The 452,500-nt window shown below is 44.2% G+C and overlaps 11 protein-coding genes and 1 long non-coding RNA gene across 41 annotated transcripts in view; 5 read left to right on the top strand and 7 right to left on the bottom strand.

The window, feature by feature from the left end:
• The window catches only part of scaper (S-phase cyclin A-associated protein in the ER), an 88,974-nt gene extending 70,138 nt beyond the window's left edge, over positions 1 to 18,836 (top strand). Inside the window, exons 24-29 of the mRNA XM_064313786.1 lie at positions 1,524 to 1,679; positions 4,855 to 5,092; positions 7,048 to 7,197; positions 14,606 to 14,797; positions 17,397 to 17,448; positions 17,977 to 18,836. Of these exons, the coding sequence (XP_064169856.1) occupies positions 1,524 to 1,679; positions 4,855 to 5,092; positions 7,048 to 7,197; positions 14,606 to 14,797; positions 17,397 to 17,448; positions 17,977 to 18,080 (892 nt within the window). The 3' untranslated portion in view covers positions 18,081 to 18,836. The remainder of the gene's footprint in view (positions 1 to 1,523; positions 1,680 to 4,854; positions 5,093 to 7,047; positions 7,198 to 14,605; positions 14,798 to 17,396; positions 17,449 to 17,976) is intronic.
• A 5,540-nt stretch (positions 18,837 to 24,376) lies between these two features.
• Positions 24,377 to 30,785, bottom strand: isl2a (ISL LIM homeobox 2a). 5 transcript variants are annotated; one of them, XM_064313203.1, is made up of 6 exons: positions 30,625 to 30,785; positions 29,840 to 30,029; positions 29,057 to 29,319; positions 27,069 to 27,367; positions 25,973 to 26,140; positions 24,377 to 25,116 (listed from the first exon to the last, which is right to left on the bottom strand). In XM_064313203.1, the coding sequence occupies exons 1-6, from the start codon at positions 30,680 to 30,682 to the stop codon at positions 25,000 to 25,002; spliced, it is 1,095 nt and encodes a 364-aa protein (XP_064169273.1). In that variant the 5' UTR covers positions 30,683 to 30,785; the 3' UTR covers positions 24,377 to 24,999. The 5 variants fall into 5 exon arrangements, with proteins under 5 accessions (XP_064169273.1, XP_064169275.1, XP_064169274.1 ...); XM_064313205.1 differs by having other exon boundaries at positions 27,081 to 27,367; XM_064313204.1 differs by having other exon boundaries at positions 27,069 to 27,364.
• A 3,677-nt stretch (positions 30,786 to 34,462) lies between these two features.
• On the top strand, positions 34,463 to 50,526 carry etfa (electron transfer flavoprotein subunit alpha). The gene is made up of 12 exons (XM_064312465.1): positions 34,463 to 34,623; positions 35,540 to 35,689; positions 35,900 to 35,981; positions 36,143 to 36,225; positions 38,726 to 38,825; positions 39,526 to 39,636; positions 39,991 to 40,092; positions 40,286 to 40,354; positions 40,581 to 40,663; positions 46,465 to 46,530; positions 48,167 to 48,247; positions 50,216 to 50,526. Exons 1-12 carry the CDS (start codon positions 34,585 to 34,587, stop codon positions 50,249 to 50,251), a joined length of 1,002 nt encoding a protein of 333 aa, XP_064168535.1. The 5' UTR covers positions 34,463 to 34,584; the 3' UTR covers positions 50,252 to 50,526.
• Positions 50,527 to 70,318: 19,792 nt separating this feature from the next.
• LOC135242070 (transmembrane protein 266-like) lies at positions 70,319 to 133,665 on the bottom strand. Of its 2 annotated transcripts, none has more exons than XM_064312968.1 (11): positions 132,821 to 133,665; positions 129,767 to 129,921; positions 110,073 to 110,261; positions 89,530 to 89,684; positions 86,686 to 86,759; positions 84,502 to 84,558; positions 83,788 to 83,926; positions 78,649 to 78,764; positions 75,850 to 76,042; positions 72,450 to 72,512; positions 70,319 to 71,882 (listed from the first exon to the last, which is right to left on the bottom strand). In XM_064312968.1, exons 2-11 carry the CDS (start codon positions 129,778 to 129,780, stop codon positions 71,236 to 71,238), a joined length of 1,647 nt encoding a protein of 548 aa, XP_064169038.1. In that variant the 5' UTR covers positions 129,781 to 129,921; positions 132,821 to 133,665; the 3' UTR covers positions 70,319 to 71,235. The 2 variants fall into 2 exon arrangements, with proteins under 2 accessions (XP_064169038.1, XP_064169039.1); XM_064312969.1 differs by lacking the exon at positions 132,821 to 133,665 and adding an exon at positions 132,117 to 132,586.
• A 5,768-nt stretch (positions 133,666 to 139,433) lies between these two features.
• Positions 139,434 to 143,752, top strand: LOC135242310 (pro-neuregulin-4, membrane-bound isoform-like). 2 transcript variants are annotated; one of them, XM_064313325.1, is made up of 5 exons: positions 139,434 to 139,792; positions 140,534 to 140,614; positions 141,207 to 141,300; positions 141,816 to 141,968; positions 142,631 to 143,752. In XM_064313325.1, the coding sequence occupies exons 2-5, from the start codon at positions 140,605 to 140,607 to the stop codon at positions 142,698 to 142,700; spliced, it is 327 nt and encodes a 108-aa protein (XP_064169395.1). In that variant the 5' UTR covers positions 139,434 to 139,792; positions 140,534 to 140,604; the 3' UTR covers positions 142,701 to 143,752. The 2 variants fall into 2 exon arrangements, with proteins under 2 accessions (XP_064169395.1, XP_064169394.1); XM_064313324.1 differs by having other exon boundaries at positions 139,436 to 139,792; positions 140,547 to 140,614.
• A 2,449-nt stretch (positions 143,753 to 146,201) lies between these two features.
• fbxo22 (F-box protein 22) lies at positions 146,202 to 155,348 on the bottom strand. Of its 2 annotated transcripts, XM_064312191.1 has the most exons (8): positions 155,161 to 155,348; positions 153,538 to 153,670; positions 153,228 to 153,315; positions 152,937 to 152,957; positions 152,666 to 152,761; positions 149,674 to 149,826; positions 149,000 to 149,165; positions 146,202 to 148,603 (listed from the first exon to the last, which is right to left on the bottom strand). In XM_064312191.1, the coding sequence occupies exons 1-8, from the start codon at positions 155,289 to 155,291 to the stop codon at positions 148,210 to 148,212; spliced, it is 1,182 nt and encodes a 393-aa protein (XP_064168261.1). In that variant the 5' UTR covers positions 155,292 to 155,348; the 3' UTR covers positions 146,202 to 148,209. The 2 variants fall into 2 exon arrangements, with proteins under 2 accessions (XP_064168261.1, XP_064168263.1); XM_064312193.1 differs by lacking the exon at positions 152,937 to 152,957.
• A 215-nt stretch (positions 155,349 to 155,563) lies between these two features.
• On the bottom strand, positions 155,564 to 159,814 carry lactb (lactamase, beta). Of its 2 annotated transcripts, none has more exons than XM_064312189.1 (6): positions 159,215 to 159,814; positions 158,046 to 158,112; positions 157,761 to 157,951; positions 156,960 to 157,272; positions 156,617 to 156,782; positions 155,564 to 156,351 (listed from the first exon to the last, which is right to left on the bottom strand). In XM_064312189.1, the coding sequence occupies exons 1-6, from the start codon at positions 159,590 to 159,592 to the stop codon at positions 155,829 to 155,831; spliced, it is 1,638 nt and encodes a 545-aa protein (XP_064168259.1). In that variant the 5' UTR covers positions 159,593 to 159,814; the 3' UTR covers positions 155,564 to 155,828. The 2 variants fall into 2 exon arrangements, with proteins under 2 accessions (XP_064168259.1, XP_064168260.1); XM_064312190.1 differs by having other exon boundaries at positions 155,567 to 156,351; positions 159,221 to 159,809.
• A 5,195-nt stretch (positions 159,815 to 165,009) lies between these two features.
• On the bottom strand, positions 165,010 to 183,025 carry tpm1 (tropomyosin 1 (alpha)). Of its 22 annotated transcripts, none has more exons than XM_064313610.1 (10): positions 182,784 to 183,023; positions 182,114 to 182,239; positions 181,828 to 181,953; positions 176,984 to 177,117; positions 175,103 to 175,220; positions 174,288 to 174,358; positions 172,811 to 172,886; positions 171,876 to 171,938; positions 171,702 to 171,771; positions 165,010 to 166,199 (listed from the first exon to the last, which is right to left on the bottom strand). In XM_064313610.1, exons 1-10 carry the CDS (start codon positions 182,895 to 182,897, stop codon positions 166,117 to 166,119), a joined length of 981 nt encoding a protein of 326 aa, XP_064169680.1. In that variant the 5' UTR covers positions 182,898 to 183,023; the 3' UTR covers positions 165,010 to 166,116. The 22 variants fall into 22 exon arrangements, with proteins under 22 accessions (XP_064169680.1, XP_064169663.1, XP_064169665.1 ...); XM_064313611.1 differs by lacking the exons at positions 165,010 to 166,199; positions 172,811 to 172,886 and adding exons at positions 169,381 to 170,684; positions 173,772 to 173,847 and having other exon boundaries at positions 182,784 to 183,025; XM_064313612.1 differs by lacking the exon at positions 165,010 to 166,199 and adding an exon at positions 169,381 to 170,684 and having other exon boundaries at positions 182,784 to 183,025.
• Positions 183,026 to 185,691: 2,666 nt separating this feature from the next.
• LOC135242515 (uncharacterized) lies at positions 185,692 to 193,337 on the bottom strand. The gene is made up of 3 exons (XR_010326372.1): positions 192,240 to 193,337; positions 191,777 to 191,863; positions 185,692 to 191,485 (listed from the first exon to the last, which is right to left on the bottom strand). It is a non-coding gene; the product is annotated as an uncharacterized LOC135242515 (long non-coding RNA).
• Positions 193,338 to 206,528: 13,191 nt separating this feature from the next.
• On the bottom strand, positions 206,529 to 333,658 carry LOC135242735 (talin-2-like). The gene is given in 58 exon segments (XM_064313963.1): positions 206,529 to 211,130; positions 211,663 to 211,788; positions 212,181 to 212,363; positions 212,702 to 212,764; positions 213,102 to 213,227; positions 217,191 to 217,315; positions 219,611 to 219,716; positions 219,864 to 219,971; positions 220,512 to 220,697; positions 221,322 to 221,438; positions 223,850 to 223,975; positions 224,507 to 224,690; positions 225,134 to 225,300; positions 226,515 to 226,661; positions 228,017 to 228,136; positions 228,959 to 229,060; positions 230,422 to 230,568; positions 230,841 to 231,011; positions 231,264 to 231,365; positions 231,932 to 232,064; positions 232,234 to 232,415; positions 233,741 to 233,881; positions 234,056 to 234,217; positions 234,488 to 234,631; positions 234,920 to 235,042; positions 235,149 to 235,238; positions 236,383 to 236,476; positions 236,890 to 237,029; positions 238,401 to 238,598; positions 239,175 to 239,294; positions 240,456 to 240,664; positions 243,018 to 243,120; positions 244,502 to 244,630; positions 244,959 to 245,093; positions 245,272 to 245,385; positions 245,892 to 246,005; positions 247,716 to 247,844; positions 250,290 to 250,456; positions 254,157 to 254,451; positions 254,823 to 254,990; positions 255,107 to 255,205; positions 256,151 to 256,359; positions 257,266 to 257,374; positions 257,940 to 258,053; positions 258,648 to 258,828; positions 260,524 to 260,600; positions 261,072 to 261,173; positions 263,498 to 263,653; positions 265,159 to 265,263; positions 266,434 to 266,497; positions 266,998 to 267,125; positions 269,306 to 269,448; positions 271,278 to 271,430; positions 272,257 to 272,386; positions 272,914 to 273,011; positions 274,504 to 274,656; positions 299,330 to 299,376; positions 333,516 to 333,658. Coding segments are annotated over 56 exon segments (7,629 nt in total). The 5' UTR covers positions 274,640 to 274,656; positions 299,330 to 299,376; positions 333,516 to 333,658; the 3' UTR covers positions 206,529 to 211,001.
• Positions 333,659 to 338,586: 4,928 nt separating this feature from the next.
• Positions 338,587 to 340,397, top strand: LOC135242322 (C2 calcium-dependent domain-containing protein 4C-like). The gene is made up of 2 exons (XM_064313351.1): positions 338,587 to 338,720; positions 338,934 to 340,397. The coding sequence occupies exon 2, from the start codon at positions 338,955 to 338,957 to the stop codon at positions 340,284 to 340,286; it is 1,332 nt and encodes a 443-aa protein (XP_064169421.1). The 5' UTR covers positions 338,587 to 338,720; positions 338,934 to 338,954; the 3' UTR covers positions 340,287 to 340,397.
• Positions 340,398 to 446,243: 105,846 nt separating this feature from the next.
• LOC135241632 (nuclear receptor ROR-alpha A-like) overlaps positions 446,244 to 452,500 on the top strand; it is a 245,464-nt gene continuing 239,207 nt past the window's right edge. The window contains exon 1 of the mRNA XM_064312176.1: positions 446,244 to 446,557. Within this exon, the coding sequence (XP_064168246.1) occupies positions 446,404 to 446,557 (154 nt within the window). The 5' untranslated portion in view covers positions 446,244 to 446,403. The remainder of the gene's footprint in view (positions 446,558 to 452,500) is intronic.

Here is a 452,500-nt window from a genome sequence, read left to right as displayed (position 1 = left end):
AGTTCATCTACGGCATCGTTTCTGCTTGAATGTAGCTGCCTCTGCCTCTGCCTTCTGCTTTAAAGGGGCAGGTCACCCAAAAATAAAATAAAGATATAATTCCACTTACCAGGAGCACTGTCTGTCCATCCAGATAGTTTTTCTGGGATTTAATGTTTTCTGGTTGCCCTCTGCCTTCACCCTGATACAACGGACTTCAACGGGGCCAGTGTTTGTGGTGCTCGACCTGGCAATAATTTACTTACGAAATACTCACAAGAAGTCTCTTTGACGCCCCATTGATTTCCACTATATCAGGGTGAGATGCAGTGGATATCTAGTAAAGTAGCAAAAACTCAGAAGAGATAAATAGTGCTCCAGGTAAGTGGAAATATTGCTTTGTTTTATTTTTGAGTGAACTGCCCCTTTAACAGCCATTAAGAGCTTTTTCTGTTTGTTTTTTTAAGTCAGATCAGAGCTTAGAAAATCATTTTCATAAGTACTTTATTCTCGGTCCTGTGAGTCACCTGATCTTCCTTACCTCGTTAACAGTGAGTGCGTTAAGGAGTTCTGGCGGCGGCGGTGTGTTGGGGTGCGCGCGTGCGGTACGGGAGGGTCTGACGCAAAGGGCGCTGGAGCACTTACAGCCGCCATTCAGACGGACGCTGCGCCTGAGAGCGCGTAAGAACAGCGCGCTGCTGAAAGGCCCTTTCAGCTCCCGCCCGGCCGCAGAAGAGGATGAAGTCATAACAAGGGCGGCTTTGGTTCAAGTGACAGGTCACCTATTGAGACGCGGAGAGGGGGAGAGGAAGGGTAATTACCAGAGCTTCCTCAGAGTGACAGGCGCAACAAGAAAAGAGGGAGGGGGAGGGGCGGGGGCGTGGAGGAGGGAGGGGAGGGGGTCAGGATTTGGAGGCGGGGAGGGCACGCGGTCAGAGTCGGAGTCGGCGGCGGCGGGTTTGGGGCTCTGGGAGGTCCGGCGGCCCCAGACACCTCTGCGGCGGCTCCGTGGGCCCCGCGGGGGCCTGTGGGGCGGGGCCACCTGAGGGCGGGGCCACCTGCGCAGGTGAAAGAGCGGGATACGCAGGCTCGGTGCCGGCCTTGCCCCGGGAGACACGGCAGACAGCCTAATGGGCCAATTACGGGTGATTTGTTACCAAGTGGGCGGGGACGGACCTGTCAGTCTTGAAGAGATTAACCATGTTAGGAGATGTCACGGTGGTGGGCTCCGATGCTGTCTCTGAATGGGTGCAGGTGTAGTGGAGATGACCTGGATGACCTTTCTGGCTCTCATAGTCCACAGACGTCTTTTTTGTCTTTTTGTCAGTTGTGTTTACAGTCTGGTTTTTGTCCCTGAAACCTTTCCAACTGTTCAGATCATGTCTTCCCAAATGCACCATTTCCTGCAGAACCGTTAAGCATGGGGATTCAGAATCTTTCAAAAAATTGCAACTGAGATGTCTGTTCGATGAATCTGTTTTATGTTTCCTTGAAGATGCTACGAATTCTCCCTGAAGCTCCTCTTCCCTGTCTCTGTCCGACAGCTACGTGGTGAACATGGGTTTGATTGACAAGCTGTACAGCTGCTTCCTGTCGGTCCAAGGCCCGGTGGACGAGAGCCCCAAGATGGCCGCCTTCCTCCAGCAGGCCACCGCCCTGCTGCACAGCATGTGCCGGCTGTATTTCGCCGTGACGGGCAGGTGAGTGGCATCCGCTAGCTCCGCCCCTGCCTCCACCCCTGCCCCTAGCTGCGTACTCAACCAATCACATTCAGTCAAAGCACACAGTCATTTCCCTGAGCCAGTCGCCATAGACTCAAAGTTCATGTACATCTGCCATCCTACCTTTGCCATCCTACCTTTGCCATCCTACCTTTGCCTTCCTACCGCTGCGTTTATGTTTTCCGGAGAAAAGAAAGGTATGTGGCATGGTATGGCGCTACAGTGCCGAATGTCGCGTTCCAATTCCAAACAATTGGAACTCATAAAAGTTGCCTCTTAACAAAATGGCTGCCAGCTACAGACTTCTGCTCTGGCCTGCGCTTTCACGTCAGTCTGAGGGACGTGCCCTGCGCCGCCACACGCGCGTCACTGAGTATCTGTGAGAAAACGCAGCGCTGTCTGCGGCTCGCTCGCTCTCCCGAGGTCAGGGCGGCAGGGCCAGGGGCACCCGCCCGTTCTGTCCCCCGCTTTTAGGGAAGTTGGGCGTTAACGTGTCGCCAGGCTTTTTCCGGTTCCTCTGTCCTGCCAAAGAATTTCCCTCTCCCAACTGTACCAGGGGCCAGAACTGAAGACGGGCACCAGAGGGCTCTGTCTGCAGGTCAAGAAAAGTTTCATAATTCTGCCACAAATCATAAACTGTTTTAGATGTGATGCCGTTTCCCCTGCCTGGCATTTGAGCTCTGGACACGGGGGCGCACGACTGATTGGCGTCCTTGTGAAGAGTGAGACTATTTAAATCTTATTATCTTTGATTTAAATAAACTTGTGGAGAGTGAGGTCATTTAAATCTTATTACTTATAACTTTGACATTTAAAATGCCTGCAGAATATTGCAGACTCTGTTTAAGTTGGGGGAGGGCTGGGCACACCTCTCGGTGAACAACGCTGGACTGTAAGCTTGGAGCGGATGAGTCCACTCTCCTTATTTTGGAATTTGGTGTTTTTGCTCAGTTTTACAGTGCGGCTGGTCACTCTGTGAATGAACCTCATGACCTGTCTTTCTGAGTTCTGTGTCCTTTGGACACCCTGCTTTTTGCGATGATGTAGTTGTCATGGCGGAGAGTACAGCCAGGAGCGTGATTAACAGTTACTGTAAATTGCATTATATCATATCACTGGTATTAGCAGATGCTTTCACCCAGAGCAACTTATTATGCAAACAGAAGTCTGAAGAATTGGAGTTGGGCAGTCACAGCTTTGCTTTCCTGTTGGGAAAGAATGCAGGGGGAAGACTCCTCTCCCTCCCCATCGAGCCTGTGAGCACGATGGGGAAAATGAAATCAAAGGGTGTTGTTAGGTCTCAGATTGGCTGAGTCTTTTTTAGTGGCAGTAGAGCAGATGAGACTCCATTACAGAGCTGTACTGGCAGGTGCCCTTATTGAGTTAATGGAGGACGGCCATTCACTGCAGGCCCAGGGCAGCCAGACCTGAGGGACTCCACTCTGGAAGAAGGCCTAGTGAGGCAGCACAGCAGCACGGACCTTTCGTCCGCCTCTGTTAGAAAATAAGCGAAAGGGTAGAGTAGAAGGCTCCAGGCTTTGTTTGCCTCCATGCCGTGTGCAGCGGGCATCCCATGATCCTCCTGCCTGGTTCTCGTCGAAAGGCTGTGCCAAACTGCCGGAGGCCCCCACATGGACCCTCGTACCAAGACGCGCTCATCTCCAGTCACGTGTCCAGCCGTGTGGCATCGGCCGCCCCCCCGTCGCCTCCGGGGGTCTTAATGGGAGCCGGCTCGTTTGGGCCGCCAGAACGCCGCGTGAGAAACGCATTGATTTCGGGGAGGGGACGGTGGGGTGAGGGGGCCGTTTCCGTCCGGTGTGATTTACCCTGCCCGAGGCCGGGAGACATCCAAACCCCCTCACGACGGGCCCGTCCCGGAGCCTCTGGCTTTTCTGGGGGGGCGGGCGGCATGACTGGCACAATCTCACGCACAATCAAAGCCTCCTCTTGTGAGAGGTTTTTGGCACACGCCTTCCTACCTGTTCCTGGCATCCGGCGGTGAAAGGGATACCTCCGCGTGGCCTCGCCCATAGGCTCTTGGACACGGTGGTAGAAGGAGACCTTTCAGTTTTACAATGAAGGTGTTTACTAAAGCTTTAAAAAGCCTGAGTTGCCGTATCAGGTGTTTCAGTAGCTTACTCCAGACAGAGAGCGATTCAGTAATTAGCTAGAGTAATTGTGTTTGTTCGGATCTCCCACTTTTTACACAACACATCAGGGAATAAAAGCATCTTAGCATCTAGCATCTGGCCTGGCTTGTTGAACCTGGTCTGCGCTAATGTTCTCTCCCAGAATGCCGAGGGTCTTTGCGCCGAGCTTCCGGCTGATTTGACCTGGACCTGTGAAACTGCGGGGGAGGTTTTGGCCCTTTGTGCTTTCCCTGGTCGTACGGCCGGAGCGCTCTTTGCGTGACCCTGGTTCGCTTCATCAGCCCGTGAGCGTATCGCGGTCCTGCCTGCCGTCAGAACCGTACCCTGGCCCCCGTCCACACGCGCGGCGGGCGTCTGGGGCGCGATGTCACCCGTTCTCCTGATCCGCCCCCGCTGTGCTGTTTTAAGTCCCGGGACGGGGACCCTAATGGAGCGCGCGGGGACGCGGAGCGCCTCTCCAGCGGCGAGCTGGCTCTGTGGCGGACGCGGCGCTGCTGGCTGTCAGGACGAGTCGTGGCCCCGCTCTGCTAGTCCTGCCCTGCTCCCGTTTCAGCTTTAGAACTGATGGGGGGTCAGGGGGCAGGGGGCGGGGGCAGGGGCGGGGGCAGGGGGAGGGGGAGGACACTGTTTCTAAACCTTGGGAAAGTGCACCTTGCGTTGGGCCCGGAGGGGCGGAGGCCGGCTCAGTCGGTGTTCATTACACAGCTCTGTCATTTTTAAAGGATCCAGCGTGTTTTATGCCTTGTAGTGATTGAGTTTTCACACCCTCCCCCTGATTTGAAGTGAAAAATGACCCTTCCCCTTTTTTCGCTTGGCAGCTGTGAAGTCCTTTGGACTGACAGCCTATTTTACCCCTCGGCATTTCCCCCCCCCTCTCCCACTACTAACGCTCTGCTTCAGAAGTCACGGCCTGCAAGCTGAAAAGAGGGACGTTTCGCTGCGTTTTCTGTGGCATAAAATACGGAAACCGTCGCCTGACGCCGCCATTGTGTGCCTCTCCCCAGAGCTCCCAGCGTCTTCGACAACAAGCGGCAGGATCCCACGGGGCTGACGGCCCTCCTGCGGTCCACCGACCTGGTGGGCGTGCTGCACACGCTCTACTGCATCCTCCTGCACGGCTCCGCCCCCGAGCCCGCCTCCGCCGGGCCCCAGGAGGGCTACCCGCCCGCCGTCATCCAGGTGGCCCTGCAGGGCGTGCGCTTCCTCAACAGCTTCGCCCTGCTGGACCTGACGGCCTTCCAGGTACGGCGCGGCGCGCGGGTTATTTACGCTCCTCGCTGTGCTGGGGGGGGGGGCGTACGCGGCTTTCAGCTTCACAAACTGTGCTGTTATACCGCTGGATTTTTACTGAACCGATTCAGGCTGAATGTCTTGTAGGCGGGGTGGCGGTGCACCAGCTGGGAATTCAGTTCAGTTCAGTTTTATTTTGTGTAAAACTTCATACAGAGACTGTCCCAAGGTTATTCTGCCTTCGGGTTATTTTAATAATGTTAAATAGTATTAAATGTTAGGTGCTGCTTTGCCTCTGAGACTGTTAGCTATGGTCTCGTAGCGTGCGGGGATCGTGCAGGTCGGGGCAGGTTTCTGTACTGCCATCACAGTGTTATGTAGCGCACTTCCTCCAGCCTGACATTCCCTACTGGGAGGAGCGTAAAACGCTCTGTTCTGTGGGCAACCTCTGACCGTCTCAGTAACAGGGGTCCCCCCCCCCTCCCCCCGAAACCACAACACCACACTCAAACGACCCCTTCGCAAAGTGGTTAAGGGGGGTGCAGCAGCTCCACAGCTGCCATTAGGAAAGGACATTTCCTGCGGGGAAGAAAGCTGACCCCGCTACGCTAACGCGCGCGCCCTCTGACCCGCGGTGATCCGTTACGGTGGGACGGAGCGGGGAGGGGTCACCGCGCGAGAGGACGCGTCCGATTAGCGGAGGAGCCGCGGTCGCCGTCGCGGGCCTCGGAGAGGAAGAGGAGGGCAACCGGCCCTAAATCAGCAACCGGCAAAGCAGCCCGCAAGGGAGCGTTCCTCAGCATAACTCACTGTTTAATGTGCTGCACTGATCGCAGCGGGACCCCTCTCTCTCTCTCTCTCTGGCTCTGTGTCTCTCTCTCCTCGCTCTCTCTCTCTCTCTCTCTCTCTCTCTCTCTCTCCCCACTCTCTCTCTCTCTCCCCTCTCTCTCTCTCTCTCTCTCTCTATTCAAAACAGCTGGTGGTCAAAGTTGTTTGGTGCAGGAATTTTTACGAACGTTCTAAATGACGGGTGTTTTTTCTGTAATGGCCTCCTGGTTCGCATTACCGTGCTCCGCTTTCTTCCCTGGCTTGCCGTCGAACATCGCTCGTTACTCCAGGGGCCGAGACGTCCTGCCCGCGGAACAAAACCAAAATTAGGCCACATTTAAAAGCCGGAGAGGGGTGGGCATTGCAGAGAGTATTTTCCTGAGGAGTCTGCCTGTTCTTCAGGTGGGCCCAAATGCACAGGCGGTGTGTGATGTCGTATGGGGCTGGTACGTTCAGCTCTGCTGCAGAGGCCTGTCTCCCTCACTGTGAACAGTAACGTGGGCACAAAACTCTAGGCTCGGATCAAACTGTGTCTTTAAACAGTTCCCCAGGAGTTGTGTTTTCGAGGCATCAAAACTGACAAATGAGAATGGGCCTGGCCTATTAGAGGAGGGCCTTGTCCCGAACTTGGTGGTTGGATACATACAGATCAGAGAACTCTACATGTAGATGGGATGTACAGCAGGATTTGGGATCCTTAGGTAGACCCCCCCGAACCTCTTATGTTCCCCTGGTCTATAATGTTTTGTCATGCTGCCCAGTTAATAAATGCTGTCTGTATGTAGCCCAGATAGAAGCTTTTTTGCAGTGGATAGAGGGGGTTGGTTCTTCTGGCAGTCATGGTGGACCCTGCAGCTCTTTGTCTGTGGTACTGACTATGCAGTTCACCAGCAGTGCCCTGCTTAACCCTCCCTACTGACCACTCTGGTTTATCCTGAACTGTTAAAGATTTATTTAAGCTGGTGTTTTGTTATTTTCTTTTGTTATGTCTTTCTTTACTTGGATGCCAAAACAATCGGTTATCACCCCACAGAAGAGGTGAACAGTGGGTGAACGTATAGACGTTTGTTTGGGTTGTTTGGGTTGTGCCGGTGGCGACGGCGTCTGCCCCGGGGCTGACCCGTCTCTGTGGTGTCCAGTCGGTCCTAGGTGCGGAGGGTCTCTCCCTGGCCTTCCGGCACATCGTGGGCTCCCTGCTGTGGTACTGCTCCCAGCGTCCCAGCGAGGACCTGCTGCACGAGGTCATCGTCTGCGTGGGGTACTTCACCGTCAACCACCCCGACAACCAGGTAACCGCCACCGTCCGCATCCGGTGCCCCGCCTTTTAAAACACATGTTTCAGCCCGTGAGGTTAAAAACAGAGGTATGTAGAATTCAAGAGAGTCAAAAGACTTTTACTCATTTATAAATTACCAGCGCTCTGTTTTTCTATATGGCATAGGCATATGATTCAGAATTGTTTGTGTGCTGTCATTATATAATGCCATTTCACATTTTAAATGGTTTGGTAAAATGTTTGTCTTTTTACAAATCTTCACGTTAATATATTCAGCGTGGATCTTTTATAAATGTAATTGTGGTGCAGTGTCTTAACCTGCAATCTAGTAGGTCAAGGGTCCCTAAACTGGAATTCGGGGACCCCTGGGGGGCCTCATTCTTCCTCTTTATGCAATATTTTGTTTACGTTTCTGTATTTCCTATCTCTGACAATATCTGGCATATTTTAGACTTCCTGATACAATCATGAACAGAGAACTAAAGAATGTTTGTTGATGAGAACCAGTCGTATAGTCTGTCAGTGTACCTACTGTCCAGAGATCATTATAAATGACATTTTTTTCATATTTTTTTATTACATATTTGAGAATATATTCAAATACTGATTTTAAAAAAATACTCCCACTTTTTAGAAGGCTGTTGACTGTGACCTGTTACTAGCAGTGACAGTGATTTATCCGTTTGTCTAACTGTTACACTGTCCTTTGCCAGTGGAGTGCTGGATGTCCGTGCTGCTGTTCCTGCTCGTTGGGCAGTGTCTTTTTCTTTCGAGCGCTTAAACAAAAGCCAGGACGGGAGCGCCTGGTGAATATTTCAGACGGCTTGGCAGGGTTAAACGGCGGGCCCTCTGCGATGGCGGCCTTGGCACCGCCGCCCCGCGCGCCACGGTTGGCCGTGCTTCGGTTAAGGGAAGCCGCTCCCCGCAGTGCCAGCGCCCCAGCGCCCAGGGAAATCTGCGCTGAGAGCGAAAACGCCCTCCAGAGATTCGCTGGCCTCGCGTACGGGCGGATTACAGATCCTAATTCATTGCTTTCTTTTTAAACGCGGTCTTAATTTAAGGACCTGTTCCTTTTTTTCGGTTCACCCCCCCCTCCCCGCTGCCGCTGTCCAATTTAATTATTCTGATGTGTGTAATTAGCATGTGCTGGCCGTTGTGGGGTTCATTTGCATATTATATTGGATAATTGAATGAGGGCTGATGATTGGATTAGGAAGGGAGGGGGAGGCCGGAGGTTGACAGATGATTCAGCTTTGTTCTCGCGCGGTAAAGTTAGCTGGAACGACCGAGCTGGGAGCCGGGAGCCGGGAGCCGGGAGCCGGCTCGTGCATATTCATTCAGTCCCGCGCCGCCACTTTGCTAATTTAAAAAGCGCGTTGCGGCTGAGCTTCACACTGGTGCCTGAGCTTCAGCTTCAGAGCGAGCCGCGGCGCTGCTGCTTCAGCCGGCCCTGTCCGAGCTGCGAGCTCCTCTCAGCAGAGACGACCCAGACGGGCTGGCAGGTGAGAGAAACAGACGGAGAACACGCCGGAAGATAAGAAATGGCGCGCTTCCCACAATTCCTGAAGGGTCGTCTCTCGCCAGCGCGCGAGTTGACGAGGGGAGGCTTGAGAAGCAGGCGAGGAGGTTCCAAATGCAGGTTTTTTGGGCGAGTTTCTGGACCTTCTCGGAAACGCCCGCGAGACCGGCCGTGTCCTCCAAGACAAAAATGTACACAAAGCAGAAGTCCTTTAATCCGCTGGATTGCCGGAGTGAAGAAAGCTGTTTGGAGCATCGCGTCCATCCTGTCTGGTTTGTGGCCGCGTGCGTTTCAGAGCAAGAGCTCCGCTTTTCACTTCCTGCATTAACGCTGCAGTCAGCCATTATTATTAAAAGAAAAACAGTATGGTGTCGGGAACATTGTGACATTTATTAAATTCATCATTTAAAGTTGAGGAAAACGCTCATGTGTTTAGACTGAATAACAGCACTCTGGAGCTCTTCGTTTCAGTTAATGTGATGGCTGTTTATACAATGGCGAATAAAAAAATGTAACTAGTGACAACAATTGAATAAGTCATAAGAACATATTCAACTTTGAAAAGTCACTCATTTTTAATGATTAATCATTTTGTAGTAAGTTTTTTTTATTTTTAATCTTACATTTTCCTTTAGCCACTAGAACACGATCCTGAGCAGTGTTGAGTTTCTGGAATTCAATTTTTTCACCGCCCCCCCCTCCCCCCCCCATCCCCTTCCCGTATGGGCTTTAAGGAGGATAAATGTTTAGAGGGGGATATTCGGAACAGCTTTGGCGTTTCACATGCTAATGTAAGCAGCGGTGGCGGAGGAAGGCATGTCTGACCCGGGGCCAGGCCCGTGACACGGGCGCTGATCCAGGGCCGGCGGCCCCGCTCTGTTTATGTGTGTGCGCAGAAATAACGCAGAGCATTAAAGAACGGGCCGGGGCTTTGAAGCCCGGCCACCATCCGGAATGATCTACGCCCCGCGCTCCCGCCTCCCGGGGTATGAATAATTCACCCCCGCAGCACAAAGCCCCTCGCAGAGGGTCGCTTACGCACGCCGTTCCTCCCCAAAAAAAAAACACAAAAAAAAACGGCCCAGCTCACCTGCATGTGGTAATCCACCGTCTGGATGTCCAGGGGAAGAAATAAGGAGAAGTAATAGTAATTCTCAGACTAAATATTATTGCTACTACACTTTTGCTAATGAGTGAGTCATTGTCGGCTGGTGAATTTCCCCGCTTTATAAAAATTTACTTTTTTAATGAATCTGCTGAAATGAATCAGTCATCACGTTTCTTACCGCGCGCAGACGCCTGGCTCTGCTGGGTTTTTTTAAAGGAAGGCAGCTGACTGAGCTGGACTGAATGAGATCTGCTGAGTGAAGGCCTCACGCTTGTGATAGCTCCTCAGTGGAAACGGCAGCACTTCATGACAGGCCTGGCTCCTTTTCAAGCCTGCTCCTGATCCTTTGGACTATTATAACTGTTACAGACAGCGCGTACACGTGAAAACACACATGCAGACTTGCATAGATACACACTCACAAACACACACACACACACGCACATATGCACACACACACAGACGGCAGCCTCTGTGTGACACAGAATGGCCTGCCAGGTGCCGCGCTGGACCCCCCCCAACCCGCCCCCTCGCACCTCACACCTCACACCACCTTCCTAACACTAATCTCAGCTGCCCCCTCCGTGTCTCAGAAAGGGCGTGTCCACCCTGCAGCGCTAGCCCAGCGACGGGGCTTCTAAACCCTGTCAAACTGACGGAGAGCGCCTCCTTTAGCAGTCCCGCTCCGCCCGGATCCTGGAGCCCTCAGCGCCCGCCTGCCGAGCGTGGGCCGGCACGGTTCAGCTCCTCGCTACTCTCACCCCGCGGCGGGGAGCGGGTCTCTTCAGCGCGCCAACAATGCGGTGTGAGGAGCCGCCGTGGCTGTCGAGCAGCGGCAAGGGTATGCGGGCGACTGCAGGCGCTCTCCCGTGTCTGATTTATTGGCTCGCTGATTGGCGGGCCCTGGGTTTGGGGGGAACGGGTGCTTTAAATGCCCTCTGTTTGCCGCCCGTAAGGCATTCAGTACGGAAGGGGATAATAGCTCGGTTAGCATTTTTTGGCGCGGGGTAATGGCGGCTTTCCGGAATATTCCCGACAGATTATCTGCGATCGGATCGGAGACGGCGATGGCCCGAGGCCCGAGGTAAATCAGGAGGTCCGCGGCGGGCTGGCAGGCGCCGCGCTCGCGTCCTTTTGAGCCGGCTGATTTACTCCTTCGCCCTTTGTCAAGGAAGCCTTTTTCAAATTATCCCCCTTTTCTGTTCCAGCGAAATGTTTGGGCGATTGTGCAAGCTGCCGTCGGGTTGTCTGCCGAGGGCGGGGCTAGGAGCCGGGGGGGTGGGGGTGGGGGGGAATCCGGTGACCTTTCCCGTGGGTGGCACAGGCTGTTAAGATGAGCCCTTTCGGCAGTGAGGGCCCTCGTCATCCCCGGGTCGGCCTCTGATGTGGCTTCCCCTCTCTTATCAGTAACTCGACCGGTCCTACTTTATGGTAATACAAATGTTTAGAGAAGAGGGAGGCTGGATCTGTTTTGTATTTCCAGCCCGGGGACGGGCTCTAAAATTTGTGGCTCCGTTTGAAGGGCGACGCGCCCACGTCCCGTGAGCAGGGGCGCGGAGGGCGTCTAGACACGCGGGGTAACTGGAACAGGGCTCGTAACTGTTTGAAGATTTGTTTTATTTAACTATTTTATTTTCTTCGTAAAGGTTGATTTATTTTTTGTTGCTCTTCCTCCTGACCTGGGGCTGGTGGGAGAGTTCAGCTTGTGGACACAGGTCTGCCGTATCGGTGCATGTCCAAGTCCAAGCCTAAACCCCTAAGGTCTCACAGAAACTTGCACTCTGTTCAGCAGGTCATAGGTTCAAATCCCATATCTCTAAAGCTGTAAATTAGCCTGGATAAGGGCATCTGTTTTTAAAATGAGTAAAGGAATGTAACGTCTTCTGTTTCACACAATGGGCTTGCTGCTCTCTGCTCTTCATTGCCTTTTTCAATTATGATTATAAAGTATGTTATAGTTTTTATTTTACATAGGCTATTTCTACTTGATAGTCATTTGTACTCACGGCGCACACTGACATGTGTGCACACACACATTCACTCACACACACACACACACACCCGTGAGCACACACACACACACACAGACACACAGATACACAGATTTATGTCTCGAGCCTTTTCATCCCCTTGTGTTAGCGTCGCGGTTCACCGGTAGAACTCAGCAGTCCCGCGGAAGGCCGTCGGCCGGCCCGTTTTTAACGGGGTTTCACCTGGCCCAGTTTGCGTCTCACATCGCTGAGTTTACGCGCCCTCCTGTTCCCGCGGAGAGCCGCTCGGCGGCGGTCAGCGCGGGGGCGGGCCGGGACCAGCAGCCGGGCGAGACGGCCAGGACGCGGGAGCTGATTCGCGGGCTCAGACGGCCCCGCCGCTGGCTTTATTACCCCAGGGCCCGAGCAGATACCCCTGTTTACGAGGCGAGGCTCTGAGCGCTGCACATCCCCGCTCGGAAGGGCCGAGCGCAGAAGAGTTCTTTCCCTGTGACCCGTAGCGTTTGAAGGCGGCGTTTCTTCCCCCGTAGCTGCCAGACCTCCTTGTTTTACGGCCCCCCGGCCGAGCGCACTTGAGGACGGACGATGTTTGGAAGTTTTTGAAAGGTGGAGAGTTATGAAATTGCCGTGTGATTGTGGGACGAAACCACCCCCCCCCCCCACGCACAACGCACACATCCGCCGTCCTAAGTCTCGCTACTTCTGAGTGCTTACCTTTATCGAACCTTTTCCCAGAACCCCCCACCCCAGACCCCCTCCACACAGGGAGGCCATATTTCACCTTATTACGGATTAGAATGTTTGACGTTCAGCTGGAAGATGAATTTTCTTTGGAGGCCTATTTCGCGAATTTATGAAATGCCCATGCCAGCCTCGCCCAGATTGATCCAGAATGCCCTGGAGACATTGCACCAATTGAAATCTTCCTCCTTAAGCACATCTTTAACCCTCCTCTGCCTCAGTGCTGTAAGCAACAAACAACTGACCTCAACCTTTTCCTTTTTTTTGAGAACAACTAGATCCCGGGATTAGTTATGTGAGACAAGGAATTTGGTGCAATGGTGGACGCAGTACACTTCCCCCATGAATACATCATTAATTGAGATTAGTGAGAAGTGTGATTTTTCATGTTTTTTTTTTTTTTTTTTTGGAATGTACGGTCAAAGTTCTTTGAATGTTGCGGTTAAGCTTAGCGTGCTAACTGCAAACGGGCGTAAATAATGGGCTTGATGGCAGGGGGATCGGCCGGTGCGTGCGTTCCCCCCCCCACCGCCCCGAAGAGGAGGAAGAAGTGAGTCGAGAAGAGGAAGAGAAACAGAGACTGATCGGTGGTAAACATCTTAAAAAGCAGCCTTAATTTGATACGGCGTCGTCTGAGATGCCTTTGAACGCTGCTGTAGAACTCCGGGCCAGAGAGGCCTCACCTTGAAACCATACAAAGAAAGAAGGAAAAAAAGCCCATGAATTATAGGTTTGTTTATCGTGCTCTTAAAACCCTAAAGTGCATTATTAAACAGAGAATGCCCTGGAAGAGTATTGTTAAAAGTGTTTTTAAAATCTTGTAAATCCTGGGTAATTTATGTCATTGTGGTCGCTGAGCCTCTCCCTGCCGTTCTGGTTCTGGTTTGGAGGCCTGAGCTCAGTACCTGTGAAAGCCGTGTGTGTGTGTGTATGTGTGTCTGTGTGTGTGTGTGTGTTTTTCTCCTCGCTATGATTTACTGTCCTGACCCCCCGGGGACTTTCCCGGCCCCTCCCAGGCCGGCCCTGACCTGCCCCGGGCTCCGATGAGAGAGAGGAAAAGCCAACGGCGGGGCAAACGTCAGTCATCCTGTCTCTGCCCCCCCCCCCCACTTCTGCCTCTCCCCTTTAATCAGACTAGGCCGGGAGTGATCTGATTTTAATATTGGGTAGCTGGATATGATGGCATGGTTGAAAGGCCTGGGCAGGTGGAGATGGGGGGGGGGGGTGGGGGGGGTCGTCTGTGTGAGGATTCCATTAACAGTATTGCCTCATCTCATAGAGTGACCGTCAGACAATCCAAGCAGCACCCAGCCACCAGCCCTCTCACTCTTCCTCTCTGTCTCACTCTCACTCTCTCTCACTCTTCCTCACTCTCTCTCACTCTTTCTCTCTCCCCCTCACTCTTTCTCACTCTTCCTCTCTCTCACTCACACTCTATCTCACTCTTTCTCTCCTCCTATTTTTTCTTTCCAAATGACTGTGCTGCCTTAATTGGATACTGTCAGATATACAGTGTAAACATTTTTAGTTTGAATTTTTTTTTTACTTCAGTTACTTCTGTCTTAGTTATTTCTGCTATTGTTTTCCTTTTCAGAGGTAATTGAGTGGTGTGTGTTGGTGTGGACGGTTTGATAAAATGAGGAAATAAAGGAATCAAAGAGCGTTAAGCTGTGTGTAAACTCAGCCCGACCGTGTCAGTGGAGCGCGAGCAGCCGAGGATGAGGGCTTTACTGAGACATCGTCAACCTCCGATCCCAACACCGCTCCTGTCAGCCTCACTCTTTCCGGGCGCTCACCACCATTCCTTTTATTGAATTTCACAATTTGCTAATAGGAGCTCCAGCCTGTAGTTACGGGGAACTGAAGGGGGGTTAAAAAAGCACAGTTGAGCAGTAATTGCGTTTTATGGCGTGTAATTGTCAGGTGGGCGGGTGTGACCTCTGTTTCTCCTCTGAGCGGCGTGTCTGTGTGTTGTTTTTGCGGTGGGGTTTACGCGGGGCGGGAGCGCGGGGGCGGTGTGATTCACGGGGAGCCGGCTGAGCGCGCTCGCTGTGTGTTCCAGGTGATGGTGCAGTCTGGCCGCCAGCCCAGCGTGCTGCAGAAGCTGTGTCAGCTGCCGTTCCAGTACTTCAGCCACCCGCGGCTCATCCGCGTGCTCTTCCCCACGCTCATCTGCGCCTGCCACAGCAACCCCCAGAACAAGGTCATCCTGCAGCAGGAGATGAGCTGCGTGCTGCTGGCCACCTTCATACAGGTACGGTCCGCCTGCGTGCAGATACAGTGCACCTTCACACAGGTACGGTCCGCCTGCGTGCAGATACAGTGCACCTTCATACAGGTACAGTACACCTGCATGCAGATACAGTGCACCTTCACACAGGTACGGTCCGCCTGCATGCAGATACAGTGCACCTTCACACAGGTACGGTCCGCCTGCGTGCAGATACAGTGCACCTTCATACAGGTACAGTACACCTGCATGCAGATACAGTGCACCTTCATACAGGTACGGTCCGCCTGCGTGCAGATACAGTGCACCTTCATACAGGTACAGTACACCTGCGTGCAGATACAGTGCACCTTCATACAGGTACGGTCCGCCTGCGTGCAGATACAGTGCACCTTCACACAGGTACGGTCCGCCTGCGTGCAGATACAGTGCACCTTCATACAGGTACAGTACACCTGCGTGCAGATACAGTGCACCTTCATACAGGTACAGTACACCTGCGTGCAGATACAGTGCACCTTCATACAGGTACGGTCCGCCTGCGTGCAGATACAGTGCACCTTCATACAGGTACGGTCCGCCTGCGTGCAGATACAGTGCACCTTCATACAGGTACGGTCCGCCTGCGTGCAGATACAGTGCACCTTCATACAGGCACGGTCCGCCTGCATGCTGATACAGTGCACCTTCATACAGGTATGGTCCACCTGCGTGCTGGTACAGTGCACCTTCATACAGGTACGGTCCGCCTGCGTGCAGATACAGTGCACCTTCACACAGGTACGGTTTACCTACACAAAAATACAGTGCAGCTTCATAAAGGTATGATCAACCTTCATACATGTAAGGTTTGCCTACACAGTAGTATGAAGCACCTTCATGTAATTGCCATCCACCCTCACCACTACAGTGTGCAGGTAGGTAGCCTATATACCTTTGGATCTCTTTCATACAAGTACAGTTTACCTTCACAGGTATGGTCCATCTTTATACAGGTATGGTTTGCCATCACAGGTACCCTTCACCTTTACATATATATGATCTACATTTATACAGGTATGGTTTGCCATCACAGGTACCCTTCACCTTTACATATATATGATCTACATTTATACAGGTATGGTCCACCATCAAACAGGTAAAGTCTATTTTTAAATACAGTCCACGTACAGTATGTACACAGGTATGATCCACCTACATATATTATTGTATGATATGCCTACTGTGCACCTTCAAACAAGTGCAGTCCACACACCTGAACCTACCGCTCCTCATTCTGCCCCTCAATAACCCTGCTACACCTGTCCAAAGGCTGAGTGAAATCTTCATGTCCAGGTCTTTAGGGAGTGAAGACAGATTTGCACTTTGTATCTGTATCAGTAAATGCAGAAGGGAACGAGGTGCGGCCGTGCCACGAGAATATCTTCTGCTCAGGATTTTAAAAATTTTTTATCATTTTGTGTTCACTCCCGTTTCCCCGGGTTGGAAGGGTGGGCATTATGGATGGCTGTCTCGGACATTTCTACTAAATTTACCTGCCACTGCTTGAGCCTCCAGTAAACAGGTTTCCTCCTTCATCTTCCCTGACTGTCTCTCCTCTCGCCTGCCCTGCTACCTAGTATTTATCTTGAGATTAGTTTAACTATAAAATGGAGGGACGGTTGTCGTTTCCTTCAAACAGTGGGAAGACGTATGGTTTTCTGCTGTTTCTCTTTGCCCGATCATTTATCCGAGACCGAGTCGGGAAACAAAAGGCCTTTCTGTTGGCATCGTGCGCGTTCCGTCAGAACAAGACATCGTCGCCGGGCGTCCTTCTCTCTAAAATAACATCTAAGCAAAAAAAAGTTAGCAGAGGAGTGAAAATTGTTTCTCGCCAACCGCGGTTTAAGGAAGCTGGTTTGGCCCGTGCTCAGTCTTGAATAAGGAGTGCTCTTTGTGTCGGTTTCATGTGACAGCAGCCTGCATATCAATTAAACCCAACCTCTCCACCGCGCCTTAAGGGCTATTGACGCAGGCCTATCTTTAATCTGTGTAATTTTATATTAGCTGTGATTAAATTGTTGCCTTTACCAAACAAAGGTAAATCTGTTGCAGTGTGCCGGTTTTGAAGTGCTTAAAAGGAACGTCCGAAACAAGCCATAGGTCGAATTTGACATGGGGACCGCAAGCGCGGCAAACAAACTCGGTAGTAAAGTCTTATGTGGAGGTACTGTGCGCAAATCTGTTTGGAAGAGCCAGAAGTAAGACGGTTTCAAAAAGGGAAGGGAAAAGTCGCTCCACATCGGATGCCAGTTGTGTTCCCTGACAATTTGTTGAACACAGTTGGCAACCTCAGTGGGATGCGATCATGTAATTAGAGCACCTGATGGAGACGGTGAATGGTGTGCTGTTTCTCCGTCTAGGCAAATTTGGCGAATTTGGTTAACGGAGGGCATTTCAGCTGGTTGTACGGGGAATCAAAACGCGTACACAATGCAGAACTCCTTCTATTTAACTGAATGGGCCTAGCAGAATGCTAACAGATAGCATTTTGATCTGCACAAATGTTCATCATTTCCCAGTGCAGTGATTATGCCACGAGAAGTAATTTTACTTTATTTTTCCCCCCTTTTTTATCCTGTAGGACTTTGCTCAAAGTTCCAGCCAGACAGACAGCAAGACGTCCTCACAAGCAGGTGAGCATGAGCTCCAGCAGTGTTTCTCCATGAGTCTAACTCTCAAAACTCCCTTTCTTTTACTTCCCTGCGTTTCACAAGATTCAGTTCAAGTGACATGAAAACGATTGGCAATGAGGATGTTAAAATGAGGCCGACTTCCTTTCTTTTATCGTCAACCGGTTTTTCTGTTTTCCCCAGTTTGGAATGTCCCTGGTAATGATAGGTCTGTATCCGCTGCGTCCTGTACGTTCAACCAGTCGTTGCTTCCATTCAGTTCTGCTGTTCAGCAGCCGAGCTGTGCTCTGACTGTGCTGGGGGACTGTGCATCTGACACAGCCGGTAAACGGCAGGGGCGCAGTTGACCAGAGGAGTCGCTGTGCCACGAGGCGGGAATTCCCCGCTGAACTACAGGCCCTTCGTCCAATCGTGGCAGTGCACCGTCCTGAGAAACGATGTGGGCATTTCAGTCCATCTCCACTGTATTCTGTTGGTTCTTTTTTTGTCTTATCCCTCCCTGTCTTTCTCGTTTGGTTTTCTCTCCTGCAGAAAAAGTCCCGCTGTCTCTGGACTACCTCGAGCTGTCAAACCGTTTCCCCAGAGAGCAGTGGGACGCAGCCCTGCAGTTTTTCCTCAAGAAGCAGGCCGATTGATCCGGCTGCAGCTGCCTCACCTCTCTCACAACTGTATTATAGCGAGAGCAAATACACAAGCTCACTGCGAAACACAACAGTACGAATGACTCTTCACGTTCTGCCTGCGTCGCTAAGGCAATAGTTGGGTTTGGTGGCCCAATTTTGTTTATTACAACTGTAGTTTTTTGGTTTTTGTTTTTGTTTTTTTGTTAATGGCATTCCCCTAGCCGTTTGGTAAGGAATGTATCAGACATACAATACATTTTCCCCATTGTTGATCAGGCTGATTGAAGTTATTTGTGATTATTGAGTGTATGGATAAAGGGCTTTGAAGATGCTGATAAAAGAATGCAATTTGAAAGACTCAAAGGAAATTAGAAAAGCACTCTTAAATCAGCCAGAATGACGAGCAACTTAATGAATGCGTAATGGTTCTTGTTTATATGTTTGTTTTGTTAACCAGGGCCGTTGTGATAAGCCTGGAGGCGTTGCCTAGTTTACGGTTTTTTTTCTTTTCTTTTTTCTAACGTTGTTTTTGTACTGTTTGTCATATCTACGACCTGTGTGCGTCTGTCCTGTACATGTATTATTTTTCCGCAAGTACGAGCCATCTTGAGTTTTGTCTGACGTATATATGCTGTATATTTTCCTCTTTTTTTCCTTTCGAAAATGCCTCGTTTCAGGCCTGTTTTGTGAAGCACTGTAAGAGAACCTATAATTTATTTAATAATTTACCTATGTAACACATGTAATAAAATTATTTATTACCGCTCACGGTTGTTTTCCTTTTTAATTCAGTTGGATGGGAAGATAATATATTTAGAGAATTTAGAGATTTTCTTCACGGAAAAAGAAAGCAATTAAATTTAAGTATTCAACAAAAGAACTACAGACAGGAGGAGGCATTAAAGATCATAGCCTCTTCTCATTGTGTTTAAGATTTTGGAGGCTGGAAACCATGGCAACTCCAGAAGTGTCTTAAGGAGTCCAAAAACATCAGGATCCTCTGGGCTTCACGAGACAAATGCACTGTTTTTGCTCAGTCTTCACCTCCAGGACCCCCCAAAGCATGCACCTCAGTCACTGTACTGCTCTTTCCATGAACGTGTGAACAAACTGAAAATCAGGAACTAAGACATTTCTCATGACCTGCGCGGTTTAGACTACATTATCACCCACGCATTTAGCAGATCCATTTTTTAAGATAGTTTGTTCCTCAGTTTTCGGCTAATTTCAAGCAAGCATTGTATAATTTAACTGTTATACACATGTTGTTCTGTTCGGATTAAAGTAGACTCCTAGCACTCAAAATAATTTGTAGCCTATGGGAAGTTTGAGGTCAGAACAGGACCCGTGAGGTCAGCACAGGAAATGCATTTATTGTGGGTTAAGCCTTTTATTATTTTAATAGTGAAATTCCGAAGTGCCTCTTGTGGGCAGTACTCCATTATTCTATTTTCATTCTGCCTCGCGGGGCAGGTCGCGCTACGGTACTCTTTAGAGGCGTGGATTAGCATTGTTTATTTTTGTTCTCCTTAACGACAAGCAGAGATACTCCAAATTGATATGGATGAAAAAACAGATAAGTTTGACATTATCTGATATTAGTCAAATCCTGGGAAACCTCAGTCCGCTTGTTATTTAATTAGTGCATAGTAAATATGTATAGATTATTGCGACATTCAAATAAACTAATCGCATGTTTTCACTTTAATGCGAGTTGTTCTATAGGAAGGAATGTTATCTGAATTTAAAAAATGGATGTCCTAAGCGTTTCCGGCCCTGGGTGATTACAAATTACCGTAAAATTGGCGATGTTCGATTAGATTTATATTTTATGGGCGAGACCTAATGAAGTGTAAATATGGACGTGACATTGCCGCACCAAAATTAATTCGTTTGAATACTGCCTTAAATTAAAACGGGTTCAGAAATGTTGTGATTGTCATGAGCCACGCAATAGGCTAGGCTACATAGAAATCGTTTTGTGTCCTCTGTAAAGTGTTTTTTTTGTGTGACAGTATCTCTGTAAGAAGCGCTATACAAATAAAATTGCATTGAAAGTAAATTCCACTGCAAAATGCACAAATTGTTGGCTAAACTATTTTTTTCAATAACGATGAATAGCCTACATTGAATCGTTTATTTTGAGAAGAAAATCATTTCTATGTGCTAAACGGGTCTCGGGAGAAGGGTTAGCCTACTGAATGGCCACATTTTTACAACTTCATTGTTTTTAATTACTATTCTAAACGCGCGGTTTAAATAATTTTTTAAGACTAATGTTAGAAACTTTTTCATTTGTGTAGGCCTATCCCTTTCTGCTTTCTTTATGTGTCTTTCATAACCCTTGTTAAAATGTTGACTTTCTATTGCTGAATGATTATGGTACAAAATAAATACAACAACAGTAGCCTACAGGCTACAGCCTGCATGTTTGTCTCTTTAGAAAATACGACACGATTTTTGAATGTATACTTTGACTTAAGGTTTGCTGTGAGGATGACTGTTTTTGTTTTGGAAACAAATATTGGAAAGTTCCAGGCGTTTATTGTATAGACCGACTACAGTTTTGATAAAAATGAAATAAAATTAAATTAAATTAAATAGGCTGCATATTCAAATAGCCCATAGCCTAATATGCAGAAAAGCGGTTTAATGCGATTATTTAAAAAACACTAATGGTGTCAGAATGAACAATTGCTATTGTGTTCAGCTAAGGACATTTCTCACCTCATTTGCGCCAAACCGGAATAAGTACAGTTTTATTAATCAGTCCCGATGTGAGCGTTTTACTGATGACAGCTACACTTTCGCGACATTAGGAATTATGATTTTCACATTCAATAGGCTATATTAGTCAACGAAATTCGAAACTTAATATCATATTTTTCTGTATTCGTTGTTTGGCTCTTTTTTGGCTAGACGAAAAAGCATAAAACTATTTCCAGTTCGAAATAGAGTGTATTTATTAGTCGCTATAAAGGTAACGCATCATAATGTAACACGGTCAATAACTTTTTGTAGCCTACATTGCTGCTGCAGTAGGCCTACCCATTTCAGGTGTGTACACGCGCAATTCAGCCCTCTACCGCGTGCCAAAATAACGGAGCAATTCGATAATATTTCTAAAACACTGTTTTTGAGCGAGGTGAGTAAAAATATGTTCCGGAAGTTATTTCCGATCGACGGTAGTGTTTGTATTTACAATAAATCAAATCAAATTTGGAGATTTGAGACGCTGGATGGTTTTGAAAACCATCTACACGTATTGTCCTCTTGGGGAGACCAGGCATGTAGAACGTTGTTCAATATTTGCTAAAGAAATGAATTGCACTCGTCAACGACAAGACTTCTGAAGTTAGTTCAGTGTGCAATGTTCAATGTGTTCCGGTAATTTGCTGGCTGCGTTGACATAGCCATAGCATCATTTTTGTGGATGCTCCAAGTGATTAATGGAAAAGAAGCAGTCACTTGGTCACAGGCAATTATAATAAGCACTCACCAGATTGGTTTGTACGGTAGGCTATTTGCTTTGTAAAAGCTTACCTGGGTGTCAAGAAAGAAAAAAAAGTAGCTTTCCTCATCGATTTGGACGTTACCGCAACGGTAAATTACAAAGTTGTTTGTCCGTCAGTATTTTGCAGTCTTTTTCATAAATAAAGCACCATGTTTCCTAATCTTAGGATGTGACGTTTCACGTTACCATTGGAAATAATTCCCTGATTAGCATTAGTATGTGTAAAAAAAACCTCCATACGGGCATTATAGGGCGTTTTCATTTACTCTTACAATCATTCCGCCCCTCTGTTACAATTATACAGACTCGGTCGTATGTAACTTGTACTTGTAATTTGCTTGCTTGTACTTTGGTTTCAATTGTATTCGACTGGATTAAGTAATGAACGTAATTGAAACGAGTAATGACTACTGACATGTCAGAACTGTTTGAAGTAAAATTTCATAGTGATAGGCTAAATATTTTAAATGAGCAAAATCCTCTACTACTATTACTACTAGGCTACTACTAATACTACTACTACTACTACTACCAATAATAATAATAATAATGTATTTGTATCAATACATATTTATTTGCTGTACATTAATGGAAACATGTAAGAAAAATGGATACGTTGTCGTTTATAATTTCCTGCTTTGTTTGACACCCTTTCTGTAGCCGAACTAAAATATGCGACATAACAAATGCGCATATTTCTGTTAGTTCGCTTTTTTGCCTGCAGTTAGGCTAGTGCAGTGAATGAAAATAAATATACAGGATATCACTACTGATAGTGAATGGCTGCATTTGTACGAATGGAAGAATGAATGCATTCCTTCACGAGTTTGACAACAGCCAAATAGCCAAATAGCCTATAATGTAAATTAGACAGGTGCGTGGTTCATGATATTGATCTTCTCAGCTGTAACCCCGGGCCACCTAACTTGAGTAATTACGTGCCCTTAGTTGTTTTTCTTGAAGTTTTAATCCTTTCTTATCTTTCTTATTGTTTCCTTCACTGGGCATTCCATAAATACCCCCAAATCGACCATTATTCACACACATTTGCAATTAAAATAAACGATTAGTAAAAAATAAAGATGGACGGGTTCTTGCAGTGTTAATGGAAAATGCATGGCACATACAGAAAAAATGTATTTGTGTTTTTTTTTTACATTCGCCTTGATTTTTAGAATTGAAAAAAATGAACTTAGTGTGAGCCTTGAAGAGAACCAATAATTTGCGCGCGAGATTATTGTTAAGTAATAGACTCTGAAATGATGAACGGTCTCTTTGGTTATTTATATAATCTGCTAATTCTGCTTGCTATAGCCTATATATCAATCTACATAGCCATCAGTATGATTGACAGCCACTAACAGCGATTATTTGGCTTTACACAGGCCTGTGGGAAAAGGGAATCCTTTCATTGTTAAGTGAAACCCTGCCTTCGGTTTCCATCAGTGCCCTGGAGCGCTTGTCCAGTTTTCAGGTAGGCTAACTTATTTCCTGCTATCAAGAACCCCCATCCTGGGAGACAAATTGTCGAGGTCTGAATTCCGAAACGTCTCTCCAACTAGGCCGAGACTGGGCGCGTTGTGTCCAGCGGCGATTCCCAGTCTGGAACGAAAATAAACCCTGGACACACCAGAGTGACTCTGCAAGCCGGGGTTCCCCTTCCACGCCTCCTCCTGTGAACCAAAGAGGTGGGTTTGTTGTGGCTTCAGTCAATGTATCGTTTGCAGGTGATGCCAAGGACAGATAAGCAGTCGCCGATCCTTGCCCTGCGTCTAGACTTGTGACATAACAAGTGAAACTGGACTGATCACATCGCAAATCCACCCAAGCTGCAAGATGACCAAGCCAGTAACCTCCTCCCCCTTTCTCCGCAGCCTGTGGCCATTCTTAAAACATTCGCCAGTATGTAAAGGGTTAGTCATATTCAAACGGACGCTGACAAGTCTAATTTTGTTACGGCTTCAAGCGCTTGGCCTAATTGAAAACAGTCTCAAACAGCGAACACGCATGTAATTTTAATTAAAGGGATTACTAATATTGCCTTTGCTGCCAACATTTACCCTACCGTTTTCGCGGTCACGTTTAAACTGTATTGTTATATTAATCAAAGTTTTTGTTTGTTTGTTTGTTTTAACATAATTAGGCCACAATAAATTGAGTTTTCTGTCATTAATTTAATGATAAATTGTGGAATACTCTCATAATAGATCATATGCGACAATTCATAGGCCAACACAATTTCCCATAAATCATCGTTTAATTTAGTTACTGTCATTTCCTCTCTTCATGATTCTCTCTGCAGTTAAAATTAATTGACCTTTAGCTTTGAAATTAGTCATATTTAATTTGATATTAATGGGGATTATTCTGACTGGAGGGAGGCTTGGGGTCCTCTATTTTATTAAGTGCAAAGTAATTAACGAAAATATATGCTGCGAATGGAAATATAAAGTATTTACATCAGGGACTACTGAGTCTGGTCTTCAGCAAGATTGAAATTAGTCGAAAATGATACAGTAGGCTAATGAGCTAGAAGAAGGACTGATAGGCTTTGTTGTCAAATGGATTTGACTTTCGGGTTGCTTAATAAGTTCTGGGCATGGTGTCAAAATGAATGAACTTGGAAGTCTGGTATCCATCTCTCAACAAAGTGCACGGAGATCAACTAATAAAGCTGAGACTACGTCCAAACAATCTTGCGTGATATCTGGCACTGATTCAGAGTGATCATGAAATGTGTACATACTTTGCGCGCTGAGCTTTACAGCGTATACAAAGTTTCTCAGGCATGAAATCAGCATTTAACATCGGTTTATTAAGATCAATTATTAATCCCTGTATGAACTGTTGTTCTGACAATAAATAACAATAACTTACGTCCGTTCGAGAGGCTCAAACAATTTGTCCTCCGTCCATTACGATAAAATATTTTACAACAAGAGTCTGTTTTATATAATCTTCTGAAATCATGCGCATTAAGACAAACACGGGGGTCTCTGGACTCAATAACAAAATATGAAAAAATCACGTTGAAGAAAGACACAATGATCACCATTAATGAAAAAAATGCTCATAACGCTGAACACAGAAGAGTCTATTGCTCCTAATCAATTTCGGGAAGGTTTGTTTGTATATCCATTGCAAGTTCTTCTTTCTTGTTGGATTCACGCGGTGACGTCACTGTAGTGGCACTTTCTGGTCGCACAGGGTACTGTCGAAAGCCGAGATGCTTGGAAAATTATTTAGACAGCATCTTAGTGTGCGTCTTTCGATGGCGTTGTTCACACACTCTGCAGCTTCTCGAATTCTCTTTGAAAGAAATTCTTCCTTGGACGCTGTGTTAAGCTTGTCTGGTCTGTTCTCATGCAGGGTGTCGGGAGCATGCTTGTCCAGTGGACCATCGGTAATTGGCCTGTCTCACGTCTCGACGGGGCTCGGTACCATGCTGTTAGGAGTGTCAGGGAGCTGCGAGGATAGAGAAGTCACGTCGCTGCCAGAAGAATTACCCAGGGAGCCAGATTCCGAAAAAGATACCTAAGAGAAAATGTAGTGTCATTCCGTTTGAAAATAACCACAAACCGTAAAAATGAATTAAAACAGGCATAATTTTAGAGACGCGTTTAATCGACAGGCTGTGGACCCAGGTAAAATGAGTTGACGTATCGTTGTGTATGGAGTAGGCAATGGCGAGTGCCAGTGATTGGGCCTACAAGCATTTAATCAAATTCGGTGGGTGTATTCAAATATATGGTAAATTAGCCCGCGTAAAAGATCAATGTGTTGTGTTGAAGGGGGTTGAATGAACTACTCAACCTGCAAAGTGACTGCCATTCAAGTGTTAGCTGCTGCAACATCTACACAGTGGCAGAATTGTGTCGTAGCATGTGTGTCCAGTGACATTCAATAGGCTAAAAGTGTATTGAGTCAAGGGGGGGGGGGGGGGGGTACTGACTAGAGGCTGGAGGTCATGAGAGACCACAGTCCCATTAAGGATGGGAAGGATGCTCTTGAAAGATGGATTTTTACAGCACATATATTTTGATGGATAGCAAAAATATACACACTTTCCATTACGATAGTGGTTTACTTCTGAAATTCTAGGTTAATACTCTTTTGACCTGACAAAATGTAAAAAATTTAAACATTTTCATTTATGTCAATTATTTTAAGCTGAAGGAAGATGTGATTATACACGGCATACTTATATTTGTGTGCAAATGTGTGTGTGTGTGCGTGCATGTGTGTGTGTGTGTGTACGTGTGTGTGTGCATGTGGGTGAGAGAGGACAGAGAAAGACAGACAGCATGTGCGGTGTGAGGGGAGGGTGTGTGTGTGCGTGCGTGTTTGTGTGTGTGGAGAGGGGATGTGTGTGTATGATCTTTCCCCTTACCAACTGCTGAAAGGCTGGTTGTTCCAGGTCGCTCTGCAAGGCAAACTCGCTCAGTGCTTTCCAAGGTGGCTGATAGGTTTGCACCTCCACTGGGTTACCCTGCACTGCACTGTCGTGTCTGATAGGGCTGCCTGCTACAAGAGGTGTGCCTGTGAGTCCTTGTAGATTCTGAATGGGAAAAAAATAAGTCAGACCACTGAAGTGAAAACAACTGGAATTTTTATATTTAAAACTGTGAAAAAGATATGCAGGCAACTGCCCTGGATGTACAAATGTACAAATTTAGTTCACATTTCAAAGAAGTACCAATACAAATCTACACACTCACACACACACGCACACAAAATGTGTGCACACACACACTCACACAAAATGCATACACACACACACACACACACACACAGACTCACACTCACACACACACATACACCTTTCCTCCTGAACATGTTATGAGTTTTTTACAATATGCTCTGCCCCCCCCCACACACACACACAAAAAGATATATAGGCCTATATTTAAATAAATACTGATGTCTGATCCATTGCTTAGCCACAACATGCATTACGTATTATTGCATTGAAAATGTATTCCAGAGTGATTTATCAGATTATTCTGTCTATTTTGACCATACTAAAAGACTGAAATCTAAATCAAGAAAATCCCTTTACGTCTCATCGCCTACTTTGAAGGAGCGAATCAAACAACCACAAAGCTGGCCCCGCTTAATTTCAATAAACGTAAATGTAGCTAACGTTTATTAAAAATAAAAAAGTTAAGCATAAATGCTTTGCGGCATTTCTGAATCTCCCCCCAACTAATATAACGAAAGAGAATCCATACATATTGCATTGTTTAGGCTTAAAACAACCATCTATGCGCATTTATACCATATATATATATATATATATATATATTCATATATATATATATATATATATATTCATATTCATGTAACATTGCAGTTGTTTATTTCAATGTTTCATACACATTCAAATGAGGCCATTTAAAGCATAATAAAGTAATAAACATAATAAAGTAATAAAAAAAGTATTAAACGCGCTATATTCTCCTGAATAAAAGCGCGATACAACTTACAAAAATGCTTACAGTTTTATCACTGTGTTGCTGTTGCTGAAGTTGCTTAATGAGGATAGACTTCTTCTTGTCTTTACACCGTTTGTTTTGGAACCAAACTCGTATGACCCTCGGACTCAAACCGGTCATTTCAACTAGCTGTTCCTTCATTAGAGCATCCGGCCGTGGATTGGCGTTGTAGCAAGTCCGTAGGGTGTGGAGTTGTTTCTCATTCAGCACCGTTCGCACGCGAGTGGTCTTCTCAGATTGCTTGTGGACGTGGTTTCGATGCGGTGGCTGTCTGACTGTTACTGGATCTGCTGGAGATATAATATATCGATTTAACCTCTTGAACAGTTTTTCTCCAAATTGAAATTAAGTGCTCAACGTTAATATGAGAACATTCGTAATATTAGTTTTAAATAGCTTAGTGTTATTACAGTTTCAGCTCAATTTCAAACCACACACCACAACTGCAACTTATCACACAATGTAAATAATTGTTTAATTTGCTAAAAATAATTACCATACGTTTAGTCGTTACCGACAGTGTTGGTAATAACCTACTCCAGAAAAAAACTTAAATAATGAAATACATTAATCAATAACGGCTCCGATCAGATGAAATCGTCAATACTTAGAACAACTTATAATACTCATTATTAAACGCTGACAACAGTTGTAAACAGCCCGAGAAACTGTGTATTTTACACAGTGACCCATTAGTACAGACTAAGTCCTGCCGGCCCATACACGTATATAACACACTGGCCTATAAAGTTATGAGCGTGTGTTTTCGAAAACAACAACAACAACAATAATAATAATACGTCGGCTATTATTATTGTTATTATTATTATTATTATTATTATTATTATTATTATTATTATTATAGCCTAGAATACTAGAATATCGCATTACATTGACTTCAATTTTAAATTAATCGTTTAGGAACCACAATAAATAAACATATGAGTCGGGTTTTCAGATATTCAGCAAAAATAGTAATTATGATTTTCCAAAAAATAACAGCAAAAAAAAAAAAAAAGAAAAGAAAAAAAAGGTTCTACCATGGAACACATTCGCTTTCTTCTCCTTAGATGAAACTCTTCGTACAATTATGTTTTTAATAGAAGCCCCAGGACCATTACTTCAAGTTGTAGAGGGTTAAGGGTGTGTGTGTGTGTGTGTGTGTGTGTGTGTGTAATACGTTTCCCAAACTGTAGGCCTATCATTAACATGCGTTAATGATAATCTCAATTGAAAAGTCCGACATAAAACGTCGGTGCTGCCTTACTGCGAAACAAGCAACAGGGTCCTCTAAATTAGCTGGATTTTCCTTACAACGGAATGGGCTCTGGGACAAGTGAGACGTTCTAACCATGCAGTTATTTAAATAGCCATCCGCTACCACAGTAAACAATGCAGGGTATGTCTAAACAATTCTAATTCCCTTCAGGTAAGTCTCAAATTGTGTCCGGGTCGCAAAGGGATTGGAACTCGGGAGCGATATAAACTATAATCCGTTGTACTTTGTGTCTACATTATTTAAAGCTAGGTCCTGTCTCGATTTCATCAAACATTCAGGCCTACACAGTATACTGAATATTTACTTAAGTATTCGGTAACCCTTAATTGCAGGGGCAGACTATCCAGATAAAGTTATTAAGTTAAAGTTATCCAGTTATAAAAAAATGAAAGAAATCGCGTCCTTAAACTAGGCATACATTTAGAACACCGTGTGAGCGGTATACACTTTTATACACTGTCGTTTTTAAAATTAAAACAGACACGAAAAAGCCTGACATGGCATTCCTTAACACCAGCATGCTTTACCCGTAAATACTCTTAAAACAATTATATAAGTTGTTTCTTTGATATTATTATATTATTTTATGTATTTTGCTCCGAGTGTTAACTCCGTTGCCAGCAGTTGTCTAATGAACTGTAACTTCAGGAATAATAATAATAATAATAATAATAATAATAATAATAGAGGTTTGACTGACCTGCCATGTGAAGGGGCCTGCTAGAGTGAATATGTCCGGGGCTTAACGGACTGCCCGCGGAACCTCGCTCCATTAGTAAGCTGTGGTCGGCCCGACAGAGCAGCTCCTCCTCGCGCAGCGAGAACTCGTCGCCGGGCAGCAGCTGCCTGCTGCACACCGAGCACCTGAAGCACTCGATATGGTACACGTTGTCTCGAGCCCTCATCACCAGGTCGCTGCTGCTGAAGCCGAGGTTACATTTTGCACATTTTATCCCAAACAACCTATGAAGGAGACATATACGTGCGTTTTAGAATGTATTTTCAACAAAATGACACATATACTGACAAGCATGAAAACTAATGTGTGTTAACGTTTTCTTCATGCGTCAACTACCCTACATACATTTGTGTGTATTCAGCATGTTCTTAAAAGGGAATTTGTCAAAATACAAATTATAGAAAACTGATAAAAGATTGCAACGCTGGATGAAGCCAGTTTAATGCAATTTTAAACAAACACTAACATTTTCATTTCTGTCTCAAATATCAATAGGCTATTGCACACGCATTTTACTTTGCAGGCATAATTTCACAAGATCGTTTCAAATCGTATCGTATCAAAATCATACCGAAATACTTTCCCACCCGCTATTATTTAACTTAGTGTATAAGTAGTATTTTACACGGGCTGATACAACACAGTTTTTTTCATAATTCTTTTGCTTTTCATATCTACAGGCCTTTTTTGGCATGCAAAGCAGCAATTCTTTAAAATGGAGAAACGGAGATTAAAGACTCCTACCTTACATAATCTCTTTTGCAATATGTCTTGCCTTCCCGGACGAAGCAAGTGCACGTTTCATCCAGGTACTGACTGCATTCGGCACATTTTAGGCAGGCTGCGTGCCACTCCAAATCAGGGGAAACTCTTAGTATGTACTGGTCATGAATCTGACTTCCACAGCCTACACACATAGCGATTCCAGACTTCTCTGTGAGAAAATCAATCACATATAACTAACTGTAACTGTATATCAAAATCATCCAAATCCACTATATTATTGGACATGGTCACAGTTACTAGCAAAGTGGTATTTGCATTTATATTATAGGGATACAACACGTGTTCGAGTATGGATGTTACGCTATCACTTTATTCACAGAAAAATAACGTTTAATTTTACACGCTAGTTGTCTTAACTGCTCTAGTGCGAGGAGCCTACTAAGGTTTCTGTAAATTACAGGGTGAGGTGTTCATTATTTTGCCTGCTTTGGAAATTGTCAGTAATAGCGTTAATTACTGTCTGAGTTCTTATTTGCTTGCCTTGCATACAATAGCCTAAATGAACATATCGAATGTTTTTCAAATTCAGCAGTTCGCGCTGTTGACCGTAAGACGGGAAATGAATAGAAACTTAAAATAAAACATAAATAAAGATATACTTTTAGACATATAGGCTACTTCAAATAACGTTTCATTTAAACCAGAAAACGCCGCTCACATGCAAAATGTAAACAATAGCAGGGAAACATTAAAGTGTTTTCCTTAAAAATAATGAATTCAGATAAACACATTATTCGACTTACTTTTGGAATGATCCCCCATATCACCCAAGAAAGAAGAATTGAAAATAATATCCACCATACAGGACGGATGACGGAGAGTGCGATTGATGCAGAAATTTAGTGAAGAGCTGCCTGTCCAGGCTGTCGCAGGCTAATAACTTCGCTGTTCTCAGGGTGGCGTAAGGGGAAGAGGGAGCGATGTCCCACACGCAGCGTGACGTCACATGCAAACTTGAACCCAGACACGTCAAAAGGGGGCAATGGGGGACCCGAGCGAAGGGATTGGTCAGAAGAGAACAATGGATCAAACACATTGGCTGCAACTTTTCAAAAGGCAGGGCATCCATACACAGTGTAAGCCTCCTTCCTTTTAATCAATCACAATAAATATTTTGATAGGCAAAATGAAGAACTGCCACATAACTTCATTAAAACAGATAGGCGGAAAAACAACCCTACGGCGTTTTGAAACAGAAACACTCAGGATTAATGGCTGTTTTGTCATTGTTTCGTTTTTTTTTAATTTTGGAGAATATTTTTTTAAACGTAGGCTAATTGGCTATTTTAGGTTTATGATGTCAATGTCGTGGTTTCAACTGAAAATGTCCTCACTAGTGTTAGGCTATATGAGATTTGAGCATGCACTTTACGGTTCTGTAGGCCGGTTCACATAATACTGAATGCTTCAATAAGGCCCCTTATATCTTTTTTCAAATTTTACTCTAAGCAATTAGCCCAGCTGACAAAAATCATTGTAATGTCCCATATCAAAATGCCCATTTAGATTTTTTGCACGGTTGTGTTCGAAATGAGAGCCCTCTACTGGAAGTAAGGTGTAAGTACAGTCAGGCGGGACATGACCCCTTCAATGACATCCGATGTTAACTGATTTGCTGTAACGTATCGAATAAATCTTATTAAGCGGATGAATAAAAAGTGAAAACAAAAATAAAAATATCGAAAGTAGCCTATATCCACGAAATGCATCATCCCAGCCCAGGTGTGCGCCCGCCGTTTATCATGAACTCGAATAGCCTAAATAATGGAGTGATCTCCGTTCAAAACGGTAATATAGCCTAATATCGTGTAAACTATGTTAAAAGTGGCCCATCATGTCCATATTCTAAACGTATAATTGGCATGATTAAGGTTATTCTCAAAAAGTAATTCACTAATACGAAAACTTATTTTACATAGGCTAACATAAACTAATTGTTTGGCCTTTGTATGCTTATAATGAATAGATAGTTGCTTTTGTTTGCATTTAAAATTAATATATTTAAACAACAATTTCAGCCAAAGAGCAACCAGAAATGACGGCAGAGGTTGTTATATCCCGTAATAATATCAAGGCTACACTGATACCGTGTCCTCTTCTTGTCACACGTCCACGAATTCAATGTCCTTTCGGTACACATATTGTGGCATATAACCCTCCTTCATATTGGTAAAGTGCACCTCCATACAGGTAGGCCTACCCTAGCTTACGATCCACCAGTTTGACAAATTGTAAAGATATTGGAATTTTTAAAAAAATGTAAAGAAATGTCAAACCAAAAATGTTGCAAGAATGAAATTACGCTCCCAGTATTCTGTTTCTTGGTATAATTGAAAGGCTGTCGGTTAATAGTCAGTTCTCAATCTAGCATAAGCTATGTGAATAGACTGAAATAATAGGCTAGTAGATTGGAATCGGAGAGAGCAGTGATGTAGGCTATATCCTCAATAAATATTTATTTTCAGCCATCGCCTATACATCGACGTTTAATCGTGCCTGTCTTCTGCATTTTGGTTCTAGACTATCTGCAGCTAAAAAGGTCTTCATGAGCAGATAGCCCAACAGGTCTGTGAAATGATGTGATACATTTTAGCTGGTTCGACCTTTTTACAGTTACAATTTCTGCTTTTCACTTAGGAAACAAAAGAAAAGTTGTATCGGCGAGTTTTGTTTTATTTAGGCTATTTATTTATCTAGGCTATTTATTTATTAGAACCACTCTTTCTTGTGATTAAGTGTAATAAACGCCTTATAGCTGTCTCGTCAGTTTATATATTTGGTTAAAGAATTTATAAGTTACAGTTTCTGTAGCAAATGTTGCTGGTCTCCTATAGGCCTACAAGACAGAATTTGGGGGCGACCCTTGTGTTAACGTAAACCTCTTGTCAAAGACTGACCTTGCGTCGAACCTCACCTCTGGCATTGACCTTCGCCCGAGACACAAATAATTTAAAGTTACAATTACAATTAGTGGGGGATGTCGTTTTCAAGCAATGGCATTTGGTCAATTCTCATAACAAAGTAATTGAAACCACTCTCTGAATCCTGCAATGCTAGATGAATAACTAATGCCTTATTTGATTTTATCACCAGTAACATCACCAGGATTACTGGTAAGCGTTGAGATACATTCACATATAAATTCTATTTTCTCTAGAAAAACTACAGGGAATTTTCTTGACCAAATAGTGATTTTGATTATGACAGTAGTGCGGATATAATTAAATAGCCTAGCACCACTAGCTAACCCGATGATCACTGGAGAATGTTAAACGCAGCCTAATTTACAACCCGAATACCAATTACGAATTTTTATGTATCAGGAATGCGCATAGGCTACGACCGACAAGAGTAGGCTGGTAGCACAACATAAGTGCAAAATAAATAAAATAAATAAAAATTCATTTATATCGGTTAAATCGTGTAGATACTGTAAATAAAACCGGGTTTAGGTTTGATGCCCCAGAGGATATTCTATTGAACAGCTTTGGTCCGGCATATCGTTCAGTGCTCAATAAAAAACAATTCCTCCTTTTAAAATTAATAGGCCTAAAACGTAGGCTATAGTGGATCAATTAAATCTAGTTTTTAAACTAGTACTACTATAGGCTATCATTTCTTATTTGAGCCAAGATCATATTAGGTTTAGGCTATATAAATAGCCTAGATAAATAAATAAATAAATAAATAAATAAATAAAACATCCGCACACAGGCATTTATTAGCCTATAGCCTATGCGTAGACCTACCCAAAAAGAACGAAAAACAGAAGTATTGTTAAAGATTTAAATTGGGTATGTAGGCTGTTTCATATCCAAATGCTCAGATTAGCATAGGCTACCTTGATTTACTGAATATTTTTAGTGAATGTAAGCCTATAGCCCGTTCCCATAGACTCGAAATTTCTGGCATGGCGCAAGTTTTCATTCGACTATCCGGCTTGAATTTTAATGGGCAAATGTAATGCAATATGCTGTGACGAGGGAAATTTCTTAGCAAGTAGGACTGAAATTGAACTTGGAATTCAAAACTAAAAGTTCAAGCAGAAGAATACACACAGCAGATTTTCAATGCAGAAAACTTGAATTTGTCTGGCGCTGACAAGATTTTATGAGTTAAGCGCCCTTCATCCAGTTTATGAATTTTCCATTAAGTTCGGGGCAATATGACAAATAGGCTAAGGAAAGAAATGAAACGATACAGCACTGTTACAGTATCCATGCGGACTTAGCCTATAACTCTAGTGGCAAAATATCCTAACGCAATCGGGTTACGCTTATTGAACAAATTTATGAAAATTATGCAAATTATTATGCAATATTATTAGGCCTACAAAAGGCTGATTTAGCCCCTCATTTATGTTCAAAAAGTAGCCCTATTATCTGTCTGTTATTGTTAGAATTTGACTGTTACCGCGTCTAGCATTAAAAAAATAAGTTAAATTATCTGTTGAAGCTATTTTCATTGAATGCATATATCCTCGTAGTCATGTTCTGTAGCTTATCGGTTTTCTGCAAATAATTTTAGGCTATAAAAAATCAAGTTCGTTTTTAACTGAACGGAAGTGTCTGTAGTTCAGTGCCACATGAGTCAGTCTCGCGAGAGGACTGGTTATCGTTGTACATTCCTCCATCTTTGTTCGCTCTGACGTCAAGAAAAACACGAATGCTCTGTCTGCTGGTAGTTTAGGCGTTCTGTGAACCATGTATAAGGCGATTAACAAAACAAACCTGAGACAACTGGTGAGTTATCTGGAGCTTAAGTAACTTTGGAATGCATGTACTGTAATATATAATAACGATGCATGCGAAAAAAACGTTGCAAGATGCTTACGGAATAAAAATCACAATAACCTAGATAGCTAACGTTTGCTAGCCTTAGTAGGCGAGAGGTCAGGGGAGGACAGGTGAGCGACGCTCAATAGAATGCCGTTTCAGACAATTTGTAAGACTTTTATCAAGTGATCAGCTTATCGTAGCTGGATGGCATGACACTTACCACTCGAGTAAATCAACTTACTGGCAAGCACAGTGCTAACTAGTTATATTTATTTGGCTTGCGAACGTTACCCAATTTTACTGTTAGGTAGCTTGTGAACTTGAATTAATTTATGCTACCTAGCTAGAAAATGGCTGCGCATGTAACTAACCAGCTAGATTCGATTGTCGCTAGCTAGTAATAGTAGATTGACCTGTGTATACCTTGCTGACTAGTAACTGTCCAACATGGATATTATGAACCCTCGTAAACAGTTAGGTGCAAAACCTTAAATGACCCCATCTGCTGTAGCTAATGAAAGTTCACTTGTGTACTTGAAAGCTTCAGCTATAATTTCATCTGTCTTTGTCCGAGCAGTTCATCAACGAAGTGTTAACAGCCAAATGTTACGAAAGAGAAAGTCCCGTGAAACAGGTAGCCGTGTTGTCATGATTATTTTGTAGGATCAAACTGAAATCTGCATGAACTCTGCTGTCCTGCGTCTAGAACCCTGCATGACGAATGACTTGGTCTGAATGAATTTATCATAATCGCGTCTGTTTAGGAAGCATAATGTTCATGTCAGTTAATGTTGTATTGAACGGAACGTTTTTATAAATATTGTATCACTCTTTAAAATGGTCCAAATTGCCATTTTGTTTCTGTTTTCCCTCTCTGTAGTCTAGTCTCCTCCACAGATTTCAGAGTACCTTGGTCGTAGCCGAACACAATAATGATAAGCTGTCGCCAATTACACTTAACGCCATTACTGCTGCCAGCCGAGTGGGTGGGGAGGTGTCCTGTCTGGTCGCAGGAACCAGCTGTGCAAAGGTGGGCTTCTTTCATCGGATGCTGTGTCACCGCGATTTAACTAGTAATGATGCATAGGCGTTACAGAATTCAAATGAATAGCGCTATAATTCTGGATATTTGTAATATGGCCCAACACAAACCAAACACAGTCACACGCAAGCACACACACACACACTCACACACATTCACGCACACACGTTATGCATACAGTTGTTCTTCCTTTGACAGGTGGCAGAAGAGCTCAGCAAAGTTAAGGGAGTCCAAAAAGTTCTGCTGGCAGAGCATGATGCATACAAAGGATCCCTGCCAGGTGACTGGATGCATTTGTATCTTTTTAACTGATGACTGACATTTGTGGCTTTCATTCTCCAACTATAATTTCAGTTAGGATTTTCTTGCAGATGATTTATTTGGGTGCAAGGGTTTGTCCATCTTAAAGCTCAGTGCAGGTTGTGCATGTTTCTCAAACAGAGGAGTTGACTCCCTTGATCCTGGCAACCCAGCAGCAGTTCAGCTTCACACACATCTGTGCTGGAGCTTCGGCATTTGGCAAGGTAAGACCAAGTGTGCTTTGTACATTACTTTTTTATTGTTTGTTTAATGATTATTAATGTCTGATTATTATTTGTTTAATTAACTCACTTGGAGTCTGAGGCTGTCTGTTGGGCTGCTCAGAATGGTGATTAATGTTCACAGTCTGAGTAGCTGGCTATCTAGGATAGCAAGCTATTGTTATCTGGCAACTCAGTCAGTTTGTCATCCTACCAAAGCCTTCTACCAATTTTTCAAAAACCAAGTTAGATAGCTTGCTCGCTAGCTGTTTTAATGTCCTCTGTATGATGTTGTACCGTAGCATCCTTTTTGAACATTGGTGACATTGTTTCGCTTGTCACCCTGTATTTCATAGTGTTGAATTCATACTGCATAGTGTTAGCCAGTTAACTTGGTTAGTTATTCCATCTGAGCATTGATCTGTTCTCCTTTGCACAGCTATGTACTTTCATATTTTATCCTTTAGTCATGGCTACACAGTTGCTTATGCAACAATCCATGATGCCCTTACAGCCACTATAGTATGGTTAGTACTGGTAAAGTGACAAGCAGGCAAATTAACATATTTGTGTGATGAGCCAGTGTTCCATCATTGCTGATGGGTGATTTTTTATTTTATTTTTTGCTTTTAGGATTAAAAAAACCCCAAAAACATTAAAAATCACCAAGGAAAAAATAAGTGCTTAATATAGCTAGTATTTTTAAAAATCCTTTATATTTACAATATAACTATTTTAAAATGTTGATATAGATGGTGGTTGTGTAGAGTTTTTAATCGATTATGTTTGAACTGTAACTCAAGAAGAATTCCACAATACAAAAACCCTGGTTGGTACGTGCGATCCCACAGTCTTAATTGTCTTCAGGGCTGCGCTTATGTGAATGGGTGCCAGTGCTACATTGGGATTGAAGGCCATAGATCTTCATGCTTTATTCACGGCTGAGACAGGTAGGCCTATCGGGTTCCCCGATTGGCTCTATTCAGTCCTGCACATATCCCATCCTCTGACCTCTGTCAGAGGTGTCGATGAGCGTGCTGATCGAACCACCAGCCACGACCGTGTACTTCCCCCTTTTGTCCGTTTTCTGCTTCTTACCCATATGCCCCTTCTTCTGAGACGAAGAGACCCTGCCTGAACAGCGGGGATGACCTTTCCCCCAGATTCTGTTTACTAATCCGTTTCAGCGTTCCCATATTGTTAAAGGTATGCTGTTTGTATCCGACGGTAGGGTTCATGTCTCGGCCTGTATAGGGGTTTGAGTTAAAGGGGCATTGTGATGCAGGGTTGTACTTTAATTTTAGTTTCTGGTTGCCTCGTTGGTTCTGTCTGAAAATGAAATGGGTGCCATTTATTTGTTGCGCATGTAACCAGTCCTGTTTAAGTTCTGATGAAACTCTGAAACAGATGGAGCCCACACTGGTGCCCAGGAACATGTCAATTTTAAGCTTGCAAGGTTTGAGGTCAAGGCCATAGGAAACAGCGGCTCCTGATACGTTTTCCAGTGTTTAGTTTCAGTCTTGATGTATTAATATTTTCTTAAATTTCGCAGTGTCAGTTCCTATTCTGCACTTTTCATGCAGGGTGGAAAATGCCCATACCCCCCAGGACTGCTTGAGATAGTGTGTTTCCAGTGTGGTGGAGCTTCGTGATTCACATTGCTTCTTACAATTACACTTGCATGAGTGGAGTGTCTGCCATAAGTGTAGTGCTATCCTCAATTACAAGTTTTGTAATCTGTCATTCTGCAATAGAACTGTCAGCTTACAGATCTAATGGTATTTAAATTGAATTACAATGCATTAAACAATATCTTATGTATTATAACCTGACTGGTATTGACCGAAGCAGGATGTTAGTCTCGGTTTCCCCGAATGGCTAAATGCATAGCACACAATGTGTCGTAATTTGGTGGATTCAGTTTCTTTTTCTTTTTTGTAAATAGTACACTTTGGGTATCACTTTTCAGTGGATACTTTTTAATTAGCAACTCCTCATTTATTTTCATACTGAAGTTCGTCCAGAGTTTAAGGCTCTTTGCACTATGGTTTTGAATAAAATCAGGGAGCCCTCCAGTTTCCTAGTATATGTTTATGATCTCTATGGTGTGTATTGTCTTTTGTAATGCTTTCTATCACTCAAACAAAAGGACTTAACCTGTTTTAGCATATAAAACACAGACGGTGTTTGAATCGCCGTAGCCTTTATAAATTCATCTTGTGAAAGCCAAACACTTCTTCTTTCTCACTTGTGATTTTTCAAATTCATTTTTAATACATGTTGAATACATTTGGAAGCATTTACACAGCATTGTGGAGTTATGAGAAGGTTTCGTTTGCAACACAAATGTTTGAGAAGAGCACAAGCTTGTTTATGATTGGCTGAGATACTGTCAGACAGTGCGATTATCACACTCGCTTACAGTGACAATTGGGAAATCCATGTCAAGGGGGTAAACCGGACACTTTTTACAAATGGTAAAAGCGTAATTTTTTTCCTTCAGAATCTCCTACCCAGAGTTGCTGCCAAGCTGGATGTTGCTCCGATCTCAGACATCATTGAGATCAAATCACCAGACACGTTTGTCAGAACCATCTATGCAGGTGAGTTACCCCTTAGCTTGTCATCGTCAAATTAGAAATGTACAACCAGTTGACACATTTCCATAATATTTTAGTTTTCCACCTGTCAGGGTGTTGTTGACCTTATTGTAATATGTAGTGTAGCAGGCCCTAATTTAGATACCTGGCACTACCCTCCTTTTTCTTGGTCCCTTGCTCCCAAAGAAGCCTAACTTGGTTCTGGAAGCCTCCCAGTAGAATCTCTTGCGCCTGGCTTGATCCAATCATGCTCGTAAAATCACAAAATGTAAACTGCTCCAAATGAAATTAGCCATTTAATCTTTGGCAAGGGGTCAGGTCGTCGCTAGGGGGGATGGAATTAAGCTGAGCCTCAGTGCTGAAACCTTCAAATTGGAACAGCCAGTAAAAATACTGTTCTAGAGTGGAATGACTTGGACCTATTGTCCCTGGTCAGTCCCTGTTGTGTGGTCTTGGTGCTGTGGCCTTGGAGTTTTCAGCTTGTTTCCTTCCACGACTGTTGTAGCACAGTTAGGCTGCAAACAGATCTAGGTTTAGATCGGCATGCTGTGAAAGCTCTCTAGCGATGCAAGCGCCTGAGGAGCTCCCACAATGCACTCTGCTTTCCATGTGTCTTAACCTGTGCCTTGGAGGAGGACGGCGGGGAGAGGCGAAACCGCGCTCCCCGGTTTGACCACGCTCCGCACGCGCTCTGCTTTCACAGGGAACGCGCTCAGCACAATCAAGTGCAGCGAGGCCGTGAAGGTGTTCACGGTCAGGGGGACGTCCTTCGAGGCGGCGGCGGTGGAAGGAGGCAGCGCCGTGACTGAGTCAGGTACCGCTGTGCGCCCGACCCCCCCCCCCCTCCTTCCTGGGGGACAACATCTGGCGGGGGACACCGCCGTTCATTTTTATTGAATGTCTGTTTCTGACAATCTGGGCCACATAGCGTAGTGAAAGTCACCTGCGAAATATGACTACATTTCCCAAAAACATTTACTTTGCATTTATTCTTCCTGCGTGCTCAAAGCCTTCTGGTCCTATTTGAACTTGGCGGACACGAGAAGCAGATTGTATAGCGTAGAGTGTCAAGGGCTGCAACGTGCTGTAAATTAGCATGTGTTCCAGATAACGGCTTTTGAGAGATCTGAGCGTCTCGTTCAGTCCTTAAAGTTTTACGTCGTTCCAGTCTCCCCCGGCCCTCCCGTGGGTGTGTCCGAGTGGTTGGAACAGAACCTGACCAAGAATGACCGTCCTGAGCTCACCAGCGCCAAAGTGGTAGTGTCTGGAGGTAAGCGGCTTCCAAAACCTGCCTCGATTCATTCTGTGAGGGAACCCTCACCCCGATGGCATCAGGCTCAGTAAATCACACTTTTTTTGCTTTTTGAAACCATGTCTGTCAGTGTTAATGGCTGGGTGTGCACTGCACAGCCTGTGCTCTGTTCATGCGCTGTCATCACATATGGGTTCGTTCCTCCAATCAGGCAGGGGGTTGAAAAGTGGCGAGAACTTTAAGCTGCTCTACGACCTGGCTGACCAGCTGAACGCCGCAGGTAAAACAGTCATGCCAGGATTCATTCATTTGCGATGTGTTTCTGTGTATGACTGAGTGAGCTTGTGCGTGCGTGCGTACGTACGTGTGTGTGTCAGTGAATGAAAACAAACTTTTAAAGATTTTATTGTGCTTTTATTAGATGTACTGTGTACGGATTCTGATATGTGTGGTGTGGAAACACGGCTATATTTATTAATAAGTTGCGCTGTATGTTGTGAATGCAGTTGGGGCATCCAGAGCAGCCGTCGATGCAGGCTATGTCCCGAATGACATGCAGGTCGGACAGACCGGCAAGATTGTGGCTCCGGTAAGCAACAAACACACACCATTCACTCCAGTGAAATCCTTTATTAATGTAATATTAATATGGTATTAATTAATATTAATATGAATATGCTCATTTCCTCAGTCAGGGCTGTGTGCACCGCGGAGCCAGGAAGTGATGTATTTTACGATAGAAACCGTCAAGATAGCCATTAACATTTTGCTATTCAGGAACATGAATTCTAATGCCGGTAAAAGTTAATAGCAATTGGGCTATAACGATATTGGAAAGGAAGCATAAAGTCATTGCCATGTTTAAATCCGTTTCATTGCGGTTTAAATCACTGAACAAACTACTGTTTAAGTGTCATTGATAAAGGACATATGTGGTTCTTTGTTTCATGGAATGAAACAAGAGAATCACTGTTGGTATACAAAGGAATTGATTTGATGTCTTGTAGAAACAAACATTTAGGAGTTAATGGAAGAATCCTACATAGCGACAAATGGGAAATGATGTCTTCTCATACCAGGAATTGAAACACTACACACACACAGTGCTCTACATGCCAATACTCGAATGCATTTATTGGATATTTACAGGCTCTCTGACTGTGGAGTTGTTCATCTTGATGTTGTGCGGGTATAAATTTTAGAGGCAGTACAATGATTTTTCTGACCATCTTTGATGCGCACTCCATGTGTGATCTGGCTCAAGGTAAATTGCCGCTCTTGGCTTTGAACATTTCATGTGCATTGCATGTGCGGGTGTGTGCGTGTGCGTGCACGTCTCTGCGTGTTTGTCTCAGCATCAATGTGTGTTTGTCTGTATGGATCTGTGTGTTCTAGCCAGTCACACTCACTCAGCCCAACACCTCACGTGGGCCCCACTCATTGGGGATGTTGGTGTGAATTGTTTGGTAAACAGACGGGTTTCCCGTCAGCGATAAACATGCATTTGAGTCTGGCTTCCCCACACGTGACAGAATGAAAAATATCACGCGGAATGCTGTTCAGCATCAGTTGCACCGGCAGTGTTTCAGACGTCCGGCATCGTTTCACGTTTTCAAATCAAATAATCTTAAAGAGGTTAATTTTCCATTATCCTCTTCGGCTGGGACGTCCCAGCTGTCATTACCCACACATTAGGGCCGTTTAGCCTCCTCGAGTGTAGTTAGCGGCTGATCCGAGGTCCTTAATGATTTACCGGATCCATTAGCCAAAAGACCTAAAGTACCGCGAGCCCTCTCGGCGCTGCAAACCAGGAACTTCCGCCGATATCGAGTTTTAAATGTTTTATGTTCTATCTGGGCTGATGATCCGAGCTGTTGATTATCCGAAGGCTGCTGTTCAGTGATTTAACGGGAGATGTTGATTATCTGAAGGCATCTGCGTAGCGCGATTCACCGGGAGGCACTAATTCAGAATTTTGGCAAAACCGGCACTGTGAGCCCTCCTCCAGCACTACGGAGGCCCGCCGACAGTAATGCGCGCGGCCCCTGAAAGTAGAACCGTGTTGCAGATGTATAATTGATAATTCCTCAGAGTTAATGCGGCATTCGTGCAATAATTAATATCAATTTTTGATTAGCGCCCGCGGGCTGTTTCTGCATTGTTTGCCGTGGAAGGCGGACCCGTCGTCCCATCATAAGTGTAGCTGTCTGTCGCCTGCTTTATCTTACAAATGAAGAGCTTGCATCCTTTCCCTGCCTAATCCTCATCAGCGCGCGGCGACGTTATTCTAATTTATTAGAGCCCATTACAAGAATCTGCGTGTCAGGGCTAATGGGGAGAGCGACGCCTCAGCTTGTCCCATTCAGACACACGGCGATGCGCTTAGAGGGAACCAGCGCGCTGGGGCAACCTCATTCATTACGTTCAAAATTAATTCCGTCCATTTCAACTTCGTCTTAGTTCAGAATAACTGTTCCAAATGTCTTTAAAAGTGTACAAAGGAGACATGAGGGTAGTAAGTTTGTTGATTTTGGAGTTTGGTGTCACTGATTGAATAAAAATATAATTTGTGTTAGCCTCCTTTATGGGGGATATTAGAGTTTATTTGTCTCATTTTGGATTGTTTCTTTTAGTTTTAGTTTGTTTTTTGGTTGCTCATGATAATTATAAATGCATGAATTCTCAGAATCGCATTAAGTGCTGTGGGGAAAGATGTGAAAGCATTATAGTTCGCTTTTCCTTCCTGAAACACATGAAATGAGGAAATAAATTAACCCAGTAATGCAAGACATCAGACTCTGTGGCTCGGTGGACATTTTATTGATGTTAAGTTGTAGTAGAACTTTATTATATTGGAATGGGGAGGGAAGAGCGTGGAGAATGTTGGGATACCACAAAGTACAATGCCCAACACATTTTATCATTGCATCATACAGTGTCCTCATATTGCCCAAACACACATGATAATCCCACAATAACCATACCTCTCATGTCTCTCATAAAGCGCTGTCTTCTATAAAACCACAGTGATTGGTTGTTGGCAGCTCTCGCTGAGTGGCTGATAAGGTTTTGCTGTGGAAGAGTGTTTGTCTGTATGGTAAAGAGTGTAAAGTGCGTGTGGGATTGATGGGGTCTGAGGAGACCTTACGGACGCTGAACCCAGGGCGCCCTGTTTGTTTATCCTCCGCGTGACCTCGAAGCGGGGGTGGGGTGGGACGGGGGGGTGGGACAGCGCCCGCCGCCCCGTCGCGTGTAGCGCACTTGTGTTCTCACACCTGGGCCGGGGGCGCGGCCTCACTTTTGGGCGTCCTCGGCACCAGGACAGCAGGTGCGCCTGGCTGACCCAGCGCCTCTCGACAGCTGCCACAGCTGGCTGGGGCCCAGAACCACCTGACCCAGCGTGGCCCGCGGGGGCCCAGAACCACCTGACCCAGCGTGGCCCGCGGGGGCCCAGAACCACCTGACCCAGCGTGGCCCGCGGGGGCCCAGAACCACCTGACCCAGCGTGGCCCGCGGGGGCCCAGAACCACCTGACCCAGCGTGGCCCGCGGGGCCCAGAACCACCTGACCCAGCGTGGCCCGCGGGGCCTGAACCACCTGACCCAGCTGGCCCGCGGGGCCCGGAGACACCTGACCCAGCTGGCCCGCGGGGCCTGGAGACACCTGACCCAGCGTGGCCCGCGGGGCCGGAGACACCTGACCCAGCGTGGCCCGCGGGGCCCGGAGACACCTGACCCACGTGGCCCGCAGGGGCCCAGAACACCTGACCCAGCGTGGCCTGCGGGGCCCAGAACCACCTGACCCAGCGTGGCCCGCGGGGGCCCAGAACCACCTGACCCAGCGTGGCCCGCGGGGGCCCAGAACCACCTGACCCAGCGTGGCCCGCGGGGGCCTGGAGACACCTGACCCAGCCTGGCCCGCGGGGGCCCGGAGACACCTGACCCAGCGTGGCCCGCGGGGGCCTGGAGACACCTGACCCAGCGTGGCCCGCAGGGGCCCGGAGACACCTGACCCAACGTGGCCCGCGGGGGCCCGGATACACCTGACCCAGCGTGGCCCGCAGGGGCCCGGAGACACCTGACCCAACGTGGCCCGCGGGGGCCCGGATACACCTGACCCAGCGTGGCCCGCGGGGGCCCGGAGACACCTGACCCAGCGTGGCCGGCCGACCTTCTGTCTGTTCTGCCCTAAATCACGTGCACACTTTAATCTGAAGAAAAATAATACACATTACACAATTTATTAGTATAATAATAATAATAGTAATAATACTGATAACAAAACAAGCTTTCCAGAAGTCAGGAGTGGAGAACTTTAGAGCGTTTTATGTACGTGGCCAGGGATCAGGGGGATTGTGGGTAGGATTCCTCCCCCCCACCCTTTCGTGGCAGATTGACAGGGCACCGTTGCAGTTGCTGGTCCGGTGCTGTGGCCCGTTTAACTCCGGCAGAGCCGTGTTCACAAATTGATGCTGTGCTCCTCGGGGGACCGGCGCAGAGACATTAAATGGTACTGAAATATTCATACGAGTGCATTTAGCTGAGAGGAACTGATGTGGTGCGGAGCTCCCCGGGGGTGAGGGGGGGGAGGGGGCGAGGGGGGATGGGAGTGGCCCCGGGCCCCTGCTTCCTGCGCCAGACACCCCGAGCGCTCCTCATAAAGGTGATGGCCCTCCGAAAGCCCTGGCAGGGGAGGGGCAGGGTCGCCGCGCTCTGCCTGGCACCGGGGCATGGCGATGTGCCCCCTGCGGACGGGTCGAGTGCTGTGCCGAGCAGGTGGAATGTGGAGGTGCCTGGCATTTTTACATGCCATATGGCACTTCCACCAGTGCGAAGAGTCACGCTATTAACAGTTTCAATACAAATTAGTTCACTTGTAATGCCAGAATGGGTTGGTCCTGTAGAGTATACACACAAAAACTTTCCTGTGGACTTCTGAGACAGATTTTATTTTTAATTTGTGCGCATATGTTTGAAATAAGACTTTATTGACTCTTAATCAGCAGATCTTCCAATTGGAAATTGCTTGCACTTGCATGGTGTTTGGTGTTCACTTGTAGTTTGGGTCTTCAGGGTATTACAAGTGAGTGATTTTCGGCCTCCCTCTGAATTTTATCAATCTTGTGTATTGTATGTTGTGTGTGACAGATTGATATCCCGGCATCTTGCTAGAAGAAACGGTTAAGTGTAAACTTTGATTTTCCTGTGCCTTTGGTTTGTGATGTTAACGTTAATGCTATCAACATTGAGCTCCAACAGAAGATGTGTTTTTCATTCGTAGATAATGATTCAGCTAAATGACAGCTTGGCTGTAAAATTTTATGCAGGCTGGAGTATGAACTTAAGGAGTATTTTTTAATGGCAGCTCATGAAAAAAAGTTGAATTTACCTTCAGTGAATTTCTTAAAATCATATCAAGTTATTAGAATCGTAAAGAAGAAACCTCTTTATTATGATTTAATTGTACTTTAATTGGAAATGTACACATAATGTATAGCCAAACACGGATTATTTTTTTCTCTGTTTAGGACAAACTAGTTCATTACATGTTTTATGGTTGTCTTCCACTTAATGGAATTGTCCTCATCGATGCGGAATGTTTGTATCGAAGCGACTTTAAATATATTGGCTTGCTAGTTAGAGGACAACATAAAACCGACTTCCAGAAACAAGCATTTCAGCCTCTTCTATCTGTAGTTTCTTATTCCAAATGGGAATCAAACAGGAACGATACTTCCGAAACGTGCATATTCATTTTTTGGCACTTAGTGTTAAGGATGTTAGTCAGGCTTTACTGTAATTTAATGAATAAAAAAAAGGCTAATCTTCTTTGCCAGGCTCGTCTCTAGCTCCTCCCCCTGACTGGCTAATTGCTCTTGCCGTAGAGGGGCCCTGGGCGTTCATAATTACCTCTCGGTTAATGCTGTGGTCGACACGGCCCTGAAGCCATGTCAGATTAGGCTACGCTTGGCAGGCGAATGTGTGTTGAAGGAAGTGATTAAGCTGGAAATGTTCATGTTACAAAGTGGCTGTATATCAAAATATATCCAAGCATTATAATTCTTTTGAGCAGGGCATTGCTCTTTTATGAATTTAATCTGTATACTGTTCACTGCCCTGGTCTTATGAAATACAGGTGTCTTTTATATACAGCCTGTCCTAATGGTATTGTAATAAAGCCTAAAAATGCATACATTTCTGTTTAACAGGAATTGGTTGGTGTATTCTTCCAATTTAAAATAAATAATTGTTGTTCCTGGGCTTGATGCACTGCAAGATGTTTTATCCCTGCATAAATCCTTGCACATACCAGTTAGATTTTGTTTATTAGTATGTACAGTGAATGAGTATTAATTTGTCGGTCATATGTATGTCTTTCATTTATTTTCAGGAGTTGTACATTGCAATTGGCATATCTGGTGCCATTCAACATCTGGCTGGGATGAAGGACAGTAAGGTATGCTTAATGCACGTTCTAACTTTCTCCTGTTATTAACTGTATTCTACAAAATGTACTAGACCATGTTTCACCCCAAAATGTTAGCTGACACAATTTAAGTAGTTGCTCTTATCTCTTTTAATTTGTTTTCTTGTATTGGATAGTATTAAGGACTTATGTCATAAGTTCTTTCCGAAGCAAACTCAAACTTACGATGAGGTTGTTGTATGAAGTGTTCATTGACTGGAAGCAGTCTGGTGCATCTGCTAATTCTCCAGTCATAGGCATTCATTCACAAGCAGCAGCATTCATGTGCGAATGCAAACCGGAGCCATTTGCGTCACAGATTCTTGCAGTCAGCGTTACTCTTGGGCCGTCCAACCCAGCTGCGCCCAGGATAACCATCTCAACCTGCATGAATAAAACAAAACAATTAAGTTTTGTTGTACAAACACCAACACGTTCGCCTGTATGTGGGACAGAGCCGTCTGGTGAGGTCCAGAAGTAAAGCTGGTGCAAAGAATTGAAAAGCCATGCAGACAATAGAGGAGAACCCACCGATCCAGTCGTAAAAGGATGAAAATAATTTGTTGGGCTCTTGGAAGTTGTTGCTATATTTAAAAAAGGCAAAAACCAATTAGGGATGCTCTTAATAATGTGGCCAAGAAATTATTTGAAAATTCTTGTTTCACAAGAGCATCAGTCTGGGATTGAAAAAGTAAATAAATAAATGAATCTGGAGAATCAAGGTGCGTCTGAGAGCCGGAATGGTGGCACTGGCTTGATTGTTCCCCTACTCGCCTTATCACTGGACTGACCCACTTTTATTACAAGTAATGGAGTATAAAGTAACACTCTGTCCCCAGAAGAGTACTGTTTTATGTAAATGTGAAAAAAGAAAACACTTTTGTCGCCATGGCAACAGTCTCCTGAGTGGATTCTGTCTACCATGTGAGCAGATCTGTTTCTGGATTCTGTGCACTTAAGAAGTGTGTTTTTAAAGGGAACCGTGGAAGCTTTTTAAAGAACGATGTATAATTTATTTGGAATTTCGCCTTGCTTCAAAGAGCCTGGAAAGTCTGTTCTGGTTGGGATTCCGTCTGAATATTGAGCACGTGCCCTACTGTTCTTTGTAATCACACTTAGTCATGTTTTTGATGTCAATGGCACGTATTGTATGTGCAAAGAAAATCCACCATTCACATTGCAAAAGTATGCTTAAACATTTTTTCTGACACATTTGTAATCTGCCTCTATCCAGAAAGTCACTTAGCCATTTATTCTGACTGTTTTCACATCTTCACAGCACTACTATGTTCGCCACAATCTGGCTAGCAGAAGTAGTCATTTGTTGGTGTTTTTTCCTAATTAATGAACATGATTAGATCATACTTTTTTGTGCTTCATTGCAACAGATATCGTCATTGTGCTGTCTGCTATCTCTGTACTCACTTTCTTTTTTAAAAATCAGTTGATGATGGAAAAAATCTTTAAAGTGATTGTGTAACAAAAATTAATATTTATTTAAGAATCACATTCACCTTTTGTTGTTACTGTTCCTGTCTGGTTTAGACTGTCAGTTCTATTTATTTGTGGTGCTGGAGAGGACCGTCATTGCACATCTTGACAACCCTTGTGTGATCTTTATTAACAGACAATTGTGGCCATTAACAAGGACCCGGAAGCTCCCATTTTCCAAGTGGCTGACTATGGTTTGGTTGCTGATCTCTTCAAGGTGAGATGCTGTGTGTTCTACAGGGCAGGTGACAGTGTGTTTTATTTTATCATATACTTTGAGTTTATTGTGGTGTATTATATAATGCAGTGTAAATTAATCCAATGACATTAAAGGAATAACACTGGTAACTTTTATTTTTTTGTATCATCAACATAATTCAATGAAATTGCCAAAAGCGAGAGTTTTTTTTTCCAACTCAGCCATTTTAAAAAAAAATACATTTTCCTACCCAATTTAGCATTCAACCAGTGAAGCCATTAATTTCATTTGTGTCCTGAAGTCATTAAATAAAGCTCAGAAAGACATTTTCAGAAAATGCAACCCATTATCACAAAAAACAGGGCCAGTGTAGTTTTTTTTAACCACATTCACTTCAAAACAGCAGATTGTTAATTTTGATGGGGACTGTTTTCAGTATTTTGGTGCCAAAGTACTTTCCACATATCAATAAAGCAATGGGCCCTTTATAAAGCTGTTTCAGTAAAAAGTAGGCCAGGATGTTCTTAATGGTGAATTATCCTGACCCGAAGCTACAGTATGTCTCTGACTTGTTTTAATGCTTTTTTTGGTCAAAAATGGCATTCTGTGACTTCTGGTATATATCTATCATAACACGTGTAATTGAGGTCCGTATGGTAAATTTTATTGGTGTAGTCCAATAAAATAGCAGGATGATATGACAGAATGCGTTGCAAATTGATTGTGCTCATGATTTCTTAAGAGGAAGTCTCGAGATTGTCAGCCGGGTCATGGAATGTTAATGCCTCTGAAGCAGTTCCCTTTTAGCCGTTATTAATTAATGGCTTTAATTATTAAGCGACGGGACTAATGGTCAGAGCTAATACGCCCCGGTATGTACTTCCTGGTCTGATATTCCTCCTCCCACAGGAGTCCCGGTGCTGTGCAGGTTTCTGGAATGTCTGCTGTAGTCCCCGGCTCTCAGAAGCACACACTAAGATACGAAAGGCACATTAAAAGTCATCCGCAGTAATATTTTATTAAATCTGGATTCATATAAATGATTAAGTTTTCTCCATTAAGGGCTTCCCTCGAGTCTCAAATCATTGTAATATGCAGCTTAGATTTATGATCTCCTCCGCGATGATACCGAGTGTGTGCGTTTGCGTGCGCTGCTGGCGCGGGCTGAACTGCGTGATGTGAGGGTTTTCTCTTCAGCTGCAAGACTTAAAGGCACTGTCTCCATTATTAAAGCCATCTGTTCGAGGACGGAAGTGGCTCAAGACAAAAATAAAAACAAATACCTTGACAAATAGCTCTTTCTTTTTCTTAAAATAATATCTGATATTAATTTTCTTGTCTCTCAGAAGGCGATATGCACTGTATTTGGAGCAGAGATACAGGCAGGCATCCTGGCCCCAAAGTCACTGAAATCCCAAAGAAAGATTCGCCTTAATTTTCTCCCACTAGCACTGTACTTGTGATTAATGTCATTAACTGGCCAAGGCCAGGTTTGGGGGTTTGCCTGCTTGTGGAGGAGACTAACAGCCTTTCTTAGTGACCTGTGGGCTGGCAGTGGCGTCACTGCCACCTGGAAGAAGGAACAGCCGAGGCAACTTCCAGCGTTCATTAGCAGTCCCAGAGTGGAGGCTGGTGTTTCTCCCAGTAAACGTGGACAATAATCCCGAGACAAAAGCCACAATCAGAGGCAGCCGCATGTACACCAGTTCCCCTGATTTCAATTTGTACAACACATTGTTCCACCTAACTGAAAATGTAGATTTTAGTGTGCATAAATGTGTTCATACAGCTCAGATTCTTTTGACCTGGCATTTGGACATGTGCTCTTCTGTTTGCAACTCCAGGTTTCTATGGCAGTGCTCCATCCTGTTACCCTCTATCCTGTAGAACCTACTGACTTGGATTGAAGTCCAAACCTGACCAGTTACTTTTTTGCCCTCTAACAACATGGCAAATTCATTTTTTTGTCTTGTGCTCTTCTTCCAGGTTGTTCCTGAAATGACTGAGGCTTTAAAGAAGTGATCAACACCTTCTGGCTCTTTGGTGTTAACCACTCAGAACCACAACTGCAATTAGCCTGCATTTAGTCCTGCATTAAAACATCTGCCTAAAGGTGCTAGTCGCTATTTTAGGCGTTCACGTGTGATTCATGCTCCAAATGACTATTAAAGTCAGGTGACTTTGTGCTTCCTTCTAATTTGCGGTGGGCTTTCCCAGTAAAATGTTTCCAACTGGTATATTTTAGTATGTAACAAAGTATTGTGCAATAAAGTTTAATTCTTTAATTTTGTGAATAATTGACTGCTTTGGAGTCTCCCTCTATTCCCTGTCATAAGGCGTGTGATCTCACTTTGTGTGTTGCATTGGATGAAAGCGTCTGCCAAATAAAATGTAATGTAATCTCAAGCCACTGGACACTGGAAATCACCAACAGTGTTTCACCGCTGCCAGAAATGTGTGCTCTGATTGGATGGTGGTGTAAGGGGCAGTGGGATTCCAGAATTGCATAAGTAAGCTTTTAGCTACCATTATGCCTTCTGAAATATTGCATTATTTCTCCAAAGGTTTTCTGCACTGCTGACAAGATTGATGGATTTTTCAGTAAAAAAGAAATTTTTTAAACTAAGTTTTTAAAATTTTTTTATTTTTGTTTACTGCATTACGAATCCAAGCCCTGCAGCTGCTGGGACATTGTTTTATTTTCTTTGCTTTGTCCTAATCGTTTTTCTGTAACCCTGGAGACTTGCCTTAACTTGGTAAGGCTTTTCTGGATGAATTAGCTCTTGTTTCAGATAAAATATAGTTGGTCAAGTGGTAGCACCTACACATGCACGCAGGTACAAACGCACTTTCTCAGGTTGGACTCAGGTCGGACAGTGAATATGTGGCTATTTCTCAAGATGACAAGTTAAAAGATCTTTCAGTGGTGCCCAAAAACACCACAAGAAACTACCTGAAGAAGCTAACTCTAAAATACCAAAACAACGTCATTACTCAGACCAGTAAGAGGCATCAAAACTTTCACATCTACTGATGATACGTAGCAACTTCAAGCATCCCGACAGTCAGGCTGTCTTCAGAGTTTCCTATACATCTCGTCTCTTTCCGTAATACACTGAGGCAGGAAATTAAGGAGATTAAGACAAGCTCAATTAATGATCTTTCTGAACTTCTGTATTTAAAGCACCACTTACTTCTGTAGTTTCCCTGATGTTGCCGCGGCATTTAAGTTCAATTCCTATGGCCATGGCTTCTGTGGAGAGCATTTATGAGAAAGGAAACTAATCAACAACTACCTTGGAAGCAAGACAAGACTCTCAGTTGTCAGGAAAACTTTCGGGCCTGCAACCTGGACCTGCAAGCAGTGGTTAAAATATTTGCACAAAGAAATGCAAGGTGAGGCAGCTGCTAGTAGCCTATAGACAATTAACAGGACAGGAGGACAAGAGTACAGAAATTGCTCAAGTGGCAGTAGGCTGATGTAATATGATTTATTTACCTTGATTGCATTGCTTTGCAGCCCTTTTGTGTAGGCTAACAGCCAGACAAAAACCCGCTTTCTTTAGTAAACCTCTACGATAGTCTTATGTATTTTGTACGTTTACACTGAAACACTTTTCATCATCCATCTCCTCAGATTTTGATTCATGTATTTTGTGGTGGTTGTGACACAAAGACTATTTCCTATCATCACCAAATTTTTTAAAATTGTCATGTTTTTCACTTTTAGGACATGGGACTATACTGCCCTACAAAGCCTAACTGCAGTAACTACGCAAAGGGTAAAACTGAGAAAAATGGCTTTAAAGTATTTTAACTGGCCAGCCAAATGTGTTATAGGTATATCAGTGATATTGCACTAATTGTACATGTATTCATGAGGTAAATTTTATGCCCAAAAACCATGATGGCTGATTTGACCTTTAACCCCAAAAATGTAGTTACTGCACTTTGCCTTTGCATTGCCTTAAATGGTTCTAAGAGCAATGCAAAAGCAAAGTGCAGTAACTACAATGTTCTCAGCTTTTATATTGTGTTGTCAGTGAACAAAAACTATTTTGACACTGATTTTGTTATAATTGTATTTAACAGTAGGCTATTTAACAACTCTACTTATGGATTTGTGCATGTTTAATTAAGTCTGGACAAATTGAGAATTTTAGACGTTTAGTCTTAATATCATTTCATTTCACTTTTTTACTTATTCACCTATCTAGATAATTATTTTCCTATCAATTAAACTTTGCATCATCATCTTCAATTTCATCATCGTTGTCATCACCACCACTGTTGTTGCCTTGATGACAATCACATTAATAATTTTCATTATCCTTGTCTTTACTATTTAACACAATGAATAAATACAAGGCTACACTGAATCACAGTACAATGTGTTCATTATATTACATGTTTTAAACAGCGGCGTGTTTTGGTGGACCGCAAAACTTTCCTTTAAACTAATTGATCTCAAACTGTTTTAATTAATTTTCAGTGATTAACAAGCATGCAAACGATCTGACTAATCAATTGGAAAGTGACAGACAGCTTCTTCGCATTGTGTTAGGGAGATTAAATGATAAATGCGATTTAGAAAAATCCGTTTTAATCACTAAGCAGTGGCAGAAACTTCCCTGATTTTCCTTGAGTATCAATACAATTAATCCACAAAATAGGCTACTCAATACTATCATATATAGCCAGCTCTCCCCAAATAGGCAGTTTTAGCGAGTAGCCTAGGCCTTATAGCCTACATTTATTTTCATTTGCAGTACGAAATTGTGCACATTTTTAATCTATATTATTTGCGGATACATGCGCTTCTTTCTCCGCACTCGTATTCCTACAATGCGTAGGCTAGATTGTAAACAATCTTTAAGTGCATGACATGGCATCGGCGATGATGTGAAGTTACAGATGATAATGTTACAGCTACAGGGAGCAGGAAAGATAACGCTAGCTAACTAAACATCGCCTGTCAGTCAGCATATATAGCGAGGCTGACAGGTGTTTTATAATGTGATTGCTAGTTTCTCAACGCTTAATGTCATCGTTACTTAGCGTACTTGGGTATTTTCTTTTCAACACCAGTTCCACTATCCTCTTTCCCCTGGATAGTGCCATCTTAAACAGCTTTGTTGTGTGAGGTTAGATGGGTGAAATCGGCTGGTGGTAGAATCCCAAAGCAGTCGCGTGAGGTAACTTAGATGGGTAATCGTAAAATCGGCCGGTAGAATCCCAAAGCAGACCGCAGTAACTTCACTTACTGCGGTCTGCCATGGTTTGAGTCGGGTTTTGTAGTTACTGCAATTTTTATACCGTTTTTCTCTAAAACTTTGTCACAAGATAAAACAGATATCAAGAAGTTCATTTTTAGTTATAACTCAATTTCGACCAAAATGTAGTTACTGCGGTTAGCCTTTGGACGGCAGTATAGGCTTATGTCCAAAATGTGAAAATAATGCAAAAAAAGTAAAAATGCAATTAATTGATTTGGATCAATAGGAAATCATCTTTATTGAACAACCCCGGTGAAATAAATGAGTAACAATATGTTTGAAGACTTTTTTGGAAGAAATATATGTCCGTGGAAAATCAGAAAAATACATAAGGCTATAGGCTTATGTCCAAAATGTGAAAATAATGCTAAATCTTTAAAAATGCAATTCATTAATTCCAATGCATGGGAAATCACCTTTATTGAACAACCACAGTGAAATAAATGAGCAACAATGTGTTTGAAGACTTTTTTGGAAGAAATATATGTCAGTGGAAAATCAGAAAAATACATAAGGCTATAGGCTTATGTCCAAAATGTGAAAATAATGCAATAAATTAAAAAATGCAATTAATTGATTTGGATCAATGGAAAATCATCTTTATTGAACAACCACGGTGAAATAAATGAGCAACAATGTGTTTGAAGACTTTTTTGGAAGAAATATATGTCAGTGGAAAATCAGAAAAATACATAAGGCTATAGGCTTATGTCCAAAATGTGAAAATAATGCTAAATTTTTAAAAATGCAATTCATTAATTCCAATGCATGGGAAATCACCTTTATTGAGCAACCACAATGAAATAAATGAGCAACAATGTGTTTGAAGACTTTTCTGGATAAAAATCTGTGTCAGTGGAAAATTAGAAAAATACATAAGGCTATAGGCTTATGTCCAAAATGTGAAAATAATGCAAAAAAAGTAAAAATGCAATTAATTGATTTGGATCAATAGGAAATCATCTTTATTGAACAACCCCGGTGAAATAAATGAGCAACAATGTGTTTGAAGACTTTTTTGGAAGAAATATATGTCAGTGGAAAATCAGAAAAATACATAAGGCTATAGGCTTATGTCCAAAATGTGAAAATAATGCAACAAATGTAAAAATGCAATTAATTGATTTGGATCAATAGGAAATCATCTTTATTGAACAACCCCGGTGAAATAAATGAGTAACAATATGTTTGAAGACTTTTTTGGAAGAAATATATGTCCGTGGAAAATCAGAAAAATACATAAGGCTATAGGCTTATGTCCAAAATGTGAAAATAATGCTAAATCTTTAAAAATGCAATTCATTAATTCCAATGCATGGGAAATCACCTTTATTGAACAACCACAGTGAAATAAATGAGCAACAATGTGTTTGAAGACTTTTTTGGAAGAAATATATGTCAGTGGAAAATCAGAAAAACACATAAGGCTATAGGCTTATGTCCAAAATGTGAAAATAATGCAAAAAATGTAAAAATGCAATTAATTGATTTGGATCAATAGGAAATCATCTTTATTGAACAACCCCGGTGAAATAAATGAGTAACATTGTGTTTGAAGACTTTTTTGGAAGAAATATATGTCAGTGGAAAACCAGAAAAACACATAAGGCTATAGGCTTATGTCCAAAATGTGAAAATAATGCAACAAATGTAAAAATGCAATTAATTGATTTGGATCAATAGGAAATCATCTTTATTGAACAACCCCGGTGAAATAAATGAGTAACAATATGTTTGAAGACTTTTTTGGAAGAAATATATGTCAGTGGAAAATCAGAAAAATACATAAGGCTATAGGCTTATGTCCAAAATGTGAAAATAATGCTAAATTTTTAAAAATGCAATTCATTAATTCCAATTCATGGGAAATCACCTTTATTGAACAACCACAATGAAATAAATGAGCAACAATGTGTTTGAAGACTTTTCTGGATAAAAATCTGTGTCAGTGGAAAATCAGAAAAATACATAAGGCTATAGGCTTATGTCCAAAATGTGAAAATAATACAATAAATTAAAAAATGCAATTAATTGATTTGGATCAATGGAAAATCATCTTTATTGAACAACCACAGTGAAATAAATGAGCAACAATGTGTTTGAAGACTTTTTTGGAAGAAATATATGTCAGTGGAAAATCAGAAAAATACATAAGGCTATAGGCTTATGTCCAAAATGTGAAAATAATGCTAAATCTTTAAAAATGCAATTCATTAATTCCAATGCATGGGAAATCATCTTTATTGAACAACCCCGGTGAAATAAATGAGCAACAATGTGTTTGAAGATGTTTGAAGACTTTTTTGGAAGAAATATATGTCAGTGGAAAATCAGAAAAATACATAAGGCTATAGGCTTATGTCCAAAATGTGAAAATAATGCAATAAATTAAAAAATGCAATTAATTGATTTGGATCAATGGAAAATCATCTTTATTGAACAACCACGGTGAAATAAATGAGCAACAATGTGTTTGAAGACTTTTTTGGAAGAAATATGTCAGTGGAAAATCAGAAAAATACATAAGGCTATAGGCTTATGTCCAAAATGTGAAAATAATGCAATAAATTAAAAAATGCAATTAATTGATTCCAACGCATGAGAAATCACCTTTATTGAACAACCCCGGTGAAATAAATGAGCAACAATGTGTTTGAAGACTTTTCTGGAGAAAAATCAGTGTCAGTGGAAAATTAGAAAAATACATATGGCTATAGGCTTATGTCCAATATGTGAAAATAATGCTAAATTTTAAAAATGCAATTCATTAATTCCAATGCATGGGAAATCATCTTTATTGAACAACCCCGGTGAAATAAATGAGCAACAATGTGTTTGAAGACTTTTTGGAAGAAATATATGTCAGTGGAAAATCAGAAAAATACATAAGGCTATAGGCTTATGTCCAAAATGTGAAAATAATGCAATAAATGTAAAAATGCAATTAATTGATTTGGATCAATAGGAAATCATCTTTATTGAACAACCCCGGTGAAATAAATGAGCAACAATGTGTTTGAAGACTTTTTTGGAAGAAATATATGTCAGTGGAAAATCAGAAAAATACATAAGGCTATAGGCTTATGTCCAAAATGTGAAAATAATGCTAAATTTTTAAAAATGCAATTCATTAATTCCAATGCATGGGAAATCATCTTTATTGAACAACCCCGGTGAAATAAATGAGCAACAATGTGTTTGAAGACTTTTTTGGAAGAAATATATGTCAGTGGAAAATCAGAAAAATACATAAGGCTATAGGCTTATGTCCAAAATGTGAAAATAATGCAATAAATTAAAAAATGCAATTAATTGATTTGGATCAATGGAAAATCATCTTTATTGAACAACCACGGTGAAATAAATGAGCAACAATGTGTTTGAAGACTTTTTTGGAAGAAATATATGTCAGTGGAAAATCAGAAAAATACATAAGGCTATAGGCTTATGTCCAAAATGTGAAAATAATGCAATAAATTAAAAAATGCAATTAATTGATTCCAACGCATGAGAAATCACCTTTATTGAACAACCCCGGTGAAATAAATGAGCAACAATGTGTTTGAAGACTTTTCTGGAGAAAAATCAGTGTCAGTGGAAAATTAGAAAAATACATATGGCTATAGGCTTATGTCCAATATGTGAAAATAATGCTAAATTTTTAAAAATGCAATTCATTAATTCCAATGCATGGGAAATCATCTTTATTGAACAACCCCGGTGAAATAAATGAGCAACAATGTGTTTGAAGACTTTTTTGGAAGAAATATATGTCAGTGGAAAATCAGAAAAATACATAAGGCTATAGGCTTATGTCCAAAATGTGAAAATAATGCAAAAAATGTAAAAATGCAATTAATTGATTTGGATCAATAGGAAATCATCTTTATTGAACAACCCCGGTGAAATAAATGAGTAACAATGTGTTTGAAGACTTTTTTGGAAGAAATATATGTCAGTGGAAAATCAGAAATCAGTGGAAAATCAGAAAAATACATAAGGCTATAGGCTTATGTCCAAAATGTGAAAATAATGCAATAAATGTAAAAATGCAATTAATTGATTTGGATCAATAGGAAATCATCTTTATTGAACAACCCCGGTGAAATAAATGAGCAACAATGTGTTTGAAGACTTTTTTGGAAGAAATATGTCAGTGGAAAATCAGAAAAATACATAAGGCTATAGGCTTATGTCCAAAATGTGAAAATAATGCAATAAATTAAAAAATGCAATTAATTGATTCCAACGCATGAGAAATCACCTTTATTGAACAACCACAGTGAAATAAATGAGCAACAATGTGTTTGAAGACTTTTTTGGAAGAAATATATGTCAGTGGAAAATCAGAAAAATACATAAGGCAATAGGCTTATGTCCAAAATGTGAAAATAATGCTAAATTTTTAAAAATGCAATTCATTAATTCCAATGCATGGGAAATCATCTTTATTGAACAACCCCGGTGAAATAAATGAGCAACAATGTGTTTGAAGACTTTTTTGGAAGAAATATATGTCAGTGGAAAATCAGAAAAATACGTAAGGCTATAGGCTTATGTCCAAAATGTGAAAATAATGCAAAAAATGTAAAAATGCAATTAATTGATTTGGATCAATAGGAAATCATCTTTATTGAACAACCCCGGTGAAATAAATGAGTAACATTGTGTTTGAAGACTTTTTTGGAAGAAATATATGTCAGTGGAAAATCAGAAAAATACATAAGGCTATAGGCTTATGTCCAAAATGTGAAAATAATGCTAAATTTTTATAAATGCAATTCATTAATTCCAATGCATGGGAAATCACCTTTATTGAACAACCACAGTGAAATAAATGAGCAACAATGTGTTTGAAGACTTTTCTGGAGAAAAATCAGTGTCAGTGGAAAATTAGAAAAATACATAAGGCTATAGGCTTATGTCCAAAATGTGAAAATAATGCAAAAAAAGTAAAAATGCAATTAATTGATTTGGATCAATAGGAAATCATCTTTATTGAACAACCCCGGTGAAATAAATGAGCAACAATGTGTTTGAAGACTTACATATTTTTAAATTTCCCACTGAAACATGATTTCTTCGTAAATTTCTACAAGAACATTTTTATTAATTTATGTCATTCTGGTTGATAAATTAACAGTATTTTCCATCCATCTAAATCAAAAATAATGTTTTCCACTTCTAGGCGAAAAGACTATAGTCTTACGTATTCTGTCATTTTTTATTCTGTCAAGTTTTTCATACCAAATTCCTTCAAAAATCATTTCTAATTCTTTATTTTCCTGGGGTTGTGACATAAACAAAATCAAAAAGGGACATTTAAAAATGTTTTTATCATATGTTTCACTTTTAGGACATAAGACTATAGTTTCACATATTTTGTAATTTTCTACTGAAAGACTTTTTAAAAAAATCATCCATTCCTCAAACACATTTCAATTAATTTATTTTGCGGTGGTTGTGACACAAACAAGATTTCCTATCAATTTCAGGGAAAAAATAACTTTTCCACTGAAAGACATTTTTAATCACAAATTAAGAATTATCCCCTTTTTTCCTATTTTTGTACCTGAGGCTATAGTCTTATATATTTTGCTTGCTTTCCACTAAAACAGATTTTTCATTGTAAAATGACTTCAAATGCATTTTCTTGAATTTATTTTACCTTGTTCAATAGACATGATTTCACACCCATCTCAATGAAAAAATGATAGATTTTTGGTTTTTTGTCATCTATTGGACATAATATATTCTGTGGCCGGATGAAGAGCAAGGCACAGGTATGCAGGGGTTGCGGAATAAAAACACAAACTAAAACAAACATGGCTGAACACAGGAAGTGTTTATTACTGGGGGAAAGGGAACTCCAAGGGGTGGAAGGCACATTGGATCTGGATCCACAGAAAGTGGAAAAGAAAACACAAAAAATCCCAACCCAAAAAATAAGGCCTAACTGTTTTAGAGTCTACCGTCACTTCTGCTCTGCACTCTTGTTAAAGTGGCTAGCTAAGCTGGCTACCACTCTTTGAACAAAAGCTGGATAAACTAGCCCAAAATCATAGTCCAGTTCCAGTGCAGGGGTTCAGGCTCAGTTCTGTTAGTTCAGCAAATAATAAAGTGCATTCCACAAATTAACAATCCCTGTAGTCATGCCCGAATCAGCTGACTTGCCTACTACTGAGTATACAAGTTGTACACAACATACTGCATACTCAATAGTCCATTGCTTCAGTCAGGGCCTTTCTCACCCTTCACGCTTCCCCCGGTACTTAAAATGAGAGAAGGGCTGGTGTGACTTTTATTGCCTGGTGATTACCAATCTGCATTCTTCCTGTTGGGTGGTGTGCAATGCTTCCAGTTGACCAGGGGATGGAGCCAGCGAGCAGAAACATCCCAGCCCACAAACACCAGTGCCCTCCTCCTGCCACAAGCCTCATGGATTTATATCTTTTTCCAGTGCAACAAACTTTTCACAGTAAATGTCTTCATAGGCATTTTTCATTCATTAATTTCACCTTGGCTGTTGCATAAACATGCATTCCTCATTTTTCCTTGAAAGTGGAGTGGAGTTGCATTTATACACTGTTCCAAGGTCAGTTTGTCAATGGATGTAATGATACTCTTTCTTAAATCTGTGGTATCTACTTCAGACAAACATTACTTTACTGTAGAGCCACTGTTCATAATACATTCCCAGTAGTAATTGTTTCTTTACCAGCCATAAATCGGTGTCTACATGGTAACTGTAATGTAGTTGTTTCCTACTCTTTCCAGTTATCTTTATCATATCCTATAAGGGGTGGCATGCTGTAGTAATGTGTGACTTTCACTGTGACATTCTTTTGATTCACTTCAGATTGTTCTGTGTGCAATTAGGCCTATACTCACACATAGGCTGGCTTTTGCTCAATCTATGCAAAGAGGAAGACAGAATCTTGCAATTGATCTAAAAGTATGTAGTATCTACTTTAAAAATGGCCTCCAGCACTGTTAAACTGTTACTGTTTTTCAATCTAGTGGTATGCCACCTAACATGATATTATCATTGTATTTACTGTGCTAGATAAAGGAAATAGTGCCATAAATGAATCCTGATTTGATATCCATTCAGATGCCAGGTACATTCAGGTCACCCACCATTTAACTTTGTCAGTACCCTTTCCTTTGAAAGTAGTGTGACACCTGCTTTGTCATACTTTTACCACATACTTTTTCTGTAGTTGTATGTATCACGAAGCAAGGATGTGATGTGATTTCTGTTGCCAGGAAGATATTTTCTGAGGAACTATTTGCCTATTATTAAACCTAAGCAAAGCATTAAACCTAAACAAAGAATCTCTGCTGCATAACATGCTAATACCTGAAGTTAGGGATTATGGGATACTTTCAGAGTAATGTCTGGCATGTACATACAGCAAGCAGGGCAGTAAAATGAATTCCAAGGGAATGTCCTTGATCCCTTTAGAGAATCTACGGAAGGGAATAATGGTGTGTACTGAGACAAATCAGCCCTTAGACAGAACGATGTTCTGGAATGAGGAATTACCATACACGTACCTTTCACATTTAAAAATTGTACAGAGGATGTTACTTCAGATTACAGTAAGCGGAAACTAACAGTAGTAGCTGTGGTTACAAGCAGTAATTGTGAAAAATATTTTTATTATTTGGTAACTACTTGCATATTTTCACAATATTAACAGCAATGTACTTGGCTTTTGTGTTCTTGAGGAAGCCAAAACTATATGGGAAGTGATTAACAAATAACAACTGTAGATTGTTCCATGGTACTTACCTCTGAAATCAAAATAGTTACTAAATACTTAACAAAAAGCACCTGTTATTTTCCCAGTAAATTCAAGATAATTATTGGCTGCAAATAAATAAATGGATAATCAATAAAACTATATTTACTTTTATGTTTTTTTTTTCTTGAAAAGTAGATTCATGATATGTGACTTTAAACCGTTTTCCTTGTACATATTTAATTGTATCGGTTCAGAAAGACTAAAGTTAAGCTATGTCTTCGCATCCTGTGTATTAGTATATAGTGTTAGGGTTAAGGCAGGATTGAGGTCATGCTTATGAGCTAGAGTTATGTTTTTGTATTTGGATACTGGATATTTTTCACTTTTAGGAGGTAACACTAAATCCTTACATATTTTGATGTTTTGTACGAGTACACTTCATAAATGACATCAAACACAATTCACTGAAAAAGTTGATTTCATATTGGACATTCACATTAGGTATTTTTATGCCTTAGTTAGGGACCGAGGTAAAAGTACAATCATAAACAGGAACCTGTATGTTTCTTTAATTTTAATAAATTGGCAATCGATTACTTGTGAAAACCAAAGGGTGCGGAAAAAGGCCAGGCATTAATAAAATAATCTGCAATTGGATTGAGGTGTTTTTGTCAAATATTTATCTAAGTAGAATTAAATGTATTTTGCATTTTTAAATGTTGGTTTTCACAAGAAATAGATTGCCAATTTATTCAAATTCAAGAAATCAATTAAAAATGCATTTAATTATGCTTTGATCAATAATTTTGCCAATATTTGACAAAAACATCTCAAACCAATTGCAGATTATTCTATTAATGCCTGGCCTTCTTCCACAACCATTGCCTTTCACAAGTGCATGATTGCAAATGTATTAAAATTCAAGAAACCCATTATTAAAATTCAAGAATTCTATTAAAATACATTTAATTCTGCTTAGTTCAATAACTTTACCAATAGTTGTTACAAAAACACCTCCAACTAATTGCAGATTATTCTACTAATGCCTGGCCATCTTCCACAAGCATTTGTTTTCACAAGTAATAAATTGAAAATGTATTAAAATTCAAGAAATCAACTAAAAATACATTTAATTGTGCTTTCATCAATAACTTTACCAATATTTGACAAAAACACCACAAACTGATTTCAGATTATTCTATTAATGCCTGGCCTCCTTCCAAAACCTTTGGTTTTTACAAGTAATAGATTGCCAATGTATTCAAATTCAAGAAATCAATTAGAAATGCATTTAATTATGCTTTGATCAATAATTTTGCCAATATTTGACCAAAACACCTCAAACCGATTTCAGATTATTCTATTAAAGCCTGGCCTCCTTCCAAAACCTTTGGTTTTGACAAGTGATTGATTGCAAATGTATTAAAATTCAAGAAATAAATTAAAATACATTTAATAATGCTTTGATCAATAATTTTGCCAATATTTGAAAAAAACATCTCAAACCAATTGAAAATCATTCTATTAATGCCTGGCCTTCTTCCACAACCATTGGCTTTCACAAGTAATAGATTGCCAATGTATTAAAATTCAAGAAATCAACTAAAAATACATTTAATTCTGCTTAGATCAATAACTTTACCAATATTTTTTACAAAAACACCTCCAACTAATTGAAGATTATTCTACTAATGCCTGGCCGTCTTCCACAACCATTGGTTTTCACAAGTAATAAATTGCCAATGTATTAAAATTCAAGAAATCAACTAAAAATACATTTAATTGTGCTTTGATCAATAACTTTACCAATATTTGACAAAAACACCTCCAACTTATTGCAGATTATTCTACTAATGCCTGGCCTTCTTCCACAACCATTGGCTTTCACAAGTACATGATTGCAAATTTATTAAAATTCAAAACCCATTATTAAAATTCAAGAAATAAACTAAAAATACATTTAATTGTGCTTTGATCAATAACTACACCAATATTTGACAAAAACACCTCAAACCGATTTCAGATTATTCTATTAATGCCTGGCCTCCTTCCAAAACCTTTGGTTTTGACAAGTGATTGATTGCAAATGTATTAAAATTCAAGAAATCAATTAAAAATACATTTAATTCTGCTTAGATCAATAACTTTACCAATATTTTTACAAAAACACCTCCAACTAATTGCAGATTATTCTATTAATACCTGGCCTTCTTCCACAACCATTGGTTTTCACAAGTAATAGATTGCCAATGTATTAAAATTCAAGAAATCAACTAAAAATACATTTAATTCTGCTTAGATCAATAACTTTACCAATATTTTTTACAAAAACACCTCCAACTAATTGCAGATTATTCTACTAATGCCTGGCCTTCTTCCACAACCATTGGCTTTCACAAGTACATGATTGCAAATTTATTAAAATTCAAAACCCATTATTAAAATTCAAGAAATCAACTAAAAATACATTTAATTGTGCTTTGATCAATAACTTTACCAATATTTGACAAAAACACCTCAAACCGATTTCAGATTATTCTATTAATGCCTGGCGTCCTTCGAAAACCTTTGGTTTTCACAAGTGATTGATTGCAAATGTATTAAAATTCAAGAAATCAATTAAAAATACATTTAATTCTGCTTAGATCAATAACTTTACCAATATTTTTACAAAAACACCTCCAACTAATTGCAGATTATTCTATTAATACCTGGCCTTCTTCCACAACCATTGGTTTTCACAAGTAATAGATTGCCAATGTATTAAAATTCAAGAAATCAACTAAAAATACATTTAATTCTGCTTAGATCAATAACATTACCAATATTTTTTACAAAAACACCTCCAACTAATTGCAGATTATTCTACTAATGCCTGGCCTTCTTCCACAACCATTGGCTTTCACAAGTACATGATTGCAAATTTATTAAAATTCAAAACCCATTATTAAAATTCAAGAAATCAACTAAAAATACATTTAATTGTGCTTTGATCAATAACTTTACCAATATTTGACAAAAACACCTCAAACCGATTTCAGATTATTCTATTAATACCTGGCCTTCTTCCACAACCATTGGTTTGACAAGTACTGATTGCAAATTATTAAAATTCAAACAAGTAAATTTAAATATAAAAATACATTTAATTGTGCTTTGATCAATAACTTTACCAATATTTGACAAAAACACCTCAAACCGATTTCAGATTATTCTATTAATACCTGGCCTTCTTCCACAACCATTGGTTTTCACAAGTAATAGATTGCCAATGTATTAAAATTCAAGAAATCAACTAAAAATACATTTAATTCTGCTTAGATCAATAACATTACCAATATTTTTTACAAAAACACCTCCAACTAATTGCAGATTATTCTACTAATGCCTGGTCGTCTTCCACAACCATTGATTTTCACAAGTAATAAATTGCCAATGTATTAAAATTCAAGAAATCAACTAAAAATACATTTAATTGTGCTTTCATCAATAACTTTACCAATATTTGACAAAAACACCTCAAACCGATTTCAGATTATTCTATTAATGCCTGGCCTCCTTCCAAAACCCTTGGTTTTGACAAGTGATTGATTGCAAATGTATTAAAATTCAAGAAATCAATTAAAAATACATTTAATTCTGCTTAGATCAATAACTTTACCAATATTTTTACAAAAACACCTCAACTAATTGCAGATTATTCTATAATACCTGGCCTTCTTCCACAACCATTGGCTTTTCACAAGTACATGATTGCCAATTATTAAAATTCAAGAACAAATTCAAACTTAAAAATACATTTAATTCTGCTTGATCAATTTTACCAATATTTGACAAAAACACCTCAAACTAATTGCAGATTATTCTACTAATGCCTGGCCTTCTTCCACAACCATTGGCTTTCACAAGTACATGATTGCAAATTTATTAAAATTCAAGAAACCCATTATTAAAATTCAAGAATTCAATTAAAATACATTTAATTGTGCTTTGATCAATAACTTTACCAATATTTGACAAAAACACCTCCAACTAATTGCAGATTATTCTACTAATGCCTGGCCTTCTTCCACAACCATTGGCTTTCACAAGTACATGATTGCAAATTTATTAAAATTCAAAACCCATTATTAAAATTCAAGAAATCAACTAAAAATACATTTAATTGTGCTTTGATCAATAATTTTGCCAATATTTGACAAAAATATCTCAAACCAATTGCAGATTATTCTATTAATGTCTGGCCTTCTTCCACAACCATTGGCTTTCACAAGTACGTGCTTGCAAATTTATTAAAATTTAAGAAACCCATTATTAAAATTCAAGAATTCAATTAAAATACATTTAATTCTGCTTAGTTCAATAACTTTACCAATAGTTTTTACAAAAACACCTCCCACTAATTGCAGATTATTCTAATAATGCCTGGCCGTCTTCCACAACCATTAGTTTTCACAAGTAATAAATTGAAAATGTATTAAAATTCAAGAAATCAACTAAAAATACATTTAATTGTGCTTTCATTAATAACTTTACCAATATTTGACAAAAACACCTCAAACTGATTTCAGATTATTCTATTAATGCCTGGCCTCCTTCCAAAACCTTTGGTTTTTACAAGTAATAGATTGCCAATGTATTCAAATTCAAGAAATCAATTAGAAATGCATTTAATTATGCTTTGATCAATAATTTTGCCAATATTTGACCAAAACACCTCAAACCGATTTCAGATTATTCTATTAATGCCTGGCCTCCTTCCAAAACCTTTGGTTTTGACAAGTGATTGATTGCAAATGTATTAAAATTCAAGAAATAAATTAAAATACATTTAATTATGCTTTGATCAATAATTTTGCCAATATTTGTTAAAAACATCTCAAACCAATTGCAGATCATTCTATTAATGCCTGGCCTTCTTCCACAACCATTGGCTTTCACAAGTAATAGATTGCCAATGTATTAAAATTCAAGAAATCAACTAAAAATACATTTAATTCTGCTTAGATCAATAACTTTACCAATATTTGACAAAAACACCTCCAACTAATTGCAGATTATTCTACTAATGCCTGGCCTTCTTCCACAACCATTGGCTTTCACAAGTACATGATTGCAAATTTATTAAAATTCAAGAAACCCATTATTAAAATTCAAGAATTCAATTAAAATACATTTAATTGTGCTTTGATCAATAACTTTACCAATATTTGACAAAAACACCTCCAACTAATTGCAGATTATTCTACTAATGCCTGGCCTTCTTCCACAACCATTGGCTTTCACAAGTACATGATTGCAAATTTATTAAAATTCAAAACCCATTATTAAAATTCAAGAAATCAACTAAAAATACATTTAATTGTGCTTTGATCAATAATTTTGCCAATATTTGACAAAAATATCTCAAACCAATTGCAGATTATTCTATTAATGTCTGGCCTTCTTCCACAACCATTGGCTTTCACAAGTACGTGCTTGCAAATTTATTAAAATTTAAGAAACCCATTATTAAAATTCAAGAATTCAATTAAAATACATTTAATTCTGCTTAGTTCAATAACTTTACCAATAGTTTTTACAAAAACACCTCCCACTAATTGCAGATTATTCTAATAATGCCTGGCCGTCTTCCACAACCATTAGTTTTCACAAGTAATAAATTGCCAATGTATTAAAATTCAAGAAATCAACTAAAAATACATTTAATTGTGCTTTGATCAATAACTTTACCAATATTTGACAAAAACACCTCAAACCGATTTCAGATTATTCTATTAATGCCTGGCCTCCTTCCAAAACCTTTGGTTTTGACAAGTGATTGATTGCAAATGTATTAAAATTCAAGAAATCAATTAAAAATACATTTAATTCTGCTTAGATCAATAACTTTACCAATATTTTTACAAAAACACCTCAAACTAATTGCAGATTATTCTATTAATGCCTGGCCTTCTTCCACAACCATTGGCTTTCACAAGTAATAAATTGCCAATGTATTAAAATTCAAGAAATCAATTAAAAATACATTTAATTCTGCTTAGATCAATAACTTTACCAATATGTTTTACAAAAACACCTCAAACTAATTGCAGATTATTCTACTAATGCCTGGCCTTCTTCCATAACCTTTACTTTTCACAAGTAATTGATTGCAAATGTATTAAAATTCAAGAATCCAATTAAAAATACATTTAATTCTGCTTAGATGAATAACTTTGCTAATATTTAGACAAACAACTAACGCCAATAGCAGATTATTCTATTAATGCCTGGCCTTCTTCCATAACCTTTGGTTTTCATAAGTATTTGATTGCAAATTTATTAAAATTCAAGAATCCAATTAAAAATACATTTAATTTTGCTTAGATCAATAACTTTAGCAACATTTGACTAAAACACCTGAAACAAATTGCAGATTATTCTATTAATTCCCGACCTTCTTCCACAACCTTTGGTTGTCACCAGTAATAAATTGCCAATTTATTAAAATTAAAAAAACATACAGGTTCCCGATTATGATTGTAATTTTACCTCGGTCCCTAACTAAGGCACAAAATGTCGAATGTGAATATCTGTTGAATGTTCAATATGAAACCAACTTTACCTCGGTACACATTTCCTTGTATGCATTTCATTGTATTGATTAAATTTAGACAAATTTAGACTAAAAATTCTGCATGGATCCATGATCAACGATCCCCCAATATGATCACTATACCCATAAACACTATAGAATACGACACAGGTATTTTTATCCTAAGAAAGTGAGGGTACACAATACTTAAAACAGGGGCGCCAGTAGTTTCTGACACCTGTCTGTTGATAAATCTTAATGTGCTATTTCATTTGTATGGAAATTTTCATTAATGGCCAAAATCCATCAACTATTATGGCCGCTTTCTAAAACGCAAGAGACCGTGCGAATGCAAAATTATTCGCATTATTTCAAAGTTCATATATTAATTTCTTTTACACGTTTTCATAATATTAAACTAATTATTTTTTAATTTTATATTTTAATTTTAATACTGAAGCTGTGGTATTGCAGCAGCCTATTCTAGATGCTACATTTCTTCGCTTCCAGATAATTCATTGAGGCTTTGGCCTGAACTATTTCGGCGTGGCTTATTCGGTGTGAAAAACTAAGAATACATAATTGATGTATTGTTGCCCTACAGTATTTAAAACAGAAAACACTAAATTATGTAGGGTGGTTTTACAGTTTATAATTATGATCGGCCTCTCAGCGGTAGGCTATCTGACCTTCTGCGACGCAACACCGGAAAAGTGCTCCCATAACAATTTTTTAAAAGAACATCTTTTGTCCGCAATTGAACAAATAACTATATTCCCCGCGAAAAAAGGTTCCAGTGAGATGTTTATTTCCTCTATACAGAGTAAATTGCTTTGTCGTGCAAAATGTTATTGGCTTCCAAAATAATTTATTTGCCATTCGTTTGATATTTTAAACTATAATTTTTAATTAGGCCTATACAGATACAACCAAGTCACTTTCTGAACTTCATAGAACTTCAAGTGAAATCCCTTACTTGTGATTTTTTGTTTCTCCGTCAACTCGAAGTAGGCTATCGCCGACAGACATTACTGAGAGATTCTCCAGACTTGGTGAGCCCTTTCTGTATCATTCGGGTCGCAGAATTATTGCTGAGGGTTGGACTTTAATTATTCTCATCTTGTTCCTCTGTTCGTAGCTGAAGAAGAAAAGCTGAGCATAATTCAAGTTCATGTAATATCATTTTTCAGCCTCGTCACAAACTTGTGCCTGTTCTAACTACCGTCCAAATAACCATTTATTCACATATCATAGGGTGCTCATTCATTCTAATTACACAGCAGTTCAAATTAAATAAGCATGAACTGCGGGAATTTGTTATGCATATTTCTTTATGAAATACTTATGAAGAATTCATTACCAATTATCATTACCAATTCACAATTTAAAATGGAAATAATTGTTGTAAACATTCAATTAGCATAGAATTGTTAGCTTATCTTTTTAATTAAAGATATCTTCAAATGGCTAATTGCCGTTTATTATCCTCGCGAAGAAACGTTCACAATGATTCACTCAGTGAGTTCTGGTAGTGACAGTTCTTGTGATGTTCGTGGTTCTAAATAATTAACATGTTTTACAGCGATATGCAAATAAGGAGAAAATCGGTTAATGCAATATGGCTGTTGGTCCGTATAGAAATTCTAGTTGACACTAAGCAATGAACTCCTGGAACCCATTTCGAATTGTCAAAACATGTTTGGGTCCAACCTCAAAAGAGCATCGTCCCAATTTTATCAATCTAATGCAGTTAGCTCATGCTTACAAGGATATACTGAAAGAAGTACACGTAGCCTACATTTAAACTGGGAGGCATCAATTCTCCAACTGTGCATAGAAATGCATGTTTACTATTCATTGTAAAAGAGGCCCTGGTATTTTTCATTCAACAAAGTGTTCCGCAAATGTTAACCACTCACTGAGAGCTTTCATAAGTGTGAGAGAACTGCTGTTGGGAATAACTTTGTAATAACATTAACACACGCACACGTACGCATGCGCGCGCTGCCCCGCCTTGTGGAAGTTGGCATTAATAAATGGAAATATACCTGACAATAAATAATATATTGAGGGCTTACAGTAATGGCTTAATGAAAAATCGATACAATCTCATTCCATTTTAACGAGAAAGACGTGTCTGCATGATAGCCTATCAATATTGTTTCATATTGTTTCTTTACTTGTTGTTCATTTCCATAACCGCTAATATAGAGCACTTAATACACATTATTCGCTTCCCTTTCAGCCTCTGAAATTATGTCCCTGATTACATATTTTCAATTTGTAGATCCAACATGGGTCAGTTTATAATATAGCTATCTATTCCGACTGTATTATACAAAAAATGTGATTACCTATATCTCGTTCTTACCTTGAAATTGCCTACATTTGCTGATGGGCACAAGTGCACATGTAGTAATTTGCGTGGCATTTCAACGGCACTCTTGGTAAGTAATGGTTATCAACAAGGCAAATACAATTTCCATCGTTTTAGAAACTTGGCTTTTAATTGAATGACACCTGCAGTCTGAAATGAATTTCCTTCAGTATTTGTTTATAAAATATCTGTAAACATTAAAGTGCACAGGGTTAGTTTGCCATATTTGGAAAGCAGATCATTTTTAAAGGTTCATGCCGCAAGCATTCCATTCTAGAGCATTCTAGTCCCTCTCAGCTCTGCAGTCAGGTGTTCTTTCAATAACTTCCTTCCTTCCTTCAGTCATCCTCTCCTCCAATTTAAAAAATGCTGGAGCTGGTGCAGTTTAACCTTTTTAAATTTGAATACAAATGTCATCATCTGTAGAAAGATAAAAGGTAAGAAATTTGCTCCAATCAAATGTACCCTGCAGTAGCTGGATCAGAGAAGACTGTATATATTGTTACAGTATTCCATTAAAAGAAAAGACAAAAAACAAATCCCCCAAAACTGTCCTGCAATTATGCCACCCCCCCCCCCCCCTTAACCTTCTCCTATTAAACCGTTGGCACCCATTTGTTTGGCCTCATCTAAAGCACTGTTCCACATTAGCTAGTTCTGTAAGAACTTCAGTGTGTTCCCTTGCTGGTTTCATATACACAGGGGCCTTTTCCATTCTCCACGATGGGACGCATTAAAAACACTAATTCCTGATGATTATCCAGCGCCGGCTCAAACATCCTCCCCACTGCCACCCTTTCCTCCCTGGTACAGTTGTGCGATTTTTGGGCAGGAGTGTCCTTCACTGGTGCCTCAGAGGAGCAAGAGAAGGGGGAGCATCAGCAGTTCTCACAGAAGAGTAGCCTACCCAAAGCCGTGGTGCTCACTTCTTCTTTCTGTACTTATTTCAGAGGCATGAGCAAATCATCTGTAGCATCTGCGCAGGAGAGGAGGAGGAAGGGAACGGGAGCGCCTCCCCCTGGTCACTATGTGTCAGGCAGGTGGCCCAGGGGGGAGTCGGCGGGGCCCAGCAGCCGGTACTTCTCCCCCAGCGGGGGCTCGCTGGCCTGCAGGTGGATGAGGGGCTTGGTCTGGAGCACGGCCAGGCCGTCCTGGTTCTTGCGGTTGTAGATGTTGAGCCGGTGCTCCATCTCGGGGCTGGTCTCGGCCGAGCCGGCCGGGCTGGGCAGCTTCAGGTTGACGGGGTCCAGGCCCTTCTGGGCCAGGCAGGAGTCCCCCGACAGGGAGGAGAGCAGCTCCTGCACCACGGCGGTGGGGTCGCGCGGGCCCCGCCCGGGCCCCGGGGAGACCACGGCGCTGCGGTAGGGCGGGGGCCGGCACTGGGGGCCGGAGCAGAGGGAGGAGGGCTCGCGGGCGGTGGTGGTGCTGCTGCTGCAGTCGGTGGTGGAGCCCAGGGTGTGGCTGCTCAGGCTCTGGCCGCGGGTGGAGAAGCTGGGCGTGGAGCGCGAGGCGCTGAAGGAGGTGTCGCTCACCGAGCTGCCCGTGCGCTCCAGGCCGCCGGGCGTGTCCGCGCTCCGCAGGACCGAGGACGGCTGGCTGGGGTTGTCCGGGAGGTGCACGTCGATGGCCGCCGTGGTGATGACACGCGCCCCCATGTCCGGGACCCCCACATCTACAAAAGCACCATAAGCATCCTCATCAGTACTTACCCAGCTATTAGAGCTGGAGTTAAGAGCTTTCAGTGTGCCAACATTTCAGCCCAGAGGATCTTAGTAAGGTCACTCACATCAGAAAAATTATGACATGAAAACATTTGTTTTGGAGTATTATTGGATTGTGAGTGCAGTTCCTTGAACAGGAAGTCATACTTCTTGTTCAACACTTAAAAGAGGTTATGTATGTATATGTACTCATAACAATCCAGTCTGATTCCCATTCCCCTCTGCCACATCTCATATGCTATATTTCCCTTCAAAAAATCCCTCAACCATCCCTTCCACATGTTAATTCTAGTGACAAAGGATTAATTCCTACAGTGTGCTATGACCCAATCATTGCACTCTCATTAATTACCACTTGAATATTTGGTGATTTGCAAATCAAGGCATTTTATGCACTAATCATAAGTGGCTCTGGATAAAAGGGTCAGTTAAATGCCTAAAATGTAAACGTGAATGTAAATACATTATTATTCGGGCCGTTCAGTGCCATTCAGTCTGGAAAGCAGCTGTGCTCTTACCACTGCTGGGCTCGCTGTAATACTGGCTGATGTAGTTGTTCATGTCGTCACACACAACCGGGCCTGAAACGAGAGGTTGGGCCCAGAGGTCATAAAAGATGACCTTTGTTCCAGAATGCGAGAACACACAGCTCTGGAAAAAAAATCCCGAAAGGAAGCATCATGGTTTCTCCACCAAATATTGACAGTTGAATCCTTCATAAGCAAAGACATCGTTATTTTTATTATATCTTTATGGTTATAAATTTGTTTAGCTGGCATTATTACACAACAACACTGTATAACAACAATGTGTAACCATCAGCATTTACCACAACACACCCTTACACTCCCTACATATTTAGTTAGCGGTCCATGACGAGTCTCCACAGAGAAATGACCCTTTATAAAGTTAGAAGTGAGTCCCAGGGTCTAAAAGTTGTACAGCAGCACTCAGAGATGCAGCGCATTGGCTTTATGGGAAGACTCCACAGGTGAGTGTGTGGGCCTGAGACAGGGCCTATAAAATCAGCTCAGCGCGGTGCAGAGTGGTCAGGAGCGCTAAAACCTGCACGGATGGGAGGCCGGGCCGTGTTGGGAGGGGCTCTGGCTGTCCCGGGCTTGGCTAGCAGGGGGCTGAATAGGGGGGCTCTGGCTGTCCCGGGCTTGGCTAGCAGGGGGCTGAATAGGGGGGCTCTGGCTGTCCCGGGCTTGGCTAGCAGGGGGCTGAATAGGGGGGCGGTGGCGGCTCGATTCGCCCGAAGCGAGCGGTACGCCGCGTACCTTACGCCGGAGAGTAAAAAGCACCGAGCGCCTCGTCCTCCTCCCGCGAGACAGGCCGCAGACTCCGACGGGTAATCTCATTTAGATTCGGGCCTGAAATATTCATTGGGTCCCGCCCCAGGAGAGGAGACATTGCACTCACTAAAACACCACTAGGACAATCACTCTGCCATTAATAACACATGAGCTGAGAAAAAGGGGAAAAAACACACAGGCGTGCTTAAAAGGCCCTTTGATGGGCTGCTGTTCATCCTCCAGTACACTCAGATACTGTGTATTCTGGGCTGTTTGAAAGGCTCTATGCACATTTTTTGTAGTGAAACAGTACTGTGTACAGTATGTTCCATTTAGCAGGAGATGCAAAACTTTTTTTTGCACTTTGTAACATGTTGTTACAGCTTGAATCTTCTTAAAAGTTTAGATATTACGAAAAAAAAATCCTCCAAAGGCAAGTAACTGTGTCCAAAGCACAGGGATGAGGAAAAACTGCTCTAGAAGCCCTCAGTGAAGACTGATCTTGGTGCTCTGGATGTGGGTTGAGTTTAAATACTCATACGCTGAGTAAAAGACAACTTCAAACACAATGCAAACAAGAAGAGGCTTTTTTTTCTCCATCTGTGGATTTGTGCTTCTGTTAATGAGCGACAGAGACACACCCTCTCCTGCCCACCATCTTGGAATGCCGTAGGTAATCCCGGAGTAATCCTTCCTCAGAATGAACAGAAAGCCGGAGCAGTTTCAGTATTACTGCACGTGCTTACTCAAGGAATTCGGTGGGGAGGAGAGGTGAGTGAGGGGGTGGGGAAGGGGGGGTTGCTCCCATTGCAGTTATCCCAACCGCAAATCTGCCGACTAACCGGTCCCTTGTGTTCTGTTTACAAAATAATTGGGAAAATGGTTTTTTGTCCTTTGGACAAAAACAGTCCCAAAACACGAGTGGGCCCCTCTTCTGGTCTTTTCCATGCTCCCCGACACGGAAAGTGACTTAAGGGGCGTCTTTAAAAGGAATGACCACTGCCCCTGACTGCACTGCCTCAGGCTGGGGAGAGAGAGAGAGAGACAGAGCCATCAGCCGACCACCCAAACCCCAAAGCCGTGTCTGCCCGGAGGCTTGCCCGCACTCGTAAGTGCTCTTTTGCCGAGCCACATCTCAGGAAGAGCCACACTCGTTCCTGCGGGCCAGATTTACCCACAATCCCCCTGGGTGATCTGTGCGACGGTGGCTGCTGCGCTCGTGGCTGCTTTCAGGTGAAAGGGAACAGATGTTTGCCGAAAAGCGCTCTCTCAGCAGAACAAGCCTCTCCCACAATGCACCTAGTGCCCAGTACCTGTGTTCCTCTTCATTCAGGAGGTCTTTAAAAGCTTTTTCAGGCTCCACTGATCCCAGATTGCCTGCGTTTTGTGTGCTAAGGCCTGGGGTTCAGGGCCAAGCCTCAGACCTGCCCAGGGCTACGCAGCGTGATTAGCAGAACACCGCTCTGGCATTTTGGTGACCTGCTGTCACGGTTGTCCTTTTTTGTCCTCTATAATTGCCGACATATCTCTCAGTCAAAACTTATTCCGCAGAAAGGCAGCCAATGGGAGTACTTCCGTATTTTTCACTTGTGAGAATTGGTAGGCAACTGACATCACTTCATGTCTATACAGGAAATAGCTTAAAATAAATTGAGGATGAAATCAATGAGGTATTATTTACTGACTGCATTCTGATTCGAAGGTAGCTGCCTACTTCTTCCTTCCGAGACATAATTGTTAAATATCTCTCACAAATTGAAGAGCCTATGAAGCCAGTGTCTACATTATGTTGGTAAGGCCTCTGCTATTACTTAATAGTCCGATTCTGTGTATATACTGTATACTGGACTAACGGCCTGGTTTGATCAGAAGTTAGACCAAATGCCCACCTGCACCAAACAGAAGTCAAACTACCTAACAAGTTGCTAAATAAGTAGTGGCTAACAAATTAACTTTTGCTATGCAGCAAACTAACAAAAGAAAATCTCTGCAACAGTTTCCCTGACATTTTATGAATTATAATTTAACATTTAATTTAAAAAGGTGACAAACTCTTCCTTTGTGTTTCACTGTTCATCTACCATAATTTTAAATGGAATGTAATATTTTTGGCGGTTGCAAGAATTGCCCTCAAAATTAAGGGAATGTGATGCTGCTTCAAAAGCATCCAAATTAACGCGCATTAGTGAGCAGCGTTCTACGAATCGGAACAGCAATTATGAATGGGAACCGTTAAGCGCAAGTTCTGCTTCCTGCATTAAAAAGCTACCTCATAACCCTGCATTTCGCTGAAATGGACCGCAATCTCCGGTCACTCAAGTCCACTCAGGCAGAGTGCAGCTCCCTTCCTGGACGTGCTGGGGTATTCATTATCCTCGGATCTTTCACACCGGCTGTGAAAGATGGAGATGGTCAGGAACTGATTGCAGACGGGAAGTCGGCCTGGAGTGAGTGATAAATATTTCAGCTGTGGCAGCACCTCTCAAACTTGCGGCCACTTTCTCGCAACCCATGGCTACGCGGCTCCGCGCAGGACATCAGCAGACACCAGAGGAGATTGGGGGGTAGGGGGCCTGGGCCTGCGTCAGGGTAACGCGCAGGAAGGAGGGGGTTTCGGGGGTACCTGCGGGGGGCGCGGGGTCCCGGATCCGACCGTGGCCCTCGTCGTCCGACTCCCCGGGGCCCAGGCCGTCCACCACGCGGAAGCTGCTGCTCTGCTTGTCCCACACGCGGTGGATCTGCATGGCCGCCTCCCGCTCTGCCACCAGGTCCAGGTCCTGCTGGGCCAGGTGAGCCCGCAGCTGCCGGATCTCAAACTGTCCCGCAGACAGGGGGGCCACAGAGGGAAGACACACAGGCACAGGGATGGAGACAAAGAGAAGGAGTGTGAAAGAGAGGAAAAAGTAGAGGGGGATCAGTCAGGAGGGGAATTCAGAAACACACACACACAATACATACATGCGCAGGTGCACACACACGTAGGGGGCAGTCAGAAGGGATTAAGAGTCATACACAGACGTGCACATACAAAAGAACTTGCATGCAAGCCCACACACGCATGCACACACACCAACACCTAACGCAACACACAAACAATGCCTCTGGAAAATTCCGCCCCACAGCAGCCTCTGTAAACCTCAACCGATTCCTCTCACTGCACCCCCTCTCACTGCACCCCCTTCAGAATCATACCCGTCATTCTGCCCCATCAATCCTGTAACTGTTACCAAAAGGCAGCGGATATGGACGGGCTCCCGGGGCAGGCAGCAGCTGAGCGCGTGCGGTCATTGCGCTCAGTATAAAGAGCAGCATCTGGGTCAGCGGGGGGCGAAACCCACCATCGCGTGCGCTTATTGCTTCGCCTCGTATTGATTTCAGGGGTCTTAAGTGTTGGGGACAAATGCGACGGTGAAACTCGGCAGGCTGGAAAAGCTCAGGTCATGTACAGTGTAAATGTCAGGACACAAGCATGCACTGTTTTGTTCTGGGGTAAATTGAAGTGAACGGAACCCTGGGTAATTTTTATCCTCGGATGGGAAAAAAAATTTATGCTGTTTATGCTGATAGTTACTTTCATGAGTCAGTAATGAAAGTGATTCTGAATGTGATCAAATTCAAAGATAAAGCATAAATCCATTATATTAAGACCAAAATTTGAATTGAGTGATTTATTTGAGGTAGAAATTCTTCAAAATTCAAAAGTGAAGTCTACAAAGAGGTTAAAATAAGTTTGAATGAGAAGATATTACAACATATCTGTTATTGATCATTTGCCCTGCAACTAGTTTCATGAACAACTACACAGTTTTAATATTGTGGAATTCTTCCTGAGGTACATTTTTGAAATACATTGGCATGGCTCAACACATTTATGTGGCATTTTACTGCCCTCTGCTGGCAGAAACTGAGATTACAAAAAACCATAATTTAAATCTAATGAGATTTGCTTTGCAAATGTAACAGCCATTATTATGGGTCATTGGAGGCACAGTAGGGAATTATCATTATTGTGACACAAATTACATTTAGCAATCCGGCAGATGTAGAAGTGATGATAATAGTTTTGAAATGTAATCCTGAAGAAGGTGTTTTAGGAATTACAGTTAAACCCAAGCCATGGGAACAAACCTTACACCAGCCACATACAGTGAGCGTGATAATATTTTGGACAAAGCGATATTTTTTATTAATTTGGCTCTGTACTCTACAATTTTAGATTTGTGATTTGTTTTATTTAAGGGTTTTTTTTTTGGTTTCATCATTCCCATTTCAGGGAATGATAATGCTTGGGACACATGGCTTCACAGGTGTTTCTGATTAGTCAGCTTTGTTCAGTTGCTTCCTTAGTGCAGGTATAAGAGAGCTTTCAGTATACAGTTATGATTCTAGCATTTCTATTGCCTTTGAAATTGTTACTGGTTTTTGTAAGCATGAAAACCAGAGTTGTGCCAATGAAAGTCAAGGAAGTGATTATGAGGCTGAGAAATAAGAACAGAGACAAAAGAACAGACAGAGACATAGGCCAAACTTTAGACAAACAAAACCAAACCAAAACCAACTGTTTGGAACATCATTAAAAAGAAAGTGATCCCTGGCGAGAAATCACAAAAAGCCTCAACATCATGGCGCTCACTGTACCAAGATGTTTGTCAAGTGATGTCTTTTGCTGCCCAGTTAAACCTGCTCTTTGTGATTGGCAGACTCCTCAGGTAACACAACAGGCTGAGCAGAACCCTGTGTGGACCATGACCTCAGTAGTGCAGAGGGAGAAACCATATGTACACCTATTTGGGTTCTCTTTATATTAAAGATATACCATTGGAAAATAGTTAATAAATACATCACAATCTTTGTTTTATTACAAAAACATTAAAGCATGAAATGATATCAGCAATGATGCAAGAATAAACAGTAGGAGGCAGCAGTGCACAGTGGGAAGCTAACACCCCAGTACTGAAACTCTCCCTTGCCTAGGGCACGCTGACAGCAGGTGTACATTGCCCTGCGGGGCTGCCTGCCACAGCTGACCCTGGCACAAAAATATTCTTAAAAATTAACAGTTAGCCAATTGTGAATAGGCATATTTATTAAGAAAAACTTTTCCATCGATCATCCTGTTTTGAAATGGCACCACCAAGTGGCGGATCCGCTGAGGTGCAGTTACACCTGCAAGCTCAGGCAAACGGCAACGACAAATTTCTGAGCAGCTTTGAAGCTCTGACTGAACTGCTTGTGTGAGAGTGGGAACCTAGAGAATCTCTCTGTAGAGCAGGGGCCCCAGCAGTGGCCCCTGTGCCCTCCGAGATCGCTGAGGGTCCCCTGTCCCGGGGGTCATTCGGGGAGGGGGATTTGGGTAAGATGACAGAGCGACGCTGGCGGGCGGCGACCGGCGGTGGACATTGCCATGGCGATGGGGACTCACCGCCTGCTCCTGACAGATCTGGGTGAGTCGGTCCAGCTGGTCCTCTCTCACTGCCTTGGCCTTCTCATACTGCTGGATCTCCAGCTCCATCTCCACCTTCACCTGCAGGATGTAGGCTGGGTGGAGAACACTAGTGTCAGTACATTCAAAAGCAGTGGCTTCCAAACTGTTGTCACGACAACCATCCAAGGATCCACAGTCAAAAAATACTTTAAGAACTTGTTTATTAGCCATACTAAACTATATATTTTGGATTGTCAGATTTTACACATCTTCGGTAATAATGTTCTCACTGTCATTATTAAATATTAAAATATTTTATTTGAACTAAATGACCTCAGAGATCTATGATATAAGGACACCATGTTTCTTCCATGTATTAGAGTATGCAATTATCACCGTATTACATGTGGAGCATTTCGCCTTTATAACCGTAATAATGTCAAGTGAATAAAATGAAAATTATAACTCCCAAGTACAATGTAACACTGGACACTACACTTATGAAGGAAACACTCAGCACTGCTGTATAGCACAAGGTCAGAGCTTATGGAACTGTTGCCATAAGGCATACAACCAGGAATCTTAAATTACCAAGGTCATGAGACTTAAACCCTTGGAAGGTTCAGGGTATGGATCCTGAAATATTCCTCCTTTGAAATTCCATTACTTAAAAATCCAGTCCTAACCCTTGCCCTTACCCTTTCTCCTTAACATAACCCTAAACGTGCCTCAATACTAACACTGACCATTTTCCCATCCTTAGCCCTAATCCCTAAATTCTAACCATAATGATGAGCATGAGAGGTATATCAAAGGCATGATTCTTCTGTTAAAATAATAAACAATATAAACAATATAAATATCCTCAATTCAACAAAAGAAATACCAGGGAATCTGCTTGAAGTCATTTAAAAACAAACTTATTTCATAAACAAAATTATGTCCACTTCCAAAACAGAACTGTGTTCTGACATGAACACATGCTGCACACGACAGAAAATGCATTCATTTTCAGATTTCTGCCTGCCCCACAAATGCACGTTTTCTGCCAGTGTATAACTTTCATAACCCTAACACTAATTTGAGCCCTAAACCATAATTGAAACCATAGGTACTTTTGAAAACACCTGATTACTCATTTTAAATTGATGAAAAACAAAGTCAAGATCATGAATTCAATAATACAAATGCAAAATAATATATCTGAGGTCAATAAAAAAAAAAATGTTTTCCCTGAAAAAATATACAAAGATTTGACATATTTTTATGGTCATAGGTACCCATGCTACAAGAGAAAATGTTTGGCTGGTCCAAAATCAAAAATGAACCCATGTCCTAACCTTCCTTTAAGCTGCTGAACACAGCCGTAAACTTGCCTCAACCCTCAGACTTACCGTGTTCCTAACCTTAACTCTAACCCTAACCCTAGTTTGGGCCCTTAACCCTAATTGGCCTGGAGGTTGTCTCAAATATGGTTATAAAATAACATAATATAAATAACACAAAAAATATGATTTTTAAAAAAAATTGATGAAAACAGACTAAATATCAAGTCAGCAAAAGAAATACAAGGATATCTGGGTGTAGAAGTTTCTCAAATTGTTTCTCTGGAAAAAAAAATCATAAAGCTTTTGTGTTTAGTGCCAATAATCTTAGAATATGGTCAGAAAATTTTAACTAGATTTTTTCAATAGTTTAGATAAATAATACCCTTATGTTAAGATTTTTTCAATACACTTTTTAATCTAGTTTGCTTTTCTTAATTAATGTGATTTAATTACTAAGTGATGTTTGCAAAATCTAGATAGATAAATCTGCATTCAAAAATAGAACTAAAATAATTGAACGTTAATTGAGGTTCTTGTTTCAAGATAAAAATGTAAAGTTGTAATTTTTTATAAGATGATTTTATTAAATTGAACAATTGAAATTTAAAAAAATTACCCAATTGTATGTGCAGAATATAGAATTAATCTGAATTAATTCTTATTCAATATATTCCAGAAATATTTTGTATTTATTTCCGTATTGTGTAATATAACATAATTGTTTTAGTTCTTTTTCTAATTTCTGAGTATATCCAGGTTTGTACATGTCACATGATCTTGATTGTCAATGTCTCATAGGTGAATTCAGTTTTAGTAATATACACGTATGTGCAACCTATTGTTTCATTAAAGCCCTGATGGACCATGCACTGAGAGAAGTTCAGTACCTGTCTTTAAAAATGAACACTGAAGACACGACCTTGGCGTCCTCGATGGCGGTTATGGCCACGGCTGTGATTCATTCTTAAGACTGTAACCCCCTCCCTGCTCAGAGGCTGGTATATATTCAGAACACTTCAGTCAGGATTGCTTTGATCTGACTTCATTGTGTAAGTAAGTTATGAGGACATTAAACTCTGAGAGATAAAGGCCCTGGAGTCTCAAAATGGCTCCACGCCGGTTAGCTCTTGTGATCTGGCCAAGCCCCAGCCCAAGCGCTGCCGCACTTCCTCTTTTAGACGCGGCGTGTGACCTCTGTGCGTAAGCAACGGGCTCTGGCCCCTCTCTGTGTCTGCACCACAATTGGAAACCTGTCCCCATTTAGTCAAATTCTCCAGATCTATCTAAGACGTACGAGTCACGCAGGTGGGTTGGGGGGGTGTCACTCTTGTCTGAAATAAGGAAGTTGGCCACAGATGTGTTGTTCCTACAGAAGTGCTGTCGGACCTTGGAGCCTCTGTTCACGGCCACTATTAATAGAGCTGAGGATGGAAGGAAAGAAGGTTCAATGTTTTCCCTCACCACCGGGGGCAGAGTGAAGGACTGTCTAATGCCTTGTCTGCATAATCGCAAGTGTGACACAGAGGACCAGTGTTGCCGTGAGTACTGTTCTCTTCTGATTGGGTGTGCAGGGGTGTGAAAAGTGTGACAGGTGCTGGCAAACACATTTAAATATATCAGTCACACCATTGCCGAGCCAGACTCCAAGAGGCGACACCTGCCCCCCCCCCCCACCCTAGGGGGCTCTAAATCCTAAAGACACACTGTTACTCATGCCTCCAAGAACACTGCAGTACAATATCAGACTCATATGAGGCCTGCAGACATTGCAACATTTAGACTTTTGGCACATGCAAGAAAAAAAGTCCAGAATGACTATTTTGCTTTTCCAGAGATGTGTTCTGTTCTACACTATTGCATTTAATTATTATTTCTTCTGTTTTTAAACAAATAAGTAAAATTAATTTAAAGTATTACATAATAATGGCTGAATGCCATTTTGTATGCTGGAAGAAAATGATTAGACATGCATTTAAAAAAAATTATTATTGCATTTTCTCAATTATTTTTGTCTTTTTTTACTTTCAGTAAACAAAATATTACTGTGTTCTATTTCTCAATCGGAGTAAACAAACTCTAATATTAATAGTTAATGTAGTTTCACCATTGATCCTACAGAAGGAAAGAATTTGAGAGGAGTGGCAGAGAGGGTGTGTGTCTGTGTACGTGAGTGAGAGAGAGAGTGTGTGTGCATGTATGCGTGTACGTGTGTGTGTACGTGAGAGAGCAAGAGAGAGTGTGTGCGTGTGTGTCTACATACATGCATTCTCGTGCTTGTGTGGGTGGTCGGGTGAAGTTGTCAGCAGAAAGGACACAGATCTGATAGACAGATGCTCGTTTCCTTTTGCAGTGTGGCTAATTGACTTTGTTCCAGTGCTGTGATTGCATTGGATTGTTTTTGCCATTCTTGCTGAGTGTGTTGAATCAGCACATTCAGCTATTCGGATACATTGCAACAAGGTAAAAACAAAAGCAGAGAAATTGGAACACTTGTAGCTTTCGCTATTGTCTTTGGTTTGTCAATGTCTTTCACTGGTCACGTAACCTAGAGCAGGGGTTCCCAAACTGCAGACTGCAGACACGGGGGTCCCTTAAAGGAGTCCCAGGGAATCCTTAGCAAAATGGGAGACATATTCACCCATTAGGAATATCAAAAAATATATATTTTATATATAAATATTAAATGAACCTGGTATGTAAAGCCCATAAGGGTATATATACATTCAGTATAATGCTCAAGTGAGTCAAAAGCTTCAGCAAGCTTCAAGTCTGTCAGGGCGAAAGCACAAGCCAGTGTAGAGCATCAGCCAGTGTAAAGGTTGCATTTGAAGTGTCCATTTGTGTAATGGTGCCTACAGGGTTAACGTTTCACCTCTGGGTTTACCATACAGGCCTCACACAGGCCAACAAAACTCTGTGTGGAGTGACAGCTCGAGTGATTTAGGATGACGCCCCTTTAATGAAGGACACAAACTTCATTCACCACAGATATTAGCCACACTCACTGGTTTGGAGTGAGGGTCAAAGATCAATATCATTTTTAGAAGAAATGAATGCTGGCAATTCACCAGCTATTCACATGATCAATAAATATATGGTTACGAATTGTAAGTAGACATATAATAACGGGGAGAGTTATTATGTTGTCAATGCTAGATTGATTTTTCCAATACAGTAATTCTAAGGTTAAGTTTTTTTTTTTAAGTTCAAAGCTGGCAGCATCCGCATAATCACTCAAGTTAAAGTACAACATTATAGAGGGTAAATTAAGTGTTCTACAAAGTCCAGCGGCAGTGTAGCCAACCCTCAGATGACCTGCCAAATATGGGTTAACCTGATTTCACTCAGGAAACAGGGAAAGTTTCTTAAGCTAAAATGTGAATGTGGTGTAAGACAAAAATGAAGCAAAGGGTGGAATAAAAAATCACTGGCCAAAACCCTCTATTCCACAGATGACTCCCCCCTGGGGAAACTGAAGCCCAATCTTATGCCTTCAGCATCCTCTCTTGGTTCTTATGAAGTTTGTTTAATTAGTTTATTATAAATAAAAGCATGGGACCAAGGACCATACTTGTGGTGAAAGATATTCTATTCATGAATATTATACACTGTGCATGCCTCTTCATAAATATTACTATGATTAAGCACCAGAAACTCCTGTTATGGGATTTAACCTGAAAAATATGGAGGCAGAGACTATGGAAGGAATGCAGGAGCTGACCAATCTGGTTACTGTAGGGAATCTGTGGTCTCACAAAGATGATGTCACAAGGGCCCCAGCTGGGCTGGAACAGAGGCGCGTGCTCACCATCTATTATCCTCTTGACCCTCCAGATGCGCAGGGTGATGATGAGGCTGATGGCATCCCAAGGGCTGCTGGGTCCATTGGCAACTGTGGAGGCCACCATTGGGGCCAGAGAGAGGATGATGACCGCACCGTCAAACACCTGCCGGGGTCACATGACACAGCGCGCGCGGTAAACGTCAGTCAGGAGGAAACAACGGCATCTGTATGCGTGTTCGGAGCTGTTTTTCAGAGAGAAAAATCATGCGTTCAAACCCTGTCAATTTAGCACTGCTTTAGCCATTAAACTGTGGTCTCCATTTTGTTCCTTCGGATGAATGCTACTTGTGAAAGCTCCCTGTTCTGCTTCTTTCTCCTGTAAGACCGCAAATGGAGGAAGACGGGAAGAGATGCTGCTCTGACGGCACAAAGCAGCCTCAGTGGATGTAAATGTCCTGCTTTCACACCTTTAAGGAGATACCATTTTGTAATTAGGGTACTCTGGCTACCTCAGAGAAAACAGGAGAAGGAGTCTATTTAAAGCAGTGAGCACGCTGCCCACAAATCTCCAGAAATGAACCGTTAGCGTCGAGCTCTGGCCCGCTGATCGAAGAGTGACATCAGCAGCAGCAGACCGGTCCAGCTCGGCGCGGCAGTGAAACCTGCCCCCCTTTCCGCTCTCAGCACTTCTCAACACAGACGTCAGACCCAGTACAGACAGACCCCCGGGGTGCTTACCTCTACTTTATTTTCAATGTAGTCCCAGATCCCCAAGACTACAATCCTGAAGACAGTCTGAGAGTGGGAAAGAAAGAAAGAAAGAAAGAAAGAAAGAGGGAGAGTGAGGGAGAGAGAGATAGCAAGAAGAGGTAATACAGACTCAAGGGAAATTAATTCTTTATCAGCAAATTTGAAGAATTCTGTTCCTTAGGTTCAGCTTTCTAAAGACAGATGAACATTTTCTTTAATGTAAGATTGCAGTAAGCATTTTTTAAATGCACAGTGGCTACAGTAGCAGTGATAGAGATACAGCAATATCCATTTCACCTTCTAACCTCGGTGGGCTCTAATGCAATAATTCAGGTGGGCATTTTTCCTCCATCTGGCTGAATGAGAGATCCCATACAAAAAAAAAAAAAATTTCAAATAAAATTTGAATGAAATTTGACCATAAACCTGGAAGTTTTTTTGTGAAGGAACAATGAGAAATCAACATGTGGTTCATAACACTGACTACACAGATCATGGAAACAACATTGCGGTCTTTTACAGAAACTGGAATGACTGATTTGATTTAGGCATATTCAATATCTATTATTTTATAGCACAGATTTTAAGTGATATTAACAAAATTCTTGGGGGCATTTGAAAGTGGATCAAAGTGAACTGGAATTTCTGGTCAGTCCCAGTCATCTTTTGCTAAAAACATCTTTTAAGTATGACAGTCTTGTTGTGCCATCCAGGTACTTGGAGAACAAAATTTAAAATATAAAACATTCCTGCACACTGTCTCTGGAGATGTCTGATTTTTAGTCAACTGAAAGAATGCCAAAATTAAGTCACATATTCATATTTACTATAACATCAGATAATACACAATGAAAAAGTAACTAACACAGAATATTGTACATTTCTCTTAATAACACTGTGAATGATTAAAAGGATTAAAATTCTTGAGTGTAAAATGACTTATGGATGCCCTGTAGGCTCATTTGGATGGAGTGAGCACACATATCTTTTTAATGTATTTCAATAAAATCACTCAGTTTGACACAAGGTGTGTGACTGTAATGTAAAAGTGAATGATGGCCACTCTAGCTTTCATCGAGATGAAGTAAACATGTGTAACTCATTAAAGATTTTCATTAAAATCATTCAGTGCAGCACAAGTCTACATTTTCCAATGTTTTATTCCAAAAAGTTGGGGGAGGACCCTATAAAAATAAAGGTTGGCAAAGATCTGAAACGTATGCTGTAGAGTAGAACAAAAATTCAGCTTGTATGTAGAACCTGAAGTAAGCCTAAACACAGTAGTTAACTATTTTCTCATTGCAGTAAAACTGGAGTCGTTGCATGGCTTGGGACCTTTCTTTCATGTTTTCAGTTCTCTTTCAAAATTACATTTTTTTTGCAGTGAATAATTCCTGCTTATGGGCAGGATCTGAAACATGGGGATGTGGCAACTCAAAGGATAAATTGACTGGGGGCGGAGCTCAGTCTGGTGTTTAGACAGATGATTGCATAGCCCTGTATTCGTTAAGTGGAACCTGCCAGTTCAGCCTATTCCAGTAGCTTTGTTCCTCAGAAGCAGCAGGCTGCTGGTGTTCACAGGCACAAGCAGTAAAAACCTGAGGACTGCAGGACTGGGGCAACTCACAGGTGTATTTAGATTAAGGGACGACATGGAAAACCCACCCAATACCCTCCACCACCTGACGCCCCCACATGCAGTGCCAGTGAAGCGGGGCACCTGCCCGCCTCACATTGTTGTGAATGGACCCAGTTAGACCCAGTTGGACCCAGTTAGACCCAGTTGGACCCAGTTAGACCCAGTTAGACCCAGTTGGACCCAGTTGGACCCAGTTAGACCCAGTTGGACCCAGTTAGACCCAGTTAGACCCAGTTGGACCCAGTTGGACCCAGTTAGACCCAGTTAGACCCAGTTGGACCCAGTTGGACCCAGTTAGACCCAGTTAGACCCAGTTGGACCCAGTTGGACCCAGTTAGACCCAGTTAGACCCAGTTGGACCCAGTTGGACCCAGTTGGACCCAGTTAGACCCATTCGGTTTCTTCATTGGCGCGGCTTCAGTTATCGCCCACGTTCCCGTCACTTTAAATAAAGCCCCGCCCACACAGCTCCGATTGGCCCCACGAGCTTAATTAGGCCGGAGTGCCTGAGGCAGGGCCTGTCGTCCGCTCACCTCTGAGAAGAACACGGAGAGGATGACGAGGCTGATCCAGTGGATGATGCTGGCAAACTGGAAAGCACTGGAAACTGCGAGTGAAAGAGAAGAGGTCAAAGGTGAGAATGGAAAAAGAAGTCAGGGTTAAACTTTGGAGCCAGCGGAAAACCTCCCGCCTCGACCAATCGTCTCGGCACGAACCTGGAGGACGTGTGATGTCTCTATTCCATCACATGACTGCCAACAACACCCTCCACAAAATGTGTCGTTACTTGTGGGGAAAGCTCAGGTTGCAGAATGCAGTTGATTTTCCCAGGAGAAGTACGTTCAGCGAAACAATTCTAGTGTTAAAGGAACACTTGTCTGGGAGACGTGTTCAGGTGAGAAATGTGCAAAAGCAGAAAGAAACACCTAGCAAAACCCCCACATTCTCACTGGGCCTGTACAGTGGCAGAAAAAAAAAATAATACCGCAACCGAATATTGCAACAAAACTGCAACTAAAAACCCACAGGCAAATAATAAATACTACAGACAAATGATAAGCAAGTTATATCGTCTGCTGATAATGGATAAGGTAGGCATAGAGGTCAGAAATGACACAGAAGAGCCGCAGACCAAGGCAGTGGGGCACTCAGCAGGATGGAGTGAGGATTTGCAGATGAAGTAGGAAACTAATTAAACAGAAATAACTGCATAATGCAATAATGCATAAGATCGGTTTGGAGAAAGGGACAGAGACAGTATCACGGGTACAGGTTAAGACCTTGAACTGAAGGCAGGGATTTGGGCCAATCACACGGAATTAGCCGTCTGCGCCATCATGAGCCGCCCGCGGCTGCCCCAAGCCTCCATCAATTTCAGGTTGTGATCAGCCCGGGAGCCAGAGGCATTTGCATTTATACAGGCCCTCACGTTCCCCCCTCGTGCACACGGCCCCCCCTCCCCCCACGCTGCTCGCGGTCAATACGGCCACCTATTTATCAGCCTGGTCCAGGGCCGCGCCCGGCCCATTGGCCGATTGGTCTCCCGCAGTGTTCTCCGCGAGTCTCCCTCCCGGCCTATCGGTCTTCTGCGCTCCATTCAGCGCTCTGTCAATCAGTTCATTTGTCCCCCCTGTCTCTCCCCCTTCCCCCCACCCCGCCCCCCTCGTCTATTAATCTCCAGCCTGTCTGCTTCTCGCCGTTCGTTCATCCACTAATCCTTCCTCCCTCCATTTGTCTTGGTTTCCCTCGCCTCGGTCACCACTCCATCTCGTGGTGCCGGCGAAGGCGGGAATGAAACGGCGATATATCGGAGTGACTTGTGGCCCTCAACCCCCTGCAACAAGCCTGAGGAATCGCTAAGGCCATAAGTCTCCACATACGACCCCCACCCCCCGCACGCGCTCGCCTGCTTCCTCTGTAATCGATGGGGTACCTCCCGACCCTGCCACATGCGAAAGGACGGTTCGGCTCCGCACTTCACACCTGGGGGGGGGGCTCATTCGTCCTGCAACAACCACAGTATCCCACTGACAAATACCTGTGAAAATTCACAGCTTTCCCCCCCACCCGTCTCACAAGGACACAAGCCTGGCTCCCTTCTCCTGAGCTACGCACAGACCCTTCACTTCACAGATCTGCGAATGGCAGCAGTTAGTTGTCCAGGGCTGTGTGCACAGCATTCACTACACCTAGCACCTATTAACACGGCCAGCTAGCTGCAGAGGGGAACGTGTGCTAAGCACCTTTGCACAAGCTGCAAATGCACCGTCCCATCTGGGAACTAAAATCACAACCTTCTGAATACGCTTTATATCCAGTTTACAACATCACCCTGTCAGCAGTTGGCTGTTTTTGCAAAAATAAATAAATAATTAAATAAACAAATAAAAGAAAGCATGTGGCTTTTATTTTGGGATTTTTAAGCAGAAGATAGATTGAAAAGCATTACACGCAGCCCACTGGCTTTGTTCTTTTAAAAACAGAAAATCCCTGATGTGCAGACGAAGATAAAATAAAATAAGAAAATAAAAAAGCTGAGGTTTGATCTGGATGTGCAGCGATCTGCCCCTTATGGTCTCCCCCAGGTGCAGTATTTTATCCTGTAATGAGAACGACCTTCACAGAAGCCACATGCTGCACAGAGCTAGCAAATACAAGCGGATCATGTTAGTGGCAAGGCCCCTTTGACCTTGACTCACCAAATTTGCTACACAGGTCCCCCTCTTCATAAGAAACAAATTTCCCTCAAGGGTGCAAACCATATTGGTTTTGTATTCACTTTGAATTTTCTGAAATATATACAATTATACGTACAAACTGGTTTGCATGATCTGTGGTTTACACTATCTTTAGATCAAGTGCCAAGTGCTATCATAAAGAAAGTTCATGCAAAAAACCATGGTATATGATGAACCAGCGAACCTCCAGTAGGCACGGCTTTGTTAAACTGCTTATGAATTCCATACAGTTTTACATAAAGTGATGCAACCTGTCAATCATGCAAAATGTCAATGTCAACTTTAATAATTTGATAATGAGCAATAAAAACTGATCCAGGATTACATTTATGGGCACTACATCGCCAATCAAATGTCTCCAGGAAGAAAACAGTAGAGTTCAAGGGTTAACATACTCACATTGTAGAAGCATTGTGTAAATGAGCTGGTAAGGGTGTATGTTTATACTCTGTGTATATGAGCAGGTCAGAGTTTATAGATGCATATTTTAGAAGCATAAATGAGCAGGTCAGGGTGTATGTATATTCTCAGTGTATGTGAGCAGGTCATTATAGACACACACTTTAGAAGCGTTGTGTAAATGAGCAGGATGGGGTATATTTTAAAAATTATGAGTAGGCCAGAGAATTATAGACTCACACTGTAGGAGCTTGGTGTCGATCAGAAGCTCCAGAGCCAGGAGCAGCACCACCAGCACAACACAGGCCACCAGGAAGCAGTTGAACCCCGCGCTGAGCAGGAAGACCTGCCACAGCGCCGCCCGCCGCCCACAGCACGGCTTCAGCCAGTTCGACCTGCAGGCACAGGGAGAAAAAACAAAATACAATTTAAAAACCAACTGCTGTCAAAGGTCAGAGGTCAAAGGTCAAAACAGCCTGGGTCCTTTTTCTAAAAAACCCTCATCAGGCATGAGATAAGAGGAAAAACTAAACCAGTATGATTGTGCTGAGCCATACAGTACTGACTCACTGACAAATGTAATACAGTTAAAAGAAAAAAAAAACCTTTTTTATTGAACAGTTCACTCAGCGTAAAAACTTAAATCACATCTATATGCTAAATATATTCTTGCAGTAATTCTTTCAGAGAATATAACACCAAACAGGGCCACAAAGGCTGTGATGTTCCTGAAACCAGCCAGCAGAGGGTACTATTAAATACAAAAACAAAAAGAATGTACTTTTTAAAAACCAGGCTACAAAAAGTTAATTGCAGACAGGCCTAGAGTGACCTTGGTTAGACGAAAATAGTTAAACACCTTAAACTTGCAAAGCCACTCTCTCGGTGAGAAGAACTGCTAGAACACTCCATGCAACACAGACATGTGCAGCAGCGGGAGAACAGCTCTTCCCTCTGGAAGGTTATTTATTGATATTACACCATCAATTTTTATCGACGTAGTCTGAGTAAAACCTACACTTCACAAACCTCTGAATTAATTTAAGGAGGAAAATTAATGTGGCCAAGAAAAGCAGTATTTCTCATTCCCTGTGATATACCACTCTCCTCCGGTCAATGAAATTCAGAAAGAGGCCTTAATGCTCTCCTCGCCATGGCCGTGCCCAGGGGTTTGTGGGAGCACTGTGGCCACTGAGTGGATGTACACCAGGACAGATGTGGATGCAGGTGGGGGAGGGCAGCCCCCCCAGAATCTTTGCTGCCCTACCCCCCTCCCCAAAGACAGCATAATCAATAGAACAGTCCATTTCAGAGCAAAAGGCAAAACTGAGCTAAAAAATGGATGTTGGATGATAATCAAACTGTGCCAAACCATAATATTCTCTGGCCCAAGCTTGCACCAATAAAAGAAGCAAGGCAGGTTAAGCTCCAAGCAATAAACCTGAACCCTGCACCGTGACATTAATTACAAACAATTATGTGGAATCCCCAGCCATTTCAATTATTTGCTTTGGCAGCTAATTAATAAAATTGCCATTGATGTCTGACACAATGTGAGGTCCTCTGTTAATTACTGCCGTCTGATTGGGTGGAAAGGGTAGCGGGGGAAGGGCTGAAACCTAACTAAAAATCACGGCCAATCATACCACTCCTTATTTATTACATTTCCCATCTTTCCAGCTTCGCAAAACTGCTGAAAAATGTCAGAATAGCAACCTCAACGTTTCTAAACTTTATGAAGCCTTCTTCATTTTTATTTAATCAAGGACGGCATTAAAATGCACATGGATCTACGATCAGACCATTCACCGCTACTGCACTGGCAACCCGCGCATAAACAAGCAGAACGAATATAAATCAAGGTAATTTAGCAAGACACGTCACTATGAGGTAATTAGGGCGGTTGTTGTCGACCATCTGTCCAGAGTCTTATAAGGAACGTGTGAAGGAATGATTGAATGTGCCAACCAAATGCATAATTAGCTGACGATTTACAAATTCCCCAAGCATTTAGCTAAGCATCTGGAGATCCTTTACTGAAAAAGGCCTGAAGCCAGTCCCAGCTGGTCAGTAGTACACTTCAGCAGTGCGCTGTAGTGTGTTTGGATCATCTGCCGTGTCACCCAGGAGCAACAATCAAACGCTGATTGAAAATTTACCAAACACTGATTGAACATTGATTATATTTCAGTTACGCCCTCTTATTCGCACCGCAGATTGGGTTGACTGGCATTACGGGACCTGCGTGCGTGTGCCAGGTGGAAAACCGTCTCCGTGCCCAAGACCCGCCGCTGCGGTCCAACGCTGTGGGCCACAGGTGGTGCCGGGCCAACGCCCACGTCCAACACAGAAACAGGAAATGAAGCTGGCCCTCTCCACCACACCACCTGACCCAGTCTCATCCAATCCCCTCCTTTCCATACGCTCCACCAATCTGTTGAGGCATTGCCACTGCTAAGTTATTTTTCACCAGTCTATTTTTCAGAAAAGTACATTTTTTGTGCATCATACTCCTAAGATAAACCCATCAATCTCAGCTGGTGTATCCAGTACAGACACTGGCTGGATCTCACAACTTTTTGTGTTTTGAACCTCAACCAAATTCTTTATTCTCCTCACCAAGAGCAGCATCACATATCACCTGGTCAACAACTGTGTTCGATAAAAAAAGTGCGGAGGTCACATCTCTTAAAACAGTACATAGGGGGGTTCAGAAGTAACGGTTGAATTGAGAGGCAGATGAGATGCACAGATATGCAGAAACAGATAGAAACAGACACAGATACGCACACACACGGACAGACAGACAGACAGACAGACACGACACACGAACGTGCGCACTCCCGCTATACTTCTGAAAAAAAAAAAGCCCCAGGCGATCCTAGCAAGGACGAAGCCAAGGGCCAGCAAACGCTGTCAGGATAATCAAATGACGGCATAATCACGCTGTTAGCAATCTTCTTCTTGGCTCACAGCGAGGCGGAGGGGGGTCTGTCGTCTCCAGATGGTGTCGATGCCGCGTTGATCACAACGCTGTGAGCGTGCTGGGTACGATGTCACCGCGGCGACGCGCGGAATTGAGGCTCCGGCTCCGCGGGACGGCCGACTTTGGAAACGTTTGTTTTTAACAGGTGCATGGCCAGCACAAAAACACTACTCAGCGCCATATATTCCATATTCCTCGCCAATTCCTACACCGCATAAACACAGTATGTTACACGCATATGTTAAATAAACAAAAAGAGGGGCGGGGGCGATTTGGGCTTCATCAAAATGTGACATCAAAAGAAATTGAAGCAAGGATGAGGACCCACTATATGCATTTTGTCAAAGTCTTCTCTAGTTCCCGCAAGGGTGTGTGACCAGTACTGAGACAATAATGCTACCAATGTTTCATTTGTGGCGGATCCTGCCGGAATAGGACCCGTGACCTCTGAATTTAGAGTGCCAGTTCCAGAAACTACCTGCATGGAATCCGGCAACTTTCAAAGAGTAAGGTCCAGATAGCGTTGCTCCCCGACCCCCCCCCCCCCCCCCATTCCGACACCACCGAATTTACAAAATAAACACTAATACAAGCATTTTATAGGCCTGGAAACAACAGTAAGGCCATCTGCGGGGAACAGGATGCACTCACACAGCGTTCAATGGCATCCACTGATTAATTCACAAACCAGTAAATTTAAATCTGTACGGTTTCCTTCAGGTTGCCAAAACACTGCACCAGACACGTTTTAACCAGCACATAAACATATTGGGTGAGTACAGAGTACTCTGAAACTGGATGGGTAACCAGCACATAAACATACTGGGTGAGTACTGAGTACTCTGAAACTGGATGGGAGAAATGCAAGCGAAAGAAACAATGATATTCCAGTAAGAGAGCCTCAAACAAGGGTACTTCGGTATTATAACACACTACTAAAACGGATCTTTTGGGATCAAATGTTACCACAGGGTATTACAACCACGAGTCCCGCAAGAATATGCTAATGAATTTAGAACAAATAACAGAAATGCTGTAAATATGGTTAGTATCTCAACAAGCCACATGACTGTTGTCTATACAAATACACAAGCAAGTTAAACACTCACTACAGAAATGGTGAAATTCTTCATAAAGGACTTCAAGGGAATTTCATGTGCAGACCCACCACAGTTCCTCTCCCACCATTGAGAAAGATTCCCACTTATTTAGGGTGCAGGGCATGCAGTAGCAGACACAATCATGGGGCTAGCAATGATGGAAATCACATCGGTGGAATAGCAGACAACGGCCACATATTCCAAATTCTCCTAACAGAAATGGAATAAACTACAATATATTGTAAATATTTGTATTTATGAGAAATATAGCAAACATATATCTCACAGCAAATTATTCAAAAAAGTAATATCTGAAATATCCATCCATTATCTATACGCACTTATCCTGGTCAGGGTTGCAAGGGGTGCTGGAGCCTGTCCCAGTGTGCTTTGGGCCAGAGGCAGCAATACACCCTGGACAGGTCATCAATCTATCACAGGGTACACACACACCATTCACTCACTATTCACTCAATCACTCATACCTACTGGAAATTCAGAGACTCCAATTAGCTTATCTGCATGTCTTTGGACTGTGGGAGGAAATGTTAGTAACATAGTCAATGTTAATATACTGCTGTATATTTTTTTTGTAAGTGCCCTTGTACGTGAAAGGGTAGAGAAGGGACTGACACTTTAACTGCAATGCAGTTTGCCCTCAACCTTGTACACTGAACTTAATCATGTTACTTTTTATAGCAAGTTATGCATTATAGGTTGGAAGTAGCTGAAATGAACAAAAAATGTGCAAACACAAAAAGAAACATCACCGTGTCCTTCACGCTTATGCACAGAGTGCACAGTGGGTGGGTCAATTCAGGCTCTATGTCTTTCAAACAGAGGAAAACTCTCCGAACAATACCTAAAAATCCTGTTTTCAAGAGCAGAGTAACAGCAACGTAGATACCTGGAGCAAACTCTCTGTGAACTATGTTTTCACTGCGTGATGTACTGCTGGCTTAAACAGCATGAGACCTGCACTCTTTACACTGGGCAAATAAGCATCTGATGTAAGCGTTGAAAACATGGCGCGTACTGGTCCTTTAGCTGCTTTAGCGCAATCTGCCGGTGCCCCTCTCAGTGAGGGGCGGACTGCTCTCGCTCTCACCCCCTCCTCTCGCTCTCGCCCTCTCCTAACGGGCCGTGAAGCACGCGGACGCTCGTCCCGTTTGTCTCTGTCGCCGCAGCGCTCAGCAGTCAGGACGGCTTCGCCGCGGCATCAATCTCCGGCGGGAGAAATATGGGGCTGCGGCAGCGCGGTGACAGGGACAGCCAACGAAACGCCGCGTTTGAGCCGAGCGCCCGCACACCTCCTTAAGGAGGCCTGAGCTCGGCGCAGGCGGGGACCCAGGTCAATACACTTTGCATGGAAGCCAGGGACCGTGAGCCAGTCAGAGAGAGTTAGAGAGAGAGAGGGAGAGAGAGAGAGAGAGGGAGGGGGAGTGAGGGGGGAGAGAGAGTGGGGGGGAGACGGAGAGGGGGAGAGAGAGAGGGGGGGAGAGAGGGAAAGAAAGAGAGAGTTAGAGAGAGAGAGAGAGAGAGAGAGAGAGGGAGGGGGAGAGAGGGAGAGGGGAAGTGAGGGAGACAGGGAGAGAGATAGAGAGAGAGGGAGAGGGAGAGAGAGGGGGGAGAGAGAGGGAGAGAGTGGGAGAGAGAGTTAGAGAGAGAGAGCGAGAGAGAGATAGAGAGAGAGAGAGAGAGTTAGAGAGCGAGACAGAGACAGAGATAGAGCGAGAAAGAAAAGCTGAGAAAGAGACAGAAAGAGTCAAGTACAAGTTGGCAGAGAATGAAAGAGGAAATGAGGTCACCTAAAGGCCAACTCAATTAGTCTGGGTTTACAAGGAGCAAGGATGCCACATGTGATTAATCAACTACCACCACACTCAGCATTTTATTCCCTAGTGGCTTCAGAACTCACTGTTAACCGCAGCAACAGGGACCAACACATATGAAGTTTTAACAAAAGTTAGAACAGTATTTATGCTTGCCAGACCCAAATTATTCACCTTAATGAACTGAATTATTATTGCATTCAAACTACAAATTGAAAATGTAATGGTTATAACAAACTGAATTTATGTATGCGGTTGACTCAGAGGTAGGGTAGGTTTAATTGACTACGAGGGTAATCTGTCAGGATAACCATTACAGAAATGTGTGCCTATCCTTTATGATCACGCTATTGATAACTGCTACCCACACCTTCACAAAGGCTGATCCAGCTGCAATCGTAAAATATAATTCATTCAATAAATCATCCAAGTCCTCCAATTAAAAAATACACTTCGTCTATTTCTTAATATGATATAATACATACCTTATTATAGAGATATTCTATTGCTCAAACAGGAAGAGTAAGTCTTCAAACAAGTTGGGACTGCCTCGATGTCTGCTGTCATAGAATGCAGACTTGATGAAATTGGACAAAACATTTTTAACCACATCATAAATTACACAAGCCAACAGAGGACTTATGACCAAGCAAAATCCATCATTTGAGTATATAATACGCTTTTCATTTCTAAGTGTATTGGAAAGCGATCATGTATTCTGCCATGGATACACTTAGTATCTTAAATTTCCCCAAATGCTATTCTCTGAACGATGGCCTGAAGTTCATCCAACAGTTATCATGTTTTCTTAAATTAGAGGTAAAAGCATTCAGGAAGTCAAGATGTATTTGAGAATGAACACCTGAGGAAATTGCTTTCGCAAGCGAATGTCAAATCAACGGCCCCTCAACAGGGAAATTTACAAACGCTCTTAACATCCAACCGAAGACTTACCCTGGGTTTCATTTTCAGAGCCACCTTCTGCACAGTCTTAAATGGACTCACTTGCAGAATGCAGAATAAGTATGACTGACATGCCCACAAGCTCTGAGGTGAAAACTGAAGGTGTGCGGTTTATAATTCACTTATGGACCCTAACCCTAACCCAACACGGCTGAGAAGAAAACAAAAAACAAGTGCAGAAAGACAACACATGAATGGATATGTACTTGTATGTGCACCCACACGCACACGCACACACACGGACGTGCACATGAAAGCATCTTTCAAAGTCACTTAAGTCTTTTTCTCTTGCCATCTTGATCCAAAATCGAGGTCAGCTGGGCCTGCTCATTATTTTTACACATAAATGGTAAATGGACTGCATTTATATAGCGCTTTTATCCAAAACACTTTACAATTGATGCCTCTCATTCACCCATTCGTACACACACACTCACACACCAACGGTGAAAGGCTCGTTGGGAGAAATTAGGGGTTCAGTGTCTTGCTGAGGGACACTCCCAGGGCGGGAGATCGAACCGGCAACCCTCCGACTGCCACAGGGTCTTACTTCCTGAGCTATGTCGCCCCATGCCACAGGTCATGATAGGAGGTTAATTGCTTAATTGTATCATTCAGGGTTTTCCTTTAATTTGTCAACCATCTGTAGATACATATCACACACACACACACACACACACAGATCACAGATCCATGTGCACACCCACATACTCACACGCACAGATCCATGCAGAGACAGACACAGTGACAGAAATAGCAGTGGGGGTGGGGGGGTGTGCCTCACGGCTGCAGGGGGGGCGGATCTGGCTGAGCAGCAGCCTGACAGAGACCGAACTGCAGAAGCGCACCTGACAGCAGCACAGAGCCGGAAGATTAAAGAGCGCGGCCGATCAATAACTACGAGCAGGAAGCACGGCGCCAAAAACGCCACTCAAACCACACCTACCCCCCTCAGCCCAGAGAGGACAGGAGAGGACAGGAGGAGAGGAGGGGAGGGGAACAGGGGAGGGGAGAGGGGAGGGGAACGGAGCTGGGGGAGGGGAGGGGAGGGGGCAGGAAGAGAGCGGGGGGGAGGGAAGGGGGCAGATGAGGGGATGGTAGAGGAGGAAAGGACAGGGGAAGAGAGGAAAGTGAAGGAAAGGAAAGAGGAGGAGGAAGAGAGGAGAGGATATTGTGCTTCAAACCCACACCATAGAGAACTGGGGTCAGGTTGATAAAGGGAAAGACATGAGCCAACCTTCATCACGTTTGCCATGAAGCACATCTGAACACGTCCCCCGGTTTCATTACATGACATTATAGGCATTTAGTAGACGCTCTTATCCAGAGCGACTTACACAACTTTTACACAGCATTTGTTGCATCCATTTATACAGCTGGATATACACTGAAGCAATGCAGGTTAAGTACCTTGCTCAAGGGTACAAAATCAGTTTCCTATCTAGGAATTGAACCACTGAGCTTTAGGTTACAAGACCAGCTCCGTACCCATTACACTACACTGCCGCCTCGTTGTCTCAGGTTTGAGCCCATCTGGAGCTCGCCAGCCACCAGGAGCCAGGAAACAGCGTTCAGGAGCAGCCCCAGCTCAGGGAAACAGCGTTCAGGAGCAGCCCCAGCTCAGGGAAACAGCGTTCAGGAGCAGCCCCAGCTCAGGGAAACAGCGTTCAGGAGCAGCCCCAGCTCAGGGAAACAGCGTTCAGGAGCAGCCCCAGCTCAGGGAAACAGCGTTCAGGAGCAGCCCCAGCTCAGGGAAGCACTGCAGTGGTTTTTAGGGAGACGGCTCACAGGGGGGAAGGGCTGACTCAATACCCAGCACTATGAAGTACAGCATTTAATCTTCACCTTCGCTGGGACAAAATGTATCAGATTTCAAAAAAAAAAAATTTTGACCGAGAGTAAAAACAATTCCTTCCCCTCGAAGCGATACGGTGGGAGAACAAGAAATAACAAATACGAAAGGAGAAAATAACAGGAATTTCGGTATGCCGCGCGGACCTCTTCGATAATTGATCCGGGCCCCTGACTGATGGCTCTATTACACCTTTACACCAGGCTGAGTCCGGCTTCTGAAGAAGAAGAAAAAAACCCAAGGAAATGCATTAGTAATCAGAGCCGTGTGGCAGAACCGCACCGTCGCTGTTGATTCAGAAAACGCGATCGGCACACGGGACTTCTGAAAAATGATTTTGGACGGCCCCCGTTAAGCTTCCCCTCGTTCCCCTCGGCCGCCGGTTCGATCCCGCCGCCCGTGCCGTAGTCACGAGCCTTCAGCGGCTCAATGAGGGGAACACTATACAGGGCCCTTGAACCACTTCAAAAACCTAGCTGATGTGCATGATACATTTGCAGGCCCCATAATAACCCCAGCATATGAAGCGCTACCGAGCCATTCCATTCCCCCTCTCTCCTAACTGACAGCTATCAGGCTCCCACAGCTTCATTCAGGACAACCTGAGGCTAATGCAAGCTATACTGATTTCATATGACATATCAAGAGTAACGTGACACTGAACTCGTTTCTAAACTGTGGTCTGGTGACTCCTGGGGGTGGGGGGTCCCATTGAACAGCCAGCAAAATGGATAAAAATGGGCTCTTATTCACTGGGGTGTTCCTTGCCTATAGACAAACACAGGGTCAGACTAAGGCTTGCATTAGCTCCATATTAAATTTAAATTCACAGCCTGTTCCCCATGTACCAAGCCCCCAGACTTGAAACTTTTAAAACCGTTTTCCCTCCTTACACTCACCACCCCTAGTGGTGAGACCTGGGTTACTGCGCAGGGTAACTGAATCCGATGGGAAGAATGAAAAGAATGCGCAGTTCCTTTCTGTCGGTTTCGCAGAAACCCGCCTCTCCCAGTTTGCCACCGTTGGTGAATGAGAATGATTAAATCAGACAAACATTAACCAACAGCCACCAGGCCGGTATTCACCACCCAGGTTTCAAACGCTGTGGTAGGCTCCTTATCATTCATAACCTGCGGCCAAACCACCACTCTCGCAGAGCAGAAGAGGGGGGACCTGTCTGAGCAGAAAATATATGCTAAACGCTACTGACACTGTCGGATCGCAGGTAATTAATTTTACATTTGGCCACCTGTGCTACATCATTAATCATACGGTGTCCTCTGGAACGACACACTCTGCATGGGGAGCAAAATCAGAACATGTATCAGCGAAGTGCACGCTCAAATTAAAACAGTCAAAATGACCTTAAGCATATTAAAGCTTTGGAAGGCCACTCTTTTCCTTTGCAATGTGAACTGTTTTGACTATAAAAGGTTTTTATAATAACACTCGCTCAAAGAGCAATTTGCCACATTGGGGTTCATTTTGTGTTCCCTGGCTTGAGAAAACCCCATTCTCTTGCTCATTTAGTGTGTAGTTTCTCATTGTAATCCTGTTACTGTTACCTGAATGAATATATTTAATGTCGCAGGCTGAGTATCTGTATGAACACATGGGTGGACATTTTGGCTCATATGACAACGCGGCCAGCAAATGAAGCTCTGTAAGGGTGCGGGATCTGGGGGCTGGGGGGGGGGCAGTCTCCAGGGCAGGACGTCGGAAGGTGAGGAAACCCAAGCAGGCAGTAACTCCGCCTCTACGGATACTCGTAAATTCAGCGTGATGCAGAAGAAAAAAAAAAACAGCAACCTTGAGCTGCCCTCATTTCCCCCCATGGAACCCACACAGGCAATATTCCACCATTAATCTCCCCCCTCCTCCTCCCGCCTCCCCCCGTCCCGCCCCGCCCCTGACAGTACCCCTGACTGCGCGCTTCGGTGAACTTGGGGGAACACAGCCCTTGTCAGCCGATCAGCTTGCGCAGATCATTAAGTGGAGATACGTTTCTCCTGGGCTAAATATGTACTGGGAGCTCCAGGGGATCCTCTGAGTGTGTGTGTGTGTGTGCGCGCGTGTGAGTGTGAGTGTGTGTGTGTGTGCGTGAGTGTGTGCGTGTGAGTGTGTGTGCGTGAGTGTGTGTGCGTGTGCGTGTGAGTGTGTGTGCGTGAGTGTGAATGTGAGTGTGCGTGTGTGTGCATGCGAGTGTGTGTGTGTGTGTGCAAGACAGAGAAAATGGAGTGAAAAGGTAGGAGAGAGACTGAGAGGGAGAAAAATAAAAATACTGAGGAGACAGATCATCCCCGTCACAGAGGGTTCAGCTTCGCACTTGGCAACCACAGCTCAATGGCAAACCATCATTATAAGCTGTCAGCATTGGGACATTTCACCCAGGGAAGGGTGGCATTTACTACAAAACCATTTGTTTCCAGAGACACGTCCTACAGCGAAGAAAAAAAACCCATAAATACAGAAGGTGTAGTAATTAATAAAGGACACATTTAAAAGAGCCAAAGGTTAGTTTTCAATTAGCATATAAAATTCAAGTATGAATGATTCAATGCCACTGAAAGCTAAAAGACAACTAAAATATAGTGATGGTATACATAAGTAAGAATTGTATCCGTAAAAATCACAGAAGAATTTAACATCATATAGAACAGAACTACCCTTCAGCATGTAAGCGGTCCTTTAAGAAAATCCTGTTCAGTTCCCATCTCACCAGACCCGGCTGTCAGCTCACTCTCCACATGCACCTTTCCCAGTAGTGCGGCGAAGAGTTCACTGCCAAAAAAGAAGTTTCAAATTCAAGTTGTTCTGTGCTGACAAAATTAGCTTTTAATTCGGGGGAAATGGAGACAGATCTTTCTCCATCTGTGGAGGATCTGACAGATCGGTCTCCCACTAACGGGCTTCTCCCCGGACAGTGGGGGTCTTTCCCCCACGTCTCAGCCGGCAAAGCAGTCTCACACTCTGCACGTCTGCGAATATTAACAAACCTTCACCTGCCCTTTTCTCCCAAGGTGGCCAAATCTCTACGGAAAGGAGTGAAGTGCGGGGCGCGTGCGGACCCACCTCAGGGATGTGTGTGCGTGTGTGTGTGTGTGTGTGTGCGTGTGTGTGTGTGTGAGTGTGTGTGTGTGTGTGTGTGTGTGTGTGTGTGGCACGTGCGCCGCGTGACTGGCGCCTGAGCGCCGCCCGTGCGCCGCGCGTCTCGGAGGGACGGCCAAGGGCAGCCTCGCCCTCGCGAGCGGCGCGGGAGAAGGGCTCCGCGTCCCGTTCGAGTGACAGAGCCTTAAATCTGCGCCCCTCATAAAAATCTCATTCCCAGCAAAGCCTGACTTTGGCGACCATCTCAACTGAAAGTATGCGCCATGTGCTAATTTCCTGGAGACTCAGGATTTTTTTTTCTCCCCCTGACAACCCTAACTTAGCCCGTCTGCGGTGTGAAACTCAAATCACAGCGCAGATATGATTCTCGGGTTGTTCTCGCAAGCGCAGCCGCGAGTGCCGGTGTTCGCAATAACTCAACTGCAAATAAAGGGAGGTGGACCTAATCTTGCCAGAAGAGAACCTGAAACCAAAATAAAGGGGACTTCATTCTAGAACAGAAACCCAACTATAATAAAGAGGAAGTAGACTTAATCAGTCCAGAAGAGAAGCCTAACCATAATTAAGAGGACGTAGACCTTATCTTTCCAGAAGAGGAGCCTCGCCATAATTAAGGAGAAGTAGGCCTCGTCTTTCCAGAAGAAATCTAATCATAATAAAGTGGAGATAAGCCTTATCATCTCAGAAGAGAAGCCTAATCTCACAATAAGAATCTGAGAAATGTTGCATTCTCTGTACACAGTAGTGGGGAAAAAAACCACAGAACAACATCTCATCAGATTTAGTCCAGACTTTGACCCCCCCCCCCCCATAGGCCCTCCTCTCACCCAGCAGATAACAAGCTACCCAGTGATTCCCAGGATGCCCCCAGACAACTTGTTCTGCTCTCTAATTAAATAAGGCGGAATGGCTGCTCGCGGTAGCGCGGTAGCCGCCCCGGGAGAGAGCGTAATTCCGCAAAGTGCTTTAAGGTTTGGCACTGCCCCGCTTTCCTCTCGGAATTAAATTAGGCTCATCTGAGAAGAACGGGCAGCCATCAACGCAATAATGGACCGCAGCGCGGGGAGCCAGACGGAGCGCTCTTTGTTGGGATGGCGGCGGCGGAGGGGACAGCGGCCGTTTCAGAGCGCACCCCGCTCGGTCCGAACGTCGGCTGCCAGACTGAGCAGGAGACCCCAACCCCTTCCTTTATTAACTTCCTTGAGAGGAAGGTCTTGTGTGTCTAAACCCCAAGACACAGTCATTATTTCACTCAAAATATCATTCTGGTGTATCACTATTACACGACAACCACTGCAGATATCAGCTTACATCTGAAAAGTGCACCGCTGAATCCCTCCGTCTCTTTGGCTTGGATTCAGTCGACATTAGTCAGTTACTTGATGAAAAATTAAAAGCAAAAACTATTATTGTTTCTTCAGAAACGGTTTGACCAGTTTGACCAGCAAAACAAACTAGCCATACTGAATTTGTGAAGAAAAGGTAAAGCATTAGCATTTGATTGCAAGTCAAAGTTGCTGTATACAGGCCTATATTAATGGACCAATAAGTAGCACTTGACTGACCTGGCTACTTGTTTAGAGGCAACTGTCTGGTTAGACTCAGAGAAAACACTCTCCTCCGACTTAAGCCACAGCTGGTCCCAGAGCTAAACATGAGCCCAAATGCAGGTCAGCAGAGCAAACAGCCCAAGACAACTCGGATGTCATTTGTTGTCTATGCCATGTTCGAAAGCTCACACCGGCCATTGCCAGGAGGAAATAGCTCAAAGAATCCGTTCCCATCAAAGTTACAGTATCACATAGTAAGCAGACTTCAAAAGGCAAAGTTACTCATATAAACGGGCCTGTAGATGGGAGAGGTGTGCCGATATTTGTGGCGTTCCCACCACACCATCTTTACAACCAGAAACTGACGGGTAAAAGCTTCAGTAGGGGGAAATAGGCAGAATAAACAATTTGAAGAATTAGGCAGTTGCAGAACCTGTAATGCCATGATGGTCTATAGGTATATTTACAGTATATACATTCAGTTAAATTCAGTTAAGGTTGATATTCAAATTGAATGATAAAGAGCACCACAGTTTGTTTGAATCTGGGTCCAGGTGTCTTTTTATTTCATTATTTCATATCTGCTGTGATATCCCACCCTTTGCTAAGTGTTACTTAAACACAAGATTTCACTCTGGCCTGACCGCATTTAACCACATTGAACACCGCACAGCACTTCAAACGCTAATGCACAGTTCAGAAAGAACAAAATAAAAAGCAACGTGGAGTTAATCTCCCAGGATCCTCTGCACCAATTGGCTCAAGCTCAGTCAAAGGAAAACACAGACATAAATGCTAGCCCTACATGCTACATTTACCCCAAAATTATTGGGGAAACTGGCACACATGGTTCTCTGCATTGAGACTATCTCCCCCAGCCAACACACACACACCACCTCCACCTCCACCTAGCTCCTCCCCCTCCTCCTCCTCCTCCTCCTCCTCCATCTTCAGTAGCTCTAGGAGAGTGACCCAGTTGAACCATCTGTCACTGTCAGCCATGCATCACCCAGCTTCCTCACGTCGGTCACTCGCGCACCGGAGCCATATGCCACCGCTTCTCGCTTCCTGGCAGATGCACGCGGATCTAAGGGGGGGTGACATCATCACGGGCCGAGCCAGCGCATCGGCGAAACGAGCAGAGCGGACCCCAGAGCCTGGACGCCTCTGAGCGCCTCCAGAGCGTGCGCGAGTGTGTGTACGTGTGCGGGGGGGTCAAAGAACCATCTGACGCCTTCTGCTAATTCACCCTAATGCCACGACTTTAACATCCCCAATCTGGCTATCTCTATATGAACAATCCGCCAACGACCTGAAACCCCCCTCCGGTGAGCCTCTCGCAAGCAGGCAAATGCCTCTCTGCCCCGAACGAGCAGGAAGGAAGCCATTATTTCAGCCCATTTGCATGTCACACTGTAATCGCTCACATCACTCAGCTGGCCTCTATACCGTAGACTAGACTACAGCCAGGGATGACATATACTTTCTCTTCTCCATACAGATTAAATGCATGCAGTAAGTCACCTGATGAGCATGTCATGTTGTGGTAGTGGTCTTAGGTTTGCTCATGTAGAGAGCAGAGAGGGTCAGAGAGGAGAGGATCAATACGCAGGATTGAGAGGATCAACGCCTCCATCTGCCCTCTCTGTGGAGGACTCTGCAGTCTACTCCAAGAAGAAAGTTGCTGATGTATGCAAGTCGAATGTCTCTGTTTCCCCATTTGCCTTCTTGAGCCCTCCCCTCCTCCCCTCTCCCCATGCCCTGTTTGTTCACCTTTCCCCCTGGTGAAGATGAAGATGTATCTAAACTTTTTCTCTCCCACCGTCTGACCACTTGTCCCCTGGACATGATCATCTCTCCTTCAGCCCATCACTCCTTACATCCTTACATTTATTTCCTCTCTGGTTAACTCCCCTCCACCCCCTGGCTGTTTAAGGTCATCCTTCAAGCAGGTTTGTGTCACCCCAGAACGAGCGACCAGTCTCTCTGCTTCCATTTCTGGCTAAGACACTGAAACACGGCATCTCCACTCCACTCCACTCTGCTTTCCTCACGCAGATCACCCTACTCGATTCCCACCAGTTCAGCTTCAGGGTTGCCCACTCAACAGAAACTTTCCTCCTCTCTGTCAGTGAGGTCCTCCTTTGCTTTAGTTCTGATTCTCCTTGAGCTCTTCATATGCAAACTAGAACGTTCCTTGCATATGTGTGGAGGGCATCGTGTAGGAAAGTGTGACGTCATGCCACTTGGTGTGATGTCACAGTAAGCCGGGGTAGGTGTGAACACGCCTGAATTACAGAGCGAAATGCAGTCGCACACACCGAGACCACTTTCACAGCCTTCAGTATTCCGGTGAGCGCTCTCATTTTGGCACTCTCCTCATGCGATTGAGAATGACTGAGACGGCAATAAAGGCAGATTATGGGATATCATTCTGTTTTACCTGCAATATGATGAGGCTAAAATCTCTGTCCATCTCAACCTCACTCTCTGGGTCTGAACCGCACAGTGAAAGAAGGCTCAGCTCACAGACTCGTCTCCCCTCCCCCCAACACTGACTGTGAGAGCCGCCATTTTCTGAAACCAACACATCGCCACGGCAGCAGGGCCACAAATAACACACTTGATTTGAAGCCTTTGTCGGCTTCTGTTCCACCGCAATGTTCAAAGCAATTTCTCATCCGGTGTCGCAGTAAACGCAGGCTTGTTTTATGTTCCCCTCGCAAAGACAACGGAAGCATTCTGAGAGAGGGAAACCAGAAAGTCGTGTATCTTTGATATTTATAGAAATAAATCATTTGGAGTGACACGGGCTGCTTTCAGAAGGAAACAACAGCTGCAAATAATGGGGGGAAAACTAAGTACTGTATCTAAGAAAATTTTATGGTTGTCGTTTCACATAAAAGACCCTGAGGAGGGAATATGAATCTGAGGGCATCTACTTGACGTCTTTGCTGGGCGTTTGATGAAGTATTTTTGGTATGTATTACATCAAATTCTATGAATTCCTGTTTTTATTTGTAAATTTATTGAATTTTAATGAGTTTCATTTAGTATTTGTTAATTAACTTTTTCTTTAGGAGAAATGGCATCAGTTGCACTCAGAGAGGGGGATAGCTTCTTCTTGTGGTCAGTTTTATTTGTGATAGATGCTGATTCCTGCTAACAGACAGTATAGGCCTGTCAGTTACAGATGCGCCCCCCCCGTATACTGCTGTATACACCAAAAGCAGTATACTCCCCACCGGAAATCATGACGCATTCCTCTATGACATAATCATTTGATGTCCCATTTAATCCCCTCAGGGAGTCCAATTTTGGCTTTGCTTCAGCACCTTCTGCAGAGACCACTGTTCTAACCAGTTGCTTAGATCTTCAAATAAGTAGGCAAGAGCAACATCGTCACAGCTGGGGAGAAGAGCAAATGCTTCACTGTTACTGATATGAAAGACATTAGACCTAACCAATATGTGTGTGTGAGTGTGTGTAGCGAGAGGAAAACGGCAACAAATGAAAAGGAAAGGTAGCACCACAGCTGAGAGAGAGAGAGAGAGAGGGAGAGAAAGAGAGAAAGAGCAAGAGAGAGAGAGATGGACAAGCTGCACTGAAAGTGCTGAAACAGACATGGTAATATGCTGGGGTAAAGAGGATTCTGGCACTGTAAGAAAGGACAAGCTTCTTCCCCATCACCCAACCTCACCCCTGCCCAACCTCCTCTTGCACCCTGCCTGCCAGGGGACCTCACAGCTTGTCTCTGCCTCACCCATACCCGGAATCGACCGGCAACAAATTAATGGAAAAAAAAACCATCCTGAAGTACATGCTGCGTTGGAACGCCCTACGGCTCATAAACTTCACTGGAGCAGAGTATAAAATTTAAAGCAGTAGGAACAAGGGGATTTTTTTATAAATTTTCCTTGCTGTTAATTCTCCCAAGTCTCCTGTACTTTGCTGCATGATTAAAAGATGCAAATTAGTAGATTTGACCTCCAAAGAGTTAGAAAGAGAAATTAAACACGGTTACAGTCAGCTTGGACCACAAAAGAGGCTCAAAAGTTGAAATGTTTTACCGTGCGATGGTAAGAGCTCTGTTTCGAGATGAGCAGCTATTGACCACTTAGAATAGCCTATGTTACAACGAGCTTGACATGACATAATATAGTCAAATAAGAAATATGACAAGATTTAAAGTAAAACAATTTAATCAAAAGTACTCCACCTCAGCATTAAACCTAAAACAGTATTGACCAATTGGCCTCAAATAACCTTGGTATCAGCGGTGCAAATCAAGCTACTACAACTGCTGGTAAAACTGAAGGTTACAGACATACGCAAAGTGGTTCGATTTGAAAGCATGCCAAGAATCTTCCCCCGTGGAGAGGTATCGTCTCGATAAAAAGCAAATGGGGATGTGGTAGGCTTAATCAAATCTGGAGGCGGGTTCGGCCTCATGCTACGGGAAAAAAGTTTTAGCATTAGCATTACAGCACTGCACTGACGTCCTCTATGGTAGGTCTCTCAAGTCGGAAAATGTCTCATCATCCTAAAATTAGAGCTTGATAAATGCAGGCATGGTACTAAACCATTCCTGGAATTCCGCAGGTGTGACGTGTTCACACGCTTGGCATTTACAGCAAGGTGTACTTCATCGCAAAATTCCACACCCATGCGGCTTTTCTTAGAGAAGCTGTCATGATTGGCATTTTCCAGATCTCCTGAGAACAAGGTTGGGCAATGAAGAGATCCAAATCTGAGCGCCGCGGTAAAACAAGCTCCGCCCACTCCGCGGAAGCGCCTAACCCTCCCAGGTAATGAACTTCTGACAAAACTGTCTTTGTGGAATGCTGCGGTTGCAGGAAGCGTTTATGTCAGTCGGTAGAATGTACTGCAAAAAAGGACATTCCCCCTCAGACAAAGGGACTAAGAGCAGTAGTTACTTCAATCAAGCAAGTCACTTTTTCAATAAAGAACAAAAGAAGAGAGTCAGAAGAAGAATCTGTCAGCAGGTCCAGTTCTCCAAGATCTTACTTAGAGAGCTACAGACTGCTCCCAATTCATAGCGCTGTTTAGCTTTGCAGGCTTGGAGAAACTTGAATAGGGGGCCGGATGAACGGGCACGTGATTCCACAGTCATCAAACAAGCAAGTCCCTGCAACTGTTCATTTACTTTGTAGCCCACGCCACACCCATCCCCAAACTGAGGTAGCCCTCGGCTTTCTGGATGAAGAACGCCGCCAGAGGACGCGAAGGTGGCGAAACGCGGCCTGATTCTTTCGTGACGAGCGGAAAGTTGGGACGGTTCGTCAGGTCGCGCAGTCAAGCTCGCGTTACTCACCCCCTTTCTTGGCGTGAAGGGCAGAGCACGAGTCACATTTTCCAGGAACGGATGCCTACGCCAGTACTGATGCTGGCGCCTCCCTCCCGGAGAGATGCATGGTGGGAATGCGGAGCCGCAGGGTGTGTTGGTAGAACAAGGCAATATGTCCTCAACAGACACTCTGGGTTGTGTCCAAAATGCACACCGTCTGCGCTCCAATTTCTATTTTTTTCTGCCGTCACACATTTGCGCAAATGCATGAAATGGGCACGAGACTGTCTAGGAATTCAGGCATGTCAAATTATACCTTTAAAATGACAAATTACCACCCTCTACCAATTAACCTCCAAAATGACCGACCGCTGTTTGAGAATGAAATGTGAACACACATAATTTAATATCGTGTCATGCACAATTATGGGCTGTTAACTACCATCGGAGAGTGTTGAGGCTGAAGTATTCTTTGTCAGGAAGCATTAAGGATAATGTCTAGCTCTATGTCAATTATGTTTGTGATGTAATTGTCCAACACAGAACAACAGCAACAAAAAAAATGAATAAATAAAATTTGCTGTAGCACAATTAATGATGAAGTGTAGTTTTGGCTTAATCTTCAGTTGCCACACTGAAAATATTGCCCATCGATCGATAATAACGTATAACCTTTTGAGGGTTTTACAGTTTTACACTTTAAATTTTATGGCATGAAATATAGAAACCATCAGTCTATATTTTAAAATACATAAACCATTAGGGTTGTTTTTGCAGACCCATTAATGCAGATTAATATGAAAGGGCTCCTGCAGATAAGGTTTATTTAAAAAATGAACATCTAAGTGTAATCTGTACCACTCCAGGTGTCTAAAGGACTAAGATTTCAAATAACCACAAGGACCAGGTCTGCTTATTATTTATTATGTTTAAAACCTTACGCCATATATAATGCAGCACTTTGAGTCAAAGAACATTTTGCCCTACAGACAAATTGCAAACCAGATGAATGATGTCAGTCATTTAAAAAACATCAATTCCCAGGGTGAAGCGGGGATGCGCCTGAGATCCCACTTATCAGCGGACAGCTGGGGCCCGCAGTCAACTCGCAGTCCTTTTCAGGACAAAAAAAAACCACCCCTGAAGTTTTAAAAACTGAAGCCACTGAGTCACAATACGTGTTCGGTACCACGCGCCATGACGCACATTCCCCAAAAACCTCTTAACCTCGGAAATCCTTAATCCGCCCAACGCTGAACAGGACGGATGGCGAACCACGGCCCCATTTACAGCGCCTCCAAATTCATTCGCCCTTCTGCCACAAGTCAACAATCATCCTCAGTCTGGTTTTTTTCCATCACTGTGTTCAATTAAATAAATTGGCGAGAAGAAAATGATGTAGGCCGGGCTGGGGACAGTGGGAGGAGTTTGGAGTGGGCAGGGGGGAGGTGGGGCATATTGGGTGGGCGGGATTGGACGCATAATTTCATTCTTTGGAAGGTGCCCTTAGCCAGAGAGACTTACTACCACATCGCAAGGCCATCATGCTCAGGCAGTGTACAAGCAGAGAGAACCAGAAAGTTCCAGCTGGGGCAACTGAGCAGCTCACTCCCCACAAGTGTGCACTGGGCCAGATTTGTGTTGAAGGGAATTGTAGTATCAAGTCTTATGACCCTAAGTACTTTATATGTGTTGGAAAACTACAAGTACATTTTTCATACAGAAACTAGATCACAAACTAGCACCATCACAGTGGCTGTGAATTGACAAAAGTTACCTGCCAGGGACAATTTTTTCCCCTGCATTTGGTAGGTTGGCGGGTGTTAATTTCAAGCCCTGATTGCTACCATTAGTTCCTCTCGACAACATCAAACGTCCCACCAGCTACCACACTCGGGTTTGTGTAAAACAGTCTGCAGGGTGAGAAACAGTCACCAGCTTGCAGTCAGGTGCATCAGGGGATCTCACAGGCATCACTGAGCGATCAGTGTAGGTGTCACAGCGGTAACACGAGAGGTGCAACTCCCGATTTAGAATTGGTGAGAAGAAGAAAGGGAGCGCGGAGAAGAGCGGCGGTCTCATACCCTTCTCTGGTGTCCTCCTCGTCCAGGTTGGACAGCAGCTGGGAGCCGGCCAGGGAGAGGTCCAGGGCGGCCAATGGCAGGTCCCTGTAAGTGAAGCCCACCAGCTGCACAGGAGCCACGCACTGGCTCTCCTCCTCCGCCTGCTGGGATATGATCTCCAGGTCCGACACCCCGGCCTGCTGGGCGGCTCTGCAGGGGGCGAGGGAGCGAGGACGGCCCAGTTAACGCAAGGCCCGCCACCAATCAAACATCATCATCACCATCATCATCAACATCATTATCATCATCATCATCATTATCATAATCAATATCATCATCATCAACACCATTATCATCATCATCATCATCGTACCAGCACCAAAGAACATCTGCACCACTGCCATCATCTTACTATCACTTTCAACAATCATCACTGTTTTTCACCACATAAAGTATGATAATCGTACAATGTCAATGGCAATAAGCAAACCGACACAGGCCACGCAAGATGATCATTTACATATTTCAACACCTTCCAAAAGTCCAGTTGACCAGCTGGAAAAACAAGACCCATTTGAAATGCCTGCATATATTATCCTCTGGTTTCTGTGGATACGTTTTTATGACATGTGAGATCCCTGTAATGATACATACACTTAACTAAATGCCAGTTCCATCTGGACCTCACTTCTGACTCTGATCTGCTTGAGCATTGAGCGCCCACCACTCTTATGCACTGATACGACAGAAAACAATACAAGCGAGGGATATTAAGGGAAGACGAGTTTCCTGCCAAGACAAAAGTGGTGACATATTCTGTGGATGTTCCCTCCTACATAAATACTAAAGGAAGCAGCTTTCATATGTATCGAATCTCACCTCCGTAATCACAGCATAAACACTGATATGTGATCATAACTGACAGATTGTTACAGGATGTTATGTCTTCATCAATATCATAAGTGGCATTACCACAGCACACCTGATCAGACTGCCAAGGGCAGGCTAGGTACAATGGCAATGGTGGCATAGCACAGCCTATGACAGCATTTCAGTTGGCATAAGTATGCTAATATAGTGTATACACTATATGATTATATGGTGGTTATGAAAGTAGCACGGAAAGGCTTTTTGTCACTTAAGTCTGGTCCTTAAACGAGAGTGTTGCTGCCCAACAAAATATTATTGCTTAATAGTATAATTAAGTCAATTTAATCTATAAGTACATATAAAAATAGCTATATGATATAAATTTGTCATTTTGATTTCAATTGCCGTGAGAAAACAAATTCCTGCACTGTCACTGTATGCACCATGTTTGAGAACATACAAGAGAAAGAGCTTTGAATTCAGGGCTGTTCTAGGCCTCCTTAGCCGACCAGAGGGAGCAGGCTGAGGAACCTCACTGGGCTTTCCCATCTCTGCCAGAGGGAAAACTGCACATGTATCCTTTAAACAGTATTCTGTGGTCCAATACAGTGAACGAAACAGAACTACTGTATTCAGCTGTTTAGAAAAGTAAACCAGGCTAATTGGTTAGAGAAAAAAAAAAACGAACAAAAAAAAAAACAACAGCATACACAGTGTGCATTTTTTTAGGCCATTTACCTGGCCTAAAAAAAATACACAAAGGTAAAATGCCCCAATTTCCAAAAGTTTACCTCTAATAGTTTTTCAATTTGTCATTTCACAGACCCGAAATTTGCCCACAAGGCTCAACGTCTGTAGTGCTTTTGCTCTTTGGCTGTCAGTCTGTCTGTCCATCTGTCAGTCAGTCTATAGAAGGACACGCTTGCAGACATCTGCACTTCTCTGTCCTCAGTAGGCCCCAGCTGCAGCTGAGACATCACATCACAATAGGCTGCGATGAGACAGGTGAAACCCAATCAGAGGGCATGCTGACGACAGCTGCCACCCTATTGGGTCCTGTGCCATGTGTTTTTGAAGCACTGCAGAGGGTGGTATCACAATCCCCTGATACAATTACCACAGTCCTGGTAAACCCCCCCGTCCCCCCCTCCAGCACAAATCCACAAATGTCCCTGCACCCTTTCCACCTCACATACAGGGATGTGCAGGGGGCGAAGACGCACAGACTGTTGAGAGGAAGAGAGGAGCGATGATGAAGATGAATGTGGCGTATCGTGCGGCTCTGTGCGAAAGAGCGGCGTGATGTTGCTGGATTAAATGCGCTCTGCGAGAGGGCTGGGTATCCATCTGAAAGGAAGAGGCACGATCTCTCTCCAGCTTTAAAAGCGATGGCGCCATTAACAAAACCTATAAACAGGCCTGTAGAGGAGCGGGGTTCCAGACTCATAAATCTCCCCTTAATGGAGATCAAGGGATGTAAACCTATAAATGCTCCTGTTATACGGACAGGGGTCCACGCTTACAAATGAATACTCTCACAAATACGCAGATTGCAATAGTGCGTGTGGCCCGGGGGCAGCGTGTCGTCACTCGACAAGAGGGCCGAGGGGGCCGTCACCCTGGGGCAAAGGGGAGAAGATTACCGGAGCAACGGTAACCAAGGTTACTCAGGCTGTCCGAACCCAGCGGCCTCACGGGGGGGGGGGCAGAGGGCACCAGGCAATGACTGCATGTGCTCCATGGCGACCCTGCCATCATCAATATTTATACCCCTTAAGCCCAAGCCCTTATGCTGGGAGGGCTTACGGAGCGTATAGTCTGTGTGCTACACATTAGGACAGCGGGATGCTCTACTGAAGCGTTTCAGATGAAGCTAACCTGGGAGCCAGATCACGTGCTACGTTAGCATAGTTAAGTAGCTTCTAGGCCTGGTATTGGCATTCTTTTCTTGTTAACAAGAAGTATGATAAAGCAGTCTTGCAAAAAATCAGAAAAAAACAGAGCTATGATATGATCCGTATGAGAGTGTCGACACAAGGCCCGGCTCCAGAACAAAATCACTGAGGGTGCATTAAAAATAGATGGGGGTGCATTCGTACCAGAGCCGGCTCGACCCAATTAGCGACATAAGCGGATGCTTAAGGCCCCGTGACCACCAGGGGGCCTCCTAATTATTAAAAAATACACATATTGTTTATAAGCATATACTTGCCAACCCTGGAATCTGAGAAATAGGGAGATTCTGTGAATAAAGAAAGAGGGTTTGGGGGTCCTCCCCCAGAAAAATCTGACTTTGTTTCCTGCTTTCTGGTGATTTCTTAAGTATGAAAGTAGCAAAATAATAAGTACAATACAACTGCATTTTTATGCGGCCTACTTTTCAATAAAAAAAGTTACAACAAAAATCCAATTTAAGAGTGTCCATTCAAGTTTTACAATCCATCTAAATATACCTCTGAAATACAGTCAAATAATCACAGTGTTGGGGAAGCTCGACACTGGAGGTACTACCAATATGAGAAAAGTAGTTAAACTAAAGGTTTTAAAATGTCGTTATGTTGAAGCTACATGATGATAAAACAAATTAGATCACCTATGGGAGACTCCAGATGCTGGCTAACACTACTGTTTTCATGCTCAGGCCCTCTTTAAATAGCATTAAAAATTAATGCATAAGTTAACAGTTCATTTAACTACATTGATAATAGAGGAGAAATGTTCAAGATGAGTTCTCATGAACTTAGCTACGTTGTTCAGTTTTAATAAATAATGACTTAACATTGGCTAACCAGACACATTTCTGACACTTGCTTGTTCATGATTTCATGATTTCCTTAGCATAATCTGCACTGATAATCACACTCCCCAAATGACAGTTTGTTTATAAAATACTACCAAAAGGTGTCTTGCATTACTAAATAACTGAAGGTTCAGTTTCGGAACTTCAGAGTCTGACTCCTTATCTATGACGTGATTTATTTTGAGGACCACTCAATACTGCTGAGGGGAAAAAAAGAGTTATTTTCATATTGCTATTATTATTGTTATTGTTATAGATATTATTATCATTATTATTATCAGGGCGAGTAGTTTATCTTTCTTGGACGAGTCTAATTTTAAGCTCACTAGTCTGTCAGGCGAGTGAGAATTCTTGAGCAGTGATTTAAGGGAGTCTATTGTGTAAAATGTAACATGACCAAAGATCAGATCATGTATAGATATAAGATATAAACATCATAATCAGTAATGATAAGTCTACCATAAAAAATAGGCTGGGGTTGGGTTAAGGTGGTTGAATGACACCTGCCTAAAAAAATTTCTAGTTGAGAATAATGGCAACATACCTTAAATGAGTAAACTTAAGGTACAAAATCCTTTCAGTTATGAAGAAGTATGAGTCTTTTCCCAGAACTACCTGGTCTCTCAATGACGATCACTACATTATTTTACCTAAACTGAACTGAGGGTGCGATGCATGCTTTTGCACTTGTAGAACCGGCTATGAATCAGCATAAGGCTCAGCTCTCCCTCAATGCAAAGCCACCCGGCATCATTAATGCAGCAACAAACCTGAAGGGCCAATTCCAGACATTTACAGTAAGTCACTACTATATCTCATGTTATGGTAGAGTCTAGAGTGTGGGCACCTGAATAATGCAAAGCACCTTCCCTCAAGGTAACAATGGGACCCATGTGGGACTTGAACCTACAACGTTCCACTGACAAAATGCCTTGCTGCCGTCCCATAATGACAAAATGTAAAGGTTGAGCCTCCAAGGTGAGGCACAGCCCACCCGGGAGAGCGCAACATTGCTAACCAAAGCACACACACACACCTCACAAACACAGGCGCACACACACACACACACACACACACGCACTCATACACGCGCACGCACACACATACACACGCATGCATACACTCGTTACCCTTACACAGAGGTCGCAGCAATGTATACAGACACACACACACACACAATAAATAAACATCAATACACTACTAATGAGAGAGGGTTAAAAAAGGCAAGTAATAAAAGCTAACGAAAAGGAAGAGCACAAAGGAACTCAGGGAGGTTGAGTGCAGTGCAGAACTGGGGCGGAGGAGGTAAAGCCAGCCCCTGTGGGTTGGGCTGCAGGACCCTTCCACTGACCCTGGGTCTGAAATGTTAATGCAGTCTGCACGCCACAGAAAAACTTCCCCGCTTTATATTTAGCTTGTGACTAATCCCTGCTTAACATGTTCACTGAAAAGGGTGTTTTATCTCTCTCCCTCCATCCCCCTACCCTTCAACATATCATATATTTATTAATTTTCTTCATGATATACAAAAGTTGAGAGGTTTTCAAGAGAGAAGAGTGCATGGTATTAATACAGTAAGCCCTTGCCCAATTCTCACACATACTTTTCTCCACCAATCAGCAATAGCCTCCGACACAAGCCAAAGCTAAGCACAAGGCAAAGGTGTGTTATGCTTTTTTTAAAAACCAATTTACTTCTCCATTTTCCCCTTCTTTCCTGGGGACCTCGAATCTGAAATGACCGTTTGGAGGAAACTGCAGAGGTAACTGTACAAGATGATGACAGGGACAGCTAGCCACGTGAAACCTTCCTTTCTCGCGTGTTCCCCCTATTATGCACTACCGCACAGGAGTATAAGGCACAATCAGCACCAGCTCAGCCAGGATTCAGCACCAGACCATGGGATACCATATAGCATCACTATATCCAGTGTTTCAGCAGGGTGAGCCTTCTGGCTGCCTCCTTGGTGTGTTATTCTGCCAATTGGAAAAAGAATAGACTGCTACCTCAAACACAGACACAGTCACACACAAAGTGCAATGCGGTTTCAGTGTTAACGATATGCCTGTACTATCTTCCCCACCCCCCTCCGACTCCTGATGTTATTTGCAGATTTGGCACCTTTCTCTGCTAATCAGCACGTGGCAGCTAATCAGTCATGGCAGAGGCAGGCTGTGTAGAGCATCTCAGAACAATCGTATGCAAAGCCGCAGATCGCTTGCGTTCGGGAGCACGGCTCACTAGCCGGCCGCCGCCGCGGCGCGAAAGGGGCCCGGCTCGTAGACGCCAGCCGACTAATTCCACAGGACAGCTCCGGAGCACCGCGCCGGCCGAAGGGCGCGAGACTGCAGCCAGAGCGGAGCGGAGGCATTGCGCTCGGGAAGGGGCTGAAGCCATTCATCCCCCACAACGGCGAAGCACATTAACACATAATGGGATTATGCGTTTCGCGCCGGACACGCAAAGGTCACCGCGGGGCTTAGGGCAGTCCGCCGGCCGCGGAGAAGGTCACGCCAGCGAGGGAAACCGGCACGGAGAGGAAGCGTCACAGCGGACGGGGAGCGAGCCCACCGCACGGCCCAAAGCCCCCCAAACGTCTGAGCCCTGCGTGCGCATTCACGCCCCGATGAGCGCCTCCTTCACCGGCTTCCAACGAGAACAGATATCCATGCAGGCTTTGCATTTAGAACGTCCCCATGGTTCAAACACACCCCCCACCCCCAGGCTCTGGTGACTTTAGGCCGATTAGCAAGAACCTGCGTTGAGGTTTTTGGATTCTGAAGGGTTCAGTGATAGTTGGGCTGTGTTGGTCGGCGTTAGCTTTATGTTGTTGCGTCCTCTGACTGTGCAAATCCTACTGACCTTGTCCAAACAAGATTCGATCACATGCCTAATTCCATGACACTCCGGAAAAATGATGCATATCATCATAAATTCTGCATTAGGCGATGCTAGCAACTCTAGTAGTCATAATAATGAAATATTGGTAGTGTAAAATCGATATTAGCAATGATTAAAAACATTGGTTACCCAGATAGAGAAATTTTCTAAACAAGAGCATATTTGGAAGATTTTATCGATGCACATGGAATGTCGCAATCGTTTTATAATAATTTAGTAATAAATTCTAAATTAAAGGCTACTTAAAAAAATAAAACTACGCATAATGGGCTCTTTGTATCAAGACATATGAATGTGTCCTCCCCGAAACGACAATATGCTTTGCCTATTTAAAGAAAGTAATTTCCTTTTCCAATATAATCATCCCCAAAGATTGCACCACTCAAAATAGCAGCCTCCCCAACCCCCTCTACCCAAGCCTGCGGTGCATTTTCACAGCAAGGTGATAAATCACCACAATCGAAATCAATAGAAATATACAAATAAATCTGACACCACAGAACACACTACAAGTCCATACAGGCAACAATCTCAAGAGCAGATTTGAGTGCGGCTTGGAAGATGGAAACATGAATTTAAATGCTGAAGTAAACAAAAAAATCCATGAATTAAAATACAATGGTATTAATGCATTGTGGGGGAAAAAGTAGAATTGATTCTATTAAAATATATTATTGCGTTGTAACATATTGAAATATAGCACCAATGGCTCAGAGAAACAGTTGCATTATATGTGTGAGATACACACACATACACACACAATACAGTACTATATGCAATATTCTTTATTGCGTCAATTTATCCACAGTTCCACAGTTCCATAGATTATTTGTTGACAGCATGTCAACAGATGTTACTGGTACAATCCATTAACACACATTAAAATGGAGTGAAATTAAAACCCAACCAAACACAGAATATGAAAAGCAATCTAATCTAGTGCTCAAAGTCAGCAAAGCAAAATCTGAACTACAGTTGCAAGGATCTCCCCTTGTTTTTAAATGTCAGCAGCCCTCTCTGTTAAATGCTGTTCCCAAGATGGAAATTACTGAATGCAATTAAGGGGATTTCTTTCTCTATGATTGACAAAACAAGAGGAAAGTAAAACCTTGGAATTCTCAGACAAATGCCACTGTTCAGCCCCCTCTGTGACACCGGAATGCGATTGGCTGACTGAGGGAACGTTTAAGCACGGCTGGCCTCGGCAGATTTCTCCCAGAGAGCCAGGACACGCCAAAGTGCCACTGTACCATCACACACTGACTCTCTGAATAAGGACCGGCTCACACACTGACTCTCTGAATAAGGACCGGCTCACACACTGACTCTCTGAATAAGGACCGGCTCACACACTGACTCTCTGAATAAGGACCGGCTCACACACTGACTCTCTGAATAAGGACCGGCTCACACACTGACTCTCTGAATAAGGACCGGCTCACACACTGACTCTCTGAATAAGGACCGGCTCACACACTGACTCTCTGAATAAGGACCGGCTCACACACTGACTCTCTGAATAAGGACCGGCTCACACACTGACTCTCTGAATAAGGACCGGCTCACACACTGACTCTCTGAATAAGGACCGGCTCACACACTGACTCTCTGAATAAGGACCGGCTCACACACTGACTCTCTGAATAAGGACCGGCTCACACACTGACTCTCTGAATAAGGACCGGCTCACACACTGACTCTCTGAATAAGGACCGGCTCACACACTGACTCTCTGAATAAGGACCGGCTCACACACTGACTCTCTGAATAAGGACGGCTCACACACGACTCTCTGAATAAGGACCGGCTCACACACTGACTCTCTGAATAAGGACCGGCTCACACACTGACTCTCTGAATAAGGACCGGTCACACACTGACTCTCTGAATAAGGACCGGCTCACACACTGACTCTCTGAATAAGGACCGGCTCACACACTGACTCTCTGAATAAGGACCGGCTCACACACTGACTCTCTGAATAAGGACCGGCTCACACACTGACTCTCTGAATAAGGACCGTGTCACACACTGACTCTCTGAATAAGGACCGGCTCACACACTGACTCTCTGAATAAGGACCGGCTCACACACTGACTCTCTGAATAAGGACCGGCTCACACACTGACTCTCTGAATAAGGACCGGCTCACACACTGACTCTCTGAATAAGGACCGGCTCACACACTGACTCTCTGAATAAGGACCGGCTCACACACTGACTCTCTGAATAAGGACCGGCTCACACACTGACTCTCTGAATAAGGACCGGCTCACACACTGACTCTCTGAATAAGGACCGGCTCACACACTGACTCTCTGAATAAGGACCGGCTCACACATGACCTCTCTATAGACTTGGCCAGAAGTAGATTTAATAAGACACAACACTACTCTCTGAACAGGAAAGGTAACAGGTGGGTAAAGTCCATGCCATTGAAAAGGACTTTGCTTACACATGACTTGCTAATACCGCTCTAGCTAGTACGTCTGAATGAGACCAGCTCACGTGATCTCTTGAATGACGGTCACACATTAATACATGAAGTACTACACATATCCTAATAAGAGGCTGACATCTTCTGACATAGGACGTACACACTGACTCTCTGAATAAGGACCGGCTCACACACTGACTCTGAATAAGGACCGGCTCACACACTGACTCTCTGAATAAGGACCGGCTCACACACTGACTCTCTGAATAAGGACCGGCTCACACACTGACTCTCTGAATAAGGAACGGCTCACACACCGACTCTCTGAATAAGGACCGGCTCACACACTGACTCTCTGAATAAGGACCGGCTCACACACTGACTCTCTGAATAAGGACCGGCTCACACACTGACTCTCTGAATAAGGACCGGCTCACACACTGACTCTCTGAATAAGGACCGGCTCACACACTGACTCTCTGAATAAGGACCGGCTCACACACTGACTCTCTGAATAAGGACCGGCTCACACACTGACTCTCTGAATAAGGACCGGCTCACACCAGGAGCCTCATCTTCAGATTGGCAGAATGTAGAATTTATCATAAGACACAACAGGGCTATGCTGTGAAGCAGTGCAGAGAGATAAGCAAGGTGGGTAAAGTGCTTATGCCATTGAAACAGGTACTTTGCTTACACTGATTGGCTATATACCCAGCTGTCTAGTAGTACGTAGAAATGACCAACTTCGTGAGTCCTCTTGGATGAGGTTATCCATTAAATACATGAATACTATGTACTATAATCCATAATAAAGAGGGATGAGCATCTTCTGCCAGCATGCAGGAATTTATCAGAACATGCTGATAATCTGCAATGTACAATTCTTCATCTCCCAGCAACTTCCGACCACAAATACTGCCAAGCTCAACAGAACATAAAACTGAATTAAATCTACGTGCGGTGAAAAAGCTGAACCTTGTGCACCTCGGAAAATTTTCACTTTACCCTTCGAATGCGTGAACTGTAACTCAACAGTTCTAAAACTGCTTTGAGACAAAATAAAGAAAGGGCTATTGGATTTACAAAGCCTGAAAGAACATTACTGATCTAGGAAGAGTGAGTGGGGAGGAGGGAGAGTAACTGTTTCAAAGCCAAGCATGAGAAAATGTTCCAATATCTCACTTGCCTGGAAAATCTGCCACCTCCTGTGAACTTTTACATAAACATTCACTTGAAATGATTTTTTTTCTTGAACAAATATTTTAAAGGCTCATAGATAATGATATTAACATTGACATGCTTGCTATTTATAATTTCTTATGAAGTAAGACTTTTGATGTGTAATATGTACTCACATTGCAATACTTATTACCATAGTTAAATTATTCTGTGGCAAGTTGGAACCTTAAGTCCAAAATGAAGTTATTAATGTCCTGTCATAACTGAAGAAAACACTGGCAGATGCTTTGACCTAGACATCAGAGTCATTGTCATTCCATGTGCTTACCAACACAGTTCTCTAGGCCAGCTGTCCCACCAAACACTCCAGTAAACACAGGCAGAGCCAACTGAATTACTTAATATACAGCAACTTAGAAGGTTGATAACATCAGGAAAGTGGGTCAGATTTGCCCATTTAATTTACTGAAAACCTGCCAAGGTTTTAGGGCCCAGATTGTTGACTTAAGAGCATTTGGAGCCCCGTGTAGCCGCAGAAAGGGGTCTGCATTTACATTTAGGAGGCTTTTATCCAGAGCAGCTTGGATAAGTTCATACATACAGATTTTGGCTGTAAACAGTGCTGATGCTAAGCTATGTTAAGTGGACAACTATCCACAGATAATTTCGCTGCCCCCTGGGAGTTTGCGGGGGAGTGTCATAGCTGTCATTTTGTTCCGGGAACTATTTTTAACTCCTCATCGTGTTTCCTTTTCTCTCGATGTGGAATCTCCGATTTGGAACTGAGAACTCCACCTTGCACAGAAAGGTCTGAGCTCTTCTGGGATTATGGGATAGTGCAGACGCACCTCCTAATCGCTCCACAGCACACCGGCTGAGCTGCGCAGTTTTTGTGCGGCGGGAGGAGTTCATATCGCGCCATCCGCATTATGCGCAGGCAGGCTGCAGACGGCAGCCGGTTAAGCAGAGGAGCTGCTGCGGTGCGATGAGACGAGGACAGTCCAGTAAAATGAATCCCTCCCTCCCTGGGGGACACTGCTGCTAATTCTTCACCGCCCTGCAGGGCTAGTGACCCCTGCCAATGCTAGCACAGTCCTGATTCGGTATCACACACCAGAATGCATTCACACCAATGGATACATATGATGGTTAAATATAAAAAAAAACATTTGTCTAAGGAGATAAAGGGAGAATTTCATAATGTGCAAACCATCTATTGTGGGAGGTACACCCAAACGAAATGGAACAGAACAGGAACTTTCCAACTTGCTTGCACACATAATAATTACTAATATATTAATAATGAGTTTATACAACCTGTTCATTTTCCTTATTCACTGTCCAGCCCTAATGTACACGGTGTCACGACTGCTGTTATATCAGGGCAGAGATGGGTACAATAGCCAGGCAACAGCAAACATGTTAAGATCTCCCCCGCTCACCCCATTTAATTAATCTTCCTTGTGCGTTTGCTATCAAATCCATTGTGCCTACACTAAAGAATATATCAAACATGGAGAGCGTCTTTCCAGTCTCATCAGACAGACCTTTGTGTCCTGGAGAGCAGTCTTTCATGTGCAAACACAAAATAAGTACATTTTACATTTCATTAACAAACCGCATCTGGCTACTAAGGGTCATGCCTCCCCTCCCCCACACCGGAGTGAGTATTAAATGTAGGCTTGCCTGGCATGACTTGAGATTGCAGACCGAGGCTGAGGAGGAAGGGGATTATGGGATGCAATCGTGGACCGGTGTTAGAGAGTCACTGACTATCATGGATGCAACCCATTTCTAAATTAAATTTTCCCCCTTTGTTTACCAGATGGTTGGCACCTCTCCAACAAATATTTATATCACATATGCCCAAAACCAGCCCTGTCCATATGTAAAAGGCTTGTATGAAAAACCACAAAGAAAACATTTCTGCATTTTCAATATTAAAAATTCATAAATGGATTATTGCAGGTGGGGCTGATTACCTGTTCTAAATTCCACATTCTTAACTTGAAATTCAGTCAGCATAATCAACATGCAAATTTTAAATTACACTGAAACTAAAATGTTGCATTTCATTTAGCATAGCCGTTTAAACCACATGAAAATTAGCCTTAATTTCATCCAAAGGAACCATAAATGGTGCTTATCTCCCCTAAAGCTAACAAACCATGTCACTCAAGATGGTTGTCACACAACATTCAAGGGCCACTACCGACAGATCCATTCGTGCTTTAAACCGCGTATTACTTTTGAGCAACACATGTGGTGTGTGTCGTGAATCGGTAAGCTTACATCACACAGCAAATGAAAACGGCAAGGAGAGTTTTCTGTGCAATAGCACAGATCATGAAAAGCCATTAAATAATATATGCCTCATGATAAAATTCTGAGCTCTTATGGATTACTTTTTCCACATCGTGCTGCGTTGCAGTTTACTGCTTTAAAGTTTCTGGGAAGCCTGCGGCTGCTTTCAGAGTATGATTAGTGCACTATTTAAATAATAATAATTCCTTAAAACTTTTTCATTCAGTGCGAATTTTATGAAAAAAATGCTACATTGCAAACTGTAACAACCTTTTCGGTCAACTTAGTTTTTTTGAAGGGTTAATTCCAATTCTGTGACACCTCTCTAAACCAGCTGATTCTAATTAGCATAACTCTTCAGCATGATAGGAGAACTAATTATTGTAATCAGCTGTTTTAGGGCATGTTGGTGGAGCAAATACATGGTCAGTCTTTTTACTCTTTGAAGCCGGGTTACCCACCTCTGCCTGGGGATGATACGCTCAGAACCCAACACCCTGTGTATCCTCACAAATCAAACCCTGCTAAGCAGTGGCTGCTGGTGCCCAACAAAGTCACTTTTATTTGTATAGCCGGGGGCTTCAGAGCAGGAACTGACCGCACACGTGCAGACCACACGGCGCAAATGGCATGGAGGAGTGACACGGATAGCTCACGAAAGGCCCAGGTCCCATACGTACGAAGCTGGAGTACGCACCGCTGTCCATAGCGGGCGAGGGCTAACAGTGGGCCCCGCTGAACATTCGCTGTCACACTTCTGTGCTTTAATGTTGCACTCTACCTTTTCAGAGGGGACAATGGATGGATGATGCCATTCCACTCATGGGAAACCCACCCTATCTTGCCTGATCTTGGAGGGGTGGATTAGATCCAGCTGCCAAGACGACAGGAGACCTTATTTGGCTACCGGCTCCTATCAGCTGTCGGACGGCAGTATTGAACAGGAAGAGAAAAGGCACCCATTACCATAAGATTACAAGTTTCACACCTCAAACTTCTGCTGCTGCATCCTTCAGAAGGAAACTTGATCCCCAAATTGCTTGAGGAAATATCCAGTTATATTAAGGGGTAATGCATTAAGCATTGCACGCTTCTAAATTTAGAGTGTCTGTAAAACAAATTCATTGTGCTAAGTTTTAACTTCATTGCCAGACAAGCAGGATGCAAAATGGTCATTCGCTCTTGACCAGCAGCATTGATTCGAAAGCCGCAAACAGCAAACCAGCCCCAGTATCCTTCATAGCGTTTACTTTAATGTGCTGAGGAAAGGTCATAACTTCCTAAGCGGACATCGCTTCAACACGGTGCTGCAAACAGTACAGAGATGTAACCGACACGATGCTGACAGCTACAGCGATGAGACTCAATACACAGGAAATTCTCCTCGACTGAGGAGAGAGATAATACTTAACACAGAACCAATAAAGAGAAAAATAAACTAAAAGACAGGGCATCTGACAGCACAGGAGAGGTTAGAGGAATGTTAGCTGACCCGTTTCAAATAAAGAACCTTTTCACAGGGATTTAGCCTGTAGCAGGGTAGCTTAAGCATGCGCACAAGTCTTTCCGTTTAGAGAAAGATACAAAACGGACGAACAATACTACTTCTGTCGACAGCCTGAAGACAACACAGACCTCTTTAACCTGTGTAATATGATGGAGCACTCAGGGATACTGCTGGCTGTCCATGTTTGTGTATTTCCCCCTCATGCTTGAAGCGTGTAAGTTGTCTCTATGGGGAAAAAGTGATTAGTGCAGCTGTGTATCAGAAGTGATGGGGAAACAGTAGAATCACCACTGAGGCTGATAAAGTATTTAAAAAACTTTATTTCCCCACACGATACCACCAATAGCTGGCTCACTGGCACAAAAAAACCCCCAAACAAACACGAATTCCACGTACCGATCGTTAAGGACCGTACGCACCCAACAGCACAAGACAGGGGCAAGCTGCAGCTCAAAGAGCCGTGGAGTCCACCGAAGGTTAAAAAAGTAAAAAGTAAAAAAACTGCACGTGAAATGGGTTAATGCAAAGCAGCGACTGCGCAGCTCAGCTGGCGGCTCGTGGGGTAATGATCGGGGTTAGGCAGCTGGCGGCTCGTGGGGTAATGATCGGGGTTAGGCAGCTGGCAGCTCGTGGGGTAATGATCGGGGTTAGGCAGCTGGGGGCTCGTGGGGTAATGATCGGGGTTAGGCAGCTGGTGGCTCGTGGGGTAATGATCGGGGTTAGGCAGCTGGTGGCTCGTGGGGTAATGATCGAGGTTAGGCAGCTGGTGGCTCGTGGGGTAATGATCGGGGTTAGGCAGCTGGTGGCTCGTGGGGTAATGATCGGGGTTAGGCAGCTGGGGGCTCGTGGGGTAATGATCGGGGTTAGGCAGCTGGGGGCTCGTGGGGTAATGATCGGGGTTAGGCAGCTGGTGGCTCGTGGGGTAATGATCGGGGTTAGGCAGCTGGTGGCTCGTGGGGTAATGATCGGGGTTAGGCAGCTGGTGGCTCGTGGGGTAATGATCGGGTTAGGCAGCTGGGGGCTCGTGGGGTAATGATCGGGGTTAGGCAGCTGGTGGCTCGTGGGGTAATGATCGGGGTTAGGCAGCTGGTGGCTCGTGGGGTAATGATCGGGGTTAGGCAGCTGGTGGCTCGTGGGGTAATGATTGGGGTTAGGCAGCTGGCAGCTCGTGGGGTAATGATCGGGTTAGGCAGCTGGTGGCTCGTGGGGTAATGATTGGGGTTAGGCAGCTGGGGCTCGTGGGTAATGATCGGGTTAGGCAGCTGGGGGCTCGTGGGGTAATGATCGGGGTTAGGCAGCTGGGGGCTCGTGGGGTAATGATCGGGGTTAGGCAGCTGGTGGCTCGTGGGGTAATGATCGGGGTTAGGCAGCTGGAGCTCGTGGGGTAATGATCGGGGTTAGGCAGCTGGGGGCTCGTGGGGTAATGATCGGGGTTAGGCAGCTGGTGGCTCGTGGGGTAATGATCGGGGTTAGGCAGCTGGCAGCTCGTGGGGTAATGAATGGGGTTAGGCAGCTGGTGGCTCGTGGGGTAATGATCGGGTTAGGCAGCTGGTGGCTCGTGGGGTAATGATCGGGGTTAGGCAGCTGTGGCTCGTGGGGTAATGATCGGGGTTAGGCAGCTGGTGGCTCGTGGGGTAATGATCGGCGGTAGGCAGCTGGGGGCTCGTGGGGTAATGATCGGGTTAGGCAGCTGGTGGCTCGTGGGGTAATGATCGGGTTAGGCGCTGGGGCTCGTGGGGTAATGATCGGGTTAGGCAGCTGGTGGCTCGTGGGGTAATGATCGGGGTTAGGCAGCTGGCAGCTCGTGGGGTAATGATTGGGGTTAGGCAGCTGGTGGCTCGTGGGGTAATGATCGGGGTTAGGCAGCTGGTGGCTCGTGGGGTAATGATCGGGGTTAGGCAGCTGGTGGCTCGTGGGGTAATGATCGGGGTTAGGCAGCTGGTGGCTCGTGGGGTAATGATCGGGGTTAGGCAGCTGGTGGCTCGTGGGGTAATGATCGGGGTTAGGCGGCTGGGCAGCTCTGTGGGTAATGATCGGGTTAGGCAGCTGGTGGCTCGTGGGGTAATGATCGGGGTTAGGCAGCTGGTGGCTCGTGGGGTAATGATCGGGGTTAGGCAGCTGGTCGGCCGTGGCGGAATGATCGGGTTAGCAGCTGGCAGCTCGTGGGTAATGATCGGGTTAGGCAGCTGGGGCTCGTGGGTAATGATCGGGTTAGCAGCTGGCAGCTCGTGGGTAATGATTGGGGTAGCAGCTGGTGGCTCGTGGGTAATGATCGGGTAGGCAGCTGTGGCTCGTGGGGTAAGATCGGTTAGGCAGCTGGTGGTCGTGGGGTAATGATCGGTAGCAGCTGGCAGCTCGTGGGGTAATGATCGGCGGTAGGCAGCTGGGGGCTCGTGGGTAATGATCGGGGTTAGGCAGCTGGTGGCTCGTGGGTGTAATGATCGGGGTTAGGCAGCTGGTGGCTCGTGGGGTAATGATCGGGGTTAGGCAGCTGGTGGCTCGTGGGTATGATCGGGGTAGGCAGCGGTGGCTCGTGGGTATGATGGGGTTAGGCAGCTGGTGGCTCGTGGGGTAATGATCGGGTTAGGCAGCTGGTGGCTCGTGGGGTAATGATCGGGGTTAGGCGGCTGGGGGCTCGTGGGTAATGATCGGGGTTAGGCAGCTGGTGGCTCGTGGGGTAATGATCGGGGTAGGCAGCTGGTGGCTCGTGGGGTAATGATCGGGGTTAGGCGGCTGGGGGCTCGTGGGGTAATGATCGGGGTTAGGCAGCTGGTGGCTCGTGGGGTAATGATCGGGGTTAGGCAGCTGGGGGCTCGGGGTAATGATCGGGGTTAGGCAGCTGGTGGCTCGTGGGGTAATGATTGGGGTTAGGCAGCTGGTGGCTCGTGGGGTAATGATCGGGGTTAGGCAGCTGGCAGCTCGTGGGGTAATGATCGGGGTTAGGCAGCTGGTGGCTCGTGGGGTAATGATCGGGTTAGGCGGCTGGGGGCTCGTGGGTAATGATCGGGGTTAGGCAGCTGGTGGCTCGTGGGGTAATGATCGGGGTTAGGCAGCTGGTGGCTCGTGGGGTAATGATCGGGGTTAGGCAGCTGGTGGCTCGTGGGGTAATGATCGGGGTTAGGCAGCTGGTGGCTCGTGGGGTAATGATCGGGGTTAGGCAGCTGGTGGCTCGTGGGGTAATGATCGGGGTTAGGCAGCTGGCGGACACGCTTCGGATGAGGGCCCACGCCGGGTCTGCTATCCCCTGAATTAGCGAAAGACTTTGCAGCAACGGAACAGTCCTGTGAATACAGCTCACAACTGGAAGGCAATAAAGGGTTAAGAACTGGGTAGAAGACTACGCTGTCCTCTAGTAAGTAGTGCATTGAGTACTGTAGAAATGACCATACTGGTAAAATACTGCTGTATAAATAAAATAATTTATTCCTGCAGCCACCTTGTCAGATCTGCCGTATGGAAGCCCAAAACAGTAAACCACAACAATTCACAGCTCTGTCAAACAGAGGGCACACTGTAATGAGTTATTCCTGTGCTTCCATTTGCCATTTCACACTTCTATTTCTGTACTGCCACAGTGCACGGTGTGTCTAGCTTCCTTATTCCTGACGTATTTACTGTGCCAAGACAAAGACCTGCTTCTCCAAGTATACCCATCGCGTTGTGCTTGCTCTTGTTTAAAGGCAACAAGAATAGTGTGTGCGTAGCTCGAACATGCTGCACATGGTTTAAGGAAGACTAACGTACTGGAATATGAAGGCACGTCTTCTACATTCATGGGCTTGATATCATTGCAATTTGAATAAGGTTACATGCATAACTTTTATAATTGATTTTCCAATACAAACAAAAAACAAACAAAAAAAACACTACTTGCCGGCCCTCTTTCATGGTGACTTGACATTTGAAAATATTTGAAATATTTTGATTGCACTGACACTTCACAGCTGCACCCACACACCTCCACACCTCATAATTCTCCACTCCATTCTGCACTATCAGTTTTTACAACTGAATGCATACTTCAGGTTAAGTATCTTGCTCAAAGGCAAAATGGCAGCGCCCCACCTTGGCACTGAATCAAAAGCATTTTTGGCCGTAAAATGACCCGCCTTTCTAGCCATTGCCACATACCGACAGCCCATGGTGCAGAATTTGAAAGAGTAAGCTGGTCTATGGTACCCAGACAAAATATTTAACATCTGGGACACCTTAAAATGACTGCCCTGTAGCTGAGAACATCATCTGAATAAAATGGTTAATGTTAGACACTTTTATACGACGGCCACAGGCTACAGTCTAGTGTAGGGGTCTGCAAGCCTGGTCATGGAGAGCCACAGAAGCTGGTTTTCTGCTTGCTACGCTGCACTTGAACAGTTAAAGCACTTCATTACACAGTTACCTCACCTCACCTGGTTACTTGGGTCTGAATTACAGTGAAACCAAGAAGCAGCAGAGCTTGTGGCTCTCCACGATGAACCATAGTCTTGTGGCTAGCACACAAAAACGTGGTGGTAACATGCCGCATGCTAGTTCATGGGAAACACATCTAAATCATAATGTCAGTATGTCATGGATCTGTGTAAGACATGTCATTATCTGGTACAATATATACGTGTAGCAATCGTGACTACAATGACAACATTACCACAGGTGTGCAAACCAGACAACATTTTCTGCAGGGGGGTGTATTTGTTTCCTTTTGGCTGAGGATCCCCTGGGACTCCTTTCAATTTGCAAACCCCATCCACTGGGTGATGTATAAGACTGCACTTATTTGAGCTCCTTATATTTATACTAGATCAACCTCTTAAAGTCAGGAGAGGAGAGGGTATTGGGATTTATTTGTGTCGCTGTGTTATTGGTATGTCTCTTTTCTATCTCCACATGTTTTCTCTAAGAAGTATATCAATAACAATAACAATTTTTTTTATCACAAATAAAGACTACACACTACTCCATTATTCATTTGTAGCCGAGCACTCGCTGAGAAGCATAAAAAAAGACTATTTTCATTAGTTAAAAAAATGTGGTACTTCAAACAAAGGAAGCAGGAGACTGCACCAAATCTGACCCCCTCCCCCTCCCCACCCCTTGTGTGGTTATCATAGTGCCGGGGCTGTCTGAGTCCCACCCGGGGGGTGGGGATGAGGGGGGGTTATTAATAAGAGGGTGACAAGTGGGACACGCTCCTGCATACTAAGAGGTGTGAGGAGGAGCTGCAGCCTGCCAATCATGAAACACTGCCCCAGGAGGACACAGGTACAGCTCACACATACGCAAGCACTCACACACATACACACATACACACACACACACACAAACACACACACCCACACACACAAGCAAGCTACAACATTTTGGTCGGAGTATTCTAGTAAAAGAAGGTACTGCCAACCAGTATCACAACAACATAACAAAATGCTTAGAAATGCTCTGGGCCCAAATGCAAGTGGTGTAACACTGAGTCCTGCCTCTCACACCCAGCCTATTTCTCTTCCTCCTCAAGTACTAATATAGATTTGGTTTGATCAAAAAACGTTGAGGTAAGTGAAATCTGCAGGAGAGGTGAGGACTGCTGCATTCCTAACGAACTGGCCCCTCCCCCCCAGGGGACCCCGCTGCATGCTGGGGGATCGCAGGAAAATGGCTGCTGTTCCGCGGCGGATGTAAGCAAGTGAGGGGGTCAGTGGGGGTCAGAGAGATGCTGCACTTACTGTGGGTTGGTCATGCTGAGAGATGTGGTTCTGGGGGTGGGGATGGGGGGGCCGGCGGGGGGGGGGAGGGGACTGGGCTTTCACTGGACGTCACCCTATTCTAACTCCTGCGTTCACCTTCACCGTACAGGAGAAATGCTTCACACATAACGGACCTGGAGAAAGAGAAAAGACAGCGAGAGAGGGAGAGGGGGGAACAGATATAGACAGAGAGAGACAGAGAGAGAGGAGATAAGAATTATGAGACACACATGGTTTATCAGTTGTTCCACCAAAAACACTGCTTGGTTCATTTTTCATGCTGCAACTAAAACACGGCATATTTAGATGAGTGGGAGGTTCAATGTGATGCTTTACATGGCTAAAACAGAACTGTGTAGGACTGACTTTCACACATCTATAAATGTCCACGTTCAAACAGTCCTGCATCACAATATTGGCATCACCTCCAATCTACATTGACTCAAGGGCCTAGAAGGTGGAATAGGCTACACACTAGATTGTATTGCCATCTCAGATGGAAATACAAATGAGATTGGAGAGCCCACAGTTAATTTCAATTTGACGGACAGTCCAGACACAAACTTTTTGTGTTTATATTCATTCACAATACAAATAAATCACCCCAGGCTGTCTTTTGAACTGTTTTAAGGTTTGGAGTCAAACGGGAAAAAAATCATTTAGAGATCATACAGTTTTGCATACGATGCGGGCGAGTGGACATCAGGGGAAGTGCTTGTTCTTAAGATTTTTAACACCGACGCACGACGCTTTGAAAGAAATCTTAAAGAAGCCTTCCATCCAGTGCATTCCTGTAACTTTGGGCAAATGTTATTCAAAACATACCGTTCCTATGGCTCGCTTTTCGTGGTCTGATTAAGTTGTCTACATCGATATAAACACACATCAATAACCCACACAAGCTGTAGCGATCATTTACCTCTCACCTCAATCATTTCAGCACTGAGCTCGCATGGTTTATTTGCCACAGTTTGTATAAACCGCTTTGCAAACAAATGCATGCGTAGAATGCTTCTGTCATAAAGGACGTTGTGCCGAGGAGCTTTTACAATCTGTTAAAGGCCGTAGCGAAATAAAGCACAGAATTGTAGCATGTAAAAAGATGAGGATGACTTTCACACAAGAACAGACGCATCCTGAATTACATTAAAGTAGCCTAATACATGATACATCAATAACATATTAACTCAAACTAGGTTTAAAATAGTGCCAGAGCCAGACACAAGCGGTTTGATCAGATCAGTTAGTGTAGTTCTGCATTGCTGAAGCGTTTGTGAATTAGACTGGGAGACCGCTAAACGACAATCTTATCTATAACTAATGTAATATTAAACCTTTTTTGCATGGTTAAGTGTGTAATTCAAATAAAACCCACCATGTAAGTACCTGACCATTCATTATATCCAACTGTATCAGTGTTAACAGTTTCCACGCGCCACATAAGAAAGCTAAATTTAGTGATCACAAAAATAGACCCGGAATATCTTGGTTATAGTCAAAAGGTGAATAGGCCTATACCCACGGTCGCCTATTTATTAAATGATCTAATTCTGCGTGCACAAACGCTGTCATGGTACAACATCAGTCAGAATAAAGTAAAATAACAATTAGTAGGTAGACTAAATATACGATCCATTCCGAAAGCTGGTAATTATAGAAAACGATTAAAAACATGGCTAAGAACAATTATGTTTAAAACGGCAGGTTCTTTATATGCCACACTTTTAGGCTTTTTGCTGCCACTGGGAGCCAGAGGCTAACATATCGAGGGGAAGCGCACAATGTAACGATTGTCAAGTGATATTGATAGTTATTTTCTCTGCGATGTATCGAAGAATTGCAAATAGGTCAATGAAACGTTTTCAACTTTTACAAAGAACATTCTATAGAAAATAAGTGACAATGAATGGTGTGTGTTAAATAGGAAATAGGCACAATAAGCATCCGAAGACGGTGGTGCGTGCTTCAAAAGTGGAAAGTTTACCATTACATTGGCAGTGGATAGTTTTAACCAGACAAAAAAGTCAGCATAAACTACATAGCCATTTAAATGCAAAAGCCACCACGGTCAGCCAACTGAAGGCAACGGATTAACATACTGGTTAATAAGCACATTGTCGTTTTTTGATCGTTTAGAACTTATTTAAAAGTAGCTAATGACAGTCCTTTTTGGTTAGGCTACGTTTCTATGAAATAACCTGAAAAGCAACTTGAACCAGTCCTCCCTACCCCGTTTCCACTTACTGTACAAATCACGTCCGCTGTTGCAGCGCCAACCCCGTTCAAACCCACATTAAGCCCACGAGGAATCAGAACAGAACAAACTCACCATTACACATGCCTTTCCTGCATGCCTCAGCGGGCTAGAATGTCAAGGATCAAAGCATAAATCAGATGTACTGGATTCTGAAGAAGCCTTGAACAAATCACTACAGACTACCAGGCAACCAATTCAAAGGCTTGCACGTCCTCATTTTCTTCCTCAGTGTTTTTTTTTCTTTTTACACAACTATGTCTGAGTCTCCTGGACATCGTTTAAGTTTTCCCCGTGTTCCCTAACAACTTGTTTTGTAGACTGTGTGTGTCGTTTGTTTTTTCTAGAATCGGTTCACGTCTACCCCTTTGAAGCCGTATTATTCCGTTCTCTTGCCTCGTTTTACCAGGCCTCCAAGCTCCGTCAGTAACCGTGCACATACTGACTCGAGGCATAACTCAGTTCAGTAATCAAGTAAAACCCGGCAGATTACAAAATGCAGACCAGGGGTTTTATCGCGGGACCTGCAATCCAGCGACAATGCACATGCAATTAACCATTTACTCCAGTACAGCCACCCAACCATTCATCTTTGAGCGATAATTCGATAATCAATTATAAAGCGGAGATTGGAATTTATTTATTTATGTTATTTATTTTTTTCTTTGGGGGGGGGGGTGAATATGTGGGGGGTTCCCCCATAATCCCATAAACTGGGGTTTTAGGGGAACCCCATAAACTACCTATACTAAATTATTCACTCGGAGCAGCAAACCTACCTTTGTTGATTTACATCGTTGACCGTTTAATCGTGCCTCCCTTGCCCCCGTGATGATGATAATGTCTCCCTGGTTGAGGATCAGTGTGAGTGAAGCTCCGGGTTCGCAGTGTGTAGGCTGCTATCCTTAGCGGTTTTGCATTGGACAAGCACCCCCGCTGCTTTTCAGAAGACAGGGCAAAGCGAAAAAACCCGATCCGAAACGCAAGCATCATCACTCACCAATATGCTATTAAGTGTTTCTCCGTCTAACCAAATAACTTGATAACACCATTCTTATACCTATATTGAAGAGGACGTTAAACGCACCGCTAACGTTCCAGATTACAGAGGGTTTCCCCCACGATCACAGCAGGGACTCCTAACACCGAATATAGGTCTCTTGGTGAGGAGCTGTCCAGGTGCTGAAAATGTTATTAACCACCGAGAGCGAGCAGCAAAGCAAAGCCGACTTTACAAACGAATCAAAATCCAATTCGACAAAACGCCATCGAAAACAACACATAGGTCTGCATGTACAGCACAAGCAACGATCAAATTTCTCGAATACAGCCACAGAGTAGCTACAGCCATTGCTGGAGTTCCGGCGCATAAACGCTTGCGTTTATCCTAATAAACTTGCAACCGTGCTGATACCTCACGGTGACCCCGAACGACAGTTTAGTTCCAGTCACCTCGTTTCTGTGAGCCTTACGTTTGGGTGGCTTCTCTGTGTCCAAACTAATTTTTTTCTTAGGGTTTAGCGATATAAAGATGTTAAGGGAATATATTTTTTGTCTTTGTAGCAATTGGCTTAACCGTTTGTCATTCAACCGGATTAGCCACTCGATGGTTAACGCACACATCAATCAATCTCAGAGCGTCTTCGCAGCCCCTTTCTAATTAAACAAGGCTGTCCATGGTCTGTTGAAGGGGTTGAGCTTTCCCAGTGTGTGACTACCATTGGGCTATTCTGCTGAAGAATACAGTCCATACAACATCATCATAGTAACCTATTCGAATATACATTGAAGCGGTGCAGTCGACAGTATCCTGTACTGTTTGACTGAAGGAGAAGCAGGCTACTGGTCATGAACTCGCAACGCTTCTGTATTTCGAATAATTTGGGGGAGCGAGATCTACCATTTCGGCGCGACTTGCTTCTACCATTTTCAGATGACTGTATTGTAGTATAATCTGGTCACGATTTATTACATACAGTCATTGCCATTAGCCTATCCGTCCAAGCTTTCCGACGGAATACAAAGGCGGCACTTGCGCGTTGAGCGATAGATTTTTTGAACATACAAGAAAACAGTCGACTAAGGAAGCATTATTTAAAAAAGAAAAATTCTCTAACAGGACCTTTAGCCAACGGACGATCCTATTTTCTTAACTGCATATATTATATGGGCTATTAAATAGGTGTATTTCCATATATTTGTTGGTCGCGATAGGAATTAGCCCAACACGCGTTTTTTTATGTGTACTTATCGTATAATTAATAACAACATGTAACTCCACGCGAAGCTGCATAGTAACTGTATGAATTCATCATAAATTCAAAAGGTAAATTGCCCATAGGTTTCCAAGGAACTGGCATTCTGATTGCCTCGCAAGACCGTGTGCTATATTGGGTCTTCGCTGGTTTTAGTCAACGTACACTGACATTTCCATTATATTTTCATTGGCAATAAAAATACATAAAGCATCACTGGTGTACAACATCGTACATTTAATTTGGAACAACGAATACCGAATTGCATTTAATCAAACACAAATTCAAAAAAAAAAAAAAATTCACACTACAGCTAAAATGAGCGACAACCTCTGGCTACCTTTGGAGTGGCAATAGTGAATTGGAGACTAACACGCCGCTGAAAGTAAATTGCTTTTTATATTGGTTCCTGGGAAGAGGGGTTTGATATTGCTAAGTTGAAAGAACGAGAACTCCAATAGTGTGTCCCGATATTCTGTTGGCGCCTGAGCTGAACTTCACTCTCATTACCGAGGAACAGACTTCCATCTAGTTCCTTTACACAGACAATCCGCCTCGCTTTCCTGTCCGCTGCTACTGTGCCCTGCATAACGTTTTTTCTTATTCTTGATTTGGCCCTGTACTACAGAATTTGAAGATTTGTAATCAAACAATTCATAAGTGGTTAAAGTGTAGATTCATGGTTTCACCATGTAGAGATTACTGCATTTTCTATGCGTAGTCCCCCATTCCAGGGCGTCATACCGTTTGGGATTATTAATTTAACGTAAATATAAGTAGTCATGTTCGGTACTTGGTCACATTCTTTGCGTGCAATGACCGCTGAAGTCTATGACTGTGTGAGTATCCTCACTGGTGATGCTCTGCCAAGCCCATTCAGCAGCTATTTTCAGCTCCTGCTTGTTTCAGGGCCTGGTTGCCTTACCTTCTCTCTTCAGCATATGGCATGCATGTTCAGTTAGATTCAGATCGGTTGACTGACTTAGCCAGTCAGAAATCTTCCAGTTTTAGCTTATAAAGACATCTTTCTTGCTTATCAGTATGTTTATGATCATGTCTGGGTATGTTTGGGTCTTGCTGTTGGATGAAGCAATGAAAATGATTTTCTATGCTTCTGTACACTTCAAAATTAATTTTGCTGCTATTATCTGTAGTTACATCATCAATAAAGACAAGTGAGCCAGTACTTGTGGCAGCCATATATGTCTAAACCATAATGCCCCCACCAACATGTTTCATAGATGTGGGGATGCTTGAGATCTTGGGATGTTCATTTGGGCTTATACACTTAGCTCTTGCATCGCTTGCATCATTCTACAAGTCAATCTTGATCTCATCTGTCCACAAGACCTTTTTCCAGAACTCTGCTGGGCTCTTTTAGGTATTTCTTAGCAAACTGTAACCTTTTAGATACTTAAAACTCCATCATACCTAAACTACGGACAGAAGTGAACACACCTGACTAATCAGAAATGCCTGTGAAGCCATTGGTCCCAAACATTATTGTGCCCTGAAATTGGGGCCTCCGTATTTAAAAAATGCAATAATTTCTGCACGGTGAAACCAAAATGTACAAACATACCCTTTAATAAAAACGATGTGAAAGGTTTATTCACAAATCTAAAATTGTGGATTACTGATCCAACTAAAAAAAATACACCTTTGTCCAACACATGGACACCGTATATCACACTATTGGCATTCTTCTTGAATCGCTACTGACTTAATTAGAAAATCTTGTAGAACAAAAATCGTATGTCTCAGCCTCATTCTGAATACAGGGACATTTTTAGAATTTCCCAATGTGCAATTGCTATTCTGTTAGCTTCTAGGTTAGCCATCTGAAAGTGATCCATATCTTTAAAGTGACTGTAAAGGGACTGTAATTAGTTAAAATAACCATTAATTACCACAGACGGATGTGTGCACTACACACCCACCAAATATATATTCATAGTAATGTCAATAACAATAAATATAATAATAACTATAAAAACACACAAATCAGACTTAAAATCTGTATTAAGTAAACCTCAGGATTGTATGGGCGAGATCAGGACCACCCCACCACCCCACCTGTCCCCTCAACTCTTCCCAAAATCTAAAACCCACAAGTAAGCAAAGACACGTGGCTACATCTATTTAACGAGAATGACAGAGAGCTTCACGGTTGCAAGTGCAATCAGGCGAATAAGGCTATATATAACGTTACCCTCAACCCCATCCGTTTGTGCTTCCAGGGAGGGCACATACACAGAGTAATGCTTGCAATGCAAACAGAGGATTGCTAAGGAAACAAAACAAAATAATAACAAAATTAAATCTATAGCTCTACAGATCTAGGGGTAATACAACTAGCCTAGCTAACCAGCCGGCTATGTAGCTTAGCACCCCCACAAAGGAAATGGAGAAGGTGGGAGAAAGAATGGGTTGGACAAGAAGGAGGCTGGGAGAGGGATAATGCTGGTAAAGGGATTAAGAGTGGAAAAATGGCAAAATAACTACAGCTAACTATTACAAATCTGTATTGATAATGCAAACGATTCTCTATGGCAAAGATTGTTTCACGCAAACTCAAAAAGGATGTTTTAGTGGGAAAAATCTTTTTATTTGCCTCAGACTATTGGAGGACATATGTAATGAGACCAAAACATTTACTGGCCATTACATCAGGTCCTTCATGTCATGCAGGACCTGGACCCAACAGCTCAGAGCCTGGTAATAAATTGAACTCCACCCATTTCATCCCCACATAGGAATAAATGGACATGCTAAGACTGATTTAAGTCAATATTGTAATGCAATTTATTTCTTATACTGTTGCTGATGCTTAATACATAATAACCTGATACAATGAAATCTGAAGCTATTCATGGATTTACCTTTACAACACCTTAGTAATTAATTTTTTTATGGTGAAAATGTGTTTATTTGTGCTAATACAATAATGTAGCAGTGTGGTCTAAAGGTAAGTGTGTCACACAAAAAGTTGTATCAGGACAAGTCTGCCACATAAAGCAGCCAAGATTACCTTGAGGAAAAAGCTGTTGGCCTATCCATTACCCAATTTAAGATGATGCTGCAATCAAAAAAAATGATGCAGATCTCTTTCATGCCTACTGAACTTGATATACTTAAAAATCATTCACAATTAATTAGACAGTACAGTTTAAATATTCTGGGAATGATCATAAGCTAAAGATTTTTAGTTCATTTACATAACTCATTACAGCAAAACGCTTTGATTCAAGCTGGAGCACCAAATATAATGTACATCATAGCTCGAGGTTTTAGCAATGCTGTTGCATCTTGGAGCAAGAAATGAGCCAGTAAACTCAATAAACATGCGTTTACAGAACACCTTAAAAATCTCAACAATATATGTGTGATATTACTGTAGCTATTAACATTAGAAATTCGCTTATGATAAAGTTTGTGTATTCTAATTAAATTAGAAGTTTTGACATCACCAATTCATCTTACAAAGCTAAAAATGTTAAAACTAAAAAAATCACAGTACAGATACAAGTTGGCATACACTATTTTTTGATGTTGCCAACAGAGAGCATTTTGCATTGGCTAATCTTCAAACTCGTAATTTTGCAAATTGATTTATTTAAAAAAAAAAAAAAAAAACTATTGATTGAGCTCAGCCACTTGTGTCAACAACCCTGGCAAAAATCCAAAGAAAAAGCAAATTAAATAGACAGACATCAGTAAAAAACTATAATGAGATAATGGTGTTTTATATGCTGCTTGGAACACTTTTCAAAGTTCTTCGGATAACTGCTTCAGCTGTGAGGCAGTAAAAAAATGTAAACAGTGTAAAAAAAAAATGTTCCCACGATGCCACTCATACCTTTGGCATCTGCTAATTCAATCTTTTCATTCCACAAATACTGCTCTGTCTGCACCTCCTCGAAAGTGGCCATTAACTTGTAGAGGACCTGTAGTATCTCTGCACAGTAACTGGCAGTAACAGAATGTTAGGCAATAGACAAACAGGAGAGACCTTTTATGGCACGACATATTCCCCACAATAAAAAAAACAGGAAGTGAAATTATGCGTGGGCTCGCTGGTTATAATAACATTAAAACAGTTCAATTTCTAGACTGGATTCCCACCTCTATAATTAGTGTATGTGTAAAGTCTGAGTAAAGCACCAAACTCTGGGTGTCCATTTTGAGATCATCTAAAGGGACACCCAAAATTATCATTACCAATATCTACCAAAAAAACCAACATGGTGTCACATGACTTGAACTGATAAAGCGAGCTGTACCCAACAGACTTCACATTTTCTGTTCTCTCCCCTTTTTTGGAATGTATAGTGAAGCTCAGACTGCAGTGTTCGGCGCAGCCGCTGCTGTCGAATCAGGAAAGGGCAGAGAACGACGTGCCCCCCAGTGAAGCATGCTAGCCACCGCTTCTCCTTACACTGTAGTTTGCAAGTCAGGCTCATGCGGACATGAGCAGGAGGAAGACTATTCACTGGCCTGATTGGCTAGCATGGACCGCCGATGCTCTCATATCCGCATTGCCCTGTAAGACTGCTGGCCACAGTCAGCCCTGGAACAGTTCGGATTTAATACCAAACCGTGGGGACCATCCATGCACTAAAACATTGTCTTAGGATGAGCTACCGAGTAGCCTCTACAATCAAGATTTTTACCGTAATGATTCCTGCCTAAAAAAAGATAGGACAGCTCTCATTATGTATATGAATTGTCAACCAGCACTTATGCAGAAGTATAAATGATATAAACCACTCTTTTCAAACCGTGTAGCACTGGGAAGGAAAGCTTGTAAACCTAGTTTGTTAAACAAGCAGAGTGCCCTGGCCAATTTTATTCCTCAATCTGGAACGTGAGCTTTGTAACTACAGTAATTTATTCCTGCATCAAGCAACTTGTTTGTATGCCAAGAATTAATTTCTTGTAGAAGCATGTTCCTGAAACTGTCTCATGTACACACCTGAATTTGGGACCTATACCAAGATGTTTCCAATACTTTTACTGTAGTCTCCAAAGCGCATAGGACAGCCCGTTCTAGAAATGTACTTCTGAGTTTATCTGCAAGCTCGTGACTAAAATCTGAAGCAGTACTTTATGCCATACAGCCCTTTAACTCTTCAAATTCTCCAGGCCCTCTGAAATTGACCACAGAAAAGAATTAAGCACAGAAAGGTGTCATTATCAGTCTCCTAATGAGTTTCAGTGGTAGCTCAGTGTTATAAATAACGCAGTGTGGTCGTGGGACGCCGCTCTTGGTTGAAGTTTCACTGCGTCACGCCTCATCGGTCTGCGAGAATGCAAAGTGAGAACCGTGCCACCTGACAATGTGGACAAACTGCAATCGTGACATTGCTGAGCTCACAGGGATGCACACACGCCTTTTTGACGCTAATATTCCCACCTGCACAGCTCAGTCTCATACAGAGCACTCCGACTGACAACTGCTAGCGACTTGCATCAACTCACTATTGGACCTTTGCGGTAAGTACACAGCCTTTCTCTAAAATATGCTCCTATTTTTACCTCTTAATTTTAAACTGGAACATAAAGTGTATACATATTATGGTGCTCCTTACGGTAGCTATAACTCTATTTTGTATTTTGATTCTAGATTATTTGAACAACTGTTGATATTCAGTCACATCACCATTACATACATTATACATTTTGGATTCTGTAGCGTAGTTGGCTAGAATTGTTATTACGGCATTTGGACATTAAAAATAATTTCGGGCATCTGACTTGTATACCTGCTCCAAAAAAAATCACTGAGGAAGAATTATGAGTTCAACCAATCTAATCTGTTTAAAATAAATGTGTGCAGCAGGAATTGCGCTTGGGAAAAAAAACTAAATCGACAATACATTACAGATGGCAGTTTGCGATGGTCACCACATACAGGCTACATTTGTTCCTTGTTTTAGCAGTGTGATACAGACTTGGAGCTGATGACCCATTTAGTTCCCTGGTTTGACAACAGGCACATAATAAAACTTGGAATATGTGTACCATTATACTATTTGTGATTTGTGCTGAATGGGATAGTATGACCCACACTAATGTGTAACGCCTGAAAGAAGAAGGAAATCAGTGCATGTGCTGTATTGTCACAATGTCAATAGTTTCTCTTCACGGAGAAAGGCTGCATTGTCTTCACTGTTTGAGGGGAATTTGGAACAGTCCCCCACAGCGTCAGATGTGGCAACTATTCATTTATTTCAGTTTCCTTCTTTAGGAAGAAACTGGAAGCAAGTTCTTAATTCCAGAATCAAGAGGGGTAAAAGCACATTGTCATGATGGCTGGTAAGGAAAGGCGGCCTGCTTTCTATCCTCCACTCCACACCTCCCTCTGACCTCTGATCTATCGTTCACACGTTAATACCTACATGCTGTGTGCCTGCAGACACACACTCCACACACACACCTATTCAGCACTCCACAAAGTGCCTGAAAAAAATTATAACTCTCAACTACTCCAAATAAACTACCTGTCCAATCGCAGCACAGAGCTGGGAAGCAGAATTTCGCTTTCATTCTGCCAAAAGGTTACACGCGGATACCTTACAATATCTGACAAGGCTTGAAAAATACATAAGCAAACGCACGTATATTCCTTAGAATAATTAAAGGCTTTCTAAATTTGTAATTTCATCATCTTTAGGGTAGTGATCAGTAAAATGTGTGTGTGGGTGTGAGAGTGGATTGGGAGGGGCCTGGCATTCAAAAACCATTTTGCGGGGGGGTAAATGGTGACGGAGGCATGATTCCTGCCTATTCTCGCTCCCATAAACTACATATGTACCGAAGGACTTATTTTCGTCTCAGGGAGCTAAAAGGCGATTGGTGTATGCAGGCGTGTTGCATGCTGGGTAATGAGAAGGGTTTTGTTTCACAGATCATGGAGAACCTTGCGTAGCCCTGGAAGCCTCCTACTGCCTGAACGGAGGAACCTGCTTCAGGATCCCCTCTGTGTCCACACCCAACTGTGTGTAAGTCCTGCACTGTGTACTGGGGGGGGGGGTGGAGGCGGTGGAGGCGGCCGGACGCGCCGGGACGCTGAGGGGAAAGACGGAATCAGAGCACCGCGTTTCTGTTTGTTTTAGGCCGGGACGTGGCCACGCGGTCGGCTGGCGCGTGCCAGTACGTGGCTGGGAAGACCTGGGGGTCAGACAAGCGGGTGGCAAGCCTCAGCCAACCACTAAGACCTTTTATCCTTATACAATTACGCAGGCGTTAACATTTTATCATCGTCAAATGTAAGCCAGTCACAATAAAACAATAATACAATTCATTTGTATGGGCATCAAAACAAAAATGGAACAGAAGAGGTAAGGCCAAACCTGCTGCCAGCCGGTTGCATGAAAATGACTCGGGATGTGTAATATGTGCCGTGTCACTATGCGTAAGCAAACACCGGCCGAGGGGCGTTTGTTACCTGCGTCTCTAAGCGAGGGACCAGTGACGGCAGGCTCACGGTACCTGGGCACCTGTCCTTCTCCTGCAGCTGCGCCGCCAACTTCAAGGGCAGCAGGTGCGACGAACTGCAGCTCCCCAGCAGCTCCCCGGACGCCCAGGGGGCGGGGCTCATCGCCGCCATCGTCATCGTGGCGCTCCTCATTCTGATGGTCCTCGCCGTCGTCATCTACTATACATGCAAGTGAGTAAATGTGAAACATTCTCCCCGTACGTCACAGGGGCAAACGCGGAAGTGAGCATCTGAAAGACATGCAGTCAGTTAAGGTCTGTTCTTCCACTGCCATCCTTTACGATGATTCACCTTCGAGGATTTCAATCATAGTCACAGTCTCTAAATGTTTAGATGCACTTCATTTTAGCAATATAACAGCTACCTTCTTTGACACGTCCTCCAAGGAACCTTTATGGAAAAGCTAAAGGCTCTTTCAGCAGGGAATTCACAACTCCCAGCATGCAACAGGCAATTAACACTCATCCCCCAAAAAAAAAAAAAAAAAAAAAAAAAACAGTGGCTAGGACATCAACATTTGTGCTGGATTTTGATGTACTGCTTGCTTTTAAACTTCTTCATAGACTTAGTCTGGCAAGTTAGTTTTAGTTATTTCTAAGATGCAGAATTGCATTTAATTGCTCAAATTTAAGGACAAATGTTGAAGGAGACCATAAATTTAAAAGTTATGTTACAGCTCCATAACACCGATGTCTGAACACTTCTCATCCCATATCCAAGCACATTGCGGTGAACCACAGCAGAACAGAAACAGGACGTTTTACAAAGATTAAAAAATAAAGTGCAAAAAGTGCAGTGACGTTGACTGCAGTCACTCTTCTATTCTTTTTCAGGAAGTGGAGACAAAAACCCAAGGAACCCCAGAACAGTCACCAGTACTGGAAAGTTGCACGCCGGGTATAAGGTTAGAATTTTAAGGGAGGGGGGATATCCTTTTTTGGGGACGCGCAGGCAGAACTGAGCCCCTTGTGTCAGTTCGGATGCTGCCAACGATGCGGCCATGAGGAACTGTCCCCTCTAAACTGAAAAGCATGACGCGGCAAGGAAATCCAACAGCCTTGCCCCATCTCCACCTCAGTGATCCACATACATCAGCTTCAGGCCTGACCACACCCAGCCTCAGGCCAGACCACCCCCCCAACCTCAGGCCAGACCACACCCAGGAACTCTGCTTCCAACAGCACCAGAGAAGAACCAACATGTCAGTCATTCCGGAGAGGCGGAGCCAAAAGAGTTTCATCTGGTACCCAAATTCCAAAGTCTGTGGAGTGAGCATACGGTCTTTCTGTGGTTCTGTGTAGGTCACCTTTTCTTGTTAAAATGTTTAATAGACCTGAGAGAGAAAAAACATTTCAAATAGCCTGTCATCTCGTGTACATAGAAATGTAATCATGGAATTTTTACCCACATGAAAATGTTGCAAATGCTCATGTTTGCCGTTAAATCAGATGTAAGATAAATGGTCCGGCAGGGTTGTTGGCGGATGTAGAATGTGGTTGCAGTGGAACCGTTCATCTTTCATGTCTGATGGAATGCAGGAAGCCGAATAACAGCACGTGTAAAGTGTAGATAAACATTTCCTCATATTTATAGTTCCTATCCCTAATGTGGACCTCGATGTACCTTTTTTCTTGAGAGTTAGACACAGAATGTACAGCCCTGTCCGTGACACGTCCCTTTCAGTCTTGAGTTGCCTTTCAATTGAGACACGGTAGAGGGACTATTAATAGAAATCAAAGAAAAAAATGTCTTTTCTTGGACACAGTTCAAATACTTTTCTGACACTTGAGATTATTAAATAAACACGGATTTCCTGCTTAGGGTGACCTTTGAAATCATTCCAGAGACGAGTCATGTTGATATTACGTAAAGACACACATGTAAGATTAAAAGGAAGCCACTGCAAAGAAAACACTTTTGTACAAAAGAAAATAAAAAAGGATGTGCATTTTAAAGGGGGTTTCACTCATGAAAGCGGGTTTTATCGAGTGCTTAATTAGACCAAGGGCAGAGCTGATCAGACAAAGCCCTGTTGTGCAAACACGCACATACCACAGCCACCTGCTGAAAGTGCAGTGGATGAGATCTGCCAGTGCAGGTCCCTGGGCCCGTACCTGGCAGTCAGGCTGAGCGCTGGAGAGGTTTCCCATGAAACTTCTGACACAAGAAGCCAAGCAGTGTGAGTATTTAGCAGGAACTCATGAAGGGACCAACTCACCCCACTACAGATAAACCAAGCCTTGCTTTTAACCTGCTCAAATTGCTTAAGACTTTCAGCACAAGCGCACAAACACAGTTTCAGTGCTCGGCGATAGCAGGCTTTCACCTCAGTTAACCCTCTTTTAAAGGACGGTTACACAGCACATGTTGATTTTATCACATAAAAAAAAAATGTGTTGCAACTGTGCCATCTTGCCGCAGTAAAATGTAATATCACACAATTAAAAGCCCAGATAAATTAATTACAAGGAAAAAAAAAGGGGGAGGGGGGCAGAGAGGGAGAGGCCCCTTTTTACATCTCCACTAGAGCACAAACGGGCTTGAGCTGGAGAGCAGGAGTGGCGGATTGATCGCGCTCTGCGGTGGCGGTTGCGGCAGATCGATGAGCTCGGCAGACCCGCGTCCTGGGGGACGCCGCCGCCCCTGGCTCCCGCCCCGGGAGACCCCGCGGCTGACTGGCCGCGACCGATCGATGAGGAGGTGACAGCCGCGCTTCGGCCCGACCGACGGGCCAGAAAGCTCCGGGGGGGGGGGAGCTGGCCCGCGGCGGAGGCGGCCGGATGTGCCGGGACGCTGAGGGGAAAGACGGAATCAGAGCACCGCGATTCTGTTTGTTTTAGGCCGGGGCGTGGCCACGCGTGCCAGTACGGGGCTGGGAAGACCTGGGGGTCAGACAAGCGGGTGGCAAACCTCAGCTAAAGTAGCGTAGTTATGCTAAAAAGGCAGAACAGACGCACCTCAGGCACTGTCCATGCCCTGCCGTGCGCTCCGCTGGGCAGCCGATCAGGAACCTACAGGAAGGCCGCATTACAAACTGACACACTACAGTCAGGAGCCTGCAGAGGCAGGCCTCGACAGCCCCGCCCTGCCAGGGCTCGGGCGGGTTTCAGCAGGCCAGCGTTCCCCAGGCCAGTGCGGCGCTGGCTCCTCCCAGTGACCCGCCACGCTCACACGGGCTACCGGCCGCCATTAGAGAGAAACCCACCGCTGCTCCGACCGCTGCTAGCAGCACCGCACCGGACTGCGAGCGTAAGCTAGCTTTTGGGGTGGCCCATGCACAGCACCGACTCGAAGCACAACTGGGGACCACAGAATGGAAGCCCACTGAGGTCTGCCAGGTGCAGAATAAAGTCGCCAACACCCTGCACAGCCCACTGTGGACATTGGAGAGCAGTAGGGTCTACACACTAAGCTAATTTCCTATAAGCGCTGCAGTTAGAGGAATTCCTCGTCCAACCATCCCACAGTTCTAAACGGTCCGGTCCACACGACGGGCCAATCGGACGGCGTTCCCACCCAACATTCCGTCAAGGGTTTGTTTATATTCTCCGGTCCCGTAGGGATCATACAGCTCAAGGACAACCGCATGACCTCTGACCCGTTTGGAGTTCACACCGCTCAACGACTCCGTTTCTCGACCACGCACCAGGGCTCGCCCGGGAGACCTGTTGCCATGGAGAAGTGCTGGTTTCCACACGACGGTGGAGGTTCCAGCTTCCGCGGCGAGTCTGTCTCTCTCAGAGCTCGTGCCCAAGGTCGACCGCGGGCTGCCTGCGCTCTACAGCCATGTCTGTCTACCAGAACGTGAAGGAAAAATGAAATTAAATACAAGCGATCCTGGGGATAACTAAAGACAAGAGAAAAGCGTACCTAGGGTCCAAGCGTCCGTGCTGGCAGAGAGGAAGCAGCGAATCAGTCCACTCCCTCCCGGATTCATCACTTCCTGTCCCGCTCCGCGCCCACGCCACACGTGAATTTGTACGAACCAATTCAGCTACGCTTTCATCTAGAACCACTTACTGCACAGTGAATTTGCATACGGTTTTACAAACGCTAATATGGATACAGAAGTTCAGAAGGGCCCAGTGGTGCAAATAAGCCAGATCTCACATTTGGATACACGTCAGGGGGCTGGGTAATGCCAGCTTCGTATGCGACGGGGTTTCTCCACGCCAAATTAAGACTCCGGTGACAAACTCGAGTCCCCTTTGCACACTTCAGAGCAGCCCGGGCTCAGAAACGAGAGGAGGAACGAGTGGTGAAATTTAATGCCCCGCGTCCAATGCACATTCAATCTACTGCAACAGCAAAACGCTCCATTACACTGACTTTAGGGTGAAAGGGACATTTTATAATGGAAAATTAACTGACAAAATAACAAACGATTCAGAATTTACAACGACACACTGCATGAAGCATTCCTGTTTATTAAAGCCAGACAGAGTGATAGGAGACAGTATCAGAGGAACTACAAATGGTTGTGTGTAAAAACAAGAGACGTACACTGAAAGTGGCTAGCTGACATTTATATGCGCTTTTTTGTATGCATTTAATTTGGAACACAGATCTGCAACCTCAGCTCTTAAATCTCCTCCTTGCTCCACAGTGAGGTTTGAGGTTTGTTTGCCATTATTAAAACACCACAGACTTCTGAGTAAAGTCACATGACCAAGGCATTCGTCTAAGGCTTATTCAATCTAACCGCAACGCGTCACATCCTTTCAGCACGCTTTCCACTACTTAAGCAACATCACAAGTATGATTCCTGCAAAAATGGCCAAAAATATGGAAAAGGAATAGAAACAACAGAAGCAAATCAACAGAGATTTTAAATTTCTGATTTATATTTGTTACTCATTAATAAGGCCAAAGCGCACTGCGGTTAGACTGAAGAACCCCACGGGCTGGTCGTACACCGCAAACTCCACTGCACAAAAGCAACTGTCACTGAGCAACAGCATGTTACTGATTACATGTTAGTCATTACCCATAAATCAGTTCAACTAGGTCACATGGTCAGCCGGTAGCTGCCCACTGAAATAACTCAAGGATCAGATCAACTACAGAAAGAGTTAGAGCTTGCACTGAATTAAAGCAGGAACATATAGACACAAACTGTCAAGGCACAATATCCAAATCCACAGACCAGCCATCGTGTCTGGCCCAGGTAAAACTCTCTGAGAAAGAGTCCGTTTATTGGGAAATTAACTCACTGAATCAGACTGCTTGTGCAAGCACACCAATGGGAAATGCACTTTTGATCAGGATGTTTGTTGAATAAAACATTTAGGCCAAATTAAATAAACACGTTCTTTTAGTCTTTAAAATTACACATAGTTAAATCCGGGTGAATAAATAAACCAGATGCCCAAAGCTAGCTATTATTTATAGCTATATTGTAACCGTGATACATTTAACTACCTTGACAGGTAATTACCACAGTACTTTGTGGCCTTAAATGGAAAATGTCAACCGAAGAACTCATTGTACAAATAAGAAGTCTAAATGGATTTAATCGTGTTACATATTGGAGAACCCAATGAACAAATGAACTAATATCAGCGACCAGAAAGAAGCATACAGATGAACCAAAACAAAGGAGAAAAATTTATGCTGATCTCATGATGATCTTACATTAGCAAGCAGCAACTGTAGGGTGTGTTGTGTACGTAAAACACCAATCACTATGCAATGCTTTAATCGTACAAATCAGTATGGTTGCAAGAAATCAAACTTACGTGCGAGTGTGTGTTTGAGTGTGTGTGTGTGTATCCGTGTACCGAATTGGGAGGAATTTATCTTCAAACCCTAAGTGGAAACTGAATTGAATGCTGCACGTTCAAACTAAAATGGTAAGAAGACTGACGCATTCCTTGGGAAACAGCGATGTGGCAATTGGTTTTCCAATAGCACAACAGCTGTAAATGTCTCTCATAAAAAAGCGCACAGTGCCCCAGCTGGCACAGTAACACTGGTATATTCGCACTCAGAACAGGTTGTTCTTTCTTCAGTTGGTCCTTTATGCCCACTTTCAAAACGGCGTTACAGCAATAATACAGCCATGAAAGAACTATGATTTAATGTTAGTCAAGAGCAACTTTTTCATTTTTTGCTCAAAAATCTAACGCCACCCTCCTCTGTCTTGATTTCGGGGCAATTTACAGTAATTTGAGGAGGGCAGAATGTTGGGGCGACAGTTTTGCATTGACTTTGTGAAAGCGAATCAAAACGCACCAAAGATCACAACCTCAGGGGCTGAGAGATTACTTCAATATGCGATCTCACAGACGAGAAAGAAAAGGAGTCTGGGTCGCGGCGATGCAGCTGAACCGCACGCTGACCGCAGAGAAACGGTCCCCCTCCGGAGCGACCCGGGAGCCTCCGCTGCGCTCAGCCGCAGGGTGGGGCGGGGTCACCCCAGGTGCACCAGGACCATGACGGTGGTGTAGGTGTGCTGCAGGCTGTCCGTGTCCGTGTCGGTCAGGGTGTAGCTGCCGGTGACGATGCGGTCGCAGCCGATCTCGCCGTTGCCGAAGAAGCCGAAGAGCGGCGTGTTGGGGAAGACCTTGCGGAAGGCGTCGGCCTCCACGTTGCGCTTGCCACCGTAGTAGTTGTGGCCGCGGCCCAGGCAGGCGAACATGAGGCCCAGCGTGTTCCGCTCGGGCAGGTTGGCCGCCTTCAGCCGCTGGACGGCCGCCTCGGCCGACTTCTCGCTCACCACGTCCTGCTCCAGCAGCACCGACGCCCCCTGCACCCGCGCCCCGCTCAGCGCCAGCCCCGCCATGCCGTACGAGCCCCGCCCGCAGCTGGCAGGGGCGAGAGAGAGAGAGAGCCGCCGCGTCACACACACACACACACCAGCGGTTATGAGGACGCGCACAACGTCCAACAGCACGTTCACACACACTGCTCCTGAGCCATGTGATGTACATTGTGGTTTCTCCACATGCAAGTATACTAGGGGTGCATCTAAGAAAAATGAATAAATAAAACTTTTTAAAACCCCAACTGTTCAGTTGACCACCCATGGTTCGGTTTGCTCGTGTTTGGTTCAGTTTCGTTTGCGCGATTCAAAGAACCTTCTGCGTCTAGCTACTTTTTCAAAATGGGTGCCGGGGAACAGGACTGGGAACTCCAAATGTATTCAGAACTTAAAAAGAAGAGGATGACGAGCGCTTCAAAAAGAAGAAGAGCGGACTCACCACTCCCGGGAGTGGGTGAAGACGCTCTCCACGTGCCCCCCCGCGATGAGGGCGTTGCTCTGCGCCAGTGGCTCCAGGACCTTGTTGAGGAAGCGCGCCGATCTGGACCTGAAGACCTCGTACTCGAAGAGGAGGACCACGCGCAGGTCCGGGTTACCCACAAGCCCTGAGGGGGGGAAAGGGCGTGTTCATTCAAACCCAAAAAATCACACAGCAGCTGAAGACGTTCAGAAGACATCCCTGACACGTTAGACACTGCCCCAAATGCCACAACATATCTGACCACCGTTTGCTGTGGGCACGCTTGGCGAAGAAGGGATAACAGCAATGTTTAGACTTGCTGGCACTTAACAGTTTGACATCAATAAGAACTGCAGCCCTGCTCGCTATAATACCCAACCTAATGTGAAGATAATCATTACGATTAAAGACATATTAGATGCAGCCATGGGCAACATACGGCAGGACTGTGTAGAGACACCTTGCAACCAGCAGGTGGTGCTGTGGGCCCCAGCAGACAAAATACTACAACAACACTACAGAAAAAGCCACCAAATAAATCCACACTCACTTTTCATTTGCATACGAAATATGGCAGAAATAATCATCCCTCTCACTGACTGTGCATTTGCTGGGTACCAGCCACAGGAGGCGCTGTGACACGGCGCACTCGCCTGCTTCCTCGAGCGCGGCCTGGGAGAGGCTCCGCTTGCAGAAGTGGAAGGGACGCACGGTGACGCCGTCCATGCTGGGGAACATGAGCGCGAAGCCGGCCTCCCCATCCTGGTGCTCCTGGGGGGCGCTGGGGCACGGTCCGTTGGGGGTCACTGAGGAAGGAAGAGGGGGGAGACGGGTCCTCGTTGACTGAGCTTCCTCAGGGGCCAATCCCACCCCAACCCACACCCTGCCCCTGCGTTGTGGTACACTACCAACTCAGAGGAGGAATAACACTGTTAACGCACAGCGGTTTGAGCTGGTCACCTGGTTTTATTAGAAGGTTAGTGTACAGAGGGGAATCTGCCTGTTGGCACTAGGCTAACCTGCTTGTGGTAAGACCTGCACTTGCGCAAGCATATTAAAAGTGTAATTTCTCAACTTGACCTGGGAACCTGACATTGTGTGATACTCAGGACTTACAATTTTACATCTTTAAAAAAACCTTTTAATAAATGGACTAAATGCTTAAATTTACTTATTGTAATCTAATAATGTATTCTTACGCAGTAAAAATGACCTGGCAAAGAAGGCTACACTGAAAAGTGAAAAAGTAATGAAAAAAGTTATTTTCAGTTTGGCAGCCATAATTAGTGTGAGTCTTTCAGAGATTATCTGCCTAAAACACAAGACGATCCACTTGGACAGAGCAGAGCGCAGTATGTTTCCTAATTACAGTGTTCCCCCATGAGAGAAAGAAACAGGCTTAGCCTGAACAGAAGTGCCTGCAATGCTCAGGTATTTCTGAGCTAGCTGTGCAATGCGAAGAAAGCGCCCCACACACTGAGGATTCTGGGATTCTGAGGACCTGGTAGTGGTGCTCTCTTTCCACACATCACATTACATTCATTTGGCAGACGCTTTTATCCAAGGCGACGTACAATAAGTGCACACCAAAGGTCATTGTAACTACAAAACACAGGTCCGATAAGGTACAATACTCATTTTGTAACAGGATCCTCTTCAGAACATTAATCAGCAATGCTAATTTTTTGGCTATACAACAGTGGGGGAAAATTTCATTCAGAAGCAAGAAGAAATGCTTGGGACAAAAAAAGACATTCAAGCATAAATTTTTACAATTCACAAAAAACGTTTCTCAATTCCACGAATATTCTAATTTTAAACTTAAATCCTGCCAAAACCAAAATGGCCACATAACACGACTGAACACCATGTACATCTGAAAATAGAAACGAGTTTATTTTTCCGACCATGCATACAAAGACGACTGTGCTTTTACACAGCAAGTCAAACATGTCTGTGCAGCCGCAGCTTCCTGCATCCTGGGCAGTGCGCTACAGCCCAGCTTCCTCTTAGTGCTCCCAGCTCTGACTGAATTCTGTTCAGCCGGATTCCCACACACCTCGACCGGCGAGGAAGCGGCTTCCGTTTAAAGATAAGGGGCGCGGTATCGGCGGGAGAGCGGCGCGTTCCGGCGGCCGCGTCCGTTATCGCCAAGGTGACCCGGTGACTGAAGCGAATTCGCTTCCCTCCATCTTTACCGGCGATCTCCCCCCCCCCCCCGGAAACCCAAAGGGCGTGCGGCGACCGCTCGTTAGCCGGCTCACGCCCCCCCCCCCCACCCCACATCTCCAGAAATCACGCTCGCTACCGAGCTGCTTCCTGAGCACGCTCCCCTCCTCCCCCTCACAGGCCTTAACACTGATGTTTAAGATTGTATCTTAACATCCAGAGCGGGGCTCCGTACCAGCTCTCACTAAATTACAGTTAAAGAGACCCAGTCTGCCCTGTCCTTGCCGGGAACTGCGTGGGGGAGGCGGCTGAGACGGCACATTCCTGCACGGGCCTTCCCCTCAGAGCAGAGGAGCAGCCACCTGCCCGTCAGCTCCAGGAAACATGTGACTGAGAAAGAAGAGAAGAGAGGGACGAGAGGAGAGAGCAGGGAAGAGTGAAGAGAGCGAGGGGGAAGAGATGATAAGAGGGGGGAGAGAGGTGAGAGGAGGGAGAGGGGAAAGGAGAGGAGGGAGAGAGGAGAGAGAGGGAGAAGAGAGAGAGAGAGAGGAGAGAGAGAGAGAGAGAGAGAGATAGAGAGAGAGAGAGAGAGAGAGAGAGAGAGAGAGAGGAGAGAGAGAGAGAGAGAGAGAGAGAGAGAGGAGAGAGAGAGAGAGAGAGAGAGAGAGAGAGAGAGAGAGAGAGAGAGAGATAGATCTCTGCCAACAGGCCAGTCACTGGGTACATATATCATACGGGGCGGTAAAAACATGCATCCTTTAAACAGGGCTGAAAGACAATCCATCTGAACGGCAGCCCAGCCTCGTCCCCCTCAGGCCCGGCGGGTGGGAGATTTATACCCGGGAGCCTGTGCAGGCAGGCAGGCAGGCAGGCAGGCAGCTCGCTCCTCCGCCACACAGCTAAGAGAGCTGCTAAAGATCTGAATGCCTGAGCTAAATGAGAACCGCGGGACGGCTGACGCGGTGTTCAGCAGCTCCAAACGTGCTGGTAAACTGCCAAAAACTGACACTGGCTCTCCGGCAATAAAAAAAAAGGACAAAATAAAAAGTATGCAAAATAATAATATACAGTATACGTTACTACAGTAGGTCATTTCAGCAATGCCAAAGAGAGGTACTTTCTGACCTCAGACAGATTAGCTTCCGGCAGATTATACAGACTGTAACTCTTCATTGAGTTAGCCTCTAATAAGTTACAGATCGGGGATTCTTTTCCATTGAGCGGGCTTATAATTACATTACTGATCAGTGAGATGTCTTCTAATTGGTTAGACATAGGTGACTATCCACTGAAACTGGTTCTGACAGAGCAAGTCACCCAGCTGAGACCTAAGACTCTATTGAGCTGCTTCCCAACGGCAGAGGCACACTAGCCTCTGTGAATTCACTTTATCATTTTCAGAATGTATCTTTACATGTAAATAAGCGGATATCTGACACAGGGGAGTTGCCAAAGAGGACAGAAGGGTAAACTTACACACAACTCCTGATGTTGCGATACCCAGAATCTCACAGTCCCTGGGGAACAGGGCATTCAGCTCCAACGCCAGTTCCGAGCTGTCCGTCTTCCTCACTGCAAGCGGGGTGGGGTGGGGTGGGGGTGGGTGGGTCGGGGGGGGACAGGGATGAACTTGTGTGGAGCAGGTTAAAGGTTGTGCTTTCCAACTACTGCACTTTTCCTCATATGCAGATCAATAGCAGGCTCGATTCATTTCAAATTAAATATTAAAAGTTATTTTAAATGTTACCTGTGGCCTCATGATTCCCACCTTCCAAATAAAAGATAAAAAAATAAAATGAAATATTAGAGACCACAGTTCCTTGCTGGGGGTGTGGTCTACCCACAGACTGGTCTATGGCAGAACCAGCCCCCTGTAAACAGCATCATTTTAAAAACTGTTCATTCAGACCCTAAACGACGTCATCACACACTCAACAGATGCTACTTTTCTACACCACCTTACACCACCTATGCACTGAAGACACAGTGGCCTGCTGACTCGATGGTGCAGTGTCTTAACTCAAAGCAAGGGGCATACCTTTTTTTTGCCTGTAGCAACAGTCCTGTCCGTTAATGGTCTCGCAGTCCGCCATTAACAAAACTGTCTGAGGCAGCAAGTACATGTTCTGTAGAGTTCAGGAAACACACAGGACACTTTTCAACATAAGAGAAGCAGCACACAATGGATACATATTTTGTGTATTGCATGCACGTTCTGCTTGAAAGTTAAGCCTCTCTCGAAAAACAGTCATGCCACTCTCAGCTGTGCATAGGTCCCCAAGTGCTCTGCCTTTATGTAAACAAAAAAACTTTCAAACCGGAGCCAAATGGGTCAGCTTCCAGCTTACCTCGAGCTCCTCCGCCAACTTCCTGTGCAAGACATGGCCTTTGTCGCTGCCGCACCCCGTGGCCGAAACCCAGGCAACCCGCTGCTGCGTCCTCAACACACGCCGGGCGCAGTTCCTCCACAGCCTGCAAACGCTGCCGCCGTATAACAGTACCGATCAGAACTGGCGGGAACCGTTCAATTTTACTCTATTAACCTATAAAACCGCCACTTCTGCTAATATCAGACCGATTTTACTGGTTTATGATACAAGTAAACACACCCCATCCCTTCTAAAAAAAGGCACACTTAAAAAAAGAAGAAATGCTGACAAATGGATTAAGCAGTGCAAGAGTAATGCGATTCATTAATGTATATAAAAAATAAATAACTATGTTTCACAAAGACAATGATGGCAAATGTAGTCCACGCCTGTATCGACCGGGTGTGCCAAATGTTTGCGCTACACAGAGAGCTACATAACCAATTAGCCATATCAATTTGGTTATGCCAACATTAACTCACACACCATGTCAAAATGTTGTTCAGTGATATGAAATTGTACAATAAGGAGATTGTGATTTCCATGCCTAGCAAGGGAGTCAGTTTGCAAACTTGGAAAAGGCTCGGCATTTTCAAATGATTGGCTTTTCATGAATTTACAATTGTAACTTTACGAAGGTGCACATTAACTTTTTTTTATTTTTAATCCAATGATCCAGTATCAAAAAAAGATGGACCATCAGCTTTCCAACACACCTCTGGAGCTGCAAACCATTCGCTCTGAAAAGCTGGATGCTGCAGGGATATCAAGGAAAGCTGTACCGGGACTGAACGGAGGCGGGGAAGCTATTGTAAATGACAGGCCACTGGCCAATAAATGAGTGTTATTTCACTGCTCGAACAGTGCATTGTAACTGCGACTTTACGATTGGTTTTAAAGCGGGGTGTGAATGTGAGGCGGGTACTCATTCACTGAGACCCGACACCGGCCCAGTCCCAAAAAGAAAAAAAAGAGAATGGTGGATTCTTGGAGTGGACAAACCAGGAAATTGGCAGTACTATGCCTATTTGCGTTGATCATTACTTTAATTTTGAAATAAATCCACACAATTTAAGTAGCCAGAAGCAGCATCCCTCGGCTTGAAAAGATGTAAACATCCATCGAGCTAACGGGCTAACATCTCAAACCACTGTCCATAACTTTAGCTATCTAGCAGTGCTATACACTGGTAAATGAAGCTAACCAACTAGCCAGAGCAGAACCTTACCGAATTAAGAAGACTACACACTAGCTACATTCTTACATAACTAACGTTTGTTATCGATGGCTACGTTAAGAAGATAACTATACTTTCAGTTTCAACTTTCAAGTTGGCCATCTAACAAGCAAATCTAAAATACAGGAAATTGGGTGTAGCGAGCGAGCAGTTCACAGAAATTAATCGACATTTATGATAACTACATACCAAACAATGAAACTGGACTTATCTGTAAATACAGTAAGAATCGCTAGTCAACCAGATACAGTTGGTTAAGAATAGGTCTAGCTACATCAAATCGCGTTAGCCAAGTTAGCTTGCTAGCACTGCAAGCAATCAATAGCCGCCAGTTAACTCGCTACTTAAAATTGCTAGCCACTTACCAAGCTGTGCGAAGCAATGACTTGGTTGGAACAAACGTCAAAATTCTCTCCACCACTTCAGCCACATTACTTAGAACGTAACCAGCCTGGCTTGCAGCAGCTGTGCATGGATTTTCATCATTTCCATCCATGTTTTCTTAAAAAAAGGACACCCAATGGTGGCTATTAAAAACTTTTAACCTTTGAACTCTATACTCTTGCAAAAAAAGGAAAATGTCTGTTATAAGACATTTGGCCACTGCCACCTAGTGGTATCATATTTAGTCCTCCAACGTCCCGCTTTCTCTAAATATGAGGCTAGTGTGGAAGTTAATCCTGCGTCAATTCTTCGCTTTGGGCCAATCATGTTAATTGAATCGTTACTTAAGAATGTTTATTCATTAGCTAGGAGTTTCGACCGTGAAGGCTTTTGAAATTATTATCAGGATTTTCATATGAATGCACAAAACCATAAATTACCTATAAACCCACACTCAAGTTTGGAATTTTTTTGTATTCATTTTTAATGCTACAAAATTTATTTTTAAAGCTGGCAATTGCCATAGTGGTATTAACAAATTAAACAGAGAAACACATAACAGGTTCAAAGGCAAGCACTCGCAAAAATCCATCCACACACGTACAAACACACGTACTCACACACACAAACACCATTTCGAACACTGTTCTCAGACCCCTCTAGCTTTGTCAAATTCCTGTGCAATCTTTAATGCAGTGCTGTTCAGTCCCACAGACTGCATGTTGGCGATGATGGTAACCACGACTCCCTTAGGCGGCACCGGCGAGTTCCCTCGTGGCTCCACTGGGTCACTTGGCAACACCAAAAGGACACTGCTTGCCCCTACAGCACCCCCCGTGTGTGAAACATAGTGCCTGCGACTCCTGCAATGCCCATAGTTCTGCTGTTTCTCCACCACCAGCCAGCCCATGCCATATAACCCGTCTTTATCCCATGATCCCTCAGTTTTGTCCACAGGGGCCCACACTGCTCTGGCAGTCTCTGGCTTGAGGAATCCTGGCAGGAGGCCCTTGACATTTTTCACATGAGCCACCTGGTAGCTGTAGAGCATGGCGTTTCCAAACAGCAGCAGGTCTCCCACAGTGGAGAGGAACCCGCCTCCCGCCCACTTATAGGAGTTGTCCACGTAGGGGCAATTCACCACACGGCCCTTTTTATTGAAACGGTAAAATCTGAAACATAAAACAGCATGCAATTTTTAAAAATGTAATTAATTTTTTAATTCTTAAATTTCATAAGTCACGCCAAAGTGAATGAAGTGTATCTTGATCAGCATCAAATTTGTAAGAAGAATCATTTAATTTAATTCACTTATCTTTCACCATTAAATCAAGTACAAAGTAGTTTCTGTAATCTGCCTGAACTGTCATACCTGACCCACAGTAACGTAGAAACAGATGTATTTGGGCCAGACACAGATTACTTATTTTACTGTACCTTGAGCGGTGATATATAATGGGGTCATTCTCATCTGGTACGGTGTTGAGCATGCCCAGTTCGCGGAACTCCTTCATCATGTGATCCAGGAAGCGCTGACCCACCACTCTCTCCACCACTGCACTGAGCAGGGTGTAGGCATGGGTGGAGTACAGGAAGGTGGTGCCTGCAGACACCAAAATACACCTACCATTTTTAAGGAACACAGTACTTATCTAATTTGGTCATAATACTGCCAGATTTGGGATAATGGATGCAGATTCTAATTTTTATTCAAGTAGTTGTAGGGATGTCTCTACTTCAGCTGTGTGAATCTTTCGTCACTGGCAGCTTAGAATCTTACCTGGTTTCAAAATAAGTGGGTCATCTTTAAACAAATCCAGGGCATGAATTACACTCTCAAAACTTTCCTTCAGGTAGTACTCTTCATGCTCAAACTCCTTCTTTTGCTTGGCCTCCGTACTCTTGGTGCCGCTGTCCTTGTTTTTAGGGGATTCTTTGTTTTCAACATTCTTCTCGTTCTCTTTGATTTTCCTCTCTGGTGGCTTCAAAAGTCTCTTTGCTTTTTCCTTATCCTCTATTACCTTCTTTGCATTCTTCTCGTAGTGACGAATCCCACTCAGATGGGATAGCAACATCCGTGGGGTTATCGTGACCTGAAAATTCACACCAAAAAAAAACCTATTGGCGCAGAGATATAAGTTATAACCATATAAAACATGGACATGTGGATTTTCAATATGGCTGAAATCTCTCACTTCAAAATACATTACATTACATTTATTTGGCAAGACGCTTTAATGCAAAGCGACGTGCAGTAAGTGCATTCCAAAGGTAATTGGAGCATCTACAAAACACAGGTCCGATAAGGTACAACAATGCTCATTTTGTACAGTTATTCATAGCCATGAACACAAGTCCGAGTCCAGTCCACAAAGTAAATATTACTCTGACCAAACCTATACCGAGTCAAACCAGGAGGAAATACCACCTCAGTTAGACATTATTTCAGTAACTTTCAAACCCTTGATTCTGTTTCTCTAATTTGAAAGTGTTTCAATGATTTTCATGGTGTATGGCAGCCCAGAAGCCAAACAACGTAAGAAACGACATTCTGGAAACATTTCATGTTACTGTGACTTACGGCTTCACCCTCAAACTGTTTCTCTGGGAATTCTGGGACATATTTCTGCACAGGGGCGTCGAGATCCAGCCGGCCCTCTGCCCAGAGCCTGGCCACCGCTACTGCCGTGAGGGGCTTGCTAATGCTAGCGATGCGCATCCGCGTCTGTGGGCCACAGGCCACTCTGTTCTCCAGGTCAGCGTAGCCCAGACCTTAAAGCATGCAAAGTGTCACATTAGTAAAATACCTCCCTACAGCCACACAAACAAATGCATATATACATACTACAGTTTATACAACACCAACCTTCAAGCCATATCGGAGTCCCATCCACAGACACCCCAACTACTATCCCCGGAGCTGCCACTTCATCCTTTTCCCACGAAAAGGAAGAGAGAGGACTGTAGCGTCAGACCAAATTTATAAAAAAATATGCACTACTCTTATGAACACCACATTATGGACAGAAAAAACATGTGATTGAGAGGTTTGTGAATAATTAAAAAAAAATAATAATAAAAAAAAAAAGTTATTTTGCTCCAAGGTAGGTGGTAGAACTGTTTAACATGTCCTGACTTGATGACTTAAATTTATCAGAAAATGTAAGTTTCAGGTACAATTCTGAGATTGGACATTCCACGTGAATTTGGGAGATAAAAGTCAGTTGAAATCTTACATTTAACTGAAATTTTCAGGTTTTGGATACAAAAGCATTTTAGAGCACTTTTGGTGACTCATTTAAGACACCAATTATGAACTGTTCATTGAACCAACAACATCTTCGTATTCTTATAATCCTTACAGGACAGGCTAATAATGATTCTGGATGTTATTTTCACTGAGCAATTTTTATATATTTAAAAAAAAAAGGTACCAGTTTTTATTCTGCTTGTTTTAAATATGTGGTTTTATAAAAATGTACTGCCTAAACACAAACATATATAGAGTGGGGTCCCTGGTGTTTTTTGAGTGGATTAACAAAGGCTATCTGAAGTGAAGTGAAAGTGAGCTTTCTCCATCCGGTTGGACTATCACCTTTCACGTATATAAAACAAACTCATACAAACAATACCAAGATATCAATGTACGATTAAAAATTACACGGGGTGGATGGAGGCACGCGTAGTGGCAAAACTATTTTTATCCAAATTTCATATATGAGTCAAATATCCTATCTGTATAAGGACATTTTAAGTTAACATCAAGGTAATTTTCGGTCCACATTCACACGGTATACAGAATGTACTTAATAGCAAGATCATTAATACAATTTTGATGGGCTATTGTAGCAAATTTCCGATATTACCAAATATATTCTGTGCCAGTGACACTGGTCAATTAAAATAATCTGAATGACATAATAAAATCTGTGTCAATTCAAAAGCTACATTTGCCTAGCTGATGGTCAAGATCACCCCCGTAATAACACCAATCGAAAATGATAACAATACGAAAGAAAAAACCTTTCTGAATACCTGTACCTTTATCCTCTGGAGTAGGTCTCTGCTTGTTTCTATGGCAGTGCTATAACTCGCAGATACTGAGCGATCGTTTTCTGTGTTGTTGCACTCACAACGTTCAGAAAAGTACACTCGGTCCTTTAACCCTAATGCCAACGCAAACCCAGCGCCAAGCCCTAAAAACCAAAACTTTGAACGCATTGAGTGGAAGAATGTAAAAATCCGTTGTCTCTGGGACGTGAAGATGGCTCGGTTCTGTTCGTAAACAAAGTGTTTACGGAGTGTACATTTATTATTAGTCCACAAGGAAGAGTAGGAACGCACTTTATGCGCGGAGGTGTCCTTACACCTAATGCTTAGAAGATCCGCTGAACGTGAAAGTAATCGTGACATTTTCGACTGTCAAAATATGACTAATTTTCAGAGAAGACTTAAAACAAGTTAACGGATCCTTCAGCTTTCCGTTGCACACCAGTTTCCCTGAAGCAATAACACAGGCTTCAATAATCAAACCAGATTCAGACATCACATGTAGAACGCTGAGTCCAAGAATCCTGATTGATGCAAAGAAGATACTTTTACACTCTTTCGAATGAAACTGTGAAACAAATTATGAGCCTATATTATATTGTAGCCTATATTAATTAAATTGCAAACTAACCACCTCCCATTGGTTTTTGTTACTCAAAAACTCAACCAAATCCAAGGTACTGTGACCCATATTATTATGTAACATATTTGCATGTAAAGGACCCACTACTCCATCTTGTGGACATAGCAATAAATTAAAGTCTAGAACACTAACATCCTATGATTGAAACAACACTTAAATTTTAGGGCATATGCAAGGATTTCTGTTAGCTCTGGTAAAGGATTTCTGTCAGAACTGGGCCCTGATAGTAAACTTAAAAAAAGACAAAAGTAATGATCTTTCAAAAAAAAAGCCAGATGTCAGGAAAACAGGTTCCAGTTTTTTTTCTAGACAACACCGCCTTCGAATGCACTCTGAATTACACCTATCTTGGTTTGATAATTACAGCATCAGGGAGCTTTAGCAAGGCAGTGATTGCATTAAAACAAAAAACGTGAATAGCACTCTATACTATAAAAAGAAAACTTCTAAAAATTGTTACACCAATTCAAATCTGGTTAAATTTTTTTAATGGTGTTTTCCAGGCCATTGCACTGTATGGAGTGAGGTATGGGGTCCACTCAGCCAGCAGAGCTATTCTAAAGGGGACAAGTCTTCAACAGATACCCCATTCCACAAATACAGAGGAAAATGCCAAATAATGTATGCAGGGCAGAATTAGTGCATTATCTTTTAATGATTCATATCCAAAAAAGAGAATTTAAATTCAGGATGCACTTCAATTCAAGCCCTCAGGACACATCACACTTGATGCAATGAAAGCTCATGAGCCCAGTCATAAAAAGAGTCCCCTTGGTCAACTGGAAATGAAACTGACTAAGTCACTAACCCAACTAACACAAAACACAGACCAGCTTCATACCAGCACTGCTTACCAACAACTCAGAGTAAACCATGAAACAGACTAAAATCTTTAATCTGGAATATTGGGATCGCATAACCAAAAATAAAGAGCAATAACATCCTTAAGCTGATGCAATGTCCTTCAGGCTGTTCCTGAGGGGCGGACAGAGGCTCCCCTAGTTTATGGGTTAGCAGCAGCATTCCTATCGTGAGCCAAAATTCCACACCCTGCCAGATTTTTGCTGCCCTCACATGCACGAATGCTCACTTGGTTACAACACAAATTCTTTCTTGGAACCTTCCCTTCACAACTGACAACCAATATCTTTAATTCAGAGTTGCACTTGCCTGTGTCATTGCCAAAAAAGCTATTCTTAATGTTACCTGGTCAATTGAAAAAATCATGATTGTAATCAGATGGTAAGCTGGGGCTTGGCTCTGATATTCAGACAGTGATTTCGATGTAACAATAATATAACAGTACCTTTCTTTTACACTAGATGGCAAAAAGGCACAAATAAGTAGAACAATCACTGTAGTGTTTTTTTTTTCTTTTCTTTTTTTTTCTGTGGGTCCTGTTCTCGTCTTGTTTCCTTCTAATTCTCAGGAGTTCTTGTGGTGTGTTAACCAAAGTTTTCCATTGGATAGCAATCCTTCCACTCCAACCAGCGACCTGCACGATGTATGTCAATCATTTCAGGACAGAGCTCACCACACATCAGCTCAGGTGGAGAGGGAAGGATTTATTTAGCCAATAAACCGCAGGAAGATTAGCTGTACAGGCAGGGAGAGCCAGATTGGGAAAATGTCCAGAACAATGGGGAATCCACCTGAGCTTTTACGGTAAGCAGAAGTGATCCTTAGTGACTGCACTCAATCAGGAGCTCAGTTTAGCTTTAGCTGTCAGGCCTGAGGTGGCACATACAGGAGGTATTCCTGTTAAAATATAATACAAATGTACGCTTCAATCCTATCCCGCTCCCTCCTACTAAAAATGAATGCCAGGATGTTACGTAATTAGCCTTTGTACATGTATCCCTGCAACTGCAGTGATCTGCAGTGTGGCTCTATTGCCAGTTTCTAAAGATTACTTCACAATGTGAAATAATAAGGCAGAATGATAACAGCATTGCCAAAAGGAAATTGTTACATCACAACAAGCGATATACACTGTGGCAAACCACGGACAAATACTACAAATACCTTTGACACTCTGGCTGATGAGAAATGCCAGCGTAAGACATTGATGTCTCATCAGTCACAGTTCAGTGCTTCCATTATACATCCAGACAATGGCAAATGTTTTCCCCCTTCTATAAAACACCAGAAGATCTGCAGGAAAACCAGGGCAAGGTCAAACAAAGACAGGTTCTGAGATTTTATCTATGTGCTGCTTTCCCCTAAAGTGTTGTGTTGTAACAGCTCAGGTGTGCATGTATGTAATGATTTAACAAACACATACAGATTAATGTAGCAACAGTAACAACTAAGTCCTCGATTCAATCAACATTTATCCTCAGCTATGGATTTGACACGAATGCGACTTTTCCTTTTCTCTTCACAGTTTATATCAAATGCTGATTTACCACTTGCTTTCATTTAAAACTCTTCCCATGCGCGATGGTCTCCTGAAAGGCTGCCAGGCAACAGGTGGCTCAAGCCCACACTTACACCAGACAGAGACGGGAGGTATGCTTCCTTGTTGACATGTTCACACGTTCGGCGTCAAGAGAGCAGTCAAAACACAGAAAAGAGTCTTCCGATTCCACAGCCATATTAACCCTGACCTGGCCTTGAGCTTTCACAAACAGAACTGTCAACACTGCTAATAAAGGGGACTTCAGGACTGGCTGGCTTGCTGTAATGTGAGTCAATGGGACCTTGTGTTAAACAACCCTGTGCTTGAGAATATGATTTCCATACAACTCAGTTTTATAAATGTAGACAATGTGGTTACATTGATGACACAAGGAAACAACTGTCTACTACATAACAGTCTTGGTTTATGTTGGGATGGCAGGTATGCCATCTGCCAAGTTACGGCTTGGCAGAGCATGCCCCATACCTATACAGCACCAACAGTTTGGCACTTCAGTTCTTTCCTACAGAAATAACCACAACGAATGTAGACTCTCAGCCCTTAAAAACATTAAGTTGTACCTACTGATATCATGTAAACACACAGAATTCACAAACGTCCACACGACAAAGCCCCAAATTTAGGTTATTTTGCATTTTTTCGCAAAATGTTTGTTTTCCTGCTGATTACATCATCACAAATGCTCCAGTATCACCCAAGCACAAAAACTTTAAATGAAGACATTCTGTTCAGATGGTAAGATGGAAAACATAGGGCCAAGTTACATGAAATCATTTAGGAAACATTGGGCTGCAGTCCTTTGGAATAGAGCTCATTTCATTTGTGTGAGCTAAGATAGGCAATATTGTTTATTGTAACTAGGCCTCATTTTGATATCAATAGTTTTAACAGCAGGCCTACATTTATTTAAGTTTTAATAAATGATTTCTAGACAGTACTTTTTGTGCATTTTTGTACACTGAAAACGTTTTTGTTGAGATGCCATTGTTTGCTGAATTCAATTTAAAATCATATAATTATATAAATGTTTGGATTACAATATCAATATTGAGTTGAACTTTACTGCAAGCGAAATCCTATTCTAATGCAAGTCATCTCCAAAAATAGGGTGCTCATGTAATTTCAGTTGAGGAATGTATTGACTAAAAACATCATGAGTATCTACAGAAACGAATAGAGCAGAATTTATCTACACATGTACCAACAGTGACTGCTGGTGGTAGTCTAAAGATTTGGCAAGCAGAAACCCAAACAGGCTGTTAAATCAAACATCACTAGCCACGGAAACTATTCTCCCTCAATTCACAAGGACAGTAACATTAGGAAGGGGAGCCTGCTGAGCTCCAAATCAACTAAAACTGACACTGGAAGCAATAACAGTGAATAATAGTGTATCTTCAGTGATGTAATGTTTAAACATGCCCAATAATAAATATTTCTGTCTAGTGGCAGATCATTTTTTATTTTTACCACGGATACAAAAACTGAAAATACCTAGATACGTGCTCATACCGTGAGTGCCAAGTAACATTTTTTTGTTGAAAAACTCTTGACAAAATTTTCTCAGAGCAGGGGAAAGCCAGGCCAGGGCCAGCACGAGCACACAGGAAATGTTATAACACTGCCCTGATGGAAAGAGATTACTCTCTGTCCCGCCGCGCACAGTGCACACAAAATTGCCTGCTTCCTGCCTTACAGAAAAAAACTTAGCGAAATATTTAAACGATATGAAAAGGGGTCAAAAGGTCAAGCAATGCACGACTCTTCTATTTCATTTCAATGAAACGCTTGAGTTGACACCATTTAGCCCAAGATCCATGTCCAGTGTTATATACATAAAAAACGGTAACAGGACAGAACAATCATGAGAGAACATTCCCAACATGTTTGTGGAATTGGGTTTTGTGCGCTGAACAAAAGCTTGACATTTGCAGGTAACCATGTAGAAATGAAATGACGTAAATAAGCCAAGAGACAACAAGGGTCTTGCTAAATCCGGCACATTTTTCTCCCAATACAAACCCAGTTGAAAATATGTATTTCTCAATTAAGCTGAAAACAAAAACTTATTTGCCAAATGATTAGCACCCCTAAGAGAGTATTTTGTGCAACCTCCCTTCACAAGGATAAAACTACAAAGTGGTCTTCTATGGTATTTTATGAGTTTGGCAAAATGGTTAACTGACCACAATATCACTATTCTACAATGGTCATCTCAGTCTCCAGACATAAACATGAATATAGAAAGCTTGCACTGAAGAGAGCAAGACGCACCAGACAACATGGACCTGAAGGATCTTGAAAAAGATTTTTTAAATCTCCTCAATATGTTCCCCAATCTCATAACATGCTACAGAACACTACCCAGTAGGATTATACTCACAAAGAGAGGGTGCAAGAAAGTTCTCAAATCAGAGGTGCCAATCATTATTACACCTGTCTTTTGGGATGTAAATTTACTTGTTTAAAAAGTGCAATTATATTGGTATAAAAGGGTAAATTCTTTCCTATATTTTTGAGCATAGAGAATAGCTCATTATCTGTTTATTTTCTACAAAGGAATATTTTTCCAAGATATAAATTAAGTGAAATACATGAAATTATCTCCTCGCAAAATAAGTAAAGAATGAGTTATGTAGGTTTAAACTGAAACAAAATGTGAAAGAACAAACCACAAATCAAGTAATGTTTTTTTTAGAAAATCGCAAAACTGCATGGTTTTATTTATATTTATTACCTTACATACTTTTCATATGGAGTATATTTAAAACATCTAAAAATTAAAAAATAAACGAGGCACTACTAAGTTTTTAGTCATAATTATAACAAAATGAAAAATATTGCGAACCACAGATTTAACAGGGCAAAAAAAGTTTGAACAAAATAAAATATAATTTGAAAGCTAATGTTGCCATACATTTTGTAATATGTTTCTGGTTTCAAAGTAAAATAAATATATGCTGGAGTGCAGACATATCCCTTTCTAACCACAACTAAATATTGACAAACATAAAACTAAAATATAAAATTAATAAATCGATTAAATTGTGAATATAGACTTCAAATTACCATTGGCCTATCTGTATGCAGTTCAAGATGCAATTCTCCGAAGCTTCATGTTCTTAACTTTGCTTGCCTTCACAGTAGCACCAGCATCACTTTTGAGGAGAGGAGGAGAAACAAAGGAGTTATTTTGTCCTAATCACGCACACACACTCAAAAGAAAACGTCAAAAACAAAGTACAAAACATAAATAAAAAAAGGTTGGCTTAAATAAACAAAACCTTGGCTTTAGTCAGGATTTCTAATTATGTGCATAATTTGAGGATTAGCCTACAATTAAGTGCAAAATCTGCCAATTTTGTTCTCCGAAGGTAAATTAATACAGACAATCTGCACAATGCATGACCAGAGTGAAACAGGGAGATTCCACAATCATTACCTCCAGAACGTTACACATCAAAAATTCTAATGTAACAAAATGGCACAAGTTATGCTCCACCTGATAAATTGTCAAAAAAAAAAAAAAAAAAACAACAAAAAAATGATTACAAAATGTTGACACATTAAAATGGCAAATCAGTCCAGATGAAAACTAGCATTTCGTGAATTCCTTTCCCTGGCTAAGAAAAGTACTTCAGGTTCGTTCCGTCGCTGAGCTCCGCAGAAAGCCGGACAGTGTGAATGCGAAGCTTCTGGTTTTTCATGTTCCGCTGGCAGGGTGGCGGGGGCTTAGGGGCGCGGGGCTTGGTAGGGGCTGGGGGGTCATGGCAAGCGTGGTACAACTCTCAAAAGGGAAAGGGGAGGGGGGTTCAGGTTTGTTCACATATTATTTAATTCCATTAGAGTCTGATCCAACATCTGGTGCATATCGAGGTTTTCTTCTTTAGCTTGTGCAAGTTTGTCTGTTAGAACACCAAAGAAGATGTTAAAAAAACAAATCATGGAACATTCCCTGGTAGAAAGAAATCAACAGCATGCAGAACAACAACAAAAAAACCAAACATTCAGGGCTTCAGATTAAGTCATTTTGCAAGTTTTGCTAGAACCATCGGTGGCGCGTGCACGTGCACACACACGCACATGTACGAGCACGCACACGCACGTGCACACACAGCAATCTTAACAATGACACAGCCAGTCTTGTCTACACAACCCGCATATTCAAACCTGCATGCAAACCGAACAGATCACAGTGAGAGGACATATTTATAATGGCAAGCGTTAGCCCTTACGCAGCCTTGGAGCAAAGCCACCCTCCCCACCTCTTGCACACCACACACAAGCCTAACAGCACAACGGCACATACATTCTGAGCATGCATTATACAACAGCACAGATATCTGTATGCAATACTATATACTACAAATAAACATTCTTAATACATCCTTATTATGCCTGTCCCTGGATTGACAATGTTATTTTGGTTCCCTCGGACATTGTTTTGTCCGAAACAGTAACCTGCATCCCCCCCCCCCCCCCCCTTGGGCACCGTTAAGCCATAATAAGGAAGTGTACATGTGTAACACGACAGATTATAAAATCCACACTATGACTAATCCTCATTCAAGGCCAGTCTTAGTTCATTAGAAAGAAGACGGTTTTTCTCAAGTTGCTGGTAGAGCCGGTCTGGACAGCCAGAAAGCAGGTTAAGGTAAGGGAGAGAGAGAGAGAGAGAGCAAGAGAGAGACAGAAAGAAAGGGAGAAGAGATCAGGGCAATGTTAGCACAGAAATGAAGACCAAGTCAAAAATGTCATGCGATAACGGGTTTGTGGCATATCTGATCATACTCTACCTTCTCTGTGAGAAATACAGTAGCATTAGATTGAGAGCATTTCTTAAATCCACCCAGAACAAACGTGGCCAGACACAAAACATCGCCTTTGTCTCTATACCCATACTAACATTGCAGGCCGACTGAACAGAGGCCAAGTCCTTTGGGAATTAGAACTACGGAGTAGAAATCGTGAAACTTCATGTGACAGGAAAGGTGCAAGTAGAAAAATGACCTTACAAATGCCTTCCTCTTATATCCATAGATCATTCCTAATCATTTACACATACAGTAGGAAGCAAGAGTTTTACTGCCATAACTATCAAATCCTCTCACGTGTAAAAGAAGGGTTCAGAGGCTCAGTCTAGGCATTGGCTTGTTTACCAAAATAAAAAGATTCAAATGTCTTTGAACCAAAAGTTTGGTTCCCTGATGTAATTTCAGTGCAGTAAGAGTAAACACTGGTCTTTACTCTCACTGCAGTGAGAGTAAAAACTGAAGAAACAGTGGGCATCGCAAAGTCTGTTAAAATAAGTACAAGGGAAAGGCAGTGACTCTTACTTTGTCTTACCAACAAGACAGCTAGTTCAGAAGATCTGCCATTTTGAAATCTCATTGTTTCAGACACTAGTATAGGCCGCCAAAGTAACGTGGGAAGGTAGTGCCATACTGCAAAAAAAAAGGCTTTAGCAAAGCAACTTGGGAGCTCCTACCATGAACCACAGTTCTATTTCCAAACAACAGCATAGCTGTGGTGGTCGTCTGGCTCAAACCGTGGCAAGGCCTTGTAAATACAGTAAACATCATCTGTCAACAGCCTGTCAGAAAAAAAATGAATTGCATTCCATGGCAGGTTAAGCAGAACACGATCTCTGGTTTCCCTTCCCTCAGTGTCTCCGGGTGATTGATGAGGGGGGTGCGGAGGGCGGCTTTTGAGCGATACTGTGAACAGCCCCACCTGCTGAAACAGTGGAAACCAGGGGAAGCTGTGGACACTAACCCCCCCGGGGCGCTAAACGCATTTTTAATTTGGCTGTCGTTCTAAAGATACTCTATTCTGACTTCAGCTCAATTGATAACTTTCATTCCCATGCAATAACCACATAAGTTCTTCTAGTGCTTTCTGCTTTTATGATGACTTGCTGGGCTGCCAAGCTTTTAAGACATTTGTATCTTTTCATTTTGGTAAACAAGCCAATTTGCGAATCCAACTGAGAAAGGCGGGGTCAGGGGATTTGTAGTTATTTAACTAGGCATACAGACAATGCTACTATGCAAAAAAGCAAAAACAAAAAAAGAAACCATGTTTTTAGTTGCCAGATTGCTAATCGACATTCATGGCCCTGAGGATTAAAAGTGTTATCTAAATTTAAAAATTTCATTTGAACCAAAAGTTGAAGGACAATTAGACCACAGCTATGGATTGTGAGGTATGTCTAGGGTCTTATGTGCTTACCATGTATGAACATGGAGGAAACTGAAAAATTAAATGCACAACCATTTAAGCCGTTCTAGATATTACTCAACCTACAAACCAGAAAAGTGGAAGGTACAGGAACCAACAAGACCAGGACTGGCTCAAAAGGCCAAGCACTGGAGCTTCAACTTCCATTCCTACACAACTTCCCCATTTCCTCATCCCTACAGCTTCTCCCAAAAAACAGTCATGTTTAGACACAGATAAAAACTTTGGAACTTGGGCAGATAAAAGAATTAAAATAGTAATTATGTACTAGATTTTCCTGGTTGGTTCCTAACTGTATTTTACTGAAAAATCTCCGTTTGGTTGTCTTTGTTTGAGTTGGTTATAAAGATATCTTCTTTTTTTTTTTTTTACGTTTCCAAAACTAAAATGTTTAAGTGCATAGACCAGGATGCAAGTACACATTCCACATAAACTTATTTATGCAGAATGCGCTGACAAAGCCTCCTCAGATTCAAACTCTCATCTCTGTGTCTCCGATTTTCCTATGCGACACGTAATGTGTACATTACAGTTCAAAACAGTTACATGAGTAAAACGTAATGTTAACTGTAAAATGTAATTAACTAAGTTCTGATGACATTTTCCTAAAACACAGCCAGGACCATCATCGCTGTACATAAAGCGGAAAGCGTTGAGCATCTGGGCGTGGCCCGCCTTCCTCTCCTGCACCTCCAGTGCAAACGTGAGAATCAAAAAGCAGCAGCAGAACAGCACACAGGCCCGGCAGCTAAAGCAACAAACGACGCCAGCGGCCACAACGCGTGACATCACGAGACTGGCGGAAACCTCGCCGGTTTGAAAATGAAAAGAACAGGAGCGGCTGAGTGGGGCTTCCAGATTTTATTTGAGCCACTCAGTAGTAAATTAAGAACATAGTAGGGGGGAGGGAAAGGGAAAGAGAGAGAGAGAGACCGATGCTGCGTAAAGCACACTCAAGAGAAGAAGCCACTCGGCTGATGGAAGGCGTCTGGCGGGATGGAGAGAACACAGTTTATCTGTGTGGGAGAAGAAAAGAAAAACAGCACAGCGTGAAGGAAGAGCAGAGTGATGGCATGACGCACAGCACAGCAAACGGGGGTGCAGGGGGGGCGGGGGGTTGGGGGTGTGCACTACAACTGCTACAACTGCACTGACCAACCAGGGGAGAGAGCTGGAGAGCAGAGAATCTGACACTGAAAACTCCCAGTGAGCCACGGGGTCTAGGCCTCCAACATACAACCTACCTGGTTAGCTCAACTAGCCCTATGTGCACCGAAACACTTTCACCCAGGACCTCCTCGGGTAAATCTTATCTCATGGAAATAGGGGGCCTTTGCCAAACATATACGCCGCTTCGGTTCCCCCTGGTCAGACTAAATAAGGGTCAAGATGAATGGGAAATCTTGTGCTTGAAAAGTTTTGTCAGGTTTTGCACTGTTGCTGAGGGTCTCCAGCTCCAATAAACTGTTAGTGGGAAAGATGGAAATCTGATAGAGCTGATATCACACAGCAATGAAAGGGACCAGGTAGAGGCACCCTGAAATGTGGTCAATGAAAAGCCTTTCCTTCCAGGCCGGCCTCAACCGCAGGCACGCCTAGAGGACTGTCTACATATTTTACAAACGAGTGTATGTGCAGCCTGGCAGATAACGAGCTGAAACACTTCTTTCAGTCCTTAAAAAAGTGACCAACTGGTCCTGTGCTGTCAAATCATCTGCACATATAGTTCATATAAAATATCATTTTCATACATTATAGATGATGGCAATAAAGACTGCAGCCAACTGTTTCAGTCTCGTCTGTTATAGAGGAGAGTCGCACTGATGGCTGAAACTATCATTTGAAAGGCAGTCCTTTAACACTAAAAATACTCTTGCTGTGAAGGTGAGAATTTCATACAGACCGTGGGGGTGACAAAAGCTGACTACAGACTAGGCCTCGGGTGCATAAATGCTACCACTGTTTCACAGAAGCAGCATGATTACTATAGATGAAAGGGGGAAGCACACAGGAAGTCAGTTAGGGGAGGGCACGTTACAGGCACGAGCAGGGGAATCGGGCGAGACATTACATAGAAGTCATGTCGTTGAGGGCATGGTCCAGCTCCTCACTGATGGCTTTGTACTTCAGTTTCTGTGCGTATAGCTCGTCTATCAGGCGGGGCAAGGGTGGGGGTAGAAGAGGGGGGGGCCAGAATGTTCAGGGAATTGTGGGTACGCAGGAACAATCCCAGAGGGTCCAGGCCATAAAGATACCCGGTAACAGAGCAGGAGCAGACAAACCAAGCCCAGAAATGGACAGAAACAGAGAGAGAAAGGAAGGAGTGAATGAAAAATAAAAGTTTTTGGCAGCAATGGAAGCTGTGGATGATGCAACATCTAATTCCTAAAGTGTACAGCAAACACAGCACAGCCTCCACACCGTCGACAGCTCCTTCCACAACCACCATATCCACCCCAATAGCATTATGGGAAATCCTGCAGTAATCTGAAACACCGTTACTGTAATCAACAGGGAAAAGTGCCACAGAGTGCACAATGAACACTAGATCAGTGCTAATATCACTCCTCAGTCCACTCAACACACAGATTATTTTCTCTCAGATGTAAAAAGTCTTTCGAAAGAAACAACAAACGTATTGTTCATCTAGGGGAGAAAAAGGTTTTTCTGTGAGGAAAAAAAAAAAAAAAATTGCACAACTTGACCTATGTATATATACATTACGTCAGCACACAAAAGTATTGCAGAAGGGGATATATAAATTACCAAGCAACAAAATTAAGAACTTTCTGCACAGGTAAGTCAAGTACCCACCACACAAAGCAATACTCTGACCCTAGCAATAGCACTGTAAAGGGTTCTCAAAATAAACAAGTTAAGATTTTAGCTGGGTGGTAGTTCAATATACCAGGTCTATCCTTTTGCAGTGCAAAAGCAATGGTCAAAGAAATAAAAGCAGACTGAAGAGAAAGGGGTTTAAAAGCAAAGAAGCAGAAAATAGCTTGAGCATTAAACCTAAGGGAAAGGATTTAATCAGGTTTTGTTGCTACTCGACCTGTCTTTAGGACATGTGACTACCCTGCCTGAGTGACAAACCTTAACCACCCTACATGGAGAAGCCCAGCTTAAAGTAAAGTGCATGGAAATGGGATCAAAATGACTCATACCTTCCAGGTCATCAATGGTCTTCTCGAGTTTGGCTACTGATCTCTCTGCGAACTCTGCCCGAGTCTCAGCCTGTGGTTAAGGGGAGAAATTAACAGACATCAAACGTCCAAATCGGACGAGAAAGCTAAGCAATGCTGTGGGCAAACTCCAATGGACGGGCAGAGGGGACTTGCCTCCTTCAGCTTATCAGTGAGGACTTTGATCTCCTCCTCGTACTTGTCCTCTTTCTGTGAGTACTGTGGACAGAGAGCGACATGTCAAGTTGCTATCGTGCACTTGACCAGAAATGTACATACCACAAAGCAACAGGGAACTCTCAAAATGGAGTCCATTGACCCCGCCCACCCAAGCACACACACATTCCATTTACTGAACAGATATGGAGATAGTGTTTCTTCTGTCCTCCATGCTTATGTGGCTAGGACGTTCCAGTCAGCAACAGGAGATTTTGGTGCAGTTTGAATTCCTGTGCTCATGTGGCTATGAACATTCCATCTCTAGGTCATGCCCCATCATGAATATTCATAATGAGTTATCATACTGGGGCCCCATCATAAATATTCATAATGAGCTTTCAAATGAGGACACTTGGTTCCAACAATGACAGGGAGAACCTACCACAATAAAGCTTACTGAGCTGAATATTTGTTTAGGTCAGTAAACAGAATAATCTGTTTAGAAGTCCACTTAAACACAAATAACATCATCCATGGGATCTGTTAAATTTGCTATGAGATACTAAAGGGAGAACCAAAGAACACTAATCTCACAATGGTCCAAGTAATATCAGAGACCTTTCATCACCAAAACCACATTATGTTCTGTCCCAGTTCTGCTCAGGGTTATTACAACAAGGATGGTGAAACTGACTTCTGGTAACACAATGCAAGGATCAGTCACAGTCTGCCTTGATCATATGTTAATAAATGTGGTCTGGCTGAACTGACTACTTCTGTTGGTGGACCTTTTATTTTCAATAATGCAGGGACATCCTTGGTAATACTTTAGTGTGAAATTAAGTGAGAACAACATGTTGTTTAGTGTCAGTTATCATTCTGGTCTGCCGCACATTTTCCACACTGGGACAAAGAACCGGTCAGGGACCTACCTTCTCAGCCTGCGCTTCCAGTGACTTCAGGTTGTTGGTCACAGTTTTCAACTCTTCCTCAAGTTCAGAACACTTACTGGTGTTTTACATGTGGGGTGTGGGGGAGGAGGAGATGGGAAAGGGGGGGGGGGTGTGGGGGAGGGGGCAGAGGCAGGTTTAGAAGGGAGGGAGGAAAGAAAGGTGTGGAAGAGCATAAAAGTTACAGAGTGGAGGGAAAGCGGGAGTTTTTGGATAGATGGGATATCAATGAAAAACAAAGGTCAGACAAGGACATCCACATATGAGGGGAAGGGGGGATAAAAAAAAATAATGATAAGCACAGGAACCAAAGGAGGGGGGCAGAAAGAGACCAAACGCAGCAGGAACATCCACAAGCCAGCCTCTCTGTTCAATTTTACTAAAAACCTGTTCCAGGTACTACAATATGCCCTGCACTGTAAAGGCACCATAGGCTGCTCTATGAACAATCATAAGTACTTTACTTGACTTTTTACCCAGTGTTTTTACATTAGACAGTTGTACATCATTATAGATCTGATTGCCTGAAAAAGCCAGTACTGATTTGAGAGTGAATTGCAGATAAATTGCTTACTCTGATGTGCCTGTACTAGGCTGACTTCCACATTCCTGGCACATCCAACAATAAACTTTCCCAAGGGCTTTATTTCCCTACATAGCCAGTCAAGGTGCCTTTAACTTTTGCGATGCTATTGCTGTGGTTAAGTGACGTGCATTGCAGAGAACTCCTGCTGGGTTAGAGTGACTTACAAGCAAAAAAAAAAGTAGATAATCTCGGAAGTGCGGGAGAAAATGGACAAAAACAGAGACAGAGGAGTGAGAAAGGTGGACAGCCAGTAACGTCCGAGCCAGGTGAGTGGGCCGGACCGGGGGGAGGGGAGGGGAGGGGTGGGCAGCCATTGGCTGGGGCAATACAGCCTCATAAAGTGTTAGGTCATAGTACCTTTGACTCTGCAGCGACTAGCGATTTTAAGCTTTGGTCCAAAATTCTTAGTTCCTCCTCTGCTCTTCGAGCTCGTCTGTTAGTGGTACGTGGCAAACGCAAGGCCATTGGAAAAATAAAACACAGGAGAACATGCAGTTTCAACACAGCCACACATGCAACGCAATGCAAGGCAAGGCAGACAGGAAGCTAATCACACTGACAAGATGCAGGCCTCACCATTCAATGCAACCGCAACACGCTCCGACCTTAACTTTGACTAACAAATCATTTAAGGGCATTACGTTGCACACAACACCGAGACTGCGGTTGAAATGACAAAGAAACGTTGTGCAAGGGTTGAAACAGGAAAAATGCTCAGGTAAATTTGTTCTTCAGCGTTAAGGTCCAAGCACATGGGGGTGTGGTTGAACAGAGGCGCACGAACGCGACGCCCCCGCGGGGGGGCCAAACGGAACATGCGCGTTAATGGCGGCCGTGCGGCGGTTTGCGGAGCGCGGGCGGTACAGGCCTCACCTCTCCGACAGCTCGGCGCGCTCCTCCGTGCGCTCGAGGTCGCCCTCGATGATCACCAGCTTACGTGCCACCTGCAGGGAGGGAAAGGGGGCGTGTCAGACATCACATGCAAGCTTCCTCAGTCAACGCCCACTTCTACGAACGCCTAGACCAGCTGCTTACAACCACTAAAATCTGAATGCATTGGCAGCGTAATCATGAAATACATACAACGATCTATAAAACCATGGAAAATTTTACATTAAAAAAAATTAAAATCCCTATATGGACTGCAGTGAAATTGTAAGCATAAGGTCATCTTGAGTAACTCAAGACATTCATATATAGAATGATGCACAAAATGAAAGCCATAGACGACCCCTGTCATACATGTCACGTTAATGAGGGATACCAGTGTGTCCAGCTCTTTTGGACTGAAGGATGGGAGGAAAGCCAGCAGTTCATACACCACCAGGCACAACCCTGAGCTCACAGAGCGCCAGGCTTACAAGCTGGAGCAGTGCATCACATGCACAGACCTAATGACCTCACATTACAACAGCGGATTTAACCAACCCCTCCCCCCCAATCCCTTTTCCTCATTTAAGCCCCGTGCAAATGTAACATACAGCACATACATGATGTGAAGCTTAACCTATAAATAGTGTGGGCATCGATAGTGCAATGCACAGTATCTACAGGAGACTCAAGGGAATCTAAACTGATTATAATTTGCGTGCTCATCTGTCATTCAAAACTGAACCGGTCCCTTGAGGAGGCCCAAACTCAGGAATGCGTCACGCTTGGCCGCGCCGGAGAGGCGAGAGATCACTGGCCTCCTCGTATTTGCGGTCGGCCTCCTCGGCGATGTGTTTGGCCTCCTTCAGCTGGATCTCCTGCAGCTCCATCCGCTCCTCGTCCTTGGCAGCCCGGTTCTCGATCACCTTCATGCCTCTGCCCCGGGGCGAGAGAGAGGGTCAGAACGTGAAAATACAGAGCTAGTCTGCCCCGGGGCGAGAGAGAGGGTCAGAACGTGAAAATACAGAGCTAGTCTGCCCCGGGGCGAGAGAGAGGGTCAGAACGTGAAAAATACAGAGCTAGAAGAGTACAGGAGTGCTCTATGTCCCCAAAGATGCATTCAAATATTTTTCAAAAGTTTTTTGCCCATTCTATTAAAATGTTCATAGTCTAATCTCAAATGCTTTGCCAATATAAGTGTAAACTTGTCATGCCAATAAAGCACTTCTGAACGTCAACTTGATGGCAGGAGACACACACACACACACACACACACACACACACACACACACACACACACACACACACACACACACACACACACACACACACACACACACACACACACACACACACACACACACACACACACACACACACACACACACACACACACACACACACACACACACACACACACACACACACACACACACACACACACACCCAGCCTGTGTTAACATTACAGGCTGCAACACAGAGGGTCCGTTTACGGAGGAAACAAAGGAATAAATCCTTATATCAAGTGAATCGCTGTTTGTTCAGTAACCATGCTTTTCTCCTAAAACAATCCCCATTTGTGTGTGCCCGCAAGCAGCTCCGCCAAAGGCATGATTTAAGGGTCTCTGCAAATGCCTAAAATTTTCATAACCGCATTGCAAATGGGGGCAACCTGACACATTTGATTTACTGTGCTTGGTGTGATAACAAATAAGCAACAGCGCATTCTTTCACACAGGCTCGTGTGAAACGTGGCCGCCGTGGCACCGCTGCTGCCATTCAGAACACAGCCGTTCGCCGAAGTGGCCATTCTCCAATCAGCAGGCTGACGGAGCTGCAGCCGGTCACTACAGAAGAGCCCGGCTCCAGGGCCCAATTCAGAGCAGTCAGGACAGGACTGACGAGGGAGACGAGACGAGTCCTGCAGCCTGGCGATCCCTGCATGTGTCTCCCACACACACAGACACAGACACACACAGACACAGACGCAAACACACAGACAGACAGACAGACAGACGCACACACAAACACAGATACAGACACACACAGACAGACAGAAAGACAGACGCACACACAGACACAGATACAGACACACACAGATACAGACACACACAAACACAGATACAGACACAGACGCAGACGCAAACACACCCACAGACAGACAGACAGACGCACACACACACACAGATACAGACACACACAGACACAGACGCAGACGCACACACAGACACAGACACACACAGACACAGACGCAGACGCACACACAGACACAGACACACACAGACACAGACGCAGACGCACAGACAGACAGACGCATACACAGACACAGACACAGACACAGACACAGACACAGACACAGACACAGACACAGACACACACACACACACACACACACACACACACACACACACACACACACACACACACACACACACACACACACACACAGATACAGACACACACAGACACAGACGCAGACGCAAACACACACACACACAGACAGACAGACGCATACACAGACGCACACACAAACACAGATACAGACACACACAGACAGACAGACAGACAGACGCATACACAGACGCACACACAGACACAGATACAGACACACACACACACAAACACAGATACAGACACACACACACACACACACACACACACACACACAAACACAGATACAGACACACACACAGACGCACCTCTCGCTCTCATCAGCAGCCTTCTCTGCCTCCTCGAGCTTCTGCAGAGCGGTGGACAGGCGCTCCTGGGCGCGGTCCAGCTCCTCCTCCACCAACTGGATTCTTCTGTTCAAGGAGGCGACATCACTCTCAGCCTGTAGGAGCGGAGATCAGCCCCGAGTCAGACTGCAGCACGTTCAATACAGAGGGAAACACACACATGCGCCCACACACACAACATATACACAAGAAAAGCACAGGAACCAAACGCACACAAGTGGCAGAAGAATTTTAAAAAAAATCAATGCACAAGACACACACACACGCATGCACAGATCACAGATTTAGGCACAAACACGAAAACGCATGCACGCACATGCGCACACGCGCACACACGCACACGCGCACACACAGAGTCAGCCCAGTTGCCCTGTCCAGCGTTAAGGCGGCCAGGTCACACCCTCTCTCCTGCTGTGTCGGGGCTGAGTGGAGCTGAACTGAAGGAAAACCTCCCACATGCCCCACATCAGCGTTCTTCCTTAAACACTGCAGCTAAAATTAGACATATAATGTCTGAACACAAGGCTAAAAGGAATCAGTTGACCGGAGTCACAAGAAGCCCAGTGTAAGCGCGGCTGTGGGTTAAAACACGCTAATGTCTGAGACGTGCAGCAGGGCGTGTGCTGCAGACAGCCCAGCCAGCCGTCGCCTCGGCAGAAAGCAGACGGCAGATTTCCCATGAGGCCTAGCAGACTCACGTCATACTTCTCCTAACAGCAGCACTGCTAACGGGTGGGAGGGCCGTGCTGAAGGACTTCTGTGACAGCATGTGGTGGCAAAGCAGACAGGAGTGCCAGGAAACAGGACTAAAAGGAGGGCCCAGTTAGCCATGAGCCAGTGTAGCCATAAGCATTGATCAAAATGAAACCTAAACTTGATCACAATTTTCTTATTGAGTAATGGATTCACTTGGAACTCAAAGGTAAGGCATGTCCTTCAAATGTTGCAGCAGTGCAAGGGTGATGGTCACATCTACACAATAATGAAACTCCAAATGTCTTTAAGTCAAGTGCAAATGTACACCTGTTTGTGCTTCTTCAAACACTTCAGGACTCCTGATACCATAGTCCGCAATAATCAAACTAAGAAAGAAAGGTTAGTTTGAGAAGCCACTCCCATAGCCACAGATCTAAAGCATACATGCCAACGTTTCCCTGGTGATAATAAATCCACGCTGGGCGCTTTAAGCACTCTCTTTTATCTGGAGCAGAAACAAGCACATTTTGAAACCATAACCTTTGACCTCATGTCAAAGAAATGAATTCCAAGGCCTTTTTCAGAAGTGGCACAGCTCAGCAGGCCACTCCTACTTCAGGATCTGGTGGGGCTGCACAGGGCCTAAGGTAGACAACATTTCCCACGTTTATTTGTCCCAACAGCTCCTTTCTAATACTACCCATTTGGGTGTTAGATCCCGAATACAAAACATGGCCTGCTTTGCATGTTCCCGTAGTCACTGCATCGGACCCAAATTACCTGCCTGGCAAGACGCTCGCCAAAGCAAACAGGAAGGACCACTGCTGTGCTGGACGTGTTCAATTCAAGCAAGGTGCGCAAACAGTGCGCTAAGCGGGCAAAGTCCGTTTTTAGCCGTCACTGCGGTTATTGGGAACCGCAAATAAGAATGTGAAACCACGTTTACAAATTTAACCTAATTCAACAATGCCGCTCTAAAACACAATATAGTTTCTTTTGCGCTAATTATCTACAAGCAATGTAATCATATTATTTGCATGTGAATTTATTGTGATCATAGGTAGAGGGACATAATAATGACAAAGGGTAAAGCTTGTACTTCCTGTTTGGGGAGCTGCAGCCGCTTAATCTGAGATGGCAGAATTATCCCGGCTATGAGATTTCACTTTTAAGGTTAAAAAAGAATGTATGCTACGGCTAAAGCATTTGAGGTAATTCGCATTTCAGGCAATATCTATATGCAGTTCTCTCCAACTCACTGATTGACCCTTAAGTGAACAAATTCCAGACCAGCCATTCATTGCCTTGCTTCAACGGAACAGGTGCAATGGGAGTGTTCAATTAACAGCACCTATTCTGTTAAGCGGTTGCAGAACTATCGATACGATAGGCTCCAAGCAAACACAGAAGTTTGAAAACAGTAAAGCCATACCTTCCCATTTTAAGAAATAACGACAAAATGTACGCGTGGAGAGTTGGTCGTCTCACACGCCATCACATAGCAATGTATAACCTCACTAATCCTAGCCTGTCATCGTGCACCCCCCTCCCCCCAGTGTGCCTGGAGTGAGTTTATTTATCGATAGTTGAAAACCCTTATCCTGCACTGAGCAGGCCTCCACAACTTGGTCTAATACAGCCGCTGCCAAACTGTAACATGGTAGCAAACATTTAACGACAACAAATAACTAGGCAATAACTAGGTTATTTAATAGCCTATCCACTGCAAGTGAGTGTATGACATTGTGAACAACACAACAGGGTGGCTACCTCCCAAGGTAATTCCGTTATTATAGCTGCATCACATTGATCATCATCCTCATTTTCCCGGCAAGAGTTGAATACTCAGTGCCTGTAACAAACGACTGCATTAAATGAGACCATGTTTGCGTCGGAGAAAAAAGATCGGTTCAAACAAATATACTTAAGCTTTGATGTCAAAATGATCATATTATTTAAAGGCTTACAGATTCTCTGGCTTTTCTCTCCAAACCCAGCTCTCTCTGTAGTCTTTCGGCTTTCTCTTCAGCACCGTCCGCCTGTTCTTGCAAGGACTTTATTTTCCGTTTTACCGCTTCCAGTGATGATCCAGCCATTATCGCTTTGTTCTATCTATTAATCGCTATGTACCTCTATGTAGGGTTTCCTCGAAATTTAAACCGAGCGCACTAACGCCCTGCGGATGCAAACATAAAAGCAGCAGCACTAGCGTTCTGTGCTAGCTTAGAGACGCACAGCAGCGTTTGCGATAAAACCCGGAAGTACCCCTGTTTTCATAACCCTGTCCAGCCTCAGCCAAGAACGGAATTACCATCGAAAGGGAATTTAAGCAATATTTTGAAACTTTAAGCATGAGGAAATGAATGGCAAGGAAAAACTATTTATCTACTCAAAGTGCGTATTATCATAACCATGGTCACGCCTAGCTATTAACATTCCAATGTCACGTTTCTGAGGTTTGTGCGTTGATATGGACCACCATCTGCTGGTAAAATTCGGACAATACACATCACTTGACCATAAACTAACATAGTGTCACTACGGCGCAAATGTATGTCTGTGTAATGATTAATGTTGAATGTATTGTTTGCTATAACCCCAGTCACAATAACAGCCATGCTATGTAAATAAGCAGGGATCAGTTTAACTCACGTAAATAAATAAATAAATAAATTTGAAAAAAGTACTGTTTTACCTTGAGCTAATGCCTAGGGCAGACTTGGCTGCAGTGCATCCTACTATGTCATGGACATACTGTACCCTACCGTATATAAATAGTCGGCATAGTTTTCCTTTTATGGGACTTGTTCTTCAAAAACGTGTTTCATTCTGCATGATTACACACAAAATATAATTTATCTTGAATTAGTTTGTGAATGTTTCTATACTGTCTCTCACACACCTAGAGACAGAGAGATAGAGTGAGAGAGAGAGAGAGAGAGAGAGAGAGAGAGAGATGCAGAAAGGACAGGAAAATCTGAAAACATTGAGTAGCTAGCTCATGAAGGAGAAAAAGTCACATGAATTAAGATCATGTGTGCAGCAGACCCAAACTGATATTGAGCCTATTTCCTTACCGGGTTGGTTTATGTAGTACAATATGAAAACACAGCTAAATGTTACAGTTTAAATTATCCATAATTACAGCTTCATTCCTAATGCCTGACAAACCTACTTGAAACTTATCTGAGGCACAGTCTCAACAATTAAACTCTAACTTTACCATATAAAGCACTGGACTATACATAACCACTGTTTCAACTCACTTCCTCTGTAGCTGGACACACATTCCAGGAAGTCTACTTTTCATTCTGTAATCTCTGTTTTGTGGGCATATCTTTTAAATTGGCCATATAGAATCATCAGAAGAAAGTACAGCATTGTATGAAAGTGGCTACAAAGTCTGGCACTATTGTGGCATAGTTATATATTACATATTTTACATAAATTGCTGATTGAAGTAGCTTACAGATAGTGGAGTAGGTGAAAGACTCAAGTATGGAAGTATAAAAAATTAATTTCCAGATTCATCATTCATTTTATTAGCATTGAGCAATGGTCATTATATGATGTACTTACCTTTGGAATAAATTTATGAAAACAAAATTCATACCCCTTTTGAGAAGAAACAACGCCCAACAAAGATCTATTGTTGACATATTAGACGTTTGTTATTTCAGGTCATAAAGGATTACCAGGAATGTAACCTATTTATGAACTGCTTATTTTTTAAGGACATTGATTATTACAAGAAGACAACAGTCAAGAAAAATGCAAATATGTAAAATGACAGTTATTATACATGCACCACGACCTGCTATTGAAAACGTGATTAGAAGATATTTACTATGTTAATTTGCTATAACTATCATAACTATCAAATATTTTAATTCAGGAAGGATGAAGATAAGGTATGGTACAGCCTTATTCTTAATCATAGCTATTCAATATAGGTCAGTTTATCTTCTGGAAGTGTAAATGTTGTAATTGGCACATTGCACTTAACCCACTGTCATTTCACATATTTACTCTCAGGCCACGGTAGCAAGGCTTTAGGTAAGCTGTGAATTGCAGAAAAGGTGCGGTTAGTGAGAGCACCTTTTACTCACATCTGTGGCTTTCTTCTCAGCCAGTTCCAGTTTCTCCTGTGCGTCCTTAAGGGCCTCGGAGTACTTGTCCAACTCATCCTCAGTGGACTTGAGTTTCTTCTGCAGAGCTACCAAATCATCCTCGAGCTGAGTTTTGTTTTTAGAGGATCGTTTTCATAGGGTGTGCAGCGGGAAATTTGATGCGTGAGCGCGCACGGGGAGCGCGGGGGCGCATACAGACAGAGAGAGGGAGAGAGACACAAGAGAGAAGTTAAGGATAGGGAGCTTCCCCAGGCAAGCGAAATACCTTTGAGGCGACCTCTTCGGCGTTGAGCAGCTTCTCTTCGGCGATTTGGAAATCTTCGAGCACTCTATCTCTTTCGTCTTCGGCAGCGCGCAATTTCTTTTCCATCTCACTTAATTCATCCTCTAACTACACATGCATATAAACGAGAGTTTGGTTTCAAAAATCATACGCGAATACATTTTAACGAGAAATAATTAACATGATGCAGTAATAAATATGATCAATTAAGTTCAACGGAATATATCATAATTAATATTATTGGATTATATGTGGTATAATCCCACAAACTACCGATGTATGCATTGCAATTAACACGACTCCCAAAAACTATACTTTGGCACATAAACAAATAGAAGAACGCGTGAACATTTCAATTGATTGTTTCAATCTTTCTGTGATAATTACGGGAGTATTCGAGCAATTTTAAATTATCTCCCAAACTCGATGGAAAGACTCAGAATGTTTCCATTTTGAGAAAAAAAAAAAAAAAAAACAAGAGAAGGATAATTTGGTGCGCTCCTTATTGTATGTTCATTTTGTGAAACCGGTTTTAATCCATTCCAAAGAGGTGATCCATCAAGTTTGGTTTTACAGGTTATTTCAAGCGCCGCGCAGAAGCGCGTAGTTTGAAATCGATACATTTTATTTCCAGAAGAAAAAAAATGCAGACCTGCTTGCCTCTGTCCTCAGCTGCCTTCTTGTCTGCCTCAGCCTGTTCGGCTCTGTCCAAGGCATTCTCCTTGTCAAGTTTTAGCATCTGCATCTTTTTCTTGATGGCATCCATGGCTGCTTATTTTTCTTTCAGCTGCACGAAGTGCGCCCCGAGAAATTTAATTAAAGAGACAAGTGTCAGTGGAAGCCTTACGTCTGCGCAGAACAGAACACCAAGCTGGAGTGTGAGCTCTTCCTGACTGTATCCCGTCAAATATGTACTCTCGCGGGGGGGGGGGGGAACGAAATTCTTTTGGACATCCAATACTTTTTTGGAAACGACTTTCACTTCGGTCCTTCCCCATGCTCTGTCATTCCCGTGGGCAAGAGAGGCGATTCGCTGTTCCCACACATATAATCGCCAAAATGACTATATAAGGGATCAGATGGGCTTAAAGACAGCCTTCACAAAGACGTGTGTTCCTTGCGCTGTTAAATCGGATCCATTGGAAGACACTTCGTCGGGGAGATACGAATAAATTAGTGGAGGACGCTGAAGTTTTCTGGATGGATTTAACAAACGGATTGCTTGTAATTAATTTACAGCACACAGCGCAATATTGGAGACATTGTGCACGCAGGCACAATATTGTATTTTAAAAGTTTTACAAAGATATTTTCACCGTGTTTGCAATCGCTAAAACTAAAACCGTAATTTGTTATACACTCACGCGTAAACCATACACGCACATGTACACATACGGGGACATTTCTAAGGTGTGCGTTATATACTTTGCAGGTAATTTCAACAGGGGATTTCAGGTTTAAACACCCTACAGACAGCGGAAGGAGTGCGATCCCGTTAGCGTCGGTGCTTGTGCGGTTTCCTATTGCAAAAAAAGCAAAGTGAATTAGAAGTGATGCAAAGAGGCATTAGTGTTCTAATCTCCGCGAAAGTTATAGCCCTCCAGAGTGCCGTTCTATCAGCTGTGGTCAAGGACATTGTCAGCGATGTAGGCCTGTTAGGGGAAAGGATCATGTCTGCAAAGCCCCCTCAGGCATTGTTGTAATCTGTGCAGCACACGACTGGGATGTGCTATCACACAGCTCGTCAGGTTTCTACTAAGTAGCTGCATTGCCCACCAGCGCTATCAGATTGGCCCCTGAGGGAGATGCGAGCTCTTCAGCATTTTAACAGCCCTTTCTCCTGGTCAGCCAAAAGACAACACAGGACAGCTGTCAGGAGTATACTCACCTCCCTCCTTCCCTTTCGGTGTTATCGTTTTTTAATTTTATGTTTTCATATTGAATTTCATGGTGCATTTTCAAAGAATCCATTTACGATAGAACTGAATGTGGAGATTTGCACAGTGACACAGTGTGTAAGTTTCAGTGTGCACATCTATGTGAAATTCAAATAATTGCGATGATGCAACTGCCAATAAAAAGTTTACTGTATAACATTTTACAGACTGTTGCCATGAATACCTGTCATAGCTATAAATGCATGTGCACTGTGCAATCAGTCTGCCGTTAAATGTAAAAAAAAATTCTATTAATTAATTCTCCATCATCATCTTGTTTTCCTTTCCCAGCATATTTGAAACCAACCAGAGAAATTTAACAGTGAGCTAAATATGAAGTATTTACAACATTGCAAGTCCAGGGTAGGAACTCACCGTCTGAGGCCTCCACTTGACTTATTTGTCCTTCCTGGTCTTTTAAAGTCCCTAGCAGGATGGTTTTAGGATTGTCTTACACTGGCGACACCTGCCTTAGTCTTTACAGTTCTTCTAGGGTGTCACACCAAACATTGCAAGCTGACGGCCATGAGGTCATTACACCATAATATTCACACTGTATCCCCGGTACATTTTGGACTCCTAAGGCTGCTTTCTTATTACAACCACAGATTTATTACCAAACCGTGACCCCAGAGTGGAGCTAGAGGTGCAAATGAGTAAAATATACATCTAATAGAAATATGAAGAAGGGGTTTCCCCCCTTTAAGTAAGAGTTAATAGAATAGCTTGTCTAGCCATGAACTACCAAAGACCTTTAGGGATTTCAAGCCCGGGGTTCATACTGCAGCCTACACTGCTGGATTATCTTTGGATAGTGGGTGAAATGGCAAGCCTATGTGGACCAAATTTCCTGTTCTCATCATAAAGCTTTGTTTTCTCATGGTCTAATATCAAAGTAATAAAACATTCACCTAATCTGGTATAAGCTACTTAGAGAAACCAGGAGCAAATGAATAGATAAACAAAAAAGATTGGTTTATTCTACACTGGGGACTTCTGCATTTTGATGCCTTGTGTAGTTTTCTTGCTTAGACGAGACAAATCCCATTTGAGATTTTCAGCAGAAGGACACTTTATTTTTTTTAAATGTATGCGGTCTGAAGGCCTGTTATGTTTTGGAGCGACAGGGTTTTTTGGTCAAATTATAATGTGTCGTGAAAATAATAACAACAGGATTTTCTGGTCAGGGTTTTTTACATATTAGTTTGACTGCACACATTTTTTAAAGTCAGGGCTCAAATAAATGTTAATCTTTCCAAGTAATTTTTTTTTCCTGCCAAGAATCTGTTACACTGCTTGATTTAATTTAAGCTGATTGAGAGAGGACAACTTTGTGTCACTGGGTCCAATAACATTAAGCTTTCAAGTAAGCCATCCTACTATTTTAGGCCATATTTTGTCACATAAGTGTATTCTTTGTGCAGATTTTTTATTTTAGAATAAATCCTCAACTACAGATAAACTACAGAAAAACATCAGTGTTCCTTGGGTGAAGGGTCCTGGTGGTTCCATGATGGTGTAGGGCCCATTTCACTTGAATGATTAGAGTGCACTCATACTCTTAGAAAGCAAGGTTAATAGCAATCACTACTTTATCATACAGAATGATCATCCTAACTCCATGTTAAAGCATTTCTTTCCTGCAGTGAGTGGTGTCTTCAAAGATGAGAAAGCCCCCATCCACTGAAGATGAGTAGTCTCCCAGTGGGTTGAGCCGCATGATGCTCACATTAGCCACATATCACAACGTTCTCAGTCACCAGACCTGGACAATCAAACATTTATGGAATTTTCTGGAATGATGCCTTAAACAGTGCTTTCAAGTTCACTCAACTAAATGTGAGTGGATGGACTTTCTCAAGAAAGAGTGGTGTTGAATTCCATCCACAGAACTCCAGACACTGGTAGATTCGATACCACAATGCATACAGGCCATACTGACCACACATGGAAGCCCAAGTTTCCACTACCCATAGGTTAACCTGATATTTAAAATGATGACAAGGCTAAAAAAAAAAATAAATAATAAAAAAAAAAACTTCCACACTGTGTAATACTTGAAAAAAAGTTTATTCAAATATAATGTTTTTGTCTCATACACATTTGTCATGCATGAAGACCTATATATCCCGCTTTCATGTCCAATGTTTTAAGTCTGACTGAAATTTTGTACCTGAATAAAAGTTTAGTTTAAGTTAAAGTATTACACAGTGTTCAGTAACCCTTTCAACTTTTCTAGTTTAGTTATTGTGTTTCCTCTGCACCCGTGACTTAGACGTCATTTCAAATGTGCTTGCATATTTTTTTCTATCAAAATGATAAATGAGGGAAGAACCACCACAAGTTAGGAACTTGTGGCAAAGTTGTATTTTCCAGTCCCCCATAAACTAAAATGCAGTCTGTCACTATACACCGACACCATGTTTGTATTGCCTTGGTAGAGGGAGAGTACTGTAATTTTCCTACAAAGCTCTTGGTATCCATGCAGTACCCATGAGCCTTTGTACTGTAATACGAACCAATCTTCACAGCCCCTGATTCCTTATATTCTAATTCTGGAGTGGCAAGATCTGTCTGTGGTGGTATGCCGGATTTGCAGTGGAATTCTGGGAATGAAAATAAGCTCCATTATGAGATATCGGTAAATGTTTTGATTGAACATACTGAAACAGTAAAAATAGCCATGGGCTTAACAAGCGCAGCTTTGAAGTGCACCAAAACCACAAGTGAGTTCCTTTTAAGTCTAGATGGCATCGCCATTTTGTTCTCACATATGTCACCTACTGGTCGTGCCAAGGTGTCGGTAACCAGTAGAGAAGCTAAGAAAATGCTTCATATTTTTGTATTTTCATCTAAATGAAGATGAAACAAATTAGTCATAGTTGCTTATTTGCTGGAGTTAAAATTATAGATCAAAATGAGCCATTTAATGTAGCAACAGCGGAAAGACTTATTTGTGCCATCAGTGAAAAACATTTGGACATTTTTATGGAATATTGGGGCATCCGAGAAATTCAAAACCTGAATGTTTTTGCTTTGAAATTCCCTCTTCCTCTTATTCAGTGTGATTAAGATTATTCACCATCTCGGACTTGACAGCTCTGTCATCTTTTTGAATGCAAAATGATATATGTTTGTATTCCTGCCACAGAAATTAAGTAAAGTATCTGTTCATCTCTGATCGTGTATAATTATGTGTTCGCTTGAAATCCAAGAATTCAAATTGCACTTGATAATTGGGTACTTTCATGCACCACCAAACTGTAGGAGAATTTGCGAGGCTGTTGCATCTGCTCTGAGGGAAATGAAGCTGTCTTTTGTGGCCTCAGCTCATTATTCATCCAGTACTTTGCAGCACAAATGCTAATCAGTTTGTTAAGGCCATGTGAAAATACTTTCACTTCAGTAGCAAACATGCTCACTGTACACAAATAAAAACAAGTCACCCTGCTTTCTGGTTTTGCTGCTTGCTCCACATTGAAAGTTCAGCAGTCGTGGACAAGAATAAAATGTGTACATCTTCATAAATGCCACTTTAGTATATAGGCACGAGCTCATAAGTCATATGGGGTCCTGTGTATACCTAAACACTCAAGTCATTTTCCAAATCTAATTCCTTTCAGCAGAAAAAAGTCTCACTGAAGACAATCCAAGCTGTCAAGTCTTGGAAATCTAAAAAATATATATATATTGCCTGGAAGGCAAATGCATTTAACAAATGGTTCCCAAGTCTTTTGTCCAAATAGAGCAAAGGGTGAGCTGCTGGCTCGTGTCAGTTGAAGACTTCCTGCCCTCCACGCGTAGTCATTCACAAATGAATCAACATGGCTCCACTTTATCTGTGGAAAAAGAACCATTGGCCTCTTGCTTGAGCACTGTTTTGTCTAGTTCTGGCATGGCGGGACTCGTACATGCTCAAATCATAACAGCGCAGCCCAGAAACCATGCATGTGAGACATCCAATCCGGGCGAGCCTGTTCGCCAGACGCTGGGAACGAGGTACCTGATGACCTGTGTATTTGTGATGTCAGAACCAAAGCCAATACAAGCTCAGTTGACAGTCTGATATTTTATTAGTCTCTCTTAGCCCTCAAAACTTTATGCAGTACTGTGAGGTTGGCTTTACAAGTCAATTTAGCAGGGAGAACAACCAAGTCTCTAAGTCGAGATAAAAACATAAAATGAGGGGTTGAAAATAAGATTTAAAAAGCATCGCTCTGCTCTATGGGAGCTGCCAGCAATGGGGAGGTGTCTGTACATGAGCCTCGCCTGTGGGTCTGCACCCCTGTGAATTCTGAGGATGGCAGAGAGTGTCTATCACCCCCCCTGATCTGGGGAGGCCAGAGCTTCCAGTGTTTAGGGCATGTCCAGAAAACCTCCGCAGCCACACCGAAGCTAAGGCCCTGTCCTTGAGTCTGTTTATTTGAGTCCCAAAGCTCCAGGGAGAACTGCTATGGGACATGTTTGAGAATGCTCCCAGCTCTGACTGAACTCACAAACAGTAAGTCACTGAGTAGCTACAGCCCAATTCTATCTAGTCCCATTTTTAAAATCCACTTTCTGATTTAAAAAAAATCTGTGAATGTACTCTCTCTCTCTCTCTCTCTCTCTATCTCTCTCTATCGCTCTCTCTCACACACTCACTCTCTTTCTCTCTATCTCTCTCTCTCACATACACTCACTCTCATTCTTTCTCTCTCACTCAGGAAGTGCATTCCAAACTCATATGGGTCATGCTGCCCTTTGCCTGTTCACAATTATATAAGTTTTTTTTTTCCTTAACTCTGCACCTCAGAAGTTTGTACTCTTACGAAAAGGGTAAACAAAAATGTTCAAGGACTATTTCCTTAAAAGATTTTTTCTGAAAGATTTTTTAAAACCATCAATCTAGTTTGGTTATTCCATTGTTTCCACATCAGTGAAGTTCACATTTGCAATAGTTGTCTCATTCATCATAACTGTAGCAATGCTGAACCCTCTTTCAGGAATGAGTGAACAGGAGATGCTCAGAACCACTGAACAGCACCTGTGTGATTCTGCTGAAGGATTCAAATCCTATAAACCAGGGTAGGGTGAGTCATCTGATTGCAGATGTTCAGCTGTCACTGTTACTGTTTCTGAACAGCTCACAGGGTTAAAAAAAAAGCCAATTAAAAACTTCTGTTGAATAGAGTTTTTTAAATCAATTTTGTTCTGATCAATCAAGATTCCATCTTTTAAATATTCAGAGGACACCAGGGGTTCACATACCCATCTGGCTCATTTCCTACTGACAGAAGAAAAATTAAGACAAGGCAGAAGCAAAAATGGACTTGTTCACATTACAAATATGCGTGGTGAGAAAGCAAGTGTGGTAAGAAAGCAAGCAAGCAACTATTGGGAAAGATTTAAATGGAATGGAGGGGCAGGGACAGTCTGTTTGAGAAGCACCCATGGTACAGTGTCAATCACCTCATTATAGAAGCACTTTGTATTTAGTATAAGCAGCGTGGCTTTTTGAAATTTATGCCAAATTAAATTAATAAAAGACAGCAGTCTAGAAATGGCAGAGTATGCCCTCATGATCGATGTGTCTCATCAATGCTTTAAGGATGTTTCACAGATATTGGTCCATCTTTTTCCATGATTTTCAGCGGTCAAATCAGAGTACAGTGCATTTACATGTCTAACACTGATGTAAAGAAACAAACTTGCATTTGCTCAACAGGCACAAGGAAAAAAAATATGACTCCGTTCTTATATTTAGACTTGGTGGCATTTGCTGACATGGGATGGGAGGACGGGAGATGACCGTGTGAATGTCACCCAGTCAACAGCTCTCATTATGAAAGGGTCACATTGACACCCAACGTCCTTGTCAGCGTTAATGACCATTTCACCTCACCCCTTCCTCCTCCCATGGCATGACCATGTTTTTGTGGTGACCCCCCCTCCCAATACCAGTGGAGAAGGTTGCCCAAGTGCCTGAGGTGAGGTGGGGATTTGAGGGGGTAGCTACGACCAGAGATGAAGGACCCTTGAACTATGATTTTTTTGGGCTTGCCTGCTTACTCTGGGCCATCCGTTAGCATGATGGAAGTGCACACCCGCATATTCCTGACCAGCGGCTACGCTCAACCTGTCATCGTGGCAACAACCACCCTTCTCAGCTCAACCTCACTGTCTGTCAAGAGCACAGAGAAAGGTCTCTGAATGTGTAGAGACTGGCTGTCTCCAGTGTGGTCTGGCCTATGTTCACTTGCTTGCTGTGCATGTGACAAGCTGGTTGAAACGTTTCGACGGGGGCAGAGTCCCACAGTAGGAGTTTTGGAGTGGATTTCCCTGCGTGGTTCCTGCCATTATATTTCAGGGATGTAAAAAAAAAAGAGAGGGTGCTGCTAGTTTCAGTGACCAACAGCTGCCCTCCACAGCACTCTGCACAAGGACTACACTTCATGTCCAGCTGGTGCAGGGTGACCTCAGGCACCTGATTGACCAGGCAGAGAAATGCCGATGGGTGGGTCTTGCACGATAAGATCGGGACAATCCCGTCCTCCCTGGACGATGGTATGGCCAGTTATGTGCCATCATCCAGGGGCGTGGCAGCCACAGTCACCACAGGTGCAGTTAGTATCACGTATTTCAGCAGGAAGAGTCACCGAATAGCCCCCGCACTGACACAGATTAATTTCTTTTCCCCATAAGTTTCTCCCTTCTCGTATTCCCCCAAGGGTGACTATGAACAGAACGAAACTGTACAAAACACAGATGACAGTTACCGGGTGTACCGAGAGCAGATTTTAAATAAGAACATGGTGTGGCTAACTCTCACATCTCCCTGTCAGCGGCCTGCTCATCCTTGGTATGTATATCAAGCGCTTCTCACACCGATGAAACACGAAGCTGGACATGTCTGAAACAGCTGCATGTAATCCCTGTTAGAGCTCTCCCCTTCATCAGGAGCTGTCTGGCAACGCTGCGCAAACGCAGTCAGATACAGAGGAATATTTCAGACCTTTAATTCTGCACAACCAGGGTACCCCTGAATTTCCCCCCGACCTCCTGTCCCGGCCAAAGCAGGGACCCAGAAGGAACACCGCTCCCCCCTTTCTATAACAGGTATATTCATAACAGATGTTTTTCTGTACCAACTACATCCCCACCTCCAAAACAACAGTTTTTGTTCTAGTCTTTCTGTCCGGATTGTACAGAGAAACGTGGACGGCAACGTGAAAGCTTTGAGGTGTGAAGGTTTGGTGGTGGAGGGAAGGGGGTGGGGGTGGTATACAGTGTGTTTAGATATGGTCCTGGGTCTGGGTTTACGGTGCCATGTAGATGTGTAACGGTAAATTCCGCTTGCTTCCTACATGTGGGCCTGTGATTGCCATTGAGCACCCCATATTGAGGGGAAAGAAACTTGGGGAGTGAAGTAGTAGAGCTAAAAAAAGAAAAAAGTGGTTTAGTAATCTGGTCAGATACAAGCTTCTATTCATAAGCAGAGCACTTAACCTCAATTACTTCAGTAAAAATTTATTGAAATTTATATTGTGTATGTATATATATGTATGTATGTATACATATATGCATATATATGTAGATATATACACACACACACATACAGGAAAACATACATACCCATACATATTATACACACATATAAACAGCAGATATTTTGATCGATACAGACATTGACAGATTAAAAATGGCTGCTGCCTCATTTGACCCTTACATGCTTTATATCTCTCTGCCAACTCTTGCCGTCGGACAGGAGCCCCTGTCAGGTCAGGAAAGGCCCTCCAACGCCAACACCGACAATCTGCCAAAAATCCAAACCGCAAATGTTAGTTTAGCAGGAAATAAATCTCAGTCAGTTCCAGAGCCTAATAAAAACAATTACAGAGATTACCCGTGAGCTGCAGAGACATTTTGGGTGACTAAGAGCTCACGGGTTGACCCCTTACAGAACTGACATACATACAAATATGTGGAAATAAAATAAATGACCAAGATATTACAAAATCTCAAAACAATTTGAGATATTGTAAAATTTCACAACACATAGCAAATAAATGACAAATTATCTCTTACAGCTGAATATATTTATCGTGATATTTATTGCATTATATTCAGTTATCATATGTTCTAACTTTTAGTAAGCAGGACTATAAAAAACAAATACAGCTCTGACTTACATGACCCTGTATGTTGTCCATGCATGAGAAATGCTCACATGCTGCCCTATAGACAGGCCTGAGAGGGCCTGGACAAAGTCTGCACCCCCAACCTGGCATTTACACAACTACTCCAAATGTGTGGCTCAGTTGATGCTGATTTGCTGAAGAATGTAATCAGTAATCGCCCCCGTCTGCAAGCATGAAGTGTAATATATCCAAGGTAGACAGGGACTGGGGGAGGGTGGCCTGTCCGTCCATGGCTCTGGAAGTGGGCCTGTGGGAAGTCCTCCAGAGATGTTTATTTGTTTTTTTTGTCCTGACACGCATCTGGAGATAGACTGGCCCAGGCTGAGCATGACGTGTATCTGATATGGTGCCGTTGCCATGGACACAGGGAGGGTTATTAATGAGGGGGAAGCTAAGCCCTTTTCCCCCCCTGAGTGCCAAGTTTTAACCCAAGTGTAAAAACAAACAAAAAAAAACACGGAATAGATTTTTAAAACTAGACTAGTTTGGAAAGATGTACGGAGGTCCGATCCCTTGCTTTTATTATGCTGAAAGTGTTCACGGTTCTGTGCTTCAGTTGGCAAAGCAAATTCCTTCCCTGCAATGTGAAGAGGTTTGCCATGTTGTTTGTGTGCATAGCCAGGGAAAATCTGAAGAAGAGGAGGCAATTTACCACACTTTTATGGTGGTTCGGTATTCTCTGCCTGAGATAAGAGATTCCTTAACAGCATCCGAGCCATTTCCTCTCCAGATGCATCTTGTTTAGCTGTTGAACAGCTCTGATAGGAGGAGCCATTACAGGCTGCTCCAAAGAGATACCATCACTCCCCCACAAGCAGCTTTGTGCTGTTTGATGCATTCAATCGAAGGTTAATGACTTCAGAATTTCATCCCAGCTAGCAAAAAAAAAGTTTCTGTAACTTTACACAATTTTTCAATGCCATTGTGTAAGGTTGGTGGTGATCAGCCACTTCCAAACGACAACTATCCAGCTACAGTATCTTGTTAATGGGTCTCGATAACACTTATTCATTTTTGCACTGCAGGAAAACATTTAAAAAACATTTTAAGAACGTGTTTGAGACCTGACAGGAAAAAAGTTTTTAAAAATGTATTCAGCTAGCTGTGATAGAATATACTTGAGCACGGTGCATAAACCCAAAAAAACAGCAAGCTGGCACCGCTGCTAGTGAGCTGGGCCGTCTCAACAGAACATTGCGGGTTCGCTTCCCAGACCGAGAGGTTAAACAGAACTGGCAAAGCGGCAGGCTTAACCCGAACACCTTCTGTAAATATCAGCAGTTTAAGAAGAATACGTGTCCCGAAAGAGTTATGCGAGTAGCCGCAGGATAAAGGTTAAGAACAGCGATACGTCAAACCTTCAAAGGGTTTTCTATTTGAGCCACCCCCCCCCACACCATGATTTCGACACTGGAAGAAAGAAGATAAGGACCGGTCCGCTCCTCTGAGGCGTGGAGGCTCACACGCGCCCAGTAAAATCCCAGGCATTTTCAGAACGGCCGCGGCCCCACAGCTGACCCGAACTCCGCTCGATTAGCGGGCGCGGCTCAACCCTCTGGACCGTGAAGGACACCGAGGAGACCCGGGCATGACTCCCTGCTGCCGGGGAGCACGTGATCCTCCTGCGCCCCAACAATGAGCCACTGACGGTCGTATCTCATATCTGCCAGCGGGGATGTTTCTTATGAGTCAGCAACCGCTCCCAGACTGAGGTGGGGGGCGGGGGGGGGGGGAGAGTCTCTTAAACTAAGGTGCCCTGTGTCTTTGGCACACTGCTACACTGCATTTGCCCTTGAAAACACCCCTGCTCTCTGCCAGAAAGATTCACTTAAATCTGCTTAAATCTTTACTAATGTAAGCAAAGAAGCACAGGAGGCATACACAATACAGACCACTGCATCTACCCGAGTCTTAGAATACTCTGGATTACCGACAATTATTCAGGTTATACACAAGTAACCAGAATTTCCTCAGTAATTGAACTGCAACTGTATATAAGTATATATATAATATATTGTAATAATAATAATCATCATCATTCCCACAATAACAGATTATGATTATGATAACAATTAATCAAATTATTATGGTTAGTTTATGTGATAAAGGCTTATTACCAGGGGCCAGATGTAACTTTGTTATGATTTGATTTACACGTGGGTCGAAGTTTTAATTTGTCCTTGGACATAACTCATTTGTTTAGGCTTAACTGCTGTGATTAGACTCATAAGAGAGATGCAGAGAGTCTATAAGAAGGGACAGTATGCCGACACTACAGACTTTGAAGATGATGTACAATAATTGAGGCTCTCCCCAAAACACACTGATCCACCGACATTAAAAGATTAGATAAACAGCTGCCTATTGGGTTTACTGTCACCCCCCCGAAAGTGCCTCGCTCTGTCCCAGGGGGGTGTCAACCCTGCAAATTTCACAATCGCATGGCAAGAGAAACTTCCCGACAACAGACGTGACTGCAGGGGCCTGAATCTGTGGGGAAGGGCTGTGGGAGCGGGTGTGGATGTGGGGGATGACGTCAGCAGGCCTGAGTGGACACACGCAGCCGGACTACATCGTCAGACAGATCCAAAGACAGCTGGTGGAATTTATTATTATTATTTTTTTAAAACCTAAGGCTCTATGTACACATTGTACGGCTGCGGATGTTCCGTATGTGGACTTGCGCGTTGACTGGGCTGCAACAACATTTGCCTGCGGGGCTCTGAATGTCAGGAGGTTGAAAATTTCCAAAACTCCATCTCCACATTTGCCCATATAAGGAGTCCCAGAGGAGGGGGAGGTGCAGGGAGGGAGACCTCGGGTCGTTTTGTGAGGGTCTGAGTCCCACAGAACATTTTTCCATTCAAAGATACTGTAAACCTCATTGGCAGTGTCCTCCCCATTGCCCTCTCCCAAAGTCTCCCCTGACAGGGTTGTGTTCAGTTCACCAAAGCAGAACCAGCTGGCACAAAGAGCCCCCCTAAAATGAACGAGAACCACGAGCAACTACAACAAGAGCTTTTTGGTAGAAAGGCACAGAGCATTCATCCTCATGGAACAGTTTCACAAGAAAGATTTTAATAAAAAATAAAGCATTAAAAAATGCTTGAGATTTTCAACATACACAAGTGCCACAGAAAAAGACTTCAGGGATTGACAGTCACCTAAAAAAACCCTCAAAAATAAAACAAAGCAATAGCAGATTGTTTGTATTTCAGTCCAACATTAATAGTCCAAAAACCTCAGTTATGGTCTCTTGCTTGAAAAAACAGTCCAATTTGACAAAAAAGAAGAAACCAGAAAATTAATAAAAGGAATTTCATACCAGAAAATGAATATCTAGAAGAATGCACATGGGTTGAAGATCCAAAACTGAACATAATGGCTTTCTGTGGTTATAAGGGAGTAAAGTTTAGGAGTCCGGGAACACATGGCTTTGTTCCAGTCCAGCACGGTTTTTGGATGACTGGCCCGAAGCCCACCCAGCCTTAGGCTCCTTTCTCAGAAGTGCCCTGAGCAAACCCTGCCACAGATGTGCGAGAGAGTTGGAGGACAAGAAAAAAAAAAGAGAAAATACTCAGGTGATCTTTAACCACCATGAATGACCATATATTGTTGTATATGCACTGGCATAGAGTGGTTTCTATCCATTATACCATGGCTGAAACTAAAATGCATGGGAAAAGTTTTAGTAAAATGGTATTTTAAAAACTTTAATCAAGAACAAAACTAAAATTATTATATACACATCTTAGTGAAATATAGTTCCTCTGGTAATAGAAAATGGATTCTACAGCTCTGGATTCTACAGAGCTGTCTATCACGATCAGCTGTTGAAAACATAAGAAAAGAGAAAAGACATTTAACAACGAAAGACGAAGTACACATTAACATCCTGGGAGAGACCACTCCCACCAGGATAGCAATTTCATCATAGGATATCATCATCATAGGAAAGGTGATGACTCAGAATAACTTTGTATCAATTTACAGTGGCCCATCCCTCTAAGGAAACAAGTGGACCAAAACCATGCCAGGAAAATGCCAGCACAACAGAGCTATCGGATCCCCTCACTGTCCGGGTCACACATTCAAGCCTGCATCATTGTCTCGGTGTACGCCACATGCACTCACCCAGTTGTCGAGAATATGGTGAAGGATGACTCATCGGACCATACCACTTTCTTCCACATCTCTGTAGACCAGTGCCTATGGTTTTTGCACTGAATTGTCAAATGTGCATTTGTCTTTGTAATGAGGGGTTTATGTACTGAAACCATACAATATCCCTCTCTATGGAATGCTCTTGCTGACACAGTCTGATCATGTCCTGTATCATGAAGTACATGCAGTATAATTGTATCATGCTGTACATCTACATTCGTTATTCATTCTCCACTCATTTATTCAGGTTTTTTCTTTAACTCGCCACTCATCTGTATATATATATAAACAAGCCCAGGGCCGCAGGAAGCATCAGCATTGGCAGTCTGAGGGATTATAACTGAGGCAAGGCCTACTCTCCATTCACAGTGAAATTGCATTTTGAGTTTCATTCTGTATTTTTTTTTTTTTTACAAATACAAGCAGAACAGCACCACATACTTAAAATGACTCATGGCCCTCATGTAAGTGAACAGCAAAGCAGCGATTTCTACCAGGGAAGATACAAAACCTTGATAGACATAAAGGTATTGGATAGCCCAGCATGGGAGGAAAGTTCTAAATTCTCTGGCCGTCACATTCAGGCGGTGGACGTGTTTTCCACATCGTGTCCCTGCCGTCTCCTCTCGTTTGAAGGCAAGAGAGGAGCTGAAGTCTGCAGCATTACATCACTGTTTCAGGCTCTTTTAGCCAGTCTAATCTAATTAACACTCTTGGAGACACTAAGTGTAGCAAGAAGTGCTAGAATCAGCTTTACTGTTAGCATAATAAATGATCCGGATAAATGTACTCACCTGACCTAGTAAACATGTGTAGTACCCCTCCCCCCTCCTCCCCTCCTCTCCTCCTCCCCTCCTTGTGGGTGAGTCCTGGTCTCGCTGCTCCTAATCACCCCAATCTCACTGCCATCCTGGGCCTCTGAGACTGGCCGAGAGTGACAGCTGCTGACGGAGCAGCTCGCGCACTCCTGCGCGGTCCCGCTAGCCGCTTTGAAACGCGATTCCCCTTCCATTCAGCGGCGGGAACGTCACTCAACGCCGGCGAAAGCTGAAAATATTCTGTCGTGTTTGTTCAGCTTTCTCGCGGTTTTGGGAGGGGATACTGCTGCTCTGAAGGGGGAAAATGTCTGCAAAAGACATTTAGAGAATTTTTGTGCATAAAATGTGGGTTTCTTTCTTAGTATAAAAAAAGACATTCTATACTGCAAGATAGATTTAGAGGGGAGTTCTCTTACAGAGTACTGATCTGCAGTGGTCCCTGGAATGCTTTGTGCAGACGACCATTACAGGGATAAGCATTGCATATCACATGAATCCCTAATCTCATCAAAGGATGCAGAACACCAACCAGGGCGGAGGGAGGGATCCGTTATTATTATTTATACCACACCAGCTGTGCAGGTGTACACTGACATCACCTGCTGTATAAAATAACCCCGCCCCTCAGATTTTGACCGTACATAGCTTAGCACTCTGCACTGACTCAGGACACCCATTTCTTGCTCTTTACTATATTTGACTTGGCTGAAAGTTCCCCTGGCTCATCTGAGAACAGCATCGAGAACTGTTTGGGCGCTTCCAAACTTGGGTTTAGGGACCCCTGGGACACTGTGAATAAGTCTCAGGCCAGGGTCTTCAACAAAAAAAAAAAAACAATATTTTCCCCATATAATATCTTGTTAATATTTTTGTATTTTATAAATAACTTATTATAGACTTCATTTTAAAACTAACCATGTCTGGTTTACAATGTGATATTGTGAAACATACTGTACTAAACTGCAATATGCCACATACAGGCTCATGATATAGATGATTTGGACATGCCACCATGTACCATTAAACAGTTGGTAAATTAAACAGACTTAAATAGTTCTTACATTCATCCTTTCCATGGGTTTGTCTCACTTTCGATACTTTACTGAGATGGGAGGCCCTGTGTGGAGCATTTAAAAAGCCTCATCTTTCAGCACAGTTGAGCAAAGGCCCAGAGAGAATGATACACCAGAGACGTCTCTCATCCAGGACATTCAGAGCATGGTGCATGCTAGCGGAATTTTACATTTTTTGTAACTCAAATAACGAACATTAATCTGATAATGACTTCTCTTCACACTTCAGCTGCAGAAACCTTGAAGTGGGAATTAACAATCAGCAAGTTTTGTACGGCACGGGTGGAGATTTGGGGTTGGCATGAGAAATACCGCCTGCACCCGGGCACTGCTTGAGTTTGGGTCTGCAAAACTGTCATGGAAAACTTACATTTGGGCAGAATTCTGCTGTAGTCCAACGAAGCTTAGTGGAAACATGCACACGCAGTGTCTGGACTCCTCCTCTGCCTCTTCTCAAACTGTAGTGATTGGCTCTGTGAATATAAATAGGGGTTTTCCGTTCACCACTGATGTGGCCAATCACACTCTGGGGAGGATTCTCCAGAGTGGGAACGTCTCCTGATACGTCAAAATAAAGGCAACATTTATTTTGAGACGGTGTCTCTCCCTGTGAAGGCCTGTCTTCGTGAAGGGGCTTAGGGGGATATACAGTAGTGTACAGCATGTCACTCTCACCCCGGAACACAGCACTTATCTCACTTGGAGAATTTACCCTAACCGACAGATGGGTGCTCCAAAATAGTAAAATCAGCATTTGATCTTTGTTCACCCTGTTTTCAGCTGGGTGTACAGGTTCTATGGTCTTCAGGCTAGACTACTGTCCCTGCCACCCAGGTGTATTAGGGCTTTAAAAGAAGATTTAAAAATAGGATCTTTGCTGTGTAAGAACCAGCTCTTATTGTGGTGGTGTGTCCTTCGAACCATGGTTGTGTCAGTCTCAGAGTCGTTGTTGGGCAACTCTCAAGCGAGGCTTTCAGTTGGCATTTCCCACCTCATTGCTCAAGAGTGATCCCTCTAGTATTTGTGTACACACCGTGCAAATTATTTGAAGTGTTCTTTAATGAAAGAACAGCACAACTTACCTGGTGCGGTGGAGTGGAATGCATTGAATAGCTTCAGGCATTTCAGAGAACCTGAACCTTGGCTTGTAAATTCTTTGATTGATACATTACACAAATGGGCAGGGTCTACAAGCACATTGGCTGTATTTCAAATGGTCCGCTAGTTCCCTATGTAGTGGACTAACTAATGTGTCAGCCAATTTATAACTCTAGCAGCACTCTAGTCAGTCCACAATATAGGGTACTACTGCACCATTTGAGACAATGTCATTTACAGAGTCACACTGAGGAAAGGAGCCTGTGGTGGACTGGTTTCCTCTCCAGGAACTGAGTCTACACCACAGAGATAAAGACAAGCTCCACCAGGGCTCAGACACACCCTCCATTCCTCAGGGACCCATCAAGGTTGCATCCAATGGCTTTGTCCACAAACATGTCGCCACATTTTAGGTGCCGTGTCTGTGTTTCTATTTTCCCTGCGCAGTTGCTCAAGCATCTGTAAAATGCAGGGACGTGACGCGGGAGCATGCTGGGAGAGTGGAGGGCAGGAAGCCACGCCCTTTGTCTTTCCACGAATGTGGGCACACCACAAAGCCACTCAGGCAAAAGGCGCACTGCATTCACAGATTTTGGACTGGCCACTAAAAGAAAATAATTATTAATTAAAATTAATGCTAATTTTCCAAAAAAAGCTAAAACTTTATAACCAACACCCAAGCTTTCGGTAAAAAAGATCTAAGACTCAAATAATGAAAACCATCCAAGCTATGACAGCGAAACACATCAGAACTGAGACCTCAGTTATCAACATAGGCAAACAGGTTTGGACTTTCTACTGTTTACCTTTGTAAAGCACTCATATCTATTGCACTGGAGGCGAGACCTTACACTCATCCATCAGTGACTGACCCGTGTGTATACATCCCTCTCAAAGCAGATACCTCTGTGTGTACACAAAAGACAGATCAGCCCTTCTCAGGCATCTTACATGTCGCAAACTCATTACAGCTGGTATGTTGCTGTATGTATGCAAACATTTAGGGTTTTTACTGCTTCTGATGAGCAGAAAACAAGAAAAAATAATAATGGGTGTACAATAAAAAAAAATGCAACAACAACCAATGATAGGGAGCTGGAAGACTGTTCTGGTCTGGGGTTGAGCAGACAGAAAAACTGGCAGACTCAATGTATTTGGTTTGGGTCTTTGTCCTACAGCTTGGAAGTGGTCAATCCCCCAACCAAAAGAACCCCAAAACATTGGAATGGATTAAATGGAGAGGGGGGGCACAGACACTGAAACAAACAAGAAGGAGAGGTCAGTGATTCAGTCATAGTTATGCGCTGACTGCTTCGTTCTTCCTGTTGAACTTAAACTTGTAAACCCTGAACTTAAGGTTGAAAACTTGGTTTTTGGCTGCGGGTGATATTTCTACTTTGTCGCTGTGGCATCTGAAAGAAGGAGACATTTTATACTCAACATTTTACAGGAGGGAAAAAAAGGAACACAGGTTGATCTTGGCAAACTTGTGGAGAAAACATTTCCTGAGCGCATTCAGACGAAGATACGCCTCTCCTGGAAGCACATATGCAAAAGATTTCAAGTGTTCTTGGGGTTTTAAAAATTTTTTTTTCTGTTTTTCCTTCCAAGGCTTTCAGAATGTGTCAGAGGTTTTCAGCATTAAATCTGTGATAAATGACTTTTGGAAGGCAGCTAAAATAAACCATTACACCTATTTTAATTTTTTACTGGACCTGCTCTGGTCCATGGCACTGCAGTGAGCAAAAACAAATAATAATAATAAAAAGCTATTTTAAAGTATTTTGTAATACATTTTTTTTAACTTAAAACAATATTAGTCTTTAATAGGTTTGACCTCTGTGCCAGAATTTGATGAAGTATCTTTCAGAACGTAATTTATTTGTTTTATTTGGCTTGTACCAGTAGAATAACATAATTCACACATTTTCTTCAAATTCACCTCTCTCACAAAATTCAGTCCTTATTTTTTGGATCTTATTGTCTCTTTATCTTTAGGCAGTAACCAAAATAATTACTTTCTGCAGGTGCTGGTTATACTGACAAAAAACAAAAATAAAAATAAAAAACAATTCCACCCAGGAAGACTTCCTTCCCCTCTCTCGCCTACATTTATTCACACCCTCTCTGCTTCCCCTTGAAATCTGTGATGGAACATCATTACCAAAGCATCGTGCAGTAAACTACTGTACAGAAAGAATTATACTTTTTCTAATGGTCTTTCTGAAGCCTGTATTTTAGAAACGCTATAAAAATTGTTTACATATACGCTCACGCTAACTCTCTCTCTCACACGGCCAGTCTTGCATGGCTGTTTCTAATCTGATTTACAGGCCAGTGAGAGGCAGTGTGAGACGCTTTCTGCTGAATGGTCTTGAATGGTTATTTCAGCTTATTTTAAAAAGCTAACCAACATTCTTGGCAGCCTCAGCAAAAGCCCAGAGATCATCTAAGTAATAAAACAGCTCCCTTCAAATATCTCAGTTTCCTCACATTAGAGATGGAGCAATTCAAGCCCTCACATTCAATTTTTCTTCTACACTAAGTGTCGAGCTTTCACAAGACCAACAAAGTCGATTTTCTAAAGTCAAATTAAATGATTGTCCCTTAGAAACAGTGTGGCCTAATTGGAAGTGTCGTGCTATGCTTTTATAAGAACATTCACCAGTTTATAGCGTCAGCTTCGTGTCATTCCAATTACTGAACTAACCAGGAGTCTAATGGCCAATGCATTATGATTGGGTTCATCCAAGGAAGCAGGAAGTAAAATGGCAGGAAGTGTAAATATAAATGAATACACTGCAAAGCCAATCATCATTCCACACTATATGACCAAAAGTATCTGGACACCCCTTGGTCTGAGGCTGTTTCTCATGCTTTAGGCTAGGTCCCTTAGTTCCAGTGTCTAGCGCATACAATCAAATTCTAGATGATTCTGTGCTTCTCCAACAGTTTGGGGAAGGCTCATTTCTGTTTCAGCATGACAATGCCCCCGGGTACACAGCGAGGTCCATGCAGAAACGGTTTTGACGAGAACGGTGTGGAAGCACATGACTGGCCTGCACAGAGCCCTGACCTCAACGCCATCCAACGTATTTTGAATCAATCTGGAAGTCAACTGTGGCCAGGCCTAATGGCCCAATCATTGCCCAGCCTAACTAATGCTCTTCTGGCTGAATGAAAGCAAATCCCTGCAGAACGCTCCAACATCTAGTAAAAAGCCTTCTCAGAAGGGTGGAGGTTGTTATAGCAGAAAAGGGTGGACTAAGTCCATATGAATGCACATAATTTTGGATGAGATGTTGAATTTCAAGTGTCTCATACGTTTGGCCATACAGTGTACATTCAGTACAAATTGGTGGACTTATACTTCAGGAATACTGGAATTGGTGGAGCTAGAATCATGTGAATCTGAACAAATCACTATACTCGCTATACTGTGGAATGTGAAAGCAGGGATTAGCAGCATGTGGTGCCCTCACTCTTCCCTTACAAACATTCAAGATCCTGTATGTAGGATAGGAAAGAAGTTATAAGACACAGTGGACATAAACTAATTTGGCATTATTTTATATAGATTAATACAGGAGCTTGCTTTTCTCCTACTTCACAGGGTGCCAAGCACTTACAGAAACCATATACTGTAGATGGTCAATGGACAAAGCAGACCTATGACAGACACTATTCCAAGGGCCTGCTCTCATGAACGAATAAAAGGTTTCACAGGTAGGGGAGCTGTCCAATCAGAGCCCTCGCCGTCCTGGGAGACAGGCATGCTGAGAATGCGTATACCTCTCCATTTAATCCACACAGCTGGATCAAGCACAGTGACCCAACCCCCCTCACAAGGCCACGACCCCTCCCAGCTCCAAACACATCAAACGCTGCCGCCGTCCCTCCTTAATAGCATCCATATGCCTCCATCCGGACGGCCGGCCCTCGCGTGCCGTCAGGAGCGAAGCTCTGGTAAAAACCGGGCCGAATTACACCCCGTGCCCAATTGCACGGCCGCCAATGTTCATGCTGTTGACACGAAACTAAAAGGGAGAGGGAGAGAAAAGGCCCCTCTCCTCTCAAACTATTCGGCAGCTTGACGCCCCCCTCCCACCGAACCCCCGGACCCCTTCACAGAACAAAGCGGTGTGTAATTGTCTCTCAGGGATTAGGCGCGGTGCAGCGCGGGCTCAGACTCCTGTAAAACACCGCGCTGCTCGTTTGACACATTGGGAGAGCCGGGCGTGTTTACGGTGATTACCCAGAGGCCTGAAAGAGAACACGGGCGTGCAGCGGCGCCCTTATTAGCGGCATAGCGCCCTGTGCACCGGATCACAGGGCACCGCCGTCCTCCAGGCGAGGCGCAGCCGGTCATACGCCACAGAGCGCTGGTCGCAAAGGCTCATGGGAAGCCAGTTCCACTAATCATGACCACCATCCTTTTCGAAAACACAGACACGATCTGGAAATTAAGAAAATTTAGAATAATAATAATAATAATCATTATTATTATAAATTGTATTTATATAATTCCTTTTCAGATCCCAAGGATACTTTCCAGATAAAAGTGAAACGTTCATTAAAACAGCACACAAACAGAGAAAAGCATGCACTTAGAGCAGACATCAACACACTGCAATAAAGCAGCTTATCCCTTCATTCCCAATCACAACAAAAACAGGAGTAAGCAGGGAGCAAAGCTGTCCTCCATGGTGAAAACCAGAAATGAAATTACAACGCTAACAGAATCTTGGCAGACTGGCACTGCGGAATCCACAAAAACCTCGAAGCAAGACTCCTCTCCCCTCCAGCCATGTCAGCCAATTCCCCCTGAACACTGAGAGGAGCAGAGCAGGAGCGTGACTGTATGCTAACACTGCTGCGGTTTGCTAATCAGAACCCGGCTGTTCTTTCAAATGAAATAAAGAAGTTTTTTAAGCATGCCGATCCTGGAACATATAATTCCACCTTAGAGTCTGGGCAAATACTTTTTTAAGTAAAAAAAAGACTTTCTGCTGTGCTGGGAGGTGATTGTACTTGTGAATCTTGCATTCAGTTTCACTTCTTGCACTCCTGCCAAGTCTCTCTATGTCCGCTAACTGGTGTTTCCTATCTCTGGTAAACATCATGTCAGAAGAGGTACATGCAGTACTTTGACCACCCACTAAGTAAAAATGAATGGAAACATGCATGAAATATTTTAAAACTTTATCCAGTTTCTTACAGGTGAAATAATACTCCGGAAGATTCTGTAATGGTGACTCCCTGTCTATCGTTGGCATGTTGTCTTTATAGTCTCCTGTCAGGACTATAGTCGAATGCTCACTTTTAGTTACCTGCAGGTACACAGAAGCTTTACAGTAACCCACACACATACTGTATTCAGTGATCTGTCACTGTTACAGTCTGCTGTCCAAGCACAAATTATAGGCTGGCCTCTCAGTAGCATCTGAAGACACTATGGGGAAGCTGAGCTCCACTCAAGACAGCAGAACTGGGTCCATCTGCAGAGAACCACCTAAGAGTGAGTACCTCTGTGCCAGTGATACCACACCACACAGTCCCTCCAAACCATTCAAATAGTAATCACCACAGCTCCATACCGAGAGCCCTCCATGTCACGTCTGAGAACAGCATACCGTCAAATTCCCTACATCTGGGAGATATTCCAGTCATGCTATTTTCACTGTCTACATCCATCTCCATATATGGTCAGAAAACCTCAAATTTGTAATGACTTGGCTAGCCGCTGCATATTTTTCAACACCGCAAACTGACCAAGCTTTGTCATGTTAAGAAACACAACAGTGACATCTGCTGGATGGAATGTCTCAAAAACCGAAAAATCCTGCAAATATTTGGAATTTTTGGAATCACAGACCGAAACAATCTGATTTTTGCAGCTATGTAAATATTGTGTAAGCCATGTATTTAAGTTTTAGAGAATCATTGCCCAGTGATCATGGTCAGTACATGAGTCACTCAGACAGTGGCATTCTGTGTGTTTTGAATGCCATGCTTTTCATAACCGTCCATTGGCATTGTGGTTATGATCTGGAGTACAGAAGGATGTGGGTTCTCTCCCCCTCTGCAATAAAACAAATGACATGTGGGTAATGACTCCAGAAGGACTGGCATCCTGTTTAGGTGGAGCAGTAAAACAGGCTCCAAAACTGGGGTCCTGGGACCCACACTTGTTCCCAAAGGAGTCACAGGACGACCCTCAGAAAATGTGAAAGTACTTTTCGGTTTAATATCGCCTATATTGTGATTTCACAGAAAAGAAGCATTGTTTGGTTTACAAATCCATGGTAAAATCTGATCATGATTTTTTTATAATTATATTTTACTTAATAGCTATATTTTATAGTTCCATGATACAATGACTTAACTATTTGGATATTCTTCCACATACAAATATGTTAATATAGCCACAGCATTGAGCCCTGTTGTGGATTTTGCAGTACTGCCAGGATTTTGATGAGCTTTAAAAAAAAAAAAAAAAAAAAACAATAATTGCAGCCCAGAATGACTGCATTTGAAGTGGCATTTAAAAAAGAAACTGTGATGCAGTGTTATTTTGTGGTAAAGTTGCACAAGTGACTGAAATTGCAAGATTGTTATTTTTTATAGCTGTTAAACATGCCATTAGTTCATTCAATCAAGTAAAACAAATCAGCTGGGTCATTTATCTTGAGTACAAACATCAATAGAACATACTTTACTTGCTTTCATCTTATCTTGTCCATGGTCAGCGAGAGAGAGCAGATTGCCTAATTCACATGGTCAGTACGGTGGTGAACCTTTCTCCAAGAAAGTGCATTTGTTGATGTATGATTTAATTGGACAACGTTCAACAATAATGACTCTGGATTAAATTTAGGAAAATGTTCAGGAAAATGCGAAAACTGATCTAAATGCACATTTCAAATTCAAATAAAAATGTATGTAATTCCCCACCAAAAAATCCTTACACCAGACTTTGGCTGTATTAAGTATAATAATTATAATTGGTGAAGCTTAAATTCCAATAGAAATGCAGTAGTCTTTGGAAAAGCACTGCTACAACAAAATAAATCCAACTTCAAAATTACCACCAGTGACATCTTCACAAAGGAGAACAAGACTCAGTGTAATTTGAAAGCCTTTATTTTCAGTGAATACAAAAAATATTTTTTTTGTGGCCAGATAAATAGTTTACATACAGATTATTTTTTATGTCTCCTCTCACTGTGGTTCTCTGACAACTACTTCATTCCTTCAATGGAACAGCAAACAACAACAGCTCCAATACAGGTACGAGTCTTATAGTTTTCCAGTAAAATACATCACGATAAGCTGTATCATTGAGATTTATATCTTCCTTACATTTATTATTAGAGTAAAAACAAACAAACAATATTCATAGTGGCAACAGAAAGACCGAGGAGAACAGGACATCAACTCTACAGTCTTGTTGAGACTTAAGCAAGACTGAAAAACACACCTGTCGGAGCTCAAAAGCATCTTAGCACGTGCTCTTGAAATGCGGTCCAGAGTCAATGTCTCACATATCTGCACATTATTAGACCAGCAGACAGTTCTGCAGTCCTCCAAGGCAATGCTGAATAAGCAGGGGATGAAGGCGCTGATATGGAAGAGTAGAGTGGGGGTGACAGGCTGACCCTGACCCATTTGGACAGGGTCAGACCAGGTCTGAGCAGAGTACTGAAGGGTAGCAGACCCCCTGGCCCCCATAACTGGGGCGGACAAGCTGCAGTTCTTACAAGTGAAAGACTTTGAGAGCAAACAGACTAAGGCACTAATACGCGACGCAGCCCGGACCAGAAACTCTCCAGGGACAAAGGGCGCACAGAAGAGATGTCATTTTGTAAAACGTTGCGCGCAGCGGTGCGTGACCCGGTGATTAAACGCGCCATACGGCAAGGTGTCGGGGTTTCTGGCTCTCGTAATTCAGCATCGGGCTGAGGCTGAAATATTGCAGGAGTCAGAGGAAACGTGGTCAGAATACAGAGTGCTTCAAAATGAGAAATGTCAGCGCTCCCTACAGCGTCTACAGCACTGCAAGAGTAAGAGGGGTTATTTATGTCACGTCCAAAATCGTCTGTACATCTGCATATTCGATGCAGCAAGGGTGTCATGTCATCTTCTCACACTTGGAATGGGGGAGTTCAATGGTGGGGGAGGGGGGGGGGTATTCACTGAGAACATCTATAAACAAACTTGTTCACAATGACCAGGCGAGGCCAGTTCTGTTTGTCAGGAGACCGTGACAGGGAATCAATTGGCTGAAGCGTGAAATACAACCAGAAACATGGTACCGTGAAGAAAAGTCTGTCTCAGCCCTCCCCCAAAAGTGAAGTGGAACTGCTTCAAGTCTCAAAATCAATTCACCTGCTCTGACAGAACTCCTGAGCCCAAAGCCGAGGCCAGAACCAGGCTAGAAATGCAAATGCAATGAAATTATTAAATAAAGCAAAAAAACTAAAAAGCCCTTAAAGTAGAAACCACTGGAGCCTTCATCTACGGGGGAAGTTGGCGAAAAGTCGGCCATCAGACAGTGCACGGGACTAGGAGTGAAGCGCCAAGCGTCTGCTAAATGACTAAACTAAACTGCATTCTTCACAACAGGATCTAAAAACACAGATGGGTCATCAGGACTGACATCACCTGGATGCCACCCCGATGCAGGCTCCATGTTCTAAAGCATTCTGGGCTGGTGATTCCATCGATGAAGGACCACTCACTAAATGCAGCTCACTTTAGGAACGTGTCTACTCTGGTTGCTGGTGCCTTGGAGCGCTTACACGCTCTGTAGCGAAAACAGCTTGCGTCCCGTAACCTGGGTGGTACAAAGTCAGGAAGCACATCTTCACATCGGCCACTTTTAAATGCTGCCTTGAAAAACACCTTGAACCACAACAGTGCTACATATTCAGCAGCCATCGCCCAAAGCATCTTGATTTCTCAGTGTAAGTGGAAATAAGACTCCCTGGTCCGGGTTCTCTGTGGCCTTCAATGGCAGGAGAGAAGCCTTACATCCAGAGCTGGAGTATCTGTATGCATCCAGGGCTGTCACTATTCATAATACCCTGTGTAACTGAATAAGCAGGGCAGAACAGAGGCACAGAGCAGGAGACCCAGAGGGCTAAATGATCCCATTTACATTTTCACATTTGAAAAATAATACATTATTGAGTAACCAATAAAATACACCATCTGGCTTGTTTCTACTGCAAAATAACATCTTATATAGATCCATAGTGAAGTGACATAACAAATTTAGACATGGTTCCATGTACTCATATGCTAAATCTGTATTGAGTAAGAGTTGTCAAATGCTACCTATTTTATTATTTTATGTGCCGGTTTTCATTTTAACGTTTTATTTAAATGCCTGGAGAACCAGCTACTGTAGAACATGGCTGGCTCCACATGTAGCAGAGATGTAGAAAAACACGAATCGGACTAGACTGTAGATACCACAGTACGTACTGTACAGCACAAATAGTTACAGCACTCTCAAGTGCAGTCTGTGCAGGCATACGCATTAAATACTTTCTTAAAATGTAGTGCTCCAACGGGCTATGTTTGAGAGATGGAGAAGAAACAATCCATTCTATTCTAGTAAAAGTAGATCACATTCACAGAACTTTCTTTACCTTAACCATAGATAATATGGGCACCCAAGCTTTTGGTGCTACCAATGGGAGTCACAGGTGTCCATGTTAACATGACCGACTAAATAAAGACATATCCCATGCAGTCCTGCATTCTGTGTTGTTACAGCAGGGACTCCCAAACTCTAGGCCTTGAAGTGTTAAAGTGAAGATAAATAACAGGCTATTTAAACAAATGCATTGACGTTCACACCAGTCAAAGCGAAACACCGCCCTTCTTCATGTCCTGCGTTACTTATAGCATGGACGAAAATCAGAACATCTCAGGTATAGTGTAAGTGCAGTTGTTCTGACATATGCTAACATTGTGATTCCATATTTTAATTTAGATAGAAGCAGATAAATGTTTAGGATAGAAGAAGTAAACGTATTCAAACACAAGGTGCATTGTGGGCTCAGAAAGCTGTTGAGCTTCTGCCTTATGGAGCTCTGTTGCAGTAGCTAAAAGGATGCTCTCCACACCATTGGAAGAATGGATTGAAAGGATTAAATCCAAAGAAAATAAAGACAAAAATAAATCATCCTTCACTGTCCAAATATCCCTGCCTTTCGGTACACCATACTCAAGATCAAGATCATAGGAACAGAACATTTTGGAGAGGGAGTAAGCAGTACAGGGCTTGAGGAACACCTCCAGTCTCCTATAGAGATTTGCTGTGGATTTACTGTGTGGGTTTTGCCTTCAAAAGGCTAAAATAACTATTTTCTTTTTCTTGAAAAGATATAAAACAACAGATTTTGCGTGTGTGTTTGCGCATACACATACTCTCTGTCGATCATGAAATTCCTTCCTGCCGGTAGAAAGAAACACTTTATCAGAGGCTTGAAACAATTGCTTTAAACAACCCCCTTCACAAAGACAATATGAACATTTGGAAGTGTTTATAATATTAGACTTACAGTCATTCCAATGATTAAAGTGAGTGTGATACATGGTGTGACTGGGTACCTGCTTCACACTTTCGCTGCTGCTTCTGACTCCTGAGCAAGCAGGAACAGAGCTCTTTTTCACAGGCTGTCTGAAGCTGACACCAGCCAGCTCTGTTGGCTCACACACTGAGTGAGCTAGCCTGTAAAATGGGCCTGTACACGTCACATAAAGACAGAGACAGTCAGAAATACACGCACGCACACGCACACACAATCAGTGCAGTATGGGATGGGTCAGATCGGGAAAGGCTGGTCCAGTTCAGGTTGGTGTGGGTTACATCAGGTTGGGTTGGGTCAATGGTTGTGTCAGTATTTGTAAGGTTGTGTTGGGTAGTGCTGAGTCAGGTAGGTTTGTCTTTGTCAGGTACAATTGATTGGATAGGGGCCATTCAGTCTAGGTCAGGCAAGGTTGGGTAGGTTCAGCTTGGTAAGGTTGGCTTGGGTTGTTTCAGGTTCAGTAAAGTTGGTTTGTATTGGTTCAGCTTGGTTAGGTTTACTTGTGTTGGTTCAGCAACGGTGAAGTTGATTTTGGTTGGTTGAGCTTAGCTAAGGTTGGCTTAGTTTGTTTGAGCTTAGGTAAGGTTGGCTTATGTTGGTTCAGCTTGTCTTAGGTTGGGTTGTATTGGTTTAGCTTGGGTCAGGTTTGGGCTGGTTTGGTTCAGCTTGGCTAAGGTTAGCTTGAATTGGTTCAGCTCATGTAAGGTTTGCTTGGGTTGGTTTAGCTTGGGTAGGTTTAAGTTGGGTTGGTTCAGCTTGGGTAAGGTTAGGTTGTGTTGGCTCAGCATGTGTAAGATTGGCTTGGGTTGGTTCAGCATGTGTAAGGTTGAGTTGCCTCAGCTCATGTAAGTTTAGGTTGGGATGGCTCAGTGTGTGTAAGGTTGAGTTGTGTTGGTTCAGCGTGTGTAAGATTAGGTTTGGTTGGTTCAGTGTGTGTAATGTTAGGTTGGGTTGGGTTGGCTCAGCTTGGGTAAGATTGGTTCAGTTGGAGTTTGAGGTTCAGTTCCCTTCCTCCCGCAGCTCTGTGGGCAGGAACTTGTATTGCTGCTGTCGAATCTGCGCCAGCTTCTTCCTGGCCTCCTCCAGCTCCCTCTCCTTCCTCAGCATCTCTTCCTGCGCTGCAATGATCTGGGCAAATGAGAGCGAAGGGACTGGGGTCAGCGAAACTCCACCCACGTCTCCGGGGTAGGAGTGTATAGTTGCATGTATAATGATTTCATAGACAAAATAGCTTGATATGTGGACGTATATCTTGACAAGGGATTCCTCTGTAGAGGCTTATAGTCAGAAATGTAGAGACACAGACAAACAGACCGGCAGTCATACAGTATCATTGCAATTTCTTGGATGCTGAGTCACCCTTTCAGGCGAACCTCAGAACCTGAGAACCGGAGAGTGCAGATTACCTTTCTATTACTCCTGAATGTGGACGTAGATGAAAAAAAGATATTAATTTCCAACGCTTGCAGAAAAGTTTTTAAACAGCTGAGAAGGCCTGATAAAACTGGGCTCTGGTCAGTCCATTGCCTCCTTTGAGTCTGAAGGTCTGCATGTGAACTGACAGCCATTTTTAAGCCTTCACTATGAAGGATTTGGAAACGTTGCTTTCCAGACCCCGGTGAGGGCCGTGACTGTCCGGCACTCCGCGGCCCAGCCTCACCTGAGCAATCCCTCCAACGAACTTGGTCTTGACCACCACGCTGTCATCGTCCACCTTCGCGAAGGCCGCCTTCTGCGCGGCTCGAACCAGGTTATCGGACGCCCTCTTCACCGCGTTCCCCGCAGCCTATGGGAGCAGAGCCTCCGTTAGAGCAGGGACCGCCCACGCCCCATTCGGCTGCATTCTCTCAAAGGCTCGACGCTGTACGCACACCTGATTCATCTGGTTGAAACCTAGCAACAGTGGTCTGGGCATGTTTACTTGAGGATATTACTTCTGACGGTTGCCGTTTTTGTTTTCATTGAATTAGTAACCTCTTAAAGGATTCAAAGCTAATTAAATATTTGTGTCCTGCTGGTTTTAATAACATTACCTAACGTTCCCCAATATCTGTGTTCTCCTTAAAGGGGAACCCTCAATCAGAACCCAAGTCAGAATTTATACTGAGGTGCATCTCATAAAGTGCATCTCATAAACAGGTGTTGACAGGCTGGTGAAAGCTGAGCCTGTGAGGTCACCTGCAGTCTCTTCATGGCTTCGGAGTCCTGGTCAGCTTTGACCTTGCAGGCCACCAGCAGCTGAGCGGTGGAGGCGGCCACCTGCTTAGCGGAGGAGATGAGCTTCTCCTCGCTGGCGTGGCCCTGGACCGAGGCGTTCGCCGCTTCACACAGGCTGCTGGTCGCCGCGGCCACCATGCGAGCCTTCAGGGAGGGAGGGGGGAGGGGGGGAGGGAGAAGGGGAGAGAGAGAGAGAGAGAAAGAGGGAGAGAGAGAGAGTAGTGCTGATGCCAGTAAATTCACTCACGGCTTCTTCATTTCCTGCAAGCCCACACCAGAATGCCATTCCTCAAATAGCCACACTTACATGGTGAGTGTGGGTGTGATTGTGTGTGTGTTTTGCATATCTGGCTTCTGTGTGTGTCTGTGTTTCTGTTTGTGTGCGTGTGTGTGTGTGTGTGTGTGTGTATGTGTATGTGCACGCAAGCGCATGTTTGTGTGTATATTTGTATGTGTGTTGACAGGTTGTGTGTATGACTCACAGCAGAGATGAGGCCTTGGGACCACTGGCCATCATCCACGGCATTAGCAGGGATAGACCCCACCTACAGGACAGAGGCAGGTATTACACACACAGAGTAATGTAATTACAAACAGGAATCTGAAACTGAAAATGACCAGCAGCTTGGGACTGAGCTTCAGAATTTCCATCTCACTGTCAGGATTCTATTCTTCTTCTTCAATAATACTGCCTCTGTGTGCGACTCCTCATCACAGTAAATATGGCCTCTGTCAGTCTTCTGCACAGTAATAACATTTCTTCAGGCATCTTCCTCAGCGCTATGATATTATCTTCAGTGTGCCTCTCTGACTCTTCCTGACAGTGGCAGTTTCTGTGAGCCACTCTCCCTCTCTGTCTCCTCTGTGCCCGTCAGTCCGTACCTTGCCCTGCGCCACCAGCTCCCTCTGTGCCGCCGAAGCCGACTTCACCAGGGCACTGGTCGCTGCGGCGATGGATTTGGCCGCCTCCAAGATCTGCTCCTCAAAGTCCAAGGTCTCGTCTGCTTGCTGAAAAGCAACAGAGTCAGCGAGAAAGGAGATATAACACTAACCCGCATCACCCTTCAAAACCAACACATGAGCATGAACACAAGAAACCATATTTAATGAAAGGGCAACAGCTAACGGCTAATGTGACAGACTGTAATGCCTGTGAGCGAGTAGAGGAGACGCTGTGGTATGTGTTATGGTACAGAGGTCCCCCCCCACACTGTCATTACTGTCATCAGACAGTTTCTACATTTACCAATACCGCAAATTCATGTCCATTCAATGTCCCGTTGCTCAAAATTAAAGGACCCTTCAAAACTACAATCAGGCCATGAGTGGTAATCTAAATGCCCATACCCATCTAAATACCACAAACAAAGAATACTGTCCAAGGATCAGCTTTTAATCACAATCTATTTTAACAGAGTATGGATTCTGATCCCAAATATGTTGTTTCAAAACGGCACAATTTGTATAAAACGTTGACCGTTAGCATTTTGGAATTATCGCTGAAATAACGTAAGCACTTTAAAGTACTTCTGACAGCTGTGATTTCAAGGACATTTCAGGTGACAGATATTCAAGGTATTTAAGGTAGTGAGGGAACCCTGCGCAGCTCGCTCTCTCTCTCTCTCTCTCTCTGAAGGCCGACCGCTGAGCCGAGAGACGCTCGCAATTTGCGGCCGGCGTCAAAGGAAACCCTTCCACGACGAAAACGTGGCACACCGACGCGGCAGCGAGACCTCACGCCCGTCACACAGCTCGAAGAGCGGCTCAGCCCACCGGGAGAGCGAAAGCAGACGGGCGCGCTCTGCTCCGAACCGAACGGAACGGGAACTCCACCGCGTGCTAATAAGCTACTCTCCACGGGAAAACAGGAACCAGCGCATGTGCACCGCCGCACAGATCAAACTCAGCGCCACTCAAGGCCATTTCAAACAAATAAATAAATATACCCGGGAAACAAAAGACTCTGTAAAGGAAAATGTTTGCATAACAGAAATTTAGAAGGTAAACTATGCCGGTATTTGCATTCGGTTTGAGTTTGCTTTGCATTTCTGTGGCACTGCTCAGACCAGCCCAGGGCAACAGACACAGACAGGCCTTTGATCGGAATCAAGTACAATAGGAACAAACTCCCACACTGGTATTTGTACACTGGACTTGTCAAATTAATAAATTGTTAAATAAACAGAATCAATTAATATATAGCATATAATATATGTAATTTCCACATTATATAATATATACTGCATGTCATTGCCACAGATTTTTTATCATGTTAAATGCAAAGCACAGATGTTTTATGTATAGAGCTCATCGGGGACAGCTCAAGGGGTAGCAAAGCTTTTGCATTGTTAACAAGTCAGTCTTCTTACAAGTGCATATTATAAAACATAGATGCGCACTGAGCAGTGAAGCTGACCAGATGAAAATATCCTTAGACGACACTTCACGAGTGATAGAATGCCCTCTCATGGCGATAGAATGGAACTGCATGCAAGCCCTCCTACACAATAAACACCACTCAAAACTGGTTTGCATTGTAGCCTTCAGCCAACAAAATATTTCATCCCAAAATGCCTTGGTTGATAGACTCCAATTATCCTGCCACACTGGAGCAGATTCAAGCAACTCAGTTGCAAAGTGACAATGCAAACAAAAATAAATGAAAACAAGACATCAGCTCCAACGCACACGAGCTCACACAGACACGCATACATGCAAGCAAACACACACGCATACACGCACACATGCACAAAGGCTCACACACAGACACACACAAAGGTCCCTCATCACAAAGTTCTCCAGCACACAACAGCACGCACATATCACATGAGTCTGGAGACAGAGCGGGACACTGTAGGAATATGTTTGATATATAGTTGGATTGAATAACAACCTAATATATCAAACATATCAGACAGAGCCCTGCAAAGAAGGCTTCCAGGTTTAAATCGGCTTAAGAGAACTGCGGTGAGCCATGCTGGGATGGACCAGGGATGTCTACCGGGTGTGTGTGTGTGTGTTTGTGTGACTGTGTGCTTGTGTGTGTATCTTATCATATGTGTAACTGTGATCACTTGTGTGTGTGTAAATGTGTGACTGTGTGTGCTTCTGTGTGTGTGTCAGTGTGTGCGTGTTTATGTTTTTGTGCGTGTGATGAGTGCGTGTGTGTGTGTCTGTGTGTGTTTGTGTGAGTGTGTGCATACGTGTGTGTCTGTGTGCATGTGTGTGTGTGTGTGTGTGGAGGTTACAGAGGGAGGGAGCAGGTGAAGGAAGAAGAGTGGAGAGGGGGAAAAAGACAGAGGCTGCTGTAACTGTGTGCTTTGTTTGACTGACAAAGACAAGACATCTGCAGGCTCTACCACAGGTTATAGCTCCACCGTAAAAAAACAGGCATTCAATCTGAACACACACACACATACAGTACACACACATACATACACATGAGCATACAGGTGCACAGGTACCCATGCATGCACGTGTATACACGCACATACCCAAACGCATGCACACGGTCTAGTCCAGCGGTTATAATGACAGAATTCCCTGTGCGGTGGACAGAGCCACTCCTTACAGGAGCGAGATTGGCAGGTCAGCTGAAGGTAGGGGTGGAGTCAAGGCACTGTACACCCAAAGAGATGAGCTGTACTGCAATCTGACAGGCCAATTCCACCCTTCAGAAACATGAGGACATCTCCGCAGTATTAAAAAAGACCTCTGCCAATGCTGGGGCCATGGAAACAGAGAAGTCCTGAGCCCCAAATGGAACACACACACACAAACAGCTGAAATGTAGCCACACAAACTTACAATATGCAATATGCAATCATACATACTCCGTAGCGCACATAATGTGTGAACATGGAAATACATGCTCACGTACACACATAAAACACCTATATTCAAACACACAGACACACATCTTCTAAATTGGAAAATAGAGCTGCTTTTTGGCAAAACCCTAATGTAAATAATTTTCATAGAAAATTAAATACAGTATTCCCATTTATACGCATCAGTACACTTTTTTGTCATGAGTTTCAGATAATTAACCTCCAAAATGAACCTTTTCCAAGATAAACCTCAAGGGTACCATGCAAATATAACCGGATCTCCCATAAACAAAATGGCCACAATAAATTCATGACATAATCACACAATAAAACCTACCAACATTAACAGTCCATGCACAGCACAGATGTGTCATGCACAATGGTTTCCTGGCTTGACTACTTAATCTCTACAAACAGGTGCAGAGATTTGTAGACTGACAGAATTATATATAAAAACAGCTTGACTAACATTATATCAGACATACAGATGGTCCAGGCCACCAACATTATGTACTGAGCCAGGAGCTTAGTATAAGTCACTGAAGTGCAGAATAAGTCGCTGTCCCTAAATATAGATCCCTGTTAAAATGAGTCACCAAAGCTTGCAATATGTCAATAAATCACAGAATAAATCACCCAAACAAAAAATAAGTTGTGCCCAGAATGAGCCAGTCAGACTCAAAATATGTAATTGAAGCTCTGATTAAGTTACTGAATCTTTGACAAGTCTCAGCTCAGATGCAGAATAAGTCAAGCAGTAAGTCAGGATAAGTGATGTTTCTGAGTATATATGACAGGTGGCAAATGTAAGATATCTTTGGGGAACACATTGGGTACTGAGCTGGAGCTAGGGAGACTCTAATTCCGTGTGTGGGGGTGTTCAGAGGATACTGGGGTCGGTTTGAAGGTAGCAGAAGGGAGCAGCTTTTGGAGGTAGAAAGGTAGTGAGGTACATTGTTAGGTTAGGTTTAGGGGATAGCAGGTCAGAGGTGAGGTTTAGGGGGTAGCAGGGTCATAGGTGTAGCTTTGTTTTGGTGGTGTAAGAGTGATAGCTGAAGGGTGCTTTTAGGTGTATAAAGGTTACGGGCATAGGGTGCTGGGTGCTTCTCGGGGGTACATAGGTGGAGGGCAGGCGTCGTACCTTGGGCTTTCCTCTTGGCTTGAGCTGTTCGAGTTTCTTGGCTGCGGCCTCAATGGATGCCGCCGCCCCCAGGAGCTCCGTCTCCGCAACCACAGTGGGGTCTTCTGGGTCCACCCACTCCGAGCCTGAAACGACCCCAACACACTGAGAACCTACAGCACACCTCAGCATGCTGCTTATTAACAGGCACAGCGAGTACCCACAATGCACCACAGAGTCCTGCTTACGGCAAGGTGTTTGTCACAGAAGTTGCAGGTGCCATGGATTAAGTGACTTTCCCCATTTTTGCCATTTCCAAATTTCCTTTAGTTTTAGTGCCCTCTGTGATTTTTTTGGCAGTTCTGGATGGTAACTGTCAACATTAGCGTAGCCAATCTGTCATTTCTTCTGCTTTTTTCAGTTCTCTGTGACTTAAATAAAGTTTGACTGCCCCACAACTTCAGCCAGTATTTTCAGTGAAAAGCACCCAGCCTTAATCATGCTTATTACAGTAGCAAGCACATTGAGTACCCAAAATCCACCACAGTATCATGCTTATCAGCAGACATAGTAAGCATCCACCATGCAAAATAGCATCATGCTTATTGACTCAGTGGTCGCGCTAGCCCAAGGAATTCTGTGTCTTAGGAATGTAGGACATTTAAAAATCTGCATTTTACACTAATTCACTTGCATTCTGATAAACATAACTATTTGCCTGTCGTTCATAATTAAATTGATGGAATAGTGTGGTTAGTGGAATGAAATAAGCTTAGGCAAATAATTCTTTAGCATTCTGATCAAAACAAATTTTTGCCACACAGGCTAATTATATTTTAGAAACCTAGGAGTGGTTTCGGTTTTACTTCACTCATGTTGAGCAAGCTAGGTAGTGTGACATCTTGTTTTTGACTTTTCATTCAAATTAAACGCTTTCTCTTTGACTTTTGCAATGCTACCAATGGCTATGTAAATATTATGGTCAATGAACAACACAAATGTCATACGCCAAAAGACAACTGGCTCAAAAAGAAAAAAACAGACGTAATTCTTTTGTTGTGGTCTTATAAAAGACAGTAATACCTGTGTTTATAGAATACAGTGTATTTTTTCATTCATTTTGGCTTTTTTCTGAGTAAAAAACACAGAATCCTGCATTAATATGACCACTGCTTATCAACAGACACGAGTACCCACAATGCATCACAATATTATGCTTATTAACAGGCACAATGAGCACACACAATGCACCAAATCATGCTTATTCAAATATTAAAAGGTACAAAGAGTACCTACAAAGCACCACAACCTCGTGCTTATTAACAGGCACAAAAAGGACCCACAATGCACCACAGCATAATGCTTATCCATAGGCACAACGTGTACCCACAGTAAGTGCACTAGAGCAAATTAAGATTATTAACAAGCAATTAGTACTTGAACCACCAAAGCATTAACAGCAGACAATTTATATAAATCACCCAGGAACCGTATTTGGCTATTTTGTACAATTAACAAGTACGCCATAAAGGTACAGTGTGCAGAAACACCACGCCTTCAGTGTGAGGGGTACACAGAGACCGGGCGCCCTTGTGGCCTCAGTGTTTTAGTAAGAGCGCATCCTGATGGCTCGCCTTCTCTTTATAGAGATTTAAAGTGCCTATAAAGTGTGTGCATTTGGAAGAGTCTGCAAAACAGATGGAGTGATATATATATATATATATATATATATATAGATATATATATATATATATATAATATTTTTTAAAACTGATTATAGGGAACTCTGGGGAAATGTACTCAAGCTCCCTCTCTGTTTTCCCTTTCTCCCTGTCTCTCTCGTTTATTCTTTCTCTCTCCTTGTCTCACTCTCTCTCTCTCGTCCTCGCTGTGTCTCCACTCTCACTACTTCCGTTTCCATGAAAGGTGGTCTGCATGATCCACACAATAAGTGTTCTACTTACCTCCATCTGAGGCAGGACAGGGAAGAAGGGAGGAGGGCGTTATAGGATTTAGCACCACAATTAAATTCCCATAGAGACCAATGACCTGCAGTCTCTACACATCTACACTGTATAACGCAGCATCATGTGCTCAACAGCAGATCCAATGGCTGAATCACTACTTTCTTACACTTATAGTCATACAGCATTATGGTGACATCACATGCAGTCTATTTGCAGAGTAATAAAATGTAGAAAGTATAGAAATCCTGCATGTTTCTGTAGATAGACATATAAAGGGGTTTTGAAAGAGGTTTCCATGGAATTGTGGTCCTATAAAAAAGTGAAAAGAACTACGAACCCGCATTGACCCTATTAAAGGAAACATGCTGTGTGTTCCCTGAAGTGGGCACAGACTGAACTCACAGAGAGTGATGTCACAGGAAGCTAAAATAAGCCCATCCTTGGGCAGAAGCGTGGAGCCCTGAGCGTCCTCACCTTTCATGGCCTCCGCCGTTTGGATGAGCTCGGTGACGGCGCTGGCCACGCGCTTAGAGAACGGCGGGAGCTGCTGCTTCTGCTCCGGCGTGGGCTTCTGCACAACCTGAGAGCGGAGGAGAGAGCGCACGTTAGCACGTTAGCACATGCATTAACACATATGCAAACACCTGCACATACCCACACACACACATGCACACACACAGAAAGGTACTGTTCTAAGGGGACACAGGTGAAGGTTTTCCAGTCTCACCTGCAGCACGTGCTCCAGCAGGCGCAGGTACCCTGCTGTACACTCACTCCCCAGGACCAGGGCTCTGTCCCGCACGTCCTCACTCACCTCCTGGTGGTACGCAGCTTGCTGGAGGACACACACACATCACAGCCTCTTAATGCAGAGCAGGACGAATGCACACACACACACACACACACACCCATGCACACACATTTGCAAACACAATCACTCTCTGGCTCACACACACACACACACACACACACTCACATGCACAACCAGGGGTAAACACACATGAGGCAAACGCACGTGTAAAAAAAAATCCAATATGCTGAACTCCTGAACTGTCTATTCACAGTTACTATATTACTGTTACAGATGTTATTATCAGTGTGTCGTTCGGGCACTCCGTAGAGATTATGTAAAACAAGTCCCTGGAGGGTTCTGCCGCAAATAGGAACAGTATTGCGGTGACACGTCTCCATGGCGATGGGAGATACAGATCATATTCTCTCTGACAGGACTGATCTGGCAAATTGAAATGTGAAAAATAAGAAGCAGGCTTTGCAAAAGGTTTCCGCCCCGAGCCTGCCGATGCTATGCGCTTCCGTAGCGGAGCGTGACCAAGTGACCCCCCGGCACAAGAGGGCCGTGGCGACGGGCCGGCACCTTGCACGCGGTCAGCATGTCGGAGATGGCCTTGCGGCTCAGGTTGGCCGTCGAGATCACGTCCTCCTGCTGGGCGGAGTTGCCCGCCGCCACGGCTTTGGCTGTCGCCGTGGTGATGCCCTTGGTCATGCGGATGAACTCTTCAGGGGTGGTGGACTTCTCCGGAACGTCCTTGGAGTGGAACAACTGCCCGGCAGAGAACCCAAAGGAACAAAGACAGGAGGCCATCTCTTAGATGAAAATTAACTAGCTAAAGCCTAGCCAATTAGCAATATGACCTACGGACACACAACGGTTTCTGTTTCACAGAAAAGTAGATAAGGCTCATGCAGTACATTTCCAAATTAGGTAGCTAGCACAGACAGCATTTAACAGCGCTTATTTAATGAAACAAGTGGAGAATGGTTTTACAAGCGCAGTGACTCCTGTTATCAAGTGCAGACCGTGTTTGTGTTATCGAACCCCTTTTAATTGTGCGCAGTACGCCAGCGATTCAGATCTTGTTATCATCCTGAGAGGACGCTGATAAGGATTAGAGCAATTTGCAATAAAAATAAACTAATGAAGATTTGTGCCATTCACTGTAACTACCACAGAGCATCTTATTAGGGCAGAGGAGAAAAACTAGAGGATCATGGGAAACTACGGGGGGGGGGGGGGGTACTGTGTGTTGTTAAGCCCAACCATGTTAATCATTTACACTTCTCCAACACCTGTCCCCACCCCCTCCCCTGTAACGCCCCACGCCCCTCCTCCTCCTCAAGCCCCACCCACATCCCTCCCCCTCTCGTCATGGCTACAGACAGCTACCGTTAGCTCCTGCTTGATGCACTCTATGGTGGCCTCCAGCGCCCTCGTCCCGCGAGTGGCCTCGTCCTCCACCGCCTTCACCGTCTTCAGGAGCGACGTCACGTTCGTCACCATCACCTGCGCCGAGGAGGAGGAGAGACGGCGTGAGGAAGAGGGCACTTTAAAAAACCGCCAGCGGAGCACAGAGACAGCTGCCACCAGAGGGCGCTGTCTGCGCCTACCAGCTGTAATGGGGAGAGCTCCAAGGCAAATACAGCCGCTGCCAGCAGAGCTAAGGGTGCAGATACAGAGGGGTCCCCGGTTCAGGCGGGGAGCCCGCCGCAGCGCTAGAGTACGGACGAGGGCCCTCGGGACTGAAAGCCGGGGAGCTGGCGAGCGCGGCGCTTTTGTGTGGCGCCTGAAGCGGCGGCCCGCTCCACAGGGCTGAAAGGCACTCAGCCAGGAGGCACTCGAGGGGCCGGGACGGGCTGGTGCCCACTCGGAGATGTGGAAACGAGGAGAGAGCACCAAGGACCCATCCAGGAAACCACAGCTCCTTCACGGGGCTCGAGAGCGTGAGAAAACAGGTTACATCACCCAGTCACGTGACCCGCCCTCAAGCTGCACCAAGGCACTGCTTAGTGTGGAAGGGACGGACGTGCGTGTCGAGCTGGGTTTTTATCCAGAAGGTTGCAGGTTCAATGCCCACGGGAAGGTATTTAACCTGAATTGCTTCTCTGTACATCCAGTATAATCAGATAAAATGCATCAAAGAAAGCTGTTTAAACCCCGGACATAACAGAATATAAATGTTATTTATACTCTGTTCTGGACATAACAGAATATAAATGCTTTCATAAAACCACTGACTAAAACATTATTGTTATCACTCATGTCTGAAATAAAAAAATCCCATATCCTGCTGTGACATTAAATATAGGGGAAGATGGTGGTGTCATAAAATTCTTCCAGGTCTACAGAGAGTAATATTGATTTGGGTACAGGATTTTTAAAAAGCTTATTTGCTGCCATTTTGATTTTAACCAGGCAGGTCAAAGAGTTCTTTTGCATTGATGACCTGGAAAATTAAAAGTGGGTTGGGAACACAAGGGATTATGCAGACAATCAGATTTTAGGGGGATGATTCGGTGATTGGAAAGTTTCGCTGACAGGGACACTAACATTAACACCTCGACTATACTGAAAAGTGCCATGGGACCTGTCATGGCCACAGTGAATCAGGGCCTCAGCTAAACATCTCATCTGAAACATGGCTCCATCTACAGTAATGTAGCTGGGCAATGGAATTCTATCTGGCCCAGCAAGAAGTGCGCCCCCTACTGGCTCAATGACACCTCTACCAGCAGCAACCTAGTATTCAACCTTGTATTGTCTCCCATCATAACCCATTCTAACCAAGTTCAAAGCTGCATAGCATTAGCAGTTCAACATGCAGAGGGAGGCAAACACCGGCAGTTTGCAGGTTCAGATGCTCTCAGGCGATATACTGCACCAAAACTGTATCAGAAAGTATATAGCTATGAGAATAAAAAGGTAAAAAAAGTATGTTTTTTAGATCAGCTCTAACAAATCGAGTTATTTTTCTGTTGGTCCCTCTGGGTATGGATGGCTGAATGGGTTTCTTATCTTTTCCTTTCCGGAGTTTAACTTTCTCTAAAAGGGATCTGATAACCAAAAAAAACTAATGGCTGAACACAGTGCACATCCGCCTGCCTTTGTGAAGGAAAACGGGGCACATTTATTCATCCATTAGCTTATCTGTTGGGAACAAGCAGGGAGAAACACTGACACGCTGTTAAAAACAGACTGTGATGCATCGCGCGTAGACCGCACGGCCCGGGACCGTTCGAAACGCTCGTGCCCAGAAGGGCTTTGTGTGCGGAATGGAGCCGGCGAGCGCAATCGGCTCTCTGCGCCGTCGAGCGCAGACGCGGCGCTCGGCTCTCCCAACGCCGCCGGCTCCGCTGCCGGGAGCCAATCAGGACGGACGACAGGACCACGGCCTTATAAGGAAAATGGGGCACACAAAAGTTACAGCAAACAGTGATATAAATATATTGGCCGGACTGTTTTTGAATGACCTCGTTTTTTCATTTTAACAGCGCTGTGACTATGCTGACGCCCAGAGTATGAGTACGGATGGAGCGGAAAAAGATGGAGGAGAGAGGGAACCCTAAATCAGCCCGATTGGTCCTGAGACCGGGGGCTTCAGACCGTTGCGGTCATGGAGCTACGGTCACGTCGCTGCGGTCACAGAGCGCTCGGGCTGCCATTCACCACTAACTCCGGTGGCTGCTGCAAGAGCGCAGTACCAAAGAGGCTGCAGTAGCGCCATCCTTACAGATATGACCCTGTCAGTACAGCAGTCATAACTGTGAGACAGCCACAGTGCCGTACCTTTCTCACGTCAGACAGCTACAGTATGGTTCTGAATGCATAGCCGCGAGACGGTTACCGTGCCGTACCCCACAGCGCTGTCTGGGACCCCTCCTGCCGTACCCCTCAGCGCTGTCTGGGACCCCCCCTACCTTGGCGGCGCTCTTCAGCTGGTACATGGACGGGTCGTCGGCCGGTTTTCCCGCTGCGCATTTGGTGGCCCCGATCAGCTCGGCCAGCGCCTTCGCCACGTCCTTCACCGCGTTTATCAGCACCACCTGGACACACAGAATAAAACACTCACATCAGCGCCTCAGAGCGCGTTCACTTAGCACACACTCTTATCCAGAGGCACTTACAGAAGTGGGGAGCATTAGTGCAGACGTGCGATATAACAGACACTGAAGGCCTTATTTATAATTAATAGGTGCGACTTTGGCCGAACAAACCAACACTTAGCGGCTGTAAACAAAAGAAAATACCGATACCACTGTAGTTAATCTATCTGTACATAGCTATACCGATAGAAATGCTATCACAGATTGAAAAGAGAAAAGACAGAGGTGAGCTAAAGATGGCTAGGAGAGCCATGGTACAGTCTGAAGAGGTGAGCCGGCATCAGAAGATGGACAGGGCCCGTGCCATGGAAAGATTTCTCCACCAGTGGGCCAGAGCAAACAAGAGATGTGATTGGGAAGGGCAGGCACGTGGGGCTGGGTTTGAAAAACAGTATGAATGACAGGGTGGATCCCAAAACCCGTTACGCCCCCTGTCCCAGTGCGGCTAGTCCTCCGAGCGAGCGCGCTCACCTGCGTCTCCGGGTCGTCGGACCCGATGCTGGCCGAGCCCAGCTTCACCACGTCGGTCAGCTGGGTGATGGTCTTGGCGGAGGACTGGGCTGCCTGGGCCAGCTTGTCCGGGCTGGAGGCCGCCCCCGCCACCAGCATCTTGGTGTCCTCCACCAAGGACTTGGCAGTCTTCAGGATGTTCTCCCTGTGGGAAAGGAGGCTCTGAATTCCCCAAAGAAAAACCATCCACAGGAAACGGCCGCATGAACCCAGACATGAACGCCTCCTCCACCTTTCATTCCAGCCACACTGCTACCCAAGCCAACCTGTGGCCAGCACAAATGCTAGAGCTAGGGGGAGATATTTTCATAACATTATTTATTTTATTGGGCATTATGAATGAGGCTAGACATTATGAATGAGGTAGTTGGAAATTATGTTGATGGACCAGCAGGGGCAGCCTTTTTTCTGTGCAAAAAAACTGTTGTGGTGATAGGGACACTGTGCTGTAGAAAATGCCTATCTTTCCCTCAAACTAATTTTTGTCACAATTCACTGTCAAATAATTCCTGCCATACCCTTCTGAGGTAAGTTGTGACATGGTGACCCCCTTCCCCGAACACACACTCAAACTCTCTGTCCTGTCACCTGTGGTCGGCGAAGGACTCGTTGTTCTCGGCGTTGAGTGTGCCAGCCGAGGCGAACATGATGGTGGTGTCCAGGTCTGCGATGATCCCGGTGACGGCGCCGGCGGCCGTGATGCAGGCCTGTGTCCCCTTGTTCCCTGCCTGCAGGGCCGACAGCACCATGGAGACCTGGGGGCGGGGTGCGGTGATGTCACAATGGAGCGCGCTTTTTGTAACTGCCGCTCTGTCATTTCCAAACGGGCCCCATTACTTTCCAGACCAGATTCATAGCCCACACTCTCCTCTTTAATCTAATAGCTCCATTTTGGAACAACCTGAATAAATTTCACTGCACTAGCAGTTATATTTAACAGACTGAAGCCATGAAAATACTTCAATAAACAAGAACAATAAACATTGAAAAAGTAACATGTACTGTCCAATATGATGTAAAAGTTCAAGTAGGTTCAGCTCACAGGTTATGTTGTATACTTTTAGTAGTTAACCCCTATTTTTTCCAGAATTTTGTGTCACCTAATGAGCCTTTCCACAGGTTCTATCCAAACTGCAGGGCACCCGCTGAGCTGTGTAATCACTGAATCTGTGCGGCTGGTGCAGGCAGCGCGAGATGAGCTGGAGTTAACCGGGCGACTGAACCGCTCCCTTACGGAGCGGCGCTAGAGCCAGTTAGCGGGACTCCTGTTCCAGGTCCACGCTGCCGTGGTCAGGGTTTAACACTCTAATCACTTTAGCTGGATGTGCCACCTGAGCAGCCCTAAGTGAGACAGTTAACCTTAACTGCATTCGGGCATATCTGCCTGCGTAAAAGGATAACACGCAATGCCACGCAAGTCCTCCAGGATGAGGGCTAAACAAACGTACAAAGAGCCGACATCTGCCATCTCTAAAAGCCCACGAGGGGCAAGGAGAAAAGCATTCAGCGGAGCTTCAGGGTTCAGCTCTCCTTACACGCCATCCTACAAATTATTCACGTCTGAAACAAGCCCCAAATCAAATCAAGCACCGGGCGCGACTGAGCGAGGGAAATGCTAATGGAGCCCACGGAGACCCGGAAAAGCGCTGAAAGCCGGCAGGCCACGGACGGCAGAAACCCGGAAGGTTCCGGCGCGCAAGCATCCTCAAAAACGAACACAAAAAAGCCATGAATAAACATACTTTTTACAGTAATTGCTCAAGTAATTGAAGTGGAGCACCGTTCAGCTTGCTGCCGGTTGTTCAGTACATCTTGTAGCTTCATCAGGCTGCGTATCCCAATTACACGTATCAGTTGAGACTCCAGTGGTAGGCATTTAGCTAATCTTAGAGAAAAATGACTTCTTTATTTTTTAACGCGTTTCGTCATCAGTCCTCCACTCTCCAAGGGGGCGCTCTGGCAGGCCTACCTTTTCGGTGACGGCGCGTGCGCACTCGATGAGCTCCCTCTTGGTGAAGCTGTCCGTGGGGGTCACCTGCAGGGCGCCCGCCTTCTGGACCAGGAAGATGCAGCCGTGGCCCAGCTCCTGGACCCGAGTCTTTATCTGGAACCCGATCTGCAAAATGGAGCCAGCGACCGGGGTCTGAGTCCATTCACCCAATCAGAATGTACTCCTCCACTCACCGTTCACCTTCACACACGTTCAGAATCTCTCTTCCCGACCTGCGACCAGCCCGCACCTGATTCACAAGCCCTCCACACCTCATCAACGGCACCTCATCAGCAGCAAGCAGCGTACTTCACGAAATGTATTTCCAGCATTTCATAAGAGGGGACTGACGCCACCACATCACGCATTTACATACAGAGGCATCGTGGGTGAGGTGTCTCTTCGCCGCGAACGCTACTATAGACAGTCTAGGTTTGGAATATGGAGTCGCTATGGTAACAGGGTCTTTAAAGCAGTCTTATGTAAAAGCCTTTTGCTAAAGGCTTGTGACTATCAGACAGCTTTCTCCACGCGCGCATTCGCCCCCCCTGCCACCCCCCACCCCCTCTTCACCTACAGCACAGACTGCGGGGGTGTTGGAACAGACTTGGGCACAATGTTCCGTCAAATACGCTTTTTTGCAGTTGCTCGCGGTGAGACAAACCTTCTTATTAACAAATCAGTAAGTGGCAGTTCCATGAAATGGAAGCGTATGGCACCCCCCTGGGTACTTGCATAAGGTATGTAGACCACAGCTGGGAGTGCATGAGCACAGAAGAGCTGCTCATTAAAGTGGAAATGGATGTGTCTTTTGGGGATTTTTTTTACTTTTATAAAGCCCACTGGAATTTCTGGCCATTTTATTTATTTATTTTTTACATTTAAGGCATTTAGCGGACGCACTTACACTTATCCAGAGCGACTAACACAGCTTACGATCTTTATATGCAATCCATTTACAGCTGGATACTTACTGAAGCAATTCAAGTTCAGAACTTTGCTCCAGAGTGCAAGAGCAGAGGAATCTCTCGCCATCTGGGAATCAAACCTGCAACCTTGGAGTTACAAGCCCAGTCCCATAACCACTATGCAGTACTGCCACTAATTACACTACGCTGCCAAGGCCATGCTGAATATTGGAGCATGTTAGCCACGTGGTGATGGTTCGTCACAGTCACCTAATATCAGTGAATGATTCTCAGTTCCTCTGGTCCCGCAAAAAAAAAAAAAAATTATCTCCCTTGCTGTACATGTGAAAAAAAGCATGTGAAAAAGTGTGAAAGGTATTCACATGCTGCATCTTCAAATCTGGCAATCTGTATTTAAACAGCTTTGTAATGTATCTACATTCCAATAAATAGAACAAACGTCTCCTGTACACCACTGCCCCTAGGAGTCTGCACAGGGGGTGTGCTTTTTACCCGTTAGCTAAATAAGACAGATTTCCTATAGCGAGGCCGAGCTGATGCGTTGACGCTCACCTCCTCTGGCTCTGCTGTGGCGGCCGCCAGTCGTCCCTGCAGGGCCAGCTGGCCGTAGTCTGCGGTCACCTGAGAGGCCAGGCCGCCCAGCTCCTCCGGGCTGGTCACGGACTTCGCCATCTAAGTCAAAAGCACAAAACATTACTGCGAAAGTTGGTTTACACAACTTTGCTAATAATAATATGATTGCACTCATTAATTCCATGTTAAATTTTTCAAACATTAATTTAGGACTTTTTAAATTAAACTTTTAATTGAAATTGTACTTGAAATGCAGGTATACAAACTAAACGAAGCTGTATATCTTCTATAGGCCCACAATGTAATTATCACAATACAGACATGTTTCCCTGTGCTAGAGTGTTAAATAATCAGTGCACTGCAGCCTGTAGTGGGGATTAGGTAAAGGTGTAGAATGCTAAACATTTTAGGTTGAGTGAGCTATGTGACCAGGTTGCTTCAGAAGGCCATGAGATTAAAATGTGGGAACCTTTGTTGTAAGCCACCACGAATAAAGACTATCACGGGTTGAAGTAGAACTTGGTACAAACGTGTCCTCAGTCCCCCCGCACTTACACTACATTTATTTAGCAGATCTTCTCTGAGAAAATACGTGCATTCACCTGATTTATATGAGTAATAGTGGCAGACCTGGCCAACATCATTTCCTGAGCAGCGAGCAGATATGTAACTCAATATCATTAGAGGTAAATAAAACCTGTAAATTACCCATGTGAAGCACAGAACCGAAACACAGTTCCTGAATGCACGCGCGCACGCTCTCAGTGATTGAGTCGAGCAGAAGGCTCTGTCTCCAGGGAGGAGCAGCAGAGAGGAGGCACCGTTTCCTCACAGATGACTTATTCCCCGTGCGCCTGAGACTAGCTCAGCTGTGTGTTTATGTGCTTCGCTTTCTCCTCGCCCCCCCCCCCCCCCCCTCACCATCTCCTGGGCGGTGACTGCGATGGCTTTGGAGTACTTCACCATCGTCGTCTGGTAGTCCACAAAGGAGCCCTCCGGCTCCGGGGGCGTGCCTTCGTCCAGCTGGGGAGGAGAGACGTTCAATCAATCGGCTAATTGACCAATCAATAAACCGGCCGCCCGACCAATCAATCTTTAATTTCTACAGTGCCGTTTCACAACCAGGTCGTCGCGCAACTGGAAATTCATTCCCCGACCCCACGAAAGGCAATCGAGGGGTAACGTGGAAAAAGAAGGGAAGCACAGCAGAAGAACAGCACATTCATAAACTAAATAACCGACCAAATTATGATTGAACATGTCTCTCAGCTACTCTCCCGGTGAAATGCATGCTGGTAAATATGTATCACTCAGTTAGAGCTGCACCATTGGCTTAATATGAACTAGCCTATGAGTAGCTATTAGCAGGAAGGAGGCTAAATTAGATGTGTGATGCATTATTGAGGTCTGATTTGTAGGGCGATTACTCAAATTAATGAAACTGAATTTTACTCTCCTCTTCACCTAATTTTCAAAATGAACATCAGTGAAGCATGCATCAGAAATTCTCTTAATGTAAATCAGATAACCGTGTTTTAAACACGGGACAAATGTCCTTCACTAATACAGGAAACGAACCAGTGGGAGCTGCTGAAGTCCTTTTACAAGCAATTAGTTATTTAATGACTTCTTTCATTTTTGAATATTTTGATTTGTGCCTGATGTACCTCAGAAGGGAGCTAAAGAGAAAATGTCTAAATTTGACAGAAATTAAGCGTTCAGGCTTGCGTGCGCTCGTTGAATTGGCTATTAATTTAGCCTCATTCAAAAACATGCTTTGCCAGTGTCCCTCTGCTTGACTGACCACTAACAGGAACTCCTCCTGGCGTGATGAGGCTTATCAAATGCATCAAATAGTCTTGGGTTCAACAATCTTACCAACAGCACAAAATCTAATTTGAAAACTACAATAGGGTACATCACAAGTATTGCAGTTCACAAATAGAGCAATCCAAAATTCCTCAGTATTCCTGAAAACAAATGCTGCCCCCCAGCAATGCAAACCACATTTCAGTAGAAAGAGGATTCTAACCCAGGACCAGTTTCATGATTAATATAAATCACACAGAGAAAGCTTTTCAAGATAATGACCAAAATTTGCCAATAACGTCTATTAAAACGCTGTAAAACACCTGAAAATACTATGCTATTTTTCAAGAATTTTGAAACCCTGATATAGATTTTTTTCCAAATGTGAGAATTTTCAGGGAACATGTAGTGCAGTACATCGGCCTGCACAGTACTCTGTCTGCACGCCGGCCAAGTGAGCCATGTTCATTCTTGAGGGCGCTACACACTGAAACTGGCTGTGTTCATCTTCTCTGCATCCCACCAGCTTTAGTGGGTCCAGATAGGCTCAGTGATTCTCAGGGCTGGATACATACCCTGCCCATGGCTTCTGCGATGGACTCCACCATCCCTCCCACCATGCCGCCCTCGCTGGCTGCCTCGTTCAGGGTTACCATGATGTCATCGACCGCCTCCCTCATCAGCTGGGCAGCCTCGGCGATGGCGTCATGGGTGTGGCACGCCTGGACGGGGAGAAGGGCGTCACTGAACACCTGCGCATCACTAAGACTTAATGGCAGTTACTGAACACCTGCACATGATTAAGACGTAATGTCTGTTGCTCCACATCTGCAGAAGACTGGGACTCAGTGTCTGTAACTCAACACTGAGACTGAATGTAGGTTACGCAATGCCTGCACATGATTGAGCGTTAGTTACTGAACACTGAGACTAATGTCAGTTGCAGACAGTAGTTTTTAAGATAAGGTAAGTAAGGTGAGGGTGGCAGCCGTACTTTTGGGTTACCCCCTCCTTCCTTGGCAGCGTACAGCATCTGAAGGGAGGACTCTGCCAGGGTCTTGGTCTGGTCCAACACGATCATCTGCTGCTGGTGGTCCAGGAGCTTAGAGGCCATGCCCACCGAGGCCACAACCAGGGGCTCAAAGTAACTGGCCAGCTGAGTCACCTGGGGCGCAATGACACCCGCCAATCAATCACCCGGCACACTGATATGTGCTGCAGCCGGACACCAGGCAGTGCTTAACATTTCACCCCAACCACAGTGTTACAAAATGGCTGCTGTGCATCAGCTGAGTGTTACATACAGACACACACAGTCACACAGACACACAGACACACAGACACACACACACACACACAGACACACAGACACATATACACCCTCTCACTCTATTTTAACGTAAAACACCGTGTTTACCTTGTGCCCCAGCTGGGCGGCCTCGCCCCTTGCGGCTGTCATGATGGGGTCAATGAGATGGCCGATCTCCTGCACTGCAGATGTCAGCTGGTCCTGCAAAGCCTTATGGGATAGCTTGGTGTTAAAGAAAGAGAACCCCCTTTCTGCAGCGCTACATATCGCCAGAGCAGATTAAAGGGAACGGAAGTTCCTATGACAGGAAATATGAAGGTGTTTACACTCCCGCCTTGGCTGGTGCCCGAGGAAGTGAGGCTTAGGGTGGGATGACTGACACGGCCATTATTTGGACGCTGGCGGAAACACGGAGCCTCTCTCCGGCATGCAGATGTTGTCTGGTTACGAATATTGAGCTGTCATGTTTTATACCGCTTAAGAAATGAACACCATGCACTCATGGCTCACAGACATGTCCGAGTGCCAACGGCTCCTCGATGATGAAGCTTATTGTGAAAGCTGCTTTTCACAGCAGCTGCTGGTTTGTGCGACAGAGAGAGAGAGAGAGGGAGCGAGAGAGAAAAACAGAGAAAGACAGAGAAAGAGAGAGAGAGAGAGAGAGAGAGAGAGAGAGAAAGAGAGAGAGAGAGAGAGAAAGAGACAGAGAGAGAGAGAGAGAGAGAAAGAGACAGAGAGAGAGAGAGAGAGAGAGAGAGAGAGAGAGAGAGATTTACCTCCAGCGAGATGTCATCTCGTGTGGGCAGACTCTGGCTGACAGCAGCCAGAGAGGCCTGCTCGATGTCCCGGATGCACTTGTTAATGCTGTCGATGGAGTAGTCGCACTCCCTCTGACCTGGGGCTTTGTCCCTGGGAGCAGGAGGATGGGGATATTATGGGCTGTGTGTGTGTGTGTGTGTGTGTGAGAGTGAGAGTGTGTTTATATAACACTAGATTCCCTGTCCAAACCATATCTCCAAGTTTAACAGGAGAGACAAATGCAGGGAGACCAGGCGGCCACTAGGGGCGCTGTGCATACCTGATGGCGGTGATGAGGCTCTTGATGGAGTCGGACACGGTGCGGGAGTGGCCAGCCAAGACGGACCAGGTAGGCGGGTCCTTGGGGTTGATGACGAGCGAGCGGGCAGTGTCGAGCAGCTGGGTGGAGCTGTCCAGCATGGCACACGCCGACCGCAGGATGGGCTCCTGAGCAGCTGAACCCTGGGTGGGTGTGGGGGGGGGGGTGGGGGGGCAGGACACACACTGTGTAGCACTGCAGCAGAAACAAAACACACATGCACATGTACACATATGCATATACATTCACACTAACACACACGCACGCACACATGCACGTAAGCAGGCACGCTCACACATCCTACCCACTACCTCCTTCCTGATCTGTGCAGTAATGAGCAGAGCACTACTGGTTGAAAGAATATGCATCAACAGCTTCCATCACATTTACAGAGTTGAACTCAACTTCCTGGGCCAGAAAAAGAAATCGTTCTCCTGAACAACATGTGATTTATGGGCTCTCTGGCCAAAGCTAGGTGCACACGTCTAATTAACTTAGCTAGTGAAAGATTGGGGACTGCTTCTCTCAGCACTCCCCTAAATGTGCCAAAGCAACACAAAACTGGAACATAACGGGCAACTCAATGCACAGAGCTACGCTAAAAACCCAGCTCCCCACACCAGACCTGCTGGGGTGATGAACTTAGACTCGCCAAACGGTTACGCTAACAAGCGCAATACGAGCAGCAGGAGAGAAAAAGCCGCCGCACGTATACACAGGCCAATAATTAAAAGAAGGTGCTAAACCTTTTTTTACGGGAATACCTAAGATACACTGCTCTGCAAAATCTGCCTCAGTCCTGCCTTACTATACACATTTCACTTACAACCAACTTAAGAGGACAAACTTATTCCTCAGTTTACTTTCAAAATGAGACGGCAAGTTCATTTACTTTGGCTCTGTATCAGAATCCCCACTTCAAAGGATGCTCGCAAGGCTCCAGTGCATGAAGGAAACCCCTGGTAGCTGCTTGAGAGTCTGTTTTATGGTACAGTGTCAACAAAGCATTACGAATACAAACAAGCCTGATAACTAATCCTGAGACAAACAGCAGCAGCTAATAAAGGCAAACAGCCACTAACTGTGACGATGAACGGGAAAGGCAGGGCATAAATTCCCTTTAGCACTGGGCCTGGATATCTGTCATACACACACACACACATACACATACTTACATACTGTATGACTGCATTTAGGCAAACTACACACACACACACACACATACACATACATACTGTATGACCGCATTTAGGCAAAATACACACACACACACGAAGGCACGCATGCACGCTTATAGATAGACAGACAGACAGACAGACAGACAGACACACGCACACACACACACACATACATACTGTATGACCGCATTTAGGCGAAATATGTACAGACACACATACACACAGAGGCTCGCATGCATGTTTATAGACAGAAAGACAGACAGACAGACACACACAAATAGGGCACCTACCTCATTGCTGATCTGTGCAGGAATGCTGGCGAACTCTGGGTTGGAGGAGAAAGCCGTCAGGTTCTCCACAGCCTCGATGAGTGGTGCTGTGGCAACTCGACACCTGTCCCTGTTTTCTTCTGAGAAGTCCCCATCAAGCGCCTGGAGAAGACACACAAGTATGAGCCACACAGATTTCACACACACACACACCCGCGCGCGCAGACACACACACACACACACACACAGTGCCCATTTCATTACCACTGAAACATCCTGAAACATTGATAGAAGCGGGAAACCATGGCGACGGTAGCATTTGGGCAGGACTCTGACCTTTATGGTTTTGACGAGGTTAGCGGTGCTGTTGGCCACCTCCTTGGCGGACTGGACAAAGTGCCTCTTAGCCACGGGGTTGGTGGTTTTGGAGGAGGCCAGGCGGCAGGCGTTGCACAGGGCCGAGGTGTGCTTGGCGACGATGGTGGCCGCGGAGAGCACCTGAGGGCACAGACAAAAGCGCCGGCCCCGTAATGCAGCGCTAACGAGAGGCTTCCAGCTCGCGCGGACAGCGGGATAACAGGGGAGATGGGCCCCCACACGCTGCGACTTCACTTCTCTACAGCAGGGCTGGAGCGCCAGGCAGACCGCACTGCATGACTGCCGTAATGAGGGGACATAATGAGGCAGCCCGGTCCCAGCTTTTCAGAGGGACAGTGCACGGGGAACCTGTAAATTGCAGCTGTTGCCATTTTGCCAGTGCGCACTCACTTGGGACGGGCTGCTGCCGGGGTCCACCAAGTTCTGGCAGGCCATCTGGATGGCTTGATTGGCTCTCGCAAACTGGATGGGATCCACCAGCCCCTGGTGACCCGCCTGGCTGTTGGGGTCAGACACGCCCACCAGATAAGAGGCCTGAGAGGGGTTGGGGGGACGGAGGAGAGAGAGGTTAGGTGGAGCAAACCAATCAGAGAGAGAAGCTTTCGCATATAAGAGGGTTTTTTCCGTGGGGATACGGCGAGCTACTGCACAAACGAGGCTCGTCTTAAAAATAAACCGCAAATGAAAGGCGGAGCTTGGGAACATAACACAGCCGGGGAACTTGACCAGAAACGATGGCTACGCGTTTCAGCTTCATGGCAGCCACAGGGCTCGCCGTATCCGGCGCTGCCACGGCAAACGGGCGCGGGACGCGGGCCTCACCTGCCCGGCGGCCTCGGTCAGTCCGCACAGCGCTTTGGAAGCTCCGGACACGCACTCCCCGAACGCGGGCACGTCGCCCGTCTTGCAGTTCTGGGACATGCCCGCCATGGACTCCCCCAGCACCTGGCGGGCGAAACGGAACGGGACAGGGTCAGCTCATGGGCCAGGCGCCCCCCCTGACCGTGCCTCGTTCGAGGACGGGGCACACGCTCGGTCTCGGCGCCCGTACCTTGGAGTTCTCCATCACGCTCTCGATGCAGTCGAAGTAGGACAGGTCGCTGACCGGCTCGTTGGGGTTCTCCAGCATCCCTTTCACTGCCTGCCGAAAGGAGGAGAGGGGGACGAAGGAAAGAGTGGAGGAAGGAGACTGAGAAATGTGTGAAAACTAGCAGACTGGCTCTTTTCCCGCTTCAATTTGAAACACCTACCATGGTGAGGACGGACTACTAATACTTATCACTGACACTTAACACTCACTAAAAACTGCTGTGGCCCCTCATTGTAACCATTTCACTGTCAATGTGTGACAGACTGCCATTTCATTGAATCTCACAGACTGAAATCTTCATTGATGGCTCATTCAATACAAAACCTTTTCACACCAATAATCAATTCAATGGCTTCTTTTCACTAATAACATAAACCAAGGCAATACATTCATAAAACAGCAGAGTGAATCATCTGAGCCCTACATTAAAAAATGTAATGGATAAAAGTTACTATTTTCATTATTGTCCATTAAAATTATAAACAGCCAAGTATTGACAACCTCAATAGGAAGCTTTTGAGAATGGTAGCTGACTACATTCCCAGGCCTATTTACCATGTATTAAAGGCCAGCCTACAAAGCAGCTTTCACCCACTGGCCTGGAAAGTGGCTAAAGCCCCACTGTCCACAAACAGGAAAGCAAAGCAAACACACACAACCCATGACAAATTACACAATGTTCTAACCTGGTCTGCTTTAATATAACCGAGTCCCACATCATCACATATCTGCAGGCTATTACTGTTGTGTTCTGTAAAATGTTGTGTGTTCTTATGTTTCCCGGGGACCCCAGGAAGAGTACCTGCCGCATGTGGAACAGATAATGGGGATCCAAATAAACACAGAAAATAAACTTGTGAGCCCAGAGCTGGGAAATCAGAGCCCTGCGCCGTCTGAACAGGAAATTCTCACGTCTGCTCAAAATCTTTTTCATTACGCCGGATCAGTCCTGTGACTCTTCCCGGATGAAAGCTTCTCTTCACAGGAGAAAACAGCCTGCGTACGCAGGGTGTGGGAAGAAGCTATTCTGAGCTCAGGGAATGTGTGTGTATGTTACTGTATGTGTGTGGGTATAAGAGACACACTGTATTTTATGCATCTTGTGTGTACGTGTGGCTGTGAGCACATGTAGAGTCGCGCGTTAGCTTCATGTTGCATGCATGTGACGTTCATCTTTAACGTGTTTGTACCGTACCTCCAGCTCTCGCAGGGCGTTGTCACACTCCTTTTGCCCCGGGGCCTGCTGGGTACACAGTGTGATGAGCTGGTTAATGCTCTCTGTCACTGCTCTGAAACACAAACACAGCAGCACTGATCAGCCACTGTCTACTGAACCAGCATCGCATATTATATCACACCTATTATATCTGCATCACACTCGCTCACACATCTAACTGAATCTTAATCCAATGCTTAGTAAAATGATTTCTGACAATACAAGATAATAAGTTAAATGCTATGGTTTTTAAAAAAATTTTACACACTTCATATCACAGTTAACTTTGTCATACCGAGGCAAATGTAAATTTAGTTTTGGCAAATAGATTTCTTACCAACTTCCTCCCACTATCATTAACAGGTAAGACTTAACCTCTGAATTATAACTGATACAGGTCCATGCAGGGCCATATAGGGCCACACGGGGGCCAGACAGGGGTCATTCAGGGGTCAGACAGGGGTCATGGCTTGCCCAGCATCTCACCTGGCAGCAGCTGCCAGTAGGTTTTTGGCGTTGGCTGCCCCAGGGTCCACTGAAAGCGACTTGGCAGCCAGGAGCAGCTTGCTGGAGGCCATGGAGATGCTTTTTAGGTTCCCAATCACCTGGATCTGGTCCTCTGTGCTCTACCAAGGTAAACCACAACCAGCATTTACCGACGGCACAGGGGCACTGAAGACACACACACATAGCCCATGGGCTGTTTCACTGCTATTAGCCTACAGTCTAACAGATCTACAGACATTAGAACAGAGCATTTTCATGGCGAAAATCAAAGCAGGTCAGTCGGTATTAGGATATTGCGTGTGTTTCTCAGAGGTATGGCTGTCACTTCATCATTTTCTTGCTTGATTTTGGCTAACTGGGTTGCAACAAACGCTTTGGGCGAACCATTTGGCTTCGCTTTGCAAAATGTTTTTCATTCATTATTTTGATAGTTGTTATTGGAAAAAAACCACAATAATGCACATACACTTTGCCCATATGAACGCACTCTAATACCAAGATGCCCTATCAACATGACCCCTGAGGCTGGGGTTAACCAGGAGACATATTTATTCAAGACACCCAGGCTAGCCATTCATTATAGAACACGTCCCCCCCCCCCCAATTCACCACCTAATTCAAGGTAAAAGAGAACAGCAGAGAAAGTATTGAGGAGTGATGTCATCTGAAACAGGCCCTATAATGCTGCACAGGCCCTTTAATGCTGTTGTAGGCTAATGCATTAGCCCCTTTAATGCTGGTGTAGGGTTATATATCAGGTCTGTGCCAATGCCTGGTGCCTCCATCACTCAGTCCATATTACTGCTCTAATGGAGCAGTGCTGCCAGTAGGAGTCACCGATGACTGATCTGCTGATCAGTGTGTCACTCCACATCTGCTTTCCTCCCAGACGCTCATCCCAAATTAGCAACCAGCCATGAGGGGAACTTCATCAGCGATCTTATTATAACCCACTTTTCTCATGCTCCAAGGGACTCGCAGACGTCTAAGTCAATTACACCAAAAAACGTCCGACGATCCAGTGAATCAGAAACCAGAAAAGCGTCGACGATATGAAGACTTTGTAATCCCCTGCTTCTTCACGTTCATAATCATGAATTATGAATGCTCAAAAGAAGCAAGCTGTTCCGCCAATGGCTTAGAAAGGCACATAAACACAGCCATCACAACTTGGCCCACAGCAGTCAGAAAGGCCATCTGGACGTGAATATTTAAGGGGACTTGAACCCAAACACCTTCTGGTACAGATATGCACAAGGTATTGACCCCAAATACCATCCAAGATGCAGTCATGTGTTGCTGAGTCGTGCCATCAACACAAAGACCATCTAAAGAAAGGTTGGGGGGAGGGGTGTGGGAGCTTGAATGAAAAACACCACCCAGATAGAGATGTGAGCAGGAGCTTAGTCCAAGCAGAAATAAATACAATCCACTGGATGGCACAGCAGGCAACAGACCTAGAGCCCAGAAGGGTGGAGGAACGCTCTCACCTGGGTGTGGCCCGCCATCTCGATGCCAGCGTCAAGGAACTCGTCGAAGTGCTCCCCAAATTTCCCAGAGGCCACGGCCAACTGGCTGCTGGTGCCCCGGGACGCATGGACCACCTCCCCGGCTGAATGGTTGAGGTCGGCGGCCGTCTGGTTGAGGTCGCCTTGGGCCTCCTGGAAGGACTTGGTGGAGGGGGGGAGCTAGACACAGAAAAAGGCGGGCCCGCGTGACATCAGTGCCAGCAGATTCATAAGGTTATATGGACTTTGTAGTGTTCTCCTCTGTCATCTGATTTGGAATGTACATTTTATTTGCTGATCCACAAAGTTGCAGAACCATGATTTTTTTGTTCGCTATCCTACTGAGCTGTGCAGTCCTTTTTTAGAGCAGAAGGCTGCAGGTGTGTGACTGACCAGAAGATCCCGATTATGTGAGCAGCGGGGATATCCTGCGAAATGAAACCTCTCCATCTGGGACACCATTTTACACAATTATCCGTTGCACTCTGCGACTGCCTGCTACAGACAGTACTAGCACGGTTAGAATTTGATACTAATCTTCGCTCCATGGAATAGCACTTTACTTGGATACAAGACCGACAGGCTGAGTCTGATGGGAAACATATTTGAAATATGACAAAACGGTTCCGTAAACTGGATTCATAAAGTTGGATAACGATAACGATATAATATCCAGGTTTTCTCCATCACGTGAATTTTTCATGCTGATTTTCGAACGGAGCGGCGCTCGAGCCCCGCCCCGTCTCCTTCACTCACAGTATCCACCAGCAGCTTCTTGCTGGACTCCCCGATGCTCTTCAGGGCCATGTCCACGTCCTTCTGTCCCGGCAGGCAGTTCACGCAGTTATTCAGCGAGTGAGACACGGCCTTGGCGACCTGTAACCCAGAGGGCAGGGGAACGTGAGCCGGCTCACCCCGCTGCACTTCCGCCTCGGGCCTCTAGGGGTGTTGTCACATTTCAAATACAAATCAGCCGAGGAGAGGAAAATCAATCAAGTACAGTAACTGAAACGGCTAACGTTCGCTTCTGTCAAATCCATAACGGGGTTGAGGGCTGCGGGAAGAAATGGGAACGCTGTAGTGGTATGGAATAACATTGGATAATAACATTCTGGAATAACGCTCAAGACCGAGCACCTGAGGAGACTACAGCACGGATGTCTAACTCCGGCCCTGGAGAGCCACAGGGTCTGCAGGAATATAACAATTAACTCACGCACAGGAGATGCCACGGCTCTCAACGAGCAGCACTGGACACCCCTGGACTAGAGGGGAGCGAAACAGGAACATGTTAAACAGGTTCTCAAAAACCCCCGGTCCTTGTACCCCTCTGTGGATGCTTGTTTCCATTCTACCTGAACTGTAATCACGATTCCCCCAGTGTAACATGCTGTTTGGCATTCTGAATGACACAGTTATGATGATTAACCCCCTCAGGCTACAAACATGTCAGAAAGAGAAACACGCGCCATGAAGAATTAATATCCCAAACTCATCTGAGAATTAATCAGGCAGATTAATTCAACTAATGCATTCATTTTATGTGATTTACTCTGAGGCAAATCATTGCTTCAGAAAGACATTGCCCTTGTGTGACAAATTGATAGTGACATATGTATTCAGAGTTACAGTAAACGTTCGCAGTTCGGACAGGTCATCAATGATAATGGAGAACGAGAAGTTCAAAAACAAAGCAAATGACAATGAGCCAAACCTGACTTATGTTAAAAATGAATCTATAAGGAGTAAAGCTATTTGTTTTAGACAACATTTATCGATTGATAGAATGGAATGAAAATCAGCATGCGGAAGGTTCCAGCACAGAGTCTGGGAAGCTGTGGTTTATAAAAATGAAATGAGAATAAGGCGGGGGGCAATTGTTGGACATACGAGAAGTAGCAGAAACAATGGGACTACACTAGAGAAGCAGCAGAGGCATACAGTAAGTGGGGATATGGCTTGGTAACTGAAAGATCTTGGACTGGAGCCCATGTCAGCCATCTTGGCTGCTGGAGGCAGGACAGCACACCTCCTCACCTGCGCCAACCTCTGCTGACTCTCTGCATCGCCGGGGGCAACCAGGGCCTGCTTGGCCTCGTGGATCAGCAAGGCGGAGCCCTCCATGACATCGCGGGCTGAATCCAACATGGCCGCCGCTGACTGGGGGTCGGTGGTGGAGGCAGCCACACCCCGGGCGGACTGGGCCAGGGTCTTCAGGGCCTGGGCGGTCTCCCTGGCAGCCACACCTGTGCAAAAGAGTAGGGGTTGGAGGAAATGAGGCAGGTCCGTAATGTCATTTACTGAAAAACTTCCCAGAAGTTTTACTGTAATGGAGTGCATGAAAAATCAAAAAGCAGCAATCATTTATTTTTACATTTTCAAGGAACTGCTAGGTGACTCATTCTTTTGTGGCACTGATCCAGTGCATAGATGGACCCCGCAGTCCGGTATTGAATTCCTACCATGCCATTGCAGATGTCAGCCAGCCATGCATAACTGATGCTAGCCTCACCCAGAGAGGGACCGTTTTAGCATGTCTCATTGCACACCAGTGACCCCTGCTGGTCGGTTAGCCTACTGATCTGCATATTAAGTGGCTCGTCTGTACAAACCTGACTTATCAACCATACTGTGGAATGGAGCTGTGGAGACATGTTACATGCATGTCTTCGGCGCTCCAGAATCAGCAATAGTGGTTCATTTGACATTGGTGAAATTAAAAAAAAAAAAATTAAAGAAGGAATAGTTTCTTTCACAGTGATCTCACACAGTTCACTGTGGGGAGAATATGTTCTGCTTTAGAATCATCCTCTCTGTCATCTTCAATAATGGACAACCGGATTCAAGACGGCTGGTCGGGTTATATTTGATAATAACTTAGGGAGACAGTCAGGGGATCCATAAATTGAATAAATTTTCCCACATGAATAGTAGTGTAGTGAGAAATCAAGCAGCCAACACTTAAGAACAGAAGACACAGATTCTCTCCTTCATGATCTGAGCAGTGGGAGGAAATGTCTGAAAAAAGAACAACATAGTTCCCCCTTAGGCTTTACACGAAGACTCGATAAGAAGATCAAGGTACGACATATCAAAGAGCACCCACCATGTCATTCAAATGAATTGGATAGATCAAATTAGGCACCACAGGGAATCTGACCTTTCATTTTTACACACAGTGCAAGGAGGGGATTTGGAAAATGGCGTCAAATTGCATTTACCCGCTAATCTACTGAAAACAAGATTAATGGGCAGAAAAAACTGCACCCAGCTCAGCTGATGAATCAGTGGTGCTCTTTTACGAAGAATAAAATATTCAAATCTATCTTCGTCCATTCCTCTGAGAGACTCTAATCAGCCAGGGCAGGGCACTGAAATCATTAGCACCCGCACTCTCTGTCATCATTCTACATCCACAGATAACAATATTGCCAGAACGAAAATGGGTACGACTGACTTTCTATTAAACTTTGCTACCGGTGAACAAATGAGTCAATGTCAGTACTGGCTGGCGGTTAGCACTAAGTGGCTGATGCCGTTTCGCCCTCTAGAGTGGGATTTCCTAACTTCCTCTGCAAGCTCAGCAGGAGAAGTACCCACTGCGGAGGTGTCAGTTCCCAAATTTACCACCTCTGCCGGCCGCCATCCGACGGCTCGCTTCAAAGAGAGCTGTGGTGCTTTCCGATGTTCTGGAGTCCCCTACCAGGGAACTGCTCAGCTGTGAACAATAAGACCCATTCATCGAGACCGCAGTCCACGTCCACCTACTCCCACCCACGCCCTGCCTTTCGGAAATGGATCCAACACAGCTCACCCACAGGAGGCACGCACCGCCCGAAATGAGAATAAAAATGGGCTCTGAATGATTTTTAGGTGGGTGCTGTCATTTCTGTGAACGAGCCTTTGCAAACTTATACAGAGCAACAGAAACATTAACTACAACAAAACATCCCACACACAATCAGAAAAAACTGAATAAACATCAAGGGTGTTTCCCTTTCAAAGAAAGAATGAAATCCATCCCAAAAATATAAAAATAATACATAATAAATTCCATTGTAAGTTGCTCTGGATAAGAGCATCTCCCAAATGCCAGTAATGTAATGTAAAGTGCATCTCCCGAGTGCAGATTCTGAATCATTCATTTACAGCAAATAATTTATAATATATTGGGTTTCTTTTGTATTCACTGCCTTGAAGAACAGTACCTGCGCAGGGCCCAGTGTAGTACAGTACCTGTGTAGGGCCCAGTATAGTACAGTACCTGTGTAGGGCCCAGTGTAGTACAGTACCTGTGCAGGGCCCAGTGTAGTACAGTACCTGTGTAGGGCCCAGTATAGTACAGTACCTGTGTAGGGCCCAGTATAGTACGGTACCTGTGTAGTGAACAGTGTGGTATAGTACCTGTGTAGGGACCAGTGTAGTACAGTACCTGTGTAGGGCCCAGTGTAGTACAGTACCTGTGTAGGGCCCAGTGAAGTACAGTACTGTGCAGGGCCCAGTGTAGTATAGTACCTGTGTAGGGCCCAGTGTAGTACAGTACCTGTGTAGGGCCCAGTGCAGTACAGTAATTGTGTAGGTCCCAGTATAGTACAGTACCTGTGTAGTGCTCATTGCCTTGTGCAGCACAGGTGAGCAGCTGGGCCATGGAGGAGCCCACTGCCTTGGATGTGCTTCCCAGGTCTTGAGCACACTTTTCAAGCTGAAGGAGAAATACAGGTAAACAAAGTAACATTTAAAAACCCTACAGCATAAAGTGTAGCATGCAGTAATCAATAGCAATTACCTCCATCAATGGCAGACCAAATACAAACCCATTTAAATTACGCATTGAATTGATTTCTTGTAAAACATATTTTGCTTTCGTTTTTTAAATACTTTAAAGGTCCAGGAAACAGGATTCAAATTGTGGTAATATTCACTAGAAGTGATAATCGATTGCCTTCTTAATATTTCTTAGAAGTTTTTAACCTAATTTTAACCATTAAATTGTAATAAACAGTATTAGATTATCGTGACCTGTTCAGCAGATGAAGACAGGGTAGGCGTATATCCTGCACTAATTAATATTCATATCTGTACGACATGTCATATGTAAACCATTCTTCATCGCTAGCTAGGTTAGAGCAGGTTGTCCCGAGCAGTAACATTAGACTACCAGACAACATGAAAGAAATCAACATAAGCTAGGCAATACCGTATAGTTAAACCTGCATATCATTCTATGTGTAATAATGCTGTAACATCAAGCTACTGTACACTAACATTATACTCAACAGCAGTCTCAAACTCACTGGACATTACACCTGAATAAAAAAGGCTTTGATTCCACGTATCTGAGCTTGAATGCTATTTAATTATCTCTAGCTAAAGGTAGGCCTACTTATGATCCATCATGTGTCTATTCTGTGAAAACGGGGAGAGTACTTAGCAGCAACAGTTGGGAGGGAAGGGAGGAAAGGCACTGCAACATGCACCAGCACTAGCCATCTAGCAAAGCCACACTGTTTTTGCAGATAGATGGTGAAGTCCTCACAAAAATGTGCACTACAAATATAAACTGATGGGGTTATTACAATATTGCTGTGCCCAGGGGCCTCCAGAAATGAAATACTTTCTTGTGGGTTCCATCATTTTTGATAAAAATTGTTTTTCGGCATCCAGTGAAGGTGCAAGGCATTTCCAACTTGCCCGCACACAAGTGGCAAGAGCATCATTTCCATATTACAAGTAGAAAGGATTTCACTGGTCAGCATTTTAGTGAGGTACATTGTGCCCAGCAATCCCCACCCACTGAAAACCTGCCATTTAGCCAAGGATGAAAACAAGCCAATCTCGGCGCAGGCTTTTACATATTTTTTTGCAAGAATCATTTTGAAATATTTCTGGCCCATTTGTTAATGCAAAAAAGGTTTAAAACAACACATCAGCAAAGAATTTACAGCTTTCAGATTCCTGGACCTTTAATTTTAATTTCAGCTCTTTAGTTTTATTACCAAAGTGTCAAACATGGAGCATACTTGTTTTAAATTTCGCTGTTCCTGAAGACCTTCTCCTCGCACCTATGGAAATACAGCACTAACCGATTCTCCAGGCAGTGGTTTAAGCTGCCCGTCAGCGGCGGCCATCTTGGCGTCCTGAAGTTCACTCTTCAGAGTCTGTACCGAAGTAAGGGCAGAGTCTATTTCCATGGGACCGCAGGCTTCGTGGGCCTAAAAGGTAAAAAGAAACCGCATACTCGTTCCACTCTTTTGGCAGACTCTTTGAATCTGAGAAAAAAAGTACATCCTAGCTGTAATGAATAGTCGTAGCTGAAAAAAACAAACAAACAAAAAAAAAAAACAAGAAAGGGCAGCCATGTTTGGCTTGAGTTTCCACGATTCACAAATATAAGGACCAGTGACCACAATACAGTATGCGGCAGACGAGACTCGCGCTCTTTAAAGAACATCTGCATTTACAGGGAGGTGCTGAACTGCACAAAAGGCTCACGCTGCTCCATGGCACATAGATCACGGCCACAAAGGGAGGCGGGAATACCTTCTGCGCAGCGGTCCTGAGCTCCGCCAGGCAGGTGGCCAGGTTTTTGGCACACTGGCCCAGCTGCATGGCCGCCGCCTGGTCGTTCACCGTGGGGACTGCCGACTTCGCCGACGTCACCATTTTACTTCCAGGCTTTCAGAGGAATTGACACAAATAGCAACAGGATTTAGAAATATTTACGAGCGCACAGAAATGAAAAGTACTGGTAAAAAACAGTCACAGCCGTATCGTGACGGAGGTGGTGAATTTGAACTGAAGCCAATGTTCATTCAGTGCCTTTAACAGTGGAGGGCTCCCCCTGAGCTGTTACCTGGAGGAAGTTCTGGCTGGCAATGATGAGCGTGAGCTGGGCACTCAGGTCCTCAGGCTGGGCCTGGCTGCTGCGGACTCCCTGGACCAGCTGAGGAATGTGGTCTGCCACTACCTGAAAACACACGAACGCACACACGCATAAAGCTATTTTTCTTGCTTCAGACCCAGCCGCAGCTGCTGAGCTGAGAACTGACGGGGTGTAAGTTTTGGCCTCGTCTATTTTCAGCTCACGAGCTGCCACGGTTCAGCCCCAAGAAATTGACAGAAGCGAGTGAACTGTACACTCAACTTCTTTAACCTGATTGATTAAACGCTGAGTCGCAATGAGAACTAGCAGACCTATCGCTCTCCATAACCTGCGTTCAGGACCACTGACCTACACCCTTCCCTGTGTAGCTTTAAATGCAAAACAAAAGAAACTACTCAGCATGCATAAAATAACACTGCAACCAAAGAAAACACAACCGTCATCCAAATGTCTTAGCCATGTTCTGGTCCAATATCAATAAAAAATGTAAAAAACAGCGAAGGTATATGTTAGTAAGGACCGGTTCATAAAGCATCACCACTGCAGACAGAAAGCTCAGAGGATGAACACGGCCTCCCACAGCTCTCTACCTTGCAGCTCTGCACCAGCTGCTGGTGCGCCGCGGTGTTCTTGTTGGAGGTAGCTGCATTCTGGGAAGCGGCGATGGTCTGCGTGGTTGCGGCCGCGGCCTGCTTGGCGGCATTCTGCAGGAAGTAAACAAACGGCACACCGGGCACTTAGCGAATAGATGGATCACAGAATAAATACTAATGAATTTGTGTGTAGAACATTCTAGAGCTGATGTTCGCAGATCTTCAGGCGAAAGAAGAAACAAAGAGTGGCTTTGTGACCTAGACGGCACCCGCTTGTCTGACAGCTGGACTGGGCCATCAGAAGAGTTTGTGACAGACATCACAAGGCCCAGCTATTATTCATGAATTTAACCAAGAAAAATGAATTTTTACAAATTGGGCAGAAGTTCACTCACATTCCTGCATTGCTAATAAAACCACAGAACCCAAAATGACCCTGTTCTTCAAAGGGGGACTGAACATGGAGACCTCTCACCCCCTAATCGTTAATAACACCAAAAAATGAATGTGAAATTTGAAATGCAAGCCCCCCTCCCACAATTACATTTCCACTGACAGGCCAACAGCATTCTTTTCAAGTGGGGGGCAAAAAAAGACATTCCATGTTCTGTGGGTGTACAGGCTCTGGGGGAAGGGGAAAAAAACCCTGAATAACAGAAATATCTTTGTCTTCAGAAAGCAAAACACACATCAGTACTCCGCCAGTGATCTCACGATGGGGGGGAGAGAGAGAGAAAGGGAGAGGGAGAGAGAGACAGCATGGGGGAGAGAGAGAGAGAGAAACAGAGAGAAAGAGACAGAGATAGAGAGTGAGATAGAGAAAGAGAGAGAGAGAGCATGGGGGAGAGAGACAGAGAGAAGAGAGTGAGATAGAGAAAGAGAGAGAGAGAGCTTTGCTTCAACAACAAACAGCGCATTAAATATTCTTTTAAAAACAACCGAAGGTAATTCTCTGTGAAAAGGAACGGACGAGTCAGCAGCCTTTGTTTGGTTCCTCATTGATTAAAGGTTCGCGCCGCTCTGCCCCCCTTCGCCGAGGAGCCTCGCGCACGCACGCGCGTCGGCTGCGCTCGTGGCGTCTCCCCACACGAGCGCTCCCGCCCCCTGGGCTGCGTGGCGGACGAGGACAGCGCGCGATCAAAGCAGGAGCCCGGATCCCCCTGGCGGAGACAGGCTGAACCCGGAGCGCGTCTCTGAGTGGTTCCAGAGCACTTTTCACAGCTACGCCGGCTCCTCCTCCGCGCAGCCAATGCGCCGCAGCAGCGGGGCTTCCCGCCGTCGAGGGCACAAACAGGAGCGCTCGGCGAAAGCGCACCGGCTTTTAACGGCGGTATAATGGTCAGGGAACGAGGCTTGTTATTTAAAGGTCGCGGGTTTGATTCCCAGGTAGGACGTTGTTGTTGCGCCCTTGAGCAAGGTATTTAACCTGTCTGGCTCCAGCATATACCCAGCCGCATAAATGGAAACTACATAAAAATGCTATAAAAAAGAAAAGAAAAAGCTGTGTAAGTCGGATGTAGATAAGAGTGCCGGATAAATGTTAGTGATGTAAAAATATTCCAAGCTCTTAAAATCTCTGATGAGATTCAGCCCAGAGGCAGTATCTCTCATTATACCATGTTGTGACCTAGGTTCTGGAAATATTATGGGATCTCTGTAGGCAATATTACAGCCTGAACAGACCCATCTGGTGCCGGGCCGTGTTAAACTGAGATAGGGGTCCCCCTCAGTGCTGCAGCAGCTGGGACGGCTGTCAGTCAGTCAGTCAGCAGTCAGCAGCAGGTGCAGTCGGCGGCTCAGCAGCCTTCAGGTCAGTCAGGCAGGTGAGCGTCATCCAGCTTGCTTCTTGATGGCGTTCTGGGCGGCGGCGTTGGTGGCCACGCGCAGCCCCTCGGCCGCCTCCCGCAGCCTCTGCTGCTGGTCCTCGTTCTCCGGGTAGGCCGCGGCGCCCTTGGCGGACGGAAACACGCGTCAACAGCAGAAGGCGGACACGCCGACAGGGGGCGTCGCAGAGCACGAGCGGCATCCTGCGCGACCTGAACGTTTATGGTGCCACACCCACGTTTTCCCCTTCCCTTTTGTCCCGTTTCCCGTGTATCTACGCTCCTCGTATTGAGAAACCTCTTCCGCCGCTCTTTAACCTCTGCCTGTTGCACACAGCGCTCTCCTCTCTTCCCTTCCGAAAGCCGCAATTACATCTCAGCGGGAGTCGCCCCGAGCCCTCTGCCAGTCCCCACGCCTTGACAAATCCGCCCGGGCCAATGGCATCAGCAGACTCCCCTGCCCATTGTTTCTGTTTTAGCTGGCATTCATTGAGGCTAAGCCCCATCCCATTCACTTAATTAACTGGCAGCTGTGTAACTAACTGGCAAAACAGCCCCGATCTTATCAACTAAAGAGAGAAACCAAAAAAACATTCTGCATGAATCTAATACCACCAATGCTTTCAGGTGATGTATATAAACTGACAAATGTTAATTAGAGCATTTAATATCCGGGCATGCCTCACATTCGCATACATTAAAATACCAAATTACTTGTTTCTCCACTAAAGCAGCCTCCTTATTCAGGAGCTACAGCAACTCTTTGGGCTGTTTAGGTTCAATATTTAAAAGAGTTCCTCACATTAAAGTTGCTTCATGAAAAACTTTTCTTCCGTCCTAGCGGTTCTGGCAGGTAATTCGAAGGCCTCTAATTTCACAATTTCATATCCGAAAATCACTTGAGTGACAGAGCCTGGTACTGTGTTGAAGCAGCCATTTGCAAATTGTGTACGAGAAACACAGACGCCTGCTCATCTAATAGGCTCTCCTGTATTGGGAGAGTGGGTTTGGGAGGAAAAAAGGAAAAGCGAAATTGGCTCAAAATGAACATAAGAAGAGTTGGGCAGTAATGGCAGTGTGCAGTTCCATACGATGAAACGGCACTCAAGACAGCTAGAAAGAAATTAAAGCCATGTTATGGCTTACTTGGTTCATTAGCGTTCTGCGCCTTCTCAAGCAGCCATTGACTGGAAACTTCCCACATGCAGAAATTACAGGCTCCAGCCAGATCTCCCTTCATACTTGAAAACGACAATGTTTCCTCTTATTGCACTGCGGGGATTAGCTGTCATATGCAGACAATAAACCCTCCTTTAGCATCACGCCGAACGCACCACAAAGCAATGTGCTTTACACTTACAGGCATGGAGTGCAGTCTGCTTTTTTTTTGACAGTTGCCAAGGTAACCACCAGGGCAGGATTCCCACTTCTCCTTGATGAAGGCAGCGATAGCATGATTAATATGTCACAGATCAAAAGCATCTAACAAGCTATCGGCTATCGTTTCATTTGCCTGGATATTTCGAATGAATAATTCCCTCATTATTTTATTTGTGTGCCGTGCAGAGAGAAGATTTAGAAGCACTTTCTGTTGCTCTAATAAGACACCACCAATAAGTGCAGGAAGAGGAGGCATATTCCTCTCTCCAAGAGAGGAATCGGAAAGCTCTAAGCTTTAAATCAAAGACTTTCAATTTTCACTCCAACTGAATGATGTCCATACGTCTTGACCCACAAGGCAACCGATAAACATAATGCATTCTTTCTAAATGAATCGGACTACAATTTAATTAAATGGGAACTTCTAAAATTATTACACTGCTATTTTGTCTGACACAGAGAAACACACACAGACATATACGCATATATACATTCATATATCTGTGTCACTGCCTGATATTAAGTCAAACCTATTTCAAAGCCCCATCTCAAATGATTTCTGTATGTTCTTCAGAAAAAAGCATTTTTCTGTCAACGGTCAGTGAAATTCAAATGAAATAGACACTGGCGATGGTCACAGAGGCATTCAAATACAAGTAGCACGAACCTAAGACAGCCCTGGACAGCAGTTACATGTGGGCAATAGCAGCTGTGTGCAGTCAAAAGTGGTCATGTATGGTCCACAGTGGTCACATGTGCTCAGCATCAATCTAAACACTCAGGTGATCATAAACGCAGCCAGCGCAACACATGCTCTATGATATAGATCTGCCCTGGCCTTGTCCTTCAAACACGGGACAAGACCAGGGCAAAGACACTTTACACAAAAACTATGGAAATTTGACACTACAGCACCTGCAGGGAGATTAAAAACTCTTCCTTAGAATTTGGGAGATAACCTCCAAACCTTCCCTGCCCTGCCTGTACTTCTGAGGGAAAGAAGGAGATATGAGTCCAACCAAATAAATTTTTTTGGACAGGCACAATATAGATTGGTCGTGTTAGTGTTAGATATATGAAGCACCTGGACTTTAAGCTACTTGCTATGAGCAGAAGTCCCGGATACAACCGCAGTTGAGCAGGTCCATTACGCTCGTTACAACAACACCCGAAATTAATCTGGCCTCTGTACCTTCGCGGCCTCCACCATCCTGGCGGTGGCGTCGGCCAGCAGTTTGGCGGCGGCGAGCAGCTTCTTGGAGTTGTCCACGTCGATCTCCGCCTCGGCGTCCGACCTCATGGCGTTCACCAGGTCGGAGGTGGCCTGGGCCAGAACCCTGGCCTGGCGGACCATCTCACCTGCACGGGAGAGAGACGTATATGATCACGACGCGCATGTGCTAGCGAAGCTGGGAGATGCCAGCTCCCCGGTCTCTCTCACCTTAACAACATTAAAGCAGCTAATGAACTACAGGCCATCAGTTCATTACAGGAGCTCTCCATTAACAGTGGATGCTGGACATTTCATAAACAGCTGGAGTCATACCTCCTTACAGCATTCCTCTGTTCTGGGAGACAGTTGGCCAGCACACCCTCCCTCCTCGCCTCTCCCCCCCCACACCCTCCAACCCCCCCAAGGTTTGAACAGAGAATCAACCTTTCTGCAATCTATTCTGGCTCTCAGTCCAAATCAAAAGGGCCGATGAAAAAAATACCCCGTATTCCTTCCCGGCAGCAGGCATTTTTGAGCTGGGAGAGCGCCCACATTCTTCAATAAAAAACATGAAACACCTACACGCAGCGCAGAGCGGATTCACCGCCGGGCTCATCTAAGGAAATGCACTCCTTTTTTCTATCTACCTTCTGTACGCTTTGGAAACTACAAAGGAATTCACATGAAAATCAAGAAGACTCGTCAATGCTCCTTAAAACAACGCATTTGTTCAGTTTACACAGTGATAGGTTCCTGCTTTCTAAATGCTTTAGCTAAAGCTTCATGCCAGATGATTTCTTTCAGAGTCAAAGGAGGGCCGGTCTTGATGAGGAGCAGATTTCCCTGCTCTTGTAGAGGTTTCAGGTGACATTTTCGCTACCTTTCCTCTGTCGACAGCCAGGCTTAACTCTTCTGACTCAAAGCAGGATCACAACAAAGACCTTCTGGCTTTCAGCACTTTCCGAAATTAAATATCAGTAGGTCACTTACAGTAATAAAAACTTGCAACTAACCAAAAATACCTCTGGGTGACAGTACCTTAGACCATTCTGCAGTGCCACATTTGGCACTGGTATGGTCTGAATTTTATCCAGATTGTTGCCTGAGAGTGATTTAGCAGGATGCACAACATAAAGCTTGTTTTTCTAATGTAAGTTTTGGGTAAATGTCCATTCCCTGACTATAGTGTCAGTAAACAGAACAAACACATGGTCAGGGTAGATATTCCTGAGAAAAAGCTTAAACCTGATGTGAAAAACATTTTTGGAATATGTATGTCCTTCTGTTATATAATCTTTTAAAAATCCATTTAAGGATTAGTTGGCAAAATACAAGCCAGAAGATGCACCTGTTCAAGCAATATATTGCCAGGAAACCCACGGAAAAACAAAAAGAAAATTCCAGTTAACTTAACATATTGCATATTTTCAAACAAAACAGGAGAATAATGTCAGCCAAATAAACACATAGTTAATAGCACACATATCGTGCTCACTTTGTGACATTATCTTTGCAATTTAGAAGTTGAATCATTAACGAATCAACGACTCGTTCGTAATTAAAAAGCAGTAAAAGCAGAGCTTCCAGCTCCGGGATCTCAAGCACGCTGTGAAATGTGAAAGGGTGGAACGGGCCGGGGCCTGTGACAGCCGCTGAACTTCCAGGCAAAGAAAGCAGACGTCCCGCAAACTGGAATCAGCATCAATCGAGTGCGCGGTTCGGCCCGGCGCGGCCGCACGTCCGCGCTCCAAATTGTGTCTGTAGCTAAAGCTCAGATATCTGCTATTGGATGGGTCTGCGGGGAGGCGAGGTGCTCGCGAAGGGGGAGGCGTGCTCTGAGACAGCCCCCCAGCTACGGAGCGCGCAGGGGTTCATTGAATTTGATAGAGGCGGCACTAAATCAAATAATTCAATAAGCCGAAACGTACAATGGAAATGGATTTTGGTTCCTGGGTGGTACGCCCTGCAAAAGCAGCAGTCTGCGAATCGATGGGCCCTGTGTTTACGAACTAGAACCCCGACTGCACCGGCGGCGGGTGCGGCTCGGAACCCTGCGTCTCCCAGGGAGGGAGGGTTTCGGTCAGGAGGGTTTTGGCCATCTCAGCGCGCAACAGCGCCTCCCCTGGCTGACCGGGCACCTGCGGTCAGCGACAGCCACGCAGCTTAGCCTCCGGGCTGCACAGCGAGGAGAACTACAGTCCTCGGAGCTACAGTCGAGCAGTGGCACACCTGCCCAATTTAATACAGGGCACTGTAGTGACGTGACAGGTCTACAGATATGTTTGGGCATTCTAAATGTAGCAAAAATGACAAGTATAAATAAAAGGCTTTTCCCAAAAAGAAAAAAAGGAAAGAAATTTACCGCTCATGCAATGCAATAAATTCCACTTTTATGTTATTGCTATCATCCTGTTATTGCTACAGTGTAATTTATGAAAATTCTACTGTGGTTACTGCATAGACACATCTGTTATGCAGTTCAGTCTCTTCTGTGAACAGGTAGGTAAGCTTTCTCCTTTAGTCAGTGTTTAAGGATGCGGCAGGATTGACAGGCAGAGCTGATGTATCTCCGGATGGTTAATCAGGTTCCCTTGATTATATTTCCTCAGCCTCTTTCCTCCATGTGAAAGTTTCACAGAGCAGTCCGTGAAATCCGGAATTTAGCTTATTTATTTCTGCCTTCTTGAAAAATTACCCTGCAGCTTAAATTACCATACATGCTTACATTAGCTCTACGTAGAATTGTATAAAACTTGTCATTTTTCTTGTACACAAAGACTGGCAGAACTACGAACAGACTACCTTTACAGCAATTAATACCAAAACAAAAGAAAATGGGACTATTATTTATGGCATCACGTTGCAGGCAATAATATGTTTAGTGGTCGCATACAGTAACACAGGATTCTGCATTTTTATGCAGAAAAAATGTTTCTTTGATCATCTTCCGGTGTCTGACATTTGCCTCATTTATTGATCATAATATTTACACATCCATTGCTACCATTACGAAATTCAAAAAGAAAGCGCTTAATTTGAATGGGGAGATGAAAACAAGATGTCGCACACATTGAGCTAGCTTTCTCAATATGAGAAAATAAAATAAAACTCGCTCCTAGGGGTTTTTCAATATTATCAGTCTGATAATAAAATTATGAACAGCATACATTTATTGGGTAATTATTGTGATCTGACATATTATGGCAAAAATAGTTTTTTTATCACAACCTAAGTGAAATAGTGTCAAACTGTCTTTGCATCTAAATGTCCTCATTTCAAAGATGCTCCATTCCATGCGCTGGCGTGAGCGTTGGTTAATTCTTACACAGCTTTCTATGAACTGAGTTTGGAAGGTTCATAGAGGTTGTGAAGTTGTCCAGCACATGAGCAGTTTTATAGATATTCATTTACATACACTGTAGCTATGTTTGACTTGGCCTATAATAAAAGAAATTTAGAAGAAATGTAAAAGAAACGAGACATTATAATCCTTTGCCAATCTAAAATCTACTGTATTTGCTATATTGGAAAAATCCTTTATAAAATCTTTTGTACGTCTCCTGGTTATACTTTTTGATTATTTAACTTTTTCATTTTTTAATTCAAGATTTTATCTCTTAAACACTGTGCAGTTAACTATCAGGGGTGCCACAACATGAGAGTTAACACAGTTTACATCCTCACTCCACCTCAGCTGTCACCATGGAGACAATGATGCACATCAATCAAAGTGGGGTCAGACTCGGCCAGAGCTTGGTCAGCGGTGTAAGAAAGGCAGCAGTGCCGCACGAGGTCCGCTGTTGCGCCTACGCCGCCAAATCTCCCCTCCCCTCTCCCGCCACTCACCAGCATCCCCCATAGAGCAGAAGATGCTCTCGGTGACGGTCATGATGGTGTCGGTGGCCTGGTCGTAGCGGCCGATGGGCTCCCCTCGACTGGCGTAGTGGCGGACGTGCTGGAGGAGGTCGCTGAGCGCCTGGCTCACCACGCTGGCGGCCGCGCCCACCTGCCGCAGAAGCTCCGCCTCCTCGGTGGCCAAGTGGCAGGCCTTCACGCAGCCCTCCACCGAGCGGTCCACCAGCTTCCCCGCCTCCACCAGCTGCTCCTGGCACACCGGGGAGCTGATGGTGGGACTCACCACCTGCAGGAACACCAAATCCCACAATGCACCAGGAAACATCTTCCAAGTCATATCCCTCAGGGCACATACATCATACTGTCACTTCTACCGTATGCCATACTGCCTTTCTTGGTATAACTGAGCAAAGATAGGATATATGTCTAGTCATACCTTTTGTTACAATAGTTGTCTATTAGATTTATATTAGACTAACTGATTATAAATGGGCCTCTGTGCCTTCAGGTGTAATATATCCCAAAATGCATCACGAAACAAGACCAATGAGTGGACACAATGTGTATTACTGCTAACTTCTCATGACCTCACAGCGCCCTCTAGCTGTGCCACAGAGCAGCGCCCCAGAGAGTTGTGCCAGGCGGGTGGAACGGTACCTTGGCACAGGCCACCAGCTGGGAGGTGGAGAGGGCGCACTGGGTAGCAGCTGAGATCACCCTGTTCTGCAGCGCCGCGTCCTCTGCCACCTGCGCCACGTTCTTGGCCTTCAGCACCAGCATGGCGGCGGCGTTGGCCACCGCTTTGGCCAGGGTCATCAGGACGTCCTGAGAAATTCAAACGTAAGCATTGAGCATTTCATAGAGGAATAAACGGATGAAATCAAAGACCAGGTTCCAACAGTGCTGACGTCATGCCGATGGAGCAGAAGAGAGGCTCGCACCTGAAAGCGTTCGTCCGTCTCGCTCTCCCCGATTTGCCTGAGGAGGTCGCCGCTGGCCTGGCCGATGCTGCCTGCTGCAGTCAACACCGTCTGTCGAGGCTACAGAGCAATAGCACTGCATTTACTCAACAACCACAGGGGAGGGACACTGCACAATCACTGTAGCTTCACTGGTGATAAGTCACAACACTATTCACTTTGGTCTTATCACCACTTAACCACAGGCCAGAACTATCACTTTAGCAGGACATAAATTATTAGAACATTTTTCAAACTACTGAATGAATCCACTGAGCAAACATTTTTTTGCTCAATGGATTTTTTACCAACCTTTGGCCTCATTTGTAAGCTCTTTTGATTGATTTAGTTCTCAGTTCTTAATATCATACGATACATATATATGATGGCCTTCCTACACTGTACTCTTTAGTAATAGCATTAAGACCTACTTTGTCAAGTTTCCGGTTTGTGTCAGTAGAAATTGTGACTCTTTTCTGTACTGCTCCTATTTCTGCATCATTGTTAATAAGGACCTAGATGAGGGCTGACTGCACATTCTACTTTCAGGTTTACATCTTATCAGTTGACTGTGCAGTCCATAACTTTGTGGTTCTGTGGTAGAACATACACCCACAGTGTGACACCCCCTTTCAGAAACCGCAAGCAATGTATTCACTGAATAATCCCCACATTCCTGGGATAAGTGCAATGCTGCAACACTTGTTTTATAAAAAGGGCTGGCTAATTAAGATGGAGGAAAACTAGATTTTCTTGAAAAAGAAAGATGTTGTCAGATGCCGGCAGCCATCCTTAATTCCACTGCAGAACCGACGCGCGCCCCGCTCTTTGCCGCTTCGTTAGCTAATCGAAGCAAGCATGTAAGTGGGAATCCGGTCACGCCATCGACCCCCCACATCGAGAGACCGAGCCTGCAGAAACCGCAGGACATTCTTCTTGGCAAGGGTACGCGCAGTCCCTCGACCGGCAGGGGGGTTGAGGGGTTGTCAGGGCAGCGAGGGGTGGGGGGGGGGGGGCGCCTCTCACCTCGCCGGACGCCGGCTCCACGGCCTTCAGCAGGTCGGACACGGCCCCCGCCAGGGTCCTGGCCGCCCTCATGAGGTCCTGCCCGCTGCCCGCCTCGTCCTCCACCAGGGCCGCCAGCAGCTTGACGCCCTTGGACATCTCCGTCAGGTTGGAGGAGATGGTGGAGATGGCGCAGCCCACTGCCGTGTAGTCAGTGTCTGTGGGGTCCCCTGGAGGGCCAGAGAGCACCCAGAAAAACAAAATTATACAATTATACAGTATCAGTCAGCCTTATTCACCATTTAACACTCTATGTATGCAAGCAAAATCCATCAGGAGGATGAAAAATAAATTTTAAAATTCTGAATAATAATAATAATAATAATAATAATAATAATAATAATTGAGTTAATGTAATGTCCTACGAGGTGTCAGACTGCCGGATGGGGCTATTGCTCACGGAAAAGAGACTCGTTTCTCCCCAGAGCCTCCATTTGCATTTCCGCTCGGTTTGTGGCCTTGAGCGTGCTTAGTTACCTGGAGGCGAACAGCCTAAATCTGCTTCTCGCTACGTCTCCACAAAGAGAGTGACTCAGGGGCTAAACCAGGACAATAACGGTTCGATAAAAAAGGAGCGCGGTTTCAGCTCGACAATAACAGGGCGGCTGTGAAGCTGACTGTGCTGTACAGCAGATGGCTGAGGCTATTCGCTTCTGGCTGCTGTGTCCTGTACGGCATCACCCAAGTGAAACTTAACTAGAAAACACACCAGTTCTGCTCCAGAACAAAAAGTTGAATATTCGTTAACGGAAACAAGGGTTATGACAAAGTAGGAGCTTTCAACTATCTAAAAGGAGAAACCAGACCTACTTAAAACCTCACCAGACACGTTATCTGCAGCCTAAACCATTCGTAGTAATTAAAGGGACCAAAGTAGCTTGTTTGTTCTTTTTCCTCAATGTTGTTCTTTCTTTCCACAACACAATGATTCCAGAAGCAAATGGCAGGCCCAAATTATGTAGGTGCACACAATGACTCATATCTGAGTTCCGTCCGCGGAAAACGTCAGTTTGTATCATCTTCACCGTCTAACCGCGGCGCCGGGCCACTCCCCCGTCGCCGCGGGAAACGCCCACCTGCGGTGAGGTTGACGACGGACGCCGTGCCGGCGGTGATGGCATCCACCTGGGAGTGGATTTCGTGCTTGGACTCGTCAACTTTGTTCTGGACCCAGACCCGGGACGCCTGTCGGAGAGGGGGGAGGCCCAAACGCGATGAGTCACACTTCCGCAGCGGGGATTGAATAGCCGTGACTTAAGCACTTCAACCCCAGAGCCCATCTACTGTTTCATTATGCCTGCTCTACGGCCTGCTGCTGCGCTTACAACCGATGCTCCCACACCAACGGAAACCTGCTAAACTCACACCGTTATATCACTATATACAGCATGCATGCAAACACCTACATACATAGATATATAAATATACAATATATATTCTCACGCACAAAACTTAAATGAATTAAAACATGGATTGGTTATATTTGTGCTCAGACATGATCAATGATCTTAAACAGGGTCTGTCAGTTTTTTACAGATAAAAAAGATATCTTTGAAGAACATGCCTTACCTGTTCTTACCACATATACATTCAGTCCATCCAGGAACTTGAACATAATGAAAACATGAACGTAAATGAAGACCACAATAAAAGCTGCATATGGACTCCAGGATGGATGGAGGAAGGTTAGATATCAGACTACACAAGCCCGGGGGGGGGTGCAGGCCTGCTGGGAGGGAGGCGCGCTCACCCTGTCCTGTCCCAGAGGGGGGAGGGTGTCCAGCTCCCCCAGGTCGGTCTGTGCTTGCTGGACGGCCTGCATGCTGGTGTTAATGGTGCCCATCAGAGCCTGCTGAGCTGAACTCTGAGAGAGCGAGAGAGCGCAAAGGAGGGGGGGAGAGACAGGGAGAATAAGAATGGGAGGAAGGGGAGGGGTGATGTAGGGAGACAGGGAGAGACGGGGAGGGACGGGGAGCAGAGAAAGAGGTTCATCCCAAGGGCACAGCGTCTCAGAGACAGTCATTCCGGAATGAAAAACCTCCCGAAGAAAGAGCAATGCACAGCCGACAGGTACGTTACAAACACAACAGCTTGGCACCAGCCTGACAGGAAGCCATTTTGAGAGGTAAGCACCGTGTTACTAATGGTGCTAATGACGAAGGGCTTCTATCTGAAATGGCCCCTGTGAAAAGCCAAAACCCATGCTTTACCATAACAATTATCATTAAACATGTGTATCAGACTGGGCCTTGAAATGAATACAGGTTTTTCTGCAGTGTCAAGCTCAGTAAGCAGTTGAAAATAAACCAGCACATGATTCAACCATGGGGTGTTATTTCAGATATAAAAGTCCTTTAAAGGCCCTACAGTTTGAGTCACAAGGGGGGGGGGGGCAGTGCTGTCTCTGCTGCCAGGACGTCCTGCTGTGGGGGTGAGGGGGGCGAGGAGACTCGCTCACCAGCGGTGCCATGTGTCCTCTGTGCATCTGGCCCGTGGTGACCTGCTGCTGGGCGGTGGGCATGGTGCCCGTGTTGAAGGACTCGGGGCCGACCGAACCCGAGCGCATGACGGCGGGCAGCGCCACCGAGCCGTGCTCCACCCGCCCCACCCGGTTAAACTGCTGCTGCAAGATGGTGGACCTGCCGGAAAAAGGAGGAGAGAAATACATACGTGCCCTGCACACAGACAGACGGTAACCACACACCCTGAGGCAATAATCACACACCCTGGGGCAATAATAACTCAGCCAGGGGTGGTACTAGCACAGCCACGGGTGATAATCACACAACTGGGGATAATATTCACAGAAACAGGGATATATGTGATATTATAAGGGATTAATAGAGTGGTGTGATATTATAAGGGATTAATAGAGTCATTTGATATTATAAGGGATTAATGGAGTGGTGTGATTTTATAAGGGATTTGTAGAGTGGTATGATTTTATAAGGGATTAGTAGAGTGGTATGATTTTATAAGGGATTAGTAGAGTGGTGTGATTTTATAAGGGATTAATAGAGTCATGAGATTTTACAGTGGGGTGCAGAATGTATTTCAGATGATTTATGATAGCAGAACAAGGAACACAAGTGGAAATTAGTGGGGTGAATATCACACTAATATCACAAATTTTTTTTTTCCCCACACAGTTGTGAAAATAAATTAAGGTAATTCATGGGTTAGCTTGCCACGTACTTGAAGCAGACCCTTCTTCTCCGTTCAAAACCAGGCTTCACACAGCACTTAACGAACTCCAGACAGACGGAAAAACGGTGTGCCTCGACGGACTAAACAACCCGTTCTCGGCACGGAGCCGTTTTATTTTCTGATGATTGCATTGTTGTGATGATTGTTTGATTACAGGCCGCTGTGAAATCGTGTCGCGGCGCCTCCTTCCTATTCCGTGTCCGCCGCTCCGCTGCCCTCGAAATTACAGCAGGCAATGAGCGCGCCACTTCAGGAGAGTCCAAAACAAGAGCCTTTTCAGCATCCGATTGATAATTAAAGCTGCCAAACACGAGGCAGCGCTTTCGCTTCTGTCTCCTGTCTTTGAGCAAAGACAAAGAGATAATTACTGCATAAACAGCACAGCTGTGATACTCAATATTTATCAGAGGGTTTATATATACCAACTAGCAACTTGTTGCTATGCACTACTGGGATGGAATGCAGTCCTGTAGTATTATGGTCTGGCTCCTATTTGATTCAATGAGAGGTAATGACCACTGAAGCAGAAGAAAAAGGGAGGGTGGGGGGACGGATAGGGGGTGGGTGGGGGGGGGGTGTTTCTTAGATCATAAGATTTTTAATGATCTGGATATTTTTCAAGATGTAATAATGTCTCTGTTTCTGTCCTCGAGCTGCATATTTTAGCAGAGATGGAAAAAATTACATTTTGCTCGGGAGAACCAATATGAAGAGAATGGTTTCACCCTGCACACAAACCGTTTTCATTATATCATGATTGCTGCAAGTAGAGAAGGGTGAAAAAAGAAAAAACACCAATCGAGTTAAGGATGTCCTCTTTTTTTTCTTCTCGAGATGTGCCTTCGCTATTTCCACATTCCCTACCCTCCAAGTGCAGACGAGCACACACACACACACACACACACACAAGTATTATGATATGCAAAACCAGTCCTCAGATGCATATTTACTGTACATGCACTTGCTCTCAATTGTGCCAGTTCCAATTTGTGACAGAAGGCACTGTCTCCACAGAGACATTAGAGAGAATATTAGACTGTAATGCAAATACCCATTTACACTGTCTGCATTGCCTACTGCTCTGCACCCTATGATGAACATTAGCATACAATACAAACACCCCGTACTTTTTGGGCGAGACTGATTCTTCCAGCATTGTAGATTCTTCATCGCCCTCTAAGCCAAAACGATCCTTGCTTTGCTTCTGCAGAAAAAAGAGAGAGAGAGAGAAAGAGAGAGAATGATTTAGATAGATAGATAGATAGATAGACAGACCGACACACAGATAGATAAATAGATAGTCAGAAAAAAATAGACAGACACAAAGTGTGTGTGTGGAGAGTGAGCGTTTGTGTGAGAGATAGACAAATAAGAAGAGACAGTGAGAGAGGCAAAAGAGAGAGAGAGAGAAAGAGAGAGAGAGAGAGAGCCAGAGATGCACCAAGACACTTAAGCACAAGACAATGGAAATTGCTCTCATTGCATTTTGATGACTTCACTCATTTCTGATGTTGTAATTATAAACAGAATCATTTACTGCATGGCCGAGCCAAACAATCAGAAACACTCTTCTGAGAGTTACTACATTTTATCATTCAATCACACTTTCCCTCTCCTCCCTACGCACCGACCAGGACACGGGCACTCCAGCCCTCCACAGAACTGTCCCTCTCACCTTCTTCAGGATTATGTCGATGTACCCCGCAATGAGCTGGGAGATCTGCTCCCCTTCGGTGGTTTGGACAGAATAGTAGCTCTCCTGGTACTCCCCGAAATCCTACGTAAAGCAGGGTCAATTAGGGGAAGTTTGCATCACATACTCGATCAAAGGGTGAGTTTCACAAATCATTGCTTTTTGTCGCTTATTTATTTGACAGACTGTTCTCCAGAGTGACTTAAATTACCAGGCTGTCAGGGCTAAGTAAATATAGCGTGTATCATAACATCAGTTAAGACCAAGGGCATGGCTACAGAACAAGTGGCACATGGAGAAAAAGCGAAAGACTGAAAAATAACAAATACAGTGCAGTGCGTAAGTACACTATTTTGTGTTTCGGCTCTGTACTCCAGCACATTGGGTTTGAAATGAAACAATGAATATGAGCTTAATCATGAGAGCATTTACATCCATATTGGGTAATCTGTGTTGGAATTACAGCCCTTTTTATACATAGTTCCCACATGTTAGGGAGCAAAAAGTAAATGCACAATTGGTTTCCTACTGTTTTTTGGCCAGTTGTGTGTTGTTGCATCATTAGTTCATGTACTTCATATGTGCTGGAGTACAGAGCCAAATCAGCAAAAATACATATGGACAGCACAGGATATAACAACTGTTATTACCCTACCCGTGTGTAGAAAATAGAGAGCCTAACAACGATCCTGAAGACAAACTAGCTATGTGTGTGTATGTCAGGAGCGTATCAGCATAAATGTCATGATGTAACTGCTGTTTAATGAGAAAGCAGTGATTGTGTATAATTGTTCTTGTGGATGTGCCATAAGAACCCACAGTGCTTTGCAGTGCCATGTGACTTCCCAGTACCCAATGCACATTCTGGCTGTGCTGTTTGTTAAAAAAACTCTCTCTCCATTCTCAAGCCCTGACATTACACTTTTTAAATTACACCATTCAGGTTTTTATTTTCTAAAACTAGTATCCATGCAGATAACTGAATTGCTCATGAGACGATAATTTGTGGCTTGAGTTGGCTTTGAAAGTTTCAGAAGCGCAACATCTGTTCATGAGCCTTTAGTCAGAGAGTTGATTGGGCTGCAGAAGACCTACACTGCTGAATGTCAGGCCTTGTGAAACTCAAAAAAAGGAAAGACACTGAAAGGACCTGATACGTCAGGCTCATCGAGAGAGCCAGGCCTTTGTAGTCGCCACGCTGGGCGTCGGCTAAGAGGGTCGTCTGTGAACGAGCGGGTGCCGGGGGAATTGCTAAATAGCCCCACTCACACACCAAAGATCAAGACCCATTACGCTCTCTCTCTCTCTCTCTCTCTCTCTCTCTCTCTCTCCACGGCCGCGAGCGCTCTGCCGGTGCAGCCGAGACCCGCGGCGCTGCTAAAGAGAGAGACGGAGGCCCACTGAGCGTGTGCAGGAGTGTGATTGGCTGCCCGAGCCGGACACCTCGGTCTTTAGCTCGGTGAGGAGAGGCAGCGGGGTCTCTGGTCTTGCTGTGCAGACAGAGAGGCCGAGGCGTCACTGCATGACTGGAGATGAGAGCCAAACTACGCAAGGCTTCTCAAACCCTCAGTACATACAGCCAAGGTAGGATTAGCAGGAGTTCTGTGCTGGAAAGAACTGTATGCTATAGGCAAGACACAGACCAGACATAGAGCTCTGAAAATGATCCCTGTGTTTGCTGGTTTGTTAAATGTAGAGATAAATATTTTTTTTTTAGAAGATAACAAGATGGCACCCTCTCTACTCATTAGTTTTGGGAGGAAAAAAAATATATATTACATTTCCGTTACAACTTTTGTGTTCTTCAAAAGACAGACTTCACAGAGAAGTTCAGATAAAATATAAAAGAGGCTACAGAGTGCAAAAAATACCAAAATCTGAACTTCAAAGCCGGGTTCATTGAAAAAAAGGCCGAATACATAATTCGGAATGAAGCTACTGCTCTTATCGGCAAGAATTTCTTATGCTCGTTAGCTAACAATGACTGCATAAAGAATCACACTGGCGTTGGGAGACACCGCTAATGAGCACTCTATCAATAAAGAGGGCTCAAAGAAAACTCACAGGAGATGAGAGGAGTAGCTAACAAAGTAAAAACGTGGCACAAAATAATTTACTCAGGTGTTCCTCGTTACTCTGGTATTTATGTAGAGTCAGGCCATTTGCTGAAATTACCATAAAATAACAGAGTAAGGAAGTAAAACAACCAGCGAGCGATGCGTTTCTCCCGCGACTTCCCTGCTCTCTACTGCAGCCTATAGTGTGGACTCCCTGACTAAATGGCAGGGAATGTCCCTGTACTGAGAATGGGGGGTGCAGCCACCGGACAGAGATTCAGTCCATGCCTGCTTCTGCTGTATGTTCGTATGGGTGGGTGAGGAGGGCGGAGGTGTGTAGGCGGACCCTACCAGGGTGAAGCTCTTGGGGGAGGCGGCCCATCTCTTCACGGTGGTGAGCGGCCACTCCTGGACCACATCTTTGGTCTTCTCGTCCACGCGCATGACGGACTCTTTGGTAATGCCCAGCAACCGCGGGACGAGCTTATTCTTGCTTTTCATTTTTTCCTGAAAAATAAAAAATGCAGCATAACACATTTATGTGATTCATGAGGAAACTGCTCATTTTTAATATGGGAAAAACCTGCTCTTAAAAGCTTGGTTGTTTTTTTTCTTACAGCCACAAAATAATCTATCAATCACAGCAGAAAAGCAAAACGTACTTCAGCGGATGTATCTCTGCATCTTAGATACCAATACTCACTTAACATGTCTGCAGCATTCCTCCCATGCAAAACCTCTAACTCCCTCATCCTAACAGCTGGCTATCTCAAGGGAGACCTCAGAGAGTGGGGAGGTGGTGAGATGCAAGGTGGGGTACAGACATTGGTGGGGGGGAGGGAAGGGGAGGGGGGTGCCCGGTTAAAAATACTTTAAAAATAGAAGTATTTCATATTCCAGATTTAGATAAAATACACCCCCTCCCATCCACTGGGATCAGAAAACAACAAAACAAACTTCTAATCTCTTGGTCCACCAAGCTGTCTGTGATTATCAGTGTTTCGGCGAAAGAGTGGCTTCTCATCTGAGCAAAGAATAAATATTTGAGCAGCGCTCGTTACTGTTCAAGCATAAATGCCAGGCTAATGAGACCAGCTCTTTCCATCAAATTTATCTTTAATACGCTCGGCTCGCCATCAATCACTGTTTTCAGCAGGCATTAAATACAAGGGCCTGCCTTACACGCTTTTTATAACGTTCTGAAGTAACTTCAGCAAACCGTTAAATGGCCCAGAGTTTAAACAGCAGAGAAGGAACATAACAGCGCGCTTGCCGCACAAAGCTCATCGCGCGGGGCCTGAAACATGTCCGATTCATTACTCAGAGCCTTCCGATGAAATCTCCATTCATCAAGTTCACCGTCATGAATCAAGTTCATTTCCTCACCGGGTGAACCAGCCGAGGAGAAGCAATTGGGATATGAACTGCTGCACGCTCGGCTGTAATTAATTAAACACTTCATCGGCGTTTTAATCAGCGAGATAATAGATAATGTGGTCAGGGGGAAAAAAAAAGACCTAAATCTAAGGACTCAGGTATGCACGTTTCTCAGCCCTGCCGCACACGCCAGAAGAAGACATCTGGGACATCTGGCGGTCTTAAATTCACCGCTCAGGTGGAGTTTAGCTCTTTTGAGAAGCTTTCCTTGCCGTGTCTCCAGACCCATCCTATAAGAAGCAGAAATTGTAATATCTGCGGGCTGCTTATGGAGGCCATTAGGAAATTTGATATACAGTGGGTCCACATCAAACGGCAAAAATAAACGAATAAAGGAACGGCGCTGAGCGGCTAACCCGTTAGCGTCTCCACTTGTTGCAGCAGCGGCGGAAGGTGCAGCGGCACGCGGCACTAAAACGTCTCATCAATTCTGGCTTGCGGCGGAAAGCCGAACCGCGTCCTTTCTTCACGACGCGTTTGACGACGACGCCGCGCGCGCTCGCTGATCGCCCGGGCGCTGAGGCGTACATTCTGCCGCGCCTCCCTCGGCCCTTCTCCGGCGGCTCACCGCTTACCTTCACCAGGAAGAAGGACACGCCGTACGTGCGCAGGGACCTGGCCAGCTTCACGTACTTCACTTTGGCCTCGATCTCGCTCATCTCCCCGCAGCTCTTGTGTTCCTGCAGATTACAGAAACACACACTCCGAGTCCGGCCCGCTCAGGGGTAGCAATGGATTACATGTAATCTGCATTACGCAATCAGATTACAAAAAACGAAGTACCTGCAATCAGCACATGAGATTTTGTAAAATGTGCACAATCTGATTGCAGTGATTTTTCTGAAGATAACATTTTGGATTGCTTTACAATGCAATGCACGCACACATGTACACACATACACACACAACCTGTACAAACACATGCAAACACACAAAAGCACAATGCATACACACACACTAACACCACAGACATCAATCTCACACACACACACACGCAACTACACAAACCACATGTACATACAAGAGGATGAGCAGGAAGTGGGTGTATGTTTGTATCTGCACATTTAAAGAAAATGTATGAAACCAAAGTCTTGATAGAAACACAAACTAATGTATATTGCTAAAAAAAATAATTAAATAATTCTAACATTTACTTAGCTAATTAAATTTTAAGTAAATCAAAAGTAATCAGATTACATAGCATGTTTTAAGTACTCCAACAGATTAAGATACTAAATAGATATTGTCACGGAATTTGTAATTAGTATCACGTTACCTGATTTTCTCCAAATACTGTGCACTTCTAATGCAAGATTCAATAAACCCCAAGGAACCTTTTCATAATTTTCAAAGACCTTATTCAAGTGACTGACCCTACAACTGACTACCATTTCTCTAAAAGGGTAAAACAGTTTTTAATGGAAAATTCTATCCCAGAATAACCATTTTATTCTGCCTGCTTTTATAAACTCATCCCCAGTGTCACCGAATTTACACCATCTTGAACTGTAGATATGAGTAGCTCCAAAGAATGAAGGGGTTTTATAAAATGCACTCAACAGAAAGCACATTCAAGCACTGAGCAAAACCCGAAGCGCTTACACAACCTTGAACTTTCCATATTCATGTAAAGACATTTCAAGTGTTTCACGAACCCGTGGGAACCCTGTCCTGCGGTCGAGGATAAAACACGAAGCTCGAAGGGACAGGGATCGTCAGAGCGCTAAAACAATGCACTCTACTGTACGCAAAAACACACATCCCCCAATGAGTCACAAGCAGGGGGAGGCTCGGCAATATTGAACTCGAACTTAACTCTGCGGTCTAAAAATATACGAGATAAGCTGTACCTGAAAGATCTTTTTTTCAGACCCCCTCTGTTTAATGTACTCTTTGGGCAGAAATTCCTTCAGGCTGGAAAAACAAAGCAACATTATGCAATGAAACATTATGCATTCGCATTCGCAAAGAAAAAACACATTCAATTTTATGTTATTGGGAAGAAAAAAAAATCACTCTCAACTGACAGTGGTAATCATTTCTGGAATTTTAAATAATTCAACCAAACATTTACGGATAAATAATTCTGCTCTGTAACTGACATTTCACATGATGAATCTCAGGCTTGGAACCACATTCTAACTGTTGAATATATTTTTCTAGCTGCTGAGCAATTTGTTCCATCTCGTAGCCAGGAATTTCCTTTCGCTTCTGTTACTGCAAAACACAGGGGCTGAGTCTCAAATGGTCCACTAGTTCCCTGTATACTGGACTAATGGGGGTGTCAGCCGATTTCCAGAAAATGGCTGACACCCTTGTTAGTCAACAGTACAGGGGACTAGTGGACCATTTGAGGCTCAGCCAGGATGTCATGTGCCCGGGCAGCCGCTCTGGTACAACGAAGACCCACTTACTCCAGGAAGCCCGGCTTGTGTTTGTGCTCCACGTGCGGTCCGAACTGGATCTGGGCCTGGATCCCGCCAAACTCGCAGGCCTTGTCGAAAGACACGGGGTGGGATCCGTTCAGGATGTCGTCCCGCGCCTGAGGGAGAGGGGGGGCTTCGATGATTTTGAAGCATATACAATGCAAACTCCTGCCACACAATACAATGAGGAAACGGGATAATATGCATTTCTTTTGCATGTACCTTGGTGACGCATTATAACAGCGCCGCCTACAGGGTTAATTCCACACCTGCGCAGCGCTTGATTCCACACCTGCGCGGCACTAAAGCGTTAACGCAGCGCTGGGCTTTTGGCGATGAGGTAACTTTAAATAGAACGCGGGCTCGCTCACCTTGGCTAGGCACTAAAAAGAGAGCGCAGGCTCTGAATTGAAACAGCATGTGTCCTTGGATGGGGAGGAGGAGGAGGCGGGAGGGGCGAGGGGGGAGAGGGGGGGTATTAGAGGGGAAGACAGGCTGCTAATGACTCTTGGAGGGCCCCCTGATGGAGAGCGTTTCGCGCATTTGGACATGATGTCATCCCTTCTCCTGCACTTAGAGACAGTTGGCCTTTCCCAGGGGGAGATATTAATCTCCGCGCAATTAGACAGCACATCTGACAGGGCTGTCCTCTGCGGTGGAGATGAAGAGACCGTGCTTCCAGGCAAGACACCTGTAGCAACGCTGGAGACCTGCGCAAACCGCTCCATAAATAATCCCGTGCTTCTACTGCGTGCATCAGACAGGTCAGAAAATTAAACAAACGCACGTAAGTGTCAGGGCAACATCAACCGCCCTCAGCGCACACACACACATACACACAAATCAATAACAGAGCTATGCAACAGGCCATCATTTTGTTCTGTGATATTGACAATAATATTGGGAAGAAATGGAATACTGATGAGTAATGATCGATGAGTGAGTGATGAAGCCTATTCGGCCTGTTTTCTATGAGTTGTCAAGGCACAAAATACGTCCCCTGTTATTCTAATAGAGCCTCTCTCTCAGCAGCTCACAAAAAGACATCAAATCCACTTACACTCACAGCACACACACACGCGCACAGACACACACACACACACACACACACACGCACAGCACACACACGCACACACGCACACACACACACACACACACAAACACACACAACACACACACACACACACACACGACACACACACAACACACACACACCACACACACACAACACACGCACCACACACACACACACACACACACACACACACACACACACACACACGCCACACACACACGCCACACACACACACACACACACACACACACACACACACACACACACCACGCACACCACACACACCACACACACACACACACACACACACACACACACACACACACACACACACACACACACACACACACACACAGTTCTGCTGGCACTCTTAGCCCTACTCTAATGACCACAGTGATAAAGCGAGATCAGCAGAGCAGGAAAACGCGGAGCCAAATGAGGTGAAAGCTCTGACTTCAGGGCGCAGCGGCCAATGAGGGAGCGGCAGTGGGCGGGGTTATGGCAGCTTAAAGACAGATCTCTCAGCGCCCAAACCTCACACTCATCCAGAGACTCAGACCCCCACACAGCCGCACGCTGCGTCAGGTGTGATTAATCGCTCCTCGCCACTAAACATGCACCCGTTCTCCATTTTCATTATGCTGCAGACACAATGCCCAGAGTCCTGATTACTCAAGTACTTCTTCATAGACAGCACAAGTCCTTTAGGAGAACAATGGTGCATTTGCACAACTCTTCCCGTGCAGGTCCATAAAACGGGTAAGAAAGGCTAGCTGTCTTGCACATATAAAAGAAAATATCACATAGGTTCAGGTGCTGTGTTGTGTTTAATGGTAAATATTAGAGGTCCAGGTGCTATGTTGTGTATAAAGGTAAATATTAGAGGTTCAGGTGCTGTGTTGTGTTTAATGGTAAATATTAGAGGTTCAGGTGCTGTGTTGTGTATAAAGGTAAATATTAGAGGTTCAGGTGCTGTGTTGTGTATAATGGTAAATATTAGAGGTTCAGGTGCTGTGTTGTGTTTAATGGTAAATATTAGAGGTTCAGGTGCTGTGTTATGTATAAAGGTAAATATTAGAGGTCCAGGTGATGTGCTGTGTGTAAAGGTGAATATTAGAGGTTCAGGTGCTGTGTTGTGTATAAAGGTAAATATTAGAGGTCCAGGTGATGTGCTGTGTGTAAAGGTGAATATAGCGAGCTGTATGAAGGGAACCTGCTGACCTGCACATACAGAAGGTTGAGCTGGACGGGGTCCCTGGAGTCCACATTCTGATCCGAGTAGAAGAACTTACGCCTGAGCAGCAGCGTCTCGCTCTCCTCCACGCCCTGCTCCCGAAATGTCCGACTGTGGTCCAGCCAGTTCACTGAGAGACAGAGACGGAGAGAGAGATAAGCAGAGAAAGAGAATATTAGAGGGAGAAAGAAAAATAGAGGGAGACAGAGAAAAGTAGAGGGAGAAAAATTACATATATTGAATTGAATTTGAGAGAAAGAACTGAGACAGCACACACATTCTGATCAAAGGTGGGCTACCCCACAGGAAGGAGTCCACAGTGGCCATTTCTACAGGCCCAGAGGAAACCTGCTTCTCTGCAGGGAAAAACGTGTCCCCTTTACACGCAGAAGTTTGGACCTCTCGACCAGGGCTGTACAACACCTCTGAAATGCTCACTCATTCGACTGCCATGCCTCCGAATTACGGCCTGCAACCTCAAACCATGAACTCAAAGCTACCAACGGGAAAGCTGACAAACAAATGGTACAAATTCAGTCCGTGTGAAAACATCATTTACGGCACCTGAAATATTTTTGTGCCTTGTGCCATCCTTTTTTTTTGCCGAATATGGTGAATAGTTTTTAAGTATTGGCAGTTGATACAGAATTTATGCAGATTAAGGAGTCGAAATGAATCCGTTTAGCGATAATGCTTTGAAGGTTATTGCTCCCCTTAGTCCCTAGGCTGTAGATAATAAGGTTAACAGCATTACACCACTGGGAATCAGTTTGATACTCATGAACTCCTCTTGACTCAACTAATTAAAATTTCCTGTCGTGTGTCCTTACATAATTAACCCTGGTGGAGAACACAAGCGGCTGACAAAGGGGGGGCCGCCCCCGCCCGAATCATTAGGGAAATGAGTTTTGGCTCTTTATTAAATTGACGTGCAAATAAACTCAGGGGGGCAGGTTACGTGCCACGACCTCCTAAAAGCCCACTGAACACCAAATCGCGCTTTGCAAGAACTTTCAGAAGCAGATAAGCAGACAATGCTGTTTTACATATGTGACGTGCAAACCAGCTGATGAAAAAACACGTGTATAAGAACAAAAATCCGGCTGGACAATTTCCAAGGTGTGTAATATTTGAGGTCAACTGATTCAAATGGCGTTGTCTGGTCAACTTCTGATTCCAGTGCTAAATGCTTCGCTGCCACACTCCCGTTCATTGTGATACCGTGGCAAAACTGATGCCGATGTCGGGGTCAGTTGGTGGCAGCACTGCTTCACAGCTCCACTGAGGGAAAGCAAGAAGCGAAAGTTCCCTCTCACCAGAGGTCCTCTCCGGCCAATCAACCTTCCCTTAAAATCCATGGCAACGGAGATCAGCGAGCTTCTGACAAACATCTGCGCGCTTACACAACAGGAAACAATGCGTCTCCAGGTCAGGCCGGAAAAACAAACGGACGGCTCACCTTGGACGTCGCCTCCGGGGTGCGACCGGTAAATATTTCACGCTGTCAAAGGGCCTATGACTATTACTTCTGCTTCGTGCTCCAGGGGTGAAAAATTACATTACATTTTTTTTTGGTTTATCTATCAAAGGGGTTTCAAGGCAGGAGAGATGGCCTCGAGGTGAGGGCTCTGAGGGTTCAAGGCCTTAGAGATGAATACTACTGAGACGATCGAAAACTCACTCCCTAGATGACCAACCACCGAGACAACCGTGATTTGTCCACTCCCACCCCCCCCCCTTACTTTGACTCAAAGAGGGGCTGCGATATCCTTTGCTGGAGAGGGGGCCTGGGTGCCCGTTACTATGCAGTTATTTCCTCACAGCCCTGATGCCACTATTTTATACCATACTGCAGCCACAGATGCTACAGCGTACCACTTTTTCATGCCCTCTAGTGGCACGGAGGTGTAACAGCAGGATAATACCGTGGAGCACAGGGCGAGGCAGACGGGAACTCACGATCGTCATCCGTGTGCAGCTTGGCCTTCAGCTTCTCCATCTTCCTCTCGTCTCTCAGCAGGGACCTGTCCTTCCTCAATGTCCCCGAGCCTTCCTCCCGCCTGTCCTCCACCTGCTCCTGGATCAGCGAGTACTCCTCATAGTTGGTGATTCCTGAATGGGAAGGGGGAGGATGAGAGCTGACCTCAGAACAGTTGGCTCTACGCCTTATCTGTCGCTGAACAGGGAGGGGGAGGAGGAGGGCTGATCTGAGAACAGTTGGCTCTGTGCCTTATCAGTCCCTGAACGGGGAGGGAGCAGGATGAGAGCTGACCTCAGAACAGTTGGCTCTGTGCCTTATCAGTCCCTGAATGGTGAGGGAGGAAGAGCTGATCTCAGAACAGCCGTCAGGGCCACGTAGCCCCATCCCTCCAGCTCCCAGGAGCCAATAAGAGGAAACAGGAATTCAACTGAAGGGGAGAGAGAGCGGGCAGGAGTCTGGAAGCCCTGCGTCGGCCCGTCGGCCCGCCTGGCGGAGATCTGCCAGGTACCCGTCCTGCGCCCTCGCTCAGTTTCACTCGGGCTTCCGTCCGCCGTAATTGAGATGTATCGCTCCCGCATCACCGTGGCGACAGCGGGAAAAGGCAGCCGCTCGAGGATTCGCGCCGCATGAGCCCTCAGCGCAGAAGAACCTCCCATTTTTACCGCTTAAGATCGTCTATTTTATACCGTTCTCGATCATTATTAGCTTTTAAAAACCCTTTGTTGTTTTTCGGGGAGGGGGGAGACACACTGTGATTTAAACATCGACTCAGGAGGAACAGTTTCGACTGCGCAGTCCCTGAATAAAATCATTAAACAAGACTTAAAAGGAGAAGCATGAATAATTCAGAGCTGAGGAAAATGGCGGATTTATTTAGAGCCGTTGTGTTTTTTAGCTTTTTTTTAAGCAGAAATCGACAGTGAAACCTGAACACAGAGGTGGGGGGTTCACACGCACCTATTCTACTGCATATGGTGACCAGCAGCTCGCCCACGGTTTTGGAGTCGTCCACCATGATGGTCTTAATGGCGCCGTCCAGCATTCTGATGCGCTGCGGTCTCTGCTTCTTCTTGTACTCGAGAATGTCCTGAGAGAAGAGGGTGGGGGGGGAGGGAGGGAGGAGGGGTAAAGGAGCGGTTAACTTTGATTGCGTATGACATGCAGAGCCAAACATACATGCACATGCACACCCACACACACATGCTCGCTTACAGGAAGTACAAACACACTGAAGTACGCCCAAAGAGGTATTTTCCAGCATCAATGCCTCATTAGATCTCTCTCGTCATTTGCTACATGTCAGTCTCTTTGTGCACATGGCATTGTGGGTAACTTAGCATTATGCGCTAACATTTCTGCCCACTGGAAACATTCCTTCTGAACATCACTACGGAGCACGCAGCCTGCCTGGACCTGACCTGCGAGTGGCATCAGTCATCACATCAGGCTGACTTTCAATGACAGGAAAGCAAGGAATTATGGGACGTGCTAATATGACGAGCATTCGGCCCGAAGGGATCCGTGTCATGTGCGCGGCTGTCGCCATGGCTACAGCCAGAGAGGAGGGCCCACGGTCGTGCGGGTGGTCACGGAACCGGACTGTGATTTTTTTACCCCGTTCCGGAGCATGTAGTAATCCAGGGTTCTTCCCGACTCCAACCAGATTCCTTTCCTGGGGTCGTCATCCGAAAGGAAGAGGCCATAGTCAGAGGCTGCAGCAGGATGAAATGTTTTTTTGTTTTTTAATTTACTTTATCTTATGAGGTAACCAACTCAGGAACACAAACACAAATGGTGACCGTGCTAAACAGATGTCTCACATTAATCTTACCGATAAAAAGTTCCAAAAGAGTCTTCCAGAATTGTCAGTGGCATCAATAATGTAAACAGCCACACACTCCTTCTTGCACAACTTGGTCTCAAGTCGGTCACAACATCATTTTTATTCTTACAGTAACATCTTATTCTTTCTATCATAAATGCATGAATACAGCATGCCATTATTAACAGATACACTTATTCATTCACAGAAAAAATAAGGAAAATGAATCTTTCAAATACAAGACATGCCATTCATTCCTGCAAGAGAAGAGACCTTTTGTATCCTAACATCCATTCGTCATGTCCACTTCCTGTCTGTCCAGTGAAACAGCCATCGCTTCCTTTCTACAAACTACAGTCGTAAATCTGATGCGTGCGATGGGTTAAAGTCTGATCTAATGTGGGACAAGTAGGACCCACGACGGTCTGAATGACAACCTCTGCATGGAGAAAACAATGCATCAGAAAGTGGAAGAGTTTAACAAATCAGGGAGTGTCAGCTCTTTGACTTCAGTGCATTCTGCAGACTTCGGTCAGAGAGGAGCGTGGTGGCGAGCGCGATGCAGATCTGTTCTCTGCCCCGCCAGCGTGAGGCATTATTCAGCAGCTCGCACGCGCTCTGTGACAGAGCTCCAGCCACCGCTGGGCCTCGGGAACCCAGTACATTTCTCCCCTCGCCGTGGACTTAAGGCAGGGGATTTGAGAGAAAAGAGTCAGGGAGATAAGAAACTGACTGACAGCGATGAAGGGACAGCCTGGTGCGGAACCGTGCACAGACCAGCGTCTATTCAGCCAGCACGCTGAGTTTTCAATGTGGTCGTATAAAAATAAAATGCAAATATACTTCAGAGTATAAAGATTCTGAGGCGTGTGACTGCTGAGGATGAAGGGGGATGAAGGCAATCAGCTCGTAACAAATAACAGCTGGCCTTCGTCTCTGCGAAAATGGATTTCAAACGCTGTGGTCTGCGCCTCACTGAAGCAAAAAAATTAAATAATGAGGGCCCATCTTTCTAACTAACCCCAGTTTCAGGTTTTGAGATCGTGGGGGGAGGGGTATCTCTTTCTTTTTTTCTCTGTCCCCCTCACATTTTCATTTTTTTACCTGCTCTGACTCTTCTATTATATTTCCTGTTCTTCCTCTGGGTTTCCCTTGCTCTTTCTCCCCATCTCCCTCACTCATCTTTGCTCTCCATCTCTTCCCTCCCTCCCTCCCTCCCTCCCAAGCTCATGTTGTCCTTTTCTTTTGGTTAAACTGTCTCCCTAATCGCTCACTCACTCACACACTAGTACACTCACTCGCACACTTGAAAACTCGCACATTCACTCACTCACACATTCGCACACTCGCACACTCACTTGCACACTCACTCACTCACTCACCCTGTCCAGTCTGTGCCTCTGGTACCCTCTCTCTGATGATCCGGCAGGCATCGTAGACCGCAGTCGAGGGTTCGAACTGCATGGTCTTCACCACGTTGCACTGGCGCACGCATATCTTCAGCGACAGGGCCACCATCTCACTGACGTCTACACCTGCGGGGAGAGGGAAAGAGAGCAGAGAGCCATCAGTCTTCTGCTACCGCACCTGAACAACACTGGAGACCAGGGCGAAAAACAGAGAGCGTGTGGCGTAAGACGCTGCATTTATCTCAATTGCTCTCTTGCAACCATTTAAAAATATTACACACATTTCTTTTTAGGAGCAGGGCTCGCTTTGAAAGGGTTTCTCTTTCAAGTGTATTGAGACAGGCTACCCCCTTCTTCAAAAGCACCAGCAGACAGATCTCCAAATGTTTTAATATGCTCTGAACCGTGAATAAACGCAATGGGATCTGGAAATGAATTCCATGCTGTTCCATGCTTCTAAGAATTGGCGTCGAGCATCATCTGCTGCAGCTTGAAAGAAGTGAAATGCAGTAAGCCAATGTCTACAAAGCATAAAGAATCTAAACAATCGCCACCTTCGAAGACCGCAGGTATAGGCCTTTAAAGGTGAAGACGGTGGAAAAATGATCTTCCGTCTGTCAGCAGACGAGAAGCATTAGCTGGGACACTCTCTGCAGAAGGCCGATGCCAGAGGGGTAACCTCTATAGGGGAAAATCCAAAGCCCTGGCGACCGTTTACGGTAACCAGCCAGCAGCCCAGGATGCTGCCCGTACTGTAATGTTGGTTTTCCGGTTAGGCCCAATCACTGGGCCGTTTATCATCTAATGCGATTTCCAGCACGTGAGGGTTACTGGGGCACAAGGTGCATGTGCATTCAAGCAAAGAGGCAAAGATCATTTTTCAAAATGGGTTGGAAGCCAGGTATTCATTTGGTCAACAGCAGGGCCATTCACTGTGACCTATTGGTAGTGCGCTGGTGATTCTGAGTTGCACTCTTTTTTGACTGCAACCCTACCTTGTTATGGTTCACATGCATTTACCCTACAGCCAGCAGTGAATAAAAAGAGACCAGCCAGGCTTTTTCATTCACACTGAATGCTCCCCTACAGTAGCACCAAGCTGCTAGTGTCCCAGCATTCCATACCACCAATGCCTTCTTTGTGAATCAATCGAAATGGCAGATCCTTCAGAAGTGTCCTGTTCTGAACCGCGTGGTCAAGACGTACGCTCTTCGCCGAAGTGCGTTCTCCCGGTTCCCTTTCCCGGGAGACGACGAAGGCACCGTCAGCGAGCCGACGGTAACGGGCGGGCTGAGAGCGCGCGTCTTCATCGCCGGCGGCGACCGAGCTCGGCCCGTGACAGAAGGTCGAGGCAGCTACAAGGGGACGCATTAATTCCCCGGCTGTAGCCCGTGAGCTTACAGCAAACACAATCTGTAATAGATGATTTGCGGTCCCACGGGCGGCTCTCCGGCGAGAGAGGGCGCGCATGACAGTGTAACCGCGTCCGCCATTATTACGCAAATCAGAGAATAATTTAGCATAACTTAACACGGGGATACGGGCAATTACAAAGCCGCAGTTTAGATTACATTAGACAGAGGAGCTGTCAGAGCAGGGCATAACATAACAGAGTCCTACCAATTAGAAGATCATTACCGAAGCAGCATATTAGACAGCCTCACATTGTGCCACATCAATACAATAGTGCCATCACCACTCAGTGACTGCCCATAATGTAAAGGAGATCAGTATTCTGTTTCAGTATTTGAACACATGGCCTCCCGTTAACATGGTCTAACAGCAAATGCTTCACCTGGGATTTCAAACCTGACAAAGGGCTCCTAAACTGACCTATGCTTACCATTCAAAATCCAAGCTCACTGATGTTCCCTAAATGTTAAGTCCCCTATTAACTATAGAGAGGGCTATATTACCAGACCATCAATGAAGCAACTGAGCAGTGTCTTCATCATCACAAAAAATTAACGTTGCCCTAGGATCAGCAATCACAACCACAATCCAAACCCAAACAATTTTGATGAGAATGTGAATTCTGATCCAGAATCAGTTTCTTAGAGCAAAATGCGCATAAAACATGGACACAAAGCTAGTCAAAACGCTGTTAACAGGAAGGCTCTACACCAGTGGTTCTTAACCTATGAATTTGCACCTTCATTCGCAAATTAATAAAGCCCATTTATGTTCCTGCCAATACAAGGAAGAGAAGAATTGGCCTGATGTATTTTCATGTCGGTTTTTTAAATTGACAATTATTTGCAAATTGGCCGAAACAAGTATGCAAATTGAGAAGCAGGTGGGAAAATGAAGGTAAGTAGGTTGCTGATGCAGAGCCAAGCTGAAGGCCAGGGAGCCTTACCCACTGGCCTGGCCCATGTAAATGATGTCATTATTGTGAACCCCACCTCTGAAAACTGTGGGCAGCACAGCAACCACTGTGAGCTTGAAGCACACCATGCAGACATCAGGCTGCAACCGCCAGCCATGTTACATATACAAATGAATGATTGGCTGGATCTCTGTCACTTCAAATAGGGGGAGGAGTCAGGTATTCTAAGGGATGGTGACAGAATCAGGAGCTTGTACAGGACTATTAGTGATGATCTCACTTAGGCTACCAAGAAGTATAACTCCGAAATGAATTTGCAAATGCATCCCATTTGCACGTGATTTTAATGACAAAGCTTCATGAGAGCACACATTGTAGCAGGCCCTCCCAGGTCTCATGACTGCAAAGGGCAGCAGAGGATAAACAGAGAAGCACCATCAGCACTTGATATTCGGCATCCATTATAAATGAGAGATTTTATGAGTAGTTCTGTTGCCTTTAATGTTCCATCGAAGGTATCGATGGAGCGGTTCTTCTCAGCGCTCCGTTTCTGAACAGGACAGACAGAAGAAGAAAAGGGTAGACTCTTCATATCGACTGCCAACGCAAGCACTCCAGGGGATCGATACAATAATCTCCAGCCTAAGAAATCTAAAAAGGAAAAAAAAAATGGCGGGGAGAATAAACCGAATCATACTATCGTCTCTTCATTTTGCGCAGAAGAACCAGGCGAAGACGTCCAACCCGTACGCCACTCAAGCTGACGTCCAACCCATGCGCCACTCGACCACGGCATGATCAGCCGCTCTGAAAGCTGGACGGCGGAAAAAATGCACAGAACAAGCGTTGACTTCGCCACGACCCTCCGAGCGATTAACACAGAACTGAAACAGAAGGGCGGCGCCCCCTGCTGAGGGGCTGGGAAAGCGCACCCCTGCGGAATCGGCCGTCCCCCGGCTAGCCGAGGCCAGTCTCCGCTCGGCGGTAACGACTGGCGCGTGCTCCTGTACATCCCACAGCCATCAGGAGGGCCGGTGCCCGCTGTGCCCGCTGTGCCCTGCTGTGCCATGTCAGGCCCAGATGTGCCTATGCACTCAGCACAGCCAGGCTCTCAGTGGCTTTCACACGTTACACGTGCTGCTAACAGACTCTCTTCTGTGCTAACAGCCTTTGGTCACTGCAATCTAGGGGTGCATGTAGCATACACACATGCACATACGCACTCACACACACACAAACACACACACACAAAACAACAACACACAACCTAAGTGCTGCTAAAACACAGTATCAGCACGTCAGACAGCAAAGATTAAGTGCTTATCAGTATGGCCTTCCAGAGAACAGGAGTGGTCTGATGGATCCCAGGGGAGTGGTTTCCAAGGGACTCTTTTCAAAAGCTTTGTCCATGCTGTGTCCTGCACTATATGCAAGGATTTACAGTATGATGGGCTTAGGAGGTTAAGCTTTTCAAATTTAAATTATTCCCTCACATAGTCACTAGTTTAGTATTTACAGGATGTTAGATGCTTTGAAAGCAGAACTCTTGAGTCCCTGCATTCACATCAGTTTTGATTTTCATTATACAGGGCATGTGACTGTGTATCTACGGAAAATACCGGGGGAGTTTTTGTAAAATGGATAGACCAACAGAAAATCAAGCACATTCGTACAAAAAATTCAAACAATTGAAGAAATTTCAATCCCTTGAATCTTCCATGTTCAAAAACAACAAAACAATGCATTTGAACATGAACTTTCCAGTCGTCATGGACCCGTGGGAACCTTGTCCATGTGCACCGGGGGGCCAGCATGCTTCAAAGCCACCAGATTCCTCACCAGCTCTAAAAATGTGCACCATGGACGACAGGGCCAGCCAACCGTACAATACGAAACACAGCTGATCCTGAGCCCCAGACAGCAGTGACGCAGATCACAGAGAACTTTATTCATCTCGGAGGCTCAGCCTACTTCAGGCAGAGATCAAACTCCGTTTACAGGGAGCCAAGTAGCACAACCAGAGGGATGTTTTAGACACTGTCTGAAAGATGTCTCAGAACAGTAAAGAAAAGCAAAAACCTGTCAGCGGTTTCTTTTTCTGAGATATCTTGTTAAGGAAAAATGAACAAGTGCATCATGTCATTTATACCATTTACAGGCAACAGTCTCTTTGTTTTGTGGTCTTGGGCCATTGAAACTGTGTAAGACCTGGTACAACTGCAGGACTTCAACCTGGCACATCTGGGTTATGAGCCGAGGTCTATAACACTTCCCCGACTGAAGAGAATAGATGTTTAACAATCTACAAGGAATTCAGTCCTGGTAAATTTCTGCAATACTTCTAAGAGCACAGTGTAGACCAGAGCCATGCTCTGAGTCTACAAGCAGAGTGTTCAAAGGCCATTCCTACAGAACGAACACACACACACACAGACACACACACCTTGAAACACTGCTTCTCAGAATCGTTAAGGGAACACTGAGCTACTCGCTGTGAAATGCAAACGCTGCCCGCGGTGGGGGGGCCACTGAAGTGGTACACGGACGTCGGCCATTTCCTGCACGCTAACGCTAATTATGTGGGCCTGGGCCAGACACAGAACCCAAATTCAGACCATTTACAGCAAATATGTTAAATGTACAGCCTATGCTCATATTATCCTTTCATAACAACAGATATAACCTTTCCAAATCCAGTTTCGCCCTTCGTGGAATAAAGCGCTCCCCGGAGGAGCAGGGGCGCACAAGCAGCTCCCAGAAAGGCGACCAGCAGCAGCAGGAGGTGCTGACTGTCGGCGCGGAGGCGTAGCGTGAGGAGGCTCTAATCCTGAAGCACTCCATCACAGACCCCCTCTTAGTCCGAATGCCACACATTCCTCTCATTTCTCTCACATGTGGGGACACAAGCAGTAATTACGGCCTCCCCGATACGACGCACGCACACACGCACTTCACCGCTAATATCAAAACGAAAGCTCACTTTTCCAACCCGTCCGTACCGCGCCAGAGAGCTGATGCTGCCCCGCAGCACTAATTACACTCAAAATAAATATTTTAACATTATACATAGCAATAAAAACGAGTATATTACCTCCACATTATTATTGGCATCAGTGATGACTATAAATCTGAGGAAGAGGAGCAGGAAAAAGTGCTGATATAAAGCGGAGGGCTCATGAGGTACTGTAGATGATAATGGAGGTATGATGTATCGATTCCAAGGCTCCCTCTTCGCTCCGAGCCCCTCAGGGGGACGCATCGGCGAATCTCTCTCTCCACTCTAACTGGCCATTGGACAAGGTTAAATAGGAGAAAACAACAGCATAACCGAGGCGGAAAGAGCCTGATGAGCATGACTCAGCATCCCCCTTACGAAGCTCTCAATCAAACCCAGTGCGGCCTTCAAAAAATTAAAACTGCAGAGTTCCAGAATTAGCTTGCTTTTTGGCTTTATTGGCTGACTACAGTGAAGCAGGCCTCCTGGAAGACCGATGCTTTAAGCAAAATTACACCACTTCATGACTGAAAACAGATTAATGCACCATCTCCCCATTCTCTTACGTTACCCTAGGGCAAAAAAAAGGAAAGAGATTTAATACGACTGAACTAATCTCTGCATATGCAAATCCGAAGCTGGAGCACAGGTTGTGTGTAAAACAGAATTTTTACCATTACTAATACATACAGGGGCAGATTTTCGCTTAACTATCGCGGCGAAGCAGGCAGACTGAACCAAGCAGTTCGGGGGAAAGCTCGAGTTCTCATTTGTGTGAGTCACGGTGAGGGATTGAGAGAGCCGAGCGGAGCCGGCCACAGCCACTCCCCCGTCTCCGTGGCTACCGCCTCCATTATTTACGCGTCTCCTCAGTCACACCTAAATCCACCTGTCATCTGCAGCGCCTCCCTCCAGCCCTTATTGATTCAATTAGCAGCCCCCAGTGTGGGATGGGGGGGGGGGGGGGGCGCACATGCAGCCACACGTGACAGTGCTTTCCCAGCTCCGCCTCTCCCAAGGTCACTCCTGGCTTCTCACACACACACACACAGAAAACAAATAAACAAGCAGATATAAACAAACACATAGGGCGTGCACTGACAGAAACATGCTGTAGACTCGTACATAAACTCATTCACATGCACATAGACACACACATACAAAACGCCTCTCCAGTCTTTTGTGTATGTGCACATAAATGCAAAAGTGTGGGACACAGAACATTTTTGTTGTTTTGCCTCGGTACTCCAGCACATATTATATTATTTCAAATCCAATGTGAGTACAGAGCCAAAATAACAAAAATGGTTATTCTGGAGTACGGAGAATAAAAATTGTATCACTCGTTCCGATACTTTTTCAGTGAACAGCATGTGCAAAGCCCGCCCCCTCTGTGTGCAAGACCAATGGCTGGCCGTCATGTGATCAGGTCACATGAGCTGTCTGACAGAGACAGCCCCAGGACTACACATCCTGCAGAGCCTTCCCATCACTCTTCCCCCTCTTCCGCCCCTATGCCTCTACTCTTTAATAACTGCCCACCGTACACAGAGAACGCCTCTCCACAGAGTCTCAGTGCATCCACTTCACCCTGGTGTGGCTGCATGTCGTTTCTAAGCAACCCTTCACAGCATGGGTACACGTGCAGTTATCACGTGAGCATTGCACCTAAGTGGAGGAAGGGGTGAATCTCCGGCATCTGAGTATCTGAGCGCGCTTACAAAAAATTACCCCACATGTCATTTACAACGCAATGATCCATCATTTAAAAAGAAGAAAGAAAGACAACCATTTATTTATTGGATTACTAAAATCCACATAGAGGTTCTTATTGGCAGTAGCCAAGGGGAGGTGCGATATATGACCGGGTCAATCTGCTGGGAATTCGCAGGCGTTCGGTTCAGTAAAGCAGTCACAGACCCACTGGAGCACTGTAAAACAGACCTGGATTGGCAGCAGCGGCTGGATAGTCAATAAAGGACGTAACAAACGCACGTGAGCCCTGCATAAAAAGAGCAGAGCCCTCGCAAGTGTGAGAAAGACAGCCACTGATTGGTGGTCCCCTGAAGGAAAAATACTGGCTTTCTTAAAGTCACAGGTTCGCATTAACGAGAAAAGAGATAAAGGTAACATTACATTACATTACAGGCATTTAGCAGATGCTCTTATCCAGAGCGACTTACACAACTTTTAACAAAAGAGAGCCCTTAACTCTTACCACATGTCCCTGTTTACAGCAGTGAGAGAAAATAAAAAATGAACAAGCCTGGCCAGGAAACCTGTGAATTCACACAACCATGATATAGACTGATGCATTTGCCTTATAAGGCATGGGTAATAAAGTATTGCCATTATTTCTATTGTGCCCATATAAGTGCACAGCGCTCATATTAACAACATATACAATATGTCAAATTAATTTGCCACAGCTAAATCAGCAAATACGATAATTCCGTTCCCATTTCTCCGATTTCATACTTCATTATAAGCGGTGGCAATAATTAGGATCTAATTACACGCACGTCGCAAATTTCAGACGAATACCCATCTGATTGAAAAACTAAATCGATCAAAAAGCACCTGAATTCCGGGCGCCAACCTATCACAACTACATTCCTGGGGGAAAAAAAGAGGTATCATTTATTCCTTCCAGGAAGGAGTAACAGATTATTCTCCATCTATTTTACACGAACGGCAGCTGAATAGGAATGAGGAAGGAGCGATACATCAGTTTTAGGAGCGCTAAGCCAACGACGCAGATGTGACAGCCTTAACGCCAGCCACGGAAAATAGATGACATCACCGCTGGCGAAGTCGCATTAGATGATATTCTGCTTGACACCGGCCTCCCAAACGCATACATTCAGGCCTGACAGGTTGGTGGTGGATGAGAACGTGAAGAAAAAAATGCAGAATGCGCAAAGGTGAAAAGGAACAACGTCGTGGACGTTAAAAGGAATGATGACGTTAATGTCATCGGGACGTGAACACCTGCTGAAATGAACTCTGTCGTGCTCATTTACATTCTTACGTAGCAGATGCTCTTATATGGAGGGACATACATGTTGGTGAAAACAACCAGATTAGAGGGAAACCAGAAATGGACTTTACCCTACTGAAGGGGAACCATTAAAGAAGTCCACAGTAAGAGCTTTGATGTGAACTACAAAGAGAACCACTTCCACTAACTCAGATATACCAACATTAAAACCAACCAGCCGAAGACAATGCAACCTCAATCTTGAACATGGTCACGTATATGAGCAGTGCCCAGATAAGGGCTGCCATTCTGTTTAGGGAAAACAACGTCCTAATGGCCTGTTCTGGGGCCAGGGGTGAACGCGGGATCAGACACGAGACCCCGGGGGTCCTTCCTGTCCAGGGCGTCCTTGCGCTAAGGGTCTGCCTGACTCCTTTCATGAAGGCCACAGGCCTGTGAATAGGCCCCAAATTGATAAGAGGGCTTCGAATAATACGCCATTCATCAGATAGCTTCTCTCCCCGTTTCCTCCTGTCCTGCCCATGGTCACAGAGCGGCGGTGCCAGCGTTGGGCACACTGGCGTCGGTCCGCGCGGTCGGCCTTCCGGTCAGGAAGCGCGCCACAGAAACAATCCTTTGTGAAGGGCCTCGTTCGGGACACCTGGAACCACTCACAGTGCCGCAGAACGACCCGCTTCTACAGAGAACCAGCCACCCCTCGGCATCGCTATGGAAACATCAGCAGGGATCCGAATCCGAACTCATCGAACACCCAGAACGAGTGACGGCCGCTTTCACAGAGATGTAATACAACTTTTCATTCTGTGAAAAAAAGGTTTTAAAACGAGGAAAGAGTGCAGTGTCTTTTGACCGAGTGTGCAAGGAGATATGCCAGTCATGGAGGGAATGATTGACAGGTTGACTGCAGTCAATCATCTGGTAATGTGAAAACAATTCACTCACCAGCAGAATTCAGTGAAAGATTCTTAGCTCACGGTCACACACAATTTAAACGAACAATTAATTCATTCAATAAAAAAGCAAAACACTATTAATTAATCTGTCATGCACTATAGGCCACCATTTTCAAAATGAGATTTTGGGTCCATTAGCCAAATATGCTCATAAAAAGGCACCTACATGGATTTGAAATACCATACTTATTTATCATTAATAACATCGTTAAACATTACATATAATAAATGATATTAAAAAAGTAGAAGCTGTGAATCTCACAAATGAGTATCTAGGGCACAACTGAAAAGAAATGTTACCGTGGAACATTTCCAATATAACTGCGAGATTATCTCCTGATGTGCACTGCTGGTTCTGAGACAGTAGGTGTCAGTCCTGTGAGGTAATGCGAGGAAATCATCACACGAGTAAAAGTTCTGTGGACTGAACCCGGCTGAACCCTGTGTCACGGTGCCTACGCATAGCTGCATTACATGTACAAAATAAACGATTGTACACCCATTTGGAATCCTCATTTCATGACCGTTTTGTGGGAAATGGCATATTCAACTAAGGACAATACATTATAAGCATATATTCGCATTGATTATTTCATTAGGACCATTACAGAAGCGCCTGAGTGGTCGAAACGGTGTTGCAGCAAATGGTGGAGATAAAAAGCACCATGGAAGGAGCTCCAGAGGAAGTGCACGATCCAGCCAATTTACAAATTAGCATGCTGCGGGGAAACACACTAAGATAAACACACACACACGTGAGTGACGACAGGCACACACAGGCATGCACATATACACTCAGGGACACATGCACACACACACACACACACACACACATGCACGTGCACGCGCACACGCACGCACATGAACACACATACAGTGAGACACATACAAATGGATGAACACGTACACACACACACACACACACACACACACACACACACACGCACACGCGCGCACGCACACACACACGTACATGAACACACATACAGTGACACACATACAAATGGATGAACACGTGCACACACACACATCCAGAGACACACAAATGGACACACACAAGGACACCAACAGACATTCGCTCATACGAAAGGACATGCACACAAACACACACACATGAACACGTATGTGCACACGCATACAAACACACACACACACATGCATACGTATGTGCACACGCACACAAACACACACACATGCACACGTATGTGCACACGCATGCAAACACACACACACACACACGCACACGTATGTGCACACGCATACAAACACACACACACACACACACACATGCACACAATGTTGAGAAAGAAAAAGAGGAGGCGGTTCTCTCTCGTCACGCATCACTGCTCAGTTTTAAGTATCAGACTCATTTCCTAATGCAGTGGACAATACCACAGAGAAGCAATGTGGTGAGTTTCACTTCTTTGAAAGCACTGTGGTGGCAAAAAGGAAGCAGTAACTAATAACAGTGGGACGCGGCAGGGAAAAGACAGCTAATAAGACCTGGATCAAATATACACTTGAACGCTTTAACTCGTTACATTCTGGTAATGCTGCAGATCTGTTAAAATATTCAACTAAATGTTACTAACAAAAGCATACAATCATAGGAAAGAGTTTTGATCTCAGTACTGGTGAAAGAAGGCAGGTGTTTATTTTAAAATAATATTTTGCAATTAATAGTTTTAACCTGGTCTGGACTGATGCCGTGTGTGCATAAATCATCAGCACCTGCAATAGTCAAGTGCACCAAACACAGGGCAGGTACCAAATATTTTCTATTAACTTTGAGAAACACATTTCAGACATTGAAATGCCAGGCACCCTAATAAATGTGCTAGTCCTCCGGAAGTAACTCAGCTAAGGATCGGTCTACAGGTACATAGGGGTGGTACAGTCAGGCTAATTGATGACCTGTGACCCCTTCCATCCCATAATCCATCTCAGGTCTGCCTAGATGAACATAGAGCCAGATCTCCAAACACCCTTTCCTGGAGCCCACAGCCCGTGGTCCACCACCGGTGAGCAGAATGAGCACAACGGCCGTAAAGCACAGAGCAGCATCATAAAGGCCGGGTCTGAGTGAGTACAGAGAGATGCACGGGCCTCCAAACCTGTGACCTTCACTCCTGCACGCGCTGCGCTGAGCTCCACTTCCTGACACAAATTATCAATCCTCTCCTCCTTTGCGGGGCTGGGGCGGGGGGGCGGGGGGGGGGGGGGGGTGTATCAGCCTTCAGGTCACTCCAAAAATACCCGGCAAAGTAGAGCGTCCTCCACCGGAGCTCTGCGCGGCTCCTCTGAGAGGCGGCGCGGGCGATAAATAGACCGCGCGTTTTATCCCCCGCCCCTTCGCCAGGAAGCACTTCGCCACCTCGCCGTCCCGCGCTCCAGTTCCCCGAAACCCAGCCAACGCAAAACGTACTCACAATGTTGCCGCCACGTAGTGGCAATGTTATTACACTGACAAAACGTTCCAGTAACACTGTGACAACATTTTGAGTTAGGTGGGAAATTCCAGTTCAAATCCCCAAGTCCTCCCTGTAGAGCCCTGACTAAACGCTATACTCATGGAAATAAACTTAAGTATACACTTTAGGTTTTTTATTTATTTATTTTTTAAAAGTCATTAGGATTAAAAAAAAAATCTTTTCTGATTGTGGTAAAGATGAAGAACTCTCCCTTAGGATCCCATTGTATTACAGACTAATCTGGATAATTAAAGTGGGTTGGGATGTTAATCAAGTTTTCTGCTTTCCCATGATGTCATACAAAAACCGCTTAAAGCCCTTGGGATATGTCCTACTGCCCCACAGGCACATGTTCCTGTGTACAAACAAAATACATGACATACTTTACAATGTAGAATAACTTATATTGAAACGCAAACAGTAATAACTGTAGTATTACTGTTTCATTGAAACTCTGGTTGAATTATGCAAAAAATACAGTAACAACTGATATAGGATTTGAAGGTTAGAAGATGGAAAATGGTAGTTTCAACAGAAAAGGGCCAAAAAAGACTGTTTGTATATTAGGCTCCATTATATTATCCCATGATATTATCCAGGTATGTTATGACCAAGGATCATACCCCACAATCTTGTCCACTACCCTATCCAAAGGACAATACCCCCAAATCCTGTCTACTGCACCAACCAAAGGACTGTACTCCCAAATCCTGTCTACTGCACTAACCAATGGACTGTAACACCAAATTCTGTCTACTCATACAAAAAAAAAAGACCCACTGGTCTGCCAACTCTGCCAACACACACACACACACATTGATCCCAGGGGGATAGGGGACACAGTTGTACAGGTTTGTATTATTAGTGCTCCTCCCCCTCAAAAAAAAAAAAACCTGAAGAAAACTTCCTGTTTGTTGTCCTCCCCCAAAGTTAAAATAAAATTTATGTCCTTGCATGCACACACACACACACACACACACACACTCACACGGATGGGAGGTTTCCCCTTCTCTGCAGCTCTGTAACTAATTAGAATCACATGCAACTCATTAGGAGGAATCTTTTAGTTTGTACGGCTTTCTGTCTCCCCCTCCCCTAACCTCCCCCTCCCCAAAACATGCACACTCCAGTGCCCCTGTTTCAAAGAACTGAAAAATGATCCATTTTGAAAACATGCAGTATTATATTAAAAACAATTTTCAGATCATTAAAAAATATATACTTTTCGAGAAGAGAAAACAATTCAGCAGAATGAGCCTCAAAATTCCTGTCAGGGCTGCTGGAACACCAATGACCAATTTGCACAGGGGTTAGAATAACACACACAAACAAACAAACAAAAAAGAACTGCATTCCACTGCAGCCAAGCTTTACCTACCAGATCCTCTCGCCTGACGCTCCATGCTATGCCAGCGCAAAAGTCAGCTCAGGTAAAATCTCCTGGGGATTTCTACCTTACTATAGCACACATCTACCATGGCAAACTCACAGACCCCTCTCCAGACATAACAGCTGGTATATCTTGCTGTCTTGCCATGGACAAACTGTTCGTAAATGAATTTCACAGATGCCCTATAACCCGGAAGTGAAGCGAGATATGACGGCTCACCTACCCACCGCAACCAAAAAATAAAAATACAAAACCCCACAGAAGGGGTGATCTCCGATGTGGTTCAGAGCCAGGCTCTCAGGGGACCCTCAGAGGCAGTATGCTGGGGGCAGACTGGCTTTGCCCCTGCCCTGCAATCCAGCCATCATAAACACCAACAGCTCTACATTAGCCTCCGCCACATTCCTCTGAAACATAACGAAGGAACAGAGCTCCGTGTGTCCATTTTCACGTGCTCCTTCCATTGGGGTCTTCTCACTTTGAGGCCTGTGTGTGTGTGTGTGTGTGTGTGCGTGTGTGTGCGTGTGTGTGTGTGCGTGTGTGTGTCTGTGTGCGCCTCTGTAAGTAAGCAGGCGCATATGTGTGTATGCATACACTACAGCAGTATATCAGCCTCTGTGGATGTTGTGCACTGATGTGTGCTTGTGTGTGCAGGATTTGAAGAGGGTTTATATGTCAAGCTGGGTATTATTATCCTGCTGTAAGCTGTGCGGTGATGTGCTTTTCAGCACTGCAGAGGAGAGCTAGGCTGTAGTCTCTCTGTCAGTATGGCTGTGATGCTCTCATTGTACTCCACGACCCAGTCTACTGCTCTGACCCAGGACGGTACCCCACGACCCAGTCTACTGCCCTTACCCACGACTGTACCCCACAACCCTGTCTACTGCTCTGACTCAGGACTGTACCCCACGAGCCAGTCTACTGCCCTTACCCACGACTGTACCCCACAACCCAGTCTACTGCTCTGACCCAGGACTGTACCCCACAACCCTGTCTACTGCTCTGACCCAGGACTGTACCCCACGACCCAGTCTACTGCCCTTACCCACGACTGTACCCCACAACCCAGTCTACTGCTCTGACCCAGGACTGTACCCCACGACCCAGTCTACTGATTAACTCATGACAGTGTGTTTGTCCCTGAAATCTGCTTCAGAACACATTCCACGTCCCTCCACAAGCTTTTACAAAAGCTGGTGCTGTGATGGGGGGCCAAGAAGATCAAAGCTTGACCCACACACCTGCCGGTGCTCTAGCACCGCTGGGGTTCACCACGGTAACGGGCGGAGTCCATCCAGAGGAACTGAAGGCCCGTGTAGGAGCAGGCTGCCGATTACAGAGCAGCATTTTGAGATGCCTCGCTTTCTATACAGCAGGAAGTCCGTCTCATGGCCAAGGTTCTTAAAGAAGGACTTACATCCAAATAGATTTATTGTTCCTTACAGTTTACAAGTGGATGTTCTGAAAGATAATGAAGTGGCTTCAAAATGATGCATGGTGTTTCTGAGAGTGTGTCTATAATCCATTTAAATTATTTCAATGAAATTTCACAAGCATTTGGCTTCTTCTCACGTTTGTGAATATAGCCTTTTACAGTACGTTCAAATAAAACAACACTATTGCTAATCTAGCTGGTTGTGTCTTTCCTATTCATTCAGTGCCATATATTAGATTAGAACGCCTGAAGTAAGTTTTGAAACTACAAAATAATGAAAAATTAGCTTGCGTGATCAATAAAAGCAGCTAAGGACTTCTCAACATTCAGAAAATAAAAATATCCCCTGCAAAACTGAAAAGTAGCGTTACAGATGTAACACAAGTTTTAAAATCTGTTACGCAGTTGGCCTATCACAAAAACTCACACTAACAAGCATAAGCATGTGGACGTACGCGTGGACACACACACAAACACACACATTTGCAGTCCTCCGAGTTCTCCCAGATTATCAGAGGGAACAGAGTAGGAGTAGAGAAGCAGGAGCCAGAGCCTGCACCCTTTTCCCAGGTCACACAAAATGACCCAACCCACACAACCCGCAGCGTCTACAAACCCCACAACCCCAGCGGGTAAAACGTAACACGGGGGTGGAAATAACGCCGCTGGTGCATATCAGCCCCTTAGCAGAATCAGGACAGGCGTCACAGAAGAGCGCGCTAGCTTGCTCATAAGCCCTGCGCTGACTCAGTGCTAATGCACCAGGAGAGCTTTTCCATCTCCGCTGTACTGAAAAAGCACACCCGACGGCCTGGATGCAAATGGAACAGCAAATTGGGCTCGGAGTTCGTCTGCGCCACACATCACGGCCCACGTTACCCCGGCAGCTGCCTGACGACGCCAGCGGTTACCAACGCGGGGCGGGCACACCGCTCTCCGTGAGGAAGAGGAGGCCGGACTCGTGCTGAAGAGCTCCGGTCATCTACTATGAGGAGCTTCACCAGTCAAGGACGACCCATTTATCATTAAGGGGGAAACTGTACCCAAAAACACATAGTCTATGAGGAATCAAGCGATGTAGAAAGAACCTCTATCCACAGTTCTGATTTGCCCCATTTCCTGTTCTCTCCCACCACAGACGATTGTGCACCAGATTGTGCTACAGCAGTGCAGTCCCAGTTCTCCTTTCCTCCACCTCCAGTGATTCTGACTGGTAGGGGAACCTGCAGTGTGGTTGGGGTTATAATTGCAATACTTTGTTTCAGCATCAAATGTCAGGGGGGCGGGGGGGCCAGAGGGGCGCAGAATAACTAAGATGATCTCCTGTGACAGGAGCTTACTGTGGCTGCTGTGACTGTGAGGGTTAGAGACATAAAAAACGTATGGTCTCTGTCTCCGGCCTCTCCACTCAGGACCTCTCGGGGACAGCGGTGGCTTCCATGTGTGGGTGGGGGGGTGGGGAGCGGGGGGGTGTCTGAAACAAAAGTACCGTGGCGCCGAAAATGAAACGCTTCAATGTGTCTGTCTTGATTTTTCAATGTGCCATTCTAAAAACACGGGCCAAAACAGAGTAAAGCTATCAAATAAATGCACGAAATAGATATGTTTCTAATTATATTAAGAGTGCTTCCCCAGGAGGAATGGGGAATGTATAAACTCTCCCGAGTGAGATTCTAATAGCGAGTGTGGAGAAGGTAGAGAGGGTTTCTGAGATGTGTTAATGAATAAGTGATTAGAGGAATAGGGGGGTGGAAGGGGGTTTCCATATGGCACACATCACTGCCTTTCAAGCACAGTTAGCAGTCTTGCCCTAACAGATGCATTCAGCATGACACAGAGGCACAGCAGACTCTCCAAACACATACACGCATGCATACTGTAGAAACACATACACACACACACACATATGCACACATGCATGCTCACACACACACACACACCCACGCATGCCCAGACGCATGCCACACACTCACACATACACATGTACACACACACAGTCACATAAATACATAGAAATGTACACATACAGCAGGTAAAATAAGCTAATCAAGACTCAGTTTAAAAAATTTACTCAGTAACACATGGATGAGACTGAATAATCTATAATTCCAGTATGCAACTGTATAAGTGGTATTCGATTGCTTGGGCAAAAAATTCCAATGCTTCTTAATTGATGAAAAATACTGAACATTGTTTGTATTAATACACATTTAGGGAATACCAAAATACCAGAACAAAACAACATTTAACATCATTATATTCAATTTCCTGGCTGAAAGTGTGACTGATTGCAGATCTTTAAAGTGAGTATTTTCCCCACACACATAGGCCTGCATCTGGGTTCATTTATTCAAAAATTCACAGAAAAGTATCAGACTGATAAAATGCACATAAGTAGACACCAGCTTCTCACATGACTGCCGTGCTTGACAAAGGGAAGCTTGTTGTGCCCAACCCACAGAGGGATCTTTGTCGGAAAGACAGGGTTCGCCTGCCGTAAATTCACAGATGCACAAACAAGAAACACTCAGTTCTGCGAGTGCTAATCATAATGCCAAGCCAAGTATTCCTAGTCTGATTAAACAGGTGACTGGAACCTCCATGACCAGAACCAGGCTGCTCTCCAGGCAGTAAAGCTCCTTCATACTTCGGTGGCCAATAAAAAAAAAGGCGCTAGCTGTAAATTGGAAAGCAGCTGCGAGGAGTCAGGTGTCAAAGTGATGTTGCTCTGTGTCACCTTGCGAAACACTGTGGGAGCTGTGTGACATCCATAAAATATGAAGAGGAATTTGAATTTAAAGGATTTTTTCCCCATTTATTATATTTTTTACAAGTCCTTAAGTCAACATATTTTTATATTCCTTTTTCTCCCCCAAAGTCTGCTGTGTGTGCTCCTTTGTGTGCAGAGTCTACCCCACGGGCTAATCGAAAGATCTGTCTAAATGTCCTTATTTACGAAGAAGAAAATTCTAGAAATCTGTTGTGAGAAATTACCTGTAAAGCATTTCGGTCAGTTTGAAAATATATGGAAGATTCTCGTTAGAACATTTTCAATTCATTTCTACCAGAGGATGAAGGGGCAAATGGTGTCAAAAGGCTGCACATATAAGTCCTCCCAGTGTCACCCTGGAATGCTTATAAAAGCAGTCATAGAAGCCCTTTCAAGATGGACCCCGTTCACTGAGCAACAGCGGGCTCTCCCACGCAAGCCCCATCTCAGCATCTTCCGTACACTTTCACCTTAATCCTCCCTCCTCTGATAGGGGATTTGAAAAAGGTTAAGACATTCAGCGGAGATTGAATTGACGTTTCTGGCCTCATGTTTCCGTATTTCCATACGCCGGGTCTCAGTAGATTTGCCAAGACCGCGACGCGGCGTACGGGCTTCCCCCAGCCGTAACGAGCGGTAAACGGGGCGGGTCACCCTCAGCGAGCGTTCTTGGCCGACCCCGTCCAGCGGTAATCCAGACCAGAGTATCTACAGCCTGGCCTCGAAGCCCCGGAAGCATGACGGGAATTCAAAATGGCCAAAAAGGAAAATACAAAAGCCAAAAGATCACATTTACACAGCACCTGTAAGGACTTAAAAGAGACAGGAAGAGAGAACAAAAGAGATGTGTGAGGATTTCTGTCAGTTATTTCAGTTTTTAGTCCTGAAACACAGTCCTGCTTGGGGTCACCCTCATGGTAAGAGGGCATCCTGAGGGCATTCAACCCCAAACAGGATTGTGAGATAGAAGTGGTGTTTTCTGTACAGTACTTGGAAAGGCCCAAAGAATGATTACTGCAAAGATTGCAGTTCTGTATGGTATGCTCCTGCAAGTGAACCAGGACTGAATCCAAATAGAAAACCAAAATTTACTTGCAGTGTACATGATATAGTCAGCATATTCCCTGCACTTCTCAGCTAGCAACCTGACTTCTGTTTTGTTTGAATTGTCACTTACAACACTTTAGACTATGATTCAGTTATAAATGATTAACAAATAATGAATAATCAAATTATGTGTTTTTGTAATAATTCAAGAAAATGTTTAAGATAAGATGGCTAGTAGCAGTTGCAATGGTAGCGGAGAAGTTTGGTTACAAGTGTGAGTGTGAACTTGGTAATGTGTTGTAGTTACTGTATATCTAAAAATACATGTTAATTATTTAATCCACTATAATAATGTATGTAATGTTTTTAAGCCCCAGTGAGCTTTCCATGGACTAGCCAGCTAACTTGCTAGCATAATGGAAATCAAGACTGAAGGAAGGATGTAAAACACAAGGCATTATATACCAGCATAACAGGGCCCTGGAAATGCTACCTGCAGAAGCCAGCCTGCTGATCTGTGCTCCCTGATAGCCAATGGTTGAGTTCAGTCAATGGTCAGTACAAAGTTTGAGTAAGTATGATGATCAGCGTTCATGTGTTTGGACTTCAAACTTCTTGATTTAGCTAGCTGTTGCAATCCGGTATCTGGGGGTTGTTGTTTGTTGTTGTTCTTGCCCTTTGTTCATCCTTGGATTGGATTATTGGCCCTTTTTAAAGGTGATCTCACTGATGCCTTCTGCTCTGTTGTGCCACATCACTAGTAATCGCGTTACTTTCCCGTTACGTCATCCTGCTTTCAAAGTGCATCTCAAATCTGCTGCCTTTTGAGGTACCTTTTCCATCAGGACGCTACCTACAGAGGGAGCTCACTTCTAAGGATGCAGGGAGGCAGCTGCATTCTGTCTGAGGCACAGCCAAAAAGCATATTTTGTAACTTTCTGAAACAAAATATTTCAGTTATGAGCATGCAATAACAACAGTACTAAAAAAAATTAAAATAATTTTAAGGATTTGTAATGCAGTAATTGATGCTGTATTAAGAATTCATAATCATCCCATAGTTTAAACAGTTTCAATACCATTTGTGAGGCAAGCAACAAGCAGAGGTTAGGAAGCCCCACGCCCATAAGTGTGCGCTCTCTCAGCGAGTGCAGCGGACGCTACGGGCTGCCTCGCAGAGAGGGCCGTCTCGGGAACGCACGGCCAATCGGCCGCGAGGTTCACACCGCTCTGATCCGGGAGCAGCGGAGCCGTCTCAGGGTCTGCTACAGACGCTGGCCGCGGAGAACTCCCAATTAGGGGCTCCTGAACCAGACCCGGTCTGGGCGAAACCGCACAGCGCAGCAGCACCCAGGCGGCCGGGCGGCCAGCAGGGCTCCATGCCTGCGCACCCAATCGGTCACCCCGCAGCCCCACCGCGGGTGACCGGCGATGGCTCTGCGCCCAGCTCCAGAGAGGGAGACGCCCGGCTCCTGCAGCGAGCACAAGCGGCCAGAGAGAGTAATGGTAAATGGTAAATGGACTGCATTTATATAGCGCTTTTATCCAAAGCGCTTTTTACAATTGATGCCTCTCATCCGCCAGAGCAGTTAGGAGTTAGGGGTTAGGGGTTAGGTGTCTTGCTCAAGGACACTTCGACACGCCCAGGGCGGGGTTTGAACCGACAACCCTCCGACTGCCAGACAATCGGTCTTACCTCCTGAGCTATGTCGCCCCAGAGAGTGGTACTGTGAGGCGTATGAGAACAGACAGTCTGCTTTCTCTGTTGTTTGGTGGGGGTTTGTTTTCTCTACAATGCAAACTGGAACAGCTAAGGTTCCAAATGTTCATGGACGGTGGCAAGGAAAGCCATAAACATCAGCTTCTCCCTCCAAAATCTCATCGGAGGCCTGTCAACAGACGGGGATACGCACGGCAGAATTCAGCGCTGTCAAATGAGCATTTCTGACCATGCTGTGTGTGTGTGTGTGTGCGCACCCCCCCTCCCACCCACACACACACACACACACACACACACACAGCATGAGCACAAATACTCAAGAGACAACATAGAATTCTGCCAGCACAAGCTGTGCATGGATTTCAGTCTTTGCATTCCCCAGGGCCAGCCTAACACCAATCATGCTGGAAGACTGAAATCAAAGAAAGGCTCCATGTACTATCAGTCACAATAAACGGCATTTACTCGCACATGATTTCAATTATCAGATCTACATTACTCAACCAGTGCATCAGTGAATGCAGGGAGAAATTTTGCAAATAGTTTCTCTGCATGTTGAAAACGGGCCTCTTGGTTTTTCACCAAAACGCCCACTGATCCAGCTGTGCCCCCAGCCTAACCTCCCCTGTGTTGGACCCTGTCACAGCCAGAGCCCCACACCTCTACATCCACTCACTCGCCTGGGCCCCTCCGGCCTGACAGAACAAAACGACTGCGCTGTTTCTGAAACACCGTTCCTGCGTCTACGGCGCGATCGGAGGGTATCAAGCTGTGTATCTTTCTCTCTGAGGTTTTTATCTTTGCGCTGAGCACCCGCTGAGCGATCAGACCTGCGGGCGGAGGCTGACTGCATGCAGTGATGAAAAGGACATCGCCCGTGGTTCTGCACCCTCGAGGGTGGAGGAGGAGAGGTGGTGTAGGGCTTATTTCCAAAGCGTGGGAGATGAGGGAGTTCTGGTGGTCGGTAACTGGGGAGACGCTGGTATCCAATAATTCTGTCGGGGTGGGGTTAGGTGAGGTGGGGGGGGGGGGGGGGTGCGGTAGATCATGCTTCCTGTAGTGGCGAAGGAGACATGACCCAATAACTCAAAAAGCAGTGTGAGCAGACAGCCACTGCCTTTCAGAAAGGATTTCCATGCAGAAAAAGCACATGAAAAACATCAGGTCTTCCATTAGGTAACAGTGACGTGGGTCAAAGTGGGCAGAGTCACGCTGTAAAACTCCACCCGCCTCTCATACGCATCACCTTTTTTTTGCTGACCCCGCCCCTAAATGGTTCTCACAGAACCTGGCGCAAGGCCACAGACAGCAAGGCGTTCTCCAAGCATGTTTTTAAACCCTCTTCAAGTCCCCAGATGCTTAAAGAACCCCCAAGCGAGAACAAAAATTATTGTGCAATCAGAGACACAGAGTTTTCCACCTCATTAAGCCACCATTTGATTTAATTTGCTAATTGAGAGCTCAGGTGAAATCAGACATGTTCTGTTCCTCTGGGCAAGATGACTAAATATACACACGAGCCCGGTTTCATTAAACAGAACATTTTTTGGAAACAGCCTGACACCAGTACAATCCAGAACGTTTTTTACGTGTGACACAAACAGGCAGGTAGAGGTCAATGTAGCAGAGATTATTACCTCCAACAGACAATACAGGTGTGAAACTTCACTTTAACAGAAAATCAATATGGGCTACACTGGCACATTCTTCAATAAAGTAGGGCAACAATGCCTTTCAGCTGAGAATTATTAAGCATTATAACCAGCTACTAACCTCAATACAAAGAGGCAGAATTAAGCAAAAACCAACCAAGTCTTGCTGTCTTTAAGTATAACTAATGAATCCTATGTGAGCAATATTCCCACAGCCAACCAGAAATATTTATTGAAAAAGTCAAACGTAAACAACCTTGTTTCTATATGTAAGACAACACACACGCACACACACACACACACGTGCGCGCACACACACACACACAAACACAAACATATGCGTGCGCACACAGACACACACACACACACACAAAGCAAGCAATGTCACATTTAAATCAATAATAGCTTGATATTGCTGTTCCCTTGATCCTTATTCTTTGTGCACAGATTGAAATGTAGCGCACAGCCTCAGATGAAATTGATCACATCAGCGAGGCGTTACAGCCCCGCGAGGAGAAGCCAGCGGCCCGATTACAGCTGCCGCCGGAGCCGCCGGGACCCCGCGCTACGGCGAACCGGCGGGGCCCAGAGCCGGAGGGGGTTTAGAGAGCCGGTGTGCCGGACCAGCGGGGCCCGGAGCCAGAGGGGGCTTAGAGAGCCGGTGTGCCGGACCAGCGGGGCCCGGAGCCAGAGGGGGCTTAGAGAGCCGGTGTGCCGGACCAGCGGGGCCCGGAGCCAGAGGGGGCTTAGAGAGCCGGTGTGCCGGACCAGCGGGGCCCGGAGCCAGAGGGGGCTTAGAGACCCGGTGTGCCGGACCAGCGGGGCCCGGAGCCGGAGGGGGCTTAGAGACCCGGTGTGCCGGACCAGCGGGGCCCGGGGCCGGAGGGGGCTTAGAGACCCGGTGTGCCGGACCAGCGGGGCCCGGAGCCAGAGGGGGCTTAGAGAGCCGGTGTGCCGGACCAGCGGGGCCCGGAGCCAGAGGGGGCTTAGAGAGCCGGTGTGCCGGACCAGCGGGGCCCGGAGCCAGAGGGGGCTTAGAGACCCGGTGTACCGGACCAGCGGGGCCCGGAGCCAGAGGGGGCTTAGAGAGCCGGTGTGCCGGACCAGCGGGGCCCGGAGCCAGAGGGGGCTTAGAGAGCCGGTGTGCCGGACCAGCGGGGCCCGGAGCCAGAGGGGGCTTAGAGAGCCGGTGTGCCGGACCAGCGGGGCCCGGAGCCAGAGGGGGCTTAGAGAGCCGGTGTGCCGGACCAGCGGGGCCTGGAGCCGGAGGGGGCTTAGAGAGCCAGTGTGCCGGACCAGCGGGGCCCGGAACCAGAGGGGGCTTAGAGAGCCGGTGTGCCGGACCAGCGGGGCCCGGAGCCGGAGGGGGCTTAGAGAGCCGGTGTGCCGGACCAGCGGGGCCCGGAGCCAGAGGGGGCTTAGAGAGCCGGTGTGCCGGACCAGCGGGGCCCGGAGCCAGAGGGGGCTTAGAGAGCCGGTGTGCCGGACCAGCGGGGCCCGGAGCCAGAGGGGCTTAGAGAGCCGGTGTGCCGGACCAGCGGGGCCCGGAGCCAGAGGGGGCTTAGAGAGCCGGTGTGCCGGACCAGCGGGGCCCGGAGCCAGAGGGGCTTAGAGAGCCGGTGTGCCGGACCAGCGGGGCCCGGAGCCGGAGGGGGCTTAGAGAGCCGGTGTGCCAGACCAGCGGGGCCCGGAGCCAGAGGGGGCTTAGAGAGCCGGTGTGCCGGACCAGCGGGGCCCGGAGCCAGAGGGGGCTTAGAGACCCGGTGTGCCGGACCAGCGGGGCCCGGAGCCGGAGGGGGCTTAGAGAGCCGGTGTGCCGGACCAGCGGGGCCCGGAGCCAGAGGGGGCTTAGAGAGCCGGTGTGCCGGACCAGCGGGGCCCGGAGCCAGAGGGGGCTTAGAGAGCCGGTGTGCCGGACCAGCGGGGCCCGGAGCCAGAGGGGCTTAGAGAGCCGGTGTGCCGGACCAGCGGGGCCCGGAGCCAGAGGGGGCTTAGAGAGCCGGTGTGCCGGACCAGCGGGGCCCGGAGCCAGAGGGGGCTTAGAGAGCCGGTGTGCCGGACCAGCGGGGCCCGGAGCCAGAGGGGGCTTAGAGAGCCGGTGTGCCGGACCAGCGGGGCCCGGAGCCAGAGGGGGCTTAGAGAGCCGGTGTGCCCGACCAGCGGGGCCCGGAGCCAGAGGGGGCTTAGAGAGCCGGTGTGCCAGACCAGCGGGGCCCGGAGCCAGAGGGGCTTAGAGAGCCGGTGTGCCGGACCAGCGGGGCCCGGAGCCAGAGGGGGCTTAGAGAGCCGGTGTGCCGGACCAGCGGGGCCCGGAGCCAGAGGGGGCTTAGAGAGCCGGTGTGCCGGACCAGCGGGGCCCGGAGCCAGAGGGGGCTTAGAGAGCCGGTGTGCCGGACCGGTGGCCGTTAGCACCACAGCTTCCCCGGAGAGCCGTGAGAACGGGGCGGCGGGATTAGGGGCCGGAGCGTGCGAAGGATTCCGCCGCGCTTTGCTAAGGCCTTTTTCCGGCCTCGGTATTACACGCTCCACTTCCACGGGTCTCCCCGGCAACCGCCGCTCGGGCCAATAGCGGCCCCCAAACGCCTCTGTCAGCTCTGATGTGACACTTCAGGCTCGCCCCCACCCCCACCTCCACCCCCACCCCCACCCCCACCCCACCTCTCTGCGCAGAGGAACGCCATCAGAGAGTACCGACACGGTGTTAAGTACGACAAAGAGTCCTGAATTTCATTAGAGGCTCTGGCTGAAGCCAGTCACCAGCTGTGGGGTACCATCGCACTTCACTGCAGACACAGGCCTCATTAGCTGAGCACACTGCAACGTCATGGCACATCGTTTGAAAGGGCACACAAACCCCAGCTGTATGAAAATATAACCCAAATGCGCTGCACTGACTAAACAGGTTAAATCAGCACAATCGTACTGTTGTTGTTTTTTTTTATAACTCTATCTCCAAATAAGGCAATGCAACCTTGCAACGGCAGCACTTAAAGATTTCCAATGAGAAGCCATGAATAAGGGAAAGAATAGTCTTACCTTACTGCTGGGGTGAAGCAGCCTGGGATATCTGCAGATACTTTCAGCTGCAAAAAGACAAAGGAGCCCGTTTAGAATAGCAATGAATGGAGGTGCGGGAAATTTCTGCAATCACGACATTTAATCGGGGTTTGCAAGGGAAGAGGCCATTATGGTTTCAACTTTACAGCTTATTTCGGTGACAAATACAGAGCAAAAGCCTCTAAATGCATTTAAGCAGCCCTATCAAAGATGCTCAGTCAGCCAAGAAAATATTGAATAATTTAAAATGTGCTGGGGCAGTGGAAGAGATGTGAATATACTGTACACCTTTCATGCCCTTTATAATTGTACAGTGTGATTCACCACAAATATTTCATCACTGTGTTTGAGAAAGGACTGGGGGAATTATACATTTCAGAAAGTGGGGCCCGTTAAAAGTAGTATTGAATAGCCTTGTATATACTGTGTCTATTCAGAATCAGGGTTGAGTAGCCCTGTAGGCACTGTATATTCAGAATCAGGGTTGAGTAGCCCTGTAGACACTGCAGATGTTCAGGATCAGGGTTGAGTATTCCTGACTGTAGACAACACAGTCCTCCATATATCTGGATAGCTTGCCTGTGAGAGTGGAATGCATTTCTGAGCTCAAACATCTGAAACTTTATGTTGCCAATTTCATCCTCCATCCTTTCATATCAAAAATAGAAATACAATTTACTATGATGATTAAGAATGCCATATATGTTGTACATTGCCCAAAATGACTACAGAGCCCTTCCGATTTGTTAGGAAATAGAAACGAGCAACCACTTCAGCCATTCTTATCTAGATGGTAGCTGGTCAGCAGAAAGACAGGTAGTCCCCACAGGTCACAGCAAGCAGGGCGAAAGAGCAAAAATGAGCCTGAATGTACAGCAGATGAGTCACACAAGGACAAGACCCCCATGCTGGTGCATATCACTCATATAATATTTATCCACTTGTATTTTACTCCAAAAAACATACAAAAAACAGCAACTCTCAGTGAGTACTGAGCATTTTGACGAATCACTGGTTATATGGGCGGTGACTTGTTTAGGCAACATTATTTGGGCTGGGTTAAGCAGTTGACCGTCATCCGTTTAGCTGGAAGAATTTGTCGACATGGAGGGGTGGGGCAGCTGTGGATGCCGTTCCCATCTTAAGCATATATAACTGAGATGGACAAGGTATCGGGAGACTTGACATAGAATTTAATTATGGATAAGTCTGAGCTCTGCATCCCACAGACTGCATTCCAAGCTGTCGACCATTTTCTCTCCCCGCTCCAGTACCACACATGCTGCATGTATATATATATATATATATATATATATATATATATACAGAAACAGCAGTCATGCCTTGCAATCTCTTTCAAAACACAAAGCCCAGAGAAGATATTCAATCTTCCAATCTTCTCCTGTTACCATCTTTGCTGAATCATTTCTGGTGACACTGGTGGGTGGGAGGATAACAGTAAATTTCTGTGAGCTCCTGAGAGAGTAAAGGCACTTGAAATCAGCACCGTTGGAGCCCTACTGCTTAGACATCACAGGTTCAAATTAGACTACTTTATGTTTTTAATTATCTATGGCCGGGGGTGTGTAGAAGTGCGATTTGACTGGCATTGCCTTGCCAGGGTACAGTAGGCTTCATTTGGCCACGGTTCATCAGTTTGACTGCACAAGCACCTCCTGTCCATTCACCAGGCACCTGCAGGTGCCTGACCAATAGTCACCAGTGAGAGATGCTGCTCTCCTGCAGTACACCGTGTGGCCTGTAGGGTGCCACCTGGGGAGCGTACTGGAAGAGACTGCACTCTTTCAGCTGCTCACTGCTTAGGTACAGGTAACATAGCTGTGAACTAAGAGGATAGCAATGGTGATTCCAAATTTGAGAAAATGACCCGTCCCCCAGAAAAAAACAAGGCTAATTTTTCATCAGCATTCGAGTCTTTTATCACCGCCCTGAGAAACAGAAACAAATAAATGCATAAAAAACTCAGCGTGATTGAATTTCACCCGTTAAATTACATGAAAGTCTAGTTAAGGCCTGTGTTATTTGAGCAGTAAATCTGAAAGTAAATCTTTTTCTATTTAAGAAAGAGAGCCTGAAAAACAAACAGGCATGTGAAAGAGCGCCTAACGGCAGGGGGCCCAGACATTAATTAGAGGCGAGTCCTTACGACGGCATGTTTGCAATTAAAATCCACAGCGAGCCGCACGCCCGCTTACGTCATTCACAGAGATCACTGAAAGCGGTCAGGTCTGGGGGGGGGGCGGGGGCACAGAGGAAAATCTCCCCCCCCCCCACACCCACACCCCCCTCACATAAAGAATCGGGCCTGTTGGTAATCTGAGCAGCCGCTGAACTGCAGAGCAGCGGAGGCAGATATCAGCAGACTCGCAGAGGAAGGCGGAGGAGATGGATTCCCCGAGACCCCCGTCTTTAACCCAATTACGGTAATGAGCCCCGAGGCAAAGCGCACAATGCTAACCAGCGCGCTCCGCGTGTGTGTCCACACGGGACAGAAACGGCCCGGCCCTCCCTCCCGCTGGGACCCCCGCCCCCTCTGCCCATCACACCGTGAGCCAGGGCACGGGACCTCTGTGACAAGCGTGAAAGGAACGAAATCAAAATTTGGACCTTGCCAAGGAAAAATGAATCATTTATATTTCAGACAGAAGACGACCTTGTAGGATTGGTAATAGGATGGATCGGTGCTGTAGAAATTCAGTGCTTCCTACGGCAGGGAAAAAGGCCGACACCGGGGTTTGCATTTCTAATGCCACTGCATCGGAAATTGCGCGGATTTGACCTGTAGAGACCCGGGTCCTCCTTTCCTTCAGTCACCATCCCCCAGCACGTCAAGTTTTCCTTAAGAACAACCGGAGCCGCCTCTGGGAACCCCCCAAGCACCGCCCCCGCCCACTTCAATCACAGCTCCTCTGGGGAGAGTTCAGGAGGTTAAGTGTGGGGGGAGACAGGAGTGAAGAGGAGGCTGCCCTCTTTACTTATTTACTGATATGTTTCGAGAGTTATGCTCTGCCCACGCAGCAGGTCGTCCCACACACAGAAGACCACTCCTCTCCAGCAGGCTCAGGCCACAGCCTCCACTCCAGGCCAATATACTGAGGGCTTCGCCGCTGAATTTTATTCTCATATTTTATATTATTCAAGCTTACAAACCAGCTGTGCACACTGGGAGAGGGTAAAAAAACAGCCCATCCCCTTAGCCAGATCTAAGGGTCTTCAGCACCACACACACAGTCTGTGAAGGGAAAATACCTCCCCAAACACACATACACAAACATTAACACATAAACACACACTATCACAGGTGTACATAGGCACGCATTCAGACATTTCCACAAAACCCCCCATAGGTCTCGTGGACAGGGTAGATAACTGTGGTATATGGATATAGCCATATGCATAGATGCTAAATGTGGGATATAGGTATAGCCTCATACATGGATGCTCTCTTGTTCAGTGGTTGTCCATTTTACTCTGTCGTGCCCAATACTACTATATTATTAAGGGTGAATGGGGAGTCATGTAATGTAGTCCAACTACAAATCCAAAACATGCAAACTCCACACAGACAGGCCCAGGCCAGGATCAAAAACCAGAACCTTCCTGCTGTGAGGCGCTGTTGTATTGAAAAAAGCTAAATTAAGCAACATTCAAAACATCCAAGATATCTGATACTCCACTTGGAACAAATCTAGTCAAAGTGTAAGAAACTTCAGTTCCTGACTTTCCGCAGTTGTTTCTAACCTTCAGTCATTCGATACTTCGGCTCTCTGAACTTGGAATGCGAACCGGAGTGTTGACTGTGGAGCGCTCATTGGAGTTCTTATTGCCTTGCCCCTGCTGTGTCTCCATGGGAACATACAGTATAGAGGGTCTGAGATCACCAGTTCACAGGAAAGCCAGGCTGTAGGCCTAACACTGCGCGCACAGTTCACTCACACAGGCTCTGAACACTGTATGAACACGAAATGACGAACGACCGAGCCGCCCGGAACCAGGCAGCTCCCACAAAGGGCCACGAAAGGTTCCCCTGGAGATGCCTCCTAAAACACGATTTGGCCTGAGGCCCTGTGCTTGGAAGGAAGAGTGGAGACCACCTTTTAGGGAAGTGCTATTTTTAACAGGAGGGCAGATGTGAAGCCCTCATAACTGCTGAAACAAAGGAAGGATAACGTAAACATAATGACATCATCAGGGCAGGGTTGACGATGGCGACGTACCAGGGGAGCGTGAATCGTGAATCTTTTTGGGGAGGTCCTGTCTAATGGGCATCTGACTGAACACACTTTGCGAGCCTTGTTTCATTGACAGCTGAATGTCAGCCAATCAAATCAATCAATCTTTATGTTGCATAGTGCGAACCATAAGCCATCACACAGCAGTTCATAGAATTCCCAGAGCTAACAGAAAGCAAACCCCATGAAAAAAGTGTTCAATGACCATAACAGGGAATTGATGATGCATATAGAAGAATAACAGCACATTAAGCTCAAACATTTCCGGAAAAACGACCACCGTTTCCAGCTGAGGTCCTCTAACGGCTACTTCGGCATATAATTTTGATGTATAACATGCTTCTTATGAAATCCATTACAAATCAGTAAAAGCCACCCTGTACACAGCCCAGGGGCTGCTATCAAAGCTCAAGACATAAAGTAAAAGTTACTTTAAGTGAAACTTTTAATCCAAAAGAAAACGTGACAAAATCAGCATGTGAAAATTCTACTGGCGAACACATTCATGCTCATTTCACCTTTTAGTGAGATTACCTTACAGTCTTAAACCTCTCATCTGCTACACTGCCCATATTAATGTTCAAGATAATTACACTGTGGCCTTTGAAGCTCGGAGAACAACCCGTGGAGTGAAGAATAGCAGTGGAATCGTTCCCACTTCTGTAATGAGATGCGCAGAGTTTCGTGGCATTGCCAACTTTGAGATCTATACACTCTTGCAGCTACAAATACACAGACTTGACATACAGTATTCATCACGTCATGATTTAAACTCTTCAGTTAAACACATTAGGAATTTAATCTGAAAGTGTATCCACATAGGTACAGTAACACAAGAGATGTTTTAGTGGAAGACAGTTCTAAAGACTGAGGGGGAGGAGATTAAACCTCAGATATTGAGAGTATCTTTGTGGGGGAGGAGTTTAACCCTCAGCAAATGAGTGGCAACTTTTAATGGGAAAAGCTTGCCATTTTTTAGGGGGGCTTCTCTACAACAAGTGCAACAAAGCCTCCAGACAGGCCACGCCCCCTTCCCTGTACTCATCACTTCCCCGCCCATGAAGTTTGAGCGCCAGCCTTTCCCCACGGCTTTGCTCCCCTCTGCCGTGAACTTTAAAATCACACACACCCCGATCAGACACTTCACAGCATGAGCCAACAAGGCTTTTGATCGCGCTCTCTCTCACCGCTCCAGGCAACGCAAGCAGGATGTCCATGGCATGCACAACTCAATCACAATGCTTATTTTGCGTTACAGGGGCTCCTCCATATCATCTTTATCCAGCCCTAAAACAGGGGAGGAGCTACTGACATTACCTGGAGGAGAGCCGACACTTAAGCAATAAAACACAACATTAACAATAACGGCGCAGGTTTGGGGATTGCTAACATATGAGAAACTCGCACAAGCAGCGCAGGGTAACCCGGAGCGAGAGAGAGTTCAATCGCCTGCACCATTGTATTACTCTCATTTATTTTTGATCCACCCCGGCATGGATAAAAGAATCCATCATTACTGCCGTGCATCCTCAAAGCGTTACACTCACCAGCTCTGAAATTCTCTCAGCAATCAACAGAAATACAATAAAATAAAAATTATCAAGCGCCATGAATCTTTTTTTCCCCTCACTTTGACAAACAGTTTCAATTAGGGTTCGCTGTCAAAAAATGCTCTATCCTGTCAATAAATATCCTGAATTAATTTTTATGACCGTTCAAAAAAAGAAGGCAGAGTAGGAGAAATGCACCTGGAAGATGTTCAAAAATTGAGGCCTATTTCTGGATTTCAGAGTAGAAACGGCTGAAATCTGATTCTGCTATGACTACTGCATTTTGTGTTTACAGCAATATTTGCCGGTGACTAATTGCAGACTGAAGGGAACAGCTACTGGTCCATGTTCAATCATGAAGCTTACAAAATTAGCATGCAGTTCAGACTGATTTTAACTCAGACAAGACCCTTCGATTATGAAGGCACACATTCTATTAGCCTGTTTAAAAAGGGTTTCATTAGACTCAGAGTGAGATAACCCGGAATACCCCATCCGGTCATTAAAAACCCATTCATTCTGAATGCTGGCGTTTTGCATTAGCATTTGCAGTCAATTTTTGGAATACTGCAGGACTTCTTTTATGTCATTCGAAAGCCTGAAATCTAAAACATGTGCATTAAATATAGCTAGTAGATAACCAAACACTTATCATTTGCAGTATTTCAGTTATTCCAAGCTCTAATTTAGAGCTTGTAATTTGTTTTGCAGTAGAAGGACATGATTATATTAGAACAAACATGGAGAATGACAGAGAGCACGCTATGTGTGACGGAGGAGGCCAATGAACCAATCAAATTATGTAGATTCGTAAAAGCCTGGCGCCGTGTGTCCAATCACACACGTTTTCTGGGTTGCATTAGCTCACAGACCCAGGTATAGGGACGCTCGCTGGGAGACAGGAGCAGGGAGAGGAGCTTGTTTAAGGGGGGCGGCTCATTCACGTTTTCCGGAGCGCGACCTCGTCTCGGAGGCAGAGGTCTCCGGCTCAGGTGCAGGCCACATGCGGCGCGGGTACGGTGCGTGCGGTTCCAGAGAGCAGATTTGGGGGCGAGGGAAGGGGGGAGACCCTCTGTGTGAGCCTGGCGCTGGGTCAGCATGACACAGCCATTACTGCTGAGATACACTCACTCAGTCAGCTCTCCTCTGCGATCTCTGAGCTCAGCTGTAAGTCTGAGTCGAGTTAATAAAAATAAAAATAATAATATACTAGCATTTGCTTGTCAGGCAGTCATTTTAAGATATTCATTGACATTCATTAAATATTTATGTATGGTTGGATATTACAGTAGGAACACGGCTCAGGAACACAACGGTCTGCGTGGGGTTCTGCTGTGTCCATCGTTAACCTATTGTACCGCTCCCCTGCACAGCCGGGGGATGGGAGAGCGGCGTCGTTCAGACGGCTCGGTGCCAGCTGGATCTGCAGCTGCCAATTAACCGCGGCGGGGCCCCCCGTCCGCGCCGCCCCCCCCCCCTCGCCCGAGCGCTCGCTTCCTTCACTCAACCCCAATTAAGGAATTACGAGGAAGGCGATGCAGCGAGCGCCGACCGGCTACGGGCTGAGCAGCCGCTCAGGCCCGCGACGGCCCGCCGATAATCACCGCCGCGGTAATTACGTTTGAACCGAACTCGTCTATCGGAGACCGCATTACTGCTAGAGCCTTCTATGGTATACGTATGTTTTTAAAAAAAAGCTGCTTTGTGTGACGCTTTGATGCTTTCAGATTTGACTGAGGCGGCTAGGTAGCGGGGATTTAACAGAGAACTCAAAAGAGCGGCTCTCATTAGCCGGTACATCTGCGATTGCACCCGCCCCGTGAATACGTATCCTCCAGTATAACGTACAAAGCAGAAAGCCCCTTTAGCACATCAGAGATATTAAGAACACCTTCAGTGGAAGTAAGATGAAACTGCGGGTCTAGCCTAGATCCCACACGGGCCTACTGGGAGACTCTGGGATGAATGTGAGGGTATCGCAGGCGGCTGCTCTGCACGTGATCTGATTAGTCCGCGTTAGGGAGGACTCAAACGCAGGCGAACGCGGCTTCATCCGAGCGGCACGAGCTCTCCATACGTCCTTGATTCCTCACAAGGGTAACCTAATCATCTCAGCCCTCTGGGCTGGGCGAACTAAGCCTTCTCGTCGGGAAGATAATGGAAAAGAAATCAGAAAGAAGGAATATCCCTCTGAGCCTGCCATCCTCTGGGCTCAGGCCTGATGCTCTGTTTTAGATTAAACTGGGGTTTCTACCGGAGAAAGGAACAAAGAAACATAACAGTAAAATTACAGAACAGAGTTATCGAAGATGCTAGGCTTCTGTGTCCACAGATTATGGCCATTTGAGACAATGGAGGAAAGAGCACCATGATGGCTCCACGATGCTCGTCATTCGATCCGGCTTCGGGCGTTCTCCCATTCATCTGCCATTACGAGGCCTGCTGCTGTAGATCACCAGGCCCGGCTGAACTTCCCAATTCAATAACGCTGAGACAGCTGTATGATAAGACGCAGTAAATGGGGAGCTCTGTACAGTGTGTAGGCTCAGTGAACTGGCCATTAACCGTCTGCTCGGGAGATAGAGGCCTACGTGTTTACAGTTTAAACTATTAGACGATGCTCACTTGGCCGCCATTTACATTCTGTGTTCAAACACTTAAATGGGAGGAACCTGCAAAACAGGTTAATCCAAATGAGCCATTTCGGCCACTGCTGAGGCTGAAAACATACATTCAATTAAATGAGATGCTTTAAATCATCAGGAGAATGCAGGACGTCCTCGCTTAATGACATACCTCATCAGACAAGTGCCATACCTCATCACTCTGCTTAAAGCCGACTGGAAGCGAAACCGAGCGAGAGAGAGAGAGAGAGAGAGACAGAGAGAGAGAGAGAGACAGAGACAGAGGCAGAGGGAGAGAAGGAGAGAAACAGAGACAGAGAGAGGTGAAGGTGCCATGCTGTAGTCTGCTCACTGTAGTAAACAGGAAATGAAAAACTGGACAAGGCCCGTCCGCCATCCCGTGCTCCACACAAGGACGCAGAGACGATAAGCGTGCTTATTTCCCCTCCAATGCAAACCGCAGGACAGGAATTTGCGACATTCATCGGTGGAGGTACACTCATGCAGGGCGACAACGTAAAGAGAGCATCTCCTCTCCATTCTTCTGATTTCTGAGGGACGGATTCCGCTACGAAACCCAACACATCCACAGCATGCGTGAAGGTAATATGGAACAGGGGGAGGGGTCAAGAAGGCTAGGTTCGTTACACACCTGCTTTCATATTAAAAACCACAACTGAGGTGAAGAATAAAACAGAATATACAGGAAAGCCTTTATCCCAGAAACATAGTGAGCTGGGAGAAAATTGTACGTTAAAGAATTAGTGAATTATTTTAAGCAAAACTTTGCATGTGACATTCTTGAAAGGCAAAGGCAGCCCGGATTATAGCACTTCACTTGAATTTAACTATCACGTAATGCCATGTCATTTGGTCTACTGACTTGTACCATATACCATAGTCATTTATACCATGACTAACTGCAACAGCTGTAGCACTGGAACCAGGCATTACCACTGGGCACAATTAGAGGATAGCTGCCAGCTACGCTTACACAGCAACCGACTAAGAGGCCCCCACTGAACCAACGACCCGTAGCGGCACAGGCAGGGATAATGTCGCTCACGTCTGAGGGCGTCACGCTCTGCAAAACTCACAGTGAGAGACTGATGGTCGGGGAGCTAGTCTCGAGCGAGGCTTTGCCAAAACGAAGGTCGCAGGAGCAGGTTAACTGCCCTGATGCATGTTACATGAAACAACGTCCATTTTTACTACAGAGCCAGAAGCAGAGGAAGGCCTTCAATGCCCCACGGCCCACGCCGTAACGCCAGGGTCTTCTGCAGCGCGCCCGTATGAGGGCGACGAACCGTCCTCCTCCGCCCCGGGCCCCGCACGCCGTCCGACGACGCAGACCGGAAAAAAAAGACCCTCTCCCCTCCAGAGCCAAATTCCTTCATTCTCTGCGTTTTGGGAGGCGACAAACGTGCGCGATCGGGCCCCTCGGCTTCCAGGAAGAGCGATGCAGCGGGCGAGGAGATGAAATCAGCGCGCGCTCCTCCTCTCGAGCGGCCGGGCGCTCCCGCTTTATTAGTGTGGGCTCCGAGGCCTCGCCGTAAAAGTGATTTACGGCAGCAGCAGAAATAAAAAAAGCCCCTGACTAATAGAGAACTCCAGAAAGACTCGATCTCAGCTCCTTCCCTGCCGTAACTCGGCCGTCGTTTATCAAAAGCCCACGGAAAAAACAAGGCCGCGTCCGCCGAGTGAGCGATGCTCTCGCCCCCAGTGCATGCTAATGGTCTTACAGGTGTCCGCTTACAAACCGGTGGGGTCGGTCACAATATACAGGGCACCGGAAGGTCACCGGATCAAAACCGTGGGTCGAGGCCAACAACAGCTCCGGTAAAACTGCAGCTGTACGGAGGGGTTATTATTGCAGTAAGTCACGCTGGCTAAGGGCTTCTGTCACACAAAAACACAAATGAATAAATTAGGAGGAAATTAATACACTTCAGTGAGCAGGGATCCTCCAGGTAAGATTTGTGCCACCACATAAATTAAACCTTTAGGCCTTTTGTTTGCACATAACCAGAATGAGAACAGTAAACAACTGCTGGAAGCACGCTATGCACACCATAAAACACACGCACACAAACACACGCACACACATAACCTGATCACTCAAAAGCATATCCCATTCCAGTATGAAAATAAAGAGCCTCAGAAAACGCATACATATGCATGTGTGCGCAAACACACACATACACACACACCCATGCAAACACACACACACACACCCATGCACACACACACACATGCACACACACACACATCCATGCGCACACACACACACGCACATAACACACACACCCATGCACACACACACACACACACATAACACACACACCCATGCACACACACACACACACACAACACACACACCCATGCACACACACACACACACACACCCATGCAAACACACACACACACACACACACACGCATGCACACACACACACACACACATGCAACCTGCTCATTCAAAGCCACATCACATACCGGTATGAAGATAAATACACACACATGCACAAACACACAGGCTAGGATTAAATGAACTTTTGTCCTTAACTTTGACTAACAATTAAAAACAAGACTTTTTCTGTTCATAGTTCAATAATCACTAAAATGAACTTGCCAAATGGCGTTCATTGAAAAAAAAAAGCATAGCTAAATCTTAAATCTAAAGTTAAGGACAGACGTTGATTGAATGCAGGCTACAGTAAGATTCAAAGCCATCTCACGTTCCAGTACAGGTATGCGGACAGGAATTTGTGACGTGATAATGGGTAAGACGCACCACTGCAAACACAGTTGCGTTCAAAGCTTTGAAATATGCAAAATCCCGTGCTACACAATGCAGCCCTCTTTTTCTACCCTCAGTGTGAGTTTCTGTGCATTTCTCAACATCTGCACAGCAGCTGTTGATGCCCCCCCCCCCCCCCGGAGGCCAGTGGGTCAAGCAGCCCCTTTGGAGGGGTTCGGGGAGGGGGGGTACGCACTGTTTAATCCGATCTGCGAAGATTAATCCACCGCCGTGGTTACAATAAACCAGCCTGCCTCACCCCCTTTCTGGGGGGGGGGATGATTTGTCAAGCCATCCTGTAGGGGTGGAGGGGGGGGAAGCTCGGCCCTTTAATTCAATTAGTCCCTTCAAGCACTCCTCCAAAGCAGACCCACAGAGAGGAATAAAACCTATTTGTCTGAGGGAACGGCGGCACTGGAGTGTTACACAAGCACGTAGGAGGGGGCGCCGCATGCTAAAGTCTGCCCGACTGGAGCACGAGAGGGGGCTGCACGCAGGACTGAGACTCCCCAGGAAACGTCCAGAACAGCGGTGTTCTCCTGCGCTGTTCCAGGCAGCCTCGTGAGTCACGGTACGCTCCGTTGCCGAGTCACGCGGCAGGAGGAGACCGAGGCGAGTACCTCAGGTGAGATCTGAAGTTGTGAGGCTTTCTGCTACTTGAATGACATACCTTGAAATTCCTTCCCCACCTCTCTTCTCTCATCTCCGATTCTGGGAAATAACAGACAGTAGTCTGTCTGAGAGGAATATCCCCTCATGACTTCATTCAATCAGGTCGTAGCATAAAAACAACAGAGCCCTATTGCCCACCCCACCCCCCACCCACACCTCCAATCAGCTGGCACCACTTCCCCCACCCCCACTCCCCTGCCCTCATACGCAGTCACAACAGCGGCTCTCATGTCTCGGCCTGCTGTAATTCTAATTCATTTCCGGCTCTTTCCGGGGCACGGCCAAATCGAATCAAGCCGTAAACACGGCTACGGTTTCCAAACGGCTTCGCAGCCCTGCCCGCGAGGAACACGCTGATAGATAAGGCCAGGCAGCCGCACGGGGGAGCCTCGTGACACACACACAGACACCATAACCTCCACTCACGGTCGGCGCTGGGGTCAGAGCGGCGGATCACCTGAAAGGTGCATCAGGGGAAAAGGACACGGTCATGGGAGCTTTGCCCTACAGTAGAGCATAGCCAGACTCTTCAGACATGAAATTAAAAATGGTTTGGCACCGCACCATCGGGGGTGATGGGGCCTGCCGGTCTAGGTCACGCCCTCGGACCCGCGCCCGCTGGCCCCCCCCGCCACCGTTGGAGCCCCGCCCTCGGGAAGTACCCGCCGTGACACCGTAGCCCAGCGGCTCCTCAGAACCCGCAGCGGCTGGAGGGCACAGCCGTGTTGGGCAGAGCAGGCCCGCTCTCCGGGTAGCAGGGCACCGTTTAACGCACTCGCTGTGCCAAGGCTGACCGGTTGAAGAAGTGCTTGGCATTTCCTTTCATAGGATGATGCGACACACTAAGGAACCTTTAAAATTAGATTGGGCACTGCGACAGCGCTTGCTTCTGGTGCTTTTGAATACTCTTCGGCTCTCGCGTCGCGTCGGAAGGAATCCGATTCTGCGCGGCGCATTTCCGAAGCTGTCAGTCTTTCTGCGTGGAAAGTCGCTCTGTGTCATCGTCCAAAGCACAGAGATACGAGCAGACTGCAGAAATAGGGCTTTATCCAGAAGGGAGAGGTTCCCAAGTAACCTTCAACAAATGGCATTCAAAATTTGAAAAGGCGACAGGGCACATCTTCAGGATCAGAAAGAGAGAGAGATGGAGAGAGCACATATATACTGCATATTGAGATATAGCCTATGTGAGTGCGTTTGCATATGCGTGTGTGCGTGCATGTGCATGTGTGCGTGTGTGTGAGTATGTGTGTGGGAAGAGCGAGTGAGAGAGAGATCCTGAGACAGATATTGAGACAGGCACAGCTGTAATTGCAATACTGAAAGGCTTTTATCAGCTTTTTCATACAGCTAATTTTTTAAAGTGCAATTGGCGTACATTATGTGCTTCTCAGGGCACACAAACAAGGGTAAATTACAAAGTAATGGCACTACAGGAATACACAACAAGCACAGCGATGTCACCACAAGCCACAGCACCTTTGTGCAAACACCGTTGGGGACTGAAGAGACAAATTAAACAGCCAATCACGTCTTGAGACAGGATTATTTTTGCTGAGGGCTCCCAAATCCTTAAAAGGAAGACAGTTGCATGGGCTGCATACAAAAGACACTGTGACCAGGTAGGTCTTCAGCAGGTACTTTTACTGGGTAGCATTAAACAGTGTCAGGGATATTTCTCCTACTATAATTTGCCTCTTGACCAGAACCAGTTGTGACTTTTTGATGTGCTAGTCACATGACATAACACTGGCAACCGTGCAAAAGCACACTCCCTCCGCTAGCTCGTCAGCATCCAGCTCCGTAAGCAGCCTGAGACGCACCACTGCTCTGACAGCAGGAAAACAGACAACAAAGAGGAATCTCTCATTTCATATTTCACAACCAGAGAGCTCAGAGGCACGGTGGCTCGTCCTGCTCATGAATGCTGCATCAGGTCCCCTCGCCAAGGACTGAGGGTGGAAATCAGGCGTCAGGCGGAAAAAAAAGATGCCCTGGTACTGCACAGGCATGGACATGAAAGAAATGGAGAGAGAGAGAGAGAGAGAGAGAGACAGAGAGAAAGAGAGAGAGATTTTAAGATATTGGCACATTTCTACTAGGTTTCCTCAATCCTCAAAGAAAAACAGCACACCAGTCCTCCCCTACACAGAGAAAGAGGCAGGGCTGGCCCCGCCTACCTGTCCTCTGACTCAACCCCACCCCACCCCACCACAACACATGTTAAACACAACCACGTTTTTATTGGTGCCACACTTTACAAATGACCAAATAGAACAAGTGAGCGCAGATTGCAGGCAGGTTTCATCCACCAACTAATAAGATTAAGACAGGCAGCTGAGCAAATTCATTTCCATTTGGAGAAGGGGGTGGGGGGGGGGTGAATGTATAGCTACTAAATAACCAATTAATACAGATTAGCATCAGATCCCATCTGTCAAAGCAAGGTTTTATAAAGCGGGGGAATCCTGGGCCGGGCTGTCGGCCGTGGCGGGTTTACCTGCGCGGGATGCAGTCAAACGCCAAAGCAGAGCGGCCGCCGGGGAGGGGCCGAGAGGAGCGACGGGGGGGGGGGGGGGATGGAAAAACGGAAGGCTGTGGCAGAACAGCAGACGCACCCTGAGGACCCCCGCTTCCCACCGTAAACAGACAACAGCGCCGCTAAAGCCAGTCAGATCCCCTCTGTGCACAACTGAGCCCCAGCCTCTCTAGAGCAGAGCGCCTCCCCTCGTACCACCGATCCCTTTCCCCACACAGAGCTGGGAAAGCACCGCGCTCTCCGGACCCGTTTATCTACCGCGTTACCCTGACCCAGGCTCACGGCTTCTGGTCTGATTAAATGAATGGAGAAAAGGCCGATGGCTTTCGTTTCCCGCTTCAGGACTTCTGAAGTACTTTTCATTGGCTGGCTGTAGAGGTCCGCATCCTGCCCCAAACCTGACGAGGGCCCAAAGGTGTGCTACGAACGGGCCGGGCACTGGGCCTATTTTCAGCTCTGTAACTTTGGGTCAGATCGGGTACAGGCCCACTGCCAACACGAAAGTTGAGCATAGCAACACTTCTGCCAGCTGTTAACAATGATTGACAACAATGGCGCAAAGCTTCCAGTTTTTGTAGCGTACCGCTATGCTCAACTAGCACATTAAACCAGCCATATTAGACAGTACCGGTGTGATTAACTTCTTAATAGAACATTCAACAGAAGGAAAAATGGCACTAAATGGCTAGCCTGTTCTGATCAATATGAACAGCAGCAAATGTATTAATGTCACGTTTTACAGAAAGAAAAATGGCACTAAAGCTAACAGGCTAGCCTGTTCTTATCATTACAAACATTAAAATATTAATTATCCCTTTAGACTGCTGTTACTTAGGTTTTGGTACAAGCCTCTGGCCTTCAGCATCATCTGGGGCAGGGACATCCAAACACTGAAATCCTGCTGTTGACTGGGACACAGTTTGGTCTGACAATCCTCATTTCGAGAAACCCTAATCACAGGGTGATTCATTATAATTTACAATAACCTGACCACTCATAATTTACCATGAAGATAACAGCTTGTCCACTTACTGTATGCCACCCTTGGCACCCTTTTCCATATGGTGTGGCAGTGCCCACATGTATTTAAGTTTTGGGAACGCGTTGCAGGAAGCCACTCTACAATTCTCTCCATAACCATTCCACTTACACCTGAGGTTTTGCTGTTAAATTCGATCTCGTCCATTGGTTTGTAAATGTGTCAGTTACGTATGTTTTCTTGCCGGAATGACTTTGCCAAAGAAAATGGCTTCCACTCTGCAATGGAAGCCGTCAGACTCTCCCTCTCTTCTCCAATTAACTCTTTCCTTTTAGGATGTCTTGCATATGGAGTCATCTACTGCTCGTGCTCATGGTGCTTCAGGGAAGAGCGTCAGGATGTGGACTGATATTGCTGCTGAGTTAAGATGATTGTTTTGATGTCTTGGAAGTGTGCGGGTTCCCGCAGGGTCCTTCAGTAAGTGCGGTGGGGTGTGGGGGAGCGGGAGTGGGAGAGGAAGAGGATGTTATAGTTTCCTTTTTCTTTTCTTGGCGTTCACTTTGATTGATGGGCCTTTATATAATTTCTTTTCGATGAATAATGAATATTTTATCCTGTCCTCCCTGCTATAATAGCCTAATAAAATAAAAATATGGTCACAAAAAATATACAAATTATTCCTCCATTTTACAAACATGCTGTATGCAAACACACAGGGTGAATTCAGGTATTGTGGGGCACTTTTTGGTCAATGCTCCAGGAGACATTGAAAAGGCCTGTTTACTTACTCCAGTGAGGTCTCTATAAATATTTGTAAGCCTCATTAACATTTTTATGTTCAAATTAAACAGAAATAAAAAACAAACAGTTTACAAGCTACACACACAACAGGCTTCTTGTAATGAATTCAAATGAATGAATTATTTTATTGAACAACAAACAGTCAATTTCAGCACAGCAACATATTCAAGATTATTTTATTTGTGTGTGTGTGTGTGTGTGTGAGAGAGAGAGAGAGAGAGAGAGAGAGAGAGAGAGAGAGAGAGAGAGCAGCTTTCCTGTGAGAAATACTGCATTACATTCTGCTGTGCTGTATGGCACTGTTGGCTCGTTATTTAAGCAATCGAGCTCTATTGGGTTTGGGCTGAGGATCTGGCTCAAGCTTGTTCTGCTGGTCCGGGTCGGGACGTACAGACGTTGGGTTTGGGCTTAGGGTCTGGCTCAAGCTTGTTCTGCTGGTCCGGGTCGGGACATACAGACGTTGGGTTTGGGCTTAGGATCTGGCTCAAGCTTGTTCTGCTGGTCCGGGTTGGGACGTACAGACGTTGGGTTTGGGCTTAGGATCTGGCTCAAGCTTGTTCTGCTGGTTCGGGTCGGGACGTACAGACGTTGGGTTTGGGCTTAGGATCTGGCTCAAGCTTGTTCTGCTGGTCCGGGTCGGGACGTACAGACGTTGGGCTTAGATGGGCTCAGGCCTCATTTCTAACCCGAGCACCAAACCGCTAAGCCCCTCCTCCTGCGTCTCAGCCGAAAGCTCATTCGTGTTCTCCGCTCTAATGAGCCGGATTATCGCCACCCTACACAAGAGATGAATCTGAAAACCTCAGTTGTTAGCCATTTGTTTGTCATCAGCATTAATTCCAGCACATCCTTAAATCCCATTCAACACTACAAAGCACAATAAATCTGAGGTCAGCCGCAAACCCAGCACTGTGCTATCGGGCTCGAGAAGGAAAAATATTTCTGCAGAGGTAAACACAGTCTTCTCCCTCTGCAATGTTAATGTGAGTAATGTTAATTCCTCCAGAGTAAAGATGAAGTCAGGCTTCCCAGATAAGTATTTACCCCAGAGCAAATTGTGTTTTTTTTTTGTTTTTATTAAAACTTTCCCCACAAATTCAACACGTCTTTAAAAGATTTGGTAAACTTGTAAAGCATCTGCAGTTAATGGTCACAATGGTTTGGCACTGACTACCAGTGTAACAGCTCTGAACTTACCACCCCCGGATGAAGTAAGAGATTGTGATTCATCATATTAAATCATTGACAAGAGGGGATGAACTGTAATATGGGCAAAAACACAGTGCTTTTACAGCCCGGTCTCATATCCGCAACCAAGTTCTTTAAAAAGCCTGGCCCGTCAAGGCTGCCCACACCCCTATGACTGTTGGACTTGCTGTCACAGTCAATGCTTTCTAGATATGACGAGATCCAGTTCTGGCCAGATCAAGACGCTGTTTTGACTTTGCCAGCGGTCTAAGGCTAAGCCTTTTCTGAAAAAAAGAAATGGAGCCCTTGGATTTCAGTGTTGTGACTAATCATGACCGAACCGGTGCCGACTGTGGCCGGCACCCCCGCAGGCAGCATGTGATTGGAGGACAGCGATGGTTTCAGTTTGTGGAAGTGTCTTTGCACTCCTTATACCAAGAGCCAATCCGTTTCAGGATTTTGTGCCAACTTCTGCTCTTAATTATTTAACTAGCTCATTTATCCAGTATCTTGATAAGACAATTGTATGAGCTCCAGCTACAGGCACATTCTGCAAGTGTGTCCAAAAGATTTTACTGTGCTCAACTACAGGAGAGAACTTGCATACTTTAGAGTTGTCAGAACACTAAAAGTAACGCAATTGGTTGGCACAAAACAAAAAAAGTTTTCAGACCAGCCCTCCTACCTTACACCAACAGCGAGCCTGCAGCTGAGACAGCCATGTATGATGTGTAGTCCATTACATTACATTACATCACAGGCATTTAGCAGAGTGACTTAAACAACTTTTTACATAGCATTCACATTGCATCCATTTATACAGCTGGATATATACTGAAGCAATGCAGGTTAACAGCAGTCTCCTACCAACGAATTGATCCCATGACCTTTAGGTTACAAGACCAGCTCCTCACCCATTATACTGCACTGCCGCCTTTAGTCCTATGCAATGACCGCGTACCTCACCTGGCGCGGACCACAGTCAGCTCAGCTGCGATAAAAGCTGAGGAAGAGGAGACTGCCTGGAGGAAGAACTGCATTCCACCTTAACAGCTCTGTCAGCAAAATGCAACATGGGAAACGCCACCCATCACCCTCCCAAGCAATTAGCTCAGCAGCTCCGTAAGAGCAGCATCTGCAGGGATTTATTTAGCACGTCCCCACCACCTGCCACCAGCCCAGCAATGCCAACCTCAAGTCCGGGTTTCGGGTTCTGCCACCGAGGGTTCCCACAGAGTCCCGCGGGGTCCCGAGGCCCCGGGACACGTGCGCCGAGATGCCCCCGAGACACACCCAGCAGCAGATGTGACGTGAACCTCATCACATCCATCTCCCTCCTTCTCTCTCTACTTTCATTAAAGCGATGTGCAATCCCAGCTGTCACCTGTTCAGCTCATCACTCCACTACCCGTTAGAGCTTTCCACCATTTGCATGATCCTCTTCTAGCATGGGGAGGGGTCTGGCATGACAAATGCTGAATGTTTCATGTTCTTCCATTTCTATTTTCACTCACGCATTGCCCTTGAATACCAGCACACTGGTGGGGGAAAACACCACCCAAAGTTTCCCAAGGGCATAAGTAATGAATGTAATGAATGCACCATGCAAGACAAGCCTCTGGCGGGGGGGGGTGGTGACATGGAGTAGAAGCACAAAGCTATCAGGGTCAGTGGCTGAAGGGGCTTCAGAGGCCAGGTGTCTGAAACAATGAGAGAACTCAAAACTACTGTAATTGAAAATCAAGATGGTAGGATGAACTGTCTCTCCAGACAAAGAGCTGAAGTTCTCATCCCAATAAGTCTTACTACTCTGCAAGATTACTGCTTGAACACTAGGGGGCGCACCACGTTGATTCATGCGCACTGCACTTGCACCTGGCTCAGGCCAACTTCGGGCTTACAGTAGGAGTGCAGTGACACAAGGACACTCCCACCCTCTCTGTCCTCCAATCACACACTGCCCTGCAGCTCCAGCCCAGCCAGAAAAGGCACACTCAGGATATCTTTAGATGACCATCGTTTAAAAAATATATATTTATTATGTTTTTAAAGGAGTGCCAACCTCATATTTCTGAGACGGGGGAAAGCAGAGAGGGTAACAGATAGAAAAGTGATTTCAGGGCAGAAAGTACCATGGTAGGGGATGAAACCCCCGGGGATTCGCAAATGGTTTGAGACTGAGCCCAATTTTCGGAGAAATCCCAATGCGTGCATGTAAAATACAATGATAATCAGTGAAGAAAATGTCATGCTTAATATTCATGCCAATCAAAACATGAATAGCGTGTTCAATGACTAACAAAATCTAGTGGTAAGCTGCAATCTAAGTGGTGTAAGTCAAAAGCTGAGACTGTTTGAAGCTAATATAATGAGAAATCTGCGTTTTCTTTGATTAGGAGTAAGCTGGTTCAGGAAATATGCTATTTCATTGCATCAAATAACTACAATTTCAGCAAGTCACAGTACAAATATATTTAAACCATAAAACACATGTTCAATTAAGTTATTGTAAATTATTTACTTTCACTCCTGTGCAGGCCATGTTTTATAATAGCTTAATCCAAATTGAGGCAAAAAAAAAAAAGTTAATTGCTGAATGTACAACGCACTATGAATCATACGCTACAAGCGTAACATGCAATTAATCAAGAAAATTTAATGAAATGCACTTTTCAATATAAGAATTTCTTGAGCAATTCAAGAGAAAATATACAGTGCCACACAACTTCTGGACATTTTTTACTTTTTGAGTCATCTTTTTGGCCTTGTGCAAAAAGCAAGTTGCAGTTAATTCACCGAGAAGCAGCATCGCATTGTCATGATTTAGGCCTGAATAATGTGACTTCCTCTTCTTTCCCTGAGGAGGGAGAAGTTTTTATGGAGGGAGAGCAGATGCCAAGAACTTCCCGGAGGGTGGCACTTCATGTCCATGGGAAAAAGCTGTGACTGAGAGAGAAGCAGCAGGATTTGGGGGGGGGGTTACCACACACCCTGGGCACAATCCCCGATCACATGGCTCTGCTCTGGTAGACACTGCGCTTCATAACCTGGCGCAATTTAAGAGTGACTTAGCATGCACCTGGTTGCGGAGCTATTTCAAGTGCAGATGGGACACGGGGGACATAAAACGGGACGACATTTGCATTCATTATGTTATGTCATGTCGACAGTTTCAATAAAAATAAATACATACATTTTTTTTCCTCAAAAGTAAAAAACAGGCTCTTTATTTGTGATTACAAAGGTGAAAAGGGCAGCTGTGTCTGCCGAAGCACACTGCATTTCAGGCAGCAGGGAGCTGTCCGGTTACATGAACAGCCACAGACTAAACCCACAGTACAGTGCGCAGTATTGATCTGGGTAGGCTGTAGCGTACTAAGGTGCTGCACTCTCCATGAAATCTCTGCTCTGGTCACCTGCAACATATCTATTTAACTGCCAGTTACCACATAGTGCATCCAGCCCAGAATTGGTTTAAACACTAGTGATTTCACAGGTGGCTACTGAACAGGCGGGCGTCCGTCTGTCCATGAGTATGAAAGGATTTCTAGGCAAATATGAAAAATCTCACCCAGTGATGAAACAAAATTAAAACCCAACTGGATGATTGACAGCTGGGGGGACCACCATTGACTGTAACAGACAGTGACTTTAAAGCAGACTCAGAGACTGGCGTGGACGCTGCGGTGCCCCCTGCCCCCCCGCGCCTCTGTGCAGGTGACAGGTGCGCCTCTGTGTCCGTAGCATTCGCTTAGCCACACTTCGCCCATCTGGCTGCATCAGCAAAGCCGTGTTCATCGCACGCCGTATGAATAAAAGGTTATTCCTGGACATTCGATTAGCGCTGAGCCGTGTGCGTGTAATGCAATCCAGCTGCCAAGCTTCAGGGGCAGGTTCACATTCTCCCTCCCTCTCTTCCTCCCTCCCCATCTCCCTATAGCTTGGCCTCTCTCCCATCTACTGTCCCCTCTTTAATACACAAAGTGCACATTCTCTCATAAAAACTCCATTGTAGATACAGAGATAACTTTGAAAATGCATACATTACAGAATGTGATATGGCTTCTTTCAGAAACACGCAGACTGGACATTTCACCCAAACAGGCTTAGCCGTACAAGTAGTGCTGCTATAGGAACATGGCCCTGAATAGCTAAGTGCGGTTCACAGCAGTAAGAAAATGAGTCTTCACTCACTGGGTCAGTGTCTGAGGTTGTACAGGACTGAAATCAGTATAGAAGCCACCGTCGCTGCAACCGTGTTTGTTTGGACTAAGACTTGGTTAAGACTAACGGCCATGCCAAGCTCCCTGTAAAAAAGTAGCACGAAGGTCTTTTTGTTTCTTTTCACCACCTGAGCTCACCACACCGGAGGAGTACACAACACGCGCGCGCAGTCAATTCAGGCTAAGTGCAGGTATACAGGGCCCTGCTTCAGGAAGCAGGATTACTCAGCTAGCTGGATAACTGCACTGAGTAAAACCTGGAACCACCCCAAATCTGGAACATGGTAAAAAGAGCTGTTCCCTTCCTGGCTGAGTGTTACTGTTAAACAGTCTGCATTGGCACGGTTCAGAGTCCAGGCCATGGAGCGTATCGCTGCACTGAACCCCAGTGTTTCAGAAGGACAAGCCGCTCAGTGGTGCGCCTACACAGTAAACTCATCATTGTTAATGTAACCCTTAAGGAGTTGATCTGCATCCATCAGTCTATTTAACACTAGATATTCTACCGTGTAAGGTCAATGTTCAAGTCTCTCTCCTTTTACTAAAGACAGCTTGGCAATAGAATACTATGACAGGTCAGGCATCAATGTTTTATTGAACAACCCAAGGTGCCCTTTCAATAGCGCCATTGAATAAATAAATCAGTAGTCCTTCATTGTTTTTAAATGACATCATTCAACAATGTCATTCATCAGGGTTATGGCAGCGGTCTTGACGGCGGTGCTGTCAGAAGATCAATGCAGAAAACTGCTCTGGTATGATAGCATCTGAAGTAGAGCAGGCAGAAGGCCACACATTACCCTCCTTTTCCTCCACCGCCATCTCAATAAGCACAGCCCGGCACCGGGCCCTTAATTAACCTTGAGTGAAAACGGGGTTACTGAGTAGAAATCCAAACAATTGCCTTTTTTCCCCATTTGCATGCCAATTTAAAGGTTTACAAAGATCATTAATTTTACTCAAGGCCAAGATAAACAACCGAAAGGCTCTACAGCTCAGAGCGTTAAAAAAAACCTTTGAAGGAGATAAAAATGTTTCCGTCCATTCATTTACACCTTTCGGTCAAATGAACACTTTTATTAACAACTCGCCCCCTCCCACGAAATACAGAGAATGGGCCGTTTACCTCCAGACTGAGCCAGAAGAGATAAAGCTCCAGTCACAGACCGAGGCAGGAAAGTAGACCCCCCCCCCCCCCCAAACGGGGAGCGCTTCATCACGCAGCCAAACATCCCCTCGGCTTGGCATTTACGCATCACAGACTCGCTACCTGCTTTCCCACACCAGCAGTAAATTTCCCCGGACAAGCTGTCAGAGCAGAGGGCTGAGGGCTGGGAAATTTTAGCAAACCGGGACGCATCTAAACAGCGAGACTTGTGCCTTCAGCTCCGCTCGCAGGACACAGTCATGAGAGTACATGCCGGCAGGACTGACGCCTGCTCCATTTTGCTTCAGTTCAGGATATTAATTCCAGTTCAATTAATTAATTTATAAAAATACCCATTAATTAATTTATAAATATGTGCTACGGTGATGTTCAATTATCTTATAGTGGAAACTTGTAAGATTACTTAAATGAGTCCTTGAGACAGGATGGACAAATAGCTAAAATGTGTGTTACAGTATACTACTGACTTTTCTCCTTGCACAAGCAGGAGAGCTTTTCAACCATGTGGTGAAAATCACTTGTTTGATGCCCTTTGAATACTCTGGAGAGTTAAACTGGAATTCACACTGCATACCTCCAGTAGGCCCACAATCAGTCTTTGGACATAAAGATTTGTCCCTCTTCTTATTGCTACTCCCCTCCCTCTGCACCTCAATTAATGGCTGCTGCGCATCGCACATTAGCGGTGGTTGTGTGTTTCAAATCCACAAAGGCATTACATGAATGCAATTATTATTATTATTATTATTATTATTATTATTATTATAAGAGCGGTGCTGGTAGGCCTATGAACCGTGCTTGTGAGCCTAAGATTTTCCGGTTCAATCCCGCTTGGTCAGAACAGCACTGCCATTGTACCATTAAGCCAAGCGCTTAACCTGAACAGCTTCGGGATATGTGAAACCTTATAAATGGATAATAATGTAAGAATATGGGTTAGCACAGAAAGTGTCAGCAACATGAATAATAATCATAATGATATTAATAACTGCCATGGAGACCTGGCTTCAGGGCTAATGGAGGCCCAGAACGCAACGCTGAGCAACGCGTGTCCCAAAAAAAAAAAAAAAACTCTCCTACTGGGAAAACCGAGAATAGAAAAGCCTGAAGGGAGGGATACAGGAAGGGGTAGAGCTAAAGGCTGCTTTTCAATCCATCCATCCACCCCTCCCCTCCCCACCATTTTCCCATTCCAATACACCCGCAAACAGCACCGCTCAATACGGCCAGTCTCTGGCGACCGGAGAAGCCTTGCTCTCAAGCTCTCCGGCTGTCTGCTTCCTGGGGAATTCCAAGCAGGAATGTTATTTCTGCACGGACAAAGAAGAAAATCACTTTTTAATGGACGACGGCGTAATTGCATCCTCCTCTCTCAGAGACGGGCTCAACATCTGTGATGCTGGAAGTAGCTGGTAAATAATGTAGCTTGTGAATAACTAATGGAGCCCTCAACTAATGGAAGGCCCCGAATTCCCATCTCTGTCCTTTTTCAGTGATAATCGGAAGGAAGCAACACAGAAAACTCTGTGTCAGCCTCAGGCCTCCAGTGGGTAACTGGGTCTCTGTGAGCACGTGCTACTGACGGAAGACCCAAAGCCCAAGCAATGCAGGCCACATTCCAGTCCACAGCGGGTGAACCTGGTTTTTAACCCCGCTATACCGTATCCCAACAGGCTTTGCATTACCTGCCAATGGTTTCCTGGTTTGGCAAACCCCGGTAATATTACAGTCTGCTGGACAGTCCCAGGTTGCTAGCGGTGCACGGTAGATGCTAACTGGGTGCACATTAAACAGATGCATATTAATAAATAAATATCCAGGTAAATTAATGAAGGTATGAGGGCACGGGCCGTAGAGTCTCTCCTCAGGATCATTCGGCGCCCGTCTGCATCGAAAAAGACGCGCTCGCCTTTCTGCCCTGGCGGTTAAGGCGGGAAGTGGGAGAGGTGTACAGCCAAACAGCAGCAGCGGCGCGGGCAGGATCCTCCTTAACGGTTCTGTCTGACGCGTTCAGAACGCGTTCAGAATCTTCCCCCTCTGCCGGGCTGACTGCGGTTAGGCCTGGGGGGAACCTTGAGCAAAAATAAGCATTCGCACCAATAAAATAAACCCTGCACTGTGTGATACAGTGCAATGTGTTAGAAAAAAAACCCTATTCATTCCAAATATGAATAGGTTAGTCTACCATTTATCAAAGGGTAGGTCAGAGTTAATGCATTTGCACGTAGGTTCCTGGCATATACTATGCATTGAAGTACATCTGATTTTTTTTACTCCCCGTCCACTATTTTAAAAAATATATAACTAAAGTAACTATAAAGGGGAAGACACAAACTGAATTTAGTTAGGCAAAATTGTTTCTTTATAGCTTTATATTGTCAACTGTAATTTAGCTAATGGAGCATTTTAATGCAAGCTTTATAAAATGAGAAATACTGGAAAATGGTGAAACTCGGCTACATTGAAATTAACCAAGCGTAACAAAGACAGATTTTGGGAAAATTAGAGCATGAGGGAGATTGGTGTAATTGGACGACAATTCACTTTGATCAAACTGCTTGCTGCACTTCAGGCATAAGTACATAACCCGCTGGAGACACTGAACGCTCAGCCAATATAAACTTGAAGTAATTCCCAGCAAAAAAGTGAAACAGGGGCACCAGTCAGTCCCATAGCATATTTAAGGAATAGAAATGCCCACCACAGCAAGTGATGAGTCCTGGTTAAGTTCATTTTATCCGACCATTCAAATTCATATTAATACTCACTCATTCATTCCATCCACCACAACCTAATGCCAAGAGGTGCTTTAGAAAATTAGCAGGGAATGAGTTCTAAATATACTACTTGCCACTCTCCATAAGAGAGATAAACACTTTAAAACAATGAAGACCATAAAGGTTTTTTCATGCTTAAATAAACACTAGATATTGCCAGCTGGTTCGGGTTTTTCAACTGATGTTCAGCCTGGTTTGTTTACCAAAACAATTGCAACTATTTATACACGTTATAATTACCCAGGTCGTATGCTTCGGATTCTGTCGCTTATGATGCTGCTAGTCTAAATTATTAAGCACCCGTGATTATAGACGGTGCACAAAGAGTGGAAATGAAGGGCAACTGTCTCACATTACTGCGAAAGCGCTGCGCGGGCAGTTCAGCGGAGAGCACGCGCCTCGCGCTCTGAAGAGGCAATTAGAGCGAAGCTGAAAGAATTCCTATTTCGAGCTCGCTCCTCGTTAATTACGGGCCCCGTCATATCAAAACAGTGGCAGGGTATCGGCCCACCGTCTAACCTGTCCCGAGTGGAGTACCTGAGCAAAAATGTTTTCGGAGGCTACCCGAGCAGAAACAACAATGCGACAGTCTGGCAGCCGGCCACGGTCCGATTTACTATGGAACAGAGAAGCCAGAGATATTCCGTCTCCTTGCGCGCTCGCGGAACGGTCGCACAACTGGTACAGCGATACTGTTCACCCAGCTGCCCACTTTACAAAACAAACAAACCAAAAACAGCCTTGGAATCACAAGGACTCAAAGGTTTTTTGGCATAGAGCCTTGAAATTTCAGATACCATTCATGCCTGCGGTGTAAAGTTTTAGCAGTTGGTGTTGGCGCACACGATCTGAGTCTGTGGCAAACGCACGGTGAACTTGTTGGACGAACAGCCGCTGATTATAACGTACGAGGAGCTGTGAAGAATGCGGAGCCTGGGTAGGGGGCGGTCAGCGGGTTGAAGGGGCACTTTCTCTGACTGGATGAGGACGTGAGGGTTAATGTCGCGAGCGTAAAATCTGCCCCCGAGTTATGGGCTGCGGCGGGCTGGCGGACCACCTGCGCTACGCAGGACATCTGTGACCCTGATGTATGAGGACACGAGCATTCACAATGCGACACTGCGCGACTTCAGGGAGGGGCCAGTCGCTATGTTGACTCTTCTGGACTGTCATGCTAGAATGACATCCCTTGGATGACATAATCCAACCTCCAAAAATGAAATGGATATTAAAAGGGCCATTATGTGTGCTTGTGAAATGTGATGCTTGGAGAACTGATACCGGCATACCTCACAGTCCTATTTGGACCATCTGAGTAGTTTTTAATGAGCTCAATTTAGTTTTAATTGGTTATTTTAATTGAGTTTGAATTTATTTTAATTGGACTGTAACACATCCAGCATTAGCCATGCTGATTCACTGAGGTTTCTTCTATGACAGCAAAAAAGAGACTTTTAAAAACCAATTAGGCTACTTAGTCAATGTCATTCCTTTAATCTGGCAAACTACCTCATAAAAATGAAAAAAGTTAACCAAAGTTAACAACAACCAAATGGGTCACGTCACACATTCCTTCTATCCTGTCTTTTTCCTAATTACAGGAGGTTCTGATTTGGCAACAGAGCCAATTGAATTTCTGGTGCTGCATAACTAGTTCTGAATATTCATGAAAAGGCATGCTCAAGAATCTATGGCTGCCGTACTGTCATTGGTCGCACCTGTTCATGAATATTCATAAGATTCATTAAATATTGAGGCTTCAACTGTAGGGAGACATAAATTTTACTGTTATGATCATGGAGCCAAATATCTGGTGGGTGTATAGAATCTTTGGCTGGATTCACCCCCTCGGTCCTCCCATGCAGTTGCCTGCCCATGAGCTGCACAGTGACACTCCTGAGGGATCAGGTGTTGGTCCGGCCTTAGAGGTACAGTGCACTCTGAGATCAGTGTGATGCAGCCAGGCCTTAGAGGCACAGTGCCACTCCTGAGGGATCAGGTGTGATTGGTCAGCCAGGCCTTTAGAGGCACAGTGACACTCCTGAGGGATCAGGTGTGATTGGTCAGCCAGGCCTTTAGAGGCACAGTGCCACTCCTGAGGGATCAGGTGTGATTGGTCAGCCAGGCCTTTAGAGGCACAGTGCCACTCCTGAGGGATCAGGTGTGATTGGTCAGCCAGGCCTTTAGAGGCACAGTGTCACTCCTGAGGGATCAGGTGTGATTGGTCAGCCGGGCCTTTAGAGGCACAGTGACACTCCTGAGGGATCAGGTGTGATTGGTCAGCCGGGCCTTTAGAGGCACAGTGACACTCCTGAGGGATCAGGTGTGATTGGTCAGCCGTGTCTTTAGAGGCACAGTGCCACTCCTGAGGGATCAGGTGTGATTCGTCAGCCGGGCCTTTAGAGGCACAGCACCACTCCTCAGCGATCAGGTGTGATTGGTCAGCCGTGTCTTTAGAGACACAGTGCCACTCCTCAGCGATCAGGTGTGATTCGTCAGCCGGGCCTTGGGAGGCACAGTGAATTTAACGGGCCCTTGAGATGCTGTGGAACTGACTTCTTTCCGTGAAAACAAAAGCAGAAATAAATGTTTCCTCATTCAAAATTCACTGCTTGAGCTCCCATACATGGCTCCTGAATAGCTCCCAACAGCCCCTAAAGCAATCCACATTTATTCCTAACTTTCCCACAATATGATAATGTGCTATTTCCATGCTTCATTGTGTCAATTCAGTTTTCCCCATTCAACTAACATTTATGGAAAATAGCCAAACTCAATGGTCTTCATTTAATAAAGTGAATCTCTCTATGGTGGCTGAGAAGGATCATTTGTAATTCTGAACTCTCACTTTTTTCATGGTACAGTACCAGTCCAAACACTGAGAATTCAATCCAGATTCACTGAAGCAGTACAAAGCATAATATTCTATCACACTATTAGAGATGCCACTCAAACAACTAACAGCACAATGCACAGCCAGACATGCTTTGAAAGGTCAAAAGAGATCCTGATAATAACAATGGCTTCTTATCATTAAAGACTGACTCTGTTTCTATGTACATATTCTCCATATCAGTACTGTTAATGTAATACATGCCACGGATGGATTGTGAGTTCCAGGGAAACAATCGGTTAAAAGGTAAAGATAAGCTACAAATATTCTCACAATTCAGGCCATATTGCAACAATGAGATTATATATAATTTACTTTGATCTGAATTAAAATGACATTCAATTAATGAAAAAAGTCAGTCATATTGACTGTAATTAATTTTCATAAAGGGGAGCCTGCACAATAGCGGCATGAAATAAGAGGTAAGTAATTGATATTAATTTTTCTGCCCGAAAGAGTACATCAATGCAGGTCTCCTTGCAGAGGAGTTTAATTGTTTGAAAATTCAACCTGGCAAGCCACAAAACACTTCATAGCAAAATCAACTGAAATGCACTTAGATCACCACTGTCGTTTCTGGTAAACCACTATGAATTGAAGAAACAACATAAATTCATCTGCACCTTTCGTTTCTTCCCATTTATATTGCAGGTGTTTTTATTTACATTAGCATTTAGCATGCGTGAGGTTTGTCTCTTTGCCAGGCCGCGTGCGCCACGCAGCAGGGAGTGGGGAAGCAGTAGCAGCGGACCGGCGAGGCGGAGAGCGGTCTCCTTCCTCCCCGCACAAATCACGCCGGCGGTCCGACAGAGCCGGGAGCATCACGGGCCAAAGCAAACTCGTCTTGAGTGAGACGCGCGTCGGGACAGAGCGGTGCATCTTCGCTCGCATCGCATCAAGGATCCCCGCGCTACGAGGAGGGCCATGCGTCTCCCTCTGACACGCCAAGGACCGCAAGGCACCAAGTTTGGGGGGCGATTTACTTTTCCTCATAAAAATGCCAAAACTCCAGCGGGGCAATTTCGCACAAACCGTCGCTTGCTGCCACATAACGGTGTCAGCTTCCTACTTACCTCATCTCTCACACGGTACAGCTCATCCATCTCACTGAGGGATGCCTCCACATCCACACGCAGGAGTTTACGCAAAACCTGGCACCCAAAACCAAATTGTGACAATTTCATTGGCACGGCCATGATTTCTGCACAGCCCGCACCTACGAGAAATGCCAAGCGGAAAAAACATTTGGGTTGATCCGTGGGTTGGTACCAATGGATTTGAGTGAAAGTTGCCAAGTGATTCTGCTGAAATATAAATATGGTGGAAAGCACCACTGACTGCAATGGAAGACAAATTTAAAAAGTACAAACCATCCCAAACTATGTTAAACAATCAAGGCCACTAACTGGGAAAATGTACACTCACATTCAGCGAGCAGGTCTCCTCTGTTTTATTATCAAAAATATATGAACACAGTACATTGGGCCAGGTCTACTGCAGGTTTCAAACTACAGCACTCACTGGCAACATTTCATGGCAAGCAGTATTATTACTTTGCTATGCTTAAGACCAAGGTACCCAGCCAAGGGAACTTATCACTTTTACTAAAGTTTTGGCCGATGATGTCATCTTCTGCAGTGGATGTTCACATGCCCACCGAAGCCTCAGAACACTGCTATAGGAATCCAGTCCCTTCTCTGCATTCATCATCCCTGTTGAGGCTAAAACCTATTACTTCAGGCAGACTTGGCTTATATCAGCATCAATACGTGAATGCAAGACATAATTAAGTACTATAACTTGAATTTGCATGTAACCAGTATGTACACCATTCCTCACTTGGAAATGCACTCGTTATTCAAGATATGCTGATGGATACTTCATATCCATCAATGGCATTCACTTGTGCTCTTTCAGTTTATTTTAAGGCGCATTCAATATACTCTACTGCCATTTAGCACACACACTTATCCAGAGCAACTTGCAAATACGTGTTCCAAAAAATACAGTAACGTGTCATGCGTGGGTCTGTGTATATTTTGTATCTTTTGAGTTGCCAAGGAGATGACGAAGGATCAAATGACGGCCCTGTCTGTATTCTGTAATTACAGAATGATTTACTGTGCGTGAAGGTCTCATTGACATACCAGAGGACAGCAAACACAGATGAACCTGCAGCCCTTTCGATTACAGTATGACTGATGCAGACCTACTGACATGAGTCTGAACTCGGGGCTGTAGATTGCAGATATGCAGTTCAGTCACGCACTGGTAGGTTTTCATTAGTCATGCACTGACTACCGTAAGTTAAACTGTGCTTGCTGTCCTCAGGTATGTCACTGAGACCAACACATACAGTAAATTACATCATCATTGGAGAACTGTCATTTGACCCTCCGTCATCTCCCTAGCAACTCGGAAGATGTCAAATATATACAAACACATGCAATACATTTTACTTTATTTTTAGAAACACCTTCTTAACACCCTTGTGTTTTTAAGGCTTCTCACAATTTGAAATTCCAAATACTCGCAGGCCCATCTGTACTTGTAGGTCCATCAGATTGCTGTTATGGCTTCTCTCGTTTTGAGAGTGCACAGGCAAGCATGCACAACCTCCAAAACACGTGCAGCCTGTTGCCGCTTCTTTTTGCTCTGCGGCTCACTCACTGAGCAGTGTGGCCATGGCAACAGAGGACAACACTTCGAGAATTTCCTTACTCAGGAAACTTCTCCAAAGGGTGCGACCAGCTGAGAAAAACTGGAGCATTCAAAACACAATTGCATGTATACAGCTTAAGAAACATTAGCATGTGCTACAAAGTGACCCGTCTTGCGTATGTCACCCCTGTACTTTTCAGGAGACCCTGCAACAGTAGAAACAGAGCTGTGCATTGTGTACATCCCACACCCACACTCACAACCTGGTTACCTGTCACTCCTCCCAACAGACTTCTACCGCTGCGGCCATTGTGTACATTGCTCCAATACAAGCAGCATAAACTTTTCCCACTACCCAGTGTCAGGCAAAAATATACATACAATTGGCTGCATTACTAAATGTCCATGTGGCCTTGTAATGTTGGACAGACAAACAGAGCCTTAAAGCTGCATTGCTGAACATACGACCACCATCAGCAACAGGAGTGCTGCGATTCATGTGACTGCCATCTTACCAATCGCGGTTCCGCAGCTACCCTTACATTCTGAGGCACTTACAGTAGAAGGTCACTGTCTGCCAGGGGTGGTGATTTGGTGGATAAATTACTGTGAAGGGAGGCACTTTGGATTTATATGTTGGACTTATTTTGGTCCATGTTCCTATTATATGTGTAACTATTTTTTGAGTGCAGCTTTTACTCAGCTAGTCTCACCCACTGGAAAAGTTGCCTGGTTAAGGAAATTCTTTATTAATTCTTTATTGATCATCGTCCTCAGACTAGCTGTTTAGAGCAACCCCCCCTCCCAATACCACAAGGAGTAACCCTGCTGACTGGATCCCTCCCTGGGTGACACTACAGAGAAACACTCTCTGAAAAGATTTTGGCACTGCTCCTACAATGGATTCAGGACCTTGGGGAGACCTGCAGTTCCAGCCTGTTCACCTCATGCAAGCTGGGACACATCACATATTAACATAAGATTTCTATAATTGCGCAAATGATGTCAAACGCTGATTGTTATTCTCTATTATTGATTTGTTTTTCCATTAGCATTATTTCTTTGTATTCAGAAATATGTTAAGGACATTGGAGTTATGATCATAACAGAGGGTGTAATCAACTTATGATTGAGGTTTCATGGAATGGCCCAGAAGCAAACAAATTCTTAACCAAACATCACTTATAACATTCAGTGAAATGTTTAATTGAGTCTTTAAAACACATGCACGACAGGTTTTCAATCTTATTTGTATATCATTTGGTATACTGTCATACAATCATTATTTAAAGGACGCCATTACGAGAAACATTACTGCCTTTCAAATATCACCGCACAGGACGTTCTTCCCAACTGATTGAAGCATTGGCCAACATTCGCCTTGATACTCAGATGATAACCTGTCCTTTGCCTTCATCAATATGTAACCATTCCACTCAGGGGTGATATAGAGGTAAGCGGTTTCAGCAACAACTCCTCCCAGACGGTAGATCACAGTTATCAGCGACGACATCCCTTATACACATGTTCACTACAGTATGGTTCGTCTTTCGGATTTCCCCCGACGTTAAATTCGTCCGTGGACAAATTGCCCCACCGTATCCACTTCAGTACAGTCATCTCCGGATCTTTTCGAAATGCATGCGATCTACTATTTCTCGAGGGGTGTGGCATGGTCCGCCAGCAATAACATTGTAAATTCCTGCCACTTTACTACTACAACCGGAATGCAGCACGCAATATTTACACAATTTAAACGGCTATTTAGATACAATGTATACGTTTCCTCTCACTAACCTAACAGCTGTGTGGATTAAAATATTGATGTTAGCCAGGGGAATGGTCGCGTAGCTTCAAAGCTCCTTAATAACAAACACTTTACAGTGGACAAGAATTGGTACTGTTAAAAGTTGAGAGTACGGTTGATCACAGCGTTTCTACCGAACATGCAATGTTACTTCAAACAGCGCGGAGTTCACGCAGTGTCGCAAAAGTTTACATTTCAAGAATTAACATGAAATTATCAATGAAACGAAATTAAACAATATACGTTGATGAGATTCATCATGCTATTGTTTTAAAATGGATCGTCTCCAAACACAGCTAGTACCCAGATCTGTTATCCGACGAAAGCCTCCAGTACCTAATGTGCAGTTATTAATTAAGAAATGCATGTGACCACCGGTACGGAGTAGATTTACTGATGCACGTTGCGCGATGTTGTAAAAGAAAAACCCCATCGCAGCCACACATTTCAACTGAAATATGTAAGGACATCTGGCGATATATGTCTGTTAATATAACAAGTGTTAAGACGAATTTGGGTCGTGATATCCCGTGTTAATGGAAGTAGTATAATGTTAAAATATGGCGGCTTCACATCTCGCCCTCCCATGTAGCGACTCACCCGTGAGAACTGTACATTTAATTATTAGCAATAACAAAAAGGCACATTTAATTATGGCTAAGCAAGTTAGGAATCGCTGTAGCAATTATGCTGTGTGCCATAATCCAGCATGTAAAAATCAAGCAACTCAACGCTCGTGTATTTGCAGTTGCACCTAGATTTCAAGTCAATATCCAAGTCAAATACCCCAGCACTTTTCTGAGCTCACCTACTTTCCCCCAGCATGTTCATTACGAATAGCAATTATTCTTATTTATGCGCTATCCGTCATTGCCGGAATGAATCAACAGGCAACATGTACGTGCTAATAACATGTCAGAAACAGAAAAATTAAACGTCTCTGTTTCACTGACGGAAGACCGTTAGATGGATGGTAACTCGCATCTAGAATCAGCTGCAGACAATTAAATGCTGACCAAACGTACAACTCAAACCATTTTAGATGGCTTGCAAAACATGGTATTATCTGCTGCGCTCATTCATCTGAAAGCCATTAAGCTACCTACGTTCGCACATACTTAAGACACCCATTAAATGCATGATTTGCAAATAGCCCTGTCAGGGCGCATGCAACAATCGGCGTCTACCTGGAATTAATCAGTAAAAAATTTGGATAAACATGGAATCCTACCTGACAATCCGCTAGTGTTTCATTGCAAGCTGCCAGGCTTGGATGTGTAGCGTAGCCGAGATGCAGTCCTGCCTTTCCACTGTCAAACCCCTCCTCGCCGAGAGATTCTCAACCTTAATGGTGAGAGAGAAATGAAAAAAGGAACGGATTCCTGAGCTGGGAATATAGGAAACGCGTCATAATCCAGGGACACACATTGTAGTCCATTACGGTTTATAGCTGAGTGCCGAATTCCGATTCACTGTAACATAAATGTGCCCGGTATGTGACTGGGTCATAGACTCGTTTATATATGGGATCCTCCAGTTTGCATACATTTATTCTACAAATGCCCTCAAGATCAACGAATATATGGAGCCTACATTCTAGCAGCACCTACATTCTAGTTGTCAATTCCAATTGCACCTGGTGCACTTAACTGAAACTAAAAGGGGTACAGTAATTTTGAGTTTAGCCTAATCTTTGGCTAGGCTCTTGTTGTCATGTGAGAGGATTGCAATGCTCCTGAGTATACGAGGGTGCCTGTCAACCACGAAATGAGCCACAGATGGAGAAAGATGTCTGTTGCATAAATGTGGAGGTTAAAAACTTGAGGATGCGGGGTTTTATCATAGCTGCCCACCTTCGAAAAACAGGTTAATGCGGGTTTCTTATTTCTGGCATGTAAAACATACGACCCCCTAAACAGGCCTAGCTGGTAGATATTATAGTTTTGCCACCTTCTAATTAATGTTTAATTTTACTGCGTGTGCAGGTGCTTGTTTATTTGGCTGCTGTCCAGTTCCTTTTCACTTCATTACCATTCCTTTTCTTTTTCTTTTTTTGATTAAATTCTTTGCAAATAACTGTGCTTAAAAAATAATTCGTTTATGAATAAGGGATAATAAACAAGCATTAATATTAAGATGAGTTTGACACGTTTGGTGCCATATCAGCACGCAACATTTTACTGGGACAGGGTGGATTCCAGAAAAATTAAGGAAACAATAAACATTCATGCCTTTGCATGGCAAACATTAGGGGTTGAAGCTGGCATGGAATACTCCATTGCAATTCCGATAGCTCACTACATAAGGTGCTTGTATCATGTTATTACACAACTCTGTGATCTATCGTATGTTTCTGAAGGCTTGCAATAGCTAAAAATATGTGGTTTGGGGTATATAATAACCAAAGTGGCATACAAAGAGTTTCATGACAGGGTGATCGTGGGAGATGCAAACTAACACTGAGGAATTTAAGTGGGCCCATACATGTAGCCCAGGGGTTACCCAAGCCTGGTCTGAGAAATCCCTGTGTCGGCTGCTTTTCATTCCAACCAATCTCTTAATTAAGGCTATTGAAAACGGGGGCTTGAGATTCATACATTTGTGCAGGTTTGGGTTGTTACCGATTGTTTTTTCTTCACTTTCCACAAACAGTTTAGCTTCAGGGATCAGCTGTCCACATTTTCAGCATTTAGTTCACCATTCTCAGCTGCAGATCCCCCAATCAAGCAATACAACATGTAACATCTTTTAAAATGAGTACATTACATGACAGTACATTGCAGAACATTTAATTCAAGCAATTGTCTGAGGATTGATCTGACTCATTAAGTCCATAAGTTCATTGTCTATCTGTTTCTGCTATAATGTGGCATTAAGAGTAAATCATTGCTCAATATACATACAATTTCTCACTAAAACCAATGAACAGCTCTTTATACATCGGAGTGGAAAGAACACCAACATAAATGTGGGTTCTCCAGGACCAGGGTTGGGAACCCCTGGTGTTGTTTAAGCATAGCCCTGTGATTTTTTCCATAGGAGGCTTGTGCGTTGGAGGGAGGCATGGTACAGCCTCGATTTTCAACGCTGTATGCACATTAGGGGGGTGGCCTTCAAAGAGCAGGCACATTTTTTATTCTTTTGCAATTTGAAAATAAGTCTTCCAATGGACTGACAGTGTTAAGCCTGTGCAATCACTGACAACATTATTTGAGAAAAAAGCTATCATAACACATAATATTTTGTACCTCTTAAGTCTTGGAACCCTAATCATGTCATAGTCACATTGTAGCAGTGCCTATAGTGCTGGTATGTGGCTAGTGTATATGTGGCCTATTTTCAGTCCAACTTGTTACTTTGGTAATGAATTTAAGCATTTGTTTTTCCTCTCTGTTTCTCATTGTCATGAATTAGATAGTCTCTTAAAAAATTGCGAATAATGGTAGGTATTAAACAAACAAACAAACAAACAAACTGATAATTATAATAATAAGATAAGGATAGAGGCACTTTCCATAAAAACAGGCCTTAAATCAAGTCAAGCGTCTCCATAGAGTTTCTTCACTTTTGTAAAGGCATTACATAACATTAATTTAGGAGATGCTCTTATCCAGAGAGACTTACAATGTACCAAGGTTTTAAACTTGATGCAAGCAGTAACACAGGTGTCCAATAAAATTAGATCAGGTGAGCAGTTGCGGCTTTCTACTGACTTTCAGCCAGTCTGACCATTTTTAAATAGATTACAAAATAATTTTTTGGAATTTTGTGTTTTTTTTTGTTTTGTTGTTTTTTGGAGGTTATTATCACCTTTTTGCATGTTTGGAGCAAGACTTGGTTAACAGATCCTCGTTTAGTGCTCAGTGGGAAATCTGACTGAAGGCTTCCTGTAGTTTAAATCGTTCTATTTGGAAATAATTTTCTGGCTCATAACAGCCACACAAAGACAACCATGCTGCAATCGCTAGATGCAAACGTGTATTTAACAATGCAAGTGTCTAAATATTTATAGGCAGCTTTTAATGGAATGCCACGAGATGACGTTTTCGGCGTTTGCTGCCTAAGTGAGATGAATGTGTATTCTTAAACTTAGCAAATGCTGCCCTCTTGTGGATTTTAGAGGAGACTACAGATATCTTGCAAACAATACACTTCACCTGTTTGAAAAGAAGTCCAGCAATGCAATTAAAATGTTCCACTGCAGAAAACAGGACACTTCCTTCTGTTGACTGGACAGTCTGTATGACACAGAAATTTGAAGCATTATTAAAAATTAAAATGATATTACAATATAATTTTAATTTTTAAAATAGGTGTGCAGGAGCTCAGCCACAACTGACCCAACAGTAACATTCAAGATCCATCAAGTGAGTCATTTAGTGAATAATTTTCTGCAATGACAACATTGAATTACAATGTTAGGCTTCTTCTTCCTCTTCTTCTTCATATTATTATTTATTATTATTATTATTATTATTATTATTATAGATGCAAAGAGTGCAAAGCCAGGTGAGCATCAGGTTCTATGGTTCAAGTTCTATGGGCTCCTGCCTAGCAAATAAAAGTGTTTTAAGAAGGCTTTTCAGCATCATTTGACCATTTTCCTGATAATTACTTTTGAAGTACAGCAAGTGTTTTGCATTTTAAAAGTAGCACGGCTGGCAGGCTGCAGAGCAGAAATGAGTGAGCAGATTGAGTCATCGCTGTGATCTTAAGCCTTATTGCCGTGTTTTCATCTCCTAGGTATCCTCTTTGCCTCTGGTAATTGCCTCTGTCTGTGCAACCTCTGAAAATAACAAACCCTTTACAAACACACCCCCCCCCCCTTTGCTGTTGATAACAAACTGCCAGCCAACCATTTTGACTGAGTCCATTTCTCAGAAAACAGCAGTTTATTTTATTTTTTTTAGTTCATAACGGAAGCCATCAATCATGATTCCACCAGACGTCTATTGAAGTGCCTGTGACCACCAACCTGTTTTACTGCAGTGGATTGTGGGAAGTGTTATGCAGATACCTTTGATTTTTGACATGTTTAAGACACCTTCATCCAGCACCCTCAACAGGCTATAATGCAGTGCCTATCAAACATACTAGAAGGTGGGATCATGTCTTAGATCACATATAACTTAAGGCACACAACCTCTTAGTACAGTATAGATAATAATGAAAATAGAAAATAAAGATAACAACATTACCAATGATGTATAAAACAAATTTCTTATTTTACTGTGAGACTTAAATATGTAAATTTGTGAATCATGGAAGTACATACAAAATCTTCCTTAAAGGGAGTATAAGTTGCCATTTTGCTGGGACAGGCAAGGTCACTTGTCACTCTCCAGTCCCCCATTTGAACGACCCTGCCAAAAAGAACAAATATTCAGTGATCTGTTTCTATTCTTGAAAAGAATATTAATATTTTTCAGTTGAGGTGTTGTTGTGTACATATTAAGAACATGCATACCCATTTAAGCACTGTTGCATTGACAATGTGGTATTGCTAATAAAGTGTTGTTTATGCTTGGCTGACACCCAAGTGCATCTGAGGCACTTTGTGCAGACCCTGAGACCCAGAAAATGATAATTTACCTTTTCTTTCCACACGAGGGTGCCATGCTCATTCTATGGTGAATATAGTACTGAATTCCATACAGTTCTGCGTTATAAACTAAAGTTAAAAAAGTATATGTTCTGCATCATTCAATAAATATAGTAAAAAAAGAGTACTGACAATCGTAAAAACTGTTCATTATCAACCTCAGTTCAAGAATATTTATTTACATCAAAGGTAATTTAAGTTTATTAATTCACACTGTTGACTGATTACTGTTATTAGAACTTTTTGTGAACACTGACATGAACCAAAGTCCATCAAGTCCCTTTCACACAATCAGATTTGGCAGCGTTGCATTAAAAGTTGTAAAAGGGAACATGATTGAATTGGAAACCAAACAGCAGTTGCCCTTCTGCCGGCTGCTTTGCTCAAGCTGAAGCTTAGCCAGATAAGCAAGGCCTTGTCCACATACACGAATGGAAAAACAAATAGCCAAATAAGTTCACTCTCCCTTTGTCCGAAGGTTTTTATCTGAGTCATCTTTCGCACCTGAGTTTGCTGACACGTGTGTTTTCGCTGACTGACCCCAGAGTGCAGTGTTGTGGCTTGGCTGCTTCCATGGAAGCAGACCTTCCTAGGAGAGGCGGGGCCTCCTAACAGAGCACCGGATTGGCTCCGCCCCCACAGGGCTCTCAGGCCCTATTTAAACGGTGAGTGGCTTGTGCAGTGCTCTCAGACTGTACTGGTTCTGCGAGAGGAGAGGCTAAGCCTGTCACTGAGAGAGCTCCGCTATCCCCGGAACATCCTGGAAACTTTCCGTCTCCTGCCACGCAGTCTCCAAGGACATAGGGCTGGATTTGCAAAAGCCCAGCACACAAGGTAAGCATATGTGCTGTCCAGACTAGAGACAAGATCTTTGCTCATTTAATTTTCTGTCGTTTCTTCATAGAATTTTTGTTCACTTTATGTTAATCTCAAATGCATTGCCTTGAACACTACAGTGGATACAGTGCACTTAGATTCTTTGCTTTGGAGATGATGGCATAGTTTTGTATGTGATCCTAAACTGCATTTCCCTCCACTGTTCTGAAGGTATCTTAATCGGCATCTGGCATGTGGGTGGTGGAGAAGATCCGCGTGTCGGTGGAGAGGACAAACCTGCCCCTCCCCGTGGCAGAATACAGCTTCAAAATCGCAGACATCGTGTTCGGGGATAAAACTGCCTGCGGAAAAAGCAAGAGGGCCTCCCTCTGTCCCAACATCATCACCCCGGACACCATCCCAGAGTTCTGCATCCCGTCCCGGGTCACCGCCCTGCAGGACCCCGGCAGGCCCGCCACCGCCGCCCCCCACCCCCACCCCCTCCCCAGGGGCCAGGCTTCGGCGGGGGAGCTGGGGAGCAGCCACATCATCCAGGTGGAGAGCGTGGACGACGGGCCCTCGGAGAGCGGCTTCAGTGATGAGGAGAGCACCAACGCCGACCCGCAGAGCCAGGCCGCCCTCTCCCTGCCCCACCTGGCCAAGGCCCAGACCTGCTACGGCTTCTGCACGCTGCTGGAGAGCCCCAACACCCGGAGGAAGGAGTCCATCTTCCACAGCGACCCCGCCTCCTGCTCCACCCCACTGCTCGTCCCGCGGAGCAGGTCCAACACCTGCTCCAGGTCCTCCTTGCCCCCCTCGCCCTCCTCGCCCTCCTTCAGCCTCCATGCGTTCAGCTCCCGGCTCTCCCACAGGGGTCTGCCGCTCAGCCGGCAGGGCACCCTGGACAGCGACACCACCTCCTCCGCAGAGTCGTCCCCCTTCAGCTCCCCCCTCCTGGCCCGCTCGCCCCCCAGGTCCTCGCTGTTCAAGGCGCTGAGCCACGAGAAGCTGCTGTCCCGGGGCGCCCGCAAAACGGCCGTGTCCCGCAACAACTCGCTGTCCACCGACGAGGGCAGCTCCACGGACAGCAGCCCCAACGTGCTGAGGAGGGCCTCCGCGGACCTGCTGGAGCCCCCGCCCTGCGGCTCCCGCCTGGCCCCGCCCGCCATCTTCCCCATGGACCTGGTGCCCTACCGCGACCGCGTCCTGAGGGAGAACCGGGTGCCCCTGGGGCAGGACGGGACCCTGCGGCTCTCCGCCGAGTACTGCCCGGAGAACCAGAGGCTGCGGGTCCGGCTGATCAGCGCCGAGGGGCTGTACGCGCCCGGCGTGGACCCCAAGGGCATCAACTGCAGCGTGAGCGTCGCCATGGCGCCCGGCAAGGCGCAGAAGCAGCGGAGCACGGTCATCCGCAAGAGCCGCAACCCCATCTTCAACGAGGACTTCTTCTTCGACGGCGTCTCGGAGGACGACCTCTGCTTCAGGACGCTGCACTTCAAAGTGATCAACAAGATGTCCGCCATGAAGAGAGACTACACTCTGGGAGACTGTGAAGTTCCTCTGACGAGCATACTGTCCATGTAATCTTCAGGATTCAGGACTTTTCCCTTTATTTATTTGACCCTGTAAATATGTAAACTTGTTTTGTTTGTACTTTTATACTGCCTTTTCTTGTTGATTAAATCATGACAGAAACTCCCTTGTTCCCTGGTGTTTTGTTCCTAATAAGGAAAATAATGGATCCAACTTAAAACTGATTAAAAGTGAACAAATGTTGGCCCCCAAAGGGACAAAATAAAAAGCTTCTGGCTCAGTCCAGGCCCTTTCATTTAATTGGAGCATCTTGTGTACAGAGCTCTTTGTACACCAGAGTGTTTCATGTAAGGGGATCCCATGCCCTTCACCTCAAATCAAATGGGTTTACGTAGGGTAAATGTCAGCAATGTCAACCTCTAGTGAAGAAGGTGCACAGACGCAGCAGGCTTATTTTATGCCTCAAGAAATACTCACGACCACGCGGATCTTATGTAAGATCTTCTGAAAGTCACACACAATAAAAAAGCAGCACGTCTGCAAGAACATGTTCGATAATGGACTGTTTCCCTTGAACGCCAGAGTGCTCCATTTCCTGTTTTACTCTCACAGTGTTAGTCACCATCTGGGAGACACAGGACTGCAGGCACAGTGGCCCAGGTACAATGCACATTTAAACTTGTTATACTTGTACATTTATGCAGCTTGTTACAAGCTGTTCTATGTTTTCAAATTTAGAGCTATTCACTTACTAAGCAACAATATCCCTGTGACAGTGTCACAACACAGTTACACTCTAAATTAAATATCAAATGTTCCTTCTGAAATTTTTTACAGTAGACTGCTTGAGGAGAAGCACGGTTCCATTAAAATGTCCCAGCCAGCTGGCTATCCACTGACCCAAATAAAGGCCTAATCTGATAAATAATGAGTGCATTTATTTTTGATGAACCCTCACAATGTTCTGTGCTGACCAGGGTGTTTCTAGCTTCCTCTGTTGTAGTCTTGAGAAGACTCATTTAATAATATATATATAATATATAATAATATACATGTTATATATTGGGTGCAATTAGTTCATGGAAAATGTTATGCACTGTCTTCTGTTGTCTTTTATCCAAGACACTGGCCTCTCATCAGTGCCAAGGCAAAAATCAATGTGAGAAGCAATCCCATTGTTCAATCAACATTTGTCTCACAGTTAAATTAAAGTGTATAGCTTTGGGCTATAGTTAAAATGGCTAAAATGTACACCACACGTTGTGATGGCAAAAAACTAACACTTGTATTTAATAATCAAACGAACCTGAATTAAGGACAAGTGTGAATTGAATGCAAGCCATGGTCTTTCCATAATGCCTATCTCGGAGCTTCACACCTGCAGGTCAGAAGCGCTAAAACAAACAGCCGACCACCCGGATAAATAATTGTTGTCCCTGTGCTTTTCTAAACTAATTTACCTGTAAATGTAGCCCTCCACTCATCCGCGAGGACAGACTTCTCTTCTTCTCTGAAACGGGCTGGCGGGAGGCTAGGAGCTCCTCTCTGTGGTGCGTGTCTGTACCGGTTTAATGATGCTTGCGTAATCGCGCGCGGCGGTACTGCGTGCGCTCTCCCGGGAAACCAGCGCTGGGAGAAGCCGCTAAAAGTAGTTTTCTGAGCGCGAGCTGCTGTACATGTTACATCTGCAAAGGGCAGGAAACCTAACTATAAACTTAAGAAAATTATTTTTGGCGCAGAGTAGCAATTTTCTGGCTACAGCTGCACATTGTTTATTAGCTTGTCTCTGTGGTCGAAAGACCTCTGAGTGAAAGAACGATGCATTGGTGTTGCCTCGTAATGTCTGAAAAAAGAGATATTTCCAGGAAGAGCAAATACTCTTTTCTTTTTTTTAAATACGCAAACAAAAGACGACTGAGCCAGGTGCATTTTAACCAACTTGGGACGGAACTGGGTGAGAACATTCAATCTATGTGGAAAAAAGAAAAGAACCGATCAGTCAGACACACAACTTTTTGACCCTTATTATGGTCGCCAGGGGCGTTGTAGTGAGGGAAAAGTGGGACTGACTACCCAGGGCCCAAACAGGGCCTTGAAAAGCCTGGAATGATGCGTGAGAGACATGGATCAAGAGAGGAAGGGGGCCCACAGAGACTGCTTATGCATAGGGTCCAGAATTTTGTGCTACACCCCTGATGGTCACCCTCCATTTTATGTTGGGAAAATGTAACCCAGGGATCCTCAAAGGCCAAATTCGCTTAGGTTTGCCGTCAGGTCCAGTGGGCCTGTTTGCAGCTGCACGTGTACAGAAGGCCTCTCAGAGCAAGGCTGAAGCAGCACTCGCAGTACCTCAGAAACATTAAACAGCAATGAGTACATTTGTTCAGCTGCAACATAGCGACTAGATAAAACTCTTAAACCTAGGTCTCTGGGAAAGCCAGGCCGTGTGGTTGCCAAGCAACCCCATTCATTTTGGTCAGGCCCAGGGGCTGGACGTGCCATAGTTTACAAATTTGACCGGGCCTGTAGCAATCTGCTGTTTGCATGGATGTAAAGGCAAATTAAGTGTTCCCTCCACTGGCCTCTGCAATAAAGAAGAAGGTTGCAACCAAAATTAGTACATAATCTGAAAGGATTAGTTTGATACCATAGCTACCGCTTCTTACTTATTCAGATCTGGCTAATAGGACAAGCCCGAGCACCAGGGTGTGGAGGAGCTAATGGGTGCTACAGGTTGCCTAGAAATTAATTTTCTCTTGTGAATATTGATGTACTGCAGGCTGAACAATTTATTCATGAAATGTAATCATGAGCCAAGAGTTGCATAAGCGAAGGTGTGTAATCCAGATGTGTGGCATTACATCTAGTTCAAGCCAACAAAGTGTTCTTTTGTGATCTTGTGCATTTGCTAGGAATTGTTCAACATAAAACTGAGCTTCACAAAGCTGCAATTTAGAGCAAGGCTGCCATTCAGAAGCCACTTTTATTGCTAAGACCCAGTCTAGGGCCAGACAGTAACAGGGTGAATGATAAGGGAAGTGAGTGGGGAATGGGTAAGGGAAATGTAACTCCGGTCCCTATCTGCCTATGCAAATCTAATTGAAAGCTGGCTAGTCTTCGAAGGTTACTGGGCAGGGGGCAACTTCGGCTCAGTGTTCAAAGCTGCCCCGACACACAAAATCATGGGCTAAGGCAAGAATCGAAGGGAATAAGTCAGTGGACATACACAAGATCTAATCAGCAAACAAACCAGAAGAAAAACCAAACAAAAATAGGGTTGAAGCAATCACTATACACAACACACAAGCACAAGTTCAAAGAGATAGTCCCCACTGGTAAGTGGCAAATGGTCTTTTTCAATCCAAATAACCAAGGACAGAAACGTTCAATCAGCTCACGAACCAGAAAGATGAAACGCACGCAGAGACAACAGTAGACACAAACTTACGACAAAGGTCATAACGGTCTCCAAAGCTATTTTTTATAAGGAGCACAAAATCTGAAGTAATGGGAAAAAATTATACGGTCATCTTTTATAGTTTTTCCTTCATGATCCAAAGAAGCCTTCAGCCCACCATGTCTGTTGCCAATTGTTAAACATGGTGGTGAAACTGTAATGGAGTGGGCTGCCATCTTTTGTGAATCCGTGGGCCTGATGATTGCTCTGTATGGTCGCTTAATGGCCAAGAAATATAAAGCCATTTTACAAGAGACTATTGTACAAACACTGTTCCCTCATGCTGCCCCCGTATTTAAAGATGATAACCCATACACACAGCTAAACAAATTCAAGAGTTGTTTCATGATGAGCAGGATGAAGTCAAGCATCACCCAGGGCTCAAACAAGAACCAGATCTAAAAATCACTCATCATTTTTGAGAATTTTTGGAGAGTGTGAGGAAGATTTCCACCTCAAAGAAATTGAGGCCCTCTTTCTTGGAGAATGGTTCAATATCCCACTGCACACAGTTCAGAACTTGTACAACAGCATTCCAAGAAGGAAGCTGTTCTGAAAGTGAAGGGTGGCCCGACTCTTTAGTTACTTGATATTCATATATTATTAGGTGTTTCCAACCTCTGTATTGATTGAGTGATGCTTTAATCATCCCTACACCCAAATCTCCACTCATTTTCTGTAAGCTTACAATGCCTAATGCTGATTGCCTACACTATTGATTTTTCCATTTTTCTGAGAGTCCATATAAGTCCAAATTATATAACTGATTACTTTGTAAAAACATTCAGGACACCAGGATCGATGTTACTATTGCTTTGGTCAGCGGAGGAGGGGTAGTATGTTCACCCCAGTTACAGTACCTGGGAGCCCTTGTTCTCTGCTGCCTCATATGGCCTTTCCTATCATGTCATTAGGAACAGTACTCACCTGGAGAAAGCAACTCATGCTTACCTTGAGAGCTGCAAGGAAAGGCAACGGCAGAGAACATGGCCCCACCATCCGTAGCTCTATGATTCTGCTGCTGACAGTATCATGTGTACAATTTCACACGGTATGCTTGATTGGATACTCCAGAAACAGAACGCTCTGCCATGACAGATCAGCATGAAGCCAGGTCTTATGAAGTTTCATCAGTCATTGACACAGTCTGATTACATCACAAATGAATCAGACCACGTGTCAAGCGTTATGGATAATAAGGCAGCCCAGGTGAAAAGTAAAAGCTGTCAACGGAAACCACAGCACGTGACGTGTCGTAGTTAGCGCATCGATGTGACCACGGTGACAAAGCGGTCAGACCGCCAGGCCACGTCATTGACAACACCATGACAGGTGAATGATTCCCATAAACAGCCATTCCCCTTTAATCCCTCTTTTCTGTGCTTGTGAATGCTTCCCCCTCACACAGGTGCTGCCTTAATCCGGTTTCTCTGTACTCACACACACAGAATGAATGGCTCTTTCTGATGTCTGGCTCTATTCTCAACTAACAAGTGACACATGCACCCTTTTCATTCCAGCCCATGGGCATTTTCATAGATTTAAAGGGGAATGTCTGGTGTGACTCTCATCCACTGAGTACTAGAGGTACTGCACATCTAGACCATTGGTGGAGATTTGGGGGGCGGGCTTAGCGGCTGAATGGGGGGTCCTTGATCAGAAATCCCTCCCTCCGGTCCACAATTGCAATATCAACCCCCCCCAACCCAAGTCTACAGTTCACAATCTGATGCCCCCCCCCCCCCCCCCCCATTCTCAGAAAATTTAGTTCCAAATTTTTTCTGAGACAAACTGGTTTCAGAGAAGATAGCCTTTAATAATTTTTTATTTCTTTATATCAGATTGAAGCCATAAGGGTGAACCTTAACAGCATGTCTCTGCCACACTGTATGGGTCCATCATGCCCCAGGCTCTTTAAAGTATTTTGCTAGAATACAGATTGGACTGGAAAACAGTCTAGTAGCGCTTAGCATTAAATGATAACAACCCACAGGGGTAAGTGAAAACCACAGTAAGCAAAAACCCCGCTCACTGGCTTCACTGCTAGCATGGTAATGTGCCCTCGCTCAGAAGTCATTGATTGGCCTTCGGTGTCCCCAGAAGCCGAATTTGGCATGGCTAATATAGAGCTGCTGTTAAAATCGTTTTCCACGGCCGAAAGGGTGGGGAAAGCTGGCTTACCCTGTGGCTTCTAGTTACCCTGTACCGGGCTGGTAAGTGCCTGTGTAGCCGACTGCCTGTATTCAGCGACACCTGGACGATAATCCCTCTCGTCCGTGGCAGGTGGTGGCAGGCCGGGCCACAGCGTTTCCTCATACGGCACCGATCACTTTCACTGTGTAGTATACATACAGTGCGCCTCCCAGTATTCTACAGCACTGATGTCTCTCACTATTCAATACGGCTTCGTACAATTTGTATAGAGCACTGAAACAAATTTACTGTTCTGTTTAGCTACATACTTTGTCTGGACATACTCTAGTGCTCTGATGAGTTGTACTTGCTGAGTGCTGTATTTGATTTATGCAAATATTCCATGACATGGCCTAGTTTACTGTTCGTTATAGCAACAAATATCGTGTTTTAATAAATTCAAGGAGCACCACAATGTGTAATCATCACAATGTCACTTTTTCCATTTGTAAATGGATGCCTGGCAGCCAAAGCCTTCCTCGCTCAGTTTCCTTTTTCTCATTTCCATGGACTTAAGAATTGCTTGGAAAGCCAGCCATTGGGTTACATTAGATTGGATTAGATTAGATTATAATTTATTGTTAGATTTCTCTGAAATGTGTCTTGCGTCACAAGCCGTACTCCTTCTCACCTACAGAGGAACAGACATACATTGATACAGTAAAATAAGGCAAACAATACAAACAGTTGTACAGTAGCACATTTAATTGATAATAGATCATTATAAAACGTACACAGGTAAGCCATTCATAGCCATTCCCCAACAAAATGCACTTGCCCATGGCCTATCCTGAGCCCATGCTTTTGTTTAGTAGCTTGATAGTGGAACTCATTCATTCCCCAGTCTAGGTCTAACCTGTGGGACCCTATAGCATCTCTTAAACGGCATAAGATATATTCTCCAAATAAAACATGGGAAGGCTCCAATGAAATACCACCAGCTACACTTAACATTCTTTTTATGTATGCAGCTTGAAATATTGGCTGAAGTCTTTGACCGACAATATTTAAGCATACTCATAAAAGTCTGGACAACCTAACTTTAAGCTGTACAGAAAGACAGCTGTACATTACCAAACAGTGAACCCATATTGCATGATATTCTGTATTATGGGTGAAAAAAATAAAAATAAAATCTGCCTGTTTGCCCCAAATGACCTTAACCCTCTAAGAAAACAGATGTGCTGCTGTACCTTGCTGCAGATGTCATCTACATGCATCTTCCAAGACAAGACAGCATCCACATATATATCTAAATATTTATAGAAAGTAACTTGTTTAATCTGCATATTATGAATCGTGACTGGTGGAGGATAAGATTTAAATGGAATACCAAAAATAATTTCCTCTATTTTCTCTAAATTAATAATAAGAGAATTTTGGTCACACCACTCCACTAATCTGTTAACGCTGCACTGATGACGAATGGGATAATCTTTTCTCTCAAGCAGGAACAGTAATGTTGTGTCATAAGAGAACTTAATTATGAATGCGTTTGAATTATTGGTTGTGCAATTATCTGTATAAAGTGCAAAGAGCAGGGGTGAGCACCCACGCCCTGGGGCGTCCCTGAGTTGGTAATAATATGGTCTGAAAAGGTTTGGTTGACCCTAACCACTTGCAGTCTATTCGTGAGAAATGAATGACACCACTGAATCGGCAGGGGTTGACCTGTAGCAGAGGTGGGTAACCCGGCTTCAAAGAGTAAAAAGACTGACCATGTATTTACTCCATCACCATGCACTAAACCAGCTGATTCTAATTAGCATAACTCTTCAGCATGATAGCAGAACTAATTATTGTAATCAGCTGGTTTAGTTCATGTTGGTGGAGCAAATACATGGTCAGTCTTTTTACTCTTTGAAGCTGGGTTACCCACCTCTGACCTGTAGTTGAATAATCTTTGTAAGCAGGACATCTGGCTGTATAGTATTAAATGCTTATGAAAAATTCAAAGAGAGCCCCAGCAAATGTTCTAGGTTTTTCAAGATGTTTCACAATCAGGCGTGTTAACATAACTGCCGCATTCTCTGAAAACTGATAGGGGTCAAGTTTGCTAGCTGTGGACAGGGCGAGTTGCTAGACCAGAATTCTTTCAAATGTCAGGTGGCCAGTCCTCCTAAAGTACCCGATTCTCAGTTTAGTGATGCCCCTCACTGGCACATTGTGCGTAATGCAGGGTGCTATTTGATACTGCATTGGGGAACGCAAGCTGAAAGTTGCACTGTCCTGCATAAAAGCTAAGAAAAGGCCTTCCAAACCACCCAGTAGTATTTCAACACAAGCTCTGTCACATTTTCATTAGATTCCATGCCGTATTCCATCTGTGTCAGAACAGTCGGCCACAGTGTGTCCACTTTGGCCGTGGATGAATGCCAGTCATCTTTAACCATAAAGCAAATACAGGGAAACATTGCAGGTTACATAGCACATGCCTCCATTGCAAAACACACACACACAGGTGCACACAGGCGCACGCACGCACACACACAATTCACTGTGAATATCAAAACAAGTGCTCATGAACAGTGCAGTGCCGTCTCATGTTCACGGTTCATTTGAAGACTGTTCCAGCGGCAGACGGCTTCCTCGTGGCTTTGATTGTGACCAATAATATCCCCCTTTGTTCCAAAAGCCGACGAGCTGTTTACTTTAAAGTAGGGGCTGCTGCTTACGTAACAGACATTAATGGGGTAGGGGCACAACTCCTGGGATCTGGGTGTTCCAAAGGTGTTTGTCTTGCAGCTTTGTGCATGCCCAGTGTAGCCAGAACTGAATTCCTGTGAGGTTTGTTGAGGCAAATGCATTACTATTATGCCCCAGCCCAAAATGGCCATCGATGCATGTCGAAGGTGCCAGTCACGTAGCAACCATGTCCTTTTACTTTTACAATGCTTATTCCACAGTTGGAAAGATATACTGTGGAATCAATAAAGGCTTGGCAAACAGAGCGGCGAATAAATTTAGCACTTAATCAGCGGCATCCAGAGCCAAGTTTGTTTTTATCTGACGCATCTTGCTTTTCCTGGCTTGACCCGTGGACCAGAACCCATTTAGCTTGGTGGTCATAAACATGTTATGTAGCACGAAAATAATATTATTGATTATGTAAACGATTAGCTTTCATTAATGACATGGTTCAATTCTAAATTCTGTAACCTTTTTTGACAATGCTTATCATCATTTATAACTTTGATATCTAGTTTTCTTCTAAATTGATATCGTATCAGTACTGTGTTAAGGTGACTGCATTTTGAAAGTGTATTGAATCATTTTCATATCTATATTCTATATTCTGCCCTTGTTGACATATCCCGGTGAAAATGTCAAAATAATGCTCTAAATCACGAACACTGCTGTGAAACATCACTGTGGACCTGGCCTCGACCGCATGCAGTCAGCTGTTTGCATGAAAGAGAGGAGGAAGGATGTGGGAAATTCAGTGCCACTGGTCTCTACAGTACAGCGTTTCGATCCTTTTGTCACCTGCCCTTTCCTGTTTTCCCATCTTACCCCTTAATGGCAACATGCAGAGCATAGTTCCTTCCTCTTCCATTACGGGCATGCATCCCAGCATGAGTACATTTGATTCACAGAAATCATGTTTGCATGGATTATCATTTCATATGCAATCACATTTATATTTTCAGCCAAAGTTAAATAAATATTATGGCATGTATATGCAGCTAACACTTGTCTAATGATATATTCAGCAAACTTCCCATCAACGAAATTCATTAGGCTGAGATATATTTTATACAGCCTGCAGCATTTCTCAGTGCAGTCCATTTAACTGAATATAAGGACACCACAAGAATGTGCCACTCTAATTTCACATTTTCAGCGGCATGTAAAAACTTCTACAGGCGAGTATTGAACATGGCATATTCAATAGCTGCAATATCGTTTTGCACTTTGACAGAAGTGTAAAAAACCCCTCAAATACACCAAACAGCAATGGCGAAGTATCTGAGTGGTGGAGGAACACATTACCCAGTCTTACCCAGTGCTACTGGAACGGGATTAATTTAATGTTATCTCTGTTATCTGACAAATAATGTTTTAACCTTTCCTCTGTGCAAACAGTTATGCATAGAAGGAGACTGCAAGTGATCCGCCAGCAGTGAGGCTGTAAATGGATTGCTATCTATCTTGGCAGACGCGGACGTGCCTCTGGCCTGACTAGCCTGCATAAAGACAGCGGCATAAAGAGTTCTATGCTTGTGTTAGGACTCTGAGACTGAGAGGTGTGCAGCGGTAACAGTCAAAAAGGAATACCAGGTTAAAGGGGATGCAGTTCATTTTACAGTGTGATCAATAATGGCAGTATACAATTGTGCAATTTAATTTCAATGACATCGGCTTACCAACGCCGCCAAACATGACTACACTATTATGGGGAACCCAAGGTTTACATAATGCTGATCCATGCTATTCACCAGATGAGTGACTTCTGCAACCAACAAAGAAGTACCATCACATCTTGATGCTTTGATGTGAACAGGTCAGTTTTACAATGTTGCCAACCTTGAGTTTTCGGAAGAGTTGCCAGTTGCAGCTCATCGCGTCATGAATCTTTGGCCTGAACTAGCTGTTAAATTATGTGGAATGTAAAGCTGGCTTCAGAGAAAAAGAATATTGAATTTAAAACACCATGTTCAGCTGTTCACTGCAGTCAGGTGAACAACATGACCAGAGGTGACATCCAAGCTATCAATAGTAACAACAATCTCTGGGTGGATTTATTATGATATAAAGTTGCATTTCATGGACAAATAACAACAGGAGGGCTTCAGATTATTCTCTCAAAAACCACTGATTCTATGCATTTTCATTTTGAACCGCATTGGGCGTTGCTTACAGAAGTAAACAACTAAATACAAAAATCTTTTTGGGCAGGCCGCCCAAGTAAAGTCGGTGTATAGGAAACACCGGAATCTATATCCCAAATCAGTCCAGCCATGGCAGAAGACTGATTAAACACTACAGCCCGATCTAACAACTGGCTTCAGACCTTCTTTCTGGCAAACTGAGATTAGTGCTTTGGCATCAGACAGAGGTAAGGAGATTGATGTTTGAGAGTCAATAAACAAGCCATTTTTAGAAATGCCAAAAGCAAGGGAGGGAACCAAGCACAGAGCCCAGGGGGCATGTGTGGAGAGACTAAGAGGTCCTAAAACGCCAACAAAAATAGGCTTAAGTGGGAAGACAACAACATTAGCACAGGCTACTTATGCTAACATAGCGAACATTGAGAAGATGCTCTCACAGACAAAAGAGCAAATTGCAAATAATAATATCATTGTAACTTTGGGTGAAAATTGGGTGCTAAATAATTTATTTCGAATTAAATTTTAGTCAAACAATGGAGAGCAAGTATGAGCGCATTCCAACAGGCCCTGCTGAAAAAGCGAAATGGCAGTATGATGCAATGCGCACTGCGGTGGCTGAAGCAGGCTTTGAAAAGTGGCGGAGAACAGGGAGGCTGTTTTTCCTAGTGAAAGCCATCTGGCTATGTTTACCATTCGGATGTCCAGATGCAGGGAGACAAGGCAGAACAATTCATCCAAACAGGGCGGGCTGAGAGGCCGCTGTTGAGCAACCGACAGCAAAACTGCAGAATGAAATATTAAATGTTATTCACCCTCCGTCCCTTATATCAGCTTACAATGAGGTGGGCCCCATGAATATGAATCCTGATTCTGCAGTCATGGATACCGCCTTGTTTTTATCCATAATATGGCTTTGCTTGTTCGTCTCTTCACTCGTGGCACATTCTCAGTCAAACACATGGCAGGTAGCCATGTGTGGGCCTGAGATACTTTTCAGGTCAGGATGTAGGCTTTCCCTTCAATGAGCACTGAGTGTTCAATTAAAAGTGAGCCAACACCAACCTCCACTTTCCTCCGCCTACACTCCCCTCTTTGTTGGGCTGTTTGGAGTCCCCCCGCACGTTAGATTTACAGTGACACAGCCTGTTCCTTATCGCCATCTGGACAGCCCAAACATAATATTACAGTTGACAATACCCCCCCACCCCCAACAAAGGAAAAATACCCTGGTCCTTGGGAAACCAACACTATTGTGGCTATGGACACAAATGGGTTTGTGCAATGTATTCCAGGAGTGATTTGTGTGGAACTCCAGGAAGAACTTGTTTATTCAGCTTGACCTTGTATAAGCCCCTTGTCCTCTCCTACCAGAACCCACAGAAATACAGAGGCTTCCAATATTTAACTGTGCAACTGCGTCATTATTACACCCTCAATACTGAGGCACAACGTGATGATGTCAAAGGAAGCCTATTCCTTTCTCCAGCCTATTGTCACCTGCACAGAGAGTCCAAACCCTACCAGAGTCTCAATTTCAGTTAAAAACTGAAAATCTGTTGGAAACGTTATTTATTGTATCTTTATATAATTTCTATAACTACAATGCCGACAATTATTCATCCCCACCCTAAAGTCTTCATCAGGTTCATCACACAATTGCAATGGATGCATTTTGTGTGATTGCATGTGCTAAATTAATATCGATCATAAAGATGACAATATCCTGGCACAAGTTCAGAGTCTTTCTGCAAAAGCATTCATCTGAAAAGTAATGTTAATCCAGTGATAACCAAGATAATGCTTCCACACGACAGGCCATTGATGAAATTAACCAGAAAGAATGTTGAATTCTGACCCTGGTACATCAACCGTGACGCAGCCAAACGTGATATTTGGATGGACCAATTGCAGCCTGAGGTAGGCCTGAAAACTTGCCAGCTCCTTTGGAACAGTTGTGACCTGATCCCAGGAACAGACTGTGAGGGACTTCACCTGCACACGATGCTCTCTGGCATCTCCCTATGCCAGGCTACCACCCTTGGCTGTTGGCCCCATGGTAATTCCCAAGTGTTATTGAGGTTTGCTGAGGACAACAGAAACTAATGCAAAGGAAGGGGAAATCCTGTTATCACCCTCTCAGGGTGGATAGCCTTCAGCTACCTGCTAGCTGGCCGCTGGCTTTCCCAACCAACACTGTTCCTTGTGTTTCCAGTTGAAGTTAATTCTAATTGTGGGACTGAACACTGATTGCATGCAGCAAACTCTGATTTGACCCGGAGCAAGCCAGTGAATAGGGCTATCAGTTGGTCGCAACATTTAAACTGGCAACCTTTTTGAACTAAAAGAACTGGACACTGGGTGCAAAATAAGTCCTCATTGACCAACAAAACGGCATGACCTCAGTCCTTAGAGTTTGCATGAGTCATAGTTGTCCTGATTTGAACTGCGCCATCATCACACCAGCCCTCTGTTTACAGTACATTCAGAGGCCTTCCGTACAATGCTGATATCTCTACGGCCCTGTGTTTCATTTTCAGTTACCGGAAGCAGAGGCAGAGTGTAAATATTAAAATGCATGTAATTAAGGCTTGGATCAACCATCCAACGCATCTCCTCCGATGAGCACATCTCACCTCCACTCTGATGTCCACAAGTCTGGATGGGGTGATGTCACCATTGCTCCAAACCCTTGTTTATTCTGAAAAGTCCTCATGGTTCCACACAGCCTCCTGTAACCGAGAGTCTGAATTACCTCACCAGTCCTGAGAATGCCTCATGGGGCTATGTACCGGACTTCCTGCACACAAAAAACATAACTGCACCGTCCCTCTCAAGAACTGACCATTCATTCTTGATATATTTTTCACTTTAGGTTTCAATTAGGCAAAACACAAAGAGAAAGAAAACATGGGACAGACATTGTGGGATCTTTCTGCAAGAAACAAAACTACAATAAAAGAATACTATTTCCTATATCGAGCTGCTCTGTTTAAATGATTGGGCAGCCAAGTCTTCACATAGCCCTGTGATTGCATATTGTTCTTTTTTCCTGATAGGCCAAAATGAAATCCCCTCAGTACACAATTATCAATTTATGTGTGCACGTGTGCAAGAAATTTAATCTACCAAATGGGGTATTCAGATTTTTAATTCATTTGAAATAGAATCATTCTCTAGCCAAAAGACGTGTAGGAACGTGAAAATATATTTAAACATTGATAAAATGGCAGCTGAGTGGGTCTGGATATTTATAGCCATCTGCTATTCGCTAATTGATACAATGCTAACATAATAATAATGCATTTTACTTAATCTGATAAACGATACACATATCACTTTTGGCTTCACTCCACAACAGGTGTTGGTTTTCCGTAAAATATACCTGGGAGCAGATGGACGGGTTTCGGGGGGAAATGGTCACCATTTTTCACTCATTTCCGAAAAAGGCCCGTGGCTCAGCTTCCAAGCACACTACATGCTCATGCAATCCTCTTAACCTCTTATACCAAATGCTTTTCTGGAACAAATTTGCTCATGGAAAGTACATGTGACCAAGGTTCAGAGATGTGACTAACAATGTTTTCAACCTCTGAGTCAGGCCGCCCCATACATAAATGGATAGCTAATAGGCAAATAAAGTCTTTTTCTGGTTTCCTTCTAAGCTGCTGCTGTTATGATCGTCCATTTTATTAACCGTACATAATGACCCTCTTGAGTCATGTTACTGAAAACTGAAGAAGCACTGACCCGTGTACATCACAGTTCTTCATTTTTAGAAAGAAAAAAAAAACTCAAAATAAAAACTCAAAACTTGGATGTGTGCATAGTCAGCAAATTCTGCACAACTCATTTTGTTTATTGAAATAAGTAGAGAAATCACTAAAATAATGATCCTGGCAGTGTACAGTTGGTCTATACATCCGAGTGCACATCCAAGCATGTCAGTCTATGCTATATGTACACAGCACACTTATAGAAAGTCTGGCTGACAGCGTACTTCCTTTGGCCAGCATGGCGCTGGTAATCACAGACTGTCGTGGGGAGGACTGACACAGATGCTCAGGAGAATCTCAGCACCGCTTGCTTTTCCTCAGGCTACACTGGCATCTATTCAGCTTCTGTAAATAGAGTTGGTCCCCATCCCCCTCGGGGCTGCAAAGCATTGTGGGAGCCAGCGGGTGACGACGTGGCAGAGAGCAGGAAGCGTGCTCGACTGGCACGTACCAGACCCGTCTGAAACCCTCCCACCTGCAGCCACAGCAGCCACCTGACATTTCACACGTGGCCTGACGTCAGCCTCATCTCTGCTCTGTGCTGTACCCAACGACCTCACAGTAATTCCATCAAGTAAGACATATTGCAGCCCTTCAGTTTGAGTTTAACTGTAAACCTTAAAATCAGCCACCAGCTCAGACCCAAGAATCTTGGTGGTGACCTAACTGTGTAAAGAACTCATTCAGGCAAAAGGGCTGAGCAAGACTGAGAAGCAGCATGCTGTGGTGTCTTAGGACTAGTGTTGGGGACCTCTGATCTAAAGCAAAATGTTGCAGCCAGGAACGTAATAAGGTGGGTGTGTTAGCAGAATGCTGTGTGATATAATCACAGACAGGACCTCTCTCACATCACTGAACAAGACTAGAGGTGAATTGATTAAAAAACTAAGAAACTGTACAATTTGTGCACAAAATGGGACAATTTGTTTAAGGAAACAGTAACTAATTATGATAAAGTATTCCTTTCACTAGCATTGTACCGTTACATATGTCTGCTGTTGGTTCCTACCAGCTAGGCATTATATGTGGACACATACAATTCAAAAATACAAATATTATAATCAGTATACTTCATGAATTACCATAGTAAGTATTGTTATTGTTATTATTACTACTACAAATAAAAGAAAACCTAGCCCAACGTGACAAAAAAAGTGTGTGAAGCTACTTAATAATTAATCACACTAGGGTAGCTTAAATAGTGCACGTGCTGCATTCATTGCTTTTAAAGAGAGGTGACATTTGAAAATGGCCACGTTTTACTGTAAAATGCAATGACTGTAATCGCTCGCCTACCGTCAGGTAACATTATACGTTTGACATTAACAGGAAAGAAGGATTTAATGTTAATCAGGGTAATGTTGTTGAAGGAAGCCTCCCAGCTGAAAAAAACTGCTTGAAACATTCATTAGAGTGTATGGAGAAGTTTAACAGCCAGCCCCATGGTCAACCACAAATACTGGGACCAGTGGTTAACTGGAAGCTGCTGAGGGAATCAACTCTCCCTTCAATTTTTGTCAGCTTCTCCTCATGGGCTAAATAGCAGTCAATCGCCTTCAGTATTTTAAGTTACAACTGACAGCACCCAGTGCTGTGATTCTGAATAGAGTATTCATCCAATTCATCTTATAGGTGCAAGATATTATTAAGGGCTGAGGCCATCCTGTTTGAACTAAAGCAATATAAGGGAGACACCAAGAGGAGTTCTCAGATGTTATCAGTGTAGGCATCTTGGACACTCCTGAATGCGCTATTGCATGATTTCCTCTGACTTTTACTGTAAGCACGTTGTTTCCAGCTGATAAGGAGGACATGCTCGCTGCTCAGTGTTGCTAGGTCCATGGTTTTCCAATCTATTTGGGCAACTTTGAAGAAGAAATCACCAGTTAAAAAATGGTGTACCATGCACAATGTACTATGTGGCATAGGAGGACACCATGTATAGCGCAAGAAGTTGGGTATCTATCCACTAAGCTGGAAAAAGCTTTCATTCAGAACCCCTGCTTCTCATTCAGAACCCCTGCTTCTCATTCAGAACCCCTGCTTCTCATTCAGAACCCCTGCTTCTCATTCAGTAGACAATTCCTGACCCACCTCCCCGGCAAAGTTGACAATTCTGCTCTGGCCTCGTTTCCAATCATTAGGCCAGAAATATTCCTTGATCTGGTAACATGGGATGTGCTGCACTCTCTTACCTAACGGCAACTGTGTCACGACGGCCTCCAGGCCATCTGCCTCTGCTTCCCAACTGGGACATCAGCCGTTGTTCAGCGGATTTGCTTTTAATTTCAGCCCGGTGAGAAGTGAGTTTCAGCGTGCTGGCGGCTAATAAAAGCAGCAGGCCTACAGCGGCACTGGTGTGCACTGTGCCTCGGCCTGCGTCAGATGCGAGATTTATGAATGCCGGTGTGTGCAGATAACCCGGCTTAATTGCACTACAGGAGGTTATGCAATATTGTCCTAATAGCTATTAACCAGGGGGGTACACAGAGCCCATTTGTCGATGGCAGAAGTCTCTGACGTAGCTGAAATGCATGCCTGCTGCGGTCACATGGAGGGGTGGGGTGGGGGGGGGGGGGGTAGGGATAAGTGTTGGGCTCAGATTGTCAAAAAAAAGGGAGAACCTGACCGTATGTCAGTTCCAAATTCCGACCGCTTTATTAAAATAAATAATCCATTACAAACAGTGATGCCTTTGACACCACATATTCTATGATTTTTTCCTGCTTGGTGTGAGTTGTCATGTTGTTTGGAACCGTCAGAATGAGGGAAGAAACCTGGATCAAGACTGTTTGCACAGCTTAAATCTGGTATATATGATGCACAATAGGTCACCCACACGTCTTATTAATTAGGGATGTAAACGAAACGTTTTCCTGCTAGAAACTCAAAGGTGAATTTTACAAGATATTAATGGCAGATTTAGGCCTACATTATGCATTTTTTAAAATATGAAATAAAAAACAACACAAGCACAAAGTATGAATTAATTGATTTCTGGACAACATTCGTCTTCAGTCAGCCTTCATCAAGTTACTTGATTTCAGAATCTGTTCAATTTCTTATCCACATGAAGGGTTCCTTATTATGCATGCCCATATTATAGATTAACTGAATGTATTAGGTTTAAATTGTAAACTAATACAGCAACAGAGCAATCTGTCATATGCTACAGCTCCTAATACAGTGCAAGTCTACAGAGGGTTGCCTGAATTCTTGTTACAAATGCTAGACTTCAGCATTTCCTCTTCGGCTTTTCCCATATATGAACATGCTTGTACATAGAAGACTAGTGTGCCAGTGCCTGTGGCAGCCATGCATGCCCAAACCATAACAGCCCCACCATTATGTTCCAGAGATATTGGGGGGGGGGGGTCCTTTTGGCTGCCACACTTAGCTCTTGTCAACATTCGGATGCAAGTGAACCTTGGTCTCCACTGTTCACAGGACATTTTTCTAGAACTCTGTGGGTTGTTTTAGGTATTTCTTAGCTAACTGTAACCAGGCCGTCCTATTTTTACAGATAACTAGCTGTTCGCATCTTGCAGTGTAGCCTCTGTAGTTCTGTTTGTGAAGTCTTCTGCAGACAGTAGTCACTGCCACATCCACACCTTCCTCCTGAAGAGTGTTTCTGATCTGTCAGACAAGTGCTTTGGAGTTTTTTCTTCATTATGGTGAAGAAAGAATTCTTTGGTCATCAACTGAGTAGATCTTCCTGCGTCTACCAGACCAGATCATTTTGCAGAGTGCTCTTTCTTCTTTTAATGAAGTTCCAAACTGTTGCCTAAGTTGGCGACTGTTTTTTCTTATTTCTCTGCCTCATAATGGATTCCTTGACTTTCATTAGCACAGTTGTCATCCTCATGTCAACAAATGCCAATGACAGACGGCAAAGGCAATCAAAAGCCAAGAATCAAGGCTAGATACTAAAGGCTGTCTTATACACACACACCAAAGAAGCAACTGAACACACCTGACTAATCAGAAATACATTTGTCCCAATATTATGGTACCCTGAAATTGAGGGGCTGTGTATAAAAAGTGCTGTAATTTCTACACAGTGAAACCAAAATGTAGAAAAGTACCCTTCAATAAAATCTGAGAATGTGCACTTTAACCACACGGGAATTATTTGATTGGAAATCTATCTATGTCTCAGATATTATGGAGCTCACTGGATGATACTATTCAAAATCGTAAGCAACATAGCCAAATAAAATAATTTATTAACTCAAGCTATGAAATCTGTCCTCAAATAAACACATTAAGAATTAAGATGGATAGGCCTACATTTCAAGTCATGATGAAGGTGACAGAGCTAATTGGCTGACTAGATAAGCTAGTTGACTCAGTTGCTAATTGAGATGTAGTTTATTTTACATGGTTAGCAATACAACAGCTGCTTAGCAAATGGGATTACTTTTTTATTATTAAGTTCAACTACTGTAAATGATTTGATACATTGCACGCACAACGCTTGCTACACAAATTTTACTCAGTTGAGGAGCCTTTCATTCTGCTAACTTACCTTAGAAAACAGAGCAGTGGATCAGTGCTTCTTGGGAAACAATGCTATACAGTGACTGGTTGCATTCAAGTACAGCCTAGTATTAGCCTATGTTGTTGGACTAATAGCCTGATTGGAATAAAATGCCCCCTGGATAAACGCCTCAATCAGAATTGAACAATCATATTAAGGCTGCTCAACAAACACAACCACGTGCAAACGCTGAATATATCTAAAAATGTGTGATCTAAAATCCTCATGAACCAGGGTTTACTATAGCTCAAAAAATGAAAAAGAAACAGCAGAAACAAAATCTTGCTTGCTTCTGTCCCGGGGCTCTGAAAGGTACAGTTAAATGTTCTGATCCCTTTTTTCACTAGTTGAGCTTAAAGCAGCAATCAGCACCAAAGACCAATAGCTCAAAGGCTATTAAAATGATCAGAACACAAAGTCACTTGAAATTAGCACAAGAATGGGGGACACGATCTTTCTGCATCTTTTTCTGTCTTTCTCTCTTGCACTCATTCTCTTTACCTCGTTCTCTCTCCCTCGCACCCTCCCTCTCTCCCTTGCTGTCTCTGTGGCAACCAAGCCAAGCTACAAGGGAAACCATGGAAATCCTCCCTTTCATCTACGACGGACTTTCATCTTCACACCTACTCTAACTCCAGTGAGTGCTCCTTTATGTACCATCGCATTCAGACACCGTTGTCTTATATCTCAGACCCAATGCACCTGCAAAAATATCTTGTGCAATTGCCACCAATTTTTGCTTGGCAGTTTTACTATAGTTTGAAAATTAAGCCATTAAACATTATTTGCCTCATAGTTAATGGGTGCTATTGGTGTAAGACATGCTTGCAGTTATTTCCATTTTGTCCTTTTGGAAATGGGCTTGTGCTTTTCACAGGAAATTATGATCGTGAAGTATGTCAGGAAATATGGATGCCAGGTGGCTTTTGAAGCTAAGCTTATAATCCATTCAAGCATGGCATCTTTAAACTTCCATTAAGTTTAATTATGTCTGCATAACACTTTTCCATTTAAAAAATAAAAATCACCATCTCAACCACTGATATGCATCAGTTTTATCGAGCTGGGCATGAGTGGGAGTGGGCCTCAGTGTGTGAGTTGCTCATCTGATGTTTGTGACTTGAGGCCTGTTACCACTGAGGTAGATGAAGGCACAGGTATTAATAGGCCAATTCTTTCTGACCTGTTTATGTCAAGCAATTGCCCGTTTTATTGCATTGATTGACTGATAGAATAAATAAATTATTAAATAGCTGCTTTCTTGTAAAAGCCCAGTGTATTGTGGGTAGCAGGGTCACCACCGGAAGGTGCACAGGTGACAGAAAAGGTGTGGAAAGAAAAGAGCATGTGAATAATTTCTTTAGTAGGTTGTGACAATTTGTTCTACATGATGAAACGTGTGTTTTAATGCATTTCATGAAAAACGAAAACCATGACTAGCATACGTGACCCATCAGGCCTCATACCATGCTAATGATCAGGGCAATAATGTTTAGGAGTGTTCAGAGCGGCAGTGATCTGGGTAATGGTGTGGAGCACCGATCAGGGTAGCAGCGCTCAGCAGTGGTCAGATCATTAAAGAGCAGTAATCAGAGAATCAGTATGGCTCAACGGCTCCGTCTGTAAATGATAATTTGCTTGTAATGAGTTTGTCAGTGACTCTGAGTTTGAACGATTAGCCTATAACTTTTAACCATCCCGGAGGAAATGGACACACTAAACCACAAATTATTTTCATCTATATTCACTTTTTAAAATTTACTCCAATGTCAGCTGTCAATTGATGTTTACTGTAAGTTGCAAATACAAATCAACACAAGCACAGAATATTAAGCGATGCACATGTTTTGAAAACAGTCATTACAATCCAATAGCTACCTCTGCAGGAGAAAAGAAGAACTGCTTTAAAATAAATAAATCAATAAATTAAATTCCCATCCAGGCTAAACACAAGAGAAAGTTTTTTTTTGTTTGTTTTGTTTTTTCACAAAAATGATAAACTCAGGACTGATTTGAAATTTCAACATGTGTGATGATTGTTGTGTGCACCACTAGTTGAAAGTCTGTTTTCAAATGTGAAGCACTGTTTGTAGCTGTTTATGGCTGCTGGAAAATGTGCAATCCAGGCCCTGTCCTCAAGCCTGCCTCATTTAGCATGTTTTCAAGTGCACACTGTAGACAAACAGTATGGCAACGTTAAAGAGACTAGCCTGTTGATTAAAACAGAAAGGGCCAGCGGATCAGTAATGTGACCCAGCTGCACGGTGTCTGACCAGTCTACTCTGCTTTCTTTGAACTGAGGCTAGATTACACCTCAGTTTGAAATTTGTGAGCAATTTTTAACTATTATATATTTTATAACTATTATTATAATTAAAACCTATTATTATATACAAAGACTTTCACAAGGCCAGAGATAAAGCAGTTTTCCACTGGAAATTGAATAATTGTATTCAGATGCTTGTTAGGTGAGTTTAGTAGGAGAAGTGAGCATTAATTGTAAAGTGAAACAACGGTAATCTGTAGCGACCAATGTATTTTTAATGCATTTCATGAAAAAACCAGGACACGCATGCTGAATAATGCATAGTGAACGGATGAAGTTTGTGTTAGACAATCAACAGCAGCGTTCCGAAAGCTGTTGAAACGAGTGATACTCAAATAAAAAGCATGCGGTATATATCTGCGTGTGCTGCGCCTTTCTGTGACGTTCGTTTTGCTTTTCACTGGTATTAGTGCAGTCTTTTCTTGGAGCGGTCCCAGTCTGTCCTTGGTCTCCTGTGACTCAGCTCTTGAGATTTGCATTCAAACAATCAAGTCTTGAATGGAAATGAAGTGGGGGCACGGTGAATATGAATCTGATGCGTGAACCTGCACCATTGTGCACGGGAGAGGAAAATAGGCCTCGCTTCCCTGTCTGTGTGTCATAGCCTCCGTACCTGCTGTCTTCTTTCCTTCTGCAAAGCACAGGTTCACAGTCTCGGGGACACAATGTGACATTTTACACTTGCCATTCAATTGGCTTTGCCAGTTCCAACTGTCAGATGGACTCCCCAAAATTGCAGGATGGGATTATCTGTTGAAAGCCAGAAAGCAAAGACCCAGGAGGTCTGAGGAAAGCATAAATTAGTGAAGATGTAGGGCAAATCTTTATCAGGTTCGAAACATTCTGTGAGCGATTGTCTTTTTCAGTACCTGTCTATAAAATTGATTGTCAATATTTGGATTATCATAATACATTAGAACCAGCTACGGTAGCTGTGACATGAGGAAATGCACATTATTACTGCCCAGCTACCGTGGGGCCTGGATGGGTTTGTGCAGTGAATCTGACAGTGGCTGCAGTGGTGCTCACATGGAAAGTAAAACCAGCGTGCTCCATTGTATAATGTCTGAGCGTGACATTTCAATTTCAAATACTGTATTTGAATTTGAAATTGAATCAATCTTGAACTTTCCTGAGCGTGGTTTCTGTGGAGATTCTGAATGCTACAGAGCCTGATTTAAAGCTTTGAAAAGCCATTAGGCCCCGATAAAGATTCACAGGCTTCAGCTCATGATTAAAGGCCCAAAGCCGGCTTCGCTTCTTTGAATTTTTTTGTTTTCATGTTTTTTTTTGTTTTTTTTGTAGCGCTGGCAGAGATTGAGTGGCCCATTGCTTAGTCTCCCCCAGGAAACCTTACATAATCAGAATTACACTCTGCCTGGTGCTTCTATTCAGCTGGAATTCCTGCATTTGCTGTGTATCATGCAGAAAACCGGTTGTTACATCATGAAGGGTTCCTCTGTTTTTTTGATGGGACACACCGCCTTAAGATCTGCTTATGATTAATGACACCTTCAGAAAAGTCCAGAAATGAATAGGAGTGCAGCAAGCGAACAGGTAGTATCAACTAGTACCAGGTTTAAGGGTACCATCACACATGGTAAATATTATTACAACTCAAAGCTAATGTAAAAAAAAAAAAAAAACGGTCAGGTCTATTTTACCACCACACAATTTATTATCTGGCTACTAACTAAATGAAGTTACTAAATGAATGTTGATAAAATAAGATGTTTTTTTTTAAGTTCAAAGTGTTTCTTTGGTTAATTAATGGAATCTTAATATAAAGTGTTACTATACGTTACTATAATTCTCAGAAAGAGAAATTATCAAAGAAACTAATTTAATGCAGGACACAGAATGTAAATGTCTGACTGAGGGTAAGAATCAGACATGGAATGTGAATTAAACATGGTGGAAGGCGCACAATATGTTTCTGCACTCAGTTTTTGCAGAGAGTTTTTTTAAAGATCTGAGCTGCATTGTAGAGCATTGGTGTGGAGCAGTGACCAGGGTTGTAGTGTTTAGTAGAGGTTACAGCAGCATAGTAGAGTAGTAAACGGTAGGCTTGGCAGCAACGTCTCTTTCAAGCATCAATAATTGGGATAATTTACTGATGATTAGCGATCTATATCGGCAACTATGTAATGAAAATAGTGGCTGTAGAACAGCTTATAAACTTGTTGAATAGCCAATAATAATAACAACAACAATAATAATAATGGCTAACAAAAATATCTCACAAAATCTTGTGTGCATCACTAATCAAAGGTCTGTTTTAAAACGTGAAGCACTGTTTGTAGCTGTTTAGGGCTGCTGGAAAACATAGCATCCAGGTACTGTCCAAAGGTCAGCCTCATTTAAAATGCTTGTGAGTGCTGTGTAATCTGGGCTCTTTCATTTGTAATATGCATGAAAGCTTATTCGATTGCAAGATTAAAGATTTTGCATGCTGTAGACAAACGCTATGGAAATGTTAAAGAGACTGGCCTGTTGATTAAAACAAAAATGCCAGCGGATGAGTAATGTGACCTTGCTGCACGTGGAGCAGGTTGGCACTTTTTCAGTTCTAACCACCAGTCTACTCTGCTTTCTTTGAACTCAGGCTAGATTACATGACAGTTTGGAATTCATGAGCAATTTTTAACTAGATGTCATATCATTGTGTATCATTATTTGTATTTGTATTATAATTATGTAATGTGTAAGTACAATTTGTGCACAAACAGTTTCACATTCTGTGTTAACTTTGCGTGCACATTTCAAATGGTAAGTGTACAGTATTATTAAATGCATTGTCATTTGTTCTTTTTGGCTGAGCAGACTGGGTCAAGCTTTCAAACTCTGATAACACTGAACAAACAAAGGGAAATGTGGTAGTGTTTTACTCAGGTCTCCATAGTAACTGTGGACACACCACTGAACTAGATTGCAGTCTAGCGGTTAGTTTTTTGCTGGCAAATGTTCTTTACCTATCTCCTTGTGGGTCAGCGAGCTTTCCTTTCTGATGCCCTACAAATGCTAACAACTTCCAGAGAGATAAAGTAATTTTCCATTGGAAAGTTGCTAAACTGTTTCATGGCCATTTTCCAAGTAGTACAAAACCTCCCCTAAAGTGTAAGTTACTGTGTATTCCTATTGGTGAAATGTGGGTTGAGTTACACAAGGCCTGAATTTTGGTCAATTGGTTTTCGTAACCACAAATAGCCCTTTCTTTAGTCTGCTGAGTTATCCCATTGATAGAGGGCTGTAATTGTAAATTATGAACTCAACTGTAGTCTGACTCCATAAAGTACACATTGATTTTTATTAAGGTTAATAGCTAGTTGAATGTCACAGAAGTAATGATGGCAGATGGCTTTTTCCCCAGCCTATGCTACTCAACATTATACCAAGATTAAAATAAACCACTCGATTTTACACTGTACATTGTACTAATGGCTATTATTTCCGTTTTTGTGGGGAGGAGGCTTCCTGTACTCCCCATTATAAATCTTTAAGAGCTTTCCTGATGTATTGTCCGGCCATATCTTTAATAACTAGGCCTATATGCTTTATCACTCCATGGGCCTCAGCAAATTTGTTCTAAGGGCCAGTTTTCTAGAAACAAAGTATAGAATTTAGTCTATTTTGAATGGAGATTATCCATGCAAAACTATTTAGTCTGGAACTAAGCTTAACCTGTGTTCAGAGAACTGGCCCTAAGTGTTCCAAGAAGGTCCACCATTTCAAAAATTAATATGCATGGGTAGAATGAGAAGACATCCCATTTACCCTTTTTCATATTTCAGCATTTAATGGTTTAACTCTTTGGCCTTCTTTGCACAACTAATGTCTACTGTTGTCTTTTAACATATTGTACTGTACAGTCACTGGGGTATACTTTTCCAGACTGAATCGGTGAGAATTGCACGTAAGGTAACATGCGTAGTAAACCAATTAAACCATTTTATCCAAGCTTTTATTAGGGATGCGGTGGAGGAGATGCAGTGCTGAGTTTACGGATGTGTTCAGTATGATTTAAGACTTTATAATGTTTGAGATGCAGCATGCCTGTACAGGTTTTCCTTTGCATTTGTCCTGGGTACTAATGACAACTGATCCTATGAGTGAGTGAATGGCTGGCTTCTGGTTGGTTGTTCTCTAATTCTGAACAGCTGGATCCCTGCCTCTGTTTGGAGAATGCAATATGGCGAGATGTGTTTTGAGCATATCGACAGCAAGTGCCACATCATTGGACAGATTTTATAGTGTTTATTACTGCATCTCCTGGTACTAATGACAGTGTATGCAGGGCATAATGGGTTTTATTTTAAAGACTGTGCATTAAAGCGGCCAAGTCCAGCCACTGATTTGTGTGTTTATGGATTGCTTGAGTCTTCCTTATGAGTGCAAGTGAGCTTATAGACTGTGCAACGATCCCTGTGATTATTTTATTGCCTTGTTTTCAAAATGTCAGCAACAAAATGGTGGAAAATCCAGTATGGCAGTCCAATAATGATGGGGTTGGGTGTGTTCAACTCAGGAGGACCTAACAATCACTGAGAAAAAACAATCATGACTCTAACAGTTATAGGCATAAATCTCACATCAAATTTGGCGTGTTGGTGGTGCTAGATAGGTGGATTAACTGACCCCAAACTTGCATGGATATCTTGGCCCTTCCTCAATTAATGTGGGAAGTTTAAAAAAAATCCGCCAAGCAGTTCAGTTCATAGACTCCCATGGTAGAAACTATAATAGTGAAAAATTCTAACAGTTGTAATAGGTGCCTATACACCATTGGTGCTTGGCCCATAATAAAACACTGGAGCCCTTTAATCGATTTCCTAAATGGACAAAAGAAGCATGTCTGTACAGGTCACCCTGCTTGTTGATCTTAGTTTGCATATTTGAAAATCCTCATTCATATTTGTGGCCTTTGATTGACAACAACACCGTTTCTTTTGATTAAAGGTCAGTTATGTGTGTGGGTGTGAAATGGAAATGAAAGGCTCAGATCATCAAAATGTGGCAGCCGTTCTTAGGGAATACTAACACAGTCTTGTTGTGTAGGCGCTGGTGAAATGGCAAAGAGGTGGAGGAGAGTGCTTCTAAAACTACATCTTAACCATCAGCGATTCCACTGTGGGACGTTTGCATTGTTGTATCCAATTAACACCCTTGCGCAAATGAGGACAAGCAGTAGCTATTCAGTCTAGCGTGTTCAAACCCTTTGTGTCTTTTATTAGCGCTTCTCTAGTGTTAGCTGTTATATTAGGAGCCTATGGCATTTTAGTGCCATCTTAAAATGAAATGACTGTTTACAGAACTGCAACTGTGTTTTTGCGTTGCTGTTTTTAATATCCAATGACATGCTTTCCCCATTGGTCTTAGCAGTCTCAGTCTACTACCATTTTTTAGGTTTTTCTGCTTCTCCTCTAGTTTGAGGTGAGTGAACTGATCCTGTGGTATTTCCTCTGTGCGGTGTGGTTTTCTATTAGAAGGAGACATTTGACACTGAATGTACATCTGAGTTTCGAAAGGAATTCCCTCCAATGAAGTGAAGTTTGGGAGGACGGAATGCCAAGCAGAATGGGATGTAGCCCAAATACTCTCCAGCCTATGAAGGCATTTTCACATGGATGCATTAGCCCATAGAATACGTAACTTGTGGTACATAAGTGGTACGAACAGCAGGAAGGACTGAGGCTTTACGGCTTTAAAGTTTTATCAGTGATGCATCCAAACTTGATAACACCTTCTTTAGAGGTTATGAAAGACTGCACACAGTTTGTCAAAAGTACCCATGGACTGGCACCCTACTCACCTATTCGATGTTGTTTAGTTCAGTGTTGCCTATTAGCAATGCAGAATACTCAACAAACCCTGAAATCTATTGCATGAGATAGGGGCTCTGTTTTCATTTCTATACGACCCCTGTTCATACATAATCAGCTTTTTGGCACCTCTTTGCTGCTATTATCATTATGCCAAAAGTCTACCCATTCCTGCCCTTGGAGCACTCGTAATAAAATTATCTTAGCCAGGCTGAGTCTGATACTGATGTAAGGAGAGCTTTATATAAATGCTGGATTCAGTTTCTCTGCTCATTTGTGTTTGAGCCACAAAGGTCCTGCCTCTCGTATTTTCAGCGCTCTTTCCCCAGTATCTAATTTCAGCCTTTCTAGGCTGTTCAATGCATTTTATATTTGGTGGCAGAAATAAACTTGCTGCTACTCACCGACAAAGGGCAAGAGGCTCGGGTCTCCTGTATAGTGCGTGCATGCGCGCGTGCGTGTGTGAGTGGATATGTCTGAGGTACTCTGTGTGTGTGTGTGTGTGTGTGGGGAGGGGCAGGTGTTGTTTCTGTGTCTGTATGCTTCAGTAAGTGTGTGCATCCATGTTTGTGTGTTTTGTATACATGATGTGGAATAGCCAAAAAGAAAACTGTGGTGCTTTTAGAAAATACCCCCCCCCCCCCCAAGATTTTCATATGTCCTCCTGTTACATCATAAAACATGTTTTCCTACACTTGTAAGAGCGTCTGCTGAACAGTGTTTGAGAAGGTCACTGAGGTGTGCTGTCATGCTGGTGAGGCATGGGCAGGAGGCGCAGTCAGGGTCCGGTCCTGATAGGCTGGCTGAAGCAAGATGGAGAGCAGGAAGTGACCGAGTCGCCCCCATGTGCCCCTGCTGAGCCAGGTAAGGTCCATGGCTTGCTGATGTAATCGCAGTCATTTGTTGTATTTGCCACGCCCACGCTCTCCGAACCCTGGGCTAATGTCTGAGGGCGACAACAATCTCCTGGGACCTGCTGGTGCTCACGCTCGTTAGCACCGAGATTACATAATTTGAGGTTTCCGCATCCATTATTAGTACCCCCCCTCCAAAGCCATTAGGGTTTACCCAGTGTGAGCAGCCAGCCGAACAGATTCACTTAGCTGTTGTGTGTGCGTGTGTGTGTACCTGTGTCCGTGTTTTTGCGAATGGATTACGTGTCTGTGTGTTTGTGTGTGAGCGTGTTTGTGTATCTGCGTGTGAGTGTCCATGTGCACACAGGTGAGAGGCTGCGGGGTCTTACTGCAGTGTAATGTGTATGTTAACTTTGGGGGAGTGGCTTGCTGTGGGGGTGGCACAAATGAATCCTCAGAGGGGGAGGGGCTTTGGTCTGGAGATGGTACGGTTGATCATGCACCACCTGTCCCCCCCAACCCAGACAATGTTCCCCATTCCTGGACCTACCAAGGGGCATACTTTCAGGTACGCAATAGCAGAAGATCAGCCAATCAGCTGAAGCTGCATCTCTGCCGTCACGTCAAACAAGGCTGCTTAACCTGCACTGCATCATGAAGCATACAGCTGTATAAACCGATGACTTAAAAATGCTGTGTAAGACACCAATAAGTACAGTAAAGAATATAGTGTAGTGTAGGCCTGTAGCTGTTTTCAGATGGCACTGCATACATCACAGCGTTTTAAGAGCTATCAACATGTTCACTGCAGCTGAAATGAAGATGCCCTCACCACAAAAAAGAATATTGTAATATGGCGCTGAGCGCATACAGCAGCTCAGAACATCAAACACTATCAAATGTCAGTAAGGCTAAATTGAATTTGCATGCAAACACAGAAGACCTTGACCTGGCTTTATTGCACTGAACGATAAGCTGAAGGCTGGCATACCTCAGATCACCGAGCACAATGTTTTATCTTGTTTTAATTAAAACGGGGCGAGAGATCAGCTCTTCAAAGCCAGTTTGGGCCTTGGCGTTCTACCTTACAGCTGCCTCGCATGCAAGGCCAAGCTGTTGTGATGGCAAACACAAAATTACAGCACCACACATGCAATCTTTCTCTATGAGTTTCACTTTCACTTGTTTGTTTGAGAAGCAAAGTTAATTTCTCACAATCACATTTGTACAGGTAGGAATACCCAAGCAGATGAATCACTAAAGAGCTGCCAAATCTGATGGGATTGGCATTAGTACTGCCGTACTCTTACAGATGGAAAGGCTTCTTCTATTTCCATCAGTTTGATCTAAAGATAGAAGCACTTTTCTGAGTGCTGTGCCACCTTGACGTGCTGCTCGATATCCAGAAGTATGTCAAACAAATGAGTCACAGACACAGAAGTAGAGGCCAGAACTCCCCAAGGGTATAGGTGGGGTACAGCGGTTCAGAGCCACAAGGTCCACTGTTACTCAGAAAATAACTGAATAATAATAATAATAACACTCCCTGTCTGCAGTGTGCACCACACATTGCCATCAGGGAATGAAGTGGACCAAATCTGCTATGATAACGTGGTGTAAACATGGCTCAGTGTGACCCCAGTGTTTGCTGTAGTAATGGAAGGCTTCCAATCAAAGGAATGTCGAGAGCAAAAGATGGAAAAATAAACAGAGTACAGCCAGACTCCCGTGTGATATGTGAAGACTAAAGAATGCCTGCTGGAACGGCACTTCTAGAAACAGGCTTCTGTTGTGCAGAAATACAGAGAGACTGACAGCTATGCAAACACAAATGCACAGACACCTACACACCTGTGCTCATGCACACTCATGCATATCCATACAACAATGGTGCACTGGATAGACACAATATAGTTATCATTTGGTGGAAATGGGTGCAAGTATTGCCCCACAGTGAGTAAAAACAGGAAATAAGTCTGGCCCCTGTTAGACTTACAGAAAATAAAAAAGTGATGAACCATGTAATTTGTTTCTAGACTGCATTAGCATCTAGCATTTCATCTCACCTCACCATGTCCAGGATCAGGTCTAGGCAGGGTGATCTCCGCCTTGTTCACTCCTCCCCAGGACCGGTAAGTGGCCATAAGAAAGTGAGAGTGAGGTACTCATGGAAAATGCAATACATGCTTCATCTGCTGTCAGCAACCGGTAATACAGCTATATGGGGAAAACGGGTATGGTTGTGTTTTATTGTATAGGTGGGAGCATGAGGTTTCACTAGGGGAGGTGATGCAATAAAAACTGTTAAATTGGTAAGTTACTGATATCTGAGCCTACATACATTTAAAAAAAATTTTATTTACAGATCTTTATATTTATCCATCATTTTCAGTAGCTCTGGGTAAGCTTCTGCTAAATGAATGCACTTAATTAATGTACCACTTAATGTAATACCAGTTCATTTCAGTGCAGTATTTTGCTCTTTCCTGTCTAATTATTCACACACTTAGCAGGAGTAAGGTAATTAAACCATTAAAATGGTTCCAGTAATTGCAGGTTAACAGTGCAGTGTTAACACTGTTCTATCAATGTTACAACCTCTTAAACCTCAGCTGTAAAGTGAACCAATGATGCTGTGCCTGAATGAAAAACAGTGCCAAATGTTTTCTTTCTGTATTAGTACAGAAATAAGTGGAATTTCTGAATTTAAGCGTGGTTTCATGACAGTGTGTTTGCTGACACTGCTATGGAGATGTTTGTGTCTATGGTATCCATCTCAAAATAAACATGGCCCCCTTGAAATTTCTACGGGATGTACTTATTGATAAGTTTCCCTTGCCTGAAGGTCCCATAGTTCATTGCAATGTCATTAACTATGCTGTCTGAGATTTTACTGAACCGTTGAAAAGTTCTGCTGAACATAACAGAATTTTGGAATGGTTTGATAAATAATTTAAATAAAGGAATCGGTCTGTTTTTGTTATAGATTTACATCACAAATATAAATATAACATACGGACTGCACTGTGAACTGAAGTGATGAGATTATTTACTTTGAATGGTCATGATTTGATAAACGCTATTTTAAAAATATGGATGGAGTTCAACCATCCTTCTCTAGAAATTCAGTTTAGATGTCTCCAATATTTTTGCTTGGAATCTTTGGAAAAAAAATAGCATAACATAATACCTGCTGCTGGACCATACCATGTGTATTGTAAAACATTTTTAGCAGATGTATGTATCTGTACCTTTAAGACATTTTTTCTCACCACTGCTGTTATTCACTGTATGGAAAATGAAGTCCTTGACTTAAAATGTGGTTCCTTGCACACATTTGATACAGCTTAGATTTTAAAAAATGTGTTCAAACGTATTTTTGTTGTTGGTGTCATTGTTGTTTTTGCCTTTACTGCGTGTTTGTTGCTGTATTTAACTACCGCTCTGAATACAGCTCTCTTCATGGCCAAGAGAGCCCTTTGAAAGCTCTGTTTCATCTCACTTCTGAAACTGAGTTTGGATTCGGTGGAGATGACATAACCGCGGGACGTGGTCAAAATCCAAACTGTAGGTTTAGAACTTGAGCCAAGCATATCTGCTCAAGCAACCTCATAGTCAAATTTACCACAGTGTTCTTCTGGAGGCGGTTACTAGCCCTTACTCATTGACTTACTGAGTGAAGACCCATCTCTTCAGATTGCACCATGGCTCCTCCGACCTCCTGTAAATATTTTTTTGTTTTCTCTCGTCCTTTCTGAATTGCAATACAATGTTATAGGAATAGCTGTGTAAGAGGTTATTTAATTGTATGTGTTACAATACAAATTGTTGTTTGTTAGGTCTACACTTTTTGATTATAAATGTGCCTTCTTGGTGATACAAAATTGCTAAGAGAATTGTCAAAGAAAGCTTATGTCCTTCATAATTCATTTTTCAACCACTAGATGGAGTTATAGCAAAGTGGATAGCCTTCTTAGTCAAAAATTCCTTTTGGCTTCACTTCGAACTTGTGGGTTTGTATGGGTATATTGCAAAACAAATATACAGATAAACCTCTGTGATTGCAAAGTAATGGCTTAGCCACCTAGCTAGCCTAAACATGTGGAACTAATAACAATGAGGGTTGAACCGATGTGAAGATTTGTTCTGAATTGTTTACTGAACCTATGCGCTCGGTAGAGAGATATTCTGTTTTCTACCGATTGTCACATCAGTTCATATGAATATAGGTATGTGCAATGTGAGACCTTTGCTTTTTAATGTTATTTTTAGGAGATGCAAATATCACATGGTAATTAAGTATGCCTTGCTGTTGTGTGTGGCTGCAAAGAAAAAAGAAAGAAAGCAACAGGCTCAAAGATGCTGCATATGATTCACCTTGAATGCATTCTCTAATGTACTTTTTGCCATTTGGGCATTGAAAGTAGGCATGGTATAAATGGGAACGAATAAACATGGGAATCAGCAAGCATACTTAAAACCACTTGTTCTCATCTGATAAACAGTTATGTTGTAGTTGAATAATAAATACCATATCAATACCGTCTTTTGGATTATGTATTATTTATTTAACATTAATGACCATGATTTTACAATATATTTCCACCCAGTTATTTTTGCTGAATTTCAGTCTCCAGTGTCATCTTTCTGCAAAGATGCCCAGGGGTTAAGCCCTGCCTTTCTGTCAGCCTCATTATGAGTGCGAATATGAATTAATTTCTTATTGCTGAAAGCACCTGGATCATTTATTCATATTTTGGCTGTGAGGCTAGAATTAGTGTGTCACTTGCAATGTAATAATTACAGAAAATAATGGTTAATAGCCATTGAATTTGTTAAAGATCAAATCGGTAGTCCCGATATTTCATACTATAAAGATGTTTCGGTTGGAAAAGGCATTAAGGATTTTTAATTGGCGCATTTTATATTTAGCAAATCGTTTTATCTCTGGCTCTGCAGAATACGAGCCATGTGATCTCCACAGAAAGTAAAAATAGAACACCTTGGGTGTCTTAATGTAATCAATTAATGACAAAGAAAGATGCGCATGGTGCAGGAATGTATTTCTTTAAAAATAGCTTAATGAGTTTCTTTCAGTTTCTGGCTTCTATTACTTCACTGAATTAATTTTTACACTGGCCACGAGTGTAGAAATGCATGAAAAATGAAATGAAGCAATGTGTTTCCGGTGTCAAATAAAATAATGTACTTTGCCTTTGCAGACAGCTTTCTACTGCCAGCTTTCTTTTGATGTGTTAAAGTGCATCTCCCACCCTCCAGGTTCAGTCTGTGATTCTTCAGGCAGATTACTTGTTGCTCAAAATCACAGTATCCTGTTCTTTTATCTTTAATTCTAAATTAGTTTTTTTTTTTTAATTCAATGTTTTCAAAAATCTGTAATTAATTTCACTTTTTCATTCTGAAACTTAGTCAAGACAAATAAATCGTCATACCCAGTATTTAGAATGTCTGTCTATAATACATAACTAAAATGTTTACTATAATTACTGCAAACAATGTGTACTAAATCACTCATTGTGCATTTTTAGGGGGCTATATATTTAATAGGTATTACTTTTTGTATGTCTTTTTATGTTGTTGACATCCAAATCATTCCATCACCTTCCTCATACCCCTACATAACTGATCTCCTTCACCTCCCTCCTGCATAAGATCCATTATTATTATTATTATTATTATTATTATTATTATTATTATTATTATTATTAATAATAACTTCAGGGGTATACTGCACCAGACAGCAGGTTATTAGTCTTAGAAGGAGATTCAGCTGAAATCTTATACACTCAGGGTTTGGCCGCCACATTCTAAGGGGGACATGGACAATGATACATATTGTTAGTAGCTTAGGCTTAATGTCCGGAAAAGGAAGCTGGGGGAGGATTCAAAGCAGGCATTTAAAAATCTTAAAAGGGACTAAGATGGACAGTTATTCCTCAGAGTTATAAAAATAAGGCCCAGTCCCAATGGACCCACATTCACTCATTACTACGGTGGCTCACTCTACACTACAGGCAAATCAGAAACTAAGATGGGCTGCAAATCTCATTACATTTCCTTCTCCTTGTACTGCTTTTGTTGGCAGTCCTGGAACTTGTCCTTATCAATTTATTTCAGATAGTCAGAAAAACAGCTGTTTGATAACAGGGATGTAGTCGACTAATCCCATCCAGACAGTGGACAAAGATGAGCAGCACTATTGTTACTGACAGATGGGTGTTTGAACACAAACAGGACTACACCAGAGTAGAGGCAGTAGGTCACTGGCATTGAAACACAGAGGAAATTCACCAGAGGCTAATGCTGTTTATGTCAGCTTAATTGATTACAAAGATTACGAAGGGCACATATTTCTAAAACATATTTCTCAAGACTGGTTGAATGTACTATTTTACATCTAACAAGCCTTGAAAGGGTTTGCAGAAACAGTTAAGTCAACTGACACACAAAAGTTTTCAGTGCCTGTTGTTTTATGTTATTTTTAAAAAAGTCATTTCACTTTATTTATGTATCTGTGTTGTGTCGGTGACTTGTCTGCCATCGATGAGCTGAGGGCTAAAGTTCATTTGAAAAAAACTTTAAATATGTTTTTCCACAAGGAAAAAAGCGAACAAAGTTTGGCTAGCGCACGATGCACGGTTCGTGAATTTATATCACCCTGACTAAGACGTAGAGTCCCGTCCTCCATGTTCTTTGTTATCCGATGAAATTGGAAGCCACTCTGTATATATAGCTTTAAATAGGACAATTTGGATTGGCTGCACATGCATCTTAGAAGACAAGTTTATTTCGGTGGAATTCCATTTTTCAAGCCTCCTTACGTGTCGACACATCTCCTTGAGAAGCGGGGCCGAAGGAGAGAGCCAGTCTCTAATAAGGGGCCTGGAAACGGGGACAAGGGGGGCTGCCTGCTGGGCGAAGATGGACTCCTCTGCTCGTCCCGCAAGCAAAGAAACCGCCACTGGGGGGCAGGTCTGCGCTCCATCAAAAACCTGATTCTGTCGTGGCAGTGCGTTTTAACGGTGCGCCTGGGTTCGATAAATGGCAGCAACAGCCAATGATGAACAACAACCAACAGCGACAGCCAATGATAAACAACAACCACCAGCAGCAGGTTGGAGAAGGATTGAGACGTTCTAGGGGGCCGGAGCTTCACGGCTCTGACTCTCTCCGTTCTCCCGTTCCGCACTTAGGAGCTGAATGGGAGCGAAATGAAGGGCTTTTAAACTACAGACGGAAAGATGTCAACCAGGAGAATAATGTTTATATTCGCTCTTTACTGGGCGAGAAAGGAGAGACAGACAGAGACGTGTCGGAGGGGGTATAATGGGAAAAGAAGAGAAAGATATTACAAACTATTTTGGTACAATGGGGGAAAGGGCTTTGAGAGAGAATAATTACGGAAAAGAGACGGGAAAGAGCACATTCGGAGATGGAACTGAGGAGAAAATACATTTATAATTTGAAAAAGCTGGATAAAGAGAGAATAATTGTGAGAGAGAAAGAGAGGGGTAGAACAGCCCACTTACCACCTAGAGCCAGGTGTGTGTGGAAAGTGTGGACCAATCGGGTGCGAGACGGTAGTGTGAAGAGACGAGCCTCTCGCCTCTCCACACCCGCACCACTCGCAGTGTGGAGTACTCTTAAGGGCCCATTCAGCAGCGGGCAAAGTGTGAGGAAAATGGGTGGCTGTACAACCAGCCGTTTTTACAGAATTCACTGAGACTCCTTCTCACCAGTCCCTAAGAGCAGAGCCTTCTCTCTCGCCCATTAGAAACACTGGTGACCTTAAGACGGCCTCTCGGCAAAGATGGTATAGGAAATAAGATTCACGCTACAAGGGAAGTCAATGCAAAAAGGTTCCCGTTGCAAGTGAGTCCATGTTGTACATATACAATAAAGTCCTCAAGGAACTTATTGGATGTCCATTGAGGCAACATTCAATATATGAATACTTAAGCAGCACACAGGCTAAGACTTATTTACTTTGTGAGCTATATAGCGGACTTGTTTGAAAGTTTGAAAAAGAAATTCAGTTGTTTTCCATTCAAATGAAAATAGTACTTCCTTGGTTGCCAAAAAGACAGTAGGCTGCCTCTCCCTCCTGTTCCTGTCCCGCTCTTGGACAGTCGTGCAGCTGATTCATATCAAACGCTGCACGTCAGACGTTGGCGGGAGCAGCAGGCCGCTGTCGTGAACCCGCAGGGGAAGGCCCTTGCTTCCTGCAGACCGATCCATGCTGGGTGCATTCGCTCATCCTCCAGGCCCAACAGAACCAGGTACAGTCTCTTCCCTCTACCAAGCTCAAGCGTACTGCCCCTCTTTGTGGGGCATTTAATGGGGCAGTTTCTGCTGCATTCGTCTTTGGGGGGGGGGGGGGTGATGAAACAGCCCTGCCTCCTCGTTCCTTTCTCTGTTTTTTGTTCCGAGTAGTTTGAGTAGAACAGAGAGCCATCATGAGCGCTTGGCTCAGGGGGTTGTGGGAAAAGAGAGAGTCTTTTGCTCTCAACCTCAGAAGGCATGACGAAGATTCAATAAAAACATCCTTTTTTCATTTGTGATGCATTAACGGTCTTTCTCTTTCCCTCTCTTTGCATCACTCTCTCTTGCATATTCATTAGGGAGTTCATTAGGGATAATTCTCACAATAAGGCTCTTGTACGGTCATTGTTATGTTCATTAGAAACATTGGGTAAAATATTATAACACTTTGAGCCGCAAACCGCGCCATCTTGATCCGAGGCTCCAAAGCTCGCTTTGCTGTCTGTCTGGTCCTATGTCCTATTCATCGCCGTGGGTTAGCATTTTGGCTGCAATCTGAGGGATGCAGGATTGCATTGCAGGTGGACCTGACCAGGAAATGTCCTGCTGTATAAATTAAGTATGCAACAAATGTAAGAGCCATAGACCCTCCTTCATAAGGGCATGTGCAATGAAATATCTGCTGCAATAACAGTCGAGTGCTGAAGAAATGCTGCCTGAGCAAGAGAACACAGTCTTTAAATCTGTCATGGCGTCAGTACATATACATCAGTGCAGTGCGCCTTTGTTGGCTATTTATTCACTTTGCTATTTATTCGGTTTAAGCCCAATCATTTTTTTTTCTTCAGCACTCAAGGGTTTTTGTTTATTCGTTTTTATTACCTTTTTGGGATATCTTTGCTTTATACTCCACTTACGTCTTTAACTACAATAACAGAAAAGAAAGAACTATGTGATGACAACTAATAAAAAATAATAATGACCAGTTTACAGCACTGTCCCCAATGTCTTGGGTCTTGGTGTGCAATCTGTGCATAGTTCCCAGCTTCCCCTGGGTCTCTGTGTGCCTCTGTTCCAGGTCTGTCACACAGGCTAGCCTGCACTCTTAATGAAAGGCATTGGGTATGCAGCACTTTAGCTAGAGATCAATGCACTCACTGAGGAACAGCAAGAAATAGGTGGGGACGTGACGGTGAGCTGCTCCCCAGTGCCTAGCCAGTAGGAGACCGGCTTAAAACCACAGCAATGCCTGAATGAGCAGGCCAGGTGTGGAGCCAATTCATTTTGAGAGAGGACACAATCTTCTGGCAAAATATGCACATGTATTTATACATATGTACCAATTCCCCCCCCCCCCAAAAATAGCCATTCCTCAGGCGTTGAAGCTAAGGACGGAGTGACATTGAGAGCGCCAACATCTGTGCATTTACGCGGCTCTGCACCACACACTCTGGCCCAAGTTTGAGCGGACTCCGCCACCATTCTCTGAGGAGCAGCCATTTTGGAACAGGCTCTCTGCCCAGATGTTGCTTATTAAAAGTTCCGCGGTTTCAGAGAAAGATATATAGGGAGAGAAAGAGAGAGAGAGGGAGCGAGAGAAGACTCACCTGTGCCGTCATCCGAGAAGGTGACCCCAAGACTGGGTTGTGCAACTAACCAAAAGAGGAGGAAAATGACAACAAATGGCAACAAGTCAAACTGATTCCTGTTTTATACAGAAGATGTGAAAGTCTTTTTAAGAAAACATTACTCAATCATCATAAAATATCTATTCATTACAAAAGTATTAATTTGTTATTAATGCAGCATTAATTCACAGTTTTTTCCCCTTTTAGTTTTGTCACCTTTGATGGTTATACAACTATCACACATGTATACTATTGAAGTTTTTAATTCAGACCCAGTATAGTCATTTACAATGGCTGGCGAATGATCGCCAAGGTAGGTGATATTGTGCTGAACATTTTTTTCATGGTCTCGTGAGGCCCATAAATTACACTCATAATCTTACCACATAACGATTGCCTTCGGACTATCAGAAACTAGCGGCGATAGGATTCAAGTTCCACAAGAGGGCGATGTTGCCCAAAATAAAGCCATAAAGTATCAGTTCTCTTCTGCCTGAAAAACAATGAGAACGAAGCTTAGAGGAGCTGGGGGGGAAATCTTTTGAAGTAACATGAAAAGAAAGCTTCCTTCCAAGGTGTGAACACGTGTCTGTACGCAGGCCCGTTCTGCTATTTTATGCACCTCTGCTTGCAGTGTTAAGATGGCCGCGTGTTACAGCTCTGAATTATAAAGAAATGAAATGAATAATGGCTCAGAAGCTCTCCCCGGCTCGTGCTCCTCGTCCAGGAGAGGCCAGGGCGGGTCGAGAGCGCCACGCGCTGCAGACCCCAGCGGGCTCTGACCCCCTCGCTCCGCCGAGCGACGGGCGGCCTCGCCAGGCCCTTCCTACCCGCCCCGGGGCCGCGGCGGCAGCTGGCGCGGTCGCCCCCGGGTTCCCACCGCCGGCACCTTGGGCTCGCCCGCCTGCCGCCTCGCCGCTCGCTGCCATTTCACCAAGCCTTCCTGGGCCTGAGGCGCTGCCCACTGCCTCACCTCTCACAGCATAGCGGCTCAAACCAGGAAAAACCTGCTATTAAAATGCACTGTTTAAAACATATGAAACTCAACTCAACCAAAAAAGGAAAAAATACTGCACCAGAGCGATTAGTGTGTGCTCTTTCTTCAGTTCCATCTTTTTGGGCCTTTGTAAGGTGAGTGTATGCACGATGTATAAGGGAAATAACTCTAAGAGAAAGGTCTTCCTATGCAGCACGAGTATGGGACACATACAGTACAGGCAATGCCACAACATTCTTTACTATTCAAAGAGCCATGGAGATGTGTTCTCCTAATTGATAATACTTATGCCTCGCATTCAGAATATGCATGTTGTGTGTCCAGAGCAGGATTTTCATACATTTTGTTTAGAATTTTAGCAAGGGGGCACCGCAGCAGTGCTTTGGAACAAGACAAGGAAAAATAACCCAGCTCTAATGCATCACCCTTCATTTTCTAATGACATGCTGCTATCTCTCCGTGGAGAAAGTGATTACCCCGATGTGGTATCCTCCCTGTCATCTGCCATACATCACTGTCCGGACAGACGTGCAGCAGCGTGAGCAGCGCTGACAAGTCGAGTCCTATTCATCAGACCCTTATTTCCCGGGTTTGACTGGAGTTATCGCCCTTTTTTTTTTTATCCTAACCCAAAAACTTCATCCTAAAAACAGACACCAGCAGCCCGCTCTCATAAATTTACATGCTTTTTTTCCCCGCTCGCCCCCTTTCTCTTCCCTTTCCGGCACGGTCGTTACCGCTCGGCATTGACCGAAAATGAAAAATGCTTTCCCTCGGACAAACGTGCGCGCGGATTCCCGAAACGGTGACAAATGGTTGTAGTCTGTCATGCATTATGATCTTGCCAATTAATCTGACAAATGCAGACTACCGTGGGAAAGATGAATTCATTGCCGGGGCAGTATCCATGTGTTTCCACAAGGACCCCTTCTCCACATATACAATAGAGGAGGGACAACATATCAAACGCCCAGTAATGTCTGAACAATGCCTGCTAATACACTGGGACGCTACACACTTGAGAATATATATTTCTGCCTGCTGACATCGTGGAATCAGAAAGTTGTATGCTGCTTCAGCTACAACATATTAAACTTGTTAAAATAAAATAAAAATAAGTATCTTAAAAGTAAAATTTCTTGCTTTTTTAACTGAAATAACCTAGGGATTTGTTTCATCACTTGGTGAGAGGAAAATCAAATCTCTATTGTGTAATAAAATGATCCATTCTGCCATTTAAATTTTTTTTTTTTTAAACTGTGAAGTGGATAAAGGCAATAACTGAATGTCTTTATAATTTGACACTTCGGTAGGAAAACCTGTGGAGTTATGGCAAGAGCTGAGAAAAAAAAAATTATCTACAGATTTCCCATAATGCAACAGGAGCAGGGCTATGGGTGGAGGAGGTCAGCTACAGGTCAAGGAGGACCAAGGACGGTAAGCAGCAGGGAGGGGGGCAGGCTGTGAGGGAAATCTCTAGGTAAATCATCTTCTGCCATCCTTTCTCTCACATGCTCCAATATATAAAACTAAAAGTAACGATGGTTGAAATATAATAATTGAAAAATAAATGAAAATAATTTTGCAAAAGGAATGGATTAGGACACACATCCTGATTTGGACTGAGGCATAACTCTGTTTAATGTCCACATACATAGATGTTGTACATGTGCACACATGTTGTACATACTGCACCACATACATACATGCTCTACATCTCCTGTACATACATGATGATACAGTTGGATCAGGAGCAGCCAAGGGACAATAGCAATGAATGTGGCAAGAGCCAAGACTGATGACTAAAAGTCTTCATGCAGCTAAGAACAATCAAATGACCCAAAATTTAAAAAATAATGAACGCAAGTTTCCATTTTTATGATTTTATGCCAAAATTGGCAGGTTTGTAATTTTTCATTTTGGCACACAGAAGCAGGCGTGACATTGTGGCGCTCCTCTGTCCAGGCCCTTCTCCCTTTCTGGGCCTCCCACGTCTCGTTTGTCCGCCGGGCGTGTTCTTCACGGCGGGAGTCAAGGGCACGGAGTTCGGGGCGGGGAGAGCGGCCGTGCTGACAGCTCACGCGGCGGTCGGGAGAGAGAGAGAGCGGGCGTGACGGGCCATGTGGGTTATCGGAGGCGCGGGGCACCGCACCGCCAAGTCGACGGCAGATTTATCAGCGTGTACCCTTACCCTCGTAGGAGGAGGACCGCGGCCAATTAGAGCTCGTCGCGGTTGCACCTGGTCCTCTCGCGGTCCCGACCGGCGCTGTCTGGCTGCCTTCGGTGCCCACGGAGTGTGACTCGCTGCCCTCGAGCGTTGACCATCTGACCAGGGGAAAGGGCTTTTAACGGCAGGGCTAAGAATACCCACGTTTTTTGTCGAGCGGCTTGGCGCCTTTTTTTCCCCCAATCGCGACCCGCTGTGGGACGTGATGGGTGAAAGGCGTTGGGGAGGCGGACACGGGTGAGGGCCGGATGCACCCGTTTCCGTGGAGATGCCCCATGGATGTGTTCTGCTCAGTTTTTACAGCAATGAACTGTGACATCTCTGTTTTTTGTTTTTGTTTTTGTTTAAGTAGTAGTGGACAGCAGTTCACATCTGTTGGTAGTGGAGGAAGGCCAATGTTGACACTAGGGAGGAACTTTTAAGCACAAAGAAGGCAAATGCAGCCCACCAGAGTCCACTCAAGTTTAACTAATCTCAGAGGCTATGTGTTGAGTGTTACATTAGCCCTGCCCTCTCCAAGTCATAACGCAGCCATAAGAATGTCCTCTTCCATCCTGCATCTACACCCTGGCTGGAATACTGGACTTCAACAACCCGAACTTGAACCTCACTCCTGCAAGAGTCTAACTTCTCTCAGAATGATTATTACATGGGAGGGATCTCACATAAATGCACAGTAGCTAGAATACTGAGCTTCAGGAAAACACATCCCATACAGCCAGAGTTTCCCGACCTGAGTGTGTTTCTGGGAGTTTTCCGTCTGCGTGTGTCTTTCCGTCATTCGTCTACGCCACAATCTCCTAACTATTGGGAACATGATATTTTTGTTGCTTTGTACAAGCGAGCGCGACTCAACAACAAATGAAGCCCGGGACCTAAAAATACGGCAACTTCAGAATTCATTAAAGCCAGACACCGCAGCACAAAACAGATGTGTCCTATTTAGGGTGATATTGACTTCTAGCTGCAGTTTGGGAAACTTGCAATTGGTATCCGTTAGCGTGTGCTGCACGCAGTCGGAACGACAGAGCTGTCCTCATATCATATTCACCAAATAAACTTCCCGTTATTGATGTAATATCAGCGCAGCGTGATAAGATAAGATGCTCGACAAAAACCTTTCTCTCAGATTATTGAGGGATTAGAGATGTTGGCGGCCATTTTGAAAAGGTTCCCCGGCGGATGTTTTCCAGGCTTGCAGGACACTGATGGTGCGGCATCTCTCTGTGGCTCCTGGGGCCTCAGCCCGCGCTCTGAAACGCTGTAACCCAGAACAAAGGCCTGTCAGGGCTCCGGCGAGCTCAAGCTCTTCTCCATCGGCTGTCAATCGGCAACTCCACCCGGGCCGCCTGCATTTTGCAGTGGAACTTGTAATGAAATCCCAGATGTAATTAGTGGTGTTTTTCAAAGGCCACGCTCGCTGAATTGCAGAGGGATTGCTCAAAAAAGCAGCCAGGGAAGCAGTAAATCTCGCCTCGACAGACAACGCTCGAGATCAGTGGGAAAGTCGGTGGTTCACTTGGAATCGCTTATTGGTACACAAAAAAGAAACCTTAAACATGAAACCGAGAATTCATAGGGGGACTGGCAGTCCCAGTCAAGAAAAGCATTCTGTGAACACTTTGCTTTTGTAATAGGCAATTATTGAGCACTGGCAAGCTCAATGGCCACTTCCAAATGTACCAATTTGGGCGTGTTGTTACTTGTGTACCATGGCTAGCTTGTCTTATTATATCATTTTTGGTTTTATATCAGTCTCTGAGTCTCAAATCAAGATAGTCTTTGTCTTGTTTCAGTGTCTTCCAGTGAGTCTTGAACTGAGATGGTCTTTGTCTTCTTTCAGTGTCTTCCAATTGAACTTGAAAACATTCCAGTCATGTGGTTTACTAGCATAAATAATTGCCATTTGTTGTTATCAGTAATCTTGCAGCCACTGACATAGCCGCAAACCATTTCTGCTCACTTGCAACTCACTAGCTGTGCTTCTGGGGGGAATTTTGGCACTGGGCTCCATATTGCGATATGTACAATGAATACAAGTGTGCTGCAAATGAACACAGAGGAACCACACATGCAATATGAGTGTGTGTATTTAGGTTTTCAACAACCATAACCATCCTGCACACACTGGAGGAAAAAAAAAATCAAAAGGTTGGCAGCAAAGAATAATGACAGCTCTTTTAAGACTATTACCTCTGGGCCAGAACCGCTAACCTGACGCAATTACAACTGCTAGCCATTGAGATGTATGGTGACATCTCTGAGCCCACAGGCTATAGTTTAAAGCTATTACTTTCAATACAGGGTGCTAAGTATGGAACACATACTGGCAGGAGGGAGCTACTTCTACCACCAGGACAGTGTTGAGAAGCAAAAAAAAAAAAGGATAATTTCAAACCGTTTCATGGGATTGAAGGGAACAGAATACATGTGTTCAAATGAAGAAATTGACAAACCATCCTGAGCTTAGGGTGTGGAAAAGAACACGGTGGTGGTGTTCAGCCGTTTGGTTCATGGCACAAAGATGAATGGAGGAGAGCAGCCATTTTTTACTTGATGAACTGATGTTTATGTGGTGTTTTTTTAATACAGCTTTGTATACACCTGTCAATACTTCAAAGCAACAACACAGATAAAAAAAAAGTCAAAAAGTGGTTTAAGAAAACACTGTGCAAGATGGTAGCACTCGATTTCTGCCGTTTAAGTGCTTCCCTCCCCTATTTACCATAGACGATTTTTTACGCGTTACACGCTTCAGCACTCTGTGGTCCTGTTCTGTGAGCTTGTGTAGCCTACTGCTTTGTGGCTAAGATGTTGTTACTCCTATATACATATCCACTTCACAATAACAGCACTTACAGTTGACTGGGGCTGATCTGGCGGGGCAGAAATTTGATAAACTGACATCCTATGACAATGCCACGTTGAAAGTCACTGAGCTTTTCAGTACAACTACTGGAGGTTGCATGGCTGCATGCTTGATGTTATGCACCTGTTAGCAATGGGTGTGGCTGAAACAGCCAAAACCACTAATTAGAAAGGGTGTCCACATACCTTTGGAAATGTAATGTATACTATATATATTATAATCTCTGTCTGCCTGTTCTATATTATATCCCGTGATAGTGTTGCTTTGACATGCAAACAGCTCCCTTTCTGTGCTCAAAGAAATGACTACTCACTTCTAACTCTGTTATATCACCCAGTGTAAATCCCAACAGAAGGCTCTGTTGTGCTGGCTTGCATTAGGTCACACGGACACTAATAATAATCTCTATTGATGTTGTTTGTTCCTGGTGTGACTGTGAAGATAGCAGGCTCATATTCATTTGAGCACAGCGTGTTCCACAAAGCGGGCTCCCATGTATAAATATTTTGGGGATGATGAATTAGCTGTCATTTGTTGTGTGTGTGAGCTGCGTGCTGCCAGTGGTACGCGGGGCAGGGGAGAGAACTCTGGAAATCAAAAAAAAGGGGGAAATATCAAATTCATTAGGGAACGAGTCTCTGCGGCCTTTTCGTGCCCGAGACGCTGACTGAACCTACGGGGCTCTTTGTGTGATTTTTAACTGACACTCTACCTTTCAGAATGCCTGCGGGCCACCGCCAGGGCAACCACTGCCCAAAAAATTCTTTAACTCTGAGAAGTACGTCACTTGACACTGTTGACAGCCCTACACAGACTGACCAGAATGCTGAAAGTGTTTCCTGCAACAGGTAAAAGGAAACTGAAAACCAAAGTGCCATAGACGGCCTTTTTAAAAATCAAACCAGAGTACCAGAGTGCCTCCCTCCTCCCGCACAATGGCGTACAAGACAGCATTCACATTGTTCCGAACTCTGACAGCCTACACTGTTCGTCAAAACATTTTTTTTGCCCACTAAAATGTTTTCCCTCTTATTTTGTTTGTGAATAGCTGTGATGTTCTTATCTTATCCTGCAAGTGCATGATAAAAGGCTAGCTCTTGGCATAAGCTATCTACTTACTGCTGAAAATCCAAAATAATCACCACTCAGCAACATGCTAGCCCGTTTTGCTGCTGCGCTGAAAAGCATAATTGGAGGCTGATTTGGCCAGCGTTGCACGGTTCACTTACCCGATACTTTAATTGTCTGTCAAGTGTCAGGTTAAAGAAAAGCAACTGAAAATCAGTATAAAAACAACAGGAAAAAAACAAAGCTCTGCCCCCCTCCTGAAAAACCCCACAAATGGCTGCTCCTGACATCATAAAATCAGTGGCGCATTAATCTCTTTCCGTTTCTATCTTACACGTGCGATGCATATCATTTTGAAACTGGTTACTGAATGATGCATACAGCACGTTTTGTTTATCCACCAAACCTTGTCGCCATTGTGTTGTGCTAGGCAAAACTAAGTGTGCGTTTGTGCCTGTGCCCGCGCGTATTGACAATCTGAAGTGCGAGGCTTTTCAAAGCAGACAGTGCTGACGTGCACACTTTATAGCGGAATTATACATTTGTAAAGCTGAATCGATACAATTAAAATGGGCTTCGCTTTGTGAAGTTCCTGTTCCGTTTCAAAGTGTTAACCTCAGCAGAGAGTTTTTTTGAAATCCTCATTTGCATCCGAATTATCGTCGCTGACAACCTGCTTGCAAACATAAAGACCTGCTGCCATAAAACAGATCATTTCTGAATGTCAGCAATGCCGTGTTGTAGAGATGCTAATCTGTTTACTGGTTATTTCCCCAGCACAAAACGTTGTCTTTTGACAGTATGTCGAGATGAATCATCGCCAGCGTGTGCCAGAAGGAAGAGGAAAGTAAGTGGGTAGCGGCCATATTATTTTACTTTCGTTCATCTGGAGCAAAGGAGTATTTACTCTATTGCACATCTATTTGTGTTTGATTGTGCTGTGTCAGTGTTTGCAAGGGGAAAAGAGCTTTGAGGGTTGTGTGGTAGAAAAAGCACAGAGCTCCACTTCCAGTGTCGTTTCATATTAGGCCATCACACAGAGTGCTCCACCTTTAAGGCACATGTGTCCAACCATGGTCCAGTTTTACTCTTAAAAATAAAATAAATAAAAACTCTATAGAAACACACAAAAGGCCCTAGTCTTTAGCCATAGCCTACAGGTAAAGCCACAATGTCTAGTCTGGCAACAATAGCAATGAGCACATTCTCAGTCCAAGTCGGCCCATGGATTTCAATGTTATAGACAAATAATGATCTGTATTATGCCTATGGTTTGAAGTTAGGAGCTTCTAGCCTAGGCAGTGGGTGTAACAGATTCACTGCATACTAGTTCTAATGGCATTTTTTTTTTTTTTTTTTGCTTTATAAGTACAGTCACATTGGTTTCACTTTTTATTTGTTGCTTGATAATTGACCCAGAAATTTTTCTTTTATTTTTTTCTTTATTTCAGATTTAGTTTGTTTTCTGATTGGCCAAGGCAGACTGTTATGTGTGAGGAAGGATATTTTAGATACAGACGTTTCTGACTACCTTCTGGCTTTAAAAAGGTGGGCATCTGTGCATTTTTCAAAGCAGCTTTCACAGTGATGTCAGGCTTCCAGGGGCCATACTGATGAGCAGGCTAAAAACACCCAAAAGAGAATCTAAGCCCAAACAGGACTTCAGTGTTCTCTCCTCTGGCAGGGAAAGGGGGAGTTTCACCTGTTCCTTGTTGATCCCTGGTCCTAGAACTGTAATTGATAACCAAATCCAAAGATGTCGCCAAGTTGGTGCCGTTAACAGGATCAAAGGAAACGAGCAGGGGAGGATGACTCAAAGACCCAAGAGTGCTCCAATTTGTCCCCCTCAGATTTTTGAAGCTGCTCGTTTTCATCACGCCCAGGGCATTTTTCTCCAGGAATAAATTATCGGAATTCATAATTCGCACTTTCCACCCTCCTCATCGGTCAATTATAACACAATATTGATTCGCTCTGCAAAAATCCATTAGGGGAGCACATGCTGGAAATCGCTCAGACTCGTACTAATGTGATAAATGCGTTTTAATCCCACGTTTCATTAAAGTGCCATCTTGGGCCAGTATTACGCACTAAATAAATGGTTAAATTAAACTTTTGCCTGCTCGTGTTATTATATCCTGAAAGAATTTTGGCCACTTGGCCTAAAGGTGGAAAAGGCTACGCTATGCACATGTACACATGAAATTAAATTAAATTTCCAAAGTCTCTGAACACTTCATTAGCATTTACGTAAAACATCAGAGCCTGTAATGTTAGTCAAACTCAGTCATAACGTGATCCTTATATTGTGCTGTGCCTCTTGCAAGCATGCATTTGAAATCCTTTGATGCATTCATTTTACTGATACTGGAGGTTTTTTGTGGTTGGAGGGTATCGAGGGCAGGGGGCACGTTTACTGTTGTATTGTAGCCACGCATTGCACTTTGCAATCCAGAGTTACCCAATGTCTCGCCTAACATAGAATACTTCTGCCGCTTAATACCTTTCTCTGGTTTTCTTGAGAAATGTATGATGGTTTTTGAAACTTGGCTTCCTAATCTTGCCATTTTTCCCACTCTAACTTCAGTCTAGTTTTCTTCTTATGGGGAGGAGGGGGGGTGTTTGCAAAATGGCAACCCATTTCGATAATGCACATGAGGCTGGAGACTGCATTGTCCTGAGAGAAAACTTTCAGAATGGGAGCATGTGGCATCGGCCTGCACCAGATAACCTCCCCGGCTCGAGCGGCACGGGGTCCTCCATAAGGGGAGAATGTTCCGGAAGCCCCGGGGGCCTGCAGTCCCAGGTCAGCAGATGGCCCTCTGATTATTATTTCTTACCTGACCATTCGCTCGCTCCGTGAACAGCTGTTTCCCTCGCTTTCGCCGAGACGTTGCGCGAGCAGCCATTTTTCTTCCGCTCTTTCCTCCGCGCGTGGTATAAATCTTCGCCGCGACCTCTGCTCCCGGCTCCGTCCACCTGTGTCGCACCTCGGGTGAAATCTCCCGCTGGGGTTATCTTTTTTTTCTTCTTCTTTTCTTCTACTTCCCCTTTTTTCTTCTTCACCCTCTATCGCGGGCTGAATCTGGAACTATTAACTAAACTTTGCGGAACTACACGGTGACATTTTAGTATTTCTAAAGCGGGGAGCGCGGAACTCTTTTTTTTTCTGAGCGGGGCTCGACGAAGTAGCGTGACATTTTCTTGAAAAGCACTCCCTTCAAGTGAGAGAGATCTTGTCTTTGCTGTCTGGGCTGCATTGTGCTGCTAAATGATTAATCCTGTCTGAGAATCTCAGACTTTAGTGAACCGCAGTGGCTCTTTTGGAAATTTTCTAGTCCTTGCGCTGTGATTACACTCCTGACTGGTGAACTTCTACAAATTTAATAAAAGGGGCTGTGAAAGCACTGCAATGAATATGAATAGCCACATAATTCAAATTAAGAGTTTGTTTAAAAATAGGTGAAATAATGTATGCCATCATAAGGATGTTGTTCACTCTTTCCCAGTGTAGCAGCGAGGCCTCCAGATTTGGCTCATTTTACCCTGCCTCATTTGAATTTCATGGGAAAAACTGCTCCATACAATATATTAACATCATATTAATTTCATGACATGCTGAGGAAAAAGAAATAAGAAAAACAGAGAAGTTCACTGGGTGTTCTACAAACATTATGAAGATGAGTGATCATGTTATTGACTGTCTGATTTCACTGTCCACCTGTTATGCATGAGGAATTATACGGTAGGTAATTGAAGAGGCAGTTACTGTCACTGGCTTTTACAGAATTGGGGGTGTTGGTGGGGGAGGGGAGTAGCATTGCAGGGGTTCCACCATTACACGTTGCAACACAGTTACCATTATTTCCTGTTACAATCCTGTAACTACTCTATTTGACAGCATCTTCACAAGGGCCAGTACTACTATACTGTCCTTCTGTCAGGGTAGTGGGAGGTGGGACGCAATTGCGGGCAGAGGGGATCTAAACGTTAACCCCGAGGGGTAACCACAAAAATCGCCAAGCGATTGAAAGGGACAGGGGAAACACCAAATAATGAAGAGCTCTAAATAATCGCTCCCTCTACTCACTGAATCTTCTGTCAGTGGACTCAGAAAACTAAAAACTAAACACCGCCGCAGCGTAACTACCTAGAAATTAAAAACCCAATAGGATTGAGTGGAGTAATCTACTGAAGAAAATGGAAAGGGTAAACTAAAGAGACGAGGGCAAAATGTCCTCCACAGCACTAAGAGAAAATCAGCTAAGAGAATATCAGCTAAGAAACTAAATGGTGGTCAAATCTCGCAGATAGGATCGATGCGGTAACTTCTGCGGATTCTTACACCCCTACACACCTAGAGCATGACAAACAATGAGTCTGCACTGAACCCCGGAAACCAGGGGCTAGATATAGGACTCCCACACCTGACCCTCATCAGAGACAATTAATTCGAGGAGCCAATGCGTGTGAGGTGCCACCCCCTCACAATAGGACGCACACACCTGCCCCTCATCAGGGACAATTAACTCACAGAAACCAATGAGTGAGAGGTGCTACCACCTCACACCTAATGACATGCTTAGATGTGTATGTGTGGCTGGTAATGAAGACAGCACATAACACGAACAAGGCAGACCACAAACGTGAACAAATCCTGGCCATCCCATGCTTGTGCACTGAACAGGTGCCAGGAGGAAAATAAAGAACAGCATGGCTCAAAGAGGAAATGATTCTCTTTAAAGGAAGCCACAGACACCACAGAGCCTTGTGTGAAAGATTTTTCAAAGCATTACAGTCCAAGTGAAGCAACGAGTCCAACTTCACATATAAGGCACACGCTTCCTGACCTCTTCAATGAATTCAAAAGATTACGGATTATGGGATAGGTCTGGTGTGATTTAGAGCGGTTAATTACTTTGTTGTTGGTGACTGTGTTTACACCATACAAGGAAATAAACAGGTGGATAAGGGTTTCTCATGATGGGATCTCATGTTCCTTGCATCCTGTCTTCTCATTATTCACACTTTTTATAATTGTATTTGATTTTTTTATTTAGATTATTTGATTTGTACTCTAGTATTATATTCTCCACAGTGTCAACAAATATGCCATAGTCTATTTATTTTCTGGATGGATGTTACGGCTGCAACAACTGAGTCCAAATATATCCGAAAACAAGAAAGAAACTGATCTAAAAACACAAACCCAGACATTTATTAGAATAACTAACAAACTAATCACAAACTACACAAAGGAAAACCCGAAAGAAAATCTCAAAGAAAGACTCTCTACAAAAGCCCCAAAAAGAAAATCTCCCCTGCTTCATACTACTTGGCTTATATTGGGCCACAGGTGGAGGCAATCAGGCAATTAGGTAGTTAAGAAACTACCTCCACCTGCACTACCCAGGCAAGCAGAGGCAGGGGACGTAACAGTGGAGAAAAGAAGTTAAACTTTAATCTTGTCTCCATGACAACCTACTATCTGACCAACACCCCAAGCGCCCCCCCCCCCAAACCATCCTCCCAGTGCAGTGTGTGCTTCTTAGGAGGATTGGGGTGTCTTGATGTTTGTCTCTAAATGAAATAAAAATAAAGGGGAGGGGGGGCAGGCGGGATATACCAAACAAAATGTAATGTTTGCTCCACAATCCAAGGGAGACCCATTTGGACATGTACAAGGAGCTTTTGTTGAACAGTTGAGCTGGAAAAAATAACAAAGACAGCGGGGAAATGTGTAACCGTGAGGACAAAGGAATTCACTTCACTACAGTGCATTAAAACACCAAGAAATCATCTTCAAAGGCTAAACAAAAAAAAGAGACACAAGCTTATTTATTGATGAGGTTGAAGGGTTTGAGAGGAAACTGCTTTGAAATGTAGCATGAGAACACACGTTGTCACTTGAAGTGTAATGGAGACACAACTGGCCTGCTATCGGACGGAACGGTGAAAGCTGTTCCTGAAAGATCAATCTGGACTCAAATACAGCAGATTAGTATGCGTCCATTTCACATCTACTGTACTTACAACAATGACAAATGCGTTCGATGACCGCAAGAGCCCTGAGAACCTTGTCTATTAGTCAGGGAAGAGCCGATTTCCACAATTACAGAAGGTTATGTGGGGCGCATGGGAGCTGATCAGAGAGCTTCTCTCTCTGCGGGCCACCCTGCCCCCCACCCCCCTCCCCATGCCACTCGCTCTCAAGGAAACGCACTGAAATGAGTTATGTAAATTTCTGATGAGAAACGCATCGGGGTTCACGGTCTCGCTCGGGCTCCCGTCGTTTTCTGATGCGCTGTCCCGACCCGAGTGGGCCGAGGCTGGGACCATCGTTCTCCTCGACGGGAAAACCCAAGACTCCCCTCTCGCACGCCGGCTCGGCACGGCGCGGCGCGGGCCATTTGTCTGTTGGGTTGGTCGGTCGGGCCGACGACTGGTTCCCTCAACGCCTTTATTTATCACCTCGGCCCGAAGCTACGAGCTAACGGACACAATGCACGGCGTTTTCTGTGTTCTCAAATCACAGCCGGACCCGTGTTCACTCGCTTTTTTCCTCTGAGGATTAGGCAATTGTACCCCTCCTGACAGGGTTTATTTATGTCCGGTCTGCCTCGTAAGACAGTTTGGTGAGTGCTATGGGAAAATATGTTATATTGATGTTAACTCATTTACAATGCTCTCTTTCTGTTTCCCCAAGCATCTGGATACACTGGGGGAGCATGGCCAAAAATGAGTATAAATGCAGCAGGGAGAAGCCCATGTATGCTAACTAGGATGCAGGAAGCTCTTTTGTTTCACAAATAGTCTCGAGTGAGTCTGGCCATTTACCCCACAAACCCTCAAAGACCTGCTAAATAAATGACCAAATGAACTGGAGGGCAGAGTCGCTTGACCTTTAGCTGTAACGGTGGCCTCCACCATTTTGTGGTTTCATTTGATGTTCGTTCAGCTTGCTCTCCCGCTAAGCGGTCCCCAAACCATAATCAGAGCATGACGGCCTGTTTGCAAAGGCTGCAGCTCCTGCAGCAGCGAGGTCCTTGGTTGTGTTTCCACTGGAGAGGTAACAATGGGCAAATGATGCCGCAAAAATGAATCAAGTCTGGCTGATCAAGTATTAAATATTACCGCTGAATATATGAGAATGGCACTCTAACCCAGCAGAAATGAGCCCAGGTGGTGTAGAAAGGCATGTGAAAGACTAAGTTGAAATACCATGATGGTGGTGGTGAAGGAGGTGTGAGTGAGTCCCACAGTCACTGCTGGTTCTCAGGCTCCGCCCTCTGGAAGTTACAGTTGCCAGGCAGTTTCCAGGCCCCAAGGCATGCCTGGCAGCCTGGGAGAGGGGAGGGTGCTTCCCCTACAGATGTTTCCTTCACGGGAGGTACAGGCAGCTGTACCATGGTGTGAGAGAAGGGGATTCTGGGATTTAAAAAAAGCAAAGACACATGTTGTCATTTTTCCTTATCAAAACAAGTAATCAAGTGCATGCTGGTTGAAAGCGTAATGACAAGCTCAGTGTGTGGAAGAACACTTTTGTTGATCTTTGATTTTTAACCGTAGGGAATGAGATGATGATATTCAAATAATCATCACCATCATCATCATCATCATCATCGTCAGAATCATCACCATCATCACCATTACAGGAGCAGATTAAGGTATCTGAAGACCAGCCGGGGCTGCAAAAGAGTCTGAGCTAAACCAGCTGAAGCTTTGACCCTGATGCTGGGTAGAGCCCTGGTGTGTGTTGTGTTAGCACTGCACTGCGCTAGTGCTGCTCTTCAAGCTGATCTAGAGCCTTAAGTGCAGAAGTGCTCGAATGGAAATGATGGGTTTGGGCATCGCCATGGGGAATTGTTACCACTACATAGTTATTTACTCGGTGGACGCGCCTGACATGTTATGTCTGATATGTTAATGCGAAGCTCTTTGCTCAAAGGCACCAAGGCTTCTGACCAGCTTGTGCATTTCTCCATCACGCCATGGCCCACGCTAGTCACACTGCTGTCTCAGGATTATGTGTGTACTGCACAGTGTATGCATAGCTGTCCCTTTCCGTAATGGGGCTTGCCATGATGTAATTAGATTTTTTATAATGTCTATTACAGAATTATTTATAGGAAGAATTGCGTAGGACCTTTTGTATCTATATGTGTTCAGCTAACTGCCTTGTGTGCAGTATGTTAGTCTACCCTATGTTTGATAAGAGTGGCCACTAAATAAACTAATGTCAGTATAAACGGGTGGATGCTCACATTAATTTAAATGAACTGAAAGCATCATGCAGGGAGCAGGGACTTTCACTGTGCTGCACTGATATCTTGTTTCCCTGTGATGTATTTTGCATTACTCCACATATCAGTCAGTCAGTGGGTCAGATCTGTGACCCGCGCTGGCATGGCGGTGTGGAGACGCGGCGGAACGGCACGCCCGGCCTGGCGCCGGCTCCTCAGGGCAGCGGGCACTGCGCGGGCAGTCTGCGCTCTCTGGGCATTACCTCATACCACCTGGGGCTCGCTCGCACATTACGTAAGCGGGAGAGCTCAAAGGGAAGAGACCATCAGTCAGAGGTGTGTGTGTGTGTGTGTGTGTGTGTGTGTGTGTGTGTGTGTGTGTGTGAGAGAGAGAGAGAGAGAGAGCGAGAGTAAATACGTGTGTGTGTGTGTGTGTATGTGTATGTGTGAGCGTGCTTGTGTATGTGAGACAGAGTACGTGTGTGTGTGAGTAAATATGTGTGTGTGTGAGAGAGAGAGAGAGTAAATACATGTGTGTGTGTGTCTGTGTATGTGTGAGCGTGCTTCTGTGTGTGAGACAGAGTACATGTGTGTGAGTAAATATGTGTGTGTGAGAGAGAGAGAGAGAGTAAAGTGAGTGTGCATGTGTGTGTGTGTGTGTGTGTGTGTGAAGAGAGAGAGAGAGAGAGAGAGTAAATCGTGTGTGTGTGTGTGAAAAACGTGTGTGTGTGTGTGTGAGCGTGCTTGTGTGTGTGAGACAGAGTACATGTGTGTGTGAGTAAATATGTGTGTGTGAGAGAGAGAGAGTAAAGTGAGTGTGCATGTGTGTGTGTGTGTCTGTGTGTGTGAGAAGAGAGAGAGAGAGAGAGAGAGAGAGAGAGAGAGAGAGTAAATACGTGTGTGTGTGTGTGTGTGTGTATGTGTGAGCGTGCTTGTGTGTGTGAAACAGAGTGTGTGTGAGTAAATATGTGTGTGTGGGAGAGAGAGAGAGTAAAGTGAGTGTGCATGTGTGTGTGTGTGTGTGTCTGTGTGTGTGTGAGAGAGAGAGAGAGAGAGAGAGAGAGAGTAAATACGTGTGTGTGTGTGTGTGTATGTGTGAGCGTGCTTGTGTGTGTGAAACAGAGTGTGTGTGAGTAAATATGTGTGTGTGAGAGAGAGAGAGAGTAAAGTGAGTGTGCATGTGTGTGTGTGTGTGTGTGTCTGTGTGTGTGAGAGAGAGTACATGTGTGTGTGAGTAAATATGTGTGTGTGAGAGAGAGAGAGAGTAAAGTGAGTGTGCATGTGTGTGTGTGTGTGTGTGTGTGTCTGTGTGTGTGAGAGAGTACATGTGTGTGTGAGTAAATATGTGTGTGTGTGAGAGAGAGAGAGTAAAGTGAGTGTGCATGTGTGTGTGTGTGTGTGTCTGTGTGTGTGTGAGAGAGAGAGAGAGAGTAAAGTGAGTGTGCATGTGTGTGTGTGTGTGTGTCTGTGTGTGTGTGAGAGAGAGAGAGAGAGTAAAGTGAGTGTGCATGTGTGTGTGTGTGAGTGTGAGAGCGTGCTTGTGTGTGTGAAACAGAGTGTGTGTGAGTAAATATGTGTGTGAGAGAGAGAGAGTAAAGTGAGTGTGCATGTGTGTGTGTGTGTGTGTGTGTGTGTGTGTGTGTGAGAGAGAGAGAGAGTAAGGTGAGTGTGCATGTGTGTGTGTGTGTGTGTGGGGAAGATGTTGGTAAAGCTGCTTCAGGGGTGCTGGGAGAAGAGTGCCCAAGAAGGAGGCTACTCCTGCACAACACCCCTGCAGGCTCCCGAATGGAACATTCTGTCAACACTGAATGGTGCGCTCTTAAAAACAAAATGGCCTCAGCAAATGTCCCTTTCAATCATGTCATCAGTTCTGTGAGCTCGCTTGCAAATGGCATGAGACTCGCAAGTATGTTATGAAACCATGAAATATATTTGCTTTTCGATGAATTCTGAGGACTGCCTTGATTCTCTTTATTTGTTTTCTTTCTTTTTCTAACAGCTTTGGGGTTCATTGATGTGTGGTTCTGATTAGGTCACTTATTAAAACCAGATGTTCTGTTCTCATAAAAACAGCCATGACATATATTTCTGAGTCATAATGAGCTGCTTAATGTGCAAAAAGTGACATTTAAGAAATAGCCAGTAGACAAAAGGTTTACAAGCATCTTAATAAGAATAGAATTAAATGTTGTAAAAGTTCCTGCATCCTGGTCCATAGATCACAGAGAAAACCTCCCGATTGAATGCAAGAGTTAAGATTTAATCTGCACCAATACAGCCAGGCAAGTTCAGAAGCTGCCTAGAAACCCTGTGTTTTGTCAACAAATGCTTGCAATTAAATGTAAGTCAGAGTTAAGGAAATGCATCGACTGGATTCAGGCCCCCAGGTAGAACTGTGGTCTAGAGGATAGTGTACTGGATTTGCGATCCGAGGGAAAAAGTGCTTGAATCCTTGGTGGGTCTGAATGTTTTTATTGCGTGTTACGTAAAGTGCTTAAACAGACCTGCCTCTGCACAAACTCAGCTCCGCACATGGATCATGTCCCTGCGTAACTGGCCCTGGAGAACGGCCTCTGATTAAATAAATTAGTTTAGAATGAGAAGCCCCTCAGCGGGGCTGCGGGGAGGGGAGGGGAGGGGAGGTGAATTCATGCCCTTGCCCCCACCCCTGCCTCCGCCTAATATCAACAATCAGTGCGAGCTGCCGTGTTATTACTAACAAAAACGCATTTTTATAAAATTGTATACATTTTATAAAACGGAAATGTCCTTTAGTTTATTTTAGGTGTTTACAATGCAGCAAAATGATATTACAGCAACTCTGAAAGAATGCATTACACTAAGAAGAGGTATATTTCAGTGCTTTTAGGCTCGTATAAATCCTGAGTTGTTGCTGAAGACAGTTTCTCGAGTGCAATCCTGTTAGTCCTTGCCTAAGCCAGGTAGTGCTGTAGAGCGGGGCCCTGTCTTCATAACCTCCCTTCATAACAAATGCCTGCTTTCGGAGGAGAGCCGAGCCGGCCAACTGGTCACCCGGCAGGAGCCCGGCCCCTTCGGCCAATGGCAGGCCGACCCCGTCCCGGCGGCGGGGGTACGGGCGCACGCGCCGCGGGGCTCGCGCCCCGGCCCCGCCCGCAGGTCTGTCACGGCGGCCGGCGGCGCGCGTGCCTGGCACAGCCCACCGCACCTTGCCAAGGAAGATTTATACCCGGTGCTTGACCTACTTGAGTCTGCATCTATATTAGCGGAGGGGAGGGTTTGATTGTGGGAAGAGGGAAAGGTCACCGGGAGCTCAGGTTCTCCGCTGATGCATCAAGATGATGGAGCTGGCTAATTTAGCCGGCAACAGTTGTTCCCTCCGTCACCGCAGATGGTGCTCCGCATTTCCAGGCACTTTGCAAATGAATCCCGGGGCAGGAGTATCCGCGGCAACCGCGGCCGCGACCGTATCACTCAGCCAGGTACCGCTCTTTGCCGCACCTGCGCTTCCGCACCAAAACAGGCTACTTAACAAATCTCTGTAATTGCAAAAGGTATTCTGCCCCGAGCGTTATCTTCAAACATGATGTATAGACGTGTGCGGAGGACAAGGCCGCCGGATTTACTCTTGTACAGCCAGGCGTGTTAGGGGCGGGTGTTTGACTGATGGCCTCTTTATCATTGGCTGGTCTGGTTTTTTAAAATGGGAATAACCAGCCGGCTTTTAAAAATAGGCCCTTATGACCTTTACTGGGGAGCGTGTGCACACAAAGGCATCCTTCACCACGCTTTAAGCTCTTCTTCCCGCCAGTGCCGTTGTTCTTCTCGTGAGTGCATCGACGCTAATGAAAGAAGGCAGCTTGTTTTTGCTCTTCTAAGAGGTGCTGACCCTCTGTGTTAGTCCAAAGGTCTTAGTACACAGATGGGAAACAAGTCATGACAACACAAAGAGGCTTGTTCTAGTGAAAATTAAATCAAATTTATATAAAGAGATCTGACATCACTATTGAAATCAAATTAAATTACAATTAATCATAAGAATGATCTAATACCTAATGTATTGGTTGCATCATGTTATTTGTAACTTTTTCCCAGCATATTAAGCACTGTTCTACCTCAACACATCTCCAGGTTAAAGCATTGATTATAACCTAGGTTATATGAAGTACACTACTCTGACTTACACCCAGCAGATCTTACATATTTACATATTGTTTACACACAAGCCGCGTGGCTTTTACCTGCGTATAAAATGAATAAAAAATGAAAGCTAAGCAAGCAGAAAAAAAAGGTATGAACAACAAACAGTAATTTACATGCTAGAATAACCTTCGTGAAGTTCGGAGGAAAGAAGAGATCATTTATTCACCGTATGTGTCGTCACGCCCCTCAGTTCTTTATTACCCGGAGAATATAATTAAAACCACCCCACCGAAGGGACGCGTGTCTCAGGCAGAGAAAAAATGAAGGGGCCTCCAGATTTAATGAATTCCTGCGAGAATAAACACACTTCAGAATGAAGCCTAATCACAAATTAAGCATGTCGCCACCGCCGCCCCACGCCTCGCGGTAGAACGTACCGACCGGTACAACCGCGCAATATTCGCGAATATATTTTTAAGGAACCGCGTAAAAAAATGATCAGGGGGATGCTCAGTCCCTAGACTACGGCGGGCAGAGAAGTGCGTGAACGTATTTCTCCTTTAATTGCCTTACCTTCACGGTGGGAAAAAAAAGGTGGCGGTGTTGTTTTCCAACAGAAACCCCTCTTATTTGCATTTATGAATAATTTGCCTCCGTGTCAGATTAGATACAGAGCAAATTCACCGCATCCAAATGTCATGGTATTAATAACAATGTTGGTGTCAGTAAAAGTTCACACACACATACCCCCCCATGTTATTTAACCTTCTTCCCTTTAATGGTGTGAGTCAATGTTATCCTGAGAAACCTCCATTTGACCCCGACAACAATTGCATCCACATAATTTAGGAGTTGCACTTCACCCTTAGCCGATTAAAATAAAATCTGGAATTTGTCACTTCCTCTGATCGATTGTATGTGGAAAATCTTAGTGGGCTAGACCTTTAATATTGTGACAGCAGCTGGAAGAGCGAAAATCACAATTGTTTACTTTTTAAAGTTTAGATTTTAATTTTGAAATTTAGTCAATACATGCAGGTAGAATTGCAGATGGGCATCAGATCACTAATGACTGATACAGCCAACATTTCACAGATAATTTTAAAATTAACATCTTATTCTACAAAAGCAATATAATTGACCACAAATCAATCAATTTGGTTTTAGTACTGTTGCATCAGTATTAGGTTAGACTGACTTTATTTTCTCAGTAGAAATACACATTGGATCTAGGAGGGTGGGGTCTGGAGAGACAACTGTGTGGGATTAAGTGTTGTTCCATAAACATATTGGATACTTGCTGATGCACATGACTTGATCTCTTTTATGGGATATGCATGAGTGACATGATCTCTTGGCTATGCAACTGATATGTTAGTTTAAAAGGGAAATGAGTTGCTTGTGTGTGCATGCATGTGTGTGTTTTGAGACCAGACTGATTGATTTTGGAGTTAAAATTAATGGACAGTTTCATGCTAACAACATTCAGCTTTTTCCTTGTACCTCGGTGGTAGGTGTGAAATTCAGTTTTTATTTGATTCAGAAAGTGAGTAAATAATGGATAAATATGGCATGCTCATTGGTCGAGTTAACGCAGAATACTGAAATTTTTTACACAGAAAAAACAGCCAAAATGCAAGAAAAAATACACTGCACCCAATTAATGCAAATAAGGTCTTCAGGTTTTTAGGATTACAACAGATGATGACCCAGATGATGACTTGAGCAACAACAATATAATCCTGTTTCTTAAGATCTTTTTTTCCCCATTTTCAAGGGTTTTTCTGGGTTTTAAAAAAATGTTAATTTTATTAAATATATTCAATATTTCCCTTTGTGACAAAAATTCATTTTGATAAGAACAAATTTGTAACTTATTTTGTTCCACTAATTCAGCTATTTCATCCTGCTTCTGTTACAAGTGTCATAAAATTATGAATGAAATGCATTTATTGTGTTATAATTGCGAGTTGGCATACTATGGCAAATATAGTTATTTTTATCACAGTGCAAGTGAATTTGTGTAAAATGCTGATTTTGAAAAATCCTGTGTTCCAAAGATGTAGCATTCCTTGGGCTAATGTGACCACTGATGGTGTTATTCCCATTTATGGTTTCATTTAATTACACTATTATTTTGATTGAAAGCCATTTAATATTGCACATATGGACATACTGTATATCAACAGATTTTTAAATTAACCTTTATGGATGTGTGTATTTTGTCTGTTCTGTTTTTTATTTTATTTTTTTTAAACAGATTTCCAAAGGCTCTTACATTAAATTAATCAGTAGTTTTACACGTGTTCTTGTTTGTCTGAATGTACTCAATATATTATTGCACACACAATGATAATTGCATTTAATTAAATATATTCATACAGAAAGAAGAATATACAGATGGCATAATCCAAAATATAATCCGCTATCACAGATTTTTGTTTTTATTTTTAGTTTTTTAATTTATTCTTTTTTTTTTTTTTTACATCACCTTCATGTAATTTAATTGTAGTATGAAGCAGGTTGCTATTTTTATATTATTATGCTTACACAAATCTGGAAGGATGGGTAATTAACTAAAATGCAAAGGAAAATCTAATTTTGACAAACATTCTGATCATCCCCCAAAGACTAATACACAAGATTGATTTTTACCTTTTATTAATAATGCCTGCCAGTCAGGGTTAGAAAATGGAGTTCTTGAAATGAAGGAAGGCAGCAGTGTTTTTGTAGATTTTAATCAATAGTGGAGAAACATAGGAAGAGCACAGGAGACCTAGGAAACACACTTCTCTGTGTAAAGATTAAATACCTCTGCCAGCACATGTCCAACTCATGTCAGAAACCCCAGACAATCCATCTATTAAATAACATCAAATAGTGTTTTTTTCCTCTGTGCATTCGCTTGATGTGCAGTTTATCTTCGAGCTTTGGACAAATGGTGCTGTTGGATAAGCCATTAGACAGTGAGCAACTTGACCTCAGAGTAGATTAAGACCACAAGCCTACATATTAAGTGCATATTGCAATCATATATTAAGAATAATAGATGATCTACATTGATTACCCAGTACACACCCCCATGACCCCCCCCCCCCCCCCCATTTTATCAGACTCACTCCAGGCGTTACAGACGTCTTTAGACTTTAGCAGTCACAGGTTCTGAGGACTCAATACTGTGGTACTGTACTGTACGCATGTGTTTTTTTATTCTGGTCTGTGCTGTGGTCGGTGATCTCTGTCCTGCTGCCTGTGTTTTATGTGCTGTGGTCTCTTGTTTCTGTGCCATGGTTTGGGTCCTCTGTGCTGTGGTGTGTATTTTTAGTCTTGACTGACAGAGAAAATCCAGGTGTATGTCAGTTGATTCCTGCTAATCATTCATCGAATGACGAAACATTCACATGAAAGCTGAATTTCTTTCCAGAGTAAGGGTGTTGCTGTACACTTCAAGTACTGATGTCGGTCAAGTTAAAGCATCAAGACTAAATTGGTTTTCCTTGAAAATTGGATCTAGCCTCAGACGTGTTGATTGTCATAATGATATCGCTGCTGATAAAGTGGACGGGCTGGATTACGCTTATCCGTCTTGTCTTTTAATACACATCCTGCGGAGCTTTGCTCATGAAGCATTGTAATATAATATTCAACCTTGGCTTTGCAGTGTTCATAATCAGAATGTCTGATAGGTACCACAGAGGGGGTATTTTGCCACAGATTCTCAGGAGCAGGAATGTCCAATCTTAGCCAAAAAGGCCCAGTGTGGGGGCAGAATTTTGTTTTAGCCTAGCACTAAGACAACTGATTCTGCTAGTTGACCAATCATGGTCTTCAATCAAAGCCTTGATAAGTAGAATCAGACATCTGCTGTAGAACATAAATCTCTACTCACGCCAGCCCCTTTTTGGATGTTGTTGGATAGCTAGCGTTTGGATTATTTTAGAGAAAAAATGTGATTGGATAGGATAAACTTGTTCAACGTCCATACAATATTAAATTGTTTCTAAATAAGAATGTTGCCTGTTCACCACTTCACAAATATCAAAGGGAATGTCATTGGGGCAATTTAAACTCATGCTGATACCCTAATATGGGTATACAATCTATGGGTCCCACCTCCTGCAGAGTGTGTTTCTGAAGAGACACCTGAACACAAAGCTATTTATGAGGTGTCTGGGCCCAGCGTGGCCACAGGTCGTCACAAGGTTTCCTTTTTCCCATTTTAAGTTTGAATGCCAGTCTATGGCATTCGATTGAAATCATCAACTGACAGTCCTACCATCTATTTGGAATGGATCGTTCAGGTCTGACAGCTTGAATTTACGACCATCACATTTGTTGTTAAGAGCAGGAGTGTATTTCCATCTTTGTTGACGTATTCAATAGTTGACCTGACACAAAGTTTGTTTTGACTTGTTGGTTGATTCCACCAGGTTACTGTAGACTAACCTTTCAACAAATTTGGCCATTCAAATTGATAATTGTCATTTTCAATACTAATTATTAAATAAAATCAAGGGAAATGTATTTCATATGGAAGTTAAGTGAGGGGTTCAAGCACGTAGTACCACTTGTGTTCAGTTTTCAGAGTTCTGAACATTTTAACAAGGACATTGACTGGAACAGCTGGATTCAGAATTTTTAAATTCTTAAATCTCACTTCCCAAACAATATGACTGACCACCATCTTGCTCTAGATTTACCAGATGGCCAGTTTTGTACTGTTACTACCGTAAATATTATCTTGCTGCCTTTAAAGACGAAACAATTCTATTCAAAGCATCTTATAAATAGGCAAATATGGAGGGGCGTGACATTATATTACATTACAATGATTTGGCTGACACTCTTATGCAGAGCAATGCACCCCAGTGAGGGCATTAGTGTCACTCTCAGGGATACGAATCGCTGTTGAGGCCAAGGGATCAGACCAGGTAGAAATGCAAAGGCGCAGTGAAGTGGGCAAGGCGAGGCACTGGGGGCGGCTCCCTCCACCCAGGCCCAGGCTTCGGCTGAGTAACTGATCAGTGAATGTGGCGTAGAAAGAAAGGCGGCTGATTTATTTCTAAGGGTTTTAGTTTTTCTGTAATGCACTGGGCAAGGATGCCCAGAGAAACCCCAGCAGTGCTAGAAACGCCACCGCGCTGAAAAGCCTCCTAGTCCAGTTCAATTATTCAGCATCCCTCCCCGCTGATGAATTATTGAGATGAAAGTATGTTTCCATACGCGGCCCTGCACCCCGTCTAAGACGCTACGTTTTAAGGACACGACGGGGGATGTGAGGAACGTCTGACGCGCTGGTAGGATGGCTGGCTCGCGATGCCAGGAGCACTCCATCAGATATAGGTGGAGATTTTATTTAACAATGAAGATATTTTTCCCTAGTCTCAATCAAACATAGCTGCCCCTAACATTTATGGAGCAAACTTTCCCTTTCTTCAGTTATGGACATTTCAAAATCTGTGTTTTCCCTTTTCCCAAACTTTCCCTTTATTCAGTTATTTTACTTTGGTTCAAGTCTGGGTCATCACCAGTTATAATCTTTAAAAAAGACCTCAGAATATTTACATTTATCTGCATTTTGGCTCTTTGTCTCTGCATAAAAAATGCAGTATCCTGCAATAGCATGACCACTGGGAATGTTTTGAATTCAGTTTAACATTTGGCAACAAAACTACTTGTGATATTTTAAAAATATAAATGTGCAGCTCAAATGTCACTTTAAGGCATGCAACTGTAACTTTAATTACATTCTACATTGCTCCTGTACCTGTACAATATGTGTTTTACTGTTCTTCTTTAAAAAATATTAATAATATTATCACCATCATCAACAACAAAAACATTCAGCATATAATAATCTTAATCATCATAATACTAATTTTAATAATGCTTTCTTATTGGAGTAGTGTGGGTTCACTTCCAAAACTATTGGACTACTGCTACTGCTGCAAAACTACTACTACTCCTAATAATAATAATAATAATAATAATAATAATACTAATAATAAAAGAAGAAGAATAAAAAAATAATTACTGCGCCTGGAACTGAGCACATTAATGGGAGGGTCCTTCAGGCAGAGCTGAGGCAGCTCCATGTTGCTGGGAAGCAGAGTGAGCTCAGCGCTGGAGCAGAAAGAGGCTAACAGGCAGAGCAGGCCACGCCAGAGGGCCTCATGCACAATTCATGCTCCAGCCTCAGAGTTCCATAAGCAGGAGCAGGGAGCACCGGTGAGCATTAGCGCGGTTACGATGATGACCGCGGCATCGTCCCCTGTCCGGGTCAGCTTGGGTTTGCGGAGGAAGTATGGAAAGAGTGTGAATAAACCTGTCGGTTTCACAGGCCCGCCTTTGTCCTCCGTTCCCATCCTCCCCTTTGGTGAAGCGCATTATGTTTCCGACCCCAAGTATCTGATGAGAAACAGTGGGGCACTTTTTTTTCTCTTTTTTTGGCATGTGCGGAGAGGGGGAAACAGATGATACAATGAATTATCAATAGCTTCCCTCCTTTCATTCAAAGCCTGTTTGGCAGCTAATGACAAAAAGACACCAAACTGGCTGGCAGTCTGAGCCAGATCTGAGCCAGAGCCTCATTGCCCATTCCCGACAACTGCTCCGTGGCCTCCGCGCTCTGACCACGAGGTGTTTGAATAGGCTGCTCAAATATTTTTACAGAGGAATCCAAAGCAATATGCGCCCCTCCATTCATTATCAAGGCAATCTCTCATTGCGAAGGGGTTGAAATCCTCCAGCTCGCATTAAACCCTCCTCCCGGTCCCCTCAGTCATAATGAGCCCGGCCGCGGCCGACCCAGGGAATGCTGGGTAATAATAGCGCTTCATTATTCCCTCCCCCCACCTCAACCCCCCCGGGGTCGGGCCTCCGTGTTTTGTGTTTGCCGCGTTCGCTTTATTTCTTATGGTAGGGTACACATTTACTCACCTGAGAACAGGGAGGCCATTAAGTGCTGGGGTGAGGGGCTTGGGGTGTGTGTGTGCATGCATGTGTGTGCGTGTGTGTGTGCGCGCATGTGTGTGTGCGTGTGTGTGTGTGCGTGTCTGTAGGGGGGGGAGAGAGTAGCAGTAATGGAAAGAGGAAAATGCAGTAACACCTCCTGCCCTTTCACAGAACAACTCTAATGCTCACTTTGGCGTGAAGCTTTTATTGGAATTTACAACTGTCAGGAGAGTATGGGTCTCTGCGTGGAGAGCCTTGGCTGAGACCACACAAAGCAGAGGCCTTTTAAACAAGAGTTTTACCTTTAAGGGACTCCACTGGGGCCCCACTCACCAGCCAGGAATTCAAAACCCAGAACCCGTCACCCGTGGGAAGGAGGAGGAATAAATAAAGCACAAAAAATAAAATAAATTCTTTCATATTCTGCGCAAACATAGCTATCCATTGCTGGTAATGTTTATTTAAGTGTCCTTGATAGCCTGGCGTGTAAAGCCAACTTTAACCCCCGATCAGCCGCTCCATTGCTAGAACATTCTGTGGTCTTTTGTCTATGGTGGATTTCACACAGGCAGTGCTACAAGGCTAGGCTGGAGAGCATTTGTTTTCTTTACACAGACTGTGGGTGGGTAAGGATTGTGATCACCTTGAACAGGGCAGTTATTATATTTTCCACAAAACTGTCTGCAATTTCTTCATGCCCCAGAATTAAATCAACATTATGTCCTTAACATCAATGTAAACGCAATGAGAAATGAATGAATCAAGGCGATGATTAACCTGTTGACTTCCAAACATGAAAAAAAAACTTTTTATACAATACAGAAATATTGCATCAAGAAAATAAAATACGATGAATAACAAAAAAATAATAGCAAAACAGCTTACTAGTGTGTGTGCGTATACGCGTGCTTGTGCGCATGTGTTTGCGTGCATGCGCTCACTTGCACGCGTGAGAGTGCGTCCATATGTGTGTGGAAGTGTGTATGCACTTGCGTATGTGTACGTGTGGCGGCCTGTGCAGGCTGCGTTACCCCTCCCCCTTCCCCTGGGTCTCCCCTCAGGGGCATTAGAGGCTCATTAAGCAGTCATTCAGCCCGTCTCCCAAACGCAGCTGACTGCGCAGACGCTTTTCCAGACTGCAGCTGCACTGGGGGTCCAGGCAGTGTTCACCCACAGCCAGCGTAGTCACCAAAGAGCTGCATCCACCATCTATTCTTCCCCAAAAACTATTTCAATATTTCACTAATTCCCTGTTCTGTCTCCTATGTACTGTACTGACTCTACATACTTCTGCATGGCTTTATTGGCAGTTTGATAAGTGAAATCTATTGGCATTTTAAAAAATATCCATACCGTTTCTGTATGATAGTGTAATTCTTGCATGTCTCGTCTGAAGAATTCTGGGTCACCAATGCTGAATTGCAGTGAAAGTGCCCAAAGACATTAAGATTCTTCTGTGTTTGACGCGGGTACAGTTTCTCATGGATGGGCATGTGGGTGAACCAAAATGGAAGTGGTAGCTTAACAACACAATGAGATTTTTGATAGCACCTACTTTGCTGTCATATCTGACCTAGACACCTTTTTACTCTTCTGAGATGCTCAGTAAGGGCCATCTATTATCAATGAGGATTATAAATAGAAGACATACTAACATAATAATGTAATTATAATAAAACATAGCAACGTAATGCTTTACTAAAAACGTAATACATGGCCAATAATATTATGAATACCAATTATTTTGAATTCAATTAATAAAAATTTAACGATGACATTCTAACTGGTTGGTAATGTATTACGATGTAATAACAAAAAAAAAGACAAAAACTAATCTATACTGCAATGAACTGATGACAATGTTGAATGTGTCAATAACAAAATTAACCAGTAACATAACAGAGTAATTGAACAAATAATGCAATAAATGTATTCAGTTGTGAAATATGACACATTGTGTTTCATTCATTTTTAACGAATTAGGTAAATATCAAAGTTATTGATAAAAAATTTGATTACATCACCAGTTAATTTCTCTGTTATTGTTCCATTGCAGCAGTTTTTATTGTTATGAGTTTTTGTGTTATTCATTTCGTAGTCAGCTGGTCAGTCAATCACTCAACTTGGGGACAAAGAGGAGGGACTTAACAGGTCCATCAGCAGGGCTGTGTGGCTGCGCTGGACGCTGATTGGCCTCATGCTGCGTTCACTTAAGAGACCCCGCCTACCCTCTCCTCTGCTCGTCTAGCGGAGAGAGAGGAGAAAAGGAAGCCTCGCCACCCCCCTCTCGGTACGCCCCTCTCCACTGTGTGCAGTTCAAAAGCCAACTCCTTTTGTGAAGCTGGCCAGTGGTTAAAAAAAGAAAAAGATATTTAATGGTGGTGTTTCCGGAGAGCTCCAGAATTATTTAAAAAGGGCCAGGTTCTGAGAAAGGGCTGAGGCCTCGCAATGGCGCTAATGATGTGGGTAATGGTGCTGCTCTCTCTCCGCTTCACTCACTCAAAGAAAACACACCGAGTGTTTTTGTGCTTTCTGTCCATCTCTGTATCTGTAAGCCTTTTTTCTGTCTCGCAGGGCGAATGATTAACGCTTATATACAGTATGGGTCTATACGGTACATGTGTGTTACCGCTCCCAGAAAACAAAGGAATATCATGCAGTATGGGGGTAAATAGCATGAACATTCCACAAATAAAATGAGATTCACAAATATTTCGCGTAATGTTTATTAACATATTTTGAGAAATCCCATGATCGGACTTGTGCAGACCTCTGTAATAAATACCTCAATTTACCCAGTCAGTAATCTTCACCTTTGCCGTCTTAAGGTTTGCTGATGGTAGACACGCTGTGTGCTTGGCTGGGTCTATAATTACTCAGTGCATTTCGCAAGCAGTTATTACTTGATTTGGCTCAATTCGATACGGCAGTAGCAGATACTTTCCTAAAGTTGCTGACGTTAATTGCTTACCCTTCCATGCTACAAGTTTCACTAATAATTTACATTTTTGCAAGTCTCTTTGTCATTCCTGTTGGAGTGCATTTGGTGATTGTGTGTTTGCATTATTGTTCAAATTAGGCACCGGCAGTCTTTCTCTTCTTCAACTTCCAATTTTACGCCCTGTTGAGCCAGCCACGGCTCCTCTGACCAGTGGTATCAAGTGTTTTGGAGTGATTTTCCAGAGGGCTTTTCAAGGACCCACTTGTTAATAGCCTCCATTCATTTCCACAGGCTCCGTTAATTAAACACTTGATTTAGGCCTTTGTCTGAGCTTTATGGCACAGAGAGTTACAGCTTTGCTTTATTTTCCACCTGTTTCACTGCAGAATAGCTTTCAAACAGGATTTTATAATCGGTTTTCATTCAAGAATGTCGAGCCGAGCACTTTGAGATAACTCAAAGTTAAATTGAGATTAATCATGAAACACATGATTGTGATTGTACGTGAATCGAGATAAAAACTGGAATTTGCGTATTCGTGCAGCAGATTAAAAAAGGTTTCACAGTGTTTCTTAATAGCATCAGGTTTGGTTCAGTGTCACCACATTCTTGATTAAAGTCTGACTGTGAAGCTGGGAGGGGTGGGGAATAGCCGAGGGGGCGGCTTCTCAGAGTTGGCCTACTGTCACAGCTTCCTGCTGTCTCCCAAAGCTAAGTGAGCCCTCAGCCAATTGGACAGGAGCAGGCTCTCCTCCAGGCATGCACAGCTGAGGCTGACTGACAATTGCTTGTTGTTTTGGTCTGATATGTGAATTAGCTTTATTATCTGTTTTTGACTTTAACAGGGAGAGTCTGCCATGGATGGGACTGCTTTGTGTGTGTGTGTGTCTGTGTGTGCGTGTGTGTGCGTGCATGTGCATGTGCCCGCAAGTGCATGCACGCAAGCTATTTTGTGTAGGCTTCTCATAAGATAAAGTGGCCTTGGCCATTGTAATTTGTGCAAGTCGTATCTTGTCCCGAATGAGCACAGTAACCAGCACTGGTACCATGTCACACTGACACTGGTGTGTAAATACACTGTGTACTTACACACTCTGTGTATCTGACCCCCAATAGTCCCCCAAATGAATGTGCTGGCTGGTCTGGTGAGGGATGCTCTCTGGCACAGTAAGGGGCATTCTCTATATATCAGGGGTGGCTGGTAATGGCTATCCATCAGAGCCTCGCTCTCTTGCCTGGTTCAGGATGGGGCACCCACGCTCCTTGTTTCCTTCATTCAGGCTCTTTCTTGGCTAGCGGGGACAGCACCTGTTTTTAGCTGGCCCGACTGCTGCTAGAAAGCCTATTTTGAGTCTGGCAGTCTAACACCACATTAAAATCTATGTGTTTTTTTGATGGATATTTTAATTTTGAACATTACCAGGCTGCACTTGCTTTGTCACCGCACACTTTGTCACCAGCCTTATTCACAGTTTATTCATTCCAAATAGGAGAAAAATGTAAAAAACAAAAAAAACAAAGCATGTTTTTGGTAGATGACCATAAAATGGAACATTACTAACACTGTCCCACAGAATTGGGTCATATTTCATTCTATGTGTAGTTTTACACTGCATTATCCATATCTTACATAAAAATACATGCATAATTACTGAAATTGTGCATCTGAAATATATTTGTAAATCTATTCAAGTACCATGTGTATGACCATTTGCTGACATGGAGCAAGAGTTAGACAAGGGTGCACCACAGGGAGAGACTCGATGAGAGAGGAGATATCAATGAAGAAAGAAGCAACAAAAAAAAAAACTCATGTTTTGTAATCAGAAGGTAACTACTCTGTAATTGATGGCTGGTGAAGGAGCACGGGGGGGGGTGGTATTCTGGAACACACAGCGGAGTTCATTATCGGTAAACGGGAGAGGTAGCAGCACTGAGCTAAAATGTCCTATTTAGACCTGCATGCATGCTTAAGCTTAAGCGTTTTGGGTAAAGTCAGAGTTGTGCGTGTTCTCAAAGCAGGTGTTCGGGCCGGCCGTGCGCACCTGCTCCTCTCCGATATAGAGAGGTGCTTCCGTACAGGCGCTGGAAAAGGTACATTTGCTCAGGTTTAACCCCTGTCCACACGGACAAAAATACTGGCACAGGAATTCCACTTATGCAGCATTCCTAGTATCCCTGCAGGGTTCGATTCTAACATTTCTTCCAAGGTGCACATGTTCTCTTCAGTTAAAAAAAAAAATTCAGAGCACACTCTTGGACCCCAATTAGCAGATGTGCTCCTAAACTATTTTTCCAGTTAGCACACATCAATTTTCAGGAACGATCGCTTCTAAAATGGGAGCACTGTAGAACCCTGCCCTGACACCTGTAAACTCTGAGGAGACTCTCATTGTGAGAAACTGAAATGACATCACTAGTGAAATTAAGAGGGCTCGGTGCCTTCATAGAGCTGGCACCACACATCTGAATACAGGTCCTGATATGTTAAAAATAGCCGCTTCATATATTAACATTCTGCCCACATTTTTGCTTCTAATTGACCAGTGTGATGAGAGTGCATTCTTCCGGTACTCCCTGTAGAAGGCTTGTGTGTTGAGGGCAAATGGATCATTTAAATAATGAACCTACAAGCCACCTAGGAAAAGGAGTTCATCTTAATGAGACACCAAACATTCAATGATAGCAGTGCTAGTTTTTTTAATCTTACAAGAGGCTGGGGAATTGCTGTGATTCAGATCAATAATCCAACAATCTGAAGCAGCTGACGGAAATAATTCTGCACTTGAACAGTGACAACGCAGTGTAAATTTTAATTCATAATTATACATTTATATCACAGATTAAGCATTCTGTATTTAATAAAAAACATTTAATTGAACCCATTCGCTCGTTACTGAATACTAAATATCCCACCTTTTGTGTGGGTAAAATGCCTATGGCCTAAAGGATTGTGAGTGCGGTCATCTCCATCTAACGTGGGACCTGCCCTCACACTCTGCCCAACGCGTGCATGTACCTCAGCTACCCTTCACTTACGCACTGTTTACACACCCATGTCTAAATGTGCTCAAACAGCTGAGGATCACAATGTTTGGCTTAACTTGAGTGTACTGTAGGTCCAATTGTGAATAAATCGGTTGATTCTAGGGTAATAACGCAGTGCCCAGGCATTTGATGCCGTAATGATTCATCATTTAAATTCTGGGTGTATGCATATAATCAATTATGCCTTTCAATTAGCACTGTAACTCTGGGTATAGTCCATATGTGTAACTCATTAACTCCTGAAGGAAACTTAACTTAATTAAAGTTTTAACTTGTAACTAAACCCCAGAGCATATGTGTGACCCTTATCACTGCATTGAGACCAGAAATGTTCTATTTTTTCTTCTCTTTTTTCTCTTGCTGCAGGGACAATATGCAGGCCATCATATAATCATCTCCAAGAACATAAGTGTGCATTTCAATTCATGTTTTTGAAGTATTTATACCAGAGACTGCAACTCATACTTACACACTGATAGATGAATGGTGTTCTTACAATTATTGCACTTTATATATAAAATATGTCTATTAAATATATATTTGGCTACACAGACTACGGGATGAGAAGACAGAAATAATTGCAAAACCTCACCGATTCAGCACTCATGAAAAAGAAAACACCAATAGCCGTTTGCTTTAGGGTTGACACAAAAGATTCCTCAAGTTCAGGCTTCAGTCTGCTGCTCCAGCAGTGTTGTAAACAAACAAAACGAGCACCGCACAGCATAAGCAAATGTATTGTGGAGAAAGGGGTCGGGGGCGGCTGGGTAGAAAAAAAAAACAAAACGATATAAAACGGGTCAGAGAGTTCCTCTTCAGACAGGAGTAGTTTTTGTCGCTCCTGAAGGGAACGGCGCGCTAAGCTATTTTATTATTGAGTTGAAATTCTGTGCCACGCGCCGGTGAGTACAAAGAGGATGCAAAACAGCCCCGCGCAAATGAACTCCGATCGACTTTTGGGGGGCACGGGCGGGCCGCCTTCAAATTAAGGCAGCTAAGCAGGAGAGTCAAATTGGAATTCAAATTCTATTAAATGGCCTTGCCCAGCAGCAGGAAAGGAAAAAAAAGAAAACTCCAAATGGGTCTGGGTGCTGAGGGAAGGAGACCATTACAGTAGACACATATTAAAAACGCCGCCGATCTATTTGCCGAAGATAAACTTAGCGCACGTCTGGAAGCGGGGGCCGGTCGGTCGGGCCGCCGCGTTCTCCGACAGAGCCGTCGCTTTCGACGCTCAATTAAGCAGCGAGTCGGGATGAAAGTCACAGATGTGTGCCGGTGCGATAATATCTCTCTTCCTCGAGTGGGGAACCGCCTCGCCTTGGTGCCTCCTCGCAGTATTCGGGGAATGAGGACCCAGGAATGGGCGATTGGGGGTGGGGGTGGGTGGTGGGGGGGAAGGGGGTTACAACATTTTTTATTCTTTATGTTCACATCTCAATATCAGATAATTTCACAGACAGCGTGTGTTTGATTTTTGCTGCTGGCTATTATTGCTAATATTGACTTTAATATTTGAGAAACGTCCATCTCAGGCAAACTAGCTTCAGTCCCTTCATTCTGCTCTGATTTTGCTGTGGGTTCTTCTGGCTCACACATCAGGAAAGGCACGGTTGTTACAGTGATGCGCGTTGCTCTTCCTCCCCGGTGTTTGACCCGTTCACACCTCCTCATTTTCATTTAATTGCGCTTCGCACTCCGCTTTTCTTTCCACAAAACAAACGGCGTGAAGAGAAAGAGCAGGTTAAGCGCCTGCATCACCAGTTTGAGACTGCAGCTTAACCACAGCCTTGGGGCCAATGAAAGAAGCTCGTTTAAGATAGAGAGACTAATGGGGGGACTTTCGCTGTGTGTACTTACCCGGCGTTCAGCCTCACCCATGTTTCCCATTTCGAGTAAAATGTCAAAACGTCTCTGTGAACAGAGAGCGCAGGAGGTGCAGCACGCTCAACCGGCGAAGCGTCTTGAGAGAACTTGGAAAAAGATAAGCTAATACCTGCCAGCACATTTCCGACGACTACTTTCGCGGCGTTATCTAATGTTGGGTTTGCTGTCAATTTCTCATTTGATGCGGTTTTGGCTCCGAGCAGTGTCGCCCGCTTCTCATCTCTGGCAGGGAGTCGTTCATCATCATGTGACCTCATGCATTCAGAAGCCATCTCGGGCGTTTTTGTCTGCTGGGCTTCCGATTGACAGGCAATCTGGACGTGTTACTGTACATGAATATTGTCTGTGGCCCTCACCCTCTCCCAATCCCCGCTATGACGGGGCGAACCCACCACAAGAGGGTGCTGCTGAGACCTTGCCTGCTACACACGGCTGTGCAGTGTGCTGGTCTGGCAACCATGAGGTTGTGGGTTTGATTCCTGGGTGTGACACTTATGCTGTAATCTTCCAGCTTCTGAAACATTCCAATTACCAAAACCCCCTGCCAAAAAAAAAAAAAAAATTGTAAGCTGTGAATTGAGAAAGTCATTCTATGCCGAAAAAATATGTATTTGTCCCAAACATTATGGCGCTCACTGTATATATATGTGTAAGTGACCACTGTATTCACCATATGTCTGTTTGGGACAAAGTCATATTTTCTGTACTTCTGTACTCCATCATTTTAGATTTATATGTGGTTAAATTGCAGATTGAACCTTTATTAAAGGGTGCATTAATACATTTTGGTTTCACCGTGTAGACATATCAGCACTTTTTGTGCATAGCCGCCCATTTCAGGGTGACATAATGTTCGGGACAAATGGCTTCACAGGTGTTTATGATTAGTCAGGTGTGTTCAATTGCTTTAGTGGAGGTATGAGAGAGCTATTGGTATCTAATCTTGATTCTAGGCTTTTGGTTGCCTTTGAAGTCTATTATTGGTGTATTTCAGCATAAGAACCAGTGTTGTGTCGATGAAAGTCACAGAAGCCATTATGAGGCTGAGAAAAAGAACAGTTGGAGACAAAGGCCAAACCTTAGACTTACCAAAATCAACTGTTTGTAACATCATTAAAAAGAAAGAGGGTACTGGTGAGCACAGGTCCTATTTGGCTAAGGAAGGACCTTGACAGTTTATGACTGATGAATTCTCACCATAATGAAGAAAAGCCCGCAAACACCTGTCCTATTCATTCTGCTGCTGCTGTCATCAGTTACATCATCAATGAAGACAAGTGAGCCAGTACATCTAATATTGTAACAAAAGTATTTTAATATCTGCAAACAGAATGCAGAGGTCAAACGTAGTGGCTTAAAGAGCACTGGGTATCATGACCCTTTTGCAAAACTGCTTCTAAGGTTTTTCTGAATCAGAGGCAGTGCATCTGACTGAGGGTTCCGGAACACTCATCATATCAATATGAGTTTAATGAGCTCTACTTCCTGCTTTCTCTCATCAGCTACAGTGGCATTCGATGAACTGGGATTATGATTTTAGCAACACAAGTACTTAACTAAATATTTAGTTCTTAGCCTCTGCCAAGAAACATGAATTGATTTCTTAAATATGACCAAGCTCCTTAAATATGTTAAATTAGGACTTTGTGTGTGTGTGTGTGTGTGTGTGTGTGTGTGTGTGTGTATGCGTGTGTGTGTGTGTGTGCGTGTGTGTGTGCCCATCCGTGCATGCGTGTGTGTATGTATGTGTTGTTTTGAGTAAATTTTGCTTATTTTTGTCGATTCTTGCCAATAAAAGCATTTTATTTCATCAAGGATGTGTATATTGAAAGCTGTGAAAGGGAAATATGCTCGGGAAACTTCCTAGTGTAATTTGTAATTAAACAGTATGTTAATTTTTCAGAGGCACTGTTTTAGATTGCTTTTTAAAAAATATGTTCTCTTTCTGTAAGTTTAGGATTTTCACCAAATTATACAGTTGCTTGTTAACTCTGAGCAGAGGACAACGGCATATCAATTTTCACTAAAACAGATGAAAAAAAAACATTCCCGTTGCAGCAACAAAGCTCCACTTTAGAAAGCCGGTACAGGCAACCTGTAAAGTGACTTATCTGTGTAGTTACCCAAGCTCCCGCGGTTTATTTTTACCTCCTCGTGTTCCTCCTCATTCTTTAGCAGCTTCCAGAGATGGCGTGAGTTTGGCTTCATCTCTGACAAAAGATGGATGAGCTCGGGGGCCTTGGTGATTCACGGGGGCTGCCAGGGGGTTCCAAAATAGCAGACTATTTTTCATAACGGCAACGCGGCGCGGAGTCCGATGCAGCAGGCGCGCTAACATTTACCATCTCCGAGCGCGGAGCGGGAATTCGTCTCGCTTTCCCTCTCATTTAAGTTAACTTCTTAACTTAGTGTCGCAAATTTGCATTGATGCAGGGCCAACTGCGCCTCGCGAACAAAAATATGTATGTAAGTGAGCCGATTGGCTCACGGCATTAATTATAAGGAGGGCGGGTTGCCTCGTGTATCCAGCGCCACGCATGTACAGCCATATCTCAGATCTGAGAAAGAGTATGCGCGGAGAAAATTAACGACTGTTGTATTTTCAAAATTCATATGCAATTCAAGCACAGCTAATTGAACACGTTTGGAAATATTTCACTCCAGTGAAAAAGGTACATAAAAGATCTTCACTATCTGTGTGTTTATTCGTGATATTTTGATTCAGATTAGACATCATCTCGCCACAGAATATTTTAATTGCTGTTGAGGTAAATGACACCAACTGTCCTTTGATATAATTGCAAACTGAGGTTGGATACTTTCCCGTTATAAAAACACTGTGTAGAGATAAAGAAATTAGCACTGATGCATTTGTACTATACCCAGTACATTTCTGAAGAAGCCACTATTATAGGTTTGTGCTGAAATACATTTTCTGTAGAAATGCGCAGGCAGCAAAGATGCATTGGGTCCTTTGAAGAGGAGCACTCTGCACAAACAGGAGGTGATGCTCTTCCTGGTCTTTGGAGTCTGGGATGCCACTGACACCTGATGGGTGATCAAACAAGAGGCCCCGTCCTCACCAAATCCACATGTTTACTCATCTCGCTGTGCCTCACTCCCCCAACACATCAACGCCCCACACGCTGGAGACACCCCACCCCCTCCGGCAGTTAGCATTCGTATGTGCCTCTCATTCCACCGAGTGGGAAGTGGGTGGGGGAGATGGCACTCTTGTGTGCATTGTGATGGCTGTCTGTTTGTCCCCTCCTTCTTCAAAGGTAATTATTTTCTTAAGGACTTAAATCTATTTATTAAATTTATTTGTATGTCTTTTTCTTTAGGTGTGAAGAAAATGGGGAGTTGGCAGTTTGAGGTAGGAGGGGGTGACTGTGAAGGCGAAGGCCATCTCCACGGGCGTCGGCGGGTTGGTCTTAAGTCTTAAGTTCGGCCGAAATGCTTCCACTCTGAACTTGGCCCCCTGGTGCAGCCAAAGAGCTGGGGCTCTTATTGCCAGAGGAGCTCATATTTTTATCTATCCATCTATCATGTCTGCGGCGGTGTGATAATGCGCTCCCGGACGCCGGCGTGGCGAGGCGGTGGAGTATTAGCGCACGCGGCGGAGTCGGCCCGGGTCAGATCGGAGCGCGGTCGGGGTCGGACCGTGCCGGTGCAGGGGATCAGGGGTCGGGTCGAGCCGGCGTTGGAGTCGGGTGATTTATTCTCCGGAAAGGCCAACCTGCTTTGAGCTTGGTTCCAAGACAAGTCCCACCAGAACCACTAACCCCCCCAAGTCACCATCTTCTTAGTGTACAGCCAGCCAGCTTCCACTCCACTTCCACTCCTTCCACTGCAAGACCAGCTTCTTCTGTCTCTGAATCACTCTGCAGATCTCCTTACATCTTCACGATCTTTCAACATCAAAGATATTTGGTTAATGCAGCCCTGTCGATGTAAATCCACTTAACTAGACCATAAAGAAGATGATGGGGACTCTAATCTGAATTAATTCATTTAATAGTGGAATTGATTAATTTACATTTTTACATTTCCAGTCGATTGATTTATTGAAAACATTTGAATAGTCAGGTGTCACTATGTAATTACAGAACACCACATGTAGCCTATGTGTGTCTTAGTATATACAGTAAGAAATCCTTATCAGTTTATGTGTCAAATTAATGTGGTCTTACACAGGAGATGCCTGTTATGATAACCAGACAATCATAATCAATCAGCATTCCATAAATTATAATGCCAATATTCTATAGGGCTATCCATTGGATGCTTTTTCATTTAAATTTTGCTATTAAAAGAAAGAGTGAATCAGGAATTAACCTATTTTACATTAAGTAACAGAATCTGGCAGCAAGTCAAGCTGGCTAGTTCACACCTGAATCTGCAGGAAAACTGGGATGTTTTTGGAGTTAGGTAGAATTTTCACACACCTGCAGACCTAAATTTATTTCCACTTAGCCAACTGACAAACAAAATCAAGAAATCTCAGACCATTTACAAAAAAAACATATATTGTGTACTTTCAAATTATAATATGATGGCACTGCTATAAGAATAATAGCATCTAAAGGAATGGACAATGTCTGTGTAGTAATGAAGGTATGATGGAATATGGATAGTCACAACATTGGAAACATTTCCATTTAGATATTGAATTGTAATAACTGAAATTGCATTATGTTACCATTCCATTGCAAATCGCTTGGAAAATGCATGCCGATGTACCTGATGTTTTGTAGTTTTTAATTGAATTCAAAATTTGAATATGGACACGGAGTAAGCTATTTCACAATCACAATCTTACTATTAACATGCTACTTCAGAGAGAAGTTGTGAAATTCTGTACAAAGTGTCAGTTGTTACTAAAAACAAATAGCAAAAACTCCTCAACTTGTTAGTGCCCCCTATTGGACTAGAATGTGAACTGTGTGCTGTTGAGAGTGATGTTCATTTAGTTAGAATGTAAAAACCATTCACACTCAAAAACCATTTGAAAAAGCAGGCATAATGCTATTTTAGTTAATGCTATTTTGAGTTTGACTGGACACATGCTGAAGTTTAAAAAGGCCCACAATTTAAATTTCCTGTCTAGAAGTGGACAATATGTGGGTGTAAGATGTGTGAATAGGGTTAACTCAACATAAAATCCATCACAAAACACCATGTCTGTGAGGGAGGGGAAGTGTGAAGACCAGACGCGACCAAACAGGGGATCTATAAGTTACTAAAGGGGCACTCCAGTAACCACTGAGTCTCGTGAGAGACGAAATAAGGGGGTGCTATACTCCTAAGGGACGTATCCCAAAAAATGAATAAACCCCTAAACGGGTAACTGAGGAATAAGGAGTATATAAAGAAAATAAAGGAACAGGGAAAAGAAAAGAAAACGACTTTGACCCGAAGCAGAGAGAAAGAAAATGTCTTTTCAAAAAACAAACAGAAGAAGTTCTGAGGCCAACTAAAACCAGGGGGGAAACTGGTTAGTAAGAGGCAGAAAGGTTTGTGCCCCAACGGCGACACAATAACCCCTTAAAACCGCCAGCCTCAGAATCTGGACATATACCGTCCTAATACCTTTCTCCAAATAAAACAAACAAACTGAAGTCAGAATTCTTTTAAATTTCTTTGTTCTTAAAATCCTTACACCTTCCTCAGAAATACGACAGGGAACTGGCTAGAGCAAAACACGTTACACTCAAGCACCGTTCCACTGCCTACTGACGCTTTAAATACCCAGCCACAGGTGTGGCTGGTAATCAGCGGAAGATGTGAGCAACCCACAGGTGAAACTGATCAGAGGTAACCCTGCAGGAATGCATGGAATGTTCAAGCAGGAACAATCCTCCCACAGGAACCAAAAATAACGATTAGCCGAGTGGCTAATCTGCAAGCTCGAACTAATCGTCCCCACACACCAAAATAACGATTAGCCGAGTGGCTAATCGGAATGCTAACCACTGAGCCGGTGCAGGCACAGAAAAATGATCTACCTGCACAGAAACCGTGACAATGTCAGGTTGTTGAATCAAGATGAGCCTGGTATTCTTCCACAGTTCCTCGATTTTGTCTTGAGATTAAGACATTGGCCCAACACTGATAAGTTTCTCCCACATCCTGACATATGGGCTAATGTTAGCTCTTGGATTTAGCAGGGTAAACTTAAGAAATCTCAGAGCTCTTTAGCCCTTTGTTCTTGATTGACTTTCTGTGGTAGGTTTCCCTACTGCCTACTTTGGTAATGTGCGGTCTTGGTAGAGGGCTTAAAATATGAATATTTGATAAGTTCTAATATGAATTAATTTTGATGCGAGTTTCAGCCAACCATGAAAAATGAGTGAATGGGATACTGTGAGTTGGTCCATTCTGTAAATAACTGGCTTCTACAGGTTTATCTTCCTCTTGCCGTAAAACATTTATGTTAATAGCAATGCCAGGAAAGAATAGCACCAGTTTCTGGATGATTGATTGACACAATTATATCAAGGTGACTCCTGCTCTGTTTTGCCGGGTTTTGTTTAGACTGATCAATAACAACAAACACATTTAAGGGAGAAGGAAATATGTGGCTACTGCACATTCATCAGAAGGCCGTTAGCTGCCATTTCCATGCCTTTGGAACCACACACCCTTTTTAACAGATCAAGGGTAAACCAGGTGAGATGTGGAGATGCAGTGTTCGCGGATACATACTGTAATGGCACAGGCCTGGTCAAATTATAGCAGACATTTTTTCTCAGATTTATGGGTTTCCACGTGTTTCTGCAGAACTACTTTGTCATGGCACTGCTTAGTCACAAAACCTCTTTGGTTGAAATTTTCAAATTGACAAATTGATAAGTCAGAGGGCAGAATGATATTTTCGTGCTATTTCCTGTTATTAACATTTTATTATATTGTTGAAAATTCTCTTAATCTGAATTGCATTTGGCGTATGTTCCACTCATTAGTTTGCTGCTTACTCCTGTGGCATGAGCACTTTTCCCCTGGGTTTAAATTGGAGGACATAACTCAGCGATCAGTTTTGGCAGTGACCTGCCACGTTCTCCATTCACCCCCCTGAAATACAGGTGTCATAGGATTGTGGGTACAGATATGCATGTGCTGTGCACTTTCTTGAATGTGTGTGCGCGTGTGCGCTTGTGCAGGGGCAGGGTTGCACCCTGTAATGAGTAAGTGGGGATTTGTAAGTATGCAAGGGAGATGCAATGGCGTGACATAATGACCAGGTCCTGTTGCTCGTTATTACTGTATAGCTGAACTGAACGAGTACCGAGGCGTTTCGTTCAAAACAAATAAAAACTCACAAAGGTGTACACTGGGGTTTTTTGTCATGGGGAGACTGAAGGAGCAGAGTATTGATCTTGGCAGCAGTTTATTTTAAAATGGCTTCTGCTCTCAGTCAGCAGGGAGACCTCTCTGGCAGCAGAATTATTGAGCCCTCTCTCAATAGAGTCAGTAAAATGTCCACACTTGTAACGACTTCCTTAGGCAGAATACAAATGGCCAGCCGGTCCTCGGAGAGCCCTCTGCCACAAGGCTGGAGCTGGTTAGACACTCCCAGGCATAACTCTTCTGCAGTCAGACAGGAATGGAGCCGGCATTTCTCAAATGTGTGCCGCTGTCGTCCCGACGCGCGAATCCCATCCCACAATTTGAAAGAGGTAAAAAAAAAAAAGAAAGGCATTGTGTGATTTCTGTGGGGTCTTCCCCTGTTAGCTCGCACGTGGCCTGTGTGTGACAGAGCAGGTTCTGGTGACACCTCCACTGCCATCGCATCATAGGGTCCTCCCAGCAGTACTGATTAAGATCCTTTTTCTGACCCTGGGCTGCAAGACCTCGCTATAGAATCTCCATCCAGTTATGCAAATGGTGGATGATGCGTGCCAATAGAACATTTACGTGTGCACATGATGCACTTCAGCCCTTGTCCTTTTTTTGGTATCACGTTTCCTTAACTTTTCACTTTTATCATTTTGATTAATAGCTACATTTAAATATAAAGCCGTAAATCACCAAAATAATTAACATTTACTAATAATCTAAATTAACGTCACTCCCCATAAGGGTTTGCCCATCTTTACTGGATGGTTGTCTGATGGGAGAGTTACAACACAGTACTGTTGTCATTGCAATAAAATCTTTGGGTCAACACAGAGTGTAGGCTACTTCAGAAATAAAGTAGAGAGAGCAGCGTGCGGATAGACCGTAGCCTGGGTTATTCAGATGTGCGAGCGGCTGTCACAGTCGACGGGAGCCAACCCCGCGTTAGATCTCAGCGTAACCCAGAAATCCCCTCAGTATCTTAGCCGCCAGCTCCGACGGGCAGCTGACATTCAGGCGGCATGAACTACCGGAGAGTGCGCAGACAGGAGGGGGGTCACCTTAAGCTTCGCTGAAGCCCAGCTGGAGGACGGGCCCTTCGGGGCGGGGCGCGGAAGGGGGAGGTCGAGCGGCAAGCTTAGAGGGGGGAAAAAAGAGTACGCTGTATTAAAAAAAAAAAAAGTGGCGGGCAAGCGGCCGTCTGAAGTTAGAGCACACATCGTCAGATATCAAACACAAGGAGACAGCGCGAGTCCCAGGACGTGGCAACAAATAGCCCAACAGCCGCACTTCACCTCCTCCAGAAGATTATGCAAACCCCACGGGAAGGTGATGGATTTTTTTCCCTACCTGCTGCGAGCGGAGCAGATGCTGGAGCAAGATTCTGGGCATCGCGAGCGGTAAAATATGAGTCTTTAATACTAGCGGAGAGCTCTGGGGTTTTGGTAACTTTAGAGATACTTGGAGCGTGAAAAAAAAAGGAGAACGGTGCGAAGGTCGTTTCCGAGAGCTCGCCGAACCTCTCACCAACTCAAACTCTTATCCCCAATAAAAGTCTAATTTTATGGTTAATCAGCTGGACCACAGCTTTGCGGGTTACCCCACATATCAGACAGATGCTGGCAAAAGGCATTTAAATGGCTGAAAAACAACCAAAGATAATTACAGAGGCCCCACAGGTTAACCTGAGTGGTTCATGTGCTGTTGAAAACCTATTGGGGCCCCTCACTGCAGAGATTGCATGCACTGACCTCTCGATTCACTGAACATTTCAATCCATTTATTGCTATACTACGTTACTGCTTTTATTTTATGATTGCTGATCTTGTTTAAAAATAATAATAATAAACTTATTTGTGGATTCAGTTGTTTGTTCTTGATTCATAATTAAATTCAGAGTTTCTGTCTTGCAATTTGACATGTTCAACACCCAGGAAAATTGTTTCACTGAATGGTGGTATCCATTGGCACATGAATACAGGTTTTTTTTCAGCATTCACGCTTTCACCAATTAAACCAAGATACTATTTCAGATGGTACACCTAATGTCGTCCCATGGGGTGTGGAGTAATTGATATATACTGCAAGAGCTGCAGCCATGCTAATTAGATAAGATAATGTTATAGAGGGAAAAAATCCTGAGCGCTCCCGGTTTTCCCAGTTTTATTTATTCCGTAAGGAAGACAAATGCCTGACACCGCACGCCGGTGCCTTCCACTGGAAATCATCCGCACTTTGTTTCTGGAACGGTGAACCTTAACGCATCTTATCTGAAGTGGCTCTCGGATCACTTTGCTCCAAATGATTTATTCAGAACCGACTGCGCAATCAAATTCGCAGCTGTTTGTCTGATTGCAGATTGTTAATTTAATACACCGAAAAGCCATAAAAAATGATTGAGCGTTCTAAAACTCTCTTCCCCGGTTCACCTGCCTCCGCTGCGACTATGACTGCAAAGACGAGATTGATTTCAATCAATGAGAAAGTCAAGTTACGGAGAAACACGCACCTTTAATACTGGCCTTCTGACTTTATGGTGGTTAGTGCAGTCGACAAATAGAAGTGTAATGAACCTTCTGGCTATGAAGGTGAAGCTGATGTTTTTATGTAGAGACTTCCGTGGCACCCCTGAGGGGCTGAGTTTAGGCCCTCACCACGAGGCAGGCTGGTCCCTTCATTCTGGAAGTTTCACCTTTGAGCCAAAAATCTATCCTAAGCCGACTCTGACCTAGGACTCCATTACATCAGTGGGACACAGTTGACCTTATCCTGCCAGGGGCAGGTGTTATTTGGCCAGTGTTCCTCACTATACTGCATTACAATCTCCCAGTGGAGCACAAAGAGGAACTCAAAGACTCCTGCGCCGTTTGTAATAACTGAGAGATGCGCCTGTTCTGCAGGCAGCATTGGCCCTCCTGTAGTACAGTGTGGATCATGCACTGGCTTGCAGGCTAGTGTATCAGAGGGTGGGGGCCACCTTTCAGTTGCAGTGCTGCTTGGGCATGTTCTGGTGGCACAACAATAACCTGAAAGGCAAAACTTGAGATTCTAAATTGCACAGAAAAAAAATGAAGGAAAAGTTTGAAAGTTTTTCCACTGTGAAAACTGGGAGCCACATTATCTTATGTAGTTCTAAGAAATTTCAAAGCAGTCAGTGTGGTAAGACACACATGCACTTCCAGAACCATGTTTAGTTAGAGCCTTTGCTGAATACCTGGCCTGTTATTTTGGAAACCGCCCTTTCTGAAGTACCATTTCAGCTTCTTGCATCTTGAAGTTTCTCTTGCGGTTTGCCACAAAAGTAAATCTGTCAAGTCCTTGTTTCCCTGGGAACAATACAAGTTGTTTTCTTTCAGAAGCAGAAGAACCAAGAATTAATACGGTGATTTTATTTCTAAACTTGAGTCCATGGTGCAAGGGAGGAAAAAGTATTTTGTTTTTAAGTCCCGTCTTGCGCCAAACATTAACAAAATAAAGACCATTAGGGAAAGGGTTGCAGAGGGTAATTACATGTTTATGAGCCTGTTTCTGTATTACTGTTTATTCTTTTTATAAACTGTAATAATAGCACAAGGTGAACACTAAAATAAGCAACAGTAGCTGTGTATGTATCAAATATGTGAGTACACTCTAAGCAAAATCTCTGTCTCTTATAATAAATAGGTCTTCCGTTAAATACGGTCTATGGAGACTGAAATTGGGGAGAAAGAGAAACTCAAACCCTGCAGTGTGATGGAGCTGGGGCGCAAAAACCAAAACAGCAGGAAGATTCAGATGAGACAGGTGCAGGCCCGTCTCATTTGAATCCTATAGAGAATGTAAAAAATAACTCGAGACCTTTTACTCATTTACATTGATGTGCTTTATGCCGAGTCCTCATCAGAAGACCGCACATCAAAGTGGGTCAATGATAATTAAAGGACTAAATTTGGAATGTTTCTGATTATTTTTCTGTCTTGCACGTAGCATATATTTAAAGTTTGCACCTCATTAATCTCCGACGTGGACAGAAATCTGGAAAGTTATCAGGACAAGAAGCAAAAAAGCGTAATTTAAAAACTTGCTCGTATGCGTTGAGCAAAAAAAAAAAAGTCAAGCAAAAAAAGTTTTACACTGCAGCTGGTTATAATTTATAGAGCATTTAGTTAGTGCACAGTTTATTTTGGCAAAATGAATTAGGCCTCCTCGCTGAATTGGGGAAGGAGTGTTGGTGAAGATGATGTGATTTTCCCGGTGGAGGAGCCTTGTGAGTTATGGGGGGAGCTGTAGATAGGAACGGCCTCATCAGGCCGGTGATTAACAGTGATGGAGAGCTGGGGATGTCGGGGTCCCGTCCAGCTCCCTGGGGCATACAGTAGCTCTCATTTTCAGCACATTCATTTGGGGCGTTCGTGTTGATCAATAAAAAAATATGACCTTCTGTCTATTTACTGCGGAGGTCTGATTTATAAAGAAGGAAGGAGACCACTCCGCTGGCCTTTATGACATTCTTATTTGTCAGCCATGTGCTCAGTGACCAGTTACTCACTGAGTGAGTGAGGGAAACAGCCAGCTACTTTCCTTCAGCCGTTTCCTTCAGAAAGAAAGAAAAAATGGGTCTGATCTTTTTTGTATGTATTAAAAGACCAGGTTTACAGGAAGGCAACTCAAAGTCTCCGTACTGACTCCTTTCCATTTTCACAGTCCATTTGTCTTTAATTGAGTGAATATGATGAATGTATTTATTTCGCTGATGGGTCTTTATGTACCTGAACATTTTCTGTCTGTGCGGTAAACCTGACTGAGTCCCTGTGCAATTTATTCGGGGAGCGGGAAGTGTTGGGTTCACTTCATTACAGCCGGGGAATAATGCCTCTAATATTGTCATTCGGTTATTGGAAGCACCGGGAGAAGGTTCGCAGAGAGGGCCTCCTGAAATATTGATGTGACTTATTGTGTTAATTAAAATGCACGTAGCGAGGCCCGCAGGACAGGAGAGAGCGCACTTATGTAATTACGGGAGGGGAGCGCAAATTCATTTTTCACGGCTGGACGGGAGCCAGTCGCGAGGCGCGCGTGCCGAATCCCCGCCCGGGTTTGTTCCAGGTCTCCTCCGCTTCCGCCGCGTCCGGCTGAGGCTCTGCAGCCGGGGGCCGGGTCGCCTGGCGACGGCTGCTCACGGCAGACACATGCGTGTAGATTGTAGCAACCACACGTGTGTAGATTGTAGCAGCCACACGCGTGTAGATCGCAGCAGCCACACGCGTGTAGATTGTAGCAGCCACACGCGTGTAGATTGTAGCAGCCACACGCGTGTAGATTGTAGCAGCCACACGTGTGTAGACTGAAGCAGCCACACGCGTGCAGATCGGAGCAGACACACGCGTGTAGATTGTAGCAGCCACACGCGTGTAGATTGCAACAGGCACACACGTGTAGATCGCAGCAGGTACACAAATAGTACTGGACACCTTTTGAGCAGCAGGGAGGGTGTTGGTGAGAAGGGCCGCCGGGCTCAGGCCGTTAGCATGGCAGAAAGGTGGTTAAGGATGTTCACTCTCGGTACAGGAGTTCATCCCCCGTTTGTGGTATTTGAGAGTCTTTGACTTTCTTTTTCTTAAAATACGCTCTTTCTGGCTGCTGCCAAACTCATATGGCTGGGTAAGAACAGAAGACTTCTATAAACCCCTTTTCAAACAATGGGAAGAGCTGTTGTTTTTCTTTTTTTTCCAACTTTGGAAGGCCAAATCATATTAGTAGGCCTGTCTCATCATTGCAACATCCTCCATAAATTTCTGAGAACACAAGCAAACACTCTTTAAACTGCATGTTGCAGCTCACTGCTTCTTTCCATACCTGATCTGTGCAGTCATCAGACCATTAGAGCATAATGAACTTGTCACGGTTGAGGAGGGTGGGACGCAATTGCGGACCGAGGGGATCTAAAAGTTAACCCTGAGGGATAACCACCAAATCGCTGAGCGATAGAAAGGGAAGGGGAAAAACCAAATAATAAAGAGCGAAGTAATCGCTCTCTCCACTCACTGAAACTTCTGTCAGCGGGCTCAGAAAACTAAAAGAAATTAAACACCGCCGCAGCGTAGCTGCCCAAAAAAAACCCCACTAGAAAAACAGAGTGGGGTCACTTACAAAGAAAAAGGATATTCGCAGCCCGGCGGGTAGAAAACAAAAAGAAAACTAAAGAGACGAGGGCAAAATGTCCTCCACAGCGCAGAGAGATAACCAACTCGAGAAGAAACTAAACGGTGATCAAATCAGGCAGATAGGATCAACACGGTAACTTCTGCCGATTCTCACACCCCTACACACTAAGAGTCTGACAAACAATGAGTCTGCGCTGAACCCCAGAAATCAGGGGCTACATATAGGCCTCCTACACCTGACCCTCATCAGGGACAATCAGCTCAGACAAATACCTGTGAGGTGCTATCACCTCACCATAGTACTCACACCTGCCCCTCGTCCGGGTCAATTAACCCGCAGAAATCAGAGAGAGAGGTGCCACCACCTCACAGAACTACACTGTAGCCAACCGCATTTCACTCGCCTGTCTTTCAGCCAAAGTTAAGGAGATAGTGCTTTGCAGGTAGATTGAATCAACCTCCCGAAGCAACAATATAAGCCTTGGAGATATTTTAATACTGGGAGTTCTTCCATATTTAAAGGGTCTCAATGTTTTTGGCAATGAACAGAACCTCATCTCACCTCAATCACCACCACTATGCAACCCCCATGTGAGTGAGGTCACCACACGAACTGTCCATTTAAAAAAAAAAAAACACAGTCAAGAACTTTAATATTTTCAGAGGATATTGGTGGTTACAGAGTTGGATAATAGAGATAATGGCTGTCAGAACAGGAAGTCGAGTCGAGCCGCATGTATAGCGAGAAGCCAAATAAACAAAGGAGGAAGAAGGAAAACAGAAACCAAACAGAAAGTTATATAAAGCTCTCATTGAAGCTGTGCATCGTACCTCTCTCTCTCCTAGCCGCGTCTGTTCTATAATGGCGCGGAGCCTGGATGAGACGGCGTTGTCTGTTTCATCTCCGCGCCGCGTGTTAACATGCAGAGAGAGAGAGAGAGAGAGCGGGCGGGAGAGGGGGGAAGCGGGGGGACCGCGCCGAGTCCCCGTTCGCCCAATTAGAGGAATCTTCCGCTCAGACGCACCGCCCGGCAACATGTGTTCTGACATTTCTCTTCCGCGGCGGCATGATTTACAGCACCGCGGAGCTAAAGGCTAAATTAGCAACCCCCCCCTCAACATCAGAGACGGCGGTAATTCCGGCAGTCCGAATTTGTCAGAAATCGCTAAGCACACGGTGTGTTGCTCCGTGGTTTTTACCGGTCGCTCCGATCGCGGGCCGGCGGCGAACCGGGCCCTGTGATTGTGATAAAGAAACACGCGCGCGGCGCAGGCTGTGCGAGAGACGAAGTGGGCAAAGCCAGACGATACTTTGTGTGTGTGTGTGTGTGTGTGTGTGGGTCTGCGAAGCCCGTGCGTGCGTGTGTGGATGTGTGTGTGTGTCTGGTGTGTGTGTGTGTGTGTGTGTGTGTGCTTGTGTGTGAGAGAGAGTGCCTGTCTATGACACACACACACGCAGAGGGGAAAGATGAAGAACAGAGACTGCGATATGGTTGGTCTTGGGAGAAGAGTTCACTCCGTTGAGAACTGCGGTTGGTAGATTTAGTAAAGCGCAGCGGTAGCGGGGTGTACAAGGTGTCCTCCTCTCTCCTTCTAATTGTCCTGCTGTGCTTTCATCTTCCTCTGGTGCATCATGGAAAGGGCTCTTGGGCTGTTTTGAAGCTGGGACTCAAAGTATGAGGGCTCTTTACAGTCTGTGGTCCTGCACCCTCGCTTTTTGTATTTCATTTTTGAGGTCATGTGACTTAACTCACACCTGCACTCACCACAGGGTCTAAAACACCTTCTGACCTTCTGTTCTCTCTGCGCCTGGACCGGCCTGACAGAATGGTGTTGGGTCTGGTCCCCTCGGACTGAATTCAAAAGATACCAATTAAAAAAATAACAATTAATGAATATGTTATGAATTGAAGTATGTTTTTTCCTCAGTAGTTACAACAGAATTCTGCAGATACTATTTTTGCTTTCTCAGTCTCTGTTGGATTCTCTTTCTCTCTCTTTCTCTGCATATAAAGTATGTATACACACATATGCATATATAATGTTGAGGATTCTGTTTAGCAGATTAAACAATCATTTAGAAATAAATTAAAATATGTGAAAATAATAAAATAACAATAATAAAATTGCCAAAATGTACTGAGCCGATATTTTTTAAATAATAAAAAAAATTATTTCTCAAATGCAATCACACCCTGCAGCCTGAATTTTATTTTATTTTATTTTTAGTTCTCTGCCATCTCTGACCGACAACACTAAGAAACTGACTTCTGTATCTTTTATGCTAGTGGAAATTCTGAAAGGGGATTTTTAAATTGAATATGGTGCCCAATGCGGGGCTGAGCATTTCCAAGTCCCACTCCATTTTGCAGTGGACAATCGTCTGCAACCACAGCCGCGTTCCTGCTTCACTCAGGTATGGTCCACATTCCATCCAAGGCCATGAGGCTCATACATGTGCCACGGCATGGTGCCTTATCCATGCGAGCCATCCAGCCGTCTGAAAAGGATTTTTTACCAGGTCTCCTTTGGATTCCTTGAACATTCTAGAACTCGAGCCACAAGCTGGTCTGCTGGACTGAGATCTGATTTCCAGGGCTTTTTAAAATGTATTTTGGCACCCAGCATCTGTAATTGCTACCCCAATTTTTAATGGGCAATCGTCTGCCACCACAGTCGTGTTAATGCTGCAGACCCCACCGCTAATTTGGGAGGGTGTGGACATCCAAGGTCCTCCTCCGAAATGTGGTGCTAATGTGAAGCTACCAGCCACAGCCAGCACTGGCACTCATGCATTCACCACAGCATGGTGCCTTAGCCGCCTGAGCCGTCCAGCAGCCCCTGGGCACTATTTTTAAAGACCAAAATTCAGAGAATACTGTGAGGCAGAAAGGGATTATTTTATTCCCGGGATATTTCTTTAATTAGTATGCCTTGAGAACCAATAAAAAGAGAGCAGAGGACTGAGAGAGCAGAAGCTGATACTTACGACTGCTGTCCTTGCCTCCAGTCTAGTACCCGCAAGCATTTATGCCATCTAAACGTGATGTTCTGTCTCTTTGTTTTGACAGGGCGTGTTAATGTTAACCTCGCCTTTGATCAGTGTCACATGTTCACTCGGCCCGTTTGGAGGGGGAGGGGCAGGAAACGGACGCGCCGCTCCGGTGACCCGCGCTCGCTGAGCGCCCGTGGTCTCGGGCCGGGGTTTTAAAGATCACCTCTGCGGCGGGGTGACTCACTGGACGGGGGCAACGTGGACAGGATGCACGCTGGTGCACAGGAACAAACCGTCGGCCAACGGAGACCAGACGCGCACGTGGCATGACGGGCTTCGGCCAATGGCTCCGTCTGCGTCTCGAGTGACCTTGAGTGACCATGCCGCACGCCGGACGGACGGTTTAAAGGGGGAAGCCCAGAGCATAGCTCGATATGTTATACCTGCACTGCATGATTACTGCTCCTGGGGTGAACATCTTCATCATGGCTGCGGTAAGCCACTACTGGTGCTCATATGGAGCTGTAGGAAGGTCCCTGTTCTCACTCCCAGCCTCCCTGAAATGGATTTAAACACACAGGGATACTCACATATTATACACATGCACACAGGGTCATTCATGCACATACATGTATGCATATATGCACATGCACACGCCCGCACACACACATACACATACACCCACACACACACACACGCATGTGCATGCCTGCACGCACACATGCACACACGCACGCTCTCACAAACACATATACACGCACACACACATACATGCACACACACACCCATGCATACACACACACACACACACACCCACGGCCCAGCAGCAGGGCCGGGTGGCTACCCTGGGAGGCACTCTCCCGCTCCTGCAAGGTGAGACTGGGCTGGAGGAGAGGAGCCATCCCGGAGGTCTGCTGGGAGCCGGCACGCCTGCGGGAGGAACTCTTAACTTCTGTCAGGTACAAATAACCGTGCCATTTTTCACCCTCCCACTTTCACACTGAGAGAATCACTCTGCTCTCTCTTCACATTAACTCCACTCAACCTCCCGACTCACTTCTGTTTACCCCTGTTTGCTTTAAAAGTGCCTGACTCGCCTTTGAATGAATTCAAAGCCTTAGACAGTAAATCCCCATATAAACACACTATACCGAGCTACTACAACACAGTGAATCTTTTTTTTTTTTTGGCATTGTTTGGGATTTACATTGCGCCATGTATTCCAACACAAACCGGTATTTTTCTGAAATAGCATCCATCACTGCATGTGCATGCATCATTTGTCGATATATCTAATGGGCTTCTTTCGTTCTAATTTGCACGTGTATAATTTTTATCATTAATCAGAACTGTTAATACAACAAGCCCAATAACATAATCCATAAAGGATGGAATGTCCTTCAATGGAAAACCATCCTGTTCGAGTGGTTTTCTATTTACAGTGATGGATGTGATCACGCTGTATGGATATAAATATAATGTGTGCTGTTTGTGCCGTTGCTGCACATCTCACTGTTACCATGCGAGCCTTTTCATGTTAATCACCTTCAGACAGACTCGCTCAGAGGGATTCTTACTCCCGGGCGCTGCTAGGTGGCGCTGTTTGGTAGCATTTTTTTCCGTGGAACCGAGCCCTTTTTATGCGTAGCAACACGACGGCTTCCGCGACGCGCGATCCGTACCCGGCCGTACGCGCTAAGCGCTGCGTTTGCCGTTACGATGTCCCGCGCTCGAAATGAGAAATGTGGGGGCGGCGCGCTCGAGCCCGTCTCCATCACCGAGCGCAGCGCTCTCTCAAGAGTGTGCTCGGCCTCGCTCAGCCACCCGGCCGCTCCCCTTCCCAGGTTCCCCATCATATCTCACTCTGTCACGTACGCAGCCCAGCCTGTCTCATATACTGTGTCAGTCAAACAGGGTTTTTTTCATTTGTGTATGATTTCAAAGTCGGCCGCTGTTGGCTGCGCCACACAGTCTCTCTGGCTGTATGTTTTTAAGGCATTGATGCTTATGTCCAATTTCTATCTGGTGAGTCCTGTAAATACTGAAAAGAGAAAAGAAAGAAAAATTCTTCTGAATTTCCCTCACATAATTGTATCATCAGAAAAAAAAACTTGTCTTTACACTGTGCCCTTTCTTCAAAAGGCAAGATTTCAAACTCATTCCGGAAGCGTATTTTCAGATGAATAATCTTGTAATGTGGATTTAGTTTTCAGAAAAACATTTCATGCTGTTATATGTTAGTGCGTGTGTCAACACTTGCCACTAGGCATATTTGAGCTTATAGTGTTTCCCAGAAAAAGGCGCACACAGCCTTGACTCTCATATTCTCGTAGGTGGAGTGGATAAATCTCTTTTACATGTCATTAAATGTAACACGCTGTCATTCCTCACAGCAGCCTTGTTTGGCTCTGAAACCAGCGTCGTTACCAAAGGGCTGGTTTCCCCGCCGCGGTCTGATCTTCCTCACATCCGACACTGTGCAGATCAGCAGTCCAAACAAACTGTCAGCAAGACAAATCTGCTTAAAGGACACACAAGCTGGGGGTTGTAAGGTGAAAAGGCCTAGCTGGAGCCCCCAGGGTTTCCTTCCCAGCATGCACTGCACCCAGCCACCCTGCACACCCACCCAATGACCAGTGCAGATCCACCAGTATGATTTGGCCTAGTCATATGTGTGTGGTCTTATTTGTTTTGCTTAGCGGAAGCCTCATCCTGTGTGTTGACTGGCAGTTTTTCTCATTTGTACAGTGATCTAGGCACTGAATTTAAATTCGATGAAATTGTCCCGAATCCTGTGTGGGATTTGAACGCGCAACCGTCTCTACGCAAGCCGAGCTACGCCTTCTCTTGTTCCGTTCCGACTGACTCCTGCCACGTAGTCAGGATTTGGAGCCCCTGGCTGCGAGCGACGTATCGAACCGTTTGGGACTCTGCCTTCGGGGGTGGAACATCGCGTTTAAACCGCCTCCCATCCCTCACTCCTGATATGAGACTACCAGGACTGCGTGGAGTGAAGAAGAAATCGAACGGAATTGGGTTTTTTTCACTCTTTTTATGTCCTCGTTCATGTTTTATAAAGGCCGGCACTTTGCTGAAGGCATGCCATTCGAACGGCTTTGATTATCCATTTCAAAACACTGTAACACAAGACCCTCTCACCGCGGGAACGGTCAAGGGTCAACAAGGAGCCCTTTCAAACGATAGCCGCCGCAGGACAAAGGTTTAGCTTTTAATGCGCCGCAGTCAGATGTCGAGAGGCCGGCTCGGCACCTTCCCTTAAGAGATCAATTTGTCTTGTTACACGTGTTCGCGGGGTAGCGTGCTATATTTTCCTGGCCCCAGGCAAGTTGTGTGAGCTGGGGAAAACACTTTTTTGTATCAGAAATGCCTCTCGATACAGCCTAGCTGGCGCAGTTTTCGTTAGCAAGTAGCCTGCGTTTGCTACCAGTGTAAGTACATCACGGCTGCTGTGTCCTGGAGGTTTTTAGTTACACAATGAACTCGGCTGGACCCTCTGTATCTCGCACTGAGCAGAACAGCGTGGTAGAGCTTGATAATGAGAGATAGTCGTCATGTGGGAGGTTTATTAATTGGGGGATAGGGAAAATCAAAGATAATTACAGGGTCTTAGGCATTTTCATCAGATGGAGCTGGGGACTCTGGGATCTGCAGAAGGCTTTGCCTATAGATTAGACTGGGCTCCCAGCGTTGATCAGTATCGCTTTGGTTAAGCAACAAAAAGACAATTTTTTTCTTGTGATATCCAAGCCTGTGCAGAGAGGATGAAGCTGCATTAAAACGATAATGTGCGGAGATTCCAAACTCCATGAGCAACAGATTTTAACCAATCATTGTATTTTGGGTTTGAGAGCAAAACCTTTTGATTGGTTCCAACAAGTCTCTCTCCCAAGACTGACAGTCTATAGCATCTCCACTCATTATGGGGTTTAAGGGAATACCAGCCTTTTCTGTCATTAACCAAAAACACCATGCACCAAAAATACCATTTTGACAAATACACTGATGCATGCTGGGAAGTGTACAGAGCTGGCAATCTGCATGGTTGGCTCCAGCTATTCAGAACTCCCCTTCTCCCCAACTATCTGATACTGTTGAACTTTGAACCTTCAGGTCAAAGTTCATTTTTAATGTGCCGCGAAACAGAGAAAGCATTGACAGAAAGTTTGTGATGTCATCTTTGGGGGCATATTAAGACCACACAAGACATACTGTGGGGAATTAGGATATAGGATTTTATTACCCTGTAACTGTATTTGCAAATCTGGGTGTACTGGGTAAAATTTCACAATGGTTTGAGTCAATGTGAAAAAATATACAAAAGAGTTTGTGAATTTGTGGTCTGTTGTCATTTGAGTAATTTGTCTTTGTTTCCCTTGATATTTCTTTTTTTGTACAATTGCCATATTTTTTTTCACAGTGGAAAGACTTCAAAAACAGGTACTAACTTAAAAAATTGTGAGTGGGGATCTGATCTGTATAAAAGGCCTGCAGTACCTGAGGGTAGTTAAGCTATTTTCAGTCATTCTGAAACTTGGACAACAAACAGGATCTTAAATAATAAACTTTTATGAAAATAAGTGTCAGTATCTAAGTGATCTGCACGCTATTCTGTGGGAGAACCTCAAATTTCAAATTCTTTTCTTTCTGGACATTCCTGAAACTTACAGCATTTTCCTTTAAAAAGAAAATGTATCAATAAAAAATAATAAGGTTGCTATTTTTTTGCCAAAAAGTTTTTTTAAGAGGGAAAAGCCAATCGCTGCCATGTCTCAACTGCGGTTTTTATACCCTTTTTTTTCAAATTTCAACTTCTGCCTGAAGGATGCATCTTTCTTTGTACTTCATTGATTTGAAACTTTGTCTTACAAAAGGCAGAAGACAAATGGAGCCGTGGTGCTCTGTGCAGTGAGTGTCAGCTTAATCAATCATTTTTAAACACGGGCAGGCGTGAAGCTCGGCTCGGCTCAGATCTGCCGTATCCTAGCCGTCCCGGCTACGACGGCAGCCATCATTCATCATCGCTTAAAAATTAAACCGGCAGCAGCAGACTTGCCCTTGCCTCCTCACAGGTTTTTACAGAGGGGCCGGGGATGCGATAGGGGAAGGGTTAGGAAGTCTTTAATGGGGGGGGGCGCAAAAAGATCCTCTGCACCAGCCTAGAAGATCATGGTTTTAGCTGGCCCCATTTCTCTCTCTGTACTGCCCTATTCAGAAAAAAAGGAACTAAGTTTAGAGTCAGGCGAATAGAGGTGAATTGCAGCGGGTCAAAGGGGCTGCTAATACTAGAAAGAGGGAGGGAGGGAGAGTGGAAGATGGCAAGAGAGAGTACACACGCGGTAGTGTGAGAGAGAAAGATGAAGGTGAGGGGTTTGACCCCTCGCAGAGCGGTGCGAGATTCCTCCCGCTTGCCTATGCGAGCGCGAAAAACCTCCCCGAAAATGTCCTCCCGTCAATCTACGACCCGCTGCACACGGCCCGCTCCTGACCCTCGGAGGCGATGATAGGGAATTTGCAGGCCGCGACCCGCCGCCGTCGCACGCGGCGACGCGCCCTTCATCAGACCCCTGCCCCTCGTCCTCATCACGCCGAGCCGGAGAATCCCGCGCGGGACTTTCCACTCAGTTAATCAGGGGGAGAAAAGAACCCGGGGGCTCGTCTGAAGGCCCCCGTGCGGCCGCGGGCCTCTGGCGAGGCGCGGGCGCGGGCGCGGGGAGCTCCGGCTCTCGAGGATCCGCCGTGTTTCACGCCAGCGGTTCGCCCGAGTGCCGCTGATTGCCCGCTTGTGGAAGATGATGAGCCTCTGAATCCCGTTTGATTGTGTTTATTTTTTTTTTTCACCCCTCCCCCCTCGTCACATGCTCGGTGATGTCACTCGGGAGTCAGAAGTTAGGCTGTGTGGTCTCTGGTCAACAGCAGAGCGAGGGGGGCACGTCTCTACGTGCTTCTTGCGTGTCAGAATTCAAAACAAGATTGTGAACGTCCCCCATCTGTATTTGACTAACCGTTCTAGGTTTGCGTATTTCAAAATGTCTAAATATTGTATGAGCGACTAATTGTCTTCATGGAAATGGACAGAGTGCCTCCCCTAAGCTTCCCACCAGCATGTCCTGATGCAGTCACTGGTTCCACTTAGATTTGTTCTTCATGAAAGGAGACCACGAGTCAATCCAGTCAATTTTGCAGTAATTGCTATGCCCATAATTGCTATATTGCCACAATTATTTGTGTTCTCTTTTAATTTTGTCTTTCCTTATTTCAATTTTCCTCTCTTTTAATTGCGAGACGGAAAGCACTCAGGCTTTGGGGCGACGGTGCCTCTCTCTCCAGGGGGAAGCGATTGGGAGCGTGAACCATTTAAATGCGATTGTTCCCAGCTTCTCGTAAATTAATCATGCAAGCGATACATTGTGTGTAAACAATTACTTACAATCACGGCAGGTACATTGCTATTTAAGCTCATTAGATCTCACGGGTACTCCCAGCTTAGCAATTATCGGCATTGAAAATCAAGACCATGCACGCGCTCTCTCTTTCTCTCCCTCTCTCTCTCTCACTCACACATGCACACACACACACACACATATTCAAATACATCATAAAATCCTATTTAGAGTTCTGTGGCACTCATAATTCTTGTGTCACCTTTTTTTTTAAGCCTAAAGGTGCAAATTTCCATCCAGGCCTACGTCATGGGAAATTATGGGTCAGACAAGTTGTGGCTGTGTTCTCTGAAATGACAAGGCCAACATCCAACATCAGGCCATTCAGGAAGTCTCATGACCTGATGGAATTAGGTAAATGACACATAAACATGCAAAACAGCCTTGCAATTATACAACCCCTCCACTGTGACAAAGCATATCTACATGAATGACCCCAAAATTGCTCAGTGCTGTTGAAGTTGCTGGGTAGCTTGCTCAGTAAAAGCAGCACTTTAGCGGGGATCGCTGTGCTCATTGCTCGAACGACCCCTTTAGCTGCTCTGGCGGCTGTGGCTTGCTCTCTGTGCATATGAATGAGTCTCCTCCTTCCCTGCTCTGTGTATGTGTATTATTATATTGTAACTTTTTTTTTACCCCCCAGATAATGTAATAAATTACCAATAATTTTGTATTTTGTTAAGTTATTACATTAGTGATTTATTACAATATTGAAGTTTATTACATTTCCATTGACACTTAGAACAACTATTTATTACATTATCGGGAAGTTATTACGTTATTAGCTGTTACAAGGTCTTTCAGATGGAATCTATAACATTTTGGATGCAAAATGTTGGCCCTTTCCTGTTCTGCTATGTCTGAGTACATGCTGTCGTAATTCCATTACCCCTCCAGTATTCTAATGTTAGTAAAATGACTGATTGTGATGTCATTACTTTAAACAGGGTTGAGATAAGATGGAGGTTGGAAGACCTCCTTGAGACACAAGAATTCTTTGTTACTGAATATAAATCAAAGTTTACGTAAGGGAGCCTTTGCTGGATGAACTGGTCTGGTTTATTTTTCTAGTGAAGTCACTACATGTTTAATTTTTGTCAACTGAAGTACGTGTGTCATTCTGTTTTTCTTCTCAGTTTCATTTCCCTGGAGCCGACCAATCAAGTTTCACAAGAACTAAATCCAGTACAGGGGTTACAGTACATACAGCTGACAGTGAAAGAAATCAGAGTTTCTGGATTCCTCCCCAGTTTGTTTGGTTTGCTGCAGACTTCCACAGGGAGAAGGAAACCAGAGCTAGCAATCTGCATTATGACAAGAGGAGGGCTGGTGCCCCAATGCCGTGAAATTCACTTTGGTTTGCATATTAGCAAAGCCCCTGAAATAATGTTCCTGAACTCTGTGTTTATCATTTCACTTCCTCCACTGTGTTCCACAGAAACTAGCAATGGAAGGCTTGGTAGTCCTCACTTAAAAAGGCGTGAGAAAATTGCCCACAAATTTGATGTGGTAGCACTTTTTTTTTTCTTTTTGTTTTTCATATTTCAGCTGGCTCTTCAAAACGAATGTTTACTGGCGATCGCAGGCTGCTTGTGTCCCCACATGAAGTGTCTTCATGGATTTGTGTATTCCTGGCTGAAGCGACTGGCTGCCAGAAAAGGACAGGGTTACTAAAACAAGAGTAATACACAAATAGATTTCACTGTGTTAGCCTGGAAGTGATGCACAACTGATCTGTTCATCTGTTTCAAATGGGATTTGAAACACCTGAAAACTGTTGTGAAAAAAACTAATCGGAGAGAACCTCCTACTCCTACTTTAAGTAGAGATAAATGAACTCTAGGAGTTTGACATTCATACATACAGCAGTGTAGATACATATAGTACTGAATGCAGAGCCACAACAACAACCCATTAGCTCAGTGTATTGAGATACCAATAGAGATGGCAGAAAGAGTGACCATCACAGCATGCTACTGCTGGGGGACCCATGACCTGACGATACCCAGGGGAGGGATGCAGTGGTTTCTCTGTGCAGTGGTCACCAGAAGGCAATGACTTTCATTTAAATTTCAATAACGGAGGACCAAGCTTTGAGGGACAGGTCAGGTCAGCTTACAAGTAAAGCTTAAGGGGGTGCCGGACAAGTCCAGAGAGGGATCCCCAAAAACCAACACCTTGTTTTCTCTGTTTCTGTCGCGTCTCTGAGGGACAGCACTCACCAGGAGAAATGCATTTCATTACAAGCCGACCACCATCTGTTCATCGGCACTCCACAGGCCCGCCCTCCGATCCCACAGCACTACATCATTCTCCTGTGATTCCATGCTAATCGTTTTTCTATCGTTATTATTCCACAGATGTCCATTCAGGGCTCATTTCTGAAGCTGAGAGTTCAGGGTGAGACTCCAGATCACCACACCATGGTATCATAATGTCACTCCCTTGGCTGTGTGGGGTGGGGTGGGGTGGGGGGGCGGGGGCTGCTGTAATTACACGTTTATCATTTTGAGGACATTTTTCATGAGAGTTTCAGCTGATACTATTCAGCTGAAGAGCATCGCTCGAGGGTACACAAGCAGTATCTCAAGCAGGATTCAAAGTCCACCACCAATTCAGTACAACCGAAACTCTCTGCCCCGTTATTGTGAGTCCCACAGTCACTATTTTAGCCATATAAATTCACATATTTACGTCAAATAATGTTTACTTTCCTTCCTACTATCTTTTTGGGGATTGTTTCACATTAGACACATAAGAATGGAATTTCATTGACTCAGCGTTTGATGAGTCAGCTAAAGAGAATACAGTTACAGTGTGTTCTATAAGCATTGTGGGTATGAAACAATGCCTGTGTGACGCACATCACAAGGGAGGCGTGGCCTTTTTTTCACAAGTAACCCTGATTAGGCCACTGGTTGTACACATATGCACACAGCAACAGATAACAAAAAATTGACCTGTTCCACTGTCAGCACATTATATGTAGACAGCAGGGTGGTGGTGTCATGCTTGTTATGATAAGTCCCAGGCTCATGTCACATCTGTGGACATAAGTAGAGAAAGTCAATTTAATTACGTAGTTTTTTTCAGTGAAATGCAGTAAAGCTAAGGCCTTGTAGCAGGATACCGTGACAGCACTCTCTGACAACGCAGGGACGATTTCGTGCTGTCTGCGTTTTAACCTCATATTCATTGTTTCATTTCAAATCTAATGTGGTGGAGTTCAGAGGCAAAACACCAGAAACTGTGTCACTGTCCAAATACTTATGGACTGCACTGTGTGTGCGTGTGCGTGCGTATATGCGCGTCAAGTACAGTACACAGTGTAGAATACTGAACACTTGGCAATTATTCTGTGATTGTAACAATACTTCACTCAGGCAGCAAACCGGATTGGCCATAACTGCCAGTAAGGAAGGGCATTAGGCTTGGCAGTTCCAGGCCATGTTGTTACTGTTGTGATTTGTTTCCATCCACACCCTTGCTGTTTGCCTTGCATCGGTTTTCAGTCTCTGTGGCTTTTTTTTGTGTTTTTTGTCAGCGTAGATTAACTGCACTTGGTAACCAGGTAGGTGGTGCAGAACCGTACAGGTGACAGGCCAATTGGCACAGCCCCCTCGATACTAGGACACGATGTGACGTGATTATCACTCTCCTACACTGGTCACCCTGTGGTAAGTAGGTCAGATTGAGCAACACTGCGAAACAAAATAATAATAATAATAATAATAATAATAATTTGATTACATGCATCTTTAATAGGAATTATCTGTGCACATAAGGCTTGGTGAAATGATTTTTAATACCATACAGACACAGAAGGGACACATGCCCTGATAAGTAACACTTTCCTTAGGACCAAAGTACAAGTGGCTACAAAGACAGGGGTCCAATAGACATGAATACAAAATATGATTCATGTAAGAGGTAAATAATTATATTCAAATAAGTGGCAGTAAAATCAAATCAGCAGAAATAGAAATTGAAAAAGCCTATTATGGTAGGGTGCTAAAATGCTGATTACATATTAGCACTACACAGAAGAAAATAAAATAAAAAAATCCAGATAGCGATTATATAATAAAAAACATGGTAAATAGAAGAACAGGGATCAGTCATGATCAGCTGCTTGAAACTTGCTTTGTTCCTGCCTTGCTGGCAATGTAATTTTGTTCAGTCAATGAAACCCTGGTATTGTACTGTCATTTGTAGATGGAAATCCACAGTAAAAGAAGCTGTACCATTGTGAAATAGGGCACTGAGACAAAGTGCCCTATTTCTCTTAATGACTGAGCATACAAAATGTCCATTATCGATATGTGGATGGACGAATTAGGTAAGGGGAAAAAGGGAAAGGCAGTGAACTGGTGCTCTGCTACTCTGAGCTGTATGTTTGAGTGTTGCTGTCAATACTCATGTAATGCGAAAACCGCAAGTGTTCATACAGTCAAAATATAAAATTGTATATTTTTATGAACACTTTTTATAATATTATATTATATTTGTGATTTTATTTTTTGAAAGTTTATCATTCAAGACCTTTCGGGTCTCAGAATTGTAACGCCTCTGTGGTCTATATTATTAGGAATTCATAGCTAAAAAATCTCTAACACAGAGTAAATACCATGAATGGAATTTCAGTTCATCTGCATGACTCAACAACTAACAAATAATTTATTTAAGCTTTCTTAGTTAGGTACATAGTCATAATACAGGCTACTGACTGCAACCCTAATGTCATGATTAAATTGCACTAAATATACAGTGCACTGAATTTGAGCATGCTGTATTCAGCTTTACTAACTTCAAGTTAATTAAACCTGCTTTAGGAATCATTTTCAACTGTGAGTGAACAAAGTGATTTAAAGTTAGCAATCTTCTTACTCTTTTAGTATTTTAAAATGCTTTTTTTTCCTTTTTCACCATTTTCCTTTTTTTGGGTGCCATGGTTGTTCGGTTGTCTGTCAAACCAATCATGAATCATGAATTATGAATTGACTGCCAAACATGAAACAATTACCCACAACATTACCTACAAGTTTACTTTGGATGGCTATTTAATTGATTCTGACCTATTAGCTTATTTAAAGATACGGTATCTGTTAATATACCCCTATATTCTCACAGGCTAACAAACAAACTATCACATTTAAGGGGAAAATATCTATTCCATATATGAATACTAATACCAAATACTGTAAATTATCAAAGGTTTTAAGGTTTATTAGCTCAAACTCTTCAAAGAGAGACCTAGAACAATGATCGTTTTTCCCTCAGAAGTTGGAGGCAAGCTTAGGCCTATCAAATGATCTTCTTTTTTTGAAGGATGTAGGTGGGATGGGGGGAAGACAGATGTAGATACACAGTTAAACCTGTGTGGTGTGAATGGAATTTATTGGTGGGAACAATTTTACAGTCCCTCTACACAGGTGGGGGTACCCCTCATACCCACATAAATATATGCCTATGGTTGGAGGTATCGCAGAAGTATATATTGATGAAGCCATCTATTTTGCAGCTGAGTGCACACAGTGCACCAGTGAGTATTCTGGGCAGAGTCTTCTGTTGAACACATAAAGATTCAAACAATGCAACCCAGGCAACTTGTTTGAACAAGCTGTTGGGCATCAGCAAAGATTATACAAACTTTCAGTCAGGGGCCTAGCAAACACTAAGGTGTTCACCACGGAAAAACAGACAGATACTCAACACCCTGGGGTTGAGCCAGTTTAAAGTGATTTTCTTATTAATACATTGACTTTGTAGTATCTAGTGCAACAAATAGTGGATGGTGTTTTGTATCGTACAAATACATGTCTAACAAAGCACCAATTATATAAATGACACAAATATTAAACAAGATAACTGAGATTTTGAATGGGCATGAAGAATTTAACAGTCTGAAAATTAAACTGCCACATGGTTACAGTAAATACGATAGCCCAATGATTTTTGCTAGCCAGTAATCCAAAGCAAATACCTTCAATAACAAGTTGTTCTAAATCACAGAAATTAACTAAAAAAGGAAACATGAAATGAAAGTAAGGGAGGAAGTACCAAATCTCTATGCCCCCCCCCCACCCCCCGACCAACACCAGCGTGTAACAGAATCACTGATCCGTCGTCCTTCTGTTGCAGTTTACATATCTCCTCCTCTCTGTCTCCGTCCTCCCACTCTGATCAAGTTCTTCAGACTGGGCCAGTGGCCATCTACAAGCTCAAGCCATCATTTGGCTATGAGTATTTGGCCATGGCTCAAAGTCAGATACACAAAGTCTGAATCAACCTCACTGAACCTGCAGAGCCTGAAGTCTGCATCTGTTGTATTAAATGTTCCATTGCATTGTTTTATTAGAATAGATATCCCCAAAGAACACTGCCTCAAAGTAATCTGCACGTCATTAAATTATCATCATTTTATTTTTTCAAATAATATCTCACCTCATGACGTTTGATGTGCAGTAGAAAATATTAACAGTGAAAGGAACATATTCCTCAGGATTTGTTTAGCATATAAAGTTACTGAATAAGGAATTGGGGAAATGTGCTAACAATGCAGCACTGCTGTAATTAGCACTCGCATCCTGTTTTGTCATATAATTTCCCATTGAATACATGTCTAAATGTAGTCTTTGCTTGATTAGTGTGTGCTATTATTGCACATGATTAGTTGCCCTTTAGAATGGGAATGATCTGGAGTTGTTTTGCCTCTGAAATAAACAAAATAAAAGAACTGTTATTCTGCTTGTCAAACTTGATTCCCCATTGAGAAACTGAAGTAGTAACACAACATAGAAAGAATGCAATTGCTAAGTCTTTCAAAGATTTGAAGTCTGATCTTTTTCATGTGGCTGCAGGGCTTCATCAGTGTCAGTACTTCAGTCTTGTGAGACAACTTTTTAAAAAAAGCAAACTGAAGACAAACTCAGTTGATTTTAAATGCTATATGTGTGTGTGTGTACAGCATTTGAAATCAGCTGAGTTTTTTGATTGCTATATATAGATGCACATACAGCTACATAATATTTGGAACAAATACTTTTTTTTCTTCATCTGGCCTTCCTCAACTTTAAATTTGTCAACAAACAATTCACATGTGGTTAAAGTGCAGATTTTCAGCTTTATTAAAAGGCATTTGTAGTTTCACTATGTCAAAATTAGTATTATATATACACTCCCATGCCTTTTCAGGGCACCATAATGTTTGGGACAAATGGCTTCTCAGGTTTTTCTGATTAAGTAGGTGTGTTCAGTTGCTTCCTTGGTGTAGGTATAAGAGAGATTTTTATGTCTAGTCTTGATTCTGGGCTTTTGATTGCCTCTGGAGACTGTTATTTGAATTTGTCAACACGCGGACCACAGTTATGCCAATGAAAGTCAAGGAAACTATTATGAGGCTGAGAAATAAAAATAAAAAAACTGTCAGAGACATAGGCCAAACCTTAGGCCTACCAAAAGAAACTGTTTGTCATTAAGAAGAAAGACAGCACTGGTGAGCTCAATAATTGCAAGGAGCCTGGTAGGTCAATGAAGACCTCTACAGTTGATGACTGAAGAATTCTCACCATAATGAAGAAACACCTGTCTGAGAGATCAGAAACACTCTTCAGGAGGCAGGGGGTGGATGTGTCAGTGACTACTGTCGGCAGAAGACTTCGCAAACAGAATCACAGAGGCTACACTGCAAGATGCAAACCACCAGTTAGCTGCAAAAACAGGATGGCCATGTTATAGTTTGCTAAGAAGTACCTAAACGAGCTAGCAGAGTTGGAAACAATCTTGTGGACAGCTGATACCAAGATTCACCTGTATTAGAGTGATAGCAAGTACAAAGACTGGAGGTCAAAAAATGACCTGCAGTACCAAAGATCAAAAGCACCCCCTACCCCCCCACCTATCTGTGAAACATGCTGGTGGGGGTGTTATTGTTTCACCATTTATGGCTGGCTGCCACAGGTACTGGCTTGCTTGTCATTAGCAGACTGAAGTCTGAAGTGTACAGAAGCATTGTATCTGTCTGAGTTGCCTCCAAACTCATTGGTTGGTGTGTCATCCCACACCATGACAATGATCCCAAACATACTGCTGAAGCAACAAAGGTGTTTTTCACAGCCAAAACAAAAATGACTGACTGGCTGAGTCATTCACCCAAGTAGTATTCAATTGAACATGCGTGACTACTTTAATTTACATAACATGAATACTTTTATTTTCATAACATTAAAAGTCACAAATACTATGATGCCCCTATGTAAAAAAATAATTGGAATTCCATATAGTGAAACAAAATGTATAAAAACATATTTTTGTTTATTATTATTATTATTATTATTATTATTATTATTATTAATAATAATAATAACAATAATAACAATTATAATAATAATAATTATTATTATTATTGTTATTAATAATAATAATAATAATAATAATAATAATAAAAACTAATGAACTAAATCTGTAATTATACATATTTAAATACTGTGTATATGTATATATGTTTATATTACATTGAAGCAATCCTTTTGAAGGTGAAGAAACAATGAAACTAAACGGAAATAATAGAATTTGCCACCTATTGCAATTGATGAAAAACAAAAAATATTTAGGCCTTGAAAGTGGATAAATCATAAAATATCAGATATCATTAAAAATTTAGACTTAATAGAATAAATTTAATAGAAAAAGCTATAACAGACAACTAAAGAAGAATTTTCGTCCATCGTCCATCACACAAAATATCCTAAATAAATTATACTCTACTATTATTCACAAAGTAGAAGACTGGTGAACTGCATACCTGCAGGTATTTAATGTCATGTCCTTTCATTGACTCTGTGTGTGTGTGTGTGTATAAAGGACTGTGTATTAATACATATTTTGGAGCATCATTTCAGCTTTTGCCCTTTTATCTTTAAAATACAAAACAAGACAATGTGTTGGCTGTCCCAAATGCCCAGCCATTTTTATTCTGAAGCCTTTTCAAGATAATTCTTGACTACACATTCTTGCTTTATGGAACTTAGTTTTTTAAAATATTTTTAAAATCAAATATCAAGTCTTTTTCAGGCACCAGTAATAAAAAAAATAAAAAAATAAAAAAATAACAAAGTAGTACCTACTCTAAGAGCTTACCTGATCCACTGAACGTAATAACCACTCAGATGAATTCCAGTGATGCTATTAAGAAGCAAAAAACCAATGAAATATACATTTGCTTTAATAACTGAATGCATTAGTTATTTCATTTACATAAATGCAGTGATTGACAATTACTTCAATGTCCAATTCAGACATATTTTAATATTAAATTATATAGTATGGTTGTGTGGCAAATGGTAATTATTAATTATGTTAAATTATTTGTATTATGGGAATATAAACACGCTGTCTATTAACCCCATTTTATGAACGGGTTGGATTGAGTAATAAGACCATGCCAAAGTCCACGTGCAGCGCTTGAAAGGCGGAGATTAGATGTAGCACGTCACCAACAGGTCGCCGTGATCACATGCATAAAGCATGGTGTTTGTAATTATAGCGCTGGTGTGATAGAGGAGTTATGGATTGTCAGTAAGGAGGAGATCCGAATATAAGGACAGTGCGGGCCTAACGGAAACACAAATCGAAATAGAACAATTTGGAACGTAATTAACAACCACTGCAGTCTTCTGTTGGCCTTTAGTGAAATTTGTTTGCCCAAACTTTTAAGTTTGGAAGGGCTGACAAGGCCCGGCACCTTCCGTGTTCAGCCGCCGAGTCGACTGGATTCCAGACCAAGTTAATCTACTCACAAAGGTTCCAACAATCAGGCACTTCCAGACTTCCAGTGGCATAAATTTAGCCATCGGAAAAATATAAACAATAGTTTTTCCAATAGTTTTCATAGAAAAATATACATAGTGCTGAAGGAAATTCTAAGTATTCTTTATACTCCAAATGCGCACAATGTATATAAACATAATTTGTGTTTCAAAGTAGGCATTGGGTGATGTTTTACGGTTATATTATTTCTCAATTGTATGGACACACACACACACACACACATCTATACATATATATATATATATATATATATATATATATATATATATTTATGGAAAATCTCTCCAAATGAATTTAGAAATATTTGACATTCCTCTGCCATGTCTGCGTATTGGCAGCGTTTCTTGAAATTCTTATGAATAATTCCAGGGCCACCAATTATGCACGCGCCCAAGAGGTATACACTGTACGTCTTAAAATATAAATGACAAGAAGCCGTTTAGGAAAGGAGCGTAGCGGAGCTGCTAAGAGAGCACTCTGGATGGCTATGTTGTGCTCACAAACAAAAATATATAGGGCCTAATTATTTACTCAAATTCTGAAATATTACTTCGCAATAATATGACATGGCATCGATAACACATGCCATACATATTGCGGGCCACTACACATTATTGCACGTAAATCGAGGGCGTTTTAAGAGGTCTTACAGCCGTGGACAATATAGTATTGTCTCATTTATTTTCATAAATGTAAGCTTAATTATGTAAACTAAAACACTGTTTGCACAACAAACTTTCAGCAAACCTATGTGTGAGATTATTTTTAAACGATTTAACCTAATAGCCCATTAATTGAAATTGTAAAACGGAAAGCACCGAAAACATTTCAGAAATATAACCTATTTAAATGTGCATTTAGTAATTGATCAAGAAAATCTCGTCGCAAGGAACACAGCATCAGGCATACAGCTTTATATTATATAAAATTTTATTTTGCACAAAATTACTTTTCTGGATTGTAGTCTACCTAAAACAGCCAATTGTTCCGTTTACATTTTATATTTTAATTTTTTAAGAACAATGCAGAGAATGATTTCCAGCCAGTATCATCCCTGCACAAAACAGAAGCCCTAACCTCTCGACGTATGAACATACAGCTTTCTGCATCTATTCTCTCGACTATTGACAAGCTTTCCCTTTTCAGTTGTATGACTGCCGCTCTCACTAGCGCTGCCAGTGGACAATCAAACCCACACACCCACCTCTACGGAGACTCGCACATTCACGTTTCATAGTTCTACTGTAAAATAGATAGCAAGACGGGACTCTCAGTGCTCTCAGTATATATAATCCTATCGTGAAATAATTACACTAGTTTAAAAATAAATCTGAAATAAAACATGGAGTCCCCTCCAGATCCAGCAAGCGACCCGGGTAACAGCGCCTCGGAGCCGGCTACCCCGGTCAGGGACACCCCGGTAAACCTGGACAGCCTCCGAAAAGCTGACCAGCAAGCCCCCGTTCGCAGGCAAAGCTGTTCTAGCACCAACAGAGGTAAGCTGCAAATATTTTTCTCAAAATACTCGAAACGGCTGGCGGAGTTATCACATTAAATCTGCCAACTTCAAAGTGCTTTTGGAGCACATAGATTCCAGACTGGAGATTTTAGACGACCGCCGTTGTTATTTTATTTAACTTTTTTTACATAAATTGCAAAGTCCAGTTTTTATGATCACGGGCAGAAGTTTTATAGCTGTATGTTATGTTTAAATTTGCAATACAGAAGGCGCAACGCCAGCGTTTGAGTGTTCGACACAATTGACAGGTCTTACATTACCCATTGTGCGAGGTAACTAGATCTGGGATTGAGAGTGATAGATAGCTAGTGTGGACAGCTTCACATTCGGTTACTTCCAAATGTCACAGTGATAATGTTGCATATGCATCGACAATTCTGCAAACCTTTCCTTCTTATCACTTTTCATATCCAACTATTCGAGTTAGGATGCTATTAACACGTTTTTTCAACTGCACAAGGTTGTGCAAGTAAACTTTGGGAAAGTAGGTATACTGTGACTGAGGGTGCCATTAGAAGTAACTTTGACGTTTCATTTCTATTTGTGTTTTTATATGAGCAAAACTTCCCCTGGCAATTGCTAATTTGGAAGTTCCAATATTCCAAATACATTTGTCACTGAAATAGATTTTACTTGCCTCCCCACCTCTTCAGTGGCAACTGTGGGCAAGCCTGACAGACGCGATAGCTAACGTGGCGGGATGACAACTGGTCTATGATTTACTATTCCCTAGTAGCGCGATGACATTATATGGATATATATTCTGTGATTTATACCTATCTGTTTTTCACAGTTTAAGGAAAATGGCTGATTATTCGCTGCCTGCGCTGTGGAGTAGACAGTATATAGCCACACCCCCCGTAGACTGCCTACGCGGTCTAATGCAAGTTCAGTGGAAAAATACATCTTTGTGGCGACACATGTAACTTAATGCTGTCAATTTCATTCATAATATAATATTCACGCATGTAATAATTTTAATACACGGATATTCCGCGTTCTTTAGTCTTCCTACATTTCCCTCAGCGGAAGCGTATATTTAGAGTCTGATGCGTTAAATGTGGAACGTAAGCTGGTTATGTAACAGGTTTAGCCATAAACACAGGCGAAAGAGAAGGGGAAAATCTTCGGAGATCCACGTTTTTCCAAAGCAGGGCAGAAATCCTAGTCCTGCACTGCATCGCTTCACACGCTTGTGGTAACATATATCCGTCGGCATTGTTTTTGTTCCCAGCAAAAACGTGTAGCTCGGATTTGTGTTGATCCACAATTAAAGAGCAGAGGCATTGTTTCACTTTGTAACTTGGTAGTGCCCAGCCAACGCTTGGTTATGTAATAGTGGGCAGCGGCAGGTGTGAAGGCATTTCGCCGTTTCAAGATTTTTTGGTTGATCTCACTGCGTTTGCATGAAAAAGTCAGTCTCGGAGACACTCCTAACCTGCTGACCCACATTCCCCCCTTATTTCTGCATAGGATTAAAGTATACGGAAAGGAGAAAGGCAGAGAAAGAATGTCTTCACGGTGTTACGTAACTCACTCAATGGAAAACAGAAACTAGACACCCAACGCAGCAGACCTTTCGTACTTTTTTGTGACATGCCAGTTGCATGCTTCTAAAACTTTATACAAAAATTACCCGACACCACATTTCTTGAAACAGTTATTGTTTGTAAATATCTTTTGAGAGAAACGCTTATTTTATTTATGTTACAATAGTAGCATATCATCAAAGTGCTTCAACAGTTCGAAATCATATGCCCATGCACAGTAATGTCCAATGTTTATTCAACTCTAGCAGTACATACGAGTGCAGTAGGGACCATATGTATTCTGTAAGAGTTGATTTAACACTGAACATTTTACTGTGTCAAGTCTTTAATAAGTTAAATAAATATCCACTCCACACCAGCAACAGAGTGTGAAATAAACTTGTTTACAAGAGAAAAATCTCTATGGTCTTGAAAGGTATTAAACGTTTAATGACCTAATTTGTCACTTATGCCCTTAATCTGTCCAAACTAGTTGTGGTGGGAGTAAGCTTGTAGCAATAAAATAATTCCAATTCATGTTAGTAGTAGGAGTGAAGCTATAATAATAATAAAATAATAATAATAACAACAACAACAACAAGAATAAGTGTTATATTCTTTATTATGAGTATTATTATTATTATTATAATTATTATTGTTATTGTTATTATTAATAATAATAATAATAATAATAAAACAACACAATAATAATAATATGAATAATATGAATAATATGAATAATAATAATAATAATAATAATAATAATAATAATAATAATAATAGGCAGAAGAAAAAGCATAATAATTTGCAATTGTTATTGTGACACATGGTCCTGCAGTTTAAAACTAATATACAGGTGTTCTTAGGCCCGTAAAAGTACCAGGAAGGCATGACAAGTTTTCCTTTGTTAGCTTAGGATATTTAACGCAGAAGTACTGTGTGAACACTTTGAGGTGTGGTGAAAATGTGTGTGTTTTTAAAATCTACATTCTGAGTGCTTGTAGACAACGCCCAGTGATGACTAGTCTCGCGAAGGCACAAAACCTGATTGTGCTTTGACATCATTTGGATTTTGGGTGATTGAAAACACACACACAAGCTTTAAAAAAATAAAATAAAATAAATAATAATCAATGACAAGCGGTTTTAAAAAGGTTGCAGTTAAGCATTGTTCATGGTTTATGAAAATTGATTTCACACTTCATTTTCATACTCAGTGAGCTTAATATAAAACTTTGAAGCCACAGAATTTATTGTTCAGCTGTTCTCTGTTCATAAATCCCTGTTTATGTCCTGTTGCCCAGTGTAAAACCCTACCTGTACCAACAAACTAGAAATATGAGTGTTGCCATTTCTGCAGTAGTTTCCTAGTGTGGGGTGCATATTCCACATTGCTGTTATGAATCAAACTCATCTAGCTGGAAATATTTTAACCTTTTATTATGTTTTTTAGAAGCACACCTCTTTCATTTTATATTTTCTTTGACGTTGAGTATGTTCAGAATTACAGGCTGCTTCAAACTATTATTATATAATAAATAAAAATTATTTTTTACCTTGCCCACAGATCCAATGGTTACGTTTCAGAACACAGATGAGGATTTTGCTTAAACAGGCTTCCTTTTTTGTCTATGTCTATGGCTTGTTTAGACCAGCATTTGTCCTGTTCACTGTAAAAAAAAAAAAATACAAAAAGTCTCAACCATATAAGCTCACCTTTCAGGTACTGTACATGCATATCTATGTGGAGCTTGGAGTTAATGAGTATGTTTTCTGAAGAAAAGTCAGCCCTGGGAAACAGTTTAGCTGGCCTTACAGTTCTGAGGACAGACCGGCCCGTGGCTGGCAGGTCTGAGGACAGACCGGCCCGTGGCTGGCAGTTCTGAGGACAGACCGGCCCGTGGCTGGCAGGTTTACAAACGTTCGAGCAACACCCCGAACCAAAATCTTTCCCCAAGTATTACCCGCTCATATAAAAAAAAAACCCTAGGTGGCTCTTTGTTATGGATAAAAGTCTTAGTTCAGCAGAAGCGTTTTTGTAACAAGGCAGTGCGTGTGAGGGTAGGGCCTGGGAGGTCTGTGAAAATCATTAGGCAGAGAAAAGGAAGGATATTATTATCGTAGAGCGAGCGCCCCTAAGTTCACACGGCGAGTTCCGAGGTGATCGATATTAAAGCCAGCGTTACGTAAGATGATTGGCCCTGTGGAGACCGGGGCGAGAGCGCGCAAATTGCTGGTGAAGCAGAAACGGGCTGGGTGGAGAGGCCTCGCTGCTTCCGCTCTGTTTGTTTGTGTTTGCCTGCTTCCACGCGCTGTCAGGTCCTCAGGTGCTTCTCCACTGAGCCCAGGCTGAGCGGAGCTCTGCTTCTGAGTCAGTCCAGCTACTGATTGGATGGCTGTAGGTCAGGTCTGGTGTCTTTGCATTGACTACACATTTATTTAGGTATTTATTTATTTATAGTTTGTTTATTTGCTCATATATTTAGCATTATACCTAGTAAAACCCATTGGAGTTTTGTATCGCTTTTTCAGGGGCTGCCTGGCCAATGCACCGATTGCAAATGAAATGCAGTAAGGTGCGGTGGCTCGAGCAGGTACCGGTGAGGTTCTGCACGGGGTCCCGTGGCTCTGCTGGGTCGCCGCTTTAGATTAGCGACGATGCATTTTCCCCTCTCCTCGTCTTCTGCAGGCTGCATCCGCCTGTATCTGCCGGAATGCAGAAATGAGCACGCCCCGCGCATCCTCAGCGCAGCTCAGCCAAACGCGCCGCTCCATCTGAAGCAGCTACCCGCCTATCTCACAACGCTCGCTGCTGTGGAGTCGCATTTTAATGGGACTCTGCAGAGCTCCTGAGCTGCAATATTACTGTTAGTGCATAGATAGTGCCAACCTGTAAGCCATATGGTTCAGGTTCACTAGTAAATTAATTAAAAATGGACATTATTAATTTAAATTTTTTTTAATTAAGTCATCATTTCTTTCCCAGATTAACAGACTTTTGCCTCTGGACTCAGGCCAGCAAAGAGGGTTAATTCTTTCCCACTGTTTAAGCCCCATTTTATTGGTCAGCTCTGTGGCTGTGTGTGTGTTTTTAATCGTCCTTTGAAGAATCTTCCTTTTAAAGCCAAGCCCAGAAGTGTGTCCTCTGCCACTGTAAGACCATTTAAGGGGGCTCGTTGAGTCCTGCTGCAGTACAGTTTGTCCTGAACCTGCACATTAAGTTAGAAAATATATATATGTTGTATGAAAAGTGAGAGCGTGTTGAGTGGCTCTTCTGGTTGAAGAACAGTCTTGTAGCAAAGAAATTGCTAGTTTGAGTTTGTCATTATCTGACTAACAGAGATTTGTCATTTTGCAGTCGAGTGGGTGTAAGTTGTAAGGGTGTGGTCTCCCTCTCGCTCCCCACTGGGCGCCTTCTTTGCCTAGTTCTCCTGGAGTGTGCTGTGAGACTAGCAGTATGGGCAGTTCTAACTTGCTTTCAGGCTGAGTGTGTTCGAGGAGTGCATTCACTCTCCAACACACAGGTGCCATAGGGGAAGGGAAAGCAAAGTACAACCAGTGAATTCAGATGGAGAAAAATGGGGGAATATCTTCTGTTCTGTTCTCTTCTCTTCTCTGAATGAACAGTCAAATCCTTCCTTAAATTGGTTATGAAAAATTGGGGTAAAACTGCAATGCTGCAGATTTGCATCCTGGCATCCGTTGTCCTGTTCTGCAGTACAGTAAGCATGGATGGGGGCTTTGCAACATCCCTTCTCTGGGCACGTGGTTCTCTCCTGAATGCCAGCCTGTTTGTGGAGGACCACTTCACAATCACATACTGGAAGGCAGAGCAGCCAAAATAATGGTTCCTCCACTTTACTTGTCTCCAGTTAGGTGATTGATTGGACTGTCTGAGGTAGTGATCGACTGTGTCCAGCAGGGGGCAACTTCTGGAGAGCGTTGAGTCTTGGCTTGATGTGCACGTGAAGCATTCAGCAGGGCTGGGCTCAAGAGGGTTGTGAGATATGAGCACACACCTGTGTGTGCCCCGCCTGTTATGTACTGTAGTATTGTATCGCCGCAGAACAAAAGTTATTGATAGTCAGCTGCCGCACCTTTCGGTTAAACAGGTTCCTGTTCATTGTTTGACAGAACGCCAAACACGTTATATTTGCAAATCGAACAATATGAATAAAAATGTCCTGACCCAGCGATGGTTAGGCTACAGATGCCAGGCGGCTCTGTGCAAAACAGAAACCTTGTCCAGACAGGCCAGTCCACATATGTAACATTTTTCCAGCCGATCTCTGTGAATCTAGTTAGGGTTAAGGTTAGGGATGACTCGCAACCCTGGGCAAGATCTTTTTGGATGAGGTTTTCCTTCTTGGCCAGAGCCACCTATCAGGCTA

Source organism: Anguilla rostrata, chromosome 16, assembly GCF_018555375.3.
Source record: "Anguilla rostrata isolate EN2019 chromosome 16, ASM1855537v3, whole genome shotgun sequence".
Taxonomy (NCBI): Eukaryota; Metazoa; Chordata; class Actinopteri; order Anguilliformes; family Anguillidae; genus Anguilla; species Anguilla rostrata.
Note: the sequence above shows the minus strand (reverse complement) of the source record. Positions and strands in the feature narration are given on the sequence as shown.

Coding starts and splice junctions, on each gene's coding strand:
- lactb (XM_064312189.1), bottom strand. CDS start 159,592: ATGTCACGATTACTTTCACGTTCAGCGGATCTTCTAAGCATTAGGTGT. Junction 158,113..159,214: donor TCCAGAGGATAAAGGTACAG/GTATTCAGAAAG, acceptor TCGTGGGAAAAG/GATGAAGTGGCAGCTCCGGG. Junction 157,273..157,760: donor AACAGTTTGAGGGTGAAGCC/GTAAGTCACAGT, acceptor GTGAATTTTCAG/GTCACGATAACCCCACGGAT.
- LOC135242310 (XM_064313325.1), top strand. Junction 141,301..141,815: donor GTGTCCACACCCAACTGTGT/GTAAGTCCTGCA, acceptor CTTCTCCTGCAG/CTGCGCCGCCAACTTCAAGG. Junction 141,969..142,630: donor GTCATCTACTATACATGCAA/GTGAGTAAATGT, acceptor ATTCTTTTTCAG/GAAGTGGAGACAAAAACCCA.
- isl2a (XM_064313203.1), bottom strand. CDS start 30,682: ATGGTGGATATTATTTTCAATTCTTCTTTCTTGGGTGATATGGGGGAT. Junction 29,320..29,839: donor TGCAAAAGAGATTATGTAAG/GTAGGAGTCTTT, acceptor TCTCCTTCATAG/GTTGTTTGGGATAAAATGTG. Junction 27,368..29,056: donor CAGGCCCCTTCACATGGCAG/GTCAGTCAAACC, acceptor TTATATCTCCAG/CAGATCCAGTAACAGTCAGA.
- tpm1 (XM_064313611.1), bottom strand. CDS start 182,897: ATGGATGCCATCAAGAAAAAGATGCAGATGCTAAAACTTGACAAGGAG. Junction 177,118..181,827: donor CTGAGAAGAAAGCCACAGAT/GTGAGTAAAAGG, acceptor CCGCTCCTACAG/GCTGAGAGTGATGTCGCCTC. Junction 175,221..176,983: donor GCTGCTGATGAGAGCGAGAG/GTGCGTCTGTGT, acceptor GCCCCGGGGCAG/AGGCATGAAGGTGATCGAGA.
- fbxo22 (XM_064312191.1), bottom strand. CDS start 155,291: ATGGATGGAAATGATGAAAATCCATGCACAGCTGCTGCAAGCCAGGCT. Junction 153,671..155,160: donor TCATTGCTTCGCACAGCTTG/GTAAGTGGCTAG, acceptor ATACGGCGGCAG/CGTTTGCAGGCTGTGGAGGA. Junction 149,166..149,673: donor GGCCGCGCTCGAGGAAGCAG/GCGAGTGCGCCG, acceptor TCCCCCCCTCAG/GGCTTGTGGGTAACCCGGAC.
- etfa (XM_064312465.1), top strand. CDS start 34,585: ATGTATAAGGCGATTAACAAAACAAACCTGAGACAACTG. Junction 36,226..38,725: donor GAGCTTCGGCATTTGGCAAG/GTAAGACCAAGT, acceptor TTTTTCCTTCAG/AATCTCCTACCCAGAGTTGC. Junction 40,093..40,285: donor CAAAGTGGTAGTGTCTGGAG/GTAAGCGGCTTC, acceptor TCCTCCAATCAG/GCAGGGGGTTGAAAAGTGGC.
- LOC135242070 (XM_064312968.1), bottom strand. Junction 89,685..110,072: donor GAGGAGGACACCAGAGAAGG/GTATGAGACCGC, acceptor CTGTGCCTGCAG/GTCGAACTGGCTGAAGCCGT. Junction 86,760..89,529: donor CGACACCAAGCTCCTACAGT/GTGAGTCTATAA, acceptor TTTCACTCGCAG/TTTCCAGTGCTTTCCAGTTT.
- LOC135242322 (XM_064313351.1), top strand. CDS start 338,955: ATGTGGGTGGTGGAGAAGATCCGCGTGTCGGTGGAGAGGACAAACCTG.